The sequence below is a fragment of the Canis lupus genome, chromosome 23, assembly GCF_011100685.1.
Source record: "Canis lupus familiaris isolate Mischka breed German Shepherd chromosome 23, alternate assembly UU_Cfam_GSD_1.0, whole genome shotgun sequence".
Lineage (NCBI taxonomy): Eukaryota > Metazoa > Chordata > Mammalia > Carnivora > Canidae > Canis > Canis lupus.
The window spans coordinates 38,537,325-39,062,526 of record NC_049244.1 but is presented as its reverse complement, the minus strand read 5'-3'; the positions used below and the strand labels follow the sequence as shown (position 1 = coordinate 39,062,526).

Sequence of the window (525,202 nt, the reverse complement as noted above, 5' to 3'; positions counted from 1 at the left end):
TCCCACAGAGTTTTATGTTATAAGTAATATTGCAAGAGACATTCTTGTATTGTCTGATTCATTTATTTTCTGCAATATAGATTCCTCAAAGTGGGATTACAAGTTCAAAAGATTAACATGTTTAATATTTGCTGCTATGTTTCAAAATCTGTTGTTTGCAGTCCCATCAACAACATGGGATGAGAATGTCGGTTCCTCCCATCCTTTATGATATTAATTTATATGTTAATGTCATTATGTAGGATATTATATAACCCATAGGATATTTATAATCTCTTCAGTTTTTTCAAATCTCAAGGAAATAAAACAAAATCACACTCATAAAAAGAATGACAAATTAGCATATGTGAGAAACATTTAAAATCTATATGCTAATAAATAGATAACTTCTATAATCTTGAAAGCCAGACTCAGTTCAGAAGAGAATATTTGCTGCAGATATGACTAAATGAAGGCTTCAGGTTCCTCATTTGTATCTCCTTAACCATTTAATGACAATTTGATTTTTTCATGTTTTGATTGGCCACTTGCTTTTCCTCCACCGCAATTACCCTGTTCAGGTTCTTTGCTTAGTTTTTAATTGATTGCTGATTTTTTTCACTAACTTTAAAATATATTATATATTAAGAATGGTTTCTGAATTTTATCAATTCCTCTTTTAGGAGCATATATTTGTTTTGGTATAAAACTATCTATTTTGTATACTTTAATTTCAGAACAAAATAAACAAAACCCCCCACAATACACAGCCAAACCCCTTAACAAATATGGGGAGGGCTAGGGCTTGAGCCCCTTGTATCCTGCCTCAAAGAGAGGAGAAAAATAAAAAACCACTAGACATCAGCAGAAGGAACTGGGGGCCACTCTGGGCTGCCGGAGAACCATGAGGACACTATACACAGGGTACAAACTCAGTTGGTGGAAACTCTTAATCTACCTCTCCCACGAGAGAGACAGCCTCATCAACCTGGGGTTGTGGGGAGGGGAGTCTCATCAGGAACAGTAGCACTGGGTTCCTCTGCTGTCACTTCATCTTCAATGCCCAGGCCTAGCCTGATCATGTGGTAGATGCAGTTGAATGATCTGGGGATCCTCCAGGGAGAAGCCAGAAGAGAACAGAGCCCTTCCAAACAGCAGCACCGCCAGGTCCTTGACAGCCGTGTCATTGTCTGCCTCTGCCTTCTGCTGCAGCATCTCCACAATGGGGTGGTCAGGGTTGATTTCCAGGTGCTTTTTGGCCCTCATAGAGCCCACTACAGGGTTGTCCCCAGGTGTCTAGGTTTCATGATCCTCTCCATGTTGGCTGTCCAGCCATAGGTGCTGGTCACAATGCAGCAGGGTGAAGATACCAGTCTGTTGGAGATTGTCACCTTCTCAACCTTCTTATCCAAGATTTCTTTCACGAGTTTGCAGAGGTCAAATTTGGCTTTGCTCTCCTTCATTTTCTTCTTCTCTTCTTCATCCTTAGGCAGTTCCATGCCCTCCTTGGTAACTGACACCAGATTCTTCTCATCAAACTCTTTGAGCTGCAGCTCATGGTACTCATCGACGGGCTCCATCATACACACTACCTCAAAGCCCGGCTTCTGTACTCACTCTGCAAAAGCAGACTTGGCAACCTGCTCTTTGCTCTCACTAGTGACATAATGGATGGACTTCTGGGTCTCCTTCATGTTGGAGACATACTCTGAAAGAGAAGTCATCTCGTCTCCAGCCAGAGAAGTGTGTAGCTCAGCACCTCGGAAAAGGCCTCCCTGAGGAGTCGAGTTCTCATAGATTCCAAGCTCTAGGTTTTTAAATGCCTTGTAGAATTTCTGATAGTTCTTGTCTGCTGCCAGCTCAGAGGAGAGCTCAGTGCACACATTTACAGTGTTTTTGCATATGACCTCCAAGATTTTGCTCTGGTGGAGCATTTCTAGGGAGATGCTCAGAGGCAGGTCCTCCAAGTCAACCACACCAGTGGATGAAGTTGAGGTACTCTGGTATCAAGTCATCACAGCTGTCCATGATGAACACATGGTGGGCATAGGGTTTAATGTTGTTCATTTTCTTCTTGTTCTCAAAGAGGTTAAAAGGAGCCCTGAGGGTTGGGGGGTGGGGTGGGCAATGAACAGCAATGCCCTGAATTCCAACTGACCTTCTACAGAGAAGTGCTTGGCTGCCAAGTGGTCTTTCCAGTCACTGGTAATAGGAACACATATTTATTTTAATATAAGATTATTGGCTTTTAATTAGTTAACATAGTAGATTGAATTATGTTGATGTACTTCCTAAGGTTAAGTCACCTTTGCATGTGGTCACAGGGCATTATTCTCTGAATCCACCCTTAAATTCAGTTTCTAATTGTTTTATCTTGGATCTTTCTCTATAGAGAGAGATATATTGTTTTCCTTTGTTTACACATTTTATTTTTAAGCTTTTTTTCTACATATATACATTTATTAAAATTCCTAAATGTGGAGTGCCTGGGTGGATCAGTCAGTTAAGCGTCTGCCTTAGGCTCAGGTCATGATCTCAGGGTCCTGGGATGGATACCCCTGCTTCCTGCTCAGTGCGGAATCTGCTTCTCTCTCTCTCTCCCTCTGCCTCTACCCCTGGCTTGTGCTCTCTTGCTCATTCTCTCTCTCAAATAAATAAAATCTTTTTAAAAACTAAAATTCCTAAATGTAATCATAAATGTTTGCATCTTCTGTTCCCCTTTTTGCTTTATTTCCCATCTTCTTCATCCTTATCACCCACATCATTCTTTCCTCACCCTCTTCTTTCCTTCCATGCTCACATGATCTAGTTAAAAATATATTGTGTATCTTTTCATGTTTTTTCTTCAAGCTGATATAATCTTATAAATATAGATGTGTGTACATGTTTTTAGTTTGTCCTCCTAAGAACTTTACTTTTGGGGGTGGGAGTGGGAGTAGGAGTGGGATTCTTTTTAAATCTATGGGTTTTTTTCTTTTCATCAGTTCTGGAAATTCACACACACACATGTTTGAAGGAACAAACAGTCCTCTGGCAAAAACTATAAGCATACTAGAACATAAGGCACCATCAACAAGATCCAGCAGAACAGGTAGATATGAGTAAAGGACTTCAAAGACCTCAGATGTTGAACATATCAGACACCAAACATGAAATAACTATATCTAACAATTTTTAAAGAAATACAAGACAATCTTGAAATATGGACAGGCAATAAGAAATCATTTCAAACTATCAGAGACTTAAGGGCCATTTAAAACTTATCAGAATGAAAACTATAATGATGAAAGTAAACACTCAATGGAAGATTTCTATTTCTGACAATAGTGGTTACCAAGATGTTTTGGACCACACTCCCACTGAAAATAACTAAAGATGCTGGCTAGATTAGAAAAAAATATCTTAGAGGCATCAAAGAGCTAATAAAATAGAAATAACCAAGTCAAAATCTAAATGCAAGTGGAAACACAGAAAAATAAGCATGATTTTAAAAAGCATAATTATGAAGCCAGTATTTATTTATTCAGGATAATTTCTAAACATACTTTAACTTTGTAAGGGGACATGCCTTGTAACCTCATATCTTGATGACCCTATGAACAAGACCCCAACACTGCATGGCTGTCACCTATGCTGTGGGGATACTCAGCAAGTGGGTTTGTCTGGACAGGGGCCAACTGGGAGGCACTTTCCTGCACATCTCAGAATGAGATCGGTCCCTTGAAAGTCTAGACCACAGACAACCAACTCTGCAGGACCAGCACAATGATGGGTTAGTGAACCCTTACCTAATAATATCAAAGTAGAATTAGGCTGGGATGAGAATGGAAAGGATGAGCTAGCATGTCATTCTTCTCATCTGCTTTACCCACAACAAAGGGGTGGAGGAGAGGTCATGATGCTCACCCTCAGTTCCAGGGGAAACCAGGCTGCTGAACTGAGTTCAGACCTGCTGTCTTCCCAGTACTGCAGTCACCATGTGATTATTGCCTGCTGCAACCTCCTTGCCTGAAGTGGGTCAATGCATTAAGCCAAGTTCAATTATATACATGGGCCTATTCTAGCAATCTGTTACTGCGCAGGGCTCTGATAACTCTTACTGCCTGTACTCCAGCATCAGTTAGGATGCTTCTAGCTTCAAGTAATACAGAGTCCAGCTCAGAAGGACTTAGACAATAAAAGGGGATGTTTGGCTAAAAGTTCTAGAGATAGGATTTTCATTTGAAGCACTAAATGTTGATTCTGACCCACCTAGAAAATAACAAATTTATTGAAAGGATATTGGGTAATTCAAAGGGTACGTAGAACCCCAGGGAAAATTAGGCCACAGAACCAGTTTGGTAAAGACAGTGCACTACATTCTGACCCTGGATTCAGAATACTAAGTGCTATTTCTGAAACTGTTGCCATAGGACTTTGGATGTTACTACTATCATCACAACTGCTGCAGAATGAGTTCTCCAACTTCTTCATGTCCCTAGCTCTCTAGCTCCAGATTCACAGCACCACGCAGGTCGTTCTGATGGCCAAGCAGAGAAGAGAAGCCTGTGCCTCAGCTAGGAAGCTGCCTGGGACTATGAATATCTAGCCCTGAGTGTGTCTACACTGGGAGTCATCTCTGTCCCCCACTGATATGCAGAGGGTGGGAATATCCCCAAACATGGCAAAGTGTTGAGAAGCAGGTCCAGGCAACATACCACATTCCCTCACTCAGGAGGAGGGAGAACATCTGAACCTCAGAAATTCCAGAAAAATTGTGAGCTTTCAGCTGCCTGAGTTCCCATTGTCCAGTCCCTAAGGCCATAGGAACTCCATGAATTACCAGAATCCATCACTTGGCTCCAGAGGCTGGGATTACTTTGATTGATGTAGGCCAGTTAGGGATCATCCTTGGAGCTAAGGGTGAGGATAATCCCACATAAATAACATGATTTTTTTTTTTTTTTCCAAAATGAGTTGAGGCTTAATGGATGTTAGGGAGGAAACACTGTCCCCTCTCCAACTAGTCTCCCTGGTCTTTTAGAACTTATATTTTATACCTTCTGTAATTAATTTTTTAAAAAAGGCACTGATCACCTCCCCAAATAGACAATAGAATCATGTGAACAGAACAAATTTTATTTTTTTTAATTTTTAAAAAAATTTTATGTATTTTATGAATTGTGAGAGACACACAGAGAGAGACATAGACATAGGCAGAGGGAGAGGCAGGCTCCCTGCACGGAGCCCAATGCGGAACTTGATTCCAGGACCCCAGGATCACACCCGGAGCTGAAGACAGACGCTCAACCACTAAGCCACCCAAGTGTCCCAAGGACAAGTTTTATAATGTTAGGATTCCCTCAGTGCCGAACACATGATGGGCACTAAGAAAATAATAATAAATTAAAGATTGGCTGTTGCTCCATTGTTGATCAATTAATCAAGACCATGAAAGTAAAGTTGAAGTCAAATAATTAAATAACTAGACTTTTCACCAGTTGTTTTAGTTTTGCACACCCACTAAATTTTTACACAAAATGAGAATAAAATATTTATCTTTCACATAACAGGAGCTATAGGGATTACTTTTAAAGAGTTTTGAATTTAGGACACCTGGGTGGCTCAGTGGTTTAGAGACCAATCTTTTCTAACTCCCTCATCATCTGCAGATGAGCACTATAAAGAAATTGTTTTTGGTCATCCAATGGGAGTTGAATAAGTAACTGATTTACATAATTAACTTAGAAACTTGGCCAAAGCCAAGTTTTGTGGATTGAGTGTCTATTTACATAAGGAGTTTATGATGAATTTAAAACAACAGCAAAATAAGTATTTCAGAGACTTCGAAGTTTCCAAGGATCCAAGTAAGGAAAGCATGTTAAACAACAGTAACTAGAAAGTTGGATTTCCATCTTAATTTTACACAGTTTGTGTAGTGGAGCACTTTAATGCCTCCACATCTTTCACTATTCCTTGTACCCATCTCTTTGCAATGTGACTTTGCATAAACTCCCCTTAGACTGAGTCCTTCAACTCTGGGTTTGGCCAACGGAATAAGAGAGTGCGGGTGTTCCAGTTCCAAGCCTGGGCCTCAGAAACCTTAATGCTGGGGCACCTGGGTGGCTCAGTGGTTGAACATCTGCCTTTGGCTTAGATCATGATCCCGGGGTCCTGGGATCAAGTCCTGCATCAGGTTCCCTGCAGGGAGCCTGCTTTTCCCTCTGCCTCTGTCTCTCTCTCTCTTTCTGTCTCAAATAAGTAAATAAATAAATAAATAAATAAATAAACAAATAAATAAATAAATAAATATCTTTAAAAAGAAGAAGAAGAAGAAGAAGAAGAAGCAGCCTTGATGCTCTCAACCCCTCAATCTTTTTTTTTTTTTTTTTAAGGTTTTATTTATTTATTCATGAGAGACGGAGACAGAGGCAGAGGGAGAAGTAGGCTCCGTGCAGGGAGCCTGACGTGGGACTCGATCCCAGATCTCCAGGATCACACCCTGGGCTGAAGGCGGGCACTAAACCGCTGAGCCACCGGGGCTGCCCTCAACCCCTCAATCTTTGAGCTATGAAAATATTTTATTTTCATATGCTTCTGAGATTTTATGGATGTTTGTTTCATATTACTATCTAGTTGATAGAATTAGCTTATTTTCAAATTATTTGTATCAGTTTTTTCTGGGAATGAATTGGACTTAAGACATAAACATTGCCCCTAAAAATCAAGACTCCAGGTTCTGAAAACCAAGACTCTACAGGTAGTTCGTAGACTTGTGGTTCATCTCCCTGCAATAAGATAAAGTACAAGTTCTTAAAACTTTTTGCCCCCTTATGCTCTTAAAAATTATTGGGGACCCAAAAAGCTATTTCTGGTGGTTATATTTATTTATTTATTTATTTATTTATTTATTTATTTATTTTTATTTATTTATGATAGTCACACACAGAGAGAGAGGCAGAGACATAGGCAGAGGGAGAAGCAGGCTCCATGCACCGGGAGCCCGACGTGGGATTCAATCCCAGGTCTCCAGGATCGCGCCCTGGGCCAAAGGCAGGCGCTAAACCACTGCACCACCCAGGGATCCCTCTGGTGGTTATATTTATTGATATTTATAATTTGGAAATTAAAACTGAGGGATTTTTAAATATTAATTAATTAACTATAGAGAGTGTGTATAATAAACCCATTGTATAATAACATAAATGACATCCTCTTATGAAAAATAACTACATTTTCCAGAACTAAAAAAGATATAGTGAGAAGGTAGCACTGTTTTACCTTTATAAATCTCTTTAATGCCTGGCTCAATAGAAGACAACTAGAGTCACATAGTTGCTTTAATTTTACTTACATTTATTGCAATACATTATTTCTATCAAAGTATATGAAGAGGGGATCCCTGGGTGGCTCAGTGGTTTCGCGCCTGCCTTTGGCCCAGGGCACGATCCTGGAGTCCCAGGATCGAGTCCCACATCAGGCTCCCTGCATGGAGCCTGCTTCTCCCTCTCCCTCTGCCTGTGTCTCTGCCTCTCTCTATGTCTATCATAAATAAATAAATAAAAATAAATCTTAAAAAAAAAGATGAGATTGATGTGGTTGTTTCTTAGAGGACCAGCCACTGCCAAAGATAAAAAAAAAAAAAAAAAAAGTATATGAAGAAAATTTGACCTCATACAGATATGATATTGGAAAATGAAAGTGCATTATTGGGGGGGGGGTGGCTTGAATAGTATTTTAATAGGCTTTTCAGATCATTGAAGATATTCTTCTGTGCTACTATACCAAAACTTAAAAAGCAGTGGTTTCTTAAAACTTAGTTGTTGTGTGGAAACTGAAACCATATTGATGAATATTTTGCACTCTTTTTATCTTAAAATACATTGGTCTATCCTGAATTTTGAACAGATCTTTTGTGCATACATGATTTTGACACCATGAATCCCCTGAAAGGATCTTGGGATCTCCAAGGAGTCTTCACACCACACTTTGTGAACCACTGATATAAAATATCAAATAAGTTTAGTCTATATTCTACTTCATAGAGCAGCCATCTCTTTGCAAACATGCCTCCTCCCCATGAGGCACAAATAAAGGACATTATCCACAGTCTCATCTATTACGTTAACAAAAGCTGTACTTATGTCTTTCTGATCCCTGAATCTTAAATAAAGGGAACCAAGAAGCACAATGAATTGTGTGGAAAACAAGGCTATTTCTTACATCGTCCTTAATCTATATTTGCTGGGAACTGAACTGACACTGGAGATACAGAGATAAGACAAAGTCCTTGCTCACAATGCATTTACAGTCTTACAGTGAGGGTAACAGATAATAAAGAGGTAAATGAACAAAGATGACAATTAAGGTCTTGGGTTAGGGTTCTAAAGAATGTAAGGCAACATCAAACCTGATGTTGTCTCAGAAGCAAGAGGGAAGTATATGAATCTTCGAATCTGTATAAATCTAGGCAAGAAGCACTAGGAACCCTGGGTTGAGAGAAGGGGTGGCTGTGACTATTATGGGCAAACACAGATGAAGCAGAGAAGGTCACCATTGGGGGGTGTGGTGGGGAGAGAGTTGAGGGCTGTTATCTCTCCCCTACCAAAATTCTTGAAAAGCATCGCCTTGAGGCAAAGTAGCAGCTAAACAGGGATGGCCGGATAACATCAGAACAGTGCCAGAGGCTGGCCAGGGTGAGGAAGATAACAATGGAGCCATCCATCCCTTCCACAGCCTGAGAGCTATGGGATTACCAATGGAGGGGTGGGGGATAATCTCAGTAAAGGGCAGGACAGTGGTGGTTCTCTGAGGGGCATTTGTGTAAAGCATATGGGAATGGGGTGAGAGGTAGGATAGCCCAACTGTGGCACCGGGGGCTCCTGGAGGGAGTCATCTACAAGTTTAAAGCCTAGCTCTGTCATTAGTGACCTTATAACAGGTTTAACCACTCAGTTTTTTTTACTGGTAAAATGATACTAATAATACCTACATCATAGGGTTATTGTGAGGATTGAGTGATTTTAATATTAATGTAAAGCATTTATATAAGTATGTACATACATATGGCCCAGCAATCCCTCCCCAGATATATGTCCAGATCAATTTTCACCCGAGTCTATAAAGGGGCAAAGATGAGGATAGTCATTGTAAAGCTCTTTAGAGGAGCTCATCCTGAAGTGGGAGGTGATAAATGGACACTACAGAATGCTAGGGATTCACTTGGAAGCAGTGAACCAGAGAGACATATAGCAAATACATATGGATCTTTAAAACCCATTATTAATTGTAAAACATAAATAGAATAAGGTCTATGGCACAACACTATTAATAAAAATTTAAAACACATACCAAACAACACGAGACATTTTACGTTATTGCATATATATCAAAGGGTATATGTATCTATATCTTATGGTGGATACCTATGTGGAAGAGGAGGGAATGAAAATGGAAACCAGGGCTGAATGAGAGAAATATCCATGAAAGAACAGGAATAATAGTGCACCATGAACTGAGGCATATGATTGACTCACTGTTTTTTACCTGAAGCATAAAAAAGAAAAAGAAGAAGAAGAAGAAGAAGAAGGAGGAGGAGGAGGAGGAGGAGGAGGAGAAAGAACATGAGGGAGGGAGGAAGAGAGGAGGAGAGAAAGAATAAGATAATTAGGGCAGCCCCAATGGCTCAACGGTTTAGCGCCACCTTCGACTGGAGGTGGGATCCTGGAGACCCGGGATCAAGTCCTGCGTCAGGCTCCCTGCATGGAGCCTGCTTCTCCCTCTGCCTGTGTCTCTGCCTCTCTCTCTCTCTGTGTGTGTGTCTCTCATGAATAAATAAGATAAAATCTTAAAAAAAAATAAGATAATTAGTGTCTGGGTGGCAAGTGGGGTGATTGACACTAAATAGGGTAGTCAGGGAAAGCCTCTCTGAAGAGGTGACATTTAGACCAAGCCTAAACAGTGTGAAGCCTGTCATATGATGATCTGGGAATGCAAATTCCAGGGAGAGAGAACAGCATATGCTAAGACCCTGAAACAGAAATATGACATATTTGCAGAATAGAGAAAAAGGGGGGGGAGGGGCAAGTGTTTTTAGAGCCCAGTGAGCAAATAAAGGTGAGTTTTAATTTTAAAAGATAGTCTGATAAAGGCCTTTCCTCATACACTGGTCTATAGAAATAGATGGTTTAGGACAATTAGTTTCACAGAATTGGTAATTCCCAAGGAGAAGGGAAGTTCTCTGTGGGCTTATGGTGACCTGGCTTGTGACAGGGAGGCAAGAGGTGAGCATCAGGCAGTGGGGGAGGAGGAGAAGAATCAAACTTTGCTCCCTTGGCTGTAAAGAAGATAAATCCTACCCCTGGGAAGACAGAAATTTTAGTGGGGCCTATGACCTAAGTTCTCCCCATTGAATGCCGGAGAGCAACGTAAGTACCCGGTTGGACAGGACTTCTGACAAAGCACCATCCCTGATGTGATCCTGTTTTTGTCCACGCCCTCAACACTTCTGGCAACAACACCTTCCTGGGACCACTGCCAGCATCTGTCTCCTCTGGGATTTGAACAGTGGTCTCCTTTTGCCCCCCCTTCCACACCTTCCCTGAGAACACACATTTCTTGGTTTCCTTCAAAATAGCATCTGGCATATCAAAACTACGAACCTCAGGTTTTCTCATCTGTCCTGGGGTGTTGATCTCTCATTACCCTACCAAATGCTGAACATCTCCTGAAATAGCAAACAATTAAGCAAAAGAACAGTAATGAGATGTTTTTTATGAATTAGAAACCCTTGAAAACAGAAACCTAATCTATTGTGATTTCCATCCATCCTTATGCCAAGAAAAATGCCAGGCTTACAGTAGATGCTCAGTAAAACGGGTTAAATGAGTTCATACACACATACACACTTAAAATGATAAAAAAAATCATATACTGTTCCCATGGCAAAAGCTCCAACTGGAATTCATCTTTCTCAAGATAACAAGCATAAATGTAGCTTCGTTCAGTACCAATTTCTGCTCACAAAGAATTGATTTTCCTCATTGGGGCTATAACGGGTAATGATAATGTTTATGTAGTACTGTATGCCAGACACTGAATCTCGTTTATAACCCAAGACAACCCTAGGAATTAAGGACTATCTTATCTTTACCTAAATGAAGAGAAAGTTGAGGCTTAAAAAGATATAGTGACTTTTATAAGATGGTTAGATCTGAGTTTTTTGGTTTTTGTTTTTGTTTTTGTTTGTTTGTTTGTTTTTTGATCTGAGTTTTTATTTATTTATTTTTTTTTAAATAATTACTTTTTTTTTTTTTTTTTTTTTTTTATGATAGTCACAGAGAGAGAGAGAGAGAGGCAGAGACACAGGCAGAGGGAGAAGCAGGCTCCATGCACCGGGAGCCCGACGTGGGACTCGGTCCCGGGTCTCCAGGATCGCGCCCTGGATCCCTGATCTGAGTTTTTAATCCCAGGTCACCTGACCCCAGAATTCTTGGACAAACTTCTGAAATTCTGGTCAATTTTACAAAATAAAATGTATTAAAGTTAAAGTTGTACCTGGAGTAGCAACTACTCTTCTGAATATTGTTTTTCTTTTCTAGACTAATCAGTGGCATCCATACACTTAAGCATGTTTTAAGGAATTGACAGCTTTTCACAATATTGCAATGATTTAAAATATAAGCTTACAGGACAGCTTGTGAGTGAGCAGCAGAGAAAGAACAGAAGTGAAGTCTTTCTAAGTCATGGGCTGTCCCTTGCACTGTAAGTCCATGTTTGCTTTCATTTTAGTTTTCAGGGACGCCTGGGTGGCTCAGCGGTTGAGCGTGGTCCTGGGGTCCTGGAATCGAGTCCTGCATCGGGCTACCTGTAGGGAGCCTGCTTCTCCCTCTGCCTGTGTCTCTGCCTCTCTCTCTGTGTCTCTCATGAATAAATGGGTAAAATCTTTAAAAAATAATAATAATTTTAGTTTTCAGCTTGAAATTCCTTTTTCCTCTATTTTTCCTTCTTTTTCTTTGTTCCAATGGTTTCATTAATTTTTGTGATCCTAGAACAATGTCTAAGCATTGTGACAATTTTGCTTCAGTAAACACTGTCTGAATTCCCCGGAAATTATAGCCTGAGGCAAAATTTACATTCTAAAGCTTTATTGGAAGAATATAAACCCAAGAAACAAGAATGGAGACAGGGCATTGAGGCAAGAAGGAGGGGAAGCAAAGTCCTGGAACTGGCCCTCTACTTCACTAAAAAGCACAACTGGTTGCTCAGTGATGTAGGAAGTTTCCAGGGAAGCCTAGTGGAAACATTTCTCAGATGAGTCCTTAAAGGGAGAGGAAGGAGAAGAATTTGTCTATGGCTCTCTCCCATCCTTTACTTCTCAGTGGTTAAAATCCGCTTCATTGGGTATGAATCCCTAGCACTTCTGCCATTGTGTCCTGGCTCCCTTTGCAGCCACAAAGAAGTGGTGGCAGCAACCTCCAACCTCTGAGCAGACACAAACCAGCCTCCTGGGCCCTATCAAGCCAGTGTGCCCCAGCAGTCCTCTTGTATCCTGTACCTTGGTGGTGATATGGAGGCCCAGGGTGGGAACGGAGAGGTCTGCAGTGTGAGGCACAAGGATGGGTGATGACTGGGCTGTGCCCTGGGTGACTTTGGAGAGCTGGAGCCCAGCTGTCTGAGCAGGAGGCCCATTCCACCAGCATGGCTTCCACAGCCATGGCCCAGAAGGTGGTCCTCCTGGAGAGTCATCAGTAGTCTTGAGTAGACCAATACATTCGTCAGAATGTTCTAATACGTGTCTACTTGTACACATATAGATGTCCCCTGGGTGTACTCTACAAGTGGACTGGGGGGGGGGGTCACAGGGAAGCTTCGACTGTACCAGATATTGTCATACCATACTCCTAAACAACAGCTTTAAATAATCACTTGTTATTGATTTGGTCTGATTTTTTTCCCTTTCCTGTGCATACATCTAAAGTTCATTCATCTCTTGTTTCATAAATTCACCCTGGGAGGGGGGAATAACTGAATATCTCTATCACAATTTCCTCTTTTTTTTTTTTTTAAAGATTTTATTTATTTATTCATGAGAGACACAGAGAAAGAGGCAGAGACACAGGCAGATGGAGAAGCAGGCTCCCCGCAGGGAGGGAGCCAATGCGGGACTCGATCCTGGGACCCCGGGATCAGGCCCTGGGCCAAAGGCAGGTGCTCAACCACTGAGCCACCCAGGCGTTCCTATTTCCTCTTTATTAAACTGCAATAGGTATCTCTTGCCAAACTCACAGGGAAAACCGAAAATATGAATTAAATAGTATCTGCAAAGTATTTTGAACCTCTTGAAGAGAAGAGGCTACTTAAATCCACATTTTAAAACCAAAATTTCCCATCGTTTCCAGGAGAGGGCACAAATTCACCTTATGTGTAATCCTACTGCTCTTCACCAGCCTCCCTAACCTCAAGCCTCATGCACACACATATGCACGTACACACGAATACACACCCTAACTCCTATTTTGCACTCACCCAATAGATAAACCACTTATAGTACCATTTCAAAACCTATGAAAGGCAACCCAGAGCAGTCTCCTTAACCTGCTTCAAGATCCAGAATGCCCACTGGGGCTTCATGAGGTCCCTCTGTAGGGCTGTCTCCACTGGGCCTGGATCGGGAAAGGAATAAATTAAACACAGCTGGCTCTAAGTTATAGTTCCTATATTATCTTTCCTCATTTCCTATGGCATGGATGTCCCAAGAGTAGTGATAGGAGTGGTCTTAAACAATAAGGGCATGTATTGTCTGTAGAGAATTATAAAATAATAAAACAGACTAAAAGTTGGTCTGCTTTAAAAAATTATAGTCACGCACCAGCAATTCTACACAATGTCAGACACAATGTAAAATACTCTTCCTCTCCCAAAACCTTTTGTTGGTCTAAGTTCTAAACAATTTCGGCAGTTAGTATTCAATTTTTTGACAAATAAAATTAGCACTTTTTATCTTTCCATAAGCATTGTATGGCACATAAAAGTTAACTCAGAGAAGCCCCGGCATAAACCGACCCATCTACATGTGTTTGTTTGAGAGTTACATTGCTTATGGTTTCAGAATCATTCATGCTTCCTTTGGGTGCATTGTATGTCTCCAACTTGGGTGGAACTATCTGCTTCTGCATTTAAACACTTGATTTGAAAGAAGTAATGACATTAGCAATAATAACAGAACTTGCGCTACTTCAATTCTTTCTCCATTTAATTCTCTCATTCTATGTGACCGGTTGGAGCTTTTATTTATGATTCAAATTTGAAACAGTGCAAACTGCAAGCTATAATATTTTTGTTTGGTAAGTGCAAGTTCTCAACTATGAAATATATTACTATATTTGAATAGTATCTTTAAAATTCGAAACTGATCCCTCTTTGTCATGTTTCTCGTTTAATCATTATTGTTAGCCTGTAATGCTATTACTCGTTTCTGTGGCAGACAAATATGTGGGCATATGCTTTTTCCCTTTCGTTTGGAAAAAAACTAATGCAATTTAAAAATATTAATCCATTACCTTTCCCTCTTCTTTGATCCTGTACTAATTTATTACTTCATTATTTCCTTTTACTGACATGATTACATATACAAAGATCAAGAAAAGAAAAATCTCACTGTTTCTTTTCTGTCCGTTATTATGATTATTCATTTCATTATTATTGAAAATAATATTGTACAGAGAAGGGTCTGTTAAACAATGACCAGCCCCGTTAGATACACAAGATGCACTGCTGCCTCCCAGAGTGGTTAAGACTATGTTGTAGCACCACAGAGCTGCCCAGCCTGAGGAGACTGCCCTGTGCTGCTCCGGTTTGAATCTGCCCACTAAGCTAATGGAGATTAACCCTCACTTTGGGTTCACTTTTTTCTTTTTTCTTTTCTTTCTTTCTTTCTTTCTTTCTTTCTTTCTTTCTTTCTTTCTTTCTCTCTTTCTTTTTTTGGCAAAATAATAAACTTATTACATATGATTGGCAGATAGTTGTTGCTGATATATCATCCTCTCAATGTTTGCGGAAAATTTCAAAATAAAAACTAATGTTGTTGGGATGCCTGGGTGGCTCAGTGGTTGAGCCTCTGCCTTTGGCTCAGGGTGTGATCCCGGAATCTCAGGATCAAGTCCCCGAGCCCGCTCCCTGAACAGAGCCTGCTTCTCCCTTGGCCTCTGCCTCTGCCTCTCTCTCTCTCTCTCTCTATCATTATAAATGAATGAAATCTTAAATAATAATAATAATGATAATAATAATGTTTTTGTGTATTTTTAAAAAGATTTTATGTATTCATGAGACACACAGAGAGAGACAGAGACACAGGCAGAGGGAGAAGCAGGCTTCTTGCAGGGAGCCCGATGTGGGTGGGACTGGATTCCAGGACCCTGGGATCATGATCTGAGCCAAAGGCAGCCCCTCAACCACTGAGCCACCCAGTGCCCCTAAAAGATAATGTTATATACATCGTACAATCACAGGGGTCCTTGAGGATCTCCACACATTTTTTTGAGCTGCTTGACTTTCAGCTGCGAGACCCGGTTTCGGTCCCGAAGCTGCAGGAGGTTAAGTTTGCCACCCAAGGGGGCTGGGATTTTCCCAGCCATCAGGACGAGATTCTACTCCAGAGATGAGAGGCCCTCTCTAAAGGGACCCATAAAGCCCCAGGAAGCAGAAAGGAGGGGAGACAGGGCAAAGGGGACTGCGGCCAAATCAGAGGGTCTGGGGGGGGGATGGGAGGAGGATGAAGAGCATTCCTCATTCCTCGGTGCTCACCAACAGGGGAAGGACTGCCCTATGACAGCAGTAGGAAGGTCTGAAGGAAGAACTTTCTTCTGGTAGTTTCCAGAACCTGAAAGAGGAGGCCCAGCGGGACCCTCCAAGGGATCCTGGAGCAGAACCCCAGAGGCCAGGGAGGCATGTGCCCTTGGCTGATGAGATGTCCTGGCCAGTGGTCCCAGGTGTTCTGGAAGGCACCGGTCAGGTTGTTTTGCAAGGTCAGCCTCGGCTAAGACAGCCGGCCCGCACGAGCGCGCCGGAGCTGGTCACACGGGCTCAGAGGGACCGGCCCAGAACCGCCGTCCTGGCCCCGCAGGGTCGAGGGCACCGCACCAACGGCTCCTGCCGTCGCAGAGCACGAGGGGGCCCTGGAAGCAGACACTTGTTCGGCTGCTGGAAGGGCACGGGCAGCGCAGGGAGTCGACCCAGGGCGGCCCGGCCGGCATCGCTCGGAGAGCCAGCCCGCCATCCCGCCACTCTCCCGCGGCGCGGCCACCGCGCTCCTCCGCGGGGCCCACCCCTGCTTCTTGCGACCGCACCTGCCGGGCCCCGGGGGAGCGCAGGAGGCCGGGAGGCGGGCCCGGCGGGGGCGGGGCCAGCGGGGCGGAGCCTGCGGGGGCGGGGCCAGTGGGGGCGGGGCTAGCGCAGGAGGCGGGGCCGCTGTCTGCGGGGGCGGAGCCTGCGGGGGCGGGGCCAGCGGGGGCGGGGCCTGCGGGGCGGAGCCTGCGGGGGCGGGGCCTGGGCCCGCGCAGGAGGCGGGGCCGCTGTCGGCGGGGGCGGGGCCTGCGGGGGCGGGGCCAGCGGCCGCAGGGCGTCCAGGGTACCAAGGTCCAGGGCTAGGCCAAGCACCCCAGCGCCCCGGGCGCCCCCGCCGGGCGCACCAGCCCCGGCACACCCCGCGGCAGCACCCCAGCAGCGCGCCCGGGGCTCAGCACCCCCAGGAGCAGCTCCGGTGGCGGTTGGCTCGGGTCCGGGGCCTCCTCGGCCTGGGGCTCAGGCCCGGGGACCCAGCTGGCCGGGCCCCGGGAGGCCGAGGCGCCCATGGTCCCCCTCCCTCCGGTGGCATTCCTGGTGGGCGACTACCTTTTTTTTTTTCTTTTCTTCAATAATTGTGTATTTAACTAAAATTCCAACTCCAGGAGGACTAGGACTTTGTCCGGTTCAGCTCTGGTCCCCAGGAACAGAGCGAGCAATGAATACCTTTTAGTTGAAGGCAAGCAGTGTGGTGTTACTTTGCACGCATCAGAATGTGCACATCTTTGTACTTCTGAGTATTTAGTGGGAGTGTTTCCAGGACAACATAGGAGCACGAGACCGGACATCATGTATTTCACTTCTTTGGTACCCCCCACCCCCCATCCCTGCCTCCCGGCAGTGCCAGACACTCTCTTACAACTGCAGACTGGCTATCAATGGACTGTAGGGCCAGGACTCAAAAGACTACTCTGGAGAAATTAAGAATGACCAAGGAGTTAAAATGAAGTAAAATAAAGTAGCATTTTATGTTATTTTCTTATCCAGTAAGGCTTCTTTTGGGGGTAGGGTTACATTAGAAATAAAATGCTCAACTTATCAAAAGACACTATAATTGCTATTGATCTCTCCCAAAGTTTAATAATTTATTTCTCATTCATCCAACAGACACTCAGAAATACATCTAACTATGTGTCAGAATTACTAAAGGTTATACTCAAAGTAGGAAATGAGGGACAATGTAGTTTTGAAGGGATCTGAACAGATCATATAAGATCTTCTTTCAAAGATAAGTAATATAGAATGTTGGGATTAGAGACCCTAAGGCTTATATAGTTCAACCTCAGTCTGTAAAAGAAGCCAACAAGAATGCGAGACTTTTGTCCAGGCTCACAGTGCAGAGCCAGCAACACTAACTTTTACCCCAGGCTCTCTCCTTCTAAATGACAGAGCTTCTGAGGTCCAAGAAAATGTCTCTACACTTGTTTATTGTATCAACTTGAGAGTTTATTGGTCCAGAGTTATAGCTGTTTATAGCAGCCATTGATTAAACAAGGAAAAAGAGCATTATAAAGAGACATCATGTTGACAGAACAATATACCAAATAATGATTTGAAATTACCTTATGAACCTCTTATTATAGCACATACATTTACAGAGTAGAATTAATAAATAATTCTTGATCTTGGAGTGGTGAGTTCAAGCCTGCCACTGGTCATAGAGATTACTTTTTAAAAACTGGTAATAAACATTTATTAAGCATCTACATGTATGTAGATAACTATGACACATAGTTATTTTCTAATGAGACTTCAGAATGAATAAGTAATTGCACACATGTACATAAAACTCACCATATGCCAGTCTCTGTTCTAAAAGCTTTACACTCATTAACATATCGAATCTTCACAACAACCTGTTCACATCATTTGCATTTCACAAATGAGGAAATTGAGGTGTAGAGAACTTCACCAATTATCAAAGAACTAACAAGAAGAGCTCTCCTAATCCGATCATCTGGCTCCATAGACTGTACAAACTATGATCTACTTCTCATTTTAAGGAAAATAAACATAAGAAAAGGTTAATAGCAGTGCAGGTTAAAAAAAACAGTTAAGGAAAACTATAATGTCTACAAGGTGGTACATAAGAGCTGAATGAATGGTAAATCAGAGTTCTTTGGGTGCAAGTGGCAGAAACTAAATTAGAAACAGCTTAAGTTAAAAAAAAGCTTATTATGTGCTGTCCATATTAATTTTAACAGGCTAAATTGTACCCCCTCCTCAAAATTCATACACTGAAGTTCTAACACCAAGTACTTCAGAATGTGACTCTAGGGGCACCAGGTTGGCTCAGTCTGCTAGGCGTCTGACTTCGGCTCAGGTTATGATGTCAGGGTCCTGGGATTGAGCCCCGTGTGGAGGCCCATGTTGCCAGGCCCTACGCTCAGTGGGGAGTCTACTTCTCTCTCTCCCTTGGCCCCCTCCCCCTGCTCCTGTGTTCTCTCTCTCCCAAATAAATAAATAAAATGTAAAAAAAAAAAAAAAAGTGACTCTATCTGGAGATAGGGTCTTTAAAGAGATAAAAACAAAATGAAGTCATATGGGTAGGCTCAACCAACCCAATTGGTGTCCTTTTTTTTTTTTTTAAGATTTTATTTAATAAATATTCATGAGAGAGAGAGAGAGAGAGAGAGAGAGAGGCAGAAACATAGGCAGAGGGAGAAGCAGGCTCCATGCAGTGAACTTGACGTGGGATTTGATCCTGGGTCTCCAGGATCACGCCCTGGGCTGAAGGCAGGCATTTAACCACTGAGCCACCCAGGAATCCCCTGATTGGTATCCTAAGGAGAGGAGAGTAGGATGCAGATAGAACAAAGTGAAAACTCTATGAAGATGGCCATCTACAAGCCAAGCAGAGACGCCTCAGAAGATGCTAACTCTGCCAACACTTTCATTTTGGGGATCTAGCCTCCAGAACCATGAGAAAATAAATTTCTGTTGTTTAAGCCACCTAATCTGTGGTGTTTTGTGATGGCAGCCCTAGCAAACCGATATATAAGGGTACCGGGTAGTTTACAGGATTGAAGGGAGAGTTACAAAAGCCAGTCAAGCACAGCCAATAACCTCAAAGATTAGAACAGGGCCTCAACACAATGAGGACACTCACATGGATGGACACACACACACACACACACACACACACACGCAATCTCTGTCCCTCCCTCCCTCTGTCTCTCTCTCTGTCTCTCCCTCTCTCTCTGTCTCGCTCTCTCATCTGTATTTTACTTCATTCTTTTCTATTTCAATAGGCTTTCTCTATGTGGAGGGGAGACATGGCTTCCAACTCTGTTTTTCTCTCCCACCGTCAGGATATAAAAATGCCAGTGATGGACTCAGTTGGCCCAGTGTGGGTCACAGGTCTAATCCTAAACCAATCAGTTGGTTTTCTTTCAGTATGGCATCGCCACCACCCTGGCCTGGCCTCCATTCCTGAGTCTGGAGCCATTTCTGGTTCAGTGTCCAGACATAAACCTGGCTTCTGCTGGGGTGGGAGGGAGATAGTCATTTGGTTGCTGAGAGAAGGGGAAAGGAATCTGGGATCTGACTGCTCCTTCAGAAGACTTTCCACAAACCTCCTGTTTGCAGCCCTGCCTCTTACCCTCTGTTTCAGAGGATCTGTACCTCCAATTCCAGGGCCTTTCCAGGGTACTGTGCTATGCACTGGCTGCCTTCTTCACAGTGACCCATCTGCAGTTTTCTCAGCTCTGCTGGCTTAGTCTCCACTCCATCTAGCCCTTGTCCATGTTCCTAAAAGTGTTGACACCAACTCTTCACCCATTCCCTCTGTCCTTAATAGACTTGGGCTTGTCTGGCTTCTTTGCTGTCAATTTAGGGGCATTTTGGAAGGGATCAAAATAAAATGCCTGTTTTTATTATTGGTTTCTTGTATTTATTTGCTAGAGAAAGCACAAGCAGGGGGAGCTGCAGGCAGAGAGAGAGAGAGAGAGAGAGAGAGAGAGAGAAGCAGACTCCCCATGGAGCAGGGAGACCGATGCAGGGCTCAAACTCAGGGCCCCAGCATCATGACCGACTGAGCCACCCAGGTGCCCCAAAGTACACGTTTTTAAACTGCAGTGTTTAACCAGAAGTCTATTCTGGGGTTTTTCAAATAATCCTCCTCTCTGAACACGCTACGACAGCAGCCTTCATGTCTGAGAGTAGAGGTGGTGGCCCAGGGGGCGAGAGGAGAGAAGAGCAAGAGAAGTGTGGGCAGGCTCTGGCTCTCATGCTTCTGTCAAGCACCCCTACAAACCTCTGTTTTTTTTTATATATATATTTTGAGCTTCTAAGATTTTATTTGAACAAAAAGCTTTTAGCTAAAAATAAAAAACCTCAGAAACCACTGCACAACACCAGGCTGCTGCCTACATATTTTATAGAGTCATAATCACCATGTTCACATGGTTCTGCTTTTGTTTGTTTATTTATTTTCTATTAGATTGCATTATAAGCCTATTTTTATATTTCTGTAGCTTTTTCATAACTGGGTTTCTTAACCCAGTGCCTGGTACATAATACATCCTTAGTAAATAGTGATTGAATGAGTAGATGAATTGTAATACTTAATAGCTGCTGTTTCCAAGTATTTTTGTTATTATAGTAATAACTTCTGTTGCATTCATGCATTCATTCACCCAACACGTATTTTTTGAATATCTACTATGTGCCACACACTGGGGGATGGTGCTGGGAATACAGCAATGAATAGATCAACATAGTCCTTTCCACGCAGTCGAAAAGGGGAATCTGACAAGTGAGGTGACAATCACAATGCAGAAACATAAAACCTATGAGAGGGCAGCCCAGGTGGTTCAGTGGTTTAGCGTCGCCTTCAGCCCTGGGTGTGATCCTGGAGACCCAGGATCGAGTCCCATATCCCTGCATGAAACCTGCTTCTCCCTCTGCTTGTGTCTCTGCCTGTGTCTCTGCCTCTGTGTGTGTGTGTGTGTCTCATGAATAAATAAATAAAATCCTAAAAACAAAACAAAATAAAACTCTATGAGAAACAAAAAGGACTATTAGAGGGCATAGGAGGGGCTCTAACTTAGACTTGAAAGTCTGGGAGCTCTCCCTGGAGGAAGAGACCAAGGAAAATCATAAAAAAATAAATAAATAAATGGGACATGCCAGTGCAGAAGGGAAGATAAATGCTCCATGCAGAGGAAGCAGCAGGTGGGAGGACTCTTGCATTTTCATTAAATAGTAACTCACTGGGCACATAGTATGTGCCAGGCGTATAATGTATTTAAGGTATCTGTGGGACGTCTCAGCAAAGCTCCATAAAATAAGTGGAAATATAGTTCTGAAGCACAGGAGAGAAGGCTGGTTGCAGGTGGGTGTGTGGAATCCACAGCACCGAAGTGATAAGTGATCTGAAGTGATAAGTGATCTGAAGCAGTAAGATCCCCCTGGGAAAGATGTGGAGGAGAGAGAGGAGTCTACGATCATCACCCTCTCTTATAAATGAGGAAATGCAGGCTCAGAGAGGTTAAGTAACATGCCCAAGGTCACCCAGCCAATGAATGACTGAATCCAAGTCTCCAAATTAAGATCTCTTGGCCCATGGAGCTTGTGATCCTGTCCAGGACACCACCCTGGCATTGCTGACTTCTCTCTGCTTTTGTTGCTCACTTGAAGAATGGAGAAAAATAATTTTAGGGAATGTTCTAACAGTGTTCTCAGTAACTGTCATACAGAAGACTGCAAACTATGCTACTTTAGGAAGCCCTTTCAGACCAGTAGGAAGGTCGGTAGATTCTATAATTTTTCCTTGAAAATTCAGTAACAAGTAAACAGCATAAGCAATAGCAACCTCCAAGAAATAGCCAAGGAGAATACAGTCAGTGAAAAATTAAGATATTAGAATACTAGAAAGGAGACAAGCAGATAGGTAGGAGAAATAGTCAGTTTTCTTGACTTTTATTATTTGGCAACATCTAATATTTAATAAATTCTGAGTGTTCACCTCCCTGGAATGATTCTAAGAGTCAATTTCTTACAAAAATTACATGTGTCAGTGAGTTTCCTAGGAACATTCTTTCATGGTGACACAAAATTAGGTGGCCTTAGTTCTTCAAACTTGTAAAAATGACTCTTTGCTTACATGATTTTGTTTTTCTGGTGCAGGAACATCAACCATAACAACTTATCACTGCCTAGAATGAGAACCCTGCCCTCATTCCTAGGTAATGATCCAGGAGTTGGATTGTATTTTCTTGTTTTCACAAACCCATTGCATTATGGCTTTTTCCATTCATCTAATAACATTACTCATTATTTCTTGACAATGATAATTTAACAACTCATTTGTTTTTCTTTGGGATTCCATTTCTAATTAGATATCATTATAATAAAATTAAAATATAGCTCAATTTCTGCTAATGGACTGTGGCATTCATGTCAGAAAAATATTCTATCTCTATGGCATTATAAAGACATTGAGTTCCAGGAATATTCTGAACAAAGTCAGAAACATCCAGTAATAGTCTTTACTTTGGCCAGATTCCCAGTAATGTCATTGTGCCTTTTCCCCAAATAGTCTATTAGAATGCTGGTTTCTTCTAAAGATGAGCAGTCCATCCTTGTTTGATGTGAAAGATGTCTCTTTTGGCCTAACTCCCTTTCTTCTCTCGGACCGCCTGTCTTCCATCAAAAAGTGCTCTACGAAACACCTTTTAAAATAAAAGCAAGAGGTGCCTGGCTGGCCCAGTTGGTAGAGCATGTGACTCTTGATCTCGGGCTCATGAGTTTGAGCCCCATATTGGGGATAGAGATTCTCTAAAAAAAATAAAAGTGAAATTAAAATAACTGTGTTTTCACATTTATTTTCCCCCACAGAATTCTGGATCAAGCCTAGAGAATCGGCTTCCATCAAGACAATTTTATAACCCTTAGCAAATCTTTTTAGATTGACTAGCATTTAAAAGTTTTATAATGGATTTACTTAATGAAAGTTGTAGAATTTGGTTAAAATAATTTCCTTAAATAGAGGATTTCAGAGAGGAACCTAGCTTTTGGAGACACTCAATGTCACATGTTCAGCCATGAAACAGCTGTGCTTTAACCTTAGTTTCAGTCCCTAGGGTAGTAGGTGGAGTACATCCCAGCAGGGAAATGGATGAGGCCAAGGCTGGAATGAAAACAGAGTGACCTGGGTGGAAGCAACATGGTTTATCTCAGTTGTGCTACATAGTATGTAGGCTGCCTGTAGAGTTCTGGCGTTGGATAGACCTGGATTCAAATCCCAAGGAACCACACCGTGGCCTTGGGAAATTCCTTTGAAAAAAAAAACATTTTATTTATTTATTCATGAGAGAGAGAATGAGAAAGAGAGAGAGGCAGAGACACAGGCAGAGGGAGAAGCAGGCTCCACGCAGGGAGGCCGATGCAGGACTCGATCCCAGGACTCCAGGATCATGCCCTGGGCTGAAGGCAGGTGCTAAATGGCTGAACCACCCAGGCGTGGAAATTCCTTAACCAACATGATTCCCTGTTTTCTTGTTCACAAAATGGAAAACCTTTTGTATTCATGATTGTCTAGTCAGCAGAGAGAAACCATACCAGTTACTGAGCAGTGAGAATTTAATATAGAAAACTGTTTAACTAGGTATAGAGCTGTTAACTAGGTGACTGAAAGGTAAAATGAAAGCACTATGAAATCATAGCAGTTGCAGCTTCAGGAAGCATCTACCTCGTCTAGAGGTGTGGGAAAGAGGAAGAGGTTATAGAGGCAGGACCAAGACTCCTGAGGATGGGGTGCCAGGGGGCTGGGGCCAGTGTCTCTGAGAAGATGCAATGAGGCTGCTCCTGCAAGTGACCTGGGTTCAGACCCCTCCAGGAAAGAACCACCTCTGCCGAGATAAACGGGCATTGCTGATGTGCTGCTCACGGAACAGGAAGCAGATAATAGCCCCCAGGAAGGAGCAAGTGCCTTCTCCCCCTGCAGCCTTCTAGTGTCTCTCTGGTTTCCCTGTTGGCAGAGCCCAACAAGGAGTAGCTGGCAAAGCAGAAACACAGTCTGTAGAATCCCAGATAGACCCAGTGCCACAAAGCAGAGAATAGAACAGCAGATTTGGGACTGAGAGACCAAAACCTGTAGCTGACACAAATACCAGGTATTGAGCACTCACTCCATGCCAGGTCAAGGGCTTTATATGCATTATCTTATTTGTCTTAAAAACTTCATGAAGTGTCCTCATTTGACAGATGAAGAAGGAAGGAAGCCAGATTTATCTGACTTCTCGACTCCCTTGCTGTGTGTAACAAGGAGTTGTCTGCATCCTGTCTCCGTAAACAGATGTTGTCCTTTCCACCTTCACCCTCCTTCTCTGTTCTAACATATTCGACATTCTCAGAGCTTGGTGGTTCCCAGAGAGGGGTGAGGGCAATGGAGAGTCAGGCAAATTTATAGCAGAGCTGAAGGAAGGCAGTAGACCCATTTTGTGATTCAGAATGTGGCCCATAATAGCCCATCATGTGGCCCTGACAACAGCCAGATGGGAAAAAAGAGCACAAGAGTTTCAACGGAATTCACCTTACAGGGCAGGGAAGAAGACTGAACTGTGCGAACAGCTGAGGTACCATCAGTTCACTGGGGAGCATCGGTGCTAGTCACGGACGCCTTGGCAACTGGCATGACCCAAGAGAGCTGCCAGGGTGGAGGGTACGTACGAAGGGCTGAAAAGCCGGGGTGGAGCTTCTGAGAGAATCTTGAAAGGAAGAAGCATCCTTCTTTGTGTCTTGAGCTGTTACTAGAGCCTGACAGGGCAGAGGGGTGAGAGCCATCTCTGGCCCCAGGACTGAGCAAAAATTCCAGGGTTAACGAGTTTAAAGGATCTTTGAACACCTTCCTGATCTTTCAAGGTTTCGGTGAGGAGAGCAAAGACTTTCACAACAGCAAGAGCATGTCATGAAGCAACCAGCTGCCACGTCACCTCAGACAGCACCAGTAAAAGAATAAATCTATAGAGAGGACTGTTGAGGTCAGAGCCACACGGCTGAGTGAATAACATATGCCATGTGCCTTGGGCCAAGTTCCCTGGAAACAGATTGACATGAGACTTGCTTGGAGGTGGTTCACTGAGGGCTGTAGTCAGAGACAGCCCTATAAAGAAGTAAGGAAAGCAAGACTGGGCAGAGGGGGAGATTGAAGTGCCAGGCAGGTGTGACAGAGGCCTAGCTGATTTCACCTTCAGTGGGAACTGGGATAGACCTTCAGGGTGGTCCCCCCCAAGTGGAGACTGATCTTTTGACTCCCTCACGGACCAGCCACTCGGCACAGTGCTTGGAGAGGGGGTATAAATCTTGTCCTGTGGGAAGTCCTTAGATGGATGCCAACTGTGACCACCCAACCCTTATTTGTTAAGTAAGAGGGACTGGATGGCAGAAATGGCAGTGAAAGGTACTGCCCTCATGCAGAGTCCCTGCTGGAGACATGGGAATAGACACCATTCTTTAAAAGGTTAGGTTTTTTTTCAGCAGCATGGGCAGCGGCCGCTATCTCTGGAAGGCACTGCAGCAACAGCATTGTTGTGCCTTGAGCACCTTGGCCTTGGCAGCCACAGAAATATCCCAGGAGGCCGCAGCAAAGGAGGAAGAGGCTAAAGGTCCTGAGAGCTACCCAAAAGAAATGTTTCATAAGTACACATGAGACTCCTCACTAAAGTCTCCAGGGACTCCCAAAATAATTGGGAGGAAGCTAATGTTTCCTCTCATAATTTGGGAGGGGCTGGTATTCTCACATAGCAGGTGAAGGTAAAACCAGACAAGTTCTAGTTTATATGCTCCTGTGACTCTGTCCTTCCTGTCTGTCTACCAGCACTATCACCATCCTATGTGGCCTAAGGCATTATGGGTTATTTACAGGTAACTGATACTGTTTTGTCACTCACTCTTCATTCCCTCTACTAGAAACTATAGCATAATTCCTTCCAGGGGGATTACCAACTCTTCTTTCAGTTCATAAAATGATGGTGGGGTTGATTGTACCATTGGTTGAGGCGCAGCATGTGATTCATCCTAGCCAGTCAGAAAGACTATGACTTTGGTTTGATTTATTTATTTGAGAGAGGGCACGCATGGCAGGGAGGGATAAAGGGGAGGGAGAAGCAGACTCCGTGCTGAGCAGGGTACTGAAAGTGGGACTCAACCCCAGGACCCTGAGATCCTACCCTGAGCTGAAGGCAGATGCTTAACCAACCGTACCACCCAGGTGTCCCATTCAAGCATACTTTCAGATAATTATTTGATCCTGCAAACATTTTCTGTTTCCATCTATCGATGTCATTTTATTCTACTATTGATCAGATTTTCAATTCCATATAGCTCTTCATTTTCATGAAAAGAAAAAAAGTGACTGTAAGAAACAAATTCAGTTGGTCGATAAGAATTTACTAAATACATAGACAGTCTTCTATCACCCCCCACCTGACTTCATTTCCTTAGCTTCTGTGTCCCTGGCTCTCCAGAGCTGCCCACTGAGCTCCCCACCTGAGAGCAGAGTTATGTCACAAAAGCAGTAGTCACGAAAATCAGAGCTGGGTACAAATAGTATTTAAACAGCCTTGCATTGCCCATTCCCAAGCTTGAGTCACTCTCCTAGCCTAGGAGGCCCAGTTCTGAGTGATGCCCAGAGATGTTCAGATAGACGGACAAGACTGACTGGCAAACAGATGTGTTGGTCCTTTCCATTGTCCATCCCAAATTCCCCAAAGCCTCACCCTGTCTACCAACTGAGATGCCAGTGTCTCTTATTGGAAGACCTGGGGACAGACTCTTGCTCCCTTCATTCATTCATTTGTGCAGCCAACACTTGTGATGCACCTACTATATGCCAGGGGCTAGACTAGACTCTGAAGATACCAAGCCCACAAATAGACAGCTCCTATGCTCAACGGCTTTATGGTCTGTGGAAAGAGAGACATACCCATAAGAACAAGGTTTCTAAAGATTTTAGGTGCTGTGATAGTGCGTGCAGAGTACAGTGGAGGAAAATCATTGAGGAGCCAGTTCCACTTGGGGCAGGGGATCCGGAAAAACTCATACCTTATTGGTACTTAAAGTGAGTCTTGAATGAGAAGAAGGTGTTTGTCAGTAGAGGGGATGGGACAAGCTTGCCACTTGAGCTGTATATATCTCAGAAAAATTGACTCCAACTGGTTTAAGCAAGAAGGGAACTTATTGGGGAATTGAATAAGAAAACAAAAAGCCCAAGGATAGACTTGTCAGGCATGGCTGGATTCAGAGCCCAAAAGCTGTCTTCAGGACTTGATTTCTCTCCGTCTCTCATCTGATTTCCTCTGAGATGGCTCCAACAGTATCAAGATGGTGACAGCAGATCCAACCCTACATTCTCTCAGATTTTAGCTTCAGAGCAAAAAGTACAACTGGCATGCCACTCTTAGAAATGTCTCATTCTCTGGAAATGTTTCACGGCGTCCCATTGGCTCTGCAGAGGAAGCAGTCATATGCCCACGCCTGAAGAAATCACTGTGGCCAAGGGAGTGTGACGCTCTGGTTAACTGGCCTGAGTCACTGCTCTCTCTAGAGAGCCAGGGTGGATCTGTCTTCATCAGGACAACTTGGACTGAGAGTGGAGAAGGACAATCCAAGCACTATTAACAAAGAAAGGGGAGTTGGGGCGCTTGGGTGGCTCAGTGGTTGAGCGTCTGCCTTTGGCTCAGGTCACGATCCCAGGGTCCTGGAATCCAGTCCCACATCAGGCTCCATACAGGGAGCCTACTTCTCCCTCTATGTCTCTGCCTTTCTCTCTGTGTCTCTCATGAATAAATAAATAAAATCTTAAAAAAAATAAATAAATAAAGGGGAGTTAACAACAAACATCCATTTCAGTGCAAGTCCTATTGACCTCTGTCATGATGTCACTGTGACCAGGAATCTAGACCTGAGAAGTTCAACATCACAGAGCCCCTGGCAACCAGGACTAAGATTGTCCACAAGGACCAATTTCTGTTCCTTTCAGATGGAGCAGTCACCTTCTTTTTTTTTTTTTTTGAGATTTTGATTTTATTTATTTATTCATGAGAGACACAGAGAGAAAGGCAGAGACATAGGCAGAGGGAGAAGCAGGCTTCCTGTAGGGACCCCAATGTGGGACTCAATCCCAGGACCCCAGGATCATGCCCTGAGCTGAAGGCAGATGCTCAATCACTGAGCCACCCAGGCATCCCAAGCAGTCATCTTAATGGAGTCCACACTTCAGGGAAATGTTTTCTCTTCATTCCCACTGGAGAGCCCTGGCCTCTGAGGGGAGCCAGTGAGTAGCTGCAGTCTGGAGAGGCTTCTGGAGTCTCAGGAGAGGCCTGGCTGAGCCACTAGACAGGACATCATCTTTTCCTTCTCTCTTCTGCTCCACTACCAACTCCTCCTATTTCTGTCCCTGTGTCTACCAAGGCCAGGGCACAGGTAGTGAACCTCAGTTTTCCATTTTTTATTATATGTTATTGGAATATCGTAGCAGGAGTAGCTAGAGGCTTCATTTCCCAGGAGTTGGATTTCAAGTTTGTGCAGTGATCTCACTCCCTTATTTTGGAATCTATTGCTACTTGCTTGTTGCATGTTCTCCTCAGAGCTAGAGATATTCTTATTCTTGATACTGTTTCTTCCTTTTCTGGAACTTTCTGACTTATGTAGTTTCCTATATCCCCATAGCCCTTCTTGTACAGATAAGGAGGAAATCATATATATTTTATATATATGTATAGTTTACATAACTATATATATGTAAATATATACGTATATAAAGTATATAATTTTTAGGCAGATTTGTATTTTAAATTTTTTCTTTGTTAAGATATAAATTACATGCAATAAAATGTACCCATTTTAGGTGTACAGTTCAGTGGGTTTTGACTAAAGCATACATCCATGTAATTACCACCACTATTAAGGTATAGAACATTTCCGTCACCCCTCAAAATTCCCTGCTCTTTTCCAATCTATACTCACCCACTACCCACCCCCATTTCTGGCCCCAGACAACCATAATATGCTTTCTGCCACTCTAGATTAGCTTTGCCTACTGTAAAATTCCAAATAAATGGAATAAATAAATGTGTACTCTTTTAGGTCTGGGCTTTTTTTTTATGGTTTGTTTGTTTGTTTGTTTGTTTTGCTCAGCCTAATGTTTTTCAGATTTATTCATGTTCTGGCATATATCAGAAGTTTGTCCCTTTCTGTGGCTGAGTCATTTTCCATTGTATACATATACCATAGTTTGTTTATCTGCTCTCCTATTGCTGAACACCTGGCCTATTTTAGCTTTGAGTTATTATGAATAAAGCTACAATAAGCATTCATGTATAAGTCTTTTTGTGGACATATATCTTTATTTCTCTTGGGCGAATACCTGGGAGTGGGATTGCTGGGTCAAAAGTGTATGTTTAATTTTATGGAAACCAGGCAGATTGATATTTAACAGAATAGAATACTCACATATTAATACTGCAGGCCTTGGTTTCCTCATTAGCAAAACGGGAATATCTACCCTGTCTAATTCTTAACACTATTGCAATATTCAGAATGGGTAACACAAGTATGCATCATGAAGTGCTAAACTGTGCAGTGTGGAGAAAGGGCTATAGGGATCCTGAGGGAAAGGAGACAACCCTTACTTGTCTCCCTCACTGTTTTTCCTCCAGAGAGGACTGAATGGAGAAGGAACTCGTCCTTGGATGCTCAATTAAATCTGCTTAACAGATGGATGGATGGATGGATGGATGGATGGATGGATGGATGGATACATGGATGGATAGGTGATAGAGCCTCAAGGAATAAATAATGACTTAAAGAAAATAGGGCAAGGGACACTTGGGTGGCTCAGCGGTTGAGCATCTGCCTTCGGCTCAGGACATGACCCCAGAGTTCCGGGATGGGTTCCCGCATCGGGCTCCTGCATGGAGCCTGCTTCTCCCTCTACCTGTGTCTCTGCCTCTCTCTCTGTGTCTCTCATGAATAAATAAATAAAATCTTAAAAAAAAAAGATCCCTAACAATTTTATGATATGTACTGTCTTGTTTAGGTGCTCAACTGAGGAAAGAGTGGTAAGTGGCCAGCATGGTCCTCCAAGAAAGATGACACTTCTATCAAAGAAAAAGAGTCATCTTGGCTCTTGTTTCAAATTATGCTATACCCAGCTCTAGTCTTTCCTAGTAATATCTCTACTTTCTACTAAAAGGAAAATATAAGCAATGTAAGTACTATAAAAGAAAGAAATGCACACATTTATGAATGTTTACTCTTGTGTGATAGAAGTCTCAGATGGTATTAAAGTTTTTCTTCCCTAAAATTCTCTGGCTGCCCGAGCTCCTCCTTTCTGAGGCAACTTCATGCCTTGCTCTGGGTCAGGGAGGAGATAAGAATGCCCTTTGCTGATGCTGGAGACTGCGGAGGCCTTTGCAAACTAGAAGTCAAGCTTTCTCACCTTAGAGTCTTTGTGCTTCTGTTCCTTCATTTGAAGTGCCCTTTTGCCTTTCTCAAGGCTTGTTCTTTCTTATTATTCAGTTCTCAGATTAGCTACTACCACACTGAACATTGTCTGCTCACCCAGGCCCCTATCATAGCACACTGTTTTAATTCTCTCTCTCTCTTTTTTTTTTTTTTTTTTAAAGATTCTATTTCTTTATTCATGAGAGACACAGAGAGAGAGGCAGAGACACAGGTCGAGGGAGAAGCAGGCTCCCTATGGGGAGCCTGATGTGGGACTCGATCCCAGGACCCCAGGATCATACCCTGGCCTGAAGGCAGGTGCCAAACCACTGAGCCACCCAGGGATCCCCCCACTGCTTTAATTCTTAATAGAGATTTTATCACTCCTGGTATTTTTCATGTGTTTGTTTGCTTGCTTACTGTTCATCTTCCTCACTGAAATAGATGCTCTACAAAAACAAGGATTTTTTGTTGTGTTTACCATATGCTCAATTCCTAGTTACTGGTACATAGTAGGAGCTCAACAAGTATTTGATGAATGAATGAATGAGATCACGCCTTGGAGAAGGGAAGTGATGATTTGCGAATTGCTAGAGTATTTACCCAAAATAAACTGAGAAGAATCTGGAAGTGATTGAGTTTAGAGTCAAGAGGCAAGATGAGGCTTTCTGCCATATAAAGCTTGAGAGATGGCTTAATTTCAGTGATAGACTAATAAAGGAAGTTCCATTTTTGTGACACCTAGATCTATCTCTGTCGGATTAATATGTGCTGCACAACTGATAAAATGAATGAATGTTCTTATTCATATAAAGACTACTCAGGGGGCAGCCCTGGTGGCTCAATGGTTTAGCGCCTGCCTTCAGCCCAGGGTGTGATCCTGGAGACCCCGGATCGAGTCCCATGTTGGGCTCCCTGCATGGAGCCTGCTTCTCCCTCTGCCTGTGTCTCTGCCTCTCTCTCTCTGTCTCTCATGAATGAATAAATAAAATTTTAAAAAATTTTTTTTAATTTTAAAAAAAAGACTACTCAGGGACGCCTGGGTGGCTCAGGGGTTAAGCATCTGCCTTCGACCCAGGGTGTGATCCTGGAGGCCCAGGATCGAGTCCCACATCAGTCTCCCTGCATGGAGCCTGCTTCTCCCTCTGCCTGTGTCTCTGCCTCTTTCTCTTTGTCTCTCCTGAATAAATAAATAAAACCTTAAGAAAAAAAAAAAAAGGGAACTTCACAGAGTGAAAATATGTTAATGAATCTCCAGCACTGACTGTGGAAGACGTGTGCATACACAGATCCAGGGGCACATTCACACATGCATCTGCATCTACATACACGTAAGTGAGAATGCGCAGGAAATCATATGTATATTACACGTTTATCATGTTTATATACCTATTACCTTCCTCAGAATTCTCAATATAGACAAATAATACCTAAGCATACCACAAAGGTAAAAGGAAGATGAAACAAGCAAAAAAATCTCTAGATGCTGCCAATGGAAACATTACCAATTGAGAAAACAGAGACAACTGCCAACTCCAGGCTATGCTTCTCTTGCCACAACTTCCCATTTGTGTAATCAGCCCTGCCCAGTCGGCCGGAATACTCCTGTCATTATTGCCTGGCAAATATCCCTCCCTTAAGAAGCAGCAATTTCAATGTTCCTCAGAACAGACTCTGGACTCCATCAAGAGATGTAATCCTATTAAATTCCATCAATGAGTTTCATGTTAATTTTTAAAATTAATAACCTTTTAATACCGACAATAAACATATGTTGATGTTCGAGTATTTTGGCTTCATTGAGAATTTACTGAAAGTGATGTTTCTCCACATATGCTTTCTTTTGCAATCATCTTAATAGAAAAATGTGTATTTGGAGTTCTGTTTGTTTCTTAGGAAAGTATGTTTTTGTTGGGGTTATTTCAAATGCACTTAGAGGACTGTGAAATGTTTTTAAAATTCTAAGGGCAAAGGGCTCAGAGTTTATACTTGAAACTAGTTTTATTAATACCAGGGATATGACTCTGTTCATAGCCATCATTTTATATACATATATTTTTTTGTTCATTTATTTGTATAGATTTTATTTGATAATATTTTATTCTTTATATAAATGTATATTTATGTATAAATTACACACATAATTTATAATGTAAATAGGTTATTTGTGAATTATAATGTAAGTGATTTATTTGCATTGTAAATTATATCTATAAACAACGTATAGAGGTGCCTGGGTGGCTCAGCAGTTGAGTGTCTGCCTTTCGCTCAGGGTGTGATCCTGGGTCTGGGGATTGAATCCCACATCGGGCTCCCAGCATGGAGCCTGCTTCTCCCTCTGCCTATGTCTCTGCCTCTCTCTCTCTGTGTCTCTCATGAATAAATAAGTGAAACCTTTTTTAAAAAATGTATAAATTACATACATAAATGCTCTCTATATTAGTGTTTATATAAAATTTTATCTATATATTTACAAAATTATACAAATAAATCTTTTACAGAAGATCTTAAATTTAATTTAATTTTAGTTCTTCAATCCTTCGATTCTTAAATTCTTTAGAGAATTCTTAGAACTGCAAAGGTATTCTTTTGTGAATTTTGCAGTCAGTTTTCTTTTAAGCTCAGAACTTACTGGCTCTTACTGGCTCAGTCTCATAGTTCTAGTGCCTTTGCATATAATATTTATCTGAGCAATGCCTTTTAGGTAGCTATCTTATTCTTCAAAAACAATAACCCTTAAGCAATCTTGCAACTCGTGATAAACCAGGCTCAAACTGGAAATACAAACTGTTTTATTCCAGATGTTTAATGAACAACAAATGTGAATCTATTCCTTGAGGAAGAAACAAGGGATACTTGAATTGAGGTAGACTTATCAGCTCTATCTGCAATTTGAATTGGTTTCTCCAAACAGCACTTTAGAAGACCAATGACTAAACAGGAATTTACTTCTGAATGAACTTTAAAAGGGAAAAAGATTTGCTTCTCACTCCTCTCAAGAAGTCATTCTTAAGTCGGTTGTGATTTCAGTAATGTTGACATTATAAAATCATTATCATTGACCTTCTTTATTGATGACTTTCCCCAAAGCAAAGAAGGACATGGAATTAAAGTACACTCTTCAAATCCCTAGATATAATGTTATCGTAGAAGAGACACATTGGAAAGCAAGGGGAACTTAAGTGGCACTAGGGTTGTCTTTGGGTGGCAAAGTCAATGGTATTTTTTTCTTGTTCCTTTCTTACATTTTTCTAGATTTTATATAATGAACATATATTTCCTTTATATTAAGGGAAATCTTTACTTAAAAAGAAAAAAAGATTGTGATAAAAAATGGAAACACAGCTTGAGCGAGAGAGCTTCAGTTTTCACTCCTTGGGGTGGTTAGGGTTAAGAGTGCTGATGCCAAACTCTTGCTTCAAGCTCTGAGAATCTGTGAGGAGGGCACAGGGACCTTAGAGTCACCCTGGGGGAAAAAAGATCTGAGCTAATACCCTCTGGCACTTGGGCATTTTTTGTTTCAGACTTCTGGCTCTTTGTTAGCAGGCAGTCGTAGTAATATTCCTTTTATATTTGGGGTTCCAGCACTTCCCTGGGTCACCATATTGCATTGTTTGCTTGCAGACAACTAATAATTGGACAAATAATTGTAGTAATATTCAGTCCGGGTGAGGTAGCCAGATGAGTTAGCTACAAAAGAACCCAAATGGCTATCTGGATCAATATATTGGATAAGGTTATTTAAATAAGGGAAGTGTACCTAACAAAAAGATATTTCTTACTGACAGTTAACACTAATCATTCCTACAGGCAAAGGTTCTTCCTCAAATGTCAACATAATAAAGTGATTCCAAGGTGTTTTGGTTTGGTTTGGTGTTGTCGATTATATTCCTTACTTCATGATCTCCATTACCATCAATGGCCCACACACTGAAGATTTTTTAGGACCAAGTTAGTTTTGTGTTTTGTTTTGTTTTGTTTGTTTTTAATTAAAACTTGTCTTTATATCTTCTCTCATGCCCAAGTCTCTGTATTACATAGTAGAATCCTGGGTTCTCAAAAGAGTCTTTTTCAAATTCATAAAGATCAATCCCATGTGGAAGGTGTGTGGCCTATTGCTCTGAAGCATCCACCTCAGGCTTGCTCCTCTTTCCCTAGGAAATTATTAGCTTACACACTGCTTTCAGAGCAAAAACAAAAAGGGGCAGAGCCTTTTCTCCAATGCATTCAATAGGGAAGTCCTGGGAGAGCCCTCTTATTGAACAGTCTTTGGTTATATGTTCCATCCAGGGTCTAGAGGAGCAATGAATGAAATTAGTGATCCTGGGGGAATAAACAGCATAACTCTATCTGCCACACCCAATGTCTCCACGTGCATGAAGTGTTGTTCATGGATCTCAAGAGAGGCTCTGATGGATTGGCATGCAGTATTATCAAAAGCGTGAGCTTTCTAGGCAGACTAGGTTCAAATCTCAGTATTTCATTCACACACTGAAGGTTTTAGGTTAGCTGTTAACCTCTATCAATCTCAGAATCTTCACCTGTAACATGGTGATAATCACTCTTACCTCATAGGGTTATTGAGAGAGTTAAATGAAACCTTATTAGAAAGCACTTATCACTGTTCCTGGTGTATAGTAAGTACTCAGTAAAAGTTAGAGGTGATGATGATGATTCATTATGAAATGGCTCCATCGGATAAAGTTTCATTCCAAATCAACACAGAGCAGCTGATTCCTTTGTCCAGCATCGACAGATGAATGGAGCTGGTTCCATTCAACATACATTACATTACCATAGCACACTTCTAGATAAAGACCCCTTTGAGGGCAGTTCTCCTCAGCAAGGGCATGCGAGGAGATAGGCTAATTGAACTTTGTGGATCTCTGTAATGGGCATTAATCATATTTGTGCCAGCCCATTATTTTCTGAGTAGTCTTCTAATATTTGGGGAAATTTCTACAGTAGATGGCCCTTTCTCCCACAAACAGTTGAACTTCTAACCTCTCTTGCAGCTGAAACACACTCGTGTGACAAAGACATTACCAATCATATACACTTGCGTGAGACTTTGGATTTAAGACATTAACATGAGGAAAGAGGGTCAGTGATGAGCTTTTCTTCTGTAGCTGAACTATCTAGCCTTTGGGGGTAGAGGTGTGCAAGTTTTAGTTTCTCAGGGCAGAAATGGATCTGATGTGCTCCTAGTCATCACAATTGCAGTAAGTTGGAGTATGTCCATTATTGCTTAGTCTTGTTAACAGCAATGACAGCTAATTTCTCACTGGGCCATTTCAGAAGCCAGGCTTTGGCCATTAGCCTTGACATAGTTTCTTCAGTTCTCTTAATGATTATGTGAACTACCTTCTATTTTAAAAATGGATCCCTTCTTTTATGGCCTGTATTAACCAGAATGGACTTAGTTGTTCATAGCTAAAAAGCCTAACCAACACAATTCCCCTACGATGATTTATTCTTAGGAGGAAGTAGGAGAAGTATACTTCCCAACGTATGCTTACAAACATTAAAAAAAAAAAAAGTAATTGAACTCACATTTAATTCTAAAAATGCTTGTTGGGGCACCTGGGTGGCTCAGTCAGTTGAGTGTGACTTCAGCCGTTAGCTCAGGTCATGATCTCAGGGTCCTGGGATCAAGCCCCACATCAGGGGCTTGCTTCTCCCTCTCCCTCTGCCTCTCCTTCCCACATGTGCACGCTTTCTCTCTCTCAAATAAATAAATAAAATCTTAAAAAAAAAAAAAGACTTGTTCATGAGAATATTTACTAATGAGTATGCACAAGAATTCAAAGATAGGGATCCCTGGGTGGCGCAGCGGTTTGGCGCCTGCCTTTGGCCCAGGGCGTGATCCTGGAGACCTGGGATCGATTCCCACGTTGGGCCCCGGTGCATGGAGCCTGCTTCTCCCTCTGCCTGTGTCTCTGCCTCATTCTCTCTCTCTCTCTGTGACTATCACAAATAAATTAAAAAAAAAAAAAAAAAAAAAAAAAAAAAAAGAATTCAAAGATAATGGGAAGTTCCTAAATGTTGACAGTATCGAAAAGGCTGAATTCAGAAGAGGCACTTCTATTACTAAAGTATTAATATCATAACTCTACACTACTATATTTTCCCAGTTAAGGAAAGTGGGGGAAATTCCAGTTTGGTAGTTTTGCAGAATTACAGATATTTTGGAAATACCATGGACATTGTATTGTCACTAGGGCTGTATAAAAGAGTTTCCACACTAATTGCTTTCCAAATACTTTTCATTCCTTTTATACATTTGTAGCACTTATAAATCTAGAGCCCCATGTGGTGCCGCTGGAGAACTGTCACTTTCAAGAAAGCACAGACCACACCTAAATTCCAGATATGACTCTTGCCTCAAGAAACAATGAGAGTGATTCAAGCATACAGTCCAGCTCCTCATTATCTCTTCTCTCACTCTCTCCCCTTTAATCTGAGGCACTGCCCTGGATTGTTGCTCACATACCTTTCAAGATAATTGTAGATTAATACATATCTGAGATTAATTGTTCTAGAAAAGGCCACTTAAAATTTACCTAACACAGGCTCCACATTTTCAGAGTGGATATTCAAAAAAAAAGGTTCAGGATTGTATCTTCAAAAATGGAACCAGAAATTCAAAAAATAATTCTGTGTTTAACAAAATTTCATTTATATTTGCAACTATGTGCCAGTTCTCATAATGAACGAGTAATGAATCAAATGTAGATTTTTTTACCATAATTTTCCTGCAAGAATGCATTCTAGCAAATACAAACACCCTTTCCTTCACTCCTGACTTTCACAACACTATAATACAGAAAATTACTTTTGAAAAATTATAATGTTTCTTCATTTTTCTCGTGGACTCCTCTTTAATATTTTGGCATTAAAAATCATTCTTTTTTAAGGGAACTTTTGGTCAGCAAACTTCTTCTTCTTCTTTTTTTTTTAAGATTTATTTATTTATTTGAGAGAGAGAGAGCACACAGAGGGAGAGGGAGAAGCAGACTATCCACTGAGCAGGGAGCCAATGCAAGGCTTGATTCCCAGGACCCTGGGATCATGACCTGAGCCAAAGGTAGATACTCAACTAACTGAGCCACGCAGGTGCTCCCTGTTCAGTGAACTCCTTTGCTTCTTCCTTCAGTTGTTCATTGGAGTAACTCAACCAGGTCTTCATTCGTCGAAAAGCCCATCATCTACCCACTTCTTTCAACATCACTTGCAACCATGTTATAAATTCTGGATTTTTTTTTTAAGATTTTATTTATTTATTCATGAGAGACACGGAGAGAGACAGAGAGCCATAGACAGTGGAAGAAGCAGGCTACATGCATGGAGCCCGATGTGGGACTCGATCCCGGGACTCTGGGATCACGCCCTGAGTCAGAGGCAGACACTCAACCACTGAGCCACTCAGGTGTCCCAATTCTTGATCTTTTATATGATCAATACTGCATTATGGATCGAAAGTACATTATATTTATATTGCATTTTTGGACGTTTACAAAGTTGATGAATTGACCAGAGACTAACCAACAAAGATGTTGACATATTGGACCTAGCTAGATGCTACTATTATGCAGCAAGGAATGTTTGAGTGGGGACTAATTTTATAAGTGGTTGGTTCATTGGTGAATATTTCCATATTTCTATGACTTTGATTCTCTGTACAACCTAATTAACTGCAGAGATTGGGTAATACATACTTTGGATAATAAAGATCACTTCACCTACCACTCTGCTTTTCTTTCTAGAATCTATCATGGGGCTTTTGTCCTCTCTACCTCTTTAGTATGGCCTGGAGTTCTTTGGCTCCTTGCCTATTATGCCAATTCTGTATCACTAAAGTCTAGAAATCAGTCTTACAGAAATGGACCTTACACACACCTTCAAAGTCCACTTGGGTCTGTCTCAATTTTAACACATTAAGCTTCTCAGAACATTCAAGGTTTATAATTTTGGTCAGAATTGTAGTTCCAAGTCAAATATGTTTTTCTAAGAGCAAATAACATAGGTTTTAGCAAACTTTTAAAATCATAAGGTAACATCAATGTCTTCTTATGTGTCTCAACAACAACCATCAGTGTTGGAACCCTGACTCTTTAGTGAGGATATGAACATAATCATCATTTTATAAATTAAGAACAGAAAATACTGCTGTGTATTTATGTTCAAATAGTTTTCTATATACTGAGATATGTTTAATACCTTTTTGATTTTACATTTTGAAAACTTAGCTTAGTCCTAGGAATGAAGTCTTTTCTGGCTATGATGACTTCAAATCATTACCAGAGAGTGAATTGAGCAATATTTTCACTTTATAATTTAAAACTTTGACTTTTTAACAAAATATCATCTAAAACATTTATGCTGCTGGATAAGCATATTCTTGAAATGTGTGCAAAATAAACAACCATTTATTTTTCTCTTTGCTGTTTTAAAGCAATTTTTATTGGGTTGGGTGTAGGTTTCAGGATATAATGTAGTTTGCCAAATTCTGTAATCCTTTCTTTTTTCTTTTTTTTTTTAATGTCACACAGGGTGTGGTGCCTTTAGAGAATTTTTAAAAAGTTGTAGTTCCTGGTCTTTTTTTTCTTCATTTTTTCCAAAATAGTAAGATAACCTAAACCCCACAGGGAAATTCTGGTTCCTACTATTGGTTCCTGGGTTCCTCCACTATTAAAAGACAAATTATTCCCTGTAACTAAAAGACTGATTATTCCCTGTAGCTAGTTTTTACCTATATTCTTGCTAGACGTGTTTACATTCTTAACATTGTAAGCTCAGTATTAGAAATGAAATCTTAAGTACTATTTTAAGGTTTTATTTATTTATTTGCTTACTGCTTAGAAAGGTGAAGATAATTTAGAGGGAACAACACAGATAAGGCGTTTTAATCCGGCTATGCTCCTCTAGTGGTGTGGTGGTTGTTGACTATCTCAATGAATCCATTCTGTTCTTGTTTTTCTTTTATTAATCCCTGGTTATTGGGGAGGAATAAGAGGTTTAAAATTATTTTTCTCTAATTAAATAAAGCCTTGGCTTCACAAGGTTGGGATTGTTCTTCTTAGAAAAACAAATTCTCTGTGAATCTTATCTGGCCAACATCACAGAAAGGAATAGTTGGAAAAGATCTTTTGAGTGCAGAGAGATGCCAGCAAAGAAACACACCATTTTCAGAACAGGACACGGTGAGATCTGATGGTCTGGGGTCTGTCTTCATTATCTGCCGTAGTTCATGACAATCACGCACAAACCGCTCGGCTGAAAATGCAATCTTGCATCCCTGCACAGAAACGGTCTCCCTGTTCTCCTGCACCAGTAAAAACAGAGAAGAATGCAGGGGGAGGGTGTGTTTAAAGTAAAAAAGGATGGGGCGCCTGGGTAGCTCGGTTGGTTGAGCCTCTGCCTTTGGCTCAGGTCGTGATCCCGGGGTCCTGGTATCGAGCCCCATGCCTGGCTCCCTGCTCAGCAGACAGTCTGCTTCTCCCTCTCCCTCCGCCCCTCCCCATGCTTGTGCTCTCTCTCGGTCTCAATAAATAAATAAAATCTTCAAGGGGGATCCCTGAGTGGCTCAGCGGTTTGGCGCCTGCCTTTGGCCCAGGGCACGATCCTGGAGACCCGGGATCGAGTCTGCTTATCTCTCTGTCTCTCATGAATGAATGAATGCATAAATAACTTTGAAAAAAATAAAAAAAAAAATAAAGTAAAAAAGGAGAAGAGGAGTCAAAATACGATGGAATCCCCGTTCTGCTGTCCTTTTCTTGCCTCAGATCTGTGTTTGAAGGCGCCAGAAATAAAGAGGGAACCCGTTTTCCAGCAACCAGCAAGCGCTAACCAAAAAAAAAAAAAAAAAAAAATTTTTTTTAAGCAATTAGAGAAAACCAGTCCCCCAAGCAAGCCCGGACCCCCTCCCTGGGAGCCGTCGGCGGATCCCGAAGCCAGGGCCCGCTTGGGTACCACTCGCCGGGCCGGGGGCCGCCGTCGTCCTCCCCACAGGCCGAGGGCGGGATGCGCAGGGGCCGAGGGCCCGGGGTGCCGGGGAGGAGCCGCCCGCCCGCCCGGGAGAGGGGGCGGCTCCGGCCGCCGCAGAACAAACGGGACATTGAGCCGCGGCCTGCGGCTGCCAGAGCGGCTCCCCTGGGGAAAGTCAGCGTCGGGGCCGCCCGCTCCGCAATCGCCCTTAAAAGCGCCCCCACCGGCCTGCGGCGCACGCTCGGCTACCTGGGCCGCGCGCGGTGTGTGCGCGTGTGTGCGCGTGCGCGCGCCCGGGGCTGAGAGGCGCGGGGGGCGGGCGCGGGTTCCTGCTCGTGTGCCGGAGCGAGAGCCCGGGGTGCCGACCGGCGAGCGCGTCGACACCGGCCATGAGGGGCGCGGGCGCCTGGGCCGCGCTCGGCCTGCTGCTGGCGGCCGCCGCGCAGCGCTCGCCGCAGCAGCCCCCCGAGAGGTAACGCGACCCCCGCGACCCCTCCCCGCCTCCGCCCGCCGCGTCGGGGCGCCCGCTGCCCCGCTGCCCCCGCCCGGCCTGCCCGAGGGCCCGAGCTGCGGACTCGCTTCCTGCTGCGCCCCCCCCCGCCCCCGGGAGGTCGGCCCGCAGACGTAGAGCCCAAGGGAGACCCCGAGCGGTGGGGCGCGCGGGGAGCCGCTCCCCGAAAGTTCGCTCCCCGCCAGCCTCCGTCGGAGATGCCCGGCCCCGGGACCTGGGAGGGCCCCGCCCCGCGGCCGCCTGCGCCGTCGTCCCCAGCAGCCTCCCCCCCTCCCCGGGGCGCGGGACGCCCCGCCGACGGTCAGGGAGATTAAAACTTTTTATGTTAGTCAATTGCTTCTCTTTAAACTTATTCATGAGAGAGAGAGAGAGAGAGAGAGAGAGAGAGAGAGAGAGAGAGAGAGAGAGAGAGAGAGAGAGAGAGAGAGAGAGAGAGAGAGAGAAGCAGGCTCCATGCAGGAACCTGATGCGGGACTCGATCCCGGGTCTCCAGGATCCCGCCCCGGGCCGAAGGCGGCGCCAAACCGCTGAGCCACCCAGGCTGCCCTAATTGCTTGTCTTTAAAACCCTATACCTCACATAGCCTAGCTCTCACCTTCTCTCAGCCCCCCACCCCACCCCCCCAGTTATATTTTCCACTTCACCATTTTCCAATAAGCTCTTCCCACTATGTGGAGCGTTTCCTTGCTTGTGGATGGATGGAGAAATAGATGTGTTCTAAGACGGACATAGATGGCCAATGGACTGAAACTTTTTTTAGATTTATTTATTTATTTATTCATGATAGACCTAGAGAGAGAGAGAGAGAGAGAGAGAGAGGCAGAGACACAGGCAGAGGGAGAAGCAGGCTCCATGCAGGGAGCCCGACGTGGGACTCGATCCCGGGACCCCAGGATCGTGCCCCGGGTCAAAGGCAGGCGCCAAACCGCTGAGCCACCCAGGGACCCCCTGGACTGAATATTTTATGGGGCTGTAATTTAAATAGTCTAAGACCTAGCAGGTATTTCAAATCGCTTATCCAGTCCAAGCATTTATTTTTATTTATTTATTTATGTTAAAAATTTTTATTTATTTATTCATGAGACACAGAGAGAGAGAGAGAGAGAGGCAGAGACACAGGCAGAGGGAGAAGCAGGCTCCATGCAGGGAGAAGGCAGGCGCCAAACCACTGAGCCACCTAGGGAGCCCCCAGTCCAAGCATTTATTAATCAGTGTTAACTTTATCCATATTAAGAGGCTATGTCTTTCTGAGATTGACGTTAGGTTGTTAGACCTAGTTTCAAATTAAGTTTCCTTCTTTTATTTTCCCAGACCTGTTTTCACATGTGGCGGCATTCTTACTGGAGAGTCTGGATTTATTGGCAGCGAAGGTTTTCCTGGAGTGTACCCTCCAAATAGCAAATGTACTTGGAAAATCACAGTAAGCATATTTTTTTAAGGGTATTCTCCTGGAAATGGGTATTGGAAACAGTGGAAGGCTGCTGCATTTTTACTCTGGTGCCAGGATTTGGGTAGGGGGGCAAGTGCCTGAAACAGTGAAATGTTGGATTTACCTCAACTATTTGGGACATTTTTATTAATAGAACTAGTAGTGTCCTGCTTTAGTGAATAGAAAGGGTGCAAGATAACAGTTGAAGGGATACATTCTTAAAGCAGATGTGTTTCTGAAAACCCATCCTGACAGTTGAGTTTCATGGATTCAAAATTAAGGCTGTTTTCTTTTTTTTTTTTTTTAATTTTATCTATTTATTCATGAGAGACACAGAGAGAGAGGCAGAGACACAGGCAAAGGGAGAAGCAGGCTCCATGCAGGGAGCCCAATGTGGGACCCGATCCCAGGACCCCGGGATCATGCCCTGAGCCAAAGGCAGATGCTCAACCACTGAGCCACTCAGGCATCCCAAGGCTGTTTTCAAAGGCCTATTGTAATGACTTTTAGAATCTGTTCGTTACCTGTGCTCTGCATAAATGTCTCCCAGTGGGAAATAGAAGATCAAGGTAATACCCATTCCAGACTACTTTATGCCCACTGTAGATAAAAGACAAAAGAAAAAGAAAAAAAAATTCCACTTAATGTCCCTGACTTAAAATCACCACTAAAGGCACTCTAACAATAGAGAATAATAATAATTGGGGGGTAAGGAGGGAAAGCCAAAGTATCAAACAAAGCCTAATAAAATGCCCATGCTGGTTAATAATGGCATAGATGATGCTGAGTCAAGATAAATCAGATTTCCAGATAGCCATCTTTAAAAAGAAGTCTGGATTTAGAATCAGCTACATTGAATCGTCTTTCCAGTCAGTATGGTAGTGAGTCTTCATTTTTTCAGTGTTGGAAAGTTGTTTGGTAATTGAACACATTGGTGCACTGAGAGCTTCGTTCAGTCAGATTCTGCCACTGATTATAATTTTTTAAAGGAGCTACCTCTCACTGAGCACTTACTGTGTACTAGACACTGTACCAAGTAGTTAGCAAGCATAATCTCACTGACTCCTTGAAATCACTCTGAGAAAGTGACTATTATACCCCAACTTTATATATAAAACTGAGGCTGAGACCTAGAACAATTATGTCAGTTCACTTGATCAAACATTTGTTAAGTCCAGCTTTTGGCAGTGAGGCATTCCCATTGACAGGAAAACAGGAGAGGTCCTCGTCCTTAATATAAAACTTGACTCCTGTATGCACTGATACTTTCCTATCAAATATTGACTCTCTGATGAACTGGTACAGATTTCATTGTGTTATTGCAACACATGGGACCGGGAGAGAATGAGTCATAAAAAATAGCTTTGAAATATTGTTCTTAGCATAAATGTGAAATAAGGCTTTGAAATAAACATGTAATTTGGTTTTCATATGTATAGTTGTGTTTCAGTTGTAAATTAATGGCTTTAAGTTATAAATGATCCAAGGAAATTGATGACTGAGAAGCATCATGTGCTTAACAAGTAGAAATTCATGGTTGGCCATGTATTGAGGGTATTATAGGCATTGTTGGTGTGGCATCAAACTTTGATTGGAGGAGGGCGAAAGTTTTCCTTGGCATAGAAATGGTGTGATTCAGGAGAGGCCTGACTACCATATTCTTATGTGGGAGTTGGGGAAGTATAGTGGATGTTCTACTTGGATGATGCAATGTACAGGTAACACATATGGGCTCAGCCGTTAGACTTCCCTGTATTCAAATTCTCATTCTAACACTCATAAATTGTGTGACCAGGATTCATCTTTTTTAAACCTTGGGATTGTTGTGAAGATAAAGTGAGTTAGTAGACATAAAACCCTTGGCTCAGTGTCAGTGATGTAATAAGTACTTAATAAATGTTAGCCATCACTGTTATCATTTTCATTGTCCTCATTGTTGGTATTGACTTCTCGTTCCTTCTGACCCATGATCGATATGACAGATCACTGTTACCCCCTTACCTCATTGGCTAAGCTGGGCTTGGCATCAAGTCAAAACAACTCAGACTTTGATGGAAGAATATACTTTGTCATCTATTATCTAGGAAGAATTATTTCCGGGTTGGGTTCTCCTATAACCTTGCTGAAGAGACTCTGTGTGAGTCAGAACTAGGTCGGCTTCCCATGACAGAGACCTAAATAACAATGGCTCTAACAGAAGTTTGGTTCTCTCTCTCATATAGGAATCTAGAGGTGGGCAACCCAGGTTTGGTGTGGCAGCTTCAAGTATCTTTGTCTCCTCCTGCTTTGCCATACTCAGTTGTGTGCTCAAGTTCCAGCCATCATGTTTACATTCCAGCCAACACAAAGGAAGAAAAGAAGGGCATATATCTTCCCTTTAAGGACATTGCACATAATCACATGCAACTTACTGCTTACATTTCATTGGCTGGTTCTTAGTTACATGGCCACTTCTTGCTGCAAGAAAGCTGAGAAATGAAGGCTTCATTTGAGGCATCTTTCGATTAAAAGTTTTCTATCAGGTGTAGAAAGAAGGGAACATAGGTAGACGACAAGCAGGCTCTGTGATATATTTATTTGTGCTTTTCTCAGGCTGCCTGAACTGATGTTCATGAAGTTGAGTAACAAATGCTAGCCTTTTTGGAAAACAAAAAAATTCCTTTTTAGAAAGTGTAGGTGATACAGAAGAAAGGACTATACAATTTGCTTTTCCAGTTAAAAGCTTAATAGTTTTCACTCGTAGTCAGTTGAGTTTATTCTATTCCAAGGGGCTGTGTCTTTTATTTTTGCATATGAGTAGCTACTAAGAACTTCAGAGAAGCCCAGCACATTCTCCTGGTTATAATTACTGCCTGTGCTTTTCACAAAGGCCATGGGTGCTCTCAGGGTCTTAGTTTGACAACATTTTTATTTCTTTGTATTTCACAGGCAATAGTACTAATTCATTTGTAAAAATCTTCTTAATTCTTTTTCACAATCCTCTGGTTTGTCAGAGTAACAGAAGGGAACTCCCTAGCTCCTGTAGATCCTAGGGAACATAAAAAGAGAACTGTGGTAGCTCTAAAGTGGGTGGCCCTGAGGTTATCTCGTTCATTCACGAAATGTGTTTTGAGTGCTGGGTACTATCTGGGTTATGGCAGCAAGCAAGGCAGCCACATTCCTTACCCTCATGCGGTTAGCATTCTAGTTTGGGGAGGTAGGCAATTAATGTCTAAATAAACAAAATATTAAGTAGTGATAAATGTATTGTAAAAATAAAATAGATACTCCTTCACATCCATTAGGATGGCTATTATAAAAAAAAAAAAGACAATAACAAGTGTTGGCAAGATGTAGAGAAATTGGACCCCTTGTGTATTGGTGGTGGGAATATAAAATGATGCAGCTGCTGTGGAAAATATGTCACTTTCTCAAGAAATTAAACATAAAAAATAGAGAATCAGATCTTTCAATACAGAGAAAAAACGGATGTTTGCCAGAGGGGAGAGAAGTGGGGAATGGGCAAAGGGGTGAGGGGAGGGAGATACAGGCTTCCAGTAATGGAATGTGTAAGTCATGGGGAGGAAAGGTACAGCACAGGGAGTACAGTCAATGGTATTGTAATAGCATTGTATGGGGACCGATGGCAGCTAGCTACACTTGGGGTGACCATAGCATAATGAATAGAGTTGCCCAATCATTGTGTTGTATACCTGAAACAAATGTAACGTTGTATGTCAACTATGCCTCAATAAAAAAGAAAAAGAAATTAAACATAGAATTACCATATTCTCCAGCAATTCCACTTCTGGGTATGTACCTCAAAGAAGTGAAAGCAGGGACTCAAGCAGATATTTATACATCCGTGTTCACAGCAGCATTATTCACAGTAGCCAAATGGTGGGAGCAACCCAAGTATCTATCCACAGATGAATGAATAAACAAAATGTGGTATAGACATACAAAGGAACATTATTCAGTCCTAAAAAGTAAGGGAATTCTGACACATGCTCCAATATGGATGAATCATGAGAACGTCATGCTGAGTGAAATAAACCACAAAAGAACAAATAGTGCATGATTCTATTTATATGAGGCACCTAGAGTAGTCCAATTCATAGAGACAGAAAGTAGAATGGTGGTTGCCAGGGGCTGGGGGTGGGGAGTTAGTATTTATTTTTTTTAAAGATTTTATTTATTCATAAGAGACACACAGATTGAGAGAGAGAGAGAGAGAGAGAGGCAGAGACATAGGCAGAGGGAGAAGCAGAGAGAGAGAGAGAGAGAGGCAGAGACATAGGCAGAGGGAGAAGCAGGCTCCATGCAGGGAGGACGCGGGATCATGCCCTAGGCTGAAGACAGCGCTAAACCGCTGAGTCACCAGGACTGCCCCTGGGGAGTTAGTATTTAATGGGTTTAGAGTTTCACTTGGGGAAGATGAAGAAGGTTTTTTTTTTTTGAAGATTTTATTTATTTATTCATGAGATAGAGAGAGGCAGAAACATAGAAGGAGAAGCAGGCTCCCCGCAAGAAGCCTGATGTGGGACTTGATCCCTGACCCCAGGATCACACCCCAAACCGAAGGCAGACACTATACCGTTGACCCACTCAGGTGCCCCAGATGAAAGTTCTAAAGATGGATGCTGGTGATGACTGCTGCACAACAATGTGCAAAGGTCATTCTGGCTGCTGTCTAGATGATGAGTTGTGGGGAGTTAAGAATGAAACAGGGAGACCAATTAAGAAGCTAATATGGTATCCAGGAGAGAGAAGGTGGTGGATTGGACAAGGGTGGTAACAAAGGAGATGAAGAAACATGGAATCCTCTGCCCGAAGCAGCTGTCTCAGCAGTTCTGAGTAGGGTTAGGATATAGTGGCACCAGCCAAGAGGCTGGATACTCCAGGCTTTGGACCCTTGCTTGGCAGCTGTTCCAGGCAGGGCTGAGCTCTGGTGTGGCCTCATCCAAGGCTGTCTGTTAAAGGCTTTCCCAAAGCAGAGGATCCAGTCCATTTTCCTGCTCCTGCAGTCAGTAAGCCAAGAATAGAGGTTCTACTGGGTTATTCAGTATCACTTTTATTGAACATCACGGAGATGCCTCGGGGCCCCTGGGTGGCTCAGTTGGATAAGTGTCTGCCTTCAGCTCAGGTCAGGATCTCAGGGTCCTGGGATGGAACCTCACGTCATGCTCCCTCTTCTCCTTCTCCCTCTGCCCCTCCCCCTGTGCCCTCCCAAATAAATAAAATCTTTTAATAACAAAATCACAGATGGGAGTCTCAGAGTGGGCCTAAAATTCCTGTAGTTGGAGAGAAATATTCTATCCCTTACTCCTACCAGTCTCTTATTTCATTCTTCCAGACTGGAGATGTGTTCCAAGCAAGGTGGCTTTCCTCACCTAATGGTTTTCCCTGAACTGTATCTTATCAGTAGGGGACTGAGGAGAGTCTAATGTTAGTATCTGTATGCTTTCGGAAAGTTGAATGCTAGTTGTCACAGCCAAACTTTCCAGCCATTTGTAATGGACTTCCTGGTATGGAAATCTAGCCTACAGATTGGAAATTTAGATTTGTCCTTATATTGTAGTACTTTAAAATTTTCGTAGCTATTTCTTGGACAGCTGCACTGCCCATACACTATCTACATTGGCTACTTAAATTATTTGAATTAATTAGAAATTCAATGTCTCAGTCACATTAGCCATATTTTAAGTGCTCAGTAGCCACATGTAGGTAGTGGCTATCATATTGGACAGTATATAATATGAATATTTACATTAATACAAAAAGTTCCTTTGGACAGTGCTGTCCTAGAGAATTTTTGAGGTTAATTTTACTGATGTGAAGATATGAGTACATGGTGCACCATGCTGCTTAGTTGTACTTCTGCTTTGCAAGTGAGGAAGCTGACACTTGTTCTGTGTAGTGTTGAAATTGTGACTGGAACTCAAGCCTTTTGACTCAGCTTTATCTTTCTGCAACTCTTGGTGACCTCAACTAGTCTTAGGTTTTACTAATTAATTTTGCTGAATATGAAAAAAAAATTTGCTGAATATGTTCTCAAAAATGTATGGTTAGAGATTAAAACAGAATTTGAGGATTAAGAAATTGTTAACTCTCAAAAGGTTGAAGGTTTCTTAGTTTCCTGTGAAAGTTGATTTTTGGAACTGGAATTTAAGGAGCATCTGCATAAAAAAATCTACTTGACATTGATGATGGGGGCAAAAGTTAAGTATGATTTAAGAGCTAAGATATGTATAATCCTTTGGACAGTAGTTGGTCTTCTAAGCAGGTTTGGAATTGAGCCAAAGATACCTGAATTGATTTAAGGATGAGAAAGAACTAGTAATTCCACCTGTACCAAGCCCTGCAACAAGAAATGAACCTCCAAGTATGGACATAACACCACCTAGACCTCTATCACAGTGGTCCTTCTGCTAGGTACATATGTCCAACAGGACAAGGCTCTGCAGGAGATGGTAGGAGATCTCTGAGATCCCTTAATGAAGTAGAAGAGAGTGGACCATTGTCAGCAAGAATGCAGCCAGTGTGACATAGGTCACTGCTATCCTGACAGGACAGATTCATGAAGAGCCCACCACGTCTGGGGCTAAGTGCTGGAGATACACATACGAATATGCAGGAGATGTGAGCATGGGAGGATGGGGGTTGCCTCCCCATATGATATGTGAAGGTATGTTCCCCAGGCTCTGAGTGGGAATGAGATAAAGGCCAACAGGCACCATGCTTCTTGGCTCCACAGGCATCCCTGACACAGAGATCTCCATTCCATTAATGGTGTCATTATAAATTCATTGCAAACTTGGTAAATCACCGATACCTTTTCTGTTCCTTGGTCTTTTCATCCATAACTTGTTCACTTTATAGTCTACTTTATATCTACTATAGTCCCATAGTAGATTCATATCGATGGTTTAACACAATTTTTGAATTAAAAAGAATAGGCAGTATTAGGAAAATAATACCTTGTGAAAGCAACTATTCAGAGTTTGATTTGAGCTACATATGTTAAGGCTGGTTAAGTGGAACCAGCTGAATCTTTGTTTACAGCAACTGTGCAAATTAGAGGGAACCAGAAGCCTAGAATCTTCTGGGAAATCTTGAATAGATGTGTAGGAATTGTTATTCTAAATCAATGGTAAAACTAAATGTGCCACCTGAATGTGTTGGGCAGTTACTGTCATTATCTAACAGAAGCAGCAGTTGGTACGTAGATAAAGGTGAAGATGATTTTGTGCTTGGATTTAAAGTTCAACATGATTTACAAAACAGTTTTTAAAATGAGATACTTCATGTATGTTGTCCTGTTGTTACAGATCATTATTGAATTACACAGTATTTATCATTTATATCTATTTCACCCCCAAATTTAAAGTTATTGAAATTAGCCATTATTAAAGGTTCGAGTTGTTTTCAGCAGACATCTGGCTTGAGAAAAATCAGGGAATGTTTGAGGATTTTAAAAATTGGCATTGGAGGTTCTTTTAACTCTGAATTAAATAATGTGGAAAGGTCAGAAAGTCACAGACCTTTGCCAGAAATGGGAGAACAGTTATAGCAATGAATAGACTCACTCCCATTTAAACTGGAAGTGGCAAAATTTTTAGTTAATTCATGCAGAAGATAAAAAAGCATAAATTATCATATGTTGAATATTTTCGGGCTCCCACATAATGCATGTACTATCATTTTGATAACTATTTTTTCTTTTGAGCTAGAATTAAATATACTAGTTATTCTGTAGATTGTAGATATAAAATAATAATATGTGATTTTCAGCATACCTCCAAATATATTTTATCATTTTATTTCATTCCCATCCAATTCCATGATGTCAGTAGGATACATATCAGGATGCCTATTTTACAAGTACAGAAACTGAGGTCTGAAGAACTCATAACTTGCTTACTATTGTCATTCTGGCAAAGGTCTGAAAAGACTAGAGAATTTTTTGACTCATTGATACAAAGACACTATTACAGGTTTATTGAGCAAATAAATTAACATTCACTCAGTGCTTATTGAGCATCTACTTGAGCTAATAAGCATTTGGTTGGGCCCTGGGGGTAAAAAGACAAGGCACAGTTTTCTGTCCTTAAGGAGTTTATAATCTGGCCAGGAGTACTTCCACAAGAAACCGGTAGCAGTTAGATGTGTAAATAACTATGATGCCCACTGTAAGTCGTTTTAAGTATTGATCATATGGAATGAGCCTTATTTACATTTTTTTAAATTATTGAAGGTCTTAGATTAGGTAAATGAAAATAATTACTGCCTCATACAAACAGTAAAAGATGTTACAACGCATTTTACATCTGTGCTACTATAAGATATGAGAAATTGTTACTGTGTCCTTTGTTTGACATCCTTTTACAGCACCTGCCTTGATATTTACAAATATGTCTAATAATTATACAAAGGCATTCCTGTACCGTTGTCTTGGCGGTAATTGTGCTACTAATATATGTTAAAGACATCATACTAAATCCATCCTCCGAAAGCCTGATTAAATTTAAATGGCATTCACATTTAAAGAAATGATAGATTAAAGATGGGGTAGGGATTTATATTTTCCCAATAACCTTCATATGGCTTCATGAGAAGAAAGACAGCAGTGGTGGGGCTTGGGGTTATGTGAAAATTGAAACAAATAATGATGTTCTACTAAGATGAGTGCTAGGTATATAATTTGAGGAAACAAATAGTGAAGTTAGACAGGAACTCAATATTTAAGTCACTTAATTATACCTAGGGGTATAGCAAGGGGTTCTAAAATTACTGTAACTATTATTTGCCTGGCATAACCACAGCAGGACAGATAGGGGAATGGAATTTTGGCCTTAAACACATATTTCCTGGCTTTAAACTACATGTAGGATTTAGAATTATATAGAGACATAAATTCTGATCTTAACTATGGGTTTTTTTTTAAACATACATATACATCTGTTGGACTAGGCTTGGTTATTTCAGCTGCCTTGAATAATAATTTAACCCAATGCTTGACTTAATATTATTCACATCTGATTCCTTAGTAAAGATGGGAATAATTTTTTTTAAAGATTTTATTTATTCAAGACAGAGAGAGAGACAGAGAGAGAGAGGCAAAGACACAGGTAGAGGGAGAAGCAGGCTCCACGCAGGGAGCCCAACGTGGGACTGGACCCCTGGACTCCAGGATCACGCCCTGACCGAAGGCAGGCACCCAACCACTGAGCCATCCAGGCGTCCTGAGAATAATTTTTTAAAATATTTTATTTATTTATTTATTTGAGAGAGCGGGTGCATGAGTGTGGGGGAGGGTCAGAGAGAGAAGAAGGTAGGCTTCCCACTGAGCAGAGAGCCAGAGGTGGGCTCCATCCCAGGACCTGGAGATCATGACCTGAGCCAAAGGCAGCCGCTTATCCAACTGAGCCACCCAGGCACCCCAAAGATGGGAATAATTAATGAGATGTCTGTATACCCAAGCTTAAGGACCATATGAATGGGGTGAGAGTGTTATAGCTGTGTTTTGTTTGGTTGTTTTAATTAAGAGAATATAATTCAGATACTCTGTGATCCTTAGGGCACTTCAACTGTCTCAGTTAGATTTCAGTTGATAAGGCACTGGAAGAATGAAAACCTGTTCTTTGCTCCCTTAAATCCCCCTGGGAAGCAAGGAGAATATAAATCCTAAATAAATAAGCAAGTAGGTGACCTTTTCCCACTGAGGCCTCGGTCTAGTTTTTCTAAATTTGTTTAGTTTTCTGCTTATTTTTTAAAGGGCCTCTGTTGCTTGTTTTTATTTTGTTTTTCTTTGCTCTTTCACATGAAAATCAAATACATTTTTATTGATTGGAAACCCAATGTTTTATAAATGTACTTATTTGTACTGCCTGTATTTTTTAATGCTGGGCTAAAGCAGAATTCTTAGAAAGGGCTCAATGAGGAGGGAAGAAAAGGAGAAATCGTGAAAACAAAGTCTTATGTTTTTCTGAAGAAGATTCTCTTTAATAACATATTAATGATGAAAAAAGCATTCTTGAATGAAACCTCGCTCTAATAATGGAGCACCAAAATAACACATTTAAAAACCTCTCTGTTAAAAAGCAGTATAAATAGAGAAGGCATTTAACAGAGGTAAAACACCCAGAAAGGGTTTTAAGGAATATATTATTAAAAAGACTGATGGAATTACTTTCCCATTCCTTGCCCAACTCCAGAGTTCAATTTATGATTTGAAATTGTGGGCAAATTAGAATTGTTCCATAAATTTGCAGTTTCCTCAAAAATATATCATGTATAAAAAGAGAGAGAGAGAGAGAGAGGTCTCATTTGTTGATTGCTCCCTGTTGGATCCCAGAGAAGTATTTAGGGGGCTTCTGATTCTTAGGGTTTCTCTTCCCGCCTCTCCCCACCCTTCTGCTTAGGTAGGAAGCGGTTCCTCTGTGCTCACATCGGCAGCACATATACTAAAAAAATAGGAAGCGGTTCCTGTGAATAATTGCTATCCCATGTTCCTGGCACAATGAAGTTTTATATGAATGGATTATTGCTTTTTGAGCCTATGAAAAATGTAATCACTACCTTCATCTTACACAGCTGTACCTTATAATTTAGCAGCTTTAACAACAGTGGCAATAGCTCTTTTGGGTATACTTGAATGTCTTACTCTAGGAACTTCGGAGAATAGAAGTGTTTTCTTCAGGTATATTATTTGTTAGATCATGACAGTCAATGTGGCAAGTCTTTGGAAAACCAGTGTAAACATCTAAAAATAAAAGGAACACCCACAGAGAAGTGGGGAGTTGGAATTAAAGCAGCACAAGCCCTGCCACTAAATATCACCTCTCTTTCATCACCTTACCCCCAAGACACTCCTGAGCACTGCATATAATAAAATAGTGTTTCCCAAAATGTGGAGGGAGGGAGAAGCTATTAGGTCAGAGATGGGCTGTTCTGTGGATGAGGCTGATTGACAAGAAGCAGGGTGCAGGGAAGCCAGTGGGGATATTATTGCTGCTTTTACTGCTCCTACAAATGAATTGATAGGAGTCTGATTGCTAGTTACAGACTTTCTAAAAGCCCTAGGCTCTGATTGACCTTCTCTGAAAAAAAAAATCATTATTTATTAATTCATTAAAACCATTTTTAAAGTACCTACCAGAGACCAGGTGCTGGGTTGGGCACAGAGACTGCAATGAAAAGAAAACCACATCCCTGAATAGGCCTTAAGATAAGGAGGCTCTTAATAGTCAGGGAGATGTCCCTGAAATGAATGATAATGACAAAGGGTGACAGGGTTCATGATTAAGGGTTGTAAATGTGGCATTTCTCAACTACTAGAAGAATGGTTATTGGAGAGGCATAGAGACATAGTGTTTAGCCATTTGCTAGGTTTGTGACACACCTTTCAGAATTTTCCAAAGTTGGTTATCATGGTCAGACCTGGTTTGTAGGGGTCATATAAGGATGAAGGAGAAAGTAGATGAAAGGTCCTTGACATGAAAGGTCCTTGATGCAAGCATGCACTCATTGAACAGTAGCCGTGGTGATTATTTTTTTTAACTTCTCTTCTAAGGCTGTAATAAGGCATAAAAGGGTGGTGTTTGTGTAGAACTTGTCTACAAGCCAATGCATTTTAAGCTGGATGGTAATCCCTTTGGGGCATGGCTAGCTCCCATTGGAAATACTCCTACTCACTATGCCCTTTCTTCATTTAAAATATGATCTTTCATTAAGACTTTTCCACAGAAGTACTTCCAAACCTTCCCTGCTTCTCCTCAAGCCATGTCCCCTCAACCAAACACCTCTCACCCCAGCACAAACCAAGAGTGCCCCTTAACTTTTGAAACTAGGATGTTTAGAAACAGAAAGTATTGTAAAAAAATTGCAAACAATTTTCTATCTTTAGAGATAGGGACTTCCAAATCACCTTTGGAGCCTCAGATTACCAGAATAGTACCCACTAGTCATACAAATAAAGTAATGAATTTATTTACTTACTCCTAATAGAGATACCTCATGATAGAGTGGTTGAAAGTATGTAGTCCCTGGAGTCAGACTATCTGTGTTCAAATACCAGCTCCATTATTGTGGTGGTAAGTCTTTAAAGATGACCCCCAATCCACACCTCCTGGTATTTATGACTTTTTATAGTACCCCCAAACATGGGATTGAGCTGGCCCTATGAAACAAATAGAGTGGGGCAGAAGTAACATTGCATTACTTTGGGGCCAGGGCATAAGAAATCTTAAAATTTTTGCCTTAGTCTCTTAAAACATGTACTCTGGGGGAAGCTAGCTGCCATATTAGCACCCCATATACTGTGAGGAAGCCCAAGCCAACCCTGTAGAGAGGCTTCATATGGGGTGGGTTGAGGGGTACGGAAGGGAGAGGGAAAGAGAGAGAGAGAGAGAGAGAGAGAGAGAGACTGAGAGAGAAATGCTAGATAGGCTCCAGTTATTCCAGTCTTCCCAACTGAGGTGCAAGTCATCTTGGAAAACCAGACCAGTTAAGCCTTCAGATGACTTTAGCTCTAGCTGATAACAGATGATAATTATAGGAGATAATTCAAGCCAGAAACCACCCAGCTGTGGCCAGTGAACTCACAGAACCATAAAAAATAAGAGTACATTGTTTTAAGCCACTGAGTTTTGGGGTGGAAAGGGGAAGAGAATGGATCTGGAGGGGCAAATAGAAGATATTTGACACAGGGAGCCCATATCACGGTTCTCCAGAGAAACAGGACCAGTAGGAGATACATATGCATATACATGCAGGCATATGCACATACAAAATATACATGTGTACTTATAAATACATATAAATATACGTGAAGGTGTGTATACATACTTGAGCTTTGTTTCAAGGAATAGGCTTATGAAGTTGCGATGGCTGACCAGTCCAAAATTTGTAGGAACCTGTCAGTCAGGAGCTAATGCTGCAATCTTGGGGTAGAATTTCTTCTTCCTTGGACATACCTTAATTTTGCTCTTAAGGCCATTCAACTGATTAGATGAGGCCCGCCCACATAATCAGATTTCTTAAAGTTCCTTAAAGTGAACTGATTGTAGATTTTATACTTTTATGAAATACAATCACAGCAATATCTAGATTAGGTAGAAAGCCTAGTTAGGAGGCTATTGCTGTAATTTAGATGAGAGAAGACGATGGCTTGAACCAGCATGGGAGCCATGGAGGTTGTGAGGGCTAGTCAGTTTCTGGATATACTTTAAAATAGAGCCAAGAAGAGTTGCTGATGTGACGTGGAAGCAAAAGAGGCTTCACAGTTACTGGCTTGAGTAAACCAGAAGGATGGAGGTACAATCCATCAACCATGAAGGGAAGGCCAGGGTAAGGCAGATCCAGTAGGCCAAGTCAGATGTTGCTTTGACATGTTAAGCTGAGGTGTGCATCAGATCTCACAGCAAAATGTCATTCCAAATACTACTTATCCAGCAGAGAGAACAGGTGGCAGGTAACAATTAACTCCCTATTCTTGAATCAGTGCTTTAGCAAGTAACCAAAAGTAGAAACATGATCAGATGGCAGCGGGGGAGCCCCTGTCCTTAAAGCATGAGGTTCAAGAAACATGACTATGTTTAGGTGTGGTGGCAGTTGAAGATATAGGTGCTTTTTGAAATGAAAAATGATATATAGTAAAACAAACAGGGTTTCGCTCCAGATAATGTCAGGAAAGGCATTTCTTCTATTTCAAATACACCTGCTCTGGTGTATTATGGTAGTAAATCCTATTTCTTGCTAGATTCTAACCTATTATTCAGAGCCAAAATGTCACTATTCTACATTGAAAATAAGATATTGGAATCTCTTGGGATTGAACCGTTGTACTAAGGGTTTGGTTGCTTGAGACTTTGGCATATTTCCAGCACTGAATGTTTTTTTTTTTCACTTTTCAGAAAAGTAAATCAGTAACTAGTTGTTGGGCATATATTCAAGCCACACCTAAATGTTGGAGCAGAACATGAAAAATACTTTCTAGAGCTAAATGTTATCAGACACAGGATCGGGAATCCATTCACTGCTATTGCCCGGATTGAAACAGTCAGCTTTCTGGGTCTTGATTGTGAAATGCCCATCAACCTGACATTTTACAGAATGCTGCAGTTTATAATGAGAAATCACCTAATTATTCTAGGTCCTGATTGGATTTGACTACCAGAATATCTGACCACGCCAGCAAACACTTGCTGCAATTCTTGACATCCTGTTATTCTTAGTTAGGCTTTTCTAACTTGTAGTGATAAGAATAAAAAGTAAAACTGACTGACTTTAAAACTAGTACCAAATGTATTGGCATACTTTACAATCATCCCTCTTGTTTATGTGAAAATAGTATTTTTAGAAGATTTTATTTATTTATATGAGAGAGAGAGAGAGAGAGAGAGAGAGAGAGAGAAAGAGCATGAGTGGGGAGGAGGGGCAGAGGGAGAAGCAGACTCCCCACCAAGCAGGGGGCCTGTTGTGGGGCTCCATCCCAGGATCATGACCTGAGCTGAAGGCAGATGCTTAACCAACTGAGCCACCTAGGTGCCCTTTGTGAAAATAGTATTAATTGTAAGATAGCAAATTAATTTTAGGCTTTTAAGAACAGACCTAAAATTGACAAACTGTATAGTCTCAATATCCATTAAGTGGTCCGTGGAGGGCAAAAGTTGGAGAAACATTCTTCTAAACAACCCTTTCCTTAAGAGCAGAAGCCTCAGTGACCTTTGTCCTCTCCTTAGAGCCCAGCACATGACCTGACTCATAGTAGGTACTTGATAAATATTTGATTAATTTTTAAATATTTGATTAATTTATTGAAAAAAAAATGGGATCACCTTTCTGGGAAAAACAAAAAGAATTATCATTGTTCCCTTGTGGTCCTTGCCCCACTCTCAAGGAACTTAGACCCATTTGTTTAGAGTATACAGCCATTGCATTTCTGAGTTTTACTGATGACAAGTTTTCCTACTAGTCACAAGTTTTCATCAGCATTCTGCTTTAGTTTTCTCACCTGTATTTCTCACCAGGTGTTTTTCTGAGCAGAGACCAAGAGCTGCAAGTCATAACCCTCCATGACAATCCAGCTTTAGCTCCTTTGGGAAACTATTAAATTACTCACTGATATTTTCTACTTTTATGTATATATGGAGTGGCTGTTATTTCTAATTAAGGCTATCATTGATATTAACAAGACAGGATAAATTGGATGTGGCATGTAAAAAATTATGGGATTTTTATGATAGGTCACAGAGTAATGAAAGATGACTGGATTTCACAGTTACACAGATTCATACCAATTTCAAACTTTTCCCAAATAGCAGGTTTCAAGTGTGCACAATGATGTGGATGGCACTTAGCTAGTAGCTTTGTTGTCATGGATAATGCTTGTAATTTTAGCCGGCATTTACTGAGCATTAAGTAAGTGGCAAGCTCTGTTCTAAATGTAGCGAATTGGTAGATACAGGTTTATACCAGCTGTACAGTACTCTGTATTTCTGCTTATTTTAGTTTGGAGGGTTTTTTTAGGTATACTTTACATGTAATGCACAAATCTTAAATTTGCAATTCAATGTATTTGACAAATTCAAACACCTGTCTAAATGACGCCTGTATCAAAATAAACATTTTCAGCACTCAGAACTTTCCCTCTTAACTCCTTTCCAGCCAATTCCACATCCCTCCAAGAAGCAAGTAGCATGGATTAGTTTTTCCTATTCTAGAACTTCATAAAAATGGAATAATATGGAATGTACTTCTTTTTTCATAGTTTACTCAGTATAATGTTTTTGTATTTATCCATATTGTTGTGTTAGTAGTTGGTTCTTTTTATTATGTTATTCTATTGTATGAATACGCCACAATTTGTTTATGCATTCTCCTGGTGAGGGACATCTGTGCTTTTTTCAAATTCGGGCTGTTACAAATAAAGCTGCTATGAACCTTCTTGTGCAAGGCTTTTTATGCACGAATGTTTTCTTTTCTCCTGGATGTATCCCTGGGGGTGGAATTGCTGAGTCATGGGATAGGTATATGTTTAAGGTTAGAAGAAACCGCCAAATCAATTTCCAAAAGCAGCAGCAGTAGAAAGTTGTATTTGCTCCACATTCTGGCATTTGGTGTCATCAGTCGCCCTAATTTTAGCTATTCTAGCAGGTGTGTAGTTAATGTCTTATTGTGATTCTAGTTTGCATTTCCCTGGTGGCCACTGAGGTTGTACCCTCTCTGTGTGCACATTGATCTATCTTTCTGAAGTGTTTGTTTAAATCTTGCACATGTTTTTTATTGGATTATTTGTCTTTTAGCATTAAGCTGTAGGAGTTCTTTATTCCGAATATAAGTTCTTTGTTAGATATATGTATTGCAGATATTTTCTCGTGTGGTTTATCTACTCATTTTATTAACAGTATCCTTTGATGACCAGAAATTAAAAATTTTTGAAGTCCAACTGATCAGTTTTTACTCTTGCAGTTAGTGCTTTCTTGCTATCCAGGATTATAAAGTATTCTATATTTTCTTAGAAGTTTCATAGGTTTAGCATTTACATTTATGTCTGTGATCCATCTCAAATCAATTTGTGTGTGGTGTGAGGTGGGAGTCAAGCATATTTTTCTGTGTGGATTTCTAGTTTTGGCAACATCTTTTGTTGAAAACACTGTCCTTTTACCCATTGAAGTGCTTTGCCACCTTTGCCAAAAATTGATCATATAAGTGGCTCTATTTCTGAACTCTATTCTATACTTCTGATCTATTTGCCTTTCTTGACTGTTTTGCCATTGTTTACAGAGGTTTTCTGAACATCATTATTATGGTGATAACAAACAAATTAAGTGAACCACATTTTTAAAAGAGAAAAATGAGCCTTAGATTAAACAATCTTAACATATCCACATTTTCTTTCATTTTTTAAAAAAGATTTATTTATTCATGAGAGAACAGAGAGAGAAAGAGAGAGAGAAAGAGGCAGGCAGAGACACAGGCAGAGGGAGAAGCAGGCTCCATGCAGGGAGCCCCACATGGGACTCGATCCTGGGTCTCTAGGGTCACGCCCTGAGCTTGAAGGCAGGCACTTTTAACTGCTGAGCCACCCAGGCATCCCCACATTTTTATTCTTCCTTCCCAGTCACACATATTATTCTAGGCTGTCCATGCTTTAGTTTGATTTTGCTAATATTACTGTTGACCCTTGAACAATGCAGGTTTGAATTGCATGGGTCCATTTATATGTGGATTTTTTTAGATAAATACAGTACAGTACTGAAATATATTTTCTTTTCCTTATAATTTTCTTAATGCTTTTTCTTCTCTAGGTTTATTGTAAGAGAATGGTAAATAATATATATAACACACAAAATATGTGTTAATCCAACTATTTGTATTTTTGGTAAGGCTTTTAGTCAATAGTAAAGCCATTAGTAATTCAGTTTCAGGGAGTCAAAAGGTATAAATGGATTTTCAACTGCACAGGGAGTTGACACCCCAAACTCCTATGTTCAACTGTATATCATGAATTAGCATGTTGATTACAAAATATTTGTTTCTGTAGTTATTTCTAAGACTTTTCCTATATGTTTTAATTGTTGCTGTTTCATACTGCTCTCTGTAAAGCAGTGAGAGACCTTCTATCCTTAGCCAGGTATTATTTCTTTTTATACTTTGTAGAACTGTTGCTGTGAAATTAAAATGAGAAGGCCATGATCCTAACCAATGGATTCTTTAGGAGTTGCTGTTGTCAGCTCACTGTTACTTTGTGCGGAGTAACTTCATCAAACAAGCTCATTAGGGGTGCCTTGCCTCTCCCTTTTGGCTTAAAATGGATACATGAAACAAGATTTTGCAGTGCTACTTAAATGCTTATCTTTGTTTCGAGTTAAGTTTTAATGCTTTTCTTTATATTTTATTTTTATTTTTTTTTTTTATTTTTTATTTTTTATTTTTTTATTTTTTTATTTATTTTTTTTTTTTGCTTTTCTTTATATTTTAAAAGCATTTTAGGATTGAGTATTTTAAAAATAGGCAAAAGATTTGAACAAACATTTCACCAAAGATATATGAGTGGCTAATAAGCACACGAAGAAATGTTCAGTCATTAGGGAAGTGCAGCCCGAAGCATAATGAAATACTACTTCACCTCCACTAAGATGACCATAAACAACAACAACAGCAACTACAAGCAGATAATAACAAAGGATGTTAAGGATGTGGAGAAATTGCAATTCTTATACACTAATGGTAGGAGTGTAAACCAGTGTAGCCACTTAGGAAAGCTGACTCTTGTAAAGTTAAACATTTACCTTAAGACCCAGCAATTGCACTCTTAGGTGCAAGAAAAATGAAAACACATATCCACATAAAAGTTTGCACAAAGGCAAGAACATTAATAATAGCCAAAAAGTAGATATTTCTCAAATATCCATCAACTGATGAATGGATAAATAATAGTGATATATCCACATAATGAAATATTCGTTACCCATAAAAAGGAATGAAGCACAAATTGGCACTACAATATGGATGAACCTGGAAGACTCTCTGCTAAGTGAAAGAAGTCAGATGCAAAAGACCACAGGTTATCTGATTCCGCTTATAGAACTCTCCAGAAAAAGAAATCTGAAGAGACAGAAAGTAGATTACTGGTTGTCTGAGGCTAGGGGTGAGAATGAGGACTGGCTGTGAATGGACAGGAAAGATCTTTTTGGAGTGATGTAAGTGTTTGAAAATTGGATTGTGGTGATGCTTGCCCAACTCTAGAAATTTACTAAAAATCATCAAAATGCATGCTTGAAATTAGTGTGTTGTATGATCTGTAAATGTTACCATGACTTTTTATAAGATTTTTCTGTCTATCTGTCTGTCTGTCTATCTATCTATCTAGAGAGCCCGAGTGGGGGGAGGGGCAGAGGGAGAGAGAGAATCTCCAGCAGAATCAAGTCAGATGCTTAACCAGCTGAGCGACTCAGGTGCCCCAAAGGGTTGGTTTTTTTTGTTTTGTTTTGTTTTGTTTTGTTTTTGTTTTAAATGTTTTAGGATCAAAAAATTCTGGTTTGAATGGGGTCTGGGATATCAAGGGAATACCAAGACCCTATCACTTGAGACATGTGGCCAAGTGGGGAATGATAACAGCAGAACAGCTGTCTGGTATTATAGGACTCTTAGTTTTAAGAATCATGTCCTTGAATTGAACCACAAGACAGTGCCCCCTTCGACATCAGTCATCGCTTCAGGCAGCTGAGGGCTTTGAGGAGAGGGTGCTTGGTTAAACTTGGGTTTTCTTCTTTTATGAGCAATCCCAAGATTTGCAGCTGAAGAAATAAGGCCAGACAGGAGATACCATGAAGGAAGTGCCAGGCATGTTTGAACAGAATTACTTCTATCTCGCCAAGACTTTTCAAGCCATCTGTGCCAGTTACATACATTCTGGACTAGTGAGTTCATTCTGAGCCTTTCCGATTTACTCTTTCCTATCCACTCGTGTCCTTTTTTTATGATTTGTCCTAAATGTGTTGTTGTCGCAGAACATTTAATTTAAATGTCACACCATCTGAGCAGAATGACTCACTGTCTTTTCTCTTGCTGACTAAACTCTCCTCTGGGAATCCTGAGGTTTTTTTTAAATAGTGTGTTAGTTTATCCACTTTTCTTTTGTTTTTAATTTCATTTACCTTTTTTTTTTTTTTTTTTTTTGCTTTTCTTGAGGTGGTCTGAGTGGAGGAGAATTTGTAAACAAAGTTAGCTAGGTTGTTGGTAGGTTTGGGACTGGAGTGGTGGAAATAATGAAGTGCCTCCTTTGTTTATGCTGCTAACCATCATCCTCAGGACATGCCCTCTGGGTTGTGGCTTCTGGCATCTCTGAGCCCTTCACACACCCCTTTTCTCTCTTACCCTCTCCTTGTGGCTACACATTTGTGAGACATCTGGCTAGGGTAAGAGTCTTCTGTGGCCTCAGACTGTTTCTCTTGTAAAAGTTTTTCCATGTCCTCTTTGCTGACAGAACTACACCTTTTAAAATCTTCTTCCTTCCTCAAACCATCATTCTAACTGCCTTTTAATATTGAAATGCATACCTCTACTATCTTGACTTATTCAAAACCAAACTTATATAACTTCTGTCCCTCCACAGTACTTTTCTCTAAAACAAAGCAACACGAAACCTCTCTCTCCTCACTCGAAAGGTTTCTTTTTTTCTTTTTAAAGATTTTATTTTATTTATTTGACACAGAGAGAGAGCTCACACAAGCAAGGGGGAGCAACAGGAAGGGAGAAGTGAGCTCCCCACTGAGCAGGGAGCCCAACACGGGGCTCAATCCCAGGCCCCAGGATCATGACCTGAACCAAAGGCAGATGCTTAACCAGCTGAGCCACCCAGGCACCCCTCCTCACTACCTTTCTAATGTGGGTGGTATGTGCAGGGCTTGAAACCTTGAGGTCAATTGATGAAGCATCTTTAACCTGCTACCACTCATCTCCTCTCCACCACGTTAAGTAAACCAGGCTTCCCCTTGCAAATGCCCCCTGTGAAATTAAAACAGCAATGAAATCTCATTTTTTTGCTTACCCGATTAATAACTATTGTGGCAGCCTCAGTAAAGTCGAGGGTATGAAAAATGTGAATTAATTCAGCTTTTCTTGAGAGTACACTGTTAGAATCTAAAATGCCTATAATCTTTGATTTAGCAAATCCATTTTTAGGAACTTATTGTACAGAAATATTCCCTTAAACAGGGGACAGTTTATATAATTGTGTTCATAGCAGGATTATTTATATTAATGAAAAATTAGAAACATACAGAATGTAGAAAAAGATGTGATTGTTTCTATAAACTGTGGTACAGGTGTATATTAGAATAGTATAAATCATTAAAAATGGTAATTTTTTTTTTTGCAGTTCTTTTGAATCCTCTGGCGTAATTGTTGGTATTTACAGGTGCTTAATAGAATCTGGCTTTTATTTTTTGAATATGCTTTTATATAATACCTTACATACTCTCATAAATTACCTAAGAATATAGTGTTATATCATTTTTACTGCTTCTTAATAAAAATCGCCTTAGTGGTTTCTGGTTAAGCATGGTGGGTTAAACACGTGTGTTTATTTCTGCCCTTTCTCAGAATCCCACCACAATTACAGTAAGGAAATTAAAAAGTTTAAACCCACAAAGACAAAGGTAACTGGAATGGAATTAACAGTAGGTGAGAGATAACAAAATTTCGGAAAATAAAAAAGTAGATGGTCAGTGGTAATTAAATTAGCAAAGGAGAGAGAGTGAAAATCAGTGTATCTGCCGGGAGTGGGGGTGGGGGGGCAGCACCAAGGAGATGCAAGCTCATTTGTGCCCCAGAATTCCTGCAAGGAATTGGAGGCACCAGATTTCTTGGAAGGCAGCAGAGCGGGTGAGGTTAGAATTATGATTAAAAACCTTTTAAGATCAATTAGCCTTCCAGGTTCCCTCCTCCACTCCGGGCAGCAAGGGGGCTGTCTCCCTCCCCATCATGGCAGGGCTTGTTCTCTGGGAACCGGAGGGGCTCTTGGGAACTGCAAAGCTAGCAGATAGGGCCAGGCCCAGATGTGGTACTGAAAACAGGTAAGGAAATTAAGCCTATATTCTGAATGGTGAGGCCTTCCCAACCTCCTTTCTCCCTGCTCTCCCAAGAAAACAGCAGCAAGGTTTTAATCAGGAATTGAAGGATTTTCGAGACAAGGTATGGAAGGATTGGTACTGAGGGAGTTTAGAGACAAAAACAGTCCTAGAGATAGGACCTCCAAATAATAACAGTTGGGAGACCCAGTGAAAAAGCCACCCTGTCCCCAGTCACAATACGGTGGCAAGCCTTGCCATAGAGCTTCCAGTTAGCCTCACCTCCGCTCTGAATATGAATAGATAGTCCAGGTTTGCTGGAATTTGAGGAAAGCCTCTTACATGAGAAGGTGGAGCCCCAAACAGAAAAAAAATAAAGACCACTCCAAGGAAACAGATAGTACAGAGGGCAGAAGAAAATTTCAAAGTGAATTATTATTATCCTTAAAGATATCAGAAGAAGTATAGTGCATGTAAAATAAAACAATGCCAAGAAAGAAAGAAAGAATTAATTCTCAGCAATAGCCAAACTATGGAGAGAGCTCAAATGTCCATCAACATGTGAATGGATAAAGAAGATGTATAAATACACAACTGAATATTACTCAGCCATCAAAAAGAATGGAATCTTGCCATTTACAACAATGTGGATGAAGTTAGCCTTCCAGGTTCCGTTATGCTAACGGAAATAAGTCAGAGAAAGACAAATACCATATGATTTTACTCATATGTGGAATTTAAGAAACAAAACAGATGAACATTTGGTAGGAGGAAACAAAAGGAAACAAATCATGAGAGACTCTAAACTACAGAGAACAAACTGAGGGTTGATGGAAGGTGGGTGGGGGGTGCGCTAGACGGGTGATGAACATTAAGGAGGGCACTTGTGATGAGCACAGGATGTTGTATGTAAGTGATGAATCACTGAATTCTCCTTGAAACCAATATTACCCATATGTTAACTAAAATTTAAATTAAAATTTGAAAAAAAAAAGAAACAAGATAAAAACACAATTAGAAATTAATAACTTGGTAGTAGAAATGAAAAAAACTGATTAAAGTACTAAAAGATAAACTTGAAGAAGACACTTCAGGGAGTAGAACAAAAAGAGATGAGGGCAGCTCGGGTGGCTCAGCAGTTTAGCGCCGCCTTTGGCCCAGGGCCTGATCCTGGAGACACGGGATCAAGTCCCATGTCAGGCTCCCTGCATGAGCCTGCTTCTCCCTCTGCCTCTCTCTTTCTCTCTCTCTCTGTCTCATAAATAAAATAAAATCTTAAAAAAAAAGAGAGATGAACTATTGGAGAAGAAAGGTAAGAAAATTTGAGGGTGCAGCTGGGTGGCTCAGTCAGTTAAATGTCTGACTCTTGATTTCAGCTCAGGTCATGATCTCAGGGTCGAGAGATCAGCCCCAAGTGGGGCTCCAGAGTCTGCTTGTCCCTCTCCCTCCCCCTCTACCCTTCCCCCTGCTTGCCTGTATGTGCACGCATGTACTCTTCCTCTCTCTTAAGACCTCTCAAGTAAATAAAATCTTAAAGAAAATTTGAGGATCTGTTCGAGAAGCTCTGATCTGACTAATGAGAGTTCTAGGGGAAAGAAAACAGAGACTATGAAGGGGAGAGAATAATCAGAGACAACTCAGTTCAGCAATGGATAACATTTATGTGGTCATAGTAATGGAAATCTTGACTCTTGATTTAGCCAGAATTTTGATGGAGGAATCAGGGCAATAATAGAAAGCCAAGAGATAAAGTTTAAAAAGAATAAATCAAGAAATAGCAGCAGAAGCCTGTTTTTAGACAAGAAGGTAGATACCAGACAAAATAGTGGAAAGAATTAAAATTGGTTGCCTCTGAGGAGTGGGAATAGAGTAAGGACTCATTTTTCGTTAAAATCTTGTAGTGCTATTTTAGATTTTAAACTATACACATAATTTTTTTCTTATTAAAAAAATTGGGTTTAAAAACAACTTTAGTTCCAGCTTTTAGCAACGTAATGCTACCATGTAAACACTTGTCTCTTACTCATTCAGGAGAGCATTGGCTGCTCATTTGCATCTAGTTTGTTTTAAATATGTTGATTACCTTACTGTGATTCTTCTTATCCCAGATGGGAAGGGCTTTCTGTTTCATTCCTAGTAAAATAATTTTGTGTATAATCTTGTGTTCTTGATCCATTGCAGATTTCTCGGTTGAAATTACAGATTACAAAAGTATTTTCTTGAAAATGTCATTTCAGAGTTTTCCTTTGGGTATTGCATAGAAATCAGTTTCAGCCTATAAAAGCTTTTCAAAAAAATTATATTCATGTGTCATTAAGAAGAAAACATGGGTGTTGTATGACAAAAAGGCCCCTCGCTAGCAAAGGGCTCCCCTGGTTTTTGTGTCTGTTATCCTTAAGCCTAGCTGTCAGACAACACATACCAGTGGCTTAGAGTAGAGATACTTTTTCTTCAAGAATCTCCACCAATCATGTTTATATTGTTCTGGATCAACTCATGTTGACAACTTCTGGACAACTGAAAGAATATTCCTAAATGACGTAAGTCCTTTTTTCCATTTTTTTGAAAGCTGAAGAAATCGGCTAGATCAAATTTCTAAGATCTATCTTCAGTCTTCTATCATATCATGAAACACAACTGAAGAAAAAAGAAATGTATATCCTTACTTTGAAGAAATTATCATCCTATATGTATAGATTGAGAGAGAGCAAAGCAGACTGCTTGGGATGGGTGGTTTTATAGACTTCTGGTGCCATGTCTTATTCATCTCAGTGAAGCCCTGACTTGCCCCAGGGAGACACTCACTTCCAAGTTTTTGGGTCACATGGACTTTTGGAGTTTATGTTTTATCCTAGCTGGTATATGTTGCTGTGCCACCAGCACAGTATTTAATTAATATTTGATGATTTGCAGAAGAAATAATCAAATGGCCTAGAAAATCCTCAAACTATTCACAGATCAGAGATTAAAATATATAAAATCAAGATAGAAGACTTTTGCCCATCTCCATCCTGGTCCTCAGCTGCATGTGGATTTAGTTAGACATAGATAAATCAGAATGGAATAGTCCTACCCGTGAAAGCTTCACATCCACTACAAGGCAAGGAATATGCCCAGAGCCCGGGAGGCCCTCCAGGCCCTGTAGATGCTGAGGAGTCCACCAAAATCAAGGGGGAGAACAGTATAATAGTGGCTGTGGGAGATGGAAGAGGAAAGATAATGTCCCCCTGAGTCTGGATGCTGGTTGAGAGGCCGGAGGGTGGTGGGTTCCTACAGAAGGTGCATTTGGCCAAGACTTTGAAATTGGGGTGGCAGTTGATAGATGGGGAGAAAGGATTCCAGGTGTGGAACGTATATGTGATCTCATAGAAGTGGGAAAGGAAAGAGGCACTGGGTGTGTTTGTGGATGAGTAGATTCAGACCCAAGATATAAAGGGCTGAGGGAGAAGAGGAGACTAGCATGCCAGACTCGGGTGGGCCTTGCATACCATTATTCTAGAGTTTGGACTTTATTCTGCAGGAAACAGGAAGCCATTCTGTTCTTCTTTCACCCTTCTTTTCATTCAGCAGCTATTCATTTAGTTAATCTATTATTTTGGAAACGCAGTGGGAGGACTCTAAACTTTAGAAGATAGGCCTAGGTGTCCTAAAGCCAGGGTGGCCGTCTAAACTTTAGAAGATAGGCCTAGGTGTCCTAAAGCCAGGGTGGCCGTATGTCCTCATTAATCCTGGACCATTCCCATAGGTACCTGTCATTCAGGGCATCTCATATGATTTACCATTTGTCCTGGATTTTTCATGATTTAAAAAAAAAAAAAATACTAGTTCCTTTAAAATAATCTAGGATGTGGTCGGTAGAGCTCACATTGAACTTGCATCTTCTGCTGTTGTCTTGTCTAGAAGTGTATCATACACATATGAGTGCCCAGAGGTCTGTCTTCAACATGTGGTTAAGTGTGAAAGACAACTAACACTTGACACGACTAGCACCTTTCAAGGACAGCATTTAAGACACACATTAATCATGTCAAACAGCTTGGCCATTTGCCATGAGGTTCAACTACCCCTTCCCTGTCTTGGGAGGAGCAGGGACAAGTATTTGATGCCGTTCCTGTCAGCCGCGTGGTACTGGTGCTGTGGTTTGCTTGCTGGTCAGGGAGACACTCGAAGCCACCAGGCTACCAGTTGGCTGATTCCTTGGACAACATCAGAAGTATAGGTTTGTTGTACAAGAAATACATTCTGGGAAATGGAAGCTGAGCTACCCTGCTGTGGAATAGTCTGACTTCTCTTGCTACAGTGGTTTTGTTACTTATTGCTTGGTATAAATTTACAGCTCTTTGTTTTATAAATATTTATTTTACTGTGTGGTAGTGCTTTTAAAAATATTATTGTCTGGTAATGCTTTTTCATTTTGTAGTAAGCCCTTTCAGGAACAAACAGCTAGAGAGCTCATGTTTAATAAAAATCAAGTAGTAGGGGGATCCCTGGGTGGCTCAGCGGTTTGGCGCCTGCCTTTGGCCCAGGACGTGATCCTGGAGTCCTGGGAATCGAGTCCCGCGTCGGGCTCCCGGCATGGAGCCTGCTTCTCCCTCCTCCTGTGTCTGCCTCTCTCTCTCTCTCTCTCTCTCTCTCTCTGTGTGTGTGTATGTGTCTCATGAATAAATAAATAAAATCTTTAAAAAAATAAAGATTTTATTTATTTATTCATGAGACACACACACACACACAGAGGCAGAGACATGGGAAGCCCAATGGGGGACTCAATCCCAGGACCCCGGATCACACCCTGAGCCAAAGGCAGATACTTAGCCACTGAGCCACCCAGGCATCCCAACATCAGTTTTACCTACATGCCATTGACTAGGACCCAGTCAATGGCCCCAACCTAATTGCATTGGAGGCTGGAAAATGGTGACTTCCTGTGTGCCCAGGCAGAGAAAACAAGTTTGCTGAGCAATCTCCTCAGTCTCTGCCACAGTCAGGCCATGGAAAGCAGAGTTGGGTAGAAGTCAGAGATAGACTTTGCTACTGATTTGCTGGGGGGCTTTAGGTAAGTCATATAACCACTCTGAGCGGTTTCTAACTTCCTATAAGGGCGCTAATACTGCTTGCCTTGTATCTGTGAGTTTACATTGTTATATAAATGTATGTGCTAGTAATAGAGGTTGTGGCCTACACTATTTTTTTAATTGAGATTATAAGGATCTCAACTATTTATTCAATAACTACTTTTTGAACTCTTGTAATAGCCAGGCATTGGACTTACTATCAACAAGCTAAGATCCCTGGATCTTCTGTTCTGGTGGAGAGACAGATGATAAATAATCTATAAAGAAATAACATGGTTATGTGATCTCCATGATGTAAAGCAACTGAAGGGCTCAGGATAGGCCTCTGTGGAAAGGCAACACTTGAGCTGAGACCTAAATGATGTAGAGGAAGACACATGAATATCAGAGAGGAGACTGTGTGAAGCAGAGGGACCAAACTGTGCAAAGGTCCTGAGGTGGAAAAGCAGTTTGGAGGGTTCCTTGAACAGCCAAATTGTTGTATGAGAGGGAAAGATCAGGTAGTTAGGGGCCATATCATGCAGGGCTTTAACTTCTCTGTGCCTCAGTTTCCTCACCTGTAACCTGTAAAACTGGGCTAATATCAACTTTATAGGGTTCCTGTAAAGGATTAAATGAAGTAGTGTGGAAAGTGCTTAGAAAAATAAAAAATGTCTGATATGTGAAATACGCTAAGTGTGTAGAATGAGTGAGAATTTTATTCCAAACACAGTGGGAAAGGTTGGGGCCGTTTACAGCAGAGGAGTGTAACCTAATGTCCGCTAATGCTGCTAGGTTGGGCTTGAGGTGGTGATTTCCTCCCTTCTTCCAGACCTGAGAGTGTAATGGTTTTTTTTGGTGAAATTACCAATCCTCTTCCCCCCAAATACCATGTTATTTCCATTAATCAAGATGTATGTTTTATTTCCCAAACATTTACAAGATTCCTTCTTCAAATATTTAAATATACAGGGTACTTAAATATACAGACTATACATAAATAAGATTTTGTAAGCTTCTGATTTATCCCCTTCTTGAAATATAGCCAAATATTTGTGCATAGTTTGTGCATAAATTTCTCTGGATTACATTTGGGGATATATGTGAGATGACACTGAGCTGCTGTGCCTCTTGAACTTTATGTAAATAAAACATAGAGCATGCCTTTCCAAAGGTCTGTTTGTGGAAGAGGAAAATCTTAGAGGATTAAAACGATGGCTTTTTAAAAAATCAGACCTGCTGCAGAAACAGATCTTTTTGCTCAAATTAGTAAATGATCCCTTAGGAGGAAGAAAAGCTGCAGACACAAAGGAGAGTTACCATTTCTATAGAAATCTACTCCATACAAAAGAAGCTGCCCTCATATTTGCATTTTGATCACAGTATCCTGAAAATGCAAACCATCAGCTTAAAACGCAGTTCCCCTGTTCATTCTCTGGCAGCAGCTCTGGCATGGGCATCAAGAGACTTGGCACTTTTGCCTGTGACAGTAAGGACATCCCAGGGGCTATGGGGTGAGCTGAGGTCATTGTTGCAGCACAAGGCTTTGGCCCACACAGGACTCAGCTGTTGACAGGAAAAAATATGAGTATAGAATTGTTTTTCCACGGGGAGATAATGAATCCCCTGGCCAATATAATCTCACAAAACAGCTTTTTCCTCATTGCCACCAAAAAAAAAAGCATCTTAGTGGAGTTTCTGCATTAAGTATTAGCATTACAGGAGATTTGAAATATAAGGTTTCCCAAAAGATATGCATCTTCTTTCTTTTTGTCAAGAATGACCTAGAAAGGAGAGCAGCCTCCTGGAACTCTGCTGCCGGTGACGGTAGGAGATACTAGAATGCATGAGGTAGAGCTGCCCAGTAGGTCCCTTGTCCAGGGTTTGTGCAAAGAAGCTGGTATTCCATTTAGCTCCTGGCAGACTAATTCACTTAACAAATCTTCATGATGCCCCTCTGCTTGGCCATGCAATGTCCAGAGGCTGGGTTGTAGCAGTGACCGAGGCAGGAGGGAGCCTTGCCTTCATCTTTGAGGGAAAATAGACAGGAAGTAGGTGGGTTGAGCGATCCCATGTTCAGAGACCTGAGGGGCAGGCTGCTAACTAAGCAGAGCCCATCTTGGGAGGAGGAGCTGGGGTCTGGGAATGCCTCCCAGAAGAGGTGACCTTGAAACTGAGGCCCTCAACGCAAGCAAGAGAAGGGCAGAAATGGAAAAGCATTCTAGGTGGAAGGAGTAACTTGTGAAGGGCCTGTGAGTTTTTGTTTTTTAAGGTTTATTTATTTTAGAGGAAGAGAGAGCACATGAGTGGAGGGAAGGATAGGGATAGAATCCTGAAGCAGACTCCCTGCTGAGTGGAGCCCTATGTGGGGCTCAATCCCAGGACCCAGAGATCATGACTTGAGCCAAAATCAGGAGTTGGCTGCTTAGCTGACTGAGCCACCCAGGCGCCCCCTGTGTGTTTTTGTTTTTATTTCTTTCTCCCCCTTCTCTTCTTCCTTACTCAGAAAACTCAAGGATGCCCAGGCTGGAGAATATGTGCAGCATTATCCAATTTACATTAATTTTTAAAACAGACACCAATATAACTGGATTTTGCATGGATACATATACATTTATATAAAAGTATTTTGAATGGCACAGAAGGAAACCCACTAAATTTATGACAATGGTTGCTTCTGAGAAAGAAGAGGAAGACAGGGCCTGGGATGGGGACAACAAACCTCATTTTTTCTGAAAATTTGTATTTATTTTATCAAAGGAGACTCTAAAAATGTCTTGACAAAATGTTAACAATAATTAATTCCAGATGGCTGGTAGCCAGGTGTTTATTACTCTCTCTATATATAATCTTAACAAAGAAAAATCAAGTACAGACTATAGATTCGTCAAGTGGAGGGGTCAACGTTGGAGAATATGCTTTACAAAGTCCTTTAGAATGACCATCCAGGGGACGCCTGGGTGGCTTAGTGGTTGAACATCTGCCTTTGGCTCAGGGCTTGATCCTGGGGTCCTGGGATCGAGTTCTGCATCCTAGGGAAGCCTAGGGCTTCCTGTAGTTAGCTTGCTTCTCCATCTGCCTATGTCTCTGTCTTTCTCTGCGTGTCTCTCATGAATAAAGAAATAAAATCTTTTTTAAAAAAATGACCGTCTAGGAACTCTAAGCAAAGTTCACATCACAGGGCACCAGGAAATCTTGATTGCTCACATGAAAATGAAGAACAACAACAACAACAACAACAACAAAAAACAAGAAAAAAAAAAGAAAATGAAGAACAGTTGTGTTTTTGTGACAGGGCTCCCTGCAGCATGCATCTCACCTGCAGTAGATTGCTCTTTGGCCTTCAGTGCAAGATGGCATTTGTTTCTTGTTACAGTAGACCCACAACTGATAGAGATCTCTGCATCCTTCCTTCAAAAGAGTTTTTGCCAGGGGATGTTGTTGGGATCAACATGTGTTCAAAATCTCAATGATGTAACCTTGTTTCTGTTGCTGAACGTATGTTGACTTATCCCATTGGAAACGAGCATCCACCTTGACCACAGAAAGGAATCAACAGAACTTTCTTAGTGCCAAAGAACTGAGAACTTACCAGTGAAACAGGACCTTGCCCTCCTTTGCCCCTCTGCTCTTCTTGTTGCAGAAAGACCCCAGGACAGTCCTGCTCATTTCCTGTAAATTTTAGCCCTGGCTTACTGTCACGGTCTTCAGCACTCTTCCTTGTTCCTCCACCACCCACTTCCATGGTCATTATCTTGTCTCCACCACAATCTAGGTTGTTACTGTAGTACCTCATACTACTGATTCGAGATTTCTGTCCTTACCCAGCTTAGATTCCATGGTCCTTCATTATGGTCACTCCTCTGCCTATGTCCTCAACTCTCTTGGCCCCCTTTTTCTCCATAGTCCTTGCTTGGCACACTGTATGCCACTCTCCCAGTCTCTCACCCCCTGCTGCTTAAATCCAACCCTCCATCTGCCCTGCACCTCCCCAGGGAAGGGGGGGTGGCGGGGGCTGCACATGGCTGGGGAGAACTACAACCATGCAGAGAGGCCTCACTTTGTTTTACCTCAAGCAGGCCCTCAGCACTCCTGACACTCCTGCTACACTCCCTTAATCCATTTACACACCTCTCCTCTGTTTTCAGACTCCTCATAGCTCGTCTCACATGCATGTTTGCTGCTGCTGACCTTGCTTTCATCTGTAGGGTACTACAGCCCGACCTGCCCCAGCCTTCCCTCCTCTCACTAGGCAGAGTGGTCCAGGCTCCTTGCTGTGTGTTTTTGTTTTTCTTTTTCTCCCCCTTCTCTTCTTCCTTACCCAGAAACTCAAGGATGCCCAGGCTGGAGAATATGTACAGCATATCTCCATCCCCCTGTCCCCCCGCCCCCAGTCTGTGCCTTAGAGCAAATCTTCCCAATGACATTTCTCCAGCAACAATCCCTGTCTCCTATTTTATCAGTTTTGCCCTCTCTGTGGAATTATTCCAATTGTCACGCAAATGAGCCTTAATATAGTCCATTTTAACTATCTTGCCTTGGCCCCCTGCCCCCCTTTCCAGCCACCCACATATTACTCTGTTCATCTTTCCAACAAAACTTGAAAAATTTGTCCCTGTTCATTACCACCAATTCTTCTCACCCATTATCTCTTGATCCTTCTCTTGTCAGGCTTTATCCCTGCTACTCCACTAAAACAGCTTTGTCAGAGTCACCAGTGACTCTGTGGCTGTTTCTCACAACTGACTCAGCTGACTAGTGCTTCCTCCTGAACACACTCCTTTCACTGGGCTTCTGGGTACCACGCCCTTCTGATTGCTTCCTACTTTCTGACTCAGTCTATGTCTTGGTTTGACCTTATCTGGAAGACCTGAGGACATCAGAGTGCCCCAGGGGTCAATCCTTCTGCTTCCCTTTTTCACTCACTCTGTGGGGTGGAAGAGTCTCAGAGCTCTGAATTACCCTCCACACAGTTTATCTATACATTTACGCAGTCACTCTTCACGCAGGACAATCCACATTAAATCTATAGTTTAGGATATTTTTTTTGGCTGCAAAATTTTCAGTGATTGATAGATTGCTTATATTTAAGATTACAGATGTAGGATCACATTTTTGTAATTTTCTGATCATAGGCTAACTAGAGATTGCATGCAAAAAAAAAAAAAAAAATTAAAACCAAAAAACCCAGAGGAGTTCTACAAGAGATATCTCAGTAAGAATGTTTAGAAATTAAATAGCATTTTCTGCTATCAGCTTCATAGACTGTGTGGTTTAGGAACTTCTAATATTCACACTCTTTAAGATAAGCTCTTCACAATTAGGATAAAGCCATGACAAAGACAAAATATCCTTTTGAGACTACCGTACTACAGTTTTTGCCATGGGGTGTGTATGTCTTTGATGCAAAAGGCAAATAGCACTGAAACACTTCAGTTTGTCACAGAAAAAAAAAAAAAAAACTATGGCACTGAACTCATCAATACAGGAAGCCGTATTTATGTTAAAGCATCTGTTGACCCGTGAGTATGAGATAATTACTTAAAGTGAATATGAACCAACCACTTTTGTTAGTGATGTGTTTGTTTGGTCTTTTAAATCACTGACTTTTGTTATCTGTAAAAAGAAGTTCTTATGCCATTCAGTGAGGGATCTCATCTAGTTGAAAAGGTAAAGCAAATCTGATTGAGACTTTATGACCAAATACTTGGATGAATAAATTAAAAGATGGTGGGAACTGGAAAAGAAATGGGGCTTTTGTTAGAATCTTGCCAATGCTTTTCTAGCCATTTTTTCTATCCGTTCAGGGAACAAGGAGGGAAGCATGTTAAGAATTATACGGAGGAAATTATGGCTTAGTGTTGAGATAAACTTCCTAGGAATAAGATTGTGTACCCTAATGAACTGTGGGATTTGTCTAAAGACAATAAATAATTAGGAGTTCATTATGGTAGAAAACCCTTTTCTGAGTTCAGATTTGAGGGAAGAAAAGCATCATCTTGCATATTAATACTTTTATCTGCTCACTTTAGTAATTGGCTAGATGTGAAGACTTCAGTTATTGTTTTCATGACATGGTTTTCCAATTGGTGCTTTTCTTTACAGGTTCCCGAGGGGAAAGTAGTAGTTCTTAATTTCCGATTCATAGATCTTGAGAGTGACAACCTGTGCCGCTATGACTTTGTGGATGTGTACAATGGTCACACCAATGGCCAGCGTATTGGGCGCTTTTGTGGCACGTTCCGGCCTGGAGCCCTTGTGTCCAGTGGTAACAAGATGATGGTCCAGATGATTTCCGATGCCAACACAGCTGGGAATGGCTTCATGGCCATGTTCTCTGCTGCTGAACCAAACGAAAGAGGTACTGTTTCCACATAATGACAGGCAATAATAATGCCTCATGGTTATTGGATGCCTACTGTGTGTTAGGCTCTGTCCTAGGCACTTTAGATGTGTTTATTCCTTTAACCTAAAGTTTAAGAGCATTTCTTCTCAAATGGAGCTAATAAATGCCACCAAACCACCAAGAGACCATTCAAAAAAGTCTCTTTTTTTTAAAAGCCCATGTGATTCTTATCAAAATTCAAATATAGAAATTCCTGGAGTAAAAATGTGAAGCTTCCATACACACATATACACATACAAATATAGAAATATACCCCCTCACTCCATTCTAGCCCCATCTTAGAGCCATGGCTGATGATTCCCATTTCTATGTACACTCATGTATATACTTCTGCAGTAGCTTTTTAAAAATATAAGTGGTATCATACATTCATATTGTTTCACAACTTTTTTTTTTCCACTTAAAACTATGTATTGGGGTGTTTCCATGTCAGTACCTAAGAGCACCTATGGGTAGAAGCCTCTACCCTGAAGAGATAACTGCAGTGGGCAAGATCTGTTAAATTTGGAGCCTTTGCTTGAGGGCATTTCCTAATCTGCTCTTGCTTTGGGCTATTGCGCAGCATTATGGTTTGAGATGTCAAAGGACAGGATCTGGGGCTGACACAACTGCCAGGATGTTTGGGAGGAAATCTTGGCCAGGAGCTACCAAGGAATTGAGGCACAAAATATATGTATAAAATCCATCTTGATCTTTGGCTGACAGCCAAACTCATATGCAGAGGAGAGTCCAGTTGGTCGGCATAAGAGTATCAGCTGAAAGATGAAAGTGAACAGAGATTACAGCTGCTGCCCACTACCAGGGAGATCGACTTTGAACTTGGGTCTAGTGAAATGCCTGCTAGAATAAAAATCATTTTCTCTATAATGTATCATTCATAATATCCAGTATCCACTCATGTGATAAAACCAAAAAAGTGTATCTGTATTCAAGAAAAAAAGCAGTCAATAACAACAAATCTCAAGATAACTCAGATGTGGCAGTTAGCAGACAAGCACTTCAAAGGAGCTATTATGAATATGTTTAAGGACTTAAAGGGAAATGATGTATAGTAAGGAAACAGATTGAGAATTTCAGAAGAGAAACAGAGCTATAAAACTATAAACGAAAAGAAGAATAAAAAGTAATCCTAGAACTGAAAATTACAGAGTCTGAAATTTAAAAATTTACCTGGTGGGCTTCCAAGCAGATTGGAGATGGTAAAAGAGTCAATGGATCTGAACAGAAATGACCCAATCTGAAGAACCAGGATGAGAAAGATTAAAAAAAAAAAAAAAAAAAAAAAAAAAAGAGCCCAAGTGACCAGTGAGGCAACATCAAGTGGTCTAACACGTGTCATTTGTGTTCCAGAAGAGAGGGATAGTAGTACAGGAAAAATGTCTGAAGAAATAATGGCTTGAAGCTATCCAGATTTAGTGAACAACATTAATTTAGAGAGCCAAGATCAACAAACCCCAAACAGGATAATAGATAAAAATAAAGCCACACTGACAAATGTCAAAATTACAAAATCTAAATATAAAGAGAAAAAACTTAAAATCAGTTTGATGAAAATCAAATCACATACAAGGAAACAATGGTATGAAGGATGGCTTTCTTTTAATTAGAAACAGTGGAGGCCAGAAGGCAGTAGAACAGCATTCTTAAAGTGCAGAGTAAAACCGTCAACACAGAATTCTATATAGCCAGTCTTCAAAAATAAAAGTGAAATGAAGACATTTGTTGCATCACAAGAAATATTGAAGGAACTTCCTCAAGTTGAAGGGAAATGGCCCCACCGGTTAACACAAAGTTAGTGGAAGGACTGGAGGCCCCTGGAAATGGTAATATAAAAGACCATGTGTTATTTTCTGTTCTTTTAATTTTTTTACATGTATCTATTCAAAACAACAAAAAACCCTTTAACACTGTATTGTGGAATGTATGATATAATATATATGACAATAATAGAACAAAGGCATAGATAAAAGAAAGGTAAATGGAACTTTACTATTGTAGACACACACCCACACCCACCCACCCACCCACACACACATATACAACACATGGAGAAATACTGTATTAATTCTAAGCAGATTGTGATAAATTAAAGATGCACATTGTAATCCCTAGAGTACCCATTAAAAATGCAAGAGTTAGAGCTAAAAGCCAAAAGGTTAAAATAGAATACTAAAATTTTTCAACTAACGCCGAGAAGGCAGGAAAGAACAGATGGAACAAGAGAAAGGTGAGACAAATGGAGCAAACTAGCAAATGGCGCACTAAATCCAAGCCTATCAATAAATACATTTATTGCCAAGGATTAAATACTCTGGTTAGAAAACAGAGATTATTAGAACAGTTTAAAACGCAAGGCCTAACTGTATGTTGTCCATAAGGAAGCACTCAAAAAACAAAGACAAACCAGGTTGATGTAAAAAGATGGAAAAATATGTACCATGCAAACATTATTAAAATTAAAACTAATAAAGATCCCAATAAATATGAAAATGGGCAAACACTTGAACGGACTCTTCACAAAGGAAGACACATGACTGATTAATAGGTACATGAAAAGCTGCTCAGTATCATTAGTTAACAAGGGAATGCAAACTAAAACCACATTGAGGTGCCATTACAGACCCACCAGATTGGCTAAAACAATTGACACCATGAAATGCTGGTGAGGATGTGATGTAACAAGCGTGCTCATACCTGGAGAGGTACGAAGTGCTACAACCTTGAGGGGAAAATCATTAGTAGTTTCTTCTGAAGTTAAACACCTACATCTACTCTTGGCCAGGAATTGCTTTCCTGGGTATTTGTGCAGGAAAAATGAAGACGCATGTCCCCAAAAGAGATTTGTACAAAACTGTTGACAGCAGCTTCATTCACAATAGCCCAAACTGGAAACACCCACATGAAATATCAACAGAAGAAAAAGTAGACAAATTGTGTTCCCACACACTGGAATCACTCTGCAGCATAAAAGAACAAACTACCAGTGCACATAGCAACAGGAATGCACCTCGGATGTTGTGCTAACAGGCAAGGGAAGCCAGACGCAGAAGAGTCCACAATATGCACAATACATATTCCATTTATATGAAGGTCTAGAATAAAACTAATCTAAGGCGAAGTTTTTCAGAAAAGTGGTGTGGAGAGTCAGCAGACTGAGAAGGGATACAGGAATTTGGTGGGAAATGGATTCTGTGTGGTCATGGGAGTGTGACTTACATGAGTAGATTAATTTTTCAAATTAGCACAGCTAAGATTTGTACATTTCACAGTACATGACTTTACCTCTCTGAAATCTGTAAAACAACAATAAGAATAATAATAAAGCAGGTGGTAGGGATTGGATAGTGGTATTAATAAAAAGAAAAGTAGAATGATAATAATGTTGAAATCGGGTGACGCATACATAGAGGCTCATTATATTAGTCTATTTACTTTGTATATGCTTAAAATTTTCCATGAATAAAAAGTTTTAGAAATTATACAACCTTGATTTTTATAATGTATTTTCTTAGGGATGCCTTTTAAGAATGATTATCTTTTGTGTCAAAGAAATCTTTAATTTAGAATATATTAGTTCCAATTCAGTTTTTCTCTGTTAGTTAAATTCAAATAAAATTAAATTTAGAACTTTGTATTAAAATTTCACTCTAACGTTATTCCTATTGACCTCTCAGTATATATGCATGGAGATGTCTGAGATGATGTTTTCAAATATTAATTGTGGTTAGTTTTAGGTGGTTGGATTTGGGGCAATTTTTTTCCTTCTTGATGCTTTTCTCTATTGCTGAAAATTTATAAATGTTTTTACAAACAAAAATTATTCTTAAAAATTATTAAAGATGTATAGCATATAAAGTTTTCTGATAATGAGTGTTCTCTATGCCAACTAATTCAAATTTTGTCCTTGGGCATGTATTTTAATCCTATTAATAAATACTTCTGCCTTGAGGGTTCTTAAAATCTGTGTAATTTGATGAGCTAGCATGATTTCTGAATGAGTTCATGCCCAAATGTTTTGTCTTTATTGAAAAAAATGAAAGAAGAAAGAAAGAAAGAAAGAAAGAAAGAAAGAAAGAAAGAAAGAAAGAAAGAAAGAAAGAAAAAGAAGAGAGAAAGAAGAGAAGCCCTGATTTCACTCCTATGCTCTTTTGTGCTGATATGATATGTCAAGTAACAGAAATATCATTCTGTGTGGTGGGGGGTTGGGAGGGAGTAGAAAACTGTATAACTGTACTTTAAGAAACAATTTAAGAGCTTCTGTCATTGCCTTTATTTACTGTATTATTACCACTATACCCATATGGTTGCATTGCCATAACTTGTATCAGGATATAAACTTGGATTTTTTTTCCATGCTTAAAAATTTCAGGGGATCAGTATTGTGGAGGACGCCTTGAAAGACCTTCCGGCTCTTTTAAAACCCCCAACTGGCCAGACCGTGATTACCCTGCAGGAGTCACTTGTATGTGGCACATTGTAGCCCCCAAGAATCAGGTAAGATTCCCTAAAAATATGAAGAAAGCATGCGTATGTGAATTGCGTAGACAGTGTGAGGGGCCCATCGTGCAATAGCTCAGCATGCAGGGTGGGGCAGGCCCTGCTGGACGTAGGTATCTCTTCATACAAAGACACAGATTGAAATTGCTTTTGCACTATTTGACTTGCAAAGTCTTGCATTGAATTTCCTATTATATAAATACAAGTTTTCAAATTTCAATACGCATAGTAAGGAAATCCCTGTGAGATTGCTTGATCCTGTGGAAGATGTTATAAACAGCAGTGACCAAGTGTGGGAGGGTAAGAATCCCCAAGTAAGATGTATGTTTCAGGTAACCATTTGTTCACTAAGCAAATGCATTGTGACAGCCTCACCTGGACGGAGCCAATGCAGGCACAGAGAAGGAGTCTTTTCAGTTGTTACTTAACATAAAATTTGCATAGGTTCCCCCCAGAATAACTTTATTCATTGTTCTGAAACAGTCAACAGAGAAGGTCCAGGTTTCCAGTGCTTATTAGTTTGTGGTTATTTGAAATTTTACCATTCTTAGGAACCACTTTCAAATATTGCTTGTAGGACAAAACTTGGTACAGGAGTAGACCAAGTCCACTTTGTGGACTTTGGAAAATAACTTTTAAAAATTATTATTGTTATGAACACTACAGACTTTAATTAAACACTGGATGATGAACATTACAATACGGTTTAAAAAAAACTTTTCTAGGGCACGTGAGTGGCTCAGTTGGTTAAGCGACCCACTCTTGATTTTGGCTCAGATCATGATCCTCAGGGTCCTCCCCACTTGTCAGCGGGGAGTCTGCTTCTCTCCCTCTACCCCTCCCTCCATTTTATGTGCAGACATGCTCTTTCTTTCTCTGGCTCGAATACCATGCAAGTTAGTGATTTAAACACACACACACACACACACACACACACACACACACACTTTGATCATAATCCCCAAATCCAGTTTTATTTTTAAGAATAAAAATATGGTTGTTTACTTAATGATGAAAGATTCTATAAATTTATTGAACTTTTAATAGTTTAAAATAACACTTAAAAATCACATATTTGGGGGCACCTGGGTGGGTGGCTCAGTGGTTGAGTGTCTGCCTTTGGCTCAGGTCATGATCCCAGGGTCTTGCAGGCTCCCCACAGGGAGCCTACTTCTTCCTCTGCCTATGTCCCTGCCTCTCTCTGTGTCTCTCACGAATAAATAAATACAATCTTTTTTAAAAATCACATTTTTCAACATTTAAGCCATTACGTATTTCTTGAGATTGTACTGGCCATTTTTCTCTCTGTGACATTTGTAAATGTATTAGCCTAAATAATTTCAGCTTAATTATTCTTGCAGATTACAGTTCACCATCTTTTTTCTATTGTTCATCTCTTTGATTATTTAAATTGGGGTTTCATTTTGCTAATGTGATTTTTGGCTTCAGCCAAGTGAATTTTTAATCATTGTTGTAGTGCTTGAAATCCCTGGAAGCACTGTCAAAGAAGAAGAATATAATGGGAAAATTAAGTCCTAAGTAATTTCTATGCAAATCTATGCGTGTTTCCTTCTGTTAAAGACTTAACTCTTTTTTTTTTTAATCGTAGCTTTTCCCTTTATTCTCCTATTTATTTACTTTTTTAAAAATCTTCTCTCCAGTAGTTGTTACATGACTTATTTCTAAGTAGGGAATGTTTAGCCAGTTTTTTAATAATCTAGAAAGCATTTTATTACTAACTGGTGAGAAGTTATTGGACGCAAAGAGGAAATATGTTAATATAATTTAAAGGAGTGCTAAATATGGATAAGTCATTATTCACCCATAACTGGTGCTTTTTAAAGGTGAGTAAATAGGTAGCTATGTGGCAATTATGTTCAAAGCTGTAATTTACCTTTGGTCCTTCTGTGATACTGCTGCTGTTATCATCTTCATCCAGATTACTACATGTGAGTCTTCTTTAGCTAATAACCAGGGCCTGTCCTAATAGGAAGTAATGCCTGTTATCTTCCCTAAGCAGCAGGGAGGGTTGCCTGCCCACCTGCTGCCCAGCAAAAGTGGGGACCAGCTATCTGGTATCATGTGTATTTAAGAACCTAGGAAGATTTCCTTTGATTCACACATTGAAGGTGCTCTGGAAAAATCCACTTGTGAGGAGAATGATTGCCTATTAAATCAAAACTTCCTATTGACTTGAATAACTTAGGACAGGACACTGTTTTTGGTAGTAGTGCAAAAAATTAAGGAATATATAAGAAATCTAACACTGACTTTATCAGTGCTTTCATACAGCCTCTTCAAAAATCAACCACATCACCAAGTAGGCTGTGCTCACTTTTCAAACATAGTTCAAGAAGACTTACCGTCAAATCCCCACTTCCTGAATCTCTGGTCCTAAAGAATTTGCCTCCTTTACATGTGATGGGAATGTCATTCTCCTTCCCTCGAAAGAGGAACAACTCTATCCACCACCTCCCCAACCAAACACGTAACACATACACCACACCTCAACACACGCTAACACAGGGGACATCTCCAAGAAGAAGAATGAAATTGGTATGTACCTCTCCTACCCACCCCAACTCATATCAATTATGGTTTTAACGTAGGTTGGTAGGGTTACATGGTGGTTCCCATACATTTGTAATTGTAGGTGAACAGATCTCTTAAATTTAAGATCTTAACTAAGGTTGAGATGATCTTTTGGAATGATTAAAAATGAAAGCAGTAGAATACCACAGTTTTGTTAACTACAGAAGAAACATGAAATCAACAAGAAACAAATAATTCAAACAGAATGAATATATTCTTTACAAAGGAAAATCCTGCAGATCTGGGGAGAGGAAGATTTCCCTTTGGGATTATTCCTCAGTGCTATCTTGACATTTCTGATGTTGTGCTTTCTCTAAAGCTTATAGAATTAAAATTTGAGAAGTTTGATGTTGAGCGTGATAACTATTGCCGATATGATTTTGTGGCTGTGTTTAATGGTGGAGAAGTCAATGATGCTAAAAGAATTGGAAAGTATTGTGGCGATAGTCCACCTGCGTAAGTAGTACCTGTTTTATTTCATTAATATTTTAGTGGCTCTAAACTTCTTTTTTATTCAATTGCCCAGTTATATTTTTTTTTCTGGAAGATCCTATGCTCTTGTTGTTTTGTTCACAAATTCTTGGGTTCCATGACAATAGAGTCCCATATTGCACCAGCACAAAGAGTAGCCAACCCAGAGAGTGAAGCAACATTAATGAGTGTAGTGAGGCCTCGACAGCCAAAGAGATAATAGAAGCAGAGTTGGTTATGCCCCAGAGTCAGATGCTAGCCAGGTACTGGACTACGTCACTGCCCTGCAAAGGTGAGCTCAAGCAGCAGACTGGAATGGGGGAAGTTCTGAGAAAAAAGCAGGGGGCTAAAATTTGGAGATCCAGACAGGGAAACCTGGATACTTACGACAGACCCAGATGATTTTACCTCATTGGAGACCTGTCCTATTGTGCCTCTTCCTCACATTGTTGCTCAGACTTGCTGGGTGAGCCTGAAAGGCATTGTGTATTTATCAACGAACATTTATGGAGCAAAGATCTCTGCCACTTACTAGCTGTGTGACATTGGGCAAGTTGCTTAATTCCACTATTCTGTATTGGTGCAACACATGACTGTGTTTTGGTGCAAGATATTTCACACCTTCATATATGACACTAGGGAAAGCAGTGATTCAAATTACTACAGCTTTGGGTGTCTGGCTTGCTTAGTCAGTGGAGCTTGCAACTCTTGACTTCGGGGTTGTAAGTTTGAGCCCCATGTTGGGGGTAGAGATTACTTAAAAAAAAAAAAAACTTAAAAAAATTACTACAGCTTGCTGTCAAAGTCACCATTATGCCAATTTAAATATCCTTTCTATTCTGTTGCTTATACATAATTAGATTATATGCATCACTTGATTTTACATGCATGTCTATGATTCCTCTAGACACATTGGGGGTTAAAGCATGGTATTTTTCAATTTAAATTCATTTATATTAAGTTTGATAATATTAAGAATTTTTAATACATACAAGTTGGTCAAAATTTGAACATTACTGCCCAAATCTGACTCTCCAGCTGAAGGTGTTAGAGAAAGGCCCATTTCTAAGCTCTAGGGGAAGGTGTTCTTTCTGTATTCTATTCCTGTTGCTGCTGCAACAAATTACCACAAACCGAGTGGCCTAAAATAATACATTTATTCTCTTACAGTTCTGGAGGTCAGAAGTCTGAAATCACTTTCACTGGGCTAAAGTCAAGCTGTCAGCAGGGCTGTTTCCTTCTGGTTGCTCTGAGGGCAGAATCAGTTTCCATGCTTATTTTAGCTTCAAGAAGCTGCTGCAATTTTTGGCTGTGGTTCCCTCCTCTATCTTCAAAGCACATCACTCCTATCTCTGCTTCTGTCATCAGATGGCCTTCTCCTTTCTTGGAGTCAAACCTCTTTCTCCTAAGGACACCCATGGTTACATTTAGGGCTGACCTGGACAATCCAGGATACTCCCCCTTCTCAAGATCCTTCACTTAATCACATCTGCAAAGTCCCTTTGCACATAAGGTAACATATACATAAGTTCCAGGGATTTTAATGTGGACATCTTGGGCGGGCCACATTCAGCCTCCCACACCTTCCTCTATTCAGAGCCAATCTTTTCATCTATATCCTCCTTCTGACCTCTTCTTCTCCCTTAAAACTTCCCTCTAATAACCCTCTTCTTTTTCTCTATTATCTCCATCTTTAGCCTCTGCCTTCTTTTTTTGTTTCTTTCCCATAGCCTATAAATTTAACTTCTTCTAACTGAGGGAAAAAAAGTAACCCTTTCTTGACTCTATCAAGAGTCTTTTTCCATCATGTCTTTCCTTCTCTTTATATTCAAATATAAAAAAAAAATTCGTTTCATTTCCTAGCAATATAGAAAATAAGATAGTCTTTAAAATCATACTGCTATAAACACCAAATAGCATTCCTAAGTTAAAAAATTGTTTAAGCATTACTCAGTTGGCAAAAAATAAGAGAAATCTTCAGAGGTTAAAAATGTTGAGAAGTCCAAATCCAAAAGGATAAATAAGTACTTGTGGGTGGCAGCTTCCTTCAGACATGTGCCAGTTCTTGGTAACCTAGAACTTAATTCGCAACAGATCATGCTTAGAGATAGGAGACAGAGCTCAGGGCCTCAGCAAGGGATGAGATTGGATCAAATAGAATGTAAAGACGACACCCATAGAAAATGACACCAATGTGACTAAACTAATTTTCCTCCCTCCCCAAGGGAGGTAGTAAAGAAATTGGCTATTTAGGTGTTGGCATTTGGTAAAGGGATAAAAAGGTAGTCTCTAATGAAAATTCCTAACCAAAAACCAGTTCACAAGTGAGTTTGAGGTTAGAATTTACACTGACTGTACAAAAAACCTATTACCAAGAATTTAAAGTTTCCGAGTTGGTAGTGCCCAAAGGGATAGAGAGGAGAAAACACAAATCTTGTCTGGAAAAATGCATCTAATAGAGACTTTAATAATTCCTATAAAGTTATAAGAAATATAGGTTCCCAATTAAAAAAAAATTCACAAAACACAAAGGAAAAGCCAATAACAAGTAGAAACAAACAGTATAATCAGACCCACAGAAGCCATATATAATAATTATGATACAGAATGTGAAATAAATATGGTTAAGGACATTCATATGAAATGAAGGTGCAGATTATTGGAAGTATGACTTAGAAACAAAGGGCTGAGAAACGATCAGAGTTAACAAAGAGCCTAATAAAATTTCTGGAACTGAGATATATGATAATTTAAACAAGAAACTGAATACATGTGTTAAAATAATAGCTGATAAGACATAGCACCAGAAAGAATTAGGGAACTGAGAAATAGTTGTGATGTAATCATCTGGAATATAGCATAAAGAGACAATAGGTAGAAAATATAAAAATGAGGTTAAGAGCCATAGAGGATAGAGTGTAAGAATCTAATATACATTTAATTGGAGTTCCATAAGAAAAAAATAGAGAAGGTAGGAAATTTAATGTTTGAAGAAGTAATAGCTGAGGTTTTCCAATATAAATGAAAGATACCATTTATCAAAGTCAAGAACTCAACAAATCCTAAGCAACATATATTTTAATATACCCATTCCTACATGTATTGTAGTAAAACCACAGACAACAGAGAGAGATGTTGAAAAGAACCAGAGAGAAAAAGATTCTCACAAAGGGAAAACAATTAGCCTAACATGACTTCTCGGTAGTAAATATGGAAGTTAGAAGATCTTAGAGGGGTATCCTCAAAATAGGAGACAAAATAACTGTCATTTTAGAATTATTACTCAGGAAAACCTCTGATTTATGTATAAAAGAAATTAAAACATCTTTTCAGCTAAACAAGAGCTGAGAGAATTTACTACCAATAGACCCTAAAGAAACTTCACATTTTGTACCTCAGGAAGAAAGGTAAAAGTCACAAAATAAGAGACTAGCTGCAAGAGGAAACATTGAGCAAAGATCCTGGTCCTAAGAGCTGAAGGACTCACAGGCCCTAGTGTTGTTTAGGAATGGAGTGAACATATTATTAAGCTGTATAATATGCTAAAGTAAATGTGGATTAAATTTAGGGCAACCTTTGGAGTCTTTAACTTCCAAAACAGTGAGGAGAAAACATGAAATGAGAAAAAAGTTCATTCCAAAGGAAGGCAAGAGAAAAGGAGAAACATTTAAAAAAGGCAGGACCAAAAAAAAGCACAAAGTGAGATGGAAAAATTTTATCTAGATCGAAGTGTAATCAGTATAAATGCAAATGAATCAAATCATTAGTGAGAAGACAAAGTGTATTAAACTGCATAATAAAACAAAACCCAATATATGCTATTTATAAGACACGTCTCCATAAAAATAATAACACAGAGCATGTGAGAATAAAAGGATAGAAAAAAATACTGGAAACAAATGCTAGTTGAAAGAAAACTGGTATGGCTTTATTGATATCAGGGGAAAAGTAGATTTTAGGCAGAAAGCATTACTAAAAATAGTTGCTATGTAATGATAAAAGGTACAATTTATCAGGAAGGTATAATAATTGTAAACTTGCATGTGCCGAAAATGTATACAAAGCAAAAAATAGATAAATAAAAATTAATAGATCTACAAAGTCCACTATTATAGTAGGAGTTTTTTTGTTTTTTTGTTTTGTTTTAAGATTTTACTTATTTATACATGAGAGACAGAGGCAGAGACATAGGCAGAGGGAAAAATGGGTCTTTGTGGGGAGCCTGATGCAGGACTTGATCCCAGGACCCTGGGATCACACTCTGAGTGAAAGGCAGATGCTCAACCACTAAGTCACCCAAATGCCCCTATAGTAGGAGATTCTTAACACATCTCTTTCAATAGTTGATAGATTGACTGTCAATTGGGAAAAGATGGAAAATTGGGATGTAGAAAATGTGAGAAACAATTAACAGGTTTAGTCTAATGGATAGAGAACAAAGTGCATTCAACATATGGGGGAAAAAAAAAATATATATATATATTTTTTTTTTAAGAAAAAATGGACACAGGAAAAATAAAAAGCTAGAATTGCCAAGTACTCATTAAAGAAACTTAATCTGTGGTTAAAAGTCTTCCTATCAAGGGAGGAAAAACAGCCCCAGATTGTTTTTCTCCATTAGTTCTAACAAACATTTAAGGAACAAATGATGCTAACACTACACACATTCTTCCAGAAAAAAATAGGGATTGTTCCACAACTGATTTTATAAAGCTAGTATAAATGGACACCAAAACAAGGTAACGACCAAAAAAATAACCAAAAAAAAAAAAAAAAAAAAAGGATATTACAGACTAATCTTACTTGTGAATGTGATAAAAAATATTAAAAGAAAAAATATTAGTAATTCAAACCTAACAATGTATAAAAAAAGACATTCTGACCAGGAATTCAAGGTTGGTTTGATCTTAGAAAATCTATTACTATAATTGTGTACATTCCCAGATTAGAGTGTTACTTAAAGATTATATTTTTATTTGTTGGGAACATTAATTAAACAAGAATATCTTTTCTAAATAGCTTGAATAAAAAGTTTGGGGGCATCTGACTTGATCTCAGCTCAGATCTTGATCTCAGGGTCATGAGTTAAAGCCCCACATTGGACTCCATGCTAGACATGGAGCCTACTTAAAAAAAAAAAGTTTGTATTTTTAAAAAGATATTATTTTCATAGCAACTAAAAATATAAAATGCTCAAGAATAAATCTAATAATTGCATGCAAGACCTGAATAGAGAAAATTACAAAACCTTACTAAAAGATATTTTAAAAGACCTCAATAAATGGAGCTATATATTCTCATGAATAGGAAGAATCAGTGTCATTTAAAAATAACAAAATTGGTTTTTCATTTAACCTGACTGCCTGATTCTAAAATGTTCGTGGAACTGCAAGGGGGTGGGGGAAGGGGGTGAAACTAAGACAGTTCTGAAGGAGAACTTGGCAGGAGGATTTGCCTTACATGATGGAGCCATATCAGAAAGCTGTTGTAATTAAGAGAATATGGTTTTAACAGAGATAGACAAATGGACTAATGAAAACACCAAAGAGAGGCCAGAAACATATCCACCCACACGTGTCTGCAGATGGGGCACATCAGAGAACCCCACAGGTCAGCTGGTGAAAAATGGCCCCATTGAAAAATGAGGCAGGGATAATTTTTATTCATATGAGAAAATGAATCCTATCATCCAAAAATCAACTACAGATACATTGGAAACAATGAGAATTTCTGCTCATCAAAATATACCTTAAAGAGAGGGAAAAGAGAATGTACAAAACAGAAACAGATATTTGTGACATATTTGACAAAGACCCCTAGGTCCAGAAAATCTCAAGAAATTCTAAAAATTAGTAAGGAAAAGACAATGGGGAAAAGACGTGAACAGGCACTCCCCAAAGAAAGATGCACAGTGAATACATCTTTGAAAAGAGCGTAAATTGGTACAATGACTTTCAAAATCAACTTGGCATTATCTAAGGAAGTTGAAAATGGGCGTATATCCTGTGACCTCACATGGAGCGTGTACCCTACCCTCCTGGTGTGCCTTCAAAAGTTACCTTTGCCTGTGCGCACCAAGACATATACAAGAATATTCTTAGCGATACTGTTTGTAATGGAGGGCAGAGGAAATAGCCTAATGTTATCAACAAGAGAATAGTTAAATCATGCTATAGTTCGCATAATGCAGCAGTGAAAATGGTGGGTGAATCTCATAGTTATAATGTCGAGTGTGAAAAAATAACAGAAAATGCACACCATACCCTTTGATTTGTATAAAGTTGTGTGTGTGTTTAAAGATTTTATTTATTTATTTTGAGAGCACAAGCAGGGGGAGCAGCAGAGGGAGAGGGAGAAGGCTCCTGGCTGAGCAGGGAGCCCAACGTGGGGCTTGATCCCAGGACCTTGAGATCATGACCTGAGCCGAAGACAGATGTTTAACCCACTGAGCCACCCAGGTGCCCCCATATGACATTTAAAAGCATGCAAACCTATACAGTCTTTTGCTTAGTGATGCATATATTGGTAGAACTATAGGTAAAGGGAAGGATAAACACAAAATTCAGGATAGTGGTTGCCTCCATGGAGGCGGGGAGGGGGGGAGGTGTGATGGGGGCTGTTTTGAACCACTCACTTCTGAGGAGTTTGCCTGGAGTAGTTTGACAGCCAACCTACTGACTAACACTTTCACTAGGGGAATATTTTCTCATAGAGTACTCCTGGCATGGGGCAGTGCAGAAAATGAGAAAACTTATTTAGGGGGCTTTTCCCCTGTTAAAAGTCTGACTAGAAGGAGGAGTGCTGTGGTTGGTGAGATCACCTCATCATCCCTGTGTCTGGGTCAGTGCAGTTATAGCCATAGCATTGAGTTCAGTTCAAAAACATTTATTTAACTCCAGCCATGTGGTGGGCACTGTTAGGTAGCAGGACACAGAGATAAATAAAAAACACGAAGATAAGTAGTGGGACAGGTGAAACAGATGGGTAAATTGGCAAAGGAATGTCCTGGTGAGTTCCTGACAAGGAATCCTTTGGTCCAGTTGGGACAGGTGGTGAAGAGGTCAGGGGAGATTCTTTGAAGGAGACTGTGCTTCTTTTTTGGGGGGTGAGGGGGGTGGGGATATATTTATTTACTTGACCAGAAGAGAGAGATGAGGCAGGAGCGCGGAGCAGGGTTCCACGTCCAGCAGACACAGGAGCTTTTAGGTGCACGTAGGCAGGAATTGAGGGCGCCAGAGCCTTAGAACCCCCGTCCTTGACAAGATGAGCAGAGAGGCGGGTTAGAAGGTTGTGACGGGGTCCAGGGAAATCGAGGAGGTAGAGAAGGGTGGTAGAGATGGCGAGGAGGCTGTGGGTCAAGAAATACTCAGAAGGCAAGATTGGCAGGCGTGGGGGTTGACTGGCCGTAGTGATTGAAGAGGAGGAAGATGGGGATGACAAAGCCGCCATGGCTGGCAGGGCTAGCTTATCTCTCTAGGACCAAATGGCATCCTCCATCCCTTCCCGGGATCTGCCGGTAGGGAATGAATCCAAGCGCGATTTCCTCTTGCCTTTCTAGTGATTTGTAACATTAATTTGCAGATGCAACACGTGGCCCTCAGGACATTTATGGCACCGATATTCTGTCACATTCATGCTAAAGCTCAGGAGCAGCAGCAAAAATAGGTCTTTGCTACTGAAATACTCCTCCTTCAGAAAATTCAGTTTCTAACTTAATGCTCCCAGGATCAGCTCATAGAAAGGCATTAGACGATCACTGTAATTCTAGCACCATGCCCAGAAGGCCGACCTGATTAGGTCTTGAGGTTTCCTTGGCTGCTTAGAAGTGCTTTTTGTGATTTTATCACTTAAACAAGTTTAACATATTTTATTTGTGATTGTAGTTGGGAATTGTGCTCCATGCACATTGTTTTTATTTATTTAATGGAATGGAATAAAAGCTTTTGTTTTCAAAAGCAAGCCGACTATGGTAAAGGCTTAATTCTCAGAAGCATTATTTCAATTATTTCGATCACTTTTATGACCAGGATGCTAAATGTAGGTCATGAAGCTGACTCTTAGGTTTGTCCCATCCCTTGGCTTAAAAGGTAATAGCCTTCAGGACAGAAAAAGGTCCTGCCGTTTTTCTAACTGCTTTGGTCAAGTAAGGATCTACCTCTTCTCCCACCCCCTTCACCCCTGCCTGCAGACATTCCCACTGAAAGTAGCTGATGGGTGGAGGAAGAAGTTAGGTTGCCTCATTTTTTGCTGCCCATGATGCCTAAGAAGTGGTTCGGCTGAGAAGATGCCTCAAAAAAGGAGTTTAGTTAAACCACAGATTACCTCAATGTTTAATTTTTTTAAACTTTAGGTTTTTTTCTGCTTCTGAATTAGTCTTTAAATAGAATTAGCCAAACTGCATTTTTAACCATTGCTTAAATAGTAATAGAAAAAGCTCAAATGAAACTATTTTGTGTAATATAGTTCTCCCCTAAGACTTAAAAGTGCTGGGGTGCCTGGGTGGCTCAGTGGGTTAAGCATCTGCCTTTGGCTCAGGTCATGATCCCAAGGTCCTGGGATCAAGTCCTACATCAGGCTCCCTGTTCAGCTGGGAGCCTGCTTCTCCCTCTCCCTCTGCCTGTCACTCCCCCTACTTGTGCTCTCTCTCTGTCAAAAAAAAAAAAAAAGACTTATGAGTGTTTCTGAGCCTCAGTTATTGTCACCATTAAATCTTCAGTGCCAGCTAACCAGCAAGCCCCTAAAATAGCCTTAAAATTAGAGTTCTTAATGGTGTCATTCATAACCACCCAAGCAATCACTTTCTTTTTCTCCTTCACAGCATTCTGCTACTGAGATTATAAACAGAAATGCTTCCATTTCAGGCGTGCATCCCAGCTCTCATTATAAATGAAATGGAAGTCATGACTTTCTTATGCCCTGGTGACTAGCCCACTGAGATTCACCCCTGTGGCTGAATCTTCACAGGGCGTGGGAATTCGTTCATCACATTTCTCCATCTGACTCCATATGGCCAGCATCCTTAGCTCCCTGGGCCAGAGTCTTAGTCAAAAGAAGCAGTGTGGTTCCCAGGTCAGGCCAAACCCTAAGGTGCTGGTGAAGAACCAGCCACAGTTTCCGTGGTTTCCACTGGTTCCAATGCCTACCGGGTCCTGGGTTCAAATCTTGCTCCCCCACATTCTACTAGCTGTAGGGCCTTGGGCAAATCACTTGAACTCTCTGAACTTCAGTTGCCTTTTCTGTAAGAAAGGGATAATAATAGGGTTGCTGTATAGTGGAATTTGAGAGTTTGCATAAAGCACGGTGCCGAACTGCACAAACACTCAGTAAACATTAGCTAGTAGCATTAGTACTGAGCAGATTGAGACTTTTGCCTTTTGAGGTATTTTATCTTTTAAGTTTACACATATAATCTGTCAAAAACCAATGGAATGCTAGAATTCTACATTTCAGAGAGGAGCCACTTAAAAAAATTTTTTTTAATGTTTTTCTTCTTTTAGACCAATTGTATCTGAGAGAAATGAACTTCTCATTCAGTTTTTATCAGACTTAAGTTTAACTGCAGATGGATTTATTGGTCATTACAAATTCAGGCCAAAAAAATTGCCTACAACTACAGTACCACCTGTTACCACCACGTTCCCTGTAACTACAGGTAAGTTTTTCTGTTTTGATGTTTGTGCACAAACTTTAGGAGTATAAGAAAAAGTCTTTTGGGGTAGAAAAAAATAATTAAAGATACTTGAAACTAAAATAAGATAAAATGAAAACTTATCTAAGAGAATAATATGCCTCTATTAATGAAAGAAAAGTATAAGGTATAAAAATGTTTATAAGCTAATAATTTTTAAATGTCATCTAAGAAAATTATGGCCACTTAAAATACTAGGAACCCTGTTATAGGCACAGATCATTATAAGCCCAGTTTTCTTTTCTGGTACTTATAATATTATTGCTTTCTTTTTTATTCTATGGAATTGTAGTATTTTAGATTAAAGTTCTAGGGCCTTGATACCTATTTTCACATATGCCAGTTTTTTTTTTTATTTTTAGAAATATTTATTTATTCATAGCAGACACAGAGAGAGGTAGAGACACAGGCAGAGGGAGAAGCAGGCTCCCCATAGGGAACCGGACATGGGACTTGATCCCAGGATCCCCGAATCACTACCTGAGCCAAAGGCAGACGCTCAACCTCTGAGCCACCCAGGCGTCCCCAGCCCAGCTTTATCACCCACCATTTTCTGTTTGCACTGAAAGTAAGGCTGACCTGAGCACAGGCACTTCTGGAAGGGCAGATTTTTCTGAGCCCTCCACAAGTGTGCCACCTTGTGGCCTAGACATGTACCACCTTACATTAAAGCAGTATTTATTTCTCCAGCTCATGTCAGTGGACCCAGATGTCCTTATTCTTTCCAGTGAATTAACTAGCTCCCTAGATTTTTTTTTATCTCTAGTCCTAACCTTTCCCTGAAGTTGCAAACATCGATTTATAATTATTTCTTAGGGTCTTGTGACTGCTAACCATTTAAATTAAAACATATCAAACTCAACTTGTTTTTATTATACTATTTTCTGCCTTAACTCTGCTTCTCCACTGTTTTTTTTTTTTAAGATTTTATTTATTCATGATAGACAGAGAGAGAGAGAGAGAGAGAGAGAGAGAGAGGCAGAGACACAGGCAGAGGGAGAAGCAGACTCCATGCAGGGAGCCTGATGTGGGACTCTCGATCCTGGGTCTCCAGGATCACACCCCAGGCTGAACGCGGTACCAAATCTCTGGGCCATCGGGGCTGCCCCTCCACTGTTTTCCCAGGCATGAGCTGCATTAGTAGCCACACTTAGACCATCTTGGAGGTCCTCTGTCTTAACTCCCCACTGCGTGCCCTCCACCACACACACAAAGCAGACCATGTCTCCCACTTGAATTCATTGTCTGCACCTGTGCTATACAACACCATAGCCACTACTGAACACTTGAAATGTGTGTGGAATTTGAATTTGAATTTAGTTAACTGTAAGAAGCCTCATGTGGCTAGTGGCTATCATATTGGACAGCACAGGAGCCAGATTCCTTCATGCCATATATAAGACCCTTCACATGTTTTATGTAGCCTTTTTTTCTAGATCCATCTTTAGGTCCTACCACCTTTCTCCTTATGCTTCTAAGTACTTTGGATTTTATCCTGAGTGTGGTGGAAACAGTTGATGATTTAGGCAAAGTTCAGGATTAGATTCTCACTTCATGAAGATCACTCTGGTCACTGTGAGGTGAATGAATTCTAGGGTCAAGTGGTCACAGGTTCTTGTGGTTGTTTAGGTGAACTGTGCTATGACAGAGATACAGAGAGAGTCAAGAAACACTGACTGTTGTGCAAGCCAGGGGTCTTGGGAGATATTGACAGGTCTTTAGTTGGTGATTAATTGGACGAGGGAGATCAGGGAGGTGTCAAGAAAGCCTCCCAGTTCTCTGGCTTGCACAATTCCAGAGATAATGAGACCATTACTGAAGCAGAGAACAGGGTTTAGGGGTCGAGTCATCAGTTAAGCTGTGCCTTGTTGGGTCTGAAGTTTCTGTGAGATACTCAAATGGAGTAATCATCTCCAGTTCCATCTTTGGCCTCCTCCAGAAACTTCAGCAAGAGATTTACGTTTGAGAATCATCAGCAATACATGGTTGACACTGTGATCCAGAATGAGGTCACCTAAGGAGAGGTTAGGAGTGAAAGGAGCAGTGCTAGAATTCAATCTCTAAAAACTCTCAACTTTTTAAAAAGGAGGATATACTGGCAAAGGAGAGTGAAAAGATAAGAACTTGAAGGAGAGGCAGCTACATTGGATGTTAGGATGTCTAAATTTGAGAGCTTGGTGATGAAAGACCAGCAGGAGGACATGGGAGCCTGGGACTGGGTGATGGACACAGAGCAGAGGGAAGGTCTGAGGAGGGAGCCACGGCACTGAGAGGAGGGGGGACCCCCGAGATGATGGCAGGTACACCTGGAAGGAAGGCTGAGGTGCCACGCAGGGAGTGCAGAGAGAGAGGAGACAGTGAGGTGAAAAGGGTCCAGGTGCTCTAACGATGACTTAAATGCAAGAGAGCAGGGACCTACGGAAGGGAGAGAAGGAGCAGACTGATGCTCTAGACTGATGTTCCGGGGCTGAGAAGAGCTGGTTTCCAGTGGCCACAGAAAGGATGCTCTTTCATCAGACAGGGAGAGCACTAATGCCACTACTTTTTTGACTCAGCTAATTAGGTAAATTTAAGCCCCCAACTTCTGGAGCAATGTTCCCTCTAAATGTTCTCTGAGCTCTTGGTCTTAAAAAAAAAAACACACACACACACACACAGAGATGCTACTGTGTTTTTTAACATTAAATTGTACATGTTTTAACACTGTGATCCACTTGAGATCCTTTTTGGAATTAAGTGTGGGTACAAATTAAGAGTAAATAAATACACAGAAGAGTTTACAGAACATGTTATTGGAAGGGCAATGTTAAAATTGCAAATTCTTGCCCAACAAGTACAATTCTGTTACAGTTGTTATGTTTAGTTCTTCCTAGCATATTGCCACATAGAAGTGAATGATTAGCAAATATTTTGGGAATATTTTTATTGATGATAATGGAAATTAAATATTTTCATTTTGTCAACCCAGTTTCTCAACCCTGGCAGTATTTACATTTTGGGCCAGATAATTCTTTACTGTTGGGAGCTGTTTCTTGTAGGATGTTTATTAGCAGCATCCCTGGTATCTACCCACTAGATCCCAGGAGCAGCCACTAGTTGTGACAGCCAAAAATATTTCAAGACATTGCAAAATGTCAATACAGGGGGAAAAATCACCTCTGCTGGAGAACCACTGTGTTTATCTATTTAGTTTTATTTTTAAATTAGTCAACCTCTCAGTTCGTAAGATCCTTATTGGCAGTGGCAGCTCAAAATAAATGTTTAGTGATTGGCTACATCTAATTACAGGTATAACACTCTTTACACACGAGCAGTGTTTCTGCAAATTTAACTACTCACATTTGGGCAGCTGCATATTTTAAGTGCACCAAGAAAGCTCCCTCTATCCTCAGGGAAACACCATTGGATTCCTTTTGTAAAGTGAAGAATTAGCCTAGATTTTTGAGTTCATATTTGTCGTACTGGGTTTTTCTAAGCAGGGCACATGGAGGCTATATCTATTTTTGGTTAGTGTTAGTTATAAATAAAGGAAGAAAAGAATAGGGCTAAATTTGGGTTATCTTTGATCTCAGGTTTAAAATTCAGCAGAGTACTGAGTTACCCTGAGGAAATTAGAGCAGTAGCGTAAGGAATTTCTTTTGAGTGTTTTCTAATTATTTCATTGCAATGACAGTTTGGTGGCTCAGGGAAATAGTAATTTTAAATGGATAGATTCAGGTCTAAACACCAATTACACTTGAATTAATTTTCCTGAATCTTCTGTCTTCTTTGAATTTAGGTTTAAAACCCACCGTTTCCCTGTGTCAACAAAAGTGTAGACGGACGGGGACTCTGGAGAGCAATTATTGTTCAAGTAACTTTGGTAAGAAATAAAACCCAGCCTTTTCTCTTTAATCAGAAACTTGAGACTGCATGCTTCATTTCAAAAGGAACTGTCATGAATGTGATGATAAAGTGTCAGTTACACTCTTTATTTACCCAAGAAAAGATTTTCCTATGCACTAAGGTATGTTGACTAGTCCTGTTCAACTGAGATTCACATATACACAGAAAATATGCTTTTTTCACATAAACTTAATAATTTGACTTCTGGAGTATGATACTGCTACTCTCTGTGTGCTGGCTGGCTCAGTGTTCCTAAAAAACCCTGTACACGTTTTCCCACATATTTTTCAGGTCTTGAGTATTTTTTCACACATCTGTAATTCCACTTAAGTAAATTAGAAACATATGCAAGCTGGCCTTTCTCAAAAGAATCCAAGTATTTCCTCTGTAATGTCCCTTCAAAGTACTAAATTAAAACTTGGGAACCTGAAATCTATTTAGAAATGCTTATAAATTGGAACCTGAGGAGATAGATACTATAGAATGACTTAGAATTTCTAAGAGCTTTTTCTAATTTAAAAAAAAAATTGCACTTTCTGTAAAAATCCCTTAAGAGCAAGAGATACCAAATTTAATTATGTGAGTTATTTTCAAAAGGGACATTGGAGAAAAGTCTTGCCAGGAAAAGCAAGTTGCTAAAACCTAAATAAGGTTACCTAAAATGAAGGATCTCCGAGAAGAGGTTTTGCTTGCTTTTTCTGTTTTCTGTGCCTGGAAGTGGTAACTATCTGCAGCCGGACAGAATGTGTTGTAGCAAAGACATGAAGGCACTGACGAATCTAGGACCCTAAATCCTACTGGAGTTTGCAGGCTGAAATTCAAAGAACAGGCATAAAAATGAAAACAGGTTGCTCTCCCATCCAGGGTAGTCTTCTGTGGGAGGTGCTTAAGGAACTCTTCCTCCAGGTCCTTTGGAGCCACCTGATTTCACTTGGGCTGTAGACCAACATTTTGCAGTGAACACGTATCACCAAGGCATGATAAGAATTCCGTTTTATGAATTTTGCACGCTACATGAGCAGTGACTTTTCACTTTATCCTGAAAGGGTCATGTCAGCCAAGTTCAAAACGTAATTTATTCCAGTGTGACTCTCTTATATGGTAATATGACCAAATACTACCACTGGTGGCCCATTGGTTTTCAGCCTGCTTTGGGAACACTCCTCTAGGAACAGCGTTCTGGTTGTGCTACTGGTTTTTCTGGGCAGGAACAGGACTCCTAGAACAGTCTCCCAATGTACATCCCACGCAGCACGAAACTGTCACCCACAAAATGGCAAAAGCATGTCTTTGAGAAACATCATCTTTCCTTCAGTGGTTCCAAAGGGAGACTCTTTCCTCTTATATCACAGTGGTAGAAAGAGAGGGTTACATAATGAAAAGTAACTGAATTTTGCTAGGGTTTTTTGTTTTGTTTTGTTTTGTTTTGTTTTTAAAGCAAGAAAATGTTTTGTTATACCTCAGTTCTATACTTTGTTAAATGAGATATACAAGATGGATAAGACCCAGAAAAACGCAGATACTTACTGACAATTAGAAATGGGGACCCTGGGATGAACCAAAGTTGAAGGAGAGAGGACGGCTAAAGAGAAGGGGGAAGACACAGAAGGGTAGGCACTCAACCACATAGACGCTAAGACTCTGCTCTTCATGGCTCAAACCCCTATCATGCAACCTCTTAGTAGGGTGTTGTCTCTAAAGACTCAAGGTCTTCTTGAGTGATCATAGCAAGAGTCATAAGCTTACTTGGTAAATGACCCCCCATGTTGGATAAAACATTTTAGAGTCCCCACCTCAGAAACAGACTGCAGGGCAGCAGACATTTAGGTTTCTGTCCTAGGCATCAACACCTAACAACCTGGGTAGCATTATGGCTCCATGGCCTCTTTTTTTCAACCTGAATTTTGGTGACAAATGTGCACAGTTAAACCCGATAGCTCTGTTAGGGCCTTCTCTTGAACATTAAAATATTCCCTATCTGAAACTTAGAAGAATGTCAAATTATTTTCAGTTCTGCTGACATTTGCCTTCCCTGTCATATTATTTCCAAATGTTTTCTTCTGCAGTGTTGGCTGGCACTGTGATCACAACTGTCACCCGAGGTGGGAGTTTGCATGCCACAGTCTCTATCATCAACATCTATAAAGAGGGAAATTTGGCAATTCAGCAGGCTGGCAAGAACATGAGTGCCAAGGTCATCGTGGTCTGCAAGCAGTGCCCGCTCCTCAGAAGAGGTGAGTAAGGAGGAGGGAAAACGTTAGTCTTCCTTCTAGGGAAGCTCAAGGAAGGGAATGAGAGAGCAAGCTGCAGCAAGTCCTGGATCTTTCCATGCCCTGGCTAGGCAAGGGAAGTAAAATCAAAGTTAATCTGTTGCCCACTTATGGTGTAGAAAGGAAGGCCTTTGGAGTCGGGCTGAATTGGGCTCTCGACCCAGTTCTTGTAACTTGTGGCCGAAGATGAGATGGTGGAAATGCTGAATGAGTCCAGGAAGCATTTGCAGCTGCACCGGTGGGGAAGAGACACAGAAAGAGCAGGTCTGGGGAGAGAGAGACGGTCAGTTACCACATGTCAGGTGCCAGTACAATTTTAGAGGAAAATATCCCGCAAGGAACAGGAAATTCAGAGCCGAAATTCAGAAAAGAGAGATATCTATTGGGGAATCATTTGCAGATAAAGAATCATTAAATCCACATATGGAAATCAGTTTAAGAGAAATTATGGAAAAATGAAATTTAAATAAGGGGGAAAAAGATCCAGAGCCAGAGGCACATGATTTTTTTTTAACAAGTTCTTTAACTTATAAAAGTAATATATGTAATGTGGTTTTTTTTTTTAAACTTTTAGTAAAGAAGGATATAAAATAAAAAGTGAAGCCCTTTCCCTTTCCACAGAGGTACCATGAAAAGTTCCTTCTAGAAAGTTTCTGTCTATAGAAAGCACACACATACACCCTTAGACAAATGAGATCGTGCTATACATATTCTACTACAATTTTCCCCATGTGATGCATGTGTAGACATCGTCCCATAAGCAGCAAGTATAGATCTCTCTCTTTGGAATGGTAACAGTGCCTGGTATTCCACTGTGTGATATACCATGATTTCTCTATCCCGTCTCCACGTCTTTCCTCAGTCTTGCTACAGACATCTCCCATAACCAAACCAACACACACACACACACACACACACACACACACACACCTCAAAGAGAGAGAGAGAGGCAGAGAATATTCATTTCAAGAAAGCCTTACTATGAATTCAGATTGTTCAGAAAAGTCTGGAGGCTAGCAGCTTCACGTTGAATCTTCAGAGGGAATAGCAAAGGCTCTGTAAAAGATCACAGTTCTCCCCAGAACTGCCAGGAGCAGTAATGCATGTAGTTACTTACTGTAGGGTGTCATCACGATGCCAGCGTCCAGCCTTGAGAAGACGTGCACTTGCACAGCCCTCTAAGTTTGTGCAGGCTCAAGATCACTGTGAGGACAATGTTAGCCCACAGAGGAAGGACTATGCCAGAGCGAAAGGACGCACATATTTCTCCTATGACCACAGGAAGGAGGGAGAATACAGGAGGTTGTAATGTGCACTTCCTTTATGACATTGTTCTCAGGCCGTGTAAGTCCTCAGATTTGAACCCAACATACCTCAGCTTAGCTCCCAATCTAGGCCCAACTTAGCCCATACTCACTGTTTACAAAAAACTGTATATCTGATAGAAATACTTTTTAGGACCTACTTTTTGCAAGGAAACTGAGAATGTAAAGGAATACATGACGCATCCATGTCCTCAAGAAACTTCTGTGGTATAAATGCTTGAGATGTTGAAAAATGTTCAAGTCGACTACAGCAACCGAAGACAGTGGATCATTAGTTGCCAAACGCCTGGGAAATCTGGAAGCATTATGGGACCGTGAGGGCCCATCTGAGGATGGTGTGTCAGGGAGCATGGAGGCCCCTCGAGGAAGGACAGCCTTCCACATGAACACAGTGCCTCCTGCCCCGCAGACACGCAGTAAATACGCCAGGCCCGCGGCACTGCAGAGCAGGGCGTCACCGGATCTCATCATTCGTCCATCTTCCTTGAGTTGGCGGGGCTGGAACATGTTACTTACGTGAATTTAGATTTTTTCTGATGAGAGGCTTACACCGGATTTTATCCTGGACAGACTAAATGTATAATGATACCACTTATGGATCATTTATCTAGAGGTGGGTTATTGTCTATGTTGTATCAAACAATACACACAGAGAAGAAAGTTAACTCATGTTCTTTTTTCTTAGGTCTGAACTACATTATTATGGGCCAAGTGGGTGAAGATGGGCGAGGCAAAATCATGCCAAACAGCTTTATCATGATGTTCAAGACCAAGAATCAGAAGCTCCTGGATGCCTTGAAAAACAAGCAATGTTAACAGTGAACTGTGTCAATATAAGCTGCCTTCTGTCGTTGCCTTTGAAAGATTTCTATTTTTCTCAGTAGAAAAAAAAAAACAACAACAAATCTTACAATATCAAATCTTGAGCATTCAGAAAGATTTACTCTTCACACGATGTAGGTACGAGAGCTCGGCTCTCGCTGATGGAAGTTCCGGGGCTGCGCGGAGAGGAGCAGACAGGTGATTGAGAGCCTGCAAGCTTGGTACGGCCACAGGAGACGGAATGTATCGAGTGTTGGCAGTTTGGAAGCAGTTTATTCATACATCTCTGTGAAAGGGTATTTACAGACAAGTTGTGTGAAGATGTAAAAAAGAGATTTTATAAGTGCAATATTTATAGTGATATTTGTTTTACCTTCCAGCGTTTGCTCTGGGGTATTACAGTCTTCTCTTGCATTTTTTTTTAAGTCCATGCTTTAATAAAATATTTTTAAACGATTAGATAACAGCCAGTTAACTTGCTTTTATAGAAGATGGGACACTGTAAAAGGAATATTCCCTGCTTTTTACGTAGTGGTTTGGTATCAATTTGCACTTTGCTGAGAGAGCATTCCAAAGAACTTCAGGGACTAAGTGGATCCCGTAATGTAAGTAGACTATAATTCTCTGTAGAACCAGAGAATGTCAGAGTTAGAATGGCGTCCCTCGGAATCTAGTTCGACTCCTTTATTTTGTAACAGAAATTGAAGCTCAGATATATTCAGTGACTTGTCGAGAAAACACATCTCCCAAGAGACAGAGCTGACAATTAAGCTCCGAAGTCCTGACTGCCACCCAGTCCCTCACTGCCACTAGAAGAGGCCCTCTCTGCCCCAGAGGTAAACCTTCTTATCTCGACTTGGCAGCGTTTGGTTTTTGTTTTCCTTTGCAGCCCAAATCTTAATTGGTCATTTTACAGGACTTGAAAAATTAGAAGTGAATCTGGATGCCTCTGTCCTGTTCATCCCCAGTTACCTGGATCAGGGTGCGTCAGGTAGGATGCTTTCTGCAATTGCCTTCGAAAAATCTGTTTTCGCTCAGGAGGGGAAGAGCGGTGAAAGAACGCCCCTCCTTTGCACACTGCTGTTGAACAGGCAGCTGTACCCGACACAGGGGGGGCCAGCCTGTAGGAGGTTGCCGGCCAGGAGCTGTGCAAGACGGACCCACCGTCACCCTCTGAGAGTAGCAAGGGCATCAGGGATGAACAGAGGCTTGGATCACAAGATCTCTCATGGTAGAACTGAAGTTTTAGAAATAAGGAAAATAATCTTTTGGGTAAAAGCAGTACTCCCGGCCCTAGAAGTGACTGGACATTCAAGAGGGAAAAAAAATTTCAAGAGGAAGAATGCCTCTGTTTTGGCAGCTGAGCGAGCCTAAGCAAACAATGAGTGTGGGCCGGTGCTGGGGTCGGGAATCCTTCCTAACCTCTCCCACTGGGCTGCCCATCAGTCCCAGATAATTCACCGGCTGAGAAAGAGGATCAACTACAGAAGTTGGTGGTTGGCTTCACTGGCCAGCGCCACCTTTTAGAAAGGCCCTCAGAACCATCTGGACTTCACAGCTGTGCCCAGTCAGGATATAACTATGGAATCCAGATTGATTCTAACCTTCTCAAGGCAAGTGAGTCCCTTTCAAGAATACATGTTATGAGACTTTGGAGTGATTACCAAAGATTTTAGTATTTTGGGGCACCTGGCTGCTCAGTGACTCTTGATCTTGGGGAAATGAGTTTGAGCCCCTGTGTGGTGTGGAGATTACTTAAAAAAAATCATTGTATTCTCCTCCTCTAATTGGTGCATTAGAGGCGGCATGCTTGCTGCCATCAGCCTCCTGCATTACCAGCAGAAAGACTTCCATTGGTTTCTGGGTGGGTGCCAGAGTCACAATGGAGGTTAAAATTGGGAAAAGTAATCCAAACTATTTATACCATTGACATCGCTGACACAAGACTTTGAACTGTTGAGGGAATTAGTGGTTGATAACAGATGGCACCAGTTTGTCTTTTAATTCAATTATTCAAAACAGAGGTAAGCTGAATACCGATACTACTCTTTTTTGTCCAATAACCATTTCTTAATTTCTTTCTTGTTCAATAAATCATTTTTATTTTGACTGAACTTGAGTTTCTTTAGTCATAAATTGAAGGAGTTAGACTAGATGACTTCTGGGAATTACTTCTCTTTTAGAAATTATTTCTTCTTAAAAAAATTTTTTTTTACAGTATAATTGCCTAAGTTTTGTTTTTGTTTTTAGTACTTGTACTTGGGGAATCAAACACATAATGAACAAATGGGTGACTATATTAATATATCATAAAACATTTTCAGGCTCTCTTATGTGTTTCCAGGGGTCCTGCTAGCTTAATAGTTATCCTTTGAACTCAATTCCTATAATAAAAATATCTGAATCTTGCAAAGTTCTCAAATTTTAAATTCTGGTATATTACTTATTTACTCAAAGGTTAATCTTAGGAATGCCCAGGTGGCTCAGTGGTTGAGGGTTTGCCTTCGGCTCAGGGCATGGTCCCAGAGTCCCAGGATCGAGCCCCATGTCGGCTCCCTGCATGGAGCCTGCTTCTCCCTCTGCCTATGTCTCTGCCTTTCTCTCTCTCTCTCTCTCTTTGTGTCTCTCATGAATAAATAGAATCATAAAAAAAAAAAAAAGAAGGTTAATCTTAAAGAGATTTACCTTCTTTTTATCTTTCTGTACAAAAGTGCTGTCAGGCTCCCATTATATCTTCTGGACTGCTTTAGTGAAATAAACTAATAACAAAAATCTTCTTTAAAGAAAAGCCTTAAACTAAGACAGCTACAGGGGCACCTGTATAGTGCAGTCAATTGAGCATGGGACTTTTGGTTTCGGCTCAGGTCATTATCTCAGGGTCCTGAGATTAAGTCCCAAGTCAGGCTCCGCACTCAGCATGGGCTCTGCTTGGGATTCTCTCTCCCTCTTCCCTGTCCCTCCCCCCTTACTCTCTTGAGTTCTCTCTCAAATTAATTAATTAAATAAAATAGCTGCAGATTAGTAGTTCTAATGTGAGTTAAGTAATAATAAGCAGAAACTACTTTGGCTTGAATTCATGGACATATCTATGTAAGTGCAAACAAATCTGCGAAAAACAAAAAGTAAATTCAAGTAGAAAACACTTGAAGAAGGTGGGAGGGGGAGGAGCTTGTCCTAAGTGTTTTAAGGCCCTTATATTGAGAGAGGGAAGGATAAAAATATTAATTTAGACTACTGATAACTTACGCCTTTACATTAAAATATCTACGGTACCTATAAAAGAATATAGCCTGAAATTTTAAAAATAGCAGAACAAAAGGTAAGAAATTAAAGTGAAATCAGGGAAATTATCACAAAATTTTATAAAAATCCACATGTATCAATAATTTCAATATATGTCACTACATACTTGAGTTAAAACTCAAAAATTATCAGACTGGATTAGAAAAACAAAATTTAACTATGTGTGATTTGAAAGAGACATCTAAAACATAAGGACACAGAAAACCTGAGAGGGAAAGGATAGAAAAAGATAAACATACCAGGCAAATACTAACCAAAACAAAACTGATGTGGCCTTATTAATATTGGGAAAAAAAAACCAGACTTCCAGGCATTACTCAAGATGAAGAGAATTAACAGATAATAATAATTCTAAAATTTGCATTCAGCTTCTAATGTCCTTCAAAATACGTAACTAAGTCTGGCATAGTATAAATGGAAATTAAGTTTATCATCATAGTGGGAGATTTAAACATATTTATCTCAGGAATTGGCAGATTTAAAAGAAAGACCAATAAAGATATTGAAGATTTGAACCACACAGTTGACTAGATTTACCTGATGGATAAGTATGGAACAAAACCAAAAGCACATTTTTAATCTCAATATGGAACAATCACAAAACTTCCCCACTTACTATACCATCAAACAAATTTCAACAAATTTCAAAGCACTAGTATCCTATGGAAATCCTTCTCCAAAAACAATGAGTAGTTAGAAATTAAGAAGTAAATAACAGTAAAAAAAAAAATTGGGGTGTTTCAGCTGGATGGGGTGTCTGGTTAAGCGGCTGCCTGCAGCTCAGGTCATGATCTCAGGGTCCTGGGATCCAGCTCTGTATTGGGCTCTCTGCTCAGTGGGGAGCCTACTTCTCCCTCTCCCCCTCCACCCCACCCCGCACATATACATGCTCTCTTTCTCTCAAATAAAATCTTTACCAAACAAAACAAAACAAAACCCTGATGGTAGGAATTGAAAAATGTGCTTTTAAATAACTCATGATCAAAAGGAAATTATAGGGATGCCTGGGTGGCTCAGCGGTTAAAGCATCTTGTCTTTGGAGACTAACCATGAAGTTAAAAAAAAAAAAAACCAAGAAAACAATTTGGGAATAAAAGTTACTCTTGTTGTTATAGAATCTTAAAAATAAAAGGACCTTAATAAAAGGACCTTATGAACCACTTTTCATAAATAGATTTGAAAACTTAGATGAAGTGGCCAAACTGCAACTCAGACTCGAGTAGAAACAGGATTCCTAAATAGTCCTACAACCATTAAAGAAATTCAAACAGTAATTACAACTCTTTCTTCAAATAAAAGGCCAGGTCCAGATAGTTTGACTTGGAAGATCTCCCAAATATCTAAGGGACAAACACTGCCAATCTAACACATAGTATTCCAGAGTATTCTTATAAATAAAGAAGTCACATTCGGCTATTCCTTTTATGAGATGAGTGTAATCTCAATACCAAAACTTTAGCAAACATAGGATCTAGTCTGAATTCATTCATGAACACAGGTGCAAAAACAAAATAATTATCAGACAAAACCCAACAAACAAACTAGGTCATGATCAAGTTGGATTTATCCCAGAAATGCATGACTGATTTAACATCAGGAAATCAATGTACATACTTCACTGCATTAATAGATCTGCAATGTCAGGGGGTCTGAGGTGCAACTAAACATTCAGGCTCATGAGCACCCTAGGCTGCTCTCGCTACTATTATCCCCAGAAAACAGTAGCACAAGGACCAAAGCTTGACTGGATAGGGCCAGACTTTCTACTATAGGAGTCGTAGCAACAGGCAGCAGTGCACACAGCCATCCGTGAGCTGCTTTCTTTGGCCTTCCTACATAATGTCTCAGATGCCAGGAGATTCCATTCATGTCAGGTGGGTGCAGACATTCCAATTTAAAGTTCACATCTCCTCAGAACAGGATCTCTTGTATTAACTCCATAGGCATAGCTTCCAGAGTCCTCATATATGACATCCCTCATTATAAGAGTTGTACACTCAGGAAGAGCCAAAGCTGTGGCTCCCCATCAGGTATTTATAGTTCAATTATGAGTTCCTCACAATCCAAAGCAATTTACCAATCAGGGCTCATGTATACTACAAGCAAGTTTGCCTAGCAACATAGTAGACATACTGTGATAACAGATGATGAGGTAAACTAAACGGGAGTCAAACAAAGGTCAGCTCTTAACAGAATGGGGAAAGTTTCTGTGAAGCCCTATTTGCAATAAAGAAGAAAAATCACTTGATCTTAATAATGCAGAAAAGCATTTGGTATAATTCAACATTTCTTGATGACAAAATAAAACTTCAGGAAACTAAAGATGGATGAGGGCTTCCTTAAGCTGACAAAAACAAAAACAAACCCACAACCCTGCAGCAAATGGTGATATATTGAAAGCATTTAAATATCAGCAATAAAACAAAAATGCCTGAGGTCAACATTTCTATTAAAATTGCACCAGTGGGTCTAGTTAATGTAGTAAAGAAAGAAAAAGAAATAAATGATATTGGACAGGAAGAAATGACTGTTATAATGCAAAGATGATATGATCATTCAAATAGAAGAGCCAAAAAAAAAAAAAAAAACCTGAGGTAAGGGGCGCCTGGGTGGCTCAGGGGTTGAACGTCTGTCTTTGGCTCAGGTCGTGATCCCGGGGTCCTGGGGTTGAGCCAGGGAGGAGCCTGCCTCTCCCTCTGCCTCTCCCTCTGTGTCTCTCATGAATAAATAAATAAAATCTTAAAAAAAAAAATCTGCAGGTAAGTGGTTAGAGTTAACAGACTTTCACGAGTTGGCCCCTTAGATAGATAGATATATATATATATATATATATATATATATATATATATATACACACACACACACACACACACACACATATACATATATATACACACACATGTGTGTGTATATATATGTATATATATATATATCTGCAATGTCAGGGAGTCTGAGGTGCAACTAAAACTCTCCCCCTTTTTCCATATATATATATATGGAAAAAAAAATATATGGAATATATATATATATATATGCCCTATATATATATATATAGGGCATATATATATATGTCCTCACCTAAGGACATTTTTAAAAATCTTTTATAATTAAGCATCTTGAATTAAATATGTGAGGGTCATTACTTACACACTAAGCCTCTTTTTAACATGGAGTCTAAGGATGTATAAGTATGGGAATACACGTGGATGTACAGAATTGGGTATTCAGACACAGTAGCTCTGGGACAGACATAGAAATTTGTTCTGGATTATTTTATTTTATTTTATTTATTTATTTTAGTTTTTTTTTTTTTTCCTCATGAGAGACCTAGAAAGAGAGAGGCAGAGACACAGGCAGAGGGAGAAGCGGGCTTCTCGCAGGGATCCCATTGAGGGACTTGATCCTGGACCCCGGGATCATGCCCTGAGCCAAAGACAGACGCTCAACCGCTGAGCCACCCAGGGGTCCTTGTTCTGGATAATTTTAAAGTTGTTATTTAAAATCCTAACTTTTAAGTCACGGGGATGAAAGGTGCAGCACGGGGAACATAATCAATGGTACTGTAATAGTGTTGCATGGTGACAGATGGTAGCTACCCTTGTGGTGAGCACAGCATAATGAATAAACTTGTTGAATCACTATGTTGTACACCAGAAACTAATGTAACACTGTGTCTGCTATTCTTCAATTAAAAACATTTTGAAAACTAGACTTCTACTTTATTTTTGTAATTTGCTTCTTCCTCCAAGAAACAAAGTCAACAATTAGATCTTAAAAGGCTAAAATCTGATTATAACTTTGAAATGTTATCTTTTACTTGAAGGATATTCCCATGGCATTCTGATATTAAGACTGAGTTACATTTAAACAGTGAGAGAGCTTTCGAGTACAGAAGTATATTAAGAAAACTTACACACTTCATACAGCTGGTTAACTTATCTTACAAACAAGAAATTAATATTAGACTCCTAGACAAGGAAAAGACTTGGATTCTCCCTCACAGTGTCCTATGAGTGAGAGAACTTTAGTTTCCTTAATGAATTGGATCCTTTCTGAGATCCCTTAGAGAGGTCTTAAATTGTTTCTAGATCCTTGAATAACCAGGTTGATCAGGTTATAAAGTGGCATAGAGAAAAAAAATCAACCAGTGTTTCCATTCTAAACCCTTGGTCCCTCCATGGCCTGGCTTGTTATTTTTTTGAGACTGACTCCTGATTTTCTATTTATGTTTACTACTCTTCACTCTCCCCCTTTTTCCTCTTATATCTTGTTCATCTCATTGGTCTGTTTCTGTCCTTGGTCATAAGTGAAGACTTTAATAAACACTTCATCTGGAAAAGCAAGAACTAGGCATCTTCAGTTCTGTTCTCTGATCAAGATGAACTGACAATGAGAAATTAATTTAAAAAAGTAAAGCTTTGGAATATATCTTACCTGATACAACAAATTGAGTTCAGGCTCTCAAGTCAGTCATGATTCAGTCGTGGACAAATTACTTCAAATGTGACTTTCTCACCTATAAAATGAGAAGGTTGAAGTAGGTAATCTAAGTTTTCTTCCAATCTGATATGACAAAATAGGTTCTAGAGCACAAAAACTGTTAGATATGTGTCTGACTGGACACCAGTTCTAGGATATTTACACAAGTAAATAATGCTAAATTTTCATTCAACAAATTTGTGCCATTCACCACCAACACTGAGAGAACTGTTTTGGCCTAGTTTTCTAACTTAAAAAAAAAAAGAAAGATTCTGCATTAAAACAATCATTATAGAAAATGTAGTGATTGTTTGCTATTTCCACTGAAATATTAAATGGGGATGGATGAGTTTTAAATTTTTTTAAATTTAAAACATTAAAATAGCCTCACAAAATTTATTAAATTTTTAGATGAGTTACTGAGCCTAGTACTTTCCTCCTCAAAATTCTTTTCCAATAGCACCTGATAATTTTTATTGTCTTTGAATAAGAATAATCTGCCTAAAATTGAAAAATGGATTTACTAGCCTTTCTAATGAAAAGAGAGACCAAGACACAGAGACAAATACACAGGAAACTCAAGACTGCAGAATGAAGAAAATAGAGCTTACCTATCATTTGGCTGAAACAGTTCTTTTTTTAAACATATGCTTACCTCCTACATAAACCTGCTGTTTTGCCTCTTCTATTACTGTAACCTAATTTACATCAGAAATCATGTCGCCTGAAGATGGTTATTTTTAAAGCATGTAGGTAGCACATTAAATTTTTCCTAATTTTGAATGGCATATCAAAGTATTTCATAATGAGGACAAGGGGAGCAAAAAAACAATGTGATATCAAATGAAGAGGAACGCTATAACTGGTAATTCTTAAGTCTATCTTCAAGAAACACATGTTTATGAATAGGACAGTGATGCCAAAGAGCTAACAAATTAACTTACAAATGAGAAATTCAGGGCAGCCGTATCCCTGGTACCATTAATATTTTCTTAGTGTAATCTGAATAATTAGACCCAATTGGTTTACTCCTCAGGGCCTACCTATAACCTCAGCCTGCTTAGATTTTATAAATGTATTTTCTGAGGAAAACAAAAATTTCAGTGTCAATGCAATTCCAATAAAAATCCCAACTAACTCTTTCAGTTTATTTATAGGCAGATTCCAAAACTTAGATGAAAAAGAAAGAAGCTAGAATAGCCAAAATTATTTTGAAAAAGTAGTACTGAATAATTTACCTTGGTATTTATTACCATACTTCACACCACTGTGTTGTTAATGATGGGCTACTAACTTGCATATTCAAGCACTGTTTTCTTTTGGAATGATACTGAGCTGTAAGTCTACTGTTATTTTCTTATTTTAGTAAGTTGTAGCCTTATGTATTTTTGTCAGGTTAATGAAGCATAATTTCTATTCATTAAAATTTACCCTTTTTGAGTGTTTAGTTTGACTAATTGTACCATCAATCTTCTCCTCCCACCAGATCTTAGTAACCAATGATCAGATTTCAGTTTCCATAGTTCTCTTTCCTAGAATGTTGTATAATCATACGGCATGTAGCCTTTTGTGATGAGCTTCCTCATTTAGCACGATACTTTTAAGATTCGTCTGTTATAGCATAGATCTGTAGTTTGTTCTTGGGCCAACTTGGGTAGGCTGTTTTGTTTCCCAGGATTTCCTTCCTTATATAGGATGAGCCACAAGACACAGTTCAGTGTGAAATTTGGAGGACAGACGTGAAGCAGCAGCCATCTGATTTTCTATGCAGGCACTTTGGTAGCTCATATGGGGTATAACTTATCTGCTGGCTCAACTTTTGGGATGGGGCAGCAGTGTGGTCTTTGTTGTCCTACCTTTCCTAGGATCTTACTTCAAAGCTTCTTCAACTCCGAGGTCAAGTGTGTGTTTAGCAACCTGACAAAAGGTAACTTTTCACACAGGATACATCTAATTATCCAAGTTTGAGCCCATGAAGAGTGACATAGGTGTCCATCATCCTCCTGGGTTCCAGCTTCGTTCTTCTTGTTTCTTCCACTTTACATCTACTGTTCCTTCCTAATTGTCTACCCTGTGAGCTCTACATTAGGTGCAGAAACAGCAGCCTCACAGAGATAGATGCTTAACCAACCCCAATTGTGGAATAGCAAATCCCTGTAAACAAATCACTATGCAAACACACACACATGCCTGCAAATATCCTGGCAGTTCTGCTTCTCTGCCTGAACTCTGATGTAATTCTGGATTACTGACTAAATAAATATCCACTGTATGGATGTACAATTTGTTTATCCATTCACCACTTGATGGACATTTGGTTGTTCTCAGTGATCCGGTTTGGGATCATGGAGAAAGTTGCTATAAATGTTCACATACAGGTCTTTGTGTGAACATATTATTTCAAAATATGGCATTTATAAATGTAAGAAATAGCTAAAAGATTTCAATATGATTGCCACTGGAGGTGGAAAGGAGCACAAAGGGGTCTGATGTTGATGTTTTACATTTGAGACCTTTCTCCCCATGATTTAAAAAAAACAAAACACCGAATTATACATTCTAAAATAGTGAATTTTATGCTAGGTGAATGATATTTCAACAAAAAAGTATAAAAGTATATGATAATCCAATAAGCAGACTATGCCAATTTATAATCTAATATCAAGTTTTATTTACCTTTTTTCTTACAATATGCTGTCATTCAAAATATACCTCATAAGTAACTCATGCATACAGTAGGCACTCTATAAATATTTTGATTTAATAATTAGGTATTTTTTAGAATGACTAAAAATCCTGATGTAAAATCCCAATTGGGAAGTGCATAATCCCATTGTAGACAAAATATATAACTTTACAATAAACATTTTTATAAGAATTTGCCCCAAAGAGGGAACACTTACAATTTGGAAATTAAAAAATAAAAAGTAAAAAGCAAGATGAAACACAATACCAATATATTTAGCCAATGATCCCTGGATCAGTGGTGCTTACAGACCAAGGGTTACCTGCACCCTGTGGCCTTAAGACCATCTGAAATTCAGTTAAGAAGATAATTATATATTAACCACCTTTTAACAGGAAATGCTGCAAGAAAATATAAGCAATAGTCTGTGTAACTTTTTAAACTACATCCCTTACATGAACACAGGAAAAAAATTTAAATACATATTTTATTCTCCAATTTTAAAAAAATCAAGGCTTTTCATCTTAAGCAGCAAGAATGATCCACAAATAAGCAAGAGGTCACTTTTATAGAAGCTATGTTAAATTCTGTGGAAAATACTTTGGGAGATTAGTTCAAGAACCTTAGTCCAAATATAAAATAAATCTTTGCATTAAAGGGTCTTTCAGTGTTTACAAAAACAAAGCAGGCTGTGACCACTTATGATAAAGTATCTTCGAAATCCTTATTTTGGGTTAGCTTTATAACTATGAACAGTCACTCCAACCTGAAAAAAATTATAGCACTATCATGATAAAAATGAAAAGCCACCAAATGCCTAATCTTAGTGAAGTACCTGTGCAAACCTATAAACATACTCAAATACTCGATTGCTATAAAATGAAAAGTCTACTAACTATATTTTTCAAAAACTATATAATTCTATAAAAATTTAAATATGTGGACTATATCAATACATGGAAATGTATATATAAAATACTATTAAGTGAAAAAAACAAAATAAAAAATATAAAGTGATTACAACCATGAAAAAGTAAATATATTACAATAACAAAAACTGAAGTGAATTGAAATTTATAGAGACATAAATAGATTCAAATATCCATTGGGGTTTTTCTTTGTTACTTAAGAGTATAATAAAATAAAAAAAAATACCTATTTTAGATAAAACTATACTCCTGAACAATAAATACTGAACTACATGTGAACTCCTAAAACAGAGATTTTAAAAACCATGACTTACTACATTTCAGATGTGTCCTATGAATGGAGATCAGCCTACATCTGCTGATCTTCATTTTACAAAACCTTCTGGCAATGTATACAATTATAACTGCCCTTCTTAAACATAAAAAGAAAAAAATTTAAAGCACTGTTCAAGTTAGAAAACCAAGCAGCATGCTAACAAAATCTATCTACTTAATCTGTTTTGGCAAAAAGCTACTAACGGAGGATTTTAAAAAACTAATTCTATATACATATTTTACATAATATATTTATGCTATAAATATTTTAAAGAATGGCTTTTACATAATTCTTCATTTTAATTTCAATAGATACCTTATTGATTTAATCACAAATTATGCAAATGCAGTCTTTCAGGTTTATTACTGAAAATTATTCTCTCCATGGTTTAGAAAATGGTTAATTTCTTGGATAAAACATAGCATATTTAGAAGTCCGAAAGCCAAGTAAATCCCTTATTTCATTTCGGAATTTTGACAGATCTTGACGTAGTTCATTTAGGTTTTCCACAGTTGCCTGATCTGTACTTTGCATCTTCTGCCTCATGGACGTCAGATAACGATGCACTAAGCAGCACATCACTTTTTGGTAGTTCTCATCCCTCTTTTGCTTCAGATTTCTCCATTCCTTGAAAACAAACAATTACATGGTACTAACAATGTGTATAAACCACATTTAAATGAGGTGGATTTTTAAAAACATTCACCGATACAAAAAGTTGCAATTTTAATTTCTTACCTTTAAACTGTTTTGCCGTTTAACTTTGCCTTTTGATGTATGAGAGCAAATCCACTTACTGAGGCTACTAATCATGTAGCATATAGTCTTTGGTGAAGGAATGATGTTGAAAGGTGGGGGTAATGTGCATTTGTCATCAAAGTAGCTAAGCCATAACTTTGCTCGAGCAAACTTCCATTCTTTGTCTTCATGATTCTGTTGAGACATTCATGAAAAAGCACAATAGAATATGATCACACACACACACGCACGCTCGCGCGCGCAGGGGGGCAGAAGGAGTAGGAGCAAGGGAGAGAGGTAGAGGGGGACAGAGGGAAAGAGAGAGAATTTTAAACTCTCCAAAAGTTTGCACACCTTGTAGGTAAAAATTTGGTTCAAGATTCGCAGTTAATACATTACTTACATTTTAAAAATCTATATTTAATTTAAATATTATACTAATTCTTATAATCTTTGGTTGCCTTATCTACTGCATACATTTGGTATGATCTGAAAGAATATAAAGTCTTTGAAAGAATGAACACTTACTGCTATCAACTGGAAGCTTTTGTGAAGCATTGCCACCAGCAGCTTGGTGAGCACAATCACTACCACGACATTGTACGTCCCAACAATAACCGCTCCAACAAAAGACTGCAATTCTTCTCCATAACTAAATCTCGTGACAAAGATTGCCACATGTGCTAAGGAGAAAATATACCAGAACAAAGCAAAACAAGTGCCAATGAACCTGTAAAGACAATTACATTTCTGTTTAAAAGAAAATTAAAGAAATTAACTAGCAAAAATGAAGAATTCATTTATAGTAGCATTCCGTAAATAAAATATTGATAATCTAAGAATATTTTATAAAATGAATGAAGTTGAACCCAACAGTACAGACATGCCTTCCCTTAAACAAAGAGACAGACTCAACAGGAGGATAAATTATTTTTGTTTAACCTCTTATTGCCCTCCTGTCTATTCTAAACAAAACAGCCTCTAAGATACTGCTAATGCCTAGATAGACGACGTCACCATCACTCCTCTGCGAAGGAACTTCAAATGGCTCTCAACCTCAGTAGCCCCAAGTCCTTACAAGTATCAGTAAGGTTCTAGATCTCCTACACCTTTCCCTCTGATTCACTACATCCCGTTCACACTGACCTCCTGGCTTTTCCCTGAACTTGCCAACCACACTCCCATCTCAGGGCATTTGCCTTTGCCATTCCCTTTATCTGCTAATATTCTTCCACCAGCCATATTCTTCAGGTCTTGATCCTCCATCAGCGTGACATCTTTACTTAAATGTCATCTCCGGTGAGGCCCTCCCCAGTCTCCTATCTAAAACTGTACCCTCTCACACATATAACCTCCCTGGCCCAAGCTTTGTCTCCTTAGCCTCTTTTATTGCATAATATACTATATATTTTATTTCTCTTTTTATTGCCTCTATCATCTCACTATGATATAATAGAAACTCCATGAGGTAGTTTTATTCATTGGTGCTTCATTCACTCAGCACTTTGAACAGTGTGTTACACAGAGGGTGTTAAATGAATACTTACTGTTCATTTAATTTTATTCCTTAAATAAGATGATATATGAGTATCTAAAGAAGAGTTGGTACATAGCAGAAATACAACAAATGGGTAATTCCACACCTTCTTCTCCATTATGTTATTTTACAATGAGCGGAGGTATTTTCTCTGCCCCAACAACTAATTGTTCAATTTCTTATGATATGACCAATTAGAAGAAAAAATTGTTGATGAAACTCTAATGATTCTCAATTCTAGTGACCTCCTACTAAGTGTGGAAAATGCAAGAGACTGCTTTGGCTGTAATAGTGATGGACAGTTGCTACTGACATTTACTATGTAAAGGGCAGAAATATCAAATGTCCTGTAATATAAAGGACTGGAGGAAAACTGTCCTGCCCAAAATACAATGTGCAAAATGCCAAGAGTTCCTCTGTTAAAACAGACTGTAGTGGGGGAAACAATGTAATATTTTGGGCCTATCATTTACTTGAGATTCTATTTCTATAAAGATTAACTATCAAATGATTCATGAAAAATAAGTATTTCTTATTAAAAAATGTCTTAGAGAAAATTTGAGGTTCTATTTCTCTAGGTACTAATTCATATACAACACAATAGAGAGAAATATACTTATTAAAAATTTTAGAAGACACTCACGAATGGAAGGTATCATTGCTTTGCTGTTCACAGAAGATGCCTACACAGTCCTTCTGTTCTTTCGGGGTATAGCCTTTATCATACAGTTGTGTAAGTCCAATTGTGAAAGAAAACAAAACAAGAAGGAACATCCCAAGAAATTTTCCAAAATCTTGTAACATCTGTCCCATTGAAATCTGTGGAATATATTATATAGGTGTTCGTTAAAATTATCAGGAAAACAAAATATTAAGTATTAAATGACCAGGCAATAAAGGTAAAACAAACATATGCCACAGTCTACTCTTTTTATTCCATCTGGGTAAGATAGTTCTGTACTTTTGAAACATCCATAATCTCCTTGCCTAACAAAACGCCACTCTAATCATGCCAGCACTGTGAGTATTGGATGGCACATTTCTTGAATCTGGACCAGGTGTGCAGAGGACATTGCTGTGATGAAGTTAAGAGATAGATATGGAGATTTAAGAAAAGCCTAATTTGCAAAGAATAAAAGGAAACTCTTTGCTCAAGCCTAAAGGGAAAGAAATGCTTATATTTATAGCTTCTTAAAATTTTCAATATAAAATCATGACATAAAGTATTTCATTTGATTTTTGTGACCAGTTCTAAACCAATTCCCAAAAGACAGCATTTCCTCCTTCAGAATTGCCTTAATCTCTTTTGCCAAGGTGGTCAATTTTCTTTCATTTTAGGTCAATTATAAGAAAATGTTATGTGTTCAAGCCAGATGAGTGGGTCTAGTACCTGGGTCCCTACTGTAATGTGGACCTGTGAAGTGCATCCGGGAGGTTGTTTCAAGCCTAATTTCATTGTCCTCCAACACTCCCTAAAAATCTGGAAAATAGGTTACTTTTCGTAAATTCTTGATATTTAAATTATTAGCATACAAATTTGAAGAATAATTTGACATTACCTTTTTGACCAGTAATTCTATCCCTTGGAATTTAGCCAATAGATAGGAAATACACAAAGATGTATGTATATACAAGGACTTTCACTATAGCACTGTTAGAGGTAGCAAAAAAATTAGAACATCCTAAATACTGTTGGAAAGAAGGAAGTGTATCTCTATGTGCTGGCACAGAAAACTGCCTATAAAATATTAAATCAAAAACGCAGGGTAGAGAACAGTATTATAAGCTCCCATTTCTATTTTTTAAAGGATAAATTAGATATATATTTTCATACAGACAGGTTTTAATGTGCAGAGGAAAGTTCTGGAAGCTTACACAAGGAACTGTTAATAGTGAGTATCTATGGAAGATAGGACTAGGGGTTGGAAGGCAGACTTTTTTCCTTTGAATTTTCTTTACCAAATGCATTTATTACTGTTACGATATAAAAAATAGTTTAAAAATAGTGTTTAAAAATAATCTTTTCTCAAGATTTACAAGTCAATTTTATAAAGTTAATTAAATTCAGCTTCAAATAAAATTTCTCACTGCTTCAAACCTGACAAAATAATACACACCACTTACCAATGACACAAAATGGTAGTGACAAGCAAGTACGCAAACTCCTCTAACCCACTAAAGTGAGCCAGCTAATTAAGTAGAAGAGGTGTGCTAAAATTTTTGAGGCAAACCACAAGCTGGTGACCTGGACTCTGCAACCCTGGAGAGCTCCAATATGCCTGAGTTGCACATTTGACTAGGCCATGTGGTAGGTTAGAAGCCTTGTGCTTCCCTCACTTCCCCTTGCAAAATTCTGAGAGAAGAAATAGAGAACTTTTAGATTCAGTAAGCTTGAAATGTGTGAAAAAGAGAAGAAACATTTCCTTCTTAATGATAGCTTTATACTGAATCACCTTGGAAAGAAATAATTTATTCAGTCTGTGAGGCTTAGATAAACCCATGTCATAAGACCAGAGAACTTAAGTTGGACAGTAAGAACAGAGTACCTGCTTTAGATAACTAAAAAAGACCGCCTTTGAAGAAAATTCAGACACTGTAAGTAAACTTATAGGTAAACAGGATTTCCCAAGAGTGACCATGTATGATGTTATAATTTTAATTTTAAAAATTTAGTCCAAAAGAGAAGCCTTAATTTAACATTACTAAGCTGTTTTTTTTTTAAAGATTTGTTTTAGAAAGAGAGTGAGCTACAAAGTTTTTTCTTAAAGATTTATTTATTTACTTTAGAAAAATAGTGAGCAAGGGGAAGGGCAAAAGGAGACAGAGAGAGAATCTGAGCAAGGAACCCACACAGGGCTCAATCCCGTGACCCTGAGATCATGACCTGAGCTGAAATCAAGAGTCTGACACTTAACCGACTGAGCCACCCAGGTGTCCCTAACGTTACTATGTTTTAAAGAGTAAGTATAACTCAACTTCAGTATCAAGATGAACAATATTTAATGAAAAAAAAAAAAAAAAAAACAACAGGAACTTTCAAGGCCTGTTCTTTAAAAGCATGATATTAGTGTTTACATAAGATGGAAGAATCAAAAGTAGTTACAGTGGATATCCCAGGGGTAAGTATTAACTGAAAAAGCACACTAACCAAACATTCATGTAAAAGGTAAAATTTAAAAACAGTAAATCTATTTTAGTCTGAGAAAGATTATGGGGCTTATTTATTTGTAAAAATAATATTCATGCTTTTGAAAACATTTACTTATTTTAAACTACTTAGCAGTTTTACTCAAGAGATAGGAAAATTAGGAAATGAAAAGAAGAAGGTAATTAAAATATTGATACTGAAGTTTACATAGAGTTAAACTGGCACACACAGAGAAAAATATATACATCTTTCCTAATAACCAGAAAAATGGAAATGTACGCAAACTACTAAGATAGGATAACAGCACCAAATGCTACTGAATGTGGTGAAAAGTCACTTGCTTTTATACTGCTTGTGAGATCAAAAATTAATACATCCTTTTGTAGAGAAACAAATATTAAGGCAGAGGGGGAAACTGAGTGAGAAAAATTAGAGAGGAAGACAGACCAGGAGACTCCTAACTCTGAGAAACAAACAAAGGATTGCAGAAAGGGAGGTGAGGATGGGGTGGGGTAACTGGGTGACAGGCATTAAGGAGGGCACATGAGATGAGCACTGGATGTTATATGTTGGCAAACTGAATTTAAATAAAAATAAAAAATAAAAAAAATACTGAGGCAATATAAAGATCATATCTTCTGATATGTTACTAGAGATTTATCCTTAGGAAATACTTTAAAAGAGGCAAAGCCCTCTACACAGAGCACTGCATAGAACAGCAAAAATATGCCAAATGCCTGATAGGGCAAAAGCTGGTATCATTATGGTTCACATCAAGTGTTAAATTATAGAACTTGCTAATGAAGCAATAATAAGGACAATCTCTAGTCATTCTCCTTCCAATCTTTATCCAGAAAAAGCCATAGTTACTGGTCTAAAAGTTCTTTTAAAAAAAAAAGATTTTATCTATTTATTTATGAGAGAGAGAGAAAGAGAGAGAGAGCAAGCTCAAGTGGAAAGGAGGAGCAGAGGGAGAGAGAATCCCAGGCTGGTTCCATGCTGAGCACCAGCCCGGTGTAAAAGGCTCAATCTCATGAGCCTGAGATCATGACCTGAGCTGAAGTCAAGAGTTGGATGCTTAATCGACTGAGCCACCCAGGCGCCCCTCCCCCCAACCCCATCTAAAAGTTTTATCTGATCAAGTATTCACACTCAAAACCTCCTTTGCATGTGTGATAATATTCAAATTTCTGGCACAGAGGCCTTCAAGAGTCCAGTGCAGTCTATTTTTTTCACCCTCATCTCTCCAACTGCCACTGTCCAAGTACAAAAGACATCCTGTCTTGTCTAAGCATACCATGCTTTTATAACTTGATGCTTTCGTACAGGTAACCCTATGTTCTTTGCCAGCCAGGCTTCTCAACCCTTCAAGGCCCAGATCAAATGTCACTTTCAGAAGCTTTCCAGACTCTCTCCAGGCACTGCCTTAGTTATGCTTCAAAGTACGTTGTCTATAATTTCTAAAATACTATTTTTCACTTTACACCAATATTTGTTTGTCTCTTGTAGCAGTCTTTAAAAGCATGTGGAATGTCAGTAAGCTCCAGAGCCCAGCATTATAGTTAAAATGTTGAACACATAACTACATTTTTTAGCAGATTTTATTTATTTACTTAAGTGAGAGAGAAAGAGCATGAGCATGGGGAGGGGCAGAGGCAGAGGGAGAAGCAGGAAGCCCAACTTGGGGCTCAATTCCAGGACTCCAGGATCATGACCTGAGCTGAAGGCAGACGCTTAACTGATTGAAGCCACCTAGAACTACTTTTTATATGGTTTTTATACAACTCTTTACCATTTTCCAAGAAGTATCATGTATTCTTATTTACCTTGCAGGATGGGAAAGGCTAGTATTATCTCTATTTTTCCAAGTGACAAAGTGAAGCTCTGGGAGATTTAGTGAATGGTTCAGGGTAACAGAACTAATAGATAGCAGACGTAGAATTCTATTAACTTCTCACAAGAGCTTTTCTGAAACATTACTTTGTGGGCAGCCTGGGTTGCTCAGCGGTTTAGCGCCACCTTTGGCCGGGGGTGTGATACTGGAGACCCCGGATGGAGTCCCACATAGGGCTCCCTGCATGGGGCCTGCTTCTCCCTCTGCCTGTGTCTGTGCCTCTCTCTCTCTGTGTCTCTCATGAATAAATAAGTAAAATCTTTTTAAAAAAACAACAACAACATTACTTTGTGGTTTTTATCTTAGCTCTTCCATCAAAAATTTGGGGCTGTGCACAATTAAGACATTTCATTCTTATGTGACTGTATGGCTTATTGAATTAATACGTGAATAAATATCAAAGAAAAAAATGTTAATTAGGATTTTTCACCATGTCTTTTTTTTTTCTAACACTGTAAACTGGGCCTTAGTTTCCTGACCTGTAAAAGGGATGGATATATGCTACATCAGATTCACTCCCCACATGCTATTAAAAACTTGCCAGACTTTACCCTAATCTATTTAATCAGTATCCCTGAGTACAGGACTGAGAAATGAAGGTTTCATGTGCTCCCCTGTTGATTCTGAGCCTCACCAATTTGGGAACTCCCAGACTACATGACCTTTAAGCTTTCCTCTAACTATAACATTCATGCTTCTTAAAGAAAATGTCCAACCCTGGTATACCCTAAAATGTTAGACACCTGAAATCACTCTTTACTCAATGCAAAGAACAACAATATGCCATTTATGCTATACAGACCAGTAAATCAAATCTAATAACTACCCAGTAAAGCCAAATAATTCCCTAGGAATAAAGTATGCATTTATTTGTCAGACACTACATTTACTTTCCAAGTTTCCTTGTGTTATTTTTCAGCTCTGCCACAGTTAACTCCACTAACTATAAAGGGAATGGAGAAATGGATCTAATCATTTTTGTAAAACTTATCACATGTCAGGGACTCTGCCATGAGATACACCTTATATATACTGATCCATTTAATCCTCATAACAATGACACAGAACCTGAGACTCACAGAGATGAAATAACAATAAGTTATGGAGCAAGGTTTTGAACCCAGTTGGTTGGTTCCATCTTGTCCTTTCTGTCTAATGACTGAACTACAAGTGCTAAGACTGTTTACTTCATTTGAAACATATGAATAAAGCAGGAAGAAATTTTGAGATCCGTATATTATTGAAGCCTACCCAAAGAAGTGTTGTATAATAACAGTCAATGAGGGAATCATATTAATCTGTAGCATTCAAAACAGAGGGGCAACTTAGCAGAGTGGTGAAGATCATTAGCTTTGGAGCCAAATCATCTGGGCTGGAATCCCAGTTCAGCTACTTACCAGCTGTGTGACCTTGTGCAAGTTACTTAATGTCTCTATGCCTCAGTGTCTTCCTCTGTAAAATGGAAATAAAAGAGTCTGCCTCTTAGAATGGTTGTGAGGATTCAATAAGGTAATAAATGTAAATAAAGATCTTAAATAGTACCCACAGTAAGGGCCAGATGTTAACTGTTATTATTACAACTGCCACTTTTATTTTTAGTTTCTATCTTCATGTCTTGTTTTTGTTGTTGTTAAAATGTAGAACATTACTGATTTATGTTCAACCATGACTCGTATCTGTTGAAGTGCATTAGTTGGCATCCTTCATAAAAGCAGAAAAGCTAACTTCAAAAAGCAGGTTGGTTTGTGGATTCAGACAGACCAGGTTCAACAGACAGTCCAAGGTTCAACTCTTGACTCTACCTGGGTCCAATTCTGTGAACTACTGAACCTCTCTAAGCCTTATATCCCCCATTTGTAAAATGGAAATAACAAATGGCAAGGGTTGTGATGAGGATTAAATATGTGGAAAACTGCACTGTGCCTGGCCCACATGAAATGTCCAACAATAGTGGTTGCTGTTATTTTGAATAAGCAGCTCCAGGGACAGCTAGGATATTGTTCTATTTCTCCATTAGCTTTTTTCTTTTCATGCACCAAGTAGCACTTGTCTCTACTCAAGTCCATTCTAACCAGTTTTGCAATTCAATTTAACAAACAGTAAAGTAACTATTATGGCAAGGCAGTGAGTAAAGTGCAGATGAAAAAATAAAGATATATTATTCCCCATCCTCAAGGACTTTTTAATTTAGTAGAAATAATATCATCTAGAATTTAAGACAAGCTAAATTTTAATTGTCTCACAATTAAGACAAGCTCTAGGAAGTGCTCATTAGAGGTTCAAAGTACCAAGTTCATTGGATGGAATTATCCATTAGCAGGGGAGTAGAAGTGTAGGAATGGATTTTCCAGTGGCAAGAGCCCTAAAGCTTGCAGATGTTCCCTCTTCCTGGGACACCCTAACCCACCTCCTTTCTACTCATATTTCAAGACTTATTAATTCTAGTGTCTCTTGGAAATGCCTTAAACCAAGCAAGAGCCTTTTCTCTGAGCAGTTTATGACAATACCACTGTAAATGTCATGCTTGTTTGTCCCCCTCAATGCACCGTGAGCTCCTTAAGAAAATATTGGAGCTTACTCATTTTAGTATTCTCAGTGTCTAATACCTGCCAGGCACTCAATAAATGTTGAATAAATAAATTTCAATAAGTAGAAAAATGGCTGGGACATTCCTAACAGGGTAATAACATAAACAACATAGAAGTGAGAGAGCATGGGCATGTGTGAGATTAGTGACTGGTCTTGACCCAGATGGAGAAGTATATCAGTAAGAGACAGAGATGAATATAGTGAGAGATGGCTACAAAGTAAATAGGGCCAGACACAGACGTCATCTTCCAAAGTCTACCCATGACGTAAGCCACAAATTTAATGAACGTAATCAGAAAAATGTCAAGTACTAAAATAGAGGATTCATTCATTGCTGAATATAGAACTATTTTATATATTACACTATATGATATTCCTGTGACCTAATCTGCCTAGGACAGTCTCAGTTTCCACTGGTTTTCCCAAGTTAGTATTCTCCAAAGTGCCTCCATTTGGATGATAAAATATGGTCATTCTAACCAAGGGAGAGATCTGTACCACTACTACAGGCTATATATGTCCAGCTAAAATAAAAGTCTGTCAACTTCTAAATCTGCAAAAATCTGGAAGGAAAATAAATGTTAGTAAATGGAGATAAATTTAAAAACCAACTGCATGGGATCTCTGGGTGGCGCAGCAGTTTAGCGCCTGCCTTTGGCCCAGGGTGCGATCCTGGAGACCCGGGATCGAATCCCACGTCGGGCTCCCGGGGCATGGAGCCTGCTTCTCCCTCTGCCTGTGTCTCTGCCTCTCTCTCTCTCTCTCTGCCTGTGTCTCTGCCCCTCTCTCTCTCTGTGACTATCACAAATAAATAAATAAATTAAAAAAAAAAAAACAACTGCAGTGATCACATAAAAACATTATCTGACATACCAAGTATATATATAAGGAGAAAAAAAAGTTACACTTTTGCTAAAGTAATTAATTTACTGTCAATTTTATTTTTGCATTTATTTTACATTCATAACTGGATCATTCCCTTTTAATTGAGTTCCTTACTTATGATTAACAAAATGGAAAAATGTATTACAAATCATCTAATAATTTTTTTCTGGGATATTTTGGCTGAATTATGCAATACAAATCTGTCACGTTTGTAAGACTACACTGAAAAACAAATATCTTTATTTGAAAACTTCTTTAAGTAAAAGCCTGAAACTATGATTCTACAGATTCCTAGTCAATATCTATTTTTTGCCTTCTTCCTAACTAACCAGGCCCTGATTTCTTGAAGGGCAATATGCTCAATTAAAAGTACTCCTCTCATTAAAAGTGGCTCAATGGTTGAGTGAGTGTCTGCCTTCAACTCAGGGCGTGATCCCAGAATTCTGGGATCAAGTCCTGCATCAGGCTCCCTGCTTCTCCCTCTGCTTTTGTCTCTGCCTCTCTCATAAATAAATAGACAAAATCTTTAAAAAAAAAAAAAAAAGTACTCATCTCCTCAGACTTCCTTGTAGCTACAAATAACCATGTGACCAAATTCTGGCCAGTGAGTTATAAGTGGAAGCATTTGATAGGGTTCTAGGGAAAATTATTGCTCTTTTGATAAAAAGAGAAAGATAGCTGGCCCATGCTTCCTGCCTTTTCCCCCTCTACTTTCCCCCTTCCTCCTGCAGAATACAGATTTGATATAATGACCTGGAGCAGAGAGCGCGTGACCACACGAATCAGTAACACTCTAAAGATTGCCTGGGAATATTTGCTTTATAATACCATACTAATAATATTTGTATTTCCAAATCCTTCAGTTCTGAGACTAGTCTATACCAGACAATGGTTGCCAAGGGAGAGGGTAAGGGAAGTACTAAATGCAAAAAGGTACCAAGAAACTTTTTGAGGTGATACACATGTTCTCTATCTTGATTATGGTGGTGATTAAACAAATTCATACATATGCAAAACTCATCAAATTACATGGTTAAGATGGGTGTATTTTACTGTATGCAAAGTATACCTTAATAAAGACAATTTAAAAAATCATTCACTAAACTAAATCATAATATTTAAGCATATGACTAACCTGCAGACTTTTAAAAAATAGGAACACAATAAATATTTGTTGGCTTCACCTAATTATCTGTTAGCTCTCTGGCTATTAGGATAATATAACTTATCTTGCTGGAGGAGAAAAATACACACAACAGCTGAAATGACAAATATCCACTTATGCAGTATTTGTATACATATCTATACAGTTATTTCAGGAAGAGACTAAGTCAGAAGACCTGACTCAACAGTTCTAAGAAATATAAAGAGATAACTCACTAAGAAATAATGGCATACTTTTTCCTTTTTAACTCTTTGTAGAAATCTAAAAAAAAAAAAAAAAAATTTCCAGTAAAGAAACTTAGTGATTTTATCGGTTTTTAGCTAAAAAGAAAAAAAAAATCAACATGCATGTAAAAATACTGTTGATTCTTGATAAAGACATTCATAGAGGATATTAGTGGCAGAATTAAATCAAAATACAGTCTAAAACCAGTGTCTCATGTACTATTGCTTTGGAGAAAAACAGAGACTTAAGCATATCTAATGAAAATTGAGTATGACATTAAATGAGTTTATATAACGATCGTTTAAACAAGATTAAGCAAGTTTTTTCTTTTACTTCTTTCTCATAAGCTTTAATGTGATAATGTGCACTGTGAATTCCCAAAGGAGTTATTTGGAATGCAGTGTGTCTGACTTATTTCAGTCAGAGCACCTCACCGGACTTGGTTAAGAGAATCACACTTCAGGAAACACTGCTGCAGGATAGTCAATGCCAAGCCAACCAGGTTTTTCCTACTTTTTATTTTCATAGCTCTACTTGGAGAAGGTAATTAATGCCTCTTATTTAAAACATCTCCTTTAGGGATGGCTGGGTGGTTCAGTGGTTGAGCATCTGCCTTTGACTCAGGGCATGATCCCAGGGTCCTGAGATTGAGTCCCACATCATACCACATCTCCCTCTACCTACGTCTCTGCCTCTCTGTCTCTTATGAATAAATAAATAAAACCTAAAAAAAAAAAAACCTCTTTAAAAATGTTGTTAAAATCTACATTCATAGTAAATTTCAACTTACTGAGAAAAAATCAATATTACTCAGACTTTCAGACTTATAACTTACAATACAGTATATGTAGAGCTAGTTACATAGCAGAATTGATTCCCACCTTCTAAAAAGAATCACTGCAAAAAAAAAATAAAAATAAAAATAAAAATAAAATAAAATAAAAAATAAAAAGAACCACTGCCACAATCTGTCGGGTAAATTCAATCAATTGTGAGTCCTTTCTTTAGTGTAAAGAGACTTAGAATTTAGTCCTGGATTCTCATGATAATAATAATCATACTACTCTGAACAAATCACATACTGTCTCAAAAGTTCAATTTCTTGAGCTATAAATTACTATAAAGTATAAAACCAAACTACATGAACTCTATGAAATTTGTTAGTTCTGAATATGCTATTTCCCAACTTATTACATTTAATATTTACTAAACAAAATGAAAGAATATTTTTAAAATATAGCTTACATATTTTCAAAGTCATCAAGTATGAATTCTTTTTGCCACAACATCTCCCTCATATTTATCACTTAAAATTGTAAATGTGAGATTCATTTCGATAAAAAGCAGATTTTCATGTCCCTCAATTGTCTGAGGTATAACTATATTTTAAACAAATCTATGTCTATGGACTGCAGGGAGAGTTTGAATGAAGTTTGAATATCTGAAAGCAAGAGATTATTATTCAGCCAGAAGCAAAGCAGAGGAACATGCAGTGTCCTCTCAATTGTTAATTATTTTCAAAAGCAAAGTTTAACTTTAACATCAAGAGAGAACAGTGCTCCAGTGGACCAACAGAAAAACATAATCATAATGACATCTAACAAATATTGTTTTAGAAATATTATTACCTGTAGTGGACCCAATATAGAGCTTGTTGTATACATAAAAAAGAGACGAAGATAACTTAGAACATTTGCAAATGCAAAAAGCCCTTCTGCCACCAGAGTAGGATGGAATGCGTCCCAGTCCTTCCGATCAGCAAAATCATGAAACTAAAGTTAGGAAGAAAAAGCCAAAGGTAAATAGCTCCCTCAACTTAGGAAAATAAAAATAAATATTCTGAGTATTGAAAGAAAATGAATTATTTATCTCTTTTAGGGGCTCTCTCCTTTTACATTTTATTATCAAGTCTTCTTCTTTTAATACAAATAACATTGTTTTAACTAAATGAAAGATCTCTACATATATGAGGCAATATCACTTGCTCTCAGTTACTTAGTTACATATTAAATTAACCTGGACCTTTAACTCAGGTTTCCAGAATGAACCCTAGAAATTCTCCCTTCTAAATACTAAGAAAGAGAGTGCATTATTATACTCAGACATAGAATGGCCACATGTTTCAATTGCCTGGATAGTCCCAAATAATATCCCTCTTTTCCTGGTATAATTAATGCCCCCTTTCACTCTCAAAGTGTCCTGGTTTGGATAAAAAATTATATGAGCACTCCACTTCTAGAACTAAAGAGATCAGTGTAAGATACCAATGACCCCCAACCATTTATCTATGTATGACCAATTTTTATTTTCGTAGTAATTTCACAACTCTGGCCACTGAAAATACCTAACAAACACGTTCCATGCTACTGATTATTTAAAGGAGGAGTTTTTTTTTTTTTAATAAAGTAAAATGATGTAAGATAACCAGTTTTCTTTCTCTATGTCTATAAATTAGTTAAAAAAAAAAACAGAAAATATATCTTTCAGTTCCTTGCCTGTAATGCCTTAGAAGAATTCTAAACTCAGGGCTTAAACAAAGATAGTTAACTTAAAATCTATTACCTTTTCTGGACTTGGAAGAGGCTTATATCTTCATAAAATTATAAGATGTGTATAAAACTAAATTTATGTCAAATTCTAAATTTAAAAATAGAGGCATCAAAAAGGATCACATTTATATCACTTTTTAAGCTACGGAAGATAATTATCATGATTTGGAATGTGCAAACACTATAGAATGAATCCTTAAAGATAAACTTTTTTCTAGCAGGTATAAAGATAACTTAACACTAATCAATTTAAGTAAGTCTGTGTTCTCATTTTAAGTATATATACACATTAATGAGGTAAATGAACCTAGCTCAGATATAAGGAATCGGCATTTGGTAGAAAAAAAATGCCTAGACAGACCTGGATTTAAATCCAGTCTTGGTTTCTTACTGTGTGGTCTTGGATAAGTTACTTAATATCTCTGAGCTTCGTTTTCCTTATTTGCAAAATGGGGATAAGGACATCTGTCTCATAGAGTCCCTGTGAGGATAAAATGAGATAAAGTATAGCACGTATCAACCATGGTGTCTGGCATATAATAGGTAACCAACATTTAAAGGTAATTAACATCCTTTAAACTATCAGAAGGGAGGAAACAATGCACACTATTCCCTTATACTGGGATGGGTTTAAAATGAAAACACATCAGATAGAGATTTGGGCCAACGTAACTCTGAGTTATACAGCTACATATCTCAGGTTTTTTGTAAACAAACTTCATTTGTGTCTCCAATTAACATAGCTAATAGTCACCTTGTTGTGAGCAACCACTTTGAGGGCAAAAGTTGCCAAATAAAGTGAATTCATGACAAAACTGAGTTGATTACGGGATTCTTCCAAAAAGTCTTCTAATCCTTCATACCAGAGTCTTTTAATATCTGACCAAATCATACCTAAAAAAAAGGAAGGAAAATGAATCAAACAATGCTCTTAATTCAATAAAAAACTAAAAAATACTTTAAAACTCAAGATATTAAATAAATAACATTTCCATCAGCTACAGCTTCTTTCAGAAGAAAAAATATTTTAGTATTTTAAGTAAAAAGTTTTCATAATTTGAAAGAAAATAACTGCAAGTTTTACATGACAATCTCTCAGGGAGGAATTTTAATAAATGTGAAACAAGCATAAGGAAACAAATAAATTGTTGTTAAACACACATACACACACACACACTCACACACACACACACACACAGGCTCAGTTCCTTATTTTCTTTTCTCTATTATGCTCACTACTTCAGTGACCTCATCCAGTCTAGTCTCTAACAGCTTTAAATACCATCTATGGGCAGATTTTTAAATTTATCTCTAAACTCAATCTGTATTTATAGAATAATTAATATCTCTAACTCTCTCTCCTAAACTCAACTTGTATATGTACTTGACTGCTCTGCATGCCCAATGGGATGTCCGAACATATCCAAACTGAATTCTTAATCTCTGCCCCCAAATTCACTGTACTTGGAAGTCTTCCCATCTCATTTGATAGAAACTTCTTCATTCTAGTGACACAATCCAAATTTCCTTGAATCATCCTTGACTCATATTTCTTTTAAACCACACATTCAGGGATGCCTGAGTGGCTGAGCGTCTGCCTTTGACTCAGGGCCTGATCAGGAGTCCGGGACTGAGTCTCACATTGGGCTCCTGCGGAGAGCTTGCTTCTCCCTCTGCCTGTGTCTCTGCCTCTTTCTCCGTCTCTCATGAATAAATAAATAAAATTTTAGAAAATAAATAAAAATAAACCACACATTCAATGCAATAGCAAATCCTGTTGGCTCTACTTTCAAAATAGAATTCTGTTCAACTTCAAACCATCATTCTGTCTAGCCTGGATTATTGAAATAGCCTACCTGGTTTCCCTGCTTTTCTCCTGGTCTCCTTAAAATCTACTCTCTATATAGCAACCAGAGTAATCCTCATAAAAAATCCAGGTCTTATTTCCCTTCTCAAAACTCTGAGGTAACTCCCAGAGGAGAAAGGATTAACTACAGGTCCGAACTCTTTCTCCACAAGAACACAACCTCATGTTACTGCCTATTAAAGGGGTTTCCTTGGAAACATACTACGTTAAGAAAAATACAGAATGTCAGCTCTGTTCAACATTGTTATAAAAACAGCACTGGTTGGGGAACTGAATCTGGACTGGGAAGACTGAGCAGACCTATAGACCTTGAAGGCATACACAGCCAGGAATATAAAAAGACACATGTTAAGATTGATGAATCACTAAACTCTACCTCGGAAACGAATAATATACTATATGTTAATTAATTGAATTTAAATAAATTTTTAAAAATAATTCATAACTGAAGTATATAATATATATCATATATATAAAACTGAATATATATCTGATTTCTCCATTCTACTTGATTGCTTATTCGTTCATTCCTGTAACAGTATTTTTTTATTACATTAGTGTTATGACTAATATGAGTGCTCCAATTTTGCTATTAAAAAATCATTATATGATTTCCTGGAGTACTTTGAATATTGTAGCTTTTAATATCTCAAAAGTTTACAGGATGGTGCATCTTTACAATGTTAAGTCAACTCCTCAGTGAATAGGGTTATGTTTCTTTATTGACTTTAACTCTACTTGTGATGATTAAAAAACTTTTATCTATAAAGATCTTTTTTTGAGTCTTAATAGATTTCTTTTTTTAAAGATTTTATTTATTTATTCATGAGAGACACAGAGAGAGAGGCAGAAGCATAGGCAGAGGGAGAAGCAGGCTCCCTACGGGGAGCCAGATGTGGGACTCGATCCCAGGATCACGACCTGAGCCAAGGGCAGGTGCTCAACCACTGAGCCACACAGGCATCCCTTCATAGATTTAAAAAAAAAAAAAAAAAAAAACATGTTGAGAAACACAGGCCTCGAGTTCTCTGTGTGATGTCTCTTTTAAACTCAAGAGTGTGCTTGCAGTGGGAGCTACACGCTTGGGCTTTATGAGATACAGCTGCTGCTAGATTTGAGACTTCGCTAGCTGGCGTATAGCCCATGCCCATCCATATGTCCTCATCCCATCCCATACAATTGAACGTGCCTACAATAGGGTGAGGAAACAGCCCAACTTTTTAAGAACTGCCAATAAAGATATATTTGAAGCTGTAATGCTGACATGTTGTACTCTCCTGTCTTGTACCCTTTTACAAAGCTAGTAAGTAAACCAGTGCCAGGTTACCACCTATTGTGTACTGCAAGTATGAACGTCAATGAGAACCCACGATCACCGCTGCTGATTGTGCAGAGTGGGCACCAAATCTTCCCTTCTATCTCATTTCACTCAGAGTCAAAAGTAATTTCTTTACCATGACCTGTAAGGCCCTATACCACTTCTCCCCTCTGACATTCTCTATCAATCTTTCCTTCCACTACTTGTCACACAGGCCTCCTTGCTTCCTTGCTGTCCTCTGAAACACAAGACTCCTGTATTAGGGCCTTTATATCAGCTCTTCCCTTTGATTAGAGGCTCCTCACCCAGACTGGACTAATTCCTTTACCATCTACTTTGATCATCCTATCTAAAATTGCAAATCCCATGTCCTCTACTCCCAACTCCCTAACTCTGCTTCTTCCTTTCTTTTCCCTTAGTACTTAACACTTTCAAACATTGTGTAGAGTGGGCTTATTATGTCTATTATTAACTGACTGTATTCACCCCACTTAAGAGTAAACTCTTCAAGAGTAAGAATTCTGGTTTTTATTAACATTGGGTAAACTCTTCAAGAGTAAGAATTCTTGTTTTTATGAACCAATGTCCTAAATGTTCTGGATTGTGCATAATACACAGTTGGGTGCTAAAAAAATTTGCTAAATGAATAAATATACACAAATGAAACCCAAACGAACAAACAAAAAAATCCCTTCCCCTTTTTTGGCCAGAAATTCCTCCATAGCTAATATATTGCTAGGGGTACCAGAGAACATACTATAATCCAGGATAGTTTTTTTGATAAATTCTTTCATAAGATCTTTTTAAGGAGAATATACAGTAATAAAAGAATAGAGTGCTGCAACATGACATCTGGGTGGAGATCAAGTTAAGTGAGTCAGAAACATCCTCTGGCTTACCAGTAGGGAGAATAATTCCCCTAGGAAGCACATGAAACATTCTTGAAAAACTGTTTATAACATCTTAATTATACAATACCCATATTTTATGCAGAAAATCATTTTTAAATATTTGCATATCTGGCAGGGAAATTACTTTAAAAAGCTCTACTTAAATGAGCTTCTATCTTAAATGAATACATAAAAACTATCTGAAAAAAAAATATCTGAAAATGTTAAACCAAATTGTCTACTATTTTAGTACCACTGAAATATCAAACCAAGAAAGATGCTTACAGAAATAAGCGTTTTACTTTCTGTAAAATCCAGTATTATATCTAAAAGGAAGTCTTGACAACAATTACAAAATGAATTGGAAAAGATTTTTGATTTAAAAAAAAAAAAACAGAGAGACAGGTGAAAGAATAGTGAGTACTGCTGCCAGGTGGTTTCCTATCTTCTGTGAAACTCCCCACAATAAAACGAAGCTAATACACGTCACATAATTGATTTTTCGGAGTTGAATTAAGAGGACAAAATAATTTTAACCTATTATAATCAATGCATTCACTAGTCAATGTACTATATTTCAGGTTTTTTTTTTTTTTTTTAAGAATTAGTAATCAACACTATAAGCTACAATCCCATCATTTTGGGATTCCTCAAAACCTGGTCCTACATCCTCTATTCTCATTTTATACTTTCTCAAATGTCTCATCTGTGCTTATAATTTCATATACAACCTATATGCAGATTATTCACACATTGCTAACTCAAGCTTAGACTTCCTCTTGAGCTCCAGACTATGATGTCTAATTGTCTCGAGATCTTGAAGTCTTTAATTTTAATGTATCCAAAACTACACTAAGGATCTAACCTCCCATAAATCCCCAAACTAAGCTCTCTTCCAAAATTCCTACACTGCTAATAAACTCACTCTTCCTCACCTCCTAATATTGTGTGCTTCCATGTCCTATTGACTTTACTTTGTAAATACCTCTCCAATCTGTTCCCTTCTCTCTTTTTCTATCATAAACATCCTAAATCCAAGGTACCATCAGCTTTCATCTGCAACAGCCTCCTTTTTGGTCTCCCACCATCCACTCTTGCCATAGCCCTATCCTCCCAACCATTCTCTACTGTAGCCAGAATGATCTTTTCAAAAGACAAATCTGAAAAACAAAAACAAAAAACAAAAGGGAAATCTGATCATATCACTCAACTACTTAAAAATTTCAATGGTTTTCCATTGTTCTTAGCATAAAATCAAAACAAGTAACATGGCTCGTAAGGCTGTCCACGGTCTGAAGCACCATCCATTTCTACAGCTTCATCTTGAATTTTGCTTCTCTTGTTTTCCTAATACTTTATACCTTATCCAGAAAACAATATAAATAAGTTTCACACTAGAAAGCTGTACAATGATGCAACTTGGAATTACATATGATAAAGCATAAATTATTTCCTAAATTAAAATATTAAATTTTAGATAAACTAGCAGAAATAACAAGAGGAAAATATTAGTAAGAAAGTATTTAATTCCCTTTAGCTTAGAATTCAGATGTGTGTTATTTTTACTTTATATACCTAATTTTAAATGTTAATGCATAATGGATTGAATATTAATAAAAGTAAAACTTTGATTTAAATCAAGTTACTTGAAACTAACTAAATTCCAAATAAAAATTAAAATTTCGAAACATGTACTGTAAATTACTCTAATAGCTAAAGGAGAACTAAAAGTGAAACTGATACATTAATTTTTCTCAAATTATACAATAATTAAGCCAATAAAGAACATATTGATCAACCAATGCTTTATAACATGGAAAAGACCAAATTTTAATATTCTTTTACTCTATAGCAAATAGCGAAAAGATAGGAGAGAAAAGTTGAATGTAAAAACAAGACTGAGGGCGGCCCTGGTGGCGCAGCGGTTTAGCGCCACCTGCAGCCCAGAGTGTGATCCTGGAGACCCGGGATCGAGTCCCACATCAGGCTCCCTGCATGGAGCCTGCTTCTCCCTCCGCCTGTGTCTCTGCCTCTCTCTCTCTCTCTGTGTCTCTCATGAATAAATAAATAAAATATTTTTAAAAATAAATAAATAAATAAAAATAAAAACAAGACTGAAAAAGGAAACAATCAATAAAACTAAAAGGCAACCTATGGAATGGGAAAAGATATTCACAAATGACACATCAGATAAAGGACTAGTTTCTAAAATCTATAAAGAACTTATTAAACGCAACACTCAAAAAACAAAAGATCCAGTCAAGAAATGGGCAGAAGACATGAACAGATATTTCTCCAAAGAAGACATACAAATGGCCAACAGAAAAAAAAATGGCTAACAGACACATGAAAAAGTGCTCAACATCACTCAGCATCACTCAGCATCATATCATATCATTTGATATGATACAAATCAAAACTACAATGAGATACCACCTCATACCAGTCAGAATGGCTAAAATGAACAATTCAGGAAACAACAGATGTTGGTGGGAATGCGGAGAAAGGGGAACCTTCTTACACTGTTGGTGGGAATGCAAACTGGCGCTGCCACTTTGGATAACAGCATGGAGACTCCTTAAGAAGTTAAAAATAGAACTACCCTATGACCTAGCAATTGCACTACTAGGTATTTATCCAAAGGATACAAATATAGTGATTTGAAGGGGCACATGCACCCCAATGTTTATAGCAGCATTGTCCACAACTGCCAAAATATGGAAAGATCCTAGATATCCATCAACAGATGAATGGATAAAGATGTGGTATGTTTACACACACACACACACACACACACACAGGAATATTAGCCATCAAAAAGAATGAAATCTTGCCATTTGCAATGATGTGGATAGAACTACAGGGTATTATGCTAAGCAAAATAAGTCAAAGAAAGACAAATATTATGATTTCACTCATATATGCAATTTTTAAAAAATCTTTAAAATTTGTTTGAGAGAAAGAAAGAGAGTGTACAAGTAAGCGCAGGTAGGAGCAGTGGGAGAGGGACAGAGAAACCTTAGCAGACTCTTTGCTGAAGTCGGAGTCCCATGTGAGGTTCAATCTTGCAACCCTGAGAGCATGACCTAAACTAAAACCAAGAGTCAGTTGTTTAACCAACTATGCTACCCAGGAGCCCCTCACTCATATGTGGAATTTAAAAAAAATCAAACAGATGAACATAGGGGAAGAGAAAGAAAAGTAAGATATATACAGAGAAGGAGGCAACCATAAGAGGCTCTTAACTATAGGAAACAAACTGAGGGTTGCTGCAGGGAAGGAGGGTGGGTGGATGGGTAACTGAGTGATGGGCATGAAGGAGGGCACTTGATGTAATGAGCACAGGGTGTCATATGAAACTGATGAATCACTAAATTCTACCCCTAAAACTATTAACACACTATGTGTTAACTAAATTGAATGAAAAAAACCCACAGAAAACAAAAAACAAGACAGAAGATCCAGAGAGAAATAAAGGAGATGTCATTAAAAGACCATAGACAATGTGATTATATCTCAACTCCCCTCTATCCCCCACAAAAAAGGTTGAGAGCTGAAAAACTGCAGGTCATTTAAAATATTTATCATATAGCATAATACTCATAAACACAATTTTCAGAAAATAAAATATCTTATATTTTAAAACCCTGTCATTTCTAAATATCTGACTTCATTACAAAGAACGGATTCATACTGAGTGAGTCACTGGGGAAGCCTTTAAATCTAAAGTTTTTTTTTTTTTTTTTTTTTAAATTTTTATTTATTTATGATAGTCACACAGAGAGAGAGAGAGAGAGAGGCAGAGACATAGGCAGAAGGAGAAGCAGGCTCCATGCACCGGGAGCCCGACGTGGGACTCGATCCCGGGTCTCCAGGATCGCGCCCTGGGCCAAAGGCAGGCGCCAAACTGCTGCGCCACCCAGGGATCCCTAAATCTAAAGTTAAATAATGTTTCTATATTAGAGATAAAGATGTAACCTCATAAGTTCATAGGTTCTTAAAAGGAAAACTAATAGTATAATAAAACAAAATAGTTAACTCTAAAATGCAACAAAGTATGATATGTGTTACATTTCAAAGTACCTAAGACAAGATTCATACTCTTATACCAAAAAAGCATGATCAGCACAATTTGTTTTTCTGTTTTAATGATAATGAACAATTTTAGAGACTGAGAATAATTTTTCACTTTCATGTAATTAAGTAATATTTAATAAGGGATCTCCTCCCTTATCATCAAGTTCAGATCATTTATCATTACAAAAAATGTTAGTTAAGTCTTCAATGATCATCAAGCAAGGGAGAATTAACAGGCTAAATAAAAGGATCTTTTGAATAAACTTGACACTTACCAATAATCCACAGTATAAGTAGATAGTCTATTCTTTCAAGGGCTGGCCCCATTGTGTTTTTTTTATCCTCATTGTAGACAAGAGAGTATAGGTTTAATAACAGCAGGAATGTGAAATATGATGCTCCATGAATAATAAATTTCATAAAAGGAGTGTGAATGATTCTGCCAAACTGAGATTTGGGGGCTATCAAATAACAAAGTGACAAAACTGGCCAAAAGATGCCCACTGTCAAAACAGTCATTATCTTCTTACAGGTGGGCTTACGTCGGTAACCTGACATCTGTCCAAACCAAACAGTGTTCAGGAACTGCTGGCAGTTAGACTGTGAGACAAACTGAAAAGGACACACACATATACAAAATAAAGAAAAGAAAACCTGTAAATATAATCAATCATTATTTATTTAATTTATTTAATTGATATTCAAAGGTTTAATAATAGCTTAAAATCAATTCTATACAGTCCACATAATTTTTTTTTCATTTTTCTTACATGTAATAAAAGAGTACAGAGGTTGAGAGCATAGACTGGACCCACACTAACCTGGATTCAAATCCAGGCTCTGCCACCTAATAATTGACTTTGAGCAAGTCTTTAAACTTTAAGCCTCAAATTTACCATCTATAAAATTGAGATAATAATAATCTCTACTCATAAACTTGTCAAAGCTCTTAGAATAGTGCCTGATTCATAGCATGTAGTATATAAGTATTAATGATTAGTAATAGCTTAGTTAGCCATTTTGCAAAATTTAATTTGTAGAGACTCTCATAACGTTTGTGAAATTTCAAAGTTAACAACCATAAACCAAAGAAAAAAGCTTGTCTAGAAGAAGTGCTGATTTCAGTTATAAGAAATCAAGACGCTAAGATAGTAAAGCAATCCAAGTCTAAACATCAGATTTATATTCCATGAAAACACTGAGATTTTCTTAAAATATATTATATTCTTAAAGCTGCTTATTACTGAATTTTGTGTAAGAAAAAAAAAAGGAAAAATATTGCCTGTAAATAAGAGGGAAATTCTAGTTCACGTACAGGAATCAATTTATCAAAGTTTACAAAGCTTCTTAGTTTATTAATTTCAGAAGCAGTATCTTCCCAATATAACGCTCATGTTGTGAAGTTTAACTTAAGGATTCTGGTAACTCTGGATACAATAATGTGATCAGGTTTGAAATTACCAAAGCACAAGTAATGATAATGTCATTCAGATATCTAAATACTAATTGGTCAATCTTCCGTTTTAAAATGATTTATCCTGGGTGCCTAGGTGGCTCAATCCGTTAAGTGTCTGTCTCTTGACTTTGGCCCAGGTCATGATCTCAGGATTGTGAGGTCGAGCCCTATGTTGGGCTCCATGCTTGATGTGGATACTGTCTTCCTCACCACTCCCCTCTAAAATAAATAAGTACACATATAAATAAAATTATTTATCCTGAGACAGAATATTATTTGTAGAATATAACACTCCAGTAATACACACACACACATATATAGGCACGGTTTTTGTTGTTTATTGTGCTTATTAAGAAATTTCCTGAGCAGCCCGGGTGGCTCAGCAGGTTCATGCTGCCTTCAGCCCAGGGCGTGATCCTGGAGACCCGTGATCAAGTCCCACATCGGGCTCCCTGCATGGAGCCTGCTTCTCCTTCTGCCTGTGTCTCTGCCTCTCTCTCTCTCTGTCTCTCATGAATAAATAAAATCTTAAAAAAAAAAAAATTCCCTAAAATTCTATACTTGTGTTTGGTAGTTAAATCTTACTTCATTCTTCATTCTTCTGCTCAAATTCCCATGCTCTTAGGGGATCTTAATTTGCCTCTCAAGATGAAATACCAGAGACAGAAATAGGTTTTCCTCTCACCAACTACCCAGTTTAGTAGCATCTCAAATTTAGTGGTTTCTCCCTTCACCCCAGTATCAAAGCAATTTCAGAGCTGACTTCTGCCATCCCTCTACATAATGGTGATTTAAGTAACAGTAATGTTAAATATATAATTTGAAAAACAAAATTTCAACTGGAAATGTTCTAAGTCTGTGGTGGTTTTAAAATATTGATATAAATCAGCAGACTCCTCTCATCAAGAGGTGGGTTATCAGTATTTCATACCCTTCAATTCAACAAGGCTGTGATTACTTTAATCAGTAAATTCTGGAAGAAGTGATACTATGTGACTTCTGCAGGTAGGTTTTCTTTGTTTTTTGTTTTAAAGATTTTATGTATTTATTCATGAGCAACACAGGGAGAAAGGCAGATACAGGCAGGCTTTGTGCAGGGAGCCTGATGCAGGACTTGATTCCAGGACCCCGGGATCACGACCTGAGCCAAAGGCAGACACTCAACCACTGAGCCACCCAGGCACTCTGACTGTGGTAGGTTTTAAAACAAGATTCCACCTTGTTTGAGGAACACTTGCTCTTGGAGTATAAAGCGACCTACTACCTGAAGTTATCATGCCATGAAGAAGCCCAGGTTAATGTAGGCACTCTAGGCGGCCCTGAGAGGCTTCTTAGACCATCTCCTCACAGTCAACCCACCATGACTCCTGTAGTAAGTGCTCAGGAGGCCCACCTGCCATGGATCCAACCAGCCCACCCAAGAGCTCTTGGCTGGAGTCCTCAGCTGCTGCTCAGGCCCCAGACATTTGAGTGAAGAAGCCTCCAGATGATTGTAGCCACCAGTCATCTGAGCTATGTCAGAGACCCTAGACTAGTGGTAATTCATCCTTGCTGTGCCCTTTCCTAATTCCTGGCCTACACAATCCAAGAGCATAATAAAATGATTATGAAATGATTATAAATGATTGTGAAATATATAGTTTTATGCCACTAAGTACCAGGAGTTTGTTATTTAGGACAGATTGCCTAAATAAAGTCTACCAACTATGTGGGAAGATATTATCCTCCCCTTTGATCATATCTAGAAATCTAGTTTAAAAAATTACATTTTCATTCACTCTTAAAATTACAGAGTTACAGAGTATTTCCTTTCAAATAAAAATATTACTACTACTTCTTGTTTCCTTTTCTTGCATCTTCTTTAGAATGGAACATTTGGAAAAAAAAAAGAGAGAGAGAGAGAGAATGGAACATTTGGTTATATGTGTGAGTCCCTCAGGGATCTATATCTATATCTGTATCTGTATCTATCTCCCATTTGGAAACTGGCTCTTAGTTTTTCCTTCCCTAACCAGGATAATCTCAGGTCTTTCCACCTTTCTTTGAAGTTCTTTTTCCAATCACATAAGTTAATTTTGTATCTTGTTATCTCTTTATTCTAGCATTTTCTAGTATTTCATGTCTATTTTAGGTTGTGGAATATACAGAAGTAAATAATTCAACCTAAGATCTCGTCAAAATGTATGTTAGAGGAAGATTACATCAGGGGTTCTATATTTTTTCTATTTATGCACATTAGTGTTGTGTTTCCTTTTTAAGCACACAGGTATGTTGTTGATTTATAATCTTATAGTTATACTAATCCAAGTTCTTGTATTTAATTTTTTCCTATAAATGTTTTACCTTAATCAAGAACTTTATAGAGTACTAGAAAAAGCATAGGATTTGAAGCCAGAGATCTGGATAAGCGATATACCACGTAGGTACGTTAAAATAAACATCTTAAAATTCCTGTACCAATTTCCTGAGTTACAAAACCATTGTAAGGCTCAAATTTTCAATCAAATCAATACAAAATTCTGCTTCTAGTACCAAAGGACCTATATCTTTCTTCCTACCATTATCTGTCTCAGGCCCCATTTTTATACTAATACAAACTTGATAAGCAAGTTTTATTCCAACATCTATATTGATAACAAAAAATAATGGGTCTTAGGGGCATCTGGGTGGCTCCATTGGTTGAGTATCTGACAAGTTAATTTAGCTCAGGTCATGATCTCAGGGTTGTAAGATGGAGCTCTGCAATGGTTCTGTACTAAGTGCAGAATCCCCTTGTCCCTCTCTCTCTGCCCTTTACCCTCTCTGTGCTCTTGCTCTCACTCTCTAAAATAAATAAATAAAATCTTTAAAAAAAAATAATAGGTCTTAGAAAAAAATCTTAAAAGTACCATTTACCAACACCTCGTACTACCAACTGGATATCATTACTTACATATAAATACCCATGCTTAGTAATATATCTCAAAAAATGAAATTTAAAATGCATACTTTCCTTCTTCAAGTTCCTGAATCTATATTGTGTGTGTATATGGGGATTAGATAGGTATTTCCCTTAATAGGAAGGGTGATGCCAGTAGAGCCAGATTCAACTTAGTTACCATATCATGTGCCTCTCCACCTTTGAGTTTCAATGAATTAACAAATAAGAACCAGGAAACACAATATCTAATAGTTTATTTTTAAGCAGAAAGGCGCTATTACTATAGAAAGCACTATTTATTACCAGATCAACGAAACAAACCTATGACAGACAAAAGAGAAGATGGAAACATTACTATGAAAGTATGTAGTATACAAGATCTTACCTAACTAGCTACTATTTGGCAAAAACATTAACACTCATATTATAATTAATATTATTAAAAGCAACTTGTATCAACTATACTTCAATTTTTAAATTTTATTATTTATTTATTTTTAAAAGATTTTATTTATTCATGAGAGACACACAGAGAGAGACACAGACATAGTCAGAGGGAGAAGCAGGCTCCCTGCAGAGAGATCGATATGGGACTTGATCCTAGGACTCCGGGATTACGCCCTGAGCCAAAGGCAGACACTCAGCCACTGAGCCACCCAGGTGTCCCACTTAGATTAAAAAAAAAAAAAAAAAAAAAAAGTGGTAAAACTTTCCTTGAACCTAAAAACAATAATGGCAACAGTCACTTATTGAGTATTTGTTTAATGCCAGCATTCATTGTACTAAACTTTAAAAGTACATATCTTTGGGGGGCCTGAGTGTCTCAGTCAGTTAAGCATCTGCCTTCAGCTCAGGTCATGATCTCAGAGTCCTGGGCCCCATATGGGGCTTCTAACTCAGCGGAGGGTCTGCTTCTCCCTCTCCCTCTGGCCCTCATCCCTGTTTGTGCTCTCGCTCTCTCTGTCTCAATAAAAAAAAAAATCTTTTAAAAAAATCTTTTAAAAAACAGTGATAGTAGAGTACATATCCTTAATTAATTCTTAATTGCTCTGAGCTACTATACTACTGTGGAAGAAATAATTCTTTTTTTTTTTAAAGATTTTATTTATTTATTCATGAGACACACACACACACACACACACACAGAGGCAGAGACACAGGCAGAGAGAAGCAGGATCCATGCAGGGAGCAGGATGTGGGACTCGATCCCGGCACTCCAGGATCACACCCTGGGCTGAAGGCAGGCGCTAAACTGCTGAGCCACCCAGGCATCCCAAAATAATTCTTTTTTAAAAGATTTATTTATTTTAGAGAGAGAGAGAGAGAACACTAGAGGAAGGGGCAAAGGGAGGGGAAGAGAGAACCCCAAGCCAATTCTGCACTGAGCAGAGAGCTGGGCTTGACCTCACAACCCTGAAATCACGACCTGAGCTGAAACCAAGAGTCAGATGCTTAACCGACTGTGCCACCCAGGCACCCTGGAAATAATTTATATATGACACAGAAAATCTCATACCTCCTTTTGGTTATATTTGATAGCAAGTTTTAGACGACTTAAATTCATTCTTTCTTCTAGTAATCCCCGTTTGTCAAGAGGCTCATCATTAGATGTATGGTTTAGAATAACTTCCAATTCTCTTGAATTCCGGGCTTGTGCAAGCAAATCTTTAGCAAACATTTTGCATTGCCGGGCTAGTTCCTCATAATCATTCCTGTAAAATGCAACAATCTATTATTAGAAATGTCACTTGCAGCTTCTAATTAAGCTGTTTTCAGTAGAAAATTATTTACTCAGCAACATTTTAATTCTGACAGGGTTTTATAAAATCTGAAGTCATTTTGTAGTGATGATCAAAAGAACTTACTGATACATAAACCCTCAACAGCTTTGGGGAAAACTGTAACACAATTATGTTCCCTGTGTTCATACTGATCATTTTAGATGAGCACAGTATTTCCTTATATACACTGATATTCCTAGAAATTTGGGTTATAGTTGTCAATCAATTCTTAAATCATTTGCCCTTATTCTCTGTAAGTTTGGTATCAAACTTCCTTCTTATATTACTTATCTAAACAATAGATTATAATAATGCTATCCAATAAATATTACTATGTAACTTTTATTAAGGTGTTTTCAATAATAGTTTACAACATGTTTTATACTACTTCTGATACTAAAATAGTATTCTGATTCACTTTTAAAGTGTTCAACAAAATTCAAGTTGGAAGTAAAAGACACTGAAATACTCCTAGCAAACAATTTTCTCTCATAATTATTATTCCTTGAAATTTAGAATTTAACTGCTGGTTAAAGATAGGCTTAAATCAACCAACTTATGAGAAATTAAGAAGTTTTAGCAGATATCCTCTCTAAGAACATCAGTTATATTAAAATTATGTCTTAGTGTTAATACCTTAAAAATAAAGTTAGAAATAAATATGAGTCAATTGGGGTCAGATTTCATAAAATAATTCTTATTCAGTTTTTTTCTCCTTAATGACAGAGGAAGGGAAAATAGAAAAATTTTCCAAATGATTAATCTTCTATACAATGAGATTTTCCATGAACAGAAAATTATCAAAGAATTAAAAACTTTTCCTTACAGAGTAAATTTTTCTCATCTACTCTTTGCATTTCCTACATAACCAAAACTACCTAAAAATAGTAATTGGATTTCTTTAATAATTGAAGTATTACTGCTTCTTGGTCTAGGATCTAATTATAGATGAGAATATTCATCAAAAGTGTGTATTAGCAAAAAAAAAAAAGTGTGTATTATTACAAAGTGGTTTCATCTTAAACACTGACACACCACTAAATTCAGTAAAGTTAATATATTTTATTAATTTAATTTTCTTAATCTTTAATAAATTACTAGAAGACTAATTAAGTGGCTGTGTAGTTTGGATAGAAATATAGTAGACTAGAAGCCAGAAGTCCTATGTTCTAGTTATAGCTGCTGCTAACTCTATTCCTAATCAGATGCTGATATCAGGAAGATATCTAACCTACATAGATCACTTTCCCTGTCTATGAAAAACAAGGGGACTGAAGTAAATGAATTCTATAATCACTTCAAAATCTAACTTTATTATCCTATGATTAAATAATCATAGCAGTTGCTTCAAACCCTTTTAGGAAGGAGTTGAATGAATTCTCTTTTATAAGGTAACTGAGAATTCTAATTGTAAGATAATAAGATTATAAAATAGCAAGCTTTTCAGATTTAAAAGGAATAATTTATAACAGCTCATGTGCTAATAAAGTTAAAAGTAGCAATAAGTTACATTTTACCAATGTCTTATGTGTTTCTCAAAGTATATACTTTATTTCCTATTGAGTTTAAATAAATTTTAATTTATTCAAATTGGAATATAGTAGTTCCAAACTTGAAAACTTATAAATAGGAATATTTAAAAAGTTTCTAGAACTCAGAGCTATCAAGAACACACTATAAACTGCTGTTAAGGCATAAGAAAACTGCCAGCTTCTTATCACCCTTTCAGGAAGAAGTTTGACTCTTTCCATCTTGTCAAGTCACTAGAGGAGTACAAGGCAAAGACATGGGGCTCCCACAGCAGCTAGACTTAAAAGGAAAGTAGAGATAGGTATAATCTGCCCCCCAGAAACCTCACAGCAAGAATTGGCAAGAATGATCAATTTCTCCTTCTTTGGGGGGGGTACCAGGGATACTTTAACATAAGGGAAAGTCTCAAAGTTCCACAAGTCTAAGGACTTCTTTTTTTAATGTTTAAATTAGTTATTAATAGGCTGTTTTTTCACAGCCTTTTTTTGGTCCTCTACCCTAACTCTCTAAGGGACATTTATAACCATTCTTTATGCCAAAACTACATTTAACTCTTCACTTCAGAGTAAAACTCAGAGGGATGAATGGATCCATCCCTCTTAATTAGTAGTATTTTATTTTTAAGTCTACATGCTATGTGTCTCCTAATAGAAAAATCTCACCAAACAGTGAAAAGGCACTATATCTGTGTATGTGTGTGTGTGGGGGGGGGGGGGGGGGGAAGGGATGTCCACGACACACGGAAACCATTCTATATGCTTCCGAAAGTTATGAAAGATCAGGCTCCAAGGATGATTATACAATCTGGAAACAAGGGGAGGTGGGATAGAGAACAGTTACAAATTTCCTCTTGCTTAAGGCTACCACTCCCACTACTCTTCACTGTCTTAGAACTCCTTTGGCAACATTAAACAAAGGGGAACCGTAGGGATGGTGCAAGAATTTCAAAGGGCAGGTGGGGAAGAAGCTACCTAAATAACACCTAAATAACACCAACGTCTTTTCCATTGAATCTGAAGGAAAATCCCAAATAGGTAGCAGCAAGGTCTGGTCATCTTGTTTCAAAAGTAAATAAATACAAACATTAATTTGGTCTATGAAAAAGCCCAGGGTGAAGGGATTCTGAAAAAAAAAAAAAAAAAAAAGATATAATTTACAATTTCCATTCATTCCCACCTGAATTCCACCTCCACAAGGCTTAATTCTTTTAAATCAGCACTAAGTTCAAATGCTCTCAGAATTGGATCCTCCTCTGTTAACATTATTAGAGCTGGACTGGCCAAACAGCGATATATATCAAGACGAAACCTGTGATAAAATTTGATTCCGTAATGTAAAATAAATGTATTATACACATATAATTAGTATTTTTAACCTACAATTTTCATAAATTTAAAAGTAAAATACTACAAAATTAAAAGAAACTAAAACAACTATAATATACTTATTACAGGATAACCTGCATAAAAAGAAAGACTTAAAAAATAAGTCTTTGTATTCTTCAATCCAATTAAATTAAAAAATTTCTTTCCTGAACCCATATTATTTTAAATAAAATAGGCTAATAACTAATACATTTTGAATATGATATGAATCATAAAATTTTTCCTTCCTCAGTGATAAGACTACATTAATATGCTAGATATGTATTACACATGACTCATTCAATCAGGTCATTTTTTTTTTCAACCAGGTTTTTTTTTAAAGATGTTTCAAATCTTAAGAATGAAATCATTCATTTATGCTTAATCTCTAGCTAACAGGAAAGCACACTCCTTTACCTTCTGTAAACTAGTTAAGCTTCATATTCAATACCTAAGTAGGAAGCAAACCCAAAAAATTTTGCTATAAGTCTTTCATTTATAAGCATATACTTCTTAATTTACAAATTTGGTATATTATATAATATATATTTTCTTCTAAACATAAATTTAATACATGTTTGTTATTTAAAAAAAGGAAGCAGTTTAGAAACATGATGGTCCCCAGTTCTCCTCCTTCCACCAAATCTACTCTTCAAGGAATGGTCACATTACAGGGAACTGTGAATATCCTTGATACTTTCAATTCACCTACAAACATAATCAGATATACTACATAAAGCAGCAACTCTTTCTATGCCACTACACATAGAGTCATGTCATTTTTTTTCCCAAAACTGGATGGTTCCCCATTTAATGGCAGCTCATCAGATCTCCATTAATGGAAATTTTAGTTGCTTCTAATGTACTTCTATAAATAACGCAGCAATGAATATTCTTTAGTTCACATATCCTTTGCACACTTAGAATCGCTGGATATAATGGCATATGTGTTTTAAATTCTAATAGATGCTTCCAAAGCACTAACAATAAGGAGAGATCATTTTCTCCTACATTATCATTAATATTTTGCCACTCTAAAAGATGAAAAATGGAATTTTATCTGAACTTCTTTAGAAGCTTAAGCATCATTAGGAAATGATATCCATTTATCATTATCCATAAATGGATCCATTAGTATCCATTTATACTACTTCTGTAAACTCTTGTTCATTTCCATTAGCCTATTTTTCTCATAACTGTTTATTTTTAAAAATCATTTGTAAGATCTACATATCAAAGAAATTATCACTCTGTCTAGTCACAGTATTTTATATACTTTTTCCCCCAGTTTACTGTTTGTCTTTTTACTTTGTTTACAGTGGAATTTTCCTATATGGAAATTTAAATCTTTTATTTAAACAAACTTATTGAAATATTCCTTATTTACCATACAGGTTTCTGGTCTTACTAAAGATATAAAGGTAAATCATGCATAATGCATTTTTAAGAAAATAATATTTATGAAATCCAATTATAATTTAGCTGTTCAATAAAACAAGTATAGTTACTGTATCTGAAGTATGGATTTCTAAAGAGATATTTGCCTACACCAAAACTGTCCAAAAATTTGAGAGAAATATATGTAACTAAGCAACTTATCTTTGTTTCCATCAATATGTCTACATTAATTAATCTCATCAGTTTATTTCTAAAAATTACTTTTGTATTAACCAACATTATCATACTCAAAATATATTAAGGATTAATGACAAAGTGAACAGCAAGAGTGACTGCTAGTGACAGTGGTAAACAATTGTGCTAGAGTAATAATGGAGTGCTGTTGTACGGAAAGTACTTTGATGTACCTAACAAATAATGAGGCTGCCTCACTTTATAAAATCACTTTTGGTATTCAAAACACCATCAAAGTAATGATGGTGTGAGGAGGTAAGTGATTCTACTACACCAAAAATATGTATATAAGTGAACAAAATTACAGTTGACCATTGAACAACATGGGTTTGAACTGTGTGGGTTCACTTATATGTGGTTTTCTAAAATATAGTATAGTACTGTAAATGTATTTTGTCTTCTTTATGATTTTCTTTTCTCTAGCTTACTTATTATAAGAATATAGTACATAATATGTATAATATACAAAATATGTGTGAATTGACAGTTTGTGTTATTGGTAAGGCTTCTAGGCAACAGTAGGCTAATTAGTAGTTAAGTTTCTGCAGAGTTAAAAGATAGTAGATTTTTAACAGTATAAGGGGTTGGCGCCCCTAACTCCCACATTGTTCAAGGGTCAACTATATTTTTAAAAATCAGCCATTTCAGGTCATTGAAAATTATCTATTGAGATCAATTATTGAAAAATTTCTAGAGCTTCAAGCAAGAATGGTTTGAATCTGTGGTCTTCTTGCCTGAGGCTACTTTGATCACCTCTGCCTCCCCAGTTCAGTCATGGAGAACTGCAGTTTTCCAGCCTGAAGATGGTAAATCTGTACTTTTGTGCTTAATGGGGGGGAAGATCAATTCGATGGAAAGCAAAAACCTCCAGCTCAGCTGGTTGAAAGAGTTGGACTTGGAGGAGATGCGCAAGGAAAATTTGCAGATTTATAAGACAAATCTTGGAGTCTGAGTAGAGGCAAACAGCAGACCAATGAGAAACTTAACAGGGAGATCTTAGAAATGAAAAAAGCCATAAAATGACTCATATAAAGCTTTCAGAGATTTCTGGCTGACTAAAATATTAGATATATATGGAGAACATCAGATAGTTTGGTAATATGAAAAAGACAAGGAACTATTGAGAAATGGCTTCAACTTTGACTATATTCCCCAACTAACCACTCATCAAGAGACAGGACTCTTACAGTCTCAAAGTATATTAACATAAACTCCACCCAATCAGTGGCTCACCTATACAGATTCTGAAATGATCCTTAGGAATCAAACTAAAGATTAAAAATAATCAGGGTGCCTGAGTGTCTAAGTGTCCAACTCTTTGGTATCAGCTCAGGTCATGATCTCATAGATTGTGGGATGGAGCCCTGCATCAGGCTCTGCACTCGTGAGGAGTCTCCTTGAAGATTCTCTCCCTCTGCCCCTCCATCTAACTTATGTGTGTGTTCTTTCTCTAAAATAAAGAAATACATCTTTTTCAAAAATAAGAATCAGGGCAGCCCAGGTAGCTCAGCGGTTTAGCACCGCCTTCAGCCCAGGGCATAATCCTGGAGATCCGGGATCGAGTCCCACATCAGGCTCCCTGCATGGAGCCTGCTTCTCCCTCTGCCTGTGTCTCTGCCTCTCTCTCTCTGTGTGTCTCTCATGAATAAATAAATAAAATCTTTTAAAAAAATGAAAACAACTGTGCTTCAAAGTACATCATCAAAAAAGTAAAAAGGTAACTAATAGAATGTAAAAAAGATTTGCAAATCATGTATCTGATAAGGAATTCAGAATATATATTTAGAATATATATTTAAAAAAACTCTTGCAATTCAGCAATAAAAAGATAGATAACCAATCAAAAACTGGGAAACAGAAATGAATAGACATCTCCAAAAATGATAAGCAAATGACTGATAAGAACTTAAAATATACAATTTATATGAAATATCCAGAATAGGCAAACCTGTAAGAACAGAAAGTAAATTTAGTGATATCTAGCAGCTGAGTGACTGCTAATTAATATAATGTTTCTTTTTTTTTTTAAGATTTTATTTATTTATTCATGAGAGACAAAGAGAGAGGCAGAGACACAGGCAGAGGGAGAAGTAGGCTCCATGCAAGGAGCCCAATGCGGGACTCGATCCTGGGACTCTAGGATCACGCCCTGAGCCAAAGGCAAACACTCAACTGCTGAGCTACCCAGGCATCCCCAATATAGTGTTTCTTCTTGAAGTGATGAAATGTTCTGGAATTCAATAATGATGGTCAATGTATAACTCTATGAATATTATAAAATGGTGAATTTTAAAATTTATGAATTTATCTCAATAAATTATAACTCAATAAAGTTATTTTAAAAATACAGTATATCAAAAAAAATAAAAAATAAAAAAAAATAAAAAATAAAAATACAGTATATTCTCTGATCAATTAATTTAGAAATTAAATTACAAATCACCAGTAGAAAAAAATCTGGGACCACCCCAAATATGTGAAAGTACAACAGCACACTTTAACCCATGAATCAAGAGAATGAAAAGACAAGCTACAGGATAGGAGAAAATATTTGCAAAAAACATATCTGATAAAGGACTCTACATATAAAGTATACAAAGAACTCTTAAAACTCAACAATAAGAAAACAAACAATCCAATTTAAAAATAGGCAAGAGATATTAACAGACATCTCACAAAAGAAGATATGCAGATGACAAGCATATAGAGATGTACAATATCATACATCACTAGGGAACTGCAATCAAAGCAACAACGAGATACAAAACCATTTCATACCCATCAGAAAGGCTAAAATCCAAACCCTGACAGTATCAAATGCTAGTAAGGATATAGAGCAACATGAACCTTATTCATTGTTCTGAATGCTGAATGGTGCAGGTACTTTGCAAGACAGTTTGGCAGTTTCTTATAAAAGTAAACATATCCTTCACATATGATCCAGCAATCACACTTCTTAGTATTTATCTAATGAGTTGAAAACTTATGTCCACATGAAAACCTATACATGAATGTTTATAACAGCTTTATTCATAACTGCCAAAACTTGGAAGTAATCAAAATGTCTTTCAGTAGATGAACGGATGAACTGTAGTACCTTCCTACAATGGGGTACTGTTCAGTGTTAAAAAGAAATGTACTGGGGGATCCCTGGGTGGCGCAGCGGTTTAGCACCTGCCTTTGGCCCAGGGCGCGATCCTGGAGACCCGGGATCGAATCCCACATCGGGCTCCTGGTGCATGGAGCCTGCTTCTCCCTCTGCCTGTGTCTCTGCCTCTCTCTCTCTCTGTGACTATCATACATAAATAAATAAAAAAAAAATTAAAAAAAAATAAATGTACTGTCAAGCCATGAAAACACATGAAGGAAACTTAAATACATATTACTAAATGAAGGAAGTAATGTGAAAAGGCTACATATTGTATGATTCCAATTATGCCACATTACAGAGAAAAGTTAAAACCACAAAGATAGTTAAAAAAAAAAAATCAGTGTTTGCCAGCAACTACTATCATCATGCTACTACTATGCAACTACTACCATGCCATCAAGGCAAGGATATTCATTCTTACTAACTCACATTTAACATCACACTGGAGGTTACTAGGCAATGCAATAAGGCAAGAAAAATGAAGCCCTAAAGATTGGAAAAGAAGTAAAACTGTCTTTACCTACAGATGATATAATCTTATATATAAAAAATCTTTAGGAATCTAAAAAGCAAACAAACAAAAAACCCTATTAGAATAATTGAATTTAGCAAGATCACAAGATATAAAACCAGTATACAAAAAAAAAAAATCTGTTTTATTTCTATATACTAGCAATGAACCATCTGCAAATGAAATTAAGAAAGCAATTCATGTGCAATATAATCAAAACAAATAAAATACTTACGAATAAATTGTAAAAAAGAAGCAAAGACCCATACACTGAAGACTAGAAAACATTGCTGAAATTAGGAAAATCTAATAAAATGGAGAGATATACCATGTTTATAGGTTGAAAGACTTAATATTATTAAAATGGCAATTCTCTCCAAATTGGCTTAATGCAACCCCTCTTAAAAATCTAAGCAGGTGTTTTAAAAATTGATAACTCATTCTAAACTTTATTTGCAAATGCAAAGAACATAGTATAGCCAAAAATTAAAAAAAGATTTAAAATGACTTACATTACCTGATTTTATTTTACTTTGTTTCAAATTATATTTAAATTCCAGTTAGTTAAGATATAGTATAATATTAGTTTCAGAAGTAGAATTTACTGAGTCATCACTTACCTATAATACCCAATGCTCATCATAAGTGCCCTCCTTAATACTCATCATCCATTTAACCCACCCCCCGCCACCTCCCCTTGAGAAACTCTGTTTGTTTACTATAGTTAAGAATCTGTTTTATGGTTTGCATCTTTTTTTCCTTATGATGTTTCATTTCTGAAATTTTACATATAAGTGAAATCATATACATTATCTGACTTAAAAGCTTACTATAAAATTACAGTAATCAGGATAGACTGATATTGGTGTAATAGTCTTAAAGATTAATGGAACAAATTAGAGTCTAGAAATAAAACCACATATATGCTCAAATGATTTCTAAGGTGTAAAGGTAATTTACTGCCCCCAGTAAACAATATTCTTTAACAAATGATGCTAGAACAAATGATGGGATAGGCAAAAAATTAAAAAAGAACTTAGATCCTTATTTCACACATACACAAAAAATTATTCAAAATAGGTTATAGACTTAAATGTAAATTGTACAACTGTAAAATTTCTAGAAGAAAACAGGAGAAAGTCTTTGTGACCTTGGGTTGGCAAATATTTCATACATATGACATAAGAAACAATCTACAAAAGGCAAAAATGATAAAATGGGCCTCATCAAAATGAAAAGTTTTGCTCTTCAAAAGACACCAAGAAGAAAATGAAAAGACAAGTCACAGACTGTGAGAAGTTATTTGCAAAACATTTATCTGATAAAGGATTTGTGTCTGGAATATACAAAGAAAGAACTTTTGCAACTTAATAAAACAACTCAATTTTTAAAAATAAGCAAAAAATTTGAATAGATATTTCATCAAAGAAGATACATTAATGGCCTATAAGCACATGATAAGATGCTTGATATTATAAGGCATAAGGGAAATTCAAATTAAAACCACAGTGAGATCAATTGTGGTTTACACTTCTGCTAAAATGGCTAAGATAAAAATAAAACGAAATATAAAGTCTTGATGAGTATGTAGAGGAATTGAAAACATCATACATCACTTGTGAGAATGTAAAATGATACAATCACTTCGGAAAACAGTTTAGCAATTACTTAAAAAGTTAAACATACACTTCCATACAACGCAGCAATTCCAATCCTGGGTATCTACCCAACAGAAATAAAACTATATGTCCACACAAAGACTTATATGTGAATGTTCACTGCCAAAAACCAGAAACAACTCAAATATCCATCAACTACTGAATGGATAAACAAAAGATTCATCCTTACAATGATATACTACCTAACAACAAAAAGGAATAAACTACTGATATATGCAATATGAATGAACCTCAAAATATTATGCTGAGAGAAGCTAAAGACATAAGCCAATATATTGTATGATTCTATTTATATGAAATTTCTAGAAAAGAAAAAAATTATAGGTTTTAGACAGAAAAGAGATCTGTGGTTGCTTGGAGATAGGAATGGGAGCAGAGATTGACTATAAATGGCCATGACAAAATTTGATCCAATGATGGAAATGATAGAATATTGGATTCTGTTGATAGTGTACACCTGTATACATTTACTATACCTGTATACACTTACTGCAAATCATTAATTTCCATATTTTTTTAAAAAACTTTTTTTGGGTGCCTGGGTGGCTCAGTTGGTTAAGCAGCTCAGGGGTCTGGGATCGAGTCCCACGTTGGGCTCCATGATCACTGGGGAGTCTCCTTGAGGATTCTCTCTTTCCCTCTTTCTCTGCCTCCCCACTCCCCCAACCCCATTCATGGGCATGTGCTCTCTCTCTCTCTCAAATAAATAAATCTTAAAAAAAAAATTTTTTTTAAATAACTAGATAACTTTCTGGGGTTTGGGTTATATCCACACCAAGAAGAATATGGGAATTTGCAATTCTACATTGTTCAAAATACTTTTAAGACAGTAATTTCATATGGTTCAACCTAAATATTTGGACAACCATAAGAATTGGAGTAGATGAAACAAGATTAATATCAATAGGCAAAATTAATGAAATAGGGGAGGAATCTTGAATGGAATCTGTATAGATAGAAATCAGGACAGGAAATTTCAAACTTCAACATGTAACTGATGGAGACTAGTTTCCAATCTAACACTGCAGTCAAGAGTCACATTTCTAACCAATTAGAATTTTGGTCATTAAGGAGCAGATATAGACCCTCAAACTGATCATACTGGTTAGCTCCAGAGACAGGAGGAAAATTGACTGGGGAATGTCCAAGGTTAAATTAGAATTTTCACAGGGATTTGAAGATTTATTCACCTATTACTAGTGTAGTTAAATAAATAGCTTTCACATAAATGAATTCCATATCCCTAATATTACTCTAGCCTCATAGTTCACTGATTTCTCAATACCAAATCCTACTCTTCTAGTTAAATTGTACAAATTCAATTGCTTTCAAGGGTGAAGTGGGTAATAATACGAGTAAAGTTAACTGTACTTTGGGCTTACAGGCATTCAAACTCAAAACTATAAAAATCACTGTGCAGTTTATTTATTTTATTATTTATTTATTTATTTATTTATTTATTTATTTATTTATTTATGATAGTCAGAGAGAGAGAGAGAGAGGCAGAGACATAGGCAGAGGGAGAAGCAGGCTCCATGCAACGGGAGCCCGATGTGGGATTCAATCCTGGGTCTCTAGGATTGCACCCTAGGCCAAAGGCAGGCATCAAACCGCTGCGCCACCCAGGGATCCCCCACTGTGCAGTTTAAACAAAGCATTTCTTTTCTTTTTTTTTTTTTTTAACAAAGCATTTCTTGACTTAAAAACTTTGTCTTCCTTTGATAGATAATAAAGATTTCATACCTTCCCTTAAAATTACTTTAAATTTTACACCACATCAAATAATTGAGACTAAAACCAAATCACAGCAATTAATGAAAATGTTTTTCTAAACTACAATGGTCCATTATCTTTCCCTACTTCATTTAAAATTACCACCCCTTTGGGATGCCTGGATGGCTCAGTTAGTTAAGCATCTGCCTTTGGCTCAGGTCATGATCTCAGGATCCTGGGATGGAGCCTCTTGTCAGGCTCCTTGCTCAGCGGGGAGTCTGCTTCTCCCTCTTCCTCTGTTCATGCTCTCTCCCATCTCTCTCCCTCAAATAAATAAATAAAATCTAAATAAATAAATAAATAAATAAATAAATAAATAAATAAATAAATAAGAGAAAATTATTACCCCTAGACCTGATCAACACCTAGAACTGCAGCATCTCTAAAATTTAAAAGCCAAAAACTTTATAAATACAGATTGCCTCACTTCCTCATTGCCAGTATATTGGCTTCTCAAGATCATCAAAACCTTTACCCATATCTCTTTTTACTCATTTTGTTAGCTTCCTTTTCTTCAGCAAGTCTACTTATCAATTCCTAGAAATGACTTGTAGCCAGAGCATTTTGATATTCACTATAACTGTTTTCCTAAATATCAATAACAAATTCTCTAAAACTTTTCTGTAAATACACCACACCGCTCAATGTTCCCTAAATAAACCACAATCAAATACTGTATTTTCTGCATAAAACAAACTTTTTATTTTTTTAAAAAAATGTATTTATTTGTTTGAGGGGGGATGCAGTGGAGGGGTAGGAGGAGAGAGAATCTCAAGCAGACTCCCCACTGAGCACAGAGCCAACACGGAGCTGCATCTCATGACTCTGAGATCATCTCCTGAACCAAAATCAAAAATTGGAGGCTTAACCAACTAAGCCACTTAGGTGCCCCTCTTTTTTTTTATTCATACCTAAAGACCAAGCTCAAGCCACAGCTCCTTTAAAAGCTTACAGAACAAAGCTTTTTCCCCATCTGAAACCAAGGCAGACTTAGTGTTCTTTCTAGCCCCAACTCCTCCAACCTCAGCTGCTTCAACTATATACATATTTAATAAGCATACAATTTGGAAATATTTATATTTAATATTAATGAAGAAGTTTAAAACTAGAAGAAGCCTTAAAGATCATTTCTTCTTGTCATTTTACAGACTAGTCATTTTAAAACTAAAAAGGTAAATGATATAGCCATAGCTTTCAACCAGACCTTATAAAAAAACAACACAGGTCTTACTGTAAATAAACTTATAAACAGAAAAAATTTCTAGTCCAACCTCTGCAAATAAACATTAAATTGATTCCCAGGAGACTTTCTCCATTTATGGATCTGTGACTGTCAATCCACCAAAGATCTCTCCTTAAAGTAAGGAAGGAGGAGTGAGGGTGAATAGCTTACAGCTTTAAAGCTAATTTCACATACTATAAAAACAGTCTGTCAATGGGCTGCTTAGGACTTCCAGACCAGTGCTCACTTCAGCAGCACATATACTAAAAATAGGACTTCCAGACCATATTTTCCACAGTACATGTTACACTTGATATAATTTCAACTATATTTTATTACTACATAGATTATATACAGTATAAGTATAAAGGTTTATGCTAAAAATTAGATTCTCAAGTCTAGCCCAAAACCGTATTCAACATGCCCACATGCATGATTTTGCTCAACCTGTCCAAGATGGGGTACTTTCTTATTCATTTTCTCCTCAGTTGTTCTTAATATTTTGACTAAGGAGAAAGGGAAGAGAAGGAGACTTAAATATTGTGTGGGAGGGGAAGTAAGAGGCATAACAAGTCAAAAATTAAGTCAGATGGAAAATACTTATTTTCTTATAAATAAGAAGGGATATCTCCATTCCTTTTACTATTTGGAAATTCTCTTAAATTAATAAACTCTGATTTAAAAAAGTATATAGTGTCTTCATGCCCCACCAGCAGAAGTATGAAGTAAACCTTATTCATAATTTGAAGGATTTTCCAAATTATGCATCATTTAGTAAATATTTTTTAAAAAGTGTAAAACTCATATTAAGCAAACAAACGAAAAGTTTAGCTTTCATAAGCCATTACACTACCATATTTCTTAAAAGGTGCATAGACAGAAAAATAACAAAAATCTCACTGATATACACTTTACTGTATCACACACCTATTTATCAAAACCTTAATTTTCTAACCTGGAATGTCGGAGGCTGTCCTTTTTGTTTTTTGCAGAACACAATGTGCATTCACAGCCAACTGCATGGGGCTTGGGTAGAGATACATCCTGTTTCAACAGCATTGTAAGAATTTCATAGTTGTTACGATGAGCAGCTAAAATGACAGGTGCAACATCCATAGTTGTTGAATATTCAGGATTCTGAATTCGCTCCATTAATTTCTGAAAAATATTTATATAAATGTTCAAAATTATTATTTGTGACTTCAAAACAACATATTTATCTGAAAATAAAATGAAAAAAAATCAGAAGGTACAAAGCATATAAGAATCATTTTTTTAAAAAATGATAACATTTTGCCAGTACTAAATATTTTTCAGAACCTGAAAACTCAATTTTAATTAATAAATGCAATATAATCATGACAGACAAAAATCTTCAACATTCATACAACTAGAGTTTTTTTCCCTAATAAAAAAGAAGTAAGGATAGCTAGAAAAATACTTTAGGAAAAAGTGTTTAATTTTCTCAAGATTATGGAAACATGCATGACAAGGATAAAGACAAGAATTGTAGAAAAAGAATATAAAAGAAAAAGGAAAAATGTTAAAAACAGGCAGAGTATATATAAATCATGAGAAAAACTTAAAAATTCCACCTCCGTGGCAAATCTTGCCACATTAATAGCAATGAAGCTGCTTGAAAGAAATAAGTAAATAGGAAGCACTCTTCATTCTGTATAATTCTCTACATATTCCCAATCAATACCTATACTATTTCCTGTTACAAATGCACAAAAACACTAACAATCATAACCACTCTTTATGAGTCCTAGAACTGTCAAGCACTTTACATTTATTATCTCATTCAATCCCCACAATAGCTTGCAAAATTGAATGGAGAAACTGAGGCTCAGAGAAATTAATGTGCCCAAGCTACAAAACAAGAGTGGCAAAATGCAGATCAGGACTCAGGTTTGTATTACACCAGAGCCTGAGCTGCTTTCCCTACATGGGCTCATGGGCCTGGTGATGGCATGACATGAGGAAAGAAACATTAGTAAATAAAGAATCAGGGTTAAATAAAAACGTTGATAGTTTTATGACTGTTGCATATTCTTCCCAATACTTCTCACTTTTTTACATGGGTTTTCCTGAGAGCTGTTTGATTCCATTGTATAAACTTATCAAGTTCACAGGGGTTTTTTTTTTGATAATTTTTATTAACATCATAAAATAGTATACACATATTACAAAATATCTGAAAAATACAGAAAAGCAGAAAGAATAAAAATTCCCATATCCCTACTATACAAAACACATTTTACAGTATCTCCTTCTAGTCTTTTATTATACTTCCTTTTAAGGACATCTTTGGCATAAGTGATTTGGCATCAATGATTAAAAACAATGGTCCTTAATATTTTGAAATTCAAGGACCCTTCTAATAATATCAAAAAACTACAGCCCAGAATTTCTGGGAAATAAAATTCATATATAGAATTTAGCATGTAATTTAAGAAAATTCATAGACCTTTGTTCAAGATATTTTGTTTTGCTTATTTAAATAACACTACCAAAAACATCTTTATGAATATAGCTTTTTGAAATTTAGGATAAACTCATTAACCACAGAACCCCTGAAGTACAATTATAGCTCTAAAGGTGATGAACAGTTTTGGAGCTTTTACTATATATGTTAGTAAAGTTCTTTTCAGTTTATATTATCAATAATATAAGAATGTACCCATTTCACATTCAAGGTTTACTCACCAGCACTAGGCATGGTCATTCTCAACTTATGAATGAAAAAAAATATGAAACATTCATTTACTCTCCTTTGATTACTGGTTAAGTTTAATATTTTCTGACATATGTAGCTTTTTCCCCTTCTTTTATGAATAGTTTCTTTATATAGTTCCCATTTATTTATTGGGAACCTCAAATCAATGAATTTATTTAAAAATTTAGTCCTTTCTCCCCTTTAAAACTGGTTATACAAAGAGAAGAAAATTGTATTTAAATAATGTCTTTATTTTTCCTAAAGAAAAAACATACTTGACTACACGAAAAACGTTAGAAGATTAAAATTCATAATTTCACTGTTCATAATATAACCTACATACTATCAAAAAAAAACCCCACCTGTATCTGAAAGTCAAAATTTGTCATAAGAATTTTAATAAGCTAAGAATATAAAATGAATTCATTGAAATGATTAAAAAAAGTATATAAAAATATTTGACATTGCCTGTCAAAAAGTGTTAGGGCTGTTAAAATGTGATCTTGCCATCACTAGAAGTACTCAAGCCAAGGCTGGATAGCCCTTTTCATTAGAGATGAAGTACAAAGTGTTCTCTCACTGAGTAGATGAAGTGTTCTCTCTGGCAGTATTCTCTCACTGCCAGAGCCTTAAAACTCAAGAGTTGACTGGTCGTGCTAATGGTGATGAATTAATGTCAGTCAGTTGCTCCAATATCCTAGCATTCTACACTCTACCCTCCCTGCCAAGAAAATAAAAGGGTAAAAAGGCTACATGGTGGAATAAGTATACCATAATCTAACCGTGACAAGACAGATGAAAGGGAAAGTTGAATAGAATTCTAGATATTTCTGATCATTTGGCAGGGGCTATATTCTTAGCCCTTTTTTCTCTGCTCCTGTTGGTTTCTTAAAACCACTTAAACTACTGGGTACTATCCTCTGTAGAAAGTCATGCTTACACAAACTTTGTAATACCTAAATGAAAGCAAAATGTTTCAGTTAATACATGATAAAGCATGCAAATTAGCAGAACTTCTCACTGATCTCAGATAATGGTAGATAATTCACAACTAATTTATAATTCTTTCTTTTCCTTTTAAGATTTTATTTATTTATTCATGAGAGACACAAAGAGAGGCAGAGATATAGGCAGAGAGAGAAGCAGGCTTCCTACGGGGAGCCTGATGCAGAACTTGATCCCAGGACTCCAGGATCAGAATCTGAACCAAAGGCAGATGCTCAACCACTGAGGCACCCAGGTGCCCCTATAAGTCTTTCTTAAAACAATTTTTTTCTTCAGAGGATAGCCAGTTTACACTACCAGCAATTATTTAAATGGCTTGTTTCACTACATCCTCACTTTAAATTTTGACATATAACAAAAATCTCATTTTTATTTTTTATTTTTTTTAAATTTTTATTTATTTATGATAGTCACACAGAGAGAGCGAGAGAGGCAGAGACACAGGCAGAGGGAGAAACAGGCTCCATGCACCGGGAGCCCGATGTGGGATTCGATCCCGGGTCTCCAGGATCGCGCCCTGGGCCAAAGGCAGGCGCTAAACCGCTGCGCCACCCAGGGATCCCAAAATCTCATTTTTAAAGCAGAATTTGGTTATTAGTGACTACCTTTCTAATTACAAAAGCAATATAGAAAAAGGGTTTAAGAAAAAAATATCCGTGGGACACCTGGGCGGCTCCGTGGTTGGGCTTCTGCCTTCGGCTCAGGACATGATCCTGGAGACCTGGGATCGAGTCCCACGTTGGGCTCCCTGCAGGAAGCCTGCTTCTCTCTATGCCTGTGTCTCTGCCTCTCTCTCTCTCTGTGTCTCTGTGTATAAATAAATAAAATCTTAAAAAAAAAAATCCTTAATTTAGCAATGAGTTGACTGCTGTTAGGTACCATTTTGCTATATTTCCATTCAGTTCCTTGTCTGTACATGTTTTTAACCTCATATTATATTATATGTCCAGATCATACTGTATGTCCAGTTTATTACTCCCATTTTTTCACTTCCTATGTTATATTTGTTCAGGTTCCTAAATATTCTTTTAAAAATGCCATTTTAATATATATGTAATTTTTATACTATTTCCAGTCTTTTATTTGGGAATGTTTAAATTGGGTTACATGGTTTTTTCATTGCAATAAGATCACAATTAACTTTTTTCTCCCCATTTCTGGCCAGTTCCTAAAGGAAGAAACACTAAGTTTAAGAATATGAGCATCTTTCTTGTTTATGAGACACTGTGCTAAACTGCTTTCCAAAATACTCTTCTCTACCCTGTTATTAGACTGTACTACTCCCTTGCCATCAATGATAATTATTTTTTAAGATCTTTGCTAATTTGCATTATCAACAATAACCAAATTATGGAAAGTCAAATTTTCATTGACTGATGAATGGATACAGAAGACGTTACTGAGTCATCAAAAAGAATGAAATCTTACCATTTGAAATATGGATGGAGCTAGAGCATATTATGCTAAGCAAAATGAGTCAGTCAGAGAAAGATAAATACCATATGATTTCACTCACATGTGGAATTTAAGAAAAAAAACAGATGAACATATAGGAAGGGGAAAAAAGGAGAGAGGGAAATGAACCATAAGAGACTAATTACAGAGAACAAACTGAGGGTTGATGGAAGGAGGTGAGTGGGGGATGGGCTAGATGTGTGATGGGTATTAAGGAGGGCACTTGTGATGAGCACTGGGTGGTATATGTAAGTGATGAATCACTGAATTCTACTCCTGAAATCAATATTGCCCTGTATGTTAACCAATTAAAATTTAAATAAAGAAATAAAATAAATAAATCTTTGCTAATTTGATAAGTAAAAATTAGTATTTCATATTTTATTAGTAGTGAGTTTTAATATCTTATATTTTCTTTTCTGAGATTTTTTTTCAAGTCCTTTTCTGATTTTGGTGTTTTTCATCAATTTGTCAATTATTAGGATTATGAATTTGTGATATATGTTGAAAATATCTTTTGCCAGTTTTCCATTTTCTTTCTAAATTTTGTTTGATGTTTGAACTCCAGAAATTTAATTTCTATCTAGCCAAATGCTGTGCCATTGCTTTTTATGATTTTTGTTCTTTGTTTTTATGTTTAGAAAGTCTTTCCACTCATAATCAGTTAAACATTCACCTATATTTTCTTCCGCTTTTATGGTTTCATTGTTTATATTTAATTCCTAACTCCATTTGGAAGCTAATCTGTATTTCCAACCTAACCTATAGAATGCTCGAAACTAAAAATACTCGTCCACACTGACAGATTTATGAAAATATCACTAATTTTAAAAAGGTGTTGCAAGTGTCTACTTACTTTAAGGCAATATTTTACAGATTAAAAAAATCTATTTCTTTAAAACAAAATAAATTTGGGGGAAGAAAAAATGGGAATGGGGCAGGGTATCTATTTGGTTTAAAAATCCAAATTAATAAATATTTAAGAGTACTAACTACTATAGTTGGTCTTGATGATCGTTTTGGTCGATGATTAAGTAGTATATCAACAGCTCCCACTACTTCAGAGTCGATTGCCACCAAAAGTGCATCTGCGGACTTTAAAAAAAAAAAAGGTTAAAAATGAAAATGGAGGATAAAAAGGTAAACTATTTATTTTCACTAATTCATAAATAAAAATATCTTTAAATTTAAACTGTATTATGTATAGTAATACTAAATTTTTAAAAATGTAGACTGTCCAAATAGTACATTTGCTTGACTTAGCCTTATTTTTGTGTACCATAACACACACAAATTTCTGTCCTGGTTTCACTGCATAAGCTAGTAAAAAAAAATAAATAAACAAATGCTTGCTAGAAGGATTTATTAATGGAACAGTGTGATCCATGGAGTATTTAAAGCTGAATTTTTTTTCAAGGCCTTTATTTTTGATCTTTAAACCAAAAAAATCTTAACATTCCAGATCTATTAAAGGAATTGCCAAGAACTATTACTATGAGTAAAGGATTATATTCAACCTAATAAAAATGATCATCAATGCAACCATGAGGTTAAGAGGAGCCCTCTGATCTCAACTTTAAAATATACATAGCTGACTGAAATGTTTCAAATTTGACATTAATATTAGCAATCTTATCAAGCAAAAAGCTGCAAAAAACTTGGCTACCAATGTCCTTAGAGGCAATAGGGAGAAGTGACTTTATAGCTTTACTCCCAAACTATAGCTCATTTTGAAACTCTAACTTTGACAGGAGGAAAAAGTAAATAGAAGCTGAGCATTTGGGACTTTCCAACACTGTAACAATGTCTACAGTTCTATTATGATACTTGGCAACTGTGACATCAGGTTTTTGGGTTTCTTTTTGTTTTGTTCTATTTTGTTTTGTTTTAAGGAAAACCATAAAGGCAGAAGGAAAACAGGAGATAAATAATAATTTAACCTAAGAAAATACCCTGAATATTTTCAATCTGTATATTTTAAGAACTGTTATAATCTTTAACAACCATTTACATCAACATTCTCTCTTGAAAATGAAACTATATCAGATCTTTAGTATTCTTGGAGCTGAAAAGAATAAAACTTCCACATACTTTATCTAGATGTCAAAAAGAGGACTAAAAAGGACAGACTTTATCTAGATATCTAAAAATAGGCCTAAGTACCCCAAAGAAAGAATTGGGGGCCACATTCAACCACTAGGAACTGCTTATGTATTCCCATAGGAAAAACTCCCCACCCCATTGAGAAATTTATTTTTTTAATCCCTTAAAACTTTTAGGGTTCACTGGTCTGTAGCCTATCTTTAAATCTAGCACCATTATTCCTCTGCTTTGCAAACATTTCTCTTCAATTTTTACCATACTTGGTCAGGTGAAGCAAACAAAAAGAATTATGTGTTCATTACTACTAAACATTTCATTTATGATAAATTTTAACCTTTAAACCTAACTACAGTAATGCCACTGCTCTCTAAGTCAAAACACCAGTCAACTCCAACTGTCTGAAACACAGCCATGGATCCAACTGTAAATTTCAAAAAAAAAAAAAAAAAAAAAACTGTGTTGAGCTGTCACTAACTTTACGGGCACTACTTCCCAGAAGTCAACCACAGACTTAGTGTTGTCTATAAATGACGGATAACTGGCTTTCCCAAGTATTCTTTAGGTCTTTACTGAATAAGGAAACAGCTAAATGGAAACTAAAAAAGTAGAAAGAAATGAAGAAAAAATTGCTAAAAGCTGACTACTGAAAAGATAAAATATCAGTATAGCAAAACAACTATCAATACAGAGCAGTCAGAAGCAATTTAATGGAAGGACAAACATGTTAATAATTTCAGATTACACAAAGCAAAGTAAAAGAATTATATTCTCAAAGATACCCACTTATGGTAAAATTAAATTATATTCAGATACACTAGTGAAGAATAAAGAAAGATTCATATTAAATCTTTCAATGCTTAAAAGGATAAGCTTCAGGTATAAAAAATATTTGTGTAAAAAAGTCATGTAAATAAGGAGTTACCATTAACTTATTCTGCACAAATGGAATATAAATCAAAGGAAGTTCTGAATGAAAAAAAAGTTTTAGATTATTTTAAAAATATCTATAGGACAAAATGTCTTCATTAGTTTTGCTTCTCATTTTCTCACAAATATGACCATCCCTTATTAAAATTTATTCAACATATATACTTATTGTGTATTAATGAGGTTGCTTGCTATATTCCTTCCCACCTTGGAAAATGTCTTCTCAACAATTCCCATACTCTTTCCTCTAGGCTCAGAGTAAGAAGCTTCTTATTTCCTTTCCAAAGCTAAGTTTTCCACCTTGGTATTCTATTTGGTACTCTTCTGACTTCTATAAGAACTTGGCCTTCATTTACAGAAATATCAGTCCTAGCCTCCATCTCCCAAAATATGAAATACTTCCTCATTCTTTGCTATCTTGACTTGATCCTGTCTTTCTCTTACCACTCAACTTTTCTTCCTCTCACTCTGTAAAACTTCCCAAACTCATGCAGATCATTTTCTCTAACTTTACTGATGCCAGTTTCAAAATTCAATGGCCTTTCCTACCCCTTCATTTTCTTTGATTTCTAAGCAACATATTAAAACTGCTCCTTTGGTTTTCACAATGCTGCTACCCTAACTCCTTTAATCGATCTCTTTCCTTCTATTGCCTTTATTAATGTAGATGTTCCCTGAGAAAAAATCAGCACCAGCCATTCACTCTCCTCTGTAATATCAACCACTTTTATGATGCAGGTGATAATCCTGTGTCCCCGTGACTGCTGTATCTCTCCAGCCTTATCTCTCCCTAGAGATATAATTTCCATCTGTAGACTGCCTGATAGTCCCAAAATAAACAAAGCTAAAACCTAAATTCACATTTCTTTGCCCCAACCTTGACTTAACTTCCTGTTTTTCTTTCATCCTTCTCCCAACCACCTATGTTTAAAATCTCCAAATTATCTTGGTCTGCTTTTCAATTCTCCCCTCCAAATTTAAATACTAAGTTCTATCAATTATTCCTTCATAACATCTTTCACATCTGCCATTATTTTCTCTTATAGCTACTATAGTTCAGGCTTTAACCTCTTCATATCTAGATTACTATAAAAACTGCTCACTCAAGCTATAGCTTTCTCCACTTTCCATTTCTCAATCTATACTGAACACAACCACTAGAACACTTTTCCTAAAATATCACTGGACACATCACATCCTTTCTCAAAACTCATTTAATGACCCCACTGTCTATAAACCCAAATTTCTTAGCCTGGCATTCAGGTCCTTTTCATTAGTTTTGTTTTAGTTATTTTTCCAGATATTTCCCACTACTATCAAACCCAAATATTTTGTTCAAAAGGCTAAGTCAGGGGATCCCTGGGTGGCGCAGCGGTTTGGCGCCTGCCTTTGGCCCAGGGTGCGATCCTGGAGACCCGGGAATGAATCCCACGTCGGGCTCCCGGTGCATGGAGCCTGCTTCTCCCTCTGCCTGTGTCTCTGCCTCTCTCTCTCTCTATGTGTGACTATCGTAGATTTAAAAAAAAAAAAAAAAAAGGCTAAGTCATCTCATTCTCTCAAAAATATACATTGCTCATGCCTTTGTTAACATCCTTCCTCACATCCCCTATGCTGGAGCTATCTACACATTTTTGAGAGTAGTTCTGGGTAGGAGGTAAAAGCATGGATTCTGGTGCCAGAACTTGGGTTCTAATTCCAGGTCTGCTATTTGTGGAGTGTCTTCAGTCAAGTTACTTAACCTTTTTGTACCTTGGTTTCCTTCTGTATAATATGGAAATAATAATAGTACCGCATGGGGCTGTTGTGAGAGTTAAGGAAGTGAATATATTTAAGGTTCCTGGCACACAGTAACACTATATAAATATTGGCAATTATTAATGTTCGAAGGCTGAGCTCAACGGACACTCTTCCATGAAAACTTGATAGCTCAATCCACAGTAAACTTCTCTTTTCTGCTTCCAAAACATCTACTGTAAAGTACAAAAGTTTAAGTATAAAACATGTTTTCTCAATAGTAACATTATTGACATTTGGGGCCAGATAATTCTTCATTGTGGATGCTGTCTTGTGTACTGTAGGATGTTTAGCACCACCCTTAGCCTCTACTCATTAGATGCCAGTAGTGATCCATCCCCCAATTGTGGAACCAAAAATGTCTCCAGAAATTATCAAATGTCCCCTGAGGAGCAAAATTGTCCCACGGAGAGCCACTAGTATAACATAAGATAAAATACATGAAAGCACTTTGTAACCTCAAAGTAATATACAAGGGTCAAGTATTATTACCACTCAGCACTTATCAAATACACTTCTGCATTATTTAATTGGTTTGAAATTCACATGTACACAGTTGACCCTGAACAACGCAGGGGCTAGGGGTACCCCACCCCCATATAATTGAAATTCTTCCTCCAAAACTCAACTACTAATAGCCTCCTATTGATCAAAGCCTTACCAATAACATAGTCAATTGACACATACTGTGTATGTTATATGTATTATATACTATATTCTTACAATAAAGTAATCTGGAGAAGAGAATATTAAGAAAATCATTAAGGAAGAGGAAATATTTACAGTTCTATATTGTAAAAAATCCACATATAAGTGGACCTATGCAGTTCAAATCTGTATTGTTCAAGGGTCAACAATACTTTATCAACTTAGTTTTAATATCCTTTAGTACAGAACTCATGTTTTACTTATTCATTTCCACAATCACACCCAAAGGCCTTGGACAACTGTTGACTGATAGGTTAGACAGCGGTAACCTGAGACAGAACACAGTGAATTGGAAAGAGCATGGGATTTGCAGTCAGAAGATAAAGCTCAAATCTTAGCTCTACCCTCACTTATTTTAGAACTTTGGGCAATTCATTAAAGTCTATGAGCCTCAGTTTTCTGATCTATAAAATGTAACATTTACATAGACTGGCTATGATGTTCAAATATGATCAGGAACCATGAGAAAGAACAATGTATATTGCAGAATTATTATATACATAGGATCATATATGTAAAAAGACAAAAATAATGATTATACCATAATACTTCATTTATCCAGAATCATTAGGATCTTTCTTTATACCCTTATTTTCTAGGTAACTGAAGCTTATGCCTTTAAGTGTTTAACTTTGAAATTTAAACTATTTTGATGGAAGTTTTCTGCTTTCAGAAGTACTATACACATTCTTCTCTCTTCTAAAACAATAGGTACTGAATATAATTTAACTTTTCCTTACTTAATCTGGCCATTGTTATAAACATTAATTACCATTCTAACATACAACTCACTCAGATATCATGAGATATGTAATGCTGTTGACCTCTTTATTAAAAAGAGTCAGAAGTACTGTATCTCCTTTTGTTTCACTGCAGCCCTTCATGCCTCTCTTGCCCCTCTAATTCTCTATAGATTAAAGACTAAGTATTGAAGCTTGTTAAAGTTGAAGCCGGGCTCCAGTACTCCTATAACTAAAGTTCATAAATGGGAAACTTCATGGCAGCTACTGCTCAGAGATTTTTTTTACTTTCTGGTTCTCAGTGATGTTCTGGATAACTGAAATTGCTGAGAAGGCAATTTCTTTTTCTACTCTAAATATGTGTACATAGAGACAGTACCGTATATTGTAACACTTATATATATGCACACAGTTAAAATGCACATAGAACTAACCTACTTATATTTTGAAATTTTTCTGTGAGTGCTTCCTGGTGCCACTCAAAATAAAAAAGTTTCATTAATTTGAAGCTACAACAGAGCAATCATGCTATTTAAAAGAAAAGGAAAGTGCTGGAATTCATGTGCTTCCATCATAAGTAAACCCAAAAGAAAAGAAAAATATTATTATTAAATTTCCTTCAGAATCTCTTGACTGAATTCTTTCAAGACTTACATGCATGCCTGCTTTTCTACCTGAACTGATAGGAAGACAAACAGAAAGGTCTATATTTTCCAGTTAAAAAAAAAATTATTCATCTTTAATTGTAAACACTAAACTTCAGACAAAAAGAAAAAATTAATAAAAATTTCACAAGAGAAAACCAAAATCAAAGTGAAAATTGCATTGCAAGTCAGGAGCGTTTTGTTCTTATGTTTGTAAATTACATGAGCCACAGAACAACCTGTTCCCCTGACACTTCCAGAACACTTGTACTATTTTTAGATATATAACATAAATAGTAATATCATAAGTAATAAAAACAGTCATCTTTAATAAGTCATGATAATTTACCTTTGTGAGCTGTTATAAAACACTTAAGGGAGGAAAAAGTAAAAATTGGGAGAGAAAAGATAAATCAAGTCAAAACATACTTTCTTAAAAAGGCTTTTTTTGGGTTTGTTTTTAAAACTTTTAGTGGCTCAAGTCAAAATAAAGGGTGAAAGAAAGATAAGAAAAAAAAAGGAAGGAAAAAAGGGAGATGAAAGGAAACTAGAAAGAAAGAAGAAAACATAGCATATCTAACAGTACTTAGAAGCTACTGGATAGAATTATCTAGCCTTGTACCTGACAACCGTAGTCCAAAAGAAGCTGCAGTATATCCAAGTTTTCGTTTTCAATAGTTATGGTAACAGCATTTCTCCCAAGCACATCTACGCAATTTATGTTCAAGTCACCTGAACTGTTTTCCTCCAAAATCTTTTTAACCATATAATAGTCACCTAAATAACAATATACAAACATAATTTAATATCTAAGACATATTAGATAAGAATGACTTTAAAAACTTAGCCTGTTGATTCAAAAGAAAATTTAGAACCCTAAACTCATTTTTGTATATGGAAATGTACAAAGAAAATGTGAACATTTCCTGCTGAAAACTTTATCCTGAAAAATAGTATGTACATCAGTTGCAAACATAAAAAATAGAAAAAATTTTAAATGTGCAGTTTGAAATAAAAGTTGTTAGTTTAAAATTCATAACTGATTGATTATAAGGAGAGAAATTTTTAGAAGATACTTAAAGCAATAAAGAATGTCCAAAAGTACAGACTGGAAAACTAGAAAAACAAGAAGCATAAAGGATTTAAGTTTTACATCTCAAATATGTAAACACATTTAATGGTACATAACAATGGTTAAAAATAAGATCTAATAATAAGCAGAGGCTAGTAAGAAGTGGTTTTACAGGGGAAAACCTAGTTTGGAAAAGCAGTGTGAATGTATACATACTAGTAGGTATACACAGTAAGAGGGAAGGATGCCAGAAATTCCTTTCCTCTCCTCCTTACTCTTGCAACACATACATACATACACACCTCACACATATACACACATACCTACACACACACCCCTTATCTCATTAATGAACCTGTTTACATTACCAGGGAATATTTAGCTCACAAAACTCCAAGGCAGGACTAGGATCAATGCTGGTAAAGGCTGAAGAGAGAATATTTCAAAGCGAAGTTTGACCTGTCAGGAGCATGCAGATTACCTTCTGCTTAACTCCAGACTGCCTACATCAAAACAGTTGACCCCTGGAGGAAAATGAGAGTAAGTAGGAAGGCTATCATTTTCACCCAGTGCCCACTGTATTTGTCTGTTGACCAGCTAGTGCAGTAATTGGGTGGAATAAATCAAAAGAGAAGTGCTAAATAATTAACCAAGGTGGGTTTTGTTTTACTTCATTTAACTTTTGAAACATTAAGATGTATAGACCATTTTAAATGACTTGCAAATATAGTTGTTCCTTAAAAGTCTATGAATAATAAACAGGAAAAGAACAATCAGAGTCAAACCAAGGAAAAAGAAATGAATAATTTCATGATGTAGAAAGAACCCTAAAACTGAACTAATGAGTGAATAAGAAGGAAAAATAACAGATTTTTGTTAAAACTTCTAATAAATTTACTAACCAATGACTTGTTAAAAGTAGTAGTAAATTTATTAGAAGTTTAAAGTAAAAGTAGTAAATTTACTACTACTTTTAACCAATGACTTTAAAGTCCCCACACATTTTGGAAGAAGCTGAATGGTAGTTTTTTGGTATACTGATGGTATATTTCCTTAGTTCCCTCAAGAAGAAAATTAGTCACAAAAAGAAATATTTTCCTCACAGCACTACTAATTAATATTTAGACACTTTTGTTCTATGACAAAAACTTATCAAACACTTCACAAAGCAAAGTTCTTAGTTACAAGCTGAACTAATAGTGAACATACAGACAGACCAGTGAAAATTTAGCACTCTTACCGGAAAATAAATGTTTAAAACCTCTTAGTGGAGGAGTTTATTTCACCTCTTAGTGTTAAGAGAATGCTAGTGTCTAGGTGAGGACTAATTTTTTATTTACCTAGGGACTCACTGGGCTTTCTGAATCCAAGAATTTCTGCCCTTCATAAATTCTGCAATATTTTCAGCCATTATTATCTCTTCAAATATTGCTTCGTCTCCATATTACTTTTTTCTACTGGAACTTCTATTAAACATTATGTTGGATCATCTCATTCCAACTTCTTTGTCTCTAAAGATTTAATATTCCTCTCTCTCCTGTATTCTGGATAATTTATTCAAATTCCCCCCCCTTATTTCTTATTCAATTATTTATTAATGTATTTTTTAAAATATTTTTAAGATTTTATTTATTCATAAGAGACAACAGAGAGGCAGAGATATATAGGCAGAGGGCTCCCTGTAGGGAGCCTGATGTGGGACTCAATCCCAAGACCCTGGGATCATGACCTGAGCTGAAGGCAAAAGCTCAACCACCGAGTCACTCAGGCATCCCAACCCATTCATTTTTTTTTTAAGATTTTATTTATTTATGATAGACATAGAGAGAGGCAGAGACACAGGCAGAGGGAGAGGCAGGCTCCAGGCCGGGAGCCCGACGTGGGACTCGATTCCAGGGCTCCAGGATTGCGCCCTGTGCAAAGGCAGGGGCCAAACCTCTGAGCCACCCAGGGAACCCCTTAACCCATTCATTTTTTAATGACTATTTTTTATTTATTTATTTATTTTTTTCAAAACTAAGGGGTTGATTTTATTTTATTTGTTACTTTTTTTTTATTTTTTTTTATTTTTTATTTTTTATTGGTGTTCAATTTAATGACTATTTTTTACTTAAGTTTTATTGGATTCCTTTCCAAATCTTTTATGTTTTCATTTCCTTAAGATTTTAGTAATTTTAAAAACACTTATTTTTTTATTTCTATATGATAATTATCTGAGGGCCTTAGGGATGTAATTGTGTTTACTGACCCATTCTTGAGAATGGGTGAGTGTCTTCTGAATTTTTTAACTGGGTATTGCAAACTCCTCTTCATGCAGCTTCACTGTGGGAATCCTGGCAGCCTAGTTTGAAAACATCAAGGATGTTTTATGTTTGCTTCTTCTGGATAATTCAGAGGTTTTGCAATCCTATCAATTCTTTTTATATTTACTTCTCAGGTTCTCAGTTTCTCAGTTTACATTTTCACAGATCAAGTAGGTAATATTAAACTCCAAGCCAAAAGGAAACAAGACTACAGCTGCAAATTCTTACTTACGAGTTTCTCTGTAGTCTCCCAGTGCTAGTGGATGGGTTTTCTTCATAAACCTCTTTGCTGCAGGTCCAGTGCTTTAAGGATCTTGATTTTATGCATAGATGTGCCAATTTCCTACTTTGTGCAAACTCAACGCCTTGTAACCTGTTTTCATATGGGCACTGAAATTCAAATCCCTATAATGCCTGGCCCATAACTAACTCCTGCCCCATTCACAGAACAGCCAAAATGTTAGCTCACATATTCCTGTTTTTCAGTCTTTTCCTCATTTTTGGATCATAAGTGTTTCCTTAATTTCTTGAAAGCTCAGCTGTTCATTTAAATGGATGTTTGTTATACGTTAAGTGTTTCCTTAATTTCTTGAAAGCTCAGCTGTTCATTTAAATGGATGTTTGTTATATGTTAGCTGGCATTTTTAGGTGATTTGAAGCAGAAGGGTTTTCAGATTATCTAGTCAGTCATTTGCCAGAGACAGAAAAGTATGAAGAATTGTATAAATACAATTCTTAAAAATTTTTATAAATTTCAGGTATAGCATATGGAAAGAAACAACTGCTCCATGTGCTAAAACTTTAGATTGCTGTTTAAAGGGTAATTGTATTGCAAATGCCAGATACTCTAACTTTAGGTTTCAAAGACTATTTCCATTACAGTCAGGAGGCTATTCAAGGGGGAAAAAAAATGAAGGAAACTTAAAAAACAAACCAAATAAGTAATTTTCATCCCTAAAAATAATAAAAAGTTTCACCCTGCCAGAGGTGACACACTCATGCAAATGAAAAATTACATGCTATAGTCACAGAACCTAAAGGAAACTAGAGTGGTTTCTAAGTATTCCACCTAAGTTTACATTTGCAAGCCATTTAAAACAATGTGCTATACTGTTAGGCCCAGAACAGTCTTAATATTTAGGATGAGTGCATCATGTAGAAAGAGATTAGTAAGTTTAAGATACATAGCAAGAAGCTAGTCATAGAGCAAGGATTACAATTTAAATGCCTTTTTATGTCAGACAAATATATGAATGCTTTTCATTTTATATGGAAGTTGCTTTTTAAGAGTTACATAAATCTTCTGTCTTTTAAAATGTAATATATAAAAGGAAATGCAACATAATCTGTTTACTTTTTGGCTAGATGGTTCTTTTTTCGGGAAAGGAAAAATAAACTTTTTCAATCAATTCTACAAGTATACCAATTCAATAGCAAGCTTTCTCCGCCCCTTCTCCAAAATAGTTCCCATACTCATCCACTTGTATCCATGTATACTGCTACCCACAGTCAAAACCACTATCATCTCTTTCCTGGACTTTGTAATAGACTCTTTACTGAAATAGGTGCCAATACTCTATTACAAGGGTCAACATCCTCCTTCTGTAAAGGGCCATACAGTAAATATTTCAGGTGTTACAGGCCATACTATCACAGTTGCAAATATTCAAGTCTGCCCTTACAGCACAGAAGTGGCCACAGACTATATGTACACAAATGAATTCCAATGTGTTCCAATAAAACTTTATTTGTGAACACTATGGTTCAAATTTCATATAATTTTCATGTTATATTATTCTTCTCTTGACTTATTCCAAATCATTTAAAATGAAAATGTAGAAACTATTATTAGTGCACAGGCTTTAGAAAACAGGTGGTGAGGATTTGGCTTGCATGCTAGTTTGCCCACCTTGCTCTAGCCCCATCCTTTTTTTTTTTTTTTTTTCCTAGCCCCATCTCTTAAATCCATTGTCCTCCCAGCAGCCAGCATGATCTTCTTTTTTTAATTGAGATCATCCAATTCCCAAAAATCTTGATGATTGTTAAGATTTTCCATCACACCTAAAATACCTGCCAAAATTTTTATTGTGGCTTACTAAGCCCTATGAAACTTGAGCTTTGCTACCATTCTCTATTAACCCTAAGCAACTGTCCTATTTACTCATTATATTCCTAGACCAATGTTTTCCAAAATGCAGGCTGCAACCCACCAGAAGGCAGGAAATCAATGTAGTGAGTCCTAAATGATTTTTAAAAATGAAATAGTACATAAAGCACCACGGTAATCTCATAAATCTTTAGCAACCAATTCAACATGGCCAACTGTGATAAACCCTTAAGAAATATAGTGGAGAAATGTTACAATATCAATTAAGAATAGATGATTCCATCTTTTCTTCAATGGCATCTCATTTTACTTTCTGCTGTATGATGGTAGATTTCAGTATTGCTAAAATGGGAGCATTAATGTTGATCAGTTTAATTTTATAGTATCCAAATTTTCAGTTAGTTGTGAAGTATGGGAGAATTTATCTGTCAAAAAAATTTGTAAAGCTTTTCAAACCAATTTTCTATAACAAACTTTTTTGTATGTGTCAACTGCAACATTCTAATAGGACTATTCCTGAAGACACTTTAAAAAAAGATTTTATTATTAAAAGGAAAAAGAATAACAAAGTAAAAAAATACAAAGATAACAAATTTAGTGCTGGACTATAAATACAAATAGTGACAATACTGATTAAAAATGTTAACTCTATACTAAATTTAAATAGTTTGAATCAAATTCTAAAAAGAAAAAAAAATACAACTTTTATAGTGAAGATGATTTAAAAACATAGTTTTACCCAAATGTGCAAAAAGCCCAGTATTTCTCATAAACCCCAATGTTTTATAATCAGTTATAAGTGAAACCTTAAAAATGAAAGATAATCAGAAACATGGTATGTTTGAATATTTTTGAAAAAACATGACAATTATTACTATAACTTCTTAGTCATTTATGACTGTTATTGAAGACTATTCATGATAATGAATATCATCTGGCAAAGGAGCAAAGATTCACTCTGCTGTAGGAAAAAATTATACTTACAGCATAGAAGGTGATGCTTTTTTTCATAGTAAATTAGTTGACAAATTAAAAACTATTAACAGTATATTCCTGTATCTATTAGAAAAAAATTAGAGGCAATGTTTATTTTGTAATTAGTCTATGACTTGAGATCCAATTCAGTGATGTTGTAAATTGTATAAAATTTTAGTTTATATCCTTTATCAGTTTACATAAAAACTTTAGTTTACATCAAATAAATGGGACTTTTAAAAAGTCCCATTAAATATATTAAGTAAGGTGTTATTAAAATGGTAGCTTAAAAAAAAATTGCAGCTTAGTATTACTTCTCCCAGATGCGCTGCTCATTTTAAAAGCATGCTTAGCCCAAAGGTATACAAAGTTCATGCAGGAAATCAAACACCCTCCCACACAATACAGCAAATCATACTACAAAGATGCTTTAAGACTTTAGATTGGGCCTAGGGCAGCTCTCTCCATCCCTCCTGGTCCCCCTGCTGAAATTTCAAAAAGAGCATCCTGACTTATTAATTGCAAATAGAATTTCCTGAAAAATGCCCTTCATAGAGAGTTGGCAGGGCCTAAATCCAGACTAAATCCTTTCATCATTTCCTTTTTCTGCACAAGAACGGACCATCGGCGAAGGGTTAATATAGGTTTAGCTCATGAATGTACACTAAAAGCTACCATCTATGAAAAGGGGTGAATTAACATGAACTATACTTAGTTCAAGGGCTCTCTAAACAAATATATTAACTCTTTCTTCACCCAGCAGGCCTGAATAAACCACAGGCTCCCACAAATAAATATGGCTCATTATCATATTAATTCACAACAAGAGAGGAAAGAGGTGGGTGATAAGAACCCTGCTGAATATTTCATAAAACAGCCAGCTCTTCTTTCAGTTATCTTTTACCTCTGAGTTGCAGTGTTCTAGGTTTATAAAGAATATGAATGTGCTTTCTGAGAATTTTACTTGGGTGGGGGCAGAGAACATAACTTGATTGTCACTGGTATAGGAACTTTCACTTTTTCCTCCAAATTTTATACAAAGAAAAGAACCAATGATACGTGATTCTGACCTACTTCAAGATAACAGCCACTATTAAGTAGCCACTACCAGGAGATCAGCACTTGCCTAGATCTATCGAGCTCATTTTTCAGAAAAGCTAGCTATACAAACAATAAAATCAAACATAAAATCTTTTTCTTTCCTACTTTTTTTCTTTACTTACCCCTTTATCTACACACACCCATCCACTAACATACGCATACTTTATCTCCATAATTTTTGCTTTAGGAACTCTCCCTAAATGGAAATATATTAGAATGTACATGTACAGTATGATTGCTAAATGAAAGGATGAGAAACATAGATATTCTAGTGTGGATTTGTTCTAGTGCTATTAAAGCTTTTTACTTTTATTGGATAAATATAATCCACAGAATCAAGATTTACAAAGCATTCATAGAGTGTATAGAGTTTAATCTCCAAATAATAAATCCAAATTTGGATGTGTTTTTTCTAACACAAATGATTTTCATTCATTCAACTACAACTAGATCAGTATAACATAGTGGCTAAGAGTACAGGCTCAAGATAGATCTGAGTTCTACCACAACCTAGCTAATGTAACCTTGAGCAAAGTGATTTTAAAATTTTGCCTAACCTCATTTTCCTCATTTGTAAAATAAGTATAACAACAGATCTGGCTTATGGGGTTGTCAGGATAAAATGAAATCTATGAAAAGCATACACACTCTACCCTAATGGCTGTTTTTAGCAAATGTTTGTCATTTGGTTTGATGAATGCTCCAATGTAATAGTGGAAGCTACAGCTACTTCAAGAAACTTCTCACTTTTAGATTAAAAGTGAAATACACAAAAAAAGGCTTAACAATATTAGTGAATACAGATAGGTAAGCAAACAAAAATACTGCTATAATTCAAATTTATTTTTTCAATCTAAAGGTATACCATAAATATGTAATTTAAGCTATTTCTTCAAATCTAAGCTGAGAATTCATTTCAACATACCTGCAAGAGAAAATATCTATTTAATCTCACTCATTAAAAATTTTTTAATTTATGGAAGGGCAAAAAAAAAAAATGCATATTTACTTTCCACCCCACCTCCAAAAGGTAAACCTCTCCAAGGATCTTAATGATGTTAGAAAATGGGAAACTGATGAATAGGAAGCTATTCCAACTGACACTAGTAGGTAGACTACAAAACTATCATAGATTAAAACTTTCATTTGACTTAGATTATGCAACAATTCTAAATATACGTGCCATACAAGTACTCTCTCCAACCACATTCCACTATGACATTCCTCTGTCCTCAGTTTGACGGCAATATTAAATTCCCTTTCTTGACATACTTTCTGTTTGCTTTAAAATAATCACAGCTGAGTACGCTGGGGTAGATGGAGCAGCCACTTACTCATTCTAGTACAACACAACCTTGTCCCTTCTCCTCTCAGAGAGTTTTTGAGGGAAGAGAACTCAGATAATTCAGGTCAGTAATATTAAGTAATTTTATGTAATCCACAGACAGTGACTTTTGTGAGGGTATAAACATATTCTGGTTCTTAAATTCTAAGACTAATCAAAGTTGTGCCCAGGCTGGACTTTATTTAACAAAGGCTTTTATATTATAACTTAATTCTTTTACATAAGAATATAAAAGTGTCTAACAACAGACATAGGTGGACTGTTTATATGTTAATGTGTTTTCAAAAAGTTGTGTGGATAAAATCCTATTTCAAAAGCAGTAAGAGAGGTTAGAGAGGCTGTGATTTATTAAAAACACATACATACAGACAAAAAAATCCTCTGTACTTAATCTTTTCAGTGTAAGTCGCCCTTTGGGTTTATATTTGGAAGTTGGCAGGATCCTGAACAGAGTATTCCTAAGTGAGCATGGCCACTGTAAGGCAACTTAAGAACTTCAGAAAGAGGAAAATTACAGCATTTTCTTACATGTGGGAAATAAAAGCCGTCTTAGGGCAATCAATTTCCCATTCCTTTTATGATATGCATCAACAGAAAGCATGCTTAAGTGAAGAGATTTTATTATGGCCATAAAAGTGATTGATTTCTAGTTGTTGTTGGGTTTTTTTCGGGGGTGGGGGGAGAAAAACACATTAAATACATTCCACAGTTTTGCCCTGTAATTGTCTTTTGCATGACCATTTTTTTCCCCCAGAGTAGGCTCGGGAGCAATAAACCTTCTTCTCCAATGAAATGCACGAACTAACTTCCCAAAATTAAAAAGTAAAAATAAAAATAAAAAAGTTTGGTCACTACGGCATGATTTCTCCAGTCCTATCTTTCTCTCCTCCTAGGACACTGACCTCACCTAACCCCATTCAACAGTCATTGGACACCAAGGCAATGGGTGACTGGAGCTAATAATACGAGTGCGGGGTTAAAGAAAATGAAAAAGAGAAACCAGGTGGGAGCCCAGGAACACGAGGAGCCTTGAGCAAGGTCACGGAATTTTAGAACTAGAAGGTCCCAAAGTACACGAACCCTCTGCGATCCCAGAAAGAAAAGAAAAGCAAAGCAAAGCAGCTCTGCGAGGGAGCCCAGGTCCTGGAGAGGCGGACGCTCAGCACCCCAAGGTCTGGATCAGCGAGTCGCTACCTAAACGCTCGACCCCACGGCGGGGGCCACGGCCGGACGAGCCGCCCCAGGTGCGGCGCCCCGAGGGCTGCCCTCCGGCTGCTCCCGCCCGCCGGCTCCACACTCCCGGGGCAGAGGCGGTGCCGGGCCCGGGAGAGACCGCGGGCCAGGCGGGTGCAGGCGCTCGGCGCGGGAGGACAGCGCGCCCCGCGGGGAGGCTGGGGAGAGGGCGAAGGGTGCGCAGGGCAGGGGCGCCCACCAGTGGAGGAAGGGGCCTAGCTCTCACCCTTGTCGCACGCCAGCAAGAAAAGCTTCTCATTCAGGGTGTTCTCCTCCTTCACCTCCCGCACATCCTTCAGCGCCATCACCTCGTTCGGCGACGAAGAGGAGGATGGGGAGGAAGGGAGGGAGGAGGAGGAGGCGCCCGAGAGGTCCGTGCTCGGGTACAGGGCCGCCATCATCGCGGCCCATGAAGGGGGCAGGCCAGGAGACGGGGGCGGGGCCCCCGCCAGCCCCGACCCCGACCCCAGCCCCGCCCCAGGGCTGGAAAAGGGATGAGTCGTTCCCACGGCCGCCTCCGCGCGCGGCCCGTTGGCCCCGAAGGGCGTCGCCTCCCCTCGGAGCCAGCACTCGCCCTCCACTGACAGCCCCAGATTGGTGGCGGCGCATGCGCGGCCCCGGGGCCAGCGCCCCCTCCCCAGCCGCCGGCGCCCGGGCCGAGCCGGTCCGCGCCCCTCCGGGGACGACAGAGTGGCGCGCGCCAGGGCGGCAGCCGAGCGCGGGGCCGTGCCAGGAGCCGCAGGGGCCGCGCTGGGGGCGGCCCGGCCCGGGAGGAGGACGAGAGATCTGTGGGGAAGGAGCTCCGAGAGCGATTCTGCGCACGTCGGGCTCCCGCGCTGTGGGAACCGCCGGCCCAGCTGCGCCTGGAGATGTTCGCGACTCCCCTCACGTCATCTTCCGCTCCGCTGCAGCGACGACACCGGGGCGGGCTCGGCGGTGGGCGGGGCCGCCCGGGGGCGGGGCCTGCGTGTGCCACGCCCCCCGTTCCCCGCGGGCCGGCCGCGACCTGAGAGGCTGACGGTTGCCGAGGGCTAGGTGAGCGGTGCGTGCGTCTCCACAGCCGGCTTGCCGCCGTCAGGTAACTCCCCTGCGGCCTCCTGCTGCATAACAACACGCACCGGCTCGGTGACTTGAAACTCTGACGACCTAACGTTTAGTCGAATCCCCTGTGGAATCGTCTTAATGGTTTCGCGTTTGTGTCCTTTAGGCAAAGCAGAAAGGAGGGGACCCTGGCCCCGCAGTACACTTAGGCTGGGGTGTGTGTGCGTTTGGGGCCAGCTGTGCCGATTTCCAGCCCTTTTTTTTTTTTTTCAACAACTTGTTTGGTGATGTAAAATTGGCACGACTGTCATACATTTATTCGCATGTAATTCAGGTGCACCGACGTGTGTAAGTAACCGCTGGATAAGCACATTTTAAGAATCTAACTACAGTCATTCCGGCGGTGTCTTCACATTTATAAATTTGATTTTATAAGATGTGTGTTAGGCAAACGCTAACTGAGGCACAGGATGACTTCCTTGAATAGTTTTTTTTAAAGCAAGCTTTTATTTAAAGCAGATTCCTGCACCTTTAAAAGCTAGGAGGTAAAGCTGCAACTTCTATCTTGAATACTTAACTGCTTTCCACAAGAACGATACAAAAATCAAAATTGTGCCCTCAGTGCTTTAGGTTTTAAAAGGCAATACAAAAATTTACGTCAGAATATCTTATATTTGAGGGAAGTAAATACTTCCTATTCGGGTTGATTTATTCTATCTCTGTTCTTGCCAGCACGAACTCCCAAATATCCCAAATATGTCTTTCTCATCATTCAAAGTCTTCTTTGGATTTTTTTTCTTAAAGATTTTTATTTATTTATTCATGAGAGACACAGAGAGAGAGAGAGAGGCAGAGACACAGGAAGAGGGAGAAGCAGGCTGCATGCAGGGAGCCTGATGTGGGACTCGATACTGGGACCCCAGGATCAGGCCCTGGGCCCAGCCCTGGAGGGAAGGCAGGCACTAAGCCGCAGAGTCACCCAGAGATCCCCAGTCCTCTCTAGATCTTAAGAGGCCTTAAGTAGATGACAAGATTGCCCACCTTTCGAAACATTATCATGTGTTTACTTCAAAATAGCTGACTATCGATTGAATCATTTTAGGTTTTTCTTATCATGTATCATTACTCTACTCCATTCTATCCTGTTTCCAAGTTTGCATATTTGGTGGAATGTCAAAATTGTTGTCACTTTGTGACCATTGAACAAAGATGTATGTATGTGGGTTTATATGTGTGCTCACTTAAACACTCTTCATAGTCCAGTAAAATTTTCACTCAGTAGGACAGCTCTAACCCTGACCCATCCAAAAGTTCCAGAGTGTTGGAAGGTAAACATTCAGATGGCTCAAAATATAAAAACCACTTTAATCTGAAGTCTTTTCAAGCTTCTTGGTTTATTATTTCTCATCCATAAGGACTCCCACAAGGGATAATTTCTTAGATTCAGGGGAATTCCAACCTACTTTACTAGATAATTCTAGGAGGCAAAGTATTAGAGGGTTTTCCCTTTTCCAAAGTAAGTCAGTGTTGCAACTGTATCCTGTTCTTTAGAAGTTTTTTTTTTTTAATCATCTCAGAAGCAGCATTTTCTTCTCTCTTGCCTCTCTGGTACACACTTTATCCAGCATAAATTGGGGTATTTTAGCATCCCCTGTATAATGGGTTTATTGTGCATCTGTGATAGTAAGACTAATGATAGAATTATGATGAATAATGGCTTGTAGGATTCAGAAGCAGCACTTTTACTCAAAGCAACTCACCAATCTGCAGGTACAAAAGAGAAGACCATTAACTTCAGTTGGAGAAGAGAAAAAATCCAGATTCAGATCTGGTATTAAAAGTCGAACAGATTCCCCCAAAAAAGTAGAACAGGGGTGCCTGGCTGGCTCAGTCAACAGAGCATATAACTCTTGTCCCACGTTGGGCACAGAGCCTACTTCAAACAAAACAAAAAAAACAAAAAGAACCCCCCAAAACCAGATCCTATATACATCTTCAAACTCTGTGCCTCTCCCTCACTACTCTAGGCCACATTTGCCTATTTCTTTTACGATTTCCCCTATTGCATTTTATCTCTATCTAAAATTCCTATTATCTCTCTCCTCTAGAAGATTAATGAAGTTAGAGAACTGTCTATACTTTTCTCAACTTAATCCCCATGTTTCTAGCATCATACCTGAATCATAACAAATTTATGTTAATAAACTGATTCCCTCAAAGTATTTTAGCACAAACCAAATTATAGAAATAATGCAGTTGGTCTTTACTAAAATTCTCCATATTAAAGAACCACAGAACCACCTTCATTTCCCTCAAAATAATCTAATAATATTTTTTTGTTTTACTAATTAAAACAAAATTATTTTCTTTTCTGGAAAATAAACTTATGATAGATTAATTTTCAAGGTTCTGTATTCTTTAAATGAAACGAACATTGACACATTTGTATATAGAGTTTTTATTAAATATATTTTGTGAGAAAAAGAACACTAAAGTGCCAGATTTCATGTAAATCAGATAACTTAGTAAATATAATGGTGAAAAAATCAAAGGGGAAACATTGATCAATCTTAGAACAAGAACACATCTTAATCTTCATATAAGAAAACAATCATCAAAATATAAAAGTAAAGGAAAACACTTTTGTAGAAGAATATATTTCAAAGTTCCACCTACTGATGATTTCACTTAAAAAATTCCAAACACATGAGTAGTCTCATTCTTACCAACCTGTTTTAATCAATAGGTAGAAGTTTAGACTACTCATTCACACTGAGATAAAGTGACAGCCTTTTTGTTGTGTAGCAGTATTGTCCACTCACACTAACGGTGGAAAAATGGAGGAAACATATTTCTGAATTCAATTTTTAGCAGCAGAATCTGTCTACTGATAAAAATTCACACAAAAGTAGGTCTGAAGATTAGGTATTCCCAAGTAACACAGTCATTAACCAAACACTGCCAATTTGTAGGAGGCTGTGGAAAAAACATGTGAAAATATTCTATGTTGAATATTAGCTTTGTATTACTTTCTGCTGAAGATATTCTGTGGGTATATTCTAAATTAGTCTTCAGTATAGATCAAAATTCACATGTGTCATATGAAACTAACAGTATAGTGTCAATGTGTCTTGAGATGCTCTAGTCAATGTTTTGCTATAAATATGTGGAAGAAGCCAGTTGAAAAATAACCATATGCACATTCAAAATGAATAGTTCTAAAAGAAATTCTTCATATACCAATATCTATGAACTGAAAAGTTGTTACACACATAGTGGGACTACAATAAACACTTAATGGTTGGCTGACTGAATTAGTTATACTTTCCATTTCAGAAAACCTGGGTAGTTCAGATTCAAAAAATATATATGTACACAAACATATTTCTCTAATAACAGCCTACCAACATATATGCTGCACGTCATAGTTAAAGCTGTCTTACAAACTAGCATACATAAAATATAAGTACAGTTAAAATTAAGTTTTAAGTAAAAAGCTCCTGCTACTTATATAAGAGAATGTATTTTGAGGTTTAAAGAGTTAGTTCTCATATATAAAAAAGTTTAATGCTAATGAACAATACTTGTCACTTAAAAATTTGAGACAATATAGAAATTTACAGAAAAGTTAAAGTTCACATAGTTGAAAGAAAAAAATAAAATAACTTGGATAGTGACTCTGAATACATTTATGATCAAAATTACCATAAACACTCACACACAAATCAAAGCACAGCAGGACCTGCAAAAATTTTTTTTATATTGATCTTTTTTGAACCATGAAAAAGAATAAATTAGTCTTGTTTTAATAAGACTTTCAGAAAATGAAAATAATTATGAAATATCAGCTTGATGATGAACATATTATCAGTACTGACTGGTAAATTAGTTGTATTATCCAAAAATGTTGACAGATTCTAACTAGTGTAAGACACTAAATTCATTAATGAATTATACTAGTATAAGCATACAAATAATCTCTGGTTTTATACCCACTACATTTCAGAATTCTGTAAACTGTGAGACATTCAATGTGTTTAATGTGGCAGAAAATCATATGAAATGTTTCATTATTTTATTTTGTTTAGTCCTTTTCCCATTAAGCATGCAAACACGGTCATAACCATCTTTGGTTTCACTTCTACAAGGTCATCAGGTAAGGCATATATCCGGGCACCAATCTTTCGAGCAACTGAAATGGCATATCTTGAAAAGACAAGAAAAATATCTTAGTATTTGTTATCTACTGTGTTTTCACTTACTATATGTTAAGAATGAAATATTTTGATTAGATTAACTTTATGAGAAAGTTAAGTCTTTAAATCATATTCCCCATATAAGCTGTACTTCAAAATGTTAAAGACATAGTAACCTTATCTAAGGATTTACAAAATTAAAGAGCCACTGTGTTTTAATTTAAACCATAAAAAGCTTACTTAGCATTGTTCAGTTTGTCCTCTTCAGATAAGTTTTCTCTCTTGATCATTTCTTGACGAACTGCATTTGGTGCAATGGCATCTATTAAGTCTAGAACAGGTAAACTAGTGCTAATAGTTTTGTCCTAGAAAATAAAGAATCATTCATAAACATCTTACTTTTAATTTTCATAAGCAGACTGGTTCATAACCATATAACTGAGAGCAAATTATAAATCATCTTTGTAGTGAACACTCAGCTTTTCTACAACACTCAGCTTTTCTACAAATTCACAAACGATTTAAAATATGTTTTTCCTTCGGTGTCTACAGAGCTTACAATGTGGAGCTGTCACCATACCCAAATAGGGCTTGCAGATGTGATAATTCTTAAAGTATGCTAACTATAGTATCCATTCTGTAAAAAATACTTTTGAAAGGGAACAGGAGATGGATTTTAAATTAACAGTTTTGCAAATTCTAGTAGTATATTTCTTAGACCATGGATTCCTAAGCCTTCACTTAAAATTTTTGAGAAAGAAAAAATGAAAATAATAGTGGAAAGGAGCTAACATTTACAATGGCATTATCCTTGTTGCTTTACATGTCCAGCTTGTTTAATTTTCCTAAAAACCTCTTTTAAAGAGGATGAACGTGAAATTCATAGAGCTCAAGTGACTTGTTCACACAACCAGTAGGTACAAAACCAATAATTGAACCCATAATTGTCTGACTGTAATGCCCAAGATTCTCTCCATTTTTGAAGTTACCTCCAAGGTGAACTAAAAATGAACAACTAAATTCTAGTGGATAGACCATTTCAGTTGGAAGTCAGAAATCCTGGTCTAAGTTGTTTTATCACTTACCAGTACTTGAAAAAAAAAATTACTTGTTCTTTCAGCTTGAATAGTGGCCATTGCTGCTTGCCTACCCAGAATCTACTCATTCCTTACTACTCTCTCCATCCTAACAGAACTCACATTTTTGCTCTGTATCCATATTCCCCTCACATGGACATGTGCTTCAAGGAAAGCTGACCCCATCCACAGCTCCAGGGGTGATCCTGAATTAGTCTAGGCCATGCATTCTGGGGGTTGGGTAATAAACTTACTCTTTATGTATAAAGCATACAGTGCATTAAAATCAGTAATATACATAGCATTAAAATTTCAGGGGAAGGGGAATTTAGAAAGAAAATGTCTAAAAAGACTCCTTAGATGAACAAAAACATTAGTCTGAACCAGAGTAATCCCATCTGATTAGCACAGTGATTTAATTTGGGCCTAATTTAACGTGAGGCCCTTGCCATTTTCTGGAAGAGCTATGGAAAACTAGCAACCCTCCTCCTCTATGTGAATGAGAGGATGAAACCTTTGTCCCAGTCAGCAGTTATTCTATTATCAAAAGGAAAACCAGCTTTGGAGTGAAGTTGGCACTGTAGATGGCAAAGCAGAGATGGACAAAAGCCTCAGTCCTGAATGACATTCTTCAATTACTGACTCAACCAACACTGAAATCTACCCTACCTCTGGATTTCTGCTATTCTGTACCTTTCCTTTTGGTTTAAACCACTTTAAATTGGGTTTCCATTTTCCAAAGCCAAAAGGAAGCACCCTTCCCTAACCACTACTATGAGAATGTCACAGGATTCTTGGGAATATTAATATAAATGAAAGCATATACTACAGTTCCTAGACAAATTAATAAAGTTTTGAAAAAACAATTTGAAGCCATGTGAAGAAAAGTAACAGTTTACTTTGGGCGGGGGGGGGCATGATCTATGAGCCACTACATTTGTTAATTTTAGAAAAATTTATATTCTTTACTTTCAGGAATGTTCATTTTATGAAACAGATTTTGGGGGGGGAAGTAGAAGTAGAGGGGTAAAAATAACTAGGGTGATCAAGTCTTTCTGAGTTTAGACTCTCAAGAATTAGCTTCGAGTTTGGCTTGATTTTCAAGATAACGAATTGTACCATCCCTCTCTCTTAATTTGATACACATTACTATTAGAACATTCCATGCCATTATTCTTTCTGTCATTATTAAAAATAGAAGTGGAAACACAGTGATGTGGCAACCAGAGTTCTCTAAAAAGCTCAAGAGGAACCTCTCCATATGATGCCCGTTATATGTTGCCATACTAGTAGTGTAGCAAACCGCTTGTACTGAGCCCTTAAAATGTCCAGATACTATTGAGCTCTTTACATGTGTTAACTTATTTAGTTTGATAACAAACTCAGAAGATAGGTATTATTAATATCTCCATTTTAAGTATGGGGAAACAGAGGCACAGAGAAATTAATAATTTGCCCAAGGTCATACGGATATTGAATGGTGAACCAGAAGTAAATTCAACTTTATTTATCAAAAGGAGTTAGTATAAACTGCTAAGGTTTCTATAAAACACATGCCCCTCTCATGTGCTTCCTACTCCCCTTAGCTGATTAGTACGCTGACACCCCACACAGTGATTCCTGTTTTCTTCTTTGCTTCCTTTCCTGAAGTAAACACGCTGAGGGCATTATGTAGCCACAGTGACTAGCAAAGCAACCTGATACAAGGTAAGCTTTGAATATTTATGAGATGAATGAGCAGTATGTCACACAACTAATAAATGTCTGAGCTGAAGTCAAATCCAGGGACACAGAACTACAGTTTGGCTTTTAACCTGCAGTCAGATCTGGATGTGAAATCCAGCTATTCTGCTCAATGGTTAGTTGTATGAAGGGGACATGTTGTTTAATTTTTCTAATGCTCTCCTTTTTGCTTATAGAGTTATTGAGAGAATTAAAAGAAACTGTAAAGTGCTTAGCATGGTGGCACAAAGAACTCAATAAAGGTAATTAAGATTATTGTTATGGATATACCACATCCTCATCTTCTTTTATTTTATTTTAAGCCCGTGTTAACACACAATGTTCTCTTAGTTTCAGGTGTACAATATAGTGTGATTCAACAATTTCATATTTCATTCAGTGTTCATACATTTCCTTACCTTGATGAGGGAAAATTAGTTTGTAACTAAAAAGGGCAAATTTGTCTTTTCTAAAATGTCTCAGTATGATACTGCCTTGATTATGATTAGTAGATTCTTACTAGTAACACTTATAATAGGCTTCAAATATAATGCCTTCTACAGTTGGGGGAAAAAAGCCTCCCCACCCCAACTTTATTTTAGCATTTGCTGCCACATTTCTTAACTATAGCCTCTTTAAAGACTCTGTTATCAAGCTCCCACTAAATAAATGCCAAGCACATTTGCATTATGTTCCTACTACCTGGGATCTAAGTAAAACTCTCAAGTCTGCTTTTTCTCTGTGCATTTTCTCCCTTAGAGGGTTTGTGGACTCCTATTTTCAACTATCTCTTCTATTTAACTGATGACCAAGTCTGTATTCCCAGTTTTAACATTTCCTGTCATCTAGCTCATTTCCTGAACATTACTTCAAATCCAGCAGACTTAAAACAGATTCATCACCTTTTCCAGAAAGCAGCTGTACCTCCTGAGATTCCCATTTGTTAAAAGTGTTATCTGTTTTTCAGTTACCCAGGCCTAAACCATCAAGTTTTAACTCCTCTTTCTCCTGTGCTTCCCTAAATCAAGAAGCCAAATCCTACTTGTTCTTTTTCAATAGCAAATAACTAACTATCCATTCTTAACATTTCCTGTGCCCACCCCCAACTCCATTCAGATCCTCATCATTTCACACCTTGAGTTCTGCCTCAGCTTCTTAGGCACTGTCCTTGAATTTACACCCTTCTTCCTACTATCCATCCTGCTCACCATGTTCAGAAGAGTATTCCTAGGGGTGCCTGGGTGGCTCAGTCAGTTAAGCACTGAACTCTTGATTTCAGCTCAAGTTGTGATCTCGGGGTTGTGGGACTGGCCACTGTGCGCACTTGGTGGGGAGTCGGCTTCTCTCCCTCTCTATTCCTCCCACCCCCACTTTTCTCTTTCTCTCAAATAAATAAGGAGATCTTTAAAAAATTACTAAAATTGTCACTTTTCTTAGATTACTCCCAATATTAATAAACTTTTATTAAAGCCAGATTCCTCCACAATCTTGACCCAGACTCTATCTAGCACTATACCCTTAGGAACTATCCTCTCTAGCCAAACTATTTCTCCTAACCCTCTCCGATTTGCCTTTATTCAAGACGGACCCTCTTCTAGCTTGTTATGAAAATTCCAGTTATGAAAGTTTTGTCTTCCTAATAAATAGCAAACGCCATGAGGGCCAAATTAATTTCTTATATTCTGTATCTTTTTCCTTATCTATAAATGTTACTTAATAGTAAGAGCTCAATAGACATTTGTTTCTGAATATTTTCTCAGTGTATTTGATTTAAATATATAAATGCTTATTATTTTTCATCAACTAATGTACAAATGCATAAAATTTCATTATAATTTTAATGAGTAATTATCAATTAGAGAATTTCATATGTCCCCTTCCCTGTTTTACATTTTTGTGTTTTATGTCTAAAATATATAAAAACAAATAATGGACTGAAAATTCTTAGTTCATTTTTTTGAAATAAGCAACAACAAAAACTCAAAGTGATTAGTTCCTTCCAAGATGGCAAAAAAGAAGCACACTTGAGCTAGGACTCAGTCAACACCTCTGCCATATTCCAGCTGTCCTGTTAAAACCACATTGGGGCTCAGTATTTAGTTGAGACTGAATTTATCAATTTCTGACATTTCCCCTGCTCTAAAATGTTGTTAAACATACAGTACAAAGGCAAAGAAAAGACTAAAAGATGGATAGATAACTCTTAGGAAAGCTTAGGGTTTCATCTGCATTCTTATTCACTAAGAAAACCCCCACCAAATTGCTGATTTTTCACTTATCATAGTAAAATCACAAACACAAGGCTCACTGAATTAATGTGTACAAGCAGACATGCTTATTTGTAGCTAACATCATGTTGCATGCAAAAGCGACACACAATGGAAATGCATGAAAATTAGTGGGTATATATGTGCAGATTACACTTTGAATGCTTTATGAATCATCCACAAATGCTCGGAAGTGAGTGTTAAGTGCCATTATGAAGCCAGATGACAAGATTTTTTTTCCTACCAGTTTTCTCAATTCCCACTTGAATCGGTTTGGCTGTCTCTGTTATGCCTTGGAAATGATGTCAATACAATTCTGAGACTGCTGCTAGGGAGCACAAAACATTATAGGTCCTATATAAACAATGTTTTTTTTTTTTTTTAATCTTTCTTTTTTATTTGACAATTGGGTTTTATGGTTCTATTCTATTTCTTTCTTAAGATTAGATGACCAGAGTCTGATAATATTAACCTGAATCTATACTCAATAGGACAACCAAAGTATAAGAATTCAAACCATATTTTTGCTTTACAGATGCCCAATAGCTAATAAGCCTAAGTTTATAAATTGTGTCTCTGAGATATAATGTTAATGTAACTCTAGACCTAAACCAATGTAATTTTCAATAAAAATTCCTTCCTAAACCTAATTTCTTACAAAAACAAAATTTAAACAGCTTTTGATTACCTTGAAACTGGATATAGAAGTGGGTTTTTGTGCACTTTTAAGAGTCTCATTGACCCATTTAATAATAATTTCATCATTTACTTTTTCACCCTCTCCAAGATCTGATAACACATTCAATGTGTACCTGTAACAGAAAAAATGTATATTTGAGAGTGAAAGGGGAGAAAGGGATGAAATTTGATCACATCATTTATATCAATATTAGATAAATATTTAAGTATTTTGGTTCTAATAAATATTTCTACCTTTTTCTGGTATTTGCATTTAGTCACATTCCAAAGTTGAAAAGCTCATAATCAGAAACAAAAACTACTATACAGTATTAAAAAAAAAAAAATCCCTTACATAGCAGTTTTTAAGAGGCATTAATAAAAGTGATCATTTCCAGAGATTTGACCCACTTTTACACAAAATGTATTATCAACGGTAAATCATTTAAAAATATATTTTACACTGTGTAATTGTTTGTTATTCTCAAAAATAGCCAAAATTTTAGTTCATATAACTTGCTGAAGGAAACAGTATTGCTATAAATATATCAGCCTTTACCTTCTCATCAGCTGCCATACCAGTGCCAGAGTAAGTGTTGAATTCCCTTCATTTAGGTCCTGCCCAGCAATGCCAACCAAGGAGAATTTAGCCTCAGTCTTCCCAAGTTCCACTGCATAGTTACAGTTTTCAATCTATAAATAATTAAGTAAAAGCTTTGGTTTAAAAACATGTTTTTAAAAATATATCTCTTGAATATGCCAGCTTTGTTCAGTCATCTGAAAATAACTGATGATACCTTCAATTTATATGAAGAATATCATTTCACAATAACACTGAAATTAAGGAAATGTTTATTCCCATTTTATTATTATTCCTATTTTATAGCTTAGGTATGAAAGCACTGAAGGGTTAACGTAAATAAAGAACTGGCTAGGAAGTTTTAAAATCTAACCCAGAAGTCTTGACTGTCCAAGATTACATAGCTTATCAGAGGCAAATCTGTGACTAAAAACCTGGGTTTCCTGCATTCTACAAATAGAGTTAAATACTGTTTTGTCTAAATTTAAAACTAAGGAATAAAGAAATTGTTTCATTAAGAAACTTCATCTCCCATTTCTTCATCCAGATATTATTCATCTTTCAAAATTTAGCTTTAGCCCACTTTCTTCAATAAAGGTTTAACCTTATCTATACCACCTGATACAATATACCCCTTATTGAACTTCCAATAATGCTTATTTTGTAATGCTTATGCACCATCTTCTACTTAGCAATTTATGTACTTTCTTTTGTCAACCATGGGACAGGCTCCTTTTAAAGGGCAAAAACTATATCATGTACAAGTCTCTATCATACTCTTCTCCATCCCCAGCCCAGAACCCATCACAATGCCCTGCCTACAGTAAGAATCTGATGAATGAAAGTAAATTATTTACCTACCTACCTATTTTTTTCCAGTGATATAAGTACAGTTCATTCCTTTCTTTAGTAAATTCTTTTTGTCTACTTGTCCTCTATAGATGTTTATTATCTCCAGTCTTCCTATCTCAGGGTTATTTGTGTGTGTGCGTGTGTGTGTGTGTGTATAAATTCTTAGATATTAGAGTCTTTTTCTCCAGTGAAATTGTAAGCTCTCATAATCTTGTAAATACCCCTAGTAGTAAACTGTGCTTCCTGAATACTTTTTGGGATAAAATAAACATTTAGTTAAGAAAAATAGTGTAACTGGTTTCTTCTGATTTTCTTTCCCAAGTTAGTTAAGACCTCATTACAAAACAATTCAACCTGAGATACACAGATACATTTTTTTTTCTAATAAAGTATTTCTTGAAAAAGTGAGAAAGGAACCACACAATAACAGAATTTGCACAAATGGGTATTTTCTCTAAAAAAGAAAATCCAAATTCCCAAAGACCTGTTTGTTACAAATAAAAATGCACGAAGATCCTTTGATCCTGCAGTAGCATCTGCCTGGTTCTCTTACTAAGTTTCATAAAATCTTTGCTATGTATACATTTTTTTAAAATACAAGGAGATAATATTTTAAAATCCCTTCTTCTTCCTAGTAGTCATACATTAGATTTAGTCTAAAAATATATGCTATAGAAAAAATATATGCTATAGAAATTATATATTATAAATAGAAACCTAATTTATAGAAAATAGCACCAAAGTTCTGATTATGTAACAGTGTGAACAGGAGAGAGAAAAACCAGCATATTTTCCACTGACACCTGTTTCAATGGGAGAATTTTCTAGCAATAATAAATAATCACTTATGCGTAAAATGTGTTTCAATAAAAGACCATCTGTTTTATAGTTAGACCAAAATTCCTAAGGGGAATGATGGTGAGGAGGGTGCTCAGGGTTACTAGAGGCCTAAGATGTTGATATGACCAGCAATGAAAGGGTACCTGGAAATGGATGCTAACATAAGGAAAAAGATGTGTTCTATTTTTTGAGCAACAGTTGATTCCAAATTTGGCAAAACTTCTAAGATCTGGAGAGGTACCAAACTAGAGAAAGAATAAGAAATTCAGCGCTAGAGATAAGCTGTGTTTATGGTACTACTTAACACTCTAAAAATGGATCTGCTCTCTGAGGAAGTAAATATAGAAAGTTAAGAGCAGTGGGCCAAGAACTGAGCCTTGGAAATTCCTAGAGTTGTCAGGCTAAAAAACAAAAACCTGTGAAAGTTAAGAATAAACACAAAGCAAGAAAAAAATTGGAGAGTGCAGTTTCATAGAGTTAATGGGAGAAATGAAGATCAAACACTTCAAATGCTGTGGGGTAAAGTGAAGCTTAGATCATTTGTAAAATAGAGAAAAATTACATAAAAGGATACAGGGTTTCAAGTGAAAAGAAATATTGAAGAAATAATGAAGAAAGACTATTTAAGTGGTGCAATTTTATGAACTTTACAAAGGAAGCAAAATGATGTCTGCTTATGAATGCCCAAAGCCTATAAAATAAGCCTCTGTGATATTGTCATGAAAGTACTGCTTCATTTTTTTAATATCTTGAATTTAATATCTTTAATATCTTGAGGCCTTATGTTTCATCCTATAAACAGCTGGTATTTGTTGAAACATTTTACATATGATTCACTTGTAACATCTCATATTAAAATTCCAAATAAAATGAGTGGTTTAATTTTTGTTTTCCTGTTAGATTTTGCATCTGCTTACTCCTAAAGGAACTAGAAAAAGAACAAAGCCCATAGTTAGTAGAAGAAAGGAAAATAATAAAGAGAAAAGCAGAAAAAAATGAAATATGAGGCTTTAAAAAAAACAATAGAAAAGATTAGGAAACCAAGAGTTGGTCTTTGAAAAGATAAACAAAATTTATGAACCTTTATCCAGACTCATCAAGAAGAAAAGAGAGGACTCAAATAAATAAAATCAGAAATGAAAGAGAAATAACTGACAGGTGAATTCTACTAAACATTTAAAGAAGAGTTAATACCTATTCTTCTGAAACTAGTCCAAAAAATAGAAAAAGACAAGAACAAGTGTTGGTAAAGATGTTGAGAAAAAGGAATGCTTGTGTACTGTTGGTGGGACTGTATATTAGTACAGCCACTGTGAACACAGTATGGAGGTTCTTCAAAATATTAAAAATAAAAATACCATACAACCCAGTAATTCCAGTACTGGTATTTACAAAAAAAAAAAAAAAAAAAAAAAAAAAAGCAGAAGCACCAATTCAAAAAGATCCATGTACTCTGATGTTTACTGCAACATTATTTACAATAGCCAAGATATGGAAGCAACCCAGTGTCCACTGATAGACAAATGGATAAATATGTATACACAATGGAATATTACTTGGCCATAACAAAGAATGAGATCTTGCTATTTGTGACAACATGGATGGACCTAGAGAATATTAATGCTAAGTGAAATAAGTCGGCCAGTGAGGACAAATACCATATGATTTCACATATATGTGGAATCTAAAAAAAACAAGCAAAAAGAAGCAGAAACAGACCCATAAATGCAGAGAACTGGTGGTTGCAGAGGGGAAGAGTGAGGAATGGATAAAATGGATTAAAGAAAGTGGGAAGTGCAGGCTTCCAGTTATGGAATCATCATCATTCATCTGCCAGATATTCTCCCACCAACTGTAATCAAGTCACTGCCCTGCTCAAAAACGTTTAATGGCTTTCCATTACTTCTAGTTTAAAACACAAGCTTTTTAATCTGACAGTCAAGATTCTCAATATCTGGCTCCAGCTGAAATTTTTAATGTTCATACTCACTTCTTACCTCTGGGAATCTTCTGCTATAGGCAACATTCCCAGAAATGCGTTTTATATTTTCCCATCACTATTCCTTTTCCTGATCCTTAGCAACCCCCTCCAGTCTTCTTTCTCAAATTCTCACACAAATACCACCTCCTGCATGAAGCCTCACATGATAAGTGCAGGCTGTTGCCTTTTCTTCCTTAGAACTCATAATCATTTCTGTGTACACTATATTATAGCTGTTTGTACACATATCTAATGTTTTTAGGCTTCTTGAGGACCAACTCCGTGTCTTGTGCTATTTTATATTCTGCATTGCACTGTACAAGTAATAGGTAATCAATAAATATCTGTCAAAAGATATTAACACATAACCAGTAAAGATTTGGCAAGTTCTGATGATTATAAAACAGGGGTGAATTTATGATGCACCTCAAAGAACATTAAGTACTAAAACTTGTTAAAGACAAAAACAGTTAATATAAAGTATCTGACTGGGTGAACTGTCTTCATCTTTCCAAATATTTATTAAAGCCCATTTATAAAAGGGCTATGAAGTGTAACACATTTTGGTTTAAATCAGAATCATGGGGACAGACCACACATTACTAAGCTTTATGAAACTCCAAATCCTCTGTTTTATATTAGAACAATAACATATCCTTAGTGGTTATCTCATCCACCTTCTTCATGTTCCCTCCAAGAGCAGGATAAGGAGGTTTGTTGACACGGCTCCACTTGACTGGCACACGGATCATTTCATAGAGCTGAAAGATCACTAAAGCATCTGCAAGGTCACTAAAACAAGAGGAAAAGATGATGAAGGAGGAGGAAATTTTATTAAGCACAAATGAAGATAGGCTTAGGTCTTCAAAAATACTACAGGGTCATTTAATGCTTAAAAAATGACAGGACAAGGGCACCTAGGTGGCTCAGTTAAGTGACCAATTCATGATTTAGGTGCAGGTCATGATCCCATAGATCATGAGACTGAGCCCCATGTCCAGCTCTGTACTCAGAACACTCAGCGGGGAATCTGCTTGAAATTCTCTCCCTCTGCCGCTCCCCCATCCCCACCCCCACTCACACTCACTCATTCTCTGAAATAGATAAATCTGAAAAAAATGACATCATTTAACCCAGGACTTTTTTTTTTCTTTTTTCAAATTTTTATTTAAATTCTAGTTAGGTTTAAAAATAAATAAATAAATTCTAGTTAGGTAACATACAGTGTAATACTGCTTTCAGGAGTAGAATTCACTGGTTGACCCAGAACTTCTAATCTAGGAATCTGTCCAAAATTTTTTTTATGTTTACAAAGTTATATGTACAAAGACATTCATTGCCACACTATTCATAAATGTGGAAGCAACTTAAATGCCTGGTACTAGGGGGCTGTTGAATAAACCATCCATACTAGAGACTCCTGGTCCACCATAAAAAATAAGGTAGATCTCTATGTACTTACATGAAAAGCTTTACAAACATACTATGTTTAAAAAAGCAAGTGGCAGAACAGTGCATACAGTTTACTATGTATAAAATTTATTTTCAAATTTGAGAGTATTTAAATACCTATATATGCTATGGACTGTTAATAGCAATATCTCTAGGCAGGGGAAAAAAGAAGTAAGGGAGATGTAAGGGAAGTATTATCATGTTTTAATTTATTCTATGAATAAATTCAGAAGTTCCTGAAACTTCTACAGTGAGAATAAATTCATGTATTATGTATGTATTAGGATTTTCTTAAACTTTTAAAAAATCCTACAAAAATCACAATAGCCACAAAGTAGGCAGCTGTTCATGTTAAATAATGAGAGTTAAACGGAAGGAATTTATGAGCAAGTAGGCGTTATTGAAGTAAGAATAGTATTACTTTGGATTCAGAAAAACCATTCTTCTGAGATGCTCAAAGTATATCCGTTGAGTCTGTTTTCAATTTTGTATGCTAAGGACATAAAGCAACAGCAACTGATTTTTAAAACTGGTAGCTCTATGATGTATTATGTGGCTTTTCTCCCTCAACAGCTTGTTCACTAAGTTGTTTTACTAAGATTCAGGTGAAATTTACTGTGCAACTCTGAGCATACACCTTACGGCAATGAAGGGAACTGGGCCCTGTGCTGAGTGATGGAAAGATAAAGTCTATTTTGAAGGCAATTAAGAGCTGACTGGGTTATCTATAAAAGCACATGGAAAATTTTGTATAAAAATATTACTAAACCATTTGTATTGGTTCTGAATTTGTCTTTTTACTTTAAATGACTCATTCTTATTTCTATTTAGTAAAGTATTATTATTCATGTTTTGCAAATAGGGAAACTGAAGCCCAGAAAGTTGAAATGATTTCCAGAGAATTCAAGATGCAGTCCTGAACCAACTTGTCATAGAAAAAGTCCAGGACTAATAGTTCTTCAAATATATTAAATAACTTGTGTAGGGGAAAGAATTTTCATTTAAAATCAATCTAAATTATGCTATTGCTTTGGTTTGCTTTAGATTTGGTGTACTGCAGGAGAGGAGTTAAAATAACTTAGGGTTGGGGTAACTGGGTGGCTCAGCTGGTTAAGTATCTGCCTTCAGCTCAGGTCATTATTCCACAGTCCTGGGATCCAGCCCCGCATTGGGCTTCTAGCTCAGTCGGGAGTCTGCTTCTCCCTCACCTTTTCCCTCCCCCCTCAACTTGTGTGTGTGCGTGCACTCTATCTTCCTCTCTCAAGTAAATAAAATCTTTTTTAAAAAATAAGTAACTTAGAATATGATCCAGACACAAATTCATGGACACATGGTTCTGGTGCCAGCTAGACCTCTGGCTATTGCTTTTCTATATATGATAGTCCTCTTGAGGGTTATGTTGAGGATATTCTGAATTCCCTTTTCCAAAATAAAATTACATATATCTAGAAGTCCTGTGCTATCATTTCAGGGTCCATGTAACTACATATAATCTTTAAAAAATGTGGTCAATTCTCTTCTCCACTCTCAACTATAGGGAACTCTAGTGATTGTGACATTTATGAAAAAGTTACCATGAGTCTCAACAAATCTTAATCCCCTACTTTTAAATCTACTTTGTAATTTAAAAAGAAATTTACTTTGAAATTTACATGCTCATTGTAAGAAAAGCAAAAACACGTATTAAGTCACTAAGATTAAAAGTAAGTCTTCTCATTACTCTCCATCCTACTACCCAGGGTGCATACACTTTGTATTCATCCCTCTGGGTTTTAAAAAATATTATATACAAATGTGTATACACTCCATTTTTTTCTTGCAAGATAAGAAAGGAGGGGTTTTTTTTTTTTAATTTTTAAAAGATTTTATTTATTTGAGAAAGAGAGAGAGAGAGCATGAGCAGCAGGAAGAGGTAGAGGGAGAAGCTGAGCAGGGAGCCCAATGTGGGACTCCATTCCAGGGCTCTGGGATCATGACCTGAGCTGACAAAAGACACTTAGCCAACTGAGCCACCCAGGTACCCAAGAAAGCAGTTTAATCCCAACATTTTTTTTGTGCTATAAATGCTTGTATTAAGAAAAAAAGTTCAAGTAGACAACTTTAACATTACACCACAAGAACTAGAAAAAGAAGAAATTTATCTGAAATTTAGTAGAGGAAGGAAATAACAAAGAAAAGTCAGAAATAAATAAAACAGAGACCAGAATAAACAATAACATAACACTGAAAGTAATGACCAGTTTTAAAAAAAAATTGGCAATGCTTTGTATTCTCAATTTTAAATTAAAAAAATGGAATCATACTAGACCTATTCTTCTTTTTGTTAAAAATATTTATTTTATATATATAGAGAGAGAGGGAGCAGGCACAGGGATGAGGGTGCAGAGGGAGAGAGAATCTTAAGTAGACTCCCTGCTGAATGTGGAGCTCCACACAAGGGCTCAATCTCATGACCCTGAGATCACAATCTGAACTGAAACCAAGAGTCAGGTGCTTAACCAACTGTACCACCCAGGTGCCCCTGACCTATTAGTCTTTTCTATCAAGTATATATTATAGACATTCTTTCACATTATTCTATAAAATTCTTATCCCCTCCTCACACCAAGTATTTGATTCCTTTCCTGCCCTGCTACTATAATGAGAGTTCCAGTCTAAATGGTATATATCTCTGTCATCTAGCTGGAATTTATACACTTTTGTTTTTTTAAAACAGTTTAGTGCATCCCTTTACTTATTTTAAGTATTTATTTATTTACTTTAAATATTTATTTATTTGAGAGACAGCACGCACAATGACGGAGGGAGAGAGAGTCCCAAGCAGACTCTGCACACTAAACGCAGAGTTCTAGGCGGGGTTCAATCCCGCGTCTGTGAGATTATGACCTGAGCCAAAACCAAGAGTTGGCCGCTTAACCGACTGAGCCACCTAGGTGCCCCAAGGAATTTATAGACTTTTAAAAAGTTCATCAAATATTAGTCTATCACATCAAAACAAGTTACCTAAGGTGGTACTGATTTTTATTTTAAACCATAATTTGAATATATACCAAGAAGCAGAAATTACTGTATCATAAATCCTCAACTAGCCAATGACTTGGTCTTTTGTGGCAATAGACTTAAGTTCATAATTAAATAATAACTTAGTTATTTGTAAATTATTAATATACAATTAGCTAAAGCTGAGTTCTTTTCCATTTTTAAAGGCAGGTTGGTAGATAATATAATAGAAAAGGAAGGTTTCCTTTTACCCAAATCTAAAAAGACACATTGTTAGTACTACCAGACAGCACAGAAAATGATTCAGTAAAATATTTTCTTAGTCCTACCAATATTGATAATGTGTTGTCATTTTTAAACAAGAAAGAATAAGATAAATTATAATTACTGAGGGAAAGCAAGTTATTTATACAAGTTAGAAAAAAATTGCAACAAATTATGAGATAATTGAGAGATCTGGGCAAAATAAAGTGTGAGTTTTCATTTAAAATATTGATATAATGATAAGAACAGTTTATAAAATATTACTATTCTAATCTGTTACAGTTGAAATAATTTATTATTTTTCTGATCAATTATAAAAGAATAGGATAGATTATCTTTACCAAATTGGTTATTTATATCATCAAAAATTGTAACTAATACTATTATATTCTGATCTTTTTAAATAATACTTTTGTTTAAAAATCCATTGTATTGCCAATCTCCAGCATTCTGAAATTGTAAATGTTGGTTTAAATTTTTGTGATTTTTAGAAAATGTACTAATGTAAACATACCTATGGTTTGAAACTAGAAAAGTTAGACTCTGGTCATAAACCTAAAACATAATAAGACATTTACCTGTACAGATGATTAATGTATGGGTTGACCCCCAAGGAATTCATCCAGTTCCGAAATGTCCTTTCTTCCTTGCTCTCTCCTAGAGTGGACACAAGTTCATACTGATGATTCAGGACAAAAGGCATCAAGAAATATATTTTAAACCATCCTGGCAGGTACAAACCAGCCATACATACTTTGCTGTGGTTTCTGCGATACTATAATCTTTCAGGGGGAGAAGTCAGTCTTATTGCCAAAGTCTCTTTTCCCTTCTCTGTCTAGAAGGCCTCCATTTGCTCCAAATTTCTCTATCTAGAGTCCTTTCTTTGATGCCAGTGAACCACTGAGTCCTGGGTTTCTCTATCCAAAAAATAACAGAGAAACTTATATGGTCATGTCTGTAGTTATGATTACATGCAAAAGGGGCTGGCTAAAAATTAATGAAACAAAATCTTTTAGCAGTCGGGTAACATTAGCACAGTAAACCAAAAGAAAAGCTGTGCTCTTCCCAATGCAGTGTTTCTAAATCTGTACAGGTTTTGGTTTTACAGGAAAATTTCTGGGCACACAAACCTACATTTTAATTAAGCCAAACAGCAATGAAGGGGAGAGAGGATTACAGGTAATATAAAAATAAGCAGTGAAGGGATATAACTATTTTACAGGTTTCCTGAGTTTATTTTAGATTGTCACTATTGAAAACATATGAGGGAACACGACACATACACAGGATGCTAAGAGAAAGACATCTTATCCTATTAAGTCCCTAGACCTCAAAAGATCACCTCAGTAAGAAACTCCTGCAGGCACTGTTATTTAACCCATGATTACTTAACCTTCCTGAGCGTTCCCTTCAAAGCAGTACTTATACCATCTATAAAGAAAACTTGGGCTAAGAGCCAAATGAACTCTCCTTGCCATGTCTGCCTTCCAGTCATCCCTTAGATTAGAAATAGTCCTAAGCGACTATCTGTAGTAGTATTTGTTTTCAGCAAAGATAGGGGACAGTGGAATGGCCTAACCCACATCTCATCATCAGACGCCTGAAAAACTGAAAACATTTACACTTCTCATCACTTCTAAACTATAGGCAAATTCAGATCACTCCCTAACTTTGACTCATGTGGGATTCTCAGGATAATTAGGCATCTAAATCTATAACCATCTGAGCTCCAGGGACCCATTCCTATAGAGCCATCTCTGCAATCATCTTCAGACTAAATGCCATAGATAGGATAATCATGGACAGCCAAAAGAGAAACCAAGCCTTGTAAAATCTAAAGGATTCAGGTTTTTTGTGCAGCTGCTCAGGAAATAATCTGTCAGCTGTATTTTCATTTGATTTTCTATGCTAATACCTAAGGCATTCCCAGAATCTACTTTAATTCTTGCTCTATCATATTATATAGCCAATATAATTTCTTAAATTTTTTTCCCTCTGGTCTGCATAAAAGGTAACTGACCAGTCTGTTCTATCTGCCACTATCACTTTATGATAACCTATTTGAAAACCATTTTAAACAGAAATAAACTAAATATTCCTAGAAATCATGCTTGCCTGTTTGTAGGAGTTATTAAACAAGTGCAAATGAAATGAACTTTCCTCAAAGTGACATAAATATAAGTGTACTATCATCAACAGTTTGATGCATGTGACTTGGATTTACCTTTTAGTTATTTCTGTATTACAATCTGCAATTGATTTTTCTCTAGTAATTAGAAAAATTTTACATTATTTCCTTCTGGGAAAATCCAAGTTGTGTTTTAAAATTACAAACATTGATAGTGTAACAATAGCCTAATTTTTAATTGAATTAAAATCCAAAATTTGCTGTACCTGAAGATACAACAAATAATATTTTAAAAGACACTAGTATTTTACTGATTCTGAAACTGTTATAAGCTTCAGGGGTTCATATTTCTTCCCATGTTCTCAAATGATTATATTATTATTTTAATTTTTGGTGCCTGGAAAGTAAAATAGATTATGTAAGTAAGCATTTATTTATCTAATACCATTTCAAGTTGTCTTGGTAAATAAATGCTCAAAGCCAGAAGCAGTATGCATTTGTGCAAGAGCCATGGTAAAGCACTAGAAAAACATATGTATTCCAGATTGTAAGTGCTGTCTGTATTGGAGACAACTGAAGCAATCTTAGAAGTAAAACATTCATTGCCGATATAAAAGACAGAAAAAACTATAGAACATTTCATTTTCAGGGCCAAACTGATAACTGCAAATGACAAAAGTTTCAGAAAAAAACAATAAATATACTATAAGTAAACTACTAAGAGGAAAGAGAAGGAACTAACATATATTTAACACTCACTAAATGTGCTAAGTGATATTTTCCTTTTTCCAACCTATTACTGAGCACATACTGTATGCTAAACTCTTCCATTCATGAAAGGTCATTTTAACTTGCTCTGTAACTCTTCAAAATCAGTATTATTAATCTTGTTTTATAGATGAGAAAACCAAAGCTCAGAGAAGTCACTCAGATACTAAATGGTGGACCCATAATTTGAACAAAGTGTTTGTATTTTCTATCACCACAAATGAATTCTGAGATGGCCTCTCTACACATAGCCCATATATTTGGCTCAATTTAATCTGAAGGTTTTATATTTAGTTGGGCTTTTAATTTTCTCTAATTCCATACAGATAAAATTCTTTGCCAGTGAGGACATGAATATAGGATATAATACAGTCAAGCTTTGAATTTCATAAGGATTTATAAAAACAAATTTACAGAGGAAAAATTCCAATGACAGTCAAAGTGAAATACATTTTTGGCAGATGTATCAGGATATACATATGTTCTAAATAAAGATGATTGATAAATATTTCCCATAATATCTTCTTATATAAATAGAATAAATACTAATGGAAATATTTAGCAATCCTATTCACACTGAAAAATTCCAAAAGCATGCTGAACACTAGCAAAATAATTCAAACATGACAAATAAGAGAGCGAGCAAGTTGGAAAAGATATCTAGCAAGAATCCAGTGACTATAAAAAGCAGATCATTTTTAATATGCCACTCTAAACAATGCCTTCTATTGTAAGATACAGAAGGATTTTGAAATTTTCCAGACTGATAAAAACTTAGTCTTCCTTTTTAATTTTTTTTTAAAGTTCTAATCCCTCATCCCCAATTTCTCTGCTGAAAAATCTGCACTTTTATTTTTTTTTTTTTTTTTTTTTTTTTTAATTTTTATTTATTTATGATAGTCACAGAGAGAGAGAGAGAGAGGCAGAGACACAGGCAGAGGGAGAAGCAGGCTCCATGCACCGGGAGCCTGATGTGGGATTCGATCCTGGGTCTCCAGGATCGCGCCCTGGGCCAAAGGCAGGCGCCAAACCGCTGCGCCACCCAGGGATCCCAAAAATCTGCACTTTTATCTGTCTTCCCTCTCAAAATCTATGTAGAGAATATAGTCCTTATTTTATTGGGCCTCAGGAAGAGTGAATTGAATTAATCATATTCTTTAAAGAACATATTTGTTAAATCTGAAACTTCTTTCATTAATCAAGAAGATGCAATTATCAAACTGTCAAGGACACTGGAACTCTGGTTGTGGCAGTCAAAGAAAAGATCATGAAACGGATTTCTCATTCTATCCCCCTCCCAGGGAAGGAAGGGAGTAAAGGCAGGTGATGGTGAGAGAATGGACATTCTCTTGCCTGCCAAGAAGAATCCCTATTTGAAGACTGCCTTCTCCAAACCAGGGCAACTATTGAGAATATTTTAGGATGGGCCCCTACCTCTGACTGCTGCCACTGTTTTTCCCTTTAGTTTTTATACTAATGTGGGTTAGGTATGTGTGTGAAAGTGTGAGAACAGAAAAGAAGAGAAGGCTAAGAGACAAAGATAAGGAGAAAGAGATAGCAAGAATGTTTTTGTTATGACGATTCATATATCATAAGCTTCAATGACATTCAAGAAATGTAACATAGCTAAGTAATACAAAATAACCTATGTTATTGAACCTAAATAGATCCTTCCAAAGATTATGAGTGATAAAAGTTTGCTTATTCATAGGAGAGGGATAAGGGCTTTACATCATGAAGTCCAATTGTCAAAACTGATTTCAGCTACAATATCCCATTATTTTAGAAGGCAAATTCAGTGCAGAGTTTACATAATCAAGCCTTGCTGTGCTATTCTAATTAAGTTTCATTTGTGTTTCTTCCTTGTCATTCTTTAGGCATATTAAGACAGAAAGAACACAGCATGAACAATGCAAAAAATAAATCAACCCAGATAGAAGGAATAAATGGTACTAATAAAAAGAACGTTCAGAATGAATATATTTATAGAGTATAGAAAAGTACTAAATACAGTACCTACATTAGGAGGGGTCAAATCTGCATTTCACGAAGCAAAATAGGAAAGTGTTATAAATTATGAGACAGATAACAATAGCCCACACACAACAAGACAAGTAATGAATATTAAAATTTTTTTTCATGTGCATTAAAAACATTAGAAAGAGAACAATACTGGAGTCAAACTGTAGCTTTCAAAGGAGAAGAAAAAGCTACAAAATGATTATTTTTTCCAATAGGTAATTCATTGTCCATATTGGTGGTGGAGTTATGTTATGTGGTCATTTAAGAGACTATTTTAAATGTATGATAGTTTTCACTAAATTCTGATGGAGAAATGACAGACAAGTAAGATTTACCCCAGCATTCTCTTTTAACCAAATCAACAACCACTTTCCTTAATACAAACTTTTTAATGGATGCACATGCCAACACACAGTCAACTGCATCTCCCACCACAATCCCCTACCAATACCACATTGACAATGAAGAAGGCCAATACCACAAGAAGATACATACAGTGAAGCAATTAAAGGCAGAAAGAACATACCTTCCAATAAATTAATATCGATGTCATTATCAGGCTTGTGTAGGCATGGGTATGTGTTAAACAGATTAGCTACAAAAGCTAAATTAAGTTTAGGATTGCCTGAAACCACATCTGCAGGAGTAACAAACTGTCTGCAGCCCAGTTTATCTGCTTCTTGAAGCATGAATCCAGCACGCTTCAGGTCATTTTTCTCCTAAACAACAAAATAAAATAAAAATGGTCAAGATTAAACTTTTGATTGCTTTTAAACATGCATATCAATAAAAAATTATGTCAATCACTCTTCTGGAAATATATTAAATGATAGATCAAAATAAGGTCAGAACATGCAGAAATTCCAAATCAACTTCTCTGACTTTTCTTGCTGGAGATCAGAAGAATATTTCACTATCACTGCTGAAATACTCAACAAAACTCTCAAATTTCTTATTAGTTCCTACTGGTTAAATTATAGATAATTTGGTCAAGGCCATATATTAGAATACCTTCTGGCTAAGAGGCTTAATTGTCTCACCCATTCTATTCTGAATATTTCCAGTAGACTCTTTTCTCAATGAAAAACAAGTTGGGATACAAATTAAAAAATATTAAAATCAGAAGAACAGCACTTTTTACAAGTGCAAAATCCTGGAAAGAAACCAAATACTTGCCAAAAGGAAAGAAGATGAATAAACTTGTTATATTTACACAGGGACATACAACAATGTGAATGATTCTTAGTTATATATGTTCAAAATAAGTACCAGGAATTTAAGTACAATAAGCTTTATGTGAAGTTAGAAAGTAAAGTCAAAACTTTAATTTTGTAAGGGATATATCTCGTTGAAAGGAAACTATATAAAAAGAGGAGCAAAAGAACAACGAACATAGGATTGAAGATGGTGACTGTCACATTAACGTGAGGCAAAAAGAACAGGGAAGAAGGAGAGAGCTAAATGTAAATTAGTGTCAAAGTCTTAGCTTTCTTGTTGGATTGACAGTTCATATAGACTTGTTACAATTTTAGAGCAAACAAATACAAATAAAACTAAATAAAAAGAGGGATGTGCATGGACTCATGATGAGAGTATATTGTGACCAAGAATCAGGACTTAACTCATTTTGTGCACCAGTTACAAAAAAAGTAAAAATGTAAATGAAGCCAGAGAAAGCAATAGGTTCAATGCTACTAAACAATAAAAAGTTCCTAACATAGACATGAACCAATTATATATAACATGTGGACCTTATTCAGATCTTAATTCAGATAAACTACAAAAAGAAAATCTGACATTTAAGAAGCAATTGGAAATGTCAATATTGACTAAATATTTTTATGATATTACAGATTACTGAGGGGTTTTTTTGTATTTTTAGGTATGATAAGGTATTATGGTTATATTTTTAAAGTTTCTTTAAGAAATACACATTGGGGGCAGCCCGGGTGGCTCAGCGGTTTAGCGCCGCCTTCGGCCCAGGGCCTGATCCTGGAGACCTGGGATCGAGTCCCACGTTGGGCTTCCTGCATGGAGCCCGCCTCTCCCTTTGCCTGTGTCTCTGCCCCCCTCTCTCTCTCTCTCTGTCTCAAGAATAAATAATTGGAATCTTTGAAAAAAAAAAAGGAAATACACATTGAAATACTTATTGATGAAATGATATTGATGTCTAAGATTTGCTTCAAAATAACACGGGATAGAAAGGAAGGTGATAAATGAATAAAGATTGACCATGAGTTGATAGTTATTGAGCCTGGAGAATGAGCACAGGGTAGTTCATTATACTGAGTTTGTTCATTTTTTCATTATGTTTGAAATTTTCTATAAGTTTTTTTTAAGTTCCTAATTTTTTGATTCAAACTAATTTGCAAATTTTGCAGTTCTTCAATACTTTCTCAAATGTTTAATTGTAATAATATAAAATTAATTTGTAGTGACTCAGTTTACCTTTAAAACTATTATGGATAAAAAATAAAACTATTATGGATGTTGCACTTTAAGTACTTAACTATAGTCTGATCAGATTTTAATGCTTAAATAGAACTATCCCTAGTATTTACAACTTATGCTAAAAACTGGGGTTCCTGGGTTAGATAGGTCAGGATCTGTGTCAGTACTTCCTACACTATAAATAAACACTAGGAATTGCCATCTTTTATTTTGTATATTTCTGAATGTAAGCTGGAATAACTAATAATCAGTCGCTTAGCAATCTAATAATGGTTTGTTGCTCCTTTTCCTAGCATACAATGACAGTCACAAAAGCACCATCATGAGTTCCAGTTATATTGCACCAGGAAAAAGTGGATGTAGGGTTGATTCCACACACATTCAAGATCAGAATTCTGTAATTCCCTCTCTTCAGTTATGACAGCCAGATGGCTTAGCATGGAGATTTGAAGCCTAGGGCATGAAAAAAACTTCTGAAGAACAAAGGGCCAAGGTTTACTTCTTTTTTTTTTTTTTAAGATTTTATTTACTTATTCATGAGAGACACAGAGAGAGAGAGAGGCAGAGACACAGGCAGAGAGAGGAGCAGGCTCCATGCAGGAAGCCCGACGTGGGACTCGATTCTGGGTCTCCAGGATCAGGCCCTGGGCTGAAGGTGGCGCTAAACCGCTGAGCCACCCGGGCTGCCCAGGGCCAAGGTTTAATGAAGAGATAAGGACTCCATTAGGCAATGCTGCCTGTAGAGAACTGCACTCTAAATTGGACCTTACTCACTAGTCAAAATCTTTTTTTTTTTTTTTGTAGTCAAATTCATAGAGATAGAAAGTACAACAGTGGTTACCGGTGACTTGGGGGAGAAGGGAATAGGGTGTTATTGTTTAATAGGTACAGATTTCACTATGGGATGATGAAAAGTTCTGGAGATGGATAGTAGTGATGGTTGCATACAATGCAAATGTACTTAATGCCAATGAACTGTATACTTAAACATGGTTAAAATGGTAAATTTTGCTAATGTAAATTTTACTTAAATAAAAAAATTTTAAATGAAAACAGTACTTACATTAAATCCTGAAAGGTCGATGGTAATGGCAGGTTCATCACCCTGGTCACCTTTAGGTGCAATCTGATTAAGCAGATGGAAATAGGCTCTTGAATCCTTCAAGGAAAGAAATGAAATAGAATTCTTAAAATGAATAAAATCATCATTTGATTTAGGAAAATAGTACTCAAACCTCTAACTGAAGAAATTGTCCTCATCTTAATGAATAATTTAGTAACTTTACTTTCTACTTCCAGGCTCCTGAATGCATGATGATACCTCACAGCTTCTAGAGACATTGTTCTCACCACCTGGAATACCCCTTCCTCACCTTTTCATTTGTTTATGCTCCCAAGCATTGGTTAAGATTAGGGTCAAGTATCTTCTAGAAGCCCTCCCCTTTAACTCAGACTAGCCTTGTAATCTTGCTCTGAACAACAGAATGCAGCAGAACACAGTGAAAGTGATGTACTTGGGCTTCGAAGCCCAAGCCTTAGGAGCTTCCTTATCCTCCCTCTTGAAGGAAGTCCAAATATCTGAGACTGTCATACAATGAAGAAGCACAGGCTAGCCATATGGAAAGGCCTCATGGAGATGCAGTGTGGCACTAGACACGTGAGTGGTGGCCTTCTGCACCCTCTAGACAAGCCCAACTGACAGCTGAATGCAAATGAGTTAGTAATCCCAAACAAAACCATCTGAAGCAGAGCCACTTAACCAAGCTGCATTAGCCCACTGAATCAAGAGAAACGTTATTGTTATTTTAAGCTGTTAAGTTCTGAGTGGCTTGTTATATAGCAAGAGATAACTGAAATATTCATCTCCTGTTTATCTTTCTGTGTAACTGGTAAGCTTCTCAAGAGCTAAATCTTTGCATCTCCTGTGCCTGGCATAATATCTTAGAGGAGGGGTTTGATAAATATCTGATGAATTGAATTTTAAAATAAGAGAGCCCCCCCAAAATAAATTTTTAAATGAGCATATAATAGATTAAAGCAGAGAAATACAGTGTCACTTCAAAGAAAGAGACTGTCATCTAAGCCCATTATGACAAGAGCATAATCTGACTGAAGGAGTTAATATATCTAAAGAGAAAATATGAATAAATGCCAATGCTGATTAGTCTGGGTGGGAAAAAATACCACAGAGGAGGAGTCAACCAATTGACAAATTAGAGGACCCAATTTGGCAATGCATGTCTAAGGAGTGACCACGGGAGAGCTGTTAGGCACACTGAATGTTAAGGTTTCCTTTAAAAGCTCTCCTGGTAGGGAGGGGCATTTCAAACTATTTTGGTTGAGAAACATACCTGAAGAATTCTTTTTGTCTACTGATTCCCTGTGCCCTCAGATATTTGGTCTCCTATTTGATGGTTATTGACAAAATAGAAGTAAGAGTGTTGGACTAGTCAGGCCGACAAGAGCCTCTAGTCCAGTGAACAGATGAATTCTCAGTCCAAATTAATAGACTGACATCCTCATTATAATTTAGTCTCTCTGTAGCATATAAGATGAGAAAGAATGCTTTTATCTGCTAGGGCTAGTATCTCCTTCTCATAGCCAGTTTTATTTCTTCTTAAATACCAATAAACCAGTTTTTCTTTATTGTAAAAGGAGTTTTTTGTCCTTTTTATTTTTTAAGTCTTTATTTAAATTCCAGTTAGTTAATATACAGTGTAATAACTAGTTTCGGGTGTACAACATAGTGACCCAACCCCTCCATCCAACACCTGGTGCTCATCACAAGTACACTCCTTAATCCCCATCATCTATTCCACCCATTCCCCCATCCCCCTTCCTTCTGGTAACCACCAGTTTAAACCAGTTCTTTTTTAAATAAAAGATTTTTCAATTATAATTGGAAGAGCCACCACAGACAGAGGAATGCAAAATTTCATGTTCTACACTGTGTCCTTATGAATTAAACTTGAATTCAAATTTGATTCTGAACACGTTTTTGTTTGTTTTTTACATTCTACATCCTTATTTTACATCATAGTTTTGAACATTAAAATATAAACCTTAATGTCTTGGCTGAAGTTGTTGATGTTAGGCCATCCTGCATTAGTCAGATGGTAGTTGACCCATCTCAGCAGTAATTCCTCTGGAGAAAGCTTCATCAGTTCTTCTAGATCCTCACCTTCCTTTAGTAATGCAATTAGAGCTGAAAGGAACACACTGAAATATAAATCCTTCCCATAGAAAGTATATATGCATGAAAAGTAAATATGTTTGATGATCTTACCTTCATTCCTGGAAATCTCAATATCAGCCAAAAGACCAACTTTGATGATCTGCCAGAGAAGTCCCAAGACCAAGTGAGGTTTTCCTTCTTTGAGATCCTGTGCACCAATGTTGACCACTGTACAACCGATGGCAGAGGCAGAATTCAGGGCTAGGTTTAAATTTTCCTGAATTGAAACAAAGAAAACTGGGTGTGAGAAAGTCCTTCCCAAAGTCTTATCGACAAGTTGTGAAAGTAAATAAGCAGCAACAGATTGAGAAAATTCAGATTCTGAAACATAATATTTATACAAGCATAATACCACTCCTCAAAAAAAACAAAAGCAGAAAACTCAAATGGTTTTAACTAGCACTTTACTACTTCAACTCTTTTCCTTGCTTTCATAGTTATATACGTTATTTTCATCCCTTCATATTTCTCTTTCACACTTCATGACACTATATAAACCCATAATCATGAGGTAAAAAACTGTATTACCATGACTTTATAATCTTTTACAAATGAATGAGACTTCTTTTGGATTATGTTTCATGGGAGGCTGGTGATATTCTAGCAAATCTATTCCCAGAGCTCTGAAATTACTGAAAAATCAAGACAGATTTAATACCCACAGTAACACTTTGCTCCTTCCCAGAGGCCTTTTTTCATTCTCCATTAGTGTACTTTTTCAGGCCTCCTAGAGATCTAGACTGTTACCCCCTACTCATATTGGAAGAATGTCATCTTTAAAAATAAAACTGTAAAAAACTTAGCCCCTCAGACCCATCCTATAGTTATTGCAAAATAGCTACAGAATATTTTTTCTCTATTTTCTTTAATGCACTACATACAAATGTTAAGAGTTAAACCAAGAAATAAATTTGTGCAACACTGAGAAATGCTGTATTTCAGAGTCAGTGCCATGAAAAATTACATGACACCTGTATCCTAAAAATAAGATGTATGAATATTTTCAACAATCACAAACATTATACAAAGCATCCTGACACGAGATGTGAAAGAAAACAAACTTGGCAATTGCAGTCAGAAATGGGCTTCTTCAAGAACGGGAGTTCCTATTAGGAATATGCAATATTATTGGCTTATTGGGAAGTGGGAACAAGAAAGCCATGTTAGTCAACACCCAATTCATATTTCTCAAAGATACAGGGGATGGAAGTACCCCTTGGATACTCCAAGACTAACCATGTACCACTGCCCTAAGGTTGTACCTTCCTTAGAAGAGAGACTTAACAACTTTAGCAAAATCAAGGATTGTATTTGCCAATAGAAATGAAAGATATAGCTTAGCAGTAGCTCACTTTTAATAGCTGCAGCTGTGACTAGTATATATATGCACTAGTTGCTATTACTACCATCACACAAGAGTGGCAGTATAACACAGGGATTATAAGGTGGGTTCCAGTGCTTGACCACTGGGATCATATCCTGGCTCTGCCACTGGGTAACCTCGCAGTGTCTCAGTTTTCTCATCTGTAAAATGGTAGTATCTACTTCATTTTAAGGGTGTCGGAAAGAGTCAAAGAGATACTCATGCAGTTTGTTTAGAACAGTGACCGGTACCAAGTACTTAGTAAATACTGACATCCACCAATGCTCTAGAGATTTTGAGAAGAGTGTGGTAACTATAAATTCTTCGACTTTAACAACACTTGAATGTAGAAGCTGACTACAGAATAATATGATAAAAAGAATAACTCAAATTCTGTGAAATAGTAAAACATGGGTGAAACGATACAGCACTCTTCAACCAAGAACAAGAGCATCAAGCAAATATTCATTAATAAAAGCAACTCAATGATTATAATAATATGACCTGAATACTATTATCTTAAGTAAAGTTCATCCAAAGCACTTTGAACAATGTTTGTTTGTAGTAGGCTCCATGCCCAGCATGGAGCCCAACATAGGACTTGAACCCACAATCTCAAGATCAAGACCTGAGCTGAGATCAAGAGTTAGATGCTTAACCTACTGAGCTACCCAGGTGCCCCCATCCAAAGCACTTTGAATCTTAATTTCATTCAGTACAAAATGCAGCTGAATTTTTATTTAATAAAACCAAGTCTTTATAGGAAACTGAAATTATGTTAAATCAAACATTTTACATGAATGGACCTTGAAGGCACTATGCTAAGTGAAATAAGACAAGAGGAAGACAAATACTATATGACATCACCGATATGTGGAATCTAAAACAAAACAAAAAATACCAAACTCCTAAAAAAGAGAGATCAGACAAATACTATATGACATCACCGATATGTGGAATCTAAAACAAAACAAAAAATACCAAACTCCTAAAAAAGAGAGATCAGACTTATGGTTACCAGAGGCAAAGGATAGGGGTGGGGATGGAGGAAAAATTGGAGAAAGGTGGTCAAAGGTACAAACTTGCAGTTTTAAGGTAATTAAGTACTAGGGGTGTCAAGGACAGCATGATGACCACAACTAACACTGCTCGATGATTATATAGCAACCTTGTTAAGAGAGTAGATCCTATGAGTTCTCATCATGTGAAGAAAATTTTTGTCCTTTTTTTCTCTTTTCTTTTTATTGTACCTACATGAGAAGATGCATGTTAGCTGAACTTATTGTAGTAATCATTTCATAATGTATGTAAAACAAATCATCACACAGTATGTCTTAAACTTACACAGTGAAATATGTCAGTTATTTCTCAATAAAACGAGTAAAAAAAGATCCATCGATGAAGGCCTTACATTTAAGAACACAGTAATATGATTACTAGCAAAGAGCAAGTACTTACAGAAATAGTGAAAGGGGTGAGCTTTTTCTTATTAATGGCTCTTTCATCAATTGTATCTGGTTCAGATAAGTTGATCATTTTGCTAAAGAAAAAATGATAATAATTTAGTTTCAGACTCCCAGTTTATTTAAGATAAATAATTTAAGTTAAATAATTTGAGACTTTTTGTTTTTGCAAGTAGACAAATAGTTAAATTTTGAAAAGTAATTAACAATCCATCTCTTTAAAATATTATACTGTGATTCATGTCAAGGACTTACTTTCTAAAATCTATGAACTATTCCCTAACCTAAAACAAATCCATCACTCTGTATTTCTGTAATACAGAAATAGTAATACACTGTAATAGTAATCTTAGCATTTCCTAATTTTTTTTAAATTGTTTTGCATTTTCTTTATGTAAGTCCTGTCTTTATTTCATTTAATGATCATCAACATTCAGCAGTCTGAAATGTAAAACAAAGAAATTTTTAAGAAGCCGTTTCATAAAGTGGTATCAACAGTGTCAAAATTACTGCTGTTGCAGAAAGAGTCAGAGACATGGTCTTTCTAAAATTTCAAGAGAAATTTTTTATATTAATTATATAAAATTTATCTCTAGATTTTAGAATATACTTTATATTTTAAAATAAATATAGGAAAATACCCATTCAATTCATAATAGGAATTCCTCTGAAGGTCAGAGAAAGAGATTAGAATCATAGGTGGAAGTCAAGGTATAATTTATGTTAGCTAAAAACTAATATCCTGTGCTTGTGGGTAGGTTGAAGGTTTTTTATCCTTTTAAGTAAAAACACAGGAAAAAAAAAGATCAAAAGAAATATACCAGAATACTAATAGCTAATTAGGGGTGATAAGAATATTTGTGATACTATTCTTCATAAGTTTCCTATATTGTTATAAGCTTAAAAAAAAAAAGACACTTGATTTGTACAAAGACGTATGATGGGACTATAGTACACACAACAAAGAACACCCCCAGTGAGTTTGCAGTCTAGTGAGCAGAAACCTACTGCAAAGAGCCAAGGCTATGACACGACTGATGTAAAATATTAATTTCATTTAAGCACAAATGACACATATGTTTCTTTTACATTTCCTTATATCCCTGTCCCAGTCAATAATTCCTTACTGAAAGTGATAAAAGAAACCCTGTGAACATTTTTAAATACATCAGAGGAATAACTCAAAACTGTCCTGGCGCTATTAAGGAAATAGACAAAAAAGGCATCAGAAAACCAAGAGATTGCGTTTGCAGAAAAATTCTGGAAAATATGTGGTGCTTAATTTTCCATGCAATATAAATTCTTCAATAGCTACACAGCTACTTGTTGGCTGAATTGTAGTTTTCACTGAATGCTCATCAATGGAGAGAAGAAGAACATATCTCCCTTAACCTAATGTTCAACTCACCAAAGAAGAATACCATCTGCAAGTGATTTGAAAAGGCTGCCATCACTGGGATTCATGGGTAAAAGATGCTTACAGTCAGGGTCATCCTCCAGGGCTTTGTTTATCCAGTTAACAAAAGCCACTTTTTCTTCCTCTGAAAACAGAAAATCTTAGTCAGCAAACCAAATTTCACAGAATTAACCACACTACGAAGACATACTTTTTAATTTCTGTTCAAAGATAATAAATGGTTATTATTAAAACTCTGCTAAAATGCTACAGGGTTTAAGAGGGCATAAGGGTTCAAAGAGAAAGGGGAATTCATTCCATTTTTTCATCTGCTGTATTAAGGGACAGTAAGGTACATAGTTTAAATGAGTACAATAAGCATTTGATTTGATTCTAAAATCTATGAAAATATATTGTTTCTGAATGCTAATCAATCAGAAGCCAACCAAGAGAAGTCAGATCATGCACACCCACACCAGGGTTAAAAATACACACAACAGATTTCCACAAGCAATAAATCCCACAACCGCCACCGAAAGGTACAGAATTGTGATTTGGGGCTCATAACAGAAACACTAATTTCAATCAAGAGTTTTTTGAATGAATAAAACAGCTCCATTTCTGTGGAATTTCTACTATAAGGAAACTAAGGCAAATCTAGATACCAGTTCTACTCTCAGCCATCTGCATCCTCAACTCTCAACATATGGTTTTGAGGGGATAGGCAGAAAATGTCATTGAGCTAAGCAGTGAGAGAAACAGGAAGAAACTTAAAATGTTCCACTCCTTTATTATAATTCTGTAAATATAAAAAATCTTTTAATAACATACATCTTCAAAGAAAATAACTTCCTTTTTTTACTTAAGACTTTTTTTTTTTTTTTTTTTTTTTAATTCGTGAGACAAACAGAGAGTCAGAGACATAGGAAGAGGGAGAAACAGGCTCCCCATAGCGAGCCAGATCTGGGACTCAATCCCAGGACCCGGGATCACACCCTGAGCCGAAGGCAGATGCTCAACCACTGAACCACCCAGGTGCCTCAGTAATTTCCATTTCTATCACAGAGTAGCACAGAGTGAGCTGACCTTCCCTAATTCCTGGAATTAGGTAATTTTCTTAAGAGTATATTTGGCAGGCACTTCCAAAATGTAATCCATCACACAGACAGACACACACACAATCAAAAAAGACATATTTACTAATATTTATCTTTTGTACATATCATAATCTGCCTTTTTATTGTCTTGTCTCACCATACATACCTCCTCAGAGACTTAGAATCTAGGGATTGAAACATCACTAGGATATTGTTACCTCCCATCAAGGAATCTTTAGTATAATGATTTTAAAAAAAGATACATAAAGAAACACGGCATAATGGAAATAAATACACCAGAAGAGATAAAAACAATATTTTAGAAAATTTAAGAGAAAAAAGAATCACTTCCAGTTGGGCCAAGTAAAGGTTTTTATGGAGAAAGTACAATCTGTTATTTATTTTTTAAAAAAAGATTTTATTTATTGGGATGCCTGGGTGGCTCAGTGGTTGAGCATCTGCCTTGGGTTCAGGGCATGAACCCTGTGTCCCGGGATGGAGTCCCACATCGGGCTCCCTGCAAGGAGCCTGCATCTCCCTCTGGCTATGTCTTTGTCTCTCTCTGTGTGTCTGTCATGAATGGATAAATAAAATCTTTTTTTAAATTTTATTTATTTATTTATTTGAGAGACAGAGCATGGGGTGGGGGTGGGGTGACAGAGGAAGCAGGGAGCAGACTCCCCACTGACAACAGAGTGGATGGTGGGGGGCGGTGGTGATGCAGGGCTCCATCTCAGGAACCAGAGATCAAGACCTGAGCCAAAGGCAGACACTTCACCAACTGAGCCACCCAGGCGTCCAGAGAAGGTACAATTTGAATGACAGATTTTTAAGTTGGGGAGAGAAAGGGAGAATGTTCCAAGTATAGGAACCAGGAATGAGATACTATTTCACAACCACTAGGATGGCTGTAATAAACAAAGAGACAATAACAGGCGTCAGTGAGCAAGCGAAGAACTGGTAATTCCAAACATTGCTAGTGGGAATGCAAAATGGCACAGACACTTTAAAAAACAGTTTGGTAGTTTTTAAAAATATTAAACAGAGTCACCAAAAAGATCCAGCAATTCTACTCCTAAGTATATACCTAAGGTAAGTAAAGCATATATCCACACAAAAATGTGGATATTACAAAAATGCTCCTAACAGCACTATTCCAAATAGCCAAGACTAACCAAATGTCTACCAACTGATGAAATAAACAAAATGTCATACTATCCATAGAACAAAATAGTATTCAGCAATAAAAAGAATATAACACGATATATGTCACAATAGGGGTAATCCTTGAAAGTGTGATGGCCTGTAAGTGAAAGGCCACTATTGTCTGATTTCATTTACATGACATTTCCACAATAGGCAAATCTAATGAAATAGAAAGTAGACTAATGGTTGCCAAAGTCTGGAAGAAGAGGGAAACTGGGAGGGACTGCTAGTAGTGAGCATGGGGTTTCTCTTTAGGGTAATGAATGTGTTCCAAAATTAGACAGTGGTAATGACTATACAACTCTGTACATATACTAAAAACCACTGAACTGTACACTTTTTTTTTAATTTTTATTTATTTATGATAGTCACACAGAGAGAGAGAGAGAGAGAGAGGCAGAGACATAGGCAGAGGGAGAAGCAGGCTCCATGCACCGGGAGCCCGACGTGGGATTCGATCCCGGGTCTCCAGGATCGCGCCCTGGGCCAAAGGCAGGCGCTAAACCGCTGCGCCACCCAGGGATCCCTGAACTGTACACTTTTAAAAGGGTGAATTTCATAACATCTCAATTGTATCTCAATAAAGCGGTTCTTTTTAAAAAGCTATTAAATGTTCCATACCTAGTTCTAGATAATCATTATACATTTACATATTCATATGTAAAAAAACATCAAGCCATATACTTAAAAACAGCACACTTTATGCTCTTACTATGTACATCCTAAACCCCAATAAATATGTAAAAAAAAAAAAATCTATGGTAATAGACATCAGAAAAGTGGTCACCTATGGGGAGAAATAGTTACTGTTCAAGCCATGAAGGAGCCACAGAGGGTGATGAAATGTTTTCTTTTGTTTCTGGTGGAAGCTACATGGAATGTAGCTACAGGACGTTTACACATGTAAAAATTCATTGAGCTGTACAGTTAAGAATTCTAACACTTTCCTAAATGCATATTATATCTCAATAAAAAGATTCTTTAAAAATTGAAGAAGATAGTTCATCACTATGGGTAGGTAGAAATGGAGTTAAAGAGTGAATCTCTTAAAAAAAAAAAGAGTGAATCTCTTTTAAAAAATGAAGATAGCAGTTATTGATCACTGCCTTTACTTCTCTGGGGGATTAGGGTAGAAAAAATGGGTGGGGTGGGTGGGAGAAGTGTCAGTATATTGTTACAGAAAAATCCAGTTGGAAGGAAGAAAATCAAGGGGATAATTAACAGATTCAGATCTAAAGGAAAGGGGAAAAAGTTACAGTGAGTTGTTATCAGTAATTTAAAAAGCACAGTTCAGGGGCACCTGGGTGGCTAAGTCAGTTAGATGCTTGCCTCTGGCTCAGGTAATGATCTCAGGGTCCTGTGATAGAGCCCAGTGTCAGGCTCTCTACTCAGCATGGAGTCTTCTTCTCCCTCTTCCTCTCTCCCCACTGTTCATTCTCTCTTGCTCTGGCTCTGGCTCTCCCCTCAAATGAATAAATAAAATCCTTAAAATAAAAAGCACAGCTCTAATTATGCTAATATGAACAAAAGGACCTTGGCCAAAGGTTCTCAGACATGTATCTTGACCATGAAAAGTAAGCTTAACATGGGGTAAGGCATCTCAAGAGTTAATGTGACTGGATTTCCCACTGGGCAACAATCCAGTGATTCTATCAGACCTGGCAAATCAGGTGCTGTGCTCTCTAGTCACCTAGTTGCTTGATAAAAGATGAATCAGGAATCTCAGCCCCTGGAAAATGGAAGGGAAAGGCCCTTGCAATAACCTTTCCACAAACTCCTGGATCAGGCCTAAAAGTAAACCCAACTCACCAGTCAGGATGAAAAATTCATTCAGAGATCATGACTGAACACATTCAATACTGAAATATAAACAATTTCTAGTTTGTTGTTTCTCATCTCCTTGTTGTGCGCTGTGCTGCCTGACACATAGTAGGAACTTACTGATTTCAATGATTCTACAATTTTTCATTCTGACACCTCTGAAGTTGAGGTGCATTTCAAATTTAATGGCATAGTATAGTTGAATCTGATTTTCCCACAATGGTACATAAAACAATGGTGTGAATTATAATGAATGGTATCTTGCATTTGATGAAATATCAGACTTGATGAATGAGTCAATGACTGAAAGATCCAATTTAGATTGGCAAGTTACCTGAGTAAGAATGCTGTGTGCCCTCACTGGAAATGGATGATGTTCCTCCAATAGCAGTAATTCCTTCTCTCTTGTTAATTATTTTGCGGAATGTCTTGCTGATGTCTTTGCTTTTTAACTCTTGCATCAGCTGGAATGGAATATAAGTAGAGCCTTGATCAGATGATCATAAAAAAAAAAAAAACCTTGCAACGTGAAGGATAATTATGTAGACTTACTTATTTGGAATGATATCAAAATAAATCCTGATCAGGTATTCTCACCCCTATGGGTTGTATACATAAATAGCTCTCATGTCATTTTACCCATAACACAAAATGTACAAATGTTTGCACTCCAAACACTAGAAGAAATTTTGTTATAATTAAGCTTAAATTGAATAAATCGAAATTATTCCCCCAGCCATCAGAAAGGATAAATACCTACTATTTATACCAACGTGGATGGAACTGGAGGGTATTATGCTGAGTGAAATAAGTCAATTGGAGAAAGACAATTATCATATGGTTTCACTCATATGTGGAATATAAGAAATAGTGCAAAGGACCGCAAGGGAAGGAAGGGAAACTGAAAAAGGAAAAATTAGAGAGGAAGAGAAACCATAAGAGACTCTTAACTCTGGGAAACAAACTGAGGGTTGCTAAAGGGGAGGGGATGAGGCAACTGGGTGATGGGCATTAAGGAAGGCATGAGATGTTCTACTATATGTTGGCAAATTGAATTAAATTACTAAAAAAACAAAAGAAATTATTCTCCTGTGCTTGCCATGACCTTTGCCCTGCCTTTTGAAAACTAAAGAATAACTTCCATAATAAAGATTTTTATTTATTTATTTTTAATATTTTATTTATTCATGAGAGATACAGAGAGAGACAGAGAGAGACAGGCAGAGGGAGAAGCAGGCTCCATGCTGGGAGCCCGACGTGGGACTTGATCCTGGGACTCCAGGATCACGATCTGAGGCAAAGGCTCAACCTCTGAGCCACCCAGGCGTCCCTCATAAAGATTTTTGAATGCTTTAATGAAGACATTTGCCTGTCCAAATGCTGCAAACATATACTTGTTAAAATAAGTAAGTTAGATATTGTCAGAAATAACATAGGCTTGGAGAAACACCCTCTCTCAATCACTCTCATGACTGGCTAGACTGAATTCAATCAATACTCCAAGCAGCAGACAGAATGAGTTTATAAAAATTTAAATTTGATCATGTCACTTCATACTCTCTTCTTCCTACATCATTGGCTTCTTTTCTCTTAGGATAAAAATGAAAATTCCATAAGACCCTGCATGACCTGACCCCAACTTACTTCTTTAGCTGCACTCTATACCCTTACCATCTTTGCTCTATCCACATTCAGCTTTTTTTCCAAGTGCTTGAGAGTATCTACCATCCCTAAAGCCACAGGGCCTCTACATAGGCTATTGCTTCTGCCTGCCTCAGACATTATTCATTTCCCCCACTCAACCCCTTTTATCTGTTTAACAGCTTTCTTCAGCTCTCAGCTCAGTCACCATAACTTCCAGGACACGTTCCCTGAGCCCCTGGGTTCTCCAGGCTCACCATCAAGTTATATTTCCATATGAAGCATACGGTCATGGTGGAAGTGTTGGAAGAAGTGACAGTCCTTGCTCAACTGCCAGCTGGTAATGGCAATGTAGCCAGGTCGTCTCTCTTAGCCCAAGAGTTTGAAGTACATGATATTCAATATTCAGCTCTACAATCTATTTTTCTTTTGTTGGTTGAGTCATGTATTGTTTTTCATCTTGTTCAGTTCCCCTGAGCCTGGAGGTACTTTAATAATGAAACAATGCGGGATCCCTGGGTGGCGCAGCGGTTTGGCGCCTGCCTTTGGTCCAGGGCATGATCCTGGAGATCCCGGATCAAATCCCACGTCAGGCTCCCGGTGCATGGAGCCTGCTTCTCCTCTGCCTGTGTCTCTGCCTCTCTCTCTCTCACTGTGTGCCTATCATAAATAAATAAAAATTAAAAAAAAATAATAATGAAACAATGCTATCATAGCCAGTGTCAAAATTTACCTGGTGCCATTTGCAGAAACTGAAGGTATAGCTTATCACAGGAAATAACCAGTTTCTAGGAAGTATAGCTTCCATACCTTAGCTAGTTCAGTCACAAAAGATACTCCATTTCTCAAGATCAAGTACTAAGATATTAAAACAATTGGTACACAGTCAATAAGCACTGAACTCAACTGTAGTTTTACTAGCACATGAGCTATTATTGTCAAAACATGACTTTCAACAATTCAAGAATGATTTTTTTTCCTTGGTTTTATGAATTATTTGTAGGCACTGTTGTTGCTACCATCATCATCATTATGAAACAGGGCTTTTCTCTGGTCTCTGTGGTCAGATTTAACCAGAGCAATGACATTACTAAAATTCTGCTCAAAGCAAAAACATCAGTAACCAGGAGAGGATGAGATTACTTACTGACACAAACTCTTCGAAAGTGATTTTGCCATCTTTGTTGTTGTCGGCAACTGCTAGAATTTTCTCCACAATCTCGCGCACCTTGTAGCCAGGCAGGGGAAGGCTTGCTTCCTTAAACAGGTCCTGAAGTTCATAGTCACTAACATACCCACTATTGTCAATATCTGTAAAGATAAATTATGAGCTGTCAAATATCATTTGTGTTAGAGGTGTGCACCCAGAAGGCTTCATGGGAGATTCATAGGCAGGTAGAACCTTTCAGGTTTGTTCTACAAATTCTACAGAATTCACAAAATGGATCTGCATACTATATAAAATATGTGTGTCATATTTGTGTCTTAAGTACACGTAAGGTATTTCTGTTCTGCATTTCACTTAGTGGCACTTCTGTTTCATTTATCAATAATTCATTGCTTCTTCATTATGTATTTATGATACCATTATGTAGGCTGAATCATGTTTGATGTCATTTTGACATTAAGTGTTCAAGAAATAATTTCACACCTGTATTTGGACTTTTGAAAATAGGTTTCCCGGCGTTTTCACATTATCACTGAGATGCCCTTCCCTAGGCTTTCTCTAGAGACTAGATATCGCTTTGTGACACAGAACAAAGGCAACACAAAACACTCCTGCCCAGAGTTGGCAAGAGAGCTTTGAATTGTATGGTTAGTTGCCTGGATCCACCTTGTTATATAGGCTTCCTTTGCTCATCTACTAATAGTTGCTTTCTTTCCTCTATTTTACTTTTTCTCTTGGTAAAAGGGCCATTCTCACTATAACTCAATTAATGATAAAAATAGAAACTTTTCTCTTAAACTCTCATATACAAGTTTCAGAATTAATACAGTTCAGAATAATGGAAAGTTTCTCACCTAGACTCTACCAAAAAACAAAATATTGCTATAATCTCAAAAGTCACCTAGGAACCTTGATATTACAATAATAATATTACTTTCTTTGAAGAGAAAAATATCATTTTTCACAAGTCCAAAATTGTTTCCTATAACTCTGAAACAGGCAAACAAACTAGTTGGCTTACTTTTTGTTTGTTTGTTTGTTTTTTACCAGCACTGTGGCAAGGAGTCTTTAAAAATAAACAAGATGGAGGGTGCCTGGGTGGCTCAGTTGGTTAAGCGTCTGCTCTTGATTTTGGCTCAGTTCATGATCTGGGTCATGAGACTGAGCTCTGCATCTGGCTCCATGCTGGGCATGGAGCCTGCTTAAGATTCTTTCTCTCCTTCTGCCCATCCCCCCAACCCTCGCACACAAGATTGACTAAAAGTTGCTTACCTGCTAACCCTCATGCTATACTAACAAGAATACTTGAAGGAGCTGGGGCTCTGGAGATAAATAGGTCCGTGTGCTTAAATCCCCACTCCATCCCTATGGCCTCTGTGGTTTGGGTATGATGTGACAAGAAGTAACAGATACCATTTAAGCACATATTCTTTGTTAAGAACTTATCTCATGAAATCTTTATAACAACCTTCAAGTAGTAAATAATATTATTCTGATTTTAAAGATGAGGAAATCAAGCCTTATATTATAACAATTACAGTTTTAAAAGAAATAAGACTTTCCCATAATAACAAAAATAACCAACTTGATTAAAAAGTGGGCAGAAGAATAGACACTGAATAGAAATGAAGAGACGCTTCTCCAAAGAAGACATACAAGTGTCCAATACACATATAAAAAGATGTTCAACATCACAAATCATTAGGGAAATGCAAATCAAAACCACAATGAGATACTGTTTCACACTCAGGAGGATGGCTATTACAAAAAATTTTCTTAACAGAAAATAAGTGTTGATAAGGATTTGAAGAAACTGAAACCTTAATGCACTGCTGATAGGACTATAAAATGCTATGGCCACCACAGAAAACAACATGATGGCTCCTCAAGAACTTAAACACAGAATTATCATATTATCCAGCAATACCATTTCTAAACATAAACACAAAATAACAGAGAACAGAATTATGAACAGATATTTGTACATTCATGTTCATAGCAACATTATTCACAATAGCAAAAACGTAGAAACAATTCATGTGTCCTTCACAGATGAATGGATAAACAAAATGTGATATAGATAAAAAAAATAGAATGTTATACAAGATGAAGAGTTGGTATTTAATGGGCTTGGGAAGATGGAAAAGTTCTAGAGATAGTGGTATGGTTGCATAACAATGTGAATGTACTTAAAACCACTAAACTGCATTACTTCAAAATTATTAAAGCGGTAAGTTTTGTTATGCCTGTTGTATCAAAATTTATAAAGAAAAAAAAGGAAAGAAGACAAATATTTTAACCTCTCACTTCTTTCTTGAGACCCCCAAAATATCCCATCTAGTAAGGTTGGATGGGCATGCCATTCTGCCATTAAGAAAGTTATTTGGTACAAATTATCAGAAAGAATACTGTTTCTAAGTAGCAATTTATCTTGTCAATAAAGCTAGTACATATTGTGCTAGTGTTAAGCACTTCCCTCACACACAGCAAATTACCTGGCTGTCAGATTTCTTCCATCAATGAATTATTTATTCAAAATATCATTAAATAAATATTGCAGGATTATATGTCCATGGGTCATAAAGAGTAAAGTTCATGTGCTAAACAAAGAAAAGAGATTACTAATTCATTCATTTCACTAAGTCCTAGGTAGCACTTTTGTTCAAGCTACCAAACTGCACTATAAAATAACAGCAATAGGAAACTAGGAGATACATTTTTATTACTTCCTCTGTTCCAATGCTCAAAATGAGCAGAACATTCCAAAAATTGCCTGATTTTTTACTTGAAAGACTCTGGGCACTGCATATAATACTCTATAAAATTTATTATTAATAATAATCTTTTAGAAATAATATATTCATGCAATGTTCTAATGACAAATATACCATCCTCAAAATAAAGAAAGGATCAGAATTAAGGCATTCATTATGAGTCTAATTCAGCCACCATATATTCTGTATTTGGAAGGTTTGAGTTGTTAACTCTGGGGATGGCTATGCAGGGAGTAGAAGAGCCCAGAGATTTGTACACTTTATTTCATAACAAGTGAAGTAAAGTATCTTACTTTACTTCATAACAATAATTTGTTAAGTTATGAGCTTTCCTGGCAGCTTTACTTGGGGGGGGGGGGTCTTTTTTCAAACTTAAATCTTTTTTTTTTTTATTATTGGTCTCTAAAATTCATTCTGCACTACATTTAATCTGCATGAATTTTAGTGATTATTCACTAGGTTTGTGAGAAATCTAGACATGAGACCAACTGTGATCATTATATATCCTCCCTAGTCTATCAGCTGTTTCTCATGGACTGCTCTTCTGTACCAGAGAAGGAGGCTACTGTAGGAGGGGCCAGGGTGCGGGTGTCACCATCCCAATGTCCGTTCACTGTGCTCCCTTTTCACTTGCATGCATTTGCAGAATAGTACAAAAGACAATATTTATATTCCTGCTTGCCACAGGTTTCCTAGGAGCAAAGTGCAGAAGAATCGCAATCCAACAGAATATGAGGCGATTTTTTGGAAGAAAAATACAAAGCTGTCAAACAATAATGTCATAATGACAAAATACTGAATGGCTTTAAAAAGTGAAAGAAGAAAAATAGGATATGTGGCCTTTAAAAACAACTCTGAGATTTTTAAAAATTATGCATAAAGGAGAGGGAAATCAGGACATATGGCCTTTAAAAATAATACTCAAATTTTAAAATATTCTGCATAATGTAAGAAAATGTTATTGTTAGTAACAAACACATGAAGGCCAGAGTTCAGCTTATAAACAAGGAAGTGTTTCTATATTTTCTCTCTGTAATGAGGGCATCCTGTTAAGCATATTCAGTTACACTGTCATTCATTAACCTAGATGGCTTTCAGCAAAGAAATTATCAAAGAATTCAAAGTCCAATTCTCCTAGAAATTCAAGCCAGTCTTAGTTTATCTTTCAGAAAGAAAGAAAGAATCCAGTGAAACCTAAATAGGGAAAAAGAAAGAAAGAAAGAAAGAAAGAAAGATAACGAAAGAAAGAAAGAGAAAGAAATAAAGAAAGAAAGAAAGAACAGAAGAAGAAAGACAGAAGAGAACAGAAAGAACAGAATAAGAAAGGAAATAAACGAAATAGCAGATCCACACGCCCTCCAGCCCGACCATAATCCACCCCACCTCCTCCCTCCCCCCATCCCTCCCCCATCAGAACCGCCACCCCCCTCCTCCACTCCCTCCCATCCCTCATCCCTCCCTACCCCCTCATCATCCCTCCCTCCCTCCCTACCGCACTAAAGAAGCCCTCAGCCAATCAACGACGAAAGAAAGAAAAAGAAAAAAGGAAATGAAGGTAGGGGTAAATGGGTGGTAGTAAAACCAACAAAAGGTATTTCCATTCCTGGAAATCTGATATCAGATTGCAGAATAGCAATGTCGTATTTAGTTTTTCTCAAGCATACCTATTTTATTAAATGCTTCTTGTAGCTCTTCCAGTTCCTCCCGTGAAATGACAGTGGTACTGTTTTCCATCTTTGGAGAAAAGACTATCTTCAGGTCTTTATATCTAGAAAAAGTAATGTTATAAGAAGAACATTAGCCCTTTGGAAACATTTATCTAAGCAATATAAAATACATAGGTGGTAAAATGTCTAGAAGAAATGATCTGAGAGGTCTGGCTGACAAGGAACAAATAGGAACAGACCTCCTCCATCCTGGTAACACCATTTCCCAGCATCGGTGGGTCAGACACTAACAGAGTCAGTACAAGGCAGAAACACCTGTCTTCTATTACACCTTGTGCTTATACAGACATTTCTCAATAGCCTGTACAGTTTTCATTTACATTTTTACCCTATTTCAGTAAAATAAATATTTCAAGTTTGAGAGATGTATAGCATTTATAAATGTAAAGGAAGTGGTCAGAAAGTAAAATTTTAAGACATGGATAATGTCCACAAAAAGAATAAAATAAGTGTATAATTTTTGAAATATAATTTATTCATTAAAAATTTTCACTAATCACTCAAAAACCATATTAAGTTGGCTGATGCCCTCAAAGAGTATTATGTCTCATGTGTCATTTGTGATCTGTATACCAACTTGCTTAAAAATTTTTGGTGTTCTTTCAAAATGACAGATTTCTCTATCTTACAGTTATTCTGGGGCCTGGTTATAATCAAAGTATAATTAAATCTTTGAGTTTTAAAAAATATACCACTACCCACTATTTAATTCTACTCTTAAAAAAAAAAAAAAGAGCTCCGTAATAGAATTCATCTTACTCCCCATATGCAGTTTCTTACATCTTAGCATTAAATAATACAATTTTATTGAATTCTCACTTTCAGAATTTTTCACTATAGTTGAAACTAAATATAGGCATATTTCTTTTGTGTTGAATGAGATTACACAGATCTTTTAGAATTTTTAAGCATAATCCCCTAGCTCTGCAAAATGCTCATTTTGTCATGGCTGGCTTTGAATGTCTATGGTTTTAGTCATCCTGCATATCCTTCCCCATATTCAAAACAGTTTCTACCCCTTGCCTCAGGTTTTATAAATAGGGACCCAAGGGGCAACTGATTGGCTCAGTTAAGTAACTGCCTTGGGCTCAGGTCTGAGGATCACAGCTCGGGAATGGGAGATTGGTTGCAGAATGGGAAAGGGGCTTACTTTTCCTTATATGCTTTTCAATTCAGTTTTGTAGACGGTAAGCTTATCAAAACCAAAATAACTAAAAACAAGATAGGCAACTCTGTTAAAACACTGGGAAAAATAAAACAAATATTAGTAGTCTGAAGGCACACATTATGATCCTGATAATGCTAAGATTGATATGCTCAGTAGCTATGTTACAATTTCAAATAAAAGCACCTATTTTCCTTAAAAAGCAAAAGACTATGATTAATATAGTAATATGGGCTCAGTCCATAGGGCACGCAACCCTTTATCTTGGGGTTGTGCATTCAAGCCCATGGTGGGTATAGAGATTACTTAGAAATATATAATCTTTTAAGACTTTATTTGAGAAAGGGGAGGGAGTGAGAGCACAAGCAGGACAGAGGGAGAGGGAGAAGAAGACTCCCTACTGAGCAGGGAGCCCAATGCAGAGCTCTCTATCCCAGGACCCTGGGATGTGACCTGAGCCAAAGGCAGATGCGTAACCAACTGAGCCACCCAGGTGCCCCCCCAAAATATACAGAATTTTTTTTAAAATAAAATAGTAAAATAGTTTATAACTTTTCACAAAGGTATGGCAATTTAGAAGAAGAGTGGCTGATGGAAATCATATTTATTGCCTCTTCTACAAGCATACACTCAAGCGTAAATGTACAATATCAATATTTTTCTAAGTTTTTACAAAATTATAACATTAGGATTCTTCAAAAATGAACTATAGTATATGGTATACCTTAACAGCCATTTTTACACAGCACAGTAAACTATCGGGACCAACACACACTGTTGGCTAAGAAAATAACAGTTGTCAGAATTGATGTATAAAAAACTGTTCTAGTTACATGATCATGAAATAAATTGCTTACTATGATATCTTTCAATAAAAAATATTTCTGCTACAATGGTGCTAACTTTTTAAAAGTTTATGTAAGAAAAAAATAAAAATAAAAGTTTATGTAAGAGAATGTATTCCCTCAACTAAATTTTCAAAATAAGGGGTGCCTGGGTAATTCAGTCAGTTACGCAGCTGCCTTTAGCTCAGGTCATGATTTCAGGGTCCTGGGATCAAGCCCTGGAGTCAGGATCCCTGCTCGGCGGGGAACCTGCTTCTCCCTCTGCTCCTCCCTCTGTTCAAGCTCTTTCTTCTCAAATAAACAAATAAAATATTTTTAAAAAAATAAATTTTCAAAACAGTATTTAACACTTTAGAAGAAAAGCCTGTGACCCTGTAACTATAAACCTAGTATTTATTTTTGTTATTAGTCCCACATTTAGATGATAACTGCGTGCTGGGAGTCCATTCTCATTTAATCCTTACCAATCCATGAAATAAGTGGTACCCTCATTTTAGTAACTGAGAAAAGGATGCTTCATAGAATTGAGGAATTTTTCAAGGTGTCAAAGTGAATAACTCATAGTCTCATCACCAATCTGTGGTCGAACCCAACTCTGTCTCACTCCTGCCTCTAGGTCGGTGTGCTCTGCAGTCCCCCAAATATAATCTGACATCAAGCTCTGTCTCACGACATCAAACTCTGTCTCACTCCTGCCTCTAGGTCGGTGTGCTCTGCAGTCCCCGAAATATAATCTGACATCAAGGCACGTAAACACATAAATATGTATTTGAATAATAATATATAATCATTTATATAATATATTAAGTATATATTATATACTTGTGAAAATTTTGCATTTTAAAAGAACTCTGCCTCTGTAAAATTCTTTGTAAACTTTTGGGGTTGGAACAATTCTAGCTAGGCCAACTCATATTTATCAAGCACATAACTTGGCAGTCCTGAAACACTCTAGAATGCAGTTATTAGAATTCACTTTGCAATTTTAGAAATGAGGAACCCATCACTTAACTAGTACCTAAACACCTGGCATTGAAGCATTCCTACCTGGATGGCTGAGACAACTCTGAAGAGCATAGTTTTTCAAAGTCAGTCCTGAAAGACGCTACCCAGAGACAGCCAGGATCACTGACTAGAGACCCACCAACAGTGCATGTTTTGTTGAATTCTGTAAATAGATATACCTTCCCGCAGATTTCGACATGTGCCATGTATTTCTTAAGTAATTCCAACACTGCTTTCCTCTTGTGTTTTTTTTTTAGCTCACATAATTTTATGAACTTTCTTTCACCAATTAAAACCTTTTTTTTGCCCCCCTCCTAATCCTCAAGCATATCATGATACAACCAAATATATATCTAGAAACTTAAGAAGTATATTCTAAAGATAAACTCAATTTAGATGAGATTTGATCTGATCTTTTATCCTCCCCTCAAATTTCTAACCTCCCTGAACCTTTAAGAGCTCTACCAGAATTAGTCTAAGCAGCTGTTTATGATTTACAGGACCTGAGGCCCCAGGATCTAGAATAGTTTCAGAGAAAAGGCATTAGGAACAACCCTGAGACCAACAAGATTCCGATGCCTTTCAATCAACTGTAAAGCTTCTCAATGTGAAGAATCAAAGCTGTTTTCATGGGTACCTTTTGGCTTCCTAGCTACCCTGTTTTCTTTCTTCCTACTGTGGCCCTGGCCCTTTCCCTGGTCACCTCATATTCTGAGTCCTTGAGGTGGCCACTGCCCCAGGTGAGGCAGCCTTCCCTCTAGTCTCCTCCAAAATTCCCTTCTTCCCTTACTTCCCCCTTCTTCAGTAACATAAAAAATAATGGCAACTATTTACTGAGGGCTTTCAATGGGCCTAGAACTATCCTAACCTCCCCCCACCCAAGCTCACTATGTATTTAGCTGTTCTACTGATGGAATAAGCATCGTCTCTTAAATGTAAATTAGAGGGCTACAGAGATTACCTGCCTAAGGAAGGTAGACAAAATAAGAGATTCAAAATCAAATCTGTTCTAGTGCCTCCAAGCCCTTGAAATCTATGTGTGGTTTAATTAAATCCCTATTTTTTCACTGCAAGCATCACAGATAGTTTTTAAACAAAAGATTGATGAGTACTTCACACGTTAAGTATGAATGATTGATAAATCCTTACAGTGCTCATTAAATTTGTATTTTGAGGGCATATTTAAATTTTAAGGGCAAATTTATATTTTATTTAATTATTTAAAGATTTATGGGATCCCTGGGTGGCGCAGCAGTTTGGAGCCTGCCTTTGGCCCAGGACACGATCCTGGAGACCCGGGATCGAATCCGACATCGGGCTCCCGGTGCATGGAGCCTGCTTCTCCCTCTGCCTATGTCTCTGCCTCTCTCTCTCTCTCTGTGTGACTATCATAAAAATAAATAAATAAATTAATTAATTAATTAAAAAATAAAATAAAATAAAGATTTATTTATTTGAGAGAGAGTACATGTGTGGGGGACGGCGAGGGTGGGAGGGAGGGAAAAAGAGTCTTAAACAGACTCCATGCTGAGCACAGAGCTTGAGGGCCTCAATCTCACCACCAAGATTACAACCTGAGCCAAAAGCAAGAGTCCCATGCTTAACCCACTGTGCCACCCAGGTGCCCTGGAGCAAATTTATATTTTAAAGCAAATGTCTGTTTTCCTTAGAATAATGGATAAATGCATTATTATTTAATCAAAAGAATATCTTCAACATTAAATAAATGAACCATATCTGTTTCTTAAAAACACAAACTGAAAAAGCAAAGTGCTAGAGGTAGAGTATATGTATCGATCACTGTAAATTAAAAAAACACAAAATACCGTATATGTTGTATATATTGTTTATGTTGCCAAACATACGTAGCAAAACTTAAAAACATGTGAGAATGCCATACAAATTCAGAATAGTCTTGTCCTATGGAGAGGAAAGCAAGATGCATAGCTGGGGGCTAGAGTGGATCAATTACATTATTTTAAGAGAAATCTGAAGTAATTATGGCAAAATTTTTAACATTGTTCAGTCTGAACATTATGGATACTTATAATTTATGGCAAAATTTTCAACATCTGTTCAATCTGAACATTAAGTATATGGATACTAATAATTTAACCCTATCTATGGTTATCCTGTACTTTTCAATAGTTTTTGTTTTAAATATTTCATAATATAACTCTTAAACTCAGTAAAAATAAAAAGTAAATAAAATAATAACTATAACACAAGAATATGTTTCGCAGGAAAAAATTTCCCAAAGCCCCTCAGGACATGGGGAACAGTTCTTTTTAAGTACTTCAATACTGAACAATCAAATAGTTACTATTATTGCAGCTGAATAACTTCTTGAAATACCAAATTGTGTTTATTTTCCACCTCCGCACCCTCCCCACTTAGTCCCACTCAACTAAAATAATAACTGCCTCTTGTCTTAGGAATGCTGGCAGCATCGAAAGCAAAACCAGCCTAGAATGGGTGGTTCCTTGAGTCTTTGGGCAGAAGTACAAACTTCCTTAGGGTTTACTTAGGCTGGGTGTGCTGGGAATGGGGCTGCAGGAGGAGGACATCCCTGAGAAGCCACTAGATGAGGAAGACAGAGAAAATGATCCCAGGGGGGAAGGAGGGAAATCTGTGGATGCCAGCGAGCAAGACTACAGCCACAGGGGTGGCAGAGACAGGGACAGACAAGGGGCAGCAGAATCTCTGCCAAAGGGATGCGCAGAGTAAGCAATGGGCGTTTCCCAGGTAGGCCCTGCGCACTGATGAGCAAGGACAGAAGAGCCTCTCCAAGCCTTTGCTCTGTTTAAGACCTCTGCCACCAGAGGCTGAGGGGCAGATTCCAGCTGCCTGAGAAAGACTTGACTACTCAGGCAGGATGAAGCATCACAGTCAAAATAAATTTGCCTCAGAGAACATAAATAGGGATGTCTGGGTGGCTCAGTCAGCTAAGCATCTGCCTTTGGCTCGGGTCATGATCTCTGGGGTCCTGGGATCGAGTCTCCCATAGGGCTCCCTGCTCAGCAGGGGTGGGGGGGAGGGGGCCTGCTTCTCCCTCGGCCCTTCCCCTCTTGCTTGTGATCTCTCTCTTTTACTCTCTCTCTCCCAAGTAAACAAATAAAATCTAAATAAATAAATAAATAAATAAATAAATAAATAAATAAATAAATGTGATATTTGTTTCATACCTTACTTTTATGGGATAGTGTTTCTCTGGGGAACTGCCTAGGATCAGAGGCTCCAGAGCACTGCAGTATCTCTAGGAGCAGTGACTCTATGGCATCCTATATTCCCCTCCCCTTCTTCATAAAGTATTTTCTTATCTCCCACCGCAACCTCCTCTTTTCCTGTTATGTCCTATTTTCAGCTCCCCACTACAAGCTTAAAGATCACAAGGTCACTGGAATAAATCACTATATGAAAAAATAAATAGCTAAGAAATATGAATTAATTGAAGAGTTTTCTTTTTAGTTTAATGGAAACCTGGCAAATTCTTTCCTTTATATTTACTGTATATATTATATTTATTATTATTTCTAGCAGTCTTTTTTCAACCACATTTCACAATAGTGGCATCATTCATTTTCCAAAAAGCAAACATTCATATTCCATATCAACCGATACTTTATCAGATTTTCTCCAGTTAATTGGAATGTCTGTGGCCTCTCTAAATATGAACTGGGAGACCTGACTTTGTTAAATATTAGGCTCCTACTCTACCTACCAGACTGACCTCTCTGGTTTTTTGTTTTAAGATTTTATTCATTCATTCATTTGAGAGAGAGAGATGAAGACAGTGAGAGAGAGCATGAGTAGGGAGAAGAGGAAGAAGCAAGCTCCCCTCTGACCAGGGAGCCCAATGTAGAGCTTGATCCCAGGACCCCGGGACCATGACCTGAGCCGAAGGCAGATGCTTAACCCACTGAGCCACCCAGGCGCTCCCAGACTGACCTCTCTTTGGACAGAGCAAGCTATTAAATGGGTACAATATAACTCAGATTTCTCCCGAGCATCCTTCTGCAAAGTGAAGTCAGTGGGGATCATGACCCAAACCAGAATACCAATGGAAAAGCATATGGTTGAGTCAACAAGCATTTTAAATTCAGAAAGAGTCAGACCAAACAAAGAAAAACAAACAAACAAACAAAAAATTATATAGGAAGGTTTAGAATAACTTTCACAAGGAAAGACACCTTATTGAAATGGAAGCTGCGCCACCACAACTCTGACCATCACTGCTTAGTTTATAGGATTTGGTCACCCAAGCAGAGGTTCAAACGTTACCTGACTCATGCAAGTGAACGAATGGGTGTGAAGAATTAGAGTTGCTCAGTGATTGACTAGCCACTATGTAAAGAAAACTGGTCTCTTCTCACAAGGCCTTACTCCAAACTTCTCTGCATTGATCCTGACTAACCCCAAACAGGGCCTACTCAGTTTAGAAACCCCAACACCTACTTAGAGGTGTAAGTGTGAAAGTGATGAGGGATGGCCTGCCTAGGGAGAGGATAGTATGTAAAGCTTGCCTCCTGCTTGGGGCTCAGCTCCACCCAGATAGGTCATGAGTGTATCCACCGTGCCTCCAATGGTACAGGTACAGCTCCTCCACTGCAGCCTGCCCAGAAGGCAGGAAAATCTTTGCCCCTATGTTAGCACAGCCATACTTAGCAATTTTTTAGTTGAGAAATAGAAAATTGCATTAAGTGTATACATAAAAGATACAAAGTAGAGTTTACTGATCAAAGTTTAGGTCAAGAGTATCCATAGAAGACTAAATGGGACCATTCGGGAATGTGAATGGTATCTTCCTAAAGCCTCAAGCTCTCTCCAAATTCAACATAAAGTGTATATGGCTAACTTGTAAGCTGAGGAAATTACAGTCTATCAAGTGGGAATCAGTTCTTAGGCCCTGCTAACCAATGATGCCCCATGAACCCAGGCTTGGCACCACTTCTTCCCAGCAGCCCATGAAAATTCTTCCTGGTCCCTGAAGTCCTGGAGGAAGATGGAGGCCCTTACATCTGACCCCCAGCCTTTAGCCTTTTCCTGCTGTGTCCATGAGGCCAGCCAGGGTTCTGAGCTCCAGTGGACTGTTGCCCACAGGAATCAGGGCCAACGTTGCCAAATCTTCTGATTTTTAAAGAGAAAGCAGAAATCCATATTTGTATGTGAAATTTTATTTTCAAATCTTGCAATCAATATGAATTCTTATAAAGTACCATGTGTGTCAGACTAGAACTCTGGTCTATTAATTTTGTTTCTACACCTCCCCAATTCCATGCTATTTCACTTGGTCTTCCAAGGGCACTTGGTAATACTGTATGTTTGCCTAGAAACACTAGCATTATATTAGCTCATTCTAAGGGCTAGAAAAAACATTTTGTCCCTTAATGTGTCAAAACCCAACCTCAGTTATGCACCACTCACCACATCCCTGATCCCAGTAAGGGATATTTCTAAGTGTCAGCTCCTCTGAGAGAAGAGGAGCCAGCAGGTCAGGAGCCCACTAATCACAGATTCCCAGCTCAGGTAACTGGATCTGCCCATTATCCTAAGATCTTTTCCTTCTCTTTTATTATTTATAACCCATATACTCTCCCCACTCCCACCCCCACTTTAGGAGTTCTCTTCTCTGGCTCTCTGAGAAAATTCAACACACCAATGTTACCAAAGCTGCTATCCTATAATGTTAACAATATCATCAATACTTCAAGTACCATTTCCTGAACATGTTTTGTTTTCTTCTCCAGTAACTATTTCCCTTCTCCTGATAATAGTACCAATTTTAGTTTGGGGGCTCCACTCATTCCATATAATCCATATGTAACATTTGAGTGAAGCTCCAGGTTGAAGCCAATCAGCACATCATATTCTCTGGCCATAGGGATTTGGTGTAGGGACAGGCATATAACCTAGTTGGAGTCAATGAGACACAAGAATGTTTTGTGGAACATTCTGTAATAGGAGTCCCACAAACTCCCTTGGATCAGTTTTTCATGAAGTCAAGGCCGGAGCAGCTGCATGCATCTTGCTTCCAGGAGGGGAGGACTCGGGGTTTAAGAATAAAGCCAAAACCAACAGAGCAGAAAGCAGAACCAGCATATGAAGAGAAAACATGACCAGACAGGGTTGAGTGCTAAATCCCACTATGCTAAAGCCTTGATACATTAGTTACTTTAAACAATTTTTTTAAAAAGCCAAATTGGGTTCCTGTTACTTGCAACAAAGAATCCAAACTGATACACAAACAGTAACAACAATATAGTTTACAAAAAGAAAATAAAAGAGAGTCAATTCCTCAAATGATAGAAAACATTTGAACATTCTGAATTGGGAAAGAAAATCATATTTTCTAAATTTACATCTAAATAAGAAGCACTATTTCTGTCATAATTTTTTTAGTTGGAGGTTTGTTGGTTTGTTTTTGGAGTGGGGTCTGGACGGAGAGAGGGAAAGAGAATTTTAAGCAGGCTCCACTGTAAGCCATACTCTCTAAAAAGGAATTTTCTATGATTCCCAAGACTCTCAGCTTCATCTTTATCCCCTTATCTACTGACAATGGACACATTTAATCTGCCTACTTGGCATTGGTGTCAATTAAGGTATTTTCATCATAAGCAACAAAAACCAATTCTGGCAAAATTTGCCCAAAGAAAGGGAACAAACTGGAATATGCTGGCTCAATGAGTCAGGGAGGGCTGAACAAGGCTCGGAAGGACAGGTGCCAGGCAGTTCTCAGGAGCTCCACAATGCAAACTATGATGTGCCACTTTTAGAGGTTGTCTCCAGATGCCTCAACCACTACCAGGTGTGGATGACAGTCTGATCCCCAGGATGTTAGTCTGATTGGCAGAGCTCAGGTCACATGCCCAACTCTGTGGTCAGAGGATACCAAAGAGACCTATAGGTGCAGAGAAAATCCTTGTCCTAGGTTCATTTGCCTTCTACACAATCTCTATGTCAGCAAGAAGCAAAAGCCAAGGTTTAAATCTGACTCCCAAGCAATGCAAGCGCGCCATTCTAATAGTTTTCTCCTGAACTGAACTCATCCCATCCAATGAAGAACGCCTAAAGGTCATATAAACAAGACTCATAAAACCTCCCCAAACTCCATCCAAAGAAATACAAAATATAATACTTATACACAATAGCAGCCCAAAAAGGCAAGGGAGACCTCCCTTACCCCTCTGACAGTAATAAACATTCATGGATGCTCACCATAAGCCAAGCACTGTTCTAAGTAGTACATATATCATCTCAATCGACACAGCGACTCCCTGAGGTTGGTAGTACTACAATTCCCATTTTACAGGAAAGAAATTGAGGCCTAAAGCTTCACAATAAGTGGCAGGTCTGGGATCCATGTCCAGAAAGTTTTCCAAATCCAGACCCTTAATTATACTTCATAGTGATGGTCCCCATACATCCTCTTCCTCCTCTATATCTCAGGTTATATCCCCTGTTACCATTTCCTATTAGAAAAAGCCCTAGAACCTGGCTTTCAAGTATACAGTTAGAGTGATGTGTGGACAATTAATAAAGAGGGTCAGAGTTGGTTTCTGCAGGTAGTAAAATAAAGTGCCTCAGAGTTTCAACTCTCAAAAACACTGTTTTTAATTTATCAATGTGTGATCTGTCTTGCTAGAAACTCAGAGGATGAATGGAAGGATTTAAATGAGCTGTGTGAAAATTACATGAATTCTTTTACATTTTTTTCTGTCTCTACAAAACTACCTTGTTCCTATGTATTATTTAGTCATGGGAAATTATACATTAGAGTTAACAGGCCAGACTGTAACTGCCTATAATGCCAAATATTTCATTCAAGAATAAATTCCTCAACACAAACACCAAAGAGCTGTCAGAGAACAGGAAGTTAAGTCACTTCCAAGGGCTCTGGAATAATCTGGGCATTTCTTCCTAGTTTATAATCCTTTCCCTCCATTTCCACCCAAGAATTTCTATGTAAATGATTCACTGCAATACAGACATTCTTGTGCAACTTGTGTCCAGTGAGCAGAGGAGTCCTAACCAGGAGGTTTCTGGGTTGGGGTTTGAGCTTTAACTTCCAAAGCACACATTAGTTTAAATTTGCAGGGTTTCACTTTGTACATAAATTAAAACAGTGTTTTCAGATGAAATTCTGAAGTACTTTATTTTACAACCTACAGAAACCAATTGAGACCCTCTGTATTAACTGACAAAGGAAGGAGTTATCACATGTGTGTGTGTTTTCAATGACCCAAAGAAACCTTTCCTAAAATCCTAAATTTCTATAAGTTATGGATAAAAATCAACGGTACCAAAAAAATGCTATTTTCTAACAACTGCAAAGAATGCCATACTACAAAGAGTTAACGCTATCAACACAGTTTTCTTCAAGAGTACAATAGTTAACAAATCTATGGTTTTATCCCTAACAGTCTGCATGCTACCACAAAACGATTTTACCAGCTGAACATAACAGGTCAGAGCCATTCCTACTCATAGGAGATGGACACTTCCACAGTACAACTAGATACATGCCCAAGCACTATAAAGTATCTTTACCTTTTGCTGTGTAGAATGGAACGAAGCAATGCCCACTACCAGCTCTGGAAAATTTCTCTCACCAGAATCTCAGCATTAGGAAAATTAAACGGCACTTGATATATATCAAGTATTTTCTACTTTCCAAGCATCCAACTTGCCTCTTTAAGTCATTGTTAGACACAGGTTTCCCAATAGAGAAACTGAGACACAGTGAAGTTTAATGAGTTATCACATTTATAACTGGGCATCTAGGCAGAAGTAAAATGATGTGCTCAGCACTCTACAAGTCTTTGACAATGCTGGGTAAGAGTATTTACATCAAAAAAAGGCTCACAGTAAACACCCCTAAAAGCAAATACAGTCAAAACTGAGATGCATTGGCATGAATGTTTACATGCCATGGGTCGTACCATTTTAGAAATAAAGGAAGAAATTAATAAGAGCTACTGTAGACATTAACTGATAGCTTAATGAGTCAAAGCAAATAAGGATAAAGAAAACCTGAGTAATAAATTATAAAGCTACAAAATTTTCTACAACTCTCAAATTATAATCCTTATTTTCCTGAATTAAATCAAAGTTAGCTGGAAGGCCTACTCAACATGATCACTTGAGAAACCAACACTTTATTACGTAAATCCCTCTCCATTTTCTAAGCTATACCAGGATTCCAGAACTTATAGAAGAACAGGAAAAATGGGGAAGACAGTTTCTGACACCACCACCTTCTGGGTCTATGTCATCCATTCAAAAGCACTAGCATCCACACCCTAAATTATAAGCCTAGAAACAGTGACCTTTCTTTCCAAGGTCCATCCCAGTCATCTGAGACATCTATGTATGGTCTCCCAAACTAAAAGCCTCAGAGTCATCTTGACTCCATTACCCACTCCCTACAAAAAACTGTAACTTACCATCAAATCCTAGGACCAAATTCTGGAATACCCCCTCCCCTCCATCTACACACATCACTCCCTTAGTCCAGGACTCTCATTTCTTGTGAGGATTACTTGACCAGGTTCTATCTCCCCAACTCTCCCCCATCCAGTACTTGGCTCTTACTCTGTGCCCATCAGCTTCAACATATACCTTCAAACAGAGCCAACTTAACAATGGATTTAATAAGAAATATTTTACTTAAGATTTCATGGAAAGGTGAAGAAGAAAGTTTACACTGCAGACCACTGGACAAAATCATGCACATTTTCCTTTTATTACTTCCATCTTTCCCCCAAACTCTTCTGTGGGATGGCACCTCCTTCCCTACCACAACTCCCAGACCACCCTCTTTAGGTTTCAGCCTCGTTCTTGAGGTTATTTCTTTCCTTAACCTCCACCCCAACCACTTTTCTTATGTTGCGCAATTCAACTCTATGCTGACCTGCAGTTTGCACTCTCACCCACCACCCTGTCACCAAACACACCTTCCACCTAAGGAACCAACCTCCTTAGAAGGCAGTAGGGAAATAGCAAAAAAACAAAAAAGGACAAGTTAGTAGTCACTCTAGCCCCATATGACTAAGAAAATTTTCTCAACTGAAAAATCACTGGCCTATTGAAAACATCCCTTTAAAATGGCCACCAGGGGCACCTTGGTGGTACAGTGGGTCAAGCTTCTGCCTCTTGGTTTATGGTTTCTGTCCTGGTCCTACTCTCAGGGTAGTGAGATGGAGCCCCAAGTCAGGCTCCCAGCTTAGCGCAGAGTCTGCTTGAAATTCTATCTCCCTTCCTTTTGCCCCACCCACTCAGGCTCACTCTCTCTAAAATAGAAAAATAAATCTTTTTAAAAAATAGAAATAAAAAACAAAATGGCCACTAAACCAAATGGAAATTAAAATAATAATGATTTCCTTTTTTGCCCAGAAAATTAGCATACATGCTTTTAAAGGATAAGAACCAATTGGAGCAATAGTTCCAGGAAATACACAAACCGACTGTACTCCCTGCAAATTGAAACAAATTTCCTGCAGGATAATTTAGTAACAACAGGACCAAAGTCTCAAAAATCCTGATGAAGGAATTCCACTTGTAGGAATTATTCTACAGAAACAAGCTGAAATAAGCAGAGAGATATCGGTATAAACAAGTCCATCTCATCATTACTTAAAATAATGAAAAAACTAAAACCACCTAAATTTCTAAAAATAGAGGACTTTCTTAATAAAATATAGTAGACTCTTATAAAAGTCAGGCAGTCATTAAAAGTAATGTTCTCAAAGAATACGAGGAAAAATTCACAACATATTATCAGGTTAAAACAAAGGGAATTATCAATATGTGTAATATATTCCCAACTTTGTTTAAAGTATGTATCTGAGCAAAGAGTAGATAGTCAAGACAACAGGTAAGTTCCTCCACCCATTTCAAATATAGAGAAATGTTAGCTAAGGGGCTCTGTGGGGCTCAGGAGGTTAAGCATCTGACTTCATTTCAGCTCAAGTCATGATCTCAGGGTTGTAAAACTGAGCCCCATGTTGGGCTCTGCCTTGGCATGGAGCCTACTTAGGATTCCCTCTCTCCCTCTCCCTTATTTACACCCTCTCCCTCTTAAAAAAAAATACACACACACACACACAAATACAAATCTTTAAATTTTTTCAATATGCATCTAAGCCTAAGCAAGCAAAAAAATTATCTCCTGGTACCAGAAATAAGGTGGGAAATCAAGCACAAGCAGGTCCACATTCACATCTCAATGGACAGGAGCTGAACCCTCAGGCTGTGAACACAACAGAAACTTAGAAGTGGAGCATAAAGCTGAAAACCAGGAAGGGGCAATCCTCTGTGTAAAGAGAGATGCTCCACATGGACTATACACAGAAAGAAGGTTCTCATGAGAAATCAGAACCCCAAATCTGCCCTTGGTGTGAGTGTGAGGTCTGAATTTTACATCACCTTCCTGCGGGAACCTGAGAAACCAATGAAATCATATGGATCTGGGAGGCAGAAGCAAAACCGCCCCATAGCAACAACTCCATCCCTGAGAGCATACACTGAACTCCACTAAAGAACATGTTCTGAAGAAAAGCTCCCAGACAAAAATTACAAATCATAGAAGAACCCATCACGATGGAAGATATTAAAAGACTTCCAAACTGGAAATCATGAAAGAAACTTTTAAAATAAGTATGGCTGAAATACTCAGACATAAGGAATTCAGTTATAAGTAAAACACAGGACATAATTTTTAAGAATACATTTAAAAGTATTTTAAAAGTGAGTAGGAGATACTATATATAAAACTGATAACAGGAGCTATTTGAGGGGATGAGGGTGGCAAGATTATGGATAATTTAAACTTTTCTATAAGTTGCCTGTTTTTCACAATGACCATATATTACTTTTATAACAGACAAAAAGTAAAGGAAGGAAAAAAGTGAAGATTCACATTTAACCATTCCTACAGGACAGTTAAAAATAATTCTGAAGGGTGCCCACATGGCTCAGGTGGTTCAGCATCCAACTCTTGGTTTCAGCTCAGGTCCTGATCTCATGGCTTGTGGGATTGAGCCCTATGTCAGGCTCTGAGCTCAGCAGGAGTCTGCTTGGATATTCTCTCCATCTGCCTCTTTTCCCACTCAAGCATGCTCTCTCTCTCTCTCTCTCTCTCTAATACATAAATCTGAGGATAAACCTTGATGTACTAGAATAAATCCAAGCTTGTATCTAATGGAATGCCCCTATATCATGAGATACCACCCCTGCCCATACCACATGCTCCAGTCATACCGAGCACACCAGCAGATCCAGTACAGTCAGTTCTTCCTTAATACCAACCCTCTGCACATGTCCTTTTCCTAGAATTCTCTTCAGCCTTTCCTCGCCCTGCAAATTCCTAGTAATCATTCCAGATCCAGGTAAAGATCATTTCCCCATAGAGACTTTCTCAACTCCCTCAGATCAAGCAGCTATGCCCCCTTCGCAATGCCAAAGAAAGTCCTTCAAGGGATCCCTGGGTGGCTTAGCGGTTGAGTTGCCTGCCTTTGGCCCAGGGCATGATCCTGGAGTCTTGGGATGGAGTCCCACATCGGGCTCCCTGCTTGGAGCATGCTTCTCCCTCTGTCTGTATCTCTGCCTCTCTCATGAATAAGTAAATAAAATCTTAAAAAAAAAAAAAAAAAGTCCTTCAACACTCTGGTGAATGCCAGTGTGCATACTGCATCTTCTGTACATCCTACTTCCATCGAGGACTGGGCTTGTGGAGATCTAAGGAACACCTTTTCTCAGATCATCTCTGAATACTGAGTTTCCAACACTTTGCTTACCCATAGACAGCACTCAATAAAAATTTGTTATTTGAATACAAGTATAAAAATCATTAAAATCCTACCAAGTATAAGCAGGGGAATCATCTGCTCAGTATAGTTTCTCTCCTTTAACCTCAGTAAAGGGAATTAGAGTCATCTACCCACTGTTTGCTAACAGCCTCATGAACAACTGTCATCACAAATACTACTTGCCAGGTCTTTTTTTCTGGCCTTGTATTATATCCTATCCTGACATACCATGCAGGTAATTATACTCATTTTAGCTTCCCTAGTTTATAAAATTCTTCCAGCTGATTTTAATATTTTAAAGTGTTATTTTTTTTGTTATAGAAATGTCCAACATGGAGTTCAAACTCATGACCCCGAGATCAAGAGTCGCATGCTTTACCAAAGGAGCCAGCCAGTTACCCCCTCCCAGCTGATTTTAATCAATGCCTTAAGTCATTTGCATGTAGCAGACATGATTGTTCTAGGGTTCCTTGAACACTGTTCCTTGGGTACTGGAAATACATGTAGAAAGAATAACATAAAGGGACTCTCAATTCAATCAAATGAAAATAGTTTATGACTACTCAGGGCTGAACACTTATGCTGAGATATAAAAGATAATACAGATTTATTTTCTATACTCAAAAAATTTAAACTCATTCATTCAGTCAGTCAATATTTACTGAGGGCCAGCTACGCTCTTAGCCCAATGTTAAGCACTGTGAAGAGCCTCAAGACATTAATATTTGGTCTAGGCATTCCAGAAGCTTACAAACTAGTTGGAGGGCGGGGGCGGGTGGGTAGATAGGAGAAACACAAATAGAAAGTTAAATAGCAATGTTAGTATTACGTATATAATTGATAAAATTCAGAAGAAAAATGCTAAAATGATGTTAAGATCATTTTTAAGATGTAAGAAGTATCACAGGGTAGATGGTACGGTCTGGACATAAACAACAGGGGAGAGAGGCTTCTGTATACCCATGTGATCCAGAGAGTATTCCATGGAGGAGTGAGAACTGGGGAAAGACATGTGATCTCACATATAATGGGGTAAAACTGCTCAATAGTAACTTACTGTTTTTACAATCTCCCTACCCCATTCTCTCCACCATTCCACTACTAAGTCAGGTATATTTGAAGGGGATTCAGGATTTTTTTTTTTTTTTAAGAAATCTCTACACCCAAGGTAGAGCTTGAACTCACAACCTTGAGATCAAGGGTTGCATGCTCTATCAACTGAGCCAGCCAGGCACCCTAAGGATTCAGGACCTTAATAAAGGGACACCCCATGGACCACAAACCAACTGGGAATTCAGATGCTTCCACAGATACCAGCATGAAGGGACACCTGGGGACTACAGGAACCTAAGTCTTACCAGAAGCCAGTGTCAGAGAAACAACAGTCCTGAACTCAACTCCTTACCCTCAAACCCATGCCATGACACAGTGAAATTTCTGAAAACTTAAATACCACACAGTGAAGGAGACAACTGAGTTCAGCCTTCAATGACTGATTTACCCCATATAACTAGGAAAGTCTTCCACTATCTGGGTATTAATAATAGAAACTATGCTGTTATAGAAAAGTGAAGATATTTTATATACACCTAAATTTTGAGGCCTGAGAGTTCATCCTTGCTACAGAGGTTTTAAAAATCACCCATTGGACAAAGCAGAAAAAGAATATCCCATGGGGGAAAAAATCCAGTCTCTTCAACAAATGATGTTAGGAAAAATGGACAGCAACATGCAAAACAAGGAAATGGACCACTTTTTTATACCATTCGCAAAAATAAATTCCAAATGGATTAAAGGCCTAAATAGGAGGACCAGGAGGCCTAAAATCATAAAAATCCTAGAAGAGAGCACAGGCAGTTAGTAGTAAGTTCTCCAACATTGGCCACACCAACATTTTTCTAGATATGTCCCCTTAGCAAGGAAAATAAAAGCAAAAATACACTATTGGGAGTACATTAAAATAAAAAGCTTCTGCACAGCAAAGTAAAGAATCAACAAAACTAAAAGACAACCTAGTAGAAGAAATTTAGATAAGCTAGAGAAGACATTTGCAAATAACATAACCAATACAAGGTTAGTATCTGAAATATATAAAGAACTGATAGAACTCAACACCCAAAAACCACATACTTCAATCAAAAAATGGGCAGAAGACATGAACAGACATTTCTCCAAAGAAGGTAACCAGATGGGCCAACACACACGTGAAAAGATGCTCAACATCACTCATCATCAGGGAAATGCAAATCAAAACTACCTCATACCTATCAGAATGGCTAAAGTCAAAAACACAAGAAAAAAAGCAAGTGTTCGCAAGGATGTGGAGAAAAACATTTCATTCCTACACTGTTGGTAGGAATGAAAATTGTGTAAAACAGTATGGAGTTTCCTCAAAAAGTTGTAGAACTACTCTACAATCCAGTAATCACACTACTGGGTATTTACTCCCAAAATTCAAAAACACAAATTCAAAGGGATACATGCACCCCTATGTTTATAGCAGCATTATCTACAATAGCCAAACTATGGAAGTAACCCAAGGACCCACTGATAGATGAATGGATAAAGGAGATGTGCCATATATGTGTATGTGTGTGTGTAACGAAATATTATTCAGCCATAAAGAATAATGAAACTTTGCCTTTTGCAATGACATGGGTGGAGGCAGAGAATATAATGCTAAGCAAAATAAGTCAGAGAAAGACAAATACAATGTGATTTCACTCATATGCGGAATTCAAGAAAACAAATGAGAAAAAAAGATAAAAACAAACTAAGAAATAGACTCTTAACACATGAGAAAAAAAATAGATAAGAACAAACTAAGAAATAGACTCTTAACTATACACAACAAAGTGATGGTTACCAGAGGAGAGGTGGGTGGGGTGATGGGTGAAATAGGTGATAAGAATGAAGGTGTGCACTTGTGAGGAGCACTGGATAATGTATGAACTGTTGAATCACTATACCATACATCTGAAACTAATACTGTATGTTACCCAGAATTAAATTTGTTTCAATGTTTTTAAATTTAAAAAAATCTAATACAAGACATCATTATATTCTAAAATGAGCCGCAAAGATACAGATGGTATGGCTGGATTTTAACACATATACTAAACTCCATACCTAGGCAGTCTTTTTAAAGCAGGTATGTTTCTGCCAGCCTGAAATATCACTATTGCCCCTATGTTCCAAAGACAGTACTCACAGACCAGATAAGTGGGCCCTGGGTTGTTGAAGATGCCAACCCCTTCAAGCCAGCATTTCTGCCCTAACAGGACAGCAGCCCCAGACTTCCTTCTCAACACCCTGCACCCTCTTGCCTTCAGCTAAGCTATAAAACCTGACAAAATCCAAGATGCAATGCTAGGTTTCCATCTCACCAGCCACGCAATCTTGGGTACCTGACCTCTCTGGATCTTGTAATACTGTAAGTAATAATATCTACACCTCAGAGGGTCGTCAGGATCCGATGGAAGAGCATACATGAAAAGCCAGACATTCCTTTATTGGATCTTCCAGGAGGTTGTATGCTTTAAACTACTTTTGTAATTATAGAATAAATAGTTGTATTCTCTTTTTAAAAAATTTCAGAATCTCATGCAAAGTGAGCAGACAGGGAGGAAGACTGGGGGAAAGTGGTAGCTTGGCCCCCATACTCACACTTGTACACTAATTGTCCCTGATCACCTCTGATGAGGCTGGCCAGCCTCTCTGGGAGCCGTAACAGTGGGAAAGGGAGATGAGGGGAAAAAATGGAGAAAGATAAAGTTTGCATTTAAAGCAGCTCCATGTTTTATAAATGTAGAGATGTTTATTCTATAGGGTTTTGTTTTTTTTGTAATTTCTTTGGTTTTGGCATCAGAATCATTTTGCCCTCATCGATGAGTTGGGAAGTATGCCCTCCTACTTGTCTGAAGAAGTCTGTATAGAATTGGTATTATTAAAAAAGAGAGAGAGAGAGAGAGAATTGGTATTATTTGTTCCTTACATTTTTCCTATATTTTATTTTTCCTGTCTTCAACCTAGGTCTAGAGTTTTCTTCACAAGAATGTTTTTAATACAAAGTCAATTTCTTTAATAAATATGGGGCATATAGATATAGATAGCTGTAGAGTCTACAGTGATGTCACTTTTCTCATTCCTTATTTTGATATGCATTTTTTTCTAATCAGTCTGCCTAGATGTTTTATTGATCAGTTTTATTGATCATCTTAAAAACTAGCTCTTGGTTCCATTGATTTATCTCTATTGCCTTTCTGTTTTCAATCCTGTTGATATTTACTCTGATCATTATTATTTTCTTCACTCTGCTTTTGGACTATTTTTGCTCCTCTTCTTCTAACTTCTTAAGGAGGAAAGTGAAGCCTTTCTTCTCTTCATACAGGGCTATTTAGTGCAATAAGTTCCCGTAAGTATCACTCTAAGTGGCATCCCACACAATTTGGCATGCTGTGTTTTCATTTCATTTCATTTCAATTTCATTTCATTTTCATTCAGTTCAAAATACATAATTCCCTTCTTAAGTTCTTCTTTCATTACTAGGTTTGGGTTTCTTCTAAGATTTTATTTATTTATTTGAGAGAGAGAGCACAGGCAGAGGGAAAGGCAGAAGGAGGAGAAGCAGCCGACTCCCCACTGAGCAGGGAGCCCTATGCAGGGCTAGATCCCAGGATGCCAGGATTGTGACCTGAGCCAAAAGCAGACGCTTAACTGACTGAGCTGCCCAGGTACCCCTCATCACTGGGTTATTAAATATATTACATAGTTTCCAAATATTTGTGGATTTCCCTAATTGGGTTTTTTATTTAATTCCATTATGATGAGAAAACATGCTTCATTTGATTTGCATTGAGACTTGTTTTATGGCCTAACATATGATCTAATTTGGTAAACACTGTGTGTACTTTAAAACAAAGTGCATTTTGCTGCTGTTAGGTGTCCTATAAATATCAAAAAGGTCAAGTTGAATGATAGTGTTAAGTCTTCTATGTCCTTGCTAAGTTTCTGTCTACTGCTTCTATTCACTTGAAATCTTGAACTATTATTGTGGATCTATTTCTTACTGTAGTTTTGCTTCATTTATTTTGAAGATCTGCTATTAAGTACATAAACTATGAATTGACTCCTTTATCATTATAAAATAACCTTCTTTATCCCTAGAAATAGTCTTTGCTCTGAAATCTGCTTTGCCTGATATTAATTTAGCCAGAGTCCAGCTTTCTTTTGGCTTGCATTACCATGGTGTATCTTTTCCAATCCTGTTACTTTTAACCTAAGTTTTTGTTTTTTTAAAGATTTTATTTATTTATTCATGATAGTCACAGAGAGAGAGAGAGAGGCAGAGACATAGGCAGAGGGAGAAGCGGGCTCCATGCACTGGGATGCCCGACGTGGGATTGGATCCCGGGTCTCCAGGATCGCGCCCTGGGCCAAAGGCAGGCGCCAAACCGCTGCGCCACCCAGGGATCCCTTAACCTAAGTTTTTATATTTAAAGTCTATATGTAAAATGTTTTCTATTTCAGGACACCTGGGTGGCTCAGCTGTTGAGTGTCTGCCTTCAGCCCAGGGCATGATCCTGGAGACCGGGGATTGAGTCCCACATCAGGCTCCCTGCATGGAGCCTCCTTCTCCCTCTGCCTATGTCTCTGCCTCTCTCTCTCTCTCTCTCTCTCTCTGTGTGTGTGTGTGTGACTATCATAAATTTAAAAAAAAATTTAAAAATAAAATAAAATAAATAAAATCTTAAAAAGGAGAAGGTTTATATTTCTTCAAGGCAACACTTAGCTAGGTCTTGTGTTTTTACCCTATCTGAACTATCTCTGCTTTCTTAACTGGGATGTTTAGACCATTAACTTTTTAATTGATAATTGATATGGTTAGGTTTAAGTCTCTCATCTTGCTATCTATCCCATCTGTTCTTTGTTTCCTTCTCCCTCTTTTTCTATCTGCTGTGGGGTTACTATTATTTATAATTCTATTTTATCTCTTTTCTGCCTTACCTGTTTTATTTTAGTCGTTGCACTGGGGTTTATACTCATCACAGTTTATCTTCAAGTGATATGACACCATTCCATGTAGAGGATAAGGATGTTACAGTGGTATACTTCGATTTTCCCCCACTAGTTCTTTATGCTGTTTTTGTCATACATTTTACATATGTTATAAACCCCATACTACTTTTTATTATTTTACTTAAATAATTATCTTTCAAATATTCCTAAATAAGAAGAAAAAAATCTTACAGTTTACCTATGCAGTACCATTTCTGATGCCTTCCTTCCTTTGTATATAGATCTGTATTTCCATATGGTATCATTTTCTTTCTGCCTGAAGGTGTTCCTATAACATTTCTCGCAGTGGGCGTCTGCTGAGGATGAATTTTTCCACTTGTTATGTGTCTGAAAGGTCTTTATTTCATCTTTATTTTTGAAAGATATTTTTGTTAGGCATAGAATTCTAGGTTGACAGTTTTCAGTATTTTAATGATGTTCTTCCACTATCTTTTTTTTGTTGTTGTTCTTCCACTATCTTATGCACATTGTTTCCAACAAGAAATTTACATCATCTTCTTCCTCTGTATGTAATTATGTAAGTTGTCTTTTTTCTTTGGTTTCTTTTTAAGATTTTATCATTAGGACTGGCTTTAAGCAGTTTAATTACAATGTGCTATTTTTTTCTTAATCCCTTCCTTTTTTTAAAATTTAAATTCCATTAATTAACATATAATGTATAATTAGTTTCAGAGCCAGAGGTCAGTGTTCATCAGTCTTATATCATAACCAGTGCTCATTATATCACACGCCTTCCTTAATGTCCATCACCAGTTACCCCAACCCCCCACCACCTCCCCTCCAGTAACCCTTATTTTGTTTCCTATGATTAAGTCTCTTATGGTTTGACTCCCTCTCTAATTTCATCTTGTTTTATTTTTCCTCTCTTCTCCTATGATCCTTTGTTTTGTTTCTTCAATTCCACATATGAGTGAGAGTATATGATAACTATCTTTCTCTGATTGACTTATTTCATTTAAGCACAATACTAATTCCACCCACATTGTTGCAAATGGTTCTCTTTTATTTTTGATGGCTGAGTCAGCCACATATGTGTGTGTGTGTTTACACACATTCTTTATACAACATGCTTTGATGCAGTTTTCTTCCTGTATCTTTGCTTTAGTTAACTGAGCTTGTTGGATCTGTAGGGTTATTCTTTTCATCAAATTTGGAAAATTTTTAGCCTGACTTCTTCAAATATTTTTCTCTGTACCCCCTCCTCCTTAGGAACTCTAAGTACATGGATATTAGGTCATTTGAAGTCTCACAAATTACTGAAGATATTTTTCATTTTTTTTGTAATTTCTTTTCTCTGATTCATTTTGGATCGTTTCTACTGTTGTGTCTTCAAGATCACTATTTTCTACAATATCTAATCTGCCCTCAAACCATCCAATATATAATTCATCTGACAAGTTATAGTTTTTATCTGTAGAAGTTCAGTATAAATCTTTCAAAGTATTTTCAATGTCTCCACTTACCTGTTTTAAGCACATGGAATACAGCTGTAAGAATTGTTTTAATTCCATTATCTGGTAATTCTAATATCTGTGTCAGTTCTGGGTCATTTTTGGTTGACTGATTTTCTCCTACCATTATGGGTCATATCTTCTTGCTTTGCTCATGTATTTTAGGCTCAGCACAAAAATCTAAAACCACTGCAGTACTTAGGAGGTATCCTTCTGGACTATTTTAATTTATAAATACTCATGTATATTTATATACCTAAAAACCTGTATGTTTTTGAAATGGGGTTATGCCATAGATTTTAAATATTATTTTAATAGCCACATAAAATGGGAAAAGAGAATGAAAATAATGACCTAACATCTTAAACCATTTTGCTCTCCAGAGTGGTATATACCTGGAAGAGGTGAAGATATGCATAAACTTTTATATAAATATACCAAAAATAAAAGTAAAACCAGAGAATCCTTAGTAGTATCAAAAAATTGGAAACCACCTGAATTCCTTTATCAGGTGACTAGATAATTATAGCATATTAACTTGACAAAATACTACACTACAGTTGAAATGAAGTAGGTATTTGTTTTAACATGATTTAACATGTAGGTACTTGTTTTAACATGATTTAACATGTTTTACTCCTTACAGAAAATAAAGAGCTAATGCATAAAATAAATAGTAAATCACAACATTTCTTAAATCTGGTTAGAGAAAATGTGTGTATATTTCATTATTCTCACTATCCTTTTGCATGTTTCACTATCTTATAACTAAAAATATGAAAGAAAACTTACACAAAATAATATTAAATTGGGGCATATCCTACAATTATATATAGCAGTTCTTCTTTCCATCATGCATTTTACTTAACCATCCTCTTCATCTGGTTTTAAGAAAATACATCAAAAAACCTGTTTTTAAAGCAAATTACATAGCACTCCCCTAAGTTAACATTTCAATTTGTGAATATAGAGGAAAAGCTTAAGTGTGCCAGGCTTTGTTCTTTGGCTTAAATAAAGAGCACCTAGAATGAAAGGCTAAATGATGAATGGGGTTTAAAACAGACCAACCTAGACACAGGTATACACAAACTGAGAATTAATAATACAATTTTTAAGTTAATAATATTGACCAAATGAAGAGAATCTACTATGTACCAGGCACTTTATATAAATTATCTCTAATTCTGTTTTTTAAAGTAATCTCTACACCCAACATGGGGCTCAAATTCACAACCCTGAGATCAAGAGTTGCACACTCCTCTGACTGAGCCAGCCAGGCATCTCAAATTATCTCTAATTCTTAAAACAACCCCAGAAGTAGAGGTTTATCTATGTTTACTGATAAAGACATTCAAACTCAACAAGGTTAAGTAACTCACTCAATACCACTCCTCAGGTAGTAAGCACTAGAGTCATATAATTCAAACAACTGTGTAAAGGTCCATGTTCCCACTACTTCATATAAGGTTGGGCCCAGGAAAGTACCAGGATTTGCTACAGTGGAATTTAATCATTCTGCTTACAGAGTTAGACTGACACTCAACATTTGCAATCTTAGAAAAATCTTATTTAACTTCAGTATTTAAATAACATTAATGTTTTATTTTTGTGTTTTCATGTCATTTTGTGTTTTCATGTCATTTTGTTTATTCAGTTAATATAAGTGCCTCAGAGCAAACACACCAACATTTCCTTCTTAAGCTAGTAATAATGGCCTATACTTTGTGAAAGAAAAAATAGATTTGCAACTGATTCTTCATGATGGTCTAAAACCAAAGACTAAAGAAGACCACCATGACATTGTAAGGAATAAGTGGCATTATCAAGAGAAAGAAGTCTTACATTAATGTGCTTATTTATTTATAATTTGTTTATTTATCGGAGAGAGAGTACAGGGTATATGGCAAGGGCAGAGAGAGAGGGAGAATCTCAAGCGGGGAGCCTGATATAGGGCTTGATTTCATAACCCTGAGATCATAACCTGAGCTCCAACCAAAAGACAGACACTTAACTGACTGCACCACCCAGGTGTCTCTGTGCTTTCTAAGTTACAAATCACTTTCACATATATTATCACATTTGACCAACATCAATCCATTAAGTAGAACTGAAAATAAGTTTCTATGTAACAGTATTATCTGTTTCCCTGTATTATTTTACTCTCATTTTATAACGAAATAGACTCCAAGAAGTCAACCTACATAGCCTAGGTCATCTGGTGCTGAGTATCAAAGCTCATACTGTTTTCAGTGTGCTTGAGTCCCAGCCCCGTGTCCCTTTTGAAAAGCCACACTGACTCTTGAATGTCCAAGAGCAATGAAGACATGAAATAGGATGTCAGGGAAACCAAGGAATCATCTTTCCACATGATATTTAAGGAAGAGATGTGAGCCTCTTTCAATGGATGTTGAAATTAGAAGACTTAGTATAGAGCTTTACAAAACAGTTCTATATGTGGTTCTTCGTACTTTTTAAATTCTAATTTAACCCCAAACTCTCCTTTTTTTCTAATAAGTAAAATAGTTACCGATTACATTCAATAAGAATTATCATTCATAAATAAGATAATGCCATGAGTATGTAATTAGTAGGAAATACAGCATGGCATTTTCAAGGTTATGGTATTTAGTATTGCTGAAAATACTGATTTGCATAGTAAGGTCACAAAATGTTACAGAGAACTAAAAACATACAAAAGTGACAGAAATCAGGATAGAAAGTTAACATAAACTTAGATGAATAGTTTATATTTAAAATGCCTAGATTTGGAGATCCCTGGGTGGCGCAGCGGTTTGGCGCCTGCCTTTGGCCCAGGGCGCGATCCTGGAGACCCGGGATCGAATCCCACATCGGGCTCCCGGTGCATGGAGCCTGCTTCTCCCTCTGCCTGTCTCTGCCTCTCTCTCTATATCTCTCTCTCTCTCTCTCTGTGTGTGTGTGACTATCATAAATAAATAAAAAAAATTTTAAAAAAAGCAAAAACAGTAAAAGAAAAAATCTCTTTTAAATAAATAAATAAATAAATAAATAAATAAATAAAATAAATAAAATGCCTAGATTTCCCCCATGGCATTTGTTCTTAATGGTCTTTTGATTTTTAGCCTTTTTTTGATCAAAAGCTATGGGCACTGTGTTCATAAAAATGTACACAGATCTAAATTTTGTATATGATTTCAGAGACTCTGTAGATGCACATCCAACCCTCAAGCCCATCCATGTACCTCCAAAAGGTCTACAGGCTCCAACTTAAGAACTACAACCCCAGCTTTTCCCAAAACATTCTCTTGGGAAGGAAATATTTTAGAATAATTTTTGGAGAACACGTTCTCAACAGCTTTCTTCAACATTTTCAGTGAAAAACAAGAAGTGAATCAGCAAGGCTTGCTGGTATAAAACTGAGCAATAAATAACTGCCTCATGAAAGGCAAACATGTATACATATAACCATGATTCACATCTACCAATAAAAGTACACAGAGGTGTATGGGAGGAAAAATAAGGAAGCAAAAGAGGTCTAATAAAGATTTTCCTGGGATGCCTGGGTGGCTCAGTGGTTGGGCGCCTGCCTTCAGCTCAGGTCGTGATCCTGGGATCCGGGATGGAGTCCCACATCAGGCTCCCTGCAAGGAGCCTGCTTCTCCCTCTGCCTGTGTCTCTGCCTCTCTCTCTCAGTCTGTGTCTCTCATGAAAAAATAAATAAATCTTTAAAAAAAAAATTTCCTGAGGGGATAATGTTGAAGCTGCATGAGCCTTGAAGAGTAAGGAGACTTTGTAAGTTGTGCTTGGGTATGACATATATTTCTAAAATCTTGACTTAAAAAAGCATATCCTAATATGTCATCCATATTTCTGACTATTCCTTATATTTACTTCCAAGCAGTGACAGTTAGTTATTTATGAGAATGAGTTCATAGGCCTGTGCCTAAAAAAAGAAAAAAGATTTTAAGAAACTAAATGGGATAAAAATCCCAAATAAAAATAAACCTTAAAAGTCAAGCAGTCCTGGGGCACCTAGTGGCTCAGTTGGTTAGGTACCTGACTTCAGCTCAGGTCATGATCTTGGGGTCCTGGGGTCAGCCCCAGTATCAGGCTCCCCACTCTAGTAGGGAATCTGCTTTTTCCTCTTCTTCTGCCCCTCCCCCTTGTTCTAGTGTTGTCTAATGCATAAAAACTTTTAAAAAAGGAGAAAAAAGCCATCTAGTCCAACCCTCTCTACTGATGAGAAAACTGAGGCCACACCCTTATCTCCTCAAAAGATACCACCAGAGGGCAGGAAGTGAACGTTAGGAAGCAGGGCTAAGGAACAAAATTAGATTTACAAATATTTAACATACTTATTTTCACTAGCAACCTAGATTTACTCCTTATGATAGGGAATCCCATGTCACTAACATTTCAAGAGAGGAGTGGATATTCCACAAACAAGAGCTGGACAGTGGGCCATTGCTCCTTTGACCACTTCCAATATTTCAACATCCTGAAATTTACGTATGCCTGAGTGGATTGACAAATTACGTATCTTAGCTGAGAGCAAGCCTTTCTTCACTGACTGGGAAAGTAGCTTTAAGAGATGCTTGCACAGAAACCAGGTACTGAAAATACGCTAATCATACAAGCCTACAAAAATAGAAGAGCAGTCACACCTCCACTCCTCCTGAGTCTTCACCAGCTACATTAGCAAAGAAAACAGAGGCAAACGTGACCACAGGTCGGACAAATGATCCAAAATTATCAAGACTACATAAAATAACAGTTTTACACAGTCACTAACAATGAACAATGCCCTGTGTGTATATTGTACCATGAGATAATAGTTATTATAAATATATTCTTTTTTTATATATAAATATATTCTTTGGAAGTGGTGTATACACAAAACATTTTCATGGATGGGAGAAGAACAATGAAAAAAGCCTGCAGGCCACTGGTCCAAGGACAAAGAGTTCAATGTCCAGCGTCTACTGGAATAGGTAAAGGGAGAACTCTTCCCACCATTTGCTGCTTCTGGTTTAATGACAGCATCTCTTCTATCCTATACGACTGAGAACTGGGTTGGAAACATTTGGAAGGAAAGAAACAGAAGGGATCCTAAAAAGTCTCAATTCTATGCAAGGAGACTGTCAGAAAAGGCCAGGAAATGTTTATAATTCTTAAAGCAATTCAGGCCCAGATACAATGAGCGCTAGAGATTAAAATCAGCACTTCGAGAAAACAGGCAGCCAAGCACTCAGTGGACTCTATTCAGGAGTTCACGATGCTCGCTTGCAGTGCAGACCTAGCCCCAAGTGCCACTCCATTCTCCATAGGATCCTCCTCCTGGGATCCTTACCAATAGGGCCTTTTACAGCACAGAATATAAGTAAGCGTGAACTTGGACTTTTTTAGTGGCGAGATAAGGCCACGCCATTAGTAACATTTGTAGCTATGCAAAGTAACATAATAAGGGTAATCAAATATCATGCTTTGGGTGGTAAGCTGATCTAAACTAAGGATCATAAAGGAATGTTATCCCCCCTCCTCTGCAAGAACACAATTGAGCATTTGGCCAGTTCATTATGAAAGGACTAGCACAAGGGCACAGCTTTTGTTGGACTCCAGGCATAATACGGGAAAGGGAATTATGGCTCCTTAGAAAGCCATAAAGAGTTTCTTAGGAACTATGTGAAATTTGTCCATGGCATTCACTCTCCGGAGTTCACTGATCATGCTGCGTTTGTTTCTCTCAAAAGAGCCACAGAATAACTCTATTCTATGATGCATACAAATAAACTTAAATGGCTGACTGCCCCACAAAGCTGAGCAGGTAAGTCTTACTAGGAGGTTTGAGAGCTCAGGTCACTGCACAAAGGAAACATACTTAACTTTTTAGAAGCTGGGCCCTTTTAAGAAAGCTCCAGAGTCTTTAATTCTTTGGCACCAGGAGCTGTGCAAACTGCCAGCAGTATCAGTATCCAACTTTCCTCGACATGCATCATTCAAGACCTTCTCAGCTTTACAGGGGCTGGGAACTGCTCATTTTCTGTTTTACTAAGAAAAGAGCTCAAGTGAGGCTGCCACAGCTTCCAAGGTAAAGATCTATAGCTCTCCAGCCAATTTCAGAAACCACTAAAAATGCTCACAGTGAAAGGCAACATGCTTATCTGTACACTATATAAGGAAATTTCCTGAAAGCCTTCAGCCTCTTCCCAAATTCAGTGAAACAGTGTGTGGGGTGGGGAAGCTTTTAAGCAAGAGCACTATCTCCAAGTACATTCTGGTACTTAAAAAAGCAGAAGAGGAAAAATGATGATAAAGAATTTATTTCAATTAAGATATTTTCTTCAGACTCCAGATGGTTGGATATTGTCTTAACATGTCCCAGTACTGGTAACATCTTCTATTATCATTTGTTTTATGTATCCGTGAAATTAAAAGTGTTACTTATCCATGATTAAACCACAGATTGGAAGATGTTCCTAAGAATTTATATACATTTCTAAAAGAAAAATTCAATCAAAAATTATGAACTGAACTTTTCAATCCAATCCTGAGTAAACCAAAACAGCCCCTTCTTACCTAACAAGTATTGCTTAAGGAAGAAATAGTTTTCAAAACAGAGAATCAAAAGAGAATCAAGAACTATGTGACCTCACACCATGGTTACCATTTGCATTGATTATGCAAAGCCACCTAGACTCCCAAAGTAAGAATGCACTAAAACAAAATGAAACATGAGAGGGATTATCTCAATTAAACATAATTTATTTTAAAAAATTTAAAAAATAAACATATTTTATTTTATTTAAGATTTTATTAGAGACACAGAGAGAGAGAGAGAAGAGAGGCAGAGACACAGGCAGAGGGAGAGGCAGGCTCTCCACACGGAGCCTGATGCAGGGACTCCATCCCAGAACGCCTGGATCACAACCTGAGCCAAAGACAGATGCTCCAGCACTGAGGCACCCAGGTGCCCCAACAAACATATTTTTAAAAAGCAGTTCCAATATCTGAGGCCAGATGATTGCTATTAAGATAAGGGAACATTTTGCATACCTGCTTCGGTTGGTCTTATCACGCGATTTGGAGGTCCCAGGAAACAACTCAGAAAATTTAAAATTCAGTCTAAGATGTGTTTATCCTCAGTTAATCCTCTGCCAAAGTCAGTGTCTGACCAAAGAAAATAAGCAGGGCCAAACTGAAGTTTTCTGCCTACCACTAAGGTTTAAATCTCCCAAGAACCTGGTCTAAAGTAGAAAGGCCAATCTGCAACACGGGTGTGGTCTGGAACTATAAAAAAATCAAGAGGCAAATATGTAGATGATACCACCATATGTTTATGACTAAGGCTTAAAATATATTAGGGTTTTCACTTTACTCTTTAGATTCCATTCAGGCAGGTCTTCTTCCTATGGAATGCAGCTGCCCCATGAAGTCTGATGTTCTTTTTATACACATTTCCTTTGCCACTTTAAATTTTGAAATGGCAACTTTGTTTTCACCATGTGAAAGCTCATTAAGCAATTAAGTATATGCGGACATTCCCAGAAATAAGTAGGAAATTGCATTGAACTTAAAAAACAAACTCTAATTCCTACTCAATATTTTTATAGTCCCTGAACTAATTTCAAAGAAATGTACAAAATTACCTTTGAATAGTAACTGGAAACATTACATAGAAGTAGAGAGTGTTAACACTAAAAGTATCTCAAAGGTTGTAGTCCAATTCTACTTTCTAAGTGTGGCAAGAAAAGGTTCACTTATAAAATCCATAATCCATTTTCACTCAACAGTTAATTCTCTGAAGAGGAAGTATAAAACACACTTTATGATACCTCCATAGAAGTGAAGAATGGCTGTTATAAAACTGTTTCGCAAAGTGAAAGAAAAAGTGAAGGGTTTGTATGGTATCAGCCAGTTTAGAAGAAAAAAAAAGTACATACCATATGATTGCATTTATATCAAATTCTAGAAAATGCAAACTAATATATGGAGATAGGAATCATCTGAATGGCTGCCTGGAATGGGAGTGGAAAGAGGGAGAGACTGTAAAGGGACATGAAGAAACTTTGGGGGGAGGGTAATGAAAATATTCTGCATCTTGATCGTGGTGATGATTCTGTGAGTGCATACATCTAATCAAAACATACCAAACTGTCTGCTCTAAATGAGTGAACTCTATTATACTTGAGTTCTATGCCAACGATTGTTAAAAATACACTGATATATATTTAAAAGGCACTTGTATTGAGGAAGGCTTATACTTGCTCTATATGGCCACACGATGGCAAAACGAGGATCATTAGGCCAAAATACCAGAACATTTCTGCATCCATACAAGGAAATATATACTGTCCCAGTGGGCCAGAGCCAACCTGGGATGGGATACTAAAGCTCTCTCCATTGGGCATGCTCCAAAACAGGCTCAAAGTATATTTTGGGGGTACGATGTTGTCTTTAGGGATTCCTATGTAGAAAGTTGTATGAAGTATAACCACTAATGATTCTTGTAACAAAAATTACATTATTTCAGCCAACAGACACATTAAAAACAAATGCTCAATATCACTTGGCATCAGGGAAATACGAATCAAAACCACAATGAGATACCACCTCACACCCATTGGAATGGCCAAAATAAACAAGTCAGGAAACAACAGATGACATAAGGATGTGGTGGAAAGGAATGAAAACTGATGCAGCCACTCTGGAAGACAGTATGGAGGTTTCTCAAAAAGTTGAAAATAAAGCTACCCTATGACCCAGCGACTGAACTACTGGGTATTTACCCCAAAGATACAAATGTAGTGATGATCTAAAGGGGCACCTGCACCCCAATGTTTATAGCAGCAATATCCACAATAGGGGGCTAGGGTAACTGGGCGATGGGCATTAAGGAGGGCATGTGATGCAATGAGCACTGGGTGTTATCTAAGATTGATGAAATACTGACCTCTACCACTGAAACTAATGATTTTTATATATTAATTGAATGTAAGTTTTTAAATTTATGTTATTTCAGGGTGGACCGTTTACAGATGCTTGTGACCCTGCTGATGTGTGAAATCCTGCTAACTTCTTGACTAAAACAGGGATTTGCTGTGTCTGATTGTCCCCCGAAGACTTCAAGTTCACAGGAAGAGTCAATTATCTGCCCAATGAATCCTTTTTTAGGGGGCAGAGGAGCATGTAAGAAATATTTTATGATACAAATAGAATTGGTTTTCAACTTTTTTAATAGATTTTTAATAAGACTTCTTCAGGTTGGCTAAGTCATTTCTGTGTCTATTTGCTTCCTGAATTTTGAAGTGTGGTGTTTTTTTTCCTTTTCATTTTCGCCATGGTTGTTGGTTTTCACCATTAGAAATTCCTTTCCCACTTTTTCTTAATTTAATTTCAATTGAGTTAATATACAAAGCAGCACTGGATTCAAGAGCAGAATCCAGTGATTCATCACCCACATAAAACACCCCATGTTCATCCCAACAAGTGCCCTCCTTAATGTCTGTCACACATTTAGCCCATCCCCCACCCATCTCCCCTCAGCAACCCTGTTTGTTCTCTATAGTTAGGAGTCTCAAAAAAAAAAAAAAAGTCTCTTATGGTTTGCCTCCTTCTGTTTTTATCTTATTCTTCCTTCCTTTCCCCTATGTTCATCTGTTTTGTTTCTTAAATTCCATGTGAGTGAACTCATGGTATTTGTCTTTTCTCTGACTTATTTCGCTTAGAATAATACAATCTAGTTCTATCCACATTGCTGCAAATGGCAAGATTTCATTCTTTTTGATCACCAAGCAATATTCTACTGTGTGTGTATACACATCTTCTTTCTCCATTCATTGGTCAATGGACATTTGGACTCTTTTCCATAAGTGGGTATTGCTGATAGTGCTGCTATAAACATTGGGGTGCCTATGCCCTTCCAAATCAGCATTTTTGTATCCTTCAGATAAATATCTAGTAGTGCAATTGCTGGGTCCTAGGGTAGTTCTATTTTTAACATTTTTGAGGAACCTCCATACTGTTTTCCAGAGTGTTTGCACCAGCTTGCATTCCCACCAACAGTGCAAAAGGGTTCCCCTTTCTCTACATCCTCGCCAACACCTGCTGTTTGCTGAATCACTAATTTTAGCCATTCTGACAAGTGTGAGGTCCTATCTCATTGTGGTCTTGATCTGTATTTCCCTGATGATGAGTAGTGTGGAGCATCTTTTCATTTGTTAGCCATCTCTGGATGTTTTCTTTGGAAAAGCATCTATTCATGTCTTCTGCTCATTTCTTAACTGGATTACTTGCTTTTGGGTGTTGAATTTAAAAAGTTCTTTACAGATTTTGGATACTAACCCTTTATTCGATATGTCATTTGCAAACCTTCTCCATTCTGTCAGTTTTAGTTTTGTTGATTGTTTCCTTCACTACGCAGAAGCTTTTTACCTTCATGAAGCCCCAATACTTCATTTTTGCTTTTGTTTCCCTTGAGACATGTCTAGTAAGAAGTTGCTGTGGCCGAGGTCAAAGAGGTCACTGCCTGTCTTCTCCTCTAGGATTTTGTTTCCTGTCTTACATTTAGGTCTTTCTTTCATCCATTCTGAATTTATTTTTGCATATGGTGTAAGACAATGGTCCAGTTTCATTCTTCTACATGTTGCTCCTATTTTCCCAACAGCATTTATTGAAGAAACTGTCTTTTCTGCTATGTCAATTATATGTTGAGCAGTTGAGAGTCCATTTGTCTATTCTGTTCTATTCTGTTCCATTGATCAATGTGTTTCTTTTTGTGTCAATGCCATACTGTCTTGATGATTACAGCTTTGTAATGCACTTGAAGTCTGGAGGTGTGATGCCTTCCACTTTGGTTTTCTTTTTCAATATTACTTTCACTATTTGGGGGTCTTTTCTGATTCCATATAAATTTTAGAGCTGTTTGTTCTAGTTCTGTGAAAAATGCTGTTATTTTGATAGGGATTGCCCACTGCATCCTTTTCAAGAAATGGATCCTGTGGCTATCTCTTTTTTTTTTTTTTTATCTATGTAAAGTGGAAAATATGTAGAAAATAAGATAATCTCAATTGCTCTCAAGCATACCATTCAGAAACAACCAAGGAGCCAATATGTTATCAATTTCTACACATGTATATAAATATATTTTTCTTTTCACAAAGTTCTTATCTTTTTTTCTTATCTTTCGATATAGTTTTACTTAACATTAGTATGAAATTTCCTGTATCATTAAGCATTTTTTGAAAACATGCCTTTCATGCTTCATTAACAGTCCACATTATGACTATATGCCATTATTTATTTAAGCATTCATGTTGATAACTAAGGTGGTTTCCAGTGTTTTACCTTTAGAAATAATGCTTCCACATCCTTGAACACAGAAAATGAATGGACAATGAATAGCCCTGAATTCAACTTCTCTAATATTTTATCCACGCCATTTTGTTACAAGCAATTTCACTTTCTACTCTTCTGGAGAAGTGCTGTGGTAGACAGTTAACATGTGCAGCATGGTGGCTGCCACCTTTGCTGACTAGTTTTTTTCTTGAGTACCTACTATTAACCTCAACCAAAGTCCCAGAAAAAATATACTAATTTGATCTCAATAAAAACTATGCAGAACACGATGCAGTATCAAGGCACCACTCAAGGTCCAGTACATGGTGGATTTTAACAACTTGTGGAATATTCGAAGCAAAAGTATTGTTTGAACCAATACAGTATCAATAAATATTGGAAAATAATCTGACTTAAAGTTGTTTATGTAACTGCAACTATTTATAAAGCAAGAACATTTAGAAAAGGATTTAGTCAGTGTTTAAGTGCACCTTCCAGGCAGGAGCCACATTTTTAAAAAAATCCCTGTAAGCCCATATATACTTACTTGGAGATTTGTTTATAGGAACTATTTTCACAGTATACGAATTTTTTCCTATATCTTTTTTTTTTTTTTTTTTTTTTCCTATATCTTAAAAACAATTCATTTCTCGGGATGCCTGGATGGCTCAGTGGTAGAGCGTTTGCCTTCAGCCCAGGGCGTGATCCCGGAGGCCTGAGATCGAGTCCCACATCGGGCTGCCTGCATAGCCTGCTTCTCCCTCTGCCTGTGTCTCTGCCTCTCTCTGTGTGTCTCTCATGAATAAATAAAAATAAAACCTTAAAACAAAAAACAATTCATTTCTCAAACTTCTAAAATGTCAGGGTAGCAATCACCCTTGATAGTAGTGACAACTGGAAGGAAGCAGGAAGGTTTGGGGGATGCTGGTAATAATTCTGGTGTCTTGATATAGATGCTGATATCATGGGAGTATCATTTTGTGAAAATTCATCAGGTTATACACTCATGATTTGTACTGTTGTCTGCATGTATACTGCATGTTAATTAAAGATTCTGAAATGGACAAAAAACAGAGTCCCATCCGTTGCTCCCATCATACGCTGCTAGGTAATCTGATAGGATAAGAATTAATATATTTAGTAAAAAAAATATATATATATATATTTTTTTTTTAGTAAAAGATGAATTGGAAACCTCATCTCTAATAATCCCAGTCTATTCCTTAAATTAGATATTCTTAGCAATGTCCTTTTGTTAACAACATGAACAATTACACATATCTTGCAGAATTTTGGTGTATCGATAATACACAGTCATTTACATTTAGTACTTCAAATCAATTCAGTAAGTAGTTCTGAGTACCTACTATGTCCAAGATGCTGTATGGGCATTTTTAATGCTGTGCAGATGTATGAAGGAAAATATCTGAGAAAATTTTAAATGGCCTTCCAAAGACTGGCAGATGATATAGATTCTTTTCATCATTTTAAGTCACCCACTGGGGAAAATGAGTAGATGCCATACTTTCTACATCTTGGAAAATGTTTCCTAGAATTGGTAGGTGTCAAAACTTGTCATTCACTTGTACTGTTAGAGATAAATGGAAAGAAAGACAGAGGGCAGACTGGGTAGTTGAGAGGGCATGAACAAAGGAGTGGAAGCATGAGAGCCTATGGCATGCAATGAGGAACTAAAGGTACATATCTTGGTTGAATGATTGGCCCTACTTCACATCATAATTTTCTTCTGAATCTAAATTACCAGAGAAGCAGGCACAATGTGAATTATTTCCCCTTGCAACACACAGAGATAAGTGCCGCTGTAGTTCTCCTTGACTATACAAAGCCCCTGAAATATCCTTTCTGAAACTACTTATTTTTGAATCTGGCCCTGAGATGATCTCAATTTAGAAAAATATCAGGTCACATTTTCTCATATCCATCAACATAAATGCCTGGAACCCCGCCGGCAGTGATAACCACTGCCGTCTTATCTGTCAACAAAGGCAGTGTTTCAGGCAATGGCAGGTAGAATTATTCCCCCCAAATATGCCCATGCCCTAATCCCCAGAACCAGGTTATCTTACACAGCAAGAGGGACTTTGACTAGGGGTATGGGCCTTGGGATGGAGCAAATTATCCTGGATAATCTAGAGACCCAACCTAATCCCATGAATTCCTTACGAGCTGAGAACCTTCCCCTGCAGGGAAAGGAAGAGGAGAAAGAGGAGAGATTCAAAGTGTGAGAAAGGGCTGGACTCTCTGATGTTGGCTTTGAAGATGGAGGAAACAGGCCATAAGCCAAGGAACACGGGTGACTTCTAGAGGCTGGGAATGGCCTTCCGTTTAAATCTAGTAAGAAAATGAGGATCTCAGGTCTACTGCCTCAAGAAATTGAATTCTCCCAACAACTCAAATGAGTGATGGAAGAGATCCTCCCCCAGCCCCTTCAGAGAGGAGCAGCCTTGCCAACATCTTTAGCCCAGTGAGAAGGTCCACATCATCAGACTTCTGACCTACAGAACTGTAAGGTAATGTCTTGTAGAAGTCACTAAATTTTGTTAGGGGAGCAAAAGAAAGCTAACATGGGCTCACAGTTTTATTCAGAATACGATGTTCTTATCACCTTGGCCATGGATTGCCCACAAGAGAGAACAGCTATCATTTAGGAGAAGCAGAGGGAAAAGAATAGTATGTTTGTAAGGCAGGGCCAGTTTTTCTTTAGGACTGTCCTTAAATAAATTTTCCCTTCAGTAAAATATACACATATATTGGAAGTTAGTCAAATAGTTTAGCCCCTGAAAAAGAAAAACACTACAAAAATGAAAAGATTCAAGAGTCTGTCAATAATGATGAGTGGGATGCCTTACTCTTAACCTCACCTGGTAGACTGGGGCCCAGAGATGACTGCAATAGACGGTAAATGCTACCCAGCAATTAGGTGAAATGGTTCTCATTAGCTGTCATGAACTTTACCAGAGGAGCTTATGCTAAATACAGATTCCTGGGTCTCATCCTCAAAGATTTCTAGAAGTTTTAGGGTAGGACCCAGAGATATGAATAAGATCAAAATTCACAACTTCTACATGTTGTCCCCTAATGAATAATTAATACTGCTGAAATATTCCTACCAACCATTCTCTCAAAACCACTTAAGACCTCTCCTATTCTGACCTAGGCCCAGAGCAATTCTTGTCAGGAATCAGCCCATCAAGCAAACTAGGTGGTTAAGAGGTGTACAGCTTTGGTATAAACAGACTTACACTTGATTCTGCTCTTGCTCTTACAGTGTTCTGGGCAAATCACAGAAGGCCCCTGAACTTGTTTCCTCTTCTGTATAAAGGGAATGACCAGTCCTACCTACCCAGTATAGTTAACCAAATTTAACACACTTCTTGAAACATAATAACTATTCAGTTGCTGTGATCATTAACAGCACCATTAATTTCATTTTTAGATGAAATCTGAGCAAAATATTTATAAGCAGAGGTAGTTTGAATTCTTCAGCATTTTTCATTACTGTAACAGTACTGGAAAGATCTAAGTATTCAATGGAAGTAAGCTTCCACTCCGGACTACATGGAATGCAGTATGTTTACAAGAGGCTGTATTATGAGGGGGATATAAATAAATAAAAGGAACCATAAGGATCCGCATCTCTTTGAGACTGTATATAGTCAATGAGGTATAATTTTATTTCAAACCTCTAAAAAGGTTGGTGCCAACAACAACAAAAAAAAACCTTTCCCAAGCACAAGCAGTTAGGAAATTTATCTCTTTTTTCACCTTAAAATATAAAACACCAACTATATGGATTGAGACTGGTCCTTGCTATCACTGAATATTTTAATGGCCACCTCTGTTCTGATGTGAAGGCCCCTGAAAGTAAATCTCAACAACCAGTTCAAGGTCACAAAGTAAGATAAACAGTCTCAACATCCAGGTGAATATGAAGAACATATATAATCATGTCAATAAACAATATACACAATTCAGTAACATGAAACAGAATAGACACAAACAGGAAGCATAGAGCCCAGCCTCATTGAGTCCATGCTGATGACAAATGATAGTCAAATGGCCTGTAGCTGGGCTGTAGAAAAATTCATCAGAGACTAAAAACTTAATAAAATACAAATATATGAATAGTAAATTATAAACAATGATATTGTAAGGAATATCTATATAACACAATACCTATTCCATTATTTTCTTCTTATATATTTTAGTGTTCATTTCTTTGCCTCTCCTTTATTCTTTATTCCTTTTTTTTTTTTTTTTTTGCCTCTCCTTTATTCTTTAGAGGAAAGGTATGCAACGTTAATAGATGAAAAAAGAGACATTTAAAGAAAGTCTTGATGCTTGCACCTGCTAAGCCTTCTCAGACTATAGTCCCCTAGAAAGGGCAGGATTATCGGTTGGGGGGAAATCCATTCTCCTATCTTATGTTTCCATGAGGGCCTGTTGTAAAAGCAGCACTTCTGGCCTCTTCTCTACATTCCTTTTTCATTCTCCCTAAGGAAGGGGGCACTGATTTATCTTACTGGTGAGATGTGTCTTGGGTCCATTGAAACTCCTCTACTGCAATGATTCTCAAACTTTAACTGCAACAGAATCACAGGACGTTTGAGCCCCACATCTCAGAATCTCAGCTTCAGTTCATTTGGGTTAGAGACCACAGATCTACACTTCTAATAAGTTCTGAGGTAATGCTGGGTGCTGCTTGTGTGGGGACCATACTTGGAGAACCCACTGCTATACTGAATGGGACCAAAGTGCTCAATGTCATTATCTTCACATGGCTTGCACTTTTTCTCTTTAGCAGTAGCTTGTCCTCAGGACACAAACTCTCCCTTCCTCCATCTGGTAAGCAACCCAAAGGCAACTATCTAGCAAGTCTGCCTGGGATGAGATGAAAAAAGTTAAAATCTGGGGGAAAAAGGTATGAGGAAGACCACTTGGCCCCAGGCTGTAGTCATGGTCCAGTTGCATCGGGAATAAATTTGGTATTTTGAACTGTGAGAGGCCTCTATTTCTCAATCAGTTTAGAGAAGAGAATAGTATAAATCATCAGCTCCCTAAACCCAAGAGCATCCAACATTATGATTGTGGGAATAACTAGGAATTCCAAAGGCTGTGCCCTCATTCTGGAAGCAGAGTGACGGTCTTGTCTAAGTCATAAAGTTGAAGCCAGAGGACATCAAGTGTGCATACTGAATAATGTTCCTGCCCTTGAAGTATATGTAGGTATCACCAAAGAGGTGCAAATGGAGAGAAGATATAAAGCCTCAGGAAATTCAGCCTAGATTGCTTCTCTGGGTAGACCACGACCAACTGCTCAGACCAGGCTGTCTAGCTCAACAGCTCCCTAGCCACCCGCAGCTAAGCAAAGTCCCCTGGGATACTCCTTGGCCACCCCTTCTACCTTGGGTCTCGCAGCTCTGCTTCTATGCTATGTCCCACAGATACTTTTGTGTCTCAGCTCTCAAATGACACCCTGGCTTCGAATCCTAATGTGTAACTAGTTTTGCCTCCTCTCTGCTCAGCCTCACTCAGCTCCTAGAGTCCTTAACAGGGATTAGCATCCCCAGGACTTCTTTCTGTAGGAGGGAAACCTGGAGAGCAAAAGGTTTTCCTTAAGAAGAACAAGAAATTAACATGCAATCTCTCAGCAAACAGAAAAAGAGAGAAAACCGTGAAACTCATGCCAGGTCTTGCAGGTCATCACCTCCCTGCTCCTGGGGTACCCATCTCAGGCCTTTTGTAACTACTTCTTTACCACCCTAAGAGGCTCTCCTGGCTACCAAGAGACAAAATGGCACCCAGGGGCTCCATCCTGCCTGGACACATGTCCCTTGTGGCTCATTAAGGGTCTTTTAAATTTGGGGGTGAACCTAGAAGCAGGGGATTAACATAAAATTCGGATTTCTATTTTCTCTTTTAAAATCAGGAGGCCTGGGGTGCCTTGGTGGCTCAGTCAGTTAAGTGTCTGCCTTCAGCTCAGGTCATGATCTCAGGGTCCTGGGATGGAGCCTCATGTCGGCCTCCCAGCTCGATGGGGAGCCTGATTCTCCCTCTTGCCCCTGCTCATGCTCTCTTGCTAACTCCCTAATAAGTAAAATCTTTAAAAAATAAATAAATAAAACAAAACAAATCGGGCTAGCAACACTGAGCCCACATTTCTACATCGTAGCACTGGGCTAGGCCAGTGACAGCTGTGCCCTTTCAACAGATGTAAACAGTTTGCCACAATCCTATGATTCCTAGCTACTCTCATTTCCCATACAGCATACTTAAATGAACGGTAGTTAAGCAAGAGCTCTACTACCTGCCATAAACTTCCTGAGCTACCCCTGAACTCAAACTATTAGGGCTATCCTATTGACAGAAAAACAGGTGTATTTTTTTTTTCCTCCTCAGTGGTGCTTGCTTCCATTCTCAGTCCCGAAGCCATAATTGTAGGAATCATAAACAAATGTACAAGTGCTTACCCCAAAGTGGCCCAAACTCATGGAAGGTGATGAGAAACACAATAAAGGGACTGGAAATAAAAAGGCAATCCCCTTTTCAACATCTCTAGTTCCCTAAAAGATCAGGACTCGAGGAAGAAAAAGTAGCCATATCCTGTGTTGGTACAGGACAGAAATTCCATAATTAGAAGTAACCAAATATAGAAATTTATGGCACACTTAATTTTAGATTATATATAAAGCAAATACAATTTTATTGTTTTTGGAAAGACCATCAACTGGCAGCCCCTTTAATTTAGAAATAAATTAAAATTTATTTTATGCTCAGAAAACAAAAAAAAAAAAACAAAAGGAAGAGAGAAGCTAGACCACTGAGAAAGGAGAATTACTATCTAGGAAATTATCATGGTGCAATAAAAGTGTTCAAAGATCTTTCCTTGTCTTGAATCATCTTTTATTTGCATGTATATCCTGGTTGAAAGTCCTGCTAAGCCACCATCAACTGATAGAGGTATCACAGCCAGACACTTGCTCCAGAGTGGCACAAGTTTGGGTATCTCTTGATTCCCGGTCTTTGCCCAAAAGATTAGTGAGTTGGTGTCAAGGTGAATATTTGATTTTTAAAATCCTTCCCTTTCTCACTTCACTCCTTCCAAGGCCAACACTTAACTGGGAAAATAAAACGTATTGCAACTTCTCTCCTTAAGACATTCTAGGACAAGAATGGATTCCATAGTCCTTTTCCTCCTGGTTCAACATAAAACAGATCCAAAAGTGAATCAGAAATGTTCAACAAAAAAAAAAATTAAAATTAAAAAAAAAATGTTCAACAGTCTAGGGATATTTCACAGGTTGTGCTCACTTTGGGATCTAACCTTTCCACTGATTCAGATGAACAATGCAAGGAGGGCTAAGGCTAAATCTATAGTAGAATGGTTGGCCCAGTGTGGTGACTAATAAGATCACTTGGGAATATAATTACAGAATCTTTCCACATAATGGGTCACGTACATAAGCTTTATATACAAATATATATATATACAAATATAAAGTATCTATATTATGATCTTTGAACTGGACACGAGGAAACACTCAATTGTAAATCTGGCCTTGCCCAGATTCTCAGTGATGATTCAATTAGTTTAGAAAAGAGGAACATCTCTTTTATCTGGAATTAGAATCTGAGCTGGTGATCTTTGCTCACAGACAGAAACAAGTTACAATTAAATCAGTAAAAACTATTAGAACATTTGCTTCCTAAATGTTTCCTTTTGCAATTATATACTTGCTTCTTAGGAAGTAATTTTTAAAAGATTTTATTTGTTTATTCGTGAGAGACACAGAGAGAGGCAGAGACAGAAGCAGGCTTCTTGCAGGGAGCCCAGTGTGGGACTCAATCCCTGGACCAGGATCATGCTCTGAGCCAAAGGCAGATGCTCAACCACCGAGCCACCCAGGCGTCCAGAAAAATAATTTTTTAATTTTAGTTACCACTTCTATTTTCTTACACTACAATAATTTTAAACAAAAGGGCAGCCCTGGTGGCTCAGTGGTTTAGCGCCGCCTTCAGCCAGGGGCGTGATCTTGGAGACCCGGGATTCAGTCCCATATCAGGCTCCCTGCATGGAGCCTGCTTCTCCCTCTGCCTGTGTCTTTGCCTCTCTCTCTCTCTCTCTCTTTCTCTCTCTGTCTCTCATGAATAAATAAATAAATAAATAAATAAATAAATAAAATCTTAAAAAAAAAAAAAAAACACAGTTTACTATTTTAGGGGCACCAGGGTGGCTCAGTCCATTGAACGTCCAATTTTTGGTTTCAGCTCATGATCTCAGAGTCATGGGATCGAGCCCCACATTGGGCTCCCTGCTCACTGTGGAGTCTGCTTGAGATTCTCTCCCTCTTCCTCTGCCCCTCCCTGTCATGTGCACACTCTTTCTCTCTCTCTTCAAAATAAATAAATCTTAAAAAAAAATACCTCAATAAATATAAGCTTTAATCATCATCACCTGAAGTATTATAACACAAAAAACCCCTTTTTCTTGTAAGTTTTTCTTTATTCCCTTAGAAGATGCTGTCCTGAACATGAAAGACTCCTAACTCTGGGAAACGAACAAGGGGTAGTGGAAGGGGAGGTGAGCAGAGGAATGGGGTGACTGGGTGACAGGCACTGAGGGGGGCACTTGACAGGATAAGCACTAAGTGTTATACTATATGTTGGCAAATCAAACTCTAATAAAAAAATATACAAAAAAAAAAAGATGCTGTCTTGATATCCACAAATGTATATCAAGTTGCTGAATCAGCCATACCTAAATTGTTAAAAATTTAGTTTATGGCAAAACTCATTTGGAATTCAGTATCAAGTAATTATCTCTAAATATTTCAGTATATTTTCCTCTTTCCTGGAGTTTTGGGGGTGGGGGGGTTTGGGTTTAGGTTAGGGGTTTGTTGTTACTGTTGTTTGGCAAACCAACCACTTATCTTGCCCTAAAGAAGGTGAGGCAAAGACATTTGCTGTTCAGTGAATTGCCATGTGCTTCTCTCTCACTTCCAGGAGGATTACATGATCAGTTCCAATCAATGGTTGTGAGTAGAAGTAATTTGTGTCAAACTAAGCCAAAGCAATTCGAAGCTAGTGTGTGAGCCTTTAGCTCCTCTTCCCCCTCGCCCACGGAAGTCCTGTGTTAAAACAGCAAAATCACAAAAATCACAGCAACTGGGATCTGAGTCATTCATTGCATATACAACAGCTGCTCTGGAGGACAGCCAATGCACACTGACATTTATGTGAATAAGAAATCAATGGAGATTTCTGGGTTATCTGTTGCTGCTTTATAGCTTATCCTATCTTAACTCATACAGAAAGTAATGACCAGAAAGAAACCTTGTATCAGTCTGTGATCGATCTACTTGGGCCACTTATAAGGATTAGCTGAATCAAGTAGGAAAAATTTCCAAAGCTTCCTCAGACCTTTTGTACAACTTTATTATTTCATTTCAAGTGCATTTATAGATTATTACTACACCTACTCTTTTTAAAAAATATATTTTACTTTTTATTCATGAGAGAGACAGAGAGAGAGGCAGAGACATGGGCAGAGGAAGAAACAGACTCCCTGTGGGGAGCCCAATGTGGGACTTGATCCCAGGACCCTGGGATCACACCCTGAGCCAAAGGGAGATGCTCAATCACCGAGCTACCCAGGTGCCCCAACACTTACTCTTTTCCAAAGTCTTTAAGACCAAATCCTCTATGCTACTCACTTATTAACAAACTCAAGATCTTGCTGAGACATACAATGAGCAATGTATATTAAGCAATGTCACCACTGACCAATGTTAGTTGAATATATTGTTCTCCTACATGGCAGTTTTCCTGTTTTATGCTCTCAGACGTCATTTCAGGAGACACATGTGGCAGTGGAGTTAGCAGGCCACAGACAGATAAGATGGCATAGTGACATGGGCAAAGCTGGCTCTCCTTTGTTAGCAATCCACAAGCGTGCTTTTAATAGGACTGATTTCAGTGGGGCCTTGAACAGAGAGAGATGCTATCTCCCCCAGCTGGCAGTGAAAATATCCAGGATGATAAGAACTCAAGGGATCTTTGGGTGGCGCAGCGGTTTGGCGCCTGCCTTTGGCCCAGGGCGCGATCCTGGAGACCCGGGATCGAGTCCCACATCCGGCTCCCGGTGCCTGGAGCCTGCTTCTCCCTCTGCCTGTGTCTCTGCCTCTCTCTCTCTCTCTCTCTCTGTGACTATCATAAATAAATAATTAAAAAAAAAAAAAAGATTTAAAAAAAAAAAAAAGAACTCAAGCCTATGTCCTTCAAAACATTCCTGATTTAAAACCTTTGGAAACTCTGGAACCTGGCCTGGACAGCAGTAAGGTATAAACCTCAAATCTGGATTCAAATCTCAGCTCAACTACTGACAGTTGTGTGAGTCAGGCCACAAGACACAGCATCCTCGACCCTCAGTTCCCTGCCCCCTTCACAAGGCATCTGTCAGGATTACTGGAATTGATGGTGGTCAAATACTCACTGTATGTTGTACACTTGCTACCTCAGGACCATGGAATTCTTTTTTTTTTTTTTTTTTAAGATTTATTTATTTATTTATTTATTTATTTATTTATTTATGATAGAGAGAGAGAGAGAGAGAGAGAGAGAGAGGCAGAGGCAGAGACACAGGAGGAGAGAGAAGCAGGCTCCATGCCGGGAGCCCGACGTGGGACTCGATCCCGGGACTCCAGGAGGCGCGCTGGGCCAAAGGCAGGCGCCAAACCACTGAGCCACCCAGGGATCCCCAGGACCATGGAATTCTTAAAGTCAATCTGAATTTCTATTAACTTCATGTTTTATGACAAGCAAAACATCATTCTTGTATACATTTAAAGCAATGAAAAATATGCCTTTGGCTTTACCCTTAGGTTAGATGCTAATGACAGTCACAGTAATAAATTCTACTACTTTACCTGATCATCTTCCAGCGTGATCAAGTCCTTGCTAGAAAAAAATATCTTAAGTGTATGTTCATTCTCCAGAGGGAACTGAATTTTTTAATTCCTAAGAATTTCCTATCAGCCATATTTTTGCTGATTTCCAGTTCTCATCATGTAATTTTATACTCCAAGTAAACTGCTTCATGTAATACTTTTTTATACCAAAACCAATGTCAATGCAGCCTAATCACGAAAAGAAAAATCAAATTCCAACAGAAAGGCACCCTACAGGGGATCTCTGGGTGGCACAGTGGTCTAGTGCCTGCCTTCAGCCTGGGGCGTGATCATGGAGTCCCAGGATCAAGTCCCACATCGGGCTCCCTGCATAGAGCCTGCTTCTCCCTCTACCTGTGTCTCTGCCTCTCTCCCTCTGTGTGTGTGTGTGTGTGTGTGTCTCTCATGAATAAATATTTTTTTTAAAAAAAGGGCACCCTACAATCTACCTACTACTCAAAACTCTGAAAGTCATCAAAAACCAAGGAAAGGCAGAGAAACTACCACAGCCAAGAGAAGCCTGAGAAATGTCAGCTAAACGTAATGTGTGTGGTATGTTGATGAGATCCTGGAATGAAACAGGACTTTCTGTAAAAACTAAGGAAATACAAATGAACTATAGACTTTAGTTAATAATAGTGTAACAACATTGATTCATTAATTATAACAAATGTACCACAGTAAAGTAAGATGTTAATAGGGTAAACTATTAATGTGGGTGCACATGAGAACTCTGTACTATGTAATTTCTCTGTAAATCTATACTACAAGATAAAGTTTATTAATTAAAAAAAATGTTACTATAATGACATACCACTTTCACACCAAGATGGCCATAACCAAAAAGACAAATAGTAATTGCTGGTGCAGATGTGGAGAAACTAGAACCTTCATACATTGCCAGTGGGATGTAAAATGATGCAGTCATAAAAAAATAAAATAACATAAAATTTAAAATGGTGCAGTTACATTGGAAAACAGCCTGGCAATTCCCCAAAATGTTAAACAAGTTACCATATGACCTAGCAATTCCATTTCTAGGTATATGCCCAAGAGAATCAAAAACACACAACCTCCAAAAAACTTGTTCACAGCAGCAATATTCATAATAGCCAAAAAGTAGTTAACAACTCAAATGCCCATCCACTGAGCAACAAATAAGATAGGATCCACACAATGGACTATTATTCAGTGATAAAGAGTGAAATTTTAATACTACAACATGGATGAACCTCCAAAACATTATGCTAAGTGAAATAAGCTAGACATAAAAGGCCACATAATGTATGATTCCATTTATATGAAATTTCAAGAATATGTACATCTATAGGGACACAAAGTAGATTTGGCATTGCCTAAGCAAGGGGTGGGTAGGAAATGAGTGTTAATGGATACAGGATGATAAAAAAAAATATATATATATATATTCTAAAATGGACTTACAGTTAAATAAGTAATTTGAATGGATGTGAATTATACCTCAATAAAACTGTTATTTTTTTCAAAGATTTACGTATTTGAGAGAGAAAGAAAAACACACAGAGGGAGAGGGAGAAGCAGACTCCCCACTGAACAGGTTGCTCAATGTGGGGCTTGATCCCAGGACCCTGAGACTGTGACCTGAGCCAAAGGCAGACATTTAACCAACAGAGCCATCCAGGCACCCCAAAGCTGTTATTTCAAAAAAATAGTCATCATGTGCACCAAAAACACTGATAGAACACTGTTTAATCCTATTCAAGGCAAAGATTTTGACAATGTCTGTTTAATATGAAACCATTCATTTCCCCGAGAAGTCCTACTGCTTGATTTTGTAATACCCTTAGTATAATGCCTAAGGGCATAACATAACTGAAAGAACCTGTGCACACAAAAGCCATGAGTGAGCCTTCTTAGATTAAATGAGCAACATATATAACATAAGGCCTCCCTAAAGTGTGCCTGAAATGTGAAATAGGATGCAAAAGAATATTCCCACTGATATTTAATAATAAATTAACTTGCAAAAATGAGCATCATGGTGTACTGCTTTAGTACACTTCCTCAGAATGTAGTCATTTTCTCTGAATTATTAGAAAATTATAATGTTTTCAGTTCTCCCATTACTTATTGTCCTAGTCCTATGAGAAATTTAATACTAACCTTGCAGAAAACTTCAATTAAGGCTTGGTCTCCCACAGCACAATACATATCACATGGGTAGAATATAACTCAGTAAAAATTAGCAGGGTGAATTTTCTTTATCCGACACATTTCAGATGTATATTAACAGGCAATAATTTTCAAAATGAAACCATTTTATTCAAATTGAAAAAGGTGAATTTTTGCTCATATTAATCCAGCCTAATTTCATGAATCAAGAACTGAATCACAGTTGACCCTTGAACAACAAGGCTTGAATTCTTGGTCCACTTATATGTAGATTTTTTTTCCAATACAGTACAATATTGTAAATGTATTTTTTCTTCCTTATAATTTTCTTAATATTTTTTCTCTAGCTTATTATACTGTAAGAATACAGTTTTATACATATAACTCTCCAAAAATGTGTTCATTGCCCGTTCATGTTATCAGTAAGGCTTTTATTTTATCAGTAAGGTTTCCGGTCAACAGTAGGCTATCAACAGCAAAGTTTTTGAGGGATCCCTGGGTAGTGCAGCAGTTTAGCGCCTGCCTTTGGCCCAGGGCGCAATCCTGGAGACCGGGGATCGAATCCCACGTCGGGCTCCCTGCATGGAGCCTGCTTCTCCCTCAGCCTGTGTCTCTGCCTCTCTCTCTCTCTCTCTCTCTGTGTGACTATCACGAATAAATAAATAAAATCTTTTTAAAAATGTTTTTGAGGATTCAGAAGTTATACATTGATTTTTCACTGCAGAGGCAAATAGGGGGAGGTAAGCACCCCTAACCTCTATGATGTTCAAGGGTCAATTGTACTGCTAATGTTGACAGACTGTGAAACCTAAGGCAGAATAAAATTACTTTCAGGTCTTGTTTCATTTAACTGCATGAAAAACAAGTATCCAAACCTCTAGCAGATCAGTGTATTAATACACATTTCTCCAAACATCTCTGTAAGCTACTCTTCTAATCTGATTCCTCTTAAAATAGAAAATACTTTGAGGGGAATATAACCTCAATTTATATGTGTTAGTTTATTTCAGAGGTGAAATCAGTTGTACATACATTATCGACATGTAAAATATTATTAAATATTATTTAATTCATTTCTGGAATTAGTTTAGAATGCATGTGAATCCACAAAGATCCTTGTACTTTGAACTCAGCAATGTAGCTATGTCTACAGCTACATTGGATAAGGCTGGGTTATCTCTCAAGATTTACTGTCAGGGGATTAGCAGTCTAAAAAAAATAAGGCACCAGGGGGCACGTGGCTGGCTCAGTCAGTAGAGTACGCGATTCTTGATCTTGGGATCATGAGTTTGAGCCCAACATTGGGTACAGAGCTTGCTTACATACATAAAATAAGGCACCATGGGTCTTTAGTCTCTACAAGCAGGTAGAAGCTAGAAAGTATTAGGTATGTGACAGAGTGGAGGTGGGCATAGATTCATCCATTCATTAATTCTTTTTTACTATACTCATTCAACAATTGAACAACTTATCAAGTTCCTACTATGCATCAGGCAATGCGGATACAAAGTTAGAAAAGATACAATCTTGCCTTGAAGAACTCTCACAGGGGGAGGGGGAGGAGCAGCAGTAGCTCATACTCTGGATCCATGGCCATTTACATCTGTGGCCCCAAGAACTTCAAATAAGTCTTAGTGTTATTAAATTTTTAAAAAAAGTTACATTCGTTTTTTAAAGTTTTTATTTATTCATTCAAGTAATCTCTATGCCCAATAAGGGGCTCAAACTCAAGACCCTGACATCAAGCATCCCATGCTCCTCCAACTAACCCAGCCAAGCGCCCCTATTAGAAGACTTTAATCTAAAATGTATATGGTACCTTTCAATTTAACTATATGATCTTATTTAATCCACAGCAAAAAAGAACAACCACAACAATACATAAACCATTGCCACTGCCAAGGTTCAGATAGGCTGCGTGACTTTCCCACCCACTGAATCTCGTAGCTGCGGATCATGGGCAAAGGGAAGTCAGTAGCTCTGTCTCAGTCACTCACTATGCTGTCTCTTTTATGGGTCAGCTAGCAAGTGTTAACACCAGGGTGGCAACTTCTACTTACAAATCCACTGTTTTTTGCTTTTCCCACCACACTGTAGTTGTCAACACAGGATACTTTTTAGGGGATACATACAGAAGATGCTCAAAATCTCCAATGAGACATAAATGTTTGTGGGCATCCCCCAGAAAGATGAACAGAAGTGACCTCCTGGCCTTAGTGCCCTTTAATCTCCAGACATAAGCTCTTCTAAACTGGCACTAAACCTGGAGACATTGCCCCATTTATAGCTAAAGCAATTATGAAGAGATGCCACACTGTCATTCACCCTCACCTTTGTACTCTTTCAGTACGTGGGAGTCAGCTTGAAAGTATCTGCTTAAGACTCCATACTTATATTCTTAGCCATAACTTTTGAATTCGTCTTCCCAGAACAATCCAGAACAAGTACTATGATCACTAGACCTAGTAATTGTCTCATTTTTATCATTTGTCTCTCAAAAATTGAAACTAGTTGACCTTTAACATTTTACATATTTTTAAAAGACACTGAAGCCTTTAATGATAGATTAATTTCTGCAAATCCAAAAGATGACTGAAATGTATATATTAAAATCAGAGCCAGGGAAAAGCATTTTAGATGTTTATCCAAGAGAGTATGAACTATAGATAAAGGCACTGTAAGAAATAGGGTTCCTCCTTTTCTCATGTGTTTGGGGGTTTGGAGGGAACTGACAATCAGACTAGGCCAAGATAAGCCTATGATAACTCAACACTGCCTACAGTATAAAGCCTGAAATCTCCTAGTCAAAATGCTCCACAACCTTCCCTAATGCCTTTCCAGTCTTATCTCCCTGCACTTCTCTAAAATGAACCGGAGTTCTCATCCCTGGCTGAACCTGCGTTTCCCTGCCACACCTCCATTCTGAGGTTCAGTTGCCCCATTGTCTGGAACACCTCTTCCTCTCCCTGCTGACCACTCTGCCTGGTGAGCATCTGCCATCCTCCAATGCCTACCTACTTCAAATGCCCCTCCTCCATTACTCGCTTTATATAGACAAATGCTCCCTCATTTCAGATGGCTTACAAAGATGCATAAGACATCAGAGGATAGTATTAATCATTATTCTCTCACCTCTTGTCCTGCCTGCCCTGTTACAATGGGAAGTGAGCCTTCCTCCAACTCAGTCCCATTACTCTTGGTTTCTATCATTCCCATAGCACGTGGCACCAATGGCCCTGTACTGGAGCCATGAATTCATGCATCTTAAGCCTCCTATAAAAGTACTCATTTTCTGAGGTCAGGGAAGGAACATTTCTGCCGTTGTGTACATCCTACCGCTTAGCTCAGAGCTTACAAACTATTCCAAAAATACTTGAATAAAGTTTAACATGATATCCAGAGTAACAAAAATAAAATCCAATTATATACCCCATAAATATACTAATCATTCATACTTGGTTTGGGGTCAGCTCCTAAAATCATCTAGCTGATGTTGTCTGTTCGGCTTTCCATGGGTGGAATGGCTATACTGACTGAACAGCAGTTATTTAAAAATATGTACTATAAGAAGAGGACTGATTTCTTGGGAGAACTAGGGGGGTGGGGTATAGAGTGGATAAGGACCTTCCAGGAAACAGGAAGGGGCCCAAGGCAACAACCACCTGGTAAATGAGACTAATTAAAAAACAAAACAATGGGGTGCCTGGCTGGCTCAGTCAGTAGAATATGGGACTCCTGATCTTGGGGTCATGAGTTCAAGTGCCATGTTGGGTATAGAGATTACTTTAAAAAATAAACTTAAAATAAATAAATAAATAAACAAACAAACTTAAAAAACAACAGCAACAAAAAACCTGAGACATCAATTTTGTGAAGGTAGTATAGTTTCAAAAGAAAACATTTTTTTTCCAAGCTCATCTGTCACACACACCCTTTATTCTAGCCCACTGTTTCTCAAAGTGTGGTTCCCAGATCAGCAGTTGCCTTGGCCTCACCTGGGAACTTGCTGAATTGAAGTTCTTCAGGCCCATCCCAGACCTAAAGAATGAGAAACTCTGCAGCTGGGACCTAGCGATCCATTTTTCAACAAGCTCTCCAGGTGATTCTTACGCGTGCTCAAGTTTTAGAATACACTTAAATACCTGCAGCTTCCTGAACAGGCCAGCTCTTTCTTGTCTCCATGATTTTGCTCCTGTCCCTTCTCCAAAGAATGCTTTTTCCTCCATCTATTTTCTTTTTTTTTTTTTTTTTTTTTTAATGTTTATTTATTTATGATAGTCACAGAGAGAGAAAGAGAGAGAGGCAGAGACACAGACAGAGGGAGAAGCAGGCTCCATGCACCGGAAGCCCGATGTGGGATTCGATCCTGGGTCTCCAGGATCGCGCCCTGGGCCAAAGGCAGGCGCCAAACCGCTGCGCCACCCAGGGATCCCCTCCATCTATTTTCTGTACACTGAACTTGTGTTTTCAAGGCTCAGCTCAAAAGTCTTGACACCTTCCTCGACCCCCTGAGCAAAATTAACTGCTCTTGACTTGGGCTCCCCCAAAGCTTCATTCAGCCCTTCCTCCCGGTGCTTACTCTTGTCCCTAGCTGTCCATATGTCTGCCTCCTCCCTCTGACTATGAAAGCATGAATACAGGGACATGTCTCCCTCACAGCCGTGCCCCCAACTCACTTCCCTTTATTCAACTGCAGCCCTCTGATTGTACAGAGGAAAGAAAATTATTCTTCTGCAACAACCCTCTGATTGACAATGAGAAGAATGCTTAGAGGCATCCAACTCCTCTGGCCCTAATGGAGATTAATAAATATCTTATCCATCGAGATCTGAAGTTGAGGGGACAGTTGTTGAAGGCACCTCTGACAATGGAGAAATTCCTTAAAGAACTCCAGAGTCAAAGCTTAGCTACAAACATACTTAGGATTTTATAAAAAACAAATATAAAATTAAAATTATTTCCTCTGATCAGTAAAAGAATATGGATTGATTGGATGAGCACCAGATTTGGAGCTAGTCCGAAGCTCCAAGAGGACTGGGACCGTGTATCTGTCTTGGCTATCACTATGGTCCCAATCCTGAGCCCTGAAATTTTGTCATATGCTGAAATTAGAATATATATGTGTCTTCCATCCCTGTACCTTCCAAGTAGGTAACCTTAAACAGATAAGTCATTCTCAAAGTCTTGGCTATTTATCAGTGAAAGGCGACAAGGTCAGAAAATTATAACTATCAATAGATACCTTAACTCCTTACCTTATAGCTTACTAATTGCTTTCACATTCATTGTCTTGTTTGATCATTAAGCCTACAGCTAATGAGGAGCAGACTTTGACTTCCCATCCATGCTCTGGATCATAGGCCAACTGATTTCAGATATCTAAACTTTAAATTACCTAGCTCATTTTGATTGACCATTACTCAATCAGAGATTCTCAGACTACCTTTTTCCATTGATGGTGATCTTTAACTTGGGCTGTTTGAGGATAAGGATAGGGATAAGGCAAATTGCTATTAATGTCATTTTTCCAAAATTAATTCACTTGCATGACAACTTTGCCAAAAAAATATCATTGAATTTATGTGAGCTGTGTTTCACGGCTGGCACCTTACTGACCCAATAACACTTAAACTCTGCAAGAACTGGCCCACTCTTGAAAACACCATCTGGACCAAAAAAGTGTTCCAATGAACCTAAAGCTGAGGAGAGAGGAAGGAAAAGGGAGAGAATATGCTGAGAAAGCCTTCAGATGAAAGAATTCAGGAGTCTGAGAAATTTGGGTTTGTTCCCAAAGGTTATAAATACTAACTTGATATCGAGCTACAGGTTCAATTATGTACTAACTTGGTACTGTATTCCCACCAAATTATTGATGAATAGCATTAAAACCTAAGCAGAGACTCATTTATCAAACCTCAAAATTCTAGTTTGCATTGATTTTTATCTATAAACAGTACACTTTGAGTATATATCATCAAGGACAAAAAAAAAAAAGAAACCAATATAGTTACAAAGATGTCATTGAAGATGACAAAGTGAAATGAAACAAAAAGTCTTCTTGTGTCTTTGATCATTCACTGTAAGTGAGTCAGTGCTGAACCTGCTTTTCTTTTATTTCAACAATTTAATCTAGATTCTGAGCATCAGCTATGGGAACAATGTGTGAATACAGCCGGTACTTTCTAAGGCATTCAAATTGCTTGATCAACATCAGTTTTAGCTCACAGATTGTCATGCATCACTTTGGATTTTACAATTGTGATCCATGGGGTAGGTTTACTCTTTTATTCATAGAGTGCAGAGGGCCCCACATGGGAATTCACTGTACGGAAGAAGGTTTAGACAAGTACACATTGGCCCAAGGCTGAGTTACCAGGACTGATCCTTTTACGCATATTTACCAATGTTTCAAACTCAAATTCTATTTTGACGGCACTGCTAAAATCTCATTTCTTGGTTCTCCAACAAATTGAAGGGGATTTCATCATTTCTTAAGTTTCAAAAAATGTGTTATTTCCTTGATCTTTAAACAATTTGAGTTTCTCAATAATAAATGTCAACCATTCCCCCAAAAACCTTTTGCTTTTTATCATGACAAAAGTCCCCCACAAACCTTCCATATTACAAAGAAGACATCCATCCACCTTACTATAGGAAAAGATAGTTTCACATGTTTCCTCTGTGGTTGGCTTGGGCTTTATGAAGAAGGCATGGTCCAGTGCAGTGAGTTATCATCCAAATATTCTTGTACCTTTATAGTTCTGAATTGCTTAAAAGCAAATAACAAAAATTTAGTTTCTTATCAAGTCTAAAGTCATCTCACAACTGGACTTTGTGGGCAAATTAGCTGTAACTCTTCTAAAAAATAAAATACTTTCTGATATGAGGCACCTGGATAGCTCAATTGGTTGTCTACTCTTGATTTCAGCTCAGGTCATGATCCCAGGGTCCTGAGATAGAGCCCCACATTTGGTTCCATGCTGGCACAGAGTCTGCTTGTCCCTCTCCCTCCCCCCGTTTGTGCAAGCTCATTCAAATAAACAAAATATTTTTAAAATAGAAACTTTCTGATAAAACAAGTGTTTTAAACAAGAAACTCCCCTAATCATCACTCTAGCACATGCCGTGTACCCACAGTGTTATTAAAAAGCAATTTGCCTTTACAGAAGCCATGCTACACACTTCTCACCAAAAACAGCCAAGAAGTACTTTGAGGCACAGGAGTAGGGAAAAGAAGATGACCAAAGCTGACACAGCCTGATGTCTCATGATCTTTTATATCAGCAAAATTTCTAGCAATCAAACTTGCATAGCCATTTTATAACCTATAAACCTACATGCAGTACAAAGGCCTCTTTCACTTTCTCCCTGATTTTCATCATCATCCAGAAGAAAATGTGGATTTGGATCTTTGTTCAGGGACAAAGCAGGGTGGTTCTTGGATGTTGAGAGGAGTTGAAATGAGTAGAGGCCAGAAGTTAGCAATCTTTCCTTTTATACCCAGTGCCCATGCCCTGGGAAAGCACAGAACCAGGAGAAGGTGAAGAGAACCATGGAAACAGGACTCAGCCTGGGTAGGGGAAGAACACTCTCAGCTGGATTCCATTTTGAGACTCCCAAAAGGGAGAATTTAAGTTCATCAAGGAAGTGGATGGGAGGCAATTTCTCAAGGACAACTCACTGGTCAAATCTGGGGGCTGCCAGTCCTGACTCTAAATTATTTGTTTCTAACCTGGGTATTTCCCTGAGGTCTCCACCTCCAACTGCAACAAGTCCCCACAGACTTCAGAACCCACTGATCTTGAGGATCCCAGAAGAATGTGTTCAGGTCTGGATTGTTCCTGAAGGTTCTGACCATGGTTCAAAGACCTGAGATCAAGATAAGGATCAGGATCCACAGATATTCCAGGAGCTTCTAGTAGTAGATCCTGCCACCCCAGGAGAAAAAAAAATTCTTACAAACATGGTCACCCAAGAGTCCTTAAGCTCATATACCAGTGAGTTTCATGCACCCCCAACTCAGAGGCATCTCCTGGATCACTGCACCAACTCACCTCCATCACCCCTGCTCTACCCCATGAAAGATAATAGGAGCTGAACAGAAATAGCTTTATGGTGCACCCAGAGAAAGAGTTGTTGATTGCCTCCACAGATGTTTTGAGGGTAAAAAAAGGAGAGAAAGACTAAGTGGAGTAATTTTTAAAAACAAAAGCCGAAAAGATTCACCACTGTTGTCTTGTTTCTCGATTAAAGTCTGGCTCAGGGATCCCTGGGTGGTGCAGCGGTTTGGCGCCTGCCTTTGGCCCAGGGCGTGATCCTGGAGACCCCGGATCGAATCCCACATCAGGCTCCCGGTGCATGGAGCCTGCTTCTCCCTCTGCCTATGTCTCTGCCCCTCTCTCTCTCTGTGTGTGTGACTATCATAAATAAATAAAATTTTAAAAAAATAAAAAATAAATAAAAAAATAAAGTCTGGCTCATAGACTGTTGAGAGTTTCACCAGCTAAAATCTGTGGCCATTCTAAGCACCTGTTAGAGTTACCACAGAAAAAGCTTTGTATTTTGTTAAGATATTTAAGTTATTTGAGCTCTCCATGCCTGAAGACAGGCAGGCCTGGGATCAAAGCTCAACTCAATGCTTGTCAATGGTATTACCTCAGAAATGTGACTTTATCTAGGTCTCAGTTTTCTCATCTGTAAAATGGGAATAATAATTGCACCAATCTCATAGGATGGTTTATAAAGACGCAATGATAATTCTGCTTTTAATGTGTTTAGTACAGTGTCTGGTCCATGGAAAACATTCTATAATACTAGTTACTAACATTATCATTATTATTTTGAGAAAAATTCAGAATACAGTCATTTTATAATAATTTTGTGATATATAACTCTAGAATGTAATATCTGGATATTTTTTAAGTGTATGAGACATTAACTTCAACATACTATCTGATTTGCATTTGGCTGTCCAACCAATTTTGTCTAAAGTCATAATAAAAAAAAAAAAAGGTAATCCCTCTATATCTAGCCAATCCTTCCCCTGCCCCTGGTAAACCATCTCTCAAGCTCTGTCTCTCCTTTTGAACCACTCTCTTTCCTTGGGTCTTTTACAGGAATAAGCATCACTACCAGTTGAAGCTGGTGGTCAACTACCTTGTGAATGTCAGCGTAAATGATGTGCTGTCAACAGCTTCCTCACTGCTGTGTGCAGCCCAATGAAAAGGCTGTGTGTGTGTGTGTTTTTTAAGGTTTTATTTATTTATTCATGAGAGACACACAGAGAGGGGGAGAGAGAGAGGCAGAGACACAGGCAGAGGGAGAAGCAGGCTCCCAGCAGGGAGCCCGACCACGTGGTACTCCATCCCAATCTGGGTCTCCAGGACCTGGGCTGAAGGCGGCACTAAACCACTGAGCCACCCCAGCCGCCCAAGGCTGTGTTTTGATTTGCAAAACAGCTATTTGCAACATCTGTTCCAAGTAAACAGGTATTTCAAACCACCTCCTGAACTGATTTTGGGTTCCGAAGAACTGCCTTCTTATTTTTCCAAGTAGAGAGTCTGATCACAATTCTCTCTCAATCTTACCCCCACAACCATTGCTCTCCACCTCCTGGTAGTGTAAAATATATCTCCCAAAGACACTCTCAGTACAAGAGCTTTGGGCTCCCCTTTTTATGTCTTCTGCCCCAGAAGCTGGGCTACCATGTCCTCTCCAGACTCCTCCACAACTCCATCATCTGCAGATTCCCAGGACTGCAGCCTCACCCCTCCTCACTCTGTGCACTCAACCTGGAAATGGCCAGTCATCCCTTGTGTCTCATCTCTTCCAATAACACAGACCTCCTCCCCTTGGCCACCAAATTCCCTCCTTTTGATTGGTTTCTGAGGGTTTTCGATCCACAGAACATTTCGAACTGGAGTGCCCTGTTGCCAACTCAAATTAATCTTGAGGCCAATAACCTCAAAAAGTTAGAATTAATGAAACAAGCAAGTAAGTGAGGAGACCTGAATACAGGCTCTGGCTTCACCACTAACTAGCTTAGTTAAGCATAACGCAGTTCCTCCTCTTATAATGAGGGAATGGTCGGGATAAAGTACTACCTGATAGCTCTAAGATCCTAAATGCCCACCTTTTCCATGTCAAGAAATATGTATTCATACAATAACTATTGAGAGTCTAATACTGCAAAGCTACAGGCGCCTAGCATCATGAAGGGTTAAAGATCATCCCCCTAAAAAAAAAAAAAAAAAAAAGATCATCCCCCTAAAAGCTTATCATCTAGTATGGGAAATAACCATATCAATAATTTTAAGAAACAGAAAAAGATAATGTCACAATTGGAGGCATTTATATGATAAAAAATATTACAAGCCCATTACCAACACACTAAGCCCAAAACTCCTCTCTGCATCTTGTTTTTTTACCAAAAGCTTTTTCCTTTTCCTTGACATCATTTCTTAAATCTGTGCTTTCCACTCTGCACTTGAGTCACATGCTTAAATACAGGCCTGGGCAACCCTTCCCTATTATGATTTTACCCTTTCCCCAGCACTCCCCAAACTGACCTACGAGCTCTCATCAAAATATGAGAATCACTCCATTAGCCTGGTTTGACTTGGCCACTGTCCTGCTATAGCTCTAAGGTGGCCTTCCCCGTATTACATAATATCCACATCAAATCCCTTTACAGAGGCTCAGTTAAGCACCAAACTCTTGGTTTCGGCACAGGTGGAAGAATCCAGCCCTACATTCCACCCTGTGCTCAGTCTACTTGAGATGGTCTCCCTCTCCCTCCTTTCCTACCCCTCACCCTGCTCGCACTCTCTCTCAAAATAAATACTTAAATTCTTAAAAAACAAAACAAATCCCTTTACAAAATGATCTGTAATTCACCTCCCTCCCACAAACAGTGGCTGAGAACATGCTTAGTGCTGGATGGGATGTCTAAGTCATAGGCTTTAAGCTCTAAGAGCTTACAAACTGGTCAAGAAGCTGGGACACATCCTAAAATACTCTTGTATTATAGAGGGGTACTAAAGATGAAGGGGATATTAGTGGCACAGAAAATCATAATAAATGCTGAGGGATTTAGAAGAGGGAGAGCTAATTTCTGGCTACAGTAATCAAGGAAGGCTTCAAGAAGAGATCACACCTGAGTTACATCCTGCAGTGCGGGCAGGACTTCAGGGAAGGAGGCAAAAAGGCATTCTGAGCCAAAGACCCAATGTGACTAAGGCAAGAAAAGAGGGAGGTTTCAAAATCAGCAAATTGTGAGGTGGGGCTTGAGTGTGAGGGCACTTTTTGAAAGATGTTTACAAGGCACTATCAAGCTGAGTAACAGGAATGACTAATTTTCTGCTTAAACCAGGCAGTATAAGAGGGTAGAAGAGAAAAATAAAGTTTAATAATCTACTCCCCCCCCCCCAAAAAAAAGTAATCTCCTGAAACTGTGAATTGAGTATTATCAGGGGATAGTAAAAAGAGCCCTAAAATCAGAAAACCTGGGCCCTAGGCCCAGCTTTGCCAAGGAGGGGCTCCAGCAGCCACAGCAAGTCATTTAACCTCATTGGTCTCAGTTTTCTCATTTGTAAACTGAAGCAGCTGAACTGGTTGACCTCGAAGGTCTCTAATAGTCCAAAACTAAACCAACTGTCTATTATTTCTGCCATTAAAACATTCATCATGGGAAGGGGAGAGGGTGGAGGGAAACGCAGGTATCCATATTCCCTTTCCATATAGGTTTCTCTTCCTGAACTAAGACTTTTTCCTAAACTCATTAATTCTATATACATGCCTCCCACATGATAAATTTAACACTTTACCTAAATAATGTTCAGTGTGTCCCCCCTGGCCTAAAATCTTAGGACTCACAAGTTATCCAAGAAATTTGTGCAGCACAGCCTTAGCCTCCTACAAGTGTACTCAATCAATACCACAGCCCCAGGGTAAAATATCTGTGTATGAGCTTTAAGATGTGACCAGGTAAATAAAGGACAGAAAAGTGAGAACTCTTGTTAACTAAAAGATCGCTTTCTTTTAACAGCACCAAACGAAGCCTGAAATAAACAGTAATGTAGAAAAAGTACGGGGCGGATGGGGGGGTGTGTGTGTGGAAATCTTACATTTTATAAAGTTTCTACTTTAAAATGCAGCTGAAAAAAATAAAATAAAATAAAATAAAATACAGCTGAAATGCTTAAGGTGTTTGGCCCTGAAATTCGCTTAAAGTTGACATTTCTTTATGCCGCATCCAGAGCCCCCCCCCCCCCCCCCCCCCCGCTCCAGGAAGGCACCAAAACCAGAAACCACGGGTGCGATTTCACCCCAGCACTATTGATCCTATGCACCAAAAAACCAAAAGCAAATAAAAAAAAAAAAATCACTCACAGAATTCAAGTGAAACAGACTGGATCAGAAAGCCTCGGCAGCAGCCACCCAAAGTTTAAAAGCGACAGAGGCATATACAGAAAAGTTACCAAAATGCCTAACTTCAAGCAGGGGATCGCAGTTCAGGTGTCAGGTGTAAGCAGCATAAATGCACAACGTACGCCCTGCCCGCGCTCGCCGCTGCGGGGACCCGGCAGGTGCACCTGGGAGGGCTGAGGGCGCCGCGCTGCACAGCCTCTCCCGCGAGGGGAACCGGGGGACCCCCCCCCCCAGCCTCGAGCCGCCGCGCGCCAGCGAAGACGTGACCCTCGGTTCTCTGCCCCCCGTTCCAGCCCGCCTCTCTCGAGCCCACCGCCGCGCCCCGTACCTGCCGCAGCCGCCGAGCCCCCAGCTCCCGCTCGGGATCCAAGCACCCCAGCTCCGGGCTGCGGACACCTCTCGGCGGCCGCCCAGCTGCTGCGCTCGCGCCACTGCGCATGCCCGGCCGGCACCCCGGCCAGCCGACTCGGAATCCACTCGCCGGGGTTTAGCTGCGGCTCGGAGGGGAGCGGACCGGGGCCCGGGAGCCCGCCCGCGGCCGGGGAAGGCGGGCGGGTTGCGGTTGCGGGGAGAGGCGGACGCGCGCTGCGGCGACCTCCTCCCGGGCGCCCGGTTACGCAGGGCGTCCTCTCCTGCACGCACCGCGGCCGGGATGAGCTAGGAGAATGGTCCTCAAACCCGAGCACGGAGCAGAATCACCTGGAGGGTTGTTACAACAGATCCCTTGGGTGGCCCAGTGGTTTAGCGCCGGCTTCGGTCCAGGGAGTGATCCTGGAGACCCGGGATCGAGTCCCACGTCGGGCTCCCTGCATGGAGCCTGCTTCTCCCTCTGCCTGTGTCTCTGCCTCTCTCTCTCTCTCTCTCTCTCATGAATAAATAAAATCTTAAAAAAAAAAAAATCACAGACCCCACATCCAGAGTTTCAGATTCAGTGGGGCCCACAGCCCTTTCTGACCCTTTCTCAGGGGAAACTGATGCTACTAGTCCTCGTACCACACTTTGCAAACCCTTGGTCCAGAGAAAAGATATTTAGTATTAAAAGAGGAAAGTTTTTCCCACCTCCCGCCCCCCCCCCCCAGCCCTCCTTTAGGATTTCACATAACACTTCCCCTACATTTAACAACCACACCTACTTTAAAAATAAATAAATAACTACAGCTCACACTCAAACAAAGGTGGGACATTTGACTCAGGTAAATGGAATGCAGCCTCGGGAGTTCGACGAACACTTTGCCTGTAGCATAATCTATAGTCATGGTTCCTCCAGCTCTGTCCCTGCAACAGGAAGGGGGGGGGGGGTGTCCCTATTTTGCTGCCTCTTTAACTCAAGTCCCCGTTTGCTCCCTTAGTGTCAAGTGCAGTACTGGGTACAGAGTAGGTACCCAAGAAATCCTGAAATGGTATCAGTAGGCCTAGAGAGATGAAGAAGAAAGAAGGATGTTGAAATCATTTGTGATCTCAGGGTCATGAAATCAAGCCCTGCTTCAGCCTCTCTGACCCTCCTCTTTCTCTCTCTCTCTCCTTCTCTGAAATAAAAATAAAATAAATCTTTTTTAAAAAACCAGAAATATACAACCAGGGCATAATAATTATAAAGCAGAAAGGGAGACAGAACGTAAAGACTGCTAACTCTGGGAAACGAACTAGGGGTGGTAGAAGGGGAGGAGGGCGGGGGGTGGGAGTGAATGGGTGACGGGCACTGGGGGTTATTCTGTATGTTAGTAAATTGAACACCAATAAAAAATTAAAAAAAAAAGAAAAAAAATAATTATAAAGGAGACCATTATCTGGTAAACTGATTATATCTCTAACTATAAGCAATAACGTTTTCAAACTGTGGTTCCAGGACCCTGGGATGTCATAGAGGCAACAAATAATCAGGGCTCTGGGTCAAGGACCCCACTGTTACTTCCCACACTGTTACTTCCACACTGGAGTATTCCCTGAGATTTTATTATAAAAGAGTTCCACTGATAATTAAAAGGGCAATAGTTTGAAAGCAACAGAAGTAATAGCATCAGGTAGGAAGAATTCACAAAGAGAAGATGCTATACTTAGTGGGCACAAGTATTCTGGTCATCAAAGATATACACTCTAGTTATAATACCATATGTTCCAGTTTTTTCGTAATAGTCCCAATTTTAAATATTTATCACGTGAATTTATGCCCAATCATGTGTTCAAACTGTTGGGTGAAAAAATAAAATCACCAACATCAGTTGAAATAGAATTTTCTGCATCTCCTACAGTTTATATAAAATATGAGTAATATATTAATACCAACATAGCTAAGAGTTATTCTGATCCTAGTATGTAATAGCCACTCTTTTAAGCATTTCTTGTTGTTTTCTCATTGACTATCCATGACAACCCTAATAAGCTATCCTCATTTTATAGGTGAGAACAGTGAGGCACAGAATAGTAATTATTTTTCTCAACACAACTAAATGAAAATCAAAGAAAACCTAAATTGAAAAATGTATTTTATTTATAAATAATCTTTGCTGATTTCATATTTCCCAAGGAGCCTCTGGATTATTAATTTATTTTCCAGGCTTATTGATACTGAGAAGGAGATCATAAAGAGCAGAATTTCACTACCACCATCACCTGTATCATCATCTCTCATGTCTATTCCATGTTTTCTACATGCTACCTGCTGCAAGATTTTTTGTTCTTTATCATATTTAATGCTCACAAGGACAAAAGTGGAGATTCAGAATATTAAGTAACAGTGTGAACAAATGGTGAAGATAGGATTCTGGCTTGAATCCAACTCCAAATTTGTTATTATCACAAGTAATCCCTCCAAAGTTATAATATATCCCATACTCTGAGTGAAAACAAACAAATACCAGGCATTCACCAAGTGAGTCTCTGTGAATGTGGTTAGTGTTAGTCTTAGTTCTCTGGAACCAAATTCTAAAATGCTTATAACCATAATACCCAACTCCTACCCAGCCCTGATCCTAACCTTGAAATCAACTGCTACTTATGTGCATCAATTTTACATCCCATTTCAGGAAAAATAGGTGTGTTTTGAATGATACTAGGTAACACCAGGAAGTATGTGGGAACATATTTATTTTATTAGGCTTTTTTTTTTTTTTTTCCAGAAAAGGGGAATAGAGAAAAAAAATTATAGGTGACAAGCACTAGGTTCAGTTCAACTCTGGCTTTATTTTGCTTACATCATTTGGAGCAAAAAAGAATAATCTGAGAAATGAGGAGACCGAAAATAATGCAAAAACCTTCCATCTCTCTCTCACTCTCACAAACACACATTATTGAATATAGATTGTATCAAAATAGCTAACCAAACATACACATCTATATCCCACTTACTGTATCCCACTTACTGTAATAAAATCCCTATGTGGGTACCTGGGTGGCTCAGTTGGTTAAGCATCTGCTTTCCACTCAGGTCATGATCCTAGGGTCTTTGATTGAGCCCCGCATTGGGCTCCCTGCTCAATGGGGAGTGGGCTTCTCCCTCTCCTTCAGTCCCCCTACCCTGCTGGTGCACTCTCTCTCTCTCTCATAAATAAAATAAATAAATAAAATCCCTATGAAAAATAGAGCCATTTTATTTATTTTAAGATTTTATTTGTTTATTTATTCATGATAGACAGAGAGAGAGGCAGAGACTCAGGCAGAGGGAGAAGCAGGCTCCATGCAGGGAGCCCAACGCGGGAATCCATCTAGGGACTTCGGGATCACGCCCTGGGCCTAAGGCAGGCGCTGAACCACGGAGCCACCCAGGGATCCCTGAGAAGACCCATTTTAAAAGGAAAAAAACATCCTAGGATAAGAATAAAAACTGCTATCAGTAAACCAGCGATGCTGAGAAGACAGACTACAGATAGGATCACTACTCAGAAAAACAAAATGGAAGGAAACTTCATCTCAAATCTTAGAGAGGAGGAGTCTAACACAAAGGAAGAAGCAGTAGAGGGAGCCTGTGTGGCACAGTTGGTTAAGTGTCTGACTCTCGGTTTGGGCTCAGGTCCTGATCTCATGAGATCAAGTCCCATGTCTGGCTCTGTGCTGAGCGCAGTCTGCTGAAGTTTCTCTCTCCCTCTTCTTCCATTCCTCACTGCCTCGCTTTCTCTCTCTCAAATAAATAAATAAATAAATCTTTAAATTAAAGGGAAAAAAAGGAAGAAGCCGTGGAGGGAAGGGACTGCCCCCTCAAAGTTAACAGATCAAGAACTGGGAAGTGGGCAAAGAGGCTCTCATCAGAGAGAAATCAGGGAAAGGGGCTCAGAGTAGGTAAGCTAGTCAACAACTTTCTCCTTCCCTATTGGTTTTAAATGGTAACCAAGGTAGCTACACACTTCCAAGAACACAAGTCTCTCACACCCTGAACATATCCTTGCCTTGCCAGTGCTGTTCCATACCCCAAATTGTTAGAGGATGGCTACAGTTAACAGAAAAGGCAAAGTGAACAGAGAGTCTAAAATACAAAACTGAACAGATAACTAAACATTATCATACATTTGGTGGGGGGAGGGATCACCATAAGAGAGGTAGCATTTTTATATTTCTACTGCTAATAATAAACAGAGCTAGAGATCAGAAGACATTTGAAAAATATCAGCACCTTTGGAGAAATATGAGATGTTGCAAGTACAAAAACTTTAACTAGATATTTAGGGATTTAAACTTTTGATGACTGAGATAAAAAATTAAATGGATAGTCAAGATATCAGAATAGACATGATGAGAAATTAGGAACTAAAAGTTCAAGCTGAGTAATTATCCTAGAATGAAGTGAGCCTAACAGGCATTGGAAAAAATAACCTTAGTGCATAGAAGGATCATCAGGAGTAGCTCACTATCTTCTCTATCCTACCCTACACCTTACCCATCCTTACCTGAAATAAATAAAATCATGTACATTAACAAAGCAGATGGAAAGTGGGAAAAGAGCTCTGGAATGTGGCAGACTACTGTCTCCAAATATATTTTCATCTATGATAGTGATGGCATATCAAAATAATGAGAAAATGATGGGGTAGTTAGTAACATATTAACAGATTCTATAGATTGCCCAACTTTCTTCTTGTACACCTTCCTAGAAAACCAAATTCTACATTTACCAGATCCATGTATAGATTGGGTTCCAGATATTATTAGGCTCTACCAAATCATATAAGACATCAATTGAAAATGAATTGTATGAGAAGAGAGACAAACACAATCTTCTTTGGGCAGCTTCCTGAAACTCTGAGTTATCACTGCCTTGACAGGTACTTTAGGGATTACTTGTATCCTCATGATGAAGTTTCTCCCAAAGATTCTGTATATTATCTATATCTCTTAACAAGCCTCTTTACTCTTAAACTAGCAAGAGATTTCAGTCTTGACAAATGTACCATCCATCCAGGAAACAAGTTGTCTTATTAAAAAATGATTGGTAAATAAATGAGAAAATGAATACTAGGGAATTAAAGTAAAAAAGAATCTCAGAAGTACATCAAAACACTTTCAAACATGAGGTTAACCTTCCTAAGCAAGACTCAAAACCCACAAGATATAAAGGAACATATATTTGATACAAAAAAACTTAAAGTTTTTGTATTACAAGAGCCAACTGACAGACCTTACAGAAAATATTCTCAGAATATAAATTAGAAAATGGCTAATATGCATAATACATTAAAATGCTTCTATAAATCAATAAAAGACACAACTAGATTAAAACTCTTGAAGTTCCAAATAGGCAATTTACAGAAAAAGAAATCCAAATGACTAATAGACATAGGAGCAGATGCTTGAACTTGCTGATAAGTAGAAAAATGCAGGGCATCTGGTGGCTCAGGTCATGATCCCAGGGTCCTGGGATTGAATTCCACATCAGGATCCCCATGGGGAGCTTGCTTCTCCCTTTGCCTGTGTCTCTGCCTCTCTCTGTGTGTCTCTCATGAATAAATAAATAAAATCTTTTTTTAAAAAAAAGTAGAAAAATGTATATAAATAGATACATCAACTACTTTACCCTAAACCAACCAAATCAGAATCTCTAGAAGCACCCGAAATACTTTTTAAAAGCTTCCCACTCACATAATTTCAATATATATAGTCAAGGGTAAGAACCATTGCTCTAAAACAGAGCTAATACAAAGTATGGTCTATGGACAAGCAACATCAGCATCACCTAGAAGCTTGTTAAAAATGCAAATTATTGTGTACTCTTTCAGACCCATTGAATTAGAATCTCTAGAGCTAAGGCTCATGAATCTGTTTTAATAAGCCCTCCTGGTGATTCTAAAGCATGCTCAAGTTAGAGAACTCAGAATCCTCTTTCTCTGGCTTTATTTACATTACAGAGCTAGTGGGAGGATAATGACATATGCAACAGATGAAAGTATATTGAGAAAAGTAAAAGTAATGATTGCAAATACAAATAGTCACTACCATTCAAATAAATTTGATATAATTTTTTTTTAATTTTTTTTTTTTATTTATTTATGATAGTCACAGAGAGAGAGAGAGAGAGAGAGGCAGAGACACAGGCAGAGGGAGAAGCAGGCTCCATGCACCGGGAGCCCGACGTGGGATTCGATCCCGGGTCTCCAGGATCGCGCCCTGGGCCAAAGGCAGGCGCCAAACCGCTGCGCCACCCAGGGATCCCAATTTGATATAATTTTAAGGTTTAAGGTCTTGGGACCTTAGCAATCAAAATGATAATAATTCATTACTGAGGTATAAATATCCTGGACACATGAGAAAGTACTCCACATCCTTACTTCGAAATCATCTCCAAAAACAGTGGAGCCCTAGTTCTATTATATAGCTTTAGTAGATGTGAAGCTGCCATCATGAGATAAAGATAAATAGCTTTACATTTTAGTTTCTCAAACAGAAGTTCCTCTGTGAGAACTAGTTTTTTGTAATTTTTTTTTTCAATGTTTCTACTAAACAGGACAAATGTATTAATGCAATCTGGCTGTATGGGATCATTTATTCTGAGTTATTTAGTTTCAGAGTGTTGACCTGTTATTTGAGGCTTTATCCAGTTAAAACCAGTAGACATGTGCTCCTTTTTACCCATCAATCTGTCTGACAATATTTAACACATATTGTCAAAGTTGCTTTTGAAACAGGAATGGCATAATCATACCTTGGTTTTAAAATGGTGCCCTGTCTGCTGTGTAGAACAACTCCAAACAACATCAGTATCACTTAGGAGCATTTCCTTTAATTGTGAAAAATAAAAATAAATTTTGAATTATTAAATCAGTAATTTAAAAATTACTTAAAATGAAAATTATGGGAGTGATGTCACAAATTGTTCCTGACATTGCTCCCCTGCACAAGAAGAGCAACCAATATTTATTCAAGAACAAGACACCACTGAGAGAATCCTAGAACACAGGGCTTAGGTTGAAGCACCCCCATGTACCTCAGAGAGCAAGATAGACTGCATTAGAAAAGAGAAGCAGCTACAGGTACTGCCCCTCCCTCAGGAAAGTCCAATACCACATAGTAAGGCCTCTTCTGAACTTTTGGTTCCTCCAGTAGAAAAAGAGAACCCAGGGGGATAACCTGCCTTCTCCAGCATGTGGGTCACTTTGGGGGAGCCCCTACTCCAATCTTACACCACAGGAGTTACAGGGGAATCTGTAGAGCCCAGCCACTGAGAATCTGACCGTGATGGAGATGGAGGAAGGGCTTGCAACAACCAGCATATGGATCTTGGCAGATGGAGTTCATACCTGCTTTGCCCAAGTAGCAATCCCAACCAATGGTTTTGCTCAATCTGCAGAACCAAGTTAGGGACACACAGGGGAATTGGTGGAGTACAGATCTGCCTGTATTGGATCCTCAGGTAAGGAGTTTTGCTGGCTCTAGAGCCCAGTATGTCCATGCTCAAGAAAGGAGATGAGCCACAGCCCCACCCACTTTGGAGAGTCACTTCCAGCCCCATCTGACCAGAAAGGCTGGTGAAAACAATTGAAAGCTGTGTGGCCCAGTGGCATTCAAACAGAGAGAAAGGCAGACAAAGCTGACAGTTTGCAGAGAAAAGCCAGTGGCCCTATTTAGCCTGAGAACTTGGGGTGGAGGTTGGCTTAAACTTGGACAATAAAGAGCTTTACTTGTTTTAGAACTTCTTTCAGCTGCACCTGGGCAGGAAATCTAATTCATAGCCCTGCTCATTGCTAATTAGAGCTTTCAGCCTGTCTGATCAGGAAGCTTAACCAGAGCACACAGGAAACTGCATAACCCATTTAACAGCCCTACAAACAGTGGCAGTTGAATAGAGATCATAGCCTGTGACTTCCCCATCTGCAGAGCAAAACCACTGGCCTCCTCACCTGACCAGGGAAATCAGTGAATTTCCACCAAAGGAAATCAATGACCCTAAAGAAATGGAGATTTATAAACTGTCAAAGAATTCAGAATAATCCTCTTTAAAGATGTTTCATGATCTGCAAGAAAACAAAGACAACTAAACAAAATTAGAAAAATAATGTATGAACAAAACGGGAAATTTGACCCAAAAAAGCAACCATTAAACAAACAAACAAGCAAAAAACACAGAAATTCTAGAGTTGAAAAATGTAAGCAATGAATTGAAAAAGTTAATAGTTTCAAAAATAGACCTGACCATACAGAAGAAAGAATCGGTGACCTGGAGGATAGGACATTGGAAATCACTGTTAGGGGATCGAAATGAAACAAAAGAATGAAAAAAAAAAAAAAAAAAAGAAACAAAAGAATGAAAGGCAGTAAATAAAGCCTATGGCAATTATAAGACACAGTGAAAAAAAACAACATTCACATTATGGGAATTCTAGAAGAAGAAGAGAAAGAGAAAGGGACAAAAAGTATATTCAAAGCAGTAATGGCAGAAAACCTCCTGAACCTGAGGAGAGAAATGACCATTTAGACCATGAGGCCCAAATGATTCCAAATAGGAGTTTAACCTAAATAGGGTAGCAACGAGACACATTATAATTAAACTGTCAAAAGTCAAAGACAGGGACACCTGGGCGGCTCAGCAGTTGAGTGTCTACCTTTGGCTCAGGGTGTGATCCCGGGAATCCAGGATCAAGTCCTGCATCAGGCTCCCTACAGGGAGCCTGCTTCTCCCTCTGCCTGTATCTCTGCCTCTCTCTGTGTCTCTCATGAATAAATAAATAAAATCTTTTTTTTCTAAGTCAAAGACAAAGAATTTTAAGAGCAACAAGAGAAAAGGGAAATTACATATAAGGAAACTCCCATAAGACTATAGGTAGGTTTCTCAACAGAAACTTTTCAAGCCAGGAAGAAAATGGGATGACATATTCAAAATATGAAAGAAAATAACTGTTAACCAAGAATTCTCTAACTAGCAAAGCTATTCTGAAAATGAAGTAGGGATAAAGACTTTCCCAAACAGGGCAGCCCGGGTGGCTCAGCGGTTTAATGCTGCCTTCAGCCCAGGGCCTAATCCTAGAGTCCTGGGATTGAGTCCCACATCGGGCTCCCTGCATGGAGCCTGCTTCTCCCTTTGCCAGTGTCTCTGCCTCTCTCTCTCTGTGTTTCTCATGAATAAATAAATAAAATCTTAAAAAAAAAAGACTTTCCCAAACAAATAAAAGCTGAAAAATATTCATTACCACCAGACCTGCCTTCCAAGGAATACTAGAATACTAAAGGGAGTTCTTTGAGTGGAAGTAAAAGGATACTAATTAACATCATAAAAACACAAAAAGGTAGCATAAATCTCACAGGTAATTTGTATATATATAAGCATAGTTAGATCCTGCAATATGGTAATGATGGTACACTACTCACAATTTAGTTTAAAAATGAAAAACAGGGGATCCCTGGGTGGCTCAGCAGGTTTAGCACCTGCATTTTGCCCAGGGCATGATCCTGGAGACCCGGGATCCAGTCCCACATCGAGTCCCACGTCGAGTCCCACGTGGAGTCCCACATCGAGTCCCACATCGGGCTCCCTGCATGGAGCCTGCTTTCTCCCTCCTCCTGTGTCTCTGCCTCTCTCTCTCTATGTCTATCATAAATAAATAAATAAATCTTTAAAAAAATAAAAGTGAAAAAAAAAAGAACTTAGAAAGAAAAAATAACCATAAATACAATAGTCTATTCTTAATTATACAATATTTTAAAAATGTAAATTGTAATAGCAAAACTTAAAATGTGATGGGATAAGAAGTTCAAGTGTAAAGTATATAAATTCTTTTTTTTTTTTTTTAAGATTTATTTATTCATGAGAGACACAGGGAGAGAGAGGCAGAGACACAAGCAGAGGGAGAAGCAGGCTCCTTGCAGGGAGACGCATGTGGGACTTGATCCCCCGACTCCAGGATCAAGACCTGGCCCAAAGACAGGCGCTCAATCGCTGAGCCACCCAGGCATCCCAAGTATATAAATTCTATTAAAGTAAGTTGTTGTCAGCTTTAAATTAGGCATTATAAGTTTAAGATATTTTATGTAAACCTCATGACATCCACAAGGGAAAATCTTATAGTAATTACACAAAAGAATACAATAAAAAAGTCAGAGCATACTGACACCAAAAGACTTCAAAATACAAAAAAAAAGAAAGCATGATAAGAAATAAGGAACAATGGGGTGCATGCATGGCTCAGTTGGTTAAACGTCTGCCTTTGGCTCAGGTCATGATTCTGGGGTCCTGGAATTGAGCCCCATGTTGGGCTCTCTGCTCAACAGGAAGTCTGCTTCTCCCTCTCCCTCTGCCTCTTCTCCCACTCATGCTCTCTCTCTCGCTCACTCATTCTTAAATAAACAGAATTAAAAAAAGAAAGAAAGAAACAAGGAACAATGGATATACTAAACAACCAGGAAACAACAAAATGGCAATAGTAAGTCCTTACCTATCAATAATTACTTTAAACAAAATAGATTAAATTCCCCCACATAAATAAATAAATAAATAAATAAATAAATACATAAATAAATACATAAATAATTTTCCCCTCAAAAGACATAGATTTGCTGAACAGATTTAAAAAATGATCTGACAATATGTTGCCTACAAGAAACTTAGCCATAAAGATACACATAGACTAGGAGTGAAGATATGGAAAAAAAGCGGTTTCAAGCAAATGATAACCAAAAAAAAAAAAAAAAAAGAAGCAGGGCAGGGCAGGGGTAGCTATACTTGTATCAGAAACAATCCACTTTATACTACAAATGGTAAAAAGAGACAAAGAGGGTCATTACATAATAATAGAGGTTAGTATATCAAGAATATATAACAATTATAAATATTTATATGCCCAACATCAGGGCACTTAAATAATATTAAAAAAATTAACAGAGCTAAAAGGAGAAATAAATAGGAATACAATAATAGTTGAGGACTTTAATATCCCATTCTGGAATGGATAGACCATCCAGACAGAGAATCAATAAGGAATAAGGAAACTGTGTATTTGAACAATATTATTGATCCAAACGGACCTAACAAACACATATACAGAACATTCTATCCAATAACAGCAGAATACATATTCTTCCCAAGCACACATATAACATTTTCTAGGAATGACCATATGTTAGACCATAAAATAAATCTTAGAAAATTCAAGAAGACTGAAATCATCTTCTCTGACCAGAATGACACGAAAACAGAAATCACTAAGAAGAAAATTGAAAAATCCACAAACACATGGAAATTAAACAACACTCTCCCAAAGAACCAATGGATGGAAGAGGAAATTAAAGAGAAAATAAAAGTTCTTGAGACTAACAAAAATGGAAACCAATATACAAGAACTATTGGGATACTATGCAAGAACAGTTAACAATATATACCTACATTAAGAAGCAAGTAGATGGACTCCTGGATGGCTCAGCAGTAGAGTATCTGCGTTCAGCTCAGGGCATGATCCCAGTCCAGGGCTAGAGTCCCACATCAGACTCCCTGCAAGGAGCCTGCTTCTCCCTCTGTCTATGTCTCTGCCTCTCTCTCTGTGTCTAAATTTAAAATCTTAAAAAAAAAAAAAAAAAAAAGCAAGAAAGATCCCAAATAAACAATCTAACTCTGTGCCTTAAGGAACTAGAAAAAGAACAAACTGAGCCCAAAGTCAGCAGAAGAAAGGAAATAATAAAGATAAGAGCAGAAATAAATGAAATTAGGAACAAAAAGACAGCAAAAAAGATTAACAAAGGTAGTGTTGGTTCTTTGAAAAGATAAAATTGAGAAACCCTTAGCTAGATTAACCAAGGAAAAAAGAGAAATGACCCAAATCAACAAAAATATAAACGAAAAATAACATAACACTTGATACCACACAAATTCAAAGAATTATATGAGGTTACTGTAAACAACTAAACATGAACAGATTGGACAACCTCGAAGAAATGGAAGTATTCTTAGAAATAGTCAACTTACCAAGACTGAATCAGAAAGAAAGAAAATCTGAATTAGTCAATTACTAGCTAGTAGATTAAATCAGTATTAAAAAAAAAAAATCTCCCAACAAAGAGAAGCCCAAGACCAGATGGCTTCAATGGTGAGTTTTATCAAACATTTAAAGAAAAATGAACACCAATACTTCTCAAATTCTTCCAAAATATTGAAGAGGAGAGAATACTCCCCAACTCATTTTATGAAGCTGAAATTATCCTGATATCAAAGCCAGGAAAAACACTACTAAAAGAAAACTACAAGGAGAATTTTTGCATCTATATTTATCAGGGATATAAGAATAAATTTAACCATGGGGGCAAATGATCTCTATACTGAAAATAATGACATTGATGAAAGAAACTGAAGTAGACACAAAGAAATGGAAAAGTATCCTGTGTTCATGGATTGGAAGAATTAATATTGTTAAACGTCAATACTACCAAAAGCCATTTATAGATTCAATGCAACCTCTATGAAGATTCCAGTCGTATTTTTTATTGAAGTATACAAACAAATAAAAAAACACTCCTGGAGTGCCTGGGTGGCTCAGTCGGTTGGGCGTGTGCCTTTGATGTGGGTCGGGATCCTGGGGTCCTGGGATTGAGCCCCGCATCAGGCTCCCTGCTCACTGAGGAGTCTGCTTATCCCTCTCCCTCTGCCCTTCCCCATCATTCATGCTCTCTCTCTCTCAAATAAATAAATAAAATCTTAAAAAAAAAAAAAAACTCCTAAAATTCCTATGGAACCACCGAAGACTCTGGATAATCAAAAAATCATGAGAATCAAGAACAGATCAGGAGGTTTTCTTGCTTCCAGATGGCTGCGGGGATGTATTTGGAACATTATCTGGACAGTATCGAAAACCTTCCCTTCGAACTGCATAGAAACTTTCAGCTCGTGAGGCACCTGGACCAAAGAGCAGAGGGCCGGAAGGCTGAAATTGACAAGTTGGCCACTAAGTATATGAGTAGCAACCGCAGCCGGAGCTCCGAGGTAAAATTGGCTCTTCTCAAACAGATCCAAGAAGCCTATGGCAAATGCAAGGAATTTGGTGACGACAAGGTGCAGCTTGCCATGCAGACCTATGAGATGGTGGATAAACACACTTGGCGACTGGACACAGACCTGGCCCATTTTGAGGCTGATTTAAAGGAGAAGCAGATTGATTGAATCAAGTGACTATGACAGCTCGTCTAGCAAAGGCAAAAAGAAAGGCGGGACTCAAAAGGAGAAGAAAGCTGCCCGTGCTCGTTCCAAAGGGAAAAACTCAGATGAAGAAGCTCCCAAAGCCACCCAAAAGAAGTTAAAGCTTGTGCGCACAAGCCCTGAGTGTGGGATGCCCTCAGTCACCTTTGGCAGTGTCCACCCCTCGGATGTGTTGGATATGCCTGTGGATCCCAACGAACCCACCTATTGCCTTTGTCACCAGGTCTCCTATGGAAAGATGATTGGCTGTGACAACCCTGATTGTTCCATTGAGTGGTTCCACTTTGCCTGCGTGGGGCTGACAACCAAGCCTTGGGGGAAGTGGTTCTGCCCTCGCTGCTCCCAGGGCAAGAAAAAATCGAGAGGGGCCTTGGATTCCCACGATTTCTTCCACATCCCTGGACCTGGGCTAGTGGGGAGAGGAGAGCCTGTGCTGGGGCCCCGGGACTTGGAGAGGGTGGATGGTGCAACTGCTGTCATCTCTTCTCCTCCCCTCCTCCTGCTCCTGGTGCTGAGGCTGTACCCCAACCGTAGGAGGGAGGGATGCTGCAGCTGCTAACTGGCTGTGCTCTCATTCAGCCTGCCTCCCCTCAGAGGGAAGCGGTCTTGCCCACTGTCCTTTTGCCTCCATGCTGAGGTTGGTGCTGTATTTCCAAGGGATGGTCCTCTTCACCTCCCCGCCCCGTTCTGTATTAAGGACTAGGGCAGTAGCATGGGGGTACTCCCCAGCCCTCCTGACTCTCTCCCCCTGTGTTGGGGGGTGGATACGGTGTGATAAACTTGCTATGTTCTCTTCCCACTTTGTCCCCAGTAGGGGCTCTCCCACAGCATCCCAGGATCCCGACCCAGATCAAAGGCACACTCCCAACCGACTGAGCCACCCAGGCACTCCAGGAGTGTTTTTTTATTTGTTTGTATACTTCAATAAATTGAAGGGCACCCCTTCCTCTGTGCCAAGGGGATTCATCCTGGCTTCGTGAATGGGAGAGGGGGCAAGGTGGAATGCACAGAACTCACGTGTAAAGGAATTTGAGTAGGTGAATAAAAACTATACGTATACATGCTGGAAAAAAAAAAAGAACAAATCAGGAGGTATCACTTTCTGATTTCAAGCTATAACTAAAGCTATAGTCATCCAGACAGAATGGTTCTGGCATGAAAACATACAAATAGATCAATGGAACCGAATCAAGAGCCCAGAAACAAATCTGAGCATATATGGTCAACTAATATTCAACAAGGGAACCAAGACTACTCAATGGAGACAAGATAGTCTCTTCAATAAATGATGCTGGGACAATTGGCTATTCACATGTAAAAGAATGAAACTGGACCCATATCTTATACCACTTATAAAAATTAACTTGAAATGGATTAAAGATTTAAATGTAAAACCTGAAACTACAAAAATTCTAGAAGGAAACATAGAAACAAAGCCCCTTAACATGAGTCATGGTGATGATGTTTGGATATGACATCTAGAGCACAAGCAGCAAAACAGAAAATAAACAAGTAGGACTAAATCAACTAAAAAGCTTTTGCACAGAAAAACATCAACAAAGTGAAAAGACAATCTGCAAATTGGGAAAACATATTTGCAAACCATATACCTGATAAGAGGTTGACACAGAAAGAGCTCATCCAACTCAATAACAAGAAAATTACCCAATTAAAAATTGGGTAAAGAATCTGAATAAACATTTCTCCAAAGAAGATATATGAAAGGCCAACTGGTATCTGACAAGATGCTCAACATCACTAGTCATTAGGGAAATGCAAATTAAAACCACAGTGAGATATCACTTCACTCCTATTAGAATGGCCATTATCAAACAGACGAAAGATAATAAACACTGGCATGGAAATGGAGAAAAGAGAAGCTTTGTGCACTGTTGGTGTGATTGCAAATTGGTATAGATACTATGGAAAAGACAATGAAGGAGCCTCAACAAATTAAAAATAGAGCTACCTTATGATTCAGCAATTCCACTTCTGGAAATACATCCTAAGTTTATGAAAATGCCAATGTGGAAAGATAACTGCACTCCTATGTTCATAGCGGCCTTTTTTATGATAGATAAGATATGGAAACAATCTAAGTATCCATCAATGGATGAATGAATAAAGAAATTGTGATATAGATATAGAAATAATGGAATATTATTTAACCACAAAAAGAGGAAATCCTACCATTTCTGACAACATGGATAGATCTGAAGGCATTATACTAAATGAAATAAGGACAAAGAAAGATAAATGCTGTATGATCTCACGTGGAATTTAAAACAAACAAACAAAATCCCACCAAATTCATAGAACAAAGGATCAGGTTTGTGGTTATCAGAGGTAGGAGATAGTAGGTGGGGAATTGGAGCAATGTGGCCAAAGGTACAAACTTCCAGTTACAAGATACATAAGTACCTGGGATATAATGTACAACATGCTGACTATAGCTAATAGTACTGTATGATGTATAGGAAAGTTAAAGAGAGTAAATCCTAAGAGTTCTCATTACAAAGAGAAAATCTTTTTTTATTCTTCTTTCTTTTCTTTTTATTGTCTCTATATAAGAATACGGATGTTAGCTGAACTCATTGTGGTAATCATTTTATAATATATGTAAATAGGGCAGCCCGGGGGGCTCAGTGGTTTAGCGCTGCCTTCAGCCCAGGTTGTGATCCTGGAGACCTGGGATCGAGTCCCACATTGGGCTCCCTTCGTGGAGCCTGCTTCTCCCTCTGCCTGTGTCTCTGCCTCTCTCTGTGTCTCTCATGAATAAATAAATAAAACCTTAAAAATATATTTATGCAAATAAAACCATCATGCTATATGCCTTAACCTCACAGAGTAACATGTAAGTTATTCCTCAATAAAACTAGGAAAGATGAAAATTAAAAAGTATTTAAAATGCAAATTTTTGAGGATAATATACCAGGGAATTGTATATTGAAGTCCATTCCAGTATAGAAAGGAGCTTGTAAAATTGTTTATATTTCATTTCCTTAAGAATTCTATTTTAGTGTATATTTATCATGTGAATTATATAGTAAAATCCTAGCATAATACCATAAATGGAGTAAAAAAAAAAATCCAATGCATTATGATGGAACTTGCAGAGCTGGACAGCCAGGAATTTGGGCATCTGAGAACTAAGTCCATTTTGCTCTTATTTGGGTTGTGGTGCCACCTGGTGGTCATTTCCCCTCCTAGTTTAAACATCAGTGAGGACAATTCTATGCTCATGCTGGCTGAAACTTCCAAGACATTGGCTGGAGCTCACGTATCAACTTGAATGAGACCCTGCCTGGGCTTAGAAAATACCAAGGTCTCAAAAGGACACCAGGACCCACGTACTTGAAGCTCTCTGCTTCCTGCCTCACTCCCTCCTTCCCCACATTCCACTCTCCCTAATGATAAAAGGGGAGTGAGAGGAATACAGATACCAGTCAACAGTTGTATTTTGTCCAAATTTACATTATGAGTTTTATTTATACTACAAAATAGTGCTAGGTATATGTGGTTAATAAATATGTACACATTAGGATGCAAAATTTCAATGATACTGTTGAACGAATAAAAAGGTTGGGAGGCTCCAGTGCAGATAATTGACTGGAAGGAAAAGCTAAAGTAAGTGAGGTAAACTAGAATGTTGTGGGAATAATTGTGATGGTCTGAAACTAGAATGGTGGTGATGGGATTTGGAGGGAAGTAGATGGGTTTGCTTATTTCAGAGGCAGAATTGAATCCTTATCTTGAAGAGATATAAACTAAAGTATTTATAGATAAATTGATTTGATGCTGGAGATTTTCTTTAAAATAATCCCACTAGGGAGAAGGCAAATGGGAAGGGTGGTTATAGATGCAGCAAAAACTGGCCATATGCAACAATTGTTGAAGTTGGGTGATAGCCACAAGGTGGTTCCTTATTCCAGTCCCTCTACATTTTTGTATATTTGAAACTTTACATAATACAAAGTTGTGGGTTTTTTTTAAGATTTTTTATTTTATTTAATCATGAGAGACACACACAGAGAGAGAGGCACAGGCACAGGCAGAGGGAGAAGCAGGCTCCATGCAGGGAGCCTGATGTGGGACTCGATTCTGGGTCTCCAGGATCAGGCCCTGGGCTGAAGGCAGCGCTAACCCGCTGAGCCACCGGGCCTGCCCCATAATACAAAGTTTAATAAAAATAAAGTACCTGGGAAAAATTCCAGGTAAAAATTTCAGTAAAAATTAGACATGTGAAATAAATATAAAGCCCAGAGAGAGATCTGAGCAGAAGCAAAGAATTTGGGAGTAATAAGCTGTTGGAAAGTTTACTGAAGCCTGAAGTCACCTAGGAATAAAAAGAAGAGAAAGGAAGCCAAGTTAGAATCCTAAGGAATAACAGCAGTTAAGAGAATGGCAAAGAAAGTGTTGTTAACAAGAGAGTAACATAGGCCAAAGGAAGAAAATATCCTCACTGCTAAATGCTGCTGAGTGGTCACAAAAGGACTGATCAGTATCTTTTGACTTTAGCCATATATGCATATGAAAGTCGTTGGTGACTTTGATGAGAAGCACTTGAGAGGGGGTGGTGGGTAGGGCAGAGATAATAGTTTATGTAGATTTAGGACTTGAGTGGGAGGTGAGGAAATAGAATCAGCCTATATGATAAACTCAGAAAGTTTAATGGGGGGAGAGAAATAATGGGTACCTTGAGGGAGGATGTCTGGTTGGAATAATTGTTCATTTATTGATATACTGCTAAAGAAGTTTGATTTCTTAAAATAATCTGCTACCTTCCTTTTGTTCTGACCTGCACCCTCCCGCCAGATCTGAGTGTGGCTTTGACTGTCACTTTATATCAAATCTTCCAGTGCCTCTTCAGTGCTTACTGAGGTTTGTACAAGGGTCTCAGCGGGACTACTCGAAATGCTCCCTAATATCACCTGAACTGGACCACTAGTCTCTCCCTCCATATGCTTTTTGTTCATACTGCTGCCTCTAATTAGAAATATATTCCTCTTCTCCAATCTTTGTCTTTTCATATCCTCATCCTTCACCATCCCATCTCATTCTCATCCCATCCATCTCCAGGAGAATGTGGTGCCTCATTCTCCTGGAGCCCCTTCCTCATCCACCTCCTCTCCACACAGTATATTTAATCTCTTCCTCTTATATTTTTCCAATGCATGTTTATCTCTCTCATGGCATTCATCAGATTCTGCTTTGCTTTTCAATTTCTGAATTCCTATGATGTCCTTCTATATCCAGTTTGCACACTACTTGAGACTTCATCATCCTCATCTTTGTGTCACAGAAGTACCCCCCCAAAAAAATCTTGCATAAAAATAACTTTTTGAATAAAATTGGATTGCCAAAGCTCTATTGTTTCCAATGTTTCTAATGTATACTGCCTTTCAGAATTCCAGTGTTATTTTAGTTTTTGCCTTCCACATAACATTGTAGTTTTTATAATCTTTCTTCCTATCATCTAAAAATACCTAACATCTGTTGCTTTTTCGTTGGTCGACTTTTTCATATGTGCAATCTAATCTAAGCTTTAAAAAAGCTGGCACCTGGGTGGCACAGCTGTTTGGGCGTGGGACTCTTGGATTTGGCTCAGGTCGGGTCTCCAGGATCAGGCCCTGGGCTGAAGGCGGCGCTAAACTGCTGAGACACCCGGGCATCCCCGAAATCCCTTCTTAAATTTTTTTTTTTTTTAAGATTTTATTTACTTATTCATGAAAGACACAGTGAGAGAGAGAGAGGGGCAGAGACACAGGCAGAGGGAGAAGCAGGCTCCAAGCAGGGACCCTGATGCAGGACTCGATCCCGGGTCTCCAGGATCACGCCCTGGGCTGAAGGCGTCGCTAAACCGCTGCGCCACCCAGGGGATCCCCGAAACCCCTTCTTAAATATTAAAAGTCGGGAATAGCCTCAAGAAAGTCTGACTTCACGTGGGAAAAACACCCTGCCGAAACAGGAAGGACAGGGAGGAGCCCCGTATCCCGCTAAAAGGACGCGCGGCGAGGGGTGGGGGGGCCCGGGATCGAGTCACGCCTTCCACCCGCCGGAGGGTCTCAATTCTCCCTTTCGTGATGCGAGGGAGGCCGGTCTGTTTCTTTTCCAGAACCCGGGGGAGGTCTCGCCTCGCCGAGCCTCCTAGGACGGGGGCAGCCCGGGGTGCCCGCGAACACCCCAAACTCGCCGCGAACCACGCCCCCAGCGGGAGCCGCGCTGGGAACGTGCCCCCTGCGCGCTCCGCCTCCTTGGCCCCGCCCCCTTGCCGGCCCCCCGGCCTCCCCCGGGTCCTACGCGGAAGAAGAATTCCGGTCCGCAGAGCGTGACTGAACGCGGCTTCCGGGAGGAGTTTTGGGCCTGGCGAGACACCGTCGGGCGCCGCGCCTGCCCCTCCCCTCCCCCCAGCCCCGAGGTAGCTGTGGAGACGCCGGGAGGCAGCGGCCGCGCGGTTGACGAGGGCCGCGCATCCTCAGCATGGGCGACCACGGCCTGGAGCTGGCGTCTATGATCCCCGCTCTGCGGGAGTTGGGCAGGTAGGGCCAGGCCCGGCCGCTCCGGGTGCCGCGTCTCCTCCGCCCGGCCCGGCCCGGCCGGCCTCTCACGTGCGCTCCCTCCCCAGCCGCGCGCGTGCCGGCTCCGAAACCTTCAACCCCGGCCCCGGGCGGTGTGTCTCGCCAATGGCTTGAGCACGTCTCCCCCCGAGACGGGGTTAAAAATACGCGGGCGTCGCCGCAGACGTTGGGGAAGCAGGTCTAGGGCCCGAGAGGGGCTGTTCGCCGAGCCCACTGTACCTCAGCGGCGCCCGGGAGCCTTGCCCCCCCGCCCCTTCTGACCGCTCGCTTCCTGCAGACCTCTTTCCTTAGGTGAGGGACTCGACCCAGGAACTTGCCCCATTTTCTACTCCTTGTGATCGCTCGTGGAGGAATTGGGTTCTTAGCTTTACGTGTTGACCCAAACTGCCCCTCTTTGACAAGAAAAGAATCACTGGTTCGTGTGGTGTGGAAGGAAGGCCAATTGCTAGAAAAGGCAGTTTGGTCTTCTTCAAAATGAAAGCATAGGCCGTCCTGAAGATGGGCCCCGTTTCCTGTTGGTCATCCAGCGCCCAGTCCGTTTATTTTAGTCAGAAATCCCAGGGATCTGCCACGACGTCCCCAAAATGTAAATGTGCACAAGATGTTGCCAGAGTTTAAAAATAATTCAATACTGTTTCATTTGCAAAAGCCCGCCTTCTGTAAACGGAACAGTAAAATCACGTAAACCACCGTCCCACCTGAAGAGAGGGGAAGGCTGTTGCTGGCTGGCTGCCATCCCCCCTTCAGCACACTGGCAACTTTCCCTCAACCAGGCCTAAAGGAGGGAGGGTTTTTATTTTGCTTGCCTTTTTTTTTTTTTTTTTTTTTGAGTTTTAACCCATTGCGAAGAAGAAATAAGTGGGTTTGTACCACTAGTGCAGTTGACCTATCAGTTGGAGTAATTGCTTTTTGAAAACTTAGCACACAAAGTCAGAGCTAACAGAAAATCTGTGGGGTATTTAATTCCTTTCTTTTTGGGGTGCAGATGTATTCATCTCCACTTGTTGGCCATACAAGAATATTTAGTCTTCTTCGATCACATAAATAAGAGGGTAAATGAAGAAACCACTCTTGTTTTTACCGAATCATCCTGTTTTTGTGTTTTTTTTTTTTTTTTTCCCCGCTTTGCATGAATGTTGCAAGCCTACTTTGTGTTAACATTTTATAAACTAACATGAATACAAGCGCTCGTTTTAGGACATTGAAGTACAGATTTCATTTTTGAGGCTCAATGTGAAGCTCAATATTTTTTTTTTCCTATTTTGTTTTCATGTAGAATTAACTAATGCCTTTCTACCCTCTTTTTTTTTTTTTCCATAATGAGAGTTGTTAATAAAAATAATAGTATCTTGGATTTATTTATAGTCTCTTACATCACCGGAGCTTACGTTACTTTTCTTTAACAGTCGTGAGTTTCTCATTTTAATTGCTTCATTCCTGCCTATTCAGTCTCACAGTATCTCCATGATGTAGAATAGAGTACATATTATCACTATTCAGTAAGAAACTGAGTCACAGGAATTGAAGAACCAAAGTCAGAGGTAGCCATTATCAGAGTTGGGTTCCAGATTCATGCAATCAAAGCCTTTTCTCCACCCCCATCTTTTTTTCTCATTAATTGACTGGCAATTCAATTTCTGAAAAAAGTGAGATGTTAACTGTTCTAATGTGTGGGCGGCTCTGTCTCAGAGATGAATTTTGCTTCTGTTTTTTGCTATGAGCACTCTTTTCTCTGCCTAGTCTTTCAGGGTGATCCCATCCACTGTCTTTAACTACTATCTGCCATTTAATGACTGCAAATATGTTTCTCCAAACCATATCCATTTCCTATAGAATATTTTTTTTTTGAAGATTTTATTTGTTCATGAGAGACACAAAGAGAGAAAGAGGCAGAGACACAGGCAGAGGGAGAAGCAGGCTCCATGCAGGGAGCCAGATGAGGGACTTGTTCCCAGGACTCCAGGATCATGCCCTGGGCCGAAGGCAGGTGCTAAACCGCTGAACCACCCAGGTGTCCTCCTATAGGATATTTATACAACTGTATACTGGCAGTTTTAGCTGGGTGTCCTATATGCCATTAAGACAACATAGCTGGGCACCTGGGTGGCTTAGTTGGTAAGTGTAAGACTCAACATAGTCAATACAATTTCTTCACGTATCCTAACCTCCCTTTTTTTTTTTTCCCTCTCATTCACTGAGGTAGGGACATCTCAGTAAGTGATACCATGGTCACTCTGTTTTCCAAACCAGAAATGTAGGAATCATTCTTGATTCCCCATGTGACTTTGCTACATCCTTTGTCCTCTTTTCATCTTTACTCTCTTCCTAAGTAACTTCATGTAGTCCCATGGCTTTAAATATCACTTATATTCTGATAACTCCCAAATATTTATCTACCCAGAGATATTAGGTTGCTTACTGTTGAACATCTGTACCTGAAATGAAAATTTACATCATTACATCTTGATTTATGTTCTTAAACTTGGTTCCTGCCCCAGGTTATTGTAAATGTGCCAACCAAAAACCCAGGAATTTTTATTTATTTTATTTTATTTATTTATTCACGACACAGAGACAGACAGACACAGGCAGAGGCTGAAGCAGACTCCGTGCAGGGAGCCTGATGGGGGACTCTGATCCCGGACTCTGATCCCCTGTCTTCAGGATCACACCCGGGGCTGAAGGTGGCGCTAAACCGCTAGCCGGAATTCTTGATTCTTTCTCTTATACCCAAAAAATCTTATCAGCAAGTCCTGACAATCCTACCTTTAAAATACACTTGTCACTGCCGCTATTCTTGTCATTTCTTATCTAGACTATTACTGTAACCTCTCAGCTTATCTCTCCATTTCCATGTTACCCACTCACTCAGTGGATTTCTCACTCAGCAACCAAAATGATTTTAACAACTATAAATTATAGATTATATAGCATTACTCCTCTGTTTAAAACCTTCTTAGTTTTCCAGCACACTTAGGTTAAAATCCAGACTTCTTCCCAAGACCCCTACGGTCCTACATAATCTTGCCTCTGCCTGCCTCTGACCTCATGGCCATATATCCTTCCCTTACTCTGTTCCACTGGCATTGACCTTATTTTTTGTATGCCCCAAGGTCATTCCTACTTTCAGTGCTTTGCTTTTTGCTGTTTCTTCTCTGAACAGACCAGTTTCATTCAGATCTCATTTTGGAGAGGTCTTCTCTGGGCTTTCTGTTTAAAATTAGTTTGTGACCACAAGGTATTTTCGGATAATGATAGTTGCTATTAAAATATTAAATGGGGCAATGGGTAGGAGATGAAAGTCTAGGGAGCATTAACATTAGCCACTAGAGGGGATTTGAATGGTGAGAAGAAGCCAGTCATGTGAACTGGGAGAAGTATCTGAGATTGAATGGGAAGTTTAAAAGTCTCCAGGTGGAAATGAGCTTACTTTTTAAAGAATAGGAAGGACGAAACAAAGGAAGCAAAAAAGGGACTGGTGTGAGTTAAGGGTGGAAGAGTAACCATGGGCCAGATCCTTTAGTATCTTATAGGCCAAAATAAGGAAAATTTAAGTGCAATGGGAAACCTTTGGAATGGTTTCAGGAAAATAACAATTTAATTCAGGTTTTAAAAAGTTTACCTTTCACTCTCCTAATTGCAACATTTCAGTGTCTCATTGCTGTCAGTACAAAATCGAAACTCTTTAGTTGCTTCTTTGAGCTTTGATACAGTTTTTCTTCAGCTTCATCTGCAATTACTCCCTCCCCCTTTTTTAATTTTTATTTCTTTTATTTATGATAGTCATAGAGAGAGAGAGAGAGAGAGAGGCAGAGACACAGGCAGAGGGAGAAGCAGGCTCCATGCACCGAGAGCCCGACATGGGATTCGATCCCGGGTCTCCAGGATCGCGCCCTGGGCCAAAGGCAGGCGCTAAACCGCTGCGCCACCCAGGGATCCCCCTATATCTCCTCTTAATATTTATTTTTCTTGATTGGTCCTAATAGTCAATATATGTACTTTTCTCTAATATATTTTTTAAAGATTTTATTTATTCATGAGAGACACACACATGAGAGAAAGAGAAGCAGAGACACACGCAGAGGGAGAAGCCGGTTCCATGCAGGGAGCCTGATGTGGGACTTGATCCTGGGACTCCAGGGTCATGTCCTGAGCCAAAGGCAGATGCCAGTCGCTGAACCAATTTTCTCTAATATTTTACTAAAGTCTCATTGTGGAAAATTTCAGAAATCCAAAAGAAGGGAAAATGGTATATCAGTTGCTCATTTTAGCCCAATGATTATCAATTCATTGCTCTCTTCCTCTCAACTCAGATTATTTTGAAGTAAATTCCAGAAATCATTTTATCTATAAATATTGGTATTTAAAAATAAATAAATAAATATTAGTATTTATCTGTAAAGGATAAAGACTATTTAAACATATCATAATACCATTATCACACCTAAAAATGATTTCTTAATAACATCATATCTAGCCTGTGTTTAAATGGTCCCAGTTGTCATATACAGTTTGCTAAAAGTTTTATTTTTGTATTCTTGTTTTAGGGTTTTTTTTTTAACCAGAATCAAACATAGACTCATAAATTGTAATTGACTAATATGGCTTTTAAGTCTTCATTATAAGTTTCTCCTCTTTTTTTTTTCCCCTTGGACTTCATTTGTTGAAGGAATTGTATTCAGTAGATTTTCCAGAAGTCTGGATCAATACTGCTTAATAGAAATAAAATGCAAGCCACATGTATAATTAAAAATTATCTAGTAGCCACAAGACAAAAGGTAAAAAGGAAATAAGTGAAGGTAATTTTTCATAATATATTTTACATAACTCAGATACTGTCATTTCTACATGTAGTTAATAGAAGATTATTAAAGAGATATACATTTTCTGGTACGAAATATTCAAAACCGAATGTGTATATTCTACCTAAAGCACATCTCAACTGGACTAGCCATATTTTAAATGCTTAATAGCTACATAAATAATGACTACTATATTAGTCAGGGCAAGTCTAGATTTTGCATATTGAATGCTGTGGTTTCATTGAGCATATTTTTTTCCTTCTAAATCAGTAACATGTATTTAGGTTTTTTCTTTCATTTTTAAACAGTAGGATACAACAAGTGTCAACATTAAAACTAAACACATTTGATAAATTCAAATTTAGGGAATTTTTTACAAATGATATTGTCGATCTCCTTAAGGTTTAAAAACTTTTTATTTGTATTTTAGTGCCAGTCCAGAAGAATATAATACAGTTGTACAGAAGCCAAGACAAATTTTATGTCAGTTCATTGACCGAATACTTACAGATGTAAATGTTGGTAAGAAACAGTTATTTCTTATATAAATTTTATGAGTTAAATCGCTGTCTTTTCCATATGTAAAACATTACGCTAGCATTTCTCTCCATGTAGTTTTAAATTTTTTTTTTTTATAAATTTATTTTTATGATAGTCACAGAGAGAGAGAGAGGCAGAGACACAGGCAGAGGGAGAAGCAGGCTCCATGCACCAGGAGCCCGACGTGGGATTCGATCCCGGGTCTCCAGGATTGCGCCCTGGGCCAAAGACAGGCGCCAAACCCCTGTGCCACCCAGGGATCCCTTTAAATTTAGAGTTAGTATTTATGATAGTTACTATTCAGGTAAGGTAAAGGTTTTTTTCCCCTCAGATTCTAGTACAGTGCCAGGCGTATCATAGGTCTTTAATCTATATTTGATAAATGAGTATATAATAGATGAATGTACAGGATTATTAAACATTTAAAATTAGAAAGATAGGATTGTAGAGTTTAGTCCCATTATCATGAGCACTGTCTTGGACACAGTTCTGGTCACCAAAATCTAGTTTTTTAACAAAAAGACTGCCGTTTAATTTGTCATGACTCTAAAATGAATCTTTTTTTTGTTTTAGTTGCTCTAGAACTTGTAAAGAAAACTGACTCTCAGCCAACCTCTGTGATGTTGCTTGATTTCATCCAACATATAATGAAGTCCTCCCCACTTATGTTTGTAAATGTGAATGGAAGTCAAGGGCAAAATGAGGCCAAAGGCAGTTGTATTGGTAAGTCCTGTTATTTGTGCATTCATTTGCAATTGGTTGTATGAAATCTGCCCTCTTCTGCTCTTCTGAAATATACATACATACATATGTATTTATACATAATTTGGTCAAATTTGCTATAAATTTAAGGGAGCAAAAGGGTAATGGTTAGTTTTATTTTATGCATCCTAATTGTTTTCTTTTGTTAAGAATGGAGCAGAAATAATCATACTTGTTTATTTGCCATTGAACACTTAAGTAGTTTTCTTTTTTCTGTTTTTGATAATTTCTTTCTTCTAGATCAGGCATTAGCAATCTGTGGCCTATAAGCTGGCTGCCTGTTTTTGTAAACAAAGTTTTATTGGAAAATCCATGCTTTTACTCATTGTATTTTTGTCTATAACTAGTAGAAAGGCAACATTGAATAGTTGACACGGGGCCATATGGCCCTCACGCCTAAAATATTTCCTGTCTAGCCCTTTAAGAACAATTTTGCTGAGTCCTAGATGTTGAAGCTTTTTTCTAGGTTTAACCTTATTTTCCCTATTACTTTTGTCCCTTTATTGGTCTTCTTGTAAAGAGATGTAAAGCAAATATCTTTTTTTTTTCTGGTACAATGCATAGGGCATTTAAAATTTTTTTACTTGAATTTCAGTACCCAACTTTGATAGCATGTCCTCCAAAAAGTTTTTTTCTGACCGGTACTCCTGACTGCTTGCCCTAGCTCTGGCTTACTTGCTCCCTCTTTATGCTCTGTTAGTACAGATATTCTGCATTTCTTCTATCACAGTGATTACTAAGCTGGATTATAAATAACTCTTTGTCTATATTCTTTGCCACATTATTTTATTTTATTTTTAAAAATATTTTATTTATTCATGAGAGACACACAGAGAGAGGCAGAGACATGGGCAGAGGGAGAAGCAGGCTCCCTGTCAGGAGCTAGATAGGGGACTCGATGCTGGAACCCCACGATCACACCCCTGAGCCAAAGCCAGTTGCCCATCTGCTGAGCCACCCAGGTGTCCCTATTTTATTTTATTTTTAAGATTTTTTATATTCATTTGAGAGAGAGAGTGAGAGCATGGGCAGGGTGAAGGATCAGAGGGAGAGGGAGAAGCAGACCCCTCTCTGAGGAGGGAGCCTAATGCCAGCTGATCCCAGGACCCTGGGTCATGACCTGAGCCAAAGCAGACACTTAACTGACTGAGCCACCCAGGCACACCTTTGCCACCTTTTCTTTTTTTTTTTTTTAAACATAATTTTCTTTTCTTTTTTTTTTTAAGATTTTATGTATTTATTCATAGAGACACAGAGAGAGAGAGAGGCAGAGATAAGGCAGAGGGAGAAGCAGGCTCCGCAGAGAGCCTGACGTGGGACTTGATCCAGGGTCTCCAGGATCACGCCCTGGGCTGCAGGTGGCGCTAAACCACTGCGCCACCAGGGCTACCCACCTTTTCTTTTTTTGAACAACAGATCATGACCCATTAGTAGGTTATAAAGATAAAATATAATAGACTAGGAAATATTATATTACATTGCATGTGATAAATACTTTCTCATGAAACTTTTGTTTCATGTATTTAAATAAAATAAATATGCATATGTAGACTGAGTCATGGCATAAAATGTATCTCTTAAGTTTGAGAAACTGTATTACAGGATTCTTGAGTACTATGACTATTTTGTTTTTGTACACCTGGGACAGAGTTGACAATAAATGTTTGTTGAAGAAGTGATAATAGAACCATTTGTTGAACTTCAAGCACGATGCTGAGAATTTCAGCTTATTTGATCCTCATGGTAACCCTCATTATTCCCTTCTCATAGATGAACTTACCAAGGTTCAGAGAAATGAAAAGTTCATACAACTTCTAAAAGCTAGGACTTTGACTCCAAAATTGGTATTCTGAACTACCATGTTTCCATTGTGTAGGGATTGTTTTAGATTTTGTTAGTGTTATACTTTAAAAATGACTCATCAAGGATTTAGCAAATTAATTAGCATTTCTGATGTGCTTATTTATATTTTTTTTGTTTATTTCCAAGAATTCAGTAATTGGATCATAACGAGACTTCTGCGGATTGCAGCAACTCCATCCTGTCACTTGTTACACAAGAAAATCTGTGAAGTTATCTGCTCATTATTATTTCTTTTTAAAAGCAAGAGCCCTGCAATTTTTGGAGTACTGACAAAGGAATTACTCTATCTTTGTGAAGATGTGATTTGCCTCCACAGAAAAAATGCAGTGGGACACTTTGTGGAATGGCCAGTGGTAGTTAGCCGATTTTTAAGTCAATTAGATGAACACATGGAATACTTACAGCCAGCTCCTTTGCAATTCATGAACATGCAAAATTTAGAATTTATTGAAGTCACTTTATTAACAGTTCTTATTCGTATTATTGCAATTGTGTTTTTTAGAAGGCAAGAACTCTTACTTTGGCGGATCGGTTGTGTTCTGCTAGAATATGGTAGTTCAAAAACTAAATCCTTAGCAATTAGCCTTTTAACTGAACTCTTTGAGCTTGGAGGATTACCAGCACAACCAGCCAGCACTTTCTTCAGCTCATTTTTGGGATTATTAAAACATCTTGTAGAAATGGATGCTGACCAGTTGAAACTCTATGAAGAACCATTATCAAAGCTGATAAAAACACTATTCCCCTTTGAAGCAGAAGCTTATAGAAATATTGAGCCTGTCTATTTAAATATGCTGCTGGAAAACCTCTGTGTCATGTTTGAAGATGGTGTGCTTATGCGGCTTAAGTCTGATTTGCTAAAAGCAGCTTTGTGCCACTTACTGCAGTATTTCCTTAAATATGTGCCAGCTGGGTATGAATCTGCTTTACAAGTCAGGAAGGTTTATGTGAGAAACATTTGTAAAGTTCTTGTGGATGTGCTTGGATTTCAGGTGGATGCAGAGGTAAGTCATTTTTAAGGTTACTTGATTAGTATGTATTTTGTTTGTAATATAAATGTATGCATATATGTAAGATGTAATAATGAGAAAATAGAATATCTTTAATAATAACATTCAAGATGGAATGTTTTTTTTTTTTTTTTTCCACAATCCACTTTGGTTCCTTATTATGGACTTTAACTTTGGTATGAGAAGGATTTGTTCACTAAGGTGGCAATGAACTGCCAATGTAGTAGAATGTTTTAAAGTAGAATTTGTGAAGCGTAAGCATGTTTAGTGCATTCATTATTAACTAGAATGGAGCCGTTATTAACTTAATTGCAAAGACCTCGAGCACTTACCTAGATTTTATTTTTGACAGTGTATAGTCCATCACATTTAGAAAACCTATGGGGGAAAAAAGAAAATCTATGGGTACATACTAATAGTCGTGTCAAATTATACCTTTTTTCTTGCTCAGACTGTGAGAGACAGCATAATAAAATGTGCAGTAACTTGAGTAAATATTTTATCTGTAAGTCTTGCTGGATTTGTAGTATGAAAGGGATTAGTAATTCCTTTATAGAGTTTTTCTTTGTAGCACTTTTTAATAAAGATTTTATTTATCTGAGAGACAGAGAGAGAGCATGAGCAGAGGGAGGAGCAGCAGAAGGAGCCTGACGTAGGGCTCCATCCCAGGACTTTGGGATCATGACCTGAGCTAAAGCAGACACTTAATCCACTGAGCCACCCCAGTGCCCCACTTTATATCATTTTGACAGAAAAACAAAGAATTTGTCTTTTTAAGACTTTCAAGACTATAGAACCATAGTTCTAGATATAAAATCATATATATGTCTATTTATAGATTATGAAATTATATAGATTGACTTAGGTCTTTGTTTTACCTGATGAGACTCTGACAATAGTTTACCTTATTAGAAAACTTAAAACCTAATGAATTTTTACAGTCTTTGAATAACATATTTCCTAAGACATAGTTTTTTAAATAATTTTTACTTTCTCAGTATTTGTTGGGCCCACTTTATGCAGCCTTAAAAATGGAAAGTATGGAAATCATTGAGGAGGTTCAGTGTCAAATTCAACAGGAAAACCTCAGCAGTAATAGTGATGGAATATCAGCCAAAAGGCGTCGACTCAGCTCATCTCTGAACTCTTCCAAAAGACCACCGAAACAGACTGAGGAGTATGGCCTTCATTCAGTTTGTATTTAGTCATTTAATAAAACTTCATTCACTTTAAAAGTCACATTTAGTTAAATGCTTTGACTTAAATACACAGCATTTGTTCTTTCTAAAGGTAGTCAAAGGAATGCTTAAAATACTTTAATAATTACAGTCCATTCTAGTGTGAAAGATACCATGGCTACATATGGTTACTTAAAAAATTTTTTAAGTTTTTACTTGCTTATCTAATTTAGCTTCTTAATATCTAAAAAAAGTCCCTGAGATTATACATTCAGCAGCAATTTAAAATGTTGACAAATAAACTTTTGTATGATGTGATCAAAGAATTTGCATATTTCACTTTGCACTGAAAGTTGTTTTAAATATACTGTACTATAAATCTCAGTAGTTGGCATCGCATGTTATCTTTTGTTTTAAATATTTTTCACTTTGGAACCAAATTTATATTAAATATTAATATCTTTATATTATGGTTATAATTAATTACAGAATTAAACATGTGGATATGAACAAAAAGAGCATTTTATGGAGTGCACTGAAACAGAAAGCTGAATCCCTTCAGATTTTCCTTGAATACAATGGTCTAAAGAATCCTGTTATTGCAACTTTAGAAGGAATCACTATTGTCCTCCAACTCACTGCTCTATGTACTGTTCATTGTTCGCATCATAACATGGACTGGTAAAACAACTTGTATTTTCTGAGTGGATTGTCTGTAACAAATTTGGATTTATTGCTTTAGGAGACCTCATTATTTGTTCTATTTGTGTGACCTTAGAACAGATTTTCAGTGAAATGAAAGAAATTTGTTTTTTATTGATTACCTGCTAAATGATGGGTACTGTATTAAGTGCTATATATATATTATTTAATCTTTATAACAGTTCTGTAAGTCAAGTGCTATTATACCTACTTTACAAATTAGAGATTGAGGCTTAGAGAAATTGAGGCCTGTTGGTTTGTATATTGGTCTATATGCACAGGGCAAGGAGAGATTGAAGAAAGAGGCAGACCACCCCAGATTGGTAGGTGGCAGATTTTGTAAGGGAGCTTACCTACAGAGTTTGTCTTCAGCAGTTGTGAAAGACAAACTGATCTCTCAACTCACCTTCTAGAATCCTAGAAGTTTATATGGAGGATTAATGGGGTTAAGTCATGTATTCAGTCCAGATGGTCTCAACACCACCTTACTCTCAAGGCTAAGTCCTTGGAACAGCTCCCACTGTGGGACCAGTAGGCAGAGTATACATTCCAAGGACAGGAAGGGGGGTTAAGGAGACTCTGATGGCCGGATCCAGTTTGAGGGTCAACTAGTGGTTTCATCCTTTGGATTACTTCCTGTAACAAGATTCTTTTTGCCTAAGCTAACTTCTGGGCAAAGTACTTTGTACTTTTCTAGAAAGTAGCAGAGCACATTTTTATTTAACTCAAAAGCCAGTGTTTTAGTCAAACCGTCAAAACATTTCCCTTTGATAGGAGTAGGGATTTAGAACTCATTAGAAGTATCTTTTCAGTTTAGTATTCTTTTTTTTTTTTTTTTTTCAGTTTAGTATTCTTAATATGGGTTGATTAGTCTATTAGAAGAAACAAGTGTGAATTTTCTCTGAAGATTTAGTCTTAATTTTACTAAGTTACAGACCAAAACTCTTGTTAGATTTTACATGATCATTCTGTATTTTTTAATTCTTTTAACTAGCCAATAAAAAATTATGAAGGACATTTTAAAGAAACTATATTAATTCAGACTGCAGTAAATTTGGAATTTGAGGCAACTTGAAGGAATAGCTGATTAGGCTGCAATCTACTCTTCTGTTATAAAGAAAATGTTTACTAAGCCAGTTAATAATGATGCAGAGATATCTTCTGTCATTTTTAAGCCTGGTGATACCACATTTAAATATCCTAGGATAATTTTAGTTACCAGATCATAAGAGTGATTTAGACTGACATAAAGAGATTAAACTTAAAATAATAATGCATATTAATTAATTTGCATATATTTACTTTGAATTGGTTTAAACTATTAGTTTTATACTCAAAATTTCTTTTGGCTTCCTTCAATATTAGGTTGGACTATAACAAAATTGATTGTAATTCTGTGTCTTAAAATGTATTAACTGCAGCCATAATTTTAGGGACTGTCATCAGAAATGTAAGAAGAAACCTTCAGTAGAGATAACTTGGATGTCTTTGGATTTTTACACAAAAGTGCTTAAGAGCTGTAGAAGTTTGTTAGAATCTGTTCAGAAACCTGACCTGGAGGCAGTTATTGATAAAGTGGTGAAAATATATGATGCTCTGATTTATATTCACAGTAAGTATAAATATAAACAGTAGAATAAAATAACCTTTAAAGATGATCAGTATTGAAATAGGCTTTCTCTTTGCCTAAGGCCTAAATGCACAAATGTTTGGAATACCCAACAGTTTTTTCTTGATTTTAGTTCTAGTTCTATTTCAGTAATTCAGTAACTAATTCAGTAATTTCTAACTTCCAAGTTTGTGTAATACTTGGATTTATTACTCTTTTTCAGGTAATAGAAGTTACTTATAACTATTTAATTTTTTTATTTGAGATTTTCTGAAGAATGTTTTATGATCCTTCTAAAAAATGCATGGATGCATATTTTTATAAAGTCACATTTAATTTCTTTGGGTTCACAGACCCCAGAACATCATCTCTAATTAAGAATCTTTGTTTATTGAATGCTATAATTCCACTTGATGTTTAGAACATTTATTTTTATTGAAAAAAAAAAAGACAGGTAAGTATGATTAAGGAAAAAGATATAATTAATCACCTGTCCTGTGTTTCTACAGTGAAAACCTCATTTGAAGATCATATTCTAGAAGATTTATGTGGAATGCTCTCACTTCCATGGATTCATTCTCATTCTGATGATGGGTCTTTAAAGTTGACCACATTTGCCACTAATCTTTTAGCATTAAGCCAGAGGATTTCAGATAGTTACTGTAAGTGGTCACAAAATTCTATGTGTGTGGTTTAACTCCTCTCTATATGGGATGTCTAACACATTGCTGTCTTTTCAATAATTAAAAGAGGAAGTACATTTTTAACAATTCAAAAAGGAGTTATATTTGTAAAAAGTAACAAATTGAACAAATTATTGGATTTGCATATCCCTATATCTATTCTGCAACATTGCTCTGCAAAGATGCCATTACAGTTTACATTCCTCTTAGCAGAATATGACACTTTGTCAGACTTTTAAATGTTTGCTGTCAAAAAAAAAAAATGTCGAGGTAACTAAAAGAAATTATTTTTGCTTCTGATGGGTATGATTTTTAGTTGCATTTCTCTGGTTATCTAGTAAGATTGTACATACATCTTTTTCAGTGTCCATGCTTTATTTTTGAAAAAGGAGCTTTTGATTAAGTATTATTTGTATTTTAAATGTTACTTGACAAATAAATAAATAAATAAATGTTACTTGACTTTACAACAAAAAATAAATATGTATATAAACTGAGTATGTGTTTTAATATATATATAATATAATTAACATTTAGAAATCTTGTTTAATAGACTTAATTTTTTCAGCACCACAGGCACAGTCACGGTGTGTGTTTCTTCTAACTTTGTTTCCAAGAAGAATATTCCTTGAATGGAGAACAGCAATTTATAGCTGGGCCCTACAGAGCTCCCATGAAGTAATCCGGGCTAGTTGTGTTAATGGATTTTTTATCTTATTGCAGCAGCAAAATTCATGTAACAGAGTTCCCAAGATTCTTATGTATGTATTAATATTTTAATTTGAATATATAACTTGATTGGAAAGATTATACTATATGTGAATATATGTATATTGCTAGATATATAGAGAAAATGTTGCTTTTAGTTTTGGAGTTCAAATTTTCTTCCTTCTAGGCTTTGTCTTACCATTACTTTTGCCCTAAATTAAGCAAGACTAGTTAGACCACAAAATAAAGTATAATTAGTACCTTCTCTTTTTTCTCCCCAGAGATAAAGTCAAAGATGATTCTGACTTTGTCAAGAGAGAATTTGCCTCTATCCTTGGTCAACTTGTCTGTACACTTCATGGCATGTTTCATTTGACAAGTTCCTTAACAGAACCTTTCTCTGAACATGGATATACTGACCTTTTCTGTAAAAATCTAAAAGTTGCATCTCAACATGAATGTTCATCTTCTCAACTAAAAGCTTCCATTTGCAAGCCATTCCTTTTCCTATTGAGAAAAAAAACACCTAGTCCAGTGAAACTTGGTGAGTGATTTATTATGATTTATTAAATATTTAAAATCTTTTAAAACTCTTTAAAGTCAGTGATAGAATTAGCTTGAAGCCTTACAAAATTAAATATGCTTGATAGGTTCAGTAGTCATGTAATGATTACTTATAAAAGGATGTCTGGTATTAGACTATCACAGAACTAAAAAGGGAAGTAATTTTTGGATTTTTATTTTTTTATTTTTTTAAAATATTTTATTTTATTATTTATTCATGAGAGACAGAGAGAGAGGAAGAGATACAGGCTGAGGGAGAAGCAGGCTCCATGCAGGGAGCCCGATGTGGGACTCAATCCCGGGTCTCCAGGATCATGCCCTGGGCTGAAGGCGATGCTAAACTGCTGAGCCACTGGGGCTGCCCAATTTTTGGATTTTTAAATGATGATTTAATTTGGTAGTCTACTTGGGGATACCTGGCATTTGGTTCAGTATCGTGAGGTTCAATATTCTATATCCTCTTTAGTGATACCAAGGACCTTCCTAATGTGTCCCCTGCTACACTACCTTGGACCTCAGAACTTCACATTATTAGATACTTTGCCCAACCGAGGACTATATACAGGTTATATCTTCTTAGCCATTTTCCAATGGTAATGGTCTACGAGTTTGTTGAAAGCACAAGATTTACATGAATACTTGTGAGATCCATTTGTTTGGGTATAAGTGGCAACTGTTCTCAAGTTTTCAAAATAATATATAATAGGTAGTTTTTAGAACTCCCCAAATCTTATAAGATTAACAGTAAGGCAAAGATTGCCCTTAGTTCACAGTTCTTCGGATTAGTGAAAAATTTTTCTAGAGGGTGGAGAGGAGCAGAGAGAGGGAGAGAGAGAATCTCAAGCAGGCATCACACCCAGCGCAGGGCGGGGCTCAGTCTCATAACCCTGAGATCATGACCCGAGCTGAAATCAAGACTCGGACACTTAGCCAACTAAGCTACCCAGGCACTGCAGATTAGTGCAATGTGCTTTGAAGTCCATCTTGGTAAAATATAATGATCCACAAAATCTAAGTGACTAGTCATTTAGAACTTAAAAAAATCTAGGGGCATCTGGGTGGCTCAGTGGTTGAGCTTTTGCCTTTGGCTCAGGGTGTGATCCTTGGATCCTGGTATCAAGTTCCACATCAGGCTCCTCACACAGGGAGCCTGCTTCTCCCTCTACCTATGTCTCTGCCTCTCTCTTGTGTGTCTCTCATGAATAAATAAATAAAACCTTAAAAAAATAAAAATAAAAAAATCTAGAATTTATTTTAGATTCAAATTACTTATAACTTTTATTAGGTATTACATAAATTTAAATTTGTAAGTATTTTAATCTTCCACAATTCTGTGTGCTCTACTAATTTAAATATTGACATTATAAGGCAAGTTAGAATTCTTTGTATATTGTTTATGGGTAATTTTACTGTAAAACTTTGATATTTCATGTGTTAAATTGTGCATTGTATGCTCTCACCCTTTAGCTTTCATAGATAATCTATATCATCTTTGTAAGCATCTTGATTTTAGAGAAGATGAAACAGATGTGAAAACAGTTCTTGGAACCTTATTAAATTTAATGGAAGATCCAGACAAGGATGTTAGAGTGGCTTTTAGTGGAAATATCAAGCATATATTGGAATCCTTAGACTCTGAGGATGGATTTATAAAAGAGGTTGATAGTTTCTTATTTTTAAACATTTGTATTTTCATTAACCTGCTCTAAAAAAATTCTTTAACTAATTAATTTTATTATTCTAGCTTTTTGTCTTAAGAATGAAGGAAGCATATACACATGCTCAAATCTCAAGAAATAATGAGTTGAAGGATACCTTGATTCTTACAACAGGGGATATTGGAAGGTATACTTGGCAGCAGTTTTATACTTTTTTTGTTTGCCTCATGTTAGAAATGGTGGTGTGATAGATGTGATATTATAGAAAGAAATGTGATATCAAATGTATATTTTTATGGGTTTCCATTTATATTTGAGACATTGACAATAACTTTTTTTTGTTTTTTTTTTAGAGCAGCAAAAGGAGATTTGGTACCTTTTGCACTTTTGCACTTATTGCATTGTTTATTATCCAAGTCAGCATCTGTCTCTGGAGCAGCATATACAGAAATCAGAGCTCTAGTTGCAGCTAAGAGTGTTAAACTACAAAACTTTTTCAGCCAGTATAAGAAACCCATCTGTCAGGTGAGAGTCAGCATTGGCCTTGTCTATAGGAAATAGCAGTACTTTGCAAGAACTTAAAAAAAAAAAAAAAAAAAAAAACCCACCAAAAAACTGTATATACATATTATTTGTCTTGCTTTAAAGGATAATATTTTTATTTATTTTTTAATTTTTTAAGATTTTATTTATGTATTAGAGAAAGAGAATGAGAGCATAAGCAGGGCGATGGGCAGAGGGACAGGGAGAAGCAAATTCACTTGCTGAGCAGGGAGCCCCATGTGGGGTTTGATTCACAGGACGACAGGATAGTGATCTGATCCAAAAGCAACTGTTTATTAACCCACTGAGCCAGCCAGGTGCCCCTAAAGGATATATTTTTTTTTAATGATTTTTTTAATGATGTATTCAGTGTATTTAAGAGAACCTAATCTTTGAGTTTTAGATATTATGATCTTGGTCTGAAGATGTGTATTATAAATGGGAGAGGAGAAAAATCCTCTTATATTGAATTATTATGCCCTGTTGTTAATCTGTTAAATGCTTCTCTGTTTTAGCCTTTTAGTGATGATAAACTTTTTTATGGCTTGATATTATGGATAGCGTTTGTTTTAAAAAAAGTTGTTTCAATTCATGGCTGAAAAGTTAAGAAATGTTAATATACTGGCTTTGCCCTGTTAGTAGTTAAGAAATTTAAATTTCTTAACTAAACATGGTTACTCCATCTGTAAAAGGGAGGTTATGACATAATCTACCTCATTAAAGTTTGTTAAGGGATCCCTGGGTGGTGCAGCGGTTTGGCGCCTGCCTTTGGCCCAGGGCGTGATCCTGGAGACCCGGGATCGAATCCCACGTCGGGCTCCCAGTGCATGGAGCCTGCTTCTCCCTCTGCCTATGTCTCTGCCTCTCTCTCTCTCTCTCTCTCTCTCTCTCTCTCTCTGTGACTATCATAAATAAAAAAAATAAAAAAAAAATTAAAGTTTGTTAAATAAAAATTGAATGAGCTAATTCAGGTAATATGTTTAGAGTGCTGATAAGGTCGATAATGTCCTTTATGTTAGCTTAGAGAGTATCTGTTAAATTTCCTTCCTTGTATGAAAATTAACAGATTGTTTTGCTCTAGTTTTTAGTAGAGTCCCTCCATTCCAGTCAGATGACAGCGCTTCCTAGTACTCCGTGCCAGAATGCTGAGATGCGAAAACAAGATGTGGCTCACCAGAGAGAAATGGCTTTAAATACCTTGTCTGAAATTGCCAATGTTTTTGACTTTCCTGATCTTAATCGTTTCCTTACTGTAAGTTGTAAAGTGTAGTTGACTTACTTGAGGTTTTCAATTCATATTTTGTGTTTATTCCATTCTTGTCTTATTTTAAAGAAAAACTGGCAAGAACATTGAGGAGCTTATAGATCCTAGATGTTCAGATTTACATGTTTTCTTTTGACTTTGATATAATACTGTTACTTATAAAATTTAAGTTCATATTAATTTGAGTTATTCTATATGGTTAGTTATTCTGAAAGGTTAATACTAATTGATTAATGATAACTAATTCAGTTGACTGAATCCTTATGTCTTCAGTGCTATGATTGGTTCCATTGGTAATGCACAGTCTAATATCATTTTTACTCCTAAGACATTAGAGTAATTTAGTACAAAACTATTGGTATTTTTGACCTTCTATGATTTCAGATGACAGTTTGTAGTGTGGAGTGGCTTAGAAGTCTTCAAAATGTCATTAGGGTTGAGGTTTGAAAGATGGATAAGGTAGATTCTCTTCTTCTTACCTTTTCCCAAGGGCAAAGTTATGGTTACCCTTAATAAGTTAGAATAGGGATTCATACTGTCAAAAGTGAGTATTTCTCCCTATTATATTACTGTATTTTAAACAAACTTAAACTGCCTATAAATTGCTCAAATCCTAGAAGGAAATATGATAGTATACAATAAGGATTATAAAGATGTTCTTACCTTTTTATTCAGTAATTTCACTCTGGGAACCAAAAAGTACAGGTGTTTATTGCAACATTTTCCTAACAGCAAAACTAAACAAAACCCTGAAAAGAAACTGTCTAATATTAAGGTTATAAACTATTATGGAACCATTAATATAATAATTATTAATACTTTGTATACTACCTTAAAATGTTGTATCAGTCTTGCATGATTAATATTAAGTTGAAAGATATAATACAAGTAAGATGTAAGCATCTCTGAGGGCAGGACCTGTCTTGTTTACTGTTATGTCTCCAGTATCTAGGATAGTGACTGACATGTAGTAGGTGTTCTTTAGATACATGTTTACTGAATAAATGAAAGGCCAACCATTTTTTGTTTGGAATTTTTTGTATATTTGTATATTTAATGAATAAGATCTTAAAGGAAATAGACCAAAATCAAAATAGATTTTTTTGCCATGTTTTGATGATGTGTTAAAATGGTTTTATTAATATTGCAGCATCAACTTTTTTTTTTAAAGACTTTACTTATTTATTCATGAGAGAGACACAGAGAGAGGCGCAGAGACACAGGCAGAGGGAGAAGCAGGCTCCATGCAGGGAGCCTGACGTGGACTCGATCCCGGCTCTCCAGGATCACACCCCGGGCTGAAGGCGGCGCTAAACCGCTGGGCCCAGGCTGCCCCAGCATCAACTTGTTTTGTTTTGTTTTGTTTTGTTTTGTTTTGTTTTCAGCATCAACTTTTTAATTAAAATGCACAAGGGCAGCCTAGGTGGCTCAGAGGTTTAGCACCACCTTCAGCTCAGGGCGTGATCCTGGAGACCCGGGATCAAGTCCCATGTTGGGCTCCCTGCATGGAGCCTGCTTTTCCCTCTGGCTGTGCCTCTGCGCCTCTCTCTCTCTCCCTCTCTCTGTGTCTGTCTCTCATGAATAAATAAATAAATAATATAAAAAAAAAAGAAACTTAAAATTTTGTATATATGGTTACTCTTGCTTGTTGTCTAAATCCTAGTTAGCCCAAATAATAAATCAAACTTGAAACTTCTGCCTTAGAGCATGAGTATATTTTAACACATACCTATGAAAAATTATTTTCTTTACATATATTAGCTTATACTTATACATTAGCTACAGTGTGAACTCTGTGCTATCAGGGATCTTGGCAATTTTTTTGTATCAGTATCTGTAGTTTCTGAATCATAGTAGATGTTCAGTAATATCTGTTGAATGAATAAATGGTAAATCTGAAGTCAAGTATGACATTTGGACTACAATTTTATTTGGCATTTTAAAATATTTTTGCACCTAACTTATGTGAATATGTTATTACCTGGGCAAATGTACTTTTTAGTAATTGTAATGTTTCTTTTTCAGAGGACATTACAAGTTCTGCTACCTGACCTTGCTGCCAAAGCAAGCCCTGCAGCTTCTGCTCTCATTCGAACTTTAGGAAAACAATTAAATGTCAATCGTAGAGAGATTTTAATAAATAACTTCAAATATATTTTTTCTCATTTGGTCTGTTCCTGTTCCAAGGATGAATTAGAACGGGCCCTTCATTATCTAAAGGTAATTAAATGTATATATTTTACTCTTTTGTTTAAATTAGCATTATAGGAAAGCTATTGTAACATTCTTGTAGAAAGGAGAGTGGGTAATTTATAGCATATTCTATATTAATATAAGTACAAATAGTATTATGTAAGCAAGCTTTGTTTTGGTCCTAGAGGAGCATATTAAATAAATTATTCTTTTGTTATTTTCTTTGATCATTTCACCATTATGGCATATTGGCATATGATAATCATCCATTCATGGATCAAGTTCTCAAATCATTTCATTTCAGATTTTTTTTTTAGTTTATTTTTTAGTAATCTCTATATCCAGTATGGAATTCAACTCACTCCTCCAAGATCAAGAGTTACATGTTCTTCTGAGTGAGCCAGCCAGGCACCCCTCATTTTAGAATTTTTGGATTGGACCTCTAAGTTGGCTAATGATATTCAAATAATTATATTTACAGAAAGAGGCAGCCTCAACTATGGCATAATGTTTGTGTTAGTTATGTAGTGCCCAGATTACAGTTGGGCCCAGTGTTTTACTCTTTTTTAACATTTATAGCTTATACTTCTTTTTTGGTGTCATACTAGCAATGTATTTATCTATCTATCTATCTATCTATCTATCTACCTATTACTATTTATTTATTTATTTATTTATTTATTTATGGAGAGCAAGTAGGGGGGTTGGGGGAGAGAATTTTTTTAAGATTTTATTTATTTGAGAGTGTGCACGTGAGCATGAGCAGTGGAGAAGGGCAGAAGGACAAGCAGACTCCCCACTGAGCATGGAGCCCAACACATGGGGCACCAGGCTCTATCCCAGAACCCCGAGATCATGACCTGAGCTGAAATCAAGAGATGCTTAACTGACTGAGCCAGCCAGGCACAGTAGTAACAATATCTCCGAAAAAATATGAGTCTAAACAGAAACAGGAGAATCTGTCAGATATGTATATGTGACTACTATTTTCTGTGATGTTAATTTATTTCATGTGTTTCATGATATGGTAGCAATAGATTTCTTTCCACATGAGAATTATTGAATATTGAGTGTGTGTATTTATTTTGAGAAAGAAAATCTGTATTGTAGAGGATGAATGATAATATTTTCCTACATGTCAGAACTTTACTAAAGAATTTCATTTAGTCTTCATAGTTATCCAGTGAGATAGATGCCATTATTTTTCCATGTTATAGTTATCCAGTGAGATAGATGCCATTATTTTTCCATGTTATAGATGACAAAACTAAGGCAGAAAGAGGTCAGATAAAAAAAAAAAAAAAAAAAAAGAAAGAGGTCAGATTAGGTAACTTGTACAGGTCACAGCACAACTAACAAGTGGCAAAGCTGGAATTTAAATTCAAACAGTCTGACCAGGAAGACTGCTCTAAGCTGCTATTAGTAATATTTTCACCCAAGAGTTATGTATGTATGACTAATGAATCGGTGATATTTTAAGAAAACTGGGACTTCCTTTTTAAAATTTTACTCGAAAATAAAGTCTGATCACTTTTCTTCATTACTAGCTCATTGGAGACCTACCAGGAGAAAATGAGATTAGAATCCTTTTCCAATGCCTTTTTAAAAATACCATTAGTTAATCTTGTCAGATGATCTAGATCTTCTGATTTACTGATAGTGTGTTAACAATATACTTATTTCGAAAAGCCTATTTTTTTTTTTAATGTGTCTTTGGATTAGAATGAAACAGAAATTGAACTGGGGAGTCTATTGAGACAAGATTTCCAAGGATTGCATAATGAATTATTGCTACGTATTGGAGAACACTATCAACAGGTTTTCAATGGTTTGTCAATACTTGCCTCATTTGCATCTAGTGATGATCCATATCAGGGCCCCAGAGAGATCACATCACCTGAACTAATGGTAAGGAGTGTTTAAACGGGTTTTTTGTTCGTTTTTTTTTTTTTTTTTTTTTTTGCCTTTTTGTAGCTTAATTATGAAATTGGAGAAACAGGTATTATATGCATTTTCCAAATGCTAGAGATTTATTTAAATTTCAAATTGGGATTTTTATTTTGAAAAGGTTAATGATTTAAATCGCATGGTTACAGCAAGGTATTAACATATATTAGTGTTGAAAAATATGTATTTTGAAGTGATTGTAGATTTTATTTTGTCACTGGGTAGAACTGTTCAAATTAACTTTTTTTCACTACTTTTTAACTATAGATTAGAATATACATTTGTGACTCCCCCCACCCCCTACTCACATCTGCCTGTTTGGCCCAACATACTAACTTTATAAGTTCTTTTTTTTTTTTTTTTTTTTTTATGATAGTCACACAGAGAGAGAGAGAGAGAGAGAGAGAGAGAGGCAGAGACATAGGCAGAGGGAGAAGCAGGCTCCATGCACTGGGAGCCCGATGTGGGATTCGATCCCGGGTCTCCAGGATCACGCCCTGGGCCAAAGGCAGGCGCTAAACCGCTGCACCACCCAGGGATCACTTTTTTTTTTTTTTTTTTAATAAGTTCTAACTATATTTAAAATCCATTGTTGTATTTGAGGGAGTTAGAAGATCTGTTATCCCTTTTATCTTTTCCTATCTTAAGTTTTTATGTGTAATCACTTCTTCATGTGAAAAAATATATATAAATCTTCAGGCTTACTATTTTTTTTCTTTTGATTGCTCTAATTCCTTCAAGAGACTCAGAGGGCTATTAGCAAAATATCTTGTGAGGTTTCTATCTCTTTCTCATTTCCCACGCATTCTTTGTTTTAATCTAATTCTGTTCTATTTCACTGAAATTCTTATCCAGGTCAAAAACAGTCTTTCTGATGTCAAATCCAATGGTTACTTCTCTTTTCCTATCTTCTTTAACCTTTCAGTAATGTTCAATACAACTGACCATTCTTTCCCTTGTGGCTTATGTCATACCACACTTTTTTTCTTTTCTTTTCTTTTTTTTAAACTGCTCAGTCTTTATAGGGTCCTACCCTCTTTATCCTTTAAATGTTAGATTGATTCAGGACTATGTAATTGAATTTTTTTCTCTAGTGACATTCTCTCCTTAAGGGAGAGAGTATCTAGTCTCATCTGGTCCTTTGCTTAATATGGTTTATATTTTGATGACTTCATAGTTGTGATTTCCATCCAGACCTCTCCTGAGCTTTGGACCTGTGGGTTTATACAAGTTAGGTCCTGGCAGGAAACAGATGGCTCACATAAATGTTTTACTGAAAATAATTTGAAGAAAAGGCTATCTTCATTGTCATGGGCAAAGTTAAGAGAACCAGTAGGGAATGTTAAGGAACATAGGGACTAGGAATAGCAGAAATTTTAGGCTCCCCTTAGTCCTGGCCAAGGAGAAATGGTGTTACCAAACCTAGTTGAAAGCTTAGAGCCATGGTGCAGGGAGAGAATTGTCATTGTAGAGCGATGTGGACAGTGCCCGAACCACCTCAAAACCCAGAGGGAGCAGGAATTATAAATCCCATGCTCTCTCCTCTTGATCTATGTTCTCTGTGGTGCTTCCTGTTGACTGAATTCATTGGGAAACCAGTTGAAAGGGATCTTGAATAATGAAATCTGGTTAGCCTCCCAGGCATAGAGCACGGCAGACAATGGATCTGAAGGTGAGAGGGGTTGACAAACTGTCCAACTTTCTCTTTGTCATCTCTACTTACCTATCTTTTATGCATCTCAAATCAGTCCAACATAGCATGTCTATTGGAAATCCTTATTTTCCCTCCTCAACCTGTTTTTCTCCTAGTCTTTCCTATCTCAGGAAATGGAACATGTCTACCTAGTTGCTAAATTAAAACTTGGGAGGCATTCATGAACCCTCCAGTTTCTTCATCCTTTATTATTAAGTGCAAATCCTAGCAAGTCTATCTCCAAAGTATATTTTTCAGTCTCTGCTGCCACTCCCCTCTTATAAGTGACCAACTTCTTTCTCGGGGACAGCTGTAAAAACCTCCTAACTTTACTCTCCTTTCCCACGTCTTTACTCAGTTATTTATTTACACAACATTTGAAGTGTGTTTTTTTATATATATAGCTTAAACTCATATCGTTCCCCTGCATAAATTCCCTTTATGATTTTCATTGCTCTTAAAATCTATAAAACTGTATGTGGAGTACCTTTCCACCTTCATTGTGCAACTCTTTTCTTCCTTGTTTCTTTTGTTGTGTGTTTTTTTTTTAAGACCATTTATTTTTTTTGAAGTTTCTCAAAATTTTATTTTATTTTTTTAATAATAAATTTATTTGTTATTGGTGTTCAATTTGCCAGCTTACAGAATAACACCCAGTGCTCATCCCGTCAAGTGCCCCCCTCAGTGCCCGTCACCCATTCACCCCCACCCCTCCCTTCCCTTCCACCACCCCTAGTTTGTTTCCCAGAGTTAGGAGTCTTTATGTTCTGTCTCCCTTTCTGATATTTCCTACCCATTTCTTCTCCCTTCCCTTCTATTCCCTTTCACTATTATTTATATTCCCCAAATGAATGAGACCATATAATGTTTGTCCTTCTCTGATTGACTCATTTCACTCAGCATAATACCCTCCAGTTCCATCCACATTGAAGCAAATGGTGGGTATTTGTCATTTCTAATAGCTGAGTAATATTCCATCGTATACATATACCACATCTTCTTTATCCATTCATCTTTCGGTGGACACCGAGGCTTCTTCCACAGTTTGGCTATTGTGGACGTTGCTGCTATAAGCATCGGGGTGCAGGTGTCTCGGCGTTTCATTGCATCTGTATCTTTGGGGTAAATCCCCAGCAGTGCAGTTGCTGGGTTGTAGGGCAGGTCTATTTTTAACTCTTTGAGGAACCTCTACACAGTTTTCCAGAGTGGCTGCACCATTTCACATTCCCACCAACAGTGTAAGAGGGTTCCCTTTTCTCCACATCCTCTCCAACATTTGTGGTTTCCTGCCTTGTTAATTTTCACCATTCTCACTGGTGTGAGGTGGTATCTCATTGTGATTTTGATTTGTATTTCCCTGATGGCAAGTGATGCGGAGCATTTTCTCATGTGCGTGTTGGCCATGTGTAGGTCTTCCTCTGTGAGATTTCTGTTCATGTCTTTTGCCCATTTCATGATTGGATTGTTTGTTTCTTTGGTGTTGAGTTTAATAAGTTCTTTATAGATCTTGGAAACTAGCCCTTTATCTGATACATCATTTGCAAATATCTTCTCCCATTCTGTAGGTTGTCTTTTAGTTTTGTTGATTGTATCCTTTGCTGTGCAAAAGCTTCTTATCTTGATGAAGTCCCAATAGTTCATTTTTGCTTTTGTTTCTTTTGCCTTCGAGGATGTATCTTGCAAGAAGTTACTGTGGCCGAGTTCAAAAAGGGTGTTGCCTGTGTTCTCCTCTAGGATTTTGATGGAATCTTGTCTCACATTTAGATCTTTCATCCATTTTGAGTTTATCTTTGTGTATGGTGAAAGTGAGTGGTCTAGTTTGATTCTTCTGCATGTGGATGTTCAATTTTCCCAGCACCATTTATTGAAGAGGCTGTCTTTCTTCCAGTGGATAGTCTTTCCTCCTTTATCGAATATTAGTTGACCATAAAGTTGAGGGTCCACTTCTGGATTCTCTATTCTGTTCCATTGATCTATGTGTCTGTTTTTGTGCCAGTACCACACTGTCTTGATGACCACAGCTTTGTAGTACAACCTGAAATCTGGCATTGTGATGCTCCCAGCTATGGTTTTCTTTTTCAATATTCCCCTGGCTATTTGGGGTCTTTTCTGATTCCACACAAATCTTAAAATAATTTGTTCTAACTCTCTGAAGAAAGTCCATGGTATTTTGATAGGGATTGCATTAAACGTGTAAATTGCCCTGGGTAACATTGACATTTTCACAATATTAATTCTGCCAATCCATGAGCATGGAATATTTTTCCATCTCTTTGTGTCTTCCTCAATTTCTTTCAGAAGTGTTCTATAGTTTTTAGTGTTCTATAGTTTTTGGTGCCTTTCTTCAGTCTCATTGTTAGTGTATAGAAATGCCACTGACCTCTGGGCATTGATTTTGTATCCTGCCACACTGCCAAATTGCTGTATGAGTTCTAGCAATCTTGGGGTGGAGTCTTTTGGGTTTTCTAAGTAGAGTGTCATGTCATCGGCGAAGAGGGAGAGTTTGACTTCTTCTTTGCCAATTCGAATGCCTTTAATGTCTTTTTGTTGCCTGATTGCTGAGGCTAGGACTTCCAGTACTATGTTGAATAGCAGTGGTGAGAGTGGACATCCCTGTCGTGTTCCTGATCTTAGGGGAAAGGCTCCCAGTGCTTCCCCATTGAGAATTATATTTGCTGTGGGCTTTTTCTAGATGGCTTTTAAGATGTTGAGGAATGTTCCCTCTATCCCTACACTCAAGAGTTTTGGTCAGGAATGGATGCTGTGTTTTGTCAAATGCTTTCTCCGCATCTAATGAGAGGATCATATGGTTCTTGGTTTTTCTCTTGCCGATATGATGAATCACATTGATTGTTTTATGAGTGTTAAACCAGCCTTGTGTCCCGGGAGTAAATCCTACTTGGTCATGGTGAATAATTTTCTTAATGTACGTTGGATCCTATTGGCTAGTATCTTATTGAGAATTTTTGCATCCATGTTCATCAGGGATATTGGTCTATAACTTTTGTTGTGTTTTTTAAACAACAAGCTTTCTCAAGCTTTTTCCTGCTTCAGAGTCTTTGCCTTAGTCTTTTTACTTGGAATAATCTCTTAGATCTTTCTCATTCTTTAGATCTCAGAATTTTCTGATCACCCTATCTAAACTCTCACATCCCAGTTCTTCCCTATCATGTGATAATGGTATTTTCCTTATAGCTTTTATCATAACCTTATTTACATATTTATTTCATATCTTCTATGAGTCTCCCATGTAAGCTAATAGGAGGAAAGTGTCTTTGTTTACTTTGTACAGCTGTACCTGGCACAGGGTTCTAGGCATACTTAATAAATATTTGGTGAGTGGTAGATTAATGAACTATTGTTTAAATGCAAGAGCTTTAAAAATAGAATGTTGACAGACTGTGAGTGTCATATATATCTTCATTTCTTTTAAGAAACATGGACTGGAACCATGCAATTAGGAATTGTGGCTTGTTAAGCTTAAATTGAGTCTTAATTCAAATCAGAAGTTTGCAAATTAAATGTAGTTTTAGGCTTGACAGATGATTCTCTGTGCTTGGCAAGAGAAAAGTTTATCCCAGTATCTAATCTGGAGAGACAGGTTGAACACCTCACTTACTCTCTAGTATGTGCTAATACACACCTTCCTACCCTTCTCCCTTTGGCAGTATAGGTAATCTGGAGATCCCTAAATCAGGTGCCTCAATATCAAGCAATGTAACTTTCTTCTAGAGTTCAAAGATACTTTGCTACTCCTCCCCAGCTCTTTTTCTTGCTCCCTTTCTTGCCCGTATGTAAATATTTTGAATATTTTTCTTTGCAGAGTACTCACATTCCCAGTTTATAATAATATTAACAACTTAACACTTTATTCTTTTTTTTCCCCCCAAATTCCAAAAAGGATTTATTACATACAGAGGAAAGGGGTTTAATCCTTCTTGGCTGCTGCTTTCCTCCTGGCTGCTAGGACATTGCTCAGCTCTTTTCTCTTCCTCTTGGCATGAATGTGTGTCCCCACCCTTTTCTTGATGATCTTGAGGGTGCACTTATCCTTGGAGACCTTGAGAGGCTCCACTGCATGTCACCGTAGGGAGTAAAGCTGCACACCTCTCATGTCGTGTCCCGTGTGAACTTGATGTGCTTGATGAGGTACCTGTGACTGCTGCTGTGCCTTGGCCTGCTGTTGTGCCTAGTCACCTGTGGCCCTTGATGAGGCCCATGGCCACAGAGTAGTACAGAGCCATGGCTGCTGCTTCTCAATGCCTTCTTCAGCAAAAGCAGCACATTACTATATTATTAGTGCTTAATGCATGTTATTTTATTTAATCTCTACAACAACTCTGTGCAATAGGTCTTCTCATTTTATAGACTCAGAGGAGTTAAATAACTTAGGGAAGTAACTTAACCCAGCATCACACACTGGATAAGTCAGAATTGGGATTCAAACCCTGGTTTGGCTTAAAGCCAATACTCTTTCCTCTAGGACCATCTTATGAGAAAGACTTAATCCTCTTCCCTTCAGGAGACCCAAAGTGCTATGGTCAGTGAAATGTGTTGATTTCCATGGCCTTGTTACCCCTCTACCACTGTTGTCTCAAAGGATTTTGACCCTTGAGTCAGACCATTGTTCTGGCAGGTTAGTTTTTCCTTTGTAAGTACTCTTTTCCCCCCTCATCTTGGCTCTGAATGTTCTAGATAAGGACAGTTACTTTGTCTTTATCTGTTCTTCTTTTTTTTTATTTTTATTTATTTATGATAGTCACAGAGAGAGAGAGAGAGAGGCAGAGACATAGGCAGAGGGAGAAGCAGGCTCCATGCACCGGGAGCCCAACGTGGGATTCGATCCCGGGTCTCCAGGATCGCGCCCTGGGCCAAAGGCAGGCACCAAACCGCTGCGCCACCCAGGGATCCCTCTGTTCTTCTTCTTAAGTATTTTCTTCACTCTGGGTCCTTATGTGAGTCAATCCTGAGGATCCCATGCCAGCACATTTCATAATTCAAAAGCTCATGATTTTCTCATTGTAAAATACTGTTTAATCATATTTTGTCAGGGTGTTTATAAACCAATTTCACTAATTTTTAAAATACTAGATGTAAAAATATACTTTTATAGAAAAATCTACCAAATGCTTATTACTTCCAATGTTCTATCATAAATAATATAGAAATAGAAATGATGTTAAATAAATTGTTTAATTTATGAAATTTGATCTTTGTAAATATAATATCTGTTTTATGTTTTTTTTTTTTTTTTTCACTAGGCTGATTATTTGCAACCTAAGTTGTTGGGCATTTTGGCTTTTTTTAACATGCAGTTACTAAGCTCCAGTGTTGGCATTGAAGATAAGAAAATGGTAGGTAGTGATGATAAATGGCAAAGTTTTAGAATTCATATAGAATACATAGGGGATATGACTTCTGCTTATAGCTACAAACATTCAAAGATAAGAAATAATCAAATATGTGATATTCTGAATCCTTCTATTCCTTTATAAGCTTTTGGGAAGTCTAAAAAAAGGAATTATGTCACTTACAGTGTTTTTGTTTATAAAGCCAGTTTTAACCCAAACTGGCTTAAAAGAATTTATTGGCTTTGTGACTAAGTGTCCTTAAGAATAATATAGCTTTGAGTATAACTTGATTTTGAACACAGTGTTCTCAGAATTTATCTCTTAGCTCAAATTCCCCTGGATTGGCTCTATACATAATAGCCAGGTGATGACCCCAATTAGCTTCTAAGCTCATGTCAGCACATCACTTAGCTCAGTGGGGAAAAAAAAGACCAGCATCTCTGATGGCTCAAACAAAAGTTGCGTAATTGAGTTCATTAGTCCAAATTGTTGTGTTGTAAGTCATGGCCCATGCTGGGTTTTTTTTTTTTTTGTTTTGTTTTGTTTTGTTTTTTGTTTTTTGTTTTTTTGTTTTTTTAAGATTTTATTTATTTATTCATGAGAGACACAGGGAGAGAGGCAGAGACACAGGCAGAGGTAGAAGCAGGCTCCATGCAACGAGCCCGATATGGGACGCGATCCTGGCATTCTGGGATCACGTCCTGAGCTGAAGGCAGATGCTCAACCGCTGAGCCACCCAGGTGTCCCCCAATGGCGTTTTTAAAAACCAAAAATGTTAGCTTACATAAAACTGAGTAACTTCAGTATTTGTCACTTTTTGTTTATCTTTTTTCTCTATCCTTTTTTTTTATTTTTATTTTTATTTTTATTTTTTATTATTATTATTTTTTAATTTTTATTTATTTATGATAGTCACACAGAGGGAGAGAGAGAGAGGCAGAGACATAGGCAGAGGGAGAAGCAGGCTCCATGCACCGGGAGCCCGATGTGGGATTCGATCCCAGGTCTCCAGGATCGCGCCCTGGGCCAAAGGCAGGCACTAAATCGCTGCGCCACCCAGGGATCCCTATCCTTTTTTTTTAAAGGATTATATTTACTTGTTTGAGAGAGTGAAAGAGCAAAAGCAGGGGGATCAGGGAAAGAGAAGCAAGCTCTCTCCCGGAGCAGGGAGCCCCATGAGTGGTTCTATCCAAGGACCCTGGGATCATGACCTGAGCCAAAAACAAACGCTTAACAGACTGAGTCATCCAGGCACCCCTGTCAGTTTATGTTTAACTGCGTTTGACACAGTGAAGTTTAATTATGACTGCTGTAACAGTTGATCACCATTGGAAATTTTTGTCCATAGATTAGGATGGAATTTTAGACACTCATTAAGTTTCCATTGCTTCCCATCTCTGCAGTCAGTAAAATTATAGAAAAAAATCTATGAGAGGAAGCTTTTATTTCAGTATATATTCTTCTCTTAATAAAGGAGCCAAGAAAGACATAAAATATTAAGCTATTTTCAGAGCTGATACTTATTCTGTTGGTGTCAACTGGTAATTTTAATCTTCCAGACAATTTCTATTCCATCTCTATGGAATCTTTCTTATTATTATCCTGAGTGAGAGAACGATCTCCAATCTAAGAAAACTATAGTTTGTGTTTTAAACCATAAAAAGCTTGTATGTTTTGGCACATAGTTAAGGTTGAGTAGAGAGTTTCTTTACACTTTCATTAGAACCTAGAGCTGTTGATACAAGTCTGATTCTATGTTCTACACACAATAAAATGTATATTATTTTGTGGGTATGTCATCAGTCTTATTTTACTAAACTTGGTTGTTTTGCAAAATTCAGAGCATCTTGAAATTTGTACCATTAGGACAGAAATGCATGTGTTGCATAATAGTTTGGGGATGAATATAAAGAAAACAATAGGTATTATATTCTTAATAAATTTGAAAATTATTCTTCTAGAGGGCCATGAGGACAAAAATAACAAGTTACCTTCACAAGAAAAAACACACCAGAACTCAGCTTATATTTCTCAAATTCATAATTCTTACATAAAAATCTGAACAAAATGAACTGGCCAACATTTAAACATTGTGTTGCCAGAGAATAGGTACTACTCTGAGATGTGGGTAGGATCTTGTCCTTAGGGTCCATCTACTCCTGCTGACTTGTTTATAGGCTTTATTTTAAAGCCCTACTTACTTTATAGGCTTTGAACAGTTTGATGTCTTTGATGAAGTTGATGGGACCAAAACACGTCAGCTCCGTGAGGGTGAAGATGATGACCACACTAAGAACTGGCCTGAGATTCAAGGATGATTTTCCTGAATTGTGTTGCAGGTAGATTCTAAATTCATTAGAATTTTGCATTTCCCAGTAGCACTAACTTGAATTCTTACCTCTTTGAAGGATTCAGACTATAAATAATTATGATAAAAAGGATATTTGTATCGAAAGGGAATGTGTTTACTTGTTTAAAGACAAACTAGTACGAAATCTTTTAACATATTGGGAAGTAGAGTAGTATAATGAATCCCTCTATACCTATTTTCCAACCTCAGTAGTTCTCAGCATTGCTAATCTTATATTAATCTACCCTCCTCCACCTGTTTTATTGTTAGTTGGAATGTTTTAGAGAAAACTCCAGTATCGAATCATTGTACTTGTAAACACTTCAGATGTATCTAATGGATAAGGCATTTTAAAAAATACAACCATAATAAATTACTATGATTAGCAGAATTAATAGGAATTCCTTAATATCATCTTAAACTCAGTCTATATTCAGATTTCCTCAATTGTCTCAAAGATATTTTTCCCAAAGGTGTTGGTTAATTTGAATCGGAAAACAAATAACATGCACGTGTCACATAGTTGGTTGTTTGGCCCTTACATAAAATCTCTTACAAACAGATTTCCATCTTTAAGATCCTTCCCTACACTTCTTTTAGGCCATTGAGATTTTGGCATGTGGGATTCCTAATTTAAATTAATATGATTTTAATATTACTTCTAAAACACTCCTGAATGCAGTTTAAGCTTCTTGAAGGTCCCTTTATTTATTTATTTACTTACATATTTTATTTTTTTTAGAGGTCTTTTTTGTCCTTAGACTGTGCTTATTGGAAATGGAGAGTCAGAATAACATGTATTAAAGTTATGTGGAGTAATTCTTTCCCGTGTACATGTGCCACCAACTTGATATTCAGTTAGGTTGTTTCAGTTTGTTTAAAATTTTTTAATAAAATATTTATTTGAAAAAAAAAATAAAAAATAAAAAATAAAATAAAATATTTATTTGAGCAAGAGACAGAACAAGAGCAGGGGGAAGAGCAGAGAGGGACAAGCAGACTCCCCACTGAGCACAGAGCCTGATGCAGGGCTCAATGCAAGGCTGAATCCCAGGACCTTGAAATCATGACCTGAGCTTACATCAGACGTTTAACCAACTGAACCACTCCTCAGGTGCCCCTACTTTTTAAAGATTTTTAGAAGTCGCTTTTTCCCCTTTTTAATTTTAAATTTATGTAAAACATAAACATTATCTGAGATTCTGATTTGTGAATCTAGCTTTCTTTTTTTGACTATGATAACTTTTTCTTAATTTTTGCATAATTCTCCCCTTTTTAAAAGTAAAACAAATGCACACTTTTTTTTTTTTGAAAGATCTGAATTTTTTACTATTATTATTCCAGGAAATGTTACACTGAGAAAATGATTGGGAGAATACAAATAGAGTCATTAAAAACACTGGCTACATATCTACTGCATTCAGAAGTATGTAAAACAATTTAGTTATATTGCAAAACTGTAATTCCTTTTCCTAACAAAGCATTATTTTATTTTGTTTTTTTTCAAAGCATTATTTTATAAAACTGTAGTGTTGTATTGATTCTGTTTTAATGCAAAATACTTATATATGTAATACAGTATAAAAGTAAACTGTGGGATAGTGCCTTCCACAAAGGGATATATTAAGGCGCTTTAGAAATATGCTAAAATGTTGACCCAATTACTTTTTGCTTTCCATTAAAACAAATGGGCTAAATAAATGTTTCACTTTAAATACCAAAGGTGGGCAGCCTGGGTGGCTCAACGGTTTAGCGCCGCCTTCAGCCCAGGGCGTGATCCTGGAATCCCAGGATTGAGTCCCATGTCAGGCTGCCTGCATGGAGCCTGCTTCTTCCCTTTGCCTGTGTCTCTGCCTCTCTCCCTCTCTCTCTTTGTCTCACTCTTGTCTCTCATGAATAAATTTTTTAAAAAATCTTAAGAATAAATACATACATACATACCAAAGGGATTTTTGCTTATTAAAAATTTCTACAGTACCTTAGGTAACAGCAGGGGCAATATGTAAAACTTATCACACTCTATTCTCTAATTTCTAACATATTATTAAGTCAGAATAAAACACACACAGTTTCCACTCAAAATTTTGCACTTTGCAACAGCAGAAGGTAGTACCTTTTTTAAAAAGTCAGTATCAAAGTGACTTCTTAGTCATACATTCTATAGTTCCTATTATAAATAAGGTAGAAAAGATACAGGAATAGGGCCTTCTTTGAATGTCACTGGACAGGGACACCTGTGTGGCTCAGTGGTTGAGTGCCTTATGTACAGGTCATGATCCTGGGATCGAGTCCTGCATTGGGCTCCCTGCAGGGAACCTGCTTCTCCCTCTGCCTCTTTCTCTGTGTCTCTCATGAATAAATAAATAAAATTTTTAAAAAATAAAAAGAATGTCACTGGACAGTACATAATAGTATCTACAATTACATAATTATAGAACACGTTTTATAAATACTATTGATATACATAAAAAGGGGGTAAGTATAAGGAAGAGTCACAAACTTATTTTAATAAGTCACAAACTTATTTTTGTATTAACCTTGCCCAAAAAGGTAACATATTGTAAGCTCTGTTTTTTACCTTGCTTTTTTGACTTAACACATGAGAAAGATCACTCTATTTACATATAGAGTATTGATCGTTAGCCATTTTTACAGCTGCCTTTTATATCTTATTATTTGTACGTATCATTGTTTGTCCAGCTAATAACTCATTGGTGGGGCTTTACAAATAATAAAAACAAATGTGACATTTAACTTTTATTTGTTTTTTCACATAGAGCTTGGGATTGCTTTGTTCGTTGCCTGGATCATGCTTATCTTGGTTCCCTTCTCAGTCATGTGATAGTAGCTTTGTTACCTCTCATACACATCCAGCCTGAAGAAACTGCTGCTATATTTCACTACCTCATAATTGAAAACAGGTATTTATTATAACTGAAATTAATAGTATAGATAGCAACTTTTTATCACTGTATATTTATGTCTCAAGGTATTAGGATTACTGCTGGTAAGGTGGAATTGTTCACATTCCTTTTAATTTAGAGTGCATCAAACAAAAATAATTGGCATAAGTCAATTACAGACTGAACTGATAACTATTTCAGTTGTGACATTGATCCACCATAAATATATTTAAAACATTATTAGATCAACATCTGAAAATTATTTTTAATCAGTTTTGAAAAAAGTGAGACAAACTTTACCTTTCTTTTCATACTTAAAGGCAAACAGTTGAATAGCATAATAAAGGTTAGCAGGGATGTTCACGTACTTTCTATAACTTACCTTAGTTGAAACCCTCATTACTTCATTGCATTGGCCTTTTAACCAGCCTCCCTTCCTTTAGGTTTTTATCACATTTCTTCATATTATTCATATTTAAAAGCATCCCTTTGATCAGTATTACTCCAGTATATGGAGACATTCTGTGATTCTCCAGTTATAAACTGATGAATTCAACTTGCTTATCTTGACATTTAAGTCTTTCCAAAATCTGGTCACATCTTATTTCTTAAAATCTTTTCTTAAGATTTTCCAAAAATAGGCTGTGCTGTAGCTTACTTGGACTGCTCCTGGAAGAACATATGTTACTCTCTTCCATTTTTGTATTTCACACTGCTTTTTAGCCTGGAATGTGTTTCTATACATTTTTAAATTGTTTCCATGTTTACACTTAACTGTTCCATGTTTTATTTCCTTTGCTTCTGAAAAGTTAGGGTTTAAGTACTACCTATTTACCTGCTTACCCACCCATACACATACTACTGCTAATTCCGTTAATCATTTTCAGTAACTATCTAAGCAGGGAGAAAGTACAGAAGAAAAGGTTAAATTTATTTAACTTTTATTTTTGATATTTTAAATAAGATAGAACAACATAATCACTGATCTAGATAACTTTTCAAATACTTTTGGATTATTATGTAAATAGTGTATCTGTGCTTTTTATTATACAACAATTAATCCTCTACCTTTTCATATAAAAAAAAATTCTCTTTCATTTAGTGCTAGTTAGAAGACCTTAAGCCCCCTGAATGAAGAAAATCTTTCAGCTTCCCTATTGTTATATCTCTAGTGTCTAGCACATAATGGGACATGATAGTTGCTTAGTATATATTTCTAGCATGAGTGAAGACTAGAATTTAGAAATGGATTGCTGGGACTCAGAAAGATTAGAATATTTGAAGCAAATTAAAAATTGTGTCCTCAATAAGAATTACTTACATATTTTTCTCTAAAATTTTTAAAAGAGAATTTGTTTTAAGGTTGGGTTAGGCTATCTATTGCTGCACTGTGACCACTCCAAAATCCAGTGTCTGAAAATGACAAGCATTTTTATTTACTCATAATTTTATAATCTGGAATGGATTCAGTTGGTAGATTCTTTGATCACTGGTATGGCTGCAGTCAGCCAGCAGGTAGACTTGGCTGGGTTTCTTTCTCTTTCCTTGTAGTCTTAGAACCTCTCTCTTTTCACGTATCCTGTCCATGTTGGTAACCAGACTTTTTATGGTGATTTAGGACTCTGATGAGCACAAAACGAGAAGCCAGACGTTTTTAACACTTTAGACCCTAACTTGGCACAGCATTTCCTTTTGCACATTCTTTGTGATATAAAGCAAGTCACATACCTAGACCAAATAGAACGGAAAGTAACTATACATGGATGTGTGTACAAAGAAGTATAGTTTTATTCGGGGCCACCAACATAACATACTGCAACAGGTGATTTCCTTAGATTTGATTATTTGCTATTATTAATGACTATACATGGTTAGGAAGAATATTTTTCATCTCATTAATCCACTAGCACTTTTTAAAACTTTTTTAATTATTTGAGGCAAAGGGGCAGAAGGAAGAGGGGGAGAGAAAATATGAAGCAGGCTGTACTGAGCACACAGCCCTACCTATCAGGCTCCTTCTCACAATCCTGAGATCATGATCTGAGCTAAAATCAGGAGTCAGAAACTTAACCAACTGAGCCACTCAGGTATCCTGAGCCTCCCCCGCTTTTTAAAAGTTTTTAGTTTTAAGTGATTTCTATACTGAATATGGGGCTCAGACTTATAACCTGGAGATCAAGAGTCACATGTTCTGGGACGCCTGGGTGGCTCAGCAGTTGAACGTCTGCCTTCAACTTAGGGCATGATCCCAGGGTCCTGGGATCAAGTTCCACATCAGGCTCCCTGTGTGGAGCCTGCTTTTCCCTTTGCCTGTGTCTCTGCCTCTTTCTCAGTGTCTCTCATGAATAAATAAATAAAATCTTAAAAAAAAAAAAAAAAGAGTCACATATTCTACTGACTGAGCCCACCAGGTACCCCCACTAGCACTTTGTTGTTTTTATTTTTTTAAAGATTTATTTTTTATTTATTTATGAGAGAGAGAGGCAGAGACACAGGAGGAGGGAGAAGCAGGCTCAATGCCGGGAGCCCGATGTGGGACTCGATGCCGGGACTCCAGGATCATGCCCTGGGCCAAAGGCAGGCGCCAAAACAGCTGAGCCACCCAGGGACCCCCCCCCCCCCCCCCACTAACACTTTGAAGTGTGAACTAAATTGGCCTTAGTTTGAACTTCTGCTTTATGTTTTTTTGGTACTCATACTCTTTGCAAATAATTTTTTTTTCCAATTAACTATTAGGGATGCTGTACAAGATTTTCTTCATGAAATATATTTTTTACCTGATCATCCAGAATTAAAAAAGATAAAAGCAGTTCTACAGGAGTACAGAAAGGTATTTAATTTTTTATTTATGTCTGAGGAGATCACTGATACAAAACTGTCCCCAGATTCCAATTCATTGAACAGAGATTCTTCAGAATCATATCTGTGGATAAGAGTCCTATTCTGATGGCTAATTTTTGGCAATTAGATAATCCTATCACAAATTATGATTTTTACAAGGAAATTTTAGCATTTAGATCAAGATGTTACTGCATTACATAGAACAGAGAGCAAAGAATATAGTACTTGGGCCTTTACTTCCCATGTCAATTTGCCCCTACTTATAGTCCCCCAAAGAAGAAGCTACCATAGCTTTATGCCCTAAAAAGCTGTGGGAGGATTCTAGTTATGTTGTGCTATAAATCATGGGATGAAATGATCAAATCTTACTGACTCCTGAACTTTAGAAGGGGAGTAACTTAAAGTTCTATTGTCTTGAAGTCCAGTGAATTCTCTGAATTTATGAAAGTATTAATGGTGATTCCAAAGAACTTTAGGGCAGAAAGTGGGACCTGATCTTTGGTGAGAATAGCAGAAGTATTTACTGCAGTCCCTGAGATTGGTTCTGAGGTCTTTATTTCCTTTTTTACTGGGTGACTCATCATAGTCATAAGAAAGTAATCCAAATAAAGGATGAATTTATTGATTTGTGTAATCTATAGATTTGGTTCAAGTCCTTTGTAAAAGTTAAGGGAAATTTGTATTTCTTACCAAGAAGCATTTCTTTTAGATAAGTGGATTCTTATTTGATCAGAATAAAATTTTTCTCCAAGTCTAAAGACTTCAGAATGAAATCCCTCTCCCCAAGAATTATTAAAAATGACATATGCTATATGAAGGAAGAGATGGAAAATTATTATTTCTTTATTTTTCACCTTTAAAAAATTTTAAATTCAATTAACATATAACATATTATTAGTTTCAGAGGTAAAGTGACTTATCAGTTTTATATAATACCCAGTGCTTATTACATCATGTGCCCTTCTTAATGTCAATTACCCAGTTACCCTATTCCCCCTAACCCTACTCCAGAAATTATTTTTTAAAGCCACTTTTAATTGGGGTATAGTTTACCACTTTAATAGTAACTCTATAGGGAATCCAGACCTTCTGAAATGGTTTCTGAAATCCTTAACTGATAAGGTGTATCTCTCTGTGTTCTTTATATAGGAGACCTCTGAGAGTACAGATCTTCAGACAACTCTTCAACTATCCATGAAAGCAATTCAGCATGAAAATGTAGATGTTCGTATTCATGCTCTTACGAGCTTGAAGGAAACTTTGTATAAAAATCAGGTATATTAAGATATAATTGAAAGGTATAGAAAAGAAGGATGTTTAGGCAGCCTGGGTGGCTCAGCAGTTTAGTGCTGCCTTCAGCCCAGAGCGTGATCCTGGAGACCCAGTATTGAGTCCCACATCAGGCTCCCTGTATGGATCCTGCTCTCCCTCTGCCTGTGTCTCTGCCTCTCTCTCTCTCTCTCTCTCTCTCTCTCTCTGTGTGTGTGTGTGTCTCATGAATAAATAAATAAAATCTTTTTTAAAAAAAAGAGTTTAAAGAAAAGATGACAGATTGGTATATTTGCTTGAGATTCATTAGGTTCAATGAAAGAAGTGCTTTTTATTTTACTGAGATTGTCAGACCTGATTTAGAATCACTAATCCATGAGATACTTTTTTAGGCTGAAAACCAGCGATGTGCAGAGATTTTGTTGTTGTTTTGAAGGGTCATAATTTGACAGTTATGTTTTAGGCTATTGCATCTTCCTGAGTAGGGATATATATGTGTGCAGCAGCAGCAGTTCATGTGTCTTCTCACATAATTTCCTTAGATATCTATCATATAAAATCTCAGTAATTTTGCCATTTTATATTTTGACTAAATTAACTTTTAGTTTTAATGAAACTAAATTTTTAAGTTTACTTTTTCATGATGCCAGTGAACTTTATTCTTTTCTTTGGCAGTGTACTATAGATAAGTGATGACAGTGAGAACTGGTATTCAAAATACTAGATCACTGTAAAGCTATAAAATAGAAAAAAATTACCTGTGGTATTTGTTTTTGCATATCAAGACCTTACATGATAGCATGTGGAACCCTAAAGGGAATTTCAAAACCAGGTTGTTAGTTTACATGATAGAAGGAAGCATTTATTTAGGACGAAGGATATATGTGATGGTAATAAATATATGCTTCTGGGTCAGTGAACTGTATAACCAATGTGGGTAGCAGCTAATGTGGATATGGTCCTACCACAGGTGAAGAGTCCTAAATCTCCTCAAGTGTAAGTTTTATGTTGTCCTGTGAATCTACATTATCAGTGTTACATCCTCATTCTCTGCCCTACACTTACTGCATTGAAACTACTGTATGCTTACCCCTTGCCCCATACAGACCTACTTGGATTTCAGGTAACTTAAAGGACTTCTGGCTTTTTATTTTAATATAGGGTTTTATGAATAGCAAAGGATCTCTCCCCTTGGCCTAGAGGTTTCCTGGGTTAGGTATTTCAAAGCAGATGACATGATCCTGGGCTAACATAAGGAAACTTTATATTGATTGTCACCTCTTAGATATAAATGGCTAAATCTGAGAACTCAAGGAGATTGCTTATATTCTTAGGGAAAAGCCACAGCTGCCCAACTTTGCTACCTATGTCACAAAAGAAAAATCATATCTGGTAGTACCCTGACAAGTCTTCCCTCAATGTAAAGCTCCAGTGCTAATAAATTAGCTAGGCAGAGTAAGGAGGTAAGTGTACCCCCAGGAGTCTTGAAGGTCAGATAGAGTCTGAATAAGGTGTGTAATGGCCATAGATTGTTATAGGCTATTTTAAAGTAAGGTTTAATTTGGTTTAGATCAATATATAGCTGGATAAATTTACTTTAGGTTACTAAGGAGAAAACTAAAGGCAATGGTTTGGAGGAGCCAGAGAAAGTAAGAAAAGAAGGGAAGACATTCAGAGACACATGTCTTCTCAGCCATATTCCCACACACACTGGCCTAAAACACCTACAAAAAAAGAAGGAAATCTTTTATCTCCTAAGTTTGAGAAGAAGGTAATGTCAGTGTTGAAAGCAATTTAAGTTCTATAATAGTTCTGTCCAAAAGAATTTTCTATGAGGATGGAAATGGTCTGTATCTGTACTGTCCAGTCATAGCTGCTAGACACATGTGCTCTCTTGAGCACTTAAAATGTGTGATTAAAGAACTGGATATTTAATTTAATTTTGCTTTTTTAAATTTAAATAGTTTCATGTGGATAGTGGCTATCAATTTAGACATTGCAGCTCTAGAAGATGGCTGACCCTATAGCAACAGGAGAGCAAGAAACTGAGGTTAGAAGTCAAAGGGTCTTTGTAGTGAGTGCTGTGAGAGTCCATGAAAGAACAAATGCAAAAGATATTCTTTTATAAGTTCAGATCTTAACCAGAGGGAGAGTAAAAGATAATTCAGGAGTAAATTGAAAGGAGGCATTTTAAATAATTAGACCTAAAATTGTATAATTAGTATAACTGACTAAAGAAATACTTGGTTATACTGTAGTGGCAAAGTAAACTCTAAAAGATACTGTGACAGTTAAGATGATGGCTGCTGTAGCCTTGGATACTTGATTGTTTTGATGGACTGACCCTGCAAAAGCCCTTTTCTAATGGGTAAGTCCCCAAAGGGTCATTGACAATGAAAGAAATGACAGTTTATACTCCTTACTTTTAAGGAGGAATCTACATTTTCCAAGGATATAAACAACACCTAAGGTCAGTGGATAGCAGGAAATTTTTATTTCTATGTCAGAAAAATCAGACTGTAGCTCAAACTGAGCAACCATATAATCTCTTTCTGAAATTGATGCTACTCACGTTGAAGTGAATCTCTATGGTAAAATCCCAGATGGGCAAGTTGTGTGTATTGAAGCCAAAATAAACTTTGATGCTAATGCAGAATCCTTATAAATATTAAGACATATTTGCTAATGTAAAAATCCAAAAATAAGCCCATTGAAAATAGGCTGCTAGAGACCTCCACGTTATACTAGGATAATATTGGATGCCTGAATCTGAATCTGTACACACCATCCAAAACATAAAGAGCTAACAAGGAGAACAAATAAATCCATAATCACTCATATCTTCAACGTATATTACCTTAAACTGCATTTATTGCTGCCAACCTAAAGTGATCTTTTATTTTAGTTTTAGCATGTGAGTAAATGTTTGTTATTTCTTATATTAGTTTTGCTATTTATTGATTATTAGCTCATTTTTTAAGTATACCTGAATTAATCTGTAATGTTAAGTGATTGACTTTTAAAGATTCTGAATGAGATCAAACGTCTGTTTATTTTTCTTTTGAAATGTTATTGTAACTTGAATCGTAGTTTTAACATGGAGTTCAAGATGCTCATGTATGCTTTACTTTTGCTAGAAAGAAAATAGTATAAATAAACAAAGGAGTTCTAAAGTATCACACAAATATCTAATTTCAACTGCCTTGAAAATAGTCTCTTCTTAACAGATTTTCATTACAGCATCCTCAGGAAATTGATGGAAAAGAGATTACTTGAACCAATGTATTGTTTTCTCATCACCATGGAACCTTTTCCCATTATTTTTTTCTCCTTCTCTGCTGGTTTCATATATACTTTTCAGTCTTGTTTTAAGTAACAGCTATTCTTTGTTGACTTATTTACTTAAGTATCTGTCCTCTGTCCTTGAAACATTACTCTGAGTTCTTTTTCATTTTCTTGATTGCTTCCTTACCTTATAAATATATTTGTTATTGTACATATCGTAAGATATTTTAATTATTCACTTACATGTCTTTTCCCCTTAGACTGGGAACTTGTTGGAATAAGTCTGTCTTACTTATTTTTGTATACTAATGTAATAATAGTAATTACTTGTTTAATGGATTAAGGATTAAAATTTTCTAAAATACTTAATGATTCTAATCCTACAGAACATATTATGAACTATATACTATAACTATATACATAGTTATATGTATATAACTATATATGTATATGTATATATATACATATATATGTATGTATATAGTTGTATAACTATATACAACTTAGCACAACAATAGCTAAGAAGACTGCAGATATAGGAATTTAATTTTATCGATGTCTATGTCATATATTCCTTAATATTTCTAAGCTTTCTAGTTAGGAAAATATACTAGTTTGTAGAAGTCATGTAAAAATTTTTTGTCTACTTTTAGGAAAAGCTGATAAAATATGCAACAGATAGTGAAACAGTGGAACCTGTTATCTCACAGTTGGTGACAGTGCTTTTGAAAGGTTGCCAAGATGCAAACTCTCAAGCTCGGTTGCTCTGTGGGGAGTGTTTAGGGGAACTGGGGGCAATAGATCCAGGTCGACTAGATTTCTCAACAACTGAAAGCCAAGGGAAAGATTTTACATTTGTGGTAAGTAATGGTAATTTGGAATGACAAAAGAGTTCTCTGTCCTATTTGAGTTTCTGTATTTCATTTACAAAGAACTAGTCAGGTTATTCTTAGTGGCAACATGACCCAAATTAGACAACTTAGATAACTTTAAAATTTATACTTTAATACTATTTGAAAGATGTAGAACCAAAAACAATAAAGTTGGAGCCCAGACTAGTATGCTGTGTTCTTTTTAAATGATGACAAATCGTCAGTTAAAACCTAATTAATTATATAAATATTACTATTTGAGTGCTATTGCTAAGTGTTTTCATGGGAAACTAATTTCCCAGGTTAATAGTGAATGTATAGAAAAATTTCCATGATCAAATGAGTTTGGGAAATCCTGTAAAAAAAAAAAAATCAAACAGAACATCTGTATTGTTTAGTGTGCACACTGTGCATCTCCGAGAAGGGGGGGTATGTTAAAATTATTTCTTGGGAGTGTCTCAAATGACCAGGCTTCTACAACGTGTAATTTAGGAAATGCTGTATACACAATTTTCTTTTTAAGGGTTAAAAAATCAACAAAATTAGGGGCACCTAGTTGGCTTAGTTGGAAGATCATGCAACTTATGATCTGAGTCTTGAGTTCGAATCCCACCATGTTGAGTGTAGAAATTAAACTCTGCACTAAAAACAAAATCTTTAGCAACAAAAACAAAAAATGAAAATTGTTGCAGCTATGTAGGAGTTGGATGATTCTAATGCTGTTTATAAGTAGCCTAAAAAGCCTTAGGTTTGCCTTCTTGGCTACAGATTATGTTTTAGCCTTGGTACCAAACTTAGTTTAAACCTTAATGTCCTTTCCTTTTCTAAGTAAAATTCACCTAGGTAACTAAGTTAAATTAACCATGTAAGGCACAGTACATTTTTAGAAAATTTATACACCTTATCTTTGATTTTTTTCTTTTTTTTCTAAGACGGGAGTAGAAGATTCAAGCTTTGCCTTTGGATTATTGATGGAACTAACTAGAGCTTACCTTGCATATGCAGATAACAGCCGGGCTCAAGATTCAGCTGCTTATGCCATTCAGGTAAGAGTGTATATAGTCAGTACTGGCTTTATGTTACTGAATTCTAGTAAGAAAGTTGTATATCTATATGTTGAAAACTTATTTTTGTTAACTATCATTATCAAAATTCATAATGATCATAATGAGTTTATGATAAAATTTCGGAGTATAGAAATGTAACCTCTTAACAGATTATTATGGGTACTTAGCAAAATTTTCTGTGTATTTAACAAATATATGTCTTTTCCACCAAATAAGGAGATATTAATGCTTAACAATGTTCTGTAATTTGATTTTCTTTTGTGTTTAGTTTATCTTGAATAATTTTCCGTCAGTACATTGGTCTCTAATTCATTCTTTTCAATACCTTAATATTCGATATGGATGTACCATAATTTATATAAGAAATTTATTTAACACATTTAGGATGTTTCTATATTTTGCTTTTATAAGAATGTTTCAGGGAAGATACGTATATTTCTGAGCATTTGAGTAAAAATAGCAATGATATAAACATTTAGGAATTAAAATGTGTCTCAGAGCAAGTACAGAATTTACATTTGATAAATTTTATCAAAAAGTTTCATCAGTTTATACTTCCTTGACAAACCTGCCTTTATCAAAATTTTAAATTTTTGTCAGTGTGACAGATGGAAAATAGTACCATTTTACTTTAATAGCATTTTTTTTCTTTAATAGCATTTAATTATGAGAAAAGTATATCCTCCTTTATATATTTATTGGGTTTTTTGGGTGAAATTTCTCTAGATTATCTTTGCTCATTTTTCTCTTGGTGTAAGATTATTTTTTTTGTTACTAGTTAAGATTTATTTATATATAGTAGAACTTAACCCTTTGTCAATCATACATTTAATAAATATTTTTCCAGTTTGGCTCTCTTTGCCCTTTTCATGGTATTTTTTTCAATCAAAATTTGTTTAAAATTTTTTTTCTTTGTTTTGTTAGATGTTCAGGTCTGGAATTCATAGTGAGTGGCCTGAGTTTCATGTGTAAATTTGGAGGTATTCATTATAGAGATGGTATTTAAAATGATGATCCTGGATAAGATGGTCAAGAGAGTACAGGTAAAAAGATTCTAGTAATTGAGCCCTGGACATTGAGTGAGAAAAGAAGGGAACAAGTAAGAAAACTAAAAAGGAGCTGCCAGTAAGGTAGGAGAATGTGGTGTTCTGGAAGACAAGGAAGAGTCTTTAAGAGAGAGTGGAAGATCTTTTTTGCAGTGGGTTTGCCACCAGAACACAGGTGTCGTGAAAACCACCGTTAAACCTAAACCAAAATGGGAAAGGACAAGACTCACATCAACATTGTCATCATTGGACATGTAGATTTGGGCAAGTCTACCACTATTGGCCACCTGGTCTACAAATGTGGTGGGCTCAACAAAAGAACTATCGAAAAATTTGAGAAGGAGGCTGCTGAGATGGGAAAAGGCTCCTTGAAGTATGCCTGGGTCTTGGATAAACTAAAAGCTGAATGTGAACGTGGTATCACCATTGATATCTCCCTATGGGAATTCGAGACCAGTAAGTATTATGTGACCATCATTGATGCCCCAAGACACAGAGATTTTATCAAAACATGATTACAGGCACATCTCAGGCTGACTGTGCTGTCCTGATTGTTGCTGCTGGTGTTGGTGAATTTGAAGCAGGTGTCTCCAAGAATGGGCAGACCTGTGAGCATGCCCCACTGGCTTACACAGTGGGTGTAAAACAACTAATTGTCGGTGTTAACAAAATGGATTCCACTGAACCACCCTACAGCCAGAAGAGATATGAGGAAATCATTAAGGGAGTCAGCACCTACAGTAAGAAACTTGGCTACAACCCTGACACAGTAGCATTTGTGCCAATTTCTGGTTGGATTGGTGACAACATGCTGGAGCCAAGTGCTAATATGCCTTGGTTCAAGGGATGGAAAGTCACCCGTAAAGATGGGAATGCCAGTGGAACCACACTGCTTAAAGCTCTGGATTGCATTCTGCCACCAACTCATCCAACTGATAAGCCCTTGTGTCTGCCTCTCCAGGACGTCTACAAAATTGGTGGTATTGGTACTGTCCCAGTGAGTCGAGTGGAGACTGATGTTCTTAAGCCTGGCATGGTGGTCACCTTTGCTCCAGTCAATGTTACAACTGAAGTTAAGTCTGTTGAAATGCACCATGAAGCTTTGAGTGAGGCTCTTCCTGGGGACAGTGTGGGCTTCAATGTCAGGAATGTATCTGTCAAAGATGTTTGCCGTGGCAGTGTCACTGGTGACAGCAAAAATGACCCACCAATCGGGCAGCCCGATGGCCCAGCAGTTTAGTGCCACCTGCAGCCCAGGATGTGATCCTGGGGACGCGGGATCGAGTCCCGTGTTGGGCTCCCTGCGTGGAGCCTGCTTCTCCCTCTGTCTCTGTCTCTGCCTCTCTCTGTGTCTGTCATGAATAAATAAATAAAATCTAAATAAAAAAAGACCCACCAATGAAAGCAGTTAGCTTCATGGTTCATGTGATTAGTCTGAACCATCCAGGCCAAATCAGTGCTGGATATGCACTTGTGCTTAATTGTCACACAGCTCACATTGCTTGCAAGTTTGCTGAGCTGAAGGAGAAGATAGATCGTTGTTCTGGAAAAAAGCTGGAAGATGGTCCCAAGTTCTCGAAATCTAGGGATGCTGCCATTGTTGATATGGTTCCTGGCAAACCTATGTGTGTTGAGAGCTTCTCTGACTACTCTCCCCTGGGCCGTTTTGCTGTTCGTGACATGAGACAGACGGTTGATGTGGGTGTCATCAAAGCAGTGGACAAGAAGGCAGCTGGAGCTGGCAAAGTCACAAGTCTACCCAGAAAGCTCAGAAGGCTAAATGAATATTATCCCCAATACCTGCCACCCCAGTCTTAATCAGTGGTGGAAGAACGGTCTCAGAACTGTTTGTGTCAATTGGCCATTTAAGTTTAATAGTAAAAGATTGGTTAATGATAAGTAAAACCTTCAGAAGGAAAGGAGAATGTTTTGTGGACCATTTTTTTTTTTTTTGTGCGTGTGTGGCAGTTTTAAGTTATTAATTTTTAAAATCAGCACTTTTTAATGGAAACAACTTGAACAAAAATCTGTCCCACAATTTTGAGACCCATTAAAACAAAAGTTTAATGAGGGAAAAAAAAAAAGAGTGGAAGAATAAAATAGTAGCTGGGAAGGAATGAGGAGTGAGGTTGGAGAAATAACAGTATGCTTATATTTTGCTTGAGAACAATTCAGCAGAGGGGAGAATGTGATAATGTAGGAAAGAATTGTTGTAATACTTTCAATAAGCAAAAAGATGTGGAATATAGTGTGCAAGTAGAGAGGTAGCCCTAATTAAAAACAGAAGCAATTCATCTTTAGTAAGACAAGAGAAAGCTATGGACACTTATAACTGATAATGCCAGATTAAGTAGATATGTGCATGGGAATTATGGAAGTCTCTTTGGATTGCTTCTGTTTTTTAAAATGAAATATGAAGGAAGGTCTACACTTGTAAGTGTATTAGTCTTTTTAAGAGTATAAATAGTACCCCCAAAAAATAGAGAATTGTTGATTTACTTGATTAAGAGGGTTTTTGTTAGCTAGAGTGAATTTGCCAAACAGCAAAAAAAAGCTGACTTCAAAATTTTATTAATATTTTAAGTTTAAATGAAAATGAGTTCTGAATATTTGTATTTGAACTTTTTTGTTTTGAACTTTTCATATATTTCCTTACTTTTACTAAAAAAATACTAAAAATAAGTATAAAATACATATTTTCCTAGACAGTGCTTATATTTATAAATATTAGGAGTACATCTATTGCATATGGTCGTTTTTCATGGAATTGGAAAGTAATAGGTGGTAGAAGATAGAATATCCTAACATATTTGTCTTGTTTTATTGATATTAATAACAAAGATTTTTTTCTTCATTTATAAAATCTCAGTTGTTTTATTTCAGTAAAGTAAAATATATCCATTTTATTTCGAGGCTTGCGTAGTAAAATGGTCTTTAACATTTGCATTTTCTTTTGACAATTTTTTTTTTAAGTAAACTCTACTCCTAATGTGGGGCTCAAACTCACAACTCTGAGATCAAGAGTTGCTATGTTCTACCCACTGAGCTAGCCAGGTCCCCATTCTTTTCACAAATTTAAGCTCAGTATTTTATACCTAGAATTTGAGATATCTTGAATTTTTAAAACTGTTGGATTTGTAGTTGTGTTCATTAAAATCTAGAAAAGATCAAATTTAAAGAATTATACTGTACAAATACAGGTAATTCCACTTTTTCCTCCAAATAGCTCTTAAACTTATATTCCAGTACATATTATATGTGTAGAACACAAACTGCTTCAAGTACTGCCACAGCTTTGTGACCTTAATTAAGTAAGTAACCTAAATGATTTTAAGCATTGAAATAGATGTCTTAAGCAGGTTTGCAGCTCCAAAATTTTATAATTCTGTTTTAACATTATTTTTGTAACTATTATGTATAGTTATACTATTATGCTGTTAAGCATAAAGATTTATTTGCTTCACTATAGATTTACAAATGTGAAATATGTATTTGTAGGAGTTACTTTCTATTTATGACTGCAGAGAGATGCAGACCGATGGTCCAGGTCACCAATTGTGGAGGAGATTTCCTGAGCATGTTCGGGAAATCCTGGAACCTCATCTAAATACTAGGTCTGTAAACTTATTAAAAACCATTTTTATAAAATTGTTTTTAACTTTATAAAATTAATGTTATTTTTTTAAAGATCTATTTATATTAGAGAGCATGTGCACAGAAGTGGGGTAAAGGGGCAGAGGGAGAGAGAATCTTCAAGCTAGTTCCCCACTCAGCATGGAGCCCGACCTGGGTCCCAGTCCTACAACCCATGAGTCCATGACCAGAGCCAAAACCGAGAGTCAGACACTTAACCAACTGAGCCACCCAGGCACCCCATAAAATTAATGTTATTTTTTATATAATTTTTTAGTATTACACGTATTTTCAGTATGCCTAATATGTATTTTCCACTGTGATTTTGCCTATAATCTTGTCAAAATGAGAAAAGTACAGTCTGCTCATTGATTACATTGTATAATTTTAAGTATTTATATGAATTTATTGAAGCTAAAAGGATTGATTTTTTTTAATTCAGTTGTCAGTAATACTTTGAAAGAATCCACTTTGAATATGAGTTTAAGCTTTTGATAGGTATAATTAATATAGAAATTTAAGAGTTTAAAGCTAGTTTCAAAGCCATTAGCAACCTCATTTAGAGATTAGAGATTTTCAACCCTCTGACTTCTCCTCATGAAGATATTTTCTTCCTCTTTTTTTTTAAAGTGTTTTCTAACCTCTTGTTCAATTTTAATAATTTTGTTAAGGCTTATTGAAATCTAAAAAACTATAAATTATTTTTAGTTAGAAACTATAACTTAAAGTACCCTAGATTTCATGCTTATTAGATATGTGATGATGGATACATTACTTCTTTGAGCCTTGGTACAGTGTCTAGCCTTGTAGCAGGTTCTTTATATAAGCCCTTAAGTATGCATACATATTTGCTAGATACCTCTTTATATTTAAAAACCTTTTAAATCGGGCAGCCCTGGTGGTGCAGCGGTTTAGCACCGCCTTCAGCCCAGGGTGTAATCCTGGAGTCTCAGGATCAAATCCCACGTTGGTCTCCCTGCATGGAGCCTGCTTCTCCTTCTGCCTGTGTCTCTGCCTCTCTCTCTCTGTATCTCTCATGAATAAATAAATAAAATCTTTTTTAAAAAAAGAAAAAAGCCTTTTAAATTTAAAATCTTTTATGTGTAAATACAAATGGATAGAGCTGAATTGGTCAATGGAGTAGGTAGAGAATATTAAGAGTTCTTGAAATGAAGGGCATGAAGATCACTGATGCTGGTTAAGGAAAGAGGTAATGAAAGGAAGGTATTACAGATCAGGAGAGTTTAACAGGGTTAAGGGACAGATCTCAGTGGTAGAGAGCTAATGTGTTAGCATAACTGGATGAAAGAACTAGAAATTTAGGAAGCTAAGACTATAGAGTAAGATATTTAAGTAGTTCATTTTGGAAGTGAAGTTTTTTTGTAGTGGCAAGGGAGTCCTGATAGAAGTAAAAGAGAAAGTTGTTGAGGAAAAAAAAAAAAAAGTTGTTGAGAAGATTTGAGTCCATTGAAGTTACTCATGATGGTAAGAAATAGGGAATAAAGAAAACACAGAGATGTATTAAAGTTACCAGTGAGTTTAATAGGTGCCCATAATAAGAAATAGAGAATGGTATGCCTGAGTGGCTTGAACCTCAAAGGAATAAGTCTTTCTTACACAGATGGAGTTGGAAGGATTAGAAAAGAGCACTAAGGAAGAGGAGGAGGCAGACTCAAATCCTTTAAAATACTTGGGGTATGCAAGAATGACTTTCCACCCCACAAGGATATAGGAAAGGTAGTGCCTTTAACCATATTTCAGTAAAGGCAAGGCAGTAGTAGGGTAGTCACTGAAGGAGTTGATAAATTTTTTATATGTTTTATTCTAAAGGTCTTAAAAGATGGATATATATTTATGTATTTCTTTTTTTAATGTTTTTTAAATATATTTCTTAATAAATGAATTTTCAAAATTACAGATATAAGAGCTCTCAGAAGTCAACAGATTGGTCTGAAGTAAAGAAGCCAATTTACTTAAGTAAATTAGGTAATAACTTTGCAGAATGGTCAGCATCTTGGGCAGGTTATCTTATAACAAAGGTAAGAGAACTCTGTTCAGAATTAGTTAAATGAACAGAAATTCTAAAGGAAACCAGAACATCTATCTGAATGTATAACATAAATAGCAGGTATTGAAATATTTGTGCTGATAGTGACAGAAAATTTTGTAGAAAGTATTTGCTAATAACTTTCCTACTGTTTCTAGTTTCTGAGTGAGAGGGTAATTGTTTTATCAAGCAAGTTACTATGGTCTTTGCAAAATGTCTGTTACATTTTCATTGTGAAATGATACTATTTTAAAAAATGACCATGCTTTTTCAAGTTTTTTTTACATAATAAAAAGATTTTTTATAAAATAAAAAGATAATACTATTGCTTTGTGGCTTCTTCTAAAAGAGAATACATTATCTGAACTTCCCCCAAAATAAAAATAGAGATTTTTATGAAATGAAACTACATGAAAAAATAGAGGTATATTTCTGATGTTTTCCCAGTAGGAGATTTTTACATGCCTGACAGTCAAAAATATTCTGTGTGTTCCAAGAAATCTTTAAGGCATATTTGAAATTTATAACTTTTGTTTTTAATTCATATTTCTGTTAGTGTTTAAAAATATTATGACAATAATTTTTATTTGATAATTTCGAGAAAGTTTCTCATGGTTTTTTTTTTTTTTTTTCTGGATTTTTAGAGGGGGCAGGCAGAAAGAGAGGGAGAGAAAGAATCTTAAGCAGGCTCTGTGCCAAGCACAGAGCCAGGTGCCCTGTGGGGGCTAGATCTCATCAACCATGTGACCATGACCTGAGCCAAAATCAAGAATCAGATGTTTAGCCAACTGAGTCACACAGGCATTCCAAGTTTCTTGTGTTTTTATGATTATCCTGAAAATATATTATGTGAAATGTAGAAGAATATCATTAAGTTAATTACTTCCAAATCTGGAATCTTTAGTTTTATTGTTGTTTTTTAAAGTGAAGTGTTTATATTTGAGAAGGAAAAAATTTTTTTTAATTTTATTAAGAGAACAGTAATGTTGGAAAATCTAAGGTTAGATCATAACATAAAATTTTTTTTTCATAACATAAAATTTGACTCTAATCCCAAGTAATTTCGTTTCCTATTTTTTTCATTTTTCTATAGTTAATTACTGTTTATTACTTATTAAATATGTGAGTCTTTTACTTAGTGTGCTGGCGCAGAGCATACATTTTGTTTACTTTACTCATCTATGTGCTCTGGAGGTTAATACACTGAATTTAATGTTAGCTAAGTAAAATATACTGTACTTAGGGATGCTGATCTGTAACAAAACATGATGCATCCAAAAAGTAAGGGGGGAAGGCCTTTTATGTTGAGGTGGTTGACATTGCCTTTAGGGGTCACAGCAGTTCAGGCATTTTAAGATATTTAGAGTGACCAGAGAGGTGGTTATCTGAAATCCTTTTTCCTGAGTGTATGTGCCCCTCTCCATACAAGAATACCCATTCTGCAATGATAAATTATCTCCTGTGTGGTTTTTTTGACATTAATCAGTAGAGTATAATGTATAAAATTACTTACTGTCCCTAAACCATTTGGGTTTACAGGTTCGGCATGATCTTGCCAGTAAAATCTTCACTTGCTGTAGCATTATGATGAAACATGATTTCAAGGTGACCATCTATCTTCTTCCACATATTCTAGTATATGTCTTGTTGGGTTGTAATCAAGAAGATCAGCAAGAGGTGAGAGATACCATATTATTAAGTTTCTGTTTGTCCAAACATTTGTCCACTATAAATTAGTATTAGAAAAGCTACATGTTAGGGAATGTAGATCAGTGTATGGCTGGCTATGTATATACATGTCTAACTCTTAAAAATCTTTTTAACCCTTTATTCATCAAAGAATTATCCAATGCTTAGTGTAGAAAATTAGAAAGTATATATTATATATGCCCCAATATACATAGAACTTTTTGAAATAGAGTGTATAAAAAATTACTGATAATGGCTTTTCCTGCTGAGTAGTACTATGGATTAGGATAGGGGAAGGAGAATATTTTACTTTTTGTTTTATAATATTTTGTTAAGTTTAATTTTTTAATCACATACATGTAACACTTCTTTTTAAAAAATGATTATTTTTTAAAGCTTTATTTATTTGAGAGAAAGAGAGGAAACGTGTTAGGAGGAAGCGCAGAGGGAGAGGATGCCTGACACAGGGCTGAATGCAGAGCCAACTCAGGGCTTGATCACACAATCCTGAGATCATGACCTGAGCAAAAATCAAGATATTGATTCTTAACCACCACTCAGGCACCCCCCAAAATGATTATTTTTTTAATAGCATAAATAACGTATCACTATGTTCTTAATGTAAATATTCAAATTGTACAAATAAAAGTGTATCCTATGACTACTGTTCCTGATCCCACATTCCCAGAGGTCATCACTGATATGAATTTGATGTGTATGTTTTCGGACCTTTTTTAATGCCATTGGTTCTGTTTAGGGTTTTTGTTTTTTTTTGTTTTTTGTTTTTTAATGGTACAATGTAGGTATTGTTCTGCAACTTCCCTGTTATTTTATTTACCAATATATATTTTTTGAACCACCCTTTTATATTAGTGCTGTATAATATCCTTCCATTTTATAGTTGTACCATTATTTAACTATTGTCATAATAATTATTATTTCCATGGTTTTTGTTTTTATAATGCTATGGTAAGCATTATGGAGATTCTTATTTGTGAAAGCATTTGTGTATGTGTATCTAGGATGTACTCCAAAAAATAGAGCTATTGGGTTATATGGTATGTACATTTAAAATTTTATTAGACACTATGAAATCATCTATTCTGACTTAGAGTTGCCTTAGAATGCTTAATCTTATATGGCAGATATTAGCAAAATGATATTACATGACACATTATTAACCATAAAATGAGTTCTTCTTAGGTTTATGCAGAAATTATGGCAGTTCTAAAGCATGATGATCAGCATACCATAAGTACCCAAGACAGTGCATCTGATCTGTGTCAACTCAGTACACAGACTGTGTTCTCCATGCTTGACCATCTAACACAATGGGCAAGGCACAAATTTCAGGCACTGAATGCAGAGAAATTTCCACAAAGCAAATCAAACAGAGATAAGATAGACTCAGTAGGTGAGTCATAACTTGTGTTTATTTTCTTCTCTTAATTATTAACCAGTTAGCTACTTCCTGTACCAATTCTGTAACTTAAGCATTAGCTTTTTAAAGACCTGTGTTTTCTTGCATATCTTTTTTCCCCCTTTTCACTGAGAAAAAGCAGAGAATTTATAGTCAGAAAACCTCTCTTTAAATTCTACTCCTACTACCTTAGGCAAGATAATGCCTAATTTTTCTTTGTATAATATGGGATTATTATTATCTCCCTTAGAGGACTGAGGATTAAATGAAGTGATGAATATATATATTATAAAGTATGAAATAAGTGACTGATCCCTCGCTGCTAAACCATTTACTCCATGTCTTTTCAGTGTATTGTGTGTATTTATTGTGTGCCCTCTCAGTGCACTATGTGTATATACACATACATGTATGTATACATGTATATAGTTAAGTGTTTTTTATCCTTTTTCACTTAGAATACTCTTTGTAATCTTTATCCCATGTAAGTTTTACATTTCAAAAGAGATGTTAAATTTCATTTCATCCTGTTTTTTTTTCTACTTTCTATTCATTTCATTCATAAATTTTACTTTTTTGTTTTTCCTGTCTCTGGTAGTGTTTGGCATCCAGCAGTCTTTCTAAATATGCTTAATACACATTACTACATTACACCCTGCTATACCAAATATGTGTAGGTTTTTTTTTCCTGTGATAGTACAATTACCATTAAAGTGATAGAAAAGGGAATCTCGTTAGAGTTAAAAATGTCCTTCAGGATAGAAGCATTTGGCGAGAAGATTTATATTTATTCTGCTTCTGTATATCGCAGCTATTTTAATGGAAATTTTTCCTCCTAGACTTTGAGGCTAATTGAAAAAATTGACTGTTTAACAATCCTTAAAGAGACCTTCACTTTTGCAGTTCTCAGTTTGTGAGCCTCTCTCTCTTGTTCATATACATGAGGAAAGCACATACATTCCTGTTATTAAGCACAATAATTTACTTTTCTAAAAGTTTTTGGACTTGAAAGCAAATATCTGGGGGATTGTTTTTCTGAACACTATGGCTAATTGTTAATATATTTTCCATTGATTTAACAATTTAATGTTTGTTCCTATTTCTGCATGTGTAAATGGTTGTATAAATCAAAATACATAAAAAAAAAAATACAGGGATCCCTGGGTGGCGCAGCGGTTTAGCGCCTGCCTTTGGCCCAGGGCGCGATCCTGGAGACCTGGGATCGAATCCCATGTCAGGCTCCCGGTGCATGGAGCCTGCTTCTCCCTCTGCCTATGTCTCTGCCTCTCTCTCTCTCTCTCCCTCTCACTGTGTGCCTATCATAAATAAATAAAATTAAAAAAAAAATACAGTCTCTCTTCAACCTCTATCACCATTCCTACTAACATTAACATTGCAAGGGAAATACTAGCTTTTAAGAATAACATTTGCATTGGTTCAAAGGTACAATTTTTTTTTTAAAGATTTTATTTATTTATTTGGGAAGGAGTGAGAGAGGGAGAGAGAGCACAGAAAAAGAGGGAGAAGTAGACTCCTCACTGAGCAGAAAGCCTGATGTGGGGCTCAATCCTAGGACCCTGGGATCATGACCTGATCCAAAGGCAGCTGCTTAACCAACTGAACCACTCAGGCACCCTCAAAGATACAATATTTTTAACATTTCTCATAATTTGAATGACCTACAAATTTTAATGGAATCAGGGACTTTTTTGAAGAAGCATTTCTATTTCTTATTTTCCATATACTGTTATGAATTGCTACTAAAATTTATAAGTTTTAAATAAGAATTGTTAAACTAGACTATATTTATTTTGAAGTTCCCAATTTATGTTTTTTCATAGATTCTTGAAAAAAAATACTCTGAAGTATTTGTGATTTTACTTCAAAAGCACTTTTACTTTGAATTTTCATTAAAACGGTTGATATTGTTTGTATGGCAACAGAGGAAAAAAATAGAATGTTAAAATCTAAACTTTAAAAACGTTGTTTCTATAAATTCTGCTTTTACCCTGCTATTGTACTCTAGCAGTGTTTTTATAGTTACTGTTAATAAATAACTCATCTTTGTATCTTTTGTATCACCTTTATATCTTTCCAACATTTAATACAGATTTATTCTTTTGTTTTAGTTTTTATTTAAAGTTCAGTTACTTAATGCACAGTGTAATATTAGTTTCAAGTGTACTATATAGTGATTCAGTACTTCATACAACACTCAGAGCTCATCACAAGTGTACTTGTTTATCCCCATCACCTATTTCAGTCATCCTCTCACCTACTTCCCCTCTGGTAACCATCAGTTTGTTCTCTCTAGTTATGAGCCTGCTTCTTGGTTTGCCCCTCCCTCTTTTATTCCCTGTTTGCTCATTTTTGTTTCTTAAATTCCACATTTGAGTGAAATGATACAATATAATACAGATTTACATTTAATCCTCACAACAACATTGTAAGGAAGGACAATATTAACATTTCCCTATTATATATGAGGAAACAGAAGCTCAAATAAGTTAAATATCTCCAAGTAAGGTAAGTAATAATGGTGGAATTGGAGCAAGAATCCTCTGAGCAATCCTCTGGTAGTTACATTCTTAGTGTGATTCTCTAATACATTTAGATTAATTTATTTAGTTCACTAAATTGAATTTAAAATAAATAAATTGGAATTTAAATTGATACTTTTAAAATTTCACATTATACATCTTTAATCACCCAATTATCTTTTTGTATTCTAGCATCTACGGCGGATTATGAAGACTATCAGAGTGTAACTCGTTTTCTAGACCTTATACCTCAGGATACCCTCGCAGTAGCTTCCTTTCGCTCCAAAGCATACACACGAGCTGTAATGCACTTTGAATCATTTATTACAGAAAAGAAACAAAATATTCAAGAGCATCTTGGATTTTTACAGGTTTGAAATTAATACAGTAAATTTAATGATGTTTAATATTGCCAGTCTTTTATGTTTATATTCATTTTGTTGAGCATTTTATTGAGTTTTTTAGGTGTTCTGCTAGCTACGAGGTGGTTATTAGCACTTTAGAAGCTTACAGATTAGTGGGGAGAGATAAACACCGATTTGGTGTAAAGTGATATATATGTGCCATGAGTAAAGACCCTTAAATTTTCCTGTGTGGGGTAATGTGGGAGATGAGAGTAAGCAAAGGGTCAGTACTGGCTTCATGGAGACAATGAGTAAGTTGGTTCTTAAAGAATGGACAGTAGGTAATAAAAGGAGGTAAGATATTTCAAACAGAGGCATCCATATGGAGTTGGGAAAGAATATGGTATGTGCTAAAGAGTAAAGTGTTAGTTTGGGAATGGCAGAGGAAAGAGAAAGATTTGGACAGAGGAAAGACACAACTTGTCCAAAATTCTTAGAGGATTTGAACCAGGGAAGTGCATGGTCAGAATGGTATTTTAACTAAATGACTATAGCAGTCATGGAGGGAGGGTTTGAAAGCTATGATGCAAGGGAAGCAGGCCATTGTTATTCTCATGAGAAATATGGGCCTGAATTTGAGGTGAGTGGGAAGGAGGATGTGCTGGTTGTAACAGGAATCAGGTATGACAGCGCTAATGAAATAATGGTTTAGGTGATAGTATTTTAATTGTATAGGGAAGGTTAAAAAAGGAAAGGTAGGGCTAATACAGAGGGATTAAATAAGAGGTCAAAATTGGTAACTTTTTTCAAGTCAAAAGCAAAAGGTAGTGAGAAACTGAGAAATTCATAGCTTATAGTCCTTTTTTTTTTTTTTTTAAGTTTTTATTACTCATATAAGTAATTTCGTCACCCAGCATGGGGCTCAAACTCACAATCTTGAGATCAAGAGTCTCATGATCTTTCTACTGAGCCAGCCGGGCACCCCAAAAGTTTGTAGTCTTTGGATGAATATTAGCCTTCCCCTGTCTTTATTTTTCTCCCTGGCTAGCTGTGAGTCTGTTGTTCATTATTAAAATCATTCCTTTACAAAGATGTTCAGTTTCCTTGACTTTCTCCCTTATGCGATACTCACTTCGTAAAACACCATCCGTGGATAAACTCACCCATCTGCCTTGCCAGTGTCTGCATTTAAGCAGTTGAACATTGCTAGTGAAAAATCACATGGTGGGTTTTTAACTGCTTTTACTTTAAATTTATCATCTAAGACCTCAGCAGTACTCTTTAACACTGCCTTCAGTCCATCTGTGTTTCTCTAATAAGCCTATCTTCTGCTCTTCAATATGACTGTTTCTTCTCATTTCTCAGCTTCTTCTTCACTTACTCTCAACTAGTAATCTTGCTTCATCATCATTGAGAAAATGGAATCCAGATGTCCACCAAATTTAAAAATACACTGACTTCTGCACCATATCCTTTTCTCTTTTCTTCCTTTATTCCTAAGGATCGCTTTCTGTCAAAATTCAATCCTCCTGTGTTCTTGATTTTAATCCTTCAATATTCCTGCTTTTTTTAGTATCAATACTTTGTCTTCTTCATCCAGAGTATACAGACATGCTCAGGTATCTTCCATCTTAATTTTTCATAATTCCCTTGGTCTTATAGTCTCCTTCAGATACTACCCATCTCTCTGTTTCCCATTATAGCCAGTTTTAAAAGAACTGTTTATCGGGACGCCTGGGTGGCTCAGCCATTGAGTGTCTGCCTTCAGCTCATGGCATGATCCTGGAGTTCTGGAATTGAGTCCCACATCGGGCTCTCTGTGGGGAGCCTGCTTCTCCCTCTGCCTCTATCTCTGCCTCTCTCTCTCTCTCTGTGTCTCTCATGAATAAATAAATCTTAAAATATATAAATAAATAAACTACTTTGGTTTCTCTTCTCAGTTTCATTTTTTAGTTCTTTCTCTTTTGATATAGAAATACTCCAGTCTTCTTCCCAGGCCCTGTTTTCTTCCTTTTCTCTATTTTCCTAAATCATGCCCTTTTCCCCACCTTTAAAGAACATCTTTGTGCTAATTGCTGCCAAATTTTTGTCTTCAACCTAAATATATCCTTCAAACTCAGATTTGAGACATCTCAATATCAACATATTAAAATGCTTATTTAAAAATTTTGTGACACTTATAAACTATATTCAGCAGAATTTATCTTAAGTAACAGTTACTAATGTAGATTTGTATTTAAGTGGAACAAGGGTATTAAGATAATAGAAGGCCTGGAAATAAGTTTATAATTTTACTATGAAATCTGCCTTGAAGCAAATACTATTGCTTTGAGAAGAATTCTCATATGGTCTTTCCACATAAACTGGTGGTTGTATAGTTTTATTTCTATTGTGTTTTTTTCTTTTATTTGATTGTTTTGTTATGTTTGAACAAAGAAATTGTATGCTGCTATGCATGAACCGGATGGAGTGGCTGGAGTAAGTGCAATTCGAAAGGCAGAACCATCTTTGAAAGAACAGATCCTTGAACATGAAAGTATTGGCTTACTGAGGGATGCTACTGCTTGTTATGACAGGGCTATTCAGCTAGAACCAGACCAGGTAAGATATTAAATGAGAGACAACAAAATGAAAAGACTCTGAAGTAGGAACTCTGGAAATCTTAGTTTCAGTAGTGTCCCTAGTAGTGTCACAGTGTGTCTAGAAAATATTTCATCATCTCTGAGTTTGAGTTTCTTGATTGATAAAATTAGAGATGTCTAGATGATCTCAAAAATCCCTTCCAATACCAAATTTCTGTGATCTTAGAAACCCCCCAAATGGGGGTGCCTGGGTGTCTCGATGGTTAGGCGGCTGCCTTTGGCTCAAGTGGAGATTCCGGGGTCCTGGGATGGAGTCCCGCATCAGGCTCCCCAGGGGAGCCTGCTTCTCCCTCTGCCTGTGTCTCTTGCCTCTCTATGTCTTTCAAGAATAAGTAAATAAAATCTTTAAAAAAAGGAATCCACAAATGAATGAGGTTTGTTGAGTATATTTATATTAAGCTGTGTATTCAGTTACTCAAATTTATATAATTTTAATTTGCAATTAAAAGTATAATGCATACCCCCCAAAAGTATAATACATCAATTTTTTAAAAAAAAGATTTTATTTATTTAGTCATGAGACTAAATAAAGTCATGAGACAGAGGGAGAGGGACAAGCAAACTCCCTGCTGACCAGGGAGCTCGATGCAGGGCTCAATCCTAGGACCCTGAGATCATGACCTGAACCAAAGGTAGCTACTTAACTGACTGAGCCACCCGGGCACCCCCAAATAGTACTTTTTTATGAATAAAAAGCTGTCTTGTTTCCCAAGGTATATTTGAAATGATAATTGCTATTTTAAATATTTTTAAATTTCTAGATCATTCATTATCATGGTGTAGTGAAGTCCATGTTAGGTCTTGGTCAGTTGTCTACTGTAATCACTCAGGTGAATGGAGTGCATGCTAACAGGTAATATATTCTTTAAAGAATAATTTTCTTTTGTTACTGTATCTGGGAAAATTTTAATTGATGAATTGGGTTGACATAACCATTTACTAAAGAAATGAAATCTTTTTTGTTTTCATGATATTAGAGATATGCAAAAAAGAATATTTTTTTCTACTTTGCCATAAGTCGAATTAGCACTTAATAGCTTATCTTCTGTCCCAAGAGTCATCCTTGAATTATAGTTGCTTTAAGACAGAAACTTCCAGAGCTCATCTACTATTGGTAAGGCTCATGTGAACACATCCAAAAATTATCTAAGTTCTGTCTACATTATCAACACCAGTTATTTTCTGTGTTGGGGAGAGGGAAACTTTGTGACTGATTTATAGACCATCACTCAAGACTGTGTGAGTTGATTTTTTCCTAAAGGATTGATAAAAATGAAAGCTGCCTTTTTCCTAAAAAAAAAAAAAAAATGATGCAAATCAAATGATGCAAAAAAGTAGTACGAAGATTAAGGCTGCAGTTCTTCTGGTCTGAGGAGTAACCTTGGAGGTTGATTTTGCTTTTAAAGCTGCTGTATTCTGAGAGCTAAAAGACTTATTTCTTGAGAAATTTACCAGATGCCAATTGACTATTCTGGGCAGTGAGATCTGATCAAAAGGCATTGTATCTCAGCTAACCAAAGAGTACACTGGCCACCGTTTTTAGTTAGGGCTCTCAAAAAGAGTTCTTCTAATAGAGTTTCTGTAAATTCCAAACTATGATTTGTAAAGAGCACAATTCTATAATGTTTGAGAGCAGAGAAGCTCACTGTTGATCAGATGGCTTCACATTAATGGAATTTATTAAATGAGGGAGGTAGCTTTGCAGAACCAGAGATAGAATGGTCATATGTTTTAGATAGTTCTCTAGGTTATCAACTAACCTCTCAACGAGACCTTATAAATAAAGTAATTTGGGAAGATTTGTCAAGGCTCATGCCTAGGTGTCAAGTTTCCTTATTATGCACACTGGACAGTTAGACTCTTCTTGGCTTCTTTGGATGTGGGATACATAGAGCCTCCTGATCTTTGAACTGTGAAAAGTCCAGTTTCCATATTCAGCCAAGATTGCTCTATCATATTGGATCAAATGGTCATTAAGGGGATGTGTTTTCTTTGGGGAGAATATTTGCATTTAAACAAATACTACTCTAAAATCATTGTATTACTATGTTTAATGCACCTATTTTTATGGATAAGTTCTCACAGCCTTATCCTTATTGCCTTTTGTACTTCTTGGCATAGTATGGCATTTTGTACTTCTTGGCTGTATGGCACATCCCCTCTAGATAGCAAATCGTGATAATTCTCCTCAGATTTTTATCTTAATTTTGATATTTTGACATCTGGTGATAAGCTTGTAAAGTTATTCAGTACTGGACTTCAGGAAACTGCATTTCCAGTGTATTTCTTTTAACCTGTTTTAGATTATTTTTGGTGAAATTGTATTTAGATATTGTAAGGTATTCAGTAAGGTATTCAGTATATTTATGCTGCTATTATTAGATTTTTTAAGTAAAAAATTTACTCATTTATTACTTTTTTAAAGATTTTATTTATAAATATGTACCCCATGTGCACCCCCAACTGCCCCTGATCTACTCATCAGTTCCTATATTTTTGCCTTAAATTTAATTTCAAAAATTCCAAGTTCTTAGAATTGCTTACCTCTGAATGTGTATTTGTTCAGTTGGCTCTTTTTTCTCCCGCCTTTAAGTTAAACATGCAGCTAATCTTACAACTGCACTTTGTAATTATGCAGGTATTGATTCTGTTATATGGCACAATTTATTAAGGAATGGCATTTTTTGAATGACATTTATAAATGAACCTTTTAGAAGTCATTATTGAAAAAATGTTTTAGGGGAATGGAAAGATTAAAAATTGGGTTATTTTGGATAAAGATAATTATTTCATATCTAAGTACAAAATACAATATAGTACAAATAGAGGAATAAATAAATAGAACATCTAAAACAATAAAAAAAAAACTCTAAATGCCACCTAAATAAATAAGGTTTCGTTGATAACTGGTGTCTCTTAATAGATCTGAATGGACAGATGAATTAAACACATATAGAGTGGAAGCAGCCTGGAAATTGTCACAGTGGGATTTGGTGGAAAACTATTTGGCAGCAGGTAAAATTACTTCCTAAAATATATGCATTTTTTTTAAATGTATGAAGTTTTAATATGCTATAAATATTCAGACTTAAGTAGCTAAGTAACATCTATAATTAATCTTTTAGCTTGTTTTATAATTTCCTAGTTTAGTTGTCCAAAGTAGAGTGAAACCATTTGCTCCAGTATTTCTGCTGACCATTTTACCAAATGATAATAGCTAATTTTGGGGCCCTATGGCACTCCTTGACTCTACATTTATTTTTCAGATGGGAAATCTACAACATGGAGTGTCAGACTGGGACAGTTACTATTATCAGCCAAGAAAAGAGATACCACAGCTTTTTATGACACACTGAAACTAGTGAGAGCAGAACAAATTGTACCTCTTTCAGCTGCAAGCTTTGAAAGAGGCTCTTATCAACGAGGATATGAATATATTGTAAGGTATGGGGGGTGGTTTCCATTTTTGTGTTCCTGGTCTTTAACTGTCTTCAGTGATAGTATATTTGGTTTCGTGTGTATCTACTCACAGTGGCTTTTTTATTCCTTTATCTCAAAATCACCTTAGAGGGTTTTTTTGTCTGTTTGTTTTTGTTTTTGTTTTTTAAATAGTCTTTATGCCCAATGTGGGGCTCAAACTCACAACCCTGAGATCGAGAGTCACATGCTCTACCAACTGAGCCAGCCAGGTGCTCCTCACCTTTTAGTTTTTAAAAAATGTTCTAATGTATATCCTTTTCATTGAAAAGGCAATTGTGAAACTTCTAAAAAGTAAGAAAATATCATATACATCCTGTTGTAATGTCATATTGTACTTGCTATATAACTAACCTAAATAGTGTAGACATTTACTGTGCCTGGCACTTTTCATACTCAGTACTTGTTAGTTTCTTTTCCCTCTCATTTGGAAATGCATTTGACATTTCCCTCCCAAAAAAAAAATGTAGACATTACACCAGTAGAATGGAAAATTAGCTTTCAGAAGTAAGGAAGAAAATGAAATGAAAACATTTCAGATCTGTGAGTTCACCTGAGGAAAACAATAGATGTTATAATTTAAAAAATAAGTAAGAACATTTTTGTTTAATTTAGAAGAATTTACTATAATTTGTATCAGCCCCTTTAGTAACAGTTAAATGAAACCATAGATTGGACTACTGAGATTAATTCTGTTCTGTAGATACTCAACTGTGTCCTTGAACACTGAGTCATAGACACTAAGTATTAAAAATGGAAAAAAAGCTAGTGTGAATGTGTCCTGAGTGTTTCCATCATTCTTAGAAAAAATAAAATTGCATCATTTCACTTTTTTGCTGGCATCTACCTATGTTAGGCCTATTATAGAAGCACCAGCAAAATATGCAAATATTTCTGTTGCTTTATAATGGATCCATATTTTCTCTTATCTTTATATAGGTGAAACTTGATTTGTATACACTTGAATTTAGTTTTATATATCCTTCTCCAATTTAATTAATAGGAATTTGGACTAAACATTTAAATCAACATAAGTGGTGTTTTATATCCAATTTAAAAAGATAAAAATGTTATAGTTTATATACTAAGGATATATATTGGTTAAAGTTCTTCCAAAGAAAACTTCACAATTTAGATTCTTAATAGCTAATTTGAGTATGTGCTTTGTATATGAGATAACATTTTATCTATCTCTCTTCAGATTGCACATGTTGTGTGAGTTGGAGCATAGCATCAAACCACTCTTTCACCAGTCGCCAGGTGACAGTTCTCAAGAAGATTCTCTCAACTGGGTAGCTCGACTAGAAATGACACAAAATTCCTACAGAGCTAAGGAGCCCATCCTGGCTCTCCGGAGAGCTTTATTAAGCCTCAACAAAAGGTTTTTCACACTTTTTTTTTAATGTCAGTGATCATGAATTTACTATTACATTTGTGTATTATTTGGAAGTATTTATCTTCCTTAATTTTCTCTTTGAATCTCTATTTTTCTGTTATCAGTTGTCAGAGCAATACTATGTAAGTTGAAATGAACTTAGAACTTGAGAATTACTTTTAAATGCAATGTATCTTTTTTTATTGTTAATATATCTGGGAGAGGTGCAGATAGAAGTCAGTATTAGAGTTTTCATAGACTTGTAATTGACAAAAATTGATCACTGTAAGAAAATTAAAATGAGTTTTTTAATAAATTAATCTTCTTTGATTTCTTTGAATTGTATATTGAGAAGGTTCCATGTTAGGAAGAGAGCTTTCTAATAAAATTGTTGAATATAATTTAAAATGCTTTTTCTCGTCTTCATTTAGACCAGATTACAATGAAATGGTTGGAGAATGTTGGCTACAGAGTGCCAGAGTAGCTAGAAAGGCTGGTCACCACCAGACAGCCTACAATGCTCTCCTTAATGCTGGAGAATCAAGACTTGCTGAACTATATGTGGAGAGGGCAAAGTGGCTATGGTCCAAGGTAACGGCCAAGAGAACATCATAGATATATTGTATATTATATACTTCCTACCAAGGCTTGACTAAGAGATGATCCCTAATCCAAATTCAGAGCCTCTCTCTGTCATCTTTATCATTCTACCATAATTTAGAGGAAACCGTTCCTTCTTTCCTGATGTCCCTAAACATTTGTCTTTCCATTTCAAGATGAAAGTGCAATTCTTTCAGTTTTCATCTGTCTTCCTTTGTTGTTCTTTAGAGAAACAGCCAATTTTTACTTTGTCTTTACCTCCTGTATATATACAGGGTGCACATAGTAGGCACTCAAGACACTTATGAGGGACACCTGAGTGGCTCAGCGGTGGAGCGTCTGCCTTTGACTCAGGGCATGATCCCAGGATCCAGGATCGAGTCCCACATCGGGCTCCCTGCGTGGAGCCTGCTTCTCCCTCTGCCTATGTCTCCGCCTCTCTCTCTCTCTGTCTCTCATGAATAAATAAATAAAATGTTAAAAAAAAAAAGATTCTTGTGAAATGAAAATAACACTGTTCCCTATTTATATTCTTAGCAGACAATTAGTTTTGGGAGGATTTGCCAGTTTTATTGTCAGGATTAATTTCTAATCTAACCTATCACAAAAGGCTTTGCATAAGAACAAAAGTCCCCAGCTATCCCCAGATTGAAGCAATAGTAATGAGAAAGAGGCTTTTTGATTATCTGAATTACTTGCAAAGATTATTCCCCAGATTTAAATGGTTATTACTTACATATCTCCTTATGCTTGCCACCAGTCTAGAATTAGTAGTGAGCATAGCATATTCTGAAATTGACATTTAGCAACTATAGCTGGAGCCATCTGTGATTGTAGAGGCAAAAGTAATGATTCAGCCTATATTTGCCAGTACCTGGTCATTTTCTGAGCTAGTGCTTCTGTGTATTATAATACCTTAAATTCAACATGTTCAAAATCAAGTTCATCATTTATTATTCAATAACTGCTTTTCCTATATATTCTGTTTTTTAAATCGGACTCCTTCGTATCCTCTCATCTAAGATAGACATCTTGGCATCATTTTGAACTTCTTCGTTTCCCTCATTTTCCATGTCCAAGTGGAGACCAAATTTTCCTTAGAAAAATCTTTCGATTTTTGTTGTTGTTGTTGTTAAGTAAACTACCTGCAACCTGAGGCTCAAACTCATGACCTTGAGATCAAGAGTTGCATGCTTGGGGCACCTGGTGGCTCAGTTGGTTAAGTGTCTGACTCTTGATTTCAGCTCAGGTCATGATCTCGGTCATGATCTCAGGATTGTGAGATAAAGCCTCTCACACATTCTCTCCCTCTAAAAAAAAAAAAAAAAACCCAAAAAACCTAAAAAGAGTTACATGCTCTACCAGCTGAACCACATAGGTGCCCTCTCTTAACATTTTGATACAAACTTCTAGTTATAAATAAATAAGTTGTGGTATACTGTATAGCATAGTGACTATACTTAATAATACCTTATTGCATATTTGGAAGTTGAAAAAGAAACATCTTTTAATCCTCTCTTATTTAACTCTGCTGCTTTCATTCATGCCCTTAGCATTTGTAGTCTCTAATAATATTAATAGCCTTTTTTTTTAGTCTTTCTGTTTCTGTGTACACATGACTGCAGTTTGTAATCTTTCTAAAATGCACATTAAATCATGTAGCTGCTTTGATTAAAATCTTTTGAAGTATTCTTCATGCCTTTATGATTAAGTCTGACCTCTAGAAAGTATACAAGGCTTTTTCTGATTGAGTTCCAGTCTACCTCTTTAACCTCACTTACCACTCACTATTTCATAAGCCCTTTAGACTATAGCTAAAACCATGCTACTTGCCTTTTCCACATAGGGATGTTATTCCTTTTTTTAATTTTTACAACCTTGAGATCGAAACCTGAGCTGAGATCAGGAGTCAGACACTTAACCAACTGAGCCACCCAGGAGCCCCAAATTATTAGTCCTTTTACTAAGAATGTCCTTCACTGAATTCACTTCCAGGAATATTGCTACTCATTCTTCAAAACTTAATTCAAATTTTCCTCATCCGGTAATCTTTGCTGAGTGCTGCTCTTCTCCATTTTCTTATATCTTCATGTAGATGTGGGAGATTCCCTTCTCTGTCCTTAATATCCATATAAATTTCTCTGTTAATAGCATTTACCATTTTGTTGCTATTTTACATACTCTATTTCTTCACCTGACTGTGAACTTTTTTAAGCTAGAAATTTTTATTTATTCATGTTTGTTTATCCCCAGTCATCTACATATATCTCTCAGTTCCTTATACTTTGATTGTAAAAATGAGCAAATGAATGAATTAATACGAGTTCTACATGAAATGAAGCAATACTTCCTTTTTAGGATTTTACTTTTGTAGGAGGGAAATGAGAGATGAACATGAAGTTACAAAGAGTTATACATAAAAACATATTGGACTTTAAGTACTAATAGTAATGTTTTTCAGAAAACAGAAATATCTTAAATTAAAAAGCTTGTTGTTGCCATTTTCCTTTTAGGGTGATGTTCACCAGGCACTAATTGTTCTTCAGAAGGGTGTTGAATTATGTTTTCCTGAAAATAAAACCCCAACCGAGAGTAAGAACATGTTAATCCATGGTCGAGCTATGCTACTAGTGGGCCGATTTATGGAAGAAACAGCTAACTTTGAAAGCAATGCAGTTATGAAAAAATACAAGGCAAGTATATGTATAATGCAGTTATACATATCAGTTGGGGGGCAGGGATTTGGGGGAGTGCTATAAAAAGAACAATTTCCAGAGCTTACATAGAATTGGAAATCATCCAGAATTCTATCACCAGGCAAGAGGCCTCATTGCATACATGATATATAGAGACTCTCAAAGGGCCACACCTTAAAAATGGGTTTAATTAGCCCTACACTAGAGGCTACTCTACATCCACCCTACAAAAGCATTGAAACATTAAAAGGATTAAGCTGATTTACGAGTAAAATTACTGCCTGCCTCATCAAAGTCTACCACTCTCTAAAGGAATATAACAAAATCTAAAACTCAGCAACATAAAATGACCTATGTCTGGCATCCAGTAAAAAATTACTCTAGATATATAGAAGCAGGAATATATAAGCTATATACAGAAGAAAAATCAGTCAAAGAAAGAGACACAAATATGGTAAAGATGATAAAATGAGGAGATAAGGACTTTAAAATAGCTATCATAAACATGCTTCAGATAAGAACTTTAAAATCGCTACTATAAATATACTTAAGCCTAGAGGAAAACATGATGATGATAAGGAGAGAAATGGAAGATATAAAAAGAAAAGACCTAAATGGGACCAAGAGCTAATAAAGCAGATGAAACAAATGTTAATGTTTAGATCCTGGCAGTGTTGAATTCTGAGCAAGATACATAGTGGGAGCCTAGCCCCCTGTTCCCCTGTTTACAAGAAGGTGCTGTGCAGGGATGTCTGGGTGGCTCGGTCAGTTAAGTGTCTGACTCATAATTCTGGCTCAGGTCATGATTTCCTGGGTGGTGGGATGGAGCCCCACATTGGGCACCACACTCAGTGGGGAGTCTGCTTGATTCCCCTCATATGCACTCTCTCTCAAATAAATAAATCTTAAAAAGAAAAAAAATATATATATACACACACACACACACACACACACACACACTATACTAAAGAGCAGTAGTAACAAGGTAAATCCTAAAGTCATTATTATGTTTCACTCTCCCTATTGGAGAGATCTGAATTTCTTCTAATTTGTGAGGCACACAAAACTCACTAATTCTTCACAGCAAAATTTATAGCAGATATTCCAGGTCTTTCATCTCTTGCACTGAAGCCTGAGGTGGAGGAGAAGGGAGAGAGGCCCTCATTATACCAAAGTTAGAATCTGACTAAACTAGCTGCATCACTAAGTCTCTGTCATGATGGCCTAAGTACCATGAGGAATAGTCTTTTTTTTTTTTTTTTTTTTTGAGAGAGAGAGAGTACACTTGTGGTTAGGGGCTTGAAAGGGGCAGAGAGAGACAGAATCCCAAGCAGGCTCCATGTCCAGTGCAGAGCACAGCACAGGGCTTAATCCCACAACCCTGAGATCATCACCTGAGCTGAAATCAAGAGTTAGACACTTAACCCACTGAGCCACCCAGGCGCCCCCAGAAAGATAGTCTTTAATAAATGTTGTATCATTTGGTTATCTTACAGGAAAGAAAGTCAAACTTGATCTTTTCTTCACACCATTAACAAAGGTAAATTTGAGGCAGGTGGTAGATATAAACATGAAAGTCAAAATAATAAAGCTTCCAAAGCTTATATAGGAGAGTATCTTCAAACCTGGAAGTAGGTCAGGACTTCTTAAACAGATCAAAATGACCAACTGTAAAAGAAATGATTGATAAATTTGACTACGTTAAAATTAAGAATTTCCTCATGAAAAGATATCATGAATGTGGAGGCAAGCCATAGATTAGGAGATACTTGCAACACATAAATGATAAGAGGCTCTTATCCAGAATACAGTAAGAACTCTTAAAAGTTAATTAGCAAACCTGAGGCAAGAACTGTGTAGAAGACTTACAAAAGTAAATATATAAATGACCAAAAACAAATAAAGGATATGTATGCAATTGTAGTAGCCAAGCATAGATGCAAATTAAAAACATTACAAGGCAACACTATATATCTATTAAAAGACTAAAATTTGGGCAGCCTGGGTGGCTCAGCTGTTTAGCACTGCCTTCAGCCCAGGGCCTGATCCTGGAGACCTGGGATCGAGTCCCACTTCGGGCTCCCTGCATGGAGCCTGCTTCTCCCTCTGCTTGTGTCTCTGCGTCTCTCTCTCTCTCTCTCTCTCTCTCTCTGTTTGTCTCTCATGAATAAGTAAATAAAAATCTTTAAAAAAAATAAAAATAAAAGGCTAAAATTTAAAGATTGACAACTCAAAGTCAGACTGTAGAGCATTTAGACTCACACATTGTTGCTGAAAGTATAAAGTGGTATGATCATTTTGGAAAACAGTTTGGCAGATTTCACAAGCATGATGTTGAATGAAAAAAACTGGATAGAAAATAATACATGTACTATGTTTCCATTTATATAAAGTTCAAAAATGGGCAAAACAAAATTACTGTATTAGAAATTCCAAAAGTGGTTGTCAGTCTGGGCTGCTCTAAGAACAATATACTATAATAAACATATAAACTGGGTGACTTAAACAACAGACATTTCTCACAGTTCTGGAGGCTGGGAAGCAAGATCACAGTACTAATAGATTTGGTATCTGATGAGGGCCTGCTTCATAGACTGCCATCTTATTACAAGGCAGAAGGGGTGAGGAAGCTCTTAGGGGTCTGGGTTATAAGGGCACTAATCTTACCCATGAGGATTCCATCATCATGACCTAATCACCTCCCAAAGGCCCCACCTCCAGATATTATCACTTTGGGGATTAGGCTTCAGCATGAATTTCAGGGGTGGGGAGATAACAAACATTCACTTTATAGCAGTGGTTATTTTCAGGGAAAAGAAAGGAGGTAGTGATTGGGAGGGTGAATAGGGGAGCTTGTATTTCCGGAGGTCTTCTTATATGTGATCACTTTGTGATAATTGACCAAGCTATACACATAAAATTTCTGTATTTTCCTGTTTCTAAATTTTACTTTACAAAATAAATTTTAAAAACTTAAACTAGAAAAGAAGGAAGGAGGGAGATAGGTAAGAGTAAGCAGAGAGTAAAATGATGGTAAAACCAGACTGAAAAATATCTTTTTTAAAAGAAATTACACTGTTTCTTTATTCCCTTTGCTTTTATGACTAGATAAGGGAAGGACACTGGCAGCCTTATCTCTGGCTGGTTGAGTACATGAATCCAGCATCTGTTTTATATGTCTAGTCATGCCATTCTCTCCTCTATCCACAGGCAGGTAGCTGTCTGTAAATTGGCAGGATGAGGTTCAGGGGAAACTCAAGATCTCATTTACAGTTCTTAGTTCAAACTGTGTTCTTGTACTTGCTTGAATAAAGAGTGGAACTTCATTAAAAAAATTTATTTTGTTGTCAGTCATTCTATATGTTTTCCATCACATTTCAAATAGTATTGTTTTAAAATAAATACACAAATACTTAAAAGGCAGGGGAATAGAAAGGAAATGATACAGGGGACAGGATAAGAGAAAACTTGGAAGATTGTGGCCTCACAGAAGCCAAGGGAAGAAAGTGTTTCAAAGAGGAAATGCTGTGGACAACAGAAACAGGTGCTGAAGAGAGTTCAAATGAGATCAGAGTTGGAAAGGATCTTTTAGATTTAAGGAGTTGCGTTTGTGGAATACTGAAGACAAACCATGAAGAAATAGTTCGAGGAGTGAATGAGAAGTGAATTCTTAGAAACCCAATTATAAAGGAGTTGAGAGGGAATGTAGTAACCTGTGAAAGATCTTGGAGAAAAATAAGATGTGGTTTTTTTGTTACCATATTTTTATGCTTTTAGAGTCCTATCCTCCTTAGAGGTTTGATATTTTCCTTTCCTGAGATTTTTTTATAGTAAAAATAGACATATAAACACTTTCATAAAATACATTAGTCCATCTGGAAATTATTTTGATGACATATAAAGTGGCAATGTAAATGGAGTTTCCTTTCCCTAAATAGCTAATTATCTGAACACTATTTCTTGCTGGCCAGTGGACAACTCACCAGAACCAACCAGCCATCCTGAGAAAACCTTTCCAAGAAAATACCTATTCTTTATTCTAATTAAAGAGTCACTCTGCCTTTGACTTTGCTCTGCCTATATGTGGGTCTTACACCTTTTGATCCCTGATCATCTTTTCATAGTTTATTTCCCAGTATAGTATGGGGTTTGCTTAGGTAAGTTTCTGGTGTTGTGTTTTACAGGATGTGACCTTGTTCTTGCCAGAGTGGGAGGATGGGCATTTTTACCTTGCCAAGTACTATGACAAATTGATGCCCATGGTCACAGACAACAAAATGGAAAAGCAAGGTGATCTCATTCGGTATATAGTTCTTCATTTTGGCAGGTAAGTATGAGAACTGCATGTGTACTTATTAAATATGTCAGTGACTCTGTTGATCTTGAACTGTTAATCACGGATCTTAGCATATTCAGGATACTTTCTGCTTTACCAATGATTCAGTCTTTAACCTTAGATGAGATAAAAAATTTTTCTATCATTTTTTTCTTCCTTTTAAAAAATTACTTTATTGGGCAGCCAGGGTGGCTCAGCGGTTTAGTGCCACCTTCAGCCCAGAGTGTGATCCTGGAGACCTGGGATCGAGTTTCATGTCAGACTCCCTGCATGGAGCCTGCTTCTCCCTCTGCCTGTGTCTCTGCCTCTCTCTCTCTCTCTCTCTTTCTCTCTCTCTCTCTCTCTGTGTGTGTCTCTCATGAATAAATAAAATCTTTAAAAAAAACTTTATTAATGGAAAAATTAATGTGCACATATATTTTTAATTAATACCAGTATTATACCATGAAAATTGAGCATCTCCCATCAGCTCAAGTCATGGTTCTGCAGCCCTGGGATCAAGCCCCATTGGGCTCTTTTCTCAGCACGAAGCCTCCTCTTCCTCTATCCTTCCCTGCTCCCCCTTGGCTCCTTCTCATATATACGCTCTCCTCCTCTCAAATAAATAAATAAATAATCTTTAAAAAAAGGGAGAAGGGAATCAAAGTAACCTCTACTAAGAAGAAATATGGATACCATAATTTTTGTCAGAAGGCTTTGTAAAACTCAAGTTATAGTTTGTCTTTACATTTTAATCCATATAATTGTAAAAAAGAGCACTATGTTAATAATATCTTTTCTATATAATTGCAGATCTCTACAATATGGAAATCAATTCATATATCAGTCAATGCCACGAATGTTATCACTATGGCTTGATTTTGGTGCTAAGGCATACGAATGGGAAAAAGGTATAATTTATGTAAAAATTTTAACAGATAAGAGAAATTTTGATTTTGATATAAAGTCACATTTGGCTCAAGAGTCAACTTATAAAAAGTGAGGAATGATTTTGATACTTAAGATTGAATATAAGTGTGAGCACGAATGTTAACAATGAGGAGAAACACTAAACACATAGAAGTTGCAGTTCAGGGCTGCAAATAAGTATCTGTTCATTCCTTCCTGAACCTAACACATATTGAGAGATACTAGTTTAAGCCAAATAATTTACCCTAAAAATTATAGTGGAGTGTGGCTTGTTCTGTGTTTCTAGTGAAAATTAATAGCCCTTGAGTTTTTCAGTGACCCTTTTAAATATGTTTTTCTGTTTGGTCAAAGATAGCTATCTTCATCTATTGGCAAGTGATCTAGCTTCGGGTATTAGAATAACATGTATTGTAAAGTTGTTTTTAACACAAAATTTTTCTTTTATGAAATGACTGATAGACTGTTTTTTTCTTCTCTGTTTTTTTTAACATTGATCTTTTTCTCAGCTGGCCGTTCTGATCGTGTACAAATGAGAAACGATTTAGCCAAAATAAACAAGGTTATCACAGAGCACACAAATCACTTAGCACCATATCAGTTTTTGACTGCTTTTTCACAGTTGATCTCTCGAATTTGTCATTCTCATGATGAAGTTTTTGTTGTCTTGATGGAAATTATAGCCAAAGTGTTTCTGGCCTATCCTCAACAAGCAATGTGGATGATGACAGCTGTGTCAAAGGTAATATAGTAATCACAGCAGTGTCTTTTTCCATTTTATATGGCATTGATTATTTAATGCTAATATGAAGATGCAAGTTCCAGTATTTCTTTCTTAGTAAATTAGTAGCAAAACATAAATTTTAAATACTTGAAAAAAAGAAATTGGGGCAACTGGGTGGCTCAATGCTGGAGCAACTACCTTTGATCGGGTTGTGATCCCGGGGTCCTGGGTTCAAGTCCCGCAGGGGGAGCCTGCTTCTCCCCCTCCCTATGTCTCTGCTTCTCTCTGTGTCTCTCATGAATAAATAAATAAAATCTTTTTTTAAAAAAAGATATTAAAGCATTATGTATCATTTTTAAATTCAGAAATATTTACCATATCAAATGAAAGGACTAATATGTTAAGATAAAAAATTCAGCATGTGTTTTCTCTCTGAAGTCTAGTAAACTAGACTTAGTGCTTGGTATGAAATGGTAGCCTATTTTTTCAAAGTGTTTAATCCAAAGTATCTAAACTATTAATAGAAAAACTATTGCATTATTAATGGGCATTTATAAGGTGGTAAATATATTTAATCATAAATATTTTAGAGAATTTGAAAAATAGACATATTAAGAAAACTAAAATTCACTAATTCTACCATTGATATTTTTCTGTATTTTTGTATATGTAGTTTCTGTGTATATTTTAATGCCAAATTTGGATTATATAGATACATAATTTGATATTTTTCATCTAAGATTATTACCATAGCATATTCCTATGAATTAAATATTCTTTGAAGATACAATTTTAATAATTATGTAAAACTCTATAGTAGTTAGCTTATAATTATTTTCTATTATTTATTTAACTGTTGTGTTTCCATTGTTTTGTTCTTATAATAAATACACCTAGACACATCTATATTTATTCTTAATTCTGATTATTCCACCAGGATAGATTCTAAGAAGGGTATTCATAAGGTCATAGGATAATAGCATTTTCATGGCTGTTGAGAATATTGCCACAATGATTTCCAGGAAATTTGAATCAATATGAATTCTCATCTAGAATTGATTTATGTCGATCAAAATTCTGTTTTTAACACCTTGTATAAAACTACATTTAATTTCTTTTATGACAGTCTTCTTATCCCATGCGTGTGAACAGATGCAAGGAAATCCTAAATAAAGCTATTCATATGAAAAAATCCTTAGAAAAATTTATTGGAGATGCAACTCGCCTAACAGATAAGCTTTTGGAATTGTGCAATAAACCGGTATGACCATAAATCTTCCTACTTAGAGACCAGTATTGGATCACTTATATAAAACTTCCATATGATTTTAGCTGGTTTTCTTTCATTTGATTAATTAAGTTAAAATTCTAACGTAAGTAGGTATACACATACATAAAAATTCATCAAATTATATACTTTAAATATATGTAGTTTACCTTAATAAAGCAGTTTTTAAAATTTCTATCATTTCCCTCTCAAATTTATACTCTGAAATTTCTAAAAGCTCTTGTTAGTGTAGATTATTCTGAGAGTAAATTGTCCATATTAATTAGAAATAATTTAAGTAGAGGAATATGAAATAAGCTGTAAGACTCTTAAGTATACAAAATACTCAAAATCATCTCTATTATTATTTTGTGTTGTATCTTTAAACTTTCAAAACTTATATACATTAACCTACACATATGAGAGGAAAAGAAGATTTGAGTTTGGTTTTCATTTTATTTCATTCTTTCAGGATGTGTTTATTTCCTTGCCTGTTGACAGGCACTATGCTAAGTGAAACCCAAATCAAGAAGATATATTCTCCTGCATTGAGGTGCTGATAGTGTTGTAGGAAAATAAGCCAATGGCTATAACTACTTTTTTCAGTATACTTGTATCTAGAGTATGAATATGCTTATAGAAGTAGCACATTCTTTTGCCCAAGAAAATGGAGGGGGGGAAATCCCTAAAATATATATATATAGGAAAGGTAAAAGTGAGTGAGGATAGTTATGAGGAAGAAGAGAGAGACTGTTTACAGGTAAATAGCTAGATTTCACTTTACAAATATTCAATCTATTATCTATTTATAGGTGAGAAAATATAGGCTATTTCTTACCTTCTCTGTATTACTAAACACCTTGAAAGAGTAATCTGTTTTAGCTATCTACTTGAGCCCTATTGACTTCTAATGTACTTGGCATTATCAAAGACAATGATAATGGCCAACATTTACTAAGCACTGGCACTTTTCTAAATGCTTTACATATACAAGTTTTCAGTTATTTATCTGAAATTTTTGTGGCCAGCTAGGCTGCATTTAGGAATTTAGAATTTTTCAGATTTTTTAAAGGTAATATAGTGTATGTACTCAATATTGAATATCCCTGCTGAGAGTATTCTGATAGAGTATCCCATAATCAGTTTCATAACTGTTTTTATAGTGAGACATACTAATCTGCACTGGGTGAGAAATTCACGTATCATTTTGCTGCTCAATGAGATTTGGTACAAAAAAAACCAGTTTGATTTACACAGCTCTTTGGATTTTGTAGTGTCTGTTAATAGATCGTAGGCCTTTATTATCCCCATGAGTCATGAAACAGCCCTGTGGTATTATTATTGATAAAGTAAAAGAGTATGGAGCAAGTAAAATGAGAAATATAAAGAATTCTTGGAAAACTGCTGACTGCTTAACCATTGTAATTAAAATATTGTGGAAGTGAAACTTTTGGTTGAAATTAAGTGTTCTATAATACAGTGTAAACCTAGAGAAATTAAAGTGTGCTATTTTTTTTTTTCCCCAGGTGGATGGAAGTAGTTCCACATTAAGCATGAGCACTCATTTTAAAATGCTTAAAAAGCTGGTGGAAGAACCAACATTTAGTGAAATTCTCATTCCTTTACAATCAGTCATGATCCCTACTCTTCCATCAATTCCGGGTGCTCACGCTAACCATGAGCCATTTCCTGGGCATTGGGCCTATATTGCAAGCTTTGATGATATGGTAAACTTCAATATTATATAACTGTAACTGTGATTTTAAAATTTAGTTAAATTAAAAATTTCAAATTAAGTTTTTTTAAAAAATGTTCTTCTCAGAAACTAAGTGAATTTTATTTGCAAAGAAATAATGATTAGAAATACAGAAAAATAAAACTTTTAATACTGATGGGATAAAATTAAATGTTAAAAATCCTATGTTCCTAATATCTGTGACCTATAAAAATACCCATATGGAGAAGACTGATACTTTTCTAATGTATATTATGATGAACGAGAGTCATGCATCTTAAATAGCATGATAGGGAGATGGTTCCTTCTCAAATTTTAGCTTTTTATGTATTCCAGTGAACATGTTTACTCTCCTAAACTTCTTAGTACATATTGCTAATGTTACAGGTCTATTTCCAGTCAATTACTACCTTTGTATTGTATGTCAACTTTTCAACCATATGCATTTATCTTCTCCTATTATAAGATATACACACATAGTGTTCATGCTTATTCTCCTTTTAATCTTCTACAACCCCTAAGACAGTGTCCTTAAAGCAAAAACCCATGTTCAGTCAAGTATTTTGATTTTTTTAGATGCTTGTATTATTTTAGTATGAGTATCATTTTTATTTTTCACAATTTGATTTTTCCATACTTTCTTTCATCCTAAAAACAGAGGAGAACAAAATACAGTTTTTGCTTATAGTTTAGGAGGAAGCAAAATTTAGCTAAGAAGAGCTTGATTTTTTTTTAAGTATGTGACTATAAATATGTGACTATTTTAAAGAAATGGTACCAGAGCATTTCTAAGTAAATATTTCTGAAAACTATTTGTTCCAGTAAATCTGTGTATCAAAATATTTGTTTAACTGTTCCAGAGACAGATATTAAACCACATAATGAAATCATTCTTTCTTACTTATAGTCATGCTTTGTTTTTAACTTAATAGTATTCAGGTTATTTGCTCACCTCATTAGGTAGACTTGGTTTTGGAAGAGTTTCTTGTTTCAAAAGTCAAGTAACATTAAATTGATAATCACTTCTTACCATTAAAGACGTTTAAAAACAGTGTCTCTGGCTGTAAAGACAGGTTCTAAAAAATATTTCAAAAATCTTTTAGAAGGGCCAGCGAGGCTTCTAGAAGGTAGTTGGGTTTCTACCTTCTGCTCAGGTCACAGTCCCGAAGTCCTGGGGATTGAGCCCCACATTGAGCTCCCTGCTCAGTGGAGAGTTTGCCTCTTCCTCCCACCCTACCCCCACCTCCTGCCCCTCGCTCCTGCATGCTCACTTGCACATGCTCTCTTTTTCTCTCTCACTCACTCTCTCAAATAAGTAAAATATTTAAAAACAATCTTTTAAACTGTCCTGAAGAGGGTCCCTCAGTTTGAATGTGTAAGTACTTATATTGCTGATGAAGTAATCCTTTTACTTTATAATCATTCCTAATGGGTGACAATGGCTCTCTATGCATGGCAACTATTTTTTCATAGGTCATCAGTGATTATGATAAAAGAAATGTTAAGATAATAAACTTATTACATGATATAGGTTATTATATTCTTTTTTGTTAGGTAGCATGACATATATATATATATATATATATATAAAATTTAAACAAAGAATCTTGACCTCAACTTATATGTAACTTACTATATTTTAGGTGGAAATTCTTGCTTCTCTTCAGAAACCAAAGAAGATCTCTTTGAAAGGATCAGATGGAAAGTTCTACATCATGATGTGTAAGCCAAAAGATGACCTGAGAAAGGATTGTAGGCTAATGGAATTCAATTCCTTGATTAATAAGGTTTGGAGATAGTTTACTTTAGAGTTTCCATAACTACTGTCAATGTGATACAATCTTTTCATTATGCACATAGATCATTTCTAAACCATACAATTGAAAGATGAAATTTAATTATTTTTTTTTTTTTTTTTTTTTTTTTTTTTTTTTTTTTTTTTTTTTTTTTTAAATTTAATTATTTTTTATATGCTTTTTGTCCCTCTCTATCTTCTCCCCGTGTATCACTAGTACCTCTTTTATTAGCAGGAAAAGTTACAGACTTTTAACATAGAAAAGATATAGCAACAGATAATTTCATTTTTAAAAAAGAACAACTAAAAAAAAAAAAGAACAACTATGGTCTTTACTTTGTGTAACCAAAATAATTTAAAAATTAATATCACGTTAAAAACCCATTTCAAAGGCACTGTGAAGTAAAGGATTGTTTTTTATTTAAAATGTTTAGTAAATTGGTAACCTAATTCACTGACTTTAACACCATTAGTATGTTTATCCCAAGCTCCCTTGAGTATTTTTCTGGTTAGGAGTATCAAGTGGCCTGGGTTTAGTTTATAAATTTATCTTAATCAGCTTTGTAACTGATTTATTTCATTACTCTTCCCCCACATATAAAATACAATGGCCTGATTGTGAAAAACTACAGTCTGTGTTGGTCTAGGAGACCACAAACTGATCTTTACATGTCATTCTAATGCTGTACTGTTTGACATTTATGTTGCCTATTTATTCCTAAAGTTTAAAACATGTTTTTGGTTAGTGATTGTGCTTTTGAATTGGACAGTTTGCAATTATAGTTGTGTGCTTAGTTTATTTCATAGTTTCAGAATTAAACAAAACATCATTTATCTTTACCTAGAATAATTCAGGATTAATCAGATGAAATGTAAAAAGCTTTCTTCTGCTAGGAGGCAGTTTTTCAAATGAAGCCCATAATACTAAACTGTAAGAATAAAATTACATTTTGAGGGGATCCCTGGGTGGCGCAGCGGTTTGGCGCCTGCCTTTGGCCCAGGGCGCGATCCTGGAGACCCGGGATCGAATCCCACGTCGGGCTCCCAGTGCATGGAGCCTGCTTCTCCCTCTGCCTGTGTCTCTGCCTCTCTCTCTCTCACTGTGTGCCTATCATAAATAAAAATAAAAAAAATAAATTACATTTTGAGGATATTGTAAAACTCATAGTTTCTTGTTTAGATAATCAAAATTAAGCAGCAGTCTTTGTGCCTAAGGACTTATTATTTCAATAATATCTATAAAGCAATAAAAAACATTTTGTCATTGTTAAATATAGAACTATAATATTTTGAACACAATATTGTTGTCACATTAATAGTAAATAATTAAAAAGGGGGACTTGCCCAAGGCATTTTTAATGATTTGGAAAAAGACTGTGGATACTATCCCAGTAGCTTCCTTTCCTACCATTCTGAGGAATTATTCAGCTGTACCACATAGTAAACTTTCACTGACTTTCTTTTGCTATGAAATGAACAATCTTTAGATGTATATTTGACATATTCAGAAATTTTGAATTTTTAAGTTTATGTGTGTGTGTTTTTTTAATAGTGTTTAAGAAAAGATGCAGAATCTCGTAGAAGAGAACTTCATATCCGAACATATGCAGTTATTCCCCTGAATGATGAATGTGGAATTATTGAATGGGTTAACAACACTGCTGGCTTGAGACCTATTTTGACCAAACTTTATAAGGAAAAGGGTACTAAAATTAATTCTTAAAATATAAACATATGAGTATAAAACCTGCTAATATGTGTGTAATTATTATTAACACATGCCATTATACCTTTTATTTGTATAAGCAATAGTAGAATTTCTAGGCTAAATGAGATTCTATATACAGAAGTACTTATGTGTTTTTCTTCCTAGGGTTCTAATTTCATCTTTATCCCAAGAGATATTCCAAGAGAATGTGATGTAGCTTACAAGGATGTATATTCAAATTTGTTTTTCACAGAAGTATTGGTTAGCAATTCTGAAACTACTTTACGTGTATACTCAACTTCAGCAAAATATAAATATATTGTGGATAATGAAAGCTAGTTTTTTCACTGTGAGAGAAAGAAAAGGAAAGGGAAGGCTAAAATAGAACTGAAAGTATTAGATTGGAATTAGAGTCTCCACCTGGCCAAACCTGAGATAATTTGGGGAGCAAAATAAGTAATGATATAGTATTAGATTGTAACTCATGAAATAAAATAAATAGACATGAATCTGCACTGATATAAATAAATAATAAGTAGGAAAGCAGGAACAGTTCTTCCTTATAATAGAATTGCAGTGAATAAATGTAGAGAAATTGATGGAAATAGAAAATCATCAATTAGCAAGTACCACAGTAATAATTGTTACAGGTAAAGAATATCAGTGGGTAGTGGAATGCATGGGCCAAAGTATGAGAAACAGGTTATTTGTTTGGTCTCAAAGTATCTCCCCACAACATACTGATGAATTATAAAGGGGAAAAAATAGGAACTCTTTACAGTGGAGAAACAAAAATATTACTGGTTTGAAATCTTAAAAAATGGTCAAGGTAATAAAAGTCAAAGATAGAAATTTCCCAGATTTGAGGACATTAAGGATACATGACAACTGAAGGTAATATGGGATCCTGGATTGAATCCTAGCCCAGACAAAAAGACAGTGATGTAGTGGGACAGCTGATGAAATTTTAGTAAGGTCTGAAGTTTAGTTAATAATATAACAATATCAATTTCCTGATTTAGGTAATTGTACTATTGTTATGAAAGACATGAACATTAATAGCTGAGTGAAGAATGTAGGAGAATGCTTTGTATCATTTATACAGTTTTTTTATAAGTCCAGAACTATTTCAAAATAATTTATTAAATGCATATGATACAGTATATTAAAAATAAATAGATCAAATTATCAGAATAAGGTAGAAAATAAGTATATTTGTTTCTCTAGGGCTGCTATAACAAAGTACTACTAACAACAGAAATGTATTCTTTCATAGTTTGGGAGCTTATGAATCTGAAATCCTGTGTCAGTAGGGCCAGATCACTGATAGTTCTAGGGGAGAACCGCTTTCATCCTTTTCTGTCAGCTACTGCTGGCTCCAGCAATCTCTGACATGCCTTAGTTTATAGATGGTTCACTTCACTCTCTTTCCTCTCTGTCACCACATAGTGTTCTCCCTAAGTCTATATGTCTCTGTTTTTTTCTTATATAATACTTTATATACCAGTTATATTAAGGGCCCAGCCTAATGACCTTATCTTTACCTGATTACATGGGCAACAGCCCTATCTTTTTTAAGGTCACATTCACAGGTACCAGGGGTTAGGAGTTAAGCACATTTTTTAAGGCTATAATTTAACCTGTAACAATAAGTGATATCAATAAATTATTGTGCTAATTATATACCTTATTTTTTTATTGTTAACAAGTCTGATTATCTCTATTTTATGTATAATGCCAGAAGTTAACTGGCACTATACACTTGGATAAGTGACTTATCCAAGTTCACAAAGCTGATAAGTTGTAGAGCGGAAACTCAAAGACTGGAGTCTTATTCCAAGGAACTTGCTATTGACTATCTTATTGGAAAGATAAAATATTGTATGTGTTTTAGTTACTGCTTTGGTTTTTTAAAAATATTTTTAAAAAATTTTTAGTATCATGAACACATAGGAACTATGTAACATTTGAGTCTAAACACCTTAAATCTCAAACTTTTCCATAAAACTTTTGGCTGTGCCTTGCTGTAAAAAGCACCAAACCATGGTGGCCTAAGAGGCACTTAATAGACTGGAGTCATATCACCCATCTAATACAGGCTCATCAATGTGTTAGAAGGAAGAGTTCTTCTGTTTCTCTAGATGATTTGCATTGTACAAGATTAGCTCAAGAACCAGGTATACAATCAATCTGATAGGCTAATCTTCACACAGTAAATTATCTCAAAGTACCATTTTAGGTTTTTTAATAATGATTCTGTGTGAGTTTATACTACATGCTGAGGAACAGAGAAATCACTATAATTTTAGTGAAGGCTGCAGCATTTTTACAATTCTAAGTGTACTCTTCACATTGGATTTATTCTGAGTGACATTTTCTGGAATTAGTTTATCCCACAACATCAGTTTTAGTTGACATTAATTTTCATCAACAAGAGGCTTCACTTTGGATAAGTATAGTGAAACATAATGTGTTCTATTATTTTATCATAATAAGATAAATTTACCTATGCATAGTGGCAATTTTTCTATTCTTGATTTTGAAGAATAATTTGAAAAAAATAGATTTTTTTTTTTAAGAAAATTGCCCCTTTTCTTATTTGTTTTATGTGATTAGTGGAAACCACTTTACTTCGCAGGAGTTTATATGACAGGAAAAGAACTTCGGCAGTGTATGCTACCAAAAGCTGCAGCTTTGTCTGAAAAACTCAAAGTATTCCGAGAATTTCTCCTACCCAGACATCCTCCCGTTTTTCATGAATGGTTTCTGAGGACATTCCCTGATCCTACATCATGGTAAGTTACCAAGAAGATAATACATTGTAATAGTTAATGTTTTAAAAAATATTTTAGGTTTGTATTGCCTCATGTGGCATAAGGATATTTGATAGGCATTGTGTTTTCTTAAGGTACAGTAGCAGATCAGCATACTGCCGTTCTACTGCAGTGATGTCAATGGTTGGTTATATCCTGGGGCTTGGAGACCGTCATGGTGAAAACATTCTCTTTGATTCTCTAACTGGTGAATGTGTACATGTGGATTTCAACTGTCTTTTCAATAAGGTAAGTGATATGACTTACTCTAGTTAATTGTATGTTTTCTCCCAATTTCCTTTCCTCAAGAACTGTTTTTCCTAGACCTACCCATTGGTAATGTTACAGTCACGGTTGAGTCACATTGAGAGTTTATGGACTGGTTTTGATCAGTGAATCCCTGAGTGGTCAGTAAAACAACGTAGGATGAAGAGAACTCAGAAGAGTGATAGAGTAAAACCAGCACTGAACTTGAAATCCAAAGGTTCAAGTTCTGACTCAGTTAGTTCTTAGTTAATGTAAAGATGGACAGATCAGTTCATTTTAAATCTTTTTTTTTTTTTAATTTTATTTATTTATGATAGTCACAGAGAGAGAGAGAGAGAGAGAGGCAGAGACACAGGCAGAGGGAGAAGCAGGCTCCATGTACCGGGAGCCTGACGTGGGACTCGATCCCGGGTCTCCAGGATCGCGCCCTGGGCCAAAGGCAGGCGCCAAACCGCTGCGCCACCCAGGGATCCCCAGATCAGTTCATTTTACTGAGACTCAGTTTTTTTAGAGAGACAGAAGACTTTAATGTGTGGGTTTCCAAACCTGCAGCATATCAGAATCATCCAAAAATTTAAACAAAATACACAAATATCTAAGCAGACATCCCAAGAGATTCTATAGGTCCAGAGTGGGGTCTAGGAATAAATTAAGGTAGTTGGACTCTCCCTGATACCCCTCTAATTTTCCAATGTTATGATCCTGGAAGGCAGGCTGGTAAATTAACCCCCTATTTTCTTCATTCCCATTCTCTATGGATTGCCTTCTGCTGTCACAGGAAACCAAGAAAGGTCACAGATACAAATGAGATGAAATCAAGGATAAACCACTGGTACATACCAGAAAGGAATTTAGGGAACTCAGTAAGTTTAGGGATGAAAAGGCCCTATGGAATGCAGGTTGAGAATGGCAGAAAATAAGATTTAAAATTTTAACATAGTTATCTTTTAATAAAATCCATTGTTTTAAGGGAGAAACCTTTGAAGTTCCAGAAATTGTTCCATTTCGACTGACTCATAATATGGTTAATGGAATGGGTCCTATGGGAACAGAAGGTCTTTTTCGAAGAGCTTGTGAAGTTACAATGAGGCTGATGCGAGATCAAAGAGAGCCTTTAATGAGGTAATTAACTTATGTTTTGTAAACAATTAACAGTAATTTTGAATGTAATTATTGATTTCTAAATATATTTTTTAATAATAGAAGCTGATTTGCATTGGTTGAAGTAGTTTTTTTTTTTAAATAATAGCTATTAAGGTATAAATTATAGTTCATTATAGTTCATTGCAGCATTATTTATAATGGCCAAGATATGGAAATAACCTGAGTGTCCACTGATGGATAATTGGGTAAAAAAATAATGGTGTGTGTACGTACAGACGTACACACACACACACACACACACAGAAATACTATTCAGCCATAAAAAAAGAAGGAAATCTTGCCATTTGCAACAACATAGATAGACCTTGAGGGCATTTATGTTTAAGTGAAATTAGTCAGACAGATAAAGACAAAGACCATGTAAGATCATTTATATGTGGAGTCTTAAAAAAAGTAGAACTACCTTATGATCGGATAATCACACTACTGGGTATTTACTGAGAGAATACAAGAACACTAATCCAAAGGAATACATGGACCCTGATGTTTATAGCAGCATTATTTGCAATAGCCAAGATATGGAAGCAGCCCAAGTGTTCACCAATTGATGAATGGATAAAAAAGATGTGATATATATACACAATGGAATATTACTTAGCTATGAAAATGAAATGTTGCCATTTGCAATGACACGGATGGAGCTAGAGAGTATAATGCTAAGTGAAATAAGTCAGAGAAAGACAAATACTATATGATTTCACTCATATATGGAATTTAAGAAACAAATAAGCAAAGGGTAAAAAAAGGGGCATAGCAAGAAACAGACTTTTATTATAGAGAACAAGCTGATGGTTACCAAAGGTGGGTGGGGAGATAGGTTAAAAGGTGATGGGGATTAAAGAGTGCACTTGTCATGATGTACACAGGGTGATGTATGGAACTATTGAATCACTATATTATACACCTGAAACTAATAAAACACTGTATGTTAAGTAACTAGAATGAAAAAAAATTTAAAAAAAGGAAAAGAAAAACTGAGCTCATAGATACAGAAAACAGATTGATGGTGGCTAGAGGTTGGAGGTGAGGGTGGACAAAATGAATGAAGGCACAAACTTTCAGCTATGAAATAAAGTCATTGGAATATTATGTATATCATGGTGACTAGAGGTGAGGGTGGACAAAATGAATGAAGGCACAAACTTTCAGCTATGAAATAAAGTCATTGGAATATTATGTACATCATGGTGACTATAGTTAATAATACTATATTATATATTTAAAAGTTGCTGAGAGTAGATATTAAAAGTTTTCATAAGAAAAAATTTATAACTGTATGGTGATGGATATTAACTAGATTTATTGTGATTATTCTGCAATAAATACAAATATCAAGCCATGTACACCTAGAAGTAATATAATGTTATATGTCCATTATATCTCAATTTTTTAAAAGATATAATTTACATACCATAAAATTCACTCTGTAAGAGTATGCATTACAGTGGTTTTTAGCATATTCCCGATTGTGCATCCATCACTACTATCTAATTATAAAACATTTTCATCACCCCTAAAATAAATTAATAGTCACTCTCCATCCCTACTCCTCTGCCATCTTCTAGGAACTGCTAAATGTATTTTCTGTCTCAATGGATTTGTGTTTCTGGGCATGCATATATAAATGAAATTGTACAATATGGCATTTTATGTCTGTCTTCTTTCCCTTGATATTTTCAGGGTTTATCCCTTTTGGAGTGTGTATCAGTAATTCATTCATTTTTTATTATAAAATAATATTCCACTGTATACCACATTTTGTCTGTCAATGAAAGGAAATTTGGATTGTTTATACCTCTTTGCTATTGTGAAAAGTCTGGCTGTGAACATTTATGTACAAGTTTTATGTGAATACATATTTTCGGTTTTCTTGGGTAAACCTGGGTGTTGAATTGCTGGATCATATGTGAACTCTAAGCCTAACATTTTGAGGAACTTTCAAATTGTTTTCCAAAGCAGTCATAATACTTTACAATTCCAATGGCAGTGGTTGAAGTTTCCAATTTCTCCACATTCATACCAACACTTGTTACTTATCTGTCTGTCTTACTTTATCCATCCTAGTATCACATGGTATCTCATTGTGGTTTTAACTTAAATTTTCCCAAAGACCAGACCAGTTATGTTGAGCATCTTTTCATGTGCTTATTGGTCAGTTGTATATCTTCTTTGGACAAATATCTATTCCAATTCTTTTCCCATTTTTAAAGATTTTTTTAAAAATTTTTATTTATTTATGATAGTCACACAGAGAGAGAGAGAGGCAGAGACACAGGCAGAGGGAGAAGCAGGTTCCATGCACCGGGAGCTCGACGTGGGATTCGATCCCAGGTCTCCAGGATCGCGCCCTGGGCCAAAGGCAGGCGCCGAACTGCTGCGCCACCCAGGGATCCCTCTTTTCCCATTTTTAAATTGGATTATTTGTCTTTTCATTTTTGAGTTCTGAGAGTTCTTTACATATTCTGGATACTAGATCTTTAATAGATACACAATTTGCAAATATTTTTCTTCCATATATGGGTTGTCTTTTTACTTTCTTCTTTTTTTTTTTAAGATTTTATTTATTTATTCATGAGAGACACAGGGAGAGGCAGAGACATAGGCAGAGGGAGAAGCAGGCTCTCTGTGGGGAGCTCGGTACAGGAATTGATCTCAGGACCCCAGGATCATGCCCTGAGTCCAAGACAGATGCTCAACCACTGAGCCACCCAACCGTTCCATCTTTCAACTTTTTTGATGATGTCCTTTTTCACTTACAAGTTTTTACTTCTGATGAAGTCCAATTTATCTGTTTTAGTTGTTGTTATTTATGGTTTTGGTGTCATTTAAGAAAGTATTGCATAACCCAAATCATGAACAGTTACATTACACTTCTGTTTTCTTCGAAGTGTTTATAGTTTTAGCTTTTATATTTGTTAGATCTTTGATCATTTTCAGTTATTTTGTGTATCTAGTGTGAGGTGGGGGATCATATTAATTCTTTTGAATGTGCATATCCAGTTTTCCTAGCACTGTTTTTTGAAAATACTATCCTCCTCCACTTAATTGTCTTGACCTATATATGCAAGAGTTTATTTCTGGACTCTCAGTTTTATTCCATTGATCTCTATGTCTAACCATATTCCTTCAACACATTGTTTTGATTACTGTAGCTTTATAGTAAATTTTGAAATCAGGAAGTATGTGTGCTCCATCTTTTTCTTCTTTTTCAAGATTGACTATTATGAGTTCTTTTCATTTCTATAAGAATTTTAAGATTATATTATTAACTTCTGCAAAAAGCCAGTCTAGATTTTGTAGGAATGGCATTGAATCTGTTAATCAGTTTGTGGAGTACTGTTATTTTTAAAATATTATGTTTCTGAACTATAAACATTAGATGTCTTCTCCTTTATTTAATTCTTCTTTAACTTCCTTCTATAATGTTTTGTAATTTTTAGTTTTCAAGTCTTGTATTTTTTAAAATGTGCTTTTAAAAATGTTATTCCAAATGGAATTTTTTAATTCATTTTTTGCACTGTTCATTATTGTTAGAAATACAACTGATATTTGTATATTTATCTTGTATCTTGCAAACTTTGCTGAACTTATTAGTTCTAATACGTATTTTTACCTTAAGATTTTTCTCTCTCCAACAGTACATTATCTGCAAATAGTTTTGCTTTTTTTCCTTTCCACTCTCATGCTTCCCCCCACCCACCACCCCTGCTTGGCCAATTACTGTAGCTAAATGAGTATCAGATAGGCAAAATGAGAAGTCTACATCTTTGTCTTATTCCTGATCTTAGGGGTATAGAAGTCAGTCTTTCACTATTAAATATGTTATCAGCAGGATGTAGTGTTTTTAAAGGACTTTTAAAGCTTATTTATTCACCTTCTTTCTTTAAAGCTCTCTACCTGATATTTTGGTAGAACATACTGGTTAGACATAGGCAAAGGCAAATTCTCTAAAAGGGGAAGTATAGCATCTTGTGAAATACTAAGAGCCCCTATCCCAATCTGGGGAAGTCAGGAAATAATTTCTGGAGGAAGTAGCAGAAATCTTAACGATAAATGGAATTGGCCATGCAAAGGGGAAGAGAGTGTTCTGAATAATAGATATATTAAGGCAAGTGAAGGCATTGACTGCCTAAAAAATGTAGTTCTGTTTTCTGGAGAGTACACTTCAAATAGATGGTGCTGTGATGATAGTGCACAGATGAGTAGGGCTAGATTATGAAAAGTCCACATGAGGCTGGTTTACATATTTAAACCTTGCCCTGAAGACAACCAGAACTCATTGCGGGTTGGAGTAAGAAGAAAATTTATTTTTTAATTTAATTTTTTTTAAAGATTTTATTTATTTTTTCATGAGAGAGACAGAGGCAGAGACACAGGCAGGAGAAGCAGGCTCCACGCAGGGAGCCCGACGTGGGATTTGATCCCGGGTCTCCAGGATCCTGGGTCTCCAGGATCACGCCCTGGGCCAAAGGCGGGTGCTAAACCGCTGAGCCACCCAGGCATCCCAAGAAGAAAATTTAAAAAGAAGAAATGAAATCATTAGATTTTGCACTGTAGAAAAATTACAGTTGCATACTAGACTAGAGGCCAGAAAACTAGTTAGAAGACTGTTGGAGTAACTCAAGAAAACATGATGTTGCATTGGATGAGGTAGTGACAGTAGAGATGAAAGTAAGTAGATTTTTTTTAAATTTTTATTTATTTATGATAGTCACAGAGAGAGAAAGAGAGAGAGGCAGAGACACAGGCAGAGGGAGAAGCAGGCTCCATGCACCGGGAGCCCGATGTGGGATTCGATCCTGGGTCTTCAGGATCGCGCGCTGGGCCAAAGGCAGGCTCCAAATCGCTGCGCCACCCAGGGATCCCTTAAAGGGCTTTAGGAGGTAGAATTGAGTGTTAAAAGGAAGGAGAGGCAACGATGACACCTAGACTTTTGTTTAGGGCAAAGGAGTGAATGATGCTCTTCTAGTTTGGGTCATGAATTTTGGAAATACTGAATTTGAGGTGCCTGCAAGAAATCTGAATGGATTTTTCCATAGGTAGCTGTATTTGAAGTTCACAGTATGCATTTAGAAATGGCACACAGAACTCACCTTACTCTACTGTCCAAGAACACCTCAGACCGCCCCCCCCATCTTCCCTCTACTCTTTCCTTTCAACCCCCTCCAAAACAGTAAGTTCACATATCTTACTGACAGAGTACTAATGCATGTTATAAGAATATTGCCATTATTTTCTCATTCTTCACTTATTTTTCACCTAAGTGTTGACTATAGTGACACTTCTTTTTAGAGATGTCATATTATTATATTTGTTTACATTTTAGTGTCTTAAAAACTTTTCTACATGATCCTCTTGTGGAATGGAGTAAACCAGTGAAAGGACACTCCAAAGCACCACTGAATGAAACTGGGGAGGTTGTCAATGAAAAGGTTAGTAGTTCTTTTTTTTTTTTTTTTTTTTTAGGTTAGTAGTTCTTTAAAAAAAAAGGTTAGTAGAAATGTAGCTTGATACGAGCCCTCATCGCATGTCTCTATCAATGAGAATTGATTCTAAATACTGTCAGTGACTGGCTATTGAATCCTCTGAAATCTAGCTCTTTATTTTATTTTTTTAGAGAGAGGGGGGAAGCGGCAGAGGGAGAGGGAGACAGAGAATCTTAAGCTCCACACCTAGCACTGAGCCTCATGTGGAGCTTGATTTCACAACCCTGAGATCATGACTTGAGCCAAAATCAATAATCAGGACACTTAACTGGTGGAGCTACCCAGTTGTCCCTAAAATCCAGTCCCTAAAATCTAGTTCTTTAGTATAAAAATGCCAGTGAGTTTTCTTTATTGTCATTACTAATGTTAACATTATTATAATTTGTGTAATGAAGTTCAAGACATACTTGTTTAACTGTAGCCAGTTTACAATTTTGAGATATAGTGGGAAAAAGTTGAACACAGATTGCCTGAACTTACAAAGTAGCAGTCTCAACTTTAATACGTAGCAATTCACTCCTTGCTAATATTAGTTGAAGTCTCAAAGTTTGCAGATAATCGTTTTTATTAAGTGAGAATATATTGAAGATTGTTATTCTAATAACATCAGTCTCACTTTGCATTTTGATAAGCTTTCTATTGAGAGAAATGTGTACCATTCCAAGTAGCTTAGAACTCCATTTGCACATAGTAACATAAGCTTAATATTAGGCATTCAGAGTATTGTTGCTATTATTAGAATATTCATTCAAATGTTGAAGTCCTAACATTTTCCGGGTAAATTTTTTCCAGAATTGTAATGTGGAAGAGATTCCCTGGTATTTCATAGTCCAGAAAAAATGTCCTTGCAGTTGATGTTAAATCAACATTGCAAGCTTCAAAATCAGTATCTCAATTTTGTTTCATTTCTTCTGTTTTGTCTGTATTTGCTCCTAAAAGGGGAGTAATGATTTGTAAAATGACATAAACATTGGTCAAATACCAGAAAAAGTAGTAATTTCAAATTATCAACATGCAGGGGTTATTGGGTTCTTAGCACTTATGATTTTCAATTTCTTCTTACTAGGCCAAGACCCATGTTCTTGACATCGAGCAGCGACTGCAAGGTGTAATCAAGACCCGAAATAGAGTGACAGGGCTGCCATTATCTATTGAAGGACATGTACATTACCTTATACAAGAAGCTACTGATGAAAACTTACTGTGTCAAATGTACCTTGGTTGGACTCCATATATGTGAAATGAAATTACATCAAAGGATATGCTAATATCTAAAATTAGTGCATTTGGTGTTAACTGTGATTGTATATTCAATTCCAAAGTACAGTATACATTTATGTTCTCAGAGCAACTGGTATTAACTCCCTTATTGTTAATAATATTTAAAATAATATATGTTGTTAAGAAATAAATTTTCTTTTTTAAAAAAATTTATTTATTTATTTGAGGAGAGAGAGCGAGAGCACACAAGTCGGGGAAAGGGGCAAAGGGAGACGGAGAAGCAGACTCGCCACTGAGCAGGGAGGTAGCTCTACTTGGGGCTCCATCCCAGGATCTCCGGATCATGATTTAAGGCCAAGGCAGACATTTAACTGAGTCCCTCAGGCCCCCTAAACTGCTTTCTTTCTTTTTTTTTTTTTCTAAACTGCTTTCTTAAATATATATTGTTTATTATAACTGGGGAAATGGAACATCTAATGTTTTTATGCTCTAAAAAGATGTATTTGCAAGAAACAAGCCTAATTTCATTTTATAACTTTTATTAATTTTCTTTGAAGTTCAAGCTAGCAAAAGGATTAATTTAAGCAACAACAAAAAATTATATTGAATAAATGCTGTGGGCAAAGCACTATGCTAGACTCGTGCACAGAGCTACTACCTCTCCTGCCCTCTAGGAACTTACAGTCTAGTCTAAAAAAAACAGATATAAGTGGAAAGCACACATCAAGTTCACTTCATAAAACTTTTTGAATGGCTAAAATGTAATAGGAAAAAACATAAACCAAGGAATATGAATATGAAAACTCAATGTAATTTTAAAGGTGCTGTCATACTGAGAGTTTGCCAGAATACAGAATCTAGTAGTCTTAGAAGACACTTAAAATTTTATAAGATTTTAAAATTAAGGATTTTAATGTTCATTTTTTGTAAATTTTCTTGCAGATGACTTAAAATAATTCACAGTATTTACAAATAATGAGGTTATTACATTTGTAAATACAAATGTTATTAAATTTTACCTAAGTTCGCTTAAGAGAATTATGCTTTTTTGTACGGTATAGTGTGATGGGGGAAAACAAGAAAAACCAAGAGCCATGTATATGAAAAGTGTATCATTTCCTGTGGAGCTTAATGTTGAGTTTAGGAAGCTGAGCGGGGGTGGAGAGGAGTTAGGACATTTTTTTTTTTCAACAAATAATTTGGAATAAAACGTTTTTAAAAGAAGCTTTGTTGTAGGGTTATATTCCTGGGCGGGGGGGGGGGGGGGAGCCTCCCCCTCTCCAAACAAAATAAACTAAACCAAATAAATCACCAGATCTTTCCAAATTTGTGTTGAAAAATACTGAGATTGGTAATCGTAGGACACAGAAGCAGTCAGGAAGAAACCAGCGTTCCCACACTCGTGCAGCCGACTCACGAGGCGTTCACAGCACTCCCACGCCTACTCACAAAGCCCAGCTCTGTCAGCCGACCCGCCGCCGCGCTTGGACGTAACCACCGAGCGAGCGCCGGGATTAGAGCCCCGCCCCGGCGGTGCGGCCTCCAGCCGGCCGCTCTAGGCCCGGCGAGCGCTCTCTATGGTCGGGCGGGCGGTGTGTTGTCATCCGCGGAGCGACGGCCGGAGGCGGCGGCGTAGGCCCCGGCGGGGCGTTTGGTTTCGGTTTGGCCCTGACTGGAATTAGCGTTGACGGTCGAAATGGGAGTCCCCAAGTTTTACCGATGGATCTCGGAGCGGTATCCCTGCCTCAGTGAAGTGGTGAAAGAGCATCAGGTGGGTGAGCGCGGGGCCAGCGGCTCGGGGGCCGAGGACCCGGGGCCCCGCAGCCCTCCCTCCACCCTGGGACGGGGCTCCACAGCCTCCTCTCTGCCCGCCGTCTGCGGGGTGACCGGCGGCCGGAGGGCGGGGGAAGGTTGAGGAGAGCCGGGTGATCTGAATGAGGGCGACGGCGTGGGTTTGGTTTGTGCGCAGAGGCGCGGGGATGGCGGCCGTTCTGACAGCTCCGCTGCGGCTCGGGGCCTTCCGGGGTCCTGAAACCGAGTCCTGCGGCGGCCGCTTCCGTGAAGTCTCCGCTCCCCTGCCCGGGGAGCCGCGTCCTCCCCAGAGAGGCGGCGGCGCCGGAGCGGGCGCTCGGAGTCCCCTCCCCCCGGCCCCCGGGAAGCGGCCGGTCCACGTACAAACGGTGATGAGCGCCTCCGCAGTCGAGTCACCTTGTTTACTTTCCCTCCTCGGGACCTGCATCCCGCTCCACCTCCAGCGCCGAGAGTGTTTGACACGGCCGATGGTTCACATTCATGGTACCTTTTGTTACTCATTTTCGATTATCCCAGAGGTCGGACGAATCCCGCTTTCCAAAAGAAGCAGAAATACACTTGGACGGGCAGGGGCAGTTATCTGGAGGCTTCAGTGTGCGAGTGTGCTTGTGTGCGTGTGTGTGCGTGTGCATGTGCACGGGAGAGGGAGGAAGAAAAAGAGAAATGGATTGCTAGAGCACTAACACTAATAATAATAATACCTGGTGTGTAATCCGGGATGTGATAATATTCCAATGCAAGGATTCCAAAAATGTTTATATATTGGAACTGTGGAAAGAAATAACAGGCAGTTCTCTATTAGGTAAACTAGACTTTGGGTGATAACGTTAGTGTTTGTCACGTTGAATGATTTTGGTAGGTAGATCTCTAGTCCATTTTACATTTTGCAGGGCAAAAAAAGTTGTGATATTTGTATAGCCAATGAATCCGTTGTGATGGGTAACATTTTATTGGTCAGGGGAAATAATCTAGCCAACACCATCATGCTGTTTGTTAAATTATGGTTTAATCTTTTAAAAAGTACAGTGAGCGTGAAGATAGGATTAAACTTCCAGAAGGGATACTTTGTTGTTGGATCCCAATCAGATTCGGTAAATGAAGAAAAGCTTACCAAAAATTCCAGAACAGTAGATTATTTTTCATTTATTTGAGTCAGATTTAGGAAGATATTTCTTCCCAGAGAAGAGAGTAAAATAAATAAATAAATAAATAAAAATAAAAATGAAAAAAAGGTTACTACTACATTGCAGACATAGACATCAGCTTTGGGTTTGCCTAGGTCATTCATTCAACAAAAGTCTGAGTACCTGCCATGTATCAGTCACTTTATCTCCAAAGAGGAAAAAATGTGATTGTTATTTGGAATGGCTTGATAACATAATATTTGTTCATTGATATTTTTACTCTGTACTCTTCAGTGCAGAATTTGGTTGGATGAAACTGTCCTGGCTTCTCACCATCCTGAGGAGGTTTTTTGTTTTGTTTTGGTTTACTGAAGAACAAAAATAGCCTCTTTAAGGCAAAAGGGATAGGTTTAAAACTTGGCTTATCAAAGTGCTGTCCTTCAAAAATATTTGATTCATGTGTTTAACAACAACAGCAAAGAAAGCAAATGTCATAAAGGGTTACCAGCTACTCTCTTGAGCAGTATTTAAAAGCTAGTAAGCCAAAGTAAGTCACAGTGATTTATTTTTTTAATTAATTTATTTATTTATTTGGCAGAGAGACAAAATCAGAGAGCACAAGCAAGGGGAATGGCAGAGGGAGAAGGAAAAGTTAGCTTACCCGCAGAGCAGGGAACCCGACACGGTGCTCCATCCCTGGACCCTATATCATGACCCCAGCTGAAGGCAGACACCCAACCAGCCGAACCACCCAACCACCCCAGTCACAGTGATTTAAAAACTAGTCCTAGAAGGAAGGGATTGGAGGAAGAATAGGTTGTGGGAAGATGGTGGTGGTAAAGACAACAGCATTGTTTTTTGGTCTTTCTGAATCCTCACATAAAAACAGAGCAACTAGATAGCAAAGTTTGAAATCCAAAGAACATTTATGACAAAACCATGTAACACTGTATCCCTGTGAATCCCCAAATACAAGTAGGTGGGGACAAACTACCAATAGCCTCTAGACCCAGTTGGTGTTGGCATCCCTGCAAGAGGAAAAAGGAAGCAATGGGGCAATATCTGATGGACCTGAGAACAGGATAACTGCAGATTATTCACAAAAAGACTGTAGGCCAATTATATAGCAGTATATGTAAGTAAGGGGCTTTAAAGGGCAAGAATAGTCAGCCTCCTATGAATTCTCATAAGTGACTTGCCAAGACATTGTTCTGAGATAGATATAGTAAAGGATAAAACAGATATGCTCCCTATTCAAGAGCAATGGAAATGTTAGCTTGTGTTTCCTTCTGTACAATCTGTAGCAAAATGCATAGAAGATTGGCTTTAAAAGTGCAGGCACTGGTGTAACCATGTGAATGGACTTAACACTGTTGAACTGTACACTTAAAAATGGTCAAGATGGCAAATTTTGTTATGTATATTTTACCACTGTGGTAAAATGCAGGCATCAGAGTACGCATTATGAAAAGGTACAATATCGCTCCAAGGAGGCCAGAATTGTTCAGAGGGTGGAGGGTTACATATTAAAGTGCCACAGTGCATAAACAGACAGTTTAGCTGTGGTAATAAAATTCCATTGGAGTAAGAAAAAAACAAATCTGAAGAACTACCTGCAAGAGGGACAATAATGACAGAAGGTTAAGAAATACTGCTCCACAGCAGTTCTGCTTGGTTTCCAGTTTAGCTCCAACACTTACCTTACTAGCTATTGGTGAGTAACTTAATCATTTTGTGACTCAATTTTCTCAGCTACAAAATGGAGATAATAATTCTAGGATTGCTATGCTTAAGTAAGTGAATGCACATACAGTTGGCTTTGAAAAATTAGGAGCACCGACCTCCCACACAGTCAAAAATCCAAGTATAACTTTGACTCCCCCAAAACTTAACTGCTATTACTAGTGTTGACTGGAAGCCTTACTGATAAGATAAACATCTAATTAACACATATTTTGTATGTTATATGTATTGTATATTGTATTCTTACAATAAAGTAAGCTAGAGAAAAGAAAATATTAAGAAAATTATAGGAAAATACATTGACAGTACCGTATTGTATTTATTGAAAAAAATCCACATGTAAGTGGACCCATGCAGTTCAAACCTATGTTCAAGGGTCAACTGTAAAGCATTTAAATCTGTATAGTTTATGGCAAGTGCTTAACAGATCTTAGCTGTTATTATATTATTATTGTTATTATTATTATATTTTGAGAGAGAGACAGTACTTGTAAGCAAGCTAGGGGAAAGGGGGAGAGAGAGAGAGAATGGGAAGCAGGCTCCATGCCTGGAGGCATGGAGCAGGGCTAGATCTCACAACCCTGAGATCCTGACCTGAGCTGAAATCAAGACTTGGATGCTTAACTGACTGAGCCACCCAGGCACCCCAGATCTTAACTATTACAATAGTGCTGTACTAGATTGTAATCACAAAGAGAACTGCATATGCTCTAAGAGTTTGTAATCTTAGTTGTATGACCTTTGTTTTACAAAGGCCAAGTTTTCATCAGATATATATGTTCCTCATTACAATATCATCTCTACTTTTGTGGTACATAATAGGTCTTCAGTGAATAGTTATTGAGTGAAGGAATTTATTAACCATAGCATATTATTATAACATATAAAGAATCATAGTATGTAAAAACATTGCATATAAAAATATGCATAGTATATGTAGTATGCTTTAAAGCATGCTTGTTAAGGGGGTGCCTGGATGATTCACTTGGTTAAGTGTCCAACTCTTGATTTCAACTCAGGTCATGATCTCAAGGTTGTGAGAGTGAGCTCTGTGCTGGGCATGGAGCCTGTTTAAGATTCTCTCTCTCCCTCTACCCCTCTAAAATAAAATAAATAAAACATGCATGTTAAAAAATGAATTGAAGCAATAAAATCTTGGGATTCAGATAAATAGGATTAAAGGACTGTGACAGGGATCCCTGGGTGGCGCAGCAGTTTGGCGCCTGCCTTTGGCCTAGGGCGCGATCCTGGACACCCGGGATCGAATCCCACGTCAGGCTCCCGGTGCATGGAGCCTGCTTCTCCCTCTGCCTGTGTCTCTGCCTCTCTCTCTCTCTGTGTGTGACTATCATAAATAAATAAAAATTTAAAAAAAAAAGGACTGTGACAAAAGAATTGGTCACAGCTCTCTTAAACAGTCAAATATATATTGTCTTTTTGAAAAAGACATTTTGCAGCCACACTAAGTAGGATACAAAGTTACACTAACAAAAAGAAACTACTGTTTTGAGAAAATTAGATACTAAAATGTTAATACTTAACCACAATTTAAAGCAGTGAGAATGCAGATTCAAAGTGTTAAAGCCTGCATGTGCTTTCACATTCAGTAAAGGGAGAGCTTAACTTTTTATTGATTATTAAATATTTTTATTTGCAACTTTGTGTCAGATAGTGTGCCAAGAGTTCTAAACATGACCAGATACTTAAGTGTAATAATGTCGGTCCTTTTCTGCTACATCAGAGACTTTACTTTTGAGGAACTCACAGTTTAGCAGGAAAAGACAGACATTACACTTAAGCATCCAACAAAAATATATAGAGCATGTAATATATGTACCTGGCATTCTTGTATACCTTGGGAACACAAAAACAGGATATGACATAGAGAAAAGAGCATTATGTCCCCTTGGGTAAGTACAGAAAAACTTCTAGACAAAGATACCTGAGCTGGGTCTTGAAAGCTGAGTCAAAATCTGCAAGATCAGTGGAAGAAAAAGCATAAAGGAAAGAAAAGCATTTCAGGAAGTAGTAGCAGTGTCTGTAGAGTCACAGAGGTTTGGAGCAGCCCAGCACATTTAGGGCTCTCAAAGTAATGTACTGTCTGTAGTTAGCTTGTAGACTATATGTTGTTAAAGGAATGAATATGGAATTGATGGGAGAGGTAACAGCCAAATCATACAGAACCTTTTATGGCATTAAGGGTTTATAGTATCATACAGCTTTAAGTATAGAAGCAACATGATCAGATTATGTATTAGAAAAATGGCTAACTGGGCAGCCTGGGTGGCTCAGAGGTTTGGCGCCGCCTTCGGCCCAGGGCGTGAACCTGGAGACCTGGGATCGAGTCCCACGTCGGGCTCCCTGCATGGAGCCTTCCCTCTGCTTGTGTCTCTGCCTCTCTCTCATAAATAAATAAAATCTTTAAAAAAAAGAAAGAAAAGAAAAGAAAAGAAAAATGGCTAAGATGTGGTGGGAGAGAAAATGAAGCAAGCAGTCTAGTTGGAAAACTGAGGGCTTGAACTCAGGCAGGAAATCTGGGGATTGGAGAAAATAATGAGATTGACTAGCACAATGGGAATGGTTAGGAGGGTAAGATTCTAGAGACATTTTGGAAGTTAAATTAAAAAAAAAAAAACCTAAGTGAGTAATTAGATACGGAGATTGAGGACAGGTAAAAATATAAAATAACATCAGAATTTCTAATTTACAGAGGTCATAACTCAGTATTATGCATTTAGGGTCCCCCCCCCCATTTTTATGTAAATCCCAGTTAGTTAACAGTGTAATAGTAGCTTCAGGTGTAGAGTTTAGTGATTTGTCACTTACGTTCAACACCTGGTGCTCATCCTAACCTTGCTGTCCTTAATCCCCTTCCCCTATTGAACCAACACCCCCGCCCCGCGCATGTCCCCTCTAGCAATCCTGCGTTTGTTATCTATAGTTAAAAGTCTCTTTCTCTGTTTGTCTCTCTCCTTTTTTGTTTTGTTTTGTTTTTTTTTTCCCCCAATAATATGTATTTGTGAAGGAGCAAGATTCTATTGAATGTTCTCATTTTCTTCACTGAATTAGACAGTGGTTATTCAGTCATTCTGTATTTTACTTACTAATCTGAAACCTAAGAGAATTTTAAAAATTTCTCTTCTAAAAGGACAATTACAGGTTTTTTTCAGATTATAAAGGTATGTGCTCATTGTGTAAAAATTAATATAACCCAGAAAGATGTAAAAGTTGTTATATTGTCCAAAGGAAAATAAGAAACAACTGAAATTTCATCATTGAGAGTTAACCAGTAACATCTTGTTTCCATGTACTCTTGACCTTTATATGCAGATACACATGTAGATATTTTCTATAAATGGGATAATATGACTGCTGTTTTATAGTCTGCTTTTATCATTTGACCATTTGTATTATACACAATATCTACTGTCAAATAAGAATGTATATCATAATTTGTAATAGCTATGTAGTATTCCATTGTGTAGATGTACCATCATCAGTTTTCTATTCTTAGGCTTTTTTTTTTTTTAAGATTCTATTTATTTATTCATGAGAGACACAGAGAGAAAGAGAGGCAGAGATATAGGCAGAAGGAGAAGCAGGCTCCCCGCAGGAAGTCCAATGTGGGACTTGATCCCAGGACGACGACCCAAGCCAAAGGCAGACACTCTACCACTGAGCCACCCAGGCGTCCCTTATTAGGCATTTTTATTTCATTTTTTACCTTTTCTAAACAGTACTTCCATTAATATTCTTGTGTTTATATGTCCACATTTCTGATTATTTCTCAGAATAAGTTTCCTGCAGTAGAAATCCTGGTCAGAGATGTACATGCTTCAAATTTTGACATATATTTTCATATTAGTTACACCAGTTTATAGTCCCATCACACTACTGGGAGTGAATGCCATCTCTCTCTTTTCTAGCTCTGGGATTTTCCTCTTCTGTAAATAGGGAATCTAAATATTTCTCTTTAAAGTTATCATAATTTAGTGAAATAATGAATAATAAATGTTTGGCCCAATGTTTGGTACTTAACGAGTGCTTAGTAAATGCCGACTGTTACTTTTAATGATATATGATATATCCATTTCCCCAAAACCTTGCCAATAACTGGGTAACATCATTTTTTTTAATCTTTGCTAACATGAGGGGGGAAATGATATATTATTTTAATTTGAAATTTGAGCATGTTGAACTTTTTTTCATATGCTTATCAGACTTTTGTCTCTTTTTTGAGTCGCTGTGCATTTTCCATGCTTACTTAAAATTTGCTCTTTTTCTTATTTTTGAGGATTTTATGTATATGAGAATGTTGACTTTATTTCTAATTTGCAAGTATTTCCCTGCATTTTGTCATTTTCAGTTAAACCTGTTTTTAGCACTTTTTTTTTGACCCTACAGATGTAAAAAATAGATTGCCAACTTCATCATTTGTTTGGTTTGTGCAAAGGCTTTCCCCACCCTAAAAGTACTAAAATATTTGTATATAACGTTTTTACTTATATTTCTCACTTAAAAATTTTTTTTTTTTTTTTTATGATAGTCACAGAGAGAGAGAGTGAGGCAGAGACACAGGCAGAGGGAGAAGCAGGCTCCATGCACCGGGAGCCCGATGTGGGACTCGATCCCGGAGACCCGGGATCGCGCCCTGGGCCAAAGGCAGGCGCCAAACCACTGCGCCACCCAGGGATCCCTCTCACTTTAAAATTTTTAATCTCTTTCTGGAATTTATTGTGTTATAAGACGAGATACAGTTGTGTTTTATTTCCAAATAGTTAACTAGGTACCACATCCCCTTCTTTTACTGGTTTGAAATGCCTCTATATATACATATGGACTACTTATAAAATCTTTTATTTAAGCCTTTATAATTTTTAATCATATAAAGCAGATTTCCTTTATTTACTTTTCTTTTTTATATTCTTTCTTGCATATTTATTGTCCTAGGGAAACTGTAAAGTGCTCACCTTGAGATTTTGATTGAAGTTTTGAGAATTTTTGAAGCAAACAGTAAATCTTGAGTGTACTTTTAAAATCTCATGCTCACAATTGTAAGAATTACATTTGAGCCAATTACTCAATAAGAGCATTCACATTTTTTATGTCATGCCTGGTACAATCCTTTATAAATTGGCGTTTAATCAGTATGTTTTTATGGTGGTCATTGATTCTAAGGCCAAAACTTTACATTCCCCAAATTCAAGGGCATACCATTTTCTCAGTAGTAGGAGAATGTATCGTTTCTGTACATATGATAAAACTTGAAGCTTTTCAGAGATTCCCCTCATTAAGTTTATATAAGCTCATTAATATTTTTACATTTGAAAATTCAGAATTTTTTTTAGTTAGTATGAAAGCCAGACTACTCTAAAATTCTTTAATTATATTAGATATTACAACTATTAAGTTGTGCCCATTTCATTTCCTTGTTAGTGTATATTTGTTTCAGTAGTGTTCCCCTTACTTGCTCACATTCATTTATTTTTTTAAATTAATTTTTGACACTTTTTTTTTAAAGATTTTATTTATTCATGAGAGACACAGAGAGAGAGAGAGAGACAGAGACAGAGACATAGGCAGAGGGAGAAGCAGGCTCCATGCAGGGAGCCTGACCTAGGACTCGATCCTGGGTCTCCAGGATCATGCCCTGGCTGAAGGCGGAGCTAAACCACTGAGCCACCCAGGCTGCCTGCTCACAAACATTTAAATAAAGGGAAAATCAATGAGAGCCAGAGCCATGAAAGTCTTTTTTTTTTTTTTTTTTAAGAAATTTTGTTTATTTATGAGAGACAGAGAGAGAGGCAGAAACACAGGCAGAGGGAGAAGCAGGCTCCATGCAGAGGGAGCCTGATGTGGGACTTGACCCAGGACTCCAAGATCATGCCCTGGGCCAGAGGCAGGCGCTAAACCGCTGAGCCACCCAGGGATCCCTGAAAGTCTTTTTATAAAGAGTAATCACCTTAGCCAAAGTTTAGGAAATTTTTAATCCACATATCAAAAACAAGAAATCAGTTTTCCAAGTTTTCTAAATTATTTGGCATAATCTAAGTTTTCTAAATTAATATGACCAACTCAGTGACTCCGCTTCAGTGAAACCAAATATACACTCAGGCTTTAAATCATTTGTAAAATCTCTTAATGACCATGTACAAGCCTTTTAAATGGGCATCCTATTACCCATGTTAGAGGAAATTGAGGCTTTAAGAACTTGATGTCAAACTAATAGTTTGAGTCCCAAATGAACCAAGCACTTCATTTAGTATTTTCCCAGGTTATCTATCTTATTTTAAATAAGTAGATCATTTCCTGACAGTAAATTTGATCAATCTGTTGGGGCATCATATAGCCATATGTCTCCATCTTGCCAATTTCTCCTGTTCATTTTTTCTTTACTTTTTTTATTCAACTGTGATTATTTTCTCAATTTTTATATAATAAGAATGCCCCTATATCCTGCTTTTTATCAGCTGCTTTTCCCAGCTGCTTAAGTATCCATTGTTGATTATAGTAACAATCTTGATCATTTTTCTTTATTTTTTTAGATTCCTGAATTTGACAACTTGTACCTGGATATGAATGGAATCATACATCAGTGTTCCCATCCTAATGATGATGATGTTCACTTCAGAATTTCAGATGATAAAATCTTTACTGATATTTTTCACTACTTGGAGGTGTTATTTCGCATTATTAAACCTAGGAAAGTGTTCTTTATGGCTGTTGATGGTGTGGCTCCTCGAGCAAAAATGAACCAGCAGCGGGGGAGGCGTTTTAGGTAAAATATTTGTGGTTTATTTTAGAATACTATTTATTTATTGATTAAAGATTTTATTTATTTATTCATGAGACCTAGAGAGAGAGAGAGGCAGAGACACAGGCAGAGGGAGAAGCCAGCTCCATGCAGGGAGCCCGACGTGGGACTCGATCCCAGGTTTCCAGGATCAGGTCCTGGGCTGAAGGCGGCGCTAAACCACTGAGCCACCCAGGCTGCCCTAGAGTACTATTTAAATTAGTAAAATGTATTATTTTAAAGATAATTGACTTAGTGCACTGCATCTTCTGTTCAAATATCTTTTCTGCTTAAATTCCCCCAGAAATGGAAATAACTAATTACATCACATTTTATCAGTCAAGTATACAAATTAGTAATTCAAGTGAGGTCATTCTCAAAGCATGTGTTGGGCTGTTGTTACTGTTGTTCTATATCGCAAATTTTTCAAACTTCTCAGTAATTTGGAAATAGCGGTACAGTTGACGCTGGACACTTGAAATGTAAGGAGCACCAGTCTCCACATGGTCAAAAATTCACATATAACTCAATGCCCCAAAAACTTAACTACTGTTGACTAGAAGCCTTAGCAATAACATAATGCATATTTTGTATGTCATATGTATTATATACTATATTCTTACGGTAAAGTAAGCTTAGAGAAAAGAAAATGTTATTAAGAAAATCAGAAGGAAGAAAAAATAGATCTATAGTAATATACTGTATTTATTGAAAAAAAATCCACGTACAGGTGGACCCACTCAGTTCAAAGCTGGTTGTTCAAGGGTCAGCTGTAGTAGAGAAAGCTCCTCTAATAGTCTGCCCTGAACTAGAGAACTACAGAGTGAAATGAGAGGTTGTTCTAATGGAAACATTGACAATTTAATTCAACAAACATTTGTTGAATGCCCACACCCTGGGCTAGATGCTGACTCTGATTGAGCATGGGTCTAAATTGGATAGGTAGATAGGCAGGTGAGACTAGAGAGAAAGTGATTTGATGGAGTATGAGAGTAGAACTGAGTTAGGACACTTGAGGTATTACCAGCCCCAGTGTGTGAATTGGACAGTAGGAAAAGTAACAAGATGAGAAGAGATACATAGAGTTTTAAAGTCAAAATCCTGGGCCTGTGGAATAGTTCTAAAAAAACAATGAGATCCTGCTGTGTCCTGTATATGAGTAGGATAAGTAAAGTTAAGAGGGTTGTTAGAATTGATGGATAGAAACTCTGAGTCCAGTGTGTATGATGGGTTCTTAGAATAATGAATCCTTTCATCATGACAGCAGGTAAAGGAGTAGAAAAAGCACCTGTAAATCAAATATGGAAATCATCAAGGAAGGTGGAAGTGTACAGTGAAAAAGAGGAAAGAATGATAAAAAGTAGTGATTTAAATATCAAAAGAGAAAAGACACTGAAGGTATTGGAACAACTGTGAAATCTTTAAGGACAAGGACCATCTTTTACTAAAATTTAGATCCTCACATACCACCCAAACTTAATTAATTTGAATCTCTAAAAATTGGGCCCTGGAAACTGTTTTTACCACACTCCCCTGATATTTGTTAAACTAATTTGGGGGATCTACTGGGCCAGAAAATCTAGTGTTGAGAAAGGATTATATGAACCTACTCTATCAATCATTGTTCAGTTGCAGAAATAGAAGCCTGGCTATTTTAAGCAGAAGGGGATATAATACAAAGAACAAGGTGTTTATAAAAATTATTGCAAGAGCCAAAAGGATAGGAATTTAAGTGACCCTTCAAGAATGATTTTAGAACAGCACCACAGAACTGACCCACCAGTGGTGCTATTACTACATTCAGGAAGGTGAGCAGTTCAGAGGCTCCAAAATATTAGCTCCAAAAATACATCACTTTAAAGTTCAGCAGTCAAGAAGCCATCACTGAATCTGTTAGCTCCAGAGCCCGACTATAGGGCTCTGGCCTACACCTTGCTTCTCAGTACCTACAAAACTACTGAATATTGAGAGCTCTTCTACTATTGATGAAACACACAGCCCACAAACCCAGACTTCACCACACTTCCACCTTCCAAACCTTTATGGAAGCATCAAGCTGACAATATCTAAGTTATTATATCCAATCACCTGGCTGCAAGGAACCCTGAGACTTTACTTTTTAGCTTTCTAACCTCTCCAGTATCAGAAGACAAACTTAAGAGAATAGAATGGATATTGAGGGCCAATCGACCATAACCACAACCATTTACTAAATACTGTGCTGGCATTGAGTGTACCATATTTCCCTGAAATCCCGCAGTTAACTTTTTCTCCTTCTCCAAAGAGATTTTTTTTCCTCCATTCATAGTCTTTAATTGTAATCTTTCTGCATCTCTTACTTTTAAATCTGCTGCCGTCTGGCTCTTAATCCCTACCACTAAAACTTCCTTATAAGATTACAAATAGATGCCTTACGGCTAAATCTGAAGAATAATTCTCCCTGTATATTACTTCATTTATCTATAGTGTTTAACAATGTTGACCATTCTTTCTTGAACTTCCTTTCCTTGATCTTTTTTTTTTTTTTTTAAGATTTTATTTATGTATTCATGAAAGACCAGAGAGAGAGAGAAGGGCAGAGACACAGGCAGAGGGAGAAGCAGGCTCCATGCAGGGAGCCTGATGTGGGATTCGATCCCTGGTCTCCAGGATCAGGCCCTGGGCTGAAGGCGGCGCTAAGCTGCTGAACCACTCAGGCTGCCCCCTTTCCTTGATCTTTACGTGATGACACTCTCTTTGTCATCATGTTCTCTTCTCTTCTTCTGCCTTTTTCTTACATATTGATTTTTATTAAGGTTCTATCCTTGGTCCTGAGTGATCTTAACCAGTGGTATTAATTACTGTGTCTATACTGATGACTCCCAAATTTATCTTTCTGGTGGATCTCTCTCTCTCCAGAACACTTATATATCCAAATATCTCCTAAATGTCTCCTTTTGGATTCCACAGATACATTTCAGGTTTAATATGTTCAGAACTGAAGTTCATTTCAAAGCTACCTTCTGTTTCCTATTTCAGTGAATGACAACACCATGCAAATAGCTACAAGAAAAAATGGCTTCCTTTGGAGAAATTGCAAACAAGTTGATATCTTAAGAGTGTTATATTGAGGAGATTGGTAAGAGAGAGGTTACATATGAAAAAGAGTTTGTTTATCATAGAAATACAATTCCACAGGGCACAGTAGATAGAGCTAGTAGCAAGGCAGTAGGAAATATACATAAAGGAGAGCTTCCTAACTTAAATGCCAATGGCATACAGTGTGCCACAAATAGGTTCCAGAACAGGAATTGGGATACCTGTATTCAGACCTAGGTCTTTCTGACTCTAAAACTCATGTTCGGGCAGCCTGGGTGGCTCAGCAGTTTAGCGCCGCCTTCAGCCCAGGGCCTGATCCTGAAGACCCGGGATCGAGTCCCACATCAGACTCCCTGCATGGAGCTTGCTTCTCCCTCTGCCTGTGTCTTTGCCCCTCTCTCTCTCTCTCTTTCTCTCTCTCTCTGGCTCTCATGAATAAATAAATAAAATCTTAAAAAAAAATAAAACTCATGTTCTTTCTAGTAAATCCTATTGCCTCAAAAATGAGATGATTTTGGCAAATGATGTCATTAATATTATTAGTCTTTTATTTTAAATGTTTTTAGAGGAAACTCAAAGATAACCATTACAACTTTAAGTAATTTTTATATAATAATCTTAGATCATTTTAATAGTGTACTTCTTGTTTGATGTTATTATTAAACATAGACTATAGTATATATAATGAATCCCTAATGCTTAACTTTTGAGCTTGTTTGTAAAATTGATTTGTTATATACTTATAATAAGAAAAAAATTACTTTATAACTATTTATAATGTTCTCAGTTTTATATTGTTATAATACTCTACTTCTATAGTCCTTTCTCAGAAAAACTCAATTCTTTAATTAAAAATGACAATTCTGAGGCTCATCTTTATCAGTTACTATCAAAATTTGTATTATGTTTTGAACCTAAATTGATTAAGTAGCATTTTAGTTGCAAAAGCATCTAAATAACAGTTTACTTGATGGGAAGATCTGTACTTTTCCCCAGAAACCTTAAGATATTTTTTTTCCTTAACATTTAAGGTCGGCAAAGGAAGCGGAAGACAAAATTAAAAAAGCATTAGAAAAAGGAGAAACTCTTCCTACAGAGGCCAGATTTGATTCCAACTGCATTACACCAGGTAAATTCACTGAGAGAAAAAATCTGAGAGATTTTTTTTTTAAGATTTTATTTATATATCTGAGAGATAGAGAGCGAGATTGAGACCAAGCATATGCAGAGGGAAAGGGAGAAGCGGGTTCCCTGATGATCAACATGGGGCTGGATCCCAGGACCCCAGGATCATGACCTGAGCATAAGGCAGACACTTAACTGACTGAGCCACCCAGGTGCCCCAAATTCTGGGAGATTTAAATGTAAATGTAATTTTTTTTTCAAAAGTGTTTTGTTTTGGGGTTTTGTGTTTTTGTTTTTGTTTTTTTCCCTAGCCTCTACTTATTTCGTCCTTAAGATTCCACTTGCTGTTTTCTCGTATTGTGTGTCCTCAGGAGATGTTTTGGTCACCTTGATTATAAGTGCTCCTATGAAGATCCACTCTGGGGATTTACAGATGTCAATAAGAGTATTTGTGGACAGGACTCTCCCAGATGCACAGAACTCCAAACCTAGAAGGATCTTACAAGATCCATCCTACTCCCACCATTTATTTGTATGAACACTGACCCAGTGAGGTTGTGGCTCACCCAGATTCAGTGTGTTCTTTCAGGATAGGGAACCTATTCTCCTAGTCCAGGACACTTACTATTGCATTTCTTAAAGGCAGTTAAAAATTCTATGACTTTAATGAATTTATCAGTATTATAAGTTTAATTTAACTTTGTATGCAGGCAACAAACTCTATACTTTTTAGAGCTTTGTCTACTATCATTATAAACCTTTACTTTGAAAAACAATCTTAAAATCTTACTTACTCATGGATTTTTCACTAACTGTGGTATTTGTCTTTCATTTAAGTGCCTTTATCATATATTGCTTAATTTAATAACCAATTTTATCCTAATTGTGGTTTAAGACTGCATTGCCATTGACTCTTGACCATTTGGACTTCCTGGAATGTAATCATTATAGACTCAGTTTCCAGGATAACAATAATTTTCCAGGTAAAGAGTAGTAATAATAATAATAGTTGTGGTGATTAGCAATCTGATTAAAGCTGCATGCCTTTAAAAAAAAAAATGAGAATCCAGCAAAGGAAATAGAAGATTGAATTTCATTAGAGAGTTGAAACTGCCCTGGTGTGAAAATATGTGAAGGCATAGCTTGAGGCAGTAGTAACATTTCTTGACTTACCTATGTGACATTAACTTCATTTTAGGGTAAGCAGTGAAATGAGAAACAGTTGTAATATTTGCTAGAGAAAGGTACAAAATTACTTGCTATTCAGGATAAGCATAAGGGGTTTTGACTTCCTTTAGAGATCTTATATCTAAGACACTCAGATCCAATTTCATGTTGTCCTTGGGAACTCTTTTATGTCTCTCTCAGATTAAACTTTTTAAAACTTTTTATTTATAGGGACTGAATTCATGGCCAGGTTACATGAACATCTGAAGTATTTTGTAAATATGAAAATTTCTACAGATAAGTCGTGGCAAGGAGTTACCATCTACTTCTCAGGCCATGAGGTTATTATCTTTTTTTATTTAAAGAGATTTTTAAAAATGTAATGTTCTAAAGCATAGCATTATTACCACATTTTTTTTAAACGTATATTTAGACTCCCGGAGAAGGAGAGCATAAAATCATGGAATTTATCAGATCCGAGAAAGCAAAGCCAGATCATGATCCAAACACCAGACATTGTCTTTATGGTTTAGATGCTGACTTGGTAGGTATAATGTTTATTATTATTATAACCTTATGCCATTGTAGTTAAATATCTAAGAGACTTACATAAGGAGCTTTCTGGCTGTGGAGATAAATATTGGAGACATAATAAAGATTGCTACTTCTGTTATTAGCAGGGTTCTAAAACAGTTGGAAAATGAACTCTTGCCATAGTTTATGATCAGTGGATCTCTATAGTCTTCACACTTGACTGATCCTAGGGCTTTGAATATTCTGCCAAGATCAGGGTAGAGGGTACTTTTACCTTCATGCTTGATATATAACTTAATAATGCTTGATTTGCTAATTCCATGACCCAAATAACTTTACTATGCTTTTTTTAACTTTTTACTATGGAAATTTTCAAGCATAAAGTAGAGAAGATAATATAATGAGTCTTCCTCTTCCTATGTCCTTTATCCAATTTAAATAATTTTTTACTTTAATCCACCTTAATTAATTTTCATTTTCTTATTCCTAACCATCTGTCGTCTCCTTTCTCCTATTCCCCTTGACTCTTGAAGTATATCCCATTGTATTGTTTAATCTGTAAGTATTTCATAATGTTTCTCTAAAAGAGAAAGGTTGTTTAAAAAAAAAGAAACATAATGCCATTATCCTACATAAAACAAAAATTAACAATCACTGTTTAATATACAAATAACCATTTAGTATTCTCATTTCCCTAATTTGTTTCATAAGTGTTTCATCTTATTTTATTTGAATCAAGATTGAAATAAAATAAACAATATATTTTGCAACTGGTTGATATGTCTTACCAGACTATTTTACTTACTTCGGGCGTTAAAATACTATATGAGAAAATTAAATGAAAATGCCCTTTTCCAGTTTTTTTTTTTTTTTTTTTTTTTTTTTATTTTTTTTTATTTTCACATACTAGAGGTATTCTAGCCCCCAAAAGAGTCCTACATTCCTTTATCATGGAAAAGCTACAGTCCTTAATTTCTTACCTACTCCCTCCTGGCAAGTGGAAAAGTGTGAAAACCAAGAGGGAGACTTAGGAGAGGGGATGGTGGTGTGGGGAGAGTAGCAGTTATTAGACTCATGTGACTCTAAGGTAAACATTTTTTCTTAGAAAAGTGCACTTACGTTACCCCATTCATAACCTATAAGGGGATCACATTTTGATATTTGTATGTTTAATGTGCTATTAAATTGTTTTTATTAAATAAGCATGTGTTTTTCTTATATAGACATTTTTTATTTGGTTGCTTTTATGAACCTCATACTATAAAAAATTAGAGAATAGAAACATTTTTTAATCATTTTCAACAGATTATGCTTGGATTGACAAGTCACGAGACACATTTCTCTCTTTTAAGAGAAGAGGTTCGGTTTGGTGGCAAAAAAACACAAAGGTAAATCATACTGCAAATATATATTAGAAGAAAGAACAGCAATTAAATTAAGAATAGTAATCACTTAACAGAAAAAATGATCTTAGTTCTTTGCTCCATGATGCTAATTATAGTATATAGTATAAAGTAAGGGCCAACTTCATTCTTTACATGTGGATATCCAGTTTTCCCAAAACCACTTGTTGAAAAGAATAGCTCTTCCTCATTGAATGGTCTTGGCACCTTGGTTGAAAATTGCTTGACATATATGCAAGGGTTTATTTCTGGGCTCTGTATTCTGTTTGACTGATCTTTATGTTGTTTTTATGTCAGTACCACAGTATTTTGACTACTGAAGCTTTATAGTAAGCTTTGAAATAAAAAGGAGTGAGACCTCCATCTCTGTTCTCCTTTTTCAGGATTATTTTGGCTATTTGCAGTCTCATGAAATTAATAATTTTTAGGATGGATTTTTTGTTTTTGTAGAAAATATTACTGGAATTTTGATAGGGATGGCACTGAATCTGTAGATTCTATTGGGTACTATTTACAGATTGATAATAAGTCTCCCAATTCATTAATATACGATATTTTCCATTTATTATGTCTATTTTAATTTTTTTCAGCAGCATTTTATAGTTTTAGTGTATATATCTTTTGCCAGCTTTTTTTTTCTTGTTTTCCCTTTTATTTAAAAAAAATTTTTTTAAAGTGTTTATTTATAAAAAAAAAAAAGAGTTTATTTATTTATTCATGAAAGACACACGGAGAGAGAGGCAGAGACATAGGCAGAGGGAGAAGCAGGCTCCTTGTAAGGAGCCCGATGTGGAACTTGATCCTGGATCCTGGGATCATGCTCTGAGCCAAAGGCAGACGCTCAACCACTGAGCCACTCAGGCGCCCCTAAAAAATTTTTTTTAATGTAGTCACCATGCTGTACCTTAATTATATCTCCAGGACTTACTTATCTTATAATGGAAAGTTTGCACCTTTTGGCCACCTTCACCCATTTTGCCCAAACCGTCACTCCCCGACCTTTGGGAACGATCTGTCTGTTCTCTGCATCTAGAAGTTTGTTTTTTTGCCTCTTTGGTTTTTCGCCTCTTGTTTTTTTTTTCTTTTGCCTCCTTGGTCAAGTTTATTCCTGTGTTTTACTCTTTTGGATGGTATTCTGAATGGGATAATTTCTTTTTTGGATTATTTGTTGGTGGTATATAGAAACACAGCTGATTTTTGTGTGTTGATCTTGCATCCTGCAGTTATACTGAATTCAGTTTTTGGCTCTAGTAGCTTTTTGTGGATTCTATGGGACTTTCTGTATATGGAATCATGGCATCTGTAAATAGAGATAGTTTGGGGTTTTTGTTTTTGTTTTTTGTTTTGTTTTTTTCAATTTGTATGCCTCTTATTTCTTTGCTTGCCTAATTACCCTGGCTAGGACTTCAAGTACAATATTGAATAGCTATAGTAAAAATGGGCATCCTTGTCTTTATTCCTGACCTTAGGAGGAAAGCCATCAGCCTTCCACCATCAATATATTAGATGTGGGTTTTTCATAAATTCCCTTTTTCATATTAAGGCAACTCCCTCCTATCCCTACTTGGCTGAGTACTTTTATCATGGAAGGGTATTGAATTTGACAAATATTTTCTTTGCTAGTTGATTATACGGTGTTTTTCCTTTGTTTATTAATGTGATCTATTACATTGATTTATTTTCTTATGTTGAGCCATCCTTGTATTCCTGGGCTAAATCCACTTGCTCATGGTATATAATTCCTTTAAAATGCTGCTGTCAATTTATATTCTTACTTCTGGTTAAACTTGGAGTATTGGCTAATAGCTAGGAATATAGACCCCTAAACCATGCCAGGGAAAGATAAGAGGAAAGAAGTGATGGTGCCTCACCATTGAATCCTGAGACTGTACTGCAGTAGGTGGAAAAGTATATATACTCACTTATCTATGAGTATGCTTTCTGCTGGCAGCCAACCTTAAATGGGCCAGATCCCACTTGTTTCTTATATCTGTTATATTTTATTTAGGCTTTCCTAATTCTGAGAATTTTTCCACAGAAAGCATAATGCAGACCAATTATTTTGAACTTTATGTTACATCTATTATAATTATACTTTTGTCTTTACACTACCCTGCAGCTTTCATATAAATTACATGCCTGGATTATCAGAATTAATTATCTGCTAATGATAAGTTTTATTTTAATTTTTGCTGCATTTTTAAGCTTGAACCTTAAAAATGTAATTAACTCTGTGTTGATAATCTGACTGATTACAGGGTATGCGCACCAGAAGAAACCACATTTCACCTCCTACACTTGTCTTTAATGAGAGAGTATATTGACTATGAGTTTTCAGAATTGAAAGTAAGTATTAATATAGCTGTGGACCAAAGATGTGTTAGCAGGAAGTTCCATATGATTTGATTTTTTTTCTCCGTTTTGCTGTAGGCCAAGATCACTTTTAAATATGATATTGAAAGGATAATAGATGATTGGATTTTGATGGGATTTCTTGTTGGCAATGATTTTATCCCTCATCTACCTCATTTACATATTAATCATGATGCACTGCCTCTTCTTTATGGAACATATATTACCATCCTGCCAGAACTTGGTGGTAAGAAAAGTTTAATATTCATTGGATGCTACTTTAATTTAGCACTCAGTTAACCCTAAAAATTTCACTCCATTTATTAGATTATTGCATGCACAACTACAGTAGGAAAAGAATTGGAGATTTCTTTTGGTCAAAGGCACCAAGCTCGAGGGTTGTAATTTTCAGTGGTTTGCAAGCAAAGAAAATGACAAGAGTTAAGCAGCTTCGTTTATTGGTATCTAACTAATCTCTGCCTTTTATTGTTTAAGAAAGCCAGCAGAAGTTGTTGGTTTCCCTTAGCTCCTTTCATTTTAAAACATAGAAGTTCATTTTTCTGAATGGATCGGTATCAGAATATTTAATATAAGGGAAAGATTTTTCAATTAAAGTGAGAAATTGATAAATGGTAGTGAATACTGAACAAAACAAACAGCAGAATAGCAGTGCATTAGTTCACCTAAAAGTTAATATATCAAATGAATAATCTGGATAGATTGTAGAACATATTTAATTAATTGTTATCACATGTTAGAAATGTGAGAGGAAAAAAAAAAAGAAATGTGAGAGGATTGTTATATGAACCTGGAATTTTTATTTTGCTTTAATTCTTACATGTTTTATATTATAGTGACATCATGTTCATAGAAACTAGAGCCAATTATAAAGCCCAACACTGATTGTTTTTTCTTGATTATTAGAGTACCAACATTCAATATTTTGTAAAAAAGAATTTTGTAGAACTGTTTAGAAAAAATAGTGTCAGCTTTTAGTACAAATTTAGATTTTGTTCCTTTTAGGTTATATTAATGAAAGTGGGCATCTCAACTTACCTCGATTTGAGAAATACCTTGTGAAACTATCAGACGTAAGTAACTAGATATTTTTATTTTCTTGTCCCAGGGTAGCTATAAATGGGCAGAAACCAATTATATCAGAAGAAAAAGTTTTGGTACTTTTACATCAACTGATCCTTCTGTATAATTTCACCTAAATTACTTTTATTTTTATTTGCTTTTTATTTTTGATTTTCAGCCCATAAGAGAGTAACATTCTTTGATTTCTTATGCCCTAGAAGTAGCAACTGTTAAAAGTTTGGTTTCTATTCTTCCAGACATACTTAAATTATTTTTAATGAATTTAAATATTTTTGTACAGTTTGATCGGGAACACTTCAGTGAAGTTTTTGTGGACCTAAAGTGGTTTGAAAGCAAAGTTGGTAACAAGTACCTCAATGAAGCAGCAGGTGTAGCAGCAGAAGAAGCCAGGAACTACAAGGAAAAGAAGAAGTCAAAGGTGTCCATTTTTTTAGGTGTTCTTTCATTTTTCTAGCTGTAAAGTGAAACTGATATTCCTTGTTCCTCATTTCCCTCTTGTGATTTTTGGAGTTGCCTCATTTCATTTTCATTTCTTATTTTCTTCTATTGAACATTTGAAAAAAATTTTTTTTGTTTCTTCTCTGTTAGATCCTGTTACTTAAAGCTGATTTTTAAAAATCAGCTTCTTATTTTTATCCTAGAAGAAAAGCATTGTGTTTTCATCCTATTAATAAGTGTAGAAAATCTTCTAAATATAAGAACCTAGAAAATTAATTATCTTTTGTAAAATATGTCTACTTCTAACATTTAATATTGAGATAGCAATTAGACCTGTGGTTTTTCTTCAGAAATAATTTATATAAGGCACCCCGGGTGGCTCAGTGGTTTAGTGCTGCCTTCAGCCCAGGGCATGATCCTGGAGTCCGGGATCGACTTACACGTCGGGCTCCCTGCATGGAGCCTGTTTTTCCCTCTGCCTGTGTCTCTGCTTCTCTCTCTCTCTCTCTCTCTCTCTTTCTCTGTCTCCCATAAATAAATAAAATCTTTAAAAAATAATAATTTATATATAAAGTCATTTATGAAATACAGCTATAGGCTAGTTTAAGAGTAAGTAATAGCACAATAGCTAATAAATGCTAGGTGCTCAATAAATAAATAGTAGAATCAGAATATGCTAGTACCCTACGAAATATCACTAATGAGCTCTAAAGAATGTCTTGTATGTGTTAACTTGGGAAATAGACCTTTTCTGAAATTTTCCTCAGCTTATTTGTAATTATTGGGTTCAGATAAAATTGAGGAATTTTCTATACTCTCCTTGCTATATTGGTTCTTTTTAGGTTCAAAGCTAGTAACTCTTGCTCCATGAAGGGCATTTATGCTGATTTTCATTAGAGTAGTCCTTCTAATTGATTAGTTTTTCTCAGTGAAACTAAGGAGCAGTCCGTCTACATTCTTCTTTGTTTTTTCTCTTATAGAAACAGGCTCAGCAACTTTTTAGGAATCTATACTTTACTCACAAAACTTACACATCAGTAATCCCTGGCTCCACCCGTCTTAGCCCAGTCCTTAAGCTTCACAAGTCTTCAGGCATATGTAGTTACTGTTAGAGATACTGGCAAAATGAGGGAAACTAGAGGAAGAGCCGAAGCACAGGAAGTTAGCAAAGACCCTAGTTTGGATGAACAAAGGGAAATGGGGATAAGGGAGTAGGAAGAACTAAGTCACTGTCGATAGATAGGCAATCAGAAAATAGAGGAAAGAAAAGTTGAGATCACAAGGGAGGAAAAGCAGATGGGCAGGATATAAAGAATGTGATGAGATGGGATAAATATAGAAAAGCAAATGCATTGCATGAGAGAAAAAATTTAGAAGTAGAGAATAGAAAACATGTAATGTTTGTAACCTTTGGATTCAATCATGAACAAATAGATTATATTAACACAATAGATGAGAAATACCTATTACATATTTTAGAGCAGCCTAAATGTTAAGTTCTGCATAATAAAGATTTAGAAAAGAAGTGCTACAAAACCGAAAACATTTATACAGTACTTGAGGATTATTTTTTGAATGAACTTTTACAGTGTTGTCACTTAAGGATCATTCAGTCCTTTGTAGTATTTTTTAAATATCCCAGTTCAATGTCTTACTTTGAAATGTATCTTTGCATTAATTTTATATTGATTTATAATTTTTGTAGGGCCAGGAAAATGCCATATGTTGGGCTGCTTTAGACAAAAATGGAGAAGAAGTGGTAACTTCTAAGGGTGAGTACAAACTCTATTCGTTGTGTTATTTTTTTGACAGAATAGTCATTGTATCTTTCCTTAGTAAGCACTGATTTAATAATATTAGATGGAACAGATTTCTGTGTTAGTTTATAAGCATCTGCTTTGATATGTATTTATCAAAGAGATAGGTGGAAAAACAAAATATTTGTAATTGTCAGCCACTTTCTGACCTTTTTTCCAGATAATTTAGAAGATGAGACTGAAGATGATGACCTGTTTGAAACTGAGTTTAGACAATATAAAAGAACATACTACATGACGAAGATGGGAGTTGATGTAGTATCTGAGTACGTTTTTAACCAATGCTTTAACTTTTTTATTTTTAAAGATTTTGTTTATTTATTCATGAGAGACAGAGAGAGGCAGAGACATAGGCAGAGAAGAGAAGCAGGCTCCATGAAGGGAGCCTGATGTGGGACTCAATTCTGGGACTCCAGGATCATGCCCTGAGCCGAAGACAGACGCTTAACTGCTGAGCTACCCAGGCATTCTGCTTTTACTTTAAAATAGAAAAAAATAGATTTTTTAGATTTAAATCTAAAATTAGATTTTTTTTTTTTAAGATTTTATTTATTTATTCATGAGAGACAGAGACAGAGAGAGAAGCAGAGACACAGGCAGAGGGAGAAGCAGACTCCATCCAGGGAGCCCGATGTGGGACTCGATCCTGGGACTCCAGGACCACACCCTGGGCCGAAGGCAGGCACTAAACTGCTGAGCCACCCAGGGATCCCCTAAAATTAGATTTAAATCTAATTTTAAAATCTAAAAAGTTAGATTTTTTTTTAAGATTTTATTTTTTTATTCATGAGAGACACAGAGAGAGAGAGAGAGAGAGCAGAGACACAGGCCGAGGGAGAAGAAAGCTCCATGCAGATAGCCCAATGCAGGACTCCATCTGGGGACTCCAGGACCACGCCCTGGGCCAAAGGCAGGCGCTAAATCACTGAGCGACCCAGGGATTCCCCTAAAAAATTAGATTTTATTTATCATAATGTCAGCCTTTCAACTGCTATGGTTTTGAAGAAGGTAATGTTAACAGACGTGTTAGATTCCTGTGATAAAAAGTTGGCAAGTAGAAAATGGTTATTTTTGTTTGTTTGTTTTCCATTTTCTGGACTCACATCAAACTTATCCTAAAGGCTACCTGGCTAAGCCTCAGGTTCATATCTAGTCCAAAAGTTCCTTAAGAACTTGACCTCTAGGGATCCCTGGGTGGCGCAGCGGTTTGGCGCCTGCCTTTGGCCCAGGGCGCGATCCTGGAGACCTGGGATCGAATCCCACATCAGGCTCCCAGTGCGTGGAGCCTGCTTCTCCCTCTGCCTATGTCTCTGCCTCTCTCTCTTTCTCTCTCTGTAACTATCATAAATAAATAAAAATTAAAAAAAAAAAAAAAAGAACTTGACCTCTAGAATGGTAGCTCTCATACTTTTAAACTGCAGCCCACAGTATGAACTACATAAGTTTGTATTTTACTTAATTAACAAAATCTTATAAAATGTTTATCAAGGGCTAAGTGCTATTCTAAGCATTTTAAAAATATTGACTAATTTAATTCTCACAATTCTTTAAGATAAGTAAATTATTATTTTATAATAGAAGGAATTAAGGAATCGAGAGGCTTTTTTTTTTAAGATGTTATTTTTAAGTAATCTCTACACACAACCTAGGGCCTGAACTTACAACCCCGAGATTAAGAGCCATGTGCTTTACCAACTGAGCCAGCCAGGTGCCCCAAGGATTCAAGTGACTTGCCCAAGGTGACATAGTCAATGAGTGGCAGAACCAGAATTGAACATAGGCAGTCTGACTTCAGAGTTAATACTTTCTCTTTTTTTTTTTTTTCAGTTTATATATTTTTTTAAGTAATCTCTACACCTAACATGGGGCTCACACTCATGACCTTAAGATCAAGAGTGACATGCTCTACTGCCTGAGCCAACTAGACACCCCCAGTTAATATTCTTAACCACTAGATGAGGCTGCTTCTCTATAAGTGAGATAAGAATTTCATGGAATGCTATGTACCCTTTCACATGCTTAAATATTATACTTAGATATTTTCTATACTATAATTTTTACCTTTTTTTGATATAATAAAGCACTAAATATTAGATCTTTTCTAGAGTCTGCCCAGAGATAGACCAAAGCCTTCAGATATTGCTTATGTACTCTCAGACTGCCTTCTAGTCTAGTCTAAACATAGTATTCCCGGTCTGTATTCATACTGACTGACTTCCAGGAACTAGAGGTGTAGGAATTCTAGTACAATTCACCAGCTCATTTGAAGCTTTGTCACGTATCATTAGCATGTAAGACTTTTGAGACTTGAGAAACAAAATATTTGAAATAGTTATGCTTTTGATCCTTTATTCCCTAGACTTTTTATTTCCTTGATTACAGTTATATAGAGCTGTAATATCTGTTATTGGCACTAAATGCTTAATTTGATAGCTAATAAATCTGTTTCCCTTCCCTTTTATATATTAAAATATGTGGATTTATGAAAACGTGATACCATTTGCTTGCCTGGCAAATAAGTAAATCTCTTAAAATTGTTATATTCAGTATTGGCCTAAAAGGAATGGTAATATTCTTCCCAAATTATTGGTGGAAAATATAAATTGGTAACATTATTTTGGAAAGTACGTATCCAAAAGTCTTTAAAATATTTATCCCTTTGACTCAGTAATTCTAATCATTAATCTATCTTAAAAATATAAACTTAAACACAGAAGATCCTTATACACAAATATGTTTATTAAAAAGTTTTTTATAACAGTACAAAATTAGAAATGATCTACATGTCCTTACAATCATGTCCACTTCTTTTTCATAGTAACCATCTTACCATAACACTGTCTTCAGAATCCATAGAACTACTAAACTGGTACTTATAAAAAGTTCATAACAATATGGAAAGATACTTACAGTATATTATTAAGAACAAATTTCAAAAGCAGGACACAAAATCATGTATACTGTATACTCTCATTAATATTAAACATAAAAAAACAACTTGGGCATGAAAACAGTCTGAAAAGAAACCTATCAAAATGTAATAGTGATTGCTGTAAGGTGATAAAAATGCTTTTCCTCATTTTCTAGATTTTTCAATAATGAGAAAAAAATTAATGAAAAATTAATGTTTCATTTTCAAAAGTATACCTCCCAGAAATATTGAGATATGAAATTTCTAAATGCCATCTCTACCTGAATTTTAGTAACAGATACTAACAGGTTTATGACTACTTTTTGGCTTTAGCCCAAGTCTCGTGTGTGTGTGTGTGTGTGTGTGTGTGTGTGTGTGTGTTATAGATGTATTTTACCTTAAATAGTGATCTTTGACAAAGAAAGGATTAGAAGGAATATTGTCCTTCTAATCTTTCAAAGCATGTTCTAGCTGCAATAACCAGATTCTTAAAACAAACAACCAGATTCTATGATCTTCCTGATTTCTCCTGTGATTCTCTCAGGCATCCTTCCAGATAAAGTTTCCCATTCCTGTCTTCCATTACACTCTGACTACTTAGGAAAGTGGTAGTACCACTCTACTACTCTACATTGGCCAAATCCTCAAACTTTAAATCACAGGCATAGTATATTGACTGAATAAATACGCACGGTAGATTTAAGTATTCTGATAGTTGATGTAATAAAACTATAAGACAAACCTTTAATCTGACAGGATGGAATTTTGTTTTAAATAATATTTTGGAATTTTTATGATTATAAATTTTAGCTTATTCATTGATTATATAAAACATAAGATGCAGAGTGTGTAAATATCATGCTCTAAAGACAACTTGGCCTGTCTTCAAAAATTAACATTATAATAAAAATATTCTATTTCCAGCGACTTTCTGGCTGATCAAGCTGCATGTTATGTTCAGGCAATACAGTGGATTTTGCACTATTACTATCATGGAGTTCAGTCCTGGAGCTGGTGAGGAATACAAACAAAATTAAAGTTTTGATTTTTTTTTTTTTTTAAATGATGGTTCGTTCTATAATCTCTTGGGATTCTCTTTTCTCTTTATTTCTATTTATGGTGGCATTTTTAAAAAGATATATACAGCCAAATGTAAATGAAATATAGGTAATCTTTTCTTATATGAAAATATTTTTTAAAGACCTTTGTGTAACAAAGACTCTTCCAACCCTAGCAGATGGTCAATAGTGAAAGTTAAGGATTTAAAATTCTTTATCATGATGAATGACTGTGACAAAGTCTCAATAATAATTGGGGCTGAGTGATGGTTACATAAGGTTGTTCATTATATTCTTTGCTACATTATTGTGTGTTTGAAAAAATTTTTCTATTAAGAGTAATTAAAGAAGGAGTAATTGAATGTTAGACTGGGAGGGGTGAAAAAAAAGAAAGGAATTATTTGCTTTTCCTAGAAATAGTAATAATTTTCCATTTCTCTCATTTTTCCTATTCCAGCAAGTTCCATCTGTATTTCCAAACCACCCACCAAAATAGAAAAACAAGAAACCAAAAAATGATGCAGGGAAAAATAGAGACTTTTTAAGTGATGAGATCATTTTGTTTTGTTTTGTTTTGTTTGTTTTGATAGCACCTTTGCTTAGACTTTCTTTTAAAGCACCATACAATAAAACAAATCAGTGCAAATTATATCATTTGATTTCACTTAATAATAATCTTTTTAAAAATCTCTGTAATAACTAACCTAATTCTCAGGGCATCTCTGAAGAGCATTCTAATAACAAAAATCCTTGATTTGCCATTTCTTAATAGGGTGAGTGTAAACTATTCTTATTATGTATCATGCATTAAGGCCAGGCACTTGAAAAGCATGTTCTCATATAATCCTCACCACTATAAAGTAAGTATTGTCTGACTTTTATAGATAAGGCTCAGTTATCTTTATTACTTTAGAAAGTAATATTTCTTTCTTTCTTTCCTTCTTTGTTTTTGTTATTGTTTTGAGAGAGAGAATGGGATGGAGGGGGAGAGGAAGAGGGAGAGAGAAAATCTTAAGTATACTCCATGCCCAGAATGGAGCCCAACACAGGGCTCGATCTTCCAACCCTGAGATCATAACCTGAGCCAAAATCAAGAGTCAGACACATAACCAGCTGAACCACCCAGGCACCCTAGAAAGTAATCTTTCTAAAGTTATACACTCAAGAATAAATCTAAGACTGATTTCAAAGCCTATATACATTTTCCATTCTAAATGCCATCCTACCTCCTAAACTTTCTCATTCTTTTGAAGTATGTCATAATTGTGGGGAAAAATTATTTTTTAGCATCTTTAGTCAAACAGTAAAAACACTGAAAAATTTTAAAAATTGCATGTTTAAAGCTTTGTAAAAAATAAGTATACCTATAGTTAAAGATGGAGCATTAAAAACAAACATAATGTATATCATTGATAAATGGTTTAATCTTCTCACAAATACAGTAATATATATACCAAATCAGAGATATAAAATTTCTTAGAGCTGACTAGTAACAGCCACATGAACTCGAACTCACTCTTCTCTCTGTCCTCTTGAGAGAGGCTCCAGCTCATGTGTGCTAACTGAAGGTCTTCTGACCACCTCATTACTTCATTCTAAGAAGCTATTGATTGGAAGATTTACTCTCGGTATCTTGGAAGTTAAAAGAACCATTGTATTTTTATATATATATATATATATATATATATATATATATATATATATGTTTATTTATGTTATTATATGTATATATGTTTATTCATATTTATAATATGTATATATAAACATATTTTATATAAAATACATACATATATACACACATACATTTTATATATATATACAGCTATGTGTGTGTGTATATTCTTCAATTACATATACATCCCAGTTTTGGAAATGTGAACTTATACTTTAAAAGTTAAGGAAATACAACAGTTACTATCATATTATCTAAATATGCTAGCACTGCTGATCTCTTAAATTAAGTGGTAGAATTATGAGTGATTGTTTTCTTTAGAGTTATTGCTGTGTTGTTAAATAAGGAAAAGTGTATATTTAATACTGACCTGTTTCATAAAGTTGCCAACTGTTTAAAACTCAGTTTTGTTTTATAGGTATTATCCCTACCATTATGCACCTTTCCTATCTGATATCCGCAACATCAGTACACTCAAAATCCATTTTGAGCTAGGAAAACCTTTTAAGCCATTTGAACAGCTTCTTGCTGTACTTCCAGCAGCTAGCAAAAATTTACTTCCTACATGCTACCAGGTAGGTTTTAAAATTAAATGTTTTTATGTCCTTTTTGATACTTAGGAGCTCCTCATTTAAGCCTAGAAATGTAATACCCAAATTACTTTAATGGCTAAATAATATTTATTTTCAGTGTCAAATTTAGTATTTCTCACAGAAGTTACTCGAGAAGTAACCCTGTGATTTAAAAGTGATTTAAAATGAAGTTAGCTTTGTTTTAAAAATGCAAAAACAAACTCCAAAAGTCATTCAGAGCATAGCTTCTTTCTTTTCAGCACCTTTAAGCACATTTTTAAGTGTCTCTACAGTGATGAAAGTGAACTATGACAGGTAAAATCTGAAGCCATTTACTTTGTTCAAACAATTTTGGATTCATTCTGTTCTTTTACCTTCTCCCTGTTAGAATAGGGATGTCCTTCTGAGTCATTCATCTCAACAAAAGTATTATTTCAATTAATATTTAGGTTTTAAGCATTTCTTTTATCAAACTGTAGAATGAAAAGCTTGTCTCTGGTTAAGATATTTTGTATAACAGGAGGAAGATATTTCAGGGATGATTGTGTCACCAAAGTTAATCTAGGCCTACTAAGCTGATTCTGAAGGCAAATTTCATTTATTTCTTCTAATACTGTGGTCTTGTCCCAAGAATTAGAGTATACGCACACATACCTTTGCTGTTTGAACAGTATCAGGCTCCTTTTTTTTTTAGGATTTTATTTATTTATTCATAAGAGACACAGAGAGAGAGAGGCAGAGATACAGACAGAGGGAGAAGCAGGATCCCCACAAGGAGCCTGATGTGGGACTTGATCCCGGTCCCCAGGATCACACCCTTAGCCAAAGGCAGACGCCTAACCCCTGAGCCACCCAAGCGTGTCCCCATTCTTCTTTCTTCTAAAACTTAATCTATTTAATCTTGGCCCTCTGGCCTCCGTTTCCTCTTGAGTTTCTTTGATGCTTTTTCCTCCATCTTTCAGATATAGTAAGGATTGATAACAACTCCTGACCAGTTTAATCATGCAAGTGACAGCAACATCCATTTAATTATTCTGTGCCCATGCGATACTGGGTATTAAATATTTTTAGTATTACCCTGAGAAATACACTGTTTTATTTCTTTAAAAAAATGTTATACCATAATCTTTTCATATTATTTCCTAGAAATCCTTATGTTTTCTTCATCTATCTCTGTTATAAAATCTCTAATAAAAAACATATCTTATTGGACCCTTCATCTTTGCTATTAGTGGTGAAGAGATTCTTGATTCTAGGATTTTTTTCTTTTTAACTTATCTTAGATACAGTTCTTATATTACTTAACAAAATCAATTGATTAGGACACAAAAGTACTGCCTTTTAAGGTTAAAAATGGAGGACTCTTGGAGGCCTGTGAACAGAATATAAGTGGACTTTATAGAGTGATAAGATGATAAAAGAAATGGCAAAGTTGAAATTCAGAGGTGAAATTCAGATGGTTTTGCTACATAATTTGATCACTGCAATGGGAAAGTGATGAGTAGCAGTGAAATTAGAAGTCTCATAGTTGAAAATCAAAATATAGCCAGGATATTGCAACATTTCTAAGTTGTAAAAATTTAATTTTACTTAGGAATTTTAAACTGTAACAAAAGTAAATATTGTAAATATATTAACAGAAAGTTATATTGATGTTAGTTCTTATATTTCTATTACTCTTTTATCTTTCCATAGCACTTGATGACCAGTGAAGACTCACCAATTATAGAATATTATCCACCTGATTTTAAAACTGACCTAAATGGGAAACAACAGGAATGGGAAGCTGTGGTACTAATACCTTTTATTGATGAGGTCAGTACATGAAATAGTCATATACACACATATATTCTTTTTTTCTTCCAAGTTTTTATTTATATTCCAGTTAGTTAACATTTAGTGTGATATTAGTTACAGGTGTAGAATTTAGTGATTCATTACTTATGATACCCAATGCTCATCACAACACTTGTCCTCCTTAATCCTCATCACCTGTTTAATCTGACACCCTGCCCACCTTCTTCCCAGTAACCATCAGTTTGTTCTCTATAGTTAAGAGTCTTTTTCTTGGTTTGCCTCTTTTTTTTCCCCTATGTTCACTTGTTTCTTAAAGTCCATATATGAGTGAAACCATATGGTATTTTTCTTTCTCTCACTTACTTATTCAGTATAAAACTCTACCTCCATCCACATCATTGCAATGGCAAGATTTCATTGTTTTTTTTATTGCCTGAGCACAAACCATATATACACACATATGTGCATATATTGTATATCACATATATATACCATATATATATACACACACACCCATATATATAAATATATACATACACACCCATATATATACCATATATATACATCCATATATATATACACACACACACACACCCATATATATATTTATATATATACACCACATATTCTTTATCCATTCATCAGCTGATGAACATTTGGGCTCTTAGTTTGGCTAGTGTTGATAATGCTGCTATAAACATTGGAGTGCATTTATCCCTTTGAATTAATATTATTATATCCTTTAGGTAAATACCTAAATGTATTTACTACTAGGTCATAGGGTAGTTCTATTTTTAACTTCATACTTTTATCCAGAATGGCTGCATCAATTTGCATTCTCACCAACAGTGTCCAAGAGTATTCCCCTGTCTCCACATCCTTGCCAGCAATTTTAGCCATTGTAGTTGTAGCCATTTTGTAGCCAATTTGTAGCCATTGTAGAGCCACCCAGGCACCTTTCATTGTAATTTGATTTGTATTTCTCTGATGATGAGTGATGTTGAATGTCTTTTTATTTGTACACATGTATTCTCTCTCTTTTTTTTTTTAAAAGATTTTATTTATTCATGAGAGACAAAAGAGAGAAGCAGAGAAATACGCAGAGGGAGAAGCAGGCTCCTGCAGGGAGCCTAATGCAGGACTCGATCCCAGGACCCTGGGATCATGACCTGAGCCACAGGCAGATGCTCAACCACTGAGCCACCCAGGCACCCCTATACACATATATTCTTAATCAGAGGTTTCACATAAGTTAATGAATGAGCAATGGGTTTAATCACCACTTATCTTTTATTAATGAGGTTTAACTATTCTCTTCATTTTGTGCATCAAAACTTATAGATATGCTAATTATAAGAAAGCTAGAGTGGTTTTACTAATATTAGACAAAATAGACTTCAAGACAAGGAGTATTACCAGTAATCAAGTGGAATATTTCATATTGATTAAAAACTCGAGTCAGTTTGGGACACCTGGCTGACTCAGTCCGTAGAGCTTGTGACTCTTGATCTTTGGGTTGTGATTTCGAGCCCCATATTGAAAACAGATTACTTAAAAAAAAAAAAAGTCAAGTCATTTCATCAAGATACAAAAAGCAAAAGCTGTCAGAATTGAAAGGAGAAAAAAACTTAAAAGGGAAATTCAAAAATATCTAAATAATAATAAAAATACAACATAATCTGTGTGATAATGCTAAAGCAGTGCTTCAAGGGATGCTTAAGTTTCTACTTGTTTATACTGAACAAGAAAACGGTTTACAATAAATTATCTAAGCTTCCTACAAGAAGCTAAAAAAAAGCAAGAGAAATTAAACCCAAACTAAGCAGAATGAAGGAAATAATGATAGGAACAGAAATCCATAGAAAATGAACAAACAATAGAGAAAAATCAATGGAACCAAAAGCTCTGAATGTAAATTATGCCTCAAAAAAAGTGCCCTCTTAAAAAAAAAAAATCTGACATAATTATGAAGTAGAGGAAACAAATGTTTATTCACCTCTTATTAATTTTTATTTCCATCTCCAAATACAGAACACACTGACCTCTCCCAAAAGTTTCATCTCATTATACATCAGGCTCAAAGTCTAGAATTTTATCTTTAAATTGAGTCTAGATGTGAATTAACCTCCACAAATGCAGCTCCTCAAGGACAGCTCCCCTGACTCAAAGACCTGTGAATTAAAAAAAAAACAAATTATCAACACTCCCAACATTCCCAATTTTATAATGGAGAGACCATGACAGGATAACCTCAATAAGCAGCTCCTATCAAAAAAAAGCAGGAAGCAGATGCACAATCACTGATCCATAACAATTTTGAAATCCCAACCAAGCAGCATATAGCAAGTCCCTAAACTCCAGTGACACAGATTGTTCCTTGGTTAGAGCCTAATTAGAGCCTAAATCTGTTCCCTGGGAGTGGCTCTGTGGTCTGTCTTCTCCTAGGCTTTTGGCCCCTGATCTGGTTTCTTTCTTTCTTTTTTTTTTTTTTTTTTAAGATTTTATTTATTTATTCACGATAGACACAGAGAGAGAGGCAAAGACACAGGCAGAGGGAGAAGCAGGCTCCATGCCAGGAGCCCGATGTGGGACTCGATCCCGGGACTCCAGGATTGCACCCTGGGCCAAAGGCAGACACCAAACCACTGAGCCACCCAGGGATCCCCGCCGATCTGGTTTCTTGAAGCTACCCTCTAAGATGTTGGGTAGAGGAAAGAAACAGGATTGGTCAGGATAGGCTGGGCTACAGTGCTGTCTCACAAAGGCCTTGGCTGACCCCAGAAGTCACTCTGAAGTGGAATGGCCCATTAGAGTTCCCCTAAGTTGCTGTAAAGGGCCTGAGACTTTGTATCCTTCATCTGTCAGTCTTGGGTGCAGACTTCATTTTGGAAGGGTGCATGACCTTGTGTGAGATAACTTTTCACCTAAGGATATTTCGAAGGGATAGCTGACAGCCGAGGGAGGGTTGCAGGCCAGCAGCACTTTCAGCATCTGGGCAAATAAGACCTTCAGTACTAATGGGGGTCACAGCACATCACAACATCCAGTACATCATTCTGCCTTAATGTTACCCTGTCTATCCTAAAGATGCTAACATCTTCAAGATTATAAGATTATGAAGATGCATACATTCACAGGACCAAGTAACAAAAATTTATATGTATATGTATGTGTGTATATATTTGTATATATATGTGTGTCTCTGTGTTTTAAGATTTATTTATTGGGGAAGAAGAGGCATAGAGTGGGAGAGAATCTCAGGCAGGCTCCCCATTGAGTGTGGAGCCTGACATAGCACTAACTCCCACTACTCTGAAATCATGACCTGAGCAAACATCAAGAGTTGGACGCTTAACTGACCGAGCCACCCAGGAGCCCTAATATATATACATATATTTTTAAAACTTTTTGTGTCTTAAAGAAGAATTAGACTCAAACTTTGAATGTGAGATTGGAGAAGAAAATAGGATGTAAGTAAATGCCATTATCAGTAAACAGTAATTATGGAATTTTATTGTACTGACTTATTGAATCAATAGCATCTTAGAATCAAGAAATTATGATATAGTATTATCTGTTTTATTCTATAATCTTTTCCAGATTTTGCTACTTTTTTCCAAATATCTTGAAAAAATGGCATAGATAATTATTGGACTAAAAGTCTAAAAGGCCACTCTGGAAAATAGTTCAGCAGTTTCTTATAAGTTAAATATACATTTACTGTACAACCCAGCAGTCACACTCTTAGATATTTACCCTAGAGAAATAAAAACTATGTCCACACAAAGCACACAAATGTCCAGAGCAATTTATTTGTAATAACCCCAAACTGGAAAAAATTCAAATGCCCTTTAATTGAGTGAATATATAAACAAATTGTAGTATGTCTGTGTAGTAGAATACTACTCAGCAATATAAAGAGCTATGAATATAAACAACTTGAATGAAAACAATTCAATTGAGTGAAAAAAGTCAGTGAGTGAAAAAGTCTCAGAAGGTTATATATTATATTGTTTCATAGATATAATATTCTTGAAATGACAAAATTACTGTGATATAAAACATGGAGTGGTTGCTAGGTGTTAAAGTTGGGGATATGGTATGATTATAAAGGGATAACAAAGGGGGTGAGTGGGTGGCTCAGTCGGGTAAGTGTGTCTGCCTTCAGCTCAGGTCATGATCCTAGGATCCTGGAATCAAACCCCACATCAGGCTCCCTGCTCAGTGTGGAGTCAGCTTCTCCCTCTGCCCCTCCCCCTTGCTCATTATCTCTTTCTCTCTCTCTCTTTCTCTCTCCCCCAGATAAATAAATAAAATCTTAAAAAAAAAAGGGGGGGGGAGGATAACAAGGAATTTCTTCATGATGATGTAACAGTTCTGTATTCCAGTTTTAGTGGTAGCTATATGAATCTATACATATAAAAATTTCATAGCACTGTACACAAAACATCACATATAAAAATCAGTGAAATCTGAATAAGTCTATAGTTAATAGTGTTGTACTCATGTCAGTTTCCTGGTTTGATAATATACTGATGCTTTGCGTAAGATGTTATCATTGGGGAAAGCTGGGTGAAGGGTACATGAGAACACTGTACATATTTTGCAGCTTCTTGTGAATCTTCGTGTTTTATGCCACTGTACATAATGCTATGATAAACTAGTTGTGTATTCGTGTGTTCTTTTTGTTTGCTTATGGAATCTTAGGTAATAGAAGATTTTGTTTTTTTAAGATAGACTCCTAAAAGCAGGATTGCTTGGTTAATGGGAATATGTATTTTTATGTTTAGTGAATATTCTTTTTCAAAAAGACTAGTCTAGGGGCAGCCTGGGTGGCTCAGTGGTTTAGCGTTGCCTTTTTTTTTTTATTCAAATAAGTCTCAATTTTAATAAGATCCTCTACATACACATTTGCTACTAAAAATTGAAATAGCACATCAAACAAATTACAATTTCTGAAAACCAGAAAAATCTACCTTATGCACACCCTCCCCTAATTATACTCTAACCAAACCACCCCAAGTTTTCTGTGTATTCCTTCTGCACAAGTTACTTGGCTTCCGATTTTTTGATGTTAGGTTTTATCTTAATGACTTTAGGCTTCTCAAACACTTAGGCACACTCAACCTAGTAGTGCTTCCTTAGGTCAAATTGAAAAGTGGACATAAACTGACACCATTCAAATGCAAACTACTGATGCTGGAGACCCGGGATCAAGTCCCATATCAGGCTCCCTGCATGGAGCCTGCTCCTCCCTCTGCCTGTGTCTCTGCCTCTCTCTCTCTGTGTCTCTCATGAATAAATAAAATCTTTAAAAATAAATTAATTAATTAAATAAAAAAGAAAAAGACTAGTCTAATTCACTCAGTATTTAGTGCCTACTTCTCTGTATCTCCAGACCTGAATATTATTGCTTCACTTATTTTTGGCCAATCTGATGATGGGTGCCATTTTGTTATTTTTCAAATTTGTATTTCTCTAATCCCTAATTTGAGTATATTTTTATATGTGTGTTTACTCTTTTAAATTACCCTACAGGTAATTTCTGTAAATTACCTGTTTATGTCCTTTCCCCCATTTTCCTTTCTTGATTTTTGTCAGTTCTTTGTATGTTATGAATATTCTTTCCCAGCATGGCATTTGTCTCTTGTTTTGTTGATGAATCTTCTGTCATATACATTTTCTGTTATTTAAAAATGTCTTTTCCCTCAAGACTCTTAGGCTTTTTTCCACTCTTACTTAAATAAGAGTTTATCACTCCTACTTACTGATACTCTCTCCTAGATTTTCTTCTAATACTTTTATTATCTTATTACTGGATAAATATTTTTAGATGTGGTATGAAGTTGGGAAGTATATGTGCTTTTTCTAGCTGGATAGGTAGTTATGACAACACCATTTTTTAAATATTTGAAATACTATGTATGATAAAGATTTAGATTTGTTTTGACCTCTTTATTCATTCTTCTGGTCTATGGGCTTCTTGTGATGTCAATATTAAAGTGTTTATTACAGTAGTAGCTTTATTAAAAGTTAGGATCTGGTAAGACAGGTCCCCAGATTTTACAGTTTGCACGTTCATTCTTCATAAGAACAACCAAGATAATTTTGTCCTTTAAAAAAGTTTTTTTAAACCATTTTTATTTTAACTGGAATTATGTAAGATAATTTGGAGAGATAAACATTTTCTATACCATGGCAGAATTTATAAAGCACGAGATTAATGTTTTATGAGTTATGATAGATTATAATAACTGGTTAAGTTCAAATTTAAAGTTTGATTCTCTGCTATTCTTATTCACACTTAGTGTCTGTTGTTGGAATATTAGGTTCTGAGTAATTTGTAATGACAAGCAATATTCTGGGGCCCTTTGAAACAATTTTTCATGTAATAAAATGAAAAGGAATTCCATTTCTTAAGATTTTTGTTTTTCAAGAACACAAATAATGATTCTGTGTACTGAGGGAAAAGATCTATTGCATATGTTGATATTACAGAATTTTTATACTTTTAACCAACCTCTTTAATCTTTAAATTCAGAAGCGATTATTGGAAGCCATGGAAGCATGTAACCACTCCCTCAAAAAGGAAGAAAGGAAAAGAAACCAACATAGTGAGTGCCTAATGTGCTGGTATGATAGAGATACAGAGTTCACTTACCCCTCACCATGGCCAGAAAAGTTCCCTGCCATAGAACGTTGTTGCACAAGGTAATGTTATTTGGTAATTTTTCAACAACAGCAGGGAGCTCCCCCTGGTGGGGAGGGTGGGGGCAGAGGATCCAAATATCTTGAGTATCTATCTGAAGAATTAACAAATAATTTATGATAGGTATAGTCAGTTGATAATGAGTTACATCCAACTTGCTAAAGACCATAGCATCTCCCTCTCACAGTTGTTTTTGTAGTTCTCTGCTTTGGTTAGATTCTGCTTCTCTCTTTGTTTTCTGTTAAAGTTGGTTTTTTGTTTATTTATTTATTTTCCTCCCTAGTGTATATCTCTACCCCGCCCCCCAAGAGGATGTATGAATTTTTGTTTCCCTTGTCAGTGTCTGCTTCCAGAATTATTTGATGTGCTATGACTTTGCCTTTTATATTCCCAACCACCCAACTAGAAAGAAGAAAAAAAGAAATTAAAAAGTTCCTATATTTTCTTCCCTCAAGCCCATGTCTCCTTTCTATTCCTCATTAAAATGTCCTTGGTTTTGTTTTGTTTTTTTCTTTTCTGTCTTTTTCCCTGCAAATAATCTACTGAGATGGCACCTAAAGTGAATATCTCCCAGTTATCCTTTTTTCTTCTGTTAAAGCAGAGAAAGGTAGAACAGACATTAGATGATGTTGGTTTTCCATAGTTTTAGAACATGGAGATTTGTAACATGTTTTGTATGTTCCTTTACCTCTAAGTTTAATAAATATGTATAGTTTTATTTTAAGTTAATGGGGAAAAGTTCCATTCAGTAACCTACAGGCATAGTTGCATCTAGATCAATAATAACAGTGAATCTGGGTTGTCCTGCTCTATTTTTTCTTTGTTGCAAAAGACGAATTATCATTCCCTTGCTTAAAAGCAAGAATGAAAAAAAAAAAAAGCAAGAATGACTCTTGCAAAATATTCAAGAGAATACTGAAAAACTGTGATTGCTTTTAATGTATAAATTTTAAATTAAATACCTTGATTTATTTTCTAGGTATAAAATAATATCATTAGATGCTTGGCGTGTAGACATAAGCAAGAACAAAATAACCAGGGTTGACCAGAAGGCATTGTATTTCTGTGGATTTCCTACCCTGAAACACATCAAACACAAAGTCAGTGGCTGTTTAGTTCAGAATTTTTTCACCTTATTGAATGTAACATGATTATGGAAAAAGGATTAAAATTAAATTATCTGAATTCTTTTAAAGTTTTTTTTGAAGAAAAGTGGGGTTCAAGTATTCCAGCAAAGCAGTCGTGGAGAAAACATGATGTTAGAAATTTTAGTGAATGCAGAATCAGATGAACTTGTAAGTATTTTCTTTATTACATATTTATTAGGTGCTTATTATGCATAAAACTGTTCTGGCTGCACTGTGTTTATCAAAGAAGTATCACATGCAGTTACTCCAAAAGTTCATAGTAAATAAGGATAAAGAAACATTTACACAAATTTTAAAGGCAATGTACAATTGTGATGTAATGAGCAAAAAAGAACTCCATGAATTTTGAAAAGGTGATAAGCTATGTGAGCTAAAGATCAAGATAAATGAGACTAAGCTTGAGCTGGGTGCTAAGAAAGACCATCACAGAGAGGAGAAAAGGAGGGGAAGGGTATTCTAGGTGAAAGGAATAACATGAGCTGGAAAAAAATGTGTGATACATTATCTTATTCTTCTTAACCTTTTTTTTATATCTGAAATTTTTCTTAATACTTTTTTTTTTTTTAGAATAAATGTGATGTATTTGAGGAGAAGGAATAGATAAACCTGACTGAAGCAGAGGACTTGTGTTGGGAAGTAGTAGAAGATAAGGTTGAAAAAACAGATTGAGGCCAGATTATGGAGGACCTTGAATACCAGGCTAAGGAGTTTGGACTTTTTTTTTTCCCATAACTGTTATCTTGAAATCATATTTTCATAAGGATTAATTTGGTGGCAGTATAATAGACTAAATTTCACTACAGAGAAATGGAAGAAATTGGAAAAGCCTGCAAGTTCAGAGGTTGTGGTTACAGAAGTGTTAGGTGGTAAGGACAAAAACTGGAAATAGTAATATATTTGGATGAATAAGACTGATAACATTGACAAGCTTCATCATTTGTTCAAATATAGAGAATGAAAAGAGGAAGAAAATATTAAATATGATTCTGAGATATCTAGCCTAGTTAATTAGAAAATAATTGCTGTTTATTGGAATAAGGAAGTTAAAGTGGGAAAGTCACTGGCTTGAGGGAGTGATTGAATTTTAAGGCGATGCTAGAAGGTTTAACTGGTCACTGCCCTGCCAACCTTTCTCAACAAGAGTTCCACAAGAGATTTAAGCCCTAATGCCCTAAGTTATCCATTTGAATGTAGATTATTTATCTTCTATACATCTATTGTGGGACTGATTGAGTACCATCCTTGGGAGAATTGTAAAAATAGTCAAATTATTTTTTGTGTTCCATGGCTCAAATGAAAAACCTCAGTAGAGAAAGGCTGCTTATACACAATTAATACCTGAAGCTAGAGCTTGGAAGGAAGATAGGGATATATATGAGTAATTAGCAAGGAGGTGATGGCTGAGGCCTTACGGCTCATTTTCCTGAAGAAAATGGACTCTCAGAGTTCAAGATCTCACACAAAGAAATACCCATAGTTATAAAGGGTAGAAAAGGAACCAGTGAAAATGACAGTAGTGTTCAGAGAGGTGAGAGGGAATGATTTCCAAGTTGAATAAATCACAGAAGCATGGAGAAGAAACTACATACAGTGCAAAAGAATAAAAACTAAAACAAGATCTATGAATTTGTCCTTCAGGCATCATTATTGGCCTTTGAGGATTTCATTCCAATAGACTACATTCCTAACTCCTAAGGACTAGTGGGGGGACAAGGTAGAGGGAAAGTAGAGGTAGCAGGGAGGAAGCCCTTGATTAAGAAGATTATCTTTGAAAAGAAGTCTAGAAACCTAACTGTAGGTAGAGAAGAAACCGTTTAACTGCTAAATCCATGCAAAAAGAGAGAGGTAGAGCTAATGGAGGAAGGAGGTCTTAAAAGACACTACAGGAAAGGGATATTTATAACAAGACCTCATGCAGGTTATTAAAGGTCTAGTATTAGGCTTAATCTGAGGATTAGCTTCAAAAACTAAAAGAGTGGGAGAATAAAAGAAGAAATAGATGTATAGAAGGGAAAAGAATAATTATGGGATCCTAGTTCTAATGTTGAAACTTGTGTTATTTATCAGTATAGTCATTCTTGGGCAGCCTGGGTGGCTCAGTGGTTTAGCCCAGGGTGTGATCCTGGAGACCTGGGATTGAGTCCCATGTGGGGTTCCCAGCGTGGAGCCTGCTTCTCCCTCTGCCTATGTCTCTGCCTCTCTCTGTGCCTCTCATGAATAAATAAATAAAATCTTAAAAAAAAAAAAAAAGAATAGTCATTCTTTGGTTTTATATGTTCACATTAAGAAATGTCTAAGTATAATTAAAAGTTACTGCAAAAGTCTAAAAATAGTCATCTGTAATTTTTAAAGAAATATTTGCTAATTAAAATAAACAAAAGAATTGAATGAAAATTTGTTTTTAAAATTCACTTGCTGCCACGAACTTGTTGTTTAACCAATAATAATGATAGTATTTCCTTTTAAAACTAGAATTTTTGGGCAGCCCAGGTGGCCCAGCAGTTTAGCACTGCTCTCAGCCCAGCACGTGATCCTGGAGACCCAGGATCAAGTCCCACATCGGGCTCCCTGCATGGAGCCAGCTTCTCCCTCTGCCTGTGTCTCTGCCTCTCTCTCTCTCTCTGTGTGTCTCTCATGAATAAATAAATAAAATCTTAAAAAAAAAACACTAGAATTTTTACGTAAGATATTTCATACAGAATATTTATATAGCATTTTACCGTTCATAAAAACTTTTGCGTATATTATTTTATTTTGTCACCAAGTAAAGACTGTGAGGTAGATATTATTTCTTATTCTCATAAAAGAAAACTGCCTCAGTGGTATTTAAATGATTTGCCTGTATGTATAGCTGGATTCTGTACCTGAAAGAGGTAGAATGCAAATTTGGACCCATGATTCCTAGTCTTAAGTCTAGGGTTCTTATTTCCTTATACCAACTACAAATTGAAAGGAAGTCAGATTTCTTAGGTTCTGTTATCTGATTATGTGATATGAAGCAATGAATGATAGCCCTTTTCTAGACATTTCTGCTATTCTTGTCATCTCTCTCAGTTTCTATGAGAATAATAGAATCATAGAACTTTACAACTGGGTTGAATTTTGTAAGGCATCTATTCTAACTCATTAATTTTACAAATTAAGAAACATAAATTGAGTTAGCAACAGAATTAAACCTAGGTTTCTATAAACATTATTTTTAGTACTGTTGGCTATTATGGACAGTGATATGTTAAAGGTCAGTGCTCTTCAGTTTAATCTCACTGAAATTGTCTTCTCATCAAGTAATTTCATTCAGGATTCAAGTCAGTGGGCCGCCCTTTACTAACAAGTGCCATTGCTGTTGAGAAAATGAGGCAGACTCCTGGTGTCATAATGTTTATACTGCAGAATAGTGCTTTAAGTTGTTCATGGTGCCTCTCTAGTAAGAAGCGACTGGCAGAGGGGAAGGTAAACTTGTCAACTTTAACAGATTTCTACTAAAATAAAAGCTACAGAGAGATAGGTAAAAACAACTGAAAAATATACTTCAAAATAAAGGAAAGAAGGGGCACCCGGGTGGCTCAGTTGGTTAAGCATCTGCCTTTGGCTCAGGTCATGATCTCAGGGTCCTGGGATTGAGCCTTGAGTCCAGGCCTCTGCTCAGCAGGGAGTCGGCTTCTCCCTCTCCCCCTGCCCCTTCCCCTGGCTTATGCTCTCTCCCTCAAATAAATAAATAAAATCTTTTTTTTTTAATTTAAAATTAAAGGGGGAGAAAAAATTAAAACTCTAAACAAAAATCCTGGGAAACATCCTAGAAAGAAAAAGAGCAGTTAACAGTAAAGGTAAAACCTAGAGAAGACAAATTAAGAAAACTAACTGAATTCAAGTGAGTGGAATAATTAGAGAGTGAAGTTGAAAAGAGCAGGAACTGTAGGGAATAAATGGCTTGAATGAGCAAACGGTATTTTATATCTGTTTTAATTTTTAAAGTGAGATTTTTATTGATTTTAAAGACCTTTATAAATGCAAGCCAACTTTTAATTAATTTTGCCTTTGTAAACTTATTTGTTGGACCTGAAACATGAGTGAACTTTTCTGCTTTTACTTTAAGAATGTAGAAAATATAGCTTCATCCGTGCTTGGAAAGTCTGTCTTTGTTAATTGGCCGCATCTTGAAGAAGCTAGAGTTGTTGGTGTATCAGATGGAGAAACTAAGTAAGTAAGATTTGATGTATACTTTTTAAATTTATATTTGTTTTGCTTACTTGATGGCTTTTAATGATACTTTTAAAAACTGATATAATTACTGTAAAAATATTTACACTTTATAGTGAAAATGAAAGTCTTCTAATCACATCACTCAATGTTCAACCATAGTACTACATCCCTGAGATATTTTAGACACATTTACTATTTTTTCCCTTTTGCTTTATTTTTCTTTTAATAAGCTGAAAGTTCTATATCCTCATTTTTTGCTAGCAGCTATATTATTTAGCAAATATGTTTCTCTTTCTGACAAGAATGAATAGCATATATTAACATTACCTTAAGCCCCTCCCACTTAAATAATAACATTAACTTTTTAAAATACATATCTTCTATTTAAAAATAATTTATTTTATTGAAGTTCAAAATCATTTTGTCAGTAATTATCTAGACAATTTATTCTTTGTCATCGTTTTATTTATGTGAATTTGGTCTGATGTTATTTTGTTATTTTTCATGTGTCTAGAACTTTTGCAAGTAATTTTTTTTCAGAGAAAATGTTGCATTTTTTTGAGTTATTACATATCGAAAAGATCGTTTTTGTTTTCCTCACACTTAGATTTAGAATTTTAGAGGCCCAATCTTTTTTTCTTAGATCTCTGCCAATATACCTCAATTGTGTTCTGTCATATAATTTTGTTGATGAGAAGTCAGTGCCATGAAGAATTTTTTTCTTCTGTGGGTATCTGCTTTTCCTGAAGATTCAAGAAATCATGAGAATTCTTTTCTTTTTTAATCATGAGAATTCAGTTTCTCTCCCTTTTTAATGAAGTCTAGTTGATCCGTTTTTTTCTTTTGCGGATCATGCTTTTGGTCTAAGAACTCTATTTAGCCCTACATCCCATAGATTTTCTCCTATATTTACTTCAAAAAGTCTTAATATTTTACCTCAATCTTTTACATTTAAATCCATGATTCATTGTGAATTAATTTTTGTATTGGTTAGGAGATTTAGATCAAGGTTCATGTATTTGCTTATGAATGAATATTCAGTTGCTCCAGCACCATGTGTTGAAAAGGCTGTCCTTCATCCATTAGATTGCCTTTACACCTTTGTCAAAAATCTCTTGAGCGTAATATTTGTGTGGGTCTGCTTCTGGGTTTTCCATTTTGTTCCATTTATCTGTATGTCTATTATGGCAGTACCACACTGTCTTGTTACTGTAGATATGCATGTCTCAATCTTAGTATAAATCTAACAAATTACATATAGCATCTGTATGCTGAAAAAAGCAAAACACTGATGAAAGAAATCAAAGACTGAAATAAATGGTGGGATAAATGGAGATCCATTTGGATCAGAAGACTCACATAGTAAATATCAAACTTCCCCAAATTAATTTATAGTTTTGTTTTTTTTTTTTAATATTTTTTTTTAATTTTTATTTATTTATGATAGTCACAGAGAGAGAAAGAGAGGCAGAGACACAGGCAGAGGGAGAAGCAGGCTCCATGCACCGGGAGCCCGACGTGGGAATCGATTCCGGGTCTCCAGGATCGCGCCCTGGGCCAAAGGCAGGCGCCAAACCGCTGCGCCACCCAGGGATCCCTAATTTATAGTTTTAAAGCAATTCTTATCAGGGGCAGCCTGGGTGGCTCAGTGGTTTAGTGCCGCCTTCAGCCCAAGGCGTAATTCTGAAGAGCAGGGATTGAGTCCCACGTCGGGTTCCCTTCATGGAGCCTGCTTCTCTCTCTGCCTGTGTCTCTGCCTCTCTCTCTGTGTGTCTCTCGTGAATAAATAAATAAAATCTTTATTTTTAAAAAAGATTTTATGTATTCAAGAGTGTGTACACAGAGAGAAAGAGAGGCAGAGAGCGAGGCAGGGGGAGAAGCAGGCTCCTCACATGTGGGACTCGATCCCGGGTCTCCAGGGTCACGCCCTGGGCTGAAGATGGCGCTAAACCACTGAGCCACCGGGCTGCCCTAAAATCTTTAAAAAGATAAAATAAAATAAAGCAATTCCTATCAAAATCTCTCCCAGATTTTTATGGATGCAGAACATGTATTCTAAAGTATATTATATGAAAAGGCAAAGAACAAAAATAGCTAAAACAATTTTGAAAAATAAAAATAAGGCAGAAGGAATCACCTTAAGTGTTTAAATTATTTTGGAGCAACTATAATTGATACTATGTTTAAAAAAATTTTTCCCCACCTAATATCCAAAAATACAATTGATTTCTGTGTTGATTTTATTCTTGGGACCTGGCTAAACTTACTTCCCTGCCTCTTTCCTTGAAGTGTGCAGGCCAATTATTTTGTACAATTCTGGGTTTACCTGGTTGTCTCCTCATAGTGTCGTTTAAATTGATCCTCCATCCCGTATATTTCCGGTCAACTGGAAATTAGGTATAACGGCTTGATAAAATCAAGTTAAACTACTTAGCAAAAATACTTTATTGAATTTGAGGGGTTTTTTTAATTCTTTAAAAATTATTCTTTAGAAATTATTATATATTTAGTTTAAGACAAAATATTTTTTATATTTTGATTGAAAATTTTTAGAAGTCCTTGTTCTAAAATTTATAGTATGGTTAAAAAAAAAAAAAAAGACGCCTGGTTTTTTGCTATTATACCATGTAGCAACCTTTCACTCTGAAGACTCATACTGCTAGAACACTGTATTAAATCATAAATTTAGGGCTAATATAAATTTTATTTTAATTTTTAAGATTTTACTTGGAAGAACCACCAGGAACACAGAAGCTTTATTTGGGAAGAACTGCCCCACCATCCAAAGTGGTCCATCTTGGAGACAAAGAACAATCTAATTGGACAAAAGAAGTACAAGGAATTTCAGAATAGTGAGTATAATAAAATGTATTTAATGTCATAAAACTGGAATGTGATCTAATGTACTTGTCATCTAACTTATTTCTTGCTTAACATAGAAATCACTCTGAATACTGACTACATCTTCATTGTTGTAAAGAAAACAATGAGTTCTAGTTTAAAATAATACCTCGTTACCAGCAGTTATAGCCTTGCCTAGTTTTTCACTAAAATACTTCATGATGTACAAAAAAAGAGAATAATACTAGGAATGTATTATTCCTATATGTATTAGTAATACATAATAGTAGGAATAGCAGTTAATAATAATTAATAGGCTGCCATTGAATTTCTTGGCGGCATTTAAATAATGAAAGTAGGAAGGAAAATTTTCCTTTGTTCCTCACTCTCACTCTGTGATCACTCTTCTAACCTCCCTACACCTAAGTCCTTTATGTCCCTGAATTCAGAAATGCAAAGTGTGTACCAGCCAAATAACTAAGAAGCTGGTGCTCTTCCATGATTCCACCATGACTACTCTTTCTTCATCCAAATACCAGAATTCTCTAAACCAAAACAAAATAATAGAGACTGGCAATGCACATGGAATGGTGTTATAAATGAATATCCATCACCCTTCCTGTTAAAACTATAACATCCTTTGGTAAATGGGGAATTTAAGGAGATGCCTCTTACATAATTTTGGAGTTAATACGAGGCTATAATATCCTATTCAAAGATGAGTAAATAGGGAAAATGTAAAAAGGCTATAAAAACCATCTAGCATGGGGCACCTGGGGTGTGTAGTTGGCTAAGTGTCCAACTCTGGGTTTCGGTTCAGGTCGTGATCTCAGGGTTATGAGGTCAAGGTTCATGCTCAGCATGGAATCTGCTTGAGACTCTGTATCTCTCTGCCCCTCCCCCTGCTCTCATGTGTGTACACACTCTTTCTCTCTCTCTCTAAAATAAATAAATAAATCTTAAATAAATAAACCATCCAGCATAAAACAAGGAGATAAATATAGCCCTCAGGAGGTACAATGTATTTTGCCTTCTGACAATAGATACCCCTGTCATAGTTCATACTATACCGAATTTTATTTTCTACTGTATAATCACAATAATCAGTTTACTTGTGTGATTACTTTAATGTCCATTTCCTTAGATAGTATGCTCCGTAATAGTAGGGAACACATCTATTTTTGTTACCACTGTGTTCTCATTTCTAGGCTAATGCTAAAGCAATCAATAAATATTTGTTAGTTTGAATGAATAGAGATTGTTTTGTTCGACTCCTTTGATTGAGAAGTATCTCATTCAAAATACTATAAGAGTTTAGACATTTGTTCATGTATTCAATAATTATTGATACCTGCTAGGTACAGTAGTTGGCACTGTGGATACCATAGTGAATAAAATCACACAGTGCTACACTCATAAAACTTATAGCTGGTAGATGAGAAATAGGCATTAATATCTTGTGTGAATTTAAGATTTATTTATTTGAGAGAGAGAGACAGAGTGTGCATGAGTAAGGGGAAAGGGGTAGAGGGAGAGAATATCCAAGCAGACTCCTGCTGAGCATGGAGCTTGATGTGGGGCTCAGTCCCACAAACCATGAGATCAGGACCTGAGCTGAATCCAAGAGTCGGATGCTTAACCGACTGAGCCACCCAGACACCCCATCTTGAGTGAATTTTTGCTCAAACTGCAATTACAATTGCTTTGAAGGAATAGTGCTCTGAGACTATATAGTAGAGGAATTTGACCTAGCTAAGGAGGCATTTGCCTTAGTCAAAGAAACTTTACAGTGGAAAATGTTGATTAGACTGTTATCTGAATGTGGGGTTAGGCAGCATGAAAACGGAACATGTATCAGGATGAGGGAAAAGGTACATGCAAAGTCTACATGGCAGGAGGAAAAGCAGCATGTATAACATTAATGATAATGCCCGATGTGGCTCGAGTGTTGGAACTAAAAGGGAACCCCAATGAGGAAGATGAGGCAACAAAGGAAAAAGAACAAGACAATCTGAGAGGCAGGAGAAGAACCAGGAAAGTGTTACATCATGCAAATCAAAGAAAAAGAGTGTTTCAAGAATAAGGGAATAAGCCATGTCAAATGTTATGAAGAAGATTAAGCAAGAGCTATTTTGACTGAGCTGGGGCTGCAAGCCAGACTAGTATGAGTGGAGGAATAATTGAGAGTAAGAGAAATGGAAACATAATAGGAATAAACAACTTCAAAAACTTTAGTTGTAAAGTGAACCAAAAGCTCCTGACCTCTTGTTCTACCTATTCTTTCCCATGAGGGTGGACTTGCTCTTCTGTGACAGTCACAAAGAGCAGAGATAACAATCAAGGCAACAGACCACTGAAGTTGATGGCAGTGTATGTTGAGTCACACAAGAGAATGATTTTTAGTGCCTGCCAGGTCAGGATCTCTTGTTCACCACATAGGGTCGACAAAGCTATGTGGATCATAAGCACTTAGGTTTATTTATTCTGGTCACCATTTTCTTGGACTACTTTTTTTTACCACCATATTCCTCCCTCATATCACCTCACGTTTTGTCCTCTCTCCCCACAACTCCCCACCTCTTCTGTAATCTGTCTTCTGAGGTGAAAATCACAAGGCCACTCATACTGCCCCTGAGAATTTACTTTACTGACTTGGGATTTTGCATACTATGTCAGCATAAGGATCTCATGGCTCTAATGATCAGGAGAAATGCTTATGCCCACCATCCTTAGCTCTATGACCTCTACAGTGAGAATGTAGAACCTATTACTTATTTCAGTTATATCTCCATATATCTTACTAACCAAGACATGTTCTCCTAAGTTCAGTACATTTTTTTTTTTTTGTGAACATAACACATGTTTCAATGAGTACCAAATTATGTGATTTTATTTTCAGAAATCCCCTAAGCATATATGACAATACTGGTACCTTTTTGTATTCCTGTGTAACAGATTTCCTTTCTAAAAAAACTACCATCAAGATACAGCTGAAGAAGGATATAGAATTGAGTGGACTTGGTGTTGAGATATGATATGTAAAAAATAAGAAGAGAGGTGTGAAATTCAAAAGAAAGAAAACAATATATTTAAAGGTGGAACAAAAGATTATTTTTTAAATTTATTTAAATTCAGTTAATGAACATATATTATTGATTTCAGAGGTAGAAGACAGTGATTCATCAGTCTTACATAATACCCAGTGCTCATTACATCACGTGCTGTCCTTAGTGTTCATCACCCAATTACCCATCTCCCACCTACCCCCTTGAACAACCCTCAGTTTGTTTCCTATGATTAAGAGTTTGTTTTTTTTTTTAAGATTTTATTTATTTATTCATGAGAGATGGGGGCGGGGCAGAAATACAGGCAGAGGGAGAAGCAGGCTCCATGCAGGGAGCCTTGATCCTGGGACTCCAGGATCATGCCCTGGGCCAAAGACAGGCACTAAACCACTGAGCCACCCAGGGATCCCCTGATTAAGAGTCTCTTATGGTCTGTCTCCGTCTCTGACTTTGTCTTGTTTTATTTTTTCCTCTCTTCGTCTATGATCCTCTGTTTTGTTTCTTAAATTCCATTTATCAATGAAATCATATAATTGCCTTTTTCTGACTGACTTATTTCATTTAGAATAATATCCTCTAATTGCAACCACATTGCTACAAATAGCAAGATGTCAACTTTTTGATGGCTGAGTAGTATTCTATTGTTTATATATACCACATCTGATATATGGATGAAAGATAGTCCCTCTATTTTAACAGGATGGTATGCGACTGTAGGTTAGTATGTGTATTTGGCATGGGGCAGATGAGACACTCTCATTGACTGCCTTTTGTTTTCTTTGTAAAGTAAATGTTGAATTTAGCTATTGAGAATTGAAGCAGGGAAAGAGAGGTTGGTCTTAAATTTGAGTAAATAGAGGAGGTTTGAAAATAATATTTGGGGAGCACCTAGCTGGCTCATACAGAAGTACATGTGACTCTTGATCTTGGGGTCATGAGTTCAAGCTTCATAAACTTAAAAAAAATATTCCTTGGGGAAAATGAAAGAATCTATCAGTTGATCAGAAAAACATTGTTGAATTATAGGCAATATTTAAGGCCGTTTTTGAATTTGAATGTCATACATTTATAATGTAACAATCTGCCCTATCTTTTGGTAGTAGAGTTCAGTTGATCACTTACAGACCTAGAAAAAGCAGAGAGATTTAACCAGCACTGGATTTCCCCAGATGGAGTCAATGAAAAGACAAAGAGGCAAGGAAGCTTAGGATATTGCCAGGAATGTTACTGAAATAGTGGACAATAAAATCCAAGTGGGATAGTAAGAGAAGCGAAGAAAGTAGAAGGTTAATAGTTTCAGAGAAAGTAGAAGGATCAGTGGGTTGGAGATCCCAAATTAAGTTAATCATAAAGTGGTTGAACAAGCAAGTTGGATGGAGAAGTTTTTAGACAATAAGATATTGGGATTAATGATTTTGGAAGTGAAAGTGTTATGGGTAAAGTCATGACCCACGTATTAGCCATAGGACTAGATGGCTGGAGTGAAAGAGAAGGTCATTGGCGACGAGGAGATTGTGAACTTGAATTCCTATGGTCTTGGATAAGTTATATATGTAAACATTGAAGGCATTCTGGATGGTGGTAGACATAAGGATAGAATGGAAAAGAGTAGAGTAGTTTACTGTGAGGGATCTGAATGTCAAAGTGGGTTGTAAGGAGAACACCAACACCCTCTCCTTCCCATACACAGTATGAAAACAAACAGCTACTCCTTGAGAGGTCTACACAAAGAACTGATACCTTCAGTTAAAGAGGTGGATATTGAGGATATGATGGAATGAAAGGATTGGGAATTGGAGAAAGGGAGAAGATTTAGAGAAAAGACACAAGGAAGTATTTTATGGGATGCTGTGGAGAAGGCGGTGTACTTGGAAGATAATTTGAAGAGTTCCAAAACCTTGTACCTCAAACAAGCAAGAGATGAATCAACCCCCAAAAATGTGGTTACCAAAGGATCAGTGATAAACGCCAATTATTAATTCATTATTAAAATACAGAATTAGGGACACCTGAGTGGCTCAAAAGTTGAGCATCTGCCTTTGGTTCAGGGCATGATCCTGGGGTCCTGGGATCAAGTGCCACATCAGGCTCCCTGCAGGGAACCTGCTACTCCCTCTACCTATGTCTCTCCCTCTCTCTCTGTGTGTCTCACATGAATAAATAAATAAAATCTTTAAAATAAAAATAAAATACAGAATTAACTTTTAAGTACTAACTCTCATTTTACATAAGGGAAAGTTAAAAGATAGTTTTGTTTATAATTTGTTATAATTTGTTTTGTTGTAATTTAGAGAAGAAGAGATATATTAAATATTTTTAAAAATTTAATGCCCCACATCAGTTACCTTAACCCTCGGGACCTACACTAGAGAGATGAGCCCCAAAACATCTAGCTTTGAAACCAGTGGAACTTGTATCCAGGAGAAACATGGGGCTGTAGGAAATGGAGATTCTGCTCTTAAAGAGCTCACACGTGGACTCAATTATCTCAGGACCCAGGCAGGGTAAAAGCTGAAATTTGTAAAGCACCTAGACCATATGAGAAGGACATTTATTTCTAACCATAAGGTAACTGTTGGAGGGATAGGGGCCTGTTGGAATTCTTTCCAGGGACTGAGGCATTGACAGATACCATATTTGCATTCTTCCTCTACCTTCCCTGTGCCGAAACCGGCAGGTGCCATGTTTGTACTCTCCCTATATAGTAACAGTATCACTAATATAATGCTATATGTTAATTATACTTCAGTTAAGAGCGAAAGAAAGAATACAGACTAAGCACCTGGCTGGTCAGTAGAGCATGCAACTCTCATCTTGGGGTCATGAGTTCCAGCCCCACATTGCACATAGAGTTTACTTAAAAATAAATAAATAATCAATAAACACAGGGACTTTAAAAAAGAATACAGGCCACAACACTGACCCCAAATCCATAAAAGTGTAAAGTAAAAGCAATATAAATAGAAAGGGGTACCTGAGTGGCTCAGTCAGTTTAGCCTCTGACTCTTGGTTTTGGCTCAGGTCATGATGTCAGGGTCCTGCAATTGAGCCCCAGGTCAGGGTGTACTCAGCCAGGAGTCTCATTGAGGATTTCTCTCCATCTCCCTCTGCTACTCCTCTGTACATGCATGTACTCATGCGCTCTCATGCACACACTCCCTGTATATAATAAATAAGTAAATCTTTTTTAAAAAAGTAAATAGTGAAAAATCTTCCTACCACTTCCACTTGAAAATTTAAAGATACTGTTCCAAATTATTATTTGTTTTCTTTTCCTAATAGAAAGTCTTTATTGAAGTATACATAGAAAAGAATATATACAAATCATAAATATATTACTTGATAAATTTTCATATGCATTACTAGACTACAAGTTGAGAAATAGAACCAACAGAAAGGTTGTCATAATCCCACAAAGCCCCTTATGCTGCCATTACCATCCATTTCTCCTCTCCTCCAGATGTAACTATTTTGATTTGTAACTCTAGAGATTAGTTTTTCCTACTTTTAACTTTGTATGAATTGATTCATACACAATGTATTTGTTTTGAACCTGACCTCTTTTGCTCAGTACTGTGATTCTAATATTCATCTGTGTTGTTACATATAGTTTAGTTTGTTCATTTTCACTAATGATTATATTACATTGTATGAATATAGCACAATTTATTTATCCATTCTTTTGTAGGTAGACAATTGAGTTGTTTCTTATTTGAGACTTTTAGGGAATACATACCATATGCATTAGTATGCATTACTGTTAGGTACATAATTAAGAGTGGAATTATTGCTTCATAGGATAATGCTTAAGCTCAGCTTTAATAGAACCACCAAAAAGATTTACAAATTGATTGTATCAGTTTACATTCTTCCAGCAATTTATAAGAACTTCTTTTATCTCTACTCTCATCAATACTAATTATTGTCTCTTCCATTTTAGCCATGGTAATATAGTATTTCATTTGGTTTAATTTGCACTTCCCTGATGACTATTGAAGCTCTGCATCCTTTCATATTTGTTGGGCATTTGAGTATGCTGTACAATGCCTATTCAAATATATTGAATTTTTCTTTTTCTGACTGAGTTGATTTACCTGTCTCTTATCTGGTTTTGTTTTGTTTTGTTTTAAGATTTTTTATATGTTCATTTGAGAGAGAGAGCAAGCACGAGAGGAAGAGCAAAAGCACAAGCAGCAGGGAGGGTCAGAGAGAGGGAGAAGCAGACTCACCACTGAGCAGGGAGCTGACTTGGGGCTCGATCCCAGGATCCTGGGATCATGACCTAAGCCAAAGGCAGATTGCTTAACCAACTGAGCCATCCAAGTGCCCTGCTGATTCTTATTTGTAATTTTCATTATTGATTTATGGTGTTATTCTCAATTTCAGAGAAAAGCCTTAAATAATTCATTATAAAATATGATTGCTATCAAGGGTTTTTTTTTTTTAATCAATATCCTTTATCAGATAAAGGAATATTCCTTCTATTCCTAGTTGGTTGAGAGTTTTTATCATTAATTGGTACTGATTTTGTCAATTTTCTTTTTGGCATGTATCAAAATGACCATATGATTTTTCTTTTTTCTTTTAATCTGATGAGTTATATGGATTGAATTTCAAATATAAATCTAATCCTGAATTCCTGGAGAAAATCCTATTAGACTATGATGTATTATCCTTTTTATATGTAATTAGATTCAATTTGTTACATTTTGTTTTGGATTTTTGCTTTTATGTTCATAAGAAAGATTGGCAGATAATTTTCCTTTCTTGTAATATCCTTGTCATATTGGTAGCAAGATTATTGGCTACATAACTTTTGAGTGGAAGTAGTTGGGGTTTTCCCATTGAATTTTTTTAAATGATACCAGGGGATTGATCCCTGGGTGGCTCAGCAGTTTAGCGCCTGCCTTCAGCCCGGGATGTGATCCTGGAGTCCTGGGATCGAGTCCCGCATCGGGCTCCCTGCATGGAGTCTGCTTCTCCCTCTGCCTATGTCTCTGCCTCTCTCTCTCTGTGTCTCTTGTGAATAAATAAAATATTTTAAAAAAAAGAAAGAAAGAAAGAAAGAAAAGGCCCATTGAATGCCCCTGCCAACCTCTTCTGTCTTTTTGGATTCATCTATTCTGGATTTTTTGCAAAATTGGAATGTTATATAATATGTGGCCTTATGTGTCTAACTTCACATAAGCTTAGCATGCTTTTTAGGCTCATACATTGTCACATGTATCAGTACTTTCTTTTTGTGGCCAAATATTTTATTGTCTGGGTATACCACCTGTTGTTATCCATTCATCTGTTGGAAGACATTTGAGTTCTTTCCACCTTTTTGCTACTGTGAATAATGTTGCTATATACATTCATTTATAAATATTTATTTGAATACCTTTCCGGTTCTTTGTGTATATACTTAGACAAGGAATTGCTAGACTTTTTTGCCAAACGGTTTTTCACAATGAGTGCACCATTTTACATTCCCACCAACAATGTACAAGTGTTTCAGTTTCTCCACATTCTTTCCAACACTTGGCATTTTCACTTTTTTTGTTATCCCCATCCTAGTGATTATGAAATACATGAATTTCTTAGAGCTCTTAAACGAGTTCTCATTGAATCACATAGACATTGGGAGAGGTATCCATAGAGTAAAAAACTAATGCAAAAAAATCTTAAGGTAGGTACTCAGAACTGCTAGCATATTTATTTAAATTTTTTTTTATTTTATTTAAACATTTGATTATGAGTTGGTAGTTTGATTATCATCCTAGAGTATACACACGCTCATACATATCTACATTTCTTTTTTATTATTTCTTTTAGCTACCTAAGAAGGAAAGGAATAATAATAAATGAAACATCTGCAGTTGTGTATGCTCAGTTGCTCACAGGTCGTAAATATCAAATAAATCAAAATGGTGAAGTTCGTCTAGAGAAACAGTGGTCAAAACAAGTTCTTCCTTTTGTTTATCAAACTATTGTAAAGGTAAGTCTCCATCAGGTCTCAGTTGTATCTTAATGCACACTACTTCATGCTGAATAAAAAAAAGACTATATCATATTGGTATTTATTTATGAATAGAAAACTAATACAGCAGTATATATAATGGAGATTATGATTTAATATAATTTGAAAAAACTAGTCTTTTTTTATTTATGTATACTTGACCTATAACATTATATTGGTTTCAGGTGTACAAAATGATTCAATGTATACACTGCCAAATGATCAGCAGTATAAGTCTAGTTACCATCTGCTATCATACGAAGTTACACAATTTTTTAAGATTTACTTTTTTAGCTACTTTCAAATATGTAATGCATTATTACTGACTAAAGTCATCATGCTGTACCTTACATCTCTATGCTTTATTTATTTTATAACTCTAAGATTGTACCCCTTAAGCCCCTTCACCCATTTCACCCATCTCCCGAAACCCCTTCCTTCTGGCAGCCACCAGCCATTTCTCTGTATCTGTTAGTTGTGTTGTATTTTGTTTTATTTGTTTGCTTTGTTTTTCAAATTCCATATTAACTGGTCATATGGTATTTGTCTTTCTCTGTCTTATTTAACTTACCATAATACCCTCATGGTTTATCCATGTTGTTGCAAATGGCAAGATTTTCATTATTTTTTATGGCTGAGTTGTATTCCACTCTCTATCTCTCTCTCTCTCTCTCTCTCTGTGTGTGTGTGTGTGTGTGTGTGTGTGTGTGTAGAGGGAGAAAGAGAGACCAGATACATACGGCGGGTGGGGGATGGGGGGCATGTGCCTGCCAGATTTAGCAGGGCACATGCAATGCTAGCAAAGTAAAGAAAGAGCACAAAAAATGGCACCTGCTAACACTTGAGTACCCAGAAAAAGTCCCAACAGGCCCTTGTGCCTCTGACAGACACTTTAAGATTAGCAAATGAATCTTTTTTCCATGGATCTAGATTACTTTCAAACTGCTGGTTTTACCCTAGGTCTCAGGGCCAATGAGTCTGCACACAGCCCTTTAAGAGCAGAATCTCCAGTACCTATAGCCTTTTGGGTCTCCTGGATGTAAGCCCCATTGGTTTTCAAAGCCAGATACTTTGGGGGTCTGTCTCTCCAGTGCAGTTTCCAAGGGTTGAGGTGCCTGATACAGGACACAAACTCCTTGCTCCTCAGGAAGAAGATCCCTCCTTTGATTGTGTGTCTCCACATCAAGGGTAGAGTTTTTGGCAAGAATATGTCTCTGCCTCTCCTATCTGTATTGATGTATGCCTTTTAATATTTTGTTGTGGAGTTGTTCAACTAGTTTTCAGGTCTTTTTCAGAGGATACTAATTTGTCCGTAGGTAGCTGAAGATTTGTTGTGTCCATGGGAGGAGAGGATTTCAAGATCTTCCTAGGCTGCCATCTTGAACCACCACAAAAACTGTAGTCTTTAAAAGGATTATTTATGCTCAGACACTCCCTTGGTGTGTGATTAGGGAACTTGTCTTTTTTATTTATTTATTTTTTAAACTTAATCTCTAATTGAAAAAGCCCCACATTAGCTTAACACTGCAGTTTTAGATACTTACTCTCCAAAACGTGTTTGCCTTAAATAAGTTAGAAAGGAAAGGAAAGGAAAGGGAGAGAGAGAGAGAAAGAAAAAAAAAAGGAAAGAAAAAAAAGAAAGAAGAAAGGAAGGAAGGAAGGAAGGAAAGAAGGAAGGAAGGAAGGAAAGAGAAAGAAGGAAAGAAAGAGAAAGAAAGAAAAGAAAGAGAGAGAGAGAGAGAAAGAAAGAAAGAAAAGCAGGCTTTTGTATTTGTAGTTATGGGTATGATAAAGGATACAAAAATTTTTTTAATCATGTATTCATCCTATAATTTTGGGAAACAGTATAGTATAGTAATTAAGAGCATAGACTGCCTGAGTTGACTTCTTGCTGTACGACCTTGGGTGAGATTTCACTCCCTTTCTGTTGCCTTAGTTTCCTTGGGTTTTGTAGGGTGAGGCTAAATAATGATCTGTGCTACAGAGGGTTGTCTTGAAGATGAAATGAATTAATAAATGTATGAAGTACCTAGAAGAATGGCATATAAAATCAACACATTTTAGCTACTAGAATTATGTAGAAAATCTTTATATTTCACGTTGGCAGACAGCATAGTCATAACCCCATAGGAAGAAAAACTTGATGTGCAATCCATAGAAATTTTGACTATGATAATTACTTTTATATTTCATTCTATATAGGACATCCGAGCTTTTGACTCCCGTTTCTCCAATATCAAAACATTGGATGACTTGTTTCCTCCTAGAAGTATGGTCTTTATGCTGGGAACCCCCTATTATGGCTGCACTGGAGAAGTTAGTTCCTGTTATTATTACTAATTAAATTTCTTTAGTTTTAAGTTAATAGAGTTATTTAACTTACCCTCATTTAGGTATAAAATAAAATGTAATACTGAAGGGGAAAAAATGTATTTGTCTAACTTTAGAACACAGTATTTGACTGTATGTCTTTTGTGTTGAGCAGGTTGGGGTCAGGAGGTGGGGAAAAAAGAATTCAAATCATAATTGTTTATTTAGCAGGTTTATTTATTGTGATAGTATGGATGAAGCAATTCTGAAATCATTTTAGTTGTATTATTGAGTTAATGAACTTATAAATGTTGATGTTTGAGAAACTCCAGTTCTCACATGGAAAAAGATACATGTAAATATGAAATGGAAGAATGCAAGAAAGAATCTGTGGACAGATTAGAATTGGAGGTATTAATATGATTTTTAAAATACATACATGTTTGTATGTGTATGAATGCATATATGCCTGTACATACACACTTTCTAGCTCTATTTGCTCAAAAGGATAAGAAGCAAAAACACTCTGGTAACAATGAACACATATAATCTCCAGGTTTTGACCTCTAATAGCATACTCCACTGAAAGCTTCTCAGAAATGGCCCATTACAGGGCTGGGACAGGGTAGGTACAAGATAACCATTTGTTATGCCATAAAGTAAGGAAGTGCTCAAAAAAGTGATGGGAGCATATCCCATAAACACAGGAGCCAGATTAAAGGGGCTCCTACCAAACTGGCCAAATCTGGGACAGTTTGAGTGCTAAAATAATAAAGTACAGTAATGAATTATAAACCATTGAGGGGAAATAGGAATTAATGATTCCACAGTGATAATAAATAAGTAAATAGGGAATGGAAGGGCTCTTGCTTATAGTATCGTGTCAGAGGTAAATGGAGAGTGCTAGAGTTGGAAAACCACCATTTTATAAGCATTATGATAAAGATTGAATAGGGCAACAATCATCGTTGGAAATTAAATCTAGGGGGAATTTTTTATCTGAATAGGATATTTTCATGGTCTTATAATGTATCTTCCCACAGACTGTTAATTAGGTGTAAGAGGGAAAAAAACACATAATTGGACAGTAAAGAAATTGAGCAATATCTTTGATATAATCAAAGTTTTAATATCACAGTGAGGGACAGGTGAACATCATGTACCTCCATATGTGATACCCTAATAAGGACACATCATCCATGCACTATTCTGGCTGAGAATATATGAGCTTGCTCTAATCACAAGGAAGCATCAGACAAATCCAGAAAGAGGAACTTTTGTTTTTAGACGCAAGATAGAGGGGGTAGAATGACCGGTATTCTTCTTCAAAATATCAATGTTATAAAAGACAAAGGAAAAAAAAAAAAAAAGACAAAGAAACACTTTGGATATAGTTTAGATTTAAAGAGGCTAGAGAGAGATGACAACTAAATGCAATATCTGATCCTAGCTTAGATTCTGTAGTAGAAAGAGAAAAGAGTTTTCTTTATTAAAAGGAACATTTTTTTTTAAAGATTTTATTTATTCACCAGAGACACAGAGAGCAGAGACACAGAAAGAGGGAGAAGCAGGCCCCCTTTGGGGAGCCTGATACGATACTGTATCCCAGGATCATGACCTGAGCCAAAAGCAGAGCTCAACCACTGAGCCACCAGGTGCCCCAAAAGGAACATTTTTAGATCAACTGTGACAAAATTGGGATATGAACAGTAGATTAGTATTGTTATCAATGTAAATAAATGTACTTACTACTGTACTATGATTATATAGTAAAATATCCTTCTTCTTAGGAAATATACACCAAAATATTAAAGGATAAGGGACACGATATACGTAATATACCCTCAGAAAGTTCAGAAAAATAATTGTATGTAAATACACAGTGCACAAATATGTTAAAGCAGATGGAGTAAAATGTGAACATTTACGTAAATATTTTACAAATGATCTTTGACCTATTTTTATTTTTGCAACTTTTTGGTAGGTTAAAGTTATTTGCAAATAAAAAGTTAATTTAGAAAAAAAAAGACTGGGGATCCCTGGGTGGCGCGGCGGTTTAGTGCCTGCCTTTGGCCCAGGGTGTGATCCTGGGGACCCAGGATCGAGTCCCACGTCGGGCTCCTGGTGCATGGAGCCTGCTTCTCCCTCTGCCTGTGTCTCTGCCTCTCTCTCTCTCTCTGTGTGCCTATCATAAATAAATAAAATTAAAAAAAGAAAAAGAAAAAAAAAAAAAAAAGACTGGCTAACAGCAATTGAAGCAAGTACAGTGACTCAAATTTACAATATAGTCACATTCATTTACAAATTCTAAGAAAATCTCCAGTATCCAGCTTTACTGAAATACACACTGTCAGAAATGTCAGAAATAAACACTGCTCAAATAAGTAGAAAAGTAAATAAAATATAGTGAGAGAGACTAAAACATACTTTGATTTTTTTTTTTTCCTTCCAAGGTTCAGGATTCAGGGGATGTGATTACAGAAGGTAGGATTCGTGTGGTTTTCAGCATTCCATGTGAACCCAATCTTGATGCTTTAATACAGAACCAGCATGTGAGTACTATAGTCCATATTGTTTAATTTAGAATTGATGAACTTTAAAAGTGTTAGAAAAATATTTTTACCACCTCCTTTGAATATACTGTAAATATTTTATTTAATGCTAAGTGTGAGGAATCTGTGCTCAAACTTCATGCAAATCTTCGGGGCGGGGGAAATCACTGAAATCCCATTATTAATCTGTAACAGTTTTTATGGGTTATCATGTTCAAGCTTAAGAAGGGGCATGTTTTTTAGCATGCCCTCTAGGAATACTTAGATTTTTTAAAATAAACTTTTCATAATCAAAGCCTACATTTTAAGTTACAAGTGACAAATGGCATTCTTGCAATGGTTATGTTTCTACTCAGCTAAAGAGGAGTAAGTAGTCCCTAGAAGAAATTGGGAAACTGCATTTAGATTCATAGCATCCTTTTTTAGGACCTTCTTCTCCAAAGATGTTCACTCCTTTTATTTTTCCCTTTACAATAGGAGGAGGATTCTGATATCTGTCATATATTCTTCTTGATTAGACAATTAATTTGACTGGAACTAATTCTCAATCAGCCAGCTATTGCTTCTTACACTTTTATTTTCTCTAATAGTAAATTATAAAGCTTTAGATCCTGTAAAAAAGGAATTCAAGACCTTGAGCATTAGCATATACTTGAGGAAACTAAGGAAGGCAGACAAGTCCCTAAAGTCCTACCATTAGGTCTCTTTTGGAGAAAGAATTCAGAAAGCACAATTAGGAAACCAGAGAGTCCCCATTTGATAAAGAGGCTGGAGCTCTTGGTTCTGAGAGTTAGTGGAGGTAGAGGAACTTATTTGTGTTTCTTCATGTCTAGCTTTTTCTAAATCTGAATGAACATGCCCACCTCTAGCGTGCATTGTTGCTAGGCATGTCTTCTCCACTGTGCTCTCTTTCCCTTTACATATCTTCCTCAACTTTTACTCAAGCCTTCTTTCTCTACCCCACTGTTCTCTGCTGTTTACTGTACATTTTCTAGAATGTTTGTGATGATCCTCATCAATTTTAATTATACCATAACTGATTATTTCTCAAAAGGAATACTATTAGTATTTTGGATGGGACAACTATGTGTAAAATGGGACTGTCCTATATATGACAGCTCAGCTAGCATCTTTGTTCCTGGACACTAAGTGCTCGTAGCGCATGCCAATAATTGGATGTGCCCCTATATATTTCCAGGTGCTTATTTTTCTAATAAGATAGACAATTAATATATCTAGATATTAGAGATATCTAATATAATAGAGAACTACTACCTTAATTCTTCTATATCTATTTTAGAAAGTATACTTGATTTGTCTGTATTATTTCTAAACCTAATAATGCTCTTGATGGAACAACTGTATTACATTCTTTACTAGCATATTAACATTTTAATAATAAATTTATATATTCCATGCAACTAAAAAAATTTATCCTTTTGGGGGTTATTTGTAGACATATAAGATATGCATATAATTCATAAAGTGTGTATTTATATACATTCATATGAATATAGTATATGAAAACCACATGAAATATGTGTTATTATTATGTACATTATGTCAGGATTATATGGTAGCTTACACTAGTTGGTACTGGATTTGTAATTTGCTTCCTGGTTAAAAATTGTATGGTCTGATACTTTATTTTTTAATCTTCATAGTTTCTTCCCTTAAGTACACAAATTAAGGTCACATTTCATTGACTGTATTGACTATAAACCTATACATATTTCTTATTTTCATATGATAAATATTAAGGGAAATGAGTTTACTTATATTTATATATGAAGAATATTTTAATTTTGTTCAGTAGCAACTGTTTTGATGACATATTCATGTTTTAGTTCAATGTAATAATCATCAAGGCCTCATTATGTCCCAAGTACTAGTCCCTACTTTGAATATGAAAATTAATGTTTAAAAAATAGTTCTTGCCTGCAGAGTTTGCCATTTAGACTTACAGTAGACTTTATTTCTTGAGACAGTTTCACAAATTGTATATTTCCTCCCCCTTTCATCCATCCTTGGGAATTCTGTCCTTTAAGGAGAGAGAGGAGCAGAAAAATTCTGCCTACAGATCCTTTCAAAAAAAAAAAAGGGAAATGGATCACTTACTTTTGAGAATCCTTATATTGCCACATTCCAATGGTTAGTGATGTCTTGATTATCTCCAGATTTTAAAGGTAAAGAAATAACATTTGATGCTTTGTGTTTCCATAATTGACCTTTTTGTTTTTATATTTAAAGAAATATTCTATAAAGTACAACCCAGGATATGTGTTGGCCAGTCGCCTTGGAGTGAGTGGATACCTTGTTTCAAGGTTTACAGGAAGTATTTTTATTGGAAGAGGATCTAGGAGAAAGTAAGTTTATGTTAGAGAAATTTACTTAAAGTGGCAGAAAAAATTAAATGATAAACTGGTTAATATTTTAGTATTTATTTTCTTTTATTAATTGCTCTGAATTTTCTTTAAAAATTATGCATAAATTCCTCTGATGGTGATCTTTCATCTAAATGGCACATGTTTTAGGTGTTTGGAAAGACAGTTCTTATTTTTAGCAGCTAACAAATTGAACCTTGAAAAAAGGTATCAGAAAGTGTGTGTGAATCTCAATAATATATTTCCCTGCATTTTCTTATTTCATTCTCTTCTCTAGTTACATAATCTATTTATATGATTTATTAGTTTGGGTTTTGAAGCCTTTCCTCTAGTTTCTCAATTATTGCTAGTTTGGAAATAACTGTGAAAACTGTAGAAAAACAATCAAAATTAAGTTTTTTCTAAGATTGAAAGCAAACTTTGTATTCTTTGAACAAAATTTTAAAACGTGTGTGTGTGTGTGTGTGTGTGTGTGTGTGTGTGTGTGTGTGTGTGGTTTAAATTCAGCCCTCATGGAGACCATAAAGCAAATGTGGGTTTGAATCTCAAATTCAACAAAAAAAATGAGGAGGTACCTGGATATACTAAGAAAGTTGGAAGTGAGTGGATGTATTCATCTGCAGCAGAGCAGCTTCTTGCAGAGTACTTAGAGAGGTAAGTACCTAACAGGATCCTACTAAGCATCCAAAAATATGGGAATGTAGTAACTGTTTTGCTTTGCTGATACCAATTTTAGACAAAAAATGTTTCCTTTGGTAAAATGTGACATGTATTACATATAAATTTAATTTTGTATCATGGAGCATCATAGCTATTAGCTAAAAGAAAATAGAAAAATATTGTATATTATTTAAATGAAAAAAGATGATAAAAATTGGCCTCCTTTTATCTTTTTACATTAAAAATTTTTTTTTCTAAGATTTTTTTTTTTTTAAGTAATCTGTATACTGAACTTGCATCTCAAACCTACAACTCTGAGATCAAGAGTTGCACTCTCCACCAAGTCAGCCAGGAGCCCCTTGTCTTCCTTTTAATTAAAATTTTCCTTAACTTACTATCATAAATTATTCACTACTTTGCAAGTCTGTGTTAGTAGAAAGAGAATTGAATTGGATAAACAAAACAACTCTCCACATGGTGGATTTTCTGAGTCTTAAAACTCCAGCCAGATAATAGATTACTACCTTAAAATTATTGAATTTTACGCTAAAATGGTGTAAGAAATCAGTAAATCTTAGCTCCTCATGATAAAAATGAGAAAACTGTATACTGAGGTTAACTGAGTTACTCAGTGACAAAGATTTATAGGAAAACCTTTAGTTGTGATTCACAACTGAATGTTCTTTCCTTTGTTCTACTGGTTTCTAACCTTGTTTTTGAGGATCCTCTTAGTTTACTAGGGCTGCCATAACAAAGTACCATGAGCTGGATGGCTTAAAACCACAGAAATTTAATGCCTCACAATTCTGGAGACCAGAAGTCCAAAATCAAGGTGTTTGGTAGGGCTATGCGTCCTCTGAAGATGGTAGAAAAGGAACCATTTCATTCCTCCTTGCTAGCTTCTTGTAGCCTCACACATTTGTTCTTAACTTGTAGATGCATTGCCTCCAGTCCTCCATCTTTGCATGTGTTCTCCCTGTACATCTTCATATCATCTTTCCTCTGTTAATGTCTGTCTCTGTGTCCAAATTTCCCCTTTCATAAACACACAGTCATGTTAGATTAGAACCCTCCCTGAAGGCCTCATTTTTATTTTATAACCTCAATAAAACTGTATTTTCAAATAAAGTCACATTCTGAAGGTAATAGGAGTGAGACTTCAATCTATCTTTTTGGGGGAAGGAATATATTCCAATACATATTACCATCTGAAAATTTATTTCTTCTGTTCACTTCCATATTTCTTTAAGATACTGTATTTACCTTTTCATGATTTTCCAACTTGACATATCCATTGATTTCCAACCATGAAAGATGAAGCTTTAGCTCTCTTTAGCTACCTCCCCATTCTATTCCTTACCTCCCTGCACACACACGTGTGTATGTATGTGTGTATGTATGTATATATATACATATATATTTCCCCTTTCATTATAGTTGTATTAAATCTGTATTTAAGGTTTACTTGATTGAGATAATCTAAATGGTCACAGGTGGACCTTGTAGAGTATTATGGTTGCATTTCCTTTCTTGTACACATTTTTCCCCATCTGGTTTAATCATTTGTTATTGTCTATATTTACGTAACTAATTCAACCCTAAACTCTTTGTCATAACTGGAAGAATTCTTATGGTCAGGCAGATCAAGAAATTTTTCAGTTCCATTTTCTTCATGTAGACTTTCTCCTGAAACCATCTGTCTTCCTGCTTCAGTGTAAACTAATTGTTTTCTAGGGCTATCACACAGCTCTGCTCTCATTCTAGCTTTTCTCTATACTGTCATCTTAGGAATTCCCTACACCATTCTCCTTTATAGGGTTCCCTTATTTCCTGGCTTTCATACCTTACTTTTTCGGGTTTATGTCTCCAGTTTGATGGAGCATTTACTTCAGTAGCTTCCTAAGAAAGCTTATGAGTCTGGAGATGTTTTTATTCTTCCCTGATCAGACTTGATACCTGGCCTGGGTATAGAATCCTAGATTGGAAATTATTTTCCCTCAGAATTTGAAAAGTACTGCTCTATTCTCTTTTTGTTACCTGTGCTGGTGAGAAATCTGGTGCCATTGTGATTCTGAATCTTTGTGTATGATCTATTTTCATTTTCTGAAATCTTTTTAGAATCTTCCCTTTACCAGTGCAGTTTTAATAATATGATACTGTGTGCCTTTGTCTGGATCTTCTTTCTTTCCTTTGGCTGTTTAGTTCTTTCACACTTAAAACTGATGCCCTTCCGTTCTGAGAAAATTTCTTGTATTAATTCTTTGATAATTTCATCCTCTCCTTTTTTTCTGTTCTTTCTAGGGCTTATGTTAGATGATAGACCTCTGGATTAATCCTCTTAATTTTCGTATCTCTTCTCACCCATTTTCTATATTGTTATACTTCTGTTCTACTCTCTGAGAGATTTCTTCAACTTTATCTTATATCATTTTTATTTTTTTTATTTAATCATTTTTAATTTCTAAAAATGTATCCTTATTCTCCAGCATTCCTTTTTTTATAGTATCTTGTTCTTATAATGAATAAAATGTCTTTTTCTTTGAAGATGGTAGTTCTCATTTTCTTCTCTTCTCTGTATTTGCTCTTTTCTCCAAAATGCACTTTTTTTCTGTTTTGATTCCACCTTTCATATTCAAGATTTTTTTTTTTTTTTTTACTTGTCTGGTGGTTCTTGGATGTCTACTCATATTTAAGAATGAGGCATTAAAAAGCTGATTGGAAATTTAGTGTGTTTCAGTGGAGCTTGTCAGGTGGGACTTTGCTATTTCTGCAGAGGACCTCCAAATGTTACTATCCATGTATGTATGTTTTCTCTCAGGCTGGCTAGTTTCCCTACAGAGATATCCTCCAGCCTTTTTTTTGGAGGACAGATGTGAGAAACAAAACTGACATAAGTGTTTTGGAAATTAACCAGAGAAAAGGGATTTTATTATATAGTGGATACTATGAAATGCCCTCCAAGCCTCCCTATAAGACTAGAGGTCTTACTTCTTTGGGTACTAGGATGCTATTGTCTGACAGCCCTCAGCTGTGTGCTCTCTTCATAAATTACCTTGCAGAAGAGAAGTGCCCCACCTAAAGTTTTGTCCCCTTTTCCACAATAGCCACAGATCCAACACCTGATCTACAAGGAGGTGTAAAAGACATAACTAACCTGATTGACCTAGTTCAGGATACATCTGAAGGGCCATCTTAGTTTGAAATCTCTGTAGGACTGACCAAGGAGTTTAATAACAGAGGATCACAGCCCAGCTTCTCCCTACTCAATGCTGCTTCCTTTCTTTTTTCCTTCCCCTCTATATGTGTTAATTCCACAAGAGCTCTCTGATAAACTTTCTTGTTTAGTTTCATCTCAAGAGTGTGCTTGCTAAAGAAGTTACACTTCCTATTCTGCTTCCTAGCAACACATCGTAGTTACACTTTCATTAGTTCCCTGTCATCTCCTCACGTCCTACCCGCCCATCTCCCATGCCTTGTGTACCTAAAGGTAGAGCATCCCCTGTTCAACCTCTCCAAAAGATAAAATACAGACAGTTCTTATGCTGGGTGAAGGTGAGTAATCATGTGATTATCCAACTGCTTATTATACAAAATTTTCAACTACAAGCCTAGTAAACTTCACCCTGCCCATACTACAGCATTAAAATGTACTTGGAGCCCATAATTTCTAAGCTTTTGCAGACTTGGCACATTTTAAATAATCTTGTTTGTTGTTGACTTCCCACCCTGGTTGCTTAGGGTGCAGCTTTTTCCCATCTTTCAAATCAATTAATACTTACCCATCCAGTTTCCAGTTCCTAAAATTTTCTAAACAACTCATATATGCTATCAGACTCACCACTTCTCTTTTCCTGCCTTTCTGGGTCTCTGGCCTATTTTATACTTTACTCTTTTTTTTTTTTTTTTTTTTTTTTTTTTTGTAGGTTAGGAAGTGAGCAAAAATTAAGCTCATATGTTCAATCTGCTATGTGTATTTAAAGGTCCTGCACTATTCAGGAAGCAATGGAGTTTTGAGGACTATGAGAAGAAACTTTTAGTTTATTTTATTTTTCTTTATTGTGGAATGATCCAGCTTTGTTGTGAAAATTAGAAAATGAACCTGTAGATATTATTTTTGTCCATTTATCACCTATCATTATGATCTAAAAGTGATTAGAGCCAGTAAATGAAGTTTATAAATAAAGCTTATTATAGTTTATGAATTGAATCATTTCTCCCTCAGCTGCTGGGAGTTTTTTTGAGGGCCTATGAATACTTTCAAATTATTTAGTCTCTATCCTTTATTAATACTCTGTGTATAACAGTCAGTCCTCAGTATATTTTATATGTCCCCTTAGGATCCAAAATTATTTGATAGCAAGTTTATGTGAAGTTAGCCATACATATTTTCTAAGCAGTATTTTTGTTTGTTTGGCTAGAGCTCCAGAACTATTTAGTTATATAGCCAAAAACAGCCAGGAGGATGTATTCTATGAAGATGACATTTGGCCTGGAGAAAATGAGAATGGGTAAGCCAAATTTGTAGTATTTATTGGCTCATAGTTCAACTTAGTAGTTCTAGTGAAAGCTACAGTAGTTAATCAAGAATTTATATTACTTTTGTGGGGAGGGTTTTATATATATATATATATATATATATATATATATATAATACATATATTTGTTGCTTTAAGATCTTCATATATCAGTAAAGTACTTTTAAACTAATTTACTGGGTTTTTTTAATTACTGAGAAATAATAGGTCCATGTTGATACTAGATTTATAACTATTTCCAATTAAGTTTAGTGATTCTTAATTATTTGCTGTCATTTATAATTCATAACCCTTAGAAAATTTATATTAGGCATTTTTTATAAACCCTCAGTAAGTTTTAATCATTGTGAAAAAATTATTGTTTTTAAATGTAGTGCTGAGAAAGTTCAAGAAATTATTACTTGGCTAAAGGGACATCCTGTCAGTACTTTGTCTCGTTCTTCTTGTGATTTACAAATTCTGGATGCAGCTATTGTTGAGAAAATTGAGGAAGAAGTTGAAAAGTGCAAGGTACTAATTTTCAATAACCAAGACGATTGATGATATTTGAAGTTAAATTGACTGTATATCATTCTACAGATAATTTATTTGTGTTTGCATCAAGTAAAACGTGAACTCAATGTTTCTAATTTATGTCAGGTAATCCTATAAAAAATGTTCCAGCCATTTCCAGTGGTCATTAATAAATTTATCTGAATAAATAGAAATGTACTTTAATGTATAAAAGCTATTACCATTTAAATTTTATGTCCTAATGGTGTTTCTAATTTTAGGAATTAATACTATGTAATTCTAGCCAAAATATAAAGTTTATGATTAAGAAATAAGGTCGATCCCCTATTCCTTCCTATTCTTTTTTTAAAGACATAGTTCTTTTTATAAAACATAAACAGTGTTTAATGCAGTTTTACAGAATCACTTGTAAAATGTACTTTTCCATCCACAAACACATTCAGTATTTTTGAAATCCTGCTTAATCTCCTATTTTTTGGGGTCTTGATTTTTAAAAGCAATCATCTTTTGTGTTGCCTTAACTATTTTATTTTGATCTTCTATCTTGATATAATAGAAAATGAATTATATTCCTTTTTTAAATTTTTTTATTTTATTTTCCACACGTTGGCCTTTTTTATTAAAATGATGTTGCTTTGCTAACACAGCAGTCTAATAGCAGACTAAGTTAAGAAATGGGCTCTGAAGTCATTTTCCCCCATTTCTCTTTCAATACTTATAACCTTAGGCAGGATACTTAAGATATTTTCCATACCCCTATGTCTTCATTGGTAAAATGAGAATAAAATAGTGCCTACTTCATAGGGTCATCAAAAGGATTAACTAAGTTAATGCATGGAAACTCCTTCTAGTAATGCCTATTTTTAAGCCCTAATGATGCTTGGCTATTATTATTTGAATTCTTTCATCACATATTCAAGAGTTATGAAGGCAGTCTGGAAAATTACTACTAGATGACTCTTTTTCTCTTTAGGAAAAACTATAAGGCTTAGAGCCAAGAGTCTGATTTTTTTTTTTTTTTTTTGAAAGATCATTGATACTCAGATAAGGAGAGAAACCTACATTTCGGGATCCCTGGGTGGTTCAACGGTTTAGCGCCTGCCTTCGGCCCAGGGCATGATCCTGGGGTCCCGGAATTGGATCCCACATCGGGCTCCTCGCATGGAGCCTGCTTGTCCCTCTGCTTCTCTCTCTCTCTGTCTCATGAATAAGTAAAATCTTAAAAAAAAAAAAAAAAAAGAAAGAAAGAAACCTGCATTTCATTTTTTTTAACCTTCATTTCTTTTTTTCAACCTAGAATAAAATCCATTTGTACAGCATTGTTTTTGAAACGAGTTTTCCACTTAATAAAGGTTTATTACTCTAAGGCCCCAAATTTTACTTTGATGCTTGAGATTCTCCATTTCTAACAAGCTCCCACATGATTGTGAATAGTCAGACCCCAGAACTTTTCATTTAGTAGCTGTGGATTGGAGCCTATTTTGAAAATTCATCAGTTTATTAATTTCCCTAATGAATCAGGTTTGACTGCCATGTCCTGTAATCAGTGCTATAATGTAGTAATACCTAGAGACATATTAAAGCATATGGGTTATTTTTTTCATATGCAATACTCCAGGCAGAGGTTTGGGGTCTGCTTTTTATAATTGTTTTATGTTTATTTTTTTCTCCTTCCTGCTGTTTTCAGGGGGTACCAGTTGTACCATATTAGTCCTAGTCTGCTGTGGGCTGGAAGCATGGACATCCTGTCAGTACTTCCTTCACTATTCATTCTATTTACAATTGCAATCTCTCTCCATACTGTGGTCCCCCTTACCTGCTTTATTTTTCTCTATGCCTTTTACCATCAAACATACTATATATTTTCCTTATTTTGTTTCTTGTATGTCTCCCTGAATAAAGGAACAGATCGCTATTTTATCCTCAGCACCTAGATCAGTACAAGGCACATAAATGGCACTCAGTAAGGATTTGTTGAAAGAATAAATGAAATGTCTTCATAATAAAAGATAATAGGGTCTGTTTAAAGTCTTGAGCATTTTACAATATATAATACATGAATTCTATAGTATGTGGTCTCTGTAGCTTGTAGCTGTTTAATGGCCTTTTATACTTATTTCTGTAAGGTATGTTCTAAAGATAGGTGGCTGCCAAATAAGTAAACTGTTGCCATTTTTCCTAGTTGATAAGAATTCACTTAAAAAATATTTAATGTGAATAATAGTTATGGATAGCAAAGGATATAAACTATTCTCATGTTTTTATTAGGTAGAGCAGGTATTGTTATTTCTATTTTACAGTAGAAGGAGGCTGATGCTTAAGTTGAGTGTGAGTTCACAAAATTAACAAGAAGTAAACTTGGGACACAACTCTTCTTCCTGCATTTGTTAGATGATCAAAAAATTCAGGCATCAAAGCCAATTTCACAATAGATTCCAAAATCCAGGGCTTTGTTAAATCAGTGCCACCTTAATTTTTATAAGTTGCCAATAGACCGACTGATCTATTGTCATAGATCAGTACTTTATATATTTTTTCCTTTAATATAAATCTTCATTGACTATAACATAAAATTCTTTTTAGAGTAAAAAAGCATTTGAACAAAATAGCATTTACATAAATTTCAAACAGATCAATCTAATCTTTTGTTAGTAGTAAGGTTACTTTGGGGAAAGTAGTAACTGGGAGGGAATACAGGAGTTCTTATGTTGTGCTTAGTAATCTTCTCTTTCCTGAACTCGGTATGGTTATACATAGATAAGCTCACACTATAAAAATTAATTGAGTGTATGCATACAATTTTGTATTTTTCTATGCCTTATATACTTGAACAAAAAAACTTACCTTTAAAAACATTTTAAAGGGTACCTGGGTGGCTCAGTCAGTTACGCATCTGCCTTCAGCTCAGGTCATGATCTTGGGGTCCTGGGATTGAGCCTCATGTTGGGCTGTCCATTCAGCAGAGAGTCTTCTCCCTCTCTCTCTGCCTCTCCTCTCTGCTATGCTCTCTCTCTCTCTCTCCCTCAAATAAACAAAATCTTTTTAAAAATTTAAGATTTTAAATTTATTAATGAAAAAAATATTTTTTTAAAGATTTATTCATAAGAGACACAGAGAGAGAGAGAGGCAGAGATATAGGCAGAGGGAAAAGCAGGCTCCCCACAAGGAGCCCGATGTGGGACTCAATTCCAGATCCCTGGATCATGCCCTGAGCCGAAGGCAGATGCCCAGTCGCTGAGCCACCCAGGCATCCCCCCAAAAAATGATTTTTAATTTATTTATTCATGAGAGACACAGAAAGAGAGACATAGGCAGAGGGAGAAGCAGGCTTTACACAGGGAGAGCCTGCTTGTTCCCAGGACCCTGGGATCACGACCTGAGCCAAAGGCAGATGCTCAACCCCTGAGCCACCCAAATCCCCCCCCACCAAAAAAAATTTTTTTTAAGTAAGAATTTATTATTCCGGGCAGCCCAGTTGGCTCAGCAGTTTAGCGACACCTTCAGCCCAGGGCCTGATCCTGGAGACCCGGGATAGAGTCTCACATTGGGCTCCCTACCTGGAGCCTGCCTCTCCCTCTGCCTGTGCCTCTGCCTCTCTCTCTCTCATGAATAAATAAGTAAAATTTAAAAAAAAGAATTTATTATTCCTCCCTGCTACATCTGAAGAACTTCAAATATTCTTTAAATTACTCATTTCATTTGGTTTTTAAAAATGAATAAGAATGATGGCCAACTGAATAATAATAATTTTATATTTTAATGTAAATCCAAATAATAATTTTATAATTTAATGTTTTTAAATATTTAAAATTTTTTCTTTCTTCAGCAAAGAAAGAATAATAAGAAGGTACGAGTAACAGTGAAGCCCCATTTGCTGTACAGAGTAAGTTTCCTATCAAAGAATTAAAAGTTGTTGTTTTTACTTTAAAAGTATAGAAGGAACAAAATGATTTTGTTAGAGTAATAGAATAATTATTTCAAATTAGAGTTAATAATAATTAAAGCTTTCTTCTCTTCAGCCTTTAGAACAGCAACATGGAGTCATTCCTGATCGAGATGCAGAATTTCGTCTCTTTGACCGTGTGGTAAATGTGAGGGAGAACTTTTCAGTTCCAGTTGGCCTTCGGGGCACCATCATAGGAATTAAAGGGGGTAATATCTCTGTACTTGGCATGTCTTCAACTGCATCTGTAATTACAATGTAAAACACAAATTTCTGTGTCTTAATTCTTAAGCAGAGAGCAACAATGTACATATAGTTAACACTACTGTACTATACACTTAAAAATGATTAAGGTGGTAAATTTTTTGTCATTTATTTTTTATTAAAAAAAAAAAAGAAAAGGATGAGAGAATGGAGGAAAAAGGAAAGAAGCAACTAAGGATCTAAATGTGCCTCACAGGAATGAGCATGAGCAGCTTTACAGTATAGATTACAAAAAAAGTCAGTCCAGCATGAAGCAGCAAATCAGGTGTCAAGGTGTTGGCAGTCCTGTTCTCTCATGTCTCAAGCACTCAACCTTGGTCTGATTGTCTGGACTAGGAATGGTAAGGGCCAGATGGGTATAGTGAAACAACCCTCCTAATGCTGTCTGCTCAACCCCCTGCATCACCTGCTCAAATACTGAGCTTATTGGATTCTATTCTAGTTAAGTTGTCTTAACAAGGCCTTAGGATTCTGATAACATAGAAGTTTCCTTTCTTCTGACAGTTCCTATCAGTAATAGAGACTGCTTGGAATCTTGTCTTGAGAGGATTTTAAAGCTGTATATCTATGTTGAGTGGGAAAGAGCTCTGTCATTGATTAACCATGTCCATTAACCATGGACGGGAAATAAAAAGGGAAATTTTTCATTACTGCCCTCAGCTGAGACCTCATTTCCACAGTCAATTTTGCTAAAGGGAGAAAACAATCCTTTTACCTTTTGTAGTATTAATAATCTTTTGAGGAAGTGCCCCTCCCTCAGGGAATAGGAACCTAGGTGAGCTTTAAACCTTCAGAGGAGAAACTGCCTCTCGCTGAGCCTTACTTTTTTGAGTTTAGATTTCTGGTAAAAGTATCAGATTGAAAGGTACAGCTGGGGCCGCCTGGGTGGCTGAGTCAGTTGAGCATCTGCCTTCAGCTCAGGTCGTAAACTCAGGGTCCTGGGATCAAGTCCTGCTTTGGGCTCCTGCTCAACAAGGAGCTTGCTTCTCCCTCTCCTTCTGCCTGCCACTCTGTCTACTTGTGCGCGCTCTCTCTCTCTCTCTGTGTCAAATAAACAAAATCTTAAAAAAAAAAAAAAAAAGAATGAATGAAGGAAGGAAGGAAGGAAGGAAGGAAAGGTACAGCTGGATGTTAGGGAATGGATGAGCTCTGCAGGCCTGGTTTCAGCTGGGCAGTGAAAGACTAGGGATAGGGGACAGAAGATATTTCTCCACTCCTAACCCAGGCTAGGATATTATCAAATATTGTGCTAGGGTTCTTCAGAGAAGCAGAATCAATAAAGTGGAAAAGAGGTGGGGGAAAGGTGGAGAGAAATTGGGGCAGGGGCCAGTAAGCAATGAAGAGAGGGAAGGGAAGAAGAGAAGGAGAAAAGGAAGGGAGTAGGGTCGGTCAATTCTGAAGTAATGCAATAGACTGTATTATTAATTTGGGCTTAGAATTAAAATATAGCTAATTATGTCACTTTACCTTGGTGTTTTGGATTAACTTAATTTTGCGAGATATATATCATCAGCCTTTCTGCCAAATTTTGTTCTTCTTTATTCCTAAGTTTATTGCACTGTCTTTCTCATGTGTCTCATATCTCAGTTATGATATCCCTAATCTAGCAAGTCATCTCAGTCAGAACCTTGGAGTTATCTTTGGCATCTCCATCCTTTTTATCTAGACAGGTCTTACCAATTCTAACTGATAATTTTTCCATTCTCTCCATTCTATTCTCTTTATTAAGTAAACTGCCATATTTTTAAATCTTCATTGTCAAATTTTATCTAGTTTACACAAGGCCTTCTAAACTTTGAACTCCAAAGGTTACCTCTCTTATTAAGTCTTTTATTATGAATAATTTCCAACATAGACTAAAGCAGAGGCAAAATACAATTAATTTCATCCAATTTAAAATATTATTTACTTTAAATAATACCAGTAAGAGTCTGTGAGTTTATCTACTTTTCACTTACTGTATTCCCCTACACTATTTTCTGATAGTTGTAATGGCTCTTACAATTCAAAAACTTAAATGGTGATTTTTCATCATGTGATTTTTAAATCTTTCTTATTTAACAGCTAATAGAGAGGCTGATGTACTGTTTGAAGTATTATTTGATGAAGAATTTCCTGGAGGCTTAACAATAAGGTTTGTATTTCCTGGTGATAATTAACATTTTGTAAATATATCTCCGTGGCCAGTGACTTTACATTACTTTTTTATTTGCCCGCAATTTGAATTCTTATTATATGCAAGACAATACACATACTATTAGGGATGTATCTGAGTAAGACAAACATGCTTTCTAGTCTCATCGAGCTTTCATTTCAGTGGGGAAGATAATTGTGTAACTGAAAATATTATTTAAAATGTGAGAAGTGCTGAGGAGGAGTTCAGGTTTCTAAAAGAGTATGACTTAATCTTGAGAATTCTAGAAAGGTTTCCTTGACAAGTGATATTTAAGATGGGACTTGAAAGACTGAGTAATAGTTAAGTAGAGAAAGAAGGAAGAAGAATGACAAATGGTCAGGAAGAGGAAATAGTGTGCAACAAAGGATTTATTCATTCATTCATTCAAAAAAAGAATGATAATATGTCTAAACTTCAACAACTATGGAAGATTAGAGTAACAGATAAAAGCAAGGACTGTGGGTCACCTAGGTGACTCAGCAGTTGAGTGTGTCTGCCTTTGGCTCAGGGCGTGATCCTGGAGTCCCAGAATCGAGTTCCCCATCAGGCTCCCTGCAGGGAGCCTGCTTCTCCCTTTGCCTGTGTCTCTGCCTCTCTCTGGGTGTCTCTCATGAATAAATGAATAAAATCTTTAAAAAAAAAAAAAAAAAAAGCAAGGACCATACTGTGCAGGTGCTTATAAGCCAACTTTGAAGACATATTAGGGATTTTGGTATCTTAATCTTTGTCCTTAAAGCAATGTCATCAAAATCAGACATGTAACATGATCAGATTTATATTTTAGTGGGATTATGGGTACATGGCCATACTCACGTGGTTTGAGGAAACAGGAAATTGAGCTGACCCTTGAGGAGTTTGACCATGAAGGAGGTTAGCAGGTTTAAAGCAAGAGGATTGGATTTTTTGTTTTTAACTTAGAGAGATTTATTTATTTTGGAGCTGCACTGATAGAAAAGTTAAAGTTACAGGAAAAAGGATTATGCTAGAGTAAATGATGCCTGGAATGAGTTCTGTCACGTAACCTTTGTGCTACTTTGAATAGGTAGCTAAAAGGCTTCTGAGGGGTCTATTCTGAAACTTTTCAGAAATGTATCATCTTATAAATGGAGATTTTTCTATGATTTCAAGTTCCTCTACTGAATTTAAAAGTAATGTTTACTAATTCAGACTATGGACTATCTACCAAAAAATAATGAGTCTTCTTCTCCCTAACACATTTAGTATTATTTCCCTCTGAAATAACTGTTTACTTTTAGGTGCTCACCTGGTAGAGGTTATCGACTGCCAACATGTGCCTTGGTGAATCTTACTCATGGGAGTCGCTCTGAAACTGGAAATCAGAAGTTGACAGCCATTGTGAAACCACAACCAGCTGTGAATCACTATGGCTCAAATTCATCAATTTCATCTGGTCATTTGGGAGGCCTGAACCATTCCCCCCAGTCACTTTTTGTTCCTACTCAAGTAAGGCTCCTAGTCTTTCATTTCTTTCTGCCCCCTTAAAATCTCAGGCACTTTGTAAGTAAAACCTAATTTGACTTAGTTTTTAAAATATTTTTGATTCAAGTCAACTTCAGATTTGTTTTAAGTTAATAGGCTAGCAAAGGATGTTGTTGGGGCACCTAGGTGACTCAGTCGGTTAAGTGCCTACCTTCGGCTTAGGTCATGATCCCAGGGTTCTGGGATTGAGCTCCATGTCAGGATCCCTGCTCAAGCAAGGAGTCTACTTCTCCCTCTCTGCCTATTCCCTGGCTCATGCTGTCTCTCAAATAAATAAATAGAATCTTAAAAAAAAAAAAAAAAAAGCTACTAATAGCATCCTACATCTCTTTTCATATATTTACTTTTCAAACTAACATTTACATTTTTTTCTTGTATAACTCAAACGTATTCTATCTGTATGAAATGGCATGAATTTGAAAGGTTAAAAGGGAGAGAATTACATTTATCAAAAACCATTCTCAATTCCTATCCATGCAACTCATGGGTGATTTCCTCTATTTTATCTTTCTGGGAACAAAAATTGTGACATTTAACCTTGTTTAACTCCATTTCACCAAATCTTTTTTTTTTTTTTTTTTTTTAAGATTTTACTTATTTATTCATGAGAGACACAGAGAGAGAGGCAGAGACATAGGCTGAAGGAGAGGCAGGCTCCATGAAGGGAGCCCGATGTGGGACTTGACCCCAAGACCCTGAGATCACAACGTGAGCCAAAGGCAGAGAGATGCTCAACCACTGAGCCAACTGGGCACCCTTCCGTGTCGCCAAATCTTAACCACATTTTAATTCAAGTAATACATGTTCATTATAGACTAATTAGAAAACACAGAGATAATAGCAAAGGAGATAGAAGTAAAAATCAAGTTTCATAGGTTATCACTATTAAATTTTGGTGCATATTTTTTCAGTTTTAATCTGCACAAAATAAATTCCTCATAAGTATTGGCTGATTTTTTAATGTTAGATTACTTTTGGGTAATATTTTAAAGGTTTTAAAAATAAAATCGTTAGATGGTAGCTTGAATGAGATAATTTGTCTGTACTAGAAGACTAAAAACTCTGTTGGTGGGGATATTGATTTAGTATAATCTTCCAAAGCATTTGTCCTGCTTTAAATACTTTTCAATAAAACCATTCAAAATCAACTACATATGATGAAAACCATTTTCATTCCAATAGAATATTTTTATGATGACTATTCTGAGCTCCAGGAAAAGAAGAACTGAAATTTCCAATAATGGAAGTTAATATCCTACCTAATGCTAAATAACTTAAATGATAATTTTTTTTTATCTTTATTTTTTCACACTTCAGTTTTTTAAGAAATTTTTTGTGCTTTGCCAGGTACCTACTAAAGATGATGATGAATTTTGCAACATTTGGCAGTCCTTACAGGGATCTGGAAAGGTTCAACACTTTCAACCAACTCTACAAGAGAAGGTTGGTATACCTTGTTGGATGGACACTTAGTTTAAAAAAACAAAATTTACATTTCTTTTGTGGGTATGCAATGATTAGTTTTTTCCTAAAATCTCATAAAATAGAAATAAGTTTTAATCATGAATTTTCATAATTCTCATCAGCCATATATAAAATTTTTTGGACTCATGAGAGGGAATATAGATAATTTTTCTTTTATAAATCAATTTTGGATTTTATTTCAGTTGTTTGCAAAATCATAATAACTATATCTTAAATTCAACAAAGGCCTTAATGCACTTGTTAACTTATTCATTTCCACTTGAATGTGGAGCTCTATGCTAGCAGTTGGTTGTCTTAAATATGAATGAGCAAATTCATATTCCTTGATAGAGATTAAGAAGGGAAAAGAAATTCTCCTAAAGTAGTAGACTCAGATTTAAAAAAAAAAAAAAAAAAGGAAAAAGTAAGGAATAAATTCCTACAATATTTTTTTGCTAGTTACTATCTTCTCAGCTTAGGTCAAGAAGGAATGTTCTCACAAGTTTATAAATCAGTAGCCTGCACCATGAAGGCCTCATTTATTCTAATGTCCTCCAGTGATGGTGGCATTTTCAGATTGAAGAGGAGTCAGTAACAAAGGAAATGATGGTAAAATAAACATAAAAAGTGAGAATGACAAAATACATAGGTCTCCTCTGCCAATGTTCTAAGTTTTGCTTAGATCATCCATAAATCTTTTCTACCCAAATGTAGTCCAAATCCAGATTTTCAAACTCTCTCTTCCTCTCTAATATATTTGATACTGCTAACCATTCATTCTTTAGAAATACTTCGTTATCATTCATTTATTTCATTAATTCAGTCAGCATGCATTTATTGAGTTCTTATCATGTGCATTGTTCTATGTGATGAGAATCTAGCTATAAACAAAATAAAAATTCTGGCCCCCAAACAAGTCGTATTCTAGGGAGGAAAAGACAATAAACAATAAGTAAATTGCATGACATATTAGATGGTAATACAAAAGCTTGAGAAAAATTTCAGAGAAGGAAGATAGGGAACATTGGCAGGAGAGGGAGGAAAAGTTTTGTAGTTTTAAATAAAATGATCAGGTAACATTTGAGTAAAGATTTGAATGAAATGAGGAGTAGAGTATGTAGAAATCTGAAGGGAGAGTATTCCAGACTAATTCAAAGACCATTTTGGCAAAGCCAATTCCAGGTATACTCAAGGAAGAGAAAGAAGACCATTTATGGTTTTGAATCAATAGGCTGAGTTGTAGGAACTGTAATTAGATACCATGCAGGACTTTCTGGGTCATTATAAGGACATCATTTTTTACTCCGTGAGATTAGGAATAACGAAGGACTTGGAGCAACAGATTGACATGATGTGATTTATATTTTAATAGAGTCATTCTATCTGCTATGTTAAGAATAGAATGTAGAGGAGCCAGGATAGAAACAGATTAGTTAGGAGACTACTGGAATCATCCAGATAGAGTTGATAATTGACTTAGACCAGAACAGTAAGAACCTAGAGAAGTGATCAAATTCTAGGCATATTTGGAAGAAATTGCCATCTAATTATGTATTGGATATGGGGTTAAAAGAGAAAAAAGTGTATTAAAGAGTGTGATTGTTAAGGTCTTAGTAACTAAAATGATAGAGTGGCTGTTACCTGAAAAGGGAAAGATTGCAAGTCAAGGGTTTGTGGAGGAAGATCTGGAGTTCAATTTTGGTCATAGAAAGGTTGAGATATATATTAAACATCTAAGTGGAGATACAGAGTTAGAAATTTCAGTAGAGATGTAGAGTTAGACATTGATTCTGATGGTAATGGAGGATGTCCAAACCAGAGAGAGAAATTTGGGCATGTATGTGTGTATCTATAAAGAGTCAAAAAGATTAGGTGAACCTGACAAACAAGACTGAGAAGGAATGACCATTTTACAGGAAGAAACCCAATAAAGCATAGGTGTTCTAGATGCCAAGTGAAGAATGGATGTCAAGGAGAGTAATCAACTGTGTCAAATGCTGGCAGTGGATCAGTTAAAATGAAAACTGAAAATCAACTATAGAGTTTTGCACCTGAGATCATTGGGAATTTTGACAAGAGCAGTTTCAAATAGAGTAATAAGAGTGAAGGAAGAGTTTGTTTAATAAGAGAGAAGGGGAGGGGCGCCTGGGTGTTTCAGCGGTTGAGTGTCTCCCAGGGCATGATCCTGGGGTTGGGATCGAGTCCCACATTGGGTTCCACATCGGGTTCCTTGCTTGTTTCTCCCTCTGTGTCTCTGCCTCTGTGTGTGTGTGTGTGTGTGTGTGTGTGTGTGTGTGTCTATCATGAATAAATAAATATAATCTTTTAAAAAAATAAGAGAGAAGGGGAGAAGAAAAAATGGAAGTAGCAAATATAGGCAATTCCTTCAAGGAGTTACACTCTAAAAGGAAACATTACCCTTGACTCCCCTCTTGCCTTTTGCTTTTTATTCAACTTCTTTCTTAACTTATTTTTCCAACTGTTCAGAGGCACTGTTCCCAAAAACCAAACAACAGGTTTTTTCTCCCCCTTTTATTTTATTGTTTGGTGATGCTGTCTCTTACTTCACTGCTAGTTACCACTTAATCTCTTGTGACCCATACCTCTCAATCAGGATCTAAGCCAGTATCTCTAACTTTCTAGAAGACAGGTATAGATGGACACCACACCATCACCTCAACTGCAAGATGTATCAGAATTGACCTCACCTAAAGCTTCTTCTCTTACCCTTATTTTTAACACTACCATTTCCCCAAGCATATATTCTGAAAAGCATGGAATAAAACCTTTTTCCTTTTCTTTTTTTTTTTTTTTTTTTTTGCAGTGAGATTCTAAGTCTTTATATCTTGCCAGTTCCCACAACTGGACCTTCGATTGTCATCCTAAACCCAGATTAACCTCCTATCTGTGCTTCCTGCTTCTTATCTCTGCTTTTTAGTCCTTCTTACATAGATAGTACTACTTGATGTATCTTTCCTAATGATCTTTCTTGGAGATCCTTTCAGCTATGTTGGCCCAGTGGCATAATTGAGCAAAATTAATAAGAGTTCCTGGGTTTGAACTCAGTTTATTGCCTGAGGCACTGTGGTGTGATAAATCTGGTACTGGACTCAGAATCAAGAAATTAGATTTGGTGACTCAAATTGAGCAACTCTAATTTCCTTGGGCCTTAGATGACTTCTTTTCCAGCCGTAAAAGAATGTTTTTCAAATATAGAATATATGGGGCAGTACTAGTGAAATTCAGCCTCAACTGAAACTAGTATCTAGGCCTTCTATAATCTAACTCTAGTAATTCTTATATAAAGTATGTCCAACTCTTTAGTAAAATGGTCTGTTCTAGTAAGATTGGTCTCTTTACTTTCCCTTCTTCCCACGAGTAGATAATTCCTGTTTCTGGTTATGTGTTCTTACTATTCCTTCCACTTTCCTCTCTATCAAAATGCCCCCTTGATCTCCAGCAAGGTCTGCTAGTTATTTTACCACCTATTTCCTTGAGATAAACTCAATACTTGATACTATACTTCCTCAGGATCTTCTGCATGCTGCTTCTGTTATTGGGTTCTGTTTCATTATTTATATCAGCTAAACACTGTCATGTTGTATTTCCTATTACATTCCAAGAATTATGAGCCACCACATACATCACTTAAAACTGTGAAGCATTTGTTAATAAGCAACCTAATATTCATCTGATGAGCAAATTCTAGATAACATGATTTTTAAAAACGTATTCAAGCTCTGGAAAAGGCAAAACTATGGAGACAGTAAAGAAATCAGTGGTTGCCCAGGGGTTAGGAGGAAAGGATCAATAGGCAGAGCACAAAAGATTTAAAGGCATTGACAATAATTTGTATGATACTGTAATGGCTCATGCATGTAATTATACATTGTCTGAACTCATAGAATGTATAACACCAAGAGTGAACCCAACATAAACTATGGACTTTGAGTAATAATGATGTGTCAGTGTTGGTTCATTATTGTAATAAATGTACCAGTCTGGTGGAGAATGTTGATACTGGAGAATGCTGTACATGTGCAGAAACAGAAGGGATATGAAATATCTCTGTATCTTTCAATTTTGTTGTAAATCTAAAACTGCTCTAAAAAAAGTCTTTTTTTTTTTTTAATGTAAGCTTTTATTGGCAAAATACGACAATGTGAGTAGTAAATAGCTTTATGTAGACATCAAATAGAAGAACCCAAAAAAACTATACCCAAAACTAGAATATTTTCTAATTAAACTTCTGGCATACTTTTTCTCTGATATGGTACTGTGAAATGGGTTTTAGAGTTGAGCTCAAATGTCAGCTCTCTTGTTATTTAGTTCTACAGCCAAATACTTTATCACCTTGAAGAAAATAGTGATAATATTAAGAGTTTAAATAAATCATTTATAAGAATTTTAACTTTCAGGTTGCAGTTCTACCTCAAGAAATAAGTCAAGTAACTCAACATCATAAATCTGGCTTTACTGACAACAGTGTTAAATGTCAGCAAAGAAAACATGAGCCTCACAGAAAATGTAAGTTTAAAGTTAAAAATATATTTATGATTCTAACTGCTTCCTTTTTTATTAATTATAAGTTTTATTGAGTTATAATTCACATGGCATAAAATTCATTTTTTGTAGTATTTAATTAGTGATTTTTTTTGTTTTTTTTTTTCACAAAGTTGTACAACCTATTCCATTTTCTAGATTTAGATCATTTTCATCACTCCAAAAAGAAACACCATACCTATTAGCAGTCATTCCTCCAGTCCCTGGCAACTATTAATTTACTTTCTATGGACATTTCATATAATCATAAAATTCATGACTTTTTGTGACTGGCTTCTTTCACTTTGCATAATGAACACAAGGTTCATCCATGTTGTAGTCATAGCATGTATCAATACTTCATTCCTTTTTTTTTTTCAGTCCTTTTTATGGCTGAATAATAGTACATTGTATAAATACTACATTTTGTCTATCCATTCATCTATTGACGGATGTTTGGATTGTTTCCACTTTGGGGCTATAATGAATAATGCTGCTATGAATATCCATGTAGAAGTTTTTGTGTGAACATACATCTACAATTCTCTTGAGTATACATCCAATTGAGTAGAATTACTTAGTCATATGTTAACTCTGTTTAACTCTTTGTGGAACTACCAAACTGTTTTCCAACTGGTGTTTCCCACCAGCAATATATGAGAATCCAGTTTCTCCACATCTTCCATAATACTTGCTGCTGCCCATATTTTTTATTACAGCAGGCCTAGTAGGTATAAAGTTAAATCTCTTTGTGGTTTTCATTTGTGATTCATTAATGACTAAAGACATTGGGCATCTTTTGATGTGCCTGTTGACAGTTTGTGTATCTTTGGAGAAATGCTTATTCAAGTCCTGTGCTCATTTTAAAATTAAATTATTTTTCTTTGCATCCTTGAGTTATGTGAGTCCTTTACATCTTCTATGCGCTACATGCATATTGAGATATTTGATTTGCAAATAAGTGCTCTTGCTTTTTGGGTTGTCTTTTTAACTTTATAGTGTCCTTGAAACAAGTTTTTAATTTTGATCAATTCTAATTTATCTTTTCTACTTCCTCTTTAGTCACTTGTGCTTTGGATGTCATAGCCAAGAAACAATTGCATAATCTAAGGTCACAAAGATTTATACCTGTCTTTTCTTCTAAGAGATTTGTAGTTTGGGGTCTTATATTTATTTAGATCTTTTTCTATTTCTAAGCATTTGTATATGGTATGAAGTAGGGATCCATATTCATTCTTTTACATGTGGATATCCAGTTGTTTCAGCACCCTTTGCTGAAAGTCTGTTCTTTTCGCATTGAATTTTCTTGGCACCCCATTGAATTTTTCTTGGCACCCTTGTTCTAAATCAATTGACTATAGATGTATGGGTTTATTTCTGACTTCTCAATTCTATTCCATGGATCTATATGCCATCTATATGCAAAGAACACACTATCTTAATTTATTATAGCTTTGTTATAAATTTTGAAATTTGGAACTTTGAGTCCTCCAGCTTTGTTTTTCTTTTTCAACATTGTTTTGTCTGTTCTGATCTCTTGCATTCTATATGAATTATAGGATCACCCTCCCTATTTCTGTGAAAATGGCAGCTGGATTTCTATAGAGATTGCATTGAATCTGTAGATCATTTTGGAGAGTATTGTCATCTTAACAGTATTATCTTCCTATCCATGAATGTCTTTCCATTTATTTAAGTCTTCTTTAATTTCCTTCAATGATGTCTTTTTTTTTTAAGATTTTATTTATTTATTCATGAGAGACACAGAGAGATAGAGAGGCAGGGACACAGGCAGAGGGAGAAGCAGGCTCCATGCAGGGAGCCTGATACGGGACTCGATCCTAGGACACCAGGATCACACCCTGAGCCGAAGGCAGACGCTCAACTGCTGAGCCACCCAGGCATCCCTCCTTCAGTGATGTCTTGTAGTTTTCAGTATACAAGCCTTACATCTTTTTAAAAATGTATTCCTAGTATTATATTGTTTTTAATGCTATTTATTATCAGTGGAACTGTTTTTTTCTTTTTTTAAATATTTTATTTATTGAAAATAAATAAAAGAAAGAGTAGAGGGAAGTGCTGAGGGGAGGAAGAGGGAGAGAATCTCCAGCAGACTCTGCACTGAGTGCAGAGCCCAATGTGGGGCTTAATCCCATGACCCTGAGATCATGACCTGAGTCAAAACCAAAAGTTGGATGCTCAAGCCACCCAGGTGTCCCAAGAATGGCCTTTTAAAATATTTTTCTAAAAAGCTATTTTCAAAAAAATTTGCGATTTTATAACCTTGATTCAGGTTGATAATTGCTAAACTATTTTTTGTACCAGTACCTAACTTATTTTTGTTTTGTTTTGTTTTTTTTTACATTTTAACTATAGATTAATGTCCCTATAAATCTCATAAATACAACTTAAATATTTTATGTTTAAATGAAATATGGTGTGATTTTTCTTCAAATCATTATTTACATGAATATATATAAACTACATTATCTGGAATTCCAGTTAGCTTTGTTGTGTGTGTCTCAACAAAGGCTTCATGTCAGTACACATTAACTTGCTTTTTTTTTTCCTCTTTTTTGCAAAAGATTATTTCTTTCCCTTCCTTTTCTTCCTTACCTCCCTTACCTCCCCCTCCTCTCCCCTTTTATTCCCCTCTCCTATTCCCTGTCTTCCTATATTTGTTCATGTCTTCCCTTCTCTCTTCATCCCATCCCTCCTCCCTGCTGCTTTTCTCACCTTCTCTTTCCTCCTTCCTTCTTCCTTTTTTCCTTTCTACCTTCCTCCTTTTTTTTTTAATATTTTATTTATTTATTTGACAGAAAGAGCACAAGCAGGGGGAATGGGAGGAGAAGCAGATTCCCTGCTGAGCAAGGATCCACATTTGAGGCTCAATCTCAGGACCCAAGGATCATGGCCTGAGCTAAAGACAGACATTTAACCAACTGAGCCGCCCAGGCACCCCTCTTCCTTCTTCTTCTAATTTATCCTTTTCGTTTTTCCTACCATTTTCTCAATGTCCCCTTAACAAGAATACTAAAATAGCTTCTTAGTTTTTCTCTTACACTCCTTCTATCTATTCAGTAAGCCACTGCCATATTTTAATCTCTGTAAAGCACAATTCTGATCAGATCACTACTTGCTCAAAACCTTTCTGTGATCAGTTGCTGATTGCCTACCAGATTAGCTCCATTATGTTCCTTGACCTCCAGCAGAACTATTCTATTTAAGAGTTCCATAAATACATTCCTTGTTTTGTGCCTCCATTTCTTTTCTCCTGTTATTTCCTTTGCCTAGAATGCTTAGCCTCCTACTCTGCCTTTTGCAAGCTTACATACCTTGAGACTCAGTTACATGTCACCTTTCCTTTTCCTGTATTATTGTTATCTGTATCTCTTCTCCCACTCATCTACATTATAATTTTTCAAAATGAAGGCCTTTTTCTTCTTAAAATTCTGTAAGTTTTCAACACAGTCTTGCTGTAGCAAATATTTGGTAAATTTAACTGTTTGTAGCAGTATTTTTCACTTACCATAATTCCTATTTTCTTGTTTCTAGTTAAAGAAGAGTGTAAGAGTCCTAAAACTGAGACTCGGTTACAAAAAATATCAAATAAGCAGGTAAGCTTTCTTAAATCAAATTTCTAGTAGCCAACTTTTGTTAGTAGGTCTGTGGCATCTGAATTTTACAGCCCAAATCCATAAGGTGTATGACAAGAAGGTTACTAAAATATATAACTACCTCTGACACTTAAATGAGAGGTTACACAATTAGAGTCAGGATTTGGGACTAGAAATGTTCGTATATATGTGTATGTGTATGTATATATACAAACACATATATATATTTAATAGTTGGGTGGCCTTGAGAAATTCATTATACCTCTCACGGCCTCAACTATCTTCATCTTTAAAATGGAGTAAAGAGGCACCTGGGTGGCTCAGTAGGTTAAGCATCTGTCTGTCTTTGTCAGAGGTCGTGATGCCAGGGTTCTGGGATCTAGCCCCACATCAGCCTTCCTGCTCAGTGGGGAGCCTACTTCTCCTCTCTCTCTGTCTGACGCTCCCCCTGCTTGTGCTCTATCAAATGAATAAATAAAATATTTAAAAATAAGTAAAATAAAATGGAGTAAAAATAGGTTACTTGTCTCACTCCATATATGTAGTCATATACATATGTACCTACATACATACAAACATACCTACATACATGAATGTACGTATAAAATACGTGGAAATATGTGTATGTATTCAGCGAATTTAGAATCAACCTACCAAAGTTAATGGTTAATTCTATGGAGTAGCTTGATGGGAGGAAGCTGAAATCATTTATGTTTTATTTTGTATAGCCTCTGATGATTGGTAAGGAAAATATACACATTTTATAATCAAAGAATAACAAATTTTTACTCTAAAAACATTCAACATGTATACTTATGGTATATGTATTGTATGCATACTATATTTTAATATGAAGTTTTAAAAAATTAGATCTTTTATAAGTTAGTAATGTATCAAATTTATAAAAGACATATTAGCAGAGTGTTTGGCACATAACAGGGTCTCAGTAAATATAATCTATTAATATTTAGATACCAGTAAATGGTTGACTTTTAAGGTCCTCTTTTTCAGAAACTCTTATGCTATAATTTCCTTTATTCTGGAGAAGGAATCTATAAACTTTCTCATGGATTCTTTCTCAGAATGTTTTTAATGCTAGAATAAAATAAGTAAGATTTGAAAGAAATTTAATTATATTGAAAGACAATTAGAATCACCCCTATTACCTACATTCATAATTGAAGGAAAACTTCTAAATTCATTTAGAAGTTAATGAAGATAAAGATCTAAGTTTTTGTTCATCCAAGTTTGCAGGTGCCCTTCTTATGATATAAAAGAAAATGGTACATAAAAACACTTGCACCAATTTATTTAGAACACTATTAAGTAGCAGCTATTTTATTTGCACAAAAAGCTCATTCTTACTCTTTTATAGACGATTGGAGGGCCTGCCAAATGTAATATTAAGCTATTGAAGAGAAATGAAAGTGCAGAAGTCTCAGAAAACCAAAAGGTTGTGACTGGTTACCCAAATGCTATTGATAAGGTAAAAGACTATTTATTCAATTTCTCTTCCCAAACTTTAGCAGGGAAGTTGATTGAGTAAAAAGTAAATGATCATTTTTGTACGTAAAATTCTTAGCCTTTTCTATGTCCTTATATTTTCATCTTCATGCACAAAATATTTATTCCTTTAGCCTAACCCTGGAATTGAGAACTTTTTAGCATCCTTGAATATCTCCAGAGAAAATGAAATACAGTCATCTCATCGTGAAGAGCCTCCAAGTGAAGAACTTTTGTCACCGCAGTCATTTGCTATGGTTCGTAGTTTGTTAGAGCTTTTGTACTAGAGTAATTTCACTGTTGTGGCCTATATGCATATATACCCCACGCAGCTGTTAAAACAGTTTTATCTCCCATGTACTGGTGTGTTGCATCATTATTGTCATATTGTGAGGAAAACCATGCCTCCCTGGGGAATTTAGCTATCTGTTTGTTTGTTTTCCTCTTTAAACCGTATAGCTCCCTTCCTTTTCAAACATTGCTACCAGACAATTTGGTCAGGTTAAATAGAAGGATTAAGTATTATTTCTGTGGCAGAAAACATGTGTATTTTTTTTCAACTCTAGACTTGATTTTGCTTATACCTTATCTAAATGTAGTTACCATCTTAATTTTTAACAATGGAACTCATTAAAAGAGGGTTTATAGCTCTGTAAGTCTAATGTTAACTTTTCTCCACCTACCCCCACCATCCTCATACAATCATTTCCAAAACAGAAGGGAACTCGGATGCTTAAAGAAATACTAAAAATTGATGGCTCTGATGCTGTGGACCATAAAAATGAAATGAAGCAGTTTGGTAATGAAGTCACTGTGTCCTCTAATAGAAGAGATGAATATGAACCTTCCTCCCAGCCTAAACAAAATAAGAAATTAAGTACGTAAACAAAGTATTATTATTAATAACCAGTATCATTTCAAATCTTCAGTTCATTTGGGGGTTTTTGTCACAAGCTTTTGAAAATAAAACTACTTGCATTTTTTAAAGAGTATAATTAAGAGTAACAAATGAGAGTATAATTTTTACACTTGTCATTAAATAATAATATAATTATATAACCAATAGATCTATATAGTTTCTTATGATTACTTAAATTGTGCTATTGTAGATTCTCATTCTGTAGTACTCAAATCTAGGAAAGTTTTCACATTCTAGCTTTTATTCCTCAGTAATTTAAAAACAATTAGCTTAAATACATTATTTAACTTTATTAAGATATTTTTCTATTTATAAAATGAGAATAAACATTGCAAATGATGTGTAATAATTATGTGATAAATATAAAGCAGTTAGCATTGTGTCTGGCATACTATAGGAAACAATAATTGATATTAGTATTATGTTATGATAGCTTGACCAACATAAAAATAGAAAAAGTTATAAGATCAATTAAAAATAATTAATGGAGGGGTGCCTGGGTGGCTCAGTCAGTTAAGCATCCAACTCTTGATTTTGGCTCAGGTCATGATCTCAGGGTTATGAGATCAAGCCCCATATTGGGCTCCGTGCTGGTTATGGAGCCTGCTTGAGATTCTCTCTCTCCCTTTCCCTCTGCCTCTCCCCCACCCCCTTTCTCTCTCCCTCTCTTAAAAAAAAAAAATGAAGGGAGATATTGGAAAGTAGGTACTTATCTTAAAACTATGAAGCCTACAGCATACCATCTGGCACATGCCAGATTTTAATGCATGTCCATCATGGCTCCTACTATCTGTGTCCCCTATACTTTAGTATTTTGTCTGTGTAATTCTCTGCAGAAGCCTCCTAGGAAGAATAACTAATGCAAAAGTAAGTTGGGACAGAACAGATCTGAGATCATTAAGGATCAAAATCTGGAGCCTAGCTTCATTTATTTTATATTCCAGTGCATATTAAAATAAATAATTAATTTTAAATTCCAGTAACTATTAGGAAACTATCATGGTGACAGACATGCTCTTGAAATAGAACAAAATAAAATTTTAAAACAAACTGGAAAAGACCACTGTCAAAACAATTAGCTTTATTTATTTCAGAATAGTGAAGAATATGATATGTCTTAGAATCAAGAGCTCGTGGTATACCTGGGTGGCTCAGTAGTTGGGCATCTGCCTTTGGCTCAGGCCGTGATCCTGGGGTCCCGGATTGGGCCCCCCACAGAGAGCCAGCTTCTCTTTCTGCCTATGTCTCTGGCTCTCTCTCTCTCTCTCTCTCATGAATAAATAAATAAAATCTTAAAAAAAAAAAAAAAGAATGAAGAGCTCAGAAACCAGCCCAAATTACAGAGCTAATAAGTTGTGGCTTTGGGCAAGTCACTTTACCTTTTTGTAATCTATAAGAAGTTTAGGTTCATTCTTCACTGAGGTATGCTCTTGTTCTATTAGCCAGTTTATTGATCATAAAGTGAACTTTTAGAATGTTTTAATCATCTTCTAAAAGTACTTTTTAAAAGGGTTACTTTTAGAAAAAACTTTTAAGCAGCATCATTTGGGAGCAACAAAACCATTTATCCATGTGTCTCAGAATATAGGATGGTATTTTGACAAGACTGAAGCCAAAGCCTCACAACTTAGGAATTAATTGTAAATCAGCTCAAGAAAACTATTTGCTTGTTCAAATTTTGCTTTGCTCAAACATAACTATATAGTCATTGATCTCTCGAGATGTCCATTTTTAGTAGTCAGCTACTTACCATATTTTAAAAATCTTTGTCATAGTCATATATCATTAATCAGTTATAATCATCTAAAAATCTTTATTGAATTCTTGGTAATTTTAGGCAATACTAAACGGTTCCAATATTTTGCTTCACAGGAGATTCCTCTTTTCACGTTTTAACAGTTTTCTGCTTGCTATCTATAAAACCTTATAGTAATTGGATACTTCAATATAACATTTAATAAGATATTCTTTTCTGTTTTTGGTAGCTTCTTATATGAATAAGCCTCACAGTACTAGCGAATACCATAATGTTCAGTCTATGGACCATGTGTGTTGGCCTGCTTCCAGCCATATCCCTCCTGTGTCCACATCAGTAACTGAACTTTCTCGAATTTGTTCCCTTGTTGGAATGCCACAACCAGATTTCTCCTTTCTTAGAACACCACAGGTATAGTATATTACTGTTCCATTTATAAAGTTCTTTAACACTGAACTTAAATAAATTGACTGAAAATCTTTGGCTAAAAATAATATAATGGAAAAAAATTTTTAAATAAAATAATAATATGGAGCTGACTTTTTTTTCTTTATGAGCAACATAGACTTATATTTCCCACTATGGGTCACTCATGTTTATCCCAGAGCCCACAGAGATGAGATGCTGACAGAGAGGAACCTGGACAGCACATAGCCTGGACAGATTGATAGAGCTAGGGATCTTGGTCTGCTGCTGTAGACCAAGTTTGGGCCTCATAAATTCCCACCTTTTTTTTTTTTCTTTGAGGACCTTCAACAATTTTTGTTTACTTGTGTTCTGTCCATATTAACTTTTAGAAATTGAAACTGGAAAACACTAAAAATACTTATTAAAAATAACTTTTCAAAAACTTAGTGGGAAGAGTGGCAACTGCTCTACATTTTTGCATCTTTTCCATCCCTAGCCTAACAGAGAAGCTAGATTCTCATATTTGCTTCTTATTATCAGTCTCTTGTGCTGTATTTTGGTTGAAATACACAAAGAAAAATCTGACCCAAACTGATTGATAGAGAAAGGAAGAGAATTTTAATAACTTTTTCAGATAATGGATATTTTTCACTACTACATTATAATGTGATATTTTCTTAGAAGTTAGTTGCAATGTGGAATCTAAAGCTATATCAGTGAATTTTCTGTCCTGTTTATACTTGTAAGAAACTGAGAGTGGAAAAGGCAAATAACACCTTAATACTATTATGAAAATAGTTTTGACTTCAAGGACCTCCTTAAAGGGTTTCAGGGACCCCCAGGATCCCCAAAATGTACCTTAAAAACCACTTAACTACAGGGAGGATTGTTTTATCCTCTTCATATCCAAGTTCTTGATATAGTCTCACTTAAAACAGAAAGCAAACTTAAACTAACATTATTACATAAAAATGACTATCTTTTTAAAAAGTAGAATTTTAAAAAAATTTTTGTAAGACAAAAAAATGTATAAGTTATAACTTAAATGTGAACATAAGATTGGTCATTACTGCTAAGTCTTTCAGATTTTGGCAGTTAATTCATATTAATTAAATATCTGTTTGTGGAAGGGAGTCAGCAAATTTTTTTTTTCAAGGGCCAGATAGTAAATAATTTAGGCTTTGTGGACCATATGGTCTCTGTCACAACTACTCAGCAAGGCTGTTAAAGTATGAAAGTAAACATAGGCAACACATGAAAGAATGGACTCGGCTATGTTGCAAAACAAAAATAAAAACACCTTATTTATAAAAACAACCAAAAGGCCTACAACCCTTGGTATAAAGAAAAAAAAATTGTTGGCTTTCATTTGTATTAGGATTTTTGACCCTTGAGCTAATTAAAGAGCATTTTATTTTATAAGCATTGCAAGATAAGAAAACAATTCTAAAATTTTTGCAGGGCAATCCAAAACTTAAACCGATCATCCTTTTTGGATTTTTGAATACTTTTTTATAGACTGTCACATGAAATTATTCTGCTTGTTTAGACTAAGCTTGAGGGGAAGACGTAAACATCCTAGACAGATAACTTTACAAACATTCATATTCTTTTTTAGACAATGACAGTTTGCCAGGTAAAGTTATCTAATGGCTTACTGGTACATGGACCACAGTGCCATTCTGAAAATGAAGCCAAGGAAAAAGCTGCACTTTTTGCTTTACAACAATTGGTAAGAATTGATCCTGACTTCTCTACTAAACTTTTAATTAATCTCTATGGATGTTTTTGTTGCATGGTCTTCTAACTTTTAAATACTTCCATAGGGCTCCTTGGGAGTGAATTTCCCTTTGCCTCCACCACTATTTCCAAATTATCCTCCTGCTGTACCACCTGGAACCATTCCTCCAGTTTTTCCTCAAACTACTGGTGAGATATTTGGCTCTTCTAAATATTTATTGAGTTACTATTTTTAAAAAGTTATTTCAAGTGCTCATTTCAGCAGCACATATACTAGAAAGTTATTTTAAGAAGTATCATTTCGAGGAAACCAAAAAATTTATCTAAATGTCTAGGGAATGAAAGAAGGAATTGTGGCTCCACTGTGGCTAAAGTAGGACTGTTCTTTGTTCTGGGCAGTTCCTTAGTCCCCCGTAGCTGCCACCAGATGAATTTGGATTTAAGTCAGACACCAAAACAGAAAGAAAACAGAGGTAGAAGGGATAAAAAAACAGGTAAGGCTTGGAAGCTGTGGATGTGAAAGAAACTACCTTTGATGATGAAGGAAATGAAGAATGAAGGAGTTTTTAACCTTACTATGTATCCCTCAATATTCTCTCATAACTGTCTTCCTCCTTTAAATGTAGAGCCTGAGTTATCAACCAGGTAGCTCCCTGCTTCCTGTAGCCATTTGGGGTCTTCGAAATGTTCTGAGGGAATGAAAAGGTCACTGGAATCAGGATGGTTTTGTCTAGGCTCTTTTATTAACTGACTTTGAAAAAAACGTGTAACCTTTTAGGAACTCCATTTTCTTATTTATGCTAGGCTGTGTCCAGGATTTCTTTGAAATCATTTTGTAATTTCATGATTCTAAATCTTAAGCTCATTAAACATGTCTTTTTATCATTGCTTTTTCCTAATAGCAGTTGGCTTCTTTATATCCTAATCATCATCATTTTAAAACCAATCATTTGTTTATTTGAAGTTTAAAAAATTTCTTTTCTGAGCCTACTATATGCCAGGTATTATTCTAAGACCTCTATATATCAAATCCTCACTACCAGCATTATAAAATTTAATAATGCGGGCAGCCCAGTGGCTCAGCGGTTTACTGCCACCTTCAGTCCAGGGCCTGATCCTGGAGACCCGGGATCGAGTCCCACATCAGGCTCCCTGCATGGAGCCTGCTTCTCCCTCTGCCTGTGTCTCTGCCTCTCTCTCTCTCTCTCTCTCTCTCTCATGAATAAATGAATAAAATCTTTTTAAAATGTTAATAATACTGATGAAACAAATTATCTCTTCTCTTTGCCCAAACTAAATGAAACTGAACAATAAATGATTTTAAAGATGTAAATCTACAAGGACAGATAAATGAAAGAAGAAATATCAGCAGATTAGAAATTTGAAAAGAGTTCCAGATGAGAAAAGCAATTGAAGGAGTAGTAACTAATTTAGCAGAGTAGGGATAAGTTACCAACTAAAATATCTGTAGAAGATAATACAAATGAGTTGATGAGCAGCTCATCCCTCACAAATCCCAAGAGATTCAGAACTTGGAAGTGTCAGAAGCTAACAGAGCTTCCGGTGAGACATGAGCTGAAAACAGGAGGATTGTTTCAAAGTCTGAATATGGAAGAATGGGACTCTTCTGCATATCCTTCCCCTATACAGCCATGCATTTGCCTCTTCAGACAGAGCACTGGAGGTATGTTCTGCAGAGGGCTCCATAGATATGGGGATACCAGGCACAAAGTAGAGTATAAGACTGATAACTAAGATTAAAGTAAATTTCCTTTTCCCAATCCTATTCTTAGTTTGTAGCCAGCCATAGCTGATATAGGAAGTGGAAAGATGGTTCTTTTCAGAAATTCATTGAACTCTAAAGAAAAGACCTGGTGGAAAAAAAAAAAAAAAAAAGACCTGGTGACTTAGAAGATATTTCAACCAAAAGAGTGGCTTGCTACCAATGAGAAGTAGATCTCTTAGGACTATCCTAGAGAGAAACCCTCAAGTCATCTAACCCCTTAACACAAACACTGCTTCTAATCACAGTTTTAGTGCCTTACTCTTTAATATGAATAGATACTAGACTGTGAGAGATCCTGAACATTTTGGGAAAAAATCTCTAAAATTAAAAGAGCCCAAAATAAAGACAAATGAAAGGAACCTAGACATAGAGATAATATAGGAAATAAATAAGACTTCAAAGATAGTTCACACTTAATATTCTTAGAGAGATAAAACAATATTGCAACTAAAACAGAAGAACAAGAATGTAAGGGGAGAGAAAGAAGAATAATTGGAGAATAGAACTAAATTGTTAAGTTGAAATTTTATTTTATTTTATTTTTTTTTTTAAGTTGAAATTTTAAATTCCAATAGATAAAGCCCTAGCAAAGTCAAAGAGAGAATAGGGGCAAAGTCAAAGAGAGAATAGGGGAAAATCAGAAAGAAGGGAGATTTAGAGGAAGAGTGTACAGATCCAATACCTATTTATTTAAAGTTCCAGACCAATAAACCACAGACAAATAGAAAGGAAGAAAGCATCAAAGAAATAAGATAAAGTTTTCTCTACTAAAGGACGTGCAACTCTAAATTGAAAGAGACACCAAATGCTTAGCACAGTGAATGAAAAGAGATAGATTGCCCTGAAATTGAGAATACCAGTGGTAAAGAGGATGCCTGAAAAAAACTGGGAAACAGTTGAGCATTGAATACATCAAAATTCTGAGTCAGAATTTGTTTTATCTTAGATTTCTCTGTATAGCCAAACTATGAATCTCGTGCAAGGTAGAATACATTCTTAGATGTGCAAATCTTCTTATGCACCCTTTCATAAGAAGCTAGAGGTTTATATGCTCCAGCAAAACAAAGTAGTTCTGAGAGAGAAAGAAAAAGGAAGAGAGGGGAAAGAAAAAAAAGAAAAAAGAAAAGAAAAGAAAGAAGAAAGAAAAGAAAAGGGGAGAGGAGAGGAAGAAAGGAAGAAAGAAAGAAAAGAAAGAAGAAAAGAAAATAGAAGAAAGACCATAAGACGAAACCACAGGAGGCCTAAGTATACTTACACAGTTTACACAATGAATGGAAGTCCCAGGATGCTAGCAGGTCTAGAAAGTAACTAGTCCCAATTGGAAGAGCAGAGGGAGGTCTTGGCAGGTAAGATAGTTATCTGATAGATGGGCAGCATTTGGAAAAACATTACGGATAAGTACATAGACTAAGAAGTTTTAAAAAGATAAAGTACTTTAAAAAGATAAGTACTTTTAAAAGAGTGAAAAAAGCTTTACGAGAAAAGAAAAACATAATCAGAGTACCCTACTTGGCTCTGTAATTACAATATCTACACAACCGCATACTGTAAACCTCACATATATTTAAACAAATATTGTGATAGATTTATATTGGAAGGACAGATCAAGTAGCAAGGATGGTATAAAATAATTTTAATTTTAATCTACTTGAATATTGATCTATCTTAATAGGAAATCAGTAGACCTAAAAATGCCTAATATTGAAAAATGTAGTAGTGTAAACAAATTATTGAACAGTGGTGGAAATAAACAGCTTAAATGGTTAAACCTGGGATAACCTGCTGTATTATGTAGAAAATCTTTTTACTACAATATGTATGTACTATTTTGACTCTTTAAGAAAATGTAGGGCAGCCCGGGTGGTTCAGCGGTTTAGCGCCGCCTTCAGCCCAGGGCCTGATCCTGGAGACCCGGGATCGAGTTCCACATCAGGCTCCCTGCGTGGAGCCTGCTTCTCCCTCTGCCTGTGTCTCTGCCTCTCTCTCTCTCTCTCTCTCTCTCTCTCTCTCTGTCTCTCATGAATAAATAACTTTTAAAAAATCTTTAAAAAAAAGAAAATGTAATTTGCCTAAGGACCTAAGCTCCTAAACTGGCATTAATTTAATTTGACCTTTTCACTTTCAAAACTAAATCCAGTAACTATATATAAATTTTTAGTGTAATTAGTATATGTAGGTTATGAGAATGTAGTATCTAAAAGGAATGATTGTTTCTCACTTATCAATATTTTATAGCTTGAAATTTTTACCTTTTTCATATTAATTATTACATTTATCTTCATTACTGTATCATGTTTATAATATTGTATTTCTACCTACCAAGAAGTTTAAGGTTATAATTGGAATTCTTTTGGTCTTGTAATAGGTGCCCCCCAATGACCCAATTAAAATTCATGGTATAGGTAAAAGCCAAGAGATTTCAGTGTTAATCAGGGGGAAAAAATGAATTATCAGATTAACATTTTAAAGTTATTTTATAGATTTCTATTTTATGGTATTAAAAGTCAAGCTCTACGTTGGGCATGGAGTCTGCTTAATATTCTCTTTCTCCCTCTGCCCCTGCCTCCGCTCTAAAAACAAATAAGCAGACAAACAAAAACAATACAGACTGCTTGGGTTCCTCAAAAAATTGAGAATAAAAGTGATCAGCAATACCACTTCTGGGTATTTACCCAAAGAAAACAGTAACACTAATTCAGAAAGATGTATGCACGCTTATGGAAGAAACCTGAGTGTCCACCAGAATAAAACAGAGAAAAACAAATGCTATATGATTTCATTTATATGCAGAATCTAAAGACAAACAAAACAGAACAGACTCATAAGTGATGGTTGTCAGAGGAGAAGGGTGTGGGGGTATGGGCAAACAGGTGAAGGAACCAAGAGGTACAAACTTCCAGTTAATAAACAAGGCACAAAAATGAAAAGTACAGCAGAGGGAATATATTCAATAATATTTTAATTACTTTGGTGACAGGTGGTAATCACACTTACCACGGTGAGTACTTTGTAATGTACATAAATGTCAAACTACTGTTGTACACCTGATACTTATATAGTATGTCACCTGTATTTCATAGGCTCCCCAGGTGATTCAGATACTCAAATCAGGTTTGGAAACTACTGGTTCAGTAGCTTTTAATAAGAAACAAAATGTAATTTTTTTTGCAATTACAAATATTAGAATAGGGAAAAGAAAAATTCTACATGTCATATGAAAGTGATCAGATTTCAAGACTTGAGCTTTTTTGGTTTTTTTGTAGGCTGGGATCACTATGGAAGCAACTTAGCATTGGGGGCAGGTGAGATCCTTAAGATTTCTCTCTTTGTGTCCTGACTTTTCTCCCCCAAGGGACAGTGTCATGATCCTTTTAATATTTTTAATAGTATTAAAAATATTTCTAAAGCTCATATAAGTATATGGTACTATTGACCTTTGTAAGCCAGACAGCATAATGACAAGCTGACTTAACGTAGATAGTTCTTGGTCCTAAGGGGGATTCCCAAGGTGGAATGTTGTAAGCAAAATTAATCATAAGATAAGTGTATGTCCTTTGCCAAGATGAAAAAAAAAACAAAAAAGAGTAGCAAAGGGAGATCTTAAATTTCAGGGTTTTGATGATACCATTTTAATAAAAAAGAAATTTTCCATGATTCTTAACAGCTAATATAATGCCTTCATCATCTCACCTCTTTGGCTCCATGCCATGGGGACCACCAGTGCCAGTTCCTGGAAAACCCTTTCATCATACTTCATATTCTGGGACCATGCCCATGGCTGGGGGAATGCCAGGTGGTGTGCACAATCAATTCATACCTCTACAGGTGAGACCTCAAAAGAGAATTACTATATTTTTAGGAGAGTTAATTTTTTAATGCTTAAGGACTATTGAGAAAATTCTGTTTATTTAATTATTATTCATTCAATGCCAACTAGAAGCCCAGTACTGGTCTGGGTGCTAAGACTATATATTATGACTGGTGGTCAGGGTTCCTGGCTGGCTCAGTTGATAAGGCATGCAACTCTTGATCTCAGGGTCATGAGTTCAAGACCCACATTGAGTGTAGAGATTACTTAAAAAAATAAATAAAAATATTTTTTAAAAAAAGAATGTATATTATGACCAACAGTGACCAGTCTGACCTGGTCCCTGCTATCTCAAGTTTGTGTTCTAATAAATAATAATAATTACAGGGGATCCCTGGGTGGCGCAGCGGTTTGGCGCCTGCCTTTGGCCCAGGGCGCGATCCTGGAGACCCGGGATCGAATCCCACGTCGGGCTCCCAGTGTATGGAGCCTGCTTCTCCCTCTGCCTATGTCTCTGCCTCTCTCTCTCTCTGTGTGACTATCATAAATAAATAAAAAAAAATTTAAAAAAAAAAAAAAAAAAAAAAAAATAATAATAATAATTACAGCAAATAATATCCTTTTCTAGTACAAAGTGATTTTAATATATGTAACTATATTATATAAATTTTCTTTATATTTAAGTTACAGAGAATTTTTAAATTTCATAACTAAATTCCTTTAATTTCTAAAGTCTGATTTGGAGATTTTAAGTGAAAGTCACAAGTCAGCATGATTGACAGATATTAGCAACATGGTTTATGACACTAGTTTTTTCTGTGTACATTGTTAATTAATGATGCTTTTATTCCTTAAAGGTTACTAAGAAAAGGGTTGCAAATAAAAAGAACTTTGAGAGTAAGGAGGCCCAGTGTTCTGCTACCCCACTTCAGACTAGCCAGCCAGGGTCTTCCAATGTCACCAAAGTGATTCCACAGGAGAGTTCATCAGCTTCCTTAAAGTCCTCTCAGATTACTCAGCCTGCATCTTCTTTTCAAGTTGAAGCTGCCTCCCAAGGCCATAATGTGTCTCACCACAAGTCAACACCAAGCTCTTCTTCAAGAAGAAAATCAAGAAAACTGGCTGTCAATTTTGGCGTTTCTAAACCTTCTGAATAAATTTGGTACTTGGAATTAAATTAATTTCTTTCCTTTCCACTCACCTTTTTAGAAATCCATATCTGTGTCTCATTAAAAATTAGAATATGCTATTTTAAAATAATATGTTTCAATTACAAATTTTTTTCAATTAAAAATTTTTAATTTTTCAGGCACTTTTCATGCTATATCAAATTGTGCATCTTAAACATGTGCAGTTTGTTTTACATCAATTATACCTCAGTAAAGCTGTAAAAAAAGAAAAACTAAATTAAACTTTGCATTAAAATAGTATCAGTGGACTAAGCATTAAAATGTAACCACTCTAACTCTTGGCCTATCATCTTTAGAAGTATCCTGAACTATGAATTAGACATCGTAGTGCAATAATAATATAAACATTTTTACACTATTGAGGGATAATTAAATGGAGCATGAAAATTGGGCCTCAAGTGTAATTTACTGAATGTGGATTTTATTTCTCTTTTTAATGATGTGACAGGTTTGTCAGGAGAATGGCTGTTATTTATAAGTATTTTAACTTACATTTTGTTGTCTCTGAGGGTCCTTTAGACCTGCTGTGAAATGATCACACTTGTTGTGGTGCTGCCAGTTTTGCTTTATTCTAAATTTTGTACCAAAGCAACTTTAGAATACTGAAAAGAGTATTTCATTTAACTGCTTAGAACTATAAATAGCGATCTAGATTTGAGCAATTAATTACAATTTTTTAGATTATTCAAGAACCAGCATTAGAAATTTCTAATAAAATTAAGTTTCAAAATCTACAGGGTACAACAACTACAAATTAATCTTCTAATAGAATAAAGTAAAATATATTAATCATGTTGTTAGTTGAAAATAAATGGTGTTATTCTTTTGTATAGCTTTTTACCTGCTTCCTCAAACATATATGAGAGCTCTACTGTTTGATCCGTGTGTAGTGCTTCTTGGGACTGATGAAATTCTAATTTTTTAAAAAATTCTAAGGTGTGCTATTATACAGGCACAATCAGTTTGTACTTTATTTACATGACAAATGCCTGTCTCATTCTGTTTCCATATTTTTAGCTTTATGCTGAACTGTTTAGTGACTCTGGCATTTTGTCTTTGCATGTCATGTGTGGGTGTGTATTGTTCAAGCTGTGGCTGTTGAAATTATTTTAGAATTTATGAAAATTTCTCAGTGGTACCAGGGCCTGAGTTTTTATGTGTGTGTGTGTGTGTGTGTGTATACACACACACACACACACACACTTATCCTTTAGTTTTTGTGATATGCTTATATTTTTAAGGAAGTAAGTTATCATACTTTTTTAAAAGGTAAGAACCATAATGTTTCTATGAAGCTGCTTATTATTATATCCAGTTCATTTAATTCATTAAAAATTCTGCCATGAGTCTTAGTCTCTTTGTTCTTTAAATGCTGATATTGAACTAAATGGATTCCTTTCTCTAACTGCTGATTTCAGAGTTTCTCTAAATGTTAATAGGATATTTGTATATTAGTAGTGCCTTTAGTGAGAGATAAATGTTCATAATCTGTCATTTATTATAGTCATGTGAGTTTCTGTGATTTTATTTTCTATTTTCCAGATTCAGATATATTCATTGGTTCCCAGCATTTCCTTGTTGGGAATGTTTATCTGTAGTGGGATCTTGAATAATGAGGCTCAAATAATTCTCAGTGTTTGTCCTGAGTATCTCACAAACATGTATTTGTTTTGAAAAGGAAGTCTCTATTATGAGAATACAATACAAAAAAGTTAAATTGTGACAATAATGTTCTGTTAACCTCTTACTACTTTAAAATGTGTAATAATTTTCACCTTATGTACCTGTACAAATGCCAGCATTCAAGAATTGCCTCACTCATCACTGCTATGTGGCCCCTCTGAGAACAGTGCACAAGCAACATCTTTTTTAGAGTACAAAGGAAGTAGCATGTGCCATCTTCTGAAAACTCCAAGAAAAATTTCAACAAGCATATTGCCACTGAACCCATGAGGATGTTTCCCCAGTGTTGGAGCAAAGTGAACTGATGATTCTACATAGATAGGCAGTAAAAGTGTTTTCTTTTCATTCCTTCCTCCCTTTTTAAAATAAACATAGCATTCTAAAGGTCAAGATTGAAGAGAGATTAAAATAGGAAAGAGCTCGATAATGACTAGATTAGTGGTCAAGTCTTCATCGCTATTCCTTTCCTCTTGTAGACCTATTCCAAATGTGGGCATGAGATCAATAGGAGGTCAACAGGACTTGTGCCTCTCTGTGGAGGATGTACGAAGCAGAGATTGTTTTTAGCTCATGATAATCTTGAGGAGACTGGATTTGTTGATAGTTTGGGAAACTTGTAATTTTTCCCTATTGGATGGGGCAAACTCAGACCAGCTCAAAGTTTAGAAATATGCCCTTTCGACTATTGAAGCTGCTGTAAACATTCTGTGAAAGCTGTGGTCTGGATAGGGCACAGAAGAGCAGAGTCCCCACATTGCTTCATGCTTCCACATAATCAAAGCAGTTAAATCTAAATATTCTTATTCAGTAATTTCTCTTTTTTTAGTGCATTAAGTGAATTTTGAAATTGGTTCTTCTAGTCTCATTGTTCCTTGTTACAATTGCCTGCAATACCTGAGTTTTATAATTTGACAAAATGTGTTAATTGATTTAAACATCATGTAGACTAAAGTCTTAAGCATCTGAAAGTCATTTGCATGAAACAGTAATTTTGCCATTGTGTGTACCTTGATTTCAATGTAAGATGTTCCTTGCAGGGATAAGTAGTTCTTTTAGAACTGAAAAGATAAGGTTTGCTTTTTTTCTTTTGGGAAAGATGAAGAACTCTTGATGCAAGATTTTCTGTTATTTCTTTTCCTGTGATCAGGTATTTGCTTTCGTTTTAGATTTCCAAACTAATCTAGAATCTTCATTTTAAGGGGAGGGGCAGTGAAGGAGTTGGAAGAAGGAAACCAATTAAATAAGATCTATCTAATCACTGCATTTTCAGGCTATATTCTATCTTTCTAGCTCAAGGAAATAGATAAAGCTGCAGGGGCTTTTTTATTCACTCACTTTTTAATCATCTGTTCTATCCGAATTAATGAATCATACATTTTTTCAGTGGTTGTCTAACTTTTACCTTAAGATAGATAAAACTGTCCAGATCTCCACTGATCTAATGTGCTTTGTGTCATTGTTCAGAGCATCTTTTTTAAAGCAACAGTGTGCAATTTCCCAGCTTTTTGAGCTTGCTGTCTTTCTTAGGATCATCTTGCTTCCAAATTAGAGTTTTACAATGGAGGAGAATTAATTTATTGGAGAGATATAATCGTAACAAGCATTCTCTACCTTTTTAAAAAAATTAATCACTGAAGCTCCTTTATCATTTTTCTAGAAATAATGATAGTTCTCAGACTGCCAGTGTTCTTTATGTATATGTTTGTAAGCTTTGTCAGTAGAAGTCTTTTTCACAGGAGCTTCCTTTCCTAGTTGGGATAAAGCTTAAAATTCCAGTAATGAATATTTTTCAAACTGACCTGATTCTTATTTCCATCAGACCTCTCCATCTTCCGCCAGGGAGCAGTAAGAGACAGCGTTGAAACAAATAGGCAACAGTGCCTCGCCACTGTAACCATACTAAGTTAACAGCTCAGATATCACTAATCTTTTTTTTTTTTTTTTTTTAGAGAGAGGGAAAAAAATGTATAAAATAGTTTTAGTAATTAAGAATATCAGCAATCCATAGCTGCTTTTGTGTTTGTGTGTATGTCAGTGAACCAACAATTATGCCTTGCTCAATCAATGCATTCAGCCATCTCAAGTGCAATTTGTGATGGAGACTCTGGTTTCCAGTAGATAGTTTTACATAGTTAAACCTGTAAAAATTAATGTTTTTCCAACAGTACACCCATTGCTATTGATTTCAGCAATTGGTATACTATTAAACTGCTTAGGCCAAATAATTAAGTTTATGCAGATGTTTTAATAATTTGAAGCCAAATTCTCATACTGTTTCTCATGAAATAATAGGACTGAGAATTTGGTCCACGGTTTGCTTTAAGTTATTTTATTCCTTTCCCTTTACAGCTAAGGGGCTTTTTCCTTTGTTTGGGGATTTGGTTTTTTGTCATTTTGTTTTGCTTGCACCTAGTTGCTTCTTTGAGGGCTTTCATCTATTTTAATATATGAGTAATAAATAGTGTGCTGTGTCGTCAAAGTGTTCAACATTCTGTTCACTTAAACAATATAATTCATACATATATACCTTAATTCATTTCTTTTCTCACATAGCTATTTTATAAGTAACTGGAATTTTTCATTAGATCTTATACAGAGCAGTATTTTATTAAAAATTCAAAAGGGAAGACTTTTATGTGCTCATTTTGTAGTTTTTGTTTTTTAAATATCTTTACATTGTCTGCAATTAAAGTGTTTTAAACTTGCATTGGAATGGACTCCGAATGTATTTTTGTGTTGTTAAGTTGTACATTTGTAGATCTCTAGCATGAAGTTAGCCTTAAAATGTTGTGCAGAAGGATTTTAAAATATAAGAGTCACTGAAAGAATTTAAACATCTGTACATGTTAAATGCTATATGGATTTTAATTAAACACTTGAGAATGATTTCATAAGCTGTCCTTGTATATTTGCATTAATATCAAAAGTAGAGACATTACAATATTCACTTAAACCCTCTATCTCTTTATATCTGTATTTTGAATTTATTCATTTAGATAAACTGACATAGCATGATTGGTGGATAAAGTCTGAAGATTGTAGATTCAGATGGCCACTGTTCAAAACCTTTCTCTAGTTATTACTAGTTGTATATAAGTCGTTATCATAGTAGCATTGCCAAGTTATATTAACGTCTAAGCCTCAGTTTCTTCATCTTCTAAAGGATGAAAACACTCTTTGTGTTATTAATATGTATAAAGCACTAGATACATACTAGGTGTATTACAAATGTTAGTAAATAAGGATTTGTCCTGTGTATATGAAGATCTGTTGACTGGCTTCCAAACACAGAGTTCTTGTTCTTCACTTGGGCATCTGGGAGACTCTTCTCTTTCTGTTCTTCTTTTCCCTGTCACAGTCCTCTCTATGTCTTTTCTATTATGCAGGGGAAGGTTCTTAGAGAGCCACAGAGAAAGAGGCTTTAATTTCTACTCATACTTCTGGGGAATCCACAAGACAACACCTTGCTAATATTAGCCAGGTCTCACAATAGAACTCTGGTGCATTACTTTACCAAAGTCTCCCAATGGTATGGGTCAGAAGGAGTTGGAAAGAAGGGAAGAAAATTTCTTCCTACTATATCTGCTTCCATTTCTGCCCAATAAACCTCAGACTGCCTCTACCACTGTACTTCACTTAAGACCCCAAGTAGTCATCACATCCTGATACAGTATTTGGGCCCCTGATCCAGCAGGAGGCCTGTGGTCTAGGCTCACCAGTAGAGACTTAGCTATTTTTCCTCCTCATTCCCCCAGACTCTCAGATCCTCATACTGAGATCCATAGTAACCACCCCTGTTCACCCCAACTCTATAGCATCATTGGTGCTCCCCTCCAATCTCGGCACCAATCTTTTGACATGAGCATCAAACTAAACAAACCAAAACCCACTCAGGCTGGCTTAAGGAAAGTAAACTTGTTGCAAGAAATTAAGGCAATCTTACAGAATCTAATCCAGGAAGTACAATCAGGCCTCTCAGGAACTGAACCTTAGGCGGTTACTGTCCAGTCTGTGGTCTCTGTAACTCTGTAGATCAGGTCACTCATCTGTAGTAGGGGGTGGGCAGGCCATTTTGAGAAACCACCCCTACTGGGCTATGAGTTGATAAGGAAATGCCTACCTCTCTAAGACAGTTTCTTAAGCAACAGCCACATCCTGGGCCAGCAGTCCTTACAGTTTTTACATAAAAGAAGGTCTGCAAAACAGTTTTACCCTAATAGCAACCAAAGCTCACTATAGGACCTTGCAAACAGCTTTCATAAAAGGGTCATCCCTGTTAAACTTCAACTTGGAAAATGATTGCCTTTAGAATTTTCCAGTGCTTTATGGGGTCACTGATTACTACAACTGTAGGAGTCTTAGCCATGTTTCACTGAGTTCCTAGATAGAGGGTCAATAAGTAAGTCCTACTGATATGAAATGTTTACTAAGTGCCTAATATCCCGGGCCAATGTTATTAATGGTTTACATAGATGTCTTCTTTAATCCTCATAACCCTATCATGAAGTAGGTTTTGCCTCTGCAATAATCTGACTCTAAATCCTACACTCTGAATCACTTTGTTATACTAGAAAGTTCAGGTTTCATAATCAAGTTTTTACATCAACACTGTATAGTTAGTTTTATTATGAATTTGCTCCCATTCATTTCATTTGCTATTTATTGGTATTTTTTTTAAGATTTTATTTATTTATTCATGAGAGTCAGAGAGAGAGAGAGAGGCAGAGACACAGGCAGAGGGAGAAGCAGGCTCCATGCAGGGAGCCTAATGTGGGACTCAATCCCAGTTCTCCAGGATCACGCCCTGGGCCAAAGGCGACGCTAAACCACTGAGCCACCCGGGCTGCCCTATTTGGTATCTTTTAAGGGCTTCGCACAAGCATAGCATTAACAAATGTTAGTGAAGCCTAGTCTTGACTATCTTGACATAAAATCAGTAGAAGAGAAAGACAAGTGAAGCACCAGGCACAGTATAATCAGTACACAAGAAGGAAACCTCACAGGCTGGGGGGGGAAAGTATCACAGTTTCTTTTCTGAAGTTGCTAAGTCTCAAAGGACTTCAGTGAGAGGAGGAGACTGATCAGGACTAAGATATGTGTGGTGCTGAATAAGAGAGGTCAGAGGTAAAAGGGAGGTGAAGGTAGACGCTAGATCGTAAAGAACATTGCAGACCATTTTAAAGTATTTGAATTTCATCCTAAGACTGTCTTAGCCAAAGTTGTTTTATTTGGCATAACAAAATCCCACTTACACTAGCTCAAGATAAAATGAGGGTGAGAATAGAAGATTTATCATATGGATGCAGGAAAAATGCCTAGAATCCAAGAGCAAGAACACAGCTGAGCTTCAAAGGGGCCTGGTCCAAGAGCAAGAAAGCTATCAGGAACATGAATATATCTACCTTTTCTAGTCTCACCTCTGCCTAACACTCATGGCTTCCATGTTCCAGCCATACATTGCTTCAGTTCCAGCAACCAGCCTAGGCCTAGCGTGTCTCTATCTCAACTCCAAATGGGCTGAGTTTGTGTCAGATGTTCACCTCTGCCTAGGCGCAACACAAACATGGCTGCCGTGGCCCATTCCTGTGGAATAATGTTCTTTAGAGCAAGAAGGGTTGGGATGGGAAGACATCCCCAGAAAGCTCTTCTGTTCAGAGCTATTATGATTTTAAGAAGGGATTATGTGCTTTCAAAATGAAAATGGGTGGCATTATATAGACTAGAGAGAGGAAATCCTAGAAAGCTGTTTCAGTTAATCCAAGTACAAATGAAGCAGCTGCACCAGTTCTTAGAGGCTCTTCTATTCAATATGTTGGATATCAAAGTGAAAGAAGACATGTGGAATCAGGATCAATCTCTCAGGCTGACCCATTAATATTTTATCAGAGAGCCTCTCTGGTGCATTGCACTTCATGGTGTATTTGTTCCCAGAGCCTTTCTGAGGAGAATTACCTGCTCCCAGGACATGACCTGCTAAGTCTCTTTTTTGTCTAAGAAATATGAGTTATTTCCAGGAAGTCTTTCTCAGCCTGATAACACTTCCTAGAATGTCAAACAAATATTGACTTCTACAACCATATTCATAGATTATCAGGACCTTAAACTCCTATTTCTTACTAAGAAATGTATCACCGGGTCAGAGCTACTCTCAACCACGAGGTCATGAATGGCAGTGAGGTACTCTGCTTATTATCTTAGAACACATGTTCTGCAAAAGACAACTGGACACAAATTGATGGAGAAATCCCATATATGATGCCCAAGGCTGAGCATTACTCCACTGTGTCGGTTGCAGGGCTTTACAGTTTGTATTACTGACAGGTACAAGTGACTTATTGTGTCTCCAGGAATATAGCCCTGAAGTTCTACTCAAGGCACAGTACTAATAACGGTTCCTACTTAGGAGGTGTCCACCAGGTACCAGTCACTTTACATAACACTTCCATCCTCAAAACAATAATTATATTGAAATGGTACTTAATCACTTAACAAATAAGGAAATTAAGACACAAAGAGGTTAACCTGTCCAAAGATAGTATAGTATAGTACGTAATTGAGCTGGAATTCAAAAGAAATCAGTTGAATCCCCAAACCTGTGTTCCAGCCTTCTCTTTTTAAATTAAATTTTAATTATACATGGCTACCATTCCTACAAAATTTTTAAGCATGACAGGTAAGAGTACAATCTTTTTGATCACCTTCTAAGGGTAATTCCTGTAAGAGTGTAGTGTGTATCCTTCTAGTCTTTTTTGATACCCATACACTATCTGAACGTATAACTACTTACAGCTGTTTTTTGTTTTTATTTCATATAAGTGGCATCGTGCTTTATGCATTATTCCTGAGTTTGACTTTTTCCCTGAACAAATATCTCTGAGGCTTAACCTGCTCCACTACTCTCTGCTATTCCCCTTCCTAGGTTACCTGCTTCTCTAAAAACTTGGCAGATTAAGAGCTAGTGTTCTGAACCTCAGTACCAGACACCTTTAAGGGAATTTTGTTTCTTGTTTTCAACATTTCATTACAAAAATTTTATTTAAAAATAGTGAAGTTTAAAATATTATACATCCACCTAGGTTCTACCATTAACACTTTTACTTGCTTTATTACATATCCATCCATCTATCCATCCACAGGAATTTTAATGGTAGAAGAGCTCCCTGCAGCACCTTGCTAAGTCACCTGCTCTGCTTAGGTTGTCGAATGACCAATACTATCCCTAACTGGATGAGTAGGGAGCAGTGGTAAAGCTACCTGTGGAATCCAGTTTGTCAGATGTCCACAGAGGTCTCCATCCTGGAAAGGATGTGTTTTAATGGAAGAGTGACCAATCATGCAGAACACCCAAGACTACTTGACTGAAGAAATCACTCAGAATGGTCTAGAATTGTACCTAGGGTTGAAAAGACTATAAGAAGATGGAATACATATTGGACTACCAAAGCAAACTGTCCTGAGTCCTTGCTTTTTTAGAGGGAGGCAGCAAAAGAGTGCCATCGAGAATCCTGATGGACTTCAAGGAAGCCATCGCGGTGGATGGCTTCCCAAGTGGATCAATGTCCTTCCCTATCCAACTCAAATCTGTGGAGCAATAGCCCTGAGCCAGCTGTTTGCAGCACCGAGAGGCAGTAACTACTGTACAAAACAGTAAGTCTATCTCTATAGGAATTGGTGATCAAGATCCTTATTGTGATTAAACGTGTAGTTGAGCAGCCTGAAAAGATGAATGAGATCTCTAGGTACAAAGTTGCCAAGTTTTATGTCCCTCTGTGTCTGACATTTTTTTATGGAATGTGGCCAAAAATGAATGAATACAATGATACCTTAAAAAGAGCATTCTCCAGCACCTGGAGCTCTGCTGGTTAAGTATCCAACTCTTGATTTTTGGCTCAGGTCATGATCTCAGGGTTGTGAGATTGAGCCCTGCATCGGGCTCCACGCTGGGCATGGAACCTGCTTGGGATTCTCTCTCTTCCTCTCCCTTTGCCCCTCCCCTCTCAAAACTGGTTTTAATAACTTGCAGCAAAACTTAAGTATACAACATTCTGGTTGCAGTTCTGTCTGTTGGGATTCTTCAGTTACGTTCATTCCAGGAATATGTCCCCACTCCAGTGATTCAGGTTATCAGGCCTGTAACATGTAGGCAGAAGTATTCCGCAAAGAAAGCAAGAGGTGATGGAGTACTGGGGAGGACAGCTTTTTAGTAGAGGGCAAGAAATTACTAGAGGACATGCCAGCAGGAACCAGGGGTAGATTTAGAGGGGCTGGCAGTGCAGAAGGGCAGTGCTTGAAGGACATACTTCAAAATATGTTCCACATGTATTAGTTGAGGGCCTACTATGTGCCAGGCACTGCCAGGAAATTCAGGTTTTCAGGGAAGAACTCTAAAGAAGGGGGAAGAGCAATGAGGGCTCAGCCAGCATGCAGACTGTGTTCCCTTCATATAGAAATGACTGTGTGTTTATAAAACAACTCTCCTACCTCATTCAGGACCCTAAAGAGCAATTTCCTTTCTCTCTTCTTTAATCAGAACATTAAAAGGTAAGCTGACATGATTTCCAGGCAACGAAGGACTTTTGGCAGGAAATTTTGCTCTTTCTCCTTCACTGCAAAACAATATCTTCCCTCTTCTGGGCAATGAGTGCACACTGGTCCTTGGTTAAGAACGGAGATGTTAGTCACAGTCATTGTCTTTGTCTGTTCCTCTCTGGAAAGGAAAAACCATTACAGAGCGAAATCAGAATGTCCTTGTGAGGGGACTTGGCAGAGAAGAGGACACAAAGCTTGAATTAGCAGCATCAGACCAGTGCAGGTGCCCATGGCAAGGAGCACAGGAGCTTAAATGCCAGGATCTGTACACGTTGCAGTATCAGCTGTGAGATAAACTATTGATTCAGGTTTTGTGACTTTTGCTTTTTTTTTTTTTTAAGGCAGAAGTCCATCATTACTAAATAATAAATCTTTTCTGAATTCAACACACACAAATCACTTTCCCCACTTCAATAGCCTAATCAAATACCAGGAGAGTCTTCACTGGTATCTCTGGGATTTCAGATGATGCTTTCCCAATTACATTTCTTTAGGGCCACTAAGTGAAAAGGAAGATTTCTTTTTTTTTTTTTTTTTTGCTTTAATGTTATCATGTGGCATTTCTACACTTACTACTAGCAAAAAATATAGATCACAATCACATGAGTCATTTTTGATTCCTCTCCTGCCACAGTTGGTTCTCAAGTCCTGGTGCATTGTCATCTGAATCTGCCCTCTTCTCACCATCCTCATTACTGCCTTAATACAAGTCCACTTCCTCTCACATTCAGCCTATTGGAATGGTCTCCCATTTTTCCTACTTCCAGTCTTGGATCACTCCAAGCCCTAAAAAAAAAAAAAAAAGTACTGTTCATAGACCAAGTATTTTTTATCATTCTGTCATTTACCTTACCATGTGTTGTGAAATAGACATTTTATTTCATTTTATCTTATTTTATTGTGATAACACAACATAAGATTACTCCTCTTTTTAAGTTTTTAAGTATACAACTCAGTATTGTTACTATGGGTGCAATATTGTACAGCAGAGTTTTAAAATTTAAGTGAAATGTTACATTTATCGATTAATAACTCCCTATTTCCTCCTCCTTCCAACTCCTAGCAACCATTTCAGATTAATGTCTTCTCTGAGATTTCCTCAGATTGAAGTTTTCCTCAAGCACCCAGCAATAAATACAAATATACAAGGGTCCGTTATCATGACATTTTTGGACACAAAGGCCAAAAGTTTTTGAAAGTTTGCAAGAAAAAAAGATTATACATAAAGGAGTAGGGACAATAATGACTTAAGGCTTCTCTAGGGCAATGCCAGAAGGTAGAGAATAATGGGGCACTGGCTTCAAAATACCGAAAGGAAATAATTTCTAACACAGAATTCTATTCCCAGCCAAGTAGCAATAAAATGTTAGGATAAAGACATTTTAAGATAAAAGTCGCAAACAGTTTACTTCCTAAGTATGTCTTCTCAAGAAACTACTGAAGGATATGCAGTAACAAAGTGAGAACGTAAGTCAAGATTGAAGATTTAAACCAAATGGAAAGAGTTTTCAGTTCACGTGAGAAGATAATTTCCACAGTGATAGAAAGGGAAATCCCGATTTGAAAGCTACCACCAGGCCTAGAGGCCAACCAGCATAACTAGAAAAAGTTAGGGAGTTCCAGAAAAGAATGTTTTTAAGAAAATGAATTTTGGGCAGCCCAGGTGGCTCAGTGGTCTAGCGCCACCTTAAGCCCAGGCGTGATCCTGGAGACCCGGGATTGAGTCCCACGTCAGGCTCCCTGCATGGAGCCTGCTTCTCCCTCTGCCTGTCTCTGCCTCTCTCTTTCTCTGTCTGTGTCTCTCATGAATAAATAAATAAAATCTTTTTAAAAAATGAATTTTGAGAAAATTTCTGACCCAGAAAAGAAAGTCTTTAAGAAAATGAATTTTGAGAAAATTTCTGATGTTTCTGAACATTTTCAGAGGAGATTTAGAAAACTATAAGAGGTATTTGGGTTGAATTAATAAGTTCAAGTGGAAAAGTCAGCTCATATATTAATTCCAGAGAAAATAGAACAGTTTTACAGAAAAAGAAAATAATATATGTCCAGCAAAAGAAATAGATGGCATAATTCAAGAGAGTTTAATAGACTAATAGTTTTTAGGTATAAGCAGACTTAAGAAAACTAAAAAGGCTAATAACAATATAGGAAATATTACTACTCTAGGCCTGAAGAGGCAAGAAGAAGATGCAATTCCTTGGTCCCAAAGAGACTATCCTATGGAGGGTGTTTACCTGACAAGAACTGTGGCCTATTGTAGAACCAGCAACAAACCCAAGACTACCTAGTAAAAAAGGAGGGAGCTAGGAAACAAATACTAGGCCCTCATTTTGTCCTTCCTCCGATACCCTGCTAATGCCTTCTATTGGTCCAACTTAACTGAGTAACCATAGTGCAAGGGAGCCCTTTGATAGAGTCTGCGCATATCAGCCTCTGAGACACAGGGCTGAAGGAAGGATGGAGAGTGAATCTGGGCAGGTAAACAGAAGATATACAGCATAGTATCGACACATTGGGTCAACTGTGGATTTTTTTAATGTTTATAATAATGGAAACATGAAATAGTAATCCTAACAAAATCATGTTACAACTGTATGAGGAAGATGGAAAGGATGCACATGTGTGGTGGTGGTGGTGGTGGTGGATGGAAATGTGTGTGTACTCTTCCATGATGAAAGTCAATAGATCATGCCCAAAGCTGGGGGGGCGGGGGACGGTATGTTACTCACGGAAAGAAAATACAAAGAGATGATTTAATGTGACTGCCTAAAATAAAATGCAATAAAACAACAAAGCAATTGAAGAAGATCTCTCACTTTCTTGTCAGTCCTAACACCCTATGGTCTCATGGTCCGTAGGTGGAAAATGGTACATTTGACTAGTGAAGCCTCTACCTCAAGAACAACGCAGAGATTCAAAATCTATAAATGAAGCTCAAAGTATCACTCCACGATGACTTATGAAGTACAAAGGGGCGAAGGTACCGTCACAGTGTGGAGTTCGGTGGTCACTATCTTCGGCAATGGTCAAGCTTGGCAATACAGGTATCCTCGCTTTTTGAAAGTTCACATTTTGCCACTTTGCTTTCACAAAAGACCTAGTTAGTACCTGCTTTTGCTCACTAAAAGAAATCCAAAGAGGTTGTTCCCTTTTATGAAGAAAGGCTAGAAGCTAAAACTCGCATTCAGTGCTTGTGTTGCAGGCAGCCCGGCCTCGGTGGGGCAGCCCCCCCGGGAAGCAGCAAGAGGGCCCACCCCCCTCCTTCCCTGGGACCTACACTCAGCATCTCAGCATCAAGCCGCCGCAGCTTTGACCTGTGTCTGTGAGCGTTTGTGCTTTGCTCCATTTATTTTGTGCATCCATCAGCAAGGTGTGTCGTAAGGTATCAGAAAAGCCTAAGAGAGGTTATTTGGTGGTGGTGGTGGGGGTGCTGGGAATGCACAAACTTTCTGCCATGTAGTTAATGGTAACTGCCTCTTCACTTTACATCATTTTGGCTTACGAAGGGTTTCATACAAAAGGAATTCTTTCGCACTGTGGGAGAAGCCCTAGTTGCCAAGAGCAGGAGGGGATTGATAATTCTGTTTCTTGCTGTGATGCAAGGGGAAGGACATAACGTCTCCCATTTGGTATTCTTGCCAAAAATGCCTCTCCTGACTTCAATACACAGAAACAGTCAAACAAATCTGGGTTAATGGAACGGATCCGGTCCAGACAACTGGCCTCATCTCTTCCAAGGGAGGTTGGGGGCAGGGGATACTGAGGGAGATTTAAGAAACCTAATACTCAAAGCTAATGTGTGAACCTTGACTAGATCTAGGTTAGGAAAAAAAGATTGATGAGACATGTTGTGGAACAAGGGGCCTCTGTGAGTATGGGTGACATTGAATTAGTGTCCGTGTTTTCTCGGGTATAGCAACGATGTAGTTATTTAGGAGATGTTTTTAATCTGGGAAGATGTACATGGAAGTATTTAGGAATGAAGTGTCCTATCTGTGCCCCCACTTTCAGATGGTCTGGCATGGAGGAAGTCTAGGAAAAGACGGAGGCAGTGTGGTAAGAAGTCGACAGTAGCCCTTCAGGAGAGGATGATTCAGGTATAAATATCTAAGTATTGCTTTCAGCTTTTGTGCAGGTTCAAAAAAAATTTTTTTGAGAAAGTGCTTCTGGGGCAGCCTTGGTGGCTCAGTGGTTTAGCGCCGGCTTCAGCCCAGCGTGTGATCCTGGAGACCCGGGATCGAGTCCCATGTCGGGGCTCCCTGCATGGGGCCTGCTTCTCCCTCTGCCTGTGTCTCTGCCTCTCTCTCTTTTTGTGTCTGTCAAGAATAAATAAATAAGGGATCCCTGGGTGGCGCAGCGGTTTGGTGCCTGCCTTTGGCCCAGGGCGCGATCCTGGAGACCCGGGATCGAATCCCACATCGGGCTCCCGGTGCATGGAGCCTGCTTCTCCCTCTGCCTGTGTCTCTGCCTCTCTCTCTCTCTGTGACTATCATAAATAAATAAAAGTTAAAAAAAATTACCTGAATCTTAAAAAAAATAAAGAATAAATAAATAAAATCTCTAAAAAAAAAAGTGCTTCTGAGGAGGGACAAACATGGGGATGGATGAGCTGCTGCTGTTTCATAATAAGCCACGCTGAGTATTTGACTCTATAAACTACATACATGTTTAACTTTGATCAGAATAAAAACCAATAAAATGTCAAGGCTAATTCAAGAAATGTCACAATATTGAGAAATGTTGTATGATAATCAAATCAGAACTCAAATAGGGATTCGAACTTTAAAAATTTGGCACCAGAAGCTGAGGGCTGGAATTTACCTTGAAGAACCTCTCAGCCTGCTTCCTCCATTGTAAGGATTCATTACATGAGGCTCAGGGGAGTTAAGTGACTTGCCCAAGGTCAAGCGCCTATGTAGCAACAGAGACAGGTCGAGAGGTCAGATCTCACTTCCATTCCAAAAATCTTTCCTTATTTATATGCCACAACTTACCTGCTATTGTACAACACTCTTGCACAGTGAGTAAGCAGCTGTTCAGCACTCTGTGCTCTTTTCTCAAGAAAGATACGGACAGCAGTGGGTGAAAGGGTAGGAGGAAGGAAAAACACAAACCAAGAAAACCACAGTTGGATATTAGCGGGGAAGGGCAATTGAGACTGACATTGCGGAGTGGTTACTCTCAGGCAATAAAGAATTTATTCTCCCAAATTACAGGGTTTCATCTGCTCACACTGTAATTGGCTATTAGAGCTTGGTAATTGATACTAAGAAGCTTGTAAGCCTTTGGCGCCCAACGTTTCGCCCAGCTGTCAAAAATGAGCACAGTCAAGATGGACAAAGAAGCTTTGTTGTTGGTGCTGGTGCACATGGAGATTTTTAGACAAAGAAAAAGTTTCCTAAATTTGAGGCAGTTGGCCTGTTTTAAATAATATCTGTCCAGTTTCCTTGCAAAGTTTTAAGACCCCAAACAATACAAAGGATAGATTTGATGATGTATACTTTATTGTTTGTTATTTATTTTCCCATATATATGTATATTAAAGATTTTATTCATTTATTCATGAGAGACACACAGAAAGAGAGAGAGAGAGGCAGAGACACAGGCAGAGGGAGAAGCAGGCTCCATGCCGGGAGCCTGATATGGGACTCGATCCTGGGTCTCCAGGATCACGCCCTGGGCCGAAGGCAGGCACTAAACTGCTGCACCACCCAGGGATCCCCCTCCCCTATATTTTAATGTAGAAATTTCCCATACATAAAAGGGGGAAAAATTACTTCCGTTAATATCCACAAACACACCACCTAAATTCTACCCTTGATATTTTCCTATTCCTACTCTATGAAATATCTAGCCATCTAGCCATCTCTCCACTCAAAAATCCTTCTTACTTTTATTTGCTTTTTGAAGTAAGTCGCAGACATCGGTATACTTGCCCTGAAACATTTCAGCATTCAGCATGCATGTCATTTATCATATATATTATATAATAATATATGACATATTATCATTTATATATTATATACTATTAACTATATTATATATTTTTAGATGGGGAAGGGGCAGAAGGAAAGGAACATAATTATTATATATACTATACTATTAATTATATTATATATATGGAGGGGGGGGGGAAGGAGCAGAGGTAGAAGGAAAGAGAGAATTTTTAGCTTTTAAGCAGACTCCACATTGAGCGTGGAGCTAATATGGAGCTTGATCCCATGACCCTAAGATCAAAACCTGAGCCAAAATCAAGAATCAGACGCCAGGGACACTGGGGATCCCTGGGTGGCTCAGCGGTGGAGCGTCTGCCTTTGGCTCAGGGCATGATCCTGGGGTCTGGGATCAAGTCCCACGTCGGGAGCCTGCTTCTCCCTCTGCCTGTGTCTCTGCCTCTCTCTCTCTCTGTGTCTCTCATGAATAAATAAATAAAATCTTTGAAAAAAAAATCAGATACTTAACCGACTGAGCCGCCCAGGTGCTCCATTAATTCAATATTTTAGTGGTTCTTTTTGTTTCTTTAGAGGTAAAATTTACATAAAATGAAATGTACAAATCTAGTGTTCAATTCCTTAAGTTCCAGCAAATATCTGCACGTGTACAAACTAAATCATTACAAGACAAAGAACACAAACATCACAAACAGAAAATTCTCTCATACCCTCTCCCAATAAATCTCTACCTACAACCACTAAGAGGCAACCATTGTTTTGAAATGTGTTCACAAAAAAATTAATTTTACCATTTCTAGAGCTTTAAGTCCATGGGAAAATACAGTGATGCCTACTTTATGCAAGGTTTCTTTTACTCAATATAATGTTTCAGAATTCATTCATGTTGTGTGCATCAATGGTATGTTTCTCTTTATTTCTGAATAGTGGTCCATTGTGTAAAGGACATAGTATGTGATTTATCCTCCAACTGATGAACAGCTGGGCTATTTCCAGTTTGGGGCTCTTATGAATAATCCTGCTCTGGATGTCCTTATACAAGTCTTTCTGTAGACATTTGTTTTCATTTATCTTGGCTAAATACCTAAGAATGGAATTTGTGGGTCATAGGATATGCATATGTTTAGTTTCATAAGCAACCGTTGGACTTTTTTCAAAGTGGTTGTACCATCCTACACTCTCCACCACCAACATATGAGCTTTTGAGTCTGTCCACAGGCCCATCATTTATCCTAGTAGTCTTTATTGTAGCCATTCTGTTAGTATGTCAAGTATTATTTATTTTTGACAAATGCATTTAATACAACCGAAGGCAGTCTATTTTTACATAAAAAAAAATAGGTTACCCACACTTAGAGAAGTTGACAAAACTCACAGGAAATCAGGATACTTTAAAACAGGTACATACAGCCTCCTCTTTCTTTTTTAGACCCTTTCTTTCTTTCTTTCTTTCTTTCTTTCTTTCTTTCTTTCTTTCTTTCTTTCTTCTTTTATTATTTATTTATTTATTTATTTATTTATTTATTTATTTATTTATTTCCTGTGGTTTTGTTATTGCTGGTGGTGGCTGTGGTGGTGTTTTACTGTGGTAAAGTTCACATAACAAAATTTACCTTCTTAGCAGTTTTAAAGCGTACAATACAGTGGTACTAAGTATATTCATGATGTTGTGTGCTCATCACCACTAGCTAGTTGCAGAACTTCCTCACTACCCCAAATGGAAACCCCCAACTTGTCACTTCTCATTCTCCTTCCTCCTAGCCCTTGGCAACCACAAGTCTGATTTTTGTTTCTGTGGATTTTCTTATTCTGGGTATTTCATGTAAGTAGAATAATGCAATATGTGGTCGATTACAACTATATGATATTAGGTATAATTATAGATTCCTTGGATGACAGGACATAAGAACACTGGATAGATGAAAGACAGAATGTTTGTTACTTACAGCTCCAAAGGAGCAAAGGCTGCCTCACTGGGCCACACAGGGGACAAGGGAACAAGTTGGAACTCTAGGAGGCAGTTTATGTGTGACAAGCAGGGTGGGGTTAGTAAGGTTTTGTGGGCTTCCTGAGAATTGAGTATTTTTTGGTATCAATTTTTATTTACCTTGTAGTTAGCTAACATACAGTGTAATATTTTCAGAAGTAGAATTTAGTGGTTCACCACTTAATACAACACCCAGTGCTCATCAAAACAAGTGCCCTACTTAATACCCATCACCCATCTAGCCCATTCCTCACTCACCTCCCTCTATCAGCCTTCAGTTTGTTCTCTATAGCCAAGAGTCTCTTATGGTTTGCCTCCCAGTCTCTTTTTTCCCCATTCCCTATGTTCATCTGTTTTGTTTCTTAAATTCCACATATGAGTGAGGTCACATGGTATTTCTCTTTCTCTGACTTGTTTTGCTTAGCATAATACACTCTAGCTCCATCCACATTGTTGCAAATGGCAAAGTTTCATTCTTTTTGATGGCTGAGTAATAGTCCATTGACTATACATACTATATCTTCTTTATCCATTTATCAGTCGATGCAGCAACCTCTTTGACATCAGCTGTAGTAACTTCTTACTAGACACATCTCTGGAGGCAAAAGGAACAAAAGCAAAAATGAATTATTAGGACTTTATCAAGATAAAAAGCTTCTGCACAGTGAAGAAAACAATCAATAAAACTAGAAGGCAACCAATGGAATGGGAGAAAACATTTGCAAATGACATATCAGATAAAGGGCTAGTATCCAAAATCTATTAAGAACTTATCAAACTCAGCACCAAAAAACCCCCAAATAATCCATAAAGAAATGGGCAGAAGACATGAATAAAAACTTTTCCAAAGACATCCAGATGGCTAACAGATACATGAAAAGATGCTCAACGTCCCTCATCACCAGGGAAATGTAAATCAAAACCACGGTAGATATCATGTCACACCTGTCAAAATGGCTAAAATGTACAACACAGGAAACAATACATGTTGGTGAGGATGTAGAGAAAGAACTCTCTTACACAGTGGGTGGGAATGCAAATTGGTACAGTTATTCTGAAGAACTATAGGGAGGTTCCTCAAAAAGTTAAAAATAGAGCTATCCTGTGACTCAGCAATTGCACTACTAGGGATTTACCCAAAGGATACAAACGTACTGATTCGAAGGCGCACAAGGCACACATGCACCCTAATGTTCACAGCAGCATTACTAACAACAGCCAAAATATGGAAAGAAAATGGAATATTTTGAATAATTCTGTGGCTCCAAGCAACAAGAGGCCACCCCTGGGTGTTAGGTATCTGGGCATGTTTAGCCATTGGAAATGCATGTGTGTGGGGATCCCTGGGTGGCGCAGCGGTTTAGCGCCTGCCTTTGGCCCAGGGCGCGATCCTGGAGACCCGGGATCGAATCCCACGTCGGGCTTCCGGTGCATGGAGCCTGCTTCTCCCTCTGCCTGTGTCTCTGCCTCTCTCTCTCTATGTGACTATCATAAATAAATAAAAATTAAAAAACATTAAAAAAAAAAAAGAAAAGGAAATGCATGTGTCAAAACCTGGGAGTGTTAGGGTGGAATCTTCTTAGCAAACTACCCACAAAGGGGCAAGGGAAGTGAAAATTATAACCATGACTTCAAAACTGGCTCAAGACAGTACTTGGGAAATGTTACATTACAGCAGTTCTGTGGATCAGACTCCTCTCACGTGGCAAAGTGGTCAAGTTTCATCCATGTTGTAACATGTATCAATACTTCTTCATTCTTTGTTATAGCTGAATATTACTCCATTGTATGGATATGCCACATTTTGTTATTCATTCAACCATTTATTGGACATTTGCATTGTTTCCACCTTTTGGCTGTTACTAGGAGTGCTGCCATGAACATTCATGTACAAGGTTTTTTTTTTGCAAACTTGTTTTCACTTCTTTAGATTATGTAGTTAGGAGGGCAACTGCTGGCGATATTTAACTTATGGAGGAATTGCCAAGCTGTTTTGTAAAGTGGCTGCCCCATCTTGCATTTCTCCCACCAATGGATGAAGTTTCCAACTTCTCTATATCTTCACCAACACTTGGAATTTTCCATTTTTAAAAAATTATGACCACCCATGTTGTTTTGATTTGCATTTCCCTCATGATTTAATGATGCTGAGCTTTATGATTCTTCATCTGCTTTATGTATCTCCTTTTTGAAAGATGTCTACTCAAGTCCTTTGCCTATTCTTAAAATGGATTGTGTGGTTTTTTGCATGAAGTCTATTTTAATTCCAGAAGGCAACCTTCTTTTTCCAATTAATTTCCTCTTATTTTCAGTATTTGTGATTTTAATTTATTGTTTTAAAGATTTGTTTATTTACTTTAGAGAAGGAGAGAGAGAGAGATAGGGAAAGAGCACAAGTGGAGGGAAGGGCAGAGAGAGAGGGAGGGAGAGAGAATCTCTAGCAGACTCCCCACTGAGCGCACAGACAGATATGGGGCTTGACCCCATGACCGTGAGATCATGACCTGACCAAAGCCAAGAACTGGTTGCTTAACCTACAGAGATACCCGAGTGCCCTTTGTGGTTTTATTTTAAAAGGAGATTAAGGTTTGTTTATTCCCATGGGTGACATCTTTGAATATTTATTTATTTTTAGAGAGAGAGTATTGCAGGAGGAGGGAGGGACAGAGGGAGAGAGAGAGAAAGAATCCCAAGTAGATTCCCCACTGAGCACAGAGCCCTATAAGGGGCCTGATCCCTCCCCACCCTCACCACCAAGATCATGACCTGAGCTGAAATCAAGAGTCAGACACTTAAACCACTGAGCCACCCAGGCGCCCCTCACGGTGATGTTTTTAAAAACATGGTGAAACAAAATGCATGCATTGTTTACATAAAAGGATCAACTTTTCAGATGACTCTATTCTAGGTTTCAGAGAAGAACTGGATATCCTGATGAGGAGGCATTAAATGAAGCTGAAATTCAAGTCTTCAAATCAAAATCACAAAAGGTGGCAAAACCCTGTTCTTAAAAACAAAACAAAGCAAAAACAAAACCCTGTTCTTGTAACCAGAGATGTTAAACACGATGGAAAAATGAGAAGTATCATTAAGCCTCCAAAACAATATTTTAATTGTGGGCAAAAGTTTGTCAAACTATTATAAGAAAACTAAAGTTTAATACTACTAAAAATTTAAAAAGAGGCCTTGGCCGATATAGTTCTAGGCAGTTTTTTTGCCCTACATTAGGCAAACTGTATCATAACTAGGAAAGTCAGAGCCAACATGAGCAGCTGAGGGATTTTACCTTTCATATATACACCAAATTGTAAACACTCATGAGTCCGGGAACAAACAAAAACTAACTCTTAGTAAGTATCAGTTGAATTCAACCCAATTGGGAACCACAGTTTCTCTAAATGGAAAAAGAGGCCAAAGCAGCCAACTCAACTTTTTCAAGTGGTCAATAAGTAGATAGAAAACACAGAACAAGGATAACATTTATTTAATCTAAGAAAGTGAGTGTGACTAGGCTTTATACTGAAAGCTCTTTTTTAAAAAAGAGGTTCTTTGGTTTTAAGGAAAATTTATCTGCAGAACTGCTTTAGAGATAAGAAGCAGGGCCAGAATAAATGTGCTCCTCTCATCCTGAAGATTTTGATCTCAGGAATCAGAATGAACCCTTGTTGCATTTAGCATTTTGGTATTCAGTCTGGGAGAGGAAGCTCACAGTGACATATTTAGGTTGTTTGAGGAGCCAAAGTGGTGGTGTTATAAAAATGTCAGTCCCAACAGCCCCTCACAGTAGGAAGTCAACTCTGTGAGCTTGCTGTCTAGGTCTGAAAATGGGAATGGTTTCCAGAAGTGTTTGGCTAAATTCAGAGATTGTTGCTCCTTCTTCAGTCTATTCTACAAGCACTTAATTCACCCTGCTATATAGTTGGTGCTCATAATGCAGAGATGAAATAACCCGAGTTCCTGCACTCAGGAGGGTCTCTACCCAGGGAAAGGAGTGGGTGCATAAGATTAACTGAATATGTGCCTCGATAGAAGCTTCTATAAGGCCTTGTGACATACAGCAAAGAGAGTGTTCAAATCTATCAGGAGGGGCGTCACGATGAAAGGACTACTGCGTTGAGCATTTCCCCCCAACTCCTCATTTTTAAAACTTTCTAACCCACAGGAAATTTGCAAGGCTTGTATAATAAACATCCACACACTCATCATCCAGGATTACCAGCTGTTGACATTTTTGCCACATTTATTATTTCTCCCTTTCTGATGCTTTACCTCAAAATTCTTAAACATGTTTCTCCTGGGATCAAGGACATTCTCCCACAAAAACACAAATTACCACAATAAGGAATTTTAACCTGAATACGATTGTACAACTAATACATAGGTCATACATACTCAAATTTCCCGAACTTTTTTCCCTCCCCAATCTGAGATCCAATTAGGATTATGCATTGAGGGATCCCTGGGTGGCGCAGCGGTTTAGCGCCTGCCTTTGGCCCAGGGCGCGATCCTGGAGACCCGGGATTGAATCCCATATCGGGCTCCTGGTGCATGGAGCCTGCTTTTCCCTCTGCCTATGTCTCTGCCTCTCTCTCTCTCTCTGTGTGTGACTATCATAAATAAATAAAAATTTTTAAAAAAACTTCCCTTTAAAAAAAAAAGGATTATGCATTGAATTTAATTTCAAAAATTTTGATTTTCTCTTTAATCTACCTTCATCTAAATGAAATCCTCAGCTTTTTTTCTTTTCCTATCTCTCACAATATTAATATTTTCGAGGTCCAGGACAGTTGTTAAGCGGAGTATCTTTCCGTCTGGATTTGTCCTATGGTTTTTTATTCGTGGTATGTTTTCTGCTATATCAGAGTCAGGTTAGACCCTTGAGGCAGGAGTCCAACACTGGAAATATTAAGTAGACATTGGCAAATAGTGGCAAGTTTGCTTGCTAGTTATACTGGGGACAGCTTCAGCCAGGGAATAGACACTTAATAACTGATATTGGTAAGTAAGAAGCACTGAGTGGATGCAGAAGCTCTGTCTACTTCCACTCCCAGTCACATCAATAGAAATTCTGGCTAATACTTACCAACAGCAACCAAAAATTATTTTGTATACGGTCACGCTTGACACCAAGAGAAGCAATTCTCAGCTTACTTAAGGTTAGAGTGGTGAATTGCTGCTATGAGTAGAAAAAGTCACCTATAGGCTACTGGGACCTTTGTGTTGGGAGATAATTGTTCATGTCATTTCTACATGTCTTGTGACGACTTTTATCCTACCTTGCACATTTTAGGAATGCCTGCACAGCAGATCGCCCTGGGAACTAGAGATCCTATCTCCCTTTGCATCAGAGGGCAGATTCATTTCCTAATGATGATTTAAAGATAATGTTGTCCTCAGGGACAAAGGTTGGGCATGTCTGCCAGCAGCCCCTTCAAAGCACTGGGGTGTTCCCAAGCTCGGAGCCTCTCAGTTGTGACACAGACTCACTGAGTGCACAGCATTGGGCCTCACGGGGAGGAAGAACCAGTGTGTCCATGAAGCTCATGCTGCTTGTTGTGCCTGAATCTACGTGGTTCTTTCTTCACAGGGGCTGACTGTATGGAAGTGTGGCAAGCTGACCTTGGCCTGTTGTAGTCACTGCTGCTTAGGGACACCTTGACAGTGTGCCACCCACCAGCAAGCGCATACTTGGTGGGAACTCCAACTGGAGCAATTAGCACAGCAGCTTATCTGCAGCTGATGAAATATTTTAGGCCCTGGCAGGGGCAAACTTGCAACTGCTTTGTAGGAGTGCTTCCCTAACCCACAACAGAAAGACTTTCCACTGAAGAGAACCTCACCAAATATCAATGCACAATTAAAGAGCTAACAAATCACAGAAGACAATGTACCAGTGGAAGTGCGAGAGAACCTACATGGCAAGTGGGAGCATTTGAGCTCCAGAATGTAGAGGTAATAGAGCACTCGGAAAGACACTTGAAAAAAAAAAAAAGGAAAGACACTTGAGACAAGTATGTTGAAAACACAGCCACTCCTTGGAGATATTACAAGTTTGGTTCCAGATCACCGCAATAAAATGAACATCACGGTAAAGCAAGCCAAATAAGTGTTCTGTTTTTCCGGTGCACATACAAATTACGCTTACGCTATCCTGTGGTCGGTTAGGTGTGCAATAATATTACGTCTAAGACAATGTACAGACCTTGATTTAAAAAATACTTTATTGCTGAAAAATGCTAATCATTATCTGAGCTTTCAGTGAGTCATCATCTTTTTGCTGATGGAAGATCTTGTCTCCATGTTGATGGCTGCTCACTGGCCAGGGTGGGGGGTGCTGAAGGTTGGGGGGCTGTGGCAATTCTTAAATTTGCAATTTCTCTGTGATGCCATTTGAGGACATTCTACTACGCACAGTAGAACTTCTTTCAAAATTGAGAGTTCATCCTCTCAAACCCTGTTGCTGCTTTACCAACTAAGTTTGGACCTAGAAGCAGTGATACTCCAGTAGCAATTAGCTAATCTAGCACACAGAATTTGGAGTTTGTTTGTTTTTAGAGAGGGAGAGGTGGAGGGACAGGGCAGAGGGAGAGGGAGAGACAATCTTAAGCAGGCTCCACGCCCAGGGTGGAGTCTGACTCGGGGCTCGATCTCAAACCCTGAGATCATAACTGAGCCCCAAATCAAGAGTTGGATGCTTAACCAACTGAGCCACCGAGACATCCCAGATCTTCGGTTTTATTTTGTTTTAAGATTTTATTTATGTATTCGAGAGAGAGTGAGAACTAGAGAGAGAGTGTGTGCAAGTACACACACAGGGAGAGATAGAGAAGCAGACTTCCTGTCAAGCAGGGAGCCTGTGGCGGGGCTGGATCCCAGGACTCTGGGATCATGACCAGAACTGAAGGCAGACGCCTGACTGAGCCACTCAAGTGCCCCGAGATTTTGGTTCTATTTTTTTAATTCTTTTTTTTTAATTGGTAAAGATTTTATTTATTTATTAATGAGAGACACAGAGGCAGAGACACAGGCAGAGGGAGAAGCAGGTTCCCTGTGGGAAGCTCCATGCGGGACCCCATCTGGGACTCCGGGATCACCCGAGCCAAAGGCAGACACTCGACCACTGAGCCACCCAGGCGTCCCCATTTTTGGTTTTTAAGTGTTACTCCCCACTTAAAGGAACCAGAGCATCTTGGAGAAATGGCTGATTTGAGAACTGGGGGTACAGTAAATCTAAGATGGTTCTGGAACATATTGTTGTGTCAGGAAAGTAAGGAAGAAATTCATGCATAATAATAGAGCCCCATGGGAAGGACAGATGGGCTAGCTTGAAGAGGCTCCCACTGGCCAAATCTGGGATGATTCAATCCTCCAAATAATTATAATAAGAATCTGGTTATAATAAGGATCCACAAGTCTACTTTTATATAAACAAATGGGAAGAAGGGAACATTTTCCTTACCATGGAAAGGCAACTAATAAACGTAGAATGATGGGGAAAAAAATTGGCAACCACCTTAATAATTAAGGCAAGAGTCATCAATCGATGCTAAAATTATTGGACAGTGGGGCACCTGGGTGGCACCTGCCTTTGGCTCAGGATATGATCTCATGGTCCTGGGATCAAGTCCCACATTGGGCTCCCTGCTCAGTGGAGACCTTACTTCTCTCTCTGCCTCTACCCCTGGTTTGTGTTCTCTCTCTCTCTCAAATAAATAAATAAAATATTTTTAAAAATAAAAAATAAAAATTATTGGACAAAAGTTTGAGAAGTGATAAGATGTTTACATAACCTCAGAGTATCGCACCACAGGACACTTCTTGATTACAAAAAAAAAAATAAAGTAACTGCACAATGAGGAAATCAGGCTGACATCACCTTAATATTGCATCCATTGGGCATCAGGTGGGACCAACAATACCATGTCTCTCCTAAGGCAATGCATTGAGAAACAGGGCTGGGAGTAGAGAGAGGCAAGCTAGGCACCTAGGGCTAATCCTGTACTTGCAGGGAGCTGAGAAGAAATATCTCCTAATTCTGTATACTGAGAACCTACCCCTTGGCTTACTCTAGTCCCAGCCCTGCTGAGAAGAGCACAACATTACTTCAGTGCTACTCTGACCCAAAGTACATAACCTGAATCTAATCATGGGGAAGCATCAGAGAACTCAAATAAAAGACATTCCATAAAAATAACTGGCTTATACTCTTCAAAAGTGTCAATGTCACAGGGCGCCTGGGTGGCTCAGTTGGTTGGCCGTCTGCCTTCCATTCAGGTCATGATCCCAGAGTCCCAGGATGGGCCCCACGTGGGGCTCCCTGCTCAGCAGGGAGTCCGCTTCTACCTTTCCCTCTGCCCCTCCCTCTGCTCCTTCTCTCTTGCTCACTCACACTCTCTCTCAAGTAAATAGAATCTTTTTTAAAAAAGTTGATGTCACTAAAGACAAAGAAAGATTGAACAATGGTTCCAAATAAAAGGAGACTATAAAAACATGACAACCGGACACCTGGGTGGCTCAGTGGTTGAGCATCTGCCTTTGGCTCAGGGCATAATCCTGGGGTCCTGGGATCAAGTCACCCGCATCAAGATCCTGCAGGGAGCCTGCTTCTCCCTCTACCTATGTCTCTGCCTCTCTCTCTGTGTTTGAAATAAATAAATAAATACATAAATACATAAATAAATAAATAAAATCTTTAAAACAAAACAAAAACTTGACAACTGATTGCAACACATGATCCGGGATTTTCTTTTTCTGTAAGGGACACTATTGTGATGATCGGTGAAATCTGAATAAGATCTCTAGATTAGCTAAGAGTATTGTGCATGATGATTATGTAAGAGAATAAGGGATTTTTGGAAAATTCTGACTCAGGTATTTAGAACCAAATGAGCATCATGCCTGCAACTTACTTTCAATTGGGTTAGGAAGAAGTACAGGTAAATAGGTAAATAGAAAAAGATTAACTAAATGTGGTAAAATATTAATGTTTGGTAAATCAGGGTGGAATTCCATGTACCAGTTCTTTGTGCTACCTTGCTACTTTTTTGTAAGTCTGAAATTGTGTCAAAATAACTTTTTAAGTCAAATATTTAATAAGAGGTCCCTAAGAATGAGAACAGGTAATGTGTACACAGCAGACCATTTTCCAGAATTGGAAGACCCAGATCCTCAGTCTGAGAGGTCACAGCAGGATGTCCCCAACAGAATGAATAAAAACTAAAATCAACAATACAAGGAACAACAAACAGGTGCTGGTGAGGGTGTGGAGAAAAGGAACCCTCTTGCACTATTGGTGGGAATGTAAACTGGTACAGCCGCTGTGGAAAAGAGTATGGCGGTCCCTCAAAAAGTTAAAAATACAACTGCCTTACCATCCAGCAATTGCACTACTGGGTATTTACCCAAAGAATACAAAACACTAAATCAAAGGGATATGTGAATCCCTATGTTTATAGCAGCATTATTTACAATAGCCAAGCTATGGAAGCAGCCCAAAGGTCCATGAATTGATGAATGAGTAAAGAAGATGTGGAATATACACAATGGAATATTACTCAGCCATAAAAAAGAATAAGATGTTTCCATTTGCAGCACCATGGATGAAGCTAGAGAAAATAAGTCAGAGAAAGACAAATACCATGAGATTTCACTTCCATGTGGACTTTAAGAAACAAAACATGAGCAAAGGAGAAAAAAAAAAACAATAAATCAAAAGCAAGGCCACTCCTAGGAAGATCAGAACATGGATCTGCATAGAAAGCCTTAAAGCCACCAGAAGGAAAACTGACCTAGAAAGACAGAAATTAACTGAGGTACAAAAAGTGGTGCTGAGCAAATAGATTGATAAACATGCTGTTAAATCTATATAAAGACTTAAAAGAGTGAGAGACAGGGACAGGGACAGAGACGGATGTGCAGAGTTCAGACACCTGAACTCAAATAAGATGACATTCTTCTGCCTTCCTGTTTCAGCTCTTATATTGTAAACAGATGTTCTTTTTACTATTTGGTGCCACCCTTTTCACCTTTGTTGGTGATTTTGTGTTTAAAACGGCTCATAAGTGTGTACTAAAATGTTCTGCAGTGTTCCTAAGCCTAAGAAGGCCATCATATGGCCTACAGAGAGAATACAGGTGTTAGAGAAGCTTCATTTAGGCATAATTATAGTGCTTTGGCTGTGAGTTCAATAGTTAATAGTTAACAATACATATTAAGAGGTCTTTTTTTTTAAGATTTTATTTATTTATTCATGACAGACACACACACACACAGAGGCAGAGACACAGGCAGAGGGAGAAGCAGGCTCCATGCAGGGAGCCCGACATGGGACTTGATCTCGGGTCTCCAGGATCACACCCCAGGCCGAAGGTGGTGCTAAACCGCTGGGCCACCAGGGCTGCCCTTAAGATGTCTTTAAAGAGAAACACAGAAAACAAGGTTATGTCTTGATCTGTTGACAGAAATGTGACCAGAGGCTATAGTATCCCAACTCTGTATTGCCTCTAGGAGAAATTGTTCGGTGTATGCCAACTCAGTGTTGGTGACAACTTTACAGAACATAATAAATAATGAGACTTGACTACTTTTTTTCAGTTAATTTAAAATCTAGTGTTTATTGTTTATGGTTCCTTATTTCTATTTTCTTTCCAATGTGTTCTGAATTAGATTTTATTCTAAGTTTCAGCTACTTTATAGTACTAACACGTAACATTCCAGAGCTCCAATTCGTGCAATATAGCCTGTAGTATAGCCTTTTTCTTTCTTTCTTTCTTTCTTTCTTTCTTTCTTTCTTTCTTTCTTTCTTTCTTTCTTTTCTTTCTTTCGAGTATGGTGACACACGATGTTACATTAGTTTCAGGTGTACGGCATAGTGATTCAACAACTCCATACGTTATGCTACACTCACTTAAAGTATAGCTACCATCTGTCTTCATGCAACGCTATTTCAGTATCACTGACTACATTCCCTCGACTGTACCTTTTATTCCTGTGACTTTTTCATTCCATAACTGGAAGACTGTACCTCCCATTTATCCATTTTATCCATCTTTTACCTCCCTCTTCTCAGGCAAGCACCAGTTTGTTCTGTATTTGTAGGTCTGATTCTGCTGTTTGCTTGTTTGTTTTTTAGATTCCACATATGAGTGAAATCATACGGTATCTGTCTTTCTCTGACTTATTTCACTTAGCATAATACCCTCTGGGTTGTAGTAACTATATTCCAAAGTAGGTTTTTTTTTCCTTCCTTGACAGGATAAAATATAAACATGCCTACTAAACTGTCCTTATTGTTAACAATCATATCAAGTAATTTGGATTTACTCAAGTCATATAAGTGAACCAAGAATGTGTGTTCTTATGCTTAGCTTTACATAAGTACGATATTTGGTGGAAACCCTTAGGTCAACACATCTTCCCCATGTGCAATAGGATTGAGATTTAAAGTCAGTCTGGAACCTATAATTTTTTCCTGAGATGGGCTGTATATTAAATGACTGGAATCAGGGTGCCTGGGTGGCTCAGTTGGTTAAGCTCCTGCCTTCGGCTCAGGTCATGATCCCAAGGTCCTGGGATTGAATCTCACAACCCTGCTTCCCTCTCTGCACCTCCCCCCCTCCCCATGGTCCTTTTCTCTCTCTCTCTCTCAAAATTAAAATGACTGAAATCAATCTGCTAAATTTAAGAATTCTGAGTTATGTTTGCAGATGATATCACTTTATGGTCATATAAAGGATTCAGAGTACTGTGTGCAAAAGGGACTTTCGGGGTAATAGAAATATTTTCTATATCAATGGGGGCGGTGGTTACATAGATGTATACATCAAAATTCATAGAACTGTATAACTCAGTAAATCTGGCTTAAGAAAATGAGAATCTGATGGTATTAGGGAAGAAAATAATGACAGTGGCTAAGCAATATGTGAAAAGAAGTTTGCTTCTTTATTTTGGCCTCTTAGCCAAAAGGCAGAGATAGAGGTCTTTATTATTGAAAATTTAGTAGTAATGGCTCGTTTTCCACATTTTCTTCTGTAGCACCATTCTTTACTTTGGATTTTTCACTGCCTTATACAAAAATCCTGAATTTTTCCTCAAAAAACAAAGTTTTATTTGAATCTATAAATGTAGGGCAGCCCCAGTGGCTCAGTGGTTTATCACTGCCTTCAGCCTGTGATCCTGAAGACCTGGGATCGAGTCCCACACCAGGCTCCCTGCATGGAGCCTGCTTCTCCCTCTGCCTGTGTCTCTGCCTCTCTCTCTTTCTGTGTCTCTCATGAATAAATAAATAAAATCTTTAAAAAATTTAAAAAAAATGAACCTATAAATGTAAAAAAGCTTTTAGCTATTTTCTACTGTGGTTTTAATCTTAACTCACAGAGCTCATTCACTTGAGATTTGATGATGTCCATAGTTGAATAAAAGGCTTCTGACCATGAGTGAAACAGGATGATTGAGATCAGGAAGGGAGACAGAATATTCCTGTTAGGGGGCCTGGGTGGCTCAGTGATCCCAGGGTCCTGGGATCAAGCCTCATGGCAAGCTCCCTGCTCAGTGGGGGGTCTGCTTCTTCCTCTCCCTCTACCCTTCCCCCCTGCTCATGCTCTCTCTCACTCTCATTCTCTCAAATAAATAAAATCTTAAAAAAAAAAAAAAAAGGCGGTCCAAGTCCCTGCTCCGCTGTGTCGGGTATACTTG

The 525,202-nt window shown here is 37.1% G+C and overlaps 6 protein-coding genes, 2 long non-coding RNA genes, 1 other non-coding gene and 2 pseudogenes across 21 annotated transcripts; 5 read left to right on the top strand and 6 right to left on the bottom strand.

The window, feature by feature from the left end:
• The window catches only part of LOC100855514, a 3,246-nt pseudogene extending 1,048 nt beyond the window's left edge, over window positions 1-2,198 (bottom strand).
• Window positions 2,199-39,223: 37,025 nt separating this feature from the next.
• LOC119865409 lies at window positions 39,224-41,125 on the bottom strand. The gene is made up of 4 exons (XR_005376753.1): window positions 40,984-41,125; window positions 40,528-40,592; window positions 39,931-40,072; window positions 39,224-39,739 (listed from the first exon to the last, which is right to left on the bottom strand). It is a non-coding gene; the product is annotated as an uncharacterized LOC119865409 (long non-coding RNA).
• Window positions 41,076-103,352, top strand: PCOLCE2 (procollagen C-endopeptidase enhancer 2). 2 transcript variants are annotated; one of them, XR_005377108.1, is made up of 10 exons: window positions 41,076-41,206; window positions 42,557-42,665; window positions 75,388-75,643; window positions 80,058-80,182; window positions 83,097-83,233; window positions 92,746-92,900; window positions 96,715-96,798; window positions 98,888-99,055; window positions 101,102-102,074; window positions 102,155-103,352. XR_005377108.1 is itself a non-coding variant. In XM_038571116.1 (9 exons), exons 1-9 carry the CDS (start codon window positions 41,124-41,126, stop codon window positions 101,230-101,232), a joined length of 1,248 nt encoding a protein of 415 aa, XP_038427044.1. In that variant the 5' UTR covers window positions 41,076-41,123; the 3' UTR covers window positions 101,233-103,352. The 2 variants fall into 2 exon arrangements, 1 of the variants encoding a protein (XP_038427044.1); XM_038571116.1 differs by having other exon boundaries at window positions 101,102-103,352.
• An 8,315-nt stretch (window positions 103,353-111,667) lies between these two features.
• Window positions 111,668-177,592, bottom strand: TRPC1 (transient receptor potential cation channel subfamily C member 1). Of its 6 annotated transcripts, none has more exons than XM_038571110.1 (13): window positions 177,310-177,579; window positions 167,570-167,724; window positions 161,025-161,126; window positions 155,808-156,010; window positions 144,697-144,828; window positions 141,726-141,921; window positions 136,109-136,445; window positions 128,436-128,575; window positions 126,761-126,904; window positions 115,870-116,045; window positions 114,218-114,419; window positions 113,690-113,884; window positions 111,668-113,578 (listed from the first exon to the last, which is right to left on the bottom strand). In XM_038571110.1, exons 1-13 carry the CDS (start codon window positions 177,482-177,484, stop codon window positions 113,351-113,353), a joined length of 2,385 nt encoding a protein of 794 aa, XP_038427038.1. In that variant the 5' UTR covers window positions 177,485-177,579; the 3' UTR covers window positions 111,668-113,350. The 6 variants fall into 6 exon arrangements, with proteins under 6 accessions (XP_038427038.1, XP_038427039.1, XP_038427041.1 ...); XM_038571111.1 differs by lacking the exon at window positions 177,310-177,579 and adding an exon at window positions 170,555-173,063 and having other exon boundaries at window positions 113,298-113,578; XM_038571113.1 differs by lacking the exon at window positions 161,025-161,126 and having other exon boundaries at window positions 113,298-113,578; window positions 177,310-177,592.
• Window positions 177,593-178,038: 446 nt separating this feature from the next.
• Window positions 178,039-207,055, top strand: LOC102156734. Its single transcript, XR_005377106.1, has 3 exons — window positions 178,039-178,161; window positions 185,316-185,381; window positions 205,701-207,055. It is a non-coding gene; the product is annotated as an uncharacterized LOC102156734 (long non-coding RNA).
• On the bottom strand, window positions 180,567-283,954 carry PLS1 (plastin 1). Of its 2 annotated transcripts, none has more exons than XM_038571108.1 (16): window positions 283,831-283,954; window positions 223,230-223,333; window positions 218,771-218,934; window positions 216,317-216,446; window positions 211,871-212,003; window positions 210,458-210,539; window positions 207,688-207,853; window positions 207,464-207,606; window positions 205,465-205,560; window positions 202,477-202,669; window positions 197,611-197,689; window positions 192,994-193,108; window positions 188,623-188,756; window positions 188,074-188,197; window positions 182,561-182,685; window positions 180,567-182,330 (listed from the first exon to the last, which is right to left on the bottom strand). In XM_038571108.1, exons 2-16 carry the CDS (start codon window positions 223,297-223,299, stop codon window positions 182,195-182,197), a joined length of 1,890 nt encoding a protein of 629 aa, XP_038427036.1. In that variant the 5' UTR covers window positions 223,300-223,333; window positions 283,831-283,954; the 3' UTR covers window positions 180,567-182,194. The 2 variants fall into 2 exon arrangements, with proteins under 2 accessions (XP_038427036.1, XP_038427037.1); XM_038571109.1 differs by lacking the exon at window positions 283,831-283,954 and adding an exon at window positions 253,675-253,856.
• A 12,755-nt stretch (window positions 283,955-296,709) lies between these two features.
• LOC100856361 (inhibitor of growth protein 4-like) lies at window positions 296,710-297,401 on the top strand. Its single transcript, XM_038570190.1, is given in 3 exon segments — window positions 296,710-297,057; window positions 297,059-297,213; window positions 297,362-297,401. Coding segments are annotated over 3 exon segments (543 nt in total).
• A 6,101-nt stretch (window positions 297,402-303,502) lies between these two features.
• On the top strand, window positions 303,503-394,474 carry ATR (ATR serine/threonine kinase). Of its 3 annotated transcripts, XM_038571106.1 has the most exons (47): window positions 303,503-303,638; window positions 308,910-309,001; window positions 309,593-309,742; window positions 311,771-312,648; window positions 313,653-313,831; window positions 314,322-314,513; window positions 315,968-316,146; window positions 316,653-316,805; window positions 317,395-317,587; window positions 317,816-318,078; window positions 319,566-319,756; window positions 319,843-319,943; window positions 320,110-320,281; window positions 321,381-321,551; window positions 323,589-323,783; window positions 325,479-325,664; window positions 332,658-332,750; window positions 334,956-335,086; window positions 337,875-338,018; window positions 340,737-340,830; window positions 341,991-342,116; window positions 346,049-346,255; window positions 347,200-347,313; window positions 351,879-351,994; window positions 353,932-354,052; window positions 355,600-355,737; window positions 356,953-357,163; window positions 359,902-360,080; window positions 362,490-362,654; window positions 363,457-363,548; window positions 365,619-365,710; window positions 365,962-366,139; window positions 367,374-367,553; window positions 367,979-368,138; window positions 370,661-370,840; window positions 375,028-375,170; window positions 375,972-376,069; window positions 376,595-376,827; window positions 377,936-378,070; window positions 379,603-379,803; window positions 381,455-381,598; window positions 383,159-383,309; window positions 385,953-386,109; window positions 386,223-386,376; window positions 387,365-387,516; window positions 392,885-392,990; window positions 394,111-394,474. In XM_038571106.1, exons 1-47 carry the CDS (start codon window positions 303,580-303,582, stop codon window positions 394,282-394,284), a joined length of 7,923 nt encoding a protein of 2,640 aa, XP_038427034.1. In that variant the 5' UTR covers window positions 303,503-303,579; the 3' UTR covers window positions 394,285-394,474. The 3 variants fall into 3 exon arrangements, 2 of the variants coding, with proteins under 2 accessions (XP_038427034.1, XP_038427035.1); XR_005377105.1 differs by lacking the exons at window positions 386,223-386,376; window positions 387,365-387,516; window positions 392,885-392,990; window positions 394,111-394,474 and having other exon boundaries at window positions 381,455-381,533; window positions 385,953-386,091; XM_038571107.1 differs by lacking the exons at window positions 303,503-303,638; window positions 308,910-309,001; window positions 309,593-309,742; window positions 311,771-312,648 and having other exon boundaries at window positions 313,735-313,847.
• LOC119865408 lies at window positions 331,325-331,640 on the bottom strand (annotated as a pseudogene).
• Window positions 366,314-366,386, bottom strand: TRNAE-CUC. The gene has a single exon. It is a non-coding gene; the product is annotated as a tRNA-Glu (tRNA).
• Window positions 394,475-395,832: 1,358 nt separating the features above from the next.
• Window positions 395,833-498,873, top strand: XRN1 (5'-3' exoribonuclease 1). 4 transcript variants are annotated; one of them, XM_038571103.1, is made up of 43 exons: window positions 395,835-396,036; window positions 405,490-405,722; window positions 409,847-409,944; window positions 411,339-411,448; window positions 411,541-411,651; window positions 412,947-413,029; window positions 415,303-415,390; window positions 415,475-415,643; window positions 416,420-416,487; window positions 416,778-416,915; window positions 418,641-418,707; window positions 418,913-419,018; window positions 422,588-422,677; window positions 424,812-424,968; window positions 426,661-426,780; window positions 433,304-433,473; window positions 434,451-434,571; window positions 434,668-434,766; window positions 438,713-438,816; window positions 441,540-441,671; window positions 450,543-450,705; window positions 452,929-453,042; window positions 455,490-455,588; window positions 457,839-457,954; window positions 458,480-458,626; window positions 463,051-463,140; window positions 463,542-463,677; window positions 467,507-467,563; window positions 467,700-467,832; window positions 469,952-470,021; window positions 471,320-471,527; window positions 472,911-473,006; window positions 477,446-477,554; window positions 481,125-481,186; window positions 482,562-482,672; window positions 482,824-482,946; window positions 483,407-483,566; window positions 485,594-485,775; window positions 487,391-487,504; window positions 487,599-487,701; window positions 492,562-492,600; window positions 492,963-493,123; window positions 493,964-498,873. In XM_038571103.1, exons 1-43 carry the CDS (start codon window positions 395,962-395,964, stop codon window positions 494,261-494,263), a joined length of 5,232 nt encoding a protein of 1,743 aa, XP_038427031.1. In that variant the 5' UTR covers window positions 395,835-395,961; the 3' UTR covers window positions 494,264-498,873. The 4 variants fall into 4 exon arrangements, 3 of the variants coding, with proteins under 3 accessions (XP_038427033.1, XP_038427031.1, XP_038427032.1); XM_038571104.1 differs by lacking the exon at window positions 492,562-492,600; XR_005377104.1 differs by lacking the exons at window positions 471,320-471,527; window positions 482,562-482,672; window positions 482,824-482,946; ... (5 more) ...; window positions 492,963-493,123; window positions 493,964-498,873 and having other exon boundaries at window positions 395,834-396,036.
• Window positions 498,874-525,202: the final 26,329 nt, after the last annotated feature.

Coding starts and splice junctions, on each gene's coding strand:
- PCOLCE2 (XM_038571116.1), top strand. CDS start 41,124: ATGAGGGGCGCGGGCGCCTGGGCCGCGCTCGGCCTGCTGCTGGCGGCC. Junction 41,207..42,556: donor CCGCAGCAGCCCCCCGAGAG/GTAACGCGACCC, acceptor TTATTTTCCCAG/ACCTGTTTTCACATGTGGCG. Junction 75,644..80,057: donor TGCTGAACCAAACGAAAGAG/GTACTGTTTCCA, acceptor TAAAAATTTCAG/GGGATCAGTATTGTGGAGGA.
- TRPC1 (XM_038571110.1), bottom strand. CDS start 177,484: ATGATGGCGGCCCTGTACCCGAGCACGGACCTCTCGGGCGCCTCCTCC. Junction 126,905..128,435: donor AAGTGGTTGCTCACAACAAG/GTGACTATTAGC, acceptor TCCTAACTTTAG/TTTCATGATTTTGCTGATCG. Junction 113,885..114,217: donor AAAGCTTCCAGTTGATAGCA/GTAAGTGTTCAT, acceptor ATGTCTCAACAG/AATCATGAAGACAAAGAATG.
- PLS1 (XM_038571108.1), bottom strand. CDS start 223,299: ATGGAAAACAGTACCACTGTCATTTCACGGGAGGAACTGGAAGAGCTA. Junction 197,690..202,476: donor CGATATTAATTTATTGGAAG/GTATGTTCTTTC, acceptor TGTCCACTCTAG/GAGAGAGCAAGGAAGAAAGG. Junction 188,198..188,622: donor GTATGGCAGCTGATGAGAAG/GTAAAGGCTGAT, acceptor TTTCTGTTACAG/GTACACATTGAATGTGTTAT.
- ATR (XM_038571106.1), top strand. CDS start 303,580: ATGGGCGACCACGGCCTGGAGCTGGCGTCTATGATCCCCGCTCTGCGG. Junction 303,639..308,909: donor GCTCTGCGGGAGTTGGGCAG/GTAGGGCCAGGC, acceptor TTTGTATTTTAG/TGCCAGTCCAGAAGAATATA. Junction 318,079..319,565: donor ACCTAGTCCAGTGAAACTTG/GTGAGTGATTTA, acceptor CTCACCCTTTAG/CTTTCATAGATAATCTATAT.
- XRN1 (XM_038571103.1), top strand. CDS start 395,962: ATGGGAGTCCCCAAGTTTTACCGATGGATCTCGGAGCGGTATCCCTGC. Junction 463,678..467,506: donor AAGAAGTTGAAAAGTGCAAG/GTACTAATTTTC, acceptor TTCTTTCTTCAG/CAAAGAAAGAATAATAAGAA. Junction 467,833..469,951: donor CATCATAGGAATTAAAGGGG/GTAATATCTCTG, acceptor CTTATTTAACAG/CTAATAGAGAGGCTGATGTA.